Source organism: Schistocerca serialis, chromosome 10 (genome assembly GCF_023864345.2).
Source record: "Schistocerca serialis cubense isolate TAMUIC-IGC-003099 chromosome 10, iqSchSeri2.2, whole genome shotgun sequence".
Lineage (NCBI taxonomy): Eukaryota > Metazoa > Arthropoda > Insecta > Orthoptera > Acrididae > Schistocerca > Schistocerca serialis.
Genome location: NC_064647.1, coordinates 61,203,010 through 61,772,615, shown reverse-complemented (window position 1 = coordinate 61,772,615; position 569,606 = coordinate 61,203,010). Strand labels below are relative to the sequence as shown.

At 40.9% G+C, this 569,606-nt stretch overlaps 1 protein-coding gene and 2 non-coding genes across 7 annotated transcripts; all 3 read left to right on the top strand.

Annotated features, from left to right (window-relative positions):
• Nucleotides 1-26,338: 26,338 nt before the first annotated feature.
• LOC126425421 (U1 spliceosomal RNA) lies at nucleotides 26,339-26,501 on the top strand. The gene has a single exon (XR_007576290.1). It is a non-coding gene; the product is annotated as a U1 spliceosomal RNA (small nuclear RNA).
• Nucleotides 26,502-28,893: 2,392 nt separating this feature from the next.
• On the top strand, nucleotides 28,894-29,057 carry LOC126425422 (U1 spliceosomal RNA). Its single transcript, XR_007576291.1, has one exon. It is a non-coding gene; the product is annotated as a U1 spliceosomal RNA (small nuclear RNA).
• A 75,154-nt stretch (nucleotides 29,058-104,211) lies between these two features.
• LOC126424752 (replication protein A 70 kDa DNA-binding subunit-like) lies at nucleotides 104,212-519,565 on the top strand. 5 transcript variants are annotated; one of them, XM_050087475.1, is made up of 16 exons: nucleotides 104,212-104,379; nucleotides 111,315-111,362; nucleotides 118,382-118,569; nucleotides 141,494-141,669; nucleotides 153,911-153,971; nucleotides 160,269-160,425; nucleotides 177,438-177,642; nucleotides 190,392-190,504; nucleotides 208,530-208,764; nucleotides 221,397-221,469; nucleotides 226,342-226,501; nucleotides 243,626-243,824; nucleotides 253,197-253,309; nucleotides 505,497-505,743; nucleotides 511,481-511,590; nucleotides 519,195-519,565. In XM_050087475.1, the coding sequence occupies exons 1-16, from the start codon at nucleotides 104,347-104,349 to the stop codon at nucleotides 519,303-519,305; spliced, it is 2,229 nt and encodes a 742-aa protein (XP_049943432.1). In that variant the 5' UTR covers nucleotides 104,212-104,346; the 3' UTR covers nucleotides 519,306-519,565. The 5 variants fall into 5 exon arrangements, with proteins under 5 accessions (XP_049943432.1, XP_049943433.1, XP_049943435.1 ...); XM_050087476.1 differs by lacking the exon at nucleotides 511,481-511,590 and having other exon boundaries at nucleotides 104,213-104,379; nucleotides 519,195-519,562; XM_050087477.1 differs by lacking the exons at nucleotides 505,497-505,743; nucleotides 511,481-511,590; nucleotides 519,195-519,565 and adding exons at nucleotides 276,058-276,304; nucleotides 283,972-284,510 and having other exon boundaries at nucleotides 104,216-104,379.
• Nucleotides 519,566-569,606: the final 50,041 nt, after the last annotated feature.

Genomic DNA, 569,606 nt, shown 5'->3' with positions numbered 1-569,606 from the left:
AATATGTGTGCACAATGGTGTGATTGCCTTACTTCAATGCTAATTGACTCCGAAATGCCGTGACACGCCAGATTTTTGTTTTGAATATTTCTCAGCACAACATACTCATTTCTGACCAATCTAATGTCATAAGTAGGAACAGGAAAATCTCATGGCAAAAAACACAAAACCAGCAATTTTTACGAAATATATCAAATTTTGTGATTTTACACTATTAAAAAAATGTGTAAATCTGATGACAGTTTACTAATTTTGGCAACTGATGGTTATTGAATGTTGAAATTGCATTTTCACTTATTTTTTCCTCATAGCTGAGGTTTATGTATACGCTGAGGTGACAAGTCACGGGATACTTCCTAATATTGCCAGACCTGCTTTTGACCAGCATAGTGAATCATCTCGATGTGGAATGAATTCAGCAAGTCATTGAAAGTCCCCTGAAGAAATATTGAGCCATGCTCCTGTATAGCTGTCTGTAACTGCAGAAGTGTAACTGGTGCAGGATTTTGTGCCTAAACTTACCTCTCAGTTTAAGTCCCATAAATGTTTGATGGGATTCATGTCAATCTGGGTGGCCAAATCATTCCCTTGAACTGTCCAGAATGTACTTCAAACCAATTGCGTAGAATTGTGGCCCGGTGACATGGCGCATTGTCATCCATAAAAATTTCATCGTTGTTTGAAAACATGAAGTCCATAAATGGCTCAAATGGTCACAAAGTAACTGAACATTACCATATCCAGTCAATCTTCGGTTCAGAGGACTCCGTATATTCCATACAAACACAGTCCACAACATTATGGAGCCACCTGCAGTCTTAGTGAAAACATGAGTTCATGGTTTTCTGGGGTCTGCACCAAACTCTAACCCTACCATCAGTTCTTACCCATGTAGATTTCTGCAGCTCTTTCACACAGTGTTGCTTGATTATCACTGACAACTATATGCAAACACTGCTGCCCCTTGATGCTGTGGATTTCAGAATCTTGAATTCCCTAACAAGTTCCAAAATGGAATGTCCCTGAGTCTAGCTGCAACTACCATTGTGTGTTCCAAGTCTGTCAGTTCCCATCGTGACACCATACTCAAGTTGGAAACCTCTTCACGTGAACCGCATGAGTACAAATGGCACTGCCCTTTTATACCTCGTGTAGTTAACTACCACCATTTGTATATGTGCATATTGCTATCTCCTGCCTTTTGTCAACTCACTGTAATCTTAAAATAACAGTTCATTTCCCTGGTAACAAACTGCTATTTGATGTGAATAATATCTTCATTGGCAAAGGCTACCATGAATTCTGCAAAAAATACACTGAATTTGGCTATAAAATAATACAATTTTTTCCTGTCTCTAGCCATAAACCAATGTACCTTGGGTGGCAGAGGGAACTTTGTTTCGGTATTAGCAGTATTCTGTCATATTGCATTTGTGTATTAAGTAGAAAATGGCTGTCTGTATGCCTGTTTAAGCACCCTCATGTCTAAACTCATTCCCATGATTTGGTACATATAACAGATTGTTGCACAGTCTTCCTGAAATAATTGATCTTTCAGATTACTCTCAGGATTTTGCAAGAACTAGGTTTCACTTGGGCTCTACTAACCTCTTACAGTCCTAGCAGTACATCTGTGAATTCTTTAGATGTCTGCTGGCATATCTAATTGATAAGGGCTCAAAACTCCAGAACAGAACTCTTGAGCTGATGTCAGGATTGTATTTATGAAAATTTGTTTCCAGGTACTCTGCAGTTTTCCAGAAGTCTTCGAACAAATCTCTTCCATTACCCTATCTAAGACAGATTTTCTTTGGTGTTTGTCCAGTTTTATATTGCTTTTTCCATATGAACCCTAAATATTTAGACACACTACATGCTACAGACATTAGTTGCTAATCCTGCGGTATGATATTGTCCAAAAAGAATTGCACAAATAAGGGTCGAAGGGAGGGAAGGGAACTATGACATGTTCCTCAAGAAGCCAAAAAAATAAATAAAAACGTACATGCTTTCCGAACAAAATTTTTTCAAACAAAGCAAAGAATTGAAATGTGAGTACCAGTAAGGAAACAAATGAAATGGTGCTTAAAGAGTCTCAATATGAAATATCACTCAAAAAGCAACTTTCTCAGGGCTGAAAGCAGACAAGACTTCTGAAACAGGGAGAACCAACCATGTAAACTACTGTATATTTTGTTTGTATGACTTAGATTGTGTTCTTGTAATTTTAATGTCATTCATTATTGTGAGGCATAAATGAAAAGTGAGTATTGTCTTGGGAAAGGCTCATCAAAATACTTGTTAATCAGAATTTATTTTTACAAGAAAGAGCATTTCTTAAAATACTTCTTTACAGAGTTGTCACCACTGTGCAGAAAATTGTCGTAGTGGGAAGCCAACTTTCATGTCCTCTTTGTAGCAAGATGCCACCAATGAAGATATCCTCTGCTGAACACTGTTTCTTTGTGTCGTCATTGTAAAAGCAGCTTCCTCCAAAATTGTGCTTTAAAGATAAAGAACAAGTGGTGGTCACAAGATAAAAGAATGGGATTGTATAGCAGGTGATCGAACTGCTCCCAAGTGACTTCTTGAATAAGATTTCGAGTGACACCGGCAGAATGGGGATTTGTATTCCCATGAATCTACACAATGCCCTTGTAACGTAGCAGATTATTAAGAGTTTTTCGTCTTGTATTGAAAGTGTAGCTTGCTGTGGAGTCGGAAGGAGAGCAGGTGTTTGGTTCTCACACTTGCACAGGTGACACTGGCTATTGGGCCGAGCGAGCAGTATACTTGCTTAATGCTGCATGCAATATGTTACGCAAACTCTATAAATCTGAAGTACAGTGCTATTACAAATGATTGAAGCGATTTCATAAATTCACTGTAGCTCCATTCATTGACATCTGGTAACGACACACTACCGATACGTAGAAAAACTCATAAAGTTTTGTTCGGCTGAAGCCGCACTTCAGGTTTCTGCTGCCAGAGCGCAGTGAGACAAAATGGCGACAGGAGCTGAGAAAGCGTATGTCGTGCTTGAAATGCACTCACATCAGTCAGTCATAACAGTGCAACGACACTTCAGGACGAAGTTCAACAAAGATCCACCAACTGCTAACTCCATTCGGTGATGGTATGCGCAGTTTAAAGCTTCTGGATGCCTCTGTAAGGGGAAATCAACGGGTCGGCCTGCAGTGAGCGAAGAAACGGTTGAACGCGTGCGGGCAAGTTTCACGCGTAGCCCGCGGAAGTTGACGAATAAAGCAAGTAGGGAGCTAAACGTACCACAGCCAACGGTTTGGAAAATCTTACGGAAAAGGCTAAAGCAGAAGCCTTACCGTTTACAATTGCTACAAGCTCTGACACCCGATGACAAAGTCAAACGCTCATGGAAGAGGATGCGTTCAGTGTGAAACTTGTTTTCAGTGATGAAGCAACATTTTTTCTTAATGGTGAAGTGAACAGACACAGTGTGCGAATTTGGGCGGTAGAGAATCCTCACGCATTCGTGCAGCAAATTCGCAATTCACCAAAAGTTAACGTGTTTTGTGCAATCTCACGGTTTAAAGTTTACGCCCCCTTTTTCTTCTGCGAAAAAAACGTTACAGGACACGTGTACCTGGACATGCTGGAAAATTGGCTCGTGCCACAACTGGAGACCGACAGCGCCGACTTCATCTTTCAACAGGATGGTGCTCCACCGCACTTCCATCACGATGTTTGGCATTTCTTAAACAGGAGATTGGAAAACTGATGGATCTGTCGTGGTGGAGATCACGATCAGCAATTCGTGTCGTGGCCTCCATGCTCTCCCGACTTAACCCCATGTGATTTCTTTCTGTGGGGTTATGTGAAAGATTCAGTGTTTAAACCTACTCTACCAAGAAATGTGCCAGAACTGCGAGCTAGCGTCGACGATGCTTTCGAACTCATTGATGGGGACATGCTGCGCCGAGTGTGGGAGGAACTTGATTATCGGCTTGATGTCTGCCGAATCACTAAAGGGGCACATATTGAACATTTGTGAATGCCTAAAAAAACTTTTTGAGTTTTTATATGTGTGTGCAAAGCATTGTGAAAATATCTCAAATAATAAAGTTATTGTAGAGCTGTGAAATCGCTTCAATAATTTGTAATAACCCTGTAGTGTACTATTAAGTGGTAATCTATCTTTTTCATACTTAGTATACCAAATTCTATGGATAACTCAAACATACTGTTAAAATTAGAAATCAATAACTTCAATTTTTTTGGAGATAAAATTTTTTAAACGCATAATAACGGTGCTGCCATTGTGAAACTGGGTTAGGGACTGAAACTTCAACCAAGAGGATAGGTTCCCATAATCTAATTTTCTGGAATTTTCTTTAGTTTCATTACCACAGATTTCCCAAGTAATTAAAAATAGTTTGGAAAATTATTATTTCAGTGTTTTGATCGTGTGAGACAGTGTGAATGGAGGACATATGTAAAGTGAGAATGTGATACTGTATTAAAACTACGTAAATGTAGGCACGAGAGACTTGTTGTGTAATAGATAATTTGTAACTTACGTCAGAGTGATCTTGTTTTTGTAGAAGGCACCCGGAAGGGGCATGGAGTACAAAATTTAATAGTAACTTATTTTGTGGAAAGGAATTGTATTTTGATTTCATTAAATTTTATTTAGTTTTGGAATTAGGAGATTTCTAGTCTAAGTTACTTACGATAATTCGATTGGCTGGCATTAGAAATACCGCGAGTATAGAAGTGCTCTATATGGTGTAACTGGCTGCTTAACATAATAGCCAATGGGGATTCAGCATTTCCCAACATTTAAGTAGGGCTTAGTGCCTCAGAGCTACGACTCGAGACACTCGGAGCTGTCCTCTGGTAAACATCAGTATTAAATCGTGCTGATCAAATTTGTACCAAAAAGTGAAGAAACGTATGCATTTTGATCAGTTTTTGTGTAGTTGATGAAAAGCGACTACAATGTTAAGAGTATTGTGTGAATGTTGGAGGTTTATGAGTGATTTACTATAGGAGATTTCATTTGCGAACATTGCAAGTCGTACGTTAACTCCCTGTGGCATGTTTTGTGCAAATTGAGACATTATGGTGAGCGCTTGTGTACAAGAAGACTGCTGATCGGCTGACTGTTGACTCTCAAGTAGTCGTGGTTCAGTGACTGTTTGGGATGTTTAAAATAAGGGTCGGGCTAGATGCCTCTTGGGTGTGAAGTCGTTACTGAGACTTGTCAGTAGCATTGCATAATTAATGACGTGATATTAAATATGGACTTGCTAACCATTTTCCTTGTTTCAAAGACGATAAACCAACGTACAGGAAATTTTAGACATTTCTTCAAACAAGTCATGCAAGATCCTCGAACACTCAATAGTTTTAACTATCCTTCAGCTACTGCCCACGGACTGGAGTTACGTGGCCTTTGCCTGGTAGGTACTTAGTCAAATTTTTTCAACGCTGCTTTTGTTGGTTAAAGCAGTATTGCATAGTGAAGAGGCAGACAATCTGAAGCCTATCCAGGTAGGTAGATTAAATGTTTAAAGGAGAGAGAGAGAGAGAGAAACTTTTTGTGAGTGCCTCCACCTTGTCATTTTGATTCTGGAGTGACATGACATACATACAAAGGGTTAATACTCAATTTTCGTTATATAGCACAAGTATAGTTTTTACTCGCAGCACAATAGCAAATTTACATTTGAAAATGATTAAAAAAATGTTAATTAAGACTGTGGAACTGCGAGTTGTGAGAAAGTGGGAAATAAAAGGACACATTGGTTCCAGCAAACAAATAGTGTGAAGTAGGGCAGTGAATTGTCACCTCTGGTGAGATCCATGTTACAATTAGCAAGAAAGACAGACCAGCTGGCAGAATGATTGGAGGTGAACAACTGAAGGAGGTGGAAAAGGTCAAGTACTTTGGAAGGAAAATAGATGAAACAAGAAAGAGATAAATTAATGAGGCAGACAGGCAGAAGCATTCCTGTGAAGTGTTTGGAATGAAGAGGTCCCACGTAATAGCAAAGAAATAATATATACTACACCACTATACTGTCCTATGTGTCTGAAGCACAGATAATGAAGAAAAGAGATGTAAGCAGATTACAGGTATGTGAAATGAAGTCCTGAGAAGTAGGATAGGAGTAACAGCGAGAGACAAGATCAGGAATGAAAGGGTAGGGGAAATAGCAAAAGGGAAACCCTTGCAGAGCTGGATTCAGATTCAGATTGGTTAGTAGACATTGACCAGATCTAGCAGATTGGGCATTACAATGATGGCACGATACAGTAGCAATTGCTATATTAATTACTGTTCACATCACATGTAGAAATAATTTATCTTATATTAACCAGTTGTACAGAATTCTAATCATAATTGTAAAACTCAGTTTCTACAGTACTTGAGGCCAAGAATTCCTTTAAACTGTAGAATGGATTGTTTATTAACCAGTTGTACAACTTACTTCTAAAATTGTTGGAAGCTGTACTGATTGCAGAAAGCAGCTATTCATTTAAAAATTACAAACAGTTCACTTTTTGGGAGCTCCCTGTTTTTGTCAGCCTGTGTCTAGGAATTTCAATGCTCTTTTTGTTCCTGGTGTCATATGATCTCCCTGGTGTGTTGCTGCTATTTTGTCCATAAGCTATGTGAGATTGAAAAACTCCAGTGTAAGCTGTTCTAAGATATTTGCTTCTCACTACGTCAGATCATTTCTGTTTGAGATGAGACACCCTTGATATATTTCCAGAGACATGATTATTTTGGGGTTGCCAGTTTAGTTTGGAATCAGTAAGTAATCTGATCAGATTTTGCTTCCATGTCATTAGGTAGTCCCAGATGCAAGTGTTGTGTTTTCTCTAAATTGCACAGTAATTTATATGATCAGAACCAGTTTAGTGCTAACGAGAGTGGGTCCTGTGATTTCTGGTGCAACGTTAATGTTTCTCATCCTGTGATGATTAAAGTTATGTTGTCCACATAGAAGATAACCGTCTGAAGCCCACATAATGAGGCAAAATGTTAATTGCAACAATGAAGAAGAATGCTCTAAAGACAGAGCACACTAATTGTGACTCTTTATGGAATAATGTCCATCTTGAGTTGGCACACATTGCCTCCTGTTATTTAGATAAAAATTAATTATTTCTAATGCTCTATTATTTTCTCTATAATACTGCAGTTTGGCTAGTAAGATGTTGAGGAGATACAGTCAAATGCTTTACAAAAATAGCATTGCTCAAGGCATAGTGTGTTCTTATTTTCAGATGCAGGTAATGTTTGATTAACAATTTGAAAGACTGCAGAGGTGGTACTGTTTCCTTGTTGAAAACAATGCTAGGCACTGCAAAGAAAGTTATGTTTATCAAAGTAGTTACTAAGCTGTATGTGAAAAGTTACTTCAAATATTTTCGAAAAGATCGTAACAATAGATACAATTTGTTTCATTTTAACTTATCTGACCAATGATGATCATTGTCTCATTTTAGGATATAGATAATGTTTATGTTTCAAATTCAGACTGAAAGATGTTTTAAGCAAAGTATTCTGGCACCAGCCCAACTGATGTACACCAGCATACAGTTTTCTCAAGATCCCACAAGTATAAGTTTGAACATATTCATTTTTATTCTTTTTTTATGCAGAAGAGTACATAATACATAGAAGTAATAAAATGAATTCAAGAAAATTGATAATTACTAAATGTGTATTGCAGCAATGGAGTTTCCATTGTTTAAACATATATTGTCATAAACCAGATGGGGATTGAAACTTCCTGGCAGATTAAAACTGTGTGCTGAACCGAGACTGGAATTCGGGACCTTTGCCTTTGGCGGGCAAGTGCTCTACCAACTGAGCTACCCAAGCACGACTCACGCCCCATCCTCACAGCTTTACTTATGCCAGTATCTCGTCTCCAACCTTCCAAACTTTACAGAAGCTCTCCTGCAAACCTTGCAGAACTAGCACTCCTGAAAGAAAGAAAGAAAGGATACTGTGGAGACACGGCTTAGCCACAGCCTGGGGGATATTTCCAGAATGAGATTTCCACTCTGCAGCGGAGTGTGCGCTGATGAAAAAATTTTAACTTTCACAGTGACAGAATATTCACATAAATCTCGTATTCAAAGTAACTAACTTCATCTCTAAGCTATACAAAATGGACATACTGCAAATATTCTTAAATTGCTCTAGAATCTTAAATAATCTCATACTATTACATAACATGCAAGCACTTGTTTCATAGTACTCACTTTAATTATTTATTTGCAGTTACACAAATAATAATTAAGACAGTTTCTAAAGTTTATCCTTTGATATAAATTACTTATTGTCAGCTATATCATTAGATTCAGAATTTCATATGAATCACCCTGGTAATTTCTGTCTTCCCAAAACTATGACATCAGAGTAAGATTACCAACCAAAATTTACATATGACAGACATCTCAGAGCCACAGCAATAATTTCAATAAATGAGCAACATTATCACAGACAAAAACTTTACTCCAACCATTAGCATAAACTCACGCTAGTCACTCCCCAAAACCATACACAGCATACTATCACAAATAAGAATAATACAAATTACAAAACAGAGCACCAGTAAGTCCCTGAAGCATCCTCAGGCTAACATCACCATAATTATTATTATCATTGCAGCACACTTCACAAACTTCATCTCAACATCTCCTGTAATATTCCTTATTCTCTTCACACTGCCATAAACCTCACAAAATACTTCTCCACCATGCCCTAAACACCATCATATTACCCGTAGTATAATAATGTTGTGCATGTAGTTCACATATTTCACTCATGAAACCACAGCATACACGTTGAACCAAGAAACACATTGTACTGGAACTGATTTTTTATTCACGTTCTTTTGATCTGACAGTCAACCTCCTCTAGTAAACTTTTTCTCTCTTAATGACAAGTATAGACACACAGTTGATATAGTTTGCAATAATAGATGTAATATGTTTCTTTCACATGATCATTTTTCAGCTACCCAGATCTTCAGAGGTTTTTTGTGTAGTTAATAATATCTGACTATAACTTCAATATGGCAGTTAAAATTATTTTCAGTCCAGTCAGTCCGTTTTTTAAAAAATGCACATAGGTACTCGACACAATTTCCCACAGTGGCATTCTGCCACTCATGAAACCTACACAATACGCTTGTCCGTCCCTAATTCATCCCTTCTCCCAGCCCCTAGCCTCTTGGTTCTTATCCCCGTAATATATGTTGAAGCAAGACCTTTCCCATTCATGCTCCCACCGGCACCTACTCCAGTTCGGTCACAAGCATCACCTATCCCTTCAGAGGCAGAGCAGTCATGTGATCTACAAGCTGAGCTGCAACTACTGTGCAGCTTTCTATATGGGCATGATAACCAACAAGGTGTCTGCATGAATGGCCACTGGCAAACTGTGGCCAAGAAACAGCTGGACCACCCAGATGTTGAGCACACTGCCTAACCAACACAACATTCTTCATTTTGATGACTGCTTCACAGCCTGCACCATCTGAACCCTTCATACCAACAGCAGCTTTTCTGAACTGCACAGGAGGGAACTCTCCATGCAATATATCCTTTGTTCCCGTAATGCACCTCCTCGACCTTTGTTAGTCACTGTCCTTCACACACCTATCCCATTCTGTGTTCCCACTCCAGAACTACACAGCCTTGTATTCCATTAATGCACCCACAGTCTTATCACTTATCTCCTTTTTGGTTCCCTTGCCCCCACCCTCCATCTAACCTCCTGACTGCACCTAACTGCCCTATCCTCTCCTCACCTCATCCCTGTATGCTCCCATAAGCAGCACTTGGCAGTCCCCCACCGCTACCCTACTGTCCTTCCACCTCCCTACCACAGCCTCCTTTTTCTAACTACCCAGGTATACTTCATCACATTTGATCCCGTGCCGATGACTGTGCCCACAACTGTGATGTAATGCAGGGCAGATTGAATAATGACATTGGTTGTAATATCTGTCTTTTTCATTGCAGATCTAGATTTCAGCCAGCAGTGCAGCTATTCATCAATGCTATAAATACAGATAGTACAAGAATCAGATACCGAGGCAGCACATTGATCAAAAGCTATGTCATAGTTGTGCTCAATTCCAATTCGACAAATACAGATCATTAGAGAGTCACGTAGACACTTTTATAACAACACATATTCCAATATATTGTAGCATTAGTCCAACTGAAGCTGCTGTTTACAGACACATACAGCTAAAATCAGTTTGTGTCATACTGGATAGACAGCATCTTCTATTTTATTGATCATGATTAAAATACTGGGTTAAGATAAATTATTTTTTGATACATGACAGTACAGTGAATTTAAATAACAATTATAATAGACGCAATCTGCCTGTAGGCATATAAATTCAAACATCCTTACAGCAAGTATTACATTACACGAAACACTTTTTGTAAAGCACATCAGGATGTTAAAAACCTTTTCTATGAAACAGGGTACAAAGATTATCAAATTGGTGTGAAAATTATAATTTACCATTCTTCACTTAATTAAATTGTCCAAATACAAACCATTTTTGCCAATATACTTGTAAGGAGACAGAATGTGGTGAAATTTTGAACCTAGTTTCTTAGCTGCATTTTAAAGATGACATTCAGTACCGTATGTTGTTTATAAAATTTTTATATAGCAATTTCAAGAAAAAAAGATAGGAGGGCAACAGATATACAGGAGAAAAGGTTGAAGACATGGATGCTGAAAGAGGATGAACAGAGGACCCAGTACCAGACACTGATCAGGAAGAAGCTGCCAAAGGAAGATCAGAGAACAGTGGAAGAAGAATGGGGAGATTTTAAGAGGACCCTAGTTGAGGTAGCTGAGATTGTGTGCGGAAGAACTAGCACAAAGAGGAGAAGTAAGGAAACCCCATGGTGGAACAACATATGTAAAGAGGCAGTACTTCAAAAGAACAAAGCCTTCAGAGAATGGTTCCAGACCCGAACAGAGGAAACTAGGGTAAAATATAAGGAAAGCAAGAAAGTGGCACAGACCATAGTAAGGGTGGAGAAGAAGAAGTGGATGGAAAAATGGACAAGAATGTTAGAAGAGGACAGTGAAGGGAACAAAAAAGTACTTTACACCATGGTAAGAAATAAGAGGAACGACAGAAGTGAGTGCCTGAGGATCATGGATAATAATGGAAGAGTTGTGGAGGAAATGCATGAGCTCAAAAAGATTTGGAAGGAGTACTTTGAAGATCTGTTGAATGCCGCCAAGCGGGTAACTAACAGCGATGGAGAGCCTAAGGCAGCAGACAATGATAATAGTGGGGAAATTGATGATCTAACTTGGAATGAAGTGGAAGAAGCCATAAAGAGGATGAAAGGGGGCAAGGCACCAGGTTGGGACGAAGTAACAGTGGATATGATACGAGCAGCAGGAGAAGTAGGAACCCAGTGGCTATACAGAGTGCTGAGGGTGGTGTGGAACGGGAACAGAATTCCTGAGGATTGGAAGAAAGGAATTATAGTCCCGATCTTCAAGAAAGGGGATAAAAGGAGATGTGAGAACTACAGAGGAATCACCCTGCTATGCCACTGTGGAAAAATCTATGAAAAGATCCTGGAGAAGAGAATAAGAAGCAGTATTGAAAGTAGACTGCAAGAGGAGCAGTATGGTTTCAGACCGGGAAGATCAACAACGGACCTCATATTTGCGGTAAGGCAACTGCAGGAAAGGCACTATGAGTACGGGAAGGACTTAATCATGGCCTTTTTAGATATTGAGAAGGCGTATGACAGTATCTGTAGGGACAAGCTCTGGGATGTGCTGAACGCAAAAGGGATAGATGAAGAGAGAACACGAAAAGTTCGAAAAATGTATGAGGGAAGTGAGAGTTGTGTGAAAGTGGGGAGGGAACGTACTGCATGGTTCAAGCTGGAAAATGGGCTGCGACAGGGAAGTGCACTTTCGCCTTTATTGTTTATTATTGTTATGGATGAAATCCTACAGCAAGTGTCAGATGCAATTGGAGATCATAAAATGAAAGCAGTGCTTTTTGCCGATGACCTGGTGTTATGGGGAAATTGCGAGAAGGAGGTGCAAGAGCAGTTAGATGCATGGGAGGCAACGGCAGCACAATATGGAATGCATTTCTCTGCAAAGAAAGTGAAATAATTGCCACAACAAGGAAGACAAATAGGCCAAATGTGGATATAACTTGTGGAGGGGAAAAAACTACAAGTGGTAGAGAACTTCAAGTACCTGGGAAGCGTGATTGAAAGTAAGGGGGGAAACGCATTGGAAATAAATGAAAGGTGCAGAAAAGCAGGGCAGTTCTAAAAATGCATTAGGGGGCTTATTTGGAGCAAGGAGGTGCCACAGAAATCCAAGGGAATTATATACCGAACCTGCTTTGTCCCCATATTGGCATACGGAAGTGAGACATGGGTAATGCACAAAAGCGACAAAAGTAGAATACAGGCTAGTGAAATGAAGTTCCAGAAGAGCAGGTTGGGTGTAACAAGACGAGACAGATTGCGAAATGTGTATGTGAGGGAAAGACTAAAGGAGGAACCAGTACAGGACAGGATAGAAAAATCAAGACTGCAGTGGTATGGACACATGAAGAGAATGGATGAGGGAAGAATTCCAAAGAGGATGTTTGATCTGCAACTGGAGGGGAAGAGGCCCAGAGGAAGACCAAGAGATAGATGAGTGAAGGAATGTGTGACGAGAAGAGGAGAGAACTGGACGAAGGTGGAAGAGGGGGAATGGTGGAAAGACAGAACACGATGGAGAGGCTTGTGTTCCCGACAGACCCAGCCAGTGGCTGGAAACTGTCGATGATGATGATGATGATGAATTTCAAGAAACGTAAATGGCATACACTGATGTTAAAACTGCATTACAAAATGTACAATTGATAGGTGCTGGAAAGCTGTCTTAGATTTTTGGTTGTACCATTTGTACTTGGTTGGTATACTGCCAAACCATTAGAAATGCATCTACTAGGTTGAATGCGTCCCTCCTGGTTCACCACCACGCCTTCTATGATGAACGCAGTTTTCAAAAAGCTCCCACACTGGGTGCTTCTAATTGCCCCTTGCTCAGTGAGCAAGATAGAGCAGGGAGATTTCTGATGTCTAAAAATCTCCGTCTCCTCCATCAAATGTAAAAATCTGCCCTTCTCAAATCTATGAAGCAATTTTAAATGTGAGGCCAGATCCGGAACACTGTGTCTGCTCTCAGTCAAGTGAGTGACAAAATTAGATTTGTCAGTCACATCCCTTCTTTACAGTACCACATGCTCACCAGATCTGGCCTCAAGCTATCTCCCAGGTTGACCCACATAATGGTCTGAACACTACAATTTGTATACACTTTTTTTTTTTAATATTGCATAATAATAACTGACCACAATTGTTCAGTGAGAACAATTTCATCATTAATGCACAAAGAAACAACTTGCATACAATTCAGCATCTTGCCTCAAAAACAAGAAATCTCCAGCATACTCCCAAACAACCAAGAGCTATCTAATGTTAATACTGCTAAGCTTCTTAGTATACGATTTGAAGAAAATTTGAAATGGAATAAGCTGTTAACTGTGTGTTATGTTCTATGGGTAATCTGCAAATCAGTCACCAGTTTGGTTCTACTACAAGTATATTATTCTTACTTTCAGTCAATATTACAGTATTTAATCATCTCTTCTTGCTAAAGAGATATCTTCAGAATGCAAAAGAAGGCAGGCAGGTTGTGGATTTGGCGAATGCCCCGTGAATGTCATCTGCCAGCATGTGTAGTGCCAACAGTAAAATTCCGAGGCGGTGGTGTTATGGTGTGGTCGTGTTTTTCACGGATGGGGCTTTATTGTAATTATTGTGTGTAACAAACTTGTGTGAAAACAGTGTTCAAGAGTGAGAAAAAGTTTAAGCAATCAAAGGCTATAAGCAAATGCTACAGGCAGAAGCGTGCCATAGTGGTCCTGGTATATCAAGTCAAAACGGACGTGTGATTCAAAAAATTGTTAGAGTATCCACAACAAAGGATTGCAGCACATTCTAAGGCGCTTCCTGAACACAAATGCTACTAATTAGGAAAGAAGAGGATGATCTGGACACTTGCCAGACAGTATTCTGCAGCTGGTAAGCTGTGCATTGGGTGCTCTTTGGCTCTGTAATTCCACACCAGCTATTGTACTTCTTAGGATGGAGTATTCCTACCCAGTGCTGACAGGCACCAAACATATAAACTGTTCAGTTACTAACCATTTGCATTGCAGAAGCAACCAACTCGGATCGGAAAAACCATACTCGACAATGGGATTTGGGAAGATAGTGTGAACAACAACCCAAAAAAGCTATCGTGAATTTAAATAAGATTTGTACAAGATAAACGTTATATTAAACAGCTTTATAAACTGTATGGGTTGAATATTTAAACTTCGAAATGAGAATGGACATTAATATGTTTGGACTTGCCAGCCTTACTAATTTGTATTTTACTTCTATTTTAACTTTTTATTCTAGTGTATAAGTTATTCATAAGAGGTTTTGAACAAACATGTACTTGCAAAGAAATGGCCTCTTAATAAAGGATTTCTCTATCCCTGGACGGAATGAAAAGAAAATTTTAGATCTAAATGTATTTTCAAATTGTGTAAAATGCCAGTGTCCATTTTCTAAAGTCTCTGTAAAGATGTATATTCATAACAGACATTTGGCTGACTGCCGTAATCCATAAAAATGCTACTGCTTCTTATAGCAGTCACGGAGGCGAATGCAATGAATCATTCAAATATATAATGCCTGCTGAAGGTTAATGTCTAAAATGACGAGATTCCTTTTGACGAGCACTAAAAGGTCAATCATTAATAGGCATGCGAGAAAAACAACAATAATAATAATAATAATAATAATTTAAACTTGTATGAAATTGAAAAAATGTTGTAAATGCTTTGAGCATAATTGATCGTGTCATTGAGTAATAATTATTACCATTACATTACACTGTAGGTTACTGCACATTAAAGATGTGGTATTATATGACGTATCATAAACTCTATATTATAGAACTTGAGTGTCTTCTTTTGAACGTAGTGAAAGTTGCAATACAAAAATTATTTTCCAAATAAAAAACAAGTTAATTTATCACATATGTGAACAAATATGCGAGTTGTACCACTACTGCATGTCTTAACCTTCCAAGGTAACACCTTTGTATTATTACCAATACTGATTCCACAAAAGAATACAGTAAACCACAAACTTCTGACTCAATAAAAACACAAAATACAGTATATATTGTATCAAGAGATTTCTCAACTTCAATGTCCCAGGCAATATTGAATATAAGCATTTGCACTTCAAATTAATTTTCATTGGTACTGTGAGCTTGTCATTGTAACATACATTAATATACACTAAAGAGCCTAAGAAACTGGTACACTTGCCTAATATCATGTAGTGCCCCCGCCAGCATGCAGAAGTGCCACAAACCAACGTGGCATGGACTCTACTAATGTCTAAGTAGTGCTGGAGGGAACTGACACCATGAATCGTGCAGGACTGTTTATTACAGGGTGTATACGACCCAGGAAAGGAGTTTTGCTATTTAGGGAGTAAAATAACTGATGATGGTCGAAGTAGAGAGGATATAAAATGTAGACTGGCAATGGCAAGGAAATCTTTTCTGAAGAAGAGAAATTTGCTAACATCGAGTATAGATTTAAGTGTCAGGAAGTCGTTTCTGAAAGTATTTGTATGGAGTGTAGCCATGTATGGAAGTGAAACATGGACGATAACTAGTGTGGACAAGAAGAAAATAGCTTTCGAAATGTGGTGCTACAGAAGAATGCTGAAGATAAGGTCAGTAGATCACGTAACTAATGAGGAGGTATTGAATAGGATTGGGGAGAAGAGAAGTTTGTGGCACAACTTGACTAGAAGAAGGGATTGGTTGGTAGGACATGTTTTGAGGGATCACAAATTTAGCATTGGAGGGCAGCGTGGAGGGTAAAAATCGTAGAGGGAGACCAAGAGATGAATACACTAAGCAGATTCAGAAGGATGTAGGTTGCAGTAGGTACTGGGAGATGATGAAGCTTGCACAGGATAGAGTAGCATGGAGAGCTGCATCAAACCAGTCTCAGGACTGAAGACCACAACAACAACAACAACGACCCAGGAGATCCAGGAAAAACCGGGAATTTTTTTTAGAATTCTAGGAAGTTTTTGTTTTCAGTAAACTTTTTGAAATTTTGACTGGCAGGAACCGATACTCTAACAAAGAATAATACTGGAACAATAAAACATTAACGAGAGAAAAAACGGAAATAAAATTTAAATTGCAAAAGAAATGCGCCATATACAGCAACAAAACACAGTGCTCATACAAGCGTATGCCAACAGCAAAATGTGTCAAAGACTATGCAGTGCTGCGTAACAACAAATTGCCTCCGATGAGCGTAACGTCACAACTGTTTACATTAGATTCGTTTTAGGCTTACTTGACATCAAACCGGCGTTCTTGCCGGGCCGTCACAAAAGCCGCATCCCTTCACACTCAGCCGACAGCAGCACGGCATGCAGTGCCGGGCCGTCATTCCGCGAGCAGTTGCTTTCAGACGACACATGGAGAGACGAAGTGGGTGCATTCTTTGTTCTTTTTGAGGAATTAAGGGGAGATGAAGATAAGTTTTCTAATTAATTTCTTATGAGTTTACGAACTTTTGACGATCGAATGAAGAGTTCCATTCGAGCCGCAACACGTTCTTCCGAGAATGTACCCAGCCTAAACAAATATTGCCAATTACAATCAGGTTAGTGGGATAAACAATAGTTAAATTTTTAAAAAGTTTATTATTCTGAAGGCTGTACATTTTTGTAACTGTCTGAAGAGCTAACGGCCTTTCTTCTCATTGTTCATTCAGTTGGGAGGCCACATTTCGATTAGTTATAGAATTTAGTTTTAGAACACCTTCTTTATGCGTAAACGTATTTTCATGACGACGGAATTTTTCCAAAGCCTTTTTCCGGTTAGAAACTCCTACGGAAGTAAATGCATCTTGTTTTTTTGAAGAAAATTGTAACAGATTTTTAGCATCTGCCTCTTTACAAGTTTTGGAAAAAACTTTTTCGGTAGATGCTTCATATTCTAGCCATGTATACCTGATCAACCAAGACTTCTGAAATGGTCTTCCCTTATCGGATTGTCCAAGTTTCGGCAGTGGACGGTTCTCGCCTGAAGACGACGAAGCAATTAACGATACAATAATTGTTGGAGGTTGACTTGCAGTATCATCAACTTACAAGCGCGCCTTTTTGGTAACAAATTTATCCATTGCAAAATTAATTCACAATACACTAAGAGACTAAAGTAAATGAACAAAATATAGTCATATAAAATAGTTCACTAGGCAGTAAAGTCGGAACACTGAACACGGGTGCAGCATGCACTGAACGTTAACTATCCACACTGAATGACTGCGACAGCAGGGTGGGCTTTATACAGCCGCGGCGTCGCAATGTTTCGAAGTGTCAAGGCGTGGCGTGGCAGAGGGTTCCAGGCGCTTCTGCTCCAGTCCTTTGATGTAGCACGCCGGCGTCAGACTTGACTCGAGCACCGAGACAAATACCAAGTGTGCCCGCAGCACCGCAACACTAACATGATTCATACCGCTCGTTTACAGTTAACTTGCTTACTACCGTAGTAATTATTAGTTTTAACTCATTACTGAATAAATTTTAAAAGGTAACTATGGTCAAACGAGGAAAATAAAAAATTCCAACATTATTTTTTGATTTTACAAAGCATAATATAACCAAGCGGACGTCGGGGAAGATCAGTTTGGGTTCCGTAGAAATATTGGAACACGTGAGGCAATACTGACCTTATGACTCACCTTAGAAGAAAGATTAAGGAAAGGCAAACCTACGTTCCTAGCATTTGCAGACTTTTGACAATGTTGACTGGAATACTCTCTTTCAAATTCTGAAGGTGGCAGGAGTAAAATACAGAGAGCGAAAGGTTATTTACAATTTGTACAGAAAACAGATGGCAGTTATAAGGGTCGAGGGGTATGAAAAGGAAGCAGTGGTTGGGAACGGAGCGAGACAGGGTTGTAGTCTCTCCCCAATGTTATTCAATCTGTATATTGAGCAAGCACTAAAGGAAACAAAAGAAAAATTCGGAGTAGGTATTAAAATCCATGGAGTAGAAATAAAAACTTTGAGGTTCGCCGACGACATTGTAATTCTGTCAGAGACAGCAAAGGACTTGGATGAGTTGTTGAACGGAATGGACAGTGTCTTGAAAGGAGGATATAAGATGAACATCAACAAAAGCAAAACGAGGATAATGGAATGTAGTCGAATTAAGTCTGGTGATGCTGAGGGAATTAGATTAGGAAATGAGACACTTAAGGTAGTAAAGGAGTTTTGCTATTTGGGGAGCAAAATAACTGATGATGGTCGAAGTAGAGAGGATATAAAACGTAGACTGGCAATGGCAAGGAAAGCGTTTCTGAAGAAGAGAAATTTGTTAACATCGAGTATAGATTTAAGTGTCAGGAAGTCGTTTCCGAAAGTATTTGTATGGAGTGTAGCCATGTATGGAAGTGAAACGTGGACGATAAATAGTTTGGACAAGAAGAGAATAGAAGCTCTCGAAATATTGTGCTACAGAAGAATGCTGAAGATTAGATGGGTAGATCACATGACTAATGAGGAGGTATTGAATAGGATTGGGGAGAAGAGGAGTTTCTGGTACAACTTGACTAGAAGAAGGGATCGGTTGGTAGGACATGCTCTGAGGCATCGAGGGATCACCAATTTAGTACTGGAGGGGCAGCGTGGAGGGTAAAAATCGTAAAGGGAGACCAAGACATGAATACACTAAGCAGATTCTGAAGGATGTAGGTTGCAGTAGGTACTGGGAGATAATAAGCTTGCACAGGATAGAGTAGCATGGAGAGCTGCATCAAACCAGTCTCAGGACTGAAGACAACAACAACAACAACAATATAACTAATAATTTTCTTAAATTATTGAGGGGGGGGGAGGGGCTCAGCCCTCCCAAAGGAATTTTTGAGGGAGCTTCGGCGCCCTCAGGCCCCATGAAGTGCACTGAGATACGTCAATGAAAACGTTTCTCAATGAGCGAGACACAAGATACTTACAAATGGTGTAAGACTTCGCACAACTTAACTGTGGCAACAAAAAGGTACCATTCCAGCGAAGATGGGAAATTTTTTTTTTTTTTTTTTTGATGGAAGCAATGTGAAATGCAAATAAATTGATAATTACGAGAGATGAAAAACATACCGAACCACCGTCACTATACAAGATGTGGGAGAACATCAGGCCAATGAGTACGTTGGGTGACGTCATTGTTCGATGATGTACGATCGATAAATTAAGAACAATTTTTCGCAAGGAATTACGCATAACAGAGAAAAACGATCGGCAAATTAATCTTAGGGGATTAAGGAACACAGAACGACAAAAAAGGAAATAATGTTGGATCGGTTCATCATTGAACTTTTCAGCTGCTAGCTTCACTCCATCGGCCACTATAAATAATAAAAATACAACGAAAATTATGTTCAAGGCAAAGAAAATGAGGAAAGTGAATATTTTTTAAACAACAACACACGATTAAATACATTAAATACACTCCTGGAAATTGAAATAAGAACACCGTGAATTCATTGTCCCAGGAAGGGGAAACTTTATTGACACATTCCTGGGGTCAGATACATCACATGATCACAGTGACAGAACCACAGGCACATAGACACAGGCAACAGAGCATGCACAATGTCGGCACTAGTTCAGTGTATATCCACCTTTCGCAGCAATGCAGGCTGCTATTCTCCCATGGAGACGATCGTAGAGATGCTGGATGTAGTCCTGTGGAACGGCTTGCCATGCCATTTCCACCTGGCGCCTCAGTTGGACCAGCGTTCGTGCTGGACGTGCAGACCGCGTGAGACGACGCTTCATCCAGTCCCAAACATGCTCAATGGGGGACAGATCCGGAGATCTTGCTGGCCAGGGTAGTTGACTTACACCTTCTAGAGCACGTTGGGTGGCTCGGGATACATGCAGACGTGCATTGTCCTATCGGAACAGCAAGTTCCCTTGCCGGTCTAGGAATGGTAGAACGATGGGTTCGATGACGGTTTGGATGTACCATGCACTATTCAGTGTCCCCTCGACGATCACCAGTGGTGTACGGCCAGTGTAGGAGATCGCTCCCCACACCATGATGCCGGGTGTTGGCCCTGTGTGCATCGGTCGTATGCAGTCCTGATTGTGGCGCTCACCTGCACGGCGCCAAACACGCATACGACCATCATTGGCACCAAGGCAGAAGCGACTCTCATCGCTGAAGACGACACGTCTCCATTCGTCCTTCCATTCACGCCTGTCGCGACACCACTGGAGGCGGGCTGCACGATGTTGAGGCGTGAGCGGAAGACGGCCTAACGGTGTGCGGGACCGTAGCCCAGCTTCATGGAGACGGTTGCGAATGGTCCTCGCCGATACCCCAGGAGCAACAGTGTCCCTAATTTGCTGGGAAGTGGCGGTGCGGTCCCCTACGGCACTGCGTAGGATCCTACGGTCTTGGCGTGCATCCGTGCGTCGCTGCGGTCCGGTCCCAGGTCGACGGGCACGTGCATCTTCCGCCGACCACTGGCGACAACATCGATGTACTGTGGAGACCTCACGCCCCACGTGTTGAGCAATTCGGCGGTACGTCCACCCGGCCTCCCGCATGCCCACTATACGCCCTCGCTCAAAGTCCGTCAACTGCACATACGGTTCGCGTCCACGCTGTCGCGGCATGCTACCAGTGTTAAAGACTGCGATGGAGCTCCGTATGCCACGGCAAACTGGCTGACACTGACGGCGGCGGTGCACAAATGCTGCGCAGCTAGCGCCATTCGACGGCCAACATAGCGATTCCTGGTGTGTCCGCTGTGCCGTGCGTGTGATCATTGCTTGTACAGCCCTCTCGCAGTGTCCGGAGCAAGTATGGTGGGTCTGACACACCGGTGTCAATGTGTTCTTTTTTCCATTTCCAGGAGTGTAGGTCAATTATTGCTAGCAAACAGCGAATGCATTCTACTTACTTCATGTCGCTCCTAGCATACACAGGAAGTGGTAGAGAAATGTTTACAAAACAACTGATCATGCCGGCCGGTGTGGCCGAGCGGTTCTAGGCGCTACAGTCTGGAACGGCGCGACCGCTACGGTCGCAGGTTCGAATCCTGCTTCGGGCATGGATGTGTGTGATGTCCTTAGGTTAGTTAGGGTTAAGTAGTTCTAAGTTCTAGGGGACTGATGACCTCAGCAGTTAAGTCCCATAGTGCTCAGAGCCATTTGAACTGATCATGCTCATTCGTTTGTTATAAACAGTGTAGATCATGCGAAATTACAGAAGCTTGAGAACTATTTAGTTTGATTACGAAGAAAACAATAACTCTTTTGTTTCCTTTATAAGTGTCTCACACAGAGTGGATTACATAGTACTTAAAACGGCAATGTTTCATCATTTTTGGTAAGTGCATACTTACATTTACTGCGTAACAGAAAAACAGCAGAACCCGTGTCATTTTTTTGAAGGCTCGGAATGATCCTATGAGACAGAAGGGCTTATTAATTGAGTTAAAATATTTTATTTAACTACATTGTCGGGGAGACATGGATGCAAGCATTGCAACATATCCTGTGACAGTCTAAGCTATCAGAGAAAACTAATATTTGCTAATCGTGTTTGCTATATTTACAGTGAAGAATGGAGAAACAAAAACTCTACGAATTTTATTGATTATTTTTTTAGTTCTATATGTTCTCAAAAATGTTATTGCGTTTTTTTTTTTCATTTCACAATGTTGAGCAACCTGACGGGCGGCGGCGGAACACTGTAGAATAAAAACAAGCTACGATTGTTCAACTATGGAACGTGGTTGAGAGAACAAAGGGGTACGCTTATAACAAGGAATTGTTTTTTGGAGCAACAGTGACGTAAAAAGCATGGAGGTGAATCGTACTGTTTCTGCTAAGAGACGTGCGTGAGTAAGGTACGTTCAAAGTTTGCAATATCTTTTTCTTGCTTGTGGTAACGGACGTTGTAGTTGATGCAGTCATTTGCTCGTTGTTTAGATGAATTCGATGCCCTTTAATGATCACGAAGCGTTTAGGTCAGCAACGAATGTTTAAATGCGATGATGATATGTAAAACTAAGGTGTGTTGTGAAAGAAATTATGACAGCGTGGATATGTTGCATTTCTTCTAACTGTGTGTGGTAAAGCAAGAATAATCACGTGGTTGCAGTTGATTTGGTGTAAATTACTGAATGAATGTTGTGAAAATGAGGGTTCCTGAAATAATTACCTGTCCAGACAGTCACCATTTTCTGTAGTATCTTGTATGGTGTAATAAATACCGTGACCTAATACCATAACTGTTGAAATTTTGAGCAACCGAACGCAAATTAAAGCACGCGTTTCTGGCCAGATATGTAAGTTTACATACTTCGAACTGACTTCTCTATATTCGTTGCTCTCTTTAAAATATTAACGGCTGTTAGTTCTGCAGGATATTTTGTTAAAAAAAGTCTCGTCTTGAAAACAGTGCTAACTTTACTGAATTATCGGTACAATCAGGAAGCTGTGCGATTGATTTGTGCCTAGAGCTCAGTATTTACGTATGTTAAAATTGGAAGTACGGCCAGTTTTGTCTTAAGCACTTTAGTTTACTGTTTATACATGTATAATAAATGTTACTAACCCTCTTCCCCAGATATAACTTGCCGTCACTTTCACAGTTAACGAACCAAGTATGCCTAATATTGAAGGAAATGATAATAGTGTGTGATTATTATTGTATTTAAACATTTGTAATTTGTTTATATTTTTTGCATTTTTGGAAGAGATGTATACTATACGCGCAAAGTTGACACTCGGCGCGGTGGCTGATGGTAGCGACCTTATTGCATTTCCCAGTTTTAGGTAGAATTCCAAGACTTTTGCCGTCATAGAACACGTATTACGTAAGTACTTGGCACCATCTATGGGGAACAGTCTAGCGAAACTGATTGTTTCTTGTTATAGCCATGTTTTGTAGTCAAAAGGAGTATTAAAACGACGGGACAGGTGTGTAGGGCTGATAGATATATCGTTCTGGCTTTTCCATGGTGATAGCGTAGTACCTTTTACGAAATTTGATGCAATTTCTTCGTGTGGTGCACAAGGTGTGACGTAAGATAGCACGGTTTTCCGAATGAAGGCATACTGGCCTCCATGCAGAGGCTCTTACATTGCACTTCGATTAGGCGGACCTCTGCGATCACCCAAAACGAATTGCAAAATGATTAGGATAAGGTGCGATTAGGATATGGTGTGAAAGGTGACCTGTATGGTGTGAAAAGTGACAATTGACCCTGAATAAAGAAAAGTGTGAAATTATTTACATGAGTACTAAAAGAAATACGCTAAATTTCGATTATGCCCAAAGTCACACAAATCTGAAGGCTGTAAATTCAGCTAAATACTTAAGGGATTACAATTGCGAATAATCTAAATTGGAACAATCTCATAGATAATGTGTGTAGAGCAAACCAAAGACTGCGATTCATTGGCAGAACACTTTGAAGTTGCAAACAGGTCAACTTAAGAGACAGCTTACCACGCTTATTCGCCATATTCTGGAGTCCTGCTGTGTGATATGGGATCCGCATCAGGTGGGACTGACGGATGACATCGAAAAAGTTCAAAGAAGGGCAGCTCCTTTTGTATTATCGCGAAATAGGGGAGATAGTGCCACAGACATGATACGTGAATTGGGAGTGGCAATCATTAAAACAAAAGCGTTTTTCTCTGGACCTTCTCATGAAATTTCAATCATCAGTTATCTCCTCGAATTGCAAAAACATTCTGTTGGCACCCACCTACATAGGGAGAAATGATCATCATGATAAAATAAGAGAAATAAGGGCTCGCACAGACAAATTTAAGTGCTCGTTTTTCCCGCGCGCCGTTCGAGAGTGGAACGGTAGAGAGACAGCTTGAAGGTTCTTTGAATCCTCTGCCTGGAACTTTATTGTGAATAGTAGAGTAATCACGTAGGTGTAGATGTAGAAACTGTTCGACCGTTAATACCGATACCCAAAAGAGACATATAAAATTTTTACAGACTCTCAGTCGATGTTCATTATTTACAAAACAACGCATGGTTTTGGTTTCTGTCTTCGACAGTATGGCGCACGATGTATTCACATTGGTTAGACAAATTCCCTGTCTTCCTTAAATTGGAAAATATCTGTCTCCTTCTATTTTCAGTGAACTTCAAGATACAATTTTGAGAACAGATTTGGCACGATAGGTCACTGTTATTATTACTGCTTGGCCGGAATTACGAAGGGCTTTTGCTTTTAAGTGCTTCCATTCCGAAGGATAGCTTACATTCTTTTTCTCTTTAGTGTTTACGTTACTTTCGGATTCCAGTTGCTGGTCCTAGTTAGAACGAGATGTTGATCACAATCCGGATGGTTCCTTTTCAGTTGTTTCAAATGGTTTTTTTATATGCATATACAGGGTTCCCCAGGAGTAATAGTCAGTATTCGGGGCTATGAGAGGAAGTCTGAAAAAAATCTCTTCTACTGCAAGCTTTTTGCTTTCTGTATTTTAAAGAGGAGTTAGTGTGGACCAAAACAAGAAAAAAAAACGCCGAGTAAACATGGGTTCTAAAATGCAAACCTTAAGAGCTATGAGAACTTGTTCAGTAGAAGAGTTGCACATTTCTTCCTGTTTTAGTCCACCTCTCAAAATATGGATAGTAAAAAGGTTGCAATGGAAGAGATTTGTTTTACAGTATCGTAGATGAAGAAGTGCTCATAGTTATGCATTTTAGAGCACATGTTTACTCTATTTTTTGCATCGAATGAGCAGACTTGTCTCCATGAGTATTGACCATTCCGCCAGGGACGCCCTGTATAAATCATGAATCTGCTAGTTTTGGCATGCGGATAATATTTGTTTTCATAATAATTAACTCGTTTGTTTGCATGTATTTTTCCAAAATTCTCCTTTATACCAGTTCACACTGGAGGCGGCAGTCATGGCTTAGCAGTGTGTCCGTAGTACCTGAAGTACTGGGAATTCGACAATATCGGAATTATTTCTACAACCCCTCCATCGGGAAAGATTAAGCACCAACCCGAGATAATGTTTTGCGATTTTTGGATAAAATATATTTCAGTAAAACCCTGTAAATTCAATTAAGAAACAGAATATTGAAAAATTAAAGGATTAATATTTTTTACCTATTTTCCCAGTGTTAGTTTTGTGCCTCACAGAGTGACTCTCTCTGGTCTGTCTACAGCGTAGCTCTATCACTTGTTCGACACATTAAGCTGCGAAAGCTTCTTACATATTTACACACTAGACTTAAGTGAAATTCTATTTTGTCGAAAGTCGACATGTTAAGGAACGTGGCTGTTGTACTTAAGGTTTATAATTTATATAAAAAACAGCTACCAGCCACATGTATGGTTTAAAAAGATAATAAACCTTTTTAAACCATACATGTGGCTGGTAGCTGTTTTTTATATAAATTATAAACCTTAAGTGAAATTGTTTTGATGATTCGTATTCTACGTTAGCTTACCAGCGAAGTTCATCGTGACGATGTGGCAGGACGTACAGCAGTCCAAAAGTAATGTTGTAGTGTTTCAAAGGAAATGATATGCTATTCAGACTAATTTTTTCTGTATTTTATAACTATTACATCTGCCTTTTCTCTTGTAACAATAACAGTAAAATGTGTGGTATTTGCTGCAGTGCAGAGTCGTACAGATAGTCACTTCCAATATGAAGGCACATTGAACTTCTTAGAAATTTCTTTGTACCAGCTGAATAGTATCACCGCGGGGAGGGGAGAGAGAGAGAGAGAGAGAGAGAGAGAGAGAGAGAGCAGCTGTGCAGTCACGTGATGAGTAAGTGGTGGGGGGAGGACGAGAGGGAGTGCATAGTGAGTGCGCACGCTCCACTATTTGGGTGCCATCTACACACTCCGCGTGGAACTTGGGGGCCGTATTAGACGGTACAAAGCAGAATACCATTATCGTCAAATTGAGCCCACACGTCCATTCAGAACGGAACAGCGTTGTGTTGTATGAAGGTCTATTTAGAGCTCTCCTGTGTACTACAGTGTGTGTGGTTGCATAGATCAGACGCGATGTAAACAGTGGTACGCACTCGCCTCGTGTGAATAGCACTGTATGACATAAAGTAGCGAACTTTTTCAGTTGAAGGCATACTTACCTGGCACAGGGGAAACCATGATCACGAAGGCGGTTCCTCCAGGACGAGGCTCTTCCATTGCACTTCGGTTGGGATGACCTTTGCGATTACCCCTAATGTGGGTAACTCGGGTGCATAATTTTTGGTAGTCGGGACTGCGTTCGCGCAGACCCGGTCTAACAGTAATCAAAACACTGTTTTATGCCTGTGGCGGTCAGATGGATTGTAACGATGTCCCTTGATTGTGGATTATACAAAGTTTGATACGAAGTATCACCGTTTCGCCTTGAATAAAACATTGTTGGTACTGTGGTGCAATTATTTCATATTTTTGGGCTACTGTGTTCCGGGATGTAGATGATGCTTTTAAGAATCGGTGTCGGTACAAATACGAATTATAACGATGCTGTTGTTTCTGTTCATCCATCCAGGCCCTTCCAGTCTCCTTAGATCTTTCGACATGAAATCCTTCCAAATTTTGAATCATGGTCCGAAATGTATCACTATTTAACGTCTGAACTTCCTGATTGTTGAACCTTTCCTGTTTTCTTTTTCCACAGGTAGTCGAGTATCTTTTTGGGTAGTCTGGTTTTGTCCATTCTGTACAGGTGTCCAAGAAATGACAACCTCCTCCTTTTCATGGTCTCCGAGATTTTCTCCATTTTTTTTGTAGATTTAATTGTTGCTCCAAAGTTTCCAATCAATTTCAACCTGAGTCGGACCCATGATTTTCCGTACTTACTAGTATCTCCAGCTTTTCCAACTTGTAATTTATTGAGAGGCATTCGCTGGCATACATTCACTCTGTTTTTACCACAGTATTGTAGTGCTTTATTTTGGCGTTCTAAGTGATACACTTTTTGCTGTAAATATTTTTAGTCAATTCGTACGCTCTCTCCATTTTTGAGATCTGGCTTCACCGAGGTATTTGAATTTGTGGTCCATGTTTGCCACTGGTCGTGAATTTGGTCCTCTCTTTCGAGATACTAAGTCCTGTCTTGCCAGCGATCCTTTGTAGTAGGTTGATCTGTGTGGTCGCTTCTTCTAAGTTCTCTGAAAATATTGCAAAATTGCCAGCGAAAGCCAGGCAGGTGACTGGTTTCTCCCGATTTTCTTCCTAGACAGATCGGGCTAATCCCTTGATTTGCAAGTTCGGAATTCCAAATTCTCAGAATCTTCTCCAGGACACAATTAAATAGTATTGGTGATAGTCCATTGCCCCGTCGCACGCCTGACTTGGTTTCCAATAGTTCGGGTAATTCTGACAAACTTTATTTTGAAAGTTGTGCCTGTTACGGTATTTCTGATACTGTTTGCTAGCTTGTTTTTGACACCAAATTTTATTGATTGCCAAGTCGGGAAACTACTTTCTGTACTCGTATAGGTTACAGGATATCTGCTTTTGGCATGTAAAGAATATCTGTCTTCAAAATAAATATCTCATTTGTTTGCATTTTTGTGCTCCGAGATGTTTATATTTGCATTTTTGGATAAAATATTGACCAGGAAATCCAAGTTGCTAGCACAGTAAAAATATCCAACAAAAAGGGAACTTCACATTTAGTTGAGAAGTACTGAATATTGATAATGCAAAGGAATAATGTATTATGTGGATCATAATAGCGTTAAGTTTTGTGCGAAGGAAGCTGATTGTCAGCTGCATACTCGAGTCCTCCGTGACTGACGCTGTATGGTCTGGAAGTTTCGTATTTACCAGCGAAGTTATTTGGTGATATACTTCGATGTTATCATTAATATGCGCACATCCGATCAATTTCGAAGTTCACTGGGGCGCTGTGACAGAGAGAAGTGATCTCATTGTATAGGGTTAATATTTTGATTGAACTATTAGTCACAGTTTTTCAGTAACTTATGTTTGGCATAATGACGTTTCCATTTCTTGTAGTCATGTCTTCCTCATTTGCGTGTAATATTGCGGTATACTGATAATTTTTACTTTAGGGACCGTCTGACTACAAACACAACACGTCAGACGGTTATTTTATGGACCGTCTGACGTGTTGTGTTTGTAGTCAGACGGTCCCTAAAGTAAAAATTATTAGTATACTGTAAAATTACTTTTTCCTTGGAATAACAAGTGTTGTAGATACGATACTTTATGTGTACATATGTATATATTAAATCACAATGACTGTCTCAGAAATTTTTTTGACCGACTTAACTGTATACATTGCAGCATATGGTTTACGAGAGAGAGAGAGAGAGAGAGAGATTCAGCCACGTGTTTCAAATGTTGGGGAGGAGGTGAGAGACAGCGCATGCGCAGGCTTCGCGATTTGGGTGACATCTACCGTCCGTACACAGAATTTGCTGGACCAATTGGACTGAGCATGGTGCTCCCAGGATACTGTTTTGTGTCAAATGGAGGCTGATTGTTCGTACGTGACAGAATGTGGCAGTACAACAGAACGGCCGGTCTAGTTCTCTTCAATTTCATTCAGAGTTGAATGGTGAGATAGATCACACGTGATGTGAAAAACTGTGTGTGCTCGCTTCGTATGATGAGCACTATATGACATAAAGCAGCGAGCTTTTCCGGTGTGAAGCATACTTACCTGGCATAGGGGATACCGTGATCATGAAGGCGGATCCTCCAGGTCGGGGCTTTTCCATTGCACCTCGGTTGGGCTGACTCCTGTGATTACCCCTAATGTGGGTAACTCGGGTGCATAATTTTTTGGTAGTTGGGACTGCGTTCGTGCAGACCCGATCTAAATTCAATTGAAGCACTGTGTATTGTGTAAGTAGCATATAGTTATTTTCGGAGGAAACCAGCACTCCCCAACAATACACTACTCTAGAGAAGACTACTCAAATGTAGTTACAGAAGATTAATTCAAGATTACTTATTCCCATGAAATTATACCAGCAAGGCAACAACATAATTTACTCTGTAAATAGCACATAGGCAGATGTAACTTTTGTTTAGTTTTTTTTTTCCATAGCGAAATATTAACCCTAAGGGCTTCGACTTGTGACACAAAAAAAATTAACTCTTACATTTATAGAGGGTAGGTAGCAAATAATATGAAAAAATAAATAATTACAAAAAATTATTATAAAGATATGTGCAAAATTATTTGAATCAAAAAACTGATCAAGGCAATTCTTTTAGTTTGTTTTATATGTTACATAAATTAGGCAGCACAGAAAACGTAACCTACAAGTTATTATAAAAAGCAAAATAATATTATGAAAATATATTTGTATCTACACTCCTGGAAATTGAAATAAGAACACCGTGAATTCATTGTCCCAGGAAGGGGAAACTTTATTGACACATTCCTGGGGTCAGATACATCACATGATCACACTGACAGAACCACAGGCACATAGACACAGGCAACAGAGCATGCACAATGTCGGCACTAGTACAGTGTATATCCACCTTTCGCAGCAATGCAGGCTGCTATTCTCCCATGGAGACGATCGTAGAGATGCTGGATGTAGTCCTGTGGAACGGCTTGCCATGCCATTTCCACCTGGCGCCTCAGTTGGACCAGCGTTCGTGCTGGACGTGCAGAGCGCGTGAGACGACGCTTCATCCAGTCCCAAACATGCTCAATGGGGGACAGATCCGGAGATCTTGCTGGCCAGGGTAGTTGACTTACACCTTCTAGAGCACGTTGGGTGGCACGGGATACATGCGGACGTGCATTGTCCTGTTGGAACAGCAAGTTCCCTTGCCGGTCTAGGAATGGTAGAACGATGGGTTCGATGACGGTTTGGATGTACCGTGCACTATTCAGTGTCCCCTCGACGATCACCAGTGGTGTACGGCCAGTGTAGGAGATCGCTCCCCACACCATGATGCCGGGTGTTGGCCCTGTGTGCCTCGGTCGTATGCAGTCCTGATTGTGGCGCTCACCTGCACGGCGCCAAACACGCATACGACCATCATTGGCACCAAGGCAGAAGCGACTCTCATCGCTGAAGACGACACGTCTCCATTCGTCCCTCCATTCACGCCTGTCGCGACATCACTGGAGGCGGGCTGCACGATGTTGGGGTATGCCACGGCAAACTGGCTGACACTGACGGCGGCGGTGCACAAATGCTGCGCAGCTAGCGCCATTCGACGGCCAACATCGCGGTTCCTGGTGTGTCCGCTGTGCCGTGCGTGTGATCATTGCTTGTACAGCCCTCTCGCAGTGTCCGGAGCAAGTATGGTAGGTCTGACACACCGGTGTCAATGTGTTCTTTTTTCCATTTCCAGGAGTGTATTATCTGTAACATAACAGTTCAGTCTTTTTAGCACCGCTACATCTTTATTAGTAGTATAGGCTTTTGCCGTTGAGTAGCTTTACGATTATTAGTTAATAATACTACATTCAAATCTTGTTCACTATAAGAGTTATCGTAGATCAACTCGTTTGGATTATCTTGGTCAATCCTAAGAATCTTAACGTCAGAAACCTTGAAGGTTTCTTTCTCGGTATTTCTTTTATTGATTTCAAAACCTTCATTTTGGAAGTCATAAAAATCGCCAAAACAAGCACAGTATATGTCGTGCCCGCTTTTTTTCCCGATCTTATAATGTTCACGCAACGATCAGGAACACACATAGCACCAGATTTTCGAGCTTTCCAGAGCTGTTTCTCAGCATTAGAATGCACCCTATCTCCCTCGTTATGGACATGCTCAGAGATTAAATAGTTGTGAGTTATGGATTTAATCCACACGAAAGTCAAAATTGCATTATGGTATATAGTAATAATGGTTTTATTTTGAGCAGCGCCGTTATCTGAATAAAAAGTTCTGTTGTGTTTTGGTTGCTTGATTCACTGCTCATTTTTTTATTTACGGAGAGGTCCTCAGCAGTGGGGTCGACATTTTGAAACAAAATATGCAGTGATGTAAGTTAAGGTCCCACGTACCACAACCTGCAGCCATTCACCCTGACAGGCCCTCCTTTGCAAATAATTGATGAAAAAAATTTCGGAATTTTGCGTCACACTCAATAGTGTTAAAAACGTTTCACTGCTAAGAGGATTTATGCGGCGTGGTAGATAGCTTAATAGCTTCACATGCAGGAGGGCGTGGATTAAAAAAAACGAGATAATGTCTGTCTCCAAGTACATATCTGTGTTTATTAAAACCCATAAATAAAAGTTTATATGCAGTACAAAAAAATCTCGTCAGGTGCAGTAATTTTTTTATTTTTAAATCTTTATCTAAATGACGTTGATCATTATTTTTATTCATTTAATTATTTTAAAAGTAATTTTTATTTCTATTCCTTTGTCACTTTAATTTAATTACCATATGATCTTCATTTGTTTTATTCTTTCTTTGTGTCATTCTTTTTCTAATCGAAGTTTTTGTGAATATTAATTTAATTATGTTTCTCTATTAAAATATTCAGTTATTTGAAATTTCCAATCGATCAGTTAAAGCAGAAAACACGAAATTATTTCCTTTGCTTGTATTGGCTGTGCAGTGGTATGAAAAATGGATTTTTCATTACCAGATGTACATTTTATTTATTTATTTATTTATATTTTGCGCAGTAGTTGTCACATAGACATTTGAAACATAACCTAAATAGCAATTGCATTGTGGAGAAAATAATATAGAGGAAGATTTAAGTGAAAGAAGAGTTTATAAGCAAAACTAGATTCAAGCAAAGTGAGAAATAGATAGAATGAATGCAATAATGTGGACGAAGAAACAGAATTATAAAACAAACGAAATGAAATCGAAGTTAATACATAAAATTAATTAAAAATACAGGAACAAAGATTTCAATTGAAGAACGAATGATAGGAAAAAAATAAGAGCAAATGAAGTGGACATGATTAAAATTAAGTGAAAAAGGAATCGAAATAAAAAATTACATTTAAATCAGTTAATGGAAGAAAAAGATTGTCAAATTCATTTCGATAAAGACTTTTTAAAAGAAGGAAATTTACTCCATTTGGCGAGATTCGAACACACAACCTTGTGCACATCTATTATTAAATCCACTACTACACGCAACCAAACTGTTTAATCACTTTTTAACATTTTTGAGTACATCACAAGGTTAGGAATTTTTTTCGTTAATTATTCACAAACGGGGAACCACCAGGGTGAATGACCGCTGTGTGTAATATTTGCAGTCTTGACCTAAGTAACTATACAAGATGGTTTTAAAAAGTCGATCCTACCCGAGGGGACCTCTCTTTGTAAGTAATGCCATACAGAGGAAGTGATTTCAACAGAACCTGGATTAAACTCTACTTCGTGCCGTAATTAGCAGTTAACTAATTTGGTATTAGGCTGAAAATCGTAAAATTAAAAACGTTTAATTTGGAAACGTAGTGAAACGTTAAGGCATCAAATCTGAGGGCATGGTAATACTGCTTGTGAGCAGTACACTGCTGCTATCGTAGTAGATTTCTTATAGTTCCCTTTCTCAATTCGTGATAAATCCTTCTCTTTTAAATGGTTCTCATATTACACTGAAAAGTTTCCTTTTTATCGTTAGGTGCATTTTAAAACTTGATGCAGAGCCCGCTCTGATCGTTCGGGGTAAAAAATGCCACATTAAATTCTCTTTCAAATATTGCGTATACATGAGACAATTACCATCCAGTACTCCAAATTTCTTATTCGCACATCTTTCTATAATCTCAAAAGTTCACTTGTTGTTTTCCATCTTCATTGATATTCCGCAAGCCACCGTACGGTGCGTGGCGGAGGGTACACTGTACCACTACTAGTCATTTCTTTTCCCGTTCCATTCACAAATAAAGCGAGGGAAAAACGACTATCTATATGCCCCCAAATGAACCCTAATTTAATCGTATATTATCTTCGTGGTCCTTACGCACGATATATGTTGGCGGCGGTAGAATCTTTCGGCAGCCAGCTTCAAATGCCGGTTCTCTAAATTTCCTCAATAGTCCGAGCGTACCGGTAACAAATCTAGCAACCCTCCTCTGAATTGCTTCAATGTTATCTGGTACGGTTCCCAAACACTCAAAGGGTACTTAAGAATAGGCCACAACAGCGGTCTGCTTTACATCTTACCCACACTTCCTAAATTGTCCCAATAAACCGAAGTCTACCAGTCGCCATTTCTATTGCAGTTCTCACACGCTCGTTCCATATCATATCGCTTTGCAGTGTTATGCCCAGATATTTAAACGATTTGACTACCGGTATGTCAGCACTTGTAATACAGTGTGTCCCACTCAAACCTCCCTGATTTCAGAGAGAGAAACCACAGTAGATACGACAATGAAAAATGCACCACACTGTAGAGCACCTCAAAGAATTGATATTCCCGCATCAGAAGTGCCAAGTATCGTCGCCAGATTGCAGCATGGTCGCATGAAGTGAAAATGGCGACTCCACAGCACCGCACACAAGCAGTAGTGTGGTTTGCAGAAACACAATCGCTGATTACTGTGCAAAGAAATTATCATCGTGTGTAAGAATGTGATCCACCTTATGGGAAAACAATTAAGGAATGGTATAGGAAGTTTCTGGCAACAGGAAGTGTTCTGAAACATTCTGGCGGTGCACGTTACTGAGTTTCAGAAAAGCCAAACGTAAGTCAGTTCGTCAAGTATCCAGGCAACTTGATGTGCCTCTATCAACATTTCATTGAGTAGTTCAACAGTGTCTTCATATGTATGCTTACAAAGTGCAAATTATGCAACATCTGACACTGAACGACAAACCACGCTGACAGCAGTTTGCTGTGGATATGCTGCAGTGTATTGATATGGATGCCAGCTTCCTGGAAAGATGTTTTCTCAGGTGAGGCAACCTTTCATCTATAAGGAAGGGATAATAGGCATAATGTTCGGATTCGGGGTTCACAAAATCCGCAAGTTGTTATTGAACATGTTCGTGATAGCCCTAAAGTAAACGTCTGGTACGGGCTAGTGCACGATAGGATTTCTGGACTGTTCTTCTTTGCGCAAGAAACAGTGAATGGGTCAGTGTATCTGGCCATGGTAAAGCAGTTTGTGTACCGTCCGATACAAGACTTGCAACCCAACACCATTTTTCAACAAGATGGAGCTCCGCCGCATTGGTCAACGGCTGCTCGCAAGTTCCTGGATCAGATACGGAGGACCCATTGCCTAGCCACCACCTTCACCCGACATTACGCCACTTGTATTCTAAAAGAATTCGGGCTTGCAGCCGGTCGTCGTTAGCTTCCAACCACGATATTTCGACTGGACAACTGCCAGCCATCGTCAGGTGAGCCATCGAAGACTGACGAAGACGCCCTCCGTTCCGTAATATATAGCGTGGAGCGAGTATTCCGCGCTTGTGTCAAAATCATATGGACAGACGAACCACACCGCCCGCCAGCAGCGCCCTCGCTGGTGGAGCTGCAGAACTCAGCTGTCTTCGGCGTTGTCAATTGCCACGGCCATCGGAGTACTCTGACGTCATCGTCTGGAGCAGATCTTAGAGATGACGGGGTTCCACGCATTATCTAGCTGGTAGCCATTGTCACGGTTGATAACATTGTCTGTCATGCGAATTTCCACTGATTCTTTTATGACGGAGTCCCAAAAGGATGTTGCTGTGGCCAAAATTGTTGTCTTGTCATACTCCATGGAGTGTCCAGTGGAAATGTAGTGCTCAGCAATTGCAGACTTGCTAGGCTGCAAAAGGCGAGTACAGTGTTGATGTTCAGTGCAACGTTCTTCCACTGTTCGCAATGTTTGCCCTATATATGACGTGCCACACTGACAAGGTATTTTATAAATTCCCGCCTTCCGCAATACCAGATCGTCTTTCACTGATCCCAGCAGGTCGGAAATCTTCGATGGTGGACGGAAAAAATCAGTGAAATACTCCGCAAGCCACCTGACGGCGTGTGCCGGAGGATACCTTGAGTACCTCTGTCGGTTCTCCCTTCTATTCCAGTCTCGTATTGTTCGTGGAAAGAGGGATTGTCGGTATGCCTCTGTGTGGGCTCTAATCTCTCTGATTTTATCCTCATGGTCTCTTCACGAGATATACGTAGGAGGGAGCAATATACAGGGTTATTACAAATGATTGAAGCGATTTCACAGCTCTACAATAACTTTATTATTTGAGATATTTTCACAATGCTTTGCACACACATACAAAAACTCAAAAAGTTTTTTTAGGCATTCACAAATGTTCGATATGTGCCCCTTTAGTGATTCGGCAGACATCAAGCCGATAATCAAGTTCCTCCCACACTCGGCGCAGCATGTCCCCATCAATGAGTTCAAAAGCATCGGTGATGCGAGCTCGCAGTTCTGGCACATTTCTTGGTAGAGGAGGTTTAAACACTGAATCTTTCACATAACCCCACAGAAAGAAATCGCATGGGGTTAAGTCGGGAGAGCGTGGAGGCCATGACATGAATTGCTGATCATGATCTCCACCACGACCGATCCATCGGTTTTCCAATCTCCTGTTTAAGAAATGCCGAACATCATGGTGGAAATACGGTGGAGCACCATCCTGTTGAAAGATGAAGTCGGCGCTGTCGGTCTCCAGTTGTGGCACGAGCCAATTTTCCAGCATGTCCAGGTACACGTGTCCTGTAACGTTTTTTTCGCAGAAGAAAAAGGGGGCGTAAACTTTAAACCGTGAGATTGCACAAAACACGTTAACTTTTGGTGAATTGCGAATTTGCTGCACGAATGCGTGAGGATTCTCTACCGCCCAGATTCGCACATTGTGTCTGTTCACTTCACCATTAAGAAAAAATGTTGCTTCATCACTGAAAACAAGTTTCGCACTGAACGCATCCTCTTCCATGAGCTGTTGCAACCGCGCCGAAAATTCAAAGCGTTTGACTTTGTCATCGGGTGTCAGAGCTTGTAGCAATTGTAAATGGTAAGGCTTCTGCTTTAGCCTTTTCCGTAAGATTTTCCAAACCGTCGGCTGTGGTACGTTTAGCTCCCTGCTTGCTTTATTCGTCGACTTTCGCGGGCTACGCGTGAAACTTGCCCGCACGCGTTCAACTGTTTCTTCGCTCACTGCAGGCCGACCCGTTGATTTCCCCTTACAGAGGCATCCAGAAGCTTTAAACTGCGCATACCGTCACCGAATGGAGTTAGCAGTTGGTGGATCTTTGTTGAACTTCATCCTGAAGTGTCGTTGCACTGTTATGACTGACTGATGTGACTGCATTACAAGCACGACATACGCTTTCTCGGCTACTGTCGCCATTTTGTCTCACTGCGCTCTCGAGCGCTCTGGCGGCAGAAACCTGAAGTGAGGCTTCAGCCGAACGAAACTTTATGAGTTTTTCTACGTATCTGTAGTGTGTCGTGACCATATGTCAATGAATGGAGCTACAGTGAATTTATGAAATCGCTTCAATCATTTGTAATAGCCCTGTATTGCTTGACTCCTCGGTGAAGGTATGTTCTCGAAACTTCAACAAAAGCCCATACCGAGCTACTGAGCGTCTCTCCTGCAGAGTCTTCCACTGGTGTTTATGTATCATCTCCGTAACGCTTTCGCGATTACTAAATGATGCTGTAACGAAGCGCGCTGCTCTCCGTTGGATCTTCTCTATCTCGTCTATCAACCCTATCTGGCACGGATCCCACACTGGTGAGCAGTATTCAAGCAGTGGGCAAACAAGTGTACTGTAACCTACTTCCTTTGTTTTCGGATTGCATTTCCTGAGGATTCTTCCAATGAATCTGTCTGGCATCTGCTTTACCGACAATCAACTTTATATGATCATTCCTTTTTAAATCACTCCTAATGCGTACTCCCAGACAATTTATGGAATTAACTGCTTCCAGTTGCTGACCTGCTATATTGTAGCTGGGTTGGGTTGGGTTAGGGTTGTTTGGGGAAGGAGACCAGACAGTGTGGTCATTGGTCTCACTGGATTAGGGAAGGACGGGGAAGGAAGTCGGCCGTGCCCTTTGAAAGGGACCATCCCCACATTTGCCTGGAACGATTTAGGGAAATCACAGAAAACCTATATAGGGATGGCCGGACGCGGGATTGAACCGTCATCCTCCCGAATGCGAGTCCAGTGTCTAACCACTGCGCCACCTCACTCGCTGTAGCTAAATGATATGCGATCTTTCTTTCTATGTATTCGCAGCACATTACACTTGTCTACATTGAGATTCAATTGCCATTCCGTTCAGCATGCGTCAATTTGCTGCAGATCCTCCTGCATTTCAGTACAATTTACCATTGTTACAACCTCCCGATATACCACAGCATCATCCGCAAAAAGCCTCAGTGAACTTCCGATGTTATCCACAAGGTCATTTATGTATATTGTGAATCGCAACGGTCCTACGACACTCCCCTGCGGCACATCGGAAATCACTTTACTCCGGAAGACATCTCTCCATTGAGAATGACATGCTGCGTTCTGCTATCTAGGAACTCTTCAATCCAATCACACAATTGGTCTGATAGTCCATATGCTCTTACTTTGTTCATTAAACGACTGTGGGGAACTGTATCGAACGCCTTGCGAAAGTCAAGAAACACGGCATCTACCTGGGAACCCGTGTCTATGGCCGATGGAGTCTCGTGGACGAATAGCGCGAGCTGGGTTTCACACGATCGTCTTTTTCGAAAACCATGCTGATTCCTATAGAGTAGATTTCTAGTCTCCAGAAAAATCATTATACTCGAACATAATACGTGTTCCAAAATTCTACAGCTGATAGAGATATTGGTCTATAGTTCGGCACATCAGTTCGACGTCCCTTCTTGAAAACGGGGATTACCTGTGCCCTTTTCCAATCCTTTGGCACGCTACGGTCTTCTAGAGACCTACGGTACACCGCTGCAAGAAGGGGGGCAAGTCCCTTCGCGTACTCTGTGTAAAGTCGAACTGGTATCCCATCAGGTCCAGCGGCCTTTCCGCTTTTGAGCGATTTTAATTATATATTTTAATTGTTTCTCTATCCCTCTGTCGTCTATTTTGATATCTACCATTTTGTCATCTGTGCGACAATCTAGAGAAGGAACTACAGTGCAGTCTTCCTCTGTGAAACAGCTTTGGAAAAACACATTTAGTATTTCGGCCTTTAGTCTGTCATCCTCTCTTTCAGTACCATTTTGGTCACAGAGTGTCTGGACATTTTGTTTTGATCCACCTACCGCTTTGACATAAGACCAAAATTTCTTAGGATTTTCTGCCAAGTCAGTACATAAAACTTTACTTTCGAAGTCATTGAACGCCTCTCGCATAGCCCTCCTCACACTACATTTCGCTTCGCGTAATTTTTGATTGTCTGCAAGGCTTTGGCTATGTTAATGTTTGCTGTGAAGTTCCCTTTGCTTCCGCAGCAGTTTTCTAACTCGGTTGTTGTACCACGGTGGCTCTTTTCCATCTCTTACGATCTTGCTTGGCACATACTCATCTAATGCATATTGAACGATGGTTTTGAACTTTGTCCACTGATCGTCAACACTATCTGTACTTGAGACAAAGAGACAAAACTTTTGTGTTGAGCCGTCAAGTACTCTGAAATCTGCTTTTTGTCACCTTTGCTAAACAGAAAAATCTTCCTACCTTTTTTAATATTTCTATTTACGGCTGAAATCATCTATGCAGCAACCGCTTTATGATCGCTGATTCCATGTTCTGCATTAACTGTTTCAAATACACTCTTGGAAATGGAAAAAAGAACACATTGACACCGGTGTGTCAGACTCACCATACTTGCTCCGGACACTGCGAGAGGGCTGTACAAGCAATGATCACACGCACGGCACAGCGGACACACCAGGAACCGCGGAGTTGGCCGTCGAATGGCGCTAGCTGCGCAGCATTTGTGCACCGCCGCCGTCAGTGTCAGCCAGTTTGCCGTAGCATACGGAGCTCCATCGCAGTCTTTAACACTGGAAGCATGCCGCGACAGCGTGGACGTGAACCGTATGTGCAGTTGACGGACTTTGAGCGAGGGCGTATAGTGGGCATGCGGGAGGCCGGGTGGGCGTACCGCCGAATTGCTCAACACGTGGGACGTGAGGTCTCCACAGTACATCGATGTTGTCGCCAGTGGTCGGCGGAAGATGCACGTGCCCGTCGACCTGGGACCGGACCACGGCGACGCACGGATGCACGCCAAGACCGTAGGATCCTACGTAGTGCCGTAGGGGACCGCACCGCCACTTCCCAGCAAATTAGGGACACTGTTGCTCCTGGGGTATCGGCGAGGACCATTCGCAACCGTCTCCATGAAGCTGGGCTACGGTCCCGCACACCGTTAGGCCGTCTTCCGCTCACGCCAACATCGTGCAGCCCGCCTCCAGTGGTGTCGCGACAGGCTTGAATGGAGGGACGAATGGAGACGTGTCGTCTTCAGCGATGAGAGTCGCTTCTGCCTTGGTGCCAATGATGGTCGTATGCGTGTTTGGCGCCGTGCAGGTGAGCGCCACAATCAGGACTGCATACGACCGAGGCACACAGGGCCAACACCCGGCATCATGGTGTGGGGAGCGATCTCCTACACTGGCCGTACACCACTGGTGATCGTCGAGGGGACACTGAATAGTGCACGGTACATCCAAACCGTCATCGAACCCATCGTTCTACCATTCCTAGACCGGCAAGGGAACTTGCTGTTCCAACAGGACAATGCACGTCCGCATGTATCCCGTGCCACCCAACGTGCTCTAGAAGGTGTAAGTCAACTACCCTGGCCAGCAAGATCTCCGGATCTGTCCCCCATTGAGCATGTTTGGGACTGGATGAAGCGTCGTCTCACGCGGTCTGCACGTCCAGCACGAACGCTGGTCCAACTGAGGCGCCAGGTGGAAATGGCATGGCAAGCCGTTCCACAGGACTACATCCAGCATCTCTACGATCGTCTCCATGGGAGAATAGCAGCCTGCATTGCTGCGAAAGGTGGATATACACTGTACTAGTGCCGACATTGTGCATGCTCTGTTGCCTGTGTCTATGTGCCTGTGGTTCTGTCAGTGTGATCATGTGATGTATCTGACCCCAGGAATGTGCCAATAAAGTTTCCCCTTCCTGGGACAATGAATTCACGGTGTTCTTATTTCAATTTCCAGGAGTGTAGTTCGGGTCTGTTTGTCACCAGAATGTCTAGTATGTTATCGCCACGAGTCTGTTCCCTGTTTAACTGCTAAAGGTAGTCTTCAGATAAAGCACTTTAAAAAATTTCACAGAATTCTTTGTCCCTGCCACCCGTTATGAACGTTTGTCTCCCAGACTGTACCCGGCAAATTAAAATCTCCACCCAGAACTATAACATGGTGGGGAAATCTACTCGAAATATTTTCCAAATTTTCCTTCAGGTGCTGTGCCACAACAACTGCTGAGCCAGGGGGCCTATAGAGACATCCAATTACCATGTTTGCGCCTGTTTTAACCGTGACCTTCACCCAAATTATTTCACATTTCGAATCTCCGTCAATTTCCTTCAGTACTATAGCACTTTTTAACGCCACAAACACACTTTCCCCTTCACTGTCCAGCCTGAGTTTAGAATTTCATTACTGTTTACATCTGGTTTCAGCCAACTTTCTGTCATTTTGGGCATTTTGACGGTTTATTAATGAGAGCAGTTCTGGGACCTTTCTATAGACGCTCCTGCAGTTTACTATTACGATATTAATTTTGTTGTTCCCTGTTGCGTTTTGTGTACTACTAGCTTGCCACGTCTCAGGAGGCGTCTCGTCGGGCCTAGGGAGGGAATTCTCTAATATAAAAAACCCACATGTGCACTCCACACATACTCCGCTACCCTTGTAGCCGCTTCCTGCGTGTAGTACACGCGTGACCTATTCAGGGGGACCCTATATTTCTCCACTCGATAGCGAAGGTCGAGAAATTTGCACCCCAGATCTCCGCAGAATCGTCTGAGCCTCTGGTTTATGCCTTCCACTCGGCTCCAAACCAGAGGACCGCGATCGGTTCTGGGAACGATACTACAAATCGTTAGCTCAGATTCCACCCTGCGAGCGAGGCTTTCCGCCTTCACCAACTCCGCCAACCGCCTGTATGAACTGAGGATGACCTCTGAACCCAGATGGCAGGAGTCATTGGTGCCGACATGAGCAACAACTTGCAGTCGGGTGCACCCAGTGCTCTCTATCGCCGCCGGCAAGGCCTCCTCCACGTCTCGGATGAGAACCCCCGGCAAGCAGACAGAGTGAACACTGGCCTTCTTCCCCGACTTTTCCGCTATTTCCCTAAGGGGTTCCATCACCCGCCTAACGTTGGACCTCCCAGTCACTAATAATCCCCTCCCCCCGTGTGCCTGCTCGGACCTCGCTGAAGGAGCGGCCACATGTCCACTCACAGGTACAGCGGGTGATGCCAGCCTCCACATTGACCCTCCGCCTCGTGCGCCGCGAACGCCACTGAACCCGCCACTCCCCTCGGGGAGAGGGTGGCCCAACCCCGCCCAGTACCCGCGAAGATGTCTCGACAGCAGGGACCGTGGGTGAAGCATGTAACACCTGGGGTGTACCATGTGACGCACCAGACTCACCACTGCCACTACACTCCGAGGCAGCAGCCTGAAGACGGATGACCGCGGCCATAAACACGTTCAGCTGTTCGCGAACAGTGGCCAACTCCTCCTGCGTCCATACACAGCAGTCACACATCCTATCCATTGTAAGAAATCAATTTACTGTTCATCAACTTTTAACTAGACTGCTAACTCACTAAAGGCGGCTGATAGCTGACTATACTGTGGTTACTAGACACTTCTTGTTGAAAACAATAAAAATAGCACTAACTGTCTCTGGACTGTATTCAAAACGAACACTAGCACTACTGGCACTATGGTTGACTAAAGGGACTCTCTCCGACGGTATTCAAAACAAAGACGAAACCTATGGAACACTATTACTAGCACTCGACAATTAAAGCTTCCAAAAACACACGGAAGAAGAAGTGACTAGTAAGAAAAATACAGTTAATACTTAAATGAACGTTACTCGCTGCACAGCAGACGTGACGCAGACGGCAGTTACGACGACACTGCACTTTCAGCGTTCAGTCTGGAGCATAGTCCCCCTCCTCCATGGTCCCCTATTCAGTGCTAAAATTGGTGCCTCTTCTGATGTTAAGCCTATTAATTCAAAATCATTCTTAACCGAATCCAGGTACCTTCTCCTTGGTCTACCCTGACTCCTCCTACCCTCTACTGCTGAACCCATGAGTCTCTTGGGTAACCTTGCTTCTCCCATGCGTGTAACATGACCCCACCATCTAAGCCTGTTCGCCCTGACTGCTACATCTATAGAGTTCCTTTCCAATTTTTCTTTGATTTCCTCATTGTGCACACCCTCCTGCCATTGTTCTCATCTACTAGTACCTGCAATCATCCTAGCTATTTTCATATCCGTAACCTCAACCTTATTGATAAGGTAACCTGAATCCACCCAGCTTTCGCTCCAATACAACAAAGTTGGTCGAAAGATTGAACGGTGCACAGATAACTTAGTCTTGGTACTGACTTTCTTCTTGCAGAAGAGAGTAGATCGTAGCTGAGCGCTCACCACATTAGCTTTGCTACACCTCGCTTCCAGTTCTTTCACTATGTTGCCATCCTGTGAGAATATGCATCTTAAGTACTTGAAATCGTCCACATGTTCTAACTTTGTTCCTCCTATTTGGCACTCAATCCGTTTATATATCTTTCCCACAAACATTACTTTCGTTTTGGAGATGCTAATCTTCATACCATAGTCCTTACATTTCTGATCTAGCTCTGAAATATTACTTTGCAAACTTTCAATCGAATCTGTCATCACAACTAAGTCATCCGCATATGCAAGACTGCTTATTTTGTGTTCACATATCTTAATCTCAGCCCGCCAGTCTATTGTTTTCAACATATGATCCATAAATAATATGAACAACAGTGGAGACAGGTTGCAGCCTTGTCTTACCCCTGAAACTACTCTGAACCATGAACTCAATTTACCGTCAACTCTAACTGCTGCCTTACTATCTATGTAAAGACCTTTAATTGCTTGCAAAAGTTTGCCTCCTATTCCATAATCTCGTAGAACAGACAATAACTTCCTCCTAGGAACCCGGGTATATCCCTTTTCTAGATCTATAAAGCATAGATACAATTCTCTGTTCCACTCGTAACACTTCTCCATTATTTTCCGTAAGCTAAAGATCTGGGCCTGACAACCTCTAAGAGGCCTAAACCCACACTGATTTTCATCCAATTTGTCCTCATCTAATACTTGCACTTTCCTTTAAACAATACCTATGAAGAATTTACCCACAACACTGATTGAAGAGATACCTCTGTAGTTGTTACCATCTTTTCTGTTTCCATGTTAAAGATTGGTGTGATTACTGCTTTCGTCCAGTCTGATTGAACCTGTCACGACTCCCACGTCATTTCAGTTATCCTGTGTGCCATTTAAGACCTGACATTCCACTGTATTTGATGAGTTCCGACTTCATTTCATCCACCCCAGCCGCTTTATTGCACTGCAATCTATTCACCATTTTCTCCACCCTCAAATATGACCCTATTTCCATTATAATTCCTATCCCATTGTACACCGAAATCTGAAATATTACTGATCGTATTTTCACCTACATTGAGCAACTCTTCAAAATATTCCCTCCATCTGCCAAAGGCATCAACAGGATTCACCAGCAGTTTTCCTGACCTGTCCAAAATACTTGTCATTTCCTTCTTACCTCCGTTTCGAAGACTGCTAATTACACTCCAGAATGGTTTTCCAGCAGCTTGACCCAAAGTCTCCAACCTGTATCCATAGTCTTCCCAAGATTTCTTCTTGGATGCTGCAATTATATGCTTGGCTTTGTTTCTTTCTTCAACATAACTTTCTCTGTCTACCTGAGTTCTAGTATGTAGCCATTTTTGATATGCCTTCTTTTTCCTGTTACAGGCTGCCTTGACTGTGTCATTCCACCAAGCTGTTTGCTTCATCCTACCTTTACACACTACTGTTCCAAGACATTCTGTAGCCACTTCTAGCACTGTGTCCCTGTACCTTGTCCATTCCTTTTCCAATGACTGTAATTGACTACCTTCAACTAACTGGTACTTTTCTGAGATCACTGTTATGTACTTGTGCCTGATTTCCTTATCCTTAAGTATCTCCACTTTTATCCTCCTACATATGGACCTGACCTCCTGCACTTTTGGCCTCACAATCCCAATTTCGCTGCAGATTAAATAGTGATCAGTGTCATCAAAGAATCCTCTGAATACACCTGTGTCCCTCACAGTCTTCCTGAATTCCTGATCTGTTATTATATAGTCAATGACAGATCTGGTTCCCCTGCCTTCCCAAGTATATCGGTGAATGTTCTTATGTTTAAAAAAGGAGTTTGTGATTACTAAGCCCATACTGGCACAGAAATCCAAGAGTTGTTTCCCGTTCCTGTTGGCCTCCATATCCTCTCCAAATTTACCCATAACCTTTTCACACCCTTCTGTTCGATTTCCATTCCTGGCATTAAAATCATCCATGAGCAGAACACTGTCCTTGTACTTTACTCTAACAACTACATCACTGAGTGCCTCATAAAAACTATCCATCTTATCTTGATCTGTCCCTTCACAATGCGAATGTACTGACACAATCCTAATTTTCTTGCTAGACACTGTCAAATCTATCCACATCAATAGTTCGTTTACATACCTTATTGCAACTACACTGGGTTCCATTTCTTTCCTGATGTAAAGCCCTACACCCTATTGTGCTATTTCTGCTTTGAGTCCTGACAGATAGACCGTGTATTTTCCCACTTCCTCTTCTTTCTCACCCCTTACCCGAATGTCCCTAGCAGCTAAAATGTCCAACCCCATCTTACTTGCAGCCTCTGCCAGCTCTACCTTCTTCCCGGAGTAGCCCCCATTGATATTAATAGCTCCCCATCTCGTTACCATTTGTTTGCCAAGTCGTATCTTAGGAGGCCCTGGTTTGTCAATTAGAGGTGGGACTCCGTCACCTCCAAAGGTCCGAGGCATTTTGCTCTGGTTGTTGCCAGCATCATATTTAAAGTACCAGGGAAGCAGGTTGCTAGCCTTACTTGCCCCGGGTCCCATTGAGTTTTACCCCTAACGGTTGTGGGACTAACCGGTGGATTTGGTAGTCTTTGCCATCTGAGCACGAAGGTGACCACGACCCAGAATATGTCCGAGATGCCCAGCCTTATTCCAAAGTAACTGGTATCCTGACTGTCAGGACCACTCACTTGGCCACTCTTACCTTGCCCGTGGTTCATGAACTGGGACATGACAACAGGAACCCACACAATGAACCAGTCTCGAACAAAAATTATGAATAACTTTTGAGAAGAGTGGCACAACTCGAATGGCCATTGTGCGTGATACTAGAGATCCTAACCTGCTAAGGTAAACGTTCATGTCGTTTTTCCTCTTTCTATATTACACAGCTCATACATAAGAATAATACTTACGAAGGACTGTCTTCCTCCTTCCGATGGACATCTAGCACACAAAATAGCGGAATTGGGATGATGTTAAGCAGTCATTGTGGATCTTTAAGAGTGAAAAGGAGGCGTGAGTAGGATGACTTAGTTTGTTGTTATTACTGGAGAATCTAGAATCGAGATTTCACAATTGCTAATGTGCATGCATAGTCTCTATATGTATGTATGTATGTAGAGCTACCAGTGGCGGGCAGTTGCTAACTGTTCATCTATAAGTTATGTTGCCGTGGATGCGCACTCTGTAGACAATGGAAATGCCGTATTGCTAGAGCCTCCCATCGGGTAGAACGTTTGCTTGGTGCAAGTCTTTCAAGTTGACTTGCGTGTCGATGGGGATGAAATGATGATGATAATGACAACACAACACCCAGTCCCTGAGCGGAGAAAATCTCCGACCCAGCCATTAGGTATGACATTCCGTCACGCTGACCACTCCGTTACCAGGGGCAGACACTCTGTAGACATGGGGAAGGGAAACTCTCCATGTTCCAGGATGCTTAGTACGGTCGACACACTGTAGACAATGAATAACTTATTACTAGGATAAAAAAAAACTCGAAATCTACATTTTGTAGATGTCCTGACATGGTTGTGGCAACATATCAGATTTGGAAGTTGTAAACAGAAGTAACGAAACTCCTCTAGTAAGCAGTAAGAGCATATACTTGTGGGAGAAAAATATCAGAGCAGCAGCAGAAATCAACTCTGTATGCGTGTCAACTCCCTGCTGCAGATCCGAACAGGGTCGAGTGGAAGTTGGATGAATGTGTAGAGCTGTGCCAGACTTCAAGTTTCCATCAAGTGCATCACTACATGAGTCCGCAGACAAGATCTCTGATGTGTCGTAGCAGTACATGGATTTGTTTCCAGCCTACGAGTTTCAACCTGCGCCACTCATTGAGTCTCATCTAGGTATGAGGCGAGTGTTACTGTACTTTACATGACATTCCTATCAAAAGTGCATGCACATAGGTTGTTGGGAAGAGGGGTATGCTTAGAATGTTTTAGTTGGCTGTATATAGGGCATGTAAATATCCTCTTATAAAATCAAACAGTGCGTGGGTATGCTGGCAATATGACCATATACATGCAGAAAAAATATCAAAAAAGTATGAAAAAAATCACATAAATCGTTAAAAATGGAGGAAACCCAGGTAAAATTACAAAAAATTCATGGGAAATACCAAAAATTTAGGGAAATACGACAAAATATGTAAAATCATGAAAAAAACTTGCAAAATTATGTAAACTGACAGACAGTACATAAAATTACAGAGGAAGTACCACGAAATGCCGGCAATTGAGGTGGCTTGGGGGTGCCTGGACATTCAAGACAGAGAAAAGCTTAAAAATTATGCTCTGTCTGCATTCAGTTTTAACTCTCCCATCCCCCTATGAACGACATATGCTTTTGTAACACATACTTCAACAAAGGCGATCTAAGTATTACACAGAGGCATTAAAGCAGGTGAAAGATGTTTACCCCGATCCAGAACTGTTTTCTCACAGATGCAGTCGAATATAGATTTTACCAAATTACTATTAATTCTCATAACAAATGTTATTCCTTAAGTATTAAGAACAAGAATCAATGCAGGTATGAAACTTAAGCCATCCCATAGTGTGTTCTGTAGGGGAGCCGACTGATGCCACACATATCACCCTTAATAGTACGAGGAGGTTGTCTCTGTAGATGAAATTGCTACATTATCCTACAGATGAGCAAAAACTTCCCACCATCTGACCAGGACTTCTGTGTGCAAGAGGAATGCTACTGCGGCGATGTTAGTGTAAACAGCAGTAAGGCTGTTACGTTGCCCGTGGCTACTGATCGTGGTGCTTACTCCCTCGTAAGAAGTTGTTGCTTCTTCGCGTGCATTTTCGTGCAGCAGGGCATGGGTGGTAACTCCATGTATCGGCTGTCGAATATATTCGTATCATTTTTCCCTTGCTCTATTTCCTAGTGAGGCATAGCCGCATCTGTCAAAACCGCTACTACACTAATAATAATAAACATGATGTATGCGGGAAGTGTGATTGTGTGTACGTACATTTCCGATTTAAAAAGGTGAGTAAAATCCATTAATTTTCAAAGTGACAGAACAGCAATCTCCTAACTTCATTCTAGTCGGTCTATAAGCAGCTCGAGCAGTGGATATACACTGACAAAGCCTTCCTAGGACACCAGAATAATGTAGAAGGAAGTAGTTTTATCATTTTAAAGTTTGTCGGCGTAGTGATTGGGGTAGCAAACTTGCAGGGTGGTTGTGCATCTTGTGTCGGATAAATATATCCTGCATTAGAGAATTAAGAGCATCCCATTCAGTACTACTAATACTTCAGAAACTGTGTGGCTTTAACAATATAGCAGCTTTAGGTGCAGAACCGTCTAGCCATAACAGTGTATAAGGAGGTTATTGTGTTGTAACCCCCGGGTGATAATTACACGAAATATTTGTCAGGATTTGTAAGCAGTGGGTCCTTGAGGTACAGGAATATGCGAATACCGAGAAGTAAGTTTAAACAATTTATTAGCAAAAGACTGATCATAAAATGTGCACACTACGCCCACCCATCATCGTTCTGTCTGACATCCTAACACCGCACAATTACGGTCATATCGAAAGGCTCCACGGCGAGCTAAGGAAAGAGACATATTGGCGCCGTAGGCCACGCTGCCGACGCCGGCCAGTCGATTACTCTCCTGTGGTGGCGCACTGCAGCTGGACGCACGTCTGCTGACCGAGAAAAGTGTCAGCACTCCGAGATACGTCGGCTGGCGAGCGCATGTTACATACTGTACAGTTACGTCCAAACCCGTAGACCCTTACATCACTCTCCCCAGAGAAAAGGGGCAACCCTAGGTGGCTCAAAACTACCTCCTGGGCGTTTATTTTGTCATTTGTGGCATCAGAAGGCATTGAAACATGTATATCATTTGCAGACACAGTAACATTAGGTACAGAGAAGTGAGCTTTCAGGATGACAGTTTCATACATGACAAATGCTGTTGACAAAAGACAAATTAATAAAAGCAATAAAAACACAATACTGACAATCAAGTATGCATTAACATTACGGGATGAATCAAAGGACTTAATTCTATTTGTTGCTTCAATGAAGTTTAACTCATTATTGGAAGAAATTACATTTTCATCGATATCCTTAATTAAATCATTGTCTTCAGAAAAACTTGATAAGGAATGCTTTCCATACGTTAATGTGTATGAATCAGGGCAATCATCTCTTGGAGGATGATTCATAAACAATTCTTTCTCACAGCTGTACACTCCACTATCTAAGAATACTGCTAATTCAGGGCAAATTAACTTATGACTAAGTTTACACATATGCAAATCGTTTTCATTTAGTGACACAAAATATCTTCGATCCTTGCTGATCAGTAGATAATCATTTAGTACATACTTAACATGAATACCTGCCTGTCTCCATTTCACAGGGTAAGTATAAATCTTATACATTTCAAAATTATGCTTTGATCTAGCAATGGGTATAGAAACAATAACAGTTAATTCATCTTCAATCATTAAAGAGTGTATGGTGGCTAACTTGTTGTAAGAATATAAATTGTAAGAGTTACGAGGGTAAATCATAGTATATGTTGCATCTAGCTTTCGTTCAATTGATAGTAGGATCTGTAAAAATTGTTCTGAATGTAGTAGTCCACTGCTCAAACAGTCATTTTAACTACTTTCCAAGGCTGTTCTTAATTTAAGGGCATCAATCCTAGCATTTGATAAACTATCAGTAATCCTTTACAAGAGAGCATTTAAATCTAAGTGTGAACTCACAGCATTTAATCCTTGGAACAGTTCTTGGATATTTGCATTCATTTCATTACAAATTACATGGAAATGTGACTTTACAATCTGTTCAATGAAAACTGTGTGGTTAGTAATGGTTCTTTGCATATTCTTTAATACAATAATTTCATTTGTACTGGACTGTTGTTCAAGAGCTAATATTTTGCCTTTAACTTTCAGTAGATCTCGACTAGTTAAAGTACCAAATACAGTACAAAGGATACTCCCTCTAAAATCAAACCAGACACGTTTATGCCCAATTAAAGGTTTGTGTGGTAAAAGCTTTAAAACAATTAATCTCTTGTTCATAATTAGCAAATGTAGACTGTACCTGCATTTTGGCCATGATCTAGGTATTATACCAAGATGTACTCATTTCCAAAATTGTATCATTATCCTTAACAGAACGAATTAGATCAATTTGCTTCTTTACAGATTTGAACTGTTGCTGGATTTCACTCAGATGGTACTTGAGTACAAGTTTTGCGTTACTTGTTGGAATTACCGTGTCTGATCGTGGTTCAAACAAAACACCTGTACTCTGTGGTACTATTACTACAGCAATTGGTAGAATATGCTATCACAGCAAACATTAGAATAAAAATTAACATGGTTAATTAGTTCTAAATACTAGACTTAACAATGAACATAAAATAAATGAGTTTCTTGTGGTAACCCATGGAATAAAAGTTTTAGTTTCGCTTGTGCACTCATCTAATAGCTTCAGTACTAAATTTTCACAACACATTCACGTAAGCACATGGCTGAAATAAACACACGCATTGCACTCTCACACACTACATACTTTTACGCAGATTGTTGGGATGTCTGGAACAGGATCGTTCAGAGCATGGTGATGCCTCGGCCTCGAAGTCTGGACTGCGACCTCGCGATTCTCGCTTCCTGGGTTTGAGAACAGCAGGTCTGCCTCTCGGTCAGTCCTCGTTGTCCTGCGATGCTACTTGAAATCTACCCAGAAATGGCTTTACATTATTAACATGAACAACAATTGAACGAAAGGGCAGTTGGAGCTTAAGAGTGACAGGCGACATCTCCAAGATTGGATATGGTCCCTTCCAAAACTTCTTAAATTTCTTGAGTTGACTCTTCTTTAACACCACGTTGCTCAGATACACAAGATCTACTACTCGATACTGTGGCACTGCTGCTTGATGGTTGTGTTGTCTTGCTTGCTGAAGAAAGGATTGATGATTCCGCTGTTTCACTCCCCTTCATGCTTCCTTTGGTTTGCATGGTAGATCCCTTGCGTGTTCATTGCTGATTCCAGCAGTAGATCATACAAAAGTCCAAGGGTGAATGCATTCTTTTTCCGTAGACGATCTCATACGGACTTGGGCCAGTTGAGCTGTGCATTTTGGCCTTGTAACAACTTATTAAGTATGGTAAGCAGACATCCCAATTGTCGTTTTTGCTACCCACATAATGGCTAACCATTTTAATAATTGTTCTGTGGACTAGCTCGACATTTCCATTTCCTTCCGGGTGCGCTGGTGTAGTCCTTAACTGAGTTATTTGCATGAGCTTACAAGTCTGTTTAAGTAACTCACTCATAAAATTCGTTCCTTGATCACTAATTATACTTAATGGTGATCCACACTTAAGAACCCATTCTTTTACAAAAACTTAAGCTATAATCTTAGCACTCTGATCAGGTATCGGTATCATGAGAAGGTATCCAGAGAAATCACTTAACATTGTCGATATGTGTTTGTTTCCATCTTTAGTCTTTAGGCAACGATCCTACAACATCTAGTCCTACTCGTTCAAATGGTTCACTTGTCTCTGGCAGTTCTTGCGATGGTGCTCTATTTTTTTCTACATTATTCTGTCTGGTACAGGGATCACATTGTGAAACAAACTTGAAAACAGCTTTGCTGCTCGGCCACCAAAACTTTTGAGTTATTTCGGTGTTTGTTGCTTTTTTACCGCAATGTCCTGATAATAAAGAATTGTGTTGTTCTCTCATGATTTGCTCTTTCATACTTTCTGGAATAACTAGGTGGTTTCCTTTACTAGTGATTTTGTACAATAATATCTAATATAATTTACTAGCACATTATAATATTAACTTTTGCAGGTTCTGAAGAAGACGTTATTACTAATGTTGAAACATAGGTAAACGATAAAGTTAACCTGCAACTGTAGACTGTATATTCTTACATAAACAATATCAGTTGCTGTCGCTGCATAAAAATGTTAAAAATTATGAAATTCGTCCCAGCCGAGGCCTAGAAAGCAGCTAATAAGTATGTAGATGTTATGCATAAGATCTGCAAAACAGGTATGGCCATCACTTTTATTAAGCAATGTAAATTTTGCAACGTAATCCTAGAATTTGTTATAGGTTTTTTAAACAGTAAAATGTGCAATAAGTCGACTAGTCTTAAACGGAAATTGATACAGCAAATATTAGTTGAAAGAACGGCGGAACTTTACACGAAAAAAGATAACCTCAATGCTGAAGCATATGATCTCGCAATTATTTTTGTCTAAAACCTTTAGAGATAACTACAATTTTCAGATAGATGGGTTCTGGTTACATGTCAGCCTATGGTGAGATAATCATAAAATGGAAATTGCTCAACGACATGACAAAAAGTTAAAGAAATTAGTTAGTCGAGTTAATTCTGGTGTATCCCAAAATGCGCGCAAAAGGGAGGCTACCCAGTCTGTGTTTCTACAACACGTTGTAAATAAAACAGACATCATTTTCACAGAGGACAAAAATAAATTGTTAAACAAAGGCTTCAAATATAATATAGAACCTAGTTTGACCCCTCAAAATCTTGGGAAGATGGTAGTGGATCTTAAGGTTGGCCTTGATAGCGGTAAAGCAGATAAAGGTATCCAAACGAGACTTGCTTACGATTCTAGTAAAATAATACAAAAAGAGTGTCTAGGTAGTAATATGTTCACGAAAGATATGTTCAATGTTAACAACATTAACGAAAAACTAAGAAATAATGAAGCCCTAATAACTAAGGCCGATAAGGGGAACACGATTATCATTTCTACAAAAAAAGAATATATTCAAAAAACGGAAATGTTCTTTGAAGAGAATGACATTGTACCACTAGAGGTAGACCCAGCGGCTGCCATACAGAGGAATATTAGAGCGACTCTTAGCAATACTAAGAAGCTGATGGAGAATTTTGAAAAAAGGCATTGATAAACATGAACCCCGAGCCCCCGACGTTAAGGAGTCAATTTAAGCTCCACAAAATTTCCCGTTCAATCCGCCCTATTGTGGATAGCACCAATAGTGCTTATCATAAATTAGCAAGACACTTATATTATAAAATTAAAGAATATTTCGTGTTTCAAAATAATTTTTTGATGAAAAATTCAGTGGACCTAACCAACAGATTTAAAACCGTAACATGTTCCAAAAACACCAAATTGGTGTCATTTGACATCATTAGCTTGTACACAAACGTACCAGTGGATCAGACGTTAAACATTATAGAACAAAACTTCAGGTATCACAAAAAATTATCCACCAAAGAAACTGATGAGCTAATGTTACTTCTTAGAACGACTCTTAAATACAATTATTTTTCATTCAATAAAAAATTATATTCACAGCCATGTGGCCTTACTATGGGGAGTCCACTTGCATGTATCATGTCTAAAATTTGTATAAATTCTCTGGAATTGATTTTTTTCCCCGAAATTACCCGGAATTAGTGAACATCATCATCTTTTATGTGAGATACGTGGATGACATTCTTCTACTTGTTAATAACTCTCCAGAAGGAATAAAGCAAATTTTCACAATGTTTAACAGTCTACACGAAAAAATAAAATTCACACAAGAATTGGAATCAGCTGATAGATCACTAAATTGTCTTGATTTAACGTTGACTATTAAAGATGCTAAAATAGAGTTCAACATATTCTGGAAGGCAACTTATTCAGACGACATCATCCCGGCCGATTCAACCCACCCCCAAGCGCATAAAATGGCGTTCTTCTATTCTAGTATACATGGGGAGATTTCTATCCCATTGTCAGATGTCAGCCTCGAAAAAGAATTACAAATTCTCGAGAGTATTGCACAGAATAATGGCTATGATCCAAAGATAGTGAGGCAATTATATCATAAGAAAACGCAAAAAAGGACAGCGACTTTAGTAAACACAAATACTCAAACCCAAGATCAGACCAAGAAATTGTTGTCGGTTCCTTATATAGGTAATGTCTCCTACGAGATAGGGCGCCTGTTGAAAAATTCAGGTTTTAAAATTTCCTTCTCGACGAGTAATAGTTTAAAGCGAAATTTGGTTGATACCCTTGAGAAAGACTCTGATAAGTCAGCGCAATCAGGTGTATATAAGATTATGTGTGATGATTGCCCATGTTATTGCATAGGTCAAACTGGCAGAGCTATAGCAGTAAGGTTTAAAGAACATCTTCCAATAAAGGGCGTAGGAACACGGGGGTCAGCCTTTGCGGAACATCTGGTGCAAATGGCTCATACACCTAAACCTTTACGTGACAGAGAGCTACTACATCATGAAGTTAAGGGCTATAGACTCGACACGCTTGAGGAACTACAAATTTATGCACACCTAATTACAGATAGAGGCAACTTACTGAACGATCAACTGTATCTAAAATATAGGGCATACTTCGAAGGCTTCCAGCCTATATTAGGTTTACAATAATTCATAATGCATGTGACCGTTACAGTTTCTGTAGTAATAGAACCTTTCCTACAGATGTTCATAAGAGATTTGTTGGTCATTTTATTAGGCTCTGTAGTATCATGTAAAACATAGTCATGCTGGATACTGTAATTAACTTACAATAGTAAAGTATAAAATTAATTCATAGCAAAAATTTTATCTGACGCGTGCGTAATAAGAGTTTGATTCTGTACGTCTTGCGCATGCACGCCACCCTCTGTGAGGCAGACCGTGAAGCCCTCGTGGTCCGCAGTCTCTAGTCACACGATGAGGCCCATACGACGGGCTTAATGTGAATTTGCTACAGATTGTGTAATAGATGTGACAAAACCTTATGGTTATGCATCAAGTTTTGTAAAGTTGACTTAGGACATGGCTTGTTTTAGGCAAACATTTAAATAATATTTTATGTAAGTACTACACGTTGCATCCTGTAAGATGACCATATCTAATATAATTTACTAGCACATTATAATATTAACTTTTTACAGGTTCTGAAGAATATGTTATTGCTAACGTTGAAACCTAGGTAAACGATAAAGTTAACCTGCAACTGTAGGCTGTATATTCTTATATAAATTATTTATATCTTCAATTAATTTTGGATCAGGTCGAATACCTTCACTGGTTATAACATGACCAAGGTAGTTAACTTTACTTTGTGCAAAATGACATTTATCTGTTGATAAAGACACGTTTACACTTCTCATAACACTCGAAAACTGCTTGTAGTCTCTCAGTATGCTGCTTCGTGTTTTCACCAAATATTATTACATCATCGAGGTACACAAGTGCTTGTGTTATGGTGATCCCTCGTAAAACTGAATCCATCAGGCATTGAAATGTAGCTGAAGCATTACAAAGTACAAATGGCATACGAAGATACTTGTGTACTCATGTTGCAGTTACAAATGAAGTTTTTGCTTTATCATTTGGATGCACTGTTAACTGGTGATAACCACTTGTTAAGTCACATACTAAAAAAAATTGACATCTCCCCAAATAAACCAAGGTTTCCACTAAATTTCGTAAGGGGTAAATGTCGGGTGTGGTCACAACATTCAAAGATTGGTAATCAACACCAAAACATTTCTTCTTTACAGTTACAACAGGCGAACACCACGGTGGGCCTGAAGGATCTCTTGGTTTTATAATTCCGGCTTCTAATAGTTCTTTAACCATGTCTTCTACCAACTCTCTTTGACTGAATGGTATTGCGTACGGTTTCTGTGCGGTTGGGGCTGTATTCCCTGTATGAATACGATGCTGAACTAAATGAGTGACAGATAAATATGCATGTTCTGGGAATAAATCTGCATACTCCAACAAAACAGGCACTAAAATCCTCTGTTCATTAGCTGTCAAATGTTCTATCTTCTTCCAAATCTTGGTGCTTCAGTTCATTATTAACTTCGTCTCCTCGTTGCAATTTTGTGGTACTCTTACGAAAATGTGTGTTTATAACTGCAGCATTTGTGACCTCGTCTGGAATCTGTATTACGTCACTTTTACTTACGCTCGTCACTTCAGTAACTTTCTTTCCTCGTGGCAAAACAGCATCCTCATGCTCATATTCGTTATTGTAACCGGGACTTCTGCGACATTCTGTCTCACCATTGTAGTGACACCTACACTTCTAGCAACATAACAATGCATTGTATCCAGTAACTCACTTTCTCGGATCGTTCAATTAATAACAAAGTTCCTTCCTTACATCGGGGTGACTTCACTTCAACATAGACTGTCTTTCCTGCTCCCTTGGGAATTTGCTTAGGCTGATCAATTTGAACATCGACTCGGACGGTTTGAACCGATGCATCGTTTGGGCGGTCCATTCCCGCAACATCAGTATTGCTGTTCCTTTGAGTACAATATGAAGAAAAATTTTCTAGATTGCAGTCGCTACAGCCTAATCTGATCTTTCTTTCTGCGACAAATATCTTTGCCTCATTAGCGGACAATAAATCAAATCCAAACACACCATTGTAACACTACTTGCACCCTGGCTGTGTATTTATTTTTATCTTCATTTTCACATTCATCTTGGCCTTGGCCAATAATTAATTCTACCTCAACTTCTTCGTAGTTGCGTAGTTTTTCTCCGTTTAATCCTTGCACTTTTAATAGCGGCGGTTTTAATTTATCCCGTTTGTCTACGCAACACCACATTAACGAGGTCTGTGCTCCTTTGTCAATAAGTAGTTTGATGTTTCTCCCACGATATACAGCACCTACCACGAAGTTATTTTCGGTCTGATTTTTGCTGGAACTAACAGGAATCACTGTATCTGGCAAGGGGTGGACGGAGTGGTGGCCCATACGTCCCCATACTCGTATAAAGATCTGGCAGATTGTCTGTCGTTCGCATTACCTTTCCTCTTGTTGCTACAGTCTCTCGAAACATCCTGCATCCCACAATGATAGCAGATTCGATTCTCTTTACAATCCTTACACTTGTGACCCAGCTTATTGCTGTAGCGTTGTACTGTTGTGTTGAAAACTCTGCGCTCTTGTTTCTGCATCTCATTTGGTCATCTTAATGCTTCAACGAAACCAACAGCTGATTCTACTGCTTCCTGAAACGATTTACATTGTGCCAATCTTAACAGCTTTGCTTACTTCCTCTCTTTTCAACCCATGAATACATGAGTCCAAGGCTCTCTGGTCATCTTCGAACAACTGAATGCGATTTTCATTTTCATCTTCTACTAACTCTTATGTTTGAGGGTTGATGTTTCGAATTCTGTCAGCAAACTGCTCGACAGATTCATCGTGTCACATTTGCAAACTGTAAAGCTCTCTGTAAAATCTGAACAACAACCTTCCTAAACTCACTGCAATCTTCTGTTTTCACGCAAGTAGGCTCTATGCTAATGAAATCTTGTGCTGCTCCGTGAATTCTTAATTTGGCAACCACTAGCTTATTGTAATCTGTCCATGATCCTAACAGGGCAGCACCTTCAAGTTTATGAAAAAGCACTTCACATCACCTTCGGGTTTCCCGCTAAACACTGGTACTGATGACAATAATGAAAAATTCTTTATTGTAGTTGTACTTGTACTGCATTAACTATCATTTGACAATTCTTTCGGAATGGTTATTCTCACTTCTTTCTGCTTTTAACTGCCGAATCTCTTCTTGCAGTTCATTAATAACAGTTTGTAGATAGACAATGTTATTCTGACTGAATTGTGGCATTTCATCTAATTTAACACCAATGAGTCACTCGAGTGTAAAATAAAAACCAATACTGCCTTTTGTATTCTAGCCAAACTGGAGTAGACCAACCTGAATTCCACCATTGGATGTCCTCGCGTAGTCGGAAGATGTTCATGCTGCTGCAGCTCTAAGTTCACGTTGTGCTGCACCTCTTCAGGGCTGTAGATTTTCCAAAATTATCCCCATTTCTGATACCACTTCTATAAGGAGGTTGTGTTGTTGTCCCCGGATGATAATTACACGAAATTTTTGTCCCGATTTGTAAGCAGTGGGTCTTTGAGGTACAGGAAAATGCGAACACAGAGAAGTAAGTTTAAACAGTTTATTAACAAAAGGCTGATTATAGAATATGCACAGTACGCGCACCCATCATCACTGTGTCTGACATCCTAACTCCGGCTAATTACGGTCGTATTGAAAGGCTCCGTGGTGAGCTGAGAAAAGAGACTTATTCGCACCTGAGGCCACTCTAGTTATATGGCGCGCTGCGGACTGTGCCAGTGGGCTACTCTTGTGTGGCGCACTATGGTCGCAGGCACGTCTACTGACTGAGCAAATTGTCAGCCTTCCGAGATAGGTCGGCTGGTGAGCACGTGTTGCATACTGTATGGCTATGTGCAAACCCGTAAACCCTTACAAGTGCATGTGAATGCTCTATGATCATTTCTCTTATGTCAGAACCATCCTGGTACTGACTCCAGACATTGGAATAATACTTTAGAATTGATAGCACAATTAGTTTACGTGAAATGTTTCAAACTCCATCCATCTGGGGCTCCATCGTGTATAAACCACACTTTTCTTATTAACCACCTCCTATGCCACGGCAACACTCACGTCTTAGTATACAGTGATAAGGACTGCTACCATCCTCGACATGCATGCATTTGGAGAGATCTTGTGCGCTTGGACGGGCGCCGTGGGTAAGCGTAGTGTGGAACAGTCTTTGCTGAACAGTAGTTACACACATGGCTCACTCTGTTCCTTCACAAGACGTGGAATGTAGTGGGTATTGGACCCTCATACTTGTGGTCAGTTGCAGAAATCGGCGACCGTGCCACAGGGAGAATTAGTCTGCGACTATGCGTGGGGATCTTGTCATTCTCTGACTTTAACCTATGAATGCGAGAATACTTTATGCCTCCCATCCATAAAGTCTGCACTATGGTCAATGTGCTGGAAATATGTAGATAATCTAACGGCATCCGTATAGGACTCTGGTATACTTTGGTGTGTGTGTCCAGTGAATGTACGGCACAGTCATCTATCTACATTCATAATCTGGTGTAAAGTACCTGCAAAGTAGTGGAGGAGGAGTGGTTTAGCGCTCTCTCTCTCTCTCTCTCTCTCTCTCTCTCTCTCTCTCTCTCTCTCTTGTCATCCTTTCAGCAGTGGTACATTTAGTTCCTAAGATATCTTCAAGTTATGTATGTGTCAATATTCCACAACACCAGATGTAATAACTCCTGAAGCAGTTCGTGTTCAATGGCAAAGGGTATATGCACACCAGGGATGGGAAGGATTAAGGCCGTGGGTATTTCCAATGTGACAGGAAGTGCTCAGCAGCTACAGCGTGAATGTGCCATTGGCTGGTGTGCTCCCTGGCTGTGCCATAAGCTGGCACGTTATCTCTCCCAGTGGGGCATGGAGATTCTGGGGTGAACGTCTTGCCTCTTGCTCTTTGGAAGACAGTCTGAGTGGGCTTTTATCAAATGATCTACAGTCACAGCACATGCATTTATCAGTACGAATTGCGAAGCGTAACTTAACCCCATCCTGCTATCATAGATGAGTCCTTTTTCCACCAATTTTGAGGCAAAAAATAAAGACTTCTGTCCATCCTATTTGGCAGCCCAGCACAGACTGAATCCTTTTCCCACTAGTTTCCTGATAGGGGAGGGTTGAGGAGGGGGGCTAGGTTAGTGGAGGTAGTCCAATTGACAGGTTCACCCAAATTTGAACTTCTTGCCATGATGACACTGCAACATTGCTTCATCTATGATCGCCATCTTGGATTCGCCACCTTGAATAAATTTGCAAGAATGCAGTGTGTGGTGATGCCGCCCTTAGGGAGCAGCGGAACTCATCTGCATCTGTATCACGAAGTTGCCACTGCAGCTTTTTTACGTACTCTTAGCCAGTAGATGCAAAGATAACCTAGAATAATTCAAACACCTATTACAAGAGCTAGAATACCACGCGAGTGACCACCGAACAAACAGTGGGCAATCCACACGGAATAATTACAGGTCACTCCTGCGTGATAACCGTTGCGGACATAGTAGAATGAGGAGAAACCACGCACAGTGGGAAGACCAAGGTGATAATCAGCAAAGCCTCCCTAAACAACTGGCATCACAATGGTGGCAGTGATGGGAATGCTGACACGAGGAACAATAGGCACAATGAATGTAACGCACAGAACAGCAACAGAACCAGCTACAGTAAACCAGACCATTTCCCCAATGACTGTGGTGAGCAACAAAACTACAAAGTCGCTCCAAGGCTTAACACTAAAATAAGGTCAGTCAGTCCCCACCACAATCGGCCAAACAACAAACTGCACATGCACCAATAACACTTGTCATATGTGGAGGGCGTCATCACTAGCCACAACATACCGGAAATGTGCAATGCACAGCTTGTTGTTAAGATATTCATAGTTAATTCATCATCTTATTTTTGTAGGTTTCAACTCCAGTCAAAATTAACGTCGTGCTCTCTTTGCTCATTATTCATTAGGTTCTATATGGAATTTTTCTTGTTAATTTTGGAACATTATAACCAGTTGCTCTTAGCCATGCATGCAAGCCATTGTTCTGCTCTACCTCTGTTCAAACATGTGGACTCGGGGTGATATATCTTCTCAGTTCAGTCTGATTTAATTCATTGGTGATCTCACGAGTGTAGTATAATTCAACAGTTTTCTGAAACTTCGCTAATTTTGATTTCAGTTCTCAATCTAGTTTCCACATTCTCTGTTGTCTCAGCATGTGTTAAGTATGGATCTGAGAGCCTTAAGTTCGCAGATCGTGTCTCTCAGTAATGTCTCCTGTGCAGTTTGCTTAGTTATTCTAAAGTTTATCACTCATGTTATGCAGAATTTTTGTTTGTGACAACCATGTGTTCGCAGATTGTGAGAATCTTTACATGTCACAGTTGCTGATTCTCTTGGTAAAACATCAAAATTAGTTTCAGAATCTGTATCACTTCGGGGGGGGGGGGGGGGGGGGGGGGAGCGTTGCATATGTTAAAATTCAGGAGTAAGTAAGAAACATGTATTTTTTGTGTTTTCTCCGCAAAAAAAATCCTGTCTGATATACAGGCCTCCAAAGATGAGTTCTAGATATTTTGTTGGATGCTTCGAAAAAAAATCTGAGACCATCCAGTGAGTTCGTGTTTTTGTGAGGAATTTGCCAGTTCACACAGTTGTAGTGTGTTTTGTGAAATGGACTGTTTGAAATGTCCTCTGTCTGAGGCCACAGGAGAGTGAAATGTGCTGACCATTTGCATATCCATAAATGACTGATATATAAGACAAACAAAAAAAACAGACCTTTTTCAGGTTGGGAATAAGTGTTCTCATTTGAAGACTCTTGTTTCAAAGTGAATATGTTTCCAGTGACGACTTTCTGTATTCTAAATGTTTTGACAGAATAACAACAATGACAGTAGCTGAACAAGGTGAAACCTCCCATGGTGCAGTTGATGTAGATTTTACATCAATAGAGGAATAATTAAATATCCTGAATCAGTCAACTACAGAGGTAGGTGTTAGTCCTGTTAAGAAACTGTGGTCAGTGAAGTCAAGTCATAAGCTCTATGCATCACGAAAGTGCAGAGAAATTACTAAAGCTGTGGATGAATACGCTACAGCAAAACTGACCACACTTTTGAAAGTAGAAATTCTGTTTTCAGAAGAAAATGAACCAAAGCATTCTTGCACCTCTTGCTAGGAATTTTTCACAAATATCAATCCAGTTGTTGAATATTGTGCAGCCTGCAGGTGCAAGTTTTAACTATTATTCTAGAGACATTTTCAAAGAAAACAATTTTGAATCATGTTCCATCAGTATCAAAGTACATGGTAGACAAATAAGAAAAGGAGTCTTTGGAATACCAGATCCCTATTATGTCAACCTGTAGAAGCACCTAAAGTTCAAATAGTGCAGTCATTTTATCTGGAAGATAAATGGGACTGTTCTCGCCAGAGTGCCAACAAAAAAGACGTTAACTGTAACAGTTGAAGGTCAAAAAGTTGTGAGAGTGAAGAGATACATGACTTGCAATATTAAAGAAACTTTTGCAATTTATAAGAGCAACTATGCAACTTCACATATTGGAAGATCAAAATTTAATCTAAGTGGGTAGTTCCACACCCACCTAGAGATGTCTGTTTATGTGTGTACTGGGTGAATTTTGAACTTTGTGTGGTAACATTGAGGAACGTACTGGAGCATGTGACATATGCCATCTTGATTGGGCATGTGAAGTCATTAGTGGTCTGTGACGTAAAGCGAGAGACTGTTTGTTTCAAGAATGTGGTGACTGCCCTGGAACGGGATGACTGTCTTTACAGACACTTGGCCTGGAAGAAGTAGCAGATAACTCTGCAGAAATTACATATGCGACTTGGGAGGAAAATAAACTAATTAAGAAAACTATTGCCTTTGGCAGATTCATTGATGAACTAAATGGTCAGTGAAAGTAGTAACACACCAGCATTTGAAGAAATTGCAACACCACATTTCAGAAGTGAAAGGGTGTGTACAGGCTGAAGAACTATGTTTAGTGCTTCACAGTGATTTTGCTGACAACTGGTCTGTGATTCTCCCAAAAGAAGTATAAGGGTATCATTGAAGTACTGACCAGGTTTCAGTTTTTACAGGAGTGACATTTTTTCAAAACAAGACCACAAGTGTTGCAGTTATAAGTGATGACACAGGACATGACTCAGCACATGCTTTGCTAGCAATGTGCAAAATTCTTCAACTGCAAACAGGGGCAGAGAAGATCACCATTATTTCTGATGGTGCTCCTAGTCATTTTAAAAATCGTTACCAGCTGTTTGAATTAAGTCGCTTGTGCCAACTGACTGGACATACAGTGCTACTGGTCACAGGAAGGGGCCTTGTGATGGTGTAGGAGGCCTGCTGAAGCACCATGCTACAACAAAACATAATCTTTCCAGACTAAATACAGATGATGCTGATGATTTTATGAGAGTCATGAAATCGCACACATCCACAGCCCTCATTCTTTTATCCAAAGAGGAAGTCGAAGAGTTCTGTTGCAGAAAAAAGAGGAATGGTCCAAAAAAACTACAATTGTGAAAGGAATTCAGAAGACACATTTTTGGACTCAAAGTGATTGGCAAACTCATATTGCTCACACTTTAAAGAACAAGCAAGAAGAAATTTCGTTTGTTTGGCCAACGCATCAGAAAAAGCAGGATAATATTCAGATTCACAACCTGAGACGTGTTTGTGGCATGTGTGACTCGTGGATTGCAGAGATTATAGACACCATTTATGAGTGAAATGAAACTGTAGTGAACTTTATGCTACCACATGGACCAGCTGCTGGATACACAGTATGAGTGTGCACGAAATTTAATAATGAGTGTGTCAGGAAGTGCTTCCTTTACTGTTATAATGAAGCAGAGGAAGAAATCTATGTAAGCGAGATAAATAATGCAAGAGAGACAATGTGTGTTGTGTCTGCATCTCCGATCAGTTACTGAGAAAACAGGAATCGAAAGATCTCCTAAGTGTTACTGTCGAAAACAAGCTGCAAAAGGTGTTTGTGTGTGAAATTATAATCATTATAGAAGAAGCTGCTGATACAAAATCCACAACTAAGGTACATCAATTGATAGAATAAAGAAGAAAGTGAACACAACATGGCGACGAGAAATAATATTCTAGCCCCATCTTTCTATAAATTGTAACTATTTAGCGTCAGTTGAATGTTGTATGTGTGGTGATATTGTATCAAAAGGTATTAGGCTATGTTCAGCAACACACAGATGGTATCGTACATCATGTTTCGCTCGACTGGAACTAGGAAACGTATCTTCTGATTGTGAAAACTACCCTGCCGGTCGCGAGATAGCAGTGCAAAAATGTGGTAACGGTTTGGAAGTCAACATGATAGATGTACTGCAACAGGACCTTGCAGGAATTACAGCATATGCTGAAAAGTTGCATCACATGGTACAACGTTTATCAGAAACTTGTGAAGAAACAGACTCAAAAGTATATATCCACTGCAGTTCAGGCAACAAAAACTATTTACAGAATGAGATTTTCACTCTGCAGCGGAGTGTGCGCTGATATGAAACTTCCTGGCAGATTAAAACTGCGTGCTGGACCGAGACTCGAACTCGGGACCTTTGCCTTTCGCGGGCAAGTGCTCTACCGACTGAGCTACCCAAGCACGACTTACAGAAGCTCTCCTGTGAACCCTGCAGAACTAGCACTCCTGAAAGAAAGGATATTGCGGAGACATGGCTTAGCCACAGCCTGGGGGATGTTTCCAGAATAAGATTTTCACTCTGCAGAGGAGTGTGCACTGATATGAAACTTCCTGGCAGATTAAAACTGTGTGCCGGACCGAGACTCGAACTCGGGACCTTTGCCTTTCGCGGGCAAGTGCTCTATCGACTGAGCTACCCAAGCATGACTCATGCCCCGTCCTCACAGCTTTACTTCTGCCAGTACCTCATCTCCTACCTTCCAAACTTTACAGAAGCTCTCCTGCGAACCCTGCAGAACTAGCACTCCTCCATGTTGATCAACAATTAAAATGGGATAAACATATTAGGATGCTTGGGAAAAGAATTAGCACAGCATGCTACGCCGTACGAATATTAGTCACTGTGTGCAATAGTTCATGCCAGAGAATGACATACTTTGCACACATACATTCTATAATAAGTTACGGCATAACATTCTGGGGTGCAAGTGCCCAAAACGTGAAATATGTGTTCAGATTACAAAAACGAGAAAACGATCTATCAGAATAATGAGCAAGAGTCACAAAAGAGCACACTGCAATGAGCTATTTAAAAAGTGTGGTATTCTGACTCTCCCAAGTGAATATATCTTGTAAACTACAGTTTTTATTCACAAAAATATTGAGCAATACTTAGCAAACAGCTGCATGCATGATCACCAAACCAGAAACAGTAATTGCTTGCACCTAGACAGAATGAATAAAACTAAAACCCAAATCACTACGTTTTACCAAGGTGTCAAGATATACAATAAATTGCCAAAATAAATCAAAAGCATAAAGGAACTCTGTAAATTTAAAGTATTCCTTAAAGAATATTTATTAAAAAATAATTTTTACTCGATTAGATAATTCATGCAGCATAAAATTGGCATAAATAAATAATCAGGTTAATCAATTATAAAGTGGACATTCTAGATTGTAATTTACCCATACAAGTATTACAGGTGACTTGTGAAATATTTCTTTTGATTGAAGCAGGTTCTTCAGCATTATGTAATTCAGTGATAAATTGTGTGTGTAATATACATATATGTATTATGAATTTATTATGTATAGCTTGTATTTCATTACTTTATATGACAAAATAATGTACATATGTATGTATAATGACGACATCCATACAAAGAAATTTGTTTACGGATGAATAAATAAACAAATAAAAGGTTTCCAGCTGAAGGACAGCAGCAACGTAACGTCATCAGTGCTCACTTCCTGTTCACAGTGGTTTGAAGATTGTAAGTGCTCCAGTTCCTATTGATTCAACAGGAAGGCATAACTCTATATCAAAGGAAGATACTGAAGCAGTGGAACACATTTTTAGTTCATTGTCTGGATAATTTCAGTATAAAACAGAGTGCACAGAAGTTGTATAAATTGAAACCTTTAAGTCTTTGGACCTTTCACATACATTTTGGAACCATTAAAATGTTTGAAAAAGATTCTCTTTCTCAGTTTCCGAAACTAAAATTATGTTAAATAAGGCTAGGTCTTGATTTTTATAAGTCTGTTATGTGATAATGTGGTAATAAAACAGGTTTTATGCATGCCAAAAACTTCAATACAGGGTGATTCAAAAAGAATACCACAACTTTAGGAATTTAAAACTCTGCAACGACAGAAGGCAGAGCTAAGCACTATCTGTCGGCGAATTAAGGGAGCTATAAAGTTTCATTTAGTTGTACATTTGTTCGCTTGAGGCGCTGTTGACTAGGCGTCAGCGTCAGTTGATGCTAAGATGGCGACCGCTCAACAGAAAGCTTTTTGTGTTATTGAGTACGGCAGAAGTGAATCGACGACAGTTGTTCAACGTGCGTTTCGAATGAAGTATGGTGTTAAACCTCCTGATAGGTAGTGTATTAAACGTTGGTATAAACAGTTTACAGAGAATGGGTGTTTGTGCAGAGGGAAAAGTTCTGGACGGCCGAGAACGAGTGATGAAAATGTAGCACGCATCCAGCAAGCATTTGTTTGTGGGGGTATGTTAAGGATATGGTGTTTCGGCCACCTCTCCCAGCCACCATTGATGATTTGAAACGAGAAATAACAGCAGCTATCCAAACTGTTACGCCTGATATGCTACAGAGAGTGTGGAACGAGTTGGAGTATCGGGTTGATATTGCTCGAGTGTCTGGAGGGGGCCATATTGAACATCTCTGAACTTGTTTTTGAGTGAAAAAAAAAAACCTTTTTAAATACTCTTTGTAATGATGTATAACAGAAGGTTGTATTATGTTTCTTTCATTAAATACACATTTTTAAAGTTGTGGTATTCTTTTTGAATCACCCTGTATTTTATAAAACCTGTTCAAAGTGGAAGCTCTTCTTTTCAGGGAATGTAGAACTATACTGTACTTATCAATAGAAAAAAATCAAAATTTTATGGATTGGAATTTAAAAAAAAAATCCATGAATTATAACTGTTGCAGAGATACTACCCATGTACTACAGTGTGCTTACCATGTGGTAATGAATTCCTGTATAAACTATGGAAAAGAAGTATAAGATGTCACAACATAAGCAAACCTTTACAACATAAGCAAACCTTCATAAGCTTTTAAAGTTACAGAAGAAGGCTGTAAGAATATTTTGTGATGTAAAACCAAGAGACTCATACTTTGGGTCTAGTCCCTAAACTTGGGATATTAACTGTTATAAACTTGTACACTGATCACCTAGCACATTATGACCACCTACCTAATAGCCAGTACGATCACGTTCGGAACAGATAACACCGCGACGCATCACGGTGCAGAAGCAGTGGCCTCAGTAGCTTACTGGAGGGAATTCTCACCACACACACACACACACACACACACACACACCACCTATTTCCTGAACTTTCAGGGAGAGCGACGAAGAGCTCTGACGCCACATTCAATCGCACCCCAGATGAGTTCGACTGAGTTCAGATATGGCTAGTTACGGGGCCAACACATCAATTGGAACTCACCACTGTGTTCCTCAAGCCACTCCATCACACTCCTCGCATTGTGACACGGCACACTACCTTGTTGAAAAATGCCTCTGCCGTCAGGAAACGTGACCGTCACGAAGAAGTGTACGTGTGCAACCAGTGTACGATACTTCTTTGTCATCACGGTACAATGCTCGAGCTCCATTGAACCCACAGATGCCCACGTGAGTGTTCCCAGAGCATAATGAAACCACCTCCAGCTTTTCTGTCTCTCACAGTACTGGTATCAAGGAGCTGTTCCCCTGGAGGACGACGGATTTGCGCTTTCCAGTAGGCACGACGAAGAAGATGTCGGGAATTATCAACCCGTGCTACATCTACATCTTCTCCGCTAGCCACCAAGCGGTGTGTGGTGGAGGGCACAATTCTTGCCCAAGTCATATTCCCCCCCCCCCACTCCCCCCTCTCTGTTCCACTCATGGATCACACGAAGGAAAAACGACTGTCTGAATGCTCCAGTATGAGCTCTAATTTCCCTTAGCTTTTACTGGTGATCATTGTGCAATTTGAAAGTTGGTGGTAATAATATGTGCTCTACATCCTTGGCGAAGATCGAATTTAGGAATTTAGTGAGCAGCCCCTACCGTTTAGTGCATCGTCTATCTGCAAGTGTATCCCACTTCAAACTTTCTATGAGTCGCGATGGCTAATGTACCAGTCATGAATCTTGCCACTCTCCTTTGGACCTTCTCAATCTCTTGAATCAGACCCAACTGGTAAGGGTCCCATACAGACGAACAATAGTCTAAGACTGGACAAACTAACGTATTGTAAGCAATTTCCTTTGTTGAAGGACTGCATCGCTTCAGGATACTACCAATAAACCGCAATATAGAGTTCGCCTTGCCCGTTACTTGTGTAATCTGATTATTGCATTTGAGGTCATTTCGAATAGTCACACCCAGATACTTGACGGATGTTACTGCTTCCAAAGACTGGGCATTTATTTTGTACACACACATTAATGGGGATTTTTGCCTTGTTATATGCAGTAGGTTACACTTACTAATATTGAGAGATAACTGCCAGTCATTACACCACACCTGTATTTTCTGCAAATCCTCATTAATTTGTTCACAACTTTCGTGTGATACTACTTTCCTGTAGACTACAGCATAATAGGCAAACAGTCTAATGCCACTGTCAATACCATCAAACAGATAGTTTATGTAAATCGTAAAAAGCAGTGGACCTGTTATGCTGCCCTGGGGCACACCTGAAGTTACGCTTGTTTCTGTTGAAGTAACTCCATTCAGGACGACATACTGCTCCCTGTCTGTTAGAAAACTTTCTATCCAGCCACATATGTCATCGGATAGACCGTAAGTGCGCACTTTTTGGAGCAAGCAACAGTGCGGAACTGAGTCGAATGCCTTTCAATAGTTGAGAAATATGGCATCAACCTGGGAGCCGGTATCTAGAGCCTGTTGTATATCATGCACAGAGGGCCAGCTGTGTTTCGCATGACCGCTGCTTCCTAAAACCATGCTGGTTTCTGCAGATGAGCTTCTCAGAGTCGAGAAAGGTCATTATGTCTGAACACAAAACATGTTCCACGATTCTACAACAATCGATGTCAATAAAATTGGCCGGTAATTATGTGCACCCAATTTTCTACCCTTTTTATAGATTGCTATGACCTGGGCCTTCTTCCAGTCCCGTGGAACTTTCCGCTGTTCCAATGATCTCTGATAGATGATGGATAAGAATGGTGCTATATTTGTAGTATAGTCAACATATAATCTTATGGGGATACCTTCTGGGCCAGATGCCTTCCTGGTGTCTAAGGATCTTAACTGTTTTACAATCTCAGATACCCTTAACACTACAGGGTTATTACAAATGATTGAAGCGATTTCACAGCTCTACAATAACTTTATTATTTGAGATATTTTCACAATGCTTTGCACACACATACAAAAACTCAAAAAGTTTTTTTAGGCATTCACAAATGTTCGATATGTGCCCCTTTAGTGATTCGGCAGACATCAAGTCGATAATCAAGTTCCTCCCACACTCGGCGCAGCATGTCCCCATCAATGAGTTCAAAAGCATCGTCGATGCGAGCTCGCAGTTCTGGCACGTTTCTTGGTAGAGGAGGTTTAAACACTGAATCTTTCACATAACCCCACAGAAAGAAATCGCATGGGGTTAAGTTGGGAGAGCGTGGAGGCCATGACATGAATTGCTGATCATGATCTCCACCACGACCGATCCATTGGTTTTCCAATCTCCTGTTTAAGAAATGCCGAACATCATGATGGAAGTGCGGTGGAGCACCATCCTGTTGAAAGATGAAGTCGGCGCTGTTGGTCTCCAGTTGTGGCATGAGCCAATTTTCCAGCATGTCCAGATACACGTGTCCTGTAACGTTTTTTTTGCAGAAGAAAAAGGGGCCGTAAAAGTTAAACCATGAGATTGCACAAAACACGTTAACTTTTGGTGAATTGCAAATTTGCTGCACGAATGCGTGAGGATTCTCTACCGCCCAGATTCGCACATTGTGTCTGTTCACTTCACCATTAAGAAAAAATGTTGCTTCATCACTGAAAACAAGTTTCGCACTGAACACATCCTCTTCCGTGAGCTGTTGCAACCGCGCCGAAAATTCAAAGCATTTGACTTTGTCATCGGGTGTCAGGGCTTGTAGCAATTGTAAACGGTAAGGCTTCTGCTTTAGCCTTTTCCGTAAGATTTTCCAAACCGTCGGCTGTGGTACGTTTAGCTCCCTGCTTACTTTATTCGTCGACTTCCGCGGGCTACGCGTGAAACTTGGCCGCACGCCTTCAACCGTTTCTTCGCTCACTGCAGGCCGACCCGTTGATTTCCCCTTACAGAGGCATCCAGAAGCTTTAAACTGCGCATACTATCGCCGAATGGAGTTATTTGTTGGTGGATCTTTGTTGAACTTCGTCCTGAAGTGTCGTTGCACTGTTATGACTGACTGATGTGAGTGCATTTCAAGCACGACATACGCTTTCTCGGCTCCTGTCGCCATTTTGTCTCACTGCGCTCTCGAGCGCACTGGCGGCAGAAACCTGAAGTGAGGCTTCAGCCGAACAAAACTTTATGAGTTTTTCTACGTATCTGTAGTGTGCCATGACCATATGTCAATGAATGGAGCTACAGTGAATTTATGAAATCACTTCAATTATTTGTAATAGCCCTGTATGTCAGCCATCTGTGCATTTGTTCGATAATTGAAAGGGGGAATGGTGCTGCAGTCCTGTACCGTAAACGAGTTTTTGAAAGCTAGGTTTAGAATTTTGTCCTTCTGTTTATCATCATCCATTACATTACCCGTACTGTCAGCAAGAGAAGGTATTGAGTTATTTGTAGTGTTCATAGATTTTACGTACGACCAACATTTTTTGGACTTATTTTTAGAATCTGCAGATAAAATATTACTTTCAAATTCGTTAAAAGAATCTGTCATTGAGTTTTTGACAGCTGCTTTCATTTCACGTAATTTCTGTTTGTCAGTGGGGCAGTGACTACGTTTAAAACGACTATGCAAAATTCTCTGGTTTCTCAGCAACTTCCTAATATGTTTATTGTACCAAGTTGGATCCTCTCCCTCCCCTATACTTTTGCTAGGCACATACTTCTCTAGCACTTGGTGGACAATACCTTTAAATTCTGACCGAAGCTGGTCAGTGTCTTCGAGTCCCGCGGTGAATGCTTGGAGCTGACTATGAAGATATTCATTAATGACACTTTTATTTGCTTTCCCAAACAAGAAAACTCTACGCTGTTTCCTTGGTGTTTTTGCCATTTCCACTGACATAGAAGCCACTAGGACATTATGGTCGCTAATACCTTCTTCTAGATTAACTTCCTCAGAAAGATCATGTCCGTCTGTCGCCAAGATATTTAATACGTTCCCATCTTGAGTTGGTTTTCTAACCAATTGCTCAAAGTTGTATGTCTAGAGTGCTCCTAGAATAACTTCACATGAGTCTTTGTTTCTACCCCCTGTGATAAACGTGTAATTTTCCCAGTCAATGGATGCCAGTTAAGGTCTCCACCTATAACTAATGGATAATTTGGGTATTTATTGCCTATGTACTCAAGATTTTCTGTGAAATGTTCTGCAACATTTGTTGCGGATGCTGGTGGTCTATAAAAACATCCTAATACAATGGTCAATCCTTGTCTGATTGACAGCTTTATCCAGACTATTTCACAGTTTGTCCCAGTATTGATTTCAACTGTGTTTAAACAGCTAACTGCAGTGAACACACCACCTCCCATAGTATCAGTCCTATCCTTCCTAAACATTGTCTAATCCTAGTTCAAAATATCACTGCTATATATGTCTGATTTCAACCAGCTTTTGGTACCTAATACAATATTGGCATTACTACTGTTTATTTCGGAGAGTAACTTGGGAATTTTGCAACAGACACTTCGACAGTTTACTAACATAAGATTTAGCATATTTAAATCCTTTGATATGACCTGTTTAGGCGAGCTAATGTCCAGTGTGGATCGTTACTTCTTAAATAACTGACCTAAAATATATATTTGTTGAAATGAAACAATGGTAACTTCAGTTTGGAATATCAGTGATATAAGGAAAAGCTAGGTCTCTACTCCCTATATGACAAATTAGTTGCGTTGCTGAGGTGAAATGCACTCTTCCTTCAAATCAGGCCTTGTGTATTAGTAAATTACTTTATTATCGAAGAGAACCAGTTGTCCACTGTCACATTTCTAAATGACAAAACCATTTTGAAAAACCATTGTAGGTTGTCTTTATCACATTACTGGCCAGTTTCGGTCTCTGGCCAGTTTCAAATGTATAATGTTGGTGATATGTGTGTCACAATTTGAAACCATTTTCGTGCTGTAGACACACACATACAACAGTTCGTGTACATCAAAACACTACTAACAGCAAGCTTCCTGGTCCTCATAAATTCATGTAACGGCTCAATGTGTACTTCTGTATCCTCATAAATTAATATGTTTGTTCACTTACTTTCATTTCTTTATGAGAATGTAACACTACTTGTGACGCTACGAGCGCTGAGAGCAGTAGTATTAGTGTAAAGGAACAGCGCCAGGTGGCAGGAGTGACTGGAGACAGCAAGGAGAGCCATCTAGCCAACAGTACTGCAAGCCTTACTGTACGACCAGCACCTCCCCCCCCTCCCCTCCCCGCCAGTAATATTCAATAGTTTTTAAGCAATATAGATAATAATTGAATGAATAAAAAAGATAATTAATATGTACTGATGAAAAAGCATGTATGAAAGTAAATAGGATATAAGTAAATGTATAAGTTAATTCTTCGAGAGCACCAAGGTGGGGATTCACCCAGGTAACCCAAATGGAACAGCCTAGCTGGCCGTGGGAAGAAAGAACAATGAGCAGTCAAGTTGTGGGGTAGCAAGGCAGCGGACGTATCGCATGCAAGCAGGCCGAGACTGATTACTAAGTGCTCTAAAAGTTATTAATTATTTAAAAATACATCGCCGAAATGACATCTTATGGAGTGGTTCCGTGGTATATAAATATTAAAAAGTTGCAGAATGAGAAGAAGAGTAGTTATGGGAAAAGTGTGTTGTTGTGCAATAATGCAGTGACTAGTGCAACTGCGTATGACAAGGTAATTGGAATCCTCCATTTGGTATGTCGATACAACTACTAAGAAGAAATGTATTAAGTGCACTAGTTGGCCAAGTTCATTCAGATAAAATGCTACCAGAAACGTGTTGCGATCATAAGTGTGAAGCCGCACCTTATAACAAGGACCAACAAAAGTAATCATTTTTAAGTGTAATGAAGTGTAATAATATTGTGCTACGATGAAAAGTTTATATTAAATCAGTGTTAACATCAAAGTGCATTACCAGTGAATTTTATCAATAGTTAACGTGTTTCCTCTTCCACATGATACATGGCTTTTGTACGAGTCATGGTTTCAACAAAATTACGTCAGAAGTATGGTCAGTCTTACTGAGGCTGTAAATTTCTATTTAAATATTTACACCAAGTTATAACTGTGGAATTCAACAAGCAGTTTGGAGCAGAAGACAACAAAAGGTACTGTTAATTGCAAGTTTCAGGATACTAAACTGTGGATGCAAAACTATTGAGAAGTGTAACAATTAGAAACCTTAAAGTAATTATGTAGTATTAAAAATAATTGCTTTGATTAAAACAAAGAAAGATCACCACAGCATAGTAGACGTGTCAGTAATTCATGAAAAGATGTTTGTAGATTAATATGTGTAATTTTCAGGTACTATTTATTGTAATAGTTTATGTGAAATGTAACCAATATGACGTATGACGTATTAGGGGAAGCTAGGGTCCTTGCTGAAGAAAGTTTGAGTCTGTGAACTAGACCCCTGCTTAAGGAAAGAATAATTAAAGTAGCATACCTCAAATGGAGTCAGCCCCATTGTTTACTGTTTGAAGTATTGCAGAATATTCCCCACTTTTAAAAATTTACTGATATAAACGTAGCATGAAGGTTGTAAACTCCAGGCACCAAGATGGGTTAGCACTAGTAATACTATCAATAATCAAGGGGATCGCAATGACTGCCACACACTTCAGTCTAGGAGAGAAATCTCTTAAGTAGCAGGATGATGTCAGTTTCACTAAACTAAACTAAAACAGAAATTGGTGTAGTCCCAAAATTCCCTGCCGTAAACACAACCAATCTGTTTGACAATTCAGAGCAGAGAGACTGAAAGGTACTGAGACTGCAGTGCCATAACGTTACAAACATTCAAACTGAACATAAAACAAAATTCTCTGCAGTCCACGGGTCCTACCATACTAGTTACATGTGAAATAGGTAAGGCCTTGTGACTTGGCAGGCATTTGTCAAAACAATAAAATACAAGGAAGTTAATTGTGGCAGTGAAATGAAAGTACTTAGTGAAAGTAAATAGTAAGTGTAATTGAAGGAAAGATGCTCTCGAAAATCAAACACAGGAAATAAATCTTGTCTACTAATTGGAATATACTTCCAAATCTCATGTATTATGGAAACCACTGAACTTTCAGGTTCTGTCAATAATATAATTGCCTAAATTAACACTGGTATCATACTGTAGATACATTTTCAATAAAAATGTTCTGTATGCCAGAATCTTATAAAGGTCCTTGCAAATGATGGAAAAGTTCTATGAATATGATACAGATCTGCATTTCTTATTCATCAATTTCAAACAAGCCTTTAACAGCATAAATAGGCAAGAACTATACAGAGTACTGAAAGAAGTTGGTATATGTGCAAAATTAATAAGACTAATCAGAATGACAATGACAGAGACAAGAGCAAAAGTAAAGGTCCTTAGCAGAACAAGTGAAAGCTTTGACTTTAATAAAGGTGTGAAGCAAGGGGATAGTCTCTCCACTGTCCTCTTCAACATTGCCCTGCATAGTGCAGTAAATAAAATCAACAAAAGAGGCACCATATTTATGAAAACTAGCCAGATATGTGCATACGCTGATGACATTGCTATAGTAGGAAGAAATACCAATACACTCCTAGAAACATACCGGGCAATGGAAACAGAAGCCTTAAAAATTGGCCTCATAGTAAATGTAAACAAAACAAAATATATGGTAATGTCACAATCTGAGGCCAGAAGAACCCCTAAAAAACTAAACATCAATGGGAAATGCTTCAATGGAGTGTCCTCTTTTAACTACTTGGGAGCCCTAATAACAAATGATAACAGTATTGGAAAGGCTATAAGGGAAAGAATACAAGCAGGAAACAGAGCTTACTTTGCAAATATGCAGCTTTTCAAAAGTAGCCTTGTTACAAGAAAAACTAAATTGCTAATATATAATTCCCTAGTCCGCCCAGTTATCACATACGGCTCAGAGGTATGGACGTTGACAGAACACGATAAAAATGCTCTAAGAAGCATTGAGCGGAAAATACTACGCAAAATCTATGGGCCAATAAGGGAGGAAGAAGGCTGGAGAATACGCTACAATGCTGAATTACAGGAGTTAATACAAGGCAGGGACATAGTAAAATTTGTTAAATCACAGCGAATATGATGGCTAGGACACTTGGAGAGAATGGCAGAGGATAGAATTCCAAAGAAAATGATGAAAGGTATGATCCATTCAGTTAGGCGAAAAGGGAGACCTAGAAGAAGATGGATCGATGAGGTAATAATGGATATCAGCAATATGGGAGTCCGGGGGTGGAAAAGAGCAGCAAATAACCGAGAAGTGTGGAGGAAGATTGTTGAAGAAGCCAAGGCTCACCAAGGGCTGTAGAGCTACTGAAGAAAGAGAGAGACTAATTGGAATATACTTCCAAATCCCATGTATTGTGGAAACCACTGAACTTTCAGGTTCTGTCAATAATATAATTGCCTAAATTAACACTGGTATCATACTGTAGACACATTTTCAATAAAAATGTTCTGTATGCCAGAATCTTATAAAGGTCCTTGTATCTTACCAAAGGCGGTGATGAATTGCAAAGTGAGAGTTTAAAAAGACTGTTTTGAGAGTCCTCTGTCAAGTGATCTTAACCACAGTTTTAATTCATTCCATAGAATTTGTTGAAGAGCTGTGACTAAACTCTTCTTAGAATTTTAATGGCTTGCATGAATCATGTGTTGCATATTTTTATATGCACTAAAGATAGCAAAAAATTGTAAAATGATTCACTTTTTTTAAAAACATGGAAAAAACTGAAACATTGGCAGGAGCAGACAGAAAAACAAAGATGAGCTTTCCAACAAAACACACACACATGCTGTCTCTCTCTCTCTCTCTCTCTCTCTCTCTCTCTCTCTCTCTCTCTTTCTCTCTCTCGCAAGTAAACAGGGTGGAATCACCAGCATTGGTGTAGATATTTGACTAAACATTAAATAAACAATAAGAGGTAAATGACAACTAAATATTGTAACTGGAACACAGCAGCTCTTTTAAGATGCATGATATTTAATTATACTGATAAGTTCTTGCAGTTTGAGGCCGGTTAAATTTTCAAACTGAAGTCACGCAAGAGGCCAGCAACAATTATACAAGTAACAGAGCATGTTCTTACCACCACTTTAAGTCACTAATAACAAGAATTATGTATGACATATTAAGAGGAGACACTCGGGTTCATCAACAACTTACTTCAGAGCATCATGTCACATATTATCTATTGTAACACTGGTGCTCAATTGTCAGTGCTATCCCATTTGCAAAATTAGCTGTCATAATATATGACTAGGTGGTTTGATTGTAGGCGTGCTAGGATTTTGTGTCAAATTCTGATGGACCATTGTTAACAAAAACTATAAAACCATAAAAATCTGTAAACCATGGTAAAGTGTCTTTTCCCTACTGAAAACTAAGAATCAGGAAAGTGAGAAAGATCACATTCAAATAAAAGTACATCATTAATACATGTGGTATGAGAGTTGCCTCAAATTCTGGAAATCAGGGACTTTCAAACGTGTTAGGCAAATCAGGGAAATTTTGGGGGAAAAAATCTGGAAAAATCTTGTTTCTGTAACAGTAGATGCAGTGGTTTGTTTATTGAGATGCCGTGCATCGTCGCTAGGTGGGTGGAGCTGAGCACTCGCACTGCTCCCCTACTCCCTCGTGCTTGTCCTCTTCCTACGACTCGCCTCAGCTTGCAGTCACTGCTGCCACCACTTCCTGCCACTAGCCCAGCAGCTGCCAACGAGAGGCAGGGAGGCGTGACGGGTGGTTTGTTTGGATCTATTTCTCAGTCTGTTGACACTGCAGCTGGAGATGCCGGTCACGTGTGCACGAGTTGTATCTGAGTGGTTACGTGAAAGTGTGTGCGCTCTCATTTTCTGACAAAGGCTTTGGCCAAAAATTTAGTTGTGAGTCTGACTGTCTTTTCTATGTGCCTGTCTGTGGCTCAGCAATCACCTCTATGGTGAGTTGCTATCTCTCCCCACTATTATTGATTCTCAGGGTGTTTGAACAAATTATCTGTCGCGCGGATTAATCACCGTGGTCTCATTTTACGACATGCCGTCTGTGGCTTGTGAATAGCTGGCTACACAAGTGGATTTCCGCGATGAGCCAAAAACAGAGGCCGTTTTTGCAGGTATCTGTAACAGGTTGGGCCTCCTGATCTGAAGCCCGTCCATTCCCACTAATGTGCAGGCCCTGCCCATCAGATCTAGTCTCACAGACCTGCCCGCAGGCCACGTCTGTTTGCGTGTGGCGTAATGTGGCGAATTTTCACGGTTTATCCGTGGACCCAGGACTGCAGTGCTCCTTGGCAGGTCAGAGGCCACGGGCGATGGATTTCAGGAACTGCGAACGTCGCACTGCAAGTACATTGTACAGTGTGGCGTTTTATAGATATTTTATTTATTCTAGTACGTTTTGGCACTTTGAAAGTAGTTCATATATTAGAAAGTATGGATCATAAGGAAAAGTAAATGGTGGCAGTCGCTGGCTGTTTGTATGCTATGTACTCATATATTTCTCAAAAGGAAAATCACACAATACCTGCAAAATGAAATGATTTTGTGGCTTGATGGCTGAGAGGCCCCAACTGGGGGCGTTCGGCTGCCGGGTTGCAAGTCTTTGTGCAGGTGGCACTACATTGGGCAGCTTGTATGTCGGTGATAATGAAATAATGATGAGGATAACACTATGCCCAGTCCATAAGCTGAGAAATCTCCAACCCGGTCGGGAACTGAACCCGGACCCGCTGCATGGTAAGGAAACACATTACCCCTCGGCTAAGCAGGATGACACACAATATCTCTAAAATAATAGACAGAATGCAGTGGGTAATAACTGACTATAACAAACATAGTAGAACCAACATCTTATTGGCAGTCACCTGTAGTGTTGGTTTACACAACTCTTCCACACCTTATAAACTTTTTTCTGACGTTATTTCTGAAACCAGTGAATGTATTTTAAATCTGTCCTGTGACTCCGAGGAGGTGCGTATTTTTGTCACCAAATGTTTTTTGTTTTATTGAAATGAAATAACATCTGAAATAAAATAACATCAGTGGTCTTAATGAAGCTCATACACCATCTAAAATCAGTTCATTACAAAAGCCGTTGATGTTAGTACTTCAGATTTTTGCTCACGCATTTAGAAATACAGAAAGAAAAATGCTGTAACTTATCTGGAAATCCAGGGAAATATCAGGGAATTTCACTTGGAAAAACTTGTGGCAACCCTGTGTATGAGCAAGGGATGACCTACTGTAGTTTGTCAGGTCTTGCAAAAACAAATAATAAGGTGAAAGTGAAATTTCTTCATAGTCCATAAACATGTTATTAAGTTATTGCAGCCGTATCTACACGAGCATGTAATGTATTCAGTATAATGTTATTTACAATCCATGAGTAAGTCAGGATAGGAAAAAGCATGGGTGAATATGCACAACAATGGGTAAGAGGGTTGTAGAGGAGAACAGCACACTCAGAAAAATTTATCTTTAATGTCTTATAATGCCCCTACACTAACAAACTCACAGTACAATAAAATATCTTAAAGTTTAGAAACACCAAAAAAGCAATGAAGAGCTGTAAAAGTGTTTAGCAGGCCTTTGAAGATATCATGTACTGCAACATTACAGATAGGAAAATATCATGCATTTTCATACACCATGAATAGCATTACAATTACAGTACTGTTTTTCAAATCTAATAAGAAATAATCTATTCTATCACTTAAACACAAAACACTCACCCTGGGTAAACAACCACATAACTTTATGTTTACAATGATTACTTGTGGGATGCACAAGTGAGGGGAGGGGAGCAAGGAAAAAAGATGGATTTCATTGTGCCTGATTAAATAGAAAGTGACCATACATGGTCAAAGGAAGATATGAACAGAAAATAGACAAAATCTCTGGGGGAACGGGGTCAGGCAGGTAGGCATGTAAACCTAGAACAGAATGGAAATGTGCCTTTGATTGTGAAACCACAGTCCAGACAAAAACCATTTTACTGTTTCTTGTACTGGTGACTGCGAATGCCATCACTGACAGGTAAATGTAGATGTCATCTTATAATGACTGGTATTGACAGTCACTAGGTGCTGGGAGCAGTAATATGGTCATTGTGAAACCAATGTGGCCAGTGGTTCTGCAGGTGGGTGAAGGCTTTCTTTCTTCTCCCCGTATTTGGATATTGTGCACTGTTTTAATTATTACTTGTGTGTATTTGCATATTCAGACAAGCATGAGATTGTAACATTTGCATTCTTTGTGATATTATGTAATATATGTATTGGCTATCTACAAATTGCCAGATGAAAGTGGGGTTGCTATTAATTCGTATAATAAAAATTGCAATTATGCATTAGGACATGTGGTCCACAGTGTTGTCTTAATGTTGTGATATAGACTTTTGTACACCGCATCACCATAAGGACTCATCCTTACCCCTTTATTTCCTGTTTAGCTTAGTTCTTCGCTTACTCTTGCCTGCTCATCTTTCTGTGACTCATACAAAATGTAACCCACCTCCATTCCCATCCAAATGCATGTTCTGCTTGTGAAATTAGATAAAATAGTCCGGGAAATCAAGACATGATACCATTCAACCGAGCTATGTGGTCCAACATGTAGAACAACACCCATTCTGTGGTGTAACAGCAAGTAAGGTAAGTAGAATCTAAACTGGCCAAGGAATCAGACTGGTCTCCTGGCAACCCAGGAAAACTAAAGAAACATGACCAGCCAAAGATACTCTCAGCCTCAGAAATCTGGGGATTTATAATATTCCATGCAAGTGTGGCATCAGTTATGTAGCACAGTCTGTACAGACTGTTGCTAATTGCTGTGTTGAACATTGTTACCTTAAGTACAGAAACATTAAAAACAGTGGTTTCCAAGAACAGTCTAATGAACAAACATAAGATTGAATGTACATATGAGGATTCAGGCCCACACTTTGTTGGATGTTTGTGGGTAGCAAAGCAGCAGAAATGAGACTGTGTGATCACAACTTCAAGAGACACTGAGAATGAACTTAGAAATTTATTTATTTATTTGTTATTGTTTTATCCTAGCTAGGTACAAGAACGTATCAAATATTACACATAAGTCAGTATATATAAATATAAAACATAATATTTTAACACAATTACAAATGAGTTAGTATAACTGAAGCAATGTATGGAAAGATGCACATGAGAAAGAAAAATTGCAGAGGAAAACTTAACATAGTTTTACATCTATGCACGTTCTGTGAAGCCACCATATGGTGCGTGGCATAGGGTGTCTCATACCACTAGTAGCTATTTTCTTTCCTTGGAGTTTTCAGATTGACGGTGCTTGAAAACTGAGAAGATTTTATTCATTTTGTTTCCTGTTCCACTCACAAATAGAGTGAGGGGAAAACGACTGCTTACATGCCTCTGTACAAGCCCTGATTTGTCTCATCTGTGTGGTCTGTAAGTGTAATATTATGTACTGGGTGATCAAAAAGTCAGTCTAAATTTGAAAACTGAATAAATCACGGAATAATGTAGATATGGAGGTAAAAATTGACACACATGCTTGGAATGACATGGGGTTTTATTAGAACCAAAAAAATACAAAAGTTCAAAAAATGACTGACAGTTGGTGCTTCATCTGATCAGAATAGCAATAATTAGCATAACAAAGTAAGACAAAGCAAAGATGATGTTCTTTACAGGAAATGCTCAATATGTCCACCATCATTCCTCAACAATAGCTGTAGTCGAGGAATAATGTTGTGAACAGCCCTGAAATAAAGCATGTCCGGAGTTATGGTGAGGCATTGGCGTCGGATGTTGTCTTTCAGCATCCCTAGAGATGTCGGTCGATCACGATACACTTGCGACTTCAGGTAACCCCAAAGCCAATAATTGCACGGACTGAGGTCTGGGGGCCTGGGAGACCAAGCATGACGAAAGTGGTGGCTGAGCACACGATCATCACCAAACGACGCGCGCAAGAGATCTTTCACATGTCTAGCAATATGGGGTGGAGCGCCATCCTGCATAAACATCATATGTTCCAGCAGGTGTTTATCAGCCAGGCTGGGGATGATGCGATTCTGTAACATATCGGCGTACCTCTCACCCATAACGGTAGCAGTTACAAAACCAGAATCATGCATTTCCTCGAAGAAAAAAGGCCTGATAACGGTAGATGTGGTAAATCCAACCCATACCGTGCCTTTCTCATCATGCAATGGAGTTTCCACGACAGTTCTAGGATTTTCGGTAGCCCAAATTCTGCAGTTGTGGGCATTGACAGACCCTCAGAGCATGAAATGAGCTTTGTCGGTCTACAACACGTTACTCAACCAATCATCATCTTTCGCCATCTTTTGAAACGCCCACACCGCAAATGCCCTTCGCTTCACTAAATCGCCAGGTAACAGTTCATGATGTCAATGGATTTTGTACGGATAGCATCGGAGGGTACGCCTAAGTGCCAACCAAACAGTAGTGTATGGAATGCCCGTGAGACGTGCGACTGCACGAGCGCTGACTTTCCCGTGCATAGACGAACCCGCTACAGCCTCCATTTCTTCCTGAACTGTCTCAGCAGCATTACGCCTTGGGCTGTCGGCCACTATGGGGTCTAACGTCTAAACAACCCGTGGCCTCGAACTTCGAAATCATTCTTGCCAGAGCTGCATTTGTCAACGGACCTTTACCCGTTCGAATCCCCTTCCTATGGCGATAGGATCGTAACGCTGAACTAACACATTCCCCATTCTGATAATACAACTTCACTAAAAGCACCTTTTCAGGTAACGTCAACATGCTGCGACTGCTGGCTCATCTGATTCTCTCTCTCATCACAGCTCCTTTTATACACGATTGTCATGCGCAGTCACTGACGTTTTGATGTCCAGCGCCATGTCGGAAATTTTGTGAACTTTTTTTAATAATAATAATAAAACCCCATGTTATTCCAAGCATGTGTGTCAATTTTTACCTCTCTATCTACATTATTCCGTGGTTTATTAAGTTTTCAAATTTATACTGACTTTTTGGTCACCCGATATGTGTGTGGTCTGTAAGTGAAATATACATTGGTGACAAAAAATCATTCTGCAGTCAGCTTAAAATGTTCATTCTCTAAAATTTCTCAATAGTGTTCCTCAAAAAGAACATTGCCTTCCCTCCAGGGATTCCCATTTGAGTTTCCAAAGCACCCCCATAATACTTGCATGTTGTTCAACCCTATCAGTAACAAATCTGGCAGCACACTTTTGAATTGTTTCAACATTTTCCTTTAATCCAACTTGGTGGGGATCTCAAACACACAAGCAGTACTGAAGTATGTGAGGCACTAGTGCCCTATGCACAGAGTCCTTTACATATGAACCACACTTCTCCAAAATCTTCCCAATAAATCAAAGTCAACCAATAGTCCCTTACATAGTATAACACTTACATACCTGTTTCTTTTTGTATCACTTTGCTACATTATGCATAGATATTTAAACAACATAACTGTAATGCGGTATTTCGAACATTACACAACCATTTTTCTTATCATCTGCATTACATACATTTTTCTACATTACAGCTAGCTACCAGTCATCACACCAATTAGAAACTTTGTCTAAATCGTCTTGTATCCTCCTGAGGTCACTCAGTGAAGACAACATCCCATACGCCACAGTGTTGTCAACAAACAGCTGCAGATTGTGCTCACCCTTTCTAGTAGATCATTAATGTATACAGCGAATAATAGTGGTCCTTTCACACTTCCCTGGGGCATGCCTGATGCCCTGTCTGTGATGAACACTCACCATTGTGGACAGTGTACTGGGCTCTATTACTTAAGATGTCTCCTGACTAGTCACATGTCCGGGTACCTATTCTGTGTGATACTCACCATCAAATAAAAGTGATGGTGCTGCAAGCTGTGCTGAACAGCAACACAAATGAACCTATGGATACATACACCATCTCCATGATGTCATCTTGATGTAATTTAGCCAATCGGATGCCGTACACAGGGCATAAAAGTGTGAGCATCATCACCTTTTGATGGTGATGGAGACTGTTATGAAACGCTTGGGTTTTTATACAAATTTGACATGGCAAGTCAACAGAAATTTTTATCCGCGTGAGTAAAATTATTGTGTAAAACTGATAGCTGAGCATTTACAGTAATTCTTCAGAGTCTTGTGGAGTCTTAAACTTACATGTCAATTTATTTACTCCCTAACAGTATTTGCTGTTAATAATTGGTGTAATTTTACTATGTTATTTTATTATTCAGTATGCATATTCCGTGGATCTGTGCATGCGAGTAATTCGCTTGGATGTGGAACATGTTGATACAATTATACATGTACAGTTAATACCACAGAAAAATAACAACATAGTACAATAATATAAATAATAATAAGTATCAATTTTTCTTATTTATTGGATAACATTTATATAGTATTGTTATTCACTGTCTAACATTAACATAGTATTGTACCTTTCATCTAGTAACTGAATAACAAGATATATATTTTTATTCAAGAAGTGTATTAAAAGTGCATACGGGAAGCTTTAATTATTTCTGGAAAAGATTGATTAATTGAGAGGGGTTATGGGACCAAATGGCAAGGTCATCAGTCCCGGGATTCCAAAATTAGTCAGAGAAGAAAGAGGGTTCACTAAAAGTGGACGGATCCAGTCAGGGGAGTCAAATTGTAAAATAATGAACATTAAACACACACAGTAAAAGACACACAAGATGAAACCAAATCAAAAAACTGGAAAAAATGGTGGTGGTCGTTGGGTCACAGACTGTGAGAACTGGAAAAGAAGTCCCAACCACAACCAACCTACCCCTGCTCCCAGGCTAAAGTAGAACCTTATGTCTAGAAATAAAAACTACTTTCACGGAGGAAACTGAGGAGCAGTTCAAACATCTGTGGATCGTCAACTAATATTAAGTTTAAGGAATCGCGAAGACGATACTTAACAGGAAGGGCCAAATGTGGGATATCGTCAATCTGGACCCACAACCACATTGTGGGGGTGAGTCATTACGTAGGAGTAAACAATGGGTGAGCCAGGTATGACCAATGTGTAAACGGCATAAAACAGTGGAGTCCTTCCGAGGGGAGCAGAAGGACGAGCGCCAAACTGCAGTAGACTCCTTGATTGTGCGGAGTTTATTTGTATGAACAGTAGTGCTCCAGATGGCATCCCACTTTTGGGCAAAGAGAAATTTGACATTGATCTGCATATCCGCAGCTGGAATCATGAAGGGAAATGGGGGTAAGTATCTGCTTCTCTAGCCACACGGCCAGCCAGTTCATTCCCTGGGATGCCCACATGACTGGGGACCCGGAGAAGGACAACTGAATAGGCGGCACTCTCAAGGGCAGAGAGAAGGTCACGGATAGCAGAGAACAAAGGGTGACGAGAGCAGCATCGATCGATAGCCTGCAGGCTGCTCATGGAGACGGAACAAATTAAAACACTGTGGAGGGTGGCCTGGGAAACAAAAAGGAGGCCCCTGTGAAGGGCTAGAAGCTCTGCTGTGAACATACATCATCATTCCGGCAATAAATGGTGTTCGAAGCCAATAAGGATGTGAAAGTGTATCCCACCTTATCGATTGTCTTAGAACCATCAGTGTAAAAGATGGCGGTACCCTGGAACTCTGCAAGTATGGCGCATACAAGACAGAGGAAAACATAGGAGTGACAGAGATCTTAGGACCCTGGAATAGTTTGGTCTTAATCTGTGGTCCAGGCACCATCCAAGAGGGGGAGGAGGGGGGGGGGACCTTATGGGAGGTAAGACACGGGTGCAGTCCAGTCCAGCGAGTGGAGATGCCGAGAGAGGGAAATGAGACACATGCCAGCTGGCAATCCCACACGTTGGTGGGTGTTAGGAGGGAGAACCTCTCATTGGCAAAGAGCACAGCATACACCGGATGGTCAGGGAATGGCAGCTGTGTAAAAAACAAGGAGTTGGCTCCATCGGATGTTTAGAGGGGGAATCTGTGCTTCTGTGAGGAGACTATCAACAGGACTAGGGCGAAAGGCACTAATAGTCAGACGCACCCCACAATGATGGACAGGATCAAGCAGTTTCAAAGTGGAAGGAGCTGCTGAGCCATAAACCTGACTACAATAATCTAGTCTGGACAAGGCCAGAGCATGGCAAAGATGGAGAAGAGTGGAACAGTCATCACCCCAAGATATACGGGCCAGGAGACGGAGAGTCTTTAGGTGGCGAATGTGGGGGCAGCCGTGTCAGCTCGTTATCAAAAATATGGCCCAAGAAACGGGACCATGCTACAACATCCAGGAGCTGGTCGACTAAATAAAGTTCTGGATCAGGGTGTACTGTAGGTTGACAACAAAAATGCACAACTGGTTTTTTGGAGGGAGGAAACTGGAAGCCACGGGAGTCGGCCCACACAGAGGCACGTTGGATGGCGGTCAGTAGATGCTACCGAGTGGGAGCTGCACCAGATGCAATAATCGTCGACCTACAATGCCGGTGTGAACAGAGGCCCTACAGAGTCACAAGCCCATTGGTGGCAATGAGGAAGAGTGTGGCACTTGGTACAGAAACCTGTGGAATACCGTTCTTTTGAATCCGAGGGGTGCTGAGTGAAGTGCCAACTCGAACCCAGAAGAGCTAGTGAGATAAAAACATGCGGATAAAAATCGGAAATGTGACGGTGCAGTGCCATGTCGTATGCCTTTTGTAGCTCAAAGAAGACCACGACAAGGTGCCGGCAGTGAGTAAAAGCCTGTTGGATGGGTGATTCCAATCGGAGTAAATGGTCGGGTGAACAGCGTCCTGCCCGGAAGCCACACTGATACGGGGACAAAAGGGCCCGAGATTCGAGGACCCAACATAATCTGAAGCCGACCATCCCCTCGAGCAGTTTACAATGTACATTTGCCAGGCTAATTGGGCAGTAGCTGTCAAGAGACGTTGGGTTTTCCTGGGCTCAAGGGCAGGGATAACTACATCGTCTCGCTATTGTGACGGAAAAGCACCCGTGTGCCAAATGCAGCTGAAGACCCCGAGGAGATGTTACCTCTGGGGAATGTCCAAGTGTCGGATCATCTGGTTGTGGATGTAATCTGGGCCTGGGGAAGAGGTAAGAGCCTGCAAGAATTCCCATTCAGTGAAGGGTGCATTATAGGGCTCAGTGTGGTGCAGGATGAAACAGAGGGGGGCCTGTTTAGTTCTGCATTTCTGCTGAAGAAAGGTAGTAGGATAGGAAGAGGACGCTGATGCCGTCGCAAAGAGTGTCACGAGGTATTCTGCGAGGACCAGTGGATCAGTGCACAGAGCACCTTGGAGGTTAAGACACTGGGCAGTTGATTATTGCTGGCAGCTCAGAAGGCTACGGAGCTCGGGTCAAATCTGCGATAAAGAGGCATACATCCCCAGAGGGAAAACATAGCACTCCCAGCATTCCTTACTCCACTCTATAAGGTAATGAGCCTTAGCGTGGAGATGCATAAAAGTGAGGAGGTTGGGGGAAGGGTGTCGCTTAAATTGCTGCAGCGCCTGTCGGCGGTCCTCGACAGCGACTGCGACGTGCGTAGACACAGTCGATAAAAGATTATGCAGAAGTGACGTGAACAGTAAAAGCTGATAATCTAGAATTTTAATCGGCATACGAATCTTACAGACGTGGTCTCACATTAAAAAATTGTGAAGCCGGCTTTTAAATAGTAATAAAAGTGCAAATTGCACTGATTTTATAGTTAGCTGTTTCTGTGCCAACTTCTACACTGGTGTGTGGAAGGAGAACACTGGAGCGTGACTTTATCGCAGTCAAAATCCAGAAAAATTAGCAGTACCGACAAAACACGTCTTCTGCCTGTTGCGTAAAACCCATTACAGATGAAAATATGGACCATTTGCAGTGCGTAGTCCACTACGCTATCGGTTGACAACGAAGGGGACCTGTGGATAGGGGGAAAGCAGTGCCAGCAGCATGAAGAATAGTGGCAGAGATGCCTTGTACAACTACATCAATGGGATTCGAGAGAGAGGTGTCAAAGTTCACTTTGACGTGTATAAAGGCCAGTTGGCCCTACAGAATGCCCAACGTGCGACACTTCCCCACGGTGGATGGTGGGCATTGAAGTACTCGAGGAGGAGAAATGGGGGTGGAAGTTGCTGGATTAAGGTAGAGAGTGCAACGTAAGGACGTGGCCTACCTGGAGAGACGTAGACATTGCACACGGTGATTGCTAGAGTCATTTGTACTCAAACCGCTATCGCTTCCAAGTTGGTAAGTTGGGGAATCTAGGCACTAATGACATCGGAGCAAACAAAAGTGCAGACACCACCGAATGCTACCACACGGACAGCACGGTTCCGACAGAATGCCTGACAATCACGAAATGTCGGAGAGTGGTCATCACAGAAATGTGTTTCTTGAAGAACAAGACAGAACACAGAATAGGAGGAGACGAGATGTTGCATTTCCGGTAGGTGACGATAGTATCCGGTGCAATTCTGCTGGATGATCATGTGGCAGGAGTCCGAGGTAGATATGAAGAAGCAGAGGAGAAGGTCAGGTCACTCGGTCATTAGTCATCACCGACAGGGATGGGGTGACATCCATAAATAAAATGTCAAACTCAGGTTGTGACGGGGCAGTTGGCAGCTCCTGGGGCACTGGGGGCCACCTTGTCCTAGGATTTGTTTCTTCTTCTTCTTCTTCTCTTTTTGAGGTGGAGGAGGGCAGGACACAGGGGGATCACAGGCTTCTGCAAGATCTGGGACCGAAAGAGAGTGGGCGACCTCGGGGCGCACAGATGGTGCACCTCATGACCGAGTGGTGGTAAGAGTCTTCTGGTGTGAGACACGCCAGAGAGAGGGGTCCTGTGACAGAGCCCAATCACTGGCAGATGCCGAAGGAGGGGGGCACTTCTTCTGCTGTGGATGGGAGCGGCCCCCTGACAGGAGGTCATAGCAACTGCAGTGGACAGGAAGGGAGGGGAGGGATGGGGCTGGGTGAGGATGATGGAGGACGAGGAAATGAAGTAACAGAGGCAAAAGGAGAAGATAGTGACACTGGATGGAGCCTCTCGTACTTTTGGCGAGTCTCAGCACGAGACAGGTGATCCGTGGACTTGTATTCTCGGATCTTCTTTCCTCTCTTGTAAGCTGTGCAGTTCGGCGAATGAGGGAAGTGGCGATCAGCACAATTGACACTCACAGGTGGTGGAACATAGAGGCTTTCCTCACGGAGTGGGTGGCCACACTCACCGCTCAGAGGGTGTGCCGTACAGCGGGAAAACGTATGCCCGAAACACTAGCACCGAAATCTCCGCATAGGTGGAAGGAAGTACGGCTTCACGTCAAGTCTGGAGCGCACAACCTTGACCTTCTCCTGGAGGGCATCCACTTCGAAAGCCAGAATGGTGGTGCCAGTATCGGTGTGGTTGTCTTTGTGACCCTTCTGCACACGTCGAACAAAATGAACGCCACGCCGCTCCAGATTAGCCCGGAGTTCCTCATCAGTTTGCAGGATGATGTCTCTATGAAAAATTACTCTCTGGACCGTATTCAGAGATTGGTGGGGAGTGATAGACACTAGGACATTACCAAAATGATCACAGGCACAAAGAGTTGTGAATTGGGTGGCAGAAGAAGCTTTGATCAAGAGGCGAGAGCTGTCTGTCACGGTGGCCATTGCCAGGAATTCCGATGCTCCGAGAACACGAGCAACCACTCCTTGGCATACGTGTGGAGGGAACAGCTCAGCTATCATTAGTGTGATCCCTGTTTCGTCAGGGGGCTCAGCCATATGGGTACATAACAGCCCCACCACACGGATTGGCTACACGTGCTGGTGACCTAGCAGGGTGGAAGAGGGCTACAGTGGGAAAGGGGAGGGGAGGGGGGAGATGAATCCACACCGTAGATGCTAGGGAGGGAGTTCTTCCCCATATGGTTCACACTACACGCAGGAAATTTTGAAGTGGAGGTCAAACCTCAAGTGGGGACCTAAACACAAAAAGGATGAAAGAATAGGCAAAAGGAACAAAATTGCAACCAATATAGGAAACTAGGGGAATAGCCGGGTCGACATAAATCAGAACACGGAGAGAGGGGAAGGAGGTGGCAACATTGAAGGAGGGAGGGAGGACAGGTTGAAGGAAATGCAGGCAGGAAAGGAAGAATTGGCTGCAGTAGCTCAGGGCCCTCATGTGCGCCATGCATGAACTCACGAAAGAACTGTGAGCCTCCTGGGGGGCCGAGAGAGGGGAAGGAGGGGGCAATAGGGAAGGAGTGAGGATGATAGGGAGGGAGGGCAGGTGAAGGAAATGCAGCCAGGGAAGGAATAATTGGCTGTAATAGCTTGGGGCCCTGTGTGTGCCACATACAATCTCATGAAAGAACCGTGAGCCCCCTGGGGGGTATTTCTGGAAAAGAATTCATCTAAGGAGTACAGTGGACGGTCAAGCAGATATTTCTTTAACATACATTTGAATAGCATTTCATTTTCTTTTGTACATTTAATGTAATTAGGCAGTTCATTACAAGTCTTAATAGCAGCATACTTTATTCCCTTCTGCACAAGTGACAATTTTTTAGTTCAAAATGGAGATCATCTTTACTTCTAGTGTTATAGTTGTGGTGTGGACAATTTGCTTCATACTCTGAGCATAGTTTTTAAAGAAAGAATTCATCAAAGAGTATATGTACTAGCTTCTTGTTGTCAGTATTTCTAACTGAGTGAAGAGTTTTCTACATGAGGTTTGTGGAGAAACCCACACACATTTCTGACTGCTGTCTTCTGAGCTGTTAGGATTTTTTTGAGATTGGTGAATTACCCTAGAAAATTATGCCATAACTCATTACTGAGTGAAAGTACCCAAAATAAGGTGATTTGAAAATGTTGATGTCCCCAAGATGAGCGATGATTCTTAAAAGCAGAAGTTGCTGCTGACAGCCTTTTTAGAGTCAGGGGCACATGATGTTCACACTTAAGCGTACTGTCAATATGAGCCCCTAGCGATTTACTGGAGTGCACCTGTTCTGGTACGTGGCTGTTGTGTGCAATGACTATGTTTGTTAGATTTTTATTTTTAGCTTGGAACTGAATAAAATCAGTTTTTTCAAAATATTAACTGAAAGAGAATTGGGGTAAATGAAGCAGTAACTTCCCTGAGTATGTCATTAACTCATTAACACCAGGCTCTGTATCGGTAGCAGTTGTACTATCTGCCACGATGATTGTATCATCAGCAAACTTTGTGAATCCATTTACTAATGGACAGGGGTAGATCATTAACATAAAGTAAAAACAGCAAGGGCTCAAGGACATATCCCTGGGGAAGCCCGTGCTGTGTTTTGCCCATTCAGAAACCTCTGTATTAAGAGATCCATTGTTGCAGCCATGTAGGATCAACTTTTCTTTCCTGTCTTTGAGATATGATTCTAACCAATTGTTGATAGGCCCTTTTGATCCATAATGATAGGCCTACTCAAAGAGTATCTTGTGGATTACACACTCAAAAGCCGTGGAAAGGTCACGAAAGACACCAACTGGTGAATTCTTACTGTTAATGGACTCCAAGATATCATTTGTGAGTGATTACATGGCTCGCTCTCAAAACCCCTTTTTGAAAACCAAACTGTTTATGGTTCATAATATTATGGTTTTCTAGGTGGGCCACTATCCTGTTATACACTGCTTTTCCAAGATCCTTTGAAATTGTCGTTAATAGAGAGACAGGACGATAATTCGTGGCACCTGTAGCATTGCCATACTTGTAAAGAAGTCTCACAATGGCACGTTTCATCCTCTTTTGAAAATGTGAGCAAATACTACACTTATTTCATTACTGCAGGGTTTTAACAGCTTGCTAGAGATGTCATCTATACCTAAAGATCTTTTAATTTTTAATGAGTGAATAATTTTTTTGATTTTATTGACAGTTATGAGTGATATGCTTATATTATTAGAAATTTCAGGGAGGTTAAGTTTCAGATTATTTGCAGCGTCACTTAGGTCACGACTGCAACCTATTTGAGAAGTGATGCTTAAAAAGTGGTTATTAAATGTGTGTGTTATCTGTTCACTATCAACTATTTTCGAATCGTTAATTTTTGAGACAGCAGTTCTTGCATTGTGATATGGTGAAGTTCCTGTTTCCCTCTTTATTATATTCCAAATCATTGTGATTTTATTATTTGAACAGCTAATTTCAGTAATTATACACATACTCTTATTTACTAATTACTTTTGTTAAAATTTTACAGCATGTTCTATAATAGTTAGCTGGAGAGGAGTATTAGATTTTCTGGATATTATATACAGTTCTCTTTTTCTCTGGCATGATATTTTTATGCCCTTGGTGAGCCATGGTTTTTTGCCCTATTGCCTGTCCTGTAGTCTAAACATCTTTTTTTTCACCAGTAAATAAATTATATTTTGTATTAGCATCACCTGCAAGATAAAAATACCTCCAGTTGGCCCCCTGAAGGCGTAATTTGAACTTTTGAATATTTTTCTCATTCGTGTTTCTAAAGGTTTTCCATTGAGCACCAGCATTACTCTGATGTATATTAAACTTGTTAATGATGAGTATTTACTCATTATTTGTGACTTTTTCTACTGTGGTATGATTAGCTCTACACATATCTACAAGGATATTGTCAGTTAGAGTGCTGGGAGTGGCAGTAGTTCTTGTGGGAAAACTGACAGTAGGTGCACATTAAATTTGCAAATTTTGGCTTAGAAGATTAATTTAATAGGAAATCTACATTAAAATCTTCTGTCAATATAATGCCCCTATTTCTCCTTGTTAGATATGACAGCACAGAATTTAACTATCTTATGAACATTTTAAAATCACCAGATAGAGCCCTGTATAGTGCTACAATTGCCAATTTCTTGTCAGCTTCTGCTATTTCAGTAAAATATACCTCAAAATGTTGCTCCACACAATATTTTTGTACATCTATTGTATTGAAGGACATAGTCTTTTTCACATAAATAGCTACTCCACTTCTACTCATATGCTTTCTACAGTATGAGGTAGCTAATACATAGTTTGGAATATTGAGCATTTCAATGCCAACAGTGACATGGTGTTCTGTTAGACAGAGAATGTGAGCACAATTTGCATCTCCTGTTTCATCAATATTTATTATAACTTGGTCTAACTTGCGAAACAGCCTTTGAATATTTTGGTGGAAAGTTGTGAGCCGATTATTAATGACGTGGTTGGTTGAGGTGCTACCACTGTTGAGACAGAGATTTATTTCCTTTGACATACTGGTATGATGGAGCAATTTTCTGCAAGGGAGGTGGAGCTGTTGTGCTGGTAATGGACTACTTTACTTACACAGTGATCAGAACCTTCCCCATTCTGTGACGATACCATAAAACGTCCCCATTCGGAGTTGAAGACTTTCGTGGTCTTGGGAACATTCTATGAAGAATAGCTGCTGTCACTACAGAGCTCCTTTGTGCTGGCACACTCGATCCTATTGGAGTTGGTGTTGCTGTCTCTGTTTGTGATGACCATTCTTCCTTCTTGAATGCTGCTGCTGATGATTCTTGTGTCACTCTTCTTCTGATTGGCTCTCCACTAATTGCTTCTGCTGTTTCAGATGGTGTTGATCCTGCTGCTGCTGGTTGTTCTGCTACTGCTGTTGAAGCAGTCAGGTCCTCTACTGCTACTGGTAGATGTAGGCGGCCGGAAGCTGATAATGACAGTTTCTGTGCTTGTTCTTGTTGTTCTTCTGCTGCTGCGTTATTCTCAGATAAATGTTTGATAACTCTTTTGGCCTCAGCAGATTTTTTTCTTGCTCTTGATGATGTATTTTTCTGTCTCACTTAGCAGCTCTGCTGTCAGTCTGTTACACAAAGCTGTGTTTCCTTTGGACACCATATGCAAACCATGTCTTGTATAATCATTTCTGCTGAGGAACGTGTTTATGTCAATTACTGCAACATGATCATACCCTGCTGCTGCTTTCATTATTTGGCTGTTTAGTTTATAAATGGAGTGGTTTTGCTTGGAATGTTGTATCTGTGTGGGATTGTACACAATATTAATTTCGTTTGCACAGTGTTTTGTATTACTTCATTAACAGATTTTCGAAATAGTTGTGGTTTCTCACCTTTGTAGCTGTCATTTTCTCCAGCAGTCACAACTACATTGTCAGTTTTACTATAATATTTGGTCTTTTCATGAACGTTTTCTGTAACTTTGGAATACTGTGTGCCTGGTTTTAGAAATGAAGTTATTGTGTAATTCTTTTCTAGAATATTATTCAGAAGGTTTCTGCACTGCCTACCACGACTGTTGCTTAGTAAAAGCACTTTCTGTTTTGGGCACAAGTTTTTTTTCATCTCGTTTAAGCGAATTCGCTTCATTTAAGTCTCCTCATGTGTCCTTAGATTGTATGGTGTTTGACAATTTAATTTCGTCATTTCTTCCAAGCAGATGTTCTGGTTATTTCAGTGAGATGAACTTGCAAAACACTGGAAGTAAAAATGATGTCCATGTAGGCTATGCCTCCCTGCCTATGATTTAGAATGGAATTTTCCATTCTTATACAAAGTCTGTAACTGGTTGCTGCTAGATATCGAGAAGAGAACTGGAAATCCCAAGATGTTACAAAACTGCGAAGCACAAGATTATTTTATTATCTTGACCTTCTATAATCAACTGTAATTAAGCATTATATTTTGACCCAAGGATGCATCTGCAGGTTAACACTAAGATTTGTATTAAACAGAATTTTCACGTTAGTGTTTTATCTAGGGCTGAAAGCACTCTTTGTAAAATTATGAAATGCTTTGTATGATGACTGAGAGAAAAACAGCACTTGAATAAAAAAACTATTTCTAGCTTTGAGGACTATTAGTTCCTTCCTCTGGGAAGATGGGTATGGTTTGGAAGATTGGGAATAAGGAAAAAGTCAGTTAGACCACACTTGTAGAATGGTAGTGTGACCCATTCATGACTATTGCTCAAGTGTTTGAGATCCCCACCAGGTCAGATTAAATGAACACTTTGAAGCAATTCAGAGGTGGGCTGCTAGATACGTTACCAGTAGGTTCAGACAACAGGCAAGTATTACAAAGGTGCTTGGCGAACTCATACGAGAATCCTTGGAGGGAAGGAAGTTCTTTTCGTGGAACACTATTGAGAAAATTCCAAGAAACAGCATTTGAAATTGATTGCAGGACAGTTCTACCACCACCAATTTTGTGGTAGGAAAATTGGTAATTTGTGGTAAGTTCCAATGGGACAAAACTGCTGAGGTCATTGGTCTGTAGATTTTGCCTAAGGACCACAAAGATATGAAAAATTAGGGTTCCTATGGAGGCATATACATAGCCTTTTTTCCCCTCACTATTTGCAAGTGGAAGGGTAAAGGAAATGATTTGTACTGGTACAAAAATATTGGTTGAAACTAGCTTAAAACTTCGGAATTTATACCAAATATTTTGTTCCACATTTAACTGTACCTAATCCACTTTGATAATCAGTGACTTGCTTCTATAACAGTCGTACAATTTGGAGATCTGAGTATGGTCGAGATCTGTTAACAATTCATCAGTCAGCTCTGTTTATCAAAATGCCATATAAAAATAAGCTGGGTTTTGAGAAACTACACAATGGAAGATGTGATGGGCATGTACTATAGCTGTTTGTGTAGAGAACAGGGATGAAAACATTGGTTACACAGATTGGACAAGAGCACATTCTGCCCTCCCCCCACCTAAAAAACCTAGGTTGGAGTAGCAAGCATATTTGTAGATTAGTTTGAGGTCTACATTAGGTTGAAAGCTGATAATTTTGCTGACAGTTGTAAAACTCTGCGAATGTGAAATAAAGGTTGTGGTAATAGACGTATGGCATTGCCCAATATCTTGTTTGCGTCATATTTAAATGTACTTCCCCATATTTAACGCATTTTTCGTAATAAAAACTACAGGATCATGCCCGAAATCATAGACAGTGAGCGAGCATCCGACGTGTGTCGCTGTATATTGTGTAAACAAATAGCAAAAATCAAGGGGGCGTTCCACTACATAGTTTTTACTCGATATTTGCTCTGTTTTGCCGCATTTGTTCCTGTTGTTATGGATGCGTCTGAGTGGTAGTTACAATTGTAAGTAGCACTTAACATGTTAAAAAAAACCATTGAGACACAGTGCGCTGAAGGCGTAATGTTATGTGTTATGCTACAAATCACTCTGTCATTCAAGTAATAATTCATAATCACTTAAATCTTCAATCATACCATAAAACACTAATCCCTAACTGTGACTACACTACGGATAAGTATGCCACCATAATCGTGATTATTCGCATTCGAACTTCGTTTTTATTAATTCTCATGACGGAAACTTCTTTCAGCAACCTATATTGACGTTTTAAAATGACAACTGTGGACAGGTCTGTATTTAAAGGCATTGATCAACAGGTGACTGGCGCTTAACATCAATAGAGCTGCTTACAGGCTGTGCAATCAGGCTTTCGGCCTTTCAGATTACGTCGTGAAGCAAATCCTCGTAGGGGAGACGTAAATTTAAGCGACAGATCCAGAGAAAGACCGCCCAATCTCCCCCTCCACAACTATCCCTATACTAAGACCTGCCCATGATCCGCCATATTTTCCGACGTCAAAGTTCTTAGTATCACAGCTATACTAGTCAAACACAAGTCGGAAAAAATTCGTAATTAGTATGAATTTCAGTTTTTCTGGTACGACCACAGTCTAACAGTACAGTCGCGACACTTGGCCTCGATTTTGTTGCCCAGCGCGCCAAGCGGCACGGAAGTAAAACCCACGAAAGACATTGTAATTATTTATTTTGGCTTGTATAATGCTTTTTAAAAACGGGAGCGCCTGCAGCAACAACAAGAAGCAGATCCCACATGTCTTTTTTTAGGTTTCCTGAGAGATATAGGTTTCCTGAGAGATATATACCAGGATGTTACTAAACTGTAATGACAGTATTCGCTTGCAAACTACATGTGTAGTAATGATCAGTGTTTAGTTTTAGGTACAGAAAATGGCTAGTGAATAGCAAACGAGAAGATCTTGTGTAAAAAGACCCTGTTTACCTTCACTTAGAACAAAACCAGTTCATGAATGCAGACAATAATAAACTTGCACTGTTTGACATCCAAAATAAGCCACCTCAACTGACGCTGAAGAGGAAAGTGCCACAAAGGTTCGACGATCGACTACAGCTGTAAAACACTCCTATGACACAGAAGCAGGAAGTTCAAATTTCCATATGGCAGTCCCAGATTCACAAGAATCGTCAACACAGACCTGCTTTGATGATGAGTGGTTAGATTAAGTGCAGTTATTTCTGTCTTGCAAAAGGGTGTGAAGTTTCAGAATGTAGATATCACTAGACTATTATGGAACAAGGAAAGTGCCTATCATTTTAAGTACAGACAGCAGCAGACTGTACCAGAAGAATCGAGTGAGGAATGACAAACAAATTATCAGGACTATAAGATCCCCATGTTTAAAAAATATGCCCTTGACTTGTTGTTAAGCCACATTAGCATGCCATTGAAGGACAAACGTACTGTAAGACAGAAAGACGAAAATAAAATGTTTGCTCTGAATTTATTATATTGCAGCACCTAGGCATACAGGTTTTGTCAGAATGTCTCCATCAGTGCGAACATACAGAGTTATGTGGCAGAGGACTTGGAGTGTACTCGCACAACATATTTCTCCCACTGTTTGACAGTTGCTTGTCCCACTTTGAGTAATTTAAAGGTGAAGGACTTATTTGTGGCAACAGGCGACAATGACTAAAACACAGTAGGCCTGTGGAACAACAAATGGGGTGTCGATCCCTTTTGCATGTAGAGGTCTGTGCTTCTTACATATGAATCTGTGTGTTTATATTCTTTTGATATCAATTTGGTTAACTACAGTTCTATCCAACATCACAAGTGTTTCTTCACGAATGTGTTGTAGCTTGCCACTGCATTCTTCATTTTCATCGCTACTTGCGCTTATCTTTGAATTATTTCCAGAAACATCTATATCTTCTGATATTACACAAAGTAATGGAGGCAAAAAATTATCAAAATATGTTATAAATCACGTAGGAAAATGACGCAAAACAAAAGTTATGCTTACGGAGCATCTGACGTTCTCCATTCTCACCGCTTAGAGCGCTAGTGTCGCTCCAACTGTCAAACGGTAACAACTTTTACAGCAAGAGCGTATTATCAAACGAGTAAAAATATCTACATTGAATATGTGAATTGAAAACCGCATCAACAAAAAACAAAAATAAAATTGTGGTCCATACTGTCTGGTTTTGTTTCATGAGCTTTCTTTTGCAGTATCTTAAAAATCTGATATTTGGTTTTTACAGTGAGCACCCACCACCTTCCATCAGCTCACTTGGTATAAGAAATTCTGTTGGAAAATATCTGTTGGAAGTAATGCCAACGATGCAGTCATTGCCTAAAGTCAACGTTGTGCATAAAGAAATCAAAATCATTGTCTTCGTTTATTTCTGATTACCTCATCAAAACTAAAGAATGTAAGTGTGAGATAATGTACAAATGCGTAATGAAAGCAGGCCGACATTTTCGTATATGAGTATTTCATTAGGATTTCCATCTGTAATGGCCAATTTCCACTCGTGAACCCTTGTGGTTGCTTGCACGTTGCAGAAGCGAGATTATTTTACTTTGAGTTCTTGTTCAGTGTTTGAAAGATTTGTAGCTTCTGCTGTGTGATAAATTAGTGTCACTGCAAATACCAAGTATCAGATTTTTAAGATACTGCAGAAGAAAGATCATAACAAAAGAAAGCCGGATGGACCAGAATTTTATTTTTGTTTTCACATATTCAACTGCTCATCTGACACTGTAGTTGAAGTCATGAACGATGGCCTGAAACTTCCTGGCAGATAACTGTATGCTGGACCGAGACTCGAACTCGGGACCTTTGCCTTTTGCAGGCAAGTGTTCTGCCAACTTATGTTCGGGGCGGACGTCCCGGGACACCCGTTCAGGTTGTTCGGTGAGCAATTTACTCAAGTTTTTTGTTACAGATAGTAGCTAACCCTTAGACCGAACACGCTGAGCTACCATGGCGGCGCCAACTGAGCTACCCAAGCGCAACTCATGACCCGCCCTCAGAGATTCAATGTTGCCCAGTACCTTGTCTCCTAGCTTCTAAACTTCACAGTCTCAGTCCGGCACACAGTTTTAATCTGCCAGGGAGTTCCATATCAGCGCACACTCCGCTGCAGAGTGAATATCTCATTCTGAGTTTCGGTTTGTTCTGCGCGCGTATGTCTCGTATACATCGACAGCCAATGATCGCTCAGTATGTTCTGAGCACTCTGCTGTGAATACCATAGCTAATGCGAGCATTAAACGTGATCATAGGGAGTTGTTTAGGGAATTTCGATTCCATTTGCTGCGAATTGTCACTGATAGTGGTGGGAAGCGATAAATTCTGCATAAATAAGCGCGAGACATAATTTGCAGTATGTACACTGTTCCCAATCTTCAACAATGCATTCCCCATCCTTGTCTTGACATGCGCGAACTGCCATTGTTTGTGGATGGAACTATCACTGATAACTGCCAACCATGCCTCGCGCCATCTGTTTACCAAATCTCGCACTGTGCTTTCGCATTATCTGAGATATGGCCACAAAGGAGAGTGGTAGACCATGTGGAAGGCGTTCTTTAGGTCAGGGGTCTCCAAACTACGGCCTGGGAGGTCTGGCAAACCGGCCCGCGGTAACTGCCCGGACATCCTCGGTGTCCGGTCCGCCAAATATTTGAGGTGGTACCTATACTGCCAACAATTGAGTTTCGAGGCCTATTGCGACCAATACACTGCGACATTGTCGAAGCTCTATCGTTACAAAGCGGAAGGTCATGGTTAAACTTGTGGCTATCTACAATAAACAGACAAACCATTTCCATGCGATACTGAAAAAAAAAAGAACGGTTAACAGACTAGTTTGTCGAAAACATTTTAAATAAAAAAATTCTTTGCATTTTATTCTACCCACAATTCTGGTGCAAGTCTTTCAAATGGACGCCACTTCAGCGATTAGCCTTAGTAATCAATCATTATGGAAGATGCTTCTTAAGCGAGGTTTCACTTTCTTTAGATTACGTTGTAAAATACACATAGCAAGTAAATCGTATAAAATGTTTTTATTTAAAGGCAATTTAAAGAAAATACAATACCTGGTGTACATAATGATATTGGATATTTTAGGTGTAACTGACATGTAAAAATAACTGTAATTAATTTATATCTCGAAAAGTCACAGAGTATTCACGTAAAGAAATTTAACATCTTAGTGATAATTAGTGACTTTTATGTAGCTGTAACTTTCCTTTCATAATTACCTACAGTCGTTGATCAAGTTTACTGGTACAGATAATCGTTAGCGACTTCAGGTGCTCATCACTTAATTTTGATCTGTAAATACTTTTTGCATATTTCATTTTGGAGAAAGTTTCTTCACACAAATAAGTAGTGCCAAAAGTGGAAAAAAAGCCACAGGCAAATTTACGTAAATTTGGAAGCTGTGTGGATGGAAGACACTTATAAAATTCCAGTAATGTTGACTTTGAATGTTTTTCTTTAAAAAAAGTCGCTTCATTGCAAATCAATAATTTCAGACTGAAGTTCTGCGGGTAACGCTTCTATATCGACGTCAAAGGGATTTGGGAATATCTTGATATCGTTTGAATTTGCATCGATATCTGAAAAACGTGATTCAAAATTAATTTTTAAAGCGCCCAAAGCTTCAGTTCCGAAAGTTAGAGGAAATGTAATCTCAGTTTGCCGACTGAATGTTTGGCTTGTATTAAAATGCGTGAAGCATACGTTGTTCAACTCATATTGAAACAATGCAATCTTTTGTCGAATAACTTAACATGTGTGTATAAATCAGTCAGAAGCTGGTTTTCGCCTTGCAATTTTAAATTAAGGTCATTCATATGTTTAGTTAAGTCTGTATAAAATGCTAGCTTCCATAACCACTCACTGTTCCATAACTCAGCCATAGGGCGATTCCTTTCATTCAAAAAAATTTCAATTACGGTTCGGAGTTCAAAAAAACGGGTCAGAACTTCACCGCAGCTAAGCCAGCGGACTGCAGTATCATATGGCAAGTCGCTTTCCTCAATATCTTCAAGAAACTTGTGGAACTGGCGATGACTGAGTGCATGGGATCTGATATAATTAACAGATGGAATAACTGGCTTTAAAACTTCTGACATATGTAAATGTTTTCCACACAAAGACTGTTGGTGAATAATACAATGCACTACTAATGGTTTTGAGACACCGTCATTTTCTATGGCCTTAGAAAGGAGAGCAACAACACCTTTATTTTTCCCACACATGTTTTTGCCGCCATCAGTTGCAATACATTTTAATTTCGTCCAATGAAGATTGTTTTTCTGAACTGCCCTTTCAACTCCTTTAAAAATATCTTTGCCAGTGGTCGTCCCATGAATACTGTGAACATCATGGAGCTCTTCATACACTTCATAATTTTTGTCAATCCCTCGAATAAAAAGTAGTACTTAGGCTGTGGGAGAGTCAACAGATGTATCAGATACTGCCCAAGAGAACCAGTCTAAGTCTTGATTTTTGTCACGCAGTTGTGCTGATATATTTTGTGCAATGTCATCTATTCTTCGAGCCACAGTGTTTGCCGACAAACTTATGTTTTTAAATACATTAACTTTTTTCTGGACACATCTCTTCTGCTGTTGCAGTAATGCAGTTCTTAATTAATTCACCGTAGGTAAATGGCTTCACTGTTTTGCTACTAAATGAGCCACACGAAAACTAGCACGAGTTGCTGCATGTTGTTCAGCATTTACATTCTTAAACAGCAACTGCTGGGCTTTTAGCTGGCGTTTCAGAGACTCATACATTTCTAATCGTTCGCATCCTGTAAACTTGGAGTAATTCTGAGAGTGCTTAGTCTCATAATAACGTTTTATATTGTATTCTTTGAAGAGTGATATTGATTAATTGCAAATAATACACATTGGTTTGTTGCTTGACTCCTCCACGAAATATTGACATCCCCGCTGCTCTTTAAAAATTCTACTGTCACTGTCAACCTTTCGTTTCTTTTCCATATTTGTACAGAACTTCACAAAAGGTTGTAACCTGAAAATAAAATTGTGCTATGTAATACTAATAAAACTAGGGAGTAGTCTGCCTAAACAAAATGCAATGAATTTATTTTTAAAGTACTTTAATTACTAAATTAAATACTCCCAATTACACTGTGTTCGAATTCAAACTTTGAATTGTCCCACACTTCGTTGTCTCACCTACTAGTACAGCGCATAAACCACTAAAAAACTCGTGAGACACTCACAACATAGACACAATCACGCAACAGAACCATCAAATATATGCTCTGGCTCTGCTACTCGCTACAAGACTACATAACTCAACTTATTGTTGCGCCACTTGAAATAACAATGCGTTGACATACTCTACGTCTGTTACGTCTTGCAGTAATAGTGTTGCTAACAATGATTTTGAGATTTCGTTAACTTTGCAGGACGCTTTCGAGAAGAATGTGCAGTGACATACTTTTTTGTCGGTGAAATTCGCCAGAATTTCGGTCAGGTACATCCACCAATCAAAATTATGTAATTAAATAAAAATCCTAGTTCATTTCAGTGCTAGCTATTCCCACAACCTTAGATTTTTGCGATTTCATCTTTCCTTCACATTAAGGTGATCATGGAGTGCTAGGGTGCCTTAATCCCACTAGGTAGATCATGGCCTTTATGACTTCATGGAGACCCCTGCTTTTGATCATGGAAATAACTGAGAGACCGCGCACCATCTGTTCATAGAACTCTGTACTACTTTTTCGTGCACTCCCTCTATTCACTATTTTCAGCACAAAAGAAAGTTGGTGTCAGAAAGGTAACTGTCAAACGTCGGGATTTTTCGGTAGCAGTTATGCCTGCTCGAAATTCTTGTTCTGTGGGAGTTAATGGGCTACCACTGCAGGTAACCTAAAAGTTGGTGACTCGTTATGGACTCCAGTTAAAGGTCGTAGAAGCCAGTGATACTTCCAGAGCGGGTGGATGTTGAAGTGAATAAATCTTTTTGTATTGATTCGGAAAATAACCGCTGACCAGAAATCATGCAGCCTTGTAGTAATTTTATAAGAATATATTGTGTTATTTTTGGGCAATATAGGAAACTCATATCAGCAGTAATAAAAGATGTAGCACATCTCCAAGGTTCTCAAAAGAAGTGGGGAATAATTTGTGGCATTACTGTGAGGAAAAACACTGTGTTTTACCTCTATGTGGCACAGAAAGATATGAAGTATTGTTAAAGAATATGCAACACTTATTGGAGTATTTGAGTATTGTAGGTGATCCGAAACAGAAAATAGTTGACTATCTTCTCAAAGTATGCCATATCCCTAAGGTTTAGTGATATTTGGCCATTGATTAAAACATTTTCTACAAAGTATTAAGCACATCAGTTTTATACAAGAAAATTGTGCAATGAAATATTTACACTTCAGCCATATTTATGGAAAATTAAGCATTTCGTGGAGGCATATTTGGAATAAATGCTGGTGTTTACAATAATAATCCGGTCAGAAATGTCAGTGGTATATAAATAAAAGTATAAATTTACTTACATTAAAGCCTACCAGGAATTGTGCATACTACATGAACATATTTGAGTAATATATGCTTTTTTGCTTTCAAACAGCTCACATCACTTTACTTTCTATTATGTTGGATAAAACTGAAAAACTTTCTGCCACGTACACTTATTACCATGTTGAGGTTTTTTATATACAAAACTTAGCCCATCATTTTGAGTGGTCTTCTGTCTCATTCAGGAAGTAGCCTGTTATATATTTTGACAGTTAACTGTAATGATATTAAATTGTAAAAAGAAAGAAAAAACTCAAAGCAAGCAGGTGACATCGACAGATGAAGTATATTGGAAAGAGCGCATATTATTTCCTCATATTTGACAGAATGTGTACACTATCATGACATTTAATTTTTTTAAAAAAGAACAACACATTGAATCGACATGCCAAGTATTCCTCAGGACAGGAAATTTTGTTATTGAGAAATTTCCGAAAATCTACTGCAAATTTCTATTCCCGACAACAATACTATTAATTCTGAATCTCTCTGGACACCCAAAGAAAAATTAGATCAACAGAGTAAAAATGTGTAGTAGTGACATCTGAGGCTTTTAAGCGTGTTATTCATACGATGTTAACACAACCAATCATCCACAGGAATTCTATGCACAGTAATGCCAAACGTAAGGATAAACAGACTGAATACTAGAAGAATTGTAATTGGTTATTCTCCCACCAAAAAAATAGGACCTTCCGGTAGCTGAAGAAATCGAGCAGTTTACCGGATCTCACATAAAACTTCCGTCAAATGGATTATCTTATACAAACAGTAAACGAATCGTATCACATTGCGAATATTTTTGTGTTGTGTTACAAGGCCCTACACTTATTCCATTAAGTGAACAGCACCAGAAATTAAGCTTCGAATTTACCTACAGTATTCAGCTTATTAGCTCATACTTCAGAATCATAATTTTTATTGTCCCATAACATACAGAGTTAAATCACAAGACTTAATGTACGGGGACTCGTCTTTAACATTTCACTTTAAAAGCACTGTAGCATAGTTCCGTTTATTTCCTATTGCAGCTGTGAGGATAATATTTCTAACAGCGACAGATAACCTGTATATGTATAATATGAAATGACAGTTAATATGCTAAGTTTATGGCACGATTCAGAGAATTTGGCAGTGAAAAATAACTGACAGTTATTCATAACGGTCAAAAATAATTGATATGAAACATAACTGTCACCGTGATAACGTATACTCCAAAATAACCGTTTGGCCCACACAACTCTAAAGTGAAAGCCTATGCTGAAAACAGCCCTGTGGCGGACGTCGTGGAAACATGTTACAGCCGCGATAAAACACCACAACCCAAATGCAGCGATCGGAAGTCTTGATCGCTACGTTATGAATTTATTCATGAATAGGAATACATGAAGATATTGTACATGGATTTTTATTATTTTATATGCCAGCGTCGTCCAGCAGTGGTGCGATATTTTCCACATTTTCACTGCTCAAGGTCTAAAACTGAGAGTTTTTCGGAAGTCGTCGTCTACTATGTACATTGAACTATTGTACAGTATTTACTTATATTATCTGTGACGGTGCTTTACCGTGGATTCTGCGTTTTGGGGGACGAGAGATAACCTAACATGATTGAACTTTAGTTACTGATTCTCAGCTGTGTTTGCACAATATTTTAGCAACATACATTTGTTACCGTCAACATGACGTGGCAACTCACAGAGGGAGCACTTGCCGTAAGTGAAACGATTCATTTCTTCCAAGTGGCAGTTAACTTTCTGGTTTCACGTAAACAGATTCGCAGTAACCTACCACGGATAGGTATGGCGAAACGGAAATGAACTTTTTAAGGGCATGTTTTTGCTGCACATAGATGTAACACAGTCGTTAACTTTGTGTAGAGATGAAAACTAAACCGAATGTTACTTTGATAGGTAGTTGTCATAACATGATCAAATATGCAGTGGTTGGTTGTAGTTGTGTATGATGATGTCACAAGGGCGGGGGGAGGCGAAACAACCGGAGACCTTGGTTAGATTGTTACTTTGATAGGTAGTTGTCATAACATGAACAAATATGCAGTGGTTGGTTGTAGTTGTGTATGATGATGTCACAAGGGCGGGTGGAGGCGAACCAGCCAGAGGCCTTGGTTAGATTGGAATGGCCTGTGCGTTGGCGAAACCAACGCATCGCAACATGAAATACTGTTGTCGTAATAGACCGATATGTAGTGTAGTCCGAGATTTACGTTTGTTGTTGCAGTGACATACCGGTCTTCTTATTTCCGATTTGCCAATACAGAAGCGTCCGATTCCATCCATGTGCTTTGACCAATGACGTCATCAATATGGCGAAAACTGCTACTTCCAGTGTGTTCAAAATGACAATGACGTCACTACATGCACTCATCAACAAAAACGAACAATAGGCCTAATAAAAATTACACAATAAAGTCTCATTCTAGAAATGAAATGAGATTGGGGCCTTAGGGGCGGGAGGACAAACTATATATAGAACAATAAAAAAGTACCACACCATCCCAATACGAACAATACCCGGAAAAGTGTATATTACACCATTCCATTAAACCAACAAAACTACAGGAATCGGACCTTTCCCTTGAACTACATAGCTCAACCGCTGTTACCAGTACAAAAAAACACCACCTACAACCCCTAAACTTATACAGCTCAACCGCAGCTGTTGATGGCAAAAAACCAAAGTGGAACCAAAACCCCAAATACGCTGTATTCACTGCATCAGTTTATTTTTTGTAAAACACAGGTAACTTACCATAGATATACAACACACTAAACATCACAGTTACCATACAGTAAACCAAAACAAAAATTACTTACCAACAAAAGGCTCCAGCAATACCATTTCAGCAATAAGGCCAAACACGTGCTGAAACTGTATGGCAAACATCATATCATCACCCATCTCAGAACATAACGACACACTTGTGGACTTAAATGCCATATCTGACTGAAAACACTTCCGCAACTCACATTACTGCACCAACTACCTAAATGCAAATCCACATTAAAACGATGACAACCAAAACTCAAATGAACTCTATACCACATGTTATACTCAGCATGTCCACATCCACCAACAGAAGGCACCATCAAATACAACAACACGACATCTACAAACACAACAACACGACATCTACAAACACAACCAACCCAAAAAGTCCGTGCTGTAGTGAGGTCACTCACCACAACACCATTACGTCTTGCGTCAAAGCAGAGCAATGGAATCAGATGCTGCTGTTGGCCCTCCGATTTTGCCAGAAATTCAGGCAATGTGGTTAAATTGTAAGGTAATACAACAAAATACCAACTAACTTTATTTACAAACGATAGCAAATTACAAACAAAGTTACTGATTGGCTGCTGATAATAAACATATGATTCGTCCTATTCAAGTCCAGTTGTTCATCAGTTGTTACCAACATCAGCACACAGTGCAACAGCTATTGACACTGTAAGTGCACATTTTCGCCCCTATTGGCCATGCAAGTCATATTCATCATTGTACATGTGTGATATGGCCCCTTACATCGAGTAATACAACAACAATTTCGTACACATAGCCTTATTTTTCATAGCTGTATTTGCACTGAGTTTAAAAACACATTTTTGTAAGCAACATGTTTGCAACTATGTTTCCTGTGCATGTCCCTGTCCACGCCAACTACAAACACATCTGTGTGTGTGTGTGTGTGTGTTTGTGTGTGTGTGTGTGTGTGTGTGTAAAATTCCATTGCCTGCAAAGTGATGCTGGCGTACTGCAAAATGTCCATTAGGGACATAGGTATATTTCTCATGTTGAGAAAAAATACATACTTCAGCAGACGTGGCTGGAATGGTATTCTGCACGATCTGAATGTAGAAAAAAGCACTGCTTTTTGTATCCGTAACTTCATTGGGATGTCAGTGCCTGTTTTTAAAATTGTGATGAATTTGATAGAGCCATTTTTTCAAAGAAATACTCAAACTTCAGAAAATCAATTCCTGTGAAGTGGAAATTTACTAACAGTCTTCGATATCTGGCAATAAGAAATTCATTTCAAAGGTTTGCATCTTTTTTCTGTATTTCAAAGCCAACTGTATCTCAAATAGTTCCTACAGTTAGTGAAACATTGGTTAAAGGATTATGCAAAGACAAACCAATTACGGAAATAAGACTGAAGTACATGTTTTTTTTTTTTTTTTTTTTTGTATTGAATACTTAAATACATTAATAAGTCCAGTCAAATCTTCTGGACTGTAAACACCTACTATGTCTTCTGCAGTAAAATCTTGATGGGTAGTAACAAACGTTATGGGGGCTCCGCAGTTGTTGTAGAATCCCCTGCTGTATCCAAGCTCATCGGTGATTCCTCTGTCTCTTCAGTTTCCATATTTAAATACAGTTCTGCCTGAATGTGTATCTCAGACAGTTCTTCTGTAATGTGTTAGCAGAGACCTTGGTATCTTTTCTACTCCACTGTTGCTAGTTTAAGCACAATACACGTTTCTGGATAGTTTGCACTTCACACTTTCCGTATGCCCTCCCTCTGCCTCATAATGTGATTAGATCAAATATTTTCTCACTTGACATAGCAATAGATATTTAAACGTACCGAACTGTGTGTTACAACACAATTATTATGCATTGTTACAAGAAGTCTTCAAGTTATATGTAAACTAAGGGCCATTCCAAATCAAAGGGTCAAATGTTAAAAAGTGTTTAGGGGCTTTTAAAGAGAGGCTACTCACCTTTGCATCACGTATGAAGCTGCAGATGTGCCAAGTCTGTCAGGCTTTTTTTTAAAGTTACGGACTTTTTATGCTGGATCACACTGTGCAAAAATTAGGGATGTAGCCACACCCAAATGGAGATAAAAGTGGCTAAAAAATTTGTCACGCAATTCTGAGAGCAAAGGTTTGACCAACTACTGCTACTTTTTGTATGAACCAATCACACAAAAACTTCAGAAGGTTATTCCCACCTATGATGTCTGTATATGGATACATTCAAATTTTAGGAAATTTTTGGGAGGTAACATCTCAACTGTGTCTTGCTCAATCCTTTTTTTTCATGCCATAGCTGGAAAGAGCATGCGTTACGATTTCCAGGCTGTATGGTTAGTGTGACACGTTTTTCAAAACTAGTGGTCACACACTGTTTCTTTGTGTGCAAATTTTAATGACCTTTGTAGAAATGCACCCAAAGATAAAGCTGCAAGAAGACGACCATAAGTAGAACAGTAATCTTGCTGTTTGTGTTAAATTGAAAACATTGAGCAATATAATACATTAGGATACTGTAGGCTTACGTTAATATATGTTAACAATGTTAAATTATATTTTCCGACATCTGCAACACACTGTGTACCATCAGATCACATGGAATAAATAAATAAACTTTGCACTAATTTCTAACCCATCAAAAATTGTCATACATACATGCAACATACTGTCCTGGTTGTAAACCTGCAATTGAGATTGCTAGAATTTCATAATCTGTTTCGAAGGCATTACCTACGAATGCTGCATCATTGGAAACTCTGCTTACTCTGAGCAATTGACTTAAATTAATGGATTTTCTCTTGTTTTAGTAATTTTAAGTCCCCTGTCAAACCTTGTTTCTTGATCAGAATGAATTTTTTCAATTTCTCCTTTTCGTATATAAGAAGTTTCATGCCTTGAATACTATCACCACAGAATTTGAACAAACCATATGGTGTCAATATCTGGTTATCTAAGGGGCTCTGTACACTAGCACAGGCTGCAAGTCTTTTTGCTGTCCCCCCATGCCATCACAAGGCGATTTACCATGGCCTGTTCCAAAACAATACCATTTGGTAGTAATGGCAAAATCCTTTCTGCACAGGAATAAATTGATGAAGTTTTTGAAATTCTTATATTGAGCAAGTGATCCATCACTAAAGTAATAAATGTTTTTAATGTTTTCAATCTTTGCCTTTAAATGTGGTATTAACTTTATTTGAAAGGCATGGACAGCAATGGTATAATGACGGAAACAGTCACTGATCATACTAATGCTAATACTATGAAACCTCACATAACGAGCATAATTCGTTCAGAATCTTACTCGTAGGGTGAAACACTCATAAAGAGGAACAATTTATCCCATACAAATTAATGTAAAATATGATAGTGCGTGCCATGCAGAAAAAGTACTAAAAGCTTTGTCTTTTTCATGTCATTTATTCATACAAAATTATACACACAGTATTACGTACTTTATTACTCATGATGCATAACTAATTCTTTTTTACTAGGAAGCTATCTACAGTCATTTGTTTATGCCAATGCTTCAACACTTTGCAAAAATGTGACACAGCATTAGCATGAAACAAATTTGTAGTGTGCGTAGCCACCGTTTTATTGGAATGACAATTTTCAATGTATGATGAGACCAATTCCCATGCTTTCAGCATTTCCCTTATTGCACCAAATGATTCCTATTTTGCTGTTACCGCCTCCTCTGAAGAAATGCTCTCCACAACTTCCTGCTGTGAAACTCATTGCAACTACATAAACTCTTTGGTGGTCGTTTCTTGGCTGTGATCTTCCACACGCTCATCAGTATCACTATTATCCACTTCTAGTCCCATGCTCTTGGTCAAAGAGACAATAAAATTGACTACAGGCTCCACAAGTACTGACTCCAATGCCTCCAAGTCACATTCGACAATGCACTCTGGCCAAAGCTTCTTCCAAGCAGAAGTGAGAGGATCCTCTTGACGCAGGCAATGATTTTGAGGTGATATTTCCAATACTCTCTGAGAGGAATGAGATTGGTAGTTTCAGTCAAGTCAAAGCAAGTACTCGAAGAGTGCTTTAGTGTAGAGCTTCTTAAAGTTTGAAATAATCTGCTGGTCCACAGACTGGAGTAATGGAGTGGTGCTGGGAGGCAGAAATTTGACCCTGATGAACTGAAATTCTTCAAGGACGTGGTCTTGTAGGCCTGGAGAATGGGCAGGAGCATTGTCCATAACAAGCAAGACAAGGAGTGGCAGATTCATCTCAAGCAAATATTTTTTCACCGAAGGACCAAACACTTCACTGCTCCAGTCACAAAACGATCACGTCCCCCGAGCCTTGTTGTTGGACCTCCACATCACATTTAACCTGCTCTTCTGGACTTTACACTTCTTGAAATATTGTGGAATTTCTGAATGCTGAACAACCAGCAGTTTAATTTTCTAATCACTGCTTGCATTTGCACGGAATAGCAGTGCGAGGCTGTCTTTCAGTGGCTTATGACTGGAAACTCAGTCTCCTCTGCCGTTATAAAGATACGCTTCAGCATCTTTTTCCTGAATAGACCTGTCCGATTACAATTAAAAACCTGTTGCGGCAGGTAATCTTCAGAATCTAAGAGCATATTGGAATTGCTGACGAAGTACTCTGCTGCCTTTGTGCCAGAGCTGGCTGCTTCGCCATGTGTCACAATGCTGTGGATGCCAGTTCTTCTCTTAAATATCTTGTGCCAACCACTTGCAAATGCTTTTCATTCATCCATATTAGGAGTACCCTTTATGCATCCACATGGTTCTGCTTGTTCCTTCAACTGACCAACTGTTAAAGACACCTGCTGGATTCCTGAGCAACATATTTTCATGACTTTAAAAGCATCATCATCATCATCATAATCATCAACAGGAAGACATTACAGTTATCCACAGTCTGTCTTTGCCAGTACTGTAGAGCTGTTCACCCAAAAATGGATCTGACTTTTTAGTATTTTGTTTTGCAAATTTGCTGTGTTGTATATTACACTTGTTTTTATGGCATGAGTTAAGTCAGTGTTTGAAAATGATTCATATACTTGAATAAAAAATAGCTAATCACCACTAATTAATTACCAGTGATTTCAATCTTCCCGAAGTGCTAAAATAATATCTTTTGAGAGGCATTTTTACTCATCAAAATGCAAACAATATAGCTTTGAAAGCTTAAAGCATCCTTGTTCCAGCTGTGGCAAGAAAAAAAAGGATTGAACAGGACACACTTGAGATATTGCCTCCCTTAATACCCTAAGATCTGCTTGTAGAAAATTTTGGCCAACTTTGCAGATGCATATCTTTGATCCATATATAATCATAAGTGAGAATAACCCTCTGAAGTTTTGGTGTGATTGGGTCATACGAAAAAGTAGCAGTAGTCAGTCAAGCCTTGACTCCCAGAATTGCGAGACGGATCTTTTAGCCACTTTAGAGCTTGTTTCTAGGTGTGGTTAAATCCCCAGTTTTTGTTTTTGTCATAATGTAATTCAGCATAAAAAGTCTTATGTATGAGCAGATGACCAAATGTTTGCTAGAACTTTTAAAAAAGCCTAGCAAAGTTAGTATATTTGCACCTTTGTATGTGATGCAAAGGCGAGTAGCCTCTCTTGAAAAGCACCTAAAAATTCAACCACTAAAGATACTGAGCTGCAATCTTTTACATAACCGTCAGAGACCACATAGAACCTTTGCACAAAATTTCATTACATTTGGAGATGGTCGAGTGGGGACCCTTGGTCCCCTTGATGTGGAATGTCCCCTAAATAAATAATAATGCAGGTGTAAACTTTGTAGCTTATTGAAAATTATGGACATATTGCAGTGTGGCATGTTTCGTAATAGTTTGCTTCTTCTAATTTGCAGACTATAATGCGTGGTGGGACTGTTGAAGATCCAGTAATGCAGATACTGGTGAGTATTACAGGTGACGCCAGTCTCCCAATTTACTGCCGATTTTTGTATGAGTGTTCGGTCAGGTACATGTGCTGCCTGGTTGAAAGAAATTTACGTTGAAGTGTTTGTTGGAATTGTCAACGTTACCCTGTGTGTATACCCTCTCTCTCTCTCTCTCTCTCTCTCTCTCTCTCTCTCTCTCTCTCTCTCTGTGCTCTTATAGAAACTACTGGAGACAGGGGTATCACATATCTGCTTTGACCAATTATGTCATCAGCATACCACAAGCCCCTATTTTCAGCATATCCAACATGGCGACCAAAACTTTGATTGTAGCACCCACAAAAATACAACTACCGCATGAACCAGCATACTGATTAAACCCAGTGAAATTAGTGGGACAACCACATGAAAAATAGCAGGTTTTGGATGAGGACAAACTAAAAATTCAACAATTAAAAGAACACTGTTCAAGAAGCAACACCGCACAAACAAAACACTTGAAACTGTCAAAAAATAAAGCCTGACAAAACAGTTCAAAATACAGCATACGATCACGGTACCCCAATCTCTAGTACAGCTCAACCCTAGACGAGAATACCAAGACCCCCCCCTACAAACAGAAAAGCCAAATCTCCAGTTCATCTGTATAGCTGAACCATACAGTAAAAGTGCGTGTTGTCAGCTTCTCTGTTGCAGTTGGCAACTGTATGCGCATTGAATGATGGTAAGTGATCATACGAATGACAAGTCGCATATAACAAGATGGTGGAACCGGTGAGAAAATGTTTTCCAATAAACAAGAGTGGATAAATATTTTTTATGTGAATCGTGGGAGAAGTTAGGTAGATCATTGTTTATTAATAATAGAGTGGCATGTTTGATATTAATAAACATTGAACCATCTACCTTGTCCTGTAATTTAATTAAAAACTTTAATCTACTTAACTCAGTGGTTACGCAGGGACCTAAGAGAACAGTTTAAATTTAATGACATTTTCTGATTTATGCAGGATCTGTCCCAAAAGTTCCTGGAATGATTTTTGTTAGTTGGCAATTTCTGGCTGGTAGGGCGGAGCTTCAGGTGAAGAAGTTGGTGGGTTATGTAAGCTTTGAAATGAGACTGGCATCAGTCACCTGTGGGCATTTGTTGAGGCAGGGTTACCTCTGTCCACAGGTATCTACTGCACCATCATTGAGCAAAATGTGGACCAGTTTTTGGAGCAGCATTATGCAGTCAAGTTCTGTGTGAAACTGGTGCAGGAGATGCCCGAAATGCTTCTGAAGGCCTACGGTGACAGGACAAAGAAACAAAGCCAAACTTTCATGTGGCACAAGAGGTTCCAGGAAGGTCAGGAGTCCATCGACGACGACCACTCGGGACGCCCCTTGACATCACAAACGGGCAACTTGGTGCAAAAAGTGCATCAAGTTGTACACAAGACCAACAGGTGAGTGTCTTGATGATTGCAGAGGAGTGTGAAATACCCAAAACAATCATTCACCACATTTTAACCAAGGATATTCAAATGAGAAAAGTTTGCGCAAATATGCTGCCAAAAGTCCTGACGAGTGAGATTGTAACGCTACTGCCCTTATCGGACGTAGGTTAGCTATATAAAGCCTGTACTGCAATAAGTTCACGGGCTTCACCTTATAAACAAGGATTTTAGTACATTAGTTGACCGCGTGTACCTAATAGAAGCAAGATCGGACTTATATTCAGTCAATAACTACAGTGATGCATCAAGCAAATGTACAGTATAATTATTCTTTCACATGGACAAGAAGTACACACAGTAGATGCTACCTATAACCAACAATTCGGTCGCCAGCCTACTTAGGCAATTAGTGAGTTTTTTCCTTGTACAAGTGGGTGCATGTACAAGCATAGTAACACGCAGTAATGATGCGTTATATGGCAAAGTTTGGAACCCGAAAAATCCACTGAACTAAAGTTTTCTCTTTTTGGTACTAATTTGGATGAGCTACATTTACACAACACCACACAGTAATGATTACTACGAACTGCATTTCGTATGTTGAGCAGACTGAAATCGGGCATAGATTGCCCTAGCATCGACAATCTTAAAAGTACACACACAATATCACTATGAATAATGGAAAAACTCTAATACATTTAGGATTAATATAGAATTTAGCTTTACTGGTCAAATTTGATCAGTACACATCAAGGTTTGAACGAATGAACAAGAGCAAATGGGGGGGGGGGGGGGGGGGGGGCCCTGAAACTGTTATAGTCGTTATACTGAAACTATCTAGTATTGAAGGCAAATTAACACACAAATTTATCAATCTCTGGATAACTACTCTTTTGTCTTACTTCTGAATAATTTAACTGTCATTATTTCTGTCTCAAATTAATTAAATAACATCGCTAACTCAATCCAACAAAAACTCTTTTGTTCTTTACCAATATTTGCAACAGCACACAGAACTATAGATTCCTTCATGGCATAGATTAATCTGCTGATAATTTTCATTAACACAAACATTAAACTTTCAGTTTAGGATACTCGGATTGCACAATACGAGGTAAGGATCCTGTCTAGGTCAGTGATCAGGATAAGTCATGGCTAAAGCAATTCTGGTAAAAGTCACGTTATTATTGAACAGTTAGAAACATTTTCGACACTGGTCCACACAGATACATTTCTAAAGATGAAATAAATGTTTGACCTGTGCAAGTCGGTGCGGCGGTTGGCGGGCAGCGAGATAGCGGGCAGCACGGCACACATGCAAGCACGGCTAAGGCTCACACAACATCGGCACTTTCCATCTTCTTAGCGTCGTAATCTTTCCAATTTTGTGCCTCAGAATATAGCCATGCCAAGTAGTCGTCGGAATCGGTTCATCCGAGGCTCAATGGAATCCACTTTTCCTGGGTAGCCTCCTCGGTACAGTACGTGTACTTCCGACTGTTGCTCGCCTCCGACTGTGTTACTGTGCCCGTTGTGTCGAACCACGCCAGTGTGCGTTTTCCCGCCTCGCCTGCCTCCACCTTTTCCCGCTCCCCTACAGGTAGGGTATTCACCACAGGTTTTCTACTACACATATCCTAATGCATTACCTACGTATGGACCAAGTGTATAAATTACAATTTTCACATCTTATAATAGTTTTAACATTAAATACACTTTCCTTTGATTACCACATTATTTGAAATCTAACATAAATAATATTCGTTTCAAAAGTTACTCACAGTTTCTTTAACATGACACGGAAAGAATCGAAAAAGAAATTCAACACATTGCTATTATTAATTTATCTAAATTCATAAAGAAAAAAATTCTTAAACGTATAATTCTCGTTACAAGATGAAGTGCATTTGCTCAAGTGCCAGGAATTGTATGAGCGCCACCAGAAATTTTATGAGTGATACGACGTGGATAAAGTGATCACAGGAGAAAAGAGGTGGATCTTTTGGTACAACCGCGAAACAAAGTATCAGAGCAGCAGGTGGCACACTTAGTACCCTCCTCACCTGAAAAAACCAAAAAAGAGAAAATCGTGAATCAAGGCATTGCTCATTGTGTTTTTTGATAGAAAAGGTGTGGTTCACAGTGATTTCGTATCACAAGTACAAACAGTCAATGGGGAGTTTACTGTGAACTGCTCAAGCGGTTGTGCAGCAGGATTCAACACGTCTGAACAGAAATTCGTGACAATTGGATTGTGCACCACGATTGTGCGTCATGCTATGTCTCAGGGTTGCCAAAACAGGGAGGCAGCGCTGTCCCAGCTGCTGTACAGCCCCAATCTGGCACCAGGGGGCTTCTTTTTGTTCCTAAGGGCCAAAAGCACCATGAAAGGAACTCGACATGCAGTGCTGGAGGTGGTAAAAGCAGCTTCAGTGACCATACTAAAGGAGTGTGCCTTTGGTGATTGGATGAAGCATTGGCAACGATGCATTGAAGCACACAGTGAATACTTTCAAGGATTGTAAACTGACATTGAATAAATGATTTTTAACATAATTCATTCTTGGAACTTTTGGGACGGGCACTGTATGACAACATTCTACAGAATATATTCCATTTTGGCAACAAATAATTTCATATGACTGTAGCACACTAAATGGCACAATAACGTGCCTCACATACACTTCGTCCCCACATACTTAAAATGCTAGAGCACGCCTCCTTTTCAAACGTAGTCCACTCTACAACAAAATTTCACTTTCACTCCAAAACACACACCACAGCTCAGCGACGTCAAGCAACACAACGTGACACAGTACAACTACGTCACCAGTCAAAGCAGATGGGTGGTACCCTACAACCTAGTATACCACTCTTCTACATCAATTAGACTTTGGGTAATTGTAGGGTAAGAAGTGTGCAGCTGTTGACAGGCACTAGGGTCTATATTGAGCAAACCAGTATCATGATGCTGACTCATTTAGAAAGTGCTCATCTTGTTACAGAGGTTACTCTTTACTTATTAATTTCCAAACATATATAAGTATTTATGTACAAAATTTTAAGTATCATTGAACCACCATTCAGAGTTGCAGGAATTTTAAAATACTTCTTCTGTAGCTGGATGGAGGAAAAGTAATGATTCTGGCTCATAATTTTCAAACAGAACGGACTGTAATGTCTTGGAAATCTGAATCGGTGGTGGCTAATGGCTGGGAAGTTAGGTGAAACTTAGCAGGGAAGTAACACATAAGCTATGTTTAAGATGCTTGTCTTAATAATGGAACACAACTATGTCTAGTCAACCAAATCAATCCAGCGGTACTTTAAGGCTACAAACTTGTCAGTGATGGCTTCATAGAATGACTGTGTTTTTATTGAGAGTGCTAGAAGTTATTTCTTAATTGAAATATTTGCTAAAGAAAAGAGTCACATTTCTAAAATTGCTTTCGTAAGGTACATGTTTTTATTGTAACTAAAAGAGAAAAGTTTCATCCTGCAGGTTCTGTAGTAGAAGAGATGGGCAGAATAGGGGAGAAAAGTTTTTAAGTATACATAAAAGTGTCCTTATTAATGATATGAATATAATAGAGGGAAACATTCCACGTGGGAAAAAATATCTAAAAACGAAGATGATGTGACTTACCGAACGAAAGTGCTGGCAGGTCGATAGACACACAAACAAACACAAACATACACACAAAATTCAAGCTTTCGCAACAAACGGTTGCTTCATCAGGAAAGAGGGAAGGAGAGGGAAAGACGAAATGATGTGGGTTTTAAGGGAGAGGATAAGGAGTCATTCCAATCCCGGGAGCGGAAAGACTTACCTTAGGGGGAAAAACGGACTGGTATACACGCGCCCGCGCACAAATGTCGGCTTGTGCCTGTATATGTGCGGATGGATGTGTGTGGAAATCTATCTTTACTTTTCATTGGCATACAAAACAGAGACTTCATTTTTTAAGCATTGTTTCCGACAATACAGGCCCAGAGGAATATTATAAGTTTTCAAGTGCACTAAAAGGAAAACGTGTGGCATTCTTCAAATTTTGTTGTATCAGCAAGGTAAACAAGCTGATTTTTTTTTTTTTTTTTTTGCAATCATGGAATCTCTCATGCATTTTCTTTAAAACATGATCAAAAATTTCATAATACAAGGCTTGGTACAGTGTGGAATAAATAAATATAGAGATACAAAATCTACTCACCCAGTGGTGGCAGGTGAACATACATATAAGAAAAGGTATTACTTGTGCAAGCTTTTGGAGCTAGAGGCTCCTTCTTCTGGCAGAAGGGTTGAAGGGGAAGGAAGAGGGATGAAGGAAAAGAACTGGAGAGGACTGGGAAAAGGGATATAGAGTTAAAAAAAGTCACCCACAGCCATGGGTCTCTGAAGACGCCAGACAGGATGAGAAAGAAAGACTGAACAATCAATCTTTCCTTCTCATGTTATCTGGTAAGTCTTCCCTGACCCGGGTTTCTGGGTGACCTTTCCAAACTCCACCCACTTCCCTATAACATACCTCACCAAACGTACTGTCGGTGGATGTGTCCTCCATGCACAGAACAACCAGAGCTGCAGACTAATATCACCATCTGGAAGTAGCCAAGTATAAAATATCTTTCTACTTCACTACGTGCCCCCTCCAGAGACTAATTTGAGCAAGTGACGTCATGGTTACTGTAGTAACCATACGGTTATGTTCTGCCTATGGCACTCCCCATAAGGTTGAGTTGTGAGTATGGGGAAGGCTACTTCATTTTGCCTGCAGAATTCTGAATGTACTCCAAGACAATTCCATGCAGTACCAAACAGAAGAGAATGTTTTAGTAAAAACCGGCATAACATGTTAAGGTAAATATATTTTTTTTTTAAATGTGTCAAGAAAAAGGTTTGGTGATGTGCTACTTCACCTACACCACCTCAGTACTGCCTTCTCTGGATTGATATGAAGTGCTCAATATATCAAAAAATTCTATTTTAATATGAAAGCTGTTTCAGACCTCCGAAGTTAGGAAAATGCAGCAGAAAGATTTGAACAACATAATATAAAATTGAGTCATTTAATTTGTTATCAGGTGGTAAGAATATTTCAAGTAAATTTACCCCATATTTCATACACAAAGCTGGAAATTTCACGAAGTCCAAGTTGTATAACATGACTTCAGTCTGGGCAAATCTAAAGACTGCTGTTTTTGCGTTAGTGTCTACAAAACACAGTGTAGAAAATTGAGTGTGTAACATTTTGTATTGTGTGCCACAAAGCCGACTGATTTCTTCCTTTCTTTTTTCTGGAACATGTCAATCCACATGTCAAATTTTGAGTATGTCAAATTTGCTGATGACGCAAGTGAACCGGTAAAAGAGAGAAGTTCGAGGAATTATCTGAAATTTCAGCATATTGTACTTACAACCATGTCGGAGATTTAGTTCTCAGAAACTGAAATTTCTCACAATTTTATTTGTTGGTGCTTCTCTTTTTAGGTATTTGCCAGGCCTGTTTCATGGAAATAGGGGCAACAGTGGCCCTTGTAATTTCTGTGCTAATTGTTTGATTGATTTGCTTAACACATTCACCTGTCAATTTGCAGGGCAGCGGGAGAATAGATGGTGCAGGATCGAGTGAGAGGTACCACCTCCAGGTTTCTGATGGCTACCACCAGAACAGCGCCATGCTTGCAACAGAGTTGAAAGACAAGCTGACATCTGGAGAGTTGTCAGAATACTCAGTGGTCCGATTGAACCATTGGATGCTTAACAGTGGGGAAAGGGGAACAGAGTGAGTTCATATTTTATAGTGGAAAGATTCACTTACTTTTGTTAGGTTTTCAGATCCATTAGAGAAATCTTAGTTATTTAATGACAAAATAAGGATGTAAATGTAATCTCACTGTAAGTACTATAATAGGTTCTCCATTTCGCTTCTCTTTCTGTCTTAGTGTCATTTTAGGAACATATTGAACAATGGGATTTGTTCAGAAGACAGTGTCATATTGCAACTGCTGAGCATAGAATGAAAAATTACTGACATGAGCACCATTTCATGCTAGAGGCTTGGGGAGATTTGTGGTGTTTTTATACATTTCTGTGTTACACAATCAGTGTTTGAAAGTGCATTAGAAACATATTATGAATTAGTCATGTCTGATTCTAAGGTCATACGTGCTTCTGAATATGGGTAATGACTAGTGTAATGGTGGTTTGGTAAGTCTGAGAAAATAGTGAGAAAAAAATATTTGTTTCACAAGCAGCTCACATTACTTCTCGACATAGTCTCCTTTGAGGGACATACACTTAGTCCAGTGATCCTGCAGCTTTTTCATCCTGTTGGAAAAATATGTTCTGTTATACTATGCAAAACACTCGTTGACTGCACCTATCACTTCCTCATTTGATGAAAATTTCTTCCCAACAAGCCAAAGTTTCAAGTTAGAGAACACGAAGAAGTCACTTGGGGCTAGATCGGTGAATGGGATGGATGAGGAATGCACTTCAGTCATTGTTATTGCTGATATATGGGATGGTGCATTATCCTGGTGAAAGAGCACTTTTTTGTGTGCCAACCTTGGTCTTTTTTCAGCCAGCACATGTTTCAAACAATCCAACAATAAGGCATAATACTAACCAATTATGGTTCTGACTTTTTCCAAGTAATCTAGGAGGATTATTCGTAGGGAATAAAAAAATAAAAATAAAACGGTGGCCATCACCTAGCCATCAGACAAAATAGTCTTTGCTTCCTTCATTGCACTTTCACAAGTCTTTGTCTATTGTTTTGCCTACCATTTGGCTTTGGTGTGTAATGAGGCTCCAGGTTTCATAACAGCTACAAATCGGTGCAAAAAGTCTTGTGTATTGTGGTTAAACATCACCAATGTTCTGTTGAAATGTTGTACCGGATGCGCTTTTGGTCATCTGTGGGCAGTCACAGCTCCCCTCTCACACACAGCTTCTTCATAGCCAATTCTCCATCCAGGATATTGGGAACTCACTCAGGTGAGATGCCTATAGTCTGGGAAATCTCTCAAATTTTTATTCGGTGGCCTTACATCACCATATCATATTTTTTGTAAATGGTTTCCTTTGTGGTAATCTCAGTTGGGCAGCTGGAGGTCGCTTTGTCTTCAGTGCTTGTCCGACCATGTTTAAATTCATTAATCCAAAAGTAAATGGTCTTCAATGATGGAGTCAAGGCGTGAACTTCACCCAATTCTGTTCCGATCTGTGCAACAGTCCAACCCTTCAAATGAACTCAGTTTTCTCAATTTTCAGTCTCAGTTAACACACTGACCAATTCAGACGGCTGTCAACAATGTTGTGTATGCTGTACATTGTTGACAGTCTTTATATGATCCTTGGAATAATGAGCTTACCAACCACAAAGCCACAACAAAAATATTTCATTTTGTTATGGAAATTTACCGGCAAACCACCCTCGTATTGTGAGATTTTTGGAACAATGGATCCATTTTCTCTCCGATCTGATTCACTGAAGTCTTATTTAGATTGAAGTGAATGGGGTGAACACAAGCATAATCATATTGGCCACTACCACCATTCACTTGCACCTGCGAACAAACGTTCGCAGTGGAGGAAATAGATGAAAACATGAGAGAACTAACATTAAAGAATGCAAACACAGCAAATTCCGTGTTACATGGACCATCAGCATATAGTAGGTTCCAATCTGTACACTGTAGCGTTGCTCTTGGGGGACGAAAATAAAAAGAACTGTTACTTTTTTTTTAATGTCGAAAAAGTGAATATTTTGGTGGGCCACTTGGCAACAGAATCAGGGATTTATTACGCTATTATAATAACATACGTTGACCATTAAATACCTGAATAAGAGCAGCATATTGATATATATATTTGAGATCGTGCGGAAGAAACATTATCATTTCTGTGCATTTTTATAGTCGCGATGTAGTCATACCCGGATCAACACTAAGGGATCAGAAGATTTATAGACTTTAAAAGAAATGCAACATTACACAATTAAAAAAAAGTTGGTTCAGAAATAATAGGAAAACGATAATGTTCCTTCTGCCTCATGCTGCGTTCGGCCCATCAGCGTGATCGTAATTTCTGATGATGAAGTAACACAAAATAATTATAATTCAAGTAAATCAGGAGATGGAATCATCAAGGTTAATTTACGAAAATAAGCACACTTATCTTTAACACACTTTTTTTTAATGCTACGTACCTTTTCATATTAAATTACAATAGATGACCATTGTGGTTAAATACTTTATACATAACAGTCAAAATGTCCTCTTGATGCTGTCTGTTCGATATCAGTTACTAGAAACTACATCTTTTCTGATTGTAAAAAATAACAATTAGCATATTCACTCAATATTTTCACATCAAATATAAAATACAGTTGTGGAACACAGCAAGTCCGCGTCCGCCTCTCATGGAATACAAACAGTAAAAGGTGAGGCGCCAAAAGCCTCATTTGTCTTGAAACAACAGAATTCTTTTTTATACCATTAATCGATACATGTACATAGAGATTTACTGGCACCGCGCAAGAACGGCAAAGATAAAGAATAATAGATTCTGTCGCTGCTATGCGATGATTCATTTCTTTTACTTTACAATTGTTCGATAACTTTAGGCCATCAGGCGTTTACTATTGAGCGTATATTAATGTTTGTGAGACGAAAATTACTAATATTACAACACGGTGCTTATAGTCATGAAATTATTACAAATACATCTATTTTATATTGCCAGCACTCTGTTGCTGATGGAAAATAGTCATGGAATTAAACTGTGACTACAAATAGGACTATTTTATATTGCCAGCACTCTGTTGATGCAGGAAGTTCTGCAAGCAGCAGAAAATGCGCACATTTGAATTTTCACGCAAATGTGAAATGCGCGTTGGTGGTAAATTGACCACTGAAATGCATCTCCAGCCTTGTTCCAAAATTATAAATGTAGTCCAGTGGATGAGTTTCATGGACTATTCAATGCAGTTGAGTGAAAAATTGCAGATCAGGACTCTACAATTAAGCACTATGAGTTGTGATTCTACAAAAAAATACCAGTCTTAAAGTGTTTGTTTCACATTTCACATCTTCCCTTACATGTGCCCTGTTTACTTTTTTCCTGCATGAAGGAAGCGGTTAATGACTCAGTGCTAATGCTGGACTAAAAAAACATTTGAGACATTCATGATGGCACTGTGGTGAGTCTTAGCAAGCCTAGATCTACTTCTGGAGGAGATAGAGCAGATACTACAATACACACAGAATGTTGTTGTTGTTGTTATTGTTGTTGTGGTCTTCAGTCCTGAGACTGGTTTGATGCAGCTCTCCATGCTAATCTATCCTGTGCAAGCTCCTTCATCTCCCAGTACCTACTGCAACCTACATCCTTCTGAATCTGCTTAGTGTATTCATCTCTTGGTCTCCCTCTACGATTTTTACTCTCCATGCTGCCCTCCAATGCTAAATTTGTGATCCCTTGATGCCTCAGGACATGTGCTACCAACCGATCCCTCCTTCTAGTCAAGTTGTGTCACAGACTTCTGTTCTCCCCAATCCTATTCAATACCTCCTAATTAGTTAGGTGATCTACCCACCTAATCTTCAACATTCTTCTGTAGCACCACATTTCGGAAGCTTCTATTCTCTTCTTGTCCAAACTATTTATCGTCCATGTTTCACTTCCATACAGGGCTACACTCCATACAAATACTTTCAGAAACGACTTCCTTACACTTAAATCTATACTCAATGTTAACAAATTTCTCTTCTTCAGAAACGCTTTCCTTGCCATTGCCAGTCTACATTTTATATCCTCTCTACTTCGACCATCATCAGTTATTTTGCTCCCCAAAAAGCAAAACTTCTTTACTACTTTAAGTGACTTATTTCCTAATCTAATTCCCTCAGCATCACCTGACTTAATTCGACTACATTCCATTATCCTCGTTTTGCTTTTGTTGATGTTCATCTTATATCCTCCCTTCAAGACACTGTCCATTCTGTTCAACTGCTCTTCCAAGTCCCTTGCTGTCTCTGACAGAATTACAATGTCATCGGCAAACCTCAAAGTTTTTATTTCTTTTCCATGGATTTTAATACCTACTCCGAATTTTTCTTTTATTTCCTTTACTGCTTGCTCAATATACAGATTGAATAACATCAGGGAGAGGCTACAACCCTGTCTCACTCCCTTCCCAACCACTGCTTCCCTTTCATGTCCCACGACTCTTATAACTGCCATCTGGTTTCTGTACAAATTGTAAATAGTCTTTCGCTCCCTGTATTTTACCCTGCCACCTTTAGAATTTGAAAGAGGGTATTCCAATCAACATTGTCAAAAGCTTTCTCTAAGTCTATAAATGCTAGAAACGTAGGTTTGCCTTTCCTTAATCTTTCTTCTAAGATAAGGCGTAAGGTCAGTATTGCCTCACGTGTTCCAACATTTCTACGGAATCCAAACTGATTTTCCCCAAGGTTGGCTTCTACCAGTTTTTCCATTTGTCTGTAAATAAGTCGTGTTAGTATTTTGCAGCTGTGACTTATTATACTGATAGTTCAGTAATTTTCACATCTGTCAACACCTGCTTTCCTTGGGATTGGAATTATAATATTGTTCTTGAAGTCTGAGGGTATTTCGCCTGTCTCGTACATCTTGCTCTCTAGATGGTAGAGTTTTGTCAGGACTGGCTCTCCCAAGGCCGTAAGTAGTTCTAATGCAATGTTGTCTACTCCCGGGGCCTTGTTTCGGCTCAGAATATGAGATCACATTATTAAAACTTGAACGAGATGGAATACTTAGCTCAGAAACAATCCTTGTCCACAGGAATATCACTTAGGTATTTGTTACTGTTGCTGTACTCGATAATGTATCACGTGACACAGTGCAGAATGCCTCATTTCAGTGTTCAATTGACTATAAACTTCGATACAGTTCCGACGTCTAATACAGCTAGCGCTGCTGGACCTGAGAAAGACAGTGCTGTCATCGTAAGTGGCGATTGCAGACTGGGCCGAGTGGCACTGCGCTCTGGCATCGATACTACTTCATCAGCAGCAGTGTACAGAACCTCTAGAGTATGTGTCTGTGCTGACATTCCCCATTTGTTGCTGTCTTGTCAGGCAGCGATTCCTTCCGGATGCCATGAAGGGTACAGGGTGTACCCATCTGCAGGTGGTCGCTCATGTCGGCACCAATGATGTGTGTCGCTATGGATTGGAGAAATCCTCTCTGGCTTCCGGCGGCTATCTGATTTGGTGAAGACTGCCAGTCTCGCTAGCGGGATGAAAGCAGAGCTCACCATCTGCAGCATCGTCGACAGGACTGACTGCGGACCTTTGGTACGGAGCCGAGTGGAGGGTCTGAATCTGAGGCTGAGACGGTTCTGCGACCGTATGGGCTGCAGATTCCTCGACTTGCGTCATAGTATGGTGGGGTTTCGGGTCCCGCTGGATAGGTCAGGAGTCCACTACACGCAACAAGCGGCTACACGGGTAGCAGGGGTTGTGTGGAGTGGGCTGGGCAGTTTTTTAGGTTAGATGGCCTTGGGCAAGTACAGAAAGGGCAACAGCCTCAACGGGTGCGGGGCAAAGTCAGGACATGCGGGGACCAAGCAGCAATCGGTATTGTAATTGTCAACTGTCGAAGCTGCATTGGTAAAGTACCGGAACTCCAAGCGCTGATAGAAAGCACCGAAGCTGAAACTGTTATAGGTACAGAAAGCTGTCTGAAGCCAGAGATAAATTCTGCCGAAATTTTTACAAAGGTACAGACAGTGTTTAGAAAGGATAGATTGCATGCAACCAGTGGTGGAGTGTTCGTCGCTATTAGTAGTAGTTTATCCTGTAGTGAAGTAGAAGTGGATAGTTCCTGTGAAATATTATGGGTGGAGGTTACATTCAACAACCGAGCTAGGTTAATAATTGGCTCCTTTTACCGACCTCCCGATTCAGCAGCGTTAGTGGCAGAACAACTGAGAGAAAATTTGGAATATATTTCACATAAATTTTCTCAGCATGTTATAGTCTTAGGTGGAGATTTCAATTTACCAGATATAGACTGGGACACTCAGATGTTTAGGACGGGTGGTAGGGACAGAGCATCGAGTGACATTATACTGAGTGCACTATCCGAAAATTACCTCAAGCAATTAAACAGAGAACCGACTCGTGGAGATAACATCTTGGACCTACTGATAACAAACAGACCCAAACTTTTCGACTCTGTATGTGCAGAACAGGAAATAAGTGATCATAAGGCCGTTGCAGCATCCCTGAATATGGAAGTTAATAGGAATATAAAAAAAAGGGAGGATGGTTTATCTGTTTAGGAAGAGTAATAGAAGGCAGATTTCAGACTACCTAACAGATCAAAACTAAAATTTCTGTTCCGGCACTGACAACGTTGAGTGTTTATGGAAAAAGTTCAAGGCAATCGTAAAATGCATTTTAGACAGGTACGTGCCGAGTAAAACTGTGAGGGACGGGAAAAACCCACCGTGGTACAACAACAAAGTTAGGAAACTACTGCGAAAGCAAAGAGAGCTTCACTCCAAGTTTAAACGCAGCCAAAACCTCTCAGACAAACAGAAGCTAAACGATGTCAAAGTTAGCGTAAGGAGGGCTATGCATGAAGCGTTCAGTGAATTTGAAAGTAAAATTCTATGTACCGACTTGACAGAAAATCCTAGGAAGTTCTGGTCTTACGTTAAATCAGTAAGTGGCTCGAAACAGCATATCCAGACACTCCGGGATGATGATGGCATTGAAACAGAGGATGACACGCGTAAAGCTGAAATACTAAACACCTTTTTCCAAAGCTGTTTCACAGAGGAAGACCGCACTGCAGTTCCTTATCTAAATCCTCGCACAAACGAAAAAATGGTTGACATCCAAATAAGTGTCCAAGGAATAGAAAAGCAACTGGAATCACTCAAAAGAGGAAAGTCCACTGGACCTGATGGAATACCAATCCGATTCTACACAGAGTACGCGAAAGAACTTGCCCCCCTTCTAACAGCCGTGTACTGCAAGTCTCTAGAGGAACGGAAGGTTCCAAATGATTGGAAAAGAGCACAGGTAGTCCCAGTCTTCAAGAAGGGTCGTCGAGCAGATGCGCAAAACTATAGACCTTTATCTCTGACGTCGATCTGTTGTAGATTTTTAGAACATGTTTTATGCTCGAGTATCATGTCGTTTTTGGAAACCCAGAATCTACTACGTAGGAATCAACATGGATTCCGGAAACAGCGATCGTGTGAGACCCAACTCGCTTTATTTGTTCATGAGACCCAGAAAATATTAGATACAGGCTCACAGGTAGATGTTATTTTTCTTGACTTCCGGAAGGCGTTCGATACAGTTCCGCACTGCCGCCTGATAAACAAAGTAAGAGCCTACGGAATATCAGACCAGCTGTGTGGCTGGATTGAAGAGTTTTTAGCAAACAGAACACAGCATGTTGTTATCAATGGAGAGACGTCTAGAAGGATCCTTTGTTGTATGATTATATGATAGCGGAACAAACACTGGTAGCAGTTACTTCTGTAAAATATCTGGGAGTATGCGTGCGGAACGATTTGAAGTGGAATGATCATATAAAATTAATTGTTGGTAAGGCGGGTACCAGGTTGAGATTCATTGGGAGAGTGCTTAGAAAATGTAGTCCATCAACAAAGGAGGTGGCTTACAAAACACTCGTTCGACCTATACATGAGTATTACTCATCAGTGTGCGATCCGTACCAGATCGGGTTGACGGAGGAGATAGAGAAGAAGAGCGGCGCGTTTCGTCATAGGGTTATCTGGTAAGCATGATAGCGTTACGGAGATGTTTAATAAACTGAAGTGGCAGACTCTGCAAGAGCGGCGCTCTGCATCGCGGTGTAGCTTGCTCGCCAGGTTTCGAGAGGGTGCGTTTCTGGATGAGGTATCGAATATATTGCTTCCCCCTACTTATACATCCCGAGGAGATCACGAATGTAAAATTAGAGAGATTAGAGCGCGCACGGAGGCTTTCAGACAGTCGTTCTTCCCGCGAACCATACACGACTGGGACAGGAAAGGGAGGTAATGACAGTGGCACGTAAAGTGCCCTCCGCCACACACCGTTGGGTGGCTTGTGGAGTATAACTGTAGATGTAGATGTAGATGCACTTGTGGTTCTGTTGTGAGGTACCAATTTTTGACACTGGGCCTCGTTCTTTGGACTGCACCACGTTTGTCTTCTTCCTTACTTCTCCAGTTAGGATGTGGAGTGCATCAGATATTTCCTGCAAAGCACAATTTCTTTCTGCACTGTACACTGTGGATACTTTGGGCCCCACAAACAACTATGTCATTTATATTCTTCTGTCAAAAAACAAAGATGATGTAACTTACCAAACAAAAGCGTTGGTATGTTGATAGACACACAAATAAACACAGACACACACACAAAATTCAAGCTTTCGCAACCCACAGTTGCTTCATCAGGAAAGAGGGAGGTAAAAAGGAGAAGGTGAATACAAAGTGAAACTACTCGCAAAAACAGAAAGAGAAAGTAAGATAACAGAAAAGATTTCGAAATGCAACAGTGACAATAACAAATGTAATTGTTCGTTCAAATTGATGATATGAATATAATAATAATTGTGTGTGTGTGTTTGTGTTTGTTTGTGTGTCTATCAACATACCAACACTTTCGTTTGGTAAGTTACATCATCTTTGTTTTTAGATATATTTTTCCCACGTGGAATGTTTCCCTCTATTATATTCATATTCTTCTGTCAGTAAGATTACATGCTCCTCTGCCCCTTCATTGCTCCTAGATCAGAGCTCCTAGACCTAGACCAGGCCCAAGAGCTGCCCACTTGCCGTTGCCAGGGCAGTCCGTGTGACAGCGAGATGTGCCTGTACCTTGTCTGTGCTACAGGAAAAGCTTCCAGCGACTGCAGCTGTCCTGCTAGTTGCAGATGGAGAACACACATCCATTTTGGCCCACAGATGTCGACCACTCAGTTTAGAAGCCTGTCAACACACTTTTAATTTCATGTAAAAAAAAAAAATTGAATATAAGGAAAGAATACACAGGTATTTCACTTATTTTACACAGAACTGTGAAGTTCGGAGCAAGCCCATTAAATGTGAAAAGCTAGGAACACATCTCATTGATCAATATTTTTTAAGAAAATTATCTTTTGGCAGCATTTCGATTTTTGGAGTGAAATTGCTGACCACCAAACTGATTGCTGCAGCCAGGTGAACAGCTTTGGTTTCATTGCTGAAAACACGCTTTCACATATGTATTTTATTTTGAGCATATGACAGACTTGAGCAGCTATTTTAAACAGCTGCAGCAACTGATCACAAGGAAATTCTTGTAGAAGATTTCAAAATTTTCTGCAGTGTGAAATATTCCTCTGTTCGTATGATTGCAATGATAGTCAGTGAAATGCAAAATTGTTTTGGGAGATATGTTTTCAATGTCCTCTGAAATTGTAGTTGCAAAACTATGAAAATCCAATTCACATTGATTTAGCTCATTAATTTTGTTGTATAAGTTTTCTCTCAGAGCCTAGAGATAGCAACAAATCCATCAAAATATTCAATCCAAAAGTTCTAAATGATTAATGGAAAATATCATATGAAGATGTGCAACAACGACTAACAAAGAGATAGAGGGGCTGGCCAGTACTTACCTCAGCTCAGTACGGCCAATAGATACACATAACAGAAAAGAAAATTTACATTCCTAACTTTCGGAACTTTGTTCCTTCATCGGGGAGGAGAGAGGGGAAAAAAGTGAAGAAAGGAAAGTGGATTCAGTTACTCACAACCCAGGTTATGAAGCAACAGGGAAAGGTAAACAGGGAGGGTAGCAAGGATGGAGGCATGGTTGTCAGAGGGAAGCCAAAGATATTCTACTGTTAAGTACTGTGCCAACTTCAAACCAAAGAGGATGCTTACAGAAGTAAAGAGGTATATAGTATAAAGATAAACACAACTATGTAGGATGAAAAGATGTGTGAATGGCTAAAGAGGAGAGTGTTGCCTCCCAGTCCTTGAAGAACATCCCGACAACCCCCAACATCACCCCAGCTGAATCCCGTGCCATTAAGGAGCTGAAAACAGACCACTCTATTGTCATCCTCCCGGCAGATAAAGGCTCCACAACTGTGGTACTTGACCGTGTGGAGTATGTGGCAGAAGGACTGCGTCAACTCTCCGACACCTCAACCTACAAAGCTGTTACCCAGGATCCCATTCCATCCATCCAGACTGAGCTGCAGAAAATCCTAAAAATCCAAGGTCCCTCACAAGGCCTCACAATGGCTTCCATAGACCTACTCACTCCACCTGAGCCATGTACCCCTCCCTTCTACCTATTACCCAAAATCCACAAAGAGAACCATCCTGGTCATCCAATTGTGGCAGGCTTCAAAGCCCCAACAGAATGTATCTCAGCTCTGGTAGACCAACACCTCCAACCAATCACCTGCAGACTCCCATCCTACATCAAAGACACAAACCACTTCCTAGAATGCCTCAAATCCATTCCCACTCCCCTCCCACCTGAAACCTTTCTTGTCACCATAGATGCTACATCCCTCTACAGAAACATCCCACATACCCATGGTCTCTCTGCCCTTGAACACTACCTCTCCCAACGCCCACCCGAAGATCTTCCATCGTTCCTTATCACACTTACCAACTTCATCCTCACCCATAATTACTTCACTTTTGAAGGCCAGACCTACAAACAAATCAGGAGAATGGCCATGGGAACCAGGATGGCTCCGTCCTATGCCAACCTCTTCATGGGCCGCATGGAGGAGGCTTTCCTGAAGACTCAACAGCTGCTTCCCCTGGCCTGGTATAGGTTTATAGATGACATCTTTGTGGTCTGGACTCATGGTGAAGAAACACTTCTTAATTTCCTCCATAGCCTTAGCTCCTTTTCAAATCTGAATTTCACCTGGTCCTTCTCCAAAACCCAAGCCACCTTCCTGGATGTTGACCTTTGTCTTGTTGAAGCTCACATCCACACCTCTGTCCACATCAAACCCACAAACAAACAGCAGTACCTTCACTTTGACAGTTGCCATCCATTCCACATCAAACGCTCCCTTCCCTAAAGCCTAGGTATTCGTGGCCAACGTATCTGCTCCAGTGACGAATCCCTCAACAATTACACCAGTAACCTGGCCAGTGCTTTCCTCTCCCGCAACTACCCTGCAGACCTTGTCCACAAACAGATCTCACTAGCAATACATTCCTCCCCGTCCAACAACAATGTTCCTACCCCCAGACCACACAGAAGCATCCCCCTTGTCAGCCAATATTATGCTGGCCTCGAATACATCAACAAATTACTCTGTCAGGGATATGACTTTCTCAAGTCAAGCCCTGAAATGAGATCATCCCTTGACAATATTTTCCCCACACCACCCAGAGTTGCCTTTCGTCGCCCCCCTAACCTCCGTAACATCCTTGTCAAACCCTACAATATTCCCAGACCACCTTCTCTACCCAGCGGTTCCTACCCCTGTAACCGACCCCGCTGCAAAACCTGCTCCATGCATCCCCCCACAACCACCTACTCCAGCCCCGCTACTGGTAAAACATACACAATTCAAGGCAGGGCCACATGTGAAAGAACACACGTCATTTATCAGCTGACACGCCTGCACTGAAAAGCCTTTTACATCGGTATGACGACAACTAAACTGGCTGAGCGCATGAACGGGCACAGACGAACTCTCCGCCTAGGAGATGTCCAATACCCAGTAGCAGAGCATGCTGTCCAGCATAATTCTAGGGACATAGGATCCTGCTACAACGTACATGTCATTTGGCTTCTCCCACCCAACACCAGTCCCTCAGAACTGCGGAGATGGGAACTTTCACTCCAACACATCCTTTCATCCCGCTATCCCCCTGGACTGAACCTACGTTAACCAACCTCACTCTCATTTACTCTTCAGTCTTCTCCTTTTTCCCTTTCCTCTTTAGCCATTCATGCACCTTTCCATCCGACATAGTTGTGTTTATCTTTATACTATATACCTCTTTACTTCTGCATGCATCCTCTTTGGTTGAAGCTGGCACAGTACTTAACAGTAGAATATCTTTGGCCTCCCTCTGACAACCATGCCTCCATCCTTGCTACCCTCCCTGTTTACCTTTCCCTGTTGATTCATAACCTGGATTGTGAGTAACTGAATCCACTTTCCCTTCTTCTCTTTTTTCCCCTCTCTCCTCCCTGATGAAGGAACAAAAGCTAGGAACGCAAATTTTCGGTTCTGTTTTTTGTGTACCTATCGGCTGTACTGAGCTGAGGTAAGTACTGGCCAGCCCCTCTATCTCTTTGTTAGTAGTCAATCCAAAAGTTCCTATGGTCCGACAGAAATACTAACAAATCCATCAAAATGTTCAATCCAAAAGTTCCTTTGGTCCGACAGAAATTTTCTGGGAAAATATGATTCAAATATCAAAGTACTTCACACCATGTTGGTTTCAGTAGAAAATTACTGTTGTATGTGCTTGGTCATTTCAGTAGAATTGTAATATGTGACTCCAGCTGACATTCAGCTTCTTTTCATGCCCATGAATAATGTTATGTCTTTAAGTATGTTGAAAACACGATGGAAAACACCAGCTCAGCCTACCTCAGAAAAATAAGGTTAACAGGGTGTATACGACCCGGGGCAACCGGGAGATCCGGGAAAAACCCGGGATTTCTTTAGAATACTGGGAATTTTTCATTGTTCTAGTTTTCAGTTAAATTTTTGTAATTTTGACTGGTAAGAACCGATGCTCTAACAAAGGATATTACAGTACCCCGCTACTGCAGAATAATACTTCAACAATAAAACATAAACGAGAGACAAAAACTAAAATAACTTAAATTGCAAAGGAAACGCGCCACATACAACAACGTCACACAGTGCTCATGCAAGCGTCTCCACACTGGAAAATGTGTCAAAGGCTTTAGGAAGACTAAGCAATGCTTCATAACAATAAACTGCCTCTGATGAGCGTGAAGTCACAACTGTTTACATTAGATTCGTTTTAGGAGGTAACAAACAGGCTCATGTGCATGCGCAGTTGAGTCGCGTTTGAGTAGTAGATTCTCCCGTTTCTGGCTACAGGAATGTAGCTGATGGCTGTGCAGCAAGCAGCTAGATGCCACCGAGAAAAGGGGATACCAAATTCATATTCTTGAGGAAAAAAACTTGTTTCACGGAGCTCCTACCATCCAGCGCATGTGTGTCTATCGATTATTCATATGATTTGAAACGCTTCCCTGCTGGTTTTTAACATTTTTGAATACATTTTAAGTTGATTTCTGAATGAATCATAAGTTGATTTTTGAATGCATGCATAGTGTACGTGATGTGTCTGTCGGGAGAACCCTCGTCTCATCTAGAAATAAACTTTTCGCAGACAAAAGGGGACGAGGCTATACGAGATGAGCGGAGTAGAACCGAAACGGATCAATGCCAATCGCTGTCTGGTTATGTGGTTACTTGGGTTTGTGAATGATCAGCATTGTTGTAATTACTAGCGAAATCCATAGGTTCAGACTACCAGAATGGATATAAATGACTGACAGGAAAAACAGGTGAGAAAGATTACGTATTATCATCTCGGTGTATCCAAGAGAATGAAATTTTGACAGAAAATTTTTGGCCAGATCGCTACACTAGTAAGGCCCAGTAGTACAGTCCTCGGCTAGCAGCTATTGTGGAAGTAACGCGGAAAACGTGTTGTACGAATACATAATAACGCCTAACCGGAAAATAATCGCGCGATTGCTAAACCTGCGATTCTGGCAGGGTTAGTGAAGTTAATCGGTGAACAAATTTTGACAGTGGCAGGAACAACTACAGAATTGGTGATGATAAGATTGTTTGTTAGAATGGGGAAGGAGAAGAAACAGGGGGACATCACACAAATTATGGAAGAATAAAACGATTCCAAATGTATATAAAAATTTCGTAATACTACTATTAGATCTCATGCTTGAGAAACTGGTGTGTATGAATGAAATGTGAAACTATTTCCTAACATAAAGCTTTTTTGCTTGTAGTAGGCCTAATAGGCATTTGATATTGGTACTTTGTGAATTATATTCTATCGTGTTATAAAAATGGCCCTTTGTTCCAAAACAGTCTCGTTTATTTGGTGTGTGCTACGAAATTGCTGCCATATTAGAAAGGCCTATTTTGTTTTATCTAGCAGACAGTGACAAAATAGACGTAATCAGATCGAGAAACCACACCAATATTGGGTATTGTTTGTGTTAACAGCTTTTTCAGTATTAGATAATGACATTCCGATTTTTCATGTAGCAAAACATTTGACAAACTTTGATGAGGTAATAGATTCTTTCGCAGAAAGGAAAGCACGCCATGTAGAGCTGTAGCAAGATTAGAGAGAAAAAAATGCTAGGAGCTAAGGATCGAAGAAATGTGTAATTTCTTGCTTATCTCTTGTCTTTATTGGTTTTATGTATCCTCTATTTAATTTCATGTCACACAAAACAGCAAGTTATTAGCTAATAGGCAATAAAGAGTTCAAATTTTCTGACGAGTACTTGTTCTCCCGATTATGAACAATCCCATCCGCTATTAGTGGCTGTCAAACCGGCCGACTGGGAGCAGGAGACACAACACAGGACATTTCAATTTCCATTGTCCTGTATATAGTTTGATGGTGTCCATCACAAAATATACATGTTTCAATTCCACAGAGCGAAATATAGTGACGTGCGGTAGAAGAATGCTTTGTGAAGAGGCGTGGCACTGCACTTTGGCATACTTAAGACCAAATAATATGCCTTACATTTCCTCGAACACACATTTTATGTTTCAGACTTTTCAGAAAGATGTGCGCTACAAGATGAAAAGTTGAACTATGTGCAAGAATGTACCATGAAGTTATTAAATCACGGAGCATTTCGGTCTCATTTAAAAATCAACTCTTTGATGAAGAGCCATTTAGAAGAATTTCGAAACGTGAAGATAAGACATTTATGTCATTATTAAATATTTTACTGGCACATTTGTGTGATTATCTTAATGTGTAACACGCGCAAAATAGATCATCATTATATGCGAAAGCTTAGCTTCTCTTGCAGCTTATTAACCTTAGAGACACAATATTATATGTAAAAACTTTGCTTTTCTTGTAGCAACACTATGTACATTAATTTACACTATTAACTTTCCCTGTTTGTGTGTTCATGCTACTTAACAGAGATGTTGCTGTACTACATCACGTATCCAGTGCTCTGAATATCAGCTGTCATATGCTGGCGAGATCACGTGACATGAGCTATGACTGGCTTACAAAAGCGCATCGCAATCTCAATTTCAATGATTCGGAAAGTAACATGCGGTGTTTGGTGGAATATCAATTTATACTTTCGTAATACGAAAATTCGCAGCGTATATGTTGCTGCACATCAAAGAATTTTCCAAAATGTGTCTTCTTCCCTGAGTTTTGTTTTCTAAAGTGTCGGCAAATTCTACGCTCCTGTATAAAACCATAACCATTCAAAGGATTGATAAGGGAAAATATACTGTCACTTAACGCGGAAAAAGCTTGTTTTCACCCGGGAGAAAGTGTATTTCTAACTGGGAAATTCGGGAATTTTTTTTCCTTGTCGGTGTATACACCCTGGTTAATCATCATATTCACAGTCAAGTACTTCCAGAAAAGATGTAAACTGCTGATGTCGCAGACTGTGCGATCTAAATATACGTTTTATGACTTACAACTACACATTTTTCTGGCAGATTAATTTGATTGGATCACAGTACATTGGTGAAATTTCCTGCCATATACCAACCTCTTTCAGCTTTTCTTCCAACACAACAACACCACACTTGTGACCAGTAATTGCAGCAGCTCCATCTATAAAGATTGACGAAAGCTTTTTCCCAGTAAAAGTCACCTTTGTTGATTATGTTTTTATGCGAGAAAATGTGTCATTGGTTGTAATTTCACGCATTGGGACCAAGTCAAGAAGTTTTCCATCACTCTGAATTCGGTATCAGAAACTCCCAGAAACACAGGAAGCTCAACAACATGTTGTCTACCCCCAGTAGCTGTGTGGTCAGCGTGACAGAATGTCAATCCCAAGAGCCCGGGCTGGAGATTTTCTCCACTCAGGGACTGGGTGTTGTTGTCTTAATGATCATAATTTCATCCCCACCGCCGCGCAACTCGCCGAAGTGGCGTCAAATCGAAAGCCTTGCACCCGGCGAATGGTCTACCCGACGGGAGGCCCTAGTCACACGTTAAAAAAAGAAAGAAAGAGAGAAAAAAAAAGCGTGTTGCTGCACTGCATTTGTCCTATGCCAAAGATAAAAACCAAATCTTTATTCCTACATTTCAACTGTGCTTCCACTTTGTTTGGCATTTATACAATATGTTAGCAAACTGGTGTCATTAAAGAGGAATTATTTTGAGAAAAGGAATTTCCACTGGTTGTAAAATTGTGGTGGCAACGTTTTATTTTATGGCGAAATTCTGTGATACTTTTTGTCAAATTTAGTGATATTTTTTCCAAATTTGGTGCTTAAATTATTGTCAGCTTTGATATTAATATTTTTGCCAAATTCAGCGATACTTGTTCTCACAAAACTCAATGTTGCTTGTTTTTGCTGAATGTGGTGCTGATGTTTTTGCCAAATTTGGTGCTAATGCTTTTGCTGAATTTAGTACCAGTGTTTTTGCCAAATTTTGAGTTAATATTCACGCTACGTTTGGTATTATTTTTTCTCTGACCTTGGTGTACTTTTCTTGTCAGATTTCGTGTGTTTTCTTGTCATATTTGGTGCTTTTTATCTGTCAAATTTGGTGGTTTTCTTGTCAAATTCAGTGTGGTTTCCTTGTCATATTTGTTGTTATTTTCATTCCAAATATGATGTTATTTTCATTCAAAATTCTGAATTAAGGTTTTTGGCAAATTTTGCATTTTATTTATTTTTTGTCAAGTATGATGTTTATTTCTTTCGTCAGTTTCGGTGCTGATTGTTTTCCAAAATTTGGTGCAGTTTTTCACAATTTAGTTGCTATTTTTGACATCGCATCATAGTTTGTTATGTGGGAGATACCGTCATTTCAAGATTACACACAAAGAATCCAAAATGCAGTTTCAACTATCAATAATAATCAGTTATGAATATTGGTAAACTGCTGTTCTCAGATTTATATCTCTCTTTATAAATATGGGAAATAACAAATTTCACAATATTTCATAAAAATCGTGGATTTCATCATATTTTTTAAAAAACGTAGATTTTACATTTTTTTTGTGCTTTTATTTATGTGTAATTTTCCTGTCCCTAAGCATAAGGATAATTAGATTTTAATTCTGAGCACCTTTGATCCACAGACATTTTCGTCTCACTACTTACGTTCTTTACTACAAATGAGACCTCATCAAAGACAATCATAACACACAAAATAAACAGTCTGCATTGCCAAATGTGTATCAGTTTTGAAGGAGCTGTGGTAGTAGGATTTTAGAGTTGAACTAGTGGCTGGGAGCATGGAGGGGAAACTACAAGCTGGCACTCCGAACCTGATTGTACAAATGCAGACACAGGCATTCTCTTTCGCCTGGCCCTGCTGTATGTAGTCTAACATTCTGATAACTTAAAGTGTGAGTGTGGATCTGGGTTATATCAGGTTATTCCCCCAAACCACCTTCCACTTCTTTATGAGATGACTGACTTGGAATTTGCAGCCATTCTTCTTTACTGAATAGCCGGCTGTTGGAAACCATCTTGACTTCTTCTCCATCGAATAATGCTAGGTACAGGAATTTTTAGACTCTTTCTACTTACGAAACAAGCAGACATACAAACTTGACTTTTTGTTAACTAACGATATATTTGACCTTCCATACACAATAAAAATATAACTTTCCACATGAATGCGTAACTTCCTGCAAGTCTCTCATACAGTCTGACATTAGAAACAAATTGAGTTAGAGTTAAAAGAAAGTTGATTTGGATACCATGGCCTTTCTTAAGATGAATCAATAATGAGTCTTGCCTCTAAGAAGGTTGCGTCAAGAGTCTACAAGAGTAATTTTTCAACTGTTTTTGCGTTAATAACAATAATCAATGATACAATAAGTACAGAGCTGGTTCTTCCTTACATACTCACTAAAACATCTGTGAATTGTGTGACAGATATTTGTCGGTGCCGTCTGACTGCCACATCTACTTTCTTCCTGCAACTGATTTTAAACCTGCACACACAAACATGTGACACGCAGTAGGTAGTATTTTACCATCCCGCACTCATATCCAGAACATCGTGTGTTCGAGATGGTAGAAGGCTGAGTGGTTCTACAATTTACACAGAAATTCTCGAATCACTACAATAGATCTTGCATAAAAAGAGCAGACTTGAAAAGTATTTGCTCTCTGCTGTTAACATCTAGTTGAGCACTGAAGCAGATACTGTGCAAACTTCCTTTGACGATTCTGGGAGAGATTAACAACTGGCAGAACACAAGCGAGCATCGACAAATGCAAACCAAATTTGATTGAATGTTGTCACATTTGCTTGCCTACTATTTACATGAGGGGTAACGTTAATTCACTTGTGTTCATCCCAATTTAACTTTCAGTCAAGTGAAAGTGAGCTGACTGATGTCTGACACTGACAAAACTTTTCTTTAATAGTTTGGAAAATGAAGTGCACATGCATAGGAACATAATTATGCCCATTACTTTTGTTCTACATTGGTTATACAAGACAGCACTTGGAAAAGGCAATTGTGAGTTACACAGATGAGGTTTTCATTTTATAACAAGTCTTTGTGATATACTACTAAAGATTCCATTTCAGGTTGCTAGATGTAATAAATTTTACCAGTCTGTTAATTCTACTCACTTGATTTGCACCTGAGCTGTAGAATTGTTTAGCCGTAAAAGTTTAGAACCAGAAAATGTGAAGAATTCATTTACAAAATGTTTAAACTAGTTTAAGACTGTTTTTTGTTTGAAACTCATTTACAAAACTTTTAAGTGGTTTCTACATCTACACAATTAGTCTACAATTCACAATTTAATGCTCGGCAGAGGGTTCAACGAACTTCCTTTGAGCTACTTCTTCACAGTGCCAGTCTCAAACAGCACACAGGAAAAACGAACACTTAAATCTTCCCGTGCGAGCTCTGATTTCTCTTGTTTTATTATCATGACCATTTCTTCCCATGTAGGTGGGCGCCAACAAAATAGCTTCACACTCTGAAGAGAACGTTGGTGATTGGAATTTAATGAGAAGGTACTGCTGCTTAGAAAAACACACTTGTACTAATGCCTTACACCCCTATGTGTGTATTGTATCCATGGCACTCTCTCCCCTATTTTGCGATAATACAAAACTAGTTGCCCTTCTTCAAACTTTTTCGATGTCGTCCATCTATCCTGTCTGATGGGGATCCCACATTGCATACAATGTTCCAGAAAAATGGTGGACAAGCAAAGTGTAGGCAGGCTCTTTAGTAGCCCCGTTGCATTTTCTAAGTGTTCTGGCAATCAAACTTAGTCCTTAATGATAAAATCTTCTCGGCACTTCGCCTGAAGATGAAAAGTAAGAAACTTGCTGAAACGTTGCTGGAAAACAACACATTGACTCGTCTGTCAACCCGAGAAGATTTTATCATCGAGATTCGCCGAGAAAGCCTGCATTCTCAACCTTAATCCTTGGTTTGCTTTCCCCACCGAACAGTATCTGTGTGATCATTCCGACTGAAGTTATTCATAACTATAATCCCTGAGCATTTAGTTGAGTTTACAGCCTTCAGATTTGCGTGATTTATTGTATAACTGAAATTTACCAAATTCTTTTTGGTGCTTGTGTGCATTACTTCACACACTTCATGATTTAGAGCCAGTTGCCACTTGTTACACCATATATCATTTTGCAATTTGTTTTGATCATCTGATGGGTTTACATGATGGTAAATGACAGCATAATTTGCAAATCGTCGAAGATGACTGTTCAGTTTTTCTTTTAAATTGTTTATGTAGATCAGTAACAACAGAGGTCCCATGACACTTCATTGGGGAATGCCAGATATTACTTCTGTTATACTCAATGACTTTCTTTCAGTTATTACAAACTGACTTTTCTGACAGGAAATCATGAATTTAGTCACACAACTGAGATGATACTCTGTAGGTGTGAAATTTAATTGCAAGACAGTTGTGAGGAACTTTGTCAAAAGCCTTCCGGAAATCTAAAAATATGGAATCAATTTGACGTCCCCTGTTGATAGCGCTCATTACTTTTTGAGAATGAGAAGCTAGTTGTGTTTCACAAAAATTACATTTTTTTTATCTGTGTTGACCATTTTCAATAAATTGTTTTGTTTGAGGTGATTCGTAATGGTAGAGCATTGTATATATTTCAGAATCCTACTGCAAATTGACATTATTAATACGGGTCTGTAATTCAGCAGATTACTCCTATTTCCTTTCTTTGGTGTTAGTATGACCGGTGCAGCTTACCAGTTTTTGGGTAGGGGTCTTTCTGTGAGCGACCAGTTGTACATGATTGCCAAGTATGGAGCTATTGTATCTGAAAGGAAACAGACTGGTATACAATCTAGACCAAATCCTTGACCTTGTATTGTATTGAACTGGGGACCTAGAAATCATGGAGAGGCTTCGTCCCCGCCGTAGCCTCAGTGGTACACGACGCCACACAGGTTACAGAAGTCCACTCACCCCACCGCTGCCCCACACCGAATCCACAGTTATTGCGCGGTTCGGCCACTAGTGGGCCTCACTTGGAATGTATCACACCAGATGAGTGTAACCCCAGTGTTTGTGTGATAGGGTAATAATGGTGTACACATATGTGGAGACAGTGTTTGCGCAGCAATTGCCGACATTGCACAACTGAGGTGGAATAAAGGGAACCAGCTTGCATTCGCCGAGGCAGATGGGAAACTGCCTTGAAAGCCATCCGGACCTCAGCACTAATCCGCCGGGCGGATTTGTGCCTGGGACCGGCATGCCTCCCTCCTCGGAAAGCAGTGCAATACACCGCATGGCTAACCAGCCAGAGCCTTACCCTTCATAACTGTTTTAAGCTGCTTCACTGCATTGAGAATATATACACTACTGGCCATTAAAATTGCTACACCATGAAGATGATGTGCTACAGACGAGAAATTTAACGGACAGGAAGATGATGCTGTGATATGCAAATGATTAGCTTTTCAGAGCATTCACACAAGGTTGGCGCCGGTGGGGACACCTACAACGTGTTGACATGAGGAACATTTCCAACCGATTTCTCATACACAAACAGCAGTTGACCGGCGTTGCCTGGTGAAACGTTGTTGTCATGCCTCGTGTAAGGAAAAGAAATGCGTACCATCACGTTTTGGACTTTGATAAAGCTCAGATTGTAGCCTATCGTGATTGTGGTTTATCGTATCGTGACATTGGTGCTCGCATTGGTCGAGATCCAATGACTGTTAGCAGAATATGGAATCGGTGGGTTCAGGAGGGTAATTTGGAATGCCGTGCTGGATCCCAACGGCCTCGTATCACTAGCAGTCGAGATGACAGGCATCTTATCCGCATGGCTGTAACGGATCGTGCAGCCACGTCTCGATCCCTGAGTCAACAGATGGGGACATTTGCAAGATAACAACCATCTGCACGAACAGTTCGACGACATTTGCAGCAACACGGACTATCATCTCGGAGACCATGGCTGCGGTTACCCTTGACACTGCATCACAGACAGGAGCGCCTGTGATGGTGTACTCAACGACAAACCTGGGTGCACGAATGGCAAAACGTTATTTTTTCGGACGAATCCAGGTTCTGTCTACAGCATCATGATGGTCGCATCCGTGTTTGGCGACATTGCGGGGAACGCACATTGGAAACGTGTATTTGTCATCGCCATACTGGCGTATCACCCGGCGTGATGGTATGGGGTGCCATTGGTTACACGTCTCTGTCACCTCTTGTTCACATTGACGGCACTTTGAACAGTGGATGTTACATTTCAGATGTGTTACGACCCATGGCTGTACCCTTCATTCGATCCCTGCGAAACCCTACATTTCAGCAGGATAATGCACAACCGCATGTTGCAGGTCCTGTACGAGCCTTCATGGATACAGAAAATGTTCGACTGCTGCCTTGGCCAGCACATTGTCCAGATCTCTCACCAGCTGAAAATGTCTGGTCAATGGTGGCCGAGCAACTGGCTCGTCACAATACGCCAGTCACTACTCTTGATGAACTGTGGTATCTTGTTGGAGCTGCATGGGCAGCTGTACCTGTACACGCCATCCAAGCTCTGTTTGACTCAATGCCCAGGCGTATCGAGGCCGTTATTATGGCCAGAGGTGGTTGTTCTGGGTACTGATTTCTCAGGATCTATGTACTCAAATTACATGAAAATGTAATCACATGTCAGTTCTAGTATAACATATTTGTCCAATGAATACTCGTTTATCATCTGCATTTCTTCTTGGTGTAGCAATTTTAATGTACTTCTAAGTTACCATCTAACGCTGTTAAAGCAGGCATGAAATGGTAATTTATACATTCAGCTTTCATGCGGTTGCCGGTATTGTTATTTACTGAAAGTGTGAGGTCTATATCCACAGGCTGTTTTTTCTTACCTGAAATTTAGTGGCTGTTACAATCCTGCATTACAGGTGTGTCATTGTAATTGTCGACCTGACAATACTGGCAAGTGGTACGGAGGTGGGTGTGAAGATCGGTGAACCTGCGCCGTTCAGAGAGGACAGCTCTACTGGGGCGGCATGTGATGAGCAGTCTGCACGGCCAGTGCTATCGCCTCCTGCCCTATCTCAGCCGCAGAAGGATGACAGTAAGTACATAGCTGGAAATGCGTTACTGGGCTGTGTGACTGTTCCCATGTACTGAAAGCAGCTAGTTTTCTTAAATTATAAGATTTTTTACTCCAAGGGATGTTCAGTAACTAATGGAACACATTTTTTTCCTGAAGGCTGGTCAGTTTTATGTTTTATTCAGGACTCCAACACACCATAATATTCCCCACTCTTTAGTTTATTCTTATTGAGCTCACAGGCGTGATCTGCAGCAATTGTGTAGGCGAAGAACAACTTCGTAACTGAGACCTCTGTAAAAACTTTATTGTTGATAACTGGTTTCGGCAAACTAAGTCATCGTCTTCAGATCTTTGTAAAGGCTTCTTGGACCAGCTGCACACAAAATCTTTCCATTGGATTTCCAGGTGCAGAAACATGAAATGAACAGTGTGTTGGTATGTCAAAAATTAAAAATTACTATGTACATCACAGTTCGTCATGCCGTGGTGGACATGACATCTTATGTTCTGGGAACAATGTTTTGCCGAATTGTGATATACCCAGCAATTTTTAGTTTTTGATGTGCCAGTGGATCGCTCATTTATGATTATGTACTTGGAAATTCAATGGAAAGATTTTGTGTAGCTGGCACGTGATGTTTGTAAGAAAATCTTAATGAAGATCTGAAGATCGTAGCTTAGTTTCACTGAAACCAGTTATCTAGAATAGAGTTTTTATAGCAATCTTGTTTGTATAGCAATCTTGGTGAAGTATTTCTTTTCTCCTAAGTAATTCCCAACTCTCTTGACTACAAAACCTAATTTCTCAACATAATTTCTATTCAGTGCTAAGGCCTTATGCCACCCTACTGGGAGGCCCTGTATGGTTGCATGTTACCACTCTACTGGTCGATGTCAGAGCCAAGTCTTGCTGTGTTAGTAATCTCCCATCATCTTAGTACTGCTTCTGCACTTATGGTCCTTCATTTCTCTTTATGATCTTCCATTAGGCAGTGAGGACCCCAGCTGACACAAACCTTTGAGTACCCACTACAACAGACACATCTAGTTCAGCAGGGAGGTGTTTGTTATCCGTTGATCACCTCATATGAGTGTACCTGCACGTTTCAACATTGCAGGAGTCGCAACAGTGTGCGGTGTGCCGGCACGCGGGGAATCGGACAGGTTTGCCTGACTTCGTTGCTATGGTGACAGATGTCTTGCCCAATGATTCGCCATGCTTTTGTTCACTACCAGGTCTTCCTAGCTGTTCTACAAGTGCCAGTGTATGTTTGTGACACAGTAGTTTTCCACCAAAAAAACTAAATGACTCTTTGCTTGGAACACACCTCCTTTATAGACACCAGTTTGGAGGCTACGTATAGTGCTGCCACCTATCGGTACGTTTCAAGATGGCGGCTAGAATTAAAGTTAAGCACGCATCCTTCCAGAAAAACACAAATTTTGCCGTAAAAAAGGAATCGTGAAAATTGTAAGGACGAAATCAAAGAACTGAATGAACTCGTAACGAGCTTACAGTTCATAATCGGCAGTTTGAAAATGGATATTTCGAAAATACAAGAAGAAAATAGTGAGCTGAACACGCTAAAACTTGCGCGAAATAGTTCGTCTGTTACGGAAAAGTGGTCAAATGTAAAGTGCAATAACAGCAAGACCAAAGTGCAAATTCGGAAAATCTGTGAAAGTTACGCAAGCTTTGTGCACGAAAACACATTTCAAGTACTTTCAACTGCATGAACGATGGGAAAAGCAAAAAGGCACTGTGAATAAGGTAAGAGAAGAAAATTTATTGAAGCAAACAAGCAAGAATGAGGTCAATGTAAATGTGCCGACCAAAAATTGTGCCAAAGTATTTAGGAGAAACAATACAAAACAATTCGCACATTGTGAACTCCAGTAACAGCAAACTGCTTGTGATTTCAGACAGCCACGGTCGTGACCTTACGAGTAAGCTAAAAGAAACAACTAAAACATATTCGTGTGGTATAGTGAAACTGGGTGCCCCACTTAGCGAAATTAAAAAAAAAAATGGCTGCATCTGCAGAGGCAAAAAATCTGCACGATAAAGACTTCGTTGTACTTCTGGGAGATGCAAACGACATCTACGAAAGTAAAACAGCGAGTGCAATGCGCAATCTTAAACAGTGTCTGAGAAACCTCACTCGCACTAATGTAATAATGGCCAATATTCCGCATCGCTATGATCTTGTAAGATGGTCATGTGTTAACAGGGAAGTGAAAAGTGCCAACAATCAGTTAGCAAAAATCTGCAGACATTTTAAGACCGTGAAATGCGTCGATATAAGCGAAATTGGACATAGATTCCATACGCAACACGGACATCACCTGAATGGATTGGGGAAAGAATATCTGGCAAACCTGATAACCGAGGTAATAAAAAAACCACCAAAATAAATTCGAAAACAAAATAATTGCATCACCATCGCCTGACACCATAATGAAAACACTTCAAAAAAAGGTAAAACCATTAGAACCATCATCATCAGCAGCAAAGCACGTAAAAAAAGATGAAATGTTAACAGAAAGAACAGTGGACAGCAATTTTAACAACAAAAGAACTACAGTTCCTCATCATCCAAATATTATTTTAGACAAAAACAAGAAAAACGCGAAGACTCAAAGTTCACAAGAAAATGTAGCAGTAGTGGCAGAACCAACATTTGAAGTGTCAGACACAGCATCATCAACAAGAACAAATAGAAGGCTGTCAGGCAGAAGAAATGTTGAGCCTCCTTCTCGTCCCAATGATTTTTTGTGTGTGGGCCTGAAGAAAAAGAAGGGACAACAGTAGGTAGTGTCAGGTGTCTCCTCCCTCCTATGTCAAGACAGACCCCAGTGGATTCTCAGTCAGGTAACAGCACTAATAGAATGAAAAAGCAAGAGGAAGGCATCTCTTTCTTTCATCAAAATATAAGGGGCCTTTTAAACAAAACAGATCAACTTCTTATTAACATTAATGAAAAGGACAGTGTAAATAATGCTCAGATTTTGTGCTTAACTGAGCGCCATGTTACTGATAAATGTGCCTTGCCATCTATAGTAAATTATATTTTAGTAACATATTACTGCAGGGAAAGTAAAGACAAAGGTGGAGTAGCAATTTATGTTAAGGATAGTGTGTAGAATACAAAGCTATAGATATGAAGAAATATTGTGTGGAACAACAATTTGAGGCTTTTGCAACAGAAATAACTAAACTCTAAACAATAATAGTGTTGGCTGTCTACAGGGCTGCTTCAGGTGACATAGAAACATTTCTACATTTAATGGAACTCCTTCTGTCAGGGTTACTTTCAAAAGCAAAGGATATTGTAGTTTTAGGTGATTTCAATGTAAACTTTATGACAGAAAATAAGAATAAAATGGACTCTGAGATTGTGATGACCTTACATAATCTGATATCAGTGATAAACTTCCCAACAAGAATTACATCCGAGTCCCAAACTATGATAGACAACATTTTTTAGATGTAAGTAGACATCAGAACTATGCTGTCAGGCAGTTATAAGTGGGTTTTCAGATCGTGATGGACAAATTCTCACTCTTTATGATGTTAATCTGTTCAAAAAACAATTTCCTCAATGGAATTTCATAAGAGTAATGAATGAAAAGGCAAAAGAAACTTTCAACCATAGGTTGCAGCAAATGGATTGGTCTTTAGTAAATAGCCATGGTAATGTTGATACTAAATATAACTGTTTTATAAATGAATTCTGTGCTCTTTTTGAAGAAGTATTTCCCAAGAAATGGGTCAGAAACAGTGCTTCCAATTCTGTAAGTAAGCCTTGGATTACAAAAGGTATAAAACAATCATGTAAAACCAAAAGGGAAACTAATGCTGCAATAAGATTGTGTAAAGATGTAGAAAAATGGGAACACTATAGATTATACTGTAAAATTTTAAAGAAACTAATACAGAAATCAAAAGCCCTGTATTATGAGAAGAAAATAGATAATTATAATAATAAAATAAAAACAATTTGGAGCATTATAAAAAAAGAAACAGGAAGAAATGCAACAATCAAAGAAAATGTAAATAAAATCAGATGTGAAGGTACCCTAGTAGATAACCCCAAAAGTGTGGGTGAGATTTTTAATAAACACTTTCTATCAGTAACTCAACAGATTGGTTGCAAGCCCAATGTTGATGAAGCTGTAACTCTTTATCAAGCAGTATATTCAAACACAATTTCAGAAATGCGCATCAATCCTGTCACTGTAGAATAAATCAAAAAAATCATCATGTCTGTAAAATATAAGAATTCTGCAGGGGTTGATAATACATCTAGTAATTTATTGAAATATTCTTGTGTGTGGATAAGTGACATTCTCTGTCATATTTTCAATGCTTCCCTTCAGAAAGGTGTTGTTCCCAGTAGGCTTATGTATGCCATTGTGGATCCCCTGTACAAAAACGGCAATAAAGCTGAACTAACTATCGACCTATCTCTTTGCTGACAGCTTTCTCCAAAATTCTAGAAAAGCTGATAATGTAAGAATTACTGATCATCTCATGAAGAATGGAGTTCTCACCAAGAGCCAGTTTGGCTTTCAAAAGGGTCGTTCAACAGAAGACGCAATCTATGCACTTGCAAATGAAGTCCTAGAAACCCTTAATGAAAAAATGCTTGCGCTTGGTGTCTTCTGTGATTTATACAAAGCGTTTGACTGTGTTGATCACCAGATTCTCTTGCAAAAAATCAAAATTAGTAGGAATAAGTGGTGTTGCAGGCAACTGGCTACAGTCGTACTTCAAAGACAAAAAACGAAAAGTTATCTTGAATAGCTCAGGTGGAGTATGTGACGTTTCCTCACATTCTGAATGGAGTTCCATTACAAGTGGACTGCCTCATGGCTGAATTCTTGGGCCACTATTATTCCTGACTTTTATAAATGGTCTACCATCATGTACAAGCCAGCCGTGTAAATTTACATTGTTTGCTGATGATACCACAATTTTTATGAGCAGTAGAACAGACAGTAATCTTGAGGAACTCATTAATCACATACTCTCAGATGTGGTTAATTGGTTCAAGGTGAATGGTCTCTCATTAAATTCCAGTAAGACCAGCTTTATTCAGTTATCTACAGAAACAAACAAAAAAAAGAGGGAGATAAGTGTGACATGTGGTAATCAGCCAATAGAAAGAATGGAAACAACAAAATTTCGTGGAGTGCACATTGACAAGAAAATGAACTGGTCTTCACGTTCTATAGATCTCTGTAAGAGGCTCAGCTCTGCTACATACGCTTTACGGGTTGTCACTACATGTATTGAACATAAAACTGCAAAAGTGGCTTACTATGGCTATTTTCACTCACTCGTTGAATACGGCATTATTTTTTGGGGCAACCAGCCATTAGCAAGGAAAGTGTTCATTGCACAGAAGTGAGCTTTAAGACTCATGTAAAAATAGCTTTCAAAAACTTAAAATATACACAACTACATGCCAATGTATTTTTTCTCTCATGTGTTTTGTTTGTAAAACTATAGAGATACTTCAACTAAACAGTAATTATCACGAGCATAACACACGGAGGAAGAATGACATACACAGCGAGCATAGAAATTTGAGCTTGGCGCAAAAGGGTGTCCACTACACTGGAACAAAACTCTTCAGTGCTCTTCCTCCTGAAATAAAGACAGAGATTCATAAAAGGAGTAAGTTTAGGAAAGCACTAAAAATATTTTTGCTAGAAAAAGCTTTTTACAGTCTAGATGAATTATTAACTAAAGAAATTGTAAAATTTTAATATTATGTAATACAAGTTGACATAATGCCACTAAGAATGTTATTTAACTTGAGCTCTGTATCTGTGTGCACTCTGTATCTGTTTTCTGTAGTGCTTTAATGATTCTGAGAAAATATGTATTTTCGTTTTTCTGTATTGCTGCTCAAAGCATTTACTGTATAAATTTTTATATAATTATATCTAAAAACAAAGATGATGTGACTTACCAAACGAAAGCGCTGGCAGGTCGATAGACACACATTTTTTATATAATTATGTACACATATGTCTGTATATGCTACAAGATTATCATATTGTATTTGTAAAAAGGTGACTCGTTCCACATCCTCGTGAACCCAACACAGTTGGACCTACGGAACATGAAATAAAATTTCAATCAAATCAAATCAGCTTCATGAAACTGGAGGAGCCGAAGCGGGATTTTTTTCCCCCCACAACCAAAAGTATCTGAAAAAAAAAGTGTTGTATCACTTATTGAATGCCCCTCGTAGAATTGAACTTGCAGATACTTGTGTGCTAAATGTGTATTAATTAAATTATCAGTTCGGTACTAGTTGATAATATACGCCCTCTTCAACAATATCCAAATGCCACAGCAATAGTGTCATTAGCTTACATATAAAACCTGGTTTCATTTTGGATTCATAACTCTTATCACTGCTAAATGTCTAGAACAAAAGCTATTACTTATGTGTTTTAGGGATCAATGTTGGCAGCACTCACTTTCTGATGTGATGGTAACACTAGGATGTGTGAACAGTTAAGAGTAGGCATGTTTCTTATCAGTGAACTAAGCTAATTGTGCCAAACATTTGTGTGGCTTTTCTGTGTAATTTTGGGGTGTGTTTGGAAAAATAGCAGTCATTGTCCTGACTATTAACAATATATCTCCCATGCCAGAAAAAGTGGCACATGATATACAGCTGAAATCACTGGAACTATATGTGTGCTTTTCATTCACTTTGCCAACTCTTAATCATGTCTATGCTGCTGACCAGCCTGTTGAAACCTAAATACAAGTCAGTATCTGTTCTATTCCTTTTCACAGCCATCTGAAGTTGCACGAACTTCATCATTATTTAACCTACAGAGGTTTAGCTGATCACAATGACAGTATATATTTTGCATCTATATTATTCTTGGGAATGTAGGTTATGACATATTGATCTGTTACATAATGAGTGACCGAGTTTAGGTTGAATTCTGAGAGTTTGGTTGTGAGTTGTCAAAGCTAAAAAATGTGATACCATGAGAATAACTAAAATTCTCATTACTGTGAGCATTTTATGAATATTGAATTTCAAAAAGTTGATCTCGTCTGCCATTTTAATCTCATAGTTCAAAGCAGACGTGTTATATTATTAGTTTCAGTAATTCCAGGTTGTATACGTTCCACACACACTTGTGACAGTTGGACTACTGTCTAACCAATATACTAAATGAAAATGATGACAGCGTGCAGTTGTAGATGGAAGAAGGGATAGTTATTTTTCTCTCAAGTTACTACAATCAATACACTGCTTAGTTTTTTCATCAATTGTAATAACATTGCGTGGAAGAAAAATTATCTACAATGAGGTGCATAATCACCTACAGATATAAGGAAACTGGATTTATCAATAATAAAGAGTGAGCCAGGAAACTGAACTAAAAAAAATCATTTTAATTGGATCTGTTAAAACCTTACTGGCAAGAAACATTAATTTTCCTAAACACTACCACAATTAATAATTTGATGGGAGAAATGCTGGTTTTGAACTGTTTTTCTTTTTTCATTTTCTACGATTTCCTTGTTTCTGCATTTCTTTCATTATCTTAAATTATTTTTTCTGTTATGGCATATATTGTATATGGTATTGAAAAGTCAAAAATAAATGAAGGTTCAGAGAAAAACAGCTTTAACTATTACAGACATCAAGAGTCAGTTGGATGTGCTTGTAGATTGTGATTCAGAAACGGGAAGACTCATAAGTGAAACAGTTGGTTCACATACTGGACACTACCCATAATTAGACAGTAAGAGGGACAGCAGTCGTAAAAGTTTATGCTGTACAGATCTATTTCCTTAGTAACTTCTCATCGAGTGAGGTGGCTCGGACATCAGCCTCATATTCCAGAGGTGTTGGATTGAAATCTCCATTGGATCGTCCCAATATAGTTTTCTGTTGTCTCTCCAAGCAGAATGAGATGGTTATGGGTGCGGAACACTGCAAATGGTGGTACCTATATCTCTCTGCCGTCAGAGCGTGGGTGTCATCCTGGTGTTGTCAGTGTGCCTTTAAATGCTAACCTTCATTCAGTTGCTTCTCAATATACAGTTTAAATGGGTACATGGTATTTGATATTTTGACGGTTGGACCTTACCCATTGCATTACAGTTTACTGGATGGCTATACACAGCCAGATTTCTGAATTTTTTTAATAAAATGTGCTGCAAAGGCGCTACTGGTTTCATAATTTTAAATTACAACATCAGGTGCAAATCCGAATATAAAGAAGAGAGAGACTGTAAACAATTTTACACAAAGACCATATGACAGTGGCAAAAAGTGTCCAGGAGTCCAAATACATACAAAGTGATCAGGCGACTTTTACAGCCCGACCCCAATCCTTATTTTAAAATTTGGGAAATTACACAAAAGAGCGATAGTCATGGATCAAAAAATGCAGCATGAAACTGGAATCTATGAACAAACGGGATGAGAGGAAAAATTATGAAACACATATAAAACGTACTGGAAAAGGGGGGGGGGGCAAAATATAGAGTAAACAGTACAGTATCTCAGCTTAAGCCACACTGTGACAGAATGCTGTGACTGCCATACATGGCCTGACTGGTTATCAAAACATAGGCCCCGAGAGAAGTGGCGCATTCTTGGCAGTATGAATAACCTCCAGTAAACTTGAAGGAAACGGCTGGGAATCGTGTGCAAAAATAAATGCACTAATATTAATAGCAACTGTTGAGTGAATAACTTAAAAAAAAAAGGAATAACATTGCCATGGGTGGAGCTTATGTATAAGGGGAATTCAAAAAGAAATGAGCCAGAGGAATAATTACAGAAACTAGCACTTGGATGTTAGAAGTATTGGCCCTGGCTGTTGACACGTGTCCCATTGTGACACAAGGCGGCGAATAGCTATCTCATAAAATTACTGGGGCTGCGATGTTAACCAGTTCCACATGTACAGCTGGACATCGTCATCTGAGGTTAATCGTTTGCCCATCAGAGCCTTTTTAATGGAACCAAAAATGATGTAATCACAGGGAGAGAGGTCAGGACTGTATGGAGGGTGGCCGAGAACCTCCCATTTGAATATCTGCAGGAGTGCTGCAACCGGTTGGCTGTATGAGGCTTTGCATTGTCATCTAGCAGAATGACTCCACAGGTGAGATTGCCCGGTTGTTTTGATTTGATCGCTTGGCGAAGGGTGTTCGAGATTTGCGAGTAACGCTGGGCTTTCAGTGTTGTCCTGTACTGCAGGAAGTGAATCAGAGGGAAGCCTCTTTAAAAGGCTCTGATAGGCAAACGAGTCACCTCGGATGAGGATATCCAGCTGTACGTGCGGAACTGGTAAACATTGCAGCCCCGGGAATTTTATGAGACAGCCATTCACTGCCATGTGTCACAGTGGGACAAGTGTCTAAACAGCCAGGGTCAATACTTCTAATATACAGGTACTGGTTTCTGTAATTATACCTCTGGCTCATTTCTTTTTGAACGCCCCTTATAGTACACATTTCAGCCCCTAGGTGTGTACAGCATGACTCATTGCTAGTTAAGTGCCACCTGTGTTGTCGACCTGGCTTGTTTCGTTCATCTACAGTGATTGTTTTTGGTGCCGTTTTGTTTTGTTTCGTTTTTATGGTGGCAAGTTTAAGCGAAGAATGTGCAGCTGTGAAATTTTGTTTTCTACTTGGTAAAAATGTTGCTGAAACTGTTTTAATTTTGAAACTGGAATAATAAGATGGTGCTATGGGAAAAACTAAAGTGTACAAGTGGTTTGCTCGATTTAAAAATGGCGACATGTCGATTGATGACAAACCATCAAATGCCAGAATCATCAAAAATATTCAGAGTTTTTTGCCTCGGATCAGACAGTCAATCAAACCTTTTATTTGGAAGTTTTAAGAAGATTACGCAACACGGTTAGTCAAAAAGCTGCAATTTGTGAAAGATAGGAGACTGGTTCTTCCATCGCCTGCACACACAGAAATCTCTGTTACAGTTTTTGGCTAAAAATGACATGGTTCCACTGCCCCATGCACCTTACTCACCTTACCTGACCTGACTCTGTGCTATTTTGTTTTATCTCCATGCATGGAAAGGGGCATGAAAGGACACCAATTTGACAACATTGAAAAGGGGGGGGGGGTATGTGGAGGAGCTGTCAGCCATTTCTAAAGATGAATACAAAAAATATTTTGAACAGTGGAAGCACCAGTATGACAAATCTGTAGTTGTAATAGAGAGTATTTTGAAGAGGACTAGGTTGTTTTGTAAACAGTTTGAAAATATTTAGACTTTTTTTAGATTTGGGTACCCCTCCTATAAGGATAAAGCCTAGGGCCATTTATAAACATCTTAAAAATTGTTACAATTACTATAAATATTTTTTAAAAAGTTAAGTGAATTTTTAAAAAAGCGTTTAAAAGGGAGAACAGCCGTAGTAATTGTACCAAGGAAGAGGAGCTAAAGGGGAAGGGTGGGTGAGTCGTGCGATTCTTTTGACTTAACTCAGTTCGAGAATTTAGTGTTTGGTTTGAAGATTTTTTGTAACACACGAAAGATTTCAAGCTCTTCCAAGATATTCGTAAAGTTACCCTTGTATTCCAAATGCAAAATTGTGAGATCAGATGTAATATGAGATACTGAGTGACCCATTTCAGATAAATACGAACTCAAGCCAGAGCTGGAACCCAAAGCAGAAATATTTTCCTGAAACCTGATTTCAAAGGACCTTCCAGTTAGGCCTATATATTAGACTGGCAATCTTCACAGGTGATGCTGTAAACACCTGACAACCTGTGGGACTTCCATTTCATCATCCCCCTAGGTTTAAACTTCAGTCCATTATTCTTATTGTCGGCCATGGTGGCCGAGCGGTTCTAAGCACTCTAGACTGGAACCGCGTGACCGCTACGGTCACAGGTTCGAATCCTGCCTCGAGCATGGATGTGTGTGATGTCTTTAGGTTAGTTAGGTTTAAGTAGTTCTACGTTCTAGGGGACTGATGACCTCAGAAGTTAAAGTCCCATAGTGCTCAGAGCCATTATTCTTATTAATGAAATGTACTGAAATGTACTGGGGTGGTATCTTTTGTTGCCAACTGTATAGCAACTCTGCTAGAATCCCTTCCATAGCACAGATCCTGCGATAAGAAATATTCCTCGGGCCCTTCTGCATGGGGAGTAATGACCTTGTGTCAGAACAACTGTATGGCTCATTTCCTTTTTCTTTTTAAAATGCTTTATATCACATTCTAATGGGTACCATGCAGATTTTGTATGTAGTATTACTGAGTCGTCAGTACTAAAGACGTGTCTCCCAAACTGCATACAATTATTCCTCATTCACGAGGAAGTTTTCACAGAACTCATCATTGTTGTTTGGACAATAGTGGTCATTTGTTGTATACTCCATCCCTCCGTTACAGCACCACTGGATTTTATCTCAAGATTCAGAACATTGGCTTTGAGGTCACTAAATTGCACTCGATACTCGATGTATGGTGATGATACTAAGGTCAGAATATTTTCAGATTATATTGCACTACTTCATTGTCACAGTCAGCTGATTTAACTGTGTTGTTACTCGGAGAATGTGGCGTTAATTGGGAATTAGAGTCACTGGTAATTTTACTTGTGACCAGTACTACCACAGACTAAAGTAAAGAGAAAATTGTCAGGACTATTATGGAGAGAATACAAGATGTTAAACTTAATAATATGCGTCTCATCCAGTTTATCATCAATAAAAATGAAATACAACAATGTACAAGATTTAAACCATTATTAAATACACTGTAACTAAAGCACTCTATATTTTAATCAGATGTCTCATGTTTTAGAACTTTTTTGGTTGGAGAAATTGAAATTTTGTTGTATTGAACTGTTGATTTTTCATTAAAATTTAATTAGAATTTAATTGGTGTGGGGGAATGTTTTGACCAGTTCCTTTCTGTGGAATGTTTAAGATTAGCTAATAGTTCCTGACATGGGCTGACACAATTTCGTTCTGACTAGTAAATGATGTAACGGTTCCCACAGTTACCTGTTCAAGCTCTGAATTGCAATTGGTACTGGGGAAAAGTTTAAAACCAATGGCCAGAAAACTGAAAGGAAAAATAATCTTCTATATCTGTGCATTAAATTTCAGTGTCATTGGGACAAAACCCATGTTAAATTACAGTATTACATCATGAACTGTACTCTTCAATGACAAATATTGTTTCTTTCTCAAAACGGCGTCCATATTTCCAGCTACGGGATCCACCTCTGGTTCCATTCTGCCAATTGCTGATCTCAGCCCAGGCCAGAAAGAGTGAGTACAAAAATGTTTGCTGTACACTTAGCGTAGACATGGAAAATTTCATTTATTTTTATTTTTGCTCAGTGATGATTACTCAGATTATATAGAACAGAGGAATGTATTTCAACACTAAAAGCTTACAAGAGTATCAGTGAAATTTTTGATGAATTTTTTGTTGTTTAGGTGAGTTACTTCATTCAAAATGAGGTCAGGATGTTTAGTCACATATGTGAAACTTCATCTGTCCTCTAAAACATAGTAGACTGCTTATTTTGGTGTTGTGTAGCATTGGCAGATATTGTCATGTCACTGACTGTGTGTTCCTCTTCCTTTCAGGCATGAGCCAAGTGAAGATAAGTTCATGCCAGTGAGCTTCAGATTTTCTCGGGATCATGTTTCAAAATTTTTTTCCTCTCTGTCCTATGTATATTTTCTTGCAGCTGTCACATTTTAACTTGATCACACATCCGTGATCATATCATGTGGTTTCTGCAGTTTATTCTCAGTATGTTTTTTGAAGTACTAGTCTGATTTTATCTTTAAATTTCTCCCAATTCAGGGTGACAATGAGCTAAGTTAAGTTCTTTTGTTGTGTAATTTTGCTAGGATAACACAGCTCTAGTTTCCTTGCCTTGGGGTGCAGGTTTTAATATAAATTTTGTGGACTAAGGTGAGATTGTAATCATCAGGGTTTGCTGTTTTTCTGGTGTTTTTAGTCCAATTATTATCTTTTCTTTAGTTAGCAGATATTTTATTAGTCTCTCTGTGTGGGTCTGAAATGTGTTATTCTTTGTGTGTTTTTGGATGACATGAGCTTTTGTAAATTATGCAGTTTCTGTTGTATTTTTCTAGATGGTAGATGTGTACATTGGTCCATTTATTGTGCTTTCGATATCTAGAAAGTTTATTTTATCTTCTTTGTGCTTGATTGTTGCTGTAATATTTTTATATACGTTATTACATTGTGAGTGAAATGTCTATTTCTTTTTGTGTTCCTTCAAATGAAATTGGTATACGATCTATTTATTTGTGGTGACTAGTGTACCAGGAAGGCGATCCTTCATTGCTTAACTGTATTCTGATTAATAAACTAAAATTGTCCATATAGCAGACAAAGTAAAACTTATTTCCTTTTCTAATGTAAAGGGCAACAGGCTTCTCTATAAACTTTTTTAACATATTGTGACTAATCAAATTTACAATTTTTTATAGATATAAAGTATCTTAAGATCTGCCTAAAAAGTTAACACTGTCTATTGTAAAATTCCACATTGTTCTCTTAGATAATGTATATGACGTTGCACAAGCAGTTTTGCGTTTAATGCAGCAGTATGTCACACACCCTGTGGTACTCTCTGTTGTATCATAAGCCCCACCCTCTTCATCACAGTCAAGCACAAGCTTGTACTTGCTGTGAATTCCGCAACGCTTACAGTATGAGAAGTCCTCTTAATCTCCAGTGCCTTCATTCACATAATTTCTCAATAACTGGAAAGCCTTAATTGTGTTTTATCTCTCACATACTGTACAACCTGTTGTTCTAATTCATATAACCTTCCCAGATTTGGCCCCTAGAAAGTATGGTATGTTGAACTGGTGATCTCTGATTTTTCTTCTTATGAAACCACCTATGAGGATTCACTACTGTGACTTAAAATTTTCTTTGTGCTACGCAATTTGTGGTCTGTGGCTCATGAACAACCATTAATTGGAAATTAGTCTGCTGCATTGTGCAGATTGAATAACAATATGTTACCCTCTCAGCTACATTGTACTGAGCAGAAGAAATCGGACACTTCAGGCTAACAGTGCACTTCATCAGTTGTTGCCAGTTATGAAATTGGCAGTGCTGACAAGTAGCAGCTGCTTTAGTGCCACCGTTGAGCCATGTTTCAATTATTGTGCCACATTTCGGTTGTTCTGTGTGAATATACTTATGTTAGAACTAAACAATGGCAACTCCAAGCAGGAATATCAACAATATAAGGAAAAAGACAGATTGCTACTCACCCTAAAGATGACATGTTGTGTTTCAGATAGGCACAACAAAAAGACTGCTAGACATTTAGCTTTCGGCCAAAGCCTTTTTCAGAAAAGGAAACACAGACATATTCATTCATGCAAGCAAGCGCACCTCACGCACATGTGACTACATTTCCAGCAGCTCAGTCTCAAGGGGGTATGAGCGGGGGGAGAGAAGTGTGTGTGCTGCCTAGTGGAGCATGCAGTGACTAGATGGAGGCTAGACAAGACTGCCAACAGGTGCAGCGATAGGAGGCTGTGGGGGAGAGCATAACTGGGACCAAAAAGGGAGAGAAGCAGGGAAGTGGAAAGACAGGTGGTTGCATTAGCAGAGTGCCACATGCAAAGAGTGAGGGGACGGGAATAGGGAGGAGGTGATAGAATAGAGGGGATGGAAAACTGTTGGGTGTAGGGTGTAGGGAGAGCAGGTTGCTGTAGATAGATGTCCACATTAATGAGGAGTGGAGTATGAGTTGCAAGAATAACTCCTATTTGCACAGCTCAGGAAAGCTGATGGTGAAGAGAAGGATCTCGATGGACCAGGTTGTGAAGCAGCTATTGAAATCAAGTATGTTACCTTCAGCTGTATGCAGTGCCACAGTGTGGCCTACTTTGCTCTCGGCCACAGTTTGGCGGTGGCTGTTCATCCTCTTGGACAGCTGGTTGGTAGTCATACCAATATGAAATGTGGCTGCATTTAAATAGGATCAAAAATTTTTAGTCTGATACATATAAAATTCTGCAGAATAGGCAAACTTAAAAGAAAGAAATGATGGGGATGAGAAACAGTGTTTGGTAACAAAAATGGCAAGACCAAAATGCTACCAAAGAAAGAGTGTGTGTGAGACCGTAAATGGAAAAGAATGTCCCTACATAATGCACTTGAATATAAATGGTCTAACTGCAGACTTTTCAAACAAAAGCCATAAAGTGGATGAATTACAAATTATTCTATCTGAATGTAGAAATATCAAAGTTATTTGCCTCAGTGAACATTGGCTTATATCTGATAACATTAAAATTTTTAATAAAAGTGAAAATTTTGAATTAGCCAGCAGCTTTTGTAGACGAGAAAAATCACATGGAGGCTCTTGCATACTTACTCATTCTGATATAAGATATGAAATAAAATATGATTTTAATCATTTGAATGAAGAGTGTGTATTTGAAAGCTGCTGTATCGAGTTGACTGACCTAAATGTCGATGTAGTTTCTATTTATAGAGTACCTGAGAAAGCTACAATTGAAGCTTTTCTGGTGAAATTTCATTGCCTGCTTGAAAAAAGTCTGTAAATAAAAAAGGAAAAGGATAGTTGAAACCAATGACATGTCCAAATTAACTGACTTAATAAGAAACTTTGGTTTCAAAATAAACTTAATGCAACCCATTAGAGAAAATGCGTGATCAACTACCTGTATTGATAATATTCTAACAAATTATGTATTTGAGGATGTTTATAAATTTTGCATGGATTTAAGAATCTTTGACCACTTTGCATTATTCATTGACCTACCAAAAGATAAGAAAGAAATTTCATGTAACAAAAGCCATATTATGAAAAGGAATGTCAATGAAAAAAATTCAACAACATTTAGAAATAAGTTACGAGAGGTTGAATGACCTTCCAACACGTATTTTGAGTAATAGTAACTTTAACAATTTTTTATGTAGCTTTCTTGAAATATTTAATGAAAATTTTTGACTTAGAACTACATGCAACAACAAGGCACATCAAGGCTAATAAACTTAAGTGGATAACCCAGGGTATAAACATTTCTAGTGGCAGGAAGAGGAGACTCCACAATTAACTAAAATATAACAAAAACAGACGTTTTACAGAGTATGTTTGCATTATAAATCTACATTTTAAAAAGTTGTGAAGGCAACCAAACTAATGGCAAATAAGAAGTTTATTGCACAACATAAAAGTAAAACAAAAGCAGTGTGGTCTGTTGTCAAATCAGAGTTAGGTGTTAGAGTTAGTAGCAATGAAATATCTAGGATTAAAGTAGATGATAGCTTTATTGTAAATCCAGCTCAAATATCAGAGTGGTTAAATGAATTCTTCATAAATGTGGAAAAGTCAGATGTTAATGTATCCGAGTAAAGTGAATCCCTTTGGAATCCACCAAGAAGCCGTATGTATATCTTATGGGTTGAAAAAAAGTTCCAATAAAGGATTATATTATCATTAAAAAATAAAAACTCTGCTGGGTGGGATGAGATACTCACTAAAGTGATTAAAACAGTGTGTGGCATAATAGCACCTCCCCTAACTAAAATATTGAACCAGTCTTTTGAAAAGGGACGCCAAAGTCAGACCTCTATTTAAGAAAGGGGTGAGGGAAGACATGGGAAGCTATCAGCCTATTTCTATTCTTCCAGTCCTGTCAAAAATGTTGGAGAAAGTATCTGAAAACCAAATCAAAAATTTTATTGTAAAAAATAATATTATTATAAGTAACCAATTTGGATTTCAACCAGCTAAGAACACTTAGGATGCAGTGAATAACTATTGAACTATTGAAAAGATAGACAAATCATTGGATCAGAGGAGTAAAGTTGCAGATATCTTCTGTGATCTCACAAAAGTATTTGACTACCTGAACCATGACTTCCTTACATACAAATTAGACAAAGACAGGATTAAGGACAATGCTCTAAATTGGTGAACCTCATATTTAACAAAGAAAGGGTAACTATCACATCAGATGCAGTGAACTTTTACTCTAAATGGAGTACAGTATCACAAGGTGTACCTCAAGTCTCCATTTTGGGGCCAATCCTCTTCCAATTCTACGTAAATGACTTACCATAAATATGAATTCCCCATCAGTTCTGTTTGCAGACAATACTTCTGTTTTAATTGAAAATGACAATGCAGAAAAAATTCCGAGCTCCATCATAGGCACAGTGGATACCTTAGAAAACCAGTTCCAATTAAAAGGGTTGAAACTGAACATTGCAAAAACCCATATGGTTCATTTCAAAACCAAAAATTCGAAATGTGTGAAATTTAAAATCCAGCATAACAATAAACCTATGAAAGAAGTTGACACCCTCAAATTCCTGGGACCAAATGTATTCAAGAACTTGAGCTGGAACATACGTATTGACTTCCTATCAAGTAAACTAAGCAGTTTTGCCTTTGCAATGCAAATACTGGAAAATTCCACTGACTTGAGTAGACGAAAAATTGCTTATCATAGTTATTTTGAATCTGTCATTAGATATGGCATAATTTCCTGGGGAAGTTCGACTAGTGAATCTCGAATACTGAAACCGCAAAAGAAAATTGTCCAATACATGTGTACTGCACAGCAAAAACACTCTTGTTGCCCATTATTTTGGAAATTGCAAATCGTAAGTGTTCCTTCCATATACATTTATGAAATTATAATCTTCCTACACAGCATACAAAAATTATTTGAGGAGAATCATTTTAACCATACATATAACACAAGAAATAAAAATTATTTCATGCTACCCACACACCAGTTGAAATTATATGCACGGACTCCACAGTATATGGGGATGACAATAAACAAGTTAATGGGCATTTAATATAAAGCCAGAAATTTTAAAAACATTGCTACTGCAGATTCTGTGGGAGAAATACTACTGTTCAATAGAAGAATTCATAAAGGTTGGAAATGATCATTTGAGCAATGGCTAATTATGTGTTACATTTTATTGTATATGTGTGTATAATGAAAATGTATTATTATTATTATTATTATTATTAAGCTGTCTATTAATATCAGCTGTTCTGTGTTTATGGTGAAATTTTACCACAATTTGATGTGTCTCCTGTACTTGAATCAAATGGTTTAGATTATGTACGTTACGAGACAAATAACAATTACGAGATTACCGGCCTTAACCTGTGATATCCTATTGTCCCCACACCTTCCACCCAACAGTTTCTCCCCTCTATCCTGTAACGCCCTCCAAGTTTGTGTCCCATCACACTCATTGTGCTCACTTTCCACGCATACTGTTCTATTTCTCCCACTTCCCTGTCCCACTCCAGATTGCTGCTTTTGTTCAACGCAACAGCTGCAGTCTAGGTAAAACGGCTGGAGATAGTGGTCATGTGTGCCTGAAGTGTGTCCACTTTTGTGTGTGTGTGTGTGTGTGTGTGTGTGTGTGTGTGTGTGTGTGTGTGTTTTCCTTTCTTTCTTTTAAGTAGGAATCTATCTTTTTCATAATTATTGACTCATATTATACATGAAAACAGGTACATGTCTTCATTCATTTGTAGCTATTGTACTATCTGCTTCCAGATGGGAAATAAAAGCTCGTGTTGTAAATAAGACAGCAATGATACGATATGTCAATAATAAAGGGAAACGATTTTCTATGGAATTGGTTGATAGCTCTGGGCACATACATGCAACAGCATTTGGTGAACAGTGTGATGAATTTTATGATCTCATAAAGGTAAGTGGAACTGAAACTTATGTTGAATGTACATACAGATAACTTTGGTGAGTGATGTATGAAACATTTGTTTATTTTCATAACCTAGTTTTTGAGCCTTTCCAGAATCATTTTTAGATGGGGCACACGGAATTTAAACGATTCTGCCTAGTAGATGCTGGCTTGCAACAGTATGTGGTATAGGTTGTAAATCCAGCTGACAGCTTCCATTTACATTGCCTGTTGGCTCAGTATTTACTATACACACCATCAGCTGAAGTCTGTCAACATTCAGCATGTGCTGCACAGCTGGTGATTTCTGTTGACACTCAATGTTTATAGTGAGTACTGAATTCTGTGACCAATAGGCGATTAAAATAGAAGGTGCGAGTTACTTACTGACAAAAATACCACCCTTACTGCTGCATATGTTACAAGCAGTTTTATACGATGGAGAATGTGGAATAAAGCCGGCCGGGGTGGCTGAGCGGTTCTAGGCGCTACAGCCTGGAACTGCACGACCGCTACAGTCGCAGGTTCGAATCCTGCCTCGGGCATGGATGTGTGTGATGTCCTGATGTCCTTAGGTTAGTTATGGTTAAGTAGTTCTAATTTTTTTTTTTAAAAAATGTCGAAAAAGTGAATATTTTGGTGAGGCACGTGACCTCAAAAGGATTGAAATCTAGTTTATGGAAGTAAAAAAAAAAGTTTATAAGTATCTGGTTGCAGTTTCCTGTATTTATGTTAAATTAATAGACACTCCTGATCTCCAAAAATTTCCTTAAAGGATAAGCTTAATGTGAAGCTTCTGTGATTTTAGGTCATGTCTCTGACTTCTTGCTAAGTATTGACATACACTGATCTCATCTTCAGCATAATTAGACATTCAGGTGTCTCTGATACCTGGTAGTTTTAGAGAAGTTGTTTCTAATTTAATGTTCAACAAGAAAGCAGAAAAGAAAACTACGAAGGTCAGGAGTAGTACAGTAATTTGAATGTAGTGTTTAAATAGTAATTAAAACTGTAGCCATTGAAAGTGTTACCTGTATGAGATAAAATGTGAATTTTCACATATATATTTCATGCAAGTTTGAAGAAAATTTGCTGATCGAAGGGGGAGTCAAATGAAATTGTAGACAGTTGTCATATTTTGAAGTTTATTAAATTAAATTTAAGTTCTGGATGTGTGAAGAGTGTTGAGAAAAGATTGAATAACTAGTCAAGATTCACATTTAAGACTGATTGACATAGTGAAGAAATGGAAATGCCAATGTGTTATAAACATCAATATTAGTTAGGGAAACGAAAATATGACTTAACAATGTGTTTTATTTATATTGAAGCCAGGTTAACAAATTTTGTTGTAAAACATGGCTGTGTACTTTTGACTTGTGTTTGGAAGCAAAGCCACATTCATGAGTTGCTTCCTCTGAAAATTTTGAAGAGGTAATGTAAATTAGTTCATTCCCAAAATCTTAGCTTCACAATTTTCTAAGTCTAAAATTCTTTATCCCATGCATCCTCTCCCTCTACTTTGTGAACACAGGGAAGACCTTTATATGAATGCTACAAATGCTCACACACCCACTTGCTGGGCTTCAAAATGGTGTGTGTGATGAGTAAAATGTCACATTGAACCAGAGCTGGACTTGAAAGTGAATGCAAATCTTTTTGGATTCACAATGTTTCAACCAATATTAACATCCTTTTCCTTTCAGTGGGTAGGCTTTTGTAGTAATGTTTAGTGGTTGTGGAGAGAGGTAAGGTGGATTTTCCAGATCTAAAGTAATTACGCCAATGCACGTCTAGCCGTATCAGAAATTGTGTGCAGAAACAACCACAGGTATAGAAGCATAGGTGTTAAGAAGTTGTGGTAGTTCTAAAACATTAGATAAAATTTAATCTCTCTTAGTTTTAATGTGTGGCTTGGTAATTCAGCTTTTCTTCCCAGTGATGTGCAACAGTGCCAGTGTGCCTGCGGTGGCCATTCTTGCTTCGTGTTCACTTCACTTCCAAAAAGCTCCACTCAAAATGGAAGTGCTTGTCACATAAGGAGAGGGAAATTAGGATGTAGTGCAGCAGTAAATGAAAGCTTGTGACCTCTGCGTATTACAACTTTCACTTGACACGATACTGATACACCGGAATCACATATGTCTTTATTGTACCAGCTCGAAAGACTGACAGACACCGAAATCGATGAAAAAATAGAAATAAGATATTTAAAAAAGTTGACAGATTAACCTTCTTTCTTCTGTTAGCTTAGATATAATCGTACCTCCTCACGATATCTTTATTGTACTGATACAGTGTGAATATTTGTTTATATGTGTAGGCCATTTAAAGAACATATGCAGACGGAACAAGATTGCTCTCTGGCTCATCTTTGCTTCTTTTAGGGTCCTTTGAAAAATGTAAGAAGATACACTCGAACTAACAAATCTGAGGTTGTGGTCCCATCTTATAATGTGGTTACTTTGCTCGTGTCAGATTGTAGATGTCACTTAGTGGTCTCAGTCCTGGCTCTCACCACACGTTTTTCATCGCAACACGTGGAATTACAGGTTTTGAACCTTCACAAAATTTTCATAGCACATCTACAGTTATTAGTTTACATATGGAGTCCTGGAAAACATATTCAGCTTTACGTAGTCCTTACATTTCATCATTGTTACGATAATCTAAGTACTTACAGTTCAAAATATATTGACACGCTGGGTTTGCTTATTTCTTACTCCGTACATGTACATGTTCATATTGCATTTATATTTCTTTACATAAATATTGTACAAAAATTTACATAAATGCTGTACAGAAATTATACATACAATACAGTTAATATTACGTACATATCTGGTGATTTTATGCCACATAACATCTTTCAGTTTTTACATTATCATTTTTATCACATTTTGCTCTCGGGCATTACCCTTTGGAATGTTCATTTGTGAGCAATCTGTTTTCATAGTCTCATCTAACTTTAACATTACACAGAGTGTCATTTTATCAATCTCGTTTACCTGTATTGACAAAACATTTGCAAGTATTATTATCACTTGATCTGCAGAAGTTTTGTGTTCGTACACCACACCTGATGCGAGTATCCGTCGTTACAGGTGCAGAGGAAGGAAAACTTCATAACGTGAAATCTTCGCCTCTGACTAGTTTACTAAGATGTGTCAACTTGTCTACAGTAAATCTTATTGACAAGAAGAAGCATTCATTTTTACTCTTATTACTGCAATACTTCGTTCATCACGACAAAACTATTGAGTATATCTTTTCATGACTATCTACTCGTGTTAATATACTTACTTCGTGTTTGCTCTCTATTGGTACATTCTGGCAGTACAATATTGTGTTATACAAGTGTCATCATCAACAGTAAACAGTTTACTTTGGTGTCGGTGATCATACTTCGTTTGCTACTGGATATCACTCTTATGTATTCTGATGTGCATGAATATGTTTCTACAAGAATTGTGCCTATGAACAAATGTAAAAGAAAGTTGAGACTCGTGTTTGTGTGCAAATGTACTGTAATAACTCTTGCTTTGCATCCTCTTTCAGTCACATGGACTTGGAATGCTTGGTCTGACCCCTTTTCATTTGGTAGCACAAGACCTAAGTTCAGTCTTTTTATACATCTGGTGTACTGTAGGTTTTTCATACACACATTCACACTATCACACTCACACATATTTCTATATACATAATTATTTATTTTTGGTGCAGCCCTTATGCGTTGGTACCAAACACCCAACTGTTGTGTTCCCTATTTTGCCCAGGCGGTGACTCTGCATCGTTCACTGGAAGGTTGCTTAAATACTAACTTAAAAATAAGCACATAGTTGTTCGCTGGCTGCTAACGCATCACACTACCAATATTCATATTTTCAATTTCTATCAGTACACAGTTCAACGTGAGCACGTGCTCATACTGTGGTTGCCGTTTTGACTTGCTTTTTTACACCTGGGAAGAGAAGTGTTGTTGTAAGTGGAGTACGATCCTATCTTTCATAGTATGCTCATGATTTAATTTATATTCCTTCACTTCTCATTTAGATGTCTCCTTTCGTGTAGCATGTAAATAGGCACTTGTATAAATGTAAATAACTTGTACATAGTATCATAGTGTGTAGGTAGTTCTCTGCAGATAGATTGCGTTTACTTCGTCCTCTGTGTATATATTCCTTAGCTTAGTTCTTCCTAATTTCGTAGTCTTAGATTAGTTCTGTAGTGTAGACATTTTATTTCCTTACTAGTCAACTCATAAGGTTTCTCTAAAAGTAGATTACTTAATGTTTCTTTGTTAAGCTACGATTGTCATCTGGTGGCGATCCGTCGGCTTGCACTGTTCTGTGCACGTGCACGGAGGTTGTTAACTGTGAAGGATGCTGCTGTGTGTGCAGAGTTCTCTTGCCACTTCACCTCGCTTCTAAATGTGCTACGTCTCAATCGCACGCATACTGTGTGTTTAAACAGTACAGTGTCAAATTAAATAATTTCTCGCACTTGGTGAGGGTAATGTTTTTGGATCTTCTTTGGTCCGTAAACATACAATAAAAACTTTAAGTAACTAAAACTTACATCCTAATAAGGCCACACAAATGAAACAGGCATAAATGAAATCTTTCCTTACTACTAAAAATCAGTTGCAACAAGTATATTCAAGTGGACAGTCTGTCACCTCTTATGAATACTAATATACAATCCTGCAAGCCATGCTTGATCAATGTCAAATTCTGTTTAGTGCACAAATTCATGTAAATCTTTGTGTGGGTAGGGCTCATTTTCCTTACCATTGTTTAAGGCTCCCGGGTGAGGGATTTTTGATATAACAAATGGCCCTGTGTACAGCAGTTGCCACTTGCGATTCAACTTGCCATACTTTATCAGTTTTGGATGGGTTTTAAGGAGTACCTGTTGTCCCACACGGTATTCTACAGTGCGTCCTAATTTCTTATCGTACAGGTGTTTTCTGTACTCTGCCTTTTCCTCAATGCTAACCAGTGCCTGACGTATTTTCTCCTCATGTTATATTTGCTTCATAGAGACCTTTGATAGAGGCTTTTCCCAATTGTCTCCTTGTCTTCTGTCAAATAACAGTTCCATAGGAATAAAGCCAGTTGAGCTATGTGGAAGATTGTTAACAACTTATTGGATTGGAGTGACATATTCGATCCACCTTGTATGTTTTTGAGATGTGCAAGTCTGGATAAATCTGTTAAATTCCTTAAATTTCTTCTAAAATTATATGTTTAATGTTGTGAGTGTTCGTGAACACTTTCCAGCAGTTGCCTTTGAAGTATGACGTGTTGTCTGTCTGCAGTTTTCTGGTTTGCCTTCTCTGGGTAGATGATCTGTTGTAATTCTTCCGATGATGGTGCTCACAGTCACTGACCGCATGGCATATAATTTTACATACTTAGAGCAAACGTCATAGCACGACAACATATTATACACCTCCTTTCCCTTGCGCATATGGTCCAGCCACGTCCAAGGAAGCTATCATGTAAGGCCTTTTAGGCAATACCAGGTTTAGATCAATTAATTTCGACTTATTTGCATGCTTAACTTTCTGACACGCGACACATTTCTGTACTAAGTGCAGAACTTTTTGTCTTAAATTTGGATAGTAACAGTAAGTGCCTATCTGACTAAAGCATTTGGGGATGCCATAGTGTGCCCAAACATTGTGAGTATATAATATAAAGTCATTAATGTGATCTTTTGGTAAACAAACACACCACCTGCTGTGCCTTGTGTGGTGTCTGCAAAACGGTACACCGTGGTAAAATATAAAAAAAATTTTCAACCTGTCATCATTGTTCTGCAGCAGTTTTAGCATTACCTTCTGCCATCTGGGATCTTTCTGTTGTAGTTGCCCCATGCTTTTACACATCCTAACATAGTATGGCTGTTGTGTTTTATCTTTCATCAACAGAATCCCGAGTTCTGAATTGTTCTCCCGGTTGTATACGACCTGGGACAACTGGGAGATCTGGGAAAAACCTGGAAATTTTTTCATCTGGGGAAAAAACCCAGGAATTTTTTAGAATTCCAGGAATGTTTCATTATGTTAGTTTTCAGTTAAATTTTTGTAATTTTGACTGGTAAGAACCGATACTCTAGCAAAGGATATTACTGTAGCCCACTACTGCAGAATAATTCTGCAACAATAAAACATCAATGAGAGGGAGAGGGGGGTGGGGGAGACTTCAAAGGAAATGCGCCATATACAGCAACAAAACACAATGCTCATACAAGTGTCTACCAATAACAAATTGTGTCAAAGGCCTTAGGAGGACTATGCAATGCTTTATAACAATACATTGCCTCCAATCAGCATAAAGTCACAACTGTTTACATTAGATTTGTTTTAGCCATTACGAGCGGGCTCATGCGCTTGCACAGTTGAGTCATGTATTAGTAGTACCTTCTCCCACTTCTGGCTACAGAAATGTGGCTGTTGGCTGTGTAAGCAGTCACAGCAAGCTGCTAGATGCTACCGGGAAAAATTTTACTGGCACACCGAAGCTGCCAGATTCATTCATGTGCAGCGGTCCTGGATCTAGGTAGGGAGGACAAACTGAGATATCTGACCCGGGTGGGGGCAGGGGGCAAATTCATATTCTTGAGGAAAAAAAACTTTGTTTCACAAAGCACATAGCATCCAGTGCATGTTGATCTATCAATTATTCATATGATTTTGAAATGCATCCCTGTCGGTTTTTGAACACATTCTAAGTTGATTTCTGAATGAATCGTAAATTGATTTTTGAATGCGTGCGTAGAGTACTTGTTGTGTCTGTCAAGAGAATTTTCGTCACATCTAGAAATAAACTTTCCTGCAGACAAAAGGGAATGGGGCTATTCAAGCTGAGTGGAGTAAAGCCAAACGGATGATTTGCCAATCGCTGTTTGTTTATGTGGTTGATTTGGTTTGCTAATAATCAGCGTTGATACAATTATTAGTGAAATCCATAGATTCAGGCTACCAGAATGGAAATAAATGACTAACAAGAATAGTAGGTAAAAAAGATTATGTATTATCTTTTCGGTGTATCCAGAAATTTTGACAGAAAATTTTTGGCAAGATCGCTGCACCTACTAGAGCCAGTTGTACAGTACCTGGCTAGCAGCCGCTTAAGTTCTACTCTGGAAGTAGCATGGAAAACACATACAAAGATGTAACAACACCTGACTGGAGAATATTTGCAGAATAACTAAACCAGTGATTCTGGGACGGTTAATGAAGTTTACTGGCGAATAAGTTTTGACAGTGGCAGGAATAGTTACAGAATTAGTGATTCGTAAAAGTGTGTTGTCAAACGACCGTAAGTCACAGAAAACAGTGTATTCACCTTGCCAAAGCATATGAGAAAACACTACATCATCAAAGCCATTGAAGTTGTAGATTGTGTAGCAGACTAACTAGCAACATAAATACCCAAAGCTTCGTGTAAGTAAGAAAATAAAATAAGTCACTGAAGATTGCACAAAAAGTGCTGAAACATGCCTGGATAAAATGAAACTGAAAAGTATATTAGAACAAATAAGCCCTCGGTCACAAATATTAAGTCAAAAATTTTGACTTAATATTTGTGACCGAGGGCTTATTTGTTCTAATATAATTCTGACACGATCACTGAACCTTAGCAGCTATGTTCAAAGTTTTACGAAACTGAAAAGTTGTCGCATAAGGTGGAATTCCTCGTCCTGTTTTCATAGCAAGCATGGGCGTAAGAAAAACTGCAACACCACAAGATGATTATGACCAGATTGATTGTTAGAACAAGGAAGGAGAAGAAACGGCGACATCATACAAATTATGAAAGAATATGACGATTCCAGATTTATTTAAAACTTTCGTACTTGTACTTTTCGATCTCATGCTTGGAAACTGGAGCACATGAATGAATGAAATGTGAAATTGTTTCCTAACATAAAGCTTCTTGCTTGTAGTAGGCCTAATAGGCATTTGATATTGGTACTTCATGAATTATATTCTGTCACGTTATAAAAATGACCATTTGTGCCAAAACAGTCTTGTTTATTTGGTGTGTGTTAGAGTTGCTGCAATATTAGAAAGGCCTATTTTGTTTTATGTGGCAGACAATGACAAAATATACATAACCGGATTGAGAAACCACACAAGTCCTGGGTACTATTTGTATTAACAGATTTTTCAGTATTAGACAACAACATTTCAATTTTTCATGTAGCAAAATGTTTGACCAACTTTGATGAGGTAATAGATTCTTACGCAGAAAGGAAAGCACACCATGTAAATCTGTAGCAAGATTAGAGAGAAAAATATGTTAGGAGCTAAGGATTGAAGAAATGTGTCCTGTCTTGCTTGTCTCATGTCTTTACTGATTTTATGCATCATATATTCAATTTTATATCACACAAAACAGCAAGTTATTAGCTAATAGACAATAAAGAGTGCAAATTTGTAAAGAGTTCTTGCTCTCTCGATTACAGATAATCCTATCCAGCATTAATTGCGAGGGGCAGGACATTTTAATTTCCACTGTCCTGAATATAGTTTGATGGCATCCATTACAAAATATACACATTTGAATTCCACAGAACGGAATACAGTGATGTGCGATAGAAGAATGCTGTGTGAAGAGGCATGGCACTGCATTTTGGCACACTTAAGATCAAATAACATGTCTTACGTTTCCTCGAGCACATATGTTTTATGCATCAGACTCTTCAAGAAGATGTGTGCTACAAGTTGTCCATATTTTTGAAAATTCGATATTTTTTTGACATCATACCTGAAACACTTGAGTGGTGGGGGTGGGGCTGGGGGGGGGGGGGGGGGGGGGAGCACCATTTTCTAGTAGTGCCCCAGTTCGGAAATATAGATCTTGGGATTCAAAAGTGCTTCTTTAATGTTGGCAAAATCAGTTTGTCATTGCTTAGTCCACAACTGAGGGTAGTTCTTCCATTGAATATTCAACAGAGCATCTTTATTTAAAAGCTGGTGTATAAATTTTCTGAAGAAAGATACTAATCCAAGTTATCCTTTTGACTGTTTCTTATTTTGAGGTACAGGGCAGGTCTGGAAGTACACCTTGAGGTGATATTGTGTATACAAGGAAAATCCTTTCCTTACTGGAATTTGTCTTCATTAGGTTGGTTGTGACTCTGTATTCTGAAATCCTATAGAAGGCTCGAGCCAAGAGCCTCAAGTTTTCTGACCACATGGGGGTAGCAATCAGTAAATCATCAACATACACAGTGACTCTGCTTAACAATTCAGGTCCTAAGACTCAATCTAAAGCAGAAATAAATACATCTGCACTGATGTTTAAGGAAGAACACAGAACTCACAGCTTCTGCCCCCACATATGAAGCCAGTGTACTTACGGCTGTCCTCATGTAGTACAATTTGCCAGTATGGGGTTTGGAGATCTATTATGGCGAGGAACTTAATGTTATGGAAGTTTAGAAGTTGTTATACCAAGTTGACAGGCTGCGACCTGACAGACATAATAATTTTATTTATTCCTCGTGCTTCGGGCACGTTGCGGACACTACTGTCTGATTTGTTAATGGCCAAAATGGGGCTACAGTATGGAGATAAGGATGGTGTGTTATTTCCCAGCTTAGCATTCTAGTGATCTTATTCCTCACAGCTCCCTGCTTTACCCATGGAGTGGGGTAAGACGAAAAGCAGAAGGTTTTGTGTGGCTACACCTCCATTTTGTGTTTGTATCCTTTGATTATGTCAGGACATCGTTCGAAAACATGAGTATAATGTAATTAAAGGCTCCTGCTTCCTTTTATTCTTCTGTAAGATGCACTGACTCACTTACCTTAGTGCACACAATCTAGGGGTCTATTTCCTGTTTTTCTCAATAGGCTGTTTTCTGTGTCAAAAATATGGTTCAGGTTGTTGTTATTCTGATTGTTCATAACATTTAAATAGCATTAATAGTCATCATTCTCACAAAATATTGATTACTTTTCTGTAATTAAAGCTTAAAAACCATTAAATATCAAGAGCTTGTCATGTGATAAAAATTTTAATCCAGTTATTAAAATTATGCGGTCACAGCAGAATCAACATGCTCAGTCGATACTCGGCGATTAGACTGTTCTCACTACCACTGAGGGCAGCACACACAACTTGACTGCCTCGTGTATGTCAGCTCCTAACGCATGCGCCGTAAACCTCCATTACGATTCGCATGCGTGGAATTCGCTATAAATACAATGACTGCATTGGGTCTATTCAGTTAATTCGTTTACTCTCCTGAGGATGGCTGGACATCTCTGGGCCGAAATATTGTGGCAGAATGTTGATAGGATCTGGCTGCAAACACGAAAATTACTGGAAGTATTTGTACACTGATTGCTACCTATATTGTGTCTTCATTTTCACCTAAGCAGTTGGTAATATCTTCCTGACACAGGTCATTTTTGGTATCACTAAAGTTGTCTTATCTAAGAAAACAGCTTTTCACTAGTTTCATGCTCTCACCCCTATTACTAGCCATCAAATGGGGGCATATCGAGACCGGTTCGAGTTTTCCGAATTGCTTTGTGCACTGATCTCTCTGTTGGGGGTAACCTCAGCTATGTGCACATTATGCATCTGGTTTTGTCAGTCAGTATCTTGTGTGGCTCTCAATTCAAAATTTCATTGACCCTGGCCACTATTCAGAATGTAATTTTGATTGTACTGATTGTAGCACCCTGGCCACTATTCAGAATGTAATTTTGATTGTACTGATTGTAGCCAGGTGGCAGCACCAGATTATTTTATGACCCAGTTGCACTCTGCCCTTGCCAGTGGCCGTTCGGGTCTTTGCCCCCAGTCGGCGGCACATTGTACGCTTATTGACTATAACCCCTCTGGCCCTTAAATCCTGACTGGTGAAACTCAGTTCTTGGTTATTTTTGTATCCTCGCTTGAATTTTTGTCCCTTTCAATACTGAATTGGTTCCTGTTGATATTGCTGTGAAGAGGATATGGCTGCCATCCATGTTGGTTGTTATTGCCATTCCTATCGTATTGTTCGTTAGCTCTTGTGGGGTCTGCTTGTGCACTGTCACTCTGTGGTTGCACAGGTGTCTCTTCGTAGAAAAGATCAATGGAATTGAGAAATGAGAGGAGATTGTCTATATCATGCTCAGGAGGGGTGATTAAATTACTCACATATGTTAGGCAGTGGTCAGGTTTTAAAATTTTTTGGGACATCTACGCATGATATCAAGTTTGTCCATTAACAAGTTTTACTTAGATACTTCTGGAAGTATCTTTTAAGCCCTCCGTGCTTACTGCTGAATGACACTGGGTTAAACACTTTGCCCTCAATCTTTCTTGTACCGCAATGGACCAGAACCTGTCAAGGAATGTCCTTGCAAACTGTTTGTAGGTGTGACATTTTTCTGCCATGTCAGTGGCAAGACTTCACATTGTGTATAACCTACCACGAAGTGTATCTTCTGCCTCTCATTGCAGAAGGCTCTTATGAACACAACCAGGTTTGTTCACTTACCTTCAGAAGAAAAAAAAAAAAAATGAAACTGCCTGTGCCGTAATAAGCCTTCATCCGCAAGCAGAATAGAAAGGCGTGCACCACTGTCCGTTGCTGGCATGACATTGTTTTGATGTATTGAATAGTATTCCGAATACCTCTGTGCAACAAAGACAGAAGTTGGCAGCATCTCCTGCATGTGATAGTTGCGATCTATTTCACCTGACAGGTTGGGATTCAAGTATGGATAAATGTTTGGAGTACCTGTCCTGTCTGTTGACACCTGATAGCTCGGGGTTGAATGTTCCCTTTCATTTTCAATGTTACTAACAATGTTAGTCTGTGACTTTTCCTCCACTGCTTTCAACTTCTGATCTATTTCAGTTCTTATTTCTGCCTTCTGTACCTTCATTGCTTCCTCGATCATATCTACATAACCCTTGTGTTTGCAAACTACCTTCCGTGCCAGTGCACCGTCTTAGTCTAGGATACCAGTCTCAGCTCTATCCTTTACTTCCTTAATGTTTTTATCTATCCTTTCGTGCTCCTTTCTCATGAAGTGAGTGTTCAGACTAGTACTACTTAGTTGCAATGACAGGTCTTGGACCTGTTCAGGTAGACCTTTTGAATGTTGTTTGCAACCCATCAATGGTACCTGCAAGTGTATTTATATTCTGGCACAATTGTGACTAATCTTGTTGCATTTTTTTCTGAGCATCAGATACCTCCTTCACCTTTTCTATGAACTGTCCTTGTGTCTTGCTTACTGATGACACTTTTTGGCTTAAATTATCTATATCTTGTGACAAATCGCTGAGAAGTTGTGTTTTTAGGTCTTTCCCCATTCTTACAAGTTTATCTGATAAGCCATTTGAAAAATCAGCTTGCATATATTTTGTCAAGTCATTGAACTGTTGTGTTATGTCGGTTTTGATAGCATCAATAGTTTGCTTTTGCTGTTCAAGTAATTCCCTTAGTGCATCGTCTGTTGTTTTTGAGAACTGATTGAATTTTTAATTTTGTTGTTTTGAAAAACCATAAATTTTTTCATCAATTCTTGATTTGAGAGTTTGTTTTTGCTCTCCTTAAACTCATTATTAAAAATCATTGGAGCTTTGTTTAAATAACTGTTGTAACATTTGCATTGTGATAGGGGTTCCCGGTGTGTGCAATGCACGCTGTCCAGTCACGTTTGCATTAGGTGTAAGTGTAGCAGGCAAAGAATCATTTAAGTCTATGCTGTCATGCATTACATTTTCACCAGGACAAAAAATATTCGCTGAAGAAAACTGTGACCCTGTCTCATTTACTGTCATCATTGTATCAGTTTAAATGATAATGCTACTATCATCTGCATCCACGTTGAATTGAAAAATGTAATTAGTCATCATCACGACATTTTTAGTTTTGATTTCATATGTTTGCCATTTCCATTTCAGCGACATATTGTGCCTGGCTATCCGGCAATGGATTGGCAACAGTGTGCCTATTGTGTGTACTAATTTTTTGATACTTTTACAAAATTACAAAATATGTGAATACTTTTCAAAGTGAAGTAGTCTGTTTGTAATAGGATACCACTACGAAACATAGTCTGTGGTGCCTCGCTAACATGTATCAAAATACTTTGTTGGCGTAACTCAATTAAATGCACCCATTTCTCTCCGTAAAATTGGTTTTCTGTTCAAATGTCTACATATTTTATGAGAACGCTTCAGTTTGGGAATTGGATTAGGAAACTTGCTATGATCACTATTGGCAGAGGTGCAACTAAGCGCAGTCATGTACGCAATGGATTGTGAATTTTCCTGCCTCTTCGTTGGCTTTCTCATTGCTTCCAGAATTAATAGTCTAATTGATTACACTCAATCTTTTGCGCGTTTGTAATTTCCATCCTCATTGTGATAACATAGTATCCCATTCATGAAACAGAGAAAGACAACAATTAGTATAATATAAAATTTACAAAATTATATAATTATTTTGAATTATTACAAACGTGCCAACACACACTCGATGACAACATCGTACTGTAGTTCGCCGGGTATAGTAGATATAGTGTTTTTTTATTTATTTTTTTATTTTTTTATTTATTTTTTTATTTTTTTTATTTTATTTTATTTTTTTTTTTTTTTTTTTTGGGGGGGGGGGGGGGGGGGATGAGACAATGTTGATTGTCCAGATGTGAAGTAATTATGCTGATGCATGTTCAGCTGCATCAGGAACTGTGTGCACAGAAATGCACACAGGTGTAGATGCATGGTGTTATGAGGTTGTGGTACTTCTAAAAAATTTGATAAATGTTAATCTCGTTTAGTTTTGGCATGTGACTTAGTGTATTACCTTTTCTCCCCAGTGATACACAACAACGCTGGCCTGGCCACAGCGGCTATTCTATCTTTGTGTTGTCTTCACCTCTGAAGAGCTTCAGTTAAAAATGCAAGTGCGTATTGCATCAGGAGAAGGAAATCAATACTGACACAGCATAATCACATACGTCTCTGTTGCACCAGCTAAAAGACCAACAGACATTGTGACCGGTGAAAAAAGACAAATTAGGTGCATAAAAAAATTGACAGATTAACCTTCATTTTTCTGTTATCTTAGATATAATCATATCACCCTATGATACCTTTGCCATATGGAGATGACATGAATATTAATTTATATGTGTAGGCCATTTAAAGAAGCTACACAAATGGAACAAGGCCCATCTTTGCTTGTTTTTGAGTCTTTTGAAAAACGTAATAAGACACACTTCAACTTACAAATTTTAGGTTGTGGTCCCATCTTATAATGTGGTTACTGAGCTTGTATCGCGTTATGGATGTCACTTCATTGGTCTCAGTCCTGGCTCTCACCACTTTCGTCGGTCAAGGAAAGTTGGGAAGGTCCTGACTGGACTGGCATTTCAGCTCCATCAAACTGCCACAGATATAAGTATTATTTTCATTTCTATATTAACTGGTACAGTAGATTTTTGTGACCAGAATATTAAACTGGTACAGTAGATTTTTGTCCCCAGGTCAGGAGAATGTAGCTTTTTTTGTCATTGAATCTGCAGGCAACTGTTAACATAATTCCAAATGCTGAACTGTCAGCTTTCATATGGATCATCATAAATGAAACATGTATATGCTTACTGTTCAATCTTGTCACACTGTCTTACTTTATTTTGAAGTATTTTTTCCATCTCCATATTGGTGTCCCAGTGTGTATGCCCCTCGGAGCAACCGAGAAGTCTGGGAAAAACCCAGAAATCTTTTCATCGGGGAGAAATTGGGAAAAAGTGGGAATTTTTTTAGCATTCTGGGATTTTTTCATTGTTTTTGGTTTTCAGTTAAATTATTGTAATTTTGACTGATAAGAACCGATACCCTAACAAAGAATTTTACTTTAGCCAGCTACTGCAGAATAATACTGCACCAATAAAACATAAACACGAGAATAACAGGGAAATATAACCTGCACAATTTACGAAAACAAAGCACAGTGCACACACAAGCATCTACTGACAGCAAAATGTGTCAAAAACTATGCAATACTTTGCAACAACAAACTGCTCTCGATGCATCTTTCTTGTGGGTCTCATTTTGATGAGCATAATGTCACAACTGTTAACATTTTTAACAGACTGTGGGAAAGTGCTGCGAATGTTGGTTTGAGAAGTGTTACTTTCAAAGCAAATTTCCTTTTACACAAGATGACTTTTATTACTTGCGAGACTTTCTTAAATCACAGAGCGTTAGATTCTAACTCAAAACTTAATGCTTGACAACCACGCAACAATTTCAAGCCAAAAAGACCAACCATTTTGCCATTACTTAAAATTTTACTGGCACATTTTTGTTGATATATCTTAAAAGGCAACCCGTGTTTAAAAAGACCAAGTTAAGATTAGTGTGAATGCTTATTTTAGATCTTTTGTAGATTACAAATTATGCAAATTAAAAAAAAAATTATATGCGAGAATTTAGCTTTTATTGTAGCTATATGTATGCATATTAATTTAAACCATTAAATTTTCTTATTTGTGTGTTTACATTACTTAACAGTGATGTTGCTATTGGCTAACAACATCACATGTCCCATGCTCTGAATATCTGCTGTCATTGGCTGGCATGAGCTATAATTGTTTACAAAGGCACATCACAGTCTAGACTTCAGTGCTGTGGTGGAATTCGTGTTTGTCCTTTTGTAATACGAAAATATGCACCGTAAATGTTGCTGCGCATCAAAGGTCTTTACAGAACATCGTTTTTTGCTGTGTTTCGTTTCCTAAAGTGCTGTGAAGTTCAATGCTGGCATATAAAACCTTTGCTATTCAAAGGATTAATAAGTTTTACATATTATCACTTAACTCAGAAGAACTGTACTTTCACCCAGGTAAAAGTGTGTTTTCGTATGAGAAAAAGTGTGTTTTTATCTGAGAAAAATTTGCCCCCACCCCCCTCCTGTCTGTGTGTACAACCAGTGGCAGTATACATTGTCTTGCAAGAAGGAAGTGCAGTTGTAATTTAATTTATTGAAGTTGTCATTTCTCTCTTCTTCTTTGGGGAAAATCCAGTAATTACTTGATAGTGTTATTATTTATTGTTATTGGACAGATCACATGTACAAATGTGTAATACAATGGTAATAACAGTGTAAAATTATATACCTCTAACATGTGCCCATTTTTGTTAATCAGAGGTAAGTCAGCCCAAAGTTTTTTTGCCACACTCTCTTTCACACATTTCACTCATTTCATCTCTGCAGTGACACACATTGTTGTGAGGTCCTAATTGTGCTCATTGTAAACCTGTATCAGAGTAACAGTGATTAACAGTTAATTGTTTGTAGGTCTGGTAACATTGCAACAGACAGTGATGTCATCCAGTTAGTAACATAACTGTTGCAATTTGTTTTTATTGTGTGCTTTGTTCTCTGTGAAGCATGTTCATTTTACGCAACATAATATCAGAAGTTAGCTTTGCAGATGATTGGGCTACTAATATCCTGCAAGGTGAACTCATTGTTAATTAAATAAAGGCAGACATATTTGTTTTTGCCTTGTAGGTTTGACATTTGAAGGTAGGTGACAGACTTCACTATTACTGAGCTCTATGTGCGTGCCTTTTCAGTGTACTTGTCTGCAGCTTAATGTGTCTTCTGTACGGTAAGTAATAATCTGTCTTTTCCTACTTTGTTGATATTCCTGCCTGGAGTGTCCATTGTTAAAATAATATGAATGTAGGTTGCGAAATTATTTTACATCAATAATTGCGTTTAATCCTTTTGAGGGATCACCAGATTGCCTAAAATAAGCTGGATATGCAACCCATTCATCATAAAGCCACATAAAATGGATTGCTGCATGTGGCTTTGTGATGGATGGGTTACCTATGCAGCTGCCTTTGCAGAATATGATGATGCCCCAAAAAGGTGCAATGCATTATTGATATTAAATAATTTTGCAACCAAGACTGCTTTTATTCTGAAAGCACAACATTGTTATTACCTTTATTAATATATTATTACTTGTTTCAGGAGGGTAGAGTGTATTTCATCAGTAGAGGTAAGCTGAATCCAACAAACAAGAAATTTACCAGCGTCAATCATCATTACCAAATGACGTTTACACGTTGGACGACAGTTAGACCATGTAAGAAAGATGACACGAGCATCCCTCACATTGCTTTCAACTTTGTATCTCTGAACAAACTTGCTGACACTGCTCTTTCAGCAGTCATTGGTAAGTAGTTTTATGTTGAAGGCATTGTTTTCATGAAAGAGTTTGTGGACAATATTTGCTCATGGTCAGAAAACGTCTCATGTCAAGCACTGAAGTTTGTATTAAAACCAGGATACAAAACCTAAAACGTATAAAGCCCTGAATGAAAAGCATAAGATGGATATAAAATATTTTGGGCTGGTGATGCTCCTAAGCTTGTGTACTGTTCAGAAACATCTCATTTCAAGAAGTGTTTAAAAACTTCATTGCATGACTGGTTAAGGAGAATTAGACACACAACAGCAGCAAATTAATTACAGAACTTTAAACTTCTTCAACAATTGTCGAACTCGAGCAAATATTGGTACGGGGATTACCAAACTGTATCTGTCTGGTATGGATTTTTTCATATATAAATGATCCAGCAATATTTATACAGGTCATTGACTAAAAACTTCACACAATGTGATGTATACGTATGTGTTTGTTCTATAATATACTGCAACACTTTATGAAAAAACACATTAACATAAGGAGGGATGGAACTATATTACCTTGTGAATAATATGTTTGATACACATGTACATGATACTTACGGAAATGTAGGTAGAAGGAAGGTAACAATTCACTGTATGGTTGAGGCGTTCAAATTAATCCTTTTTCAGAGGTCAAAGAGCAAGTGAACATGCCATCATTGCCCCAGCCAGCGACAATGTACCAGCTAGAGACGGGCAGACTCGTTCATCCTTGGGAACTATTTCACTGGTGATAGCTCTTTTTTGGGAACCGTCCATTTTTACTTGTTCACATTTCGTTTGTGAACAGTGTATGGTTCCTATGAAAAATTGAAAATTATTAGCATGGGTGACTGAAGGATGAAAGTCGCCTCCCCCCTGGAGTACAGAGTTTTTATTCATTACAAAATGATCACACAGTTGTAGAAGTAATATTTGTGATTTTGCTAAACCTCTCGTTCGCCAACTGTAGCATTACGGGGCTGATCGCAGTGAAACAGTATAAGGTGGAAAATGAAAACCGGTCCTGAGTACGGACTACTCACCTGTTACACACTATTTGTTGGCCACTATGAGCAGACTGGATAAACATGTAATAATTAGGCAATAAAGAAATAACAAATAAGCTAATGCAAACAACTATTTCGAAACGATGGATGACGATTGGTGAACGACAATGAGCAGTCTAGTACTCGGGGCCAATTTTTCCTGCGCCGCACTGTGCCACTTGAGTAATATTGTAAAAGATGTTCTCTTTACAAAATGTAACACCAAACACTCGTTTATGGAGTATGGGCTTCATGCAGTTGTAAGTCAATCTGCCTTCCATAGCAATGAACATGCTGTTTTACCGTGGATCAAAAAAAGTGGCCATTCATGTGTGCCATGCCAACTTCCTTTGCATGTGTAATAACAAAAAAAACTTGCCTCTCCATAAGTATATCTTCTGCTGTTTATCAAAGTAGTGAAGTAAGCTGATATGTGCTTTTGTTACCTGAAAAGATGTATGTATTACATACCGTGAAATTTTTATGTGATTTTCATAATTATAAAATAGATTTTAATCGCCGGTCGTGGACACTGAATAGAATGCGAAAAGAACCAGAAGCCCAGAGTCCAAAAAATGTTTGAAACAGATCTAGAATCGGCATGCGCAGCAAACGAAACAAACAACTTGATACCGACTAGGAGCAGTAGGCAGTGGAACTGTGAGTGGCCACACATAAAAGGACGAGTGCAGCCGAGGGAGGGTGAGACTGAGACGTGAACGGGACCGAGGCTGGAGCGAGACCAGCCGACGTGCCATTGTAGGAATGAGACTGACCGTTTCCTGTTCCCGGGAACTGTAAGTGGGAAGCCGTGACTGAAGTGAACAATGAAAGACCGTTTCTTAGAATTAAATCCTCACTCCTTCCATTCATCTTTGTGAACCGTTCCTTTGGACCCATTAGTTCATGAACGACGTATCTCAAGTACCGGCCTTGGATTTTGGCTGGGGATGAGTGGTTCTATGGAGTGAAATTGGTGGAGAGGAAGGTACAGATGGGGAGTAGGAGAGAGGATTAGAAGAAAGGTTTGCTGATGGTTGAGAGCTAGAAACAGTAATTGTGTGGGACAGAAATATGGTGCTGGAGAGATCATCGTGGCACAGACAGGAACAGCTGCAAGTGGAGCAGACTGGCGTGGGGGAATGGACTGGGAGAGGGTATACAACATAAAAAGATGGTGACTCTGGACAAGAGGTTGAGTGTAGAACCGCGTGGGTATGTAGTGGAGGTGGTTGTGGAACAGGGGCTACCAGAGATTGAGGCCAGGAGGATTGCATGATCGAAGGAGTGTTGTAAGGACAGTTCCTGCCTGTGTAGTGCAAGAAGGCCAATACTGTGTAATTCAGAAAAGCTGCTGTCGGTGGGCAGGGATTCCGATGCTCCAGATTGTGAAGCAGCTGTTGAAGTAGAGAATGTTGTGCTCAGCAAACCTCTCCACTGAGAGGTCAGCTTTGCTCTTGGCCACAGTTTGATTGTGATCAGCTGGTTAGCAGTCAGGCCCATATAAAAGGCTGTGAAGAAGTTACTGCAGAATTAGTGTATGATATGGCTTTGCCTGTGATAAGGTAGGATCTACATGTGGCATGTGAGGGAGGGAGGGGGAGGGGGGGGGGTGGAGACTGGAATATATTGTGCTTCACAGGTGCTCAAAACAGGTCTCACACAGGGTACAGCCAGTGTGAGGAAGGGATCAGAGTAGGTTTGTCACGAGGTGGACTGCATTTTGTAGATTGGGTGCGCAGCGGAATACGGCTGTGGAGGTGGCAACACCTTTTTATGCAGTTCAGAGAAACTTCTCCATTGTAAGCCACCTACGTTGTAACAACGTCTTCCCTTTTTTGCCCCGTCTCCAGTCGCCCACTCTCTATGGTATAGCCCCACACTGCAGTTGAGCTACAGTTCCAGGCAATGTAGTTGGCTGGAACAATATAGCCGTGCATGGTGTACGCGAATTATGTCAGCTTGGAAGAAGGATTCATTTGAAAGCTTACCAACATTCTCAGTCTTTATGTGCATGTAGACAACTGGGTGCCACAACTGCATAGTGAGTTGTTATGTACTTATAATGTAATCTAGCATTTTTTAGTTGGAACAGCTCAAAACACTGGCCTCCACTAGCTTCTACACATCCGTATCAGTAGATGCTAATGTAACTCATAAATAACTTGCAGAAGATAGATGTCCAGCAACCATAAATTTATGGAATGATTTTATCACACTGCCAGTTTCAGTGCAATTTGCCGAGAAGTGAGGTTTCACACTACAACCAAAGTAAAAGATGTGAAAATTGTTAATTTAATAATACCACATTTCATTTGTTATCTGTCTGTCGTCTCTCCATCTTCCGAGGACCCTTCTTCTCAGGAACGGGTAGATGTATTGAAGTTGAAATTTACATCACGTACGAAGGTCTGTGGTCCCTTGGTTCTAGAATAAACATTAGCTTCTAAGTCATTGCACTCAGAAGGTATGACCGTTTGTCAGATATTTTGATACACGTGAAAACAAAACTTGTAGGACATAGAATCATGAAATGTGACAAGAAGAAAGGTATCATAGTACAAGTAAAGGAAAAAATGGGGAAAATTGTTAATTTGTAATCATATCATAAAAAAATATTTATTTTGTCATTTGTTATCTGACTTTAAATTTGAAACTAAAACATTCTCAAAAGCTCGTCATCTGGTTAGCAGGTTATTACAAAAGTAAATAATGGCTTAATGTGAGTTTAGTTGTCTAGTTCATTTGCATATGATGATCAGCTTCTATTTAGTAATTTTGAGAGTTAATGTATCACATGTCAGTGCTTCACATTATCTGTGACTGGTGTAACAAAATTTTACAAGTAATAACAAAAATAATGAACATTTTGATTGTGTCTACAAAAACTGAACGACATAGTTTCTCACTGACTGGTAGTGAACATTACCGACAGATGTAGACTAACTACTAAATAACTTAGTTTTTGAATACTCACCTCTGACCAATTTTGTACACAGCAGCTATATAAAGATGTGCATAGAAAAGGAATTGAAAAATTTTGAAATAAAAATCTACCTACAATGTTAGGAAAAAAATGAGCTGTTCAGTCTCACACAGGCACAGCATTAAGATTTGCACATTATAGCTTTTTGCCAGTAAATTCTTCAGCAAAGAATACACAGGCATATTCAAACAAGCAGCCACACCTCACACGCACACGACAGTTACCAGCGGCAGCAGAAGCTGGAATGCGACTGTCATGTGAATAGCAATCTGGAGCGGAGCAGGCCAAGGGGTGGGATAGGAGCGCAAGGGTGGGGGGAGAGAAGAGCGCAGTCTGGTGAGGCGTGCAGGGGCTAGAGACTGCCAGGTGAAGGGTGAGGAGGTGGGGGGAAGGAGGAGGGGGAGGGAAGAGGAGAGGAGCAAGGAATGGGAAAGGACATTGCCAGGGGGCGGCACACAAACAGGGGGAGAGAATGTAAATTGGCAGAGGATGGCACACAAGAGGCTGAGGGAATATGGAAAGGGAGGATGTGATAGCACGAGGGAGTGGAAACTATTGGGTGGAGGGTGTGGAGTCAGTAGGTTACCTTAGGTTGAGCCCAGGATAATTTTTGGTGTGGAGAATGTGTTGTAAGGATATCTCCTGTTTGTGCTGTTCGAAAGCTGGTGCTAAAGGGGAGGATACATCTGGATCAGCCTAAAATAACATACTTTCCCAACACCCTCTGCCCAACAGTTTCCATCCCGTCATCCTACACTTCCTCCCATTCACATTCTCTCGACCCCTTTGTGTGCTGCCCTGTGGCAACAAATCCATCTGCCCTTTCCCATTCCTTGCTCTTGACCTTTTTTTTGCCTCTTTACCCTCCCCCTCACCCCACCTCCCGACATTGCACCTCACACTCTCTAGCCCCTGCATGCCCCACCAAACAGCATTCTTCTCTCCCACCTCCCATGCCCTGCTATCCCTCTGACTTCCCTGCCACACTCCAGTTTGCTATTAACGTGACAGTCGCATTTTGGTTGGAGCTGCCGGTGATAATGGTCGTGTGTGCCTGAGATGTGCTTTCTTGTGTGTGTGTGTGTGTGTGTGTGTGTGTGTGTGTGTGTGTGTGTGTGTTTTTTCTCTGCTAAAGAAGGCTTCGCCTGAAAGCTATAATGTGTAACAGTCTTTTTCTTGTGCCTGTCTGGAACTCAAATGGGTCATCTTTAGGGCAAGTAGCAATGTGTTGTTTTCCTAATATTGTTGATGTTTCCATTGTTTAAAATACAAATCTATTACATTTTAGATGCTTACATAAAATGAGGGAGGGAGGCAGTATGGTTGTTTTGATTAATTATAAGCTGTGTAAAAAAAAAAAAAAAAGATAGCACTACTTTATAAAGTGAAAGTTTTTCTGTATACTGGGATTCCCAAAGAATGCCAAAAATTTTCTGGAAAATTAAGTTTTCTGATTTTTATGTTTTAAAATTAGCTAACTTACTACTTTAGGAAAATTACACATTTTTGTAATCAGAAAAAATCTGGCCTACAGAATAATAGGTGTAGAATTTTGCCGAGTTCACTTTTAAGATTGAAACATTCTGGAATGGAATTATTTTGAATAAATATAACTTTTTAAACACACAGTTTTTGAAAACAACAAAAAATAAAAAAAATAAAGAAAGAAAAAGAAGCTCATTACAAAATGGAGAATGAGTGCTTTCAGTTAAGATATGTAAATATTAAAAAATTTAATTAATAGTTGGTTTTAATTTTTAGTAGTAAACAGTTTTAGTCAATATTTCATTAAATAAAATGCTTACTCAAAAACTAAATATTGTGTCACCATCAGTGGTGTGAAAACTATACATTGAGTAATGTTTTTTGAAATGCAGTGTGGATAGGAATTGAGTAATTTTATGTACTCTGGTTGTCTGCATTACATATCCAGAGTGTACATAAAGTCCGGGAACACATTCAATTATTTATTGCACAAGAACCAAACATTGTACAGATATCATACAAGTCATTTTGAAGAGAAACCCTGTAAGTATTTTTCACGTATACCGCTATAGCGTAGTTTGGTAATTTGCCAATAGTTGGCGCTAGTCGCAGACGTGGTGAGTTCAGATGAGGAGCGAGCTCTCTGTGTGTCGAGTTCAACAAAAACAAGTGTGATAGTGCTGTTCATTGGATGTTTAGAACTGAGTACGCTAAGAAGTCGCCAACAAGGAAGGCCATTTACTGCTGGCACAACAAATTCGTTACGACTCGTTGCTTGTGCCCGGCAAAGAGAAGCGGACGTCCCAGCGTGCGTGAAGTGAATGTGGAACATTTTGAAATGCAGTATGTATGACATCTGTACAATGTTTATTTCTCGTGCAATAAATAATTGAAAGTCTTCCCGGACTTTGCGTACACCCTGTATAATATATAACACAAAAGAACACTTTATGAGTGGAATTGTAGCTATTATATCTCACTATATTTCAAGTTCCTGTTACTTACTCGTCGGAAGTTAGTGTACGTTCTACATTATACAAAATTAATTGGGAGTTATAAAATACAATAGTGTGTTTAAAACTAAAAATGGTCTTTGTGATACAAAAATATGTAACGAAATACTTTGCCTCTGCATAGTTTTCTTGGCACTGGGCACACCTCAGTAGGTTATTGTTGCTCCTCATAAACGATGCTTTGGTATTTGTTTGAGTTAAGTGCATCTACAGTGTAGACACGTGCTGGCTAGTGGACAGTACATCTGCTGAGGGCATTGTTTTGAGCTGTACCTGTCATGTAGTGTATTGATTTTGCTAAGAAATGCTGTCATAATACTACATATATATGGGTGTACTAGACATACTATGCACAAGGCAAGGTTTCATACTTACCTCTTAGGCTGTTTTCCTTAACTTATGTACTAACTTATAGAATATATTGTGTGATATTTGTAATTTGTGTATCAGCTTTTAAAAATTAGTTATGTAACACAAATCCATATTATATGTGGATATTGTTTTTTAACTCCCATATAGATTTGATCATTTTTAGTGATTTAAGTTTTGCTACAGATTAATAGCTCTTCTATACTTTATTCTGCTAGTTTTCGTGGCAGTTGGATTAATGCAAAATTGATAGACAATAAAGCTGTCATATTCCTATTAAAATATCTCTGTTACTTGACAGATAGTAGTGGCGGTAGGTAGTGTTGCCGACTTGAACTTTGAAATAACACTTCATTTCTGATGCAGCAGACGCCAAATGTTGACTTAAATATAATGGTTTTTACCACTTCCTTCCTTTCTTTCTTTCCCTCCTTCCTTTCTTCATTCTTTTGTGTTTGTGTTTGGGGGAGGGGAGATAATATAAATGTAGAAATAAGGAAAGAGTAAGTTTCTCTGAGCCACTGTTTTTGTACATCTTTTCTCCCTTTTATTTCCTTTTCATCTCCTCTCTGTCTCTCATGTGGTTTTTCAGAGTTTGTGTGTTGTGCATCTGCATCATAAGTGTGGATTGAAACTCTTACATACTTGTCCCACTGCTATTCTAATACAACGGGTTTCACAAGTGATCGTGCAGTTGAAGCAGTGTCAAGTCATGAAAGTTAATGAATTCAAATAATAATTGTACAGTTAATTGAGGAGGTTCACTGATGTTAGCCAACACAAAAAAATTATTTGTAAATTAAATCATTTTCCATTCACAGCAGTCAGTGGCCGTAATGGTAATCAGTCAGTGAGTAAATACAAAGTGTTAAATAAATGTACAAAATATAACCACTCCAATTAAAGTGTATATATGAATGCACCCTAGTGGATTCACTTAAGCAACTATTTATTTAACTGATATGTGAACACAAAATCCCATAGTGCCTCAGTTTCACCAAAGCCCAACAGTTAGTTCACAAAACAATATTTCTCCCCACTGTCTTACAATCCACGTGTGATATCACCAGAGTTCATCGCAAATAGCAGCACAAATAATTCGTAGTTTAAATGCTGCTCATAGCTTAAAACTCATAACAATGTTCACGTATCAGCTCATAGCAAATCGTGAGCTGCTGTACAATGTTAAATGTATAAACCCTGTACAGCCAATTAATCACTCAAAAACAAGCACCAGAGCTTAACACTAACCGATATAACTGCCAACTCCCTGAGTGACCAGCAGCAGCCAACCACACGTTCTCCAACACTCAGCCTTGAATACAATTAAACATAATTGTCCACTTATATTGAGGATCCTTAAGCACACTTTTCATTGTCGCTCTCCGAATTTTTTTTGTAAGTTCCACCACATTTTAGTTATACGTGTCTTAATGGTGAAATGTATAATTACTCGATTATCTATGAAGTCTTCTAGAAAAGGATCAGGCTTTTACTTCTAGAATCAGGCTTTGGTTAGATACAGTTGTTTGACACAAATCTTGTTCAATCAACTTCTACACACCTTTCCCAACACTGCTGCCTCTGTGGGGAAGCATCGCCGTAAAGCCTCATTTGCCGTGGTACGCAGCTACTCTGTCAAATTGTGTGCACTGTCTGGCCCCTTCTTCTTGTCAAGTTGTGCCACAAACTCCTCTTCTTCCTGATTCTATTCAATACCTCCTCATTAGTTATGTGATCTATCCTTCTAATCTTCGGCATTCTTCTGTAGCACCACATTTCGAAAGCTTCTATTCTCTTCTTGTCCAAACTATTTATTGTCCGTGTTTCACTTCCATACATGGCTACACTCCATACAAATACTTGAAGAAATGACTTCCTGACACTTAAATCAATACTCAATATTAACAAATTTCTCTTCTTCAGAAACGCTTTCCTTGCCATTGCCAGTCTACATTTTATATCCTCTCTACTTCGACCATCATCAGTTATTTTGCTCCCCAAATAGCAAAACTCCTTTACTACTTTAAGTGTCTCATTTCCTAATCTAATTCCATCAGCATCACCCGACTTCATTCGACTACATTCCATTAACCTCATTTTGCTTTTGTTGATGTTCATCTTATATCCTCCTTTCAAGACACTATCCATTCCATTCAACAGCTCTTCCAAGTCCTTTGCTGTCTCTGACAGAATTACAATGTCATTGGCGAACCTCAAAGTTTTTATTTCTTCTCCGTGGATTTTAATACCTACTCCGAATTTTTCTCTTGTTTCCTTCACTGCTTGCTCAATATACACACTGAATAACATCGGGGAGAGGCTACAATCCTGTCTCACTCCCTTTCCAACCACTGCTCCCCTTTCATGCCCCTCGACTCTTGTAACTGCCATTTTGTTTCTATACAAATTGTAAATAGCCTTTCGCTCCCTATATTTTACCCCTGCCACCTTCAGAATTTGAAAGAGAGTATTCCAGTCAACATTGTCAAAAGCTTTCTCTAAGTCTACTAATGCTAGAAATGTAGGTTTGCCTTTCCTTAATCTAGCTTCTAAGATAAGTCGTAGGGTCAGTATTGCCTCACGTGTTTCAATATTTCTACAGATTCCAAACTGATCTTCCCCTAGGTCGGCTTCTACTAGTTTTTCCATTTGTCTGTAAAGAATTCACGTTAGTATTTTGCAGCCGTGACTTATTAAACTGATAGTTCGGTAATTTTCACATCTGTCAACGCCTGCTTCCTTTAGGATTGGAATTATTATATTCTTTTTGAAGTCTGAGGGTATTTCACCTGTCTCATACATCTTGCTCACCAGATGGTAGAGTTTTGTCAGGACTGGCTCTCCCAAGGCCGTCAGTAGTTCTAATGGGATGTTGTCTTCTCCCGGGGCCTTGTTTCGACTCAGGTCTTTCAGTGCTCTGTCAAACTCTTCACGCAGTATCATATCTCCCATTTCATCTTCATCTAAATCCTCTTCCATTTCCATAATATTGTCCTCAAGTACATTGCCCTTGTATAGACCCTCTATATACTCCTTCCACCTTTCTGCTTTCCCTTCTTTGCTTAGAACTGGGTTTCCATCTGAGCTCTTGATATTCATACAAGTCGTTCTCTTACCTCCAAAGCTCTCTTTAATTTTCCTGTAGGCTGTATCTATCTTACCCCTAGTGAGATAAGCCTCTACATCCTTACATCTGTCCTATAGCCATCCCTGCTTAGCCATTTTGCACTTCCTGGCGATCTCATTTTTGAGGCGTTTGTATTCCGTTTTGCCTGCTTCGTTTACTGCATTTTTATATTTTCTCCTTTCATCAATTAAATACAATATTTCTTGTGTTACCCAAGGATTTCTACTAGCCCTCGTCTTTTTACCTACTTGATCCTCTGCTGCCTTCACTACTTCATCCCTCAAAGCTACCCATTCTTCTTCTACTGTATTTCTTTCCTCCATTCCTGCCAATTGTTCCCTTACGCTCTCCCTGAAACTCTGTACAACCTCTGGTTTAGTCAGTTTATCCAGATCCCATCTCCTTAAATTCCCACTTTTTTGCAGTTTCTTCAGTTTTAATCTACAGTTCATAACCAATAGATTGTGGTCACAGTCCACATCTGCCCCTGGAAATGTCTTACAATTTAGAACCTGGTTCCTAAATCTCTGTCTTACCATTATATAATCTATCTGAAATCTGTCAGTATCTCCAGGCTTCTTCCATGTATACAACCTTCTTTTATGATTCTTGAACCAAGTGTTAGCTATGATTAAGTTGTGCTCTGTGCAAAATTCTACCAGGTGGCTTCCTCTTTCATTTCTTACCCCCAATCCATATTCACCTACTACGTTTCCTTCTCTCCCTTTTCCTACTACCGAATTCCAGTCACCCATGACTATTAAATTTTCGTCTCCCTTCACAATCTGAATAATTTCTTTTATTTCGTCATACATTTCTTCAATTTCTTCGTCATCTGCAGAGCTAGTTGGCATATAAACTTGTACTACTGTAGTAGGCGTGGGCTTCGTGTCTATCTTGGCCACAATAATGCATTCACTATGCTGTTTGTAGTAGCTTACCTGCGTTCCTATTTTTTTATTCATTATTAAACCTACTCCTGCATTACCCCTATTTGACTTTGTATTTATAACCCTGTATTCACCTGACCAAAAGTCTTGTTCCTCCTGCCACCGAACTTCACTAATTCCCACTATATCTAACTTTAACCTATCCATTTCCCTTTTTAAGTTTTCTAACCTACCTGCCCGATTAAGGGATCTGACATTTCATGCTCTGATCCGTAGAATGCCAGTTTTCTTTCTCCTGATAACGACGTCCTCTTGAGTAGTCCCCGCCCTGAGATCCGAGTGGGGGTCTATTTTACCTCCGGAATATTTTACCCAAGAAGACGCCATCATCATTAACCATACAGTAAAGCTGCATGCCCTCGGGAAAATTACGGCTGTAGTTCCCCCTTGCTTTCAACCGTTTGCAGTACCAGCACAGCAAGGCTGTTTTGGTTAGTGTTACGAGGCCAGATTAGTCAATCATCCAGACTGTTGCCCCTGCAACTGCTGAAAAGGCTGCTGCCCCTCTTCAGGAACCACATGTTTGTCTGGTCTCTCAACAGATACCCCTCCGTTGTGGTTGCACCTACGGTACGGCTATCTGTATCGCTGAGGCACGCAAGCCTCCCCACCAACGGCAAGGTCCATAGTTCATTGGGGGGGGGGGGGAGAGGTCAGGATAATAAGGAGTCTAAAAAACCATATTAGTGTTATGTTTGGCCAAAAATCTGTGAATTCTTCGAGAATGTTCAGTGGGTGCCTTATTGTGGTAAATCGTCAACTGCTCGCTGCCGACAAGTCCGGCCATTTGCATCTCACTGCTTTTTGAAGGTGATGCAGAACCTGTAGATTGTACTCCTTATTGACATTACAGGGTATGATAGATCACACCATAGGAGTTAAGGAAAGGAGGACAATACGCCTGTCACTTTGCTGCAGACATGTCTCACATTTCTGGGCCTCTGGGGTGAAGAGTGCTTCCATTGCAATGACTGGATGGAGTCATACACATAAACCTAGGACTCACCACTAGTGAGCACTGTGTTAAGGAAGTTGGGGTTACTGTTCACAGTATCCAGCAGGCTGCCTGCAATCTCAAAAGGAAGTTGCTTCTGCTCAGTTTTTAGCAGCTTTGGCACAAATTTTGCTAAGTCCAAGTGTTCTGTTAAAATGGAATGAATGGAGTCAAAACTACTTTTAACCTCATGAGCAAGTTCTCTTTTCATGATTTGGGTATCGTGCATCACCAAGGTCCATACGTGATCAGTATCGACTTCGTGTGCAAATGTCCAGGGTCTACATGAACGTGGTTTTTTTCCCTTCACCAATGAATGGCCATCTTTGAAGCGGTTCTACCGCTACTCCTTTTTATTCCTTTGTTGAATCGTGTGGCTTGTTTCAACTTTAGAATTGCCAAGCTTAAAACAAAATTTGGTGCAATGTTCTTGTTCTGCCTCTTTTGTGCGCACGATGTATGTAGATTTCTGCAATCTCAGCATAGGCCACAGTCATAACTTGACATGTTGTCTGCTGGTATAGGCTAGGATATTATTAGGCTGCCCCAGTCTGTCTGCTTGCCGAGATGACTCGTGCGTAACTACCTGTAGTAAGAGGCGACTGATGATTGATGAATTCCCATGTTTACAACAGTTGGCTGGTGACAGCCTTATAAGGTCATAAGAGCTGAACTTGTCCTTTATAACTTTATTTTGTGTGCTACTTGATAAAAAAATTAATCTGATTATTGTACAACGGGCCATTGTTAATTTCTTTTGTTTTGTTTCTCTATATGCAGATGTCATTGGTGTAGTAAAGGATACCGGCAGTGTTGAGGATGTTATAGTGAAAAAAAGAAATGAGCGAGAGAAGAAACGTGAGGTTACCATTGTTGACCAGAGCAACACCACGGTAAAGAAGCTTCTATAACAAGTTAATAAGTGCTCGTTGTGTCATGCTTAACTGCAATACTAATTATTTTCTGTTAGTCTGTACCATTTGAGTTTTTTATGTGACTGTTTTGTTGCTGGACTTGTCAGATTTTCAGCTCTTTGTTTCATTAGTATTCACTTTTGTTAAACTTTGTGAGGTGTAGTTTTGTCTTAATACAGACTACCTCAAATTTTATGTCACACATGCTGTTAAGAGCTACTTCTGTACTATGAATGTTATTTATGTACTCTCTCCCAAAAAGGTTGAATATCCTTACAGCTAAACTAGTTCTTTAAATCATTTATAAATGCATGATGGAAAAATGTGTTAAAGATAAGACACTCACATTTTGTGCCGAGCAACATTAATCACACTTTTATGATATTATGGAATAAGAAAATTTTCATTTAATTGGGCACTACTCTCCTATTGAACTTGTCCAAAAAAATTTCTTAAATAAATATTGTACAAAATCACTTTTACATTCTCAGAAGAAATTTATCTACTGTTTACAACCTTCTCTAATTCTGTCAAATTTTGTTTGTTCACTATGGTAAATTGCACACACTTTTGCATTAATATGTTTGCCTGCTCTCCAGATCTGCATCACTGTTATTGGTCACTAGACAGAATAATTTGTGGCGCTACTGCTGTCCCCCCTGTTACTGCCAACCTAATAGTATGTATCAACCTTTAATTGCAAGAGAACTGTCGGCACAGTGGCTTGACAGGAACACCTTTCAACAGAATTCAAACAATGGAAACTCCAAGTAGGAATATCAACGGTGTAGGAAAAGACAGATTGCTACTTAGCATCGATCTGCACTTCTGAAGTCTGCTGAAACTTACTGCAAAGAAGACAAGTGAAGTTGCTGTATCCCAGTAACTTGACGTGTCTTCTTTAGGGTAAGTTTCATTAGAGTTCAGAAGTGCAGATCGAGTCATTTTTTCCAATCACTACCAATCTCAGCATTCAGTACTCAGGGTGTACACGACCCGGGACAACCGGGAGATCCGGGAAAAACCCAGGAATTTTTTCATCCGGGAGGAAACCGGAAAAAACCGGGAATTTTGTAGAATTCCAGGAATTTTTCGTTGTCTTAGTTTTCAGTTAAATTTTTGTAATTTTGACTGGTAAGAATCGATACTCTAACAAAGGATGTTACTGTATCACGCTACTGCAGAATAATATTGCAACAGTGAAACGTGAACGAGAAGAAATATGAAAATAAAACATAAATTGCAAAGGCATGTGCCATATACAACAACAAAACACAGTGCTCACACAAGCATTTACCAACTATAAAATGTGTCAAAGGCTTTAGGAGGACAATGCAATGCTTCATACCAACAAATTGCCTCCAATGAGCATGATGTCACAATTGTTTATATTAGAATCGTTTTAGCAGTTACGAGCGGGTTCATGTGCATGCGAAGTTGAGTGGCGTATGAGTTGTATCTTCTCCCCTTTCTGGCTACAGAAATGTGGCTTTGGCTGTGTAAGTAGTCGCAGCAAGCAGCTAGATGCTACCGGGAAAAAATATACTGCCGTGCCCAAGCTGCCAGATTCATGCATGTACAGCAGGCCTGGTTCTATGGGGGGAGGGGTGGGGGGTGGCAAACCGAGGTATCTGACCCAGACGACAATTGTGACCGGGAGGGGGCGGGGGGGGGGGGGGGGGGGGGGAAAGGGGTGCAAATTCATATTCTTGAGGAGAAAAGAAACCTTGTTTCACAAAGCGCCTAGCATCCAGCGCACGTTGGTCTATCGATTATTCATATGGTTTTGAAACGAATCCTTGTTGGTTCTTGAACACACTCTGTAAGTTGATTTCTGAATGTATCATAAGTTGATTATTGAATGCGTGCATAGTGTACGTGATGTCTATCAGGGTAATCCTAGTCGCATCTAGAAATAGACTTTCATGCACGCAAAAGGGGGCCGGGCTATACAAGCTGAACGGAGTAAAGCCGAACGAGTGAACACCAATCACTGTCTGATTATGTTGTTGATTGGGTTTGCAAATGATCAGCGTTGTTATAATTACTAGGGAAATCCATAGATTCAGACTACCAGAGTAGAAATAAAGGAATAACAGGTAAGAAAGATTACACATTATGTTCTCGGCGTATCCAAGAAAATGAAATTTTGTCAGAAAATCTTTGGCCAGATTGCTACATTAGTAAGGGCCAGTTGTACAGTCCCCGCCTAGCAGCCACTTAAGTTCTGTTCTGGAAGTAACACGGAAAATGGTTTGTACGAACATAACAACACCTAACCGGAGAATAATCAGGGATAAGTAAACCAGTGATTCTGGCAGGGTTAGTGAAGTTAACTGGCGAGTAAGTTTTGACAAAGGCAGGAATAGTTCCAGAATCAGTCATGACAAGATTGTTTGTCAGAACCAGGAAGGAGAAGAAACGCTGACATCACAGAAATTAGGGAAGAATATGACGATTCCAAATATATATAAAAATATTGTACTACTACTTTTCGATCTCATGCTCGAGAAACTGGAGTGTATGAATGAAATGTGAAACTATTTTCTAACATAAAGCTTTTTGCTTGTAGTAGGCCTAATAGGCATTTTATGTCGGTCTTCATGAATTATATTCTGCCGTGTTATAAAAATGACCATTTGTGCCAAAACAGTCTCATTTATTTGGTGTGTGTGTTACAATTTCAGCAGTGTTAGAAAGGCCTATTTTGTTTTATCTAGCAGACAGTGACAAAATAGACATAATCAGATCAAGAAACCATACCATTCTTGGGTACTATTTGTATTAACAGCTTACGCAGTGTTAGACAACGATATTTCAATTTTTCATGTAGCAAAACGTTTGACAAACTTTGATGAAACAACAGTAATATCACAAATTGAGCCCACCTTGATGCAAAACACCTTATTATTCATTTATTTCTTTATTATCCCTAACTAGTTTCAGCGACAAATATCACCATCATCAGTGGGGTTTTTTAAATCTAAAACATGCTGAAAATGGTATGGTTGTACAAACACAGTAAAACATTATTACATTTTTACAAATCGTGTTTTGAAATATAGTTTTATATTGATACTTCCATACTACCTTATTTATTGTATGCTACAGCATGCTTTAAGAAATTATTTTCTGTGCTCTTTTATCTGTTGCCGTCTTTTTGCGTAGCGAACATCATGTGAGTGGCTGTTAGTAAACAAATACTGAAAGGTGAACTTCGTATGTCAGCAGTATATACTTGGGGCTGTGGTAGTGTTGTGGAAACCAGTTATTTTGGTGTGTATTTAGCTGTTGCTTAGCTAGTCGTGTACTCACGTTCGTTGGATGGTGTGTGGCTGCTTTTTACACAGAAAAACAAAACTTTTGCACTTTGTTTCTGACCTAGAATATTACGCCATCTTGCTGTTCGCGCGTGTCGCTAGAGGCGTATCACAGGTGGCGAGAAAGGTGTTGAAAAACTGTAGCGCGAATTACGACGACTTCTGTTCATTATTTATGTCTCTGTGTGTGATGGGGGAAGTGGTTCTTTTGCGTGTGTGTGCTTTCTGTTCTGTTTCCTTGGTCAGTTCTCTCAGAGCAGTAAAGAGTGTGTTGTTGCAAAGTGTTGTGTTTTCATTTATTACACTTTTCCCTTCGACTATAGCCATTCGTATGTGGTAATTTTCTTCTATTGTTAGTTGTCGGTATAGACTGTTACTGTTTCTCAGAATGCGTAGATCATTTTCGATATTAGTGGGGTTATGGTTTTTGTTCATTAGATGTTCTGCAAAAGTTGAATGTGTGCTGTCACTTCTTAGAGCTCTCATGTGCTCTGTGTACCTCGTTCAGAAATTTCTGCTTGTTTGTCCTATGTAGTGGGCCTGACAAGAGTTGCAAGTGAGTCGATATATTCCAGCGTTGCTGAATTTGTCTGAGGTTTTTCTGATTGGTCTTAGTCTGCACACAGGAACTAAACATAATCAAACAAATTGCTGTTGAAAACGACTACAAAACAGACATCATAAACAAACTCAACAACAAGGTAAAACGGAAACATGCAGCAGACACAGACAACACAGCAGACCACACCACTTCAGAAAAAAAGAGATAGATGGTACACACTATCATACAATAACAAAATAACAAATAGAATAGGAAACATCTTAAAAAAGCAAGGGATCCCAATAACATTCAGAACAAACAGTACAGTTCAGAAAAGACTAAGACCAGCAAGCTCGCTTAAAAAAGCAAGGGTCTGAATAACCGCTGTCATCGATTGGCGGCATCACGTGACACGAGCTATGACTGGCTTACAAAAGCGCAGATGGGAGTTACCCTCAAAACACATTCTCCGTTCCTCTAATTATTCCAGCCTCAATTTATGGCAACATACTGCCCCCACACCCTCCACCCAACAATTTCCAACCTCTCTGTCCTATCATCTCCCTCCTTTTTTCCCCACCACCTCATGCTGCGTCTGTTGGCATTCTGGCTCCTCCACAGCCTCCCAGACTGTTCCTCCCCCCGCCTCCCCCCTGCCTATACACTACGATCCCTTCCCCTTCCATCCAGATGCTGCTTCCATCCCATGTGATAGATGTATTCTTGCCAGAGTTGGCGGTCACGTGTGCATGAGGTGTGCACGCTCCTGTGTAGGAATGAGTGGGTTTCTGTTTTGCTGATGAAGGGTGTGGCCATAATCTTTGTCTAAGTATGCTTTAATTGTGCCTGTCTGCAACTTGACATGCTTTCTTTATGACAAGTAGGAATCCATGTTTTCTTACATTGTAGTGTAACAACTGAGATGATGGGGGCATCTTGATGGACACATGACCTGTGGATACTAGCCAGTTCCCTCAATAGCAGCACCACTGTCACTGCTGTGCACACTGCCTGTCAACGATGACAGAGCCTCTAGTGGCACTTTGTAGCATTTAAACTGTCAACAGATTGTTTGTACTCAGTACCATGCCCATAACACTTGATGTACAAACACGTGTACACCTACATCCGTATCGTGCAAAGTACTGTGAGGTGTACGGCACACGGTACATCCCATTGTACCGGTCATTAGCGTTTCTTCCTCTTCCGTTGACATATGGAGTGCAGGAAGAACGATTCTATGTTTCTGTGCGTGCAGTAAATATTCTAATCTTATCCTCACAATCTCTATGTGAGCGATACATAGGGTATTGTAGCATATTCCTAGAGTCATCATTTAAAGCTGGTTCTTGAAATTTTGTTAGTAGACTTGCTCGTGTTAGTTTATGCCTGTCCTCAATAGTCTTCCAGTTCATTTTCTTCAGGATCTCTGTGACACTCTGTCACGGGTCAAACAAACCTCCGATTATTTGTGCTGCCCATCTCTGTATGTGTTCAATATCCCCTATTAGTCCAGTTTGATACGAATCCCACACATTTGAGCAATGTTCTGGAAGTTGTCACACGAGTGATTTGTAAGCAATCTTCTTTGTAGACTGATTGCACCTCCCCAATATTCTACCGGTAAGCCAAAATGTTCCACCTGTGTTAACCACAACTGAGCCTACACGATCGTTCCGTCTCGTATTCCCACAAAGTGTTACAGCCAGGTATTCGTATGAGTTGCCAATTCCAACAGTGACTCATTAATATTATAGTCTCAGGATACTACATTTTTCATTTTATGAAGTGCAAAGTTTAACATTTCTGAATATTTAGAGGAAGTTGCCAATCTTTGCACCCAGGGTTGCCACAAGTTCTGGAAATCAAGGAATTTTAAACATGTCAGGGAAATAAGGGAAATTTGAAAAAAACACTGGAAAAATCTGGTTTTGTGTCAGTAAATGAAAGGTTTGTTTACGGGTTGTCATGCATCGTCACTGGCCGGGCACTTCTTCCTCTACTCCCTCGTTCTCCTCTTCCTACCACTATCATCAGTTTGCAGTCCGTGCTTGCCACTAGCCTAGCAAATGCCGACGTTAGGCAGGGAGGCGTGAGGAGCGGTTTGTTTGGATCGGATTCTCAAAGATCGTTGGTGCGGCAATCGGAGATGGTGGTCAAGCGTGCACGAGTTGTGTCTGAGATATTGTACGATTGTGTATGTGCTCTAGTTTTCTGACAAAGGCTACGGCAGTAAATTTAGTTGTGAGAGTGCGGTCGTCTTTTCTACGTGCCTGTCTGTGGCTCAGAGATCATCTTTATGATGAGTTGCTACCTATCTTCATTAGTACTGATTCTCTGAGTATTTGTGCAAGTTATCTGTTGCACAGATTAATCACAGTGGTCTCATTTCATCGACACGGTGTCTGTGACATACGAATAGCTGGCCACACGAGTGGACTTCCACGAAGGGCCAAAACTGGGGGCCATTTCTGCCGGTCTGAAGCCCACCGTTTCTCACCAATGGTCAAGCCCTGCCCATCAGGTCTAGTCTCACTGATCTATCCACAGGCCGGGTCTATCCGTGTTTGGCATAATGCGGCGGATTTTCGTGGTTTATCCACAGACGTGGGACTGTGGTGCTCCGAGGCAGGCCGGAGGCTACGGGCGACGGATTTCAGGAATTGCGGCTGTCTCACCGCAAGTACGTTGTACAGTGTGGCGTTTTATAGACATTTTATTTATTCTATTACATTTTGGCATTCCGAAAGTAGTTTGTGTGTTAGAAAGAAGAAGTAAATTGTTGCAGTGGCTGGCAGTTTGTACGCTATGCACTCGTATATTTCTTGAAAGAAAAATCACACATTACCTGTAACATAATAGATGTAACACAGTGGGTAATAACTGACAATAACGAACGAACATAGTAGGTACAACATTTTATTGCCGGTCATCTATAGTGTCGGTTTACACAACTCTTTCCCACCTTATACACGTCTTTCGAGACGACTACATTTTTCTGCAGTTATTTCTGAAATTTGTGAAGGTATTTTAAATTTGTCCTGCAACTCCAAGGAAATGCATATTTTTGTCACCAAATGTGTTTTGTTTTATTGAAATAAAATAACAACAGTGGTCTTAATAAAACATATACCATTTGGCTCGCTTTCTCCATCGAAAGACAGTTTATTACAAAAGATGTTGATATTAGTACATAAGATTTTTACTCAAAAGTCCTTACTTTTTTTTGTCTACTTATGTCTCTACTTACGCTTGAGATCTAAAAATTTATCAGGGAAAAATGCTAAAACATGTCTGGAAATCAGGGAAATATCAGGGAATGTCACTTGGGGAAACTTGTGGCAACCCTGGCACCACTTTGAAATCTTATGAAGATATGACTGAATATTTATGCAGCTTCTTTCAGACAGTGCTTCATATACTCCATCATGTAGTAGTGAGGTGCATAAATGCTCTCTGGAAGAGGAATGCCTCCTGGTCAAGGACAGACTTTTGGCATAACGTGGATGTGAAACTGAAAGCCGAAGTGCAAAGTGCTCGGTGAAACCCTACACGATGGTTTGTGGGACTGAATCTAGCCTCTCGATAGCTTCCCACGTGTGTTCCATCAGGTTCAGATCAGAGGAATTTGGTAATCAAATCATCGGCTTGACTCAACTGTAAGCACCACAGACACGTGGTTCTGGATTTGAGACACACAATATTACCCTGCTAGAAAATACCATCACCAGGGGTAAGACATCAATCATAAAGGGTTGCAGGTGGTTTGCAATAATGTTACCTAATCAATATGTGTCATAGCGTCTCCGATCACTACCGCAAGTCTCGTGGACGTCCGTGTGAACATCCTACCTTACAGAGTGGGTCAGCCAGATTTTGTTATGTTCTGTGATGAGGTGTAGACCCCTCACCTACTCGTGTTTTTACTATCTTCCTGCCACTTTCTGTCAGTACTCTTGACCAGGGCCGGCCACGGCGTGCCAAACTTGACACGTGCCGGGTGTGTGGGCCGAGGCTTTGCCCGTCTCGGCTTTGCTCTGACCTTCTCGGAAGTACCCGTTACAGTGCAACATTTTATTTAGTATTACAGTGTGGCATTTTTCAGTCTGCACACCTCAGTTACATTTGAAAGAATTGTGTTCCCAGTGCTGTTTACATTTTGCTATTTGTTTATTGTATGAAATATGTTCACAGGTTCAGTGGCTGTTTGCATAGAGGCAGTCTAGCAATCAATACTCACAAGTCTTTAAAAATGAATTGGAATGACAGTAGAGAGGGATGAGAATTCTTTGCATGTTATGCAATCATGTAAGTGGTGGGTACTGCGGATTTGCTATGAAACGACACTACAGTATCAAGCAGACAGAATTTAATGACCTAGTTTACAATGAAAGAGCAAGAAATTACAATGATTAATAAATGGAATTCATTGTCCTGTACATCAAGAAGCATTTTGTGCTAAAGTTTCAGGCACAGGAAGGAAACAGTAAAATTTCTGAGATGGCAGACATTACTCCACTGTCAGTTGCAGCAGTTTTTCGATGGATTTGAATGAAGAGTATGGAGACTTTATATATTACTGCAGAGGTTGTTGGTTAAGTGCAGGGACATACCAGGCTACTTTTTGACTCTTTCTGCTTTGATGGGAATGCATTTAAAAAGAAATTACGTTGTGTTTCTGACAAACACAGTCCAGTTCCCTAAGCTCACTGGTATTAAAGAACAACTAGAAGGATAGTTGCTGAAATGTTTCAACGACAATGACTTTCGTACATTTATTTTCTATACTGTTCCAATTGTAACTGATTGATCTACAAGACAATTCCCATTTTAAAGACAAATCCTTTAACATTAAAATTGTCCAGGATGTGCTTTCCTCAAGTCTCCATAATGAGATTACAAAATTAATACAATATTTCAATCAACATATGTGTGTGAAATACCGTATTTTGTGGATTATAAGACACATGTTTTTCTTTGAAAAATAGCCTCTAAAATTCAGGAGCGTCTTATTCTCAAAATTAATATAAAAATATCTAGTGTTTGATATTTAATTCCCTCCAGTCTTAAAAATGGCCATGTATTTTATGCCGCGGGCAACCCATCTCTATGAGGCATTATTGGATTCAATTTGCTGCAGCAAGTGCACCAGTGTAACGATCATGAGCTGTGGGGATCCACAAGCTTGTTAACACTGTCTCTCTTCAGTCTCGCCATCATAAACCCAGAACACTGTTCAGCCTGTGTTGCGTCACTGCAATCTATGGTACCAGTGAACTTGAATCAAAGGTGATGTGTGTCGTCGATAACAGTACAATATTTTTGTTAGTAGCCAGTTTTGGAATGGAAAAAATAAGAGGTATTCATATGATGCGGGCTACGAATTTAAAGTAATAGCATATGCATTGAAATAGAGCAGCTGAACGGCATTTCGGGTTTCCACCAACAGGAAAAAGCATTCGTGATTGGCAGAACTGAAGAAAATGAGGGAGACTAAATGTGAAAATAGAGGAATGAATGTGAAATGGCCAGAACTGGAAGATGACATAATGAAATTGATTCGAGGACACCGTCAAAATGACATTGAAATTAATACAAAAATTATTCAAATACACTCATAAGCTAACACTACAGTGGAACTTACAGACATTAAGGGTGGAGTTGGTTGATGCTACAGGTTTATGAAGCGTCATGGACTTACCGTGTGAGCCAAAACTAAAATATCTCAGAAAGTGCCACAAGAGTATGAAGAGAGATAAAATATGTTTCCATCACTGTATTTTTCAAAATGGAAAGAAAACTAATTTTGAACTAAGCCAAATAGTGACATTTGTTGTACTGAGTGACAGAACTGTTGTCATGAAAGGTGCTAAAATTTACATGGAAAAATGAACTACACTGTTGTCCTTTCATGTTGTGCTGATGGTACTAATCTTAATCCAGTGATCATTTTCAAGCACAAAACAGTGCCACAACCTTCTGAAATACTGCCAGGTGTTGTTGTTCATGTGCATGACAAGGCTTGGATGGGTGACGCTGGTGTGAAATTATGGATTAATGAAGTGTGGGAGAGGAGGAAAGATGCTCTATCGAAGAAGAGTTCTCTTCTTGTGGTAGATCAGTTTCGTAGTCATTTGAAAAATACTGTGAAAGAGAAAGTGTGACAGGGAAGTACTGAGCTTGCCATTATTCTGGGAGGACTTATTTCGCAGTTGCAACTTCTTGATGTCTCGATAAATAAATTATTTAAAGTGTATATGAGAGACAACTGGAACAAATGAATGATGGATTAAACCTAATGTGAATTCATGCCGAAGGGAGTTTCAAAATGACCTACAATCAAACAAGTGTGACAGTGAATAAAACAAGCCGTAGACATTAATTTTAAAATCTTTCAAGATGTACAGCGTATGTAACGCTCTTGATGGCAGTGAAGACCACCTTATATATGGAGAGGACAATGATGATGATGAAGAGGAAGAAGAAGAAAGTTCAGATGATGATGTTCCGGGATTTTAAAGGTCAGTTTGGTTTTATGAACTAAGAAACAGTCTGGCTTTGCAGTTGAATAACAAAAGTGGTAAAAATGTTAGTAACAATTGCTTAAATATTAAGGTGAATCCTATAGTCCATGGCATCATATAGTCCATAAAATATGGTATGTCACAATTACATGGCAACCTGGGCGCGAAAATCTGCCCAACTGTCAGTATGTGACAGTATGCCGAGAGTATTATGGGCCCATATTGTTGCTAGAATGACTCTCCATTTGTCTCTGTTCTGCTTACATATTTTCCTTACTTCATCACATGCTTGAAATGCCACCGGATGGTGTTTAATATTACAGTCAGCAGTGGTCATAATGTTTTGGCTCATCAGTTTGTGTTGACAATGAATCGGGAATGTTACGTCACCACTTGCAGTATGTGCTTTAAGCCTGATGACCACTGTCTGTTTGAAACCAGTTACTGCATTGCGAAATGCTTTTGTTATTGTTGTGGTAAGAAAATTGTCATTCACAACCTTCATTGACAGTGCAATTTTTCCAAAGCTGTGAACTGGAACAACTGAGCTACCTGCTCTCAAATTTTATTCCATTTATGGTATGGCAGTTGTAAAGCAGTCATGACACTGTATAGTTTGCTGTTTTTACGACTGTGCGACACAAGTTTGTTGTTGTAATGAGTGAACCAGCCCCAAAATGTGCATAAATGTATGCTGTACACATTTATTATTATGCCTAGATTGTTATTGAGCCCGTATAGGCAGCTGTACAGATTGCATTAACATGTGTCTGCTATATGCGAGGAATGCTGTGCAGGTTGTTGTGAAGCACTTGCTTCCTGGTGGGCAAAAGACAAAGAATCTCTGTTTCTATCTTCCACAATATTATAGCTTGAATAAAATAGCTTTATGCATGTGTTTGTGTGTTTGTGGGTGGGGGTGGGGTCCTTGATATTTCCAGCAGGCTCTCCATGCGTATACAGAACAGCACAGAACACGGGGTGCTCAAGAAAGAACTAAGATTGACTGTAAACTGGCCCCTTCAACCAAACACTCTGAAACATCAATCATAAAGTTAAAATTTATTTGTGACCTCCAATGATTTTTGTATAATCTTAGGATCTGTGTATTGTAATACACTCCTGGAAATTGAAATAAGAACACCGTCAATTCATTGTCCCAGGAAGGGGAAACTTTATTGACACATTCCTGGGGTCAGATACATCACATGATCACACTGACAGAACCACAGGCACATAGACACAGGCAACAGAGCATGCACAATGTCGGCACTAGTACAGTGTATATCCACCTTTCGCAGCAATGCAGGCTGCTATTCTCCCATGGAAACGATCATAGAGATGCTGGATGTAGTCCTGTGGAACGGCTTGCCATGCCATTTCCACCTGGTGCCTCAGTTGGACCAGCGTTCGTGCTGGACGTGCAGACCGCGTGAGACGACGCTTCATCCAGTCCCAAACATGCTCAATGGGGGATCTTGCTGGCCAGGGTAGTTGACTTACACCTTCTAGAGCATGTTGGGTGGCACGGGATACATGCAGACGTGCATTGTCCTGTTGGAACAGCAAGTTCCCTTGCCGGTCTAGGAATGGTAGAACGATGGGTTCGATGACGGTTTGGATGTACCGTGCACTATTCAGTGTCCCCTCGACGATCACCAGTGGTGTACGGCCAGTGTAGGAGATCGCTCCCCACACCATGATGCCGGGTGTTGGCCCTGTGTGCCTCGGTCGTATGCAGTCCTGATTGTGGCGCTCACCTGCACGGCGCCAAACACACATACGACCATCATTGGCACCAAGGCAGAAGCGAGTCTCATCGCTGAAGACGACACGTCTCCATTCGTCCCTCCATTCACGCCTGTCGCGACACCACTGGAGGCGGGCTGCACGATGTTGGGGCGTGAGCGGAAGACGGCCTAACGGTGTGCGGGACCGTAGCCCAGCTTCATGGAGACGGTTGCGAATGGTCCTCGCCGATACCCCAGGAGCAACAGTGTCCCTAATTTGCTGGGAAGTGGCGGTGCGGTCCCCTACGGCACTGCGTAGGATCCTACGGTCTTGGCGTGCATCCGTGCGTCGCTGCGGTCCGGTCCCAGGTTGACGGGCACGTGCACCTTCCGCCGACCACTGGTGACAACATCGATGTACTGTGGAGACCTCACGCCCCACATGTTGAGCAATTCGGCGGTACGTCCACCCAGCCTCCCGCATGCCCACTATACGCCCTCGCTCAAAGTCCGTCAACTGCACATACGGTTCACGTCCACGCTGTCGCGGCATGTTACCAGTGTTAAAGACTGCGATGGAGCTCCGTATGCCACGGCAAACTGGCTGACACTGACGGCGGCGGTGCACAAATGCTGCGCAGCTAGCGCCATTCGACGGCCAACACCGCGGTTCCTGGTGTGTCCGCTGTGCCGTGCGTGTGATCATTGCTTGTACAGCCCTCTCGCAGTGTCCGGAGCAAGTATGGTGGGTCTGACACACCGGTGTCAATGTGTTCTTTTTTCCATTTCCAGGAGTGTATTTCTGTTCTTAAACATATCATAAAAAAATTAATTAATACTAAAATTTTTAGCTCTTATTTTATATATGCTTAAAGTTATGATCAAAGCATGTTGTCATTATTGTTACTGTTATACAAATGGGTAATGCCACATTCATTATTTATACTTTGCATAATCAGCCATCGAAATTGTTGTCCATGTCTGATCGCTGCAGAATTCCTGTTTGAATGGGCCAGACAAGTGATACTCAGAAGGGGCAAAATCGAGACTATATGGAGGATGATCCAGTTCTTCAAATTTGAGGTTCTGGAGCATTTCAGCAGTCTGGGCAGCAGTATGCAAACGCGCATTGTCGTGCAACAACACAACACCTTTTGACAGCAATCCTCGGCGTTTACTTCGAATTGCAGGCTTTAGCCTGGCAGTAAGCATCTCATTGTAATGTACACTGTTTATTGTTGTGCCCCTTTCCCCATAATGCTACAAAACTGGACCTCGTGCATCCCAAAAAACCGTAAGCATTAGTTTTCCAGCAGACGGTTTGGTCTTGAACTTTTTCTTGCATGGCAAAATTGGATGTTTCCATTCCATACTCTGCCATTTACTCTCCAGCTCGTAATGATGGATCCATGTTTCATCACCAGTAATTATCCTGTCTAAGAAGTTTGTCCCTTTCATTACCATAGCGGTCCAAATGGTTTTAGCAGATGTCCAAGCGCATTTGCTTATGCAACTGTGTGAGTTGTTTTGGGACCCATCTTGCACAAACTTTATGAAACCCAAATCTGTTGTAGGTGATTTCATAGCAGAACTCTGACTAATTTGCTGACGATGTGCCACTTCGTCAATAGTTAATCGTCTGTCTAAGAGAATCATTTCATGTGAATGCGTAACACTCATGTGACCACACTCCGTTGTGGTAAAACACTGTTCCTGTGCTGTACTGAAAGTCTTCGATGAATTTCGGCCCCTGATTGCCTTCCGACCACAAAAAACGGATCACTGAATGTTGCTCTTTTTTGGTGAAAATAGAGAGCGGAGCAGCCACGATTAACAGCACGGCAGCGATAACGAAACTAACCTAGCAGCTTTAAAATTGCAAAGATATAACAACAAATAAACAAAGCATGTGTAATCAACATAAAATGACAGTACTACCAAAATACTCAAAAATGTAACTAAATTGCGGATAATAATTGACTTACCCTCGTAGTTTGCAATTCAGGGATGATGATGTATTTGAAAATGAGAAGTCAGACTCCATGCAAAACCTCATATATTCATTTTATTCAAAACATTAATAAGAATTACTGTGGTCATTGGCTTTAAAAATTATTAGAAAGAACTACCTTCATGCGGTCTCTCCTGCCATCACATATAAAAGATAGCGCTAAAAAATAATGTCTCCAAATTTTTTATTCTGTTCTCAGTAGTGCTTGAGGTATGTTGTGCATGTTATTTGGTAGATTTTTTCCTTTTGCAGTGGTGCAGGCTGGAACCCTGTGCCACTCGAGGACTCTAAATTTTAGCATGTACCATTGTGGTGCATGAGGAATGGCATGCTGTAGTCTATTTTCTAATTGGCCACAAATGGAGCACACTCTGTTCAGAATTACAATGCCAGACCACACACAATTTCTCAACACCTTGTGTTTACTGTCATCGGTCATCCACTGTACAGTCCCTGACATGGCCCCATGTGATTTTCATCATTTTGCAAAATTTAAAGAACACCTATGAAGACTTCACTTTGACAGGGATGAAGTGTTCAAAGCAGAGGTGAGATCGTGGCTCCTTGAACAAAGTCAAATAAATATTCTACACTGATGGTATCAACAAACTAGTCTCTTATTGGGAGAAATGTGTTTGTCTTTAGGATAAATGGGAAACATTACACGTGGGAAAAATATATCTGAAAACAAAGACGACGTGACTTACCAAACAAAAGCGCTGGCACGTCGATAGACACACAAACAAACACAAACATACACACAACATTCTAGCTTTCGCAACCAACGGTTGCTTCATCAGGAAAGAGGGAAGGAGAGGGAAAGATGAAAGGATGTGGGTTTTAAGGGAGAGGGTAAGGAGTCATTCCAATCCCGGGAGCGGAAAGACTTACCTTAGGGGGAAAATCACTTTGCCACGAAGAAAAATGATCCTAACCCTACTCCTAATGATCCAACTCCCCAAGACACTATCCAAATTGAACCCTGCCTGGAACAGTTCCATCCTCCGTCACAGCGGGACCCACCTCCTCTTCCTCAAAATCACCCTCTCCAAACCTTCCAGGAATTTCTGACTTCCAGCCTTGCCTCTCAATCCTTCTTAAAAAGCCTTAATCCTACTCCCAACATCACTACTGCTGAAGCCCAGGCTATCCGTGATCTGAAGGCTGACCGATCCATCGTCATCCTTCCTGCGGACAAGGGTTCCACGACCGTGGTACTTGATCGTCGGGAGTATGTGGCTGAGGGACTGCGTCAGCTTTCAGACAACACCACATACAAAGTTTGCCAAGGTAACCCCATTCCCGATGTCCAGGCGGAGCTTCAAGGAATCCTCAGAACCTTAGGCCCGCTACAAAACCTTTCACCTGACTCCATCAACCTCCTGACCCCACCGACACCCCGCACCCCTACCTTCTACCTTCTTCCTAAAATTCACAAACCCAATCATCCCGGCCGCCCCATTGTAGCTGGTTACCAAGCCCCCACAGAACGTATCTCTGCCTACGTAGATCGACACCTCAACCCATTACATGCAGTCTCCCATCCTTCATCAAAGACACCAACCACTTTCTCGAACGCCTGGAATCCTTACCCAATCTGTTACCCCCGGAAACCATCCTTGTAACCATTGATGCCACTTCCTTATAAGCAAATATCCCTCACGTCCAGGGCCTCGCTGCGATGGAGCACTTCCTTTCACGCCGATCACCTGCCACCCTACCTAAAACCTCTTTCCTCATTACCTTAGCCAGCTTCATCCTGACCCACAACTTCTTCACTTTTGAAGGCCAGACATACCAACAATTAAAGGGAACAGCCATGGGTACCAGGATGGCCCCCTCGTACGCCAACCTATTCGTGGGTCGCTTAGAGGAAGCCTTCTTGGTTACCCAGGCCTGCCAACCCAAAGTTTGGTACAGATTTATTGATGACATCTTCATGATGTGGACTCACAGTGAAGAAGAACTCCAGAATTTCCTCTCCAACCTCAACTCCTTTGGTTCCATCAGATTCACCTGGTCCTACTCCAAATCCCATGCCACTTTCCTTGATGTTGACCTCCACCTGTCCAATGGCAAGCTTCACACGTCCGTCCACATCAAACCCACCAACAAGCAACAGTACCTCCATTATGACATCTGCCACCCATTCCACATCAAACGGTCCCTTCCCTACAGCCTAGGTCTTCGTGGCAAACGAATCTGCTCCAGTCCGGAATCCCTGAACCATTACACCAACAACCTGACAACAGCTTTCGCATCCCGCAACTACCCTCCCGACCTGGTACAGAAGCAAATAACCCGAGCCACTTCCTCATCCTCTCAAACCCAGAACCTCCCACAGAATAACCACAAAAGTGCCCCACTTGTGACAGGATACTTTCCGGGACTGGATCAGACTCTGAATGTGGCTCTCCAGCAGGGATACGACTTCCTCAAATCCTGCCCTGAAATGAGATCCATCCTTCATGAAATCCTCCCCACTCCACCAAGAGTGTCTTTCCGCCGTCCACCTAACCTTCATAACCTCTTAGTTCATCCCTATGAAATCCCCAAACCACATTCCCTACCTTCTGGCTCCTACCCTTGTAACCGCCCCCGGTGTAAAACCTGTCCCATGCACCCTCCCACCACCACCTACTCCAGTCCTGTAACCCGGAAGGTGTACACGATCAAAGGCAGAGCCACGTGTGAAAGCACCCACGTGATTTACCAACTGACCTGCCTACACTGTAATGCATTCTATGTGGGAATGACCAGCAACAAACTGTCCATTCGCATGAATGGACACAGGCAGACAGTGTTTGTTGGTAATGAGGATCACCCTGTGGCTAAACATGCCTTGGTGCACGGCCAGCACATCTTGGCACAGTGTTACAGCGTCCGGGTTATCTGGATACTTACCACTAACACCAACCTGTCAGAACTCCGGAGATGGGAACTGGCTCTTCAATATATCCTCTCTTCCCGTTATCCACCAGGCCTCAATCTCCGCTAATTTCAAGTTGCCGCCACTCATACCTCACCTGTCATTCAACAACATCTTTGCCTCTGCACTTCCGCCTCGACTGACATCTCTGCCCAAACTCTTTGCCTCTGTATATGTCTGCGTGTGTGTGTGTGTGTGTGTGTGTGTGTGTGCGCGCGAGTGTGTACCTGTCCTTTTTTCCCCCTAAGGCAAGTCTTTCCGCTCCCGGGATTGGAATGACTCCTTACCCTCTCCCTTAAAACCCACATCCTTTCGTCTTTCCCTCTCCTTCCCTCTTTCCTGATGAAGCAACTGTTTGTTGCGAAAGCTTGAATTTTGTGTGTATGTTTGTGTTTGTTTGTGTGTGTATCGACCTGCCAGCGCTTTTGTTTGGTAATTCTCATCATCTATATATTCCACGTGGGAAAAATATATCTAAAAACAAAGATGATGTGACTTACCAAACGAAAGCGCTGGCTGGTCGATAGACACACAAACATACACACAAAATTCTAGCTTTTGCATCCAACGGTTGCTTCGTCAGGAAAGAGGGAAGGAGAGGGAAAGACGAAAGGATGTGGGTTTTAAGGGAGAGGGTAAGGAGTCATTCCAATCCCGGGAGCGGAAAGACTTACCTTAGGGGGAAAAAAGGATGGGTATACACTCGCGCGCGCACACACACACACACACACACACACACACACACACACACACACACATCCATCCACACATATACAGACACAAGCTGACATATACAGAGGCAAAGAGTTTGGGCAGAGATGTCAGTCCAAGGATGGCAGTCCGCTGAGATGTCAGTCTGCTGATGGCTGAACCCTGCTACTAGACTGGCTGAAATGCCAATCACAGAGCAGTTTTAATCAGAGTATAACAGGTTGCATTTTCCCCACAGGTGAAGCTGACTTTGTGGGGCACACAGGCTGAAGAGTTCTCGGCGACTCCCGGTTGTGTGCTGGCAGTAAAGGGTGCCAAACAGTCAGACTTTGGCGGTCGGCGCTCAGCATCGGTTCAGATGTGGAACACTGTCAGAGTGAACCCTGACATACCAGAGGCACACCAGCTGCGTGACTGGTATCAGAGACAGGAACATGTCAACATTTCGACTGAGCAGCTGGAAGTGGCAGGCAGTGAGTAACTGTTTGTTTCTTTTCACAGAAAGTTTGCAGTTCTCCAGTCATATGTTGGGATGCTGTTTTTAATACACTTTTGAGAGAGGGGGGGAGGAGAAGAAAATCTGTTGATTATGTTGTTAGCCTTAACGATGAATGCATGCATCTACTGGAACTATTTGTTGAACTCATCGGTTGGCCACCTACTGGCAATCTCCGATGCTTGTCCACTGCAGCCGAGTTACGTTCAACATACTGTCAGCTGCAATCAAGTGAACTGCTTCTTGATACTGTGGACACCGGTTGAATGTCTGAGAGAAATGCGTATCTTGATCCTGCAAAAGCAAAGGAGGGAGTGGGTCAGTCTGTAACTAGGCACCTTCATATACTATGGGAATTTCTTCACCTACATTGAGAACTGGAGGGTAGAGGTGTGAGGGAATATTTCAACTATTACTGGTTGATAATGGGAAAGTTTAAAGATGACGCCATGAAAAAGGAATGGGAATTTTTTATTTTTGTGGGCTTTATACATCCAATTTCCAATTTTTTGTTATTTGTTGGTACACATGTTCCTGACGTAACCTTGCATTTTCAGCTGTTTTAATATTTAATTTATTGTTGACAGTCAAAAAGGTTATCGTTGTTTTCGAGTGCTCAGCAATTTTTTTCTTTTGAAAAAGAAGAATCAAAGAATCCACATTACATTTTGCTTGAAAAATGGGACAAAGTGAAGCACCACATTCGAAATGATGACTGGGACTTCTGGCGAATCTACTGTGAATAAGACATCAGTTTACAAGTGGTATAAATGTTTCGAAGAAGGTCAGAACACATTGTAGATGACAAGAGGGTCAATTTTACTAATGACAGTGTGGAAGAAGTCTAGAAAATGGTTCTGAAAAATAGCTGAATCATTATTGGAGAGGTTTTTTGATGATGTTGCCATATTGGTTGGCTCATGCCAAGCCATTTTTTGGATGGTTTGGCCATGAAGCGTGTACCAGCAAAGTTTATTCCCAAATTGTTGAATTTTGACCAAAAATGACGGCATGTACAGGCGTGTACACATTGCTCAGAATTGCTGAATGAAGTTGCTTTGATTACAGTGGGATGGTGCATCAGGAGTTCTTGCCTTACGGTCAGACAGTCAGTAAGGAATACTGTCTGTAAGTTATGCACTGTTTGCCAGAAGCAATTGAAAGAAAACCACCTGAATTGTGGGGAAAACCAGTCCTGGAAATTACTTCACAATAATGCTCCTGCTTACATCTCAATGTATGTTTTTGCTAAAAACAAAGCCGTTATGTTACCTTAGCCACTGTATTCATCAAACGTGTCCTGCGACTTCTTTCTATTCCTGATGCAGTAGAGAGTGTTGGAAGGACATTGTTTTGCTTACATTGATGAGATAAAAACAAAATTGCTGTAGGAGCTGAAAACTGTAACAAAAAGTGAGTTCTAGAAGTGCTTCCAAGATTAGGCTAAGTGCTTGTACAAGTGTATTATATCTGAGGGGATTACTTGGAAGGGAATAAAGATAATTTTGATGAATACATAACGATTCTTTAAGGGAAACGTAAATCCCTGTTACTTTTTGGTCACAACTCACGAGTGCTTACGCCAACTGCGAAAAGATTGAATTTCGGAGAAGTAATATCATCTGACGAACATTTGGCTTTCAGATTGAGATAAAGTAAACATTTGGTAAGCTACAAAATATGTGGTAAGTGAAAATAAAAAAAATTGCTGTATGTAGCTAACATCATATTATGATTTCTACAAAAAATTCAAATATGTAACGTTACAGAGTTTTTTTTGATACCTATTACGTGAAATTGATGGAGAATGTATTGTTTATAAGGTTGAGCTGTTGTTTACTAAATGTAAATGATGTATGGCCACGGTCCTCATATAGTGTGCTTCATTTGAATTTATTGCATGGATGTAAGCTGTATTTTATCTTCTGTATTACGGAGAAGATGATTGTGGTGCCTATGATGAAATAAACTACTTTCAGGTGACACATAGGAAAATTAGCTTGATGGTTGCGGAGATGTACTAAGAGATAGGATCTTGGTGGGTAGAATTAGTTCTTAATTGTGAATGACTTGTTGCAGCTAGTCTTGGTCTCTGTTTAGCAACATTTGTCAAAGAAAGGAGGGGCCTTATAAAAACAGTGATCACATCCATCCCCCACAACAACATTGCTGATGTAACCTTTTCCTTTTTTATTGCAAGAAGTTTTAGACACACAAACATACACACAAAATTCAAGCTTTCACAACCAACGGTTGCTTCATCAGGAAAGAGGGAAGGAGAGGGAAAGACGAAAGGATGTGGGTTTTAAGGGAGAGGGTAAGGAGTCATTCCAATCCTGGGAGCGGAAAGACTTACCTTAGGGGGAAAAAAGGACAGGTATACACTCGCGCGCACACACACACACACACACACACACACACACACACACACACACACATCCATCCGCACATATACAGACACAAGCAGACATTTGTAAAGGCAAAGAGTTTGGGCAGATATGTCAGTCGAGGCGGAAGTACAGAGGCAAAGATGTTGTTGAAAGACAGGTGAGGTAAGACAATTTAAAGACAATTAAATATGTCTGCTTGTGTCTGTATATGTGTGGATGGATATGTGTATGTGTGCGAGTGTATACCCGTCCTTTTTCCCCCTAAGGTAAGTTTTTCCGCTCCTGGGATTGGAATGACTCCTTACCCTCTCCCTTAAAACCCACATCCTTTCGTCTTTCCCTCTCCTTCCCTCTTTCCTGATGAGGCAACAGTTTGTTGCGAAAGCTTGAATTTTGTGTGTATGTTTGTGCTTGTTTGTGTGTCTATCGACCTGCCAGCGCTTTCGTTCGGTAAGTCACATCATCTTTGTTTTTAGATATATATACATAAGCTATTAATGAATTGCTTATGCATGTTGGTGAAGGCGGATTGCTCTCCAATTGTACCGCCTCCATTTTTCCGTTTGTTTAACAAGGTGTACGGAAACTTTCAAGTCCGCACTGATTTTCGATGATGTTATAAGTTGCACTAGGGACCGCATCTACCTTCTTCCGAAGTTAGCAGGCAACTACGCTGTTATGCAGCGGCTCGTTTCGGCCCCTTCAACATCTGTCCTTCAAGTGTAACGAGCGAGTAACGGAGTTTATATTTCATACCTGCCACAGCAAATTTGTGTTCGTGGGGTTTCTATTCTAATTCGAATGTTTGACTTACGCTATACGTATTCGTTTCGGAATATCGTTTCTACGTCTTCCGTTAACTATACGTGGTTAAAATTATGAAGACAATTAATAACATTTGTTAAATACAACTTTGTTTGCGGAAAACATAATGATGTTCGAAGTCGCCAGTTTTTCCTCGACAAACGACTTTCAACAACTTATTATATGCATAACTGTTGCAACTGATTGCCGGGAATTTATATATATATATATATATATATATATATATATATATGAAGGAAACATTCCACGTGGGAAAAATATATATAAAAACAAAGATGAGGTGACTTACCGAACGAAAGCGCTGGCAGGTCGATAGACACACAAACATACACACAAAATTCTGGCTTTCGCAACCAATGGCTGCTTCATCAGGTAAGAGGGAAAGAGAGGGAAAGACGAAAGGATGTGGGTTTTAAGGGAGATGGTAAGGAGTCATTCCAATCCCGGGAGCAGAAAGACTTACCTTAAGGGAAAAAAAGGACAGGTATACACTCGCATACACACACACATCCATCCGCACATACACAGACACAAGCAGACATTTGTAAAGGCAAAGAGTTTGGGCAGAGATGTCAGTCGAGGCGGAAGTACATAGGCAAAGATGTTGTTGAATGACAGGTGAGGTATGAATGGCGGCAACTTGAAATTAGCGGAGGTTGAGGCCTGGCGGGTAACAAGAAGAGAGGATATACTGGAGGGCAAGTTCCCATCTCCGGAGTTCTGACAGGTTGGTGTTAGTGGGAAGTATCCAGATAACCCGGATGCTCTAACACTGTGCCAAGATGTGCTGGCCGTGCACCAAGGCATGTTTAGCCACAGGGTGATCCTCATTACCAACAAACACTGTCTGCCTGTGTCCATTCATGCGAATTGACAGTTTGTTGCTGGTCATTCCCACATAGAAAGCTTCACAGTGTAGGCAGGTCAGTTGGTAAATCACGTGGGTGCTTTCACACGTGGCTCTGCCTTTGATCGTGTACACCTTCCGGGTTACAGGACTGGAGTAGGTGGTGGTGGGAGGGTGCATGGGACAGGTTTTACACCAGGGGTGGTTACAAGGGTAGGAGCCAGAGGGTAGGGAAGGTGGTTTGGGGATTTCATAGGGATGAACTAAGAGGTTACGAAGGTTAGGTGGACGGCGGAAAGACACTCTTGGTGGAGTGGGGAGGATTTCATGAAGGTCTTTCCTGATGAAGCAGCCGTTGGTCGCGAAAGCCAGAATCCTGCGTGTATGCTTGTGTCTGTGTGTCCATCAACCCGCCAGCGCCCCATATATATATAATAAGGAAACATTCCACGTGGGAAAAATATATATAAAAACAAAGATGAGGTGACCCACCGAACGAAAGCACTGGCAGGTCGATAGACACACAAACAAACACAAACATACACACAAAATTCAAGCCCTCGCAACAAACCGTCCCCTCATCAGGAAAGAGGGAAGGAGAGGGGAAGACGAAAGGAAGTGGGTTTTAAGGGAGAGGGTAAGGAGTCATTCCAATCCCGGGAGCGGAAAGACTTACCTTAGGGGGAGAAAAGGACAGGTATACACTCGCACACACGCACATATCCATCCACACAAGCAGACATATTTAAAGACAAAGAGTTTGGGCAGAGATGTCAGTCGAGGCAGAAGTGTAGAGGCAAAGAAGTTGTTGAAAGACAGGTGAGGTATGAGTGGCGGCAACTTGAAATTAGCGGAGATTGAGGCCTGGCGGATGACGAGAAGAGAGGATATACTGAAGGGCAAGTTCCCATCTCCAGAGTTCGGATAGGTTGGTGTTGGTGGGAAGTATCCAGATAACCCGGACGGTGTAACACTGTGCCAAGATGTGCTGGCCGTGCACCAAGGCATGTTTAGCCACAGGATGATCCTCATTACCAACAAACACTGTCTGCCTGTGTCCATTCATGCGAATGGACAGTTTGTTGCTGGTCATTCCCACATAGAATGCATCACAGTGTAGGCAGGTAAGTTGGTAAATCACGTGGGTGCTTTCACACGTGGCTCTGCCTTTGATCGTGTACACCTTCCTGGTTACAGGACTGGAGTAGGTGGTGGTGGGAGGGTGCATGGGACAGGTTTTGCATCGGGGGTGGTTACAAGGATAGGAGCCAGAGGGTAGGGAAGGTGGTTTGGGGATTTCATAGGGATGAACTAACAGGTTACGAAGGTTAGGTGGACGGCGGAAAGGCACTCTTGGCGGAGTGGGGAGGATTTCATGAAGGATGGATCTCATTTCAGGGCAGGATTTGAGGAAGTCATATCCCTGCTGGAGAGCCACATTCAGAGTCTGGTCCAGTCCCGGAAAGTATCCTGTCACAAGTGGGGCACTTTTGTGGTTCTTCTGTGGGGGATTCTGGGTTTGAGGGGATGAGGAAGTGGCTCGGGTTATTTGCTTCTGTACCAGGTCGGAAGGGTAGTTGCGGGATGCGAAAGCTGTTTTCAGGTTGTTGGTGTAATGATTCAGGGACTCCGGACTGGAGCAGATTCGTTTGCCACGAAGACCTAGGCTGTAGGGAAGGGACCGTTTGATGTGGAATGGGTGGCAGCTGTCATAATGGAGGTACTGTTGCTTGTTGGTGGGTTTGATGTGGACGGACGTGTGAAGTTGGCCATTGGACAGGTGGAGGTCAACGTCAAGGAAAGTGGCATGGGATTTGGAGTAGGACCAGGTGAATCTGATGGAATCAAAGGAGTTGAGGTTGGAGAGGAAATTCTGGAGTTCTTCTTCACTGTTTGTCCAGATCATGAAGATGTCATCAATAAATCTGTACCAAACTTTGGGTTGGCAGACTTGGGTAACCAAGAAGGCTTCCTCTAAGCGCCCCATGAATAGGTTGGCGTACGAGGGGGCCGTCCTGGTACCCATGGCTGTTCCCTTTAATTGTTGGTATGTCTGGCCTTCAAAAGTGAAGAAGTTGTGGGTCAGGATGAAGCTGGCTAAGGTAATGAGGAAAGAGGTTTTAGGTAGGGTGGCAGGTGATCGGCGTGAAAGGAAATGCTCCATCGCAGTGAGGCCCTGGACGTGCGGAATATTTGTGTATAAGGACGTGGCATCAATGGTTACAAGGATGGTTTCCGGGGGTAACAGATTGGGTAAGGATTCCAGGCGTTCAAGGAAGTGGTTGGTGTCTTTGATGAAGGATGGGAGACTGCATGTAATGGGTTGAAGGTGTTGATCTACGTAGGCAGAGATACGTTCTGTGGGGGCTTGGTAACCAGCTACAATGGGGCGGCCGGGATGATTGGGTTTGTGGATTTTAGGAAGAAGGTAGAAGGTAGGGGTGCGGGGTGTCGGTGGGGTCAGGAGGTTGATGGAGTCAGGTGAAAGGTTTTGCAGGGGGCCTAAGGTTCTGAGGATTCCTTGAAGCTCCGCCTGGACATCGGGAATGGGGTTACCTTGGCAAACTTTGTATGTGGTGTTGTCTGAAAGCTGACGCAGTCCCTCAGCCACATACTCCCGACGATCAAGTACCACGGTCGTGGAACCCTTGTCCGCCGGAAGAATGACAATGGATCGGTCAGCCTTCAGATCACGGATAGCCTGGGCTTCAGCAGTGGTGATGTTGGGTGTAGGATTAAGGTTTTTTAAGAAGGATTGAGATGCAAGGCTGGAAGTCAGAAATTCCTGGAAGGTTTGGAGAGGGTGATTTTGAGGAAGAGGAGGTGGGTGTTATATATATACACTCCTGGAAATTGAAATAAGAACACCGTGATTCATTGTCCCAGGAAGGGGAAACTTTATTGACACATTCCTGGGGTCAGATACATCACATGATCACACTGACAGAACCACAGGCACATAGACACAGGCAACAGAGCATGCACAATGTCGGCACTAGTACAGTGTATATCCAACTTTCGCAGCAATGCAGGCTGCTATTCTCCCATGGAGACGATCGTAGAGATGCTGGGATATAGTCCTGTGGAACGGCTTGCCATGCCATTTCCACCTGGCGCCTCAGTTGGACCAGCGTTCGTGCTGGACATGCAGACCGCGTGAGACGACGCTTCATCCAGTCCCAAACATGCTCAATGGGGGACAGATCCGGAGATCTTGCTGGCCAGGGTAGTTGACTTACACCTTCTAGAGCACGTTGGGTGGCACGGGATACATGCGGACGTGCATTGTCCTGTTCGAACAGCAAGTTCCCTTGCCGGTCTAGGAATGGTAGAACGATGGGTTCGATGACGGTTTGGATGTACCGTGCACTATTCAGTGTCCCCTCGACGATCACCAGTGGTATACGGCCAGTGTAGGAGATCGCTCCCCACACCATGATGCCGGGTGTTGGCCCTGTGTGCCTCGGTCGTATGCAGTCCTGATTGTGGCGCTCACCTGCACGGCACCAAACACGCATACGACCATCATTGGCACCAAGGCAGAAGCGACTCTCATCGCTGAAGACGACACGTCTCCATTCGTCCCTCCATTCACGCCTGTCGCGACACCACTGGAGGCGGGCTGCACGATGTTGGGGCGTGAGCGGAAGACGGCCTAACGGTGTGCGGGACCGTAGCCCAGCTTCATGGAGACGGTTGCGAATGGTCCTCGCCGATACCCCACGAGCAACAGTGTCCCTAATTTGCTGGGAAGTGGCGGTATGGTCCCCTACGGCACTGCGTAGGATCCTACGGTCTTGGCGTGCATCCGTGCGTCGCTGCGGTCCGGTCCCAGGTCGACGGGCACGTGCACCTTCCGCCGACCACTGGCGACAACATTGATGTACTGTGGAGACCTCACGCCCCACGTGTTGAGCAATTCGGCGGTACGTCCACCCGGCCTCCCGCAAGCCGACTACACGCCCTCGCTCAAAGTCCGTCAACTGCACATACGGTTCACGTCCACGCTGTCGCGGCATGCTACCAGTGTTAAAGACTGCGATGGAGCTCCGTATGCCATGGCAAACTGGCTGACACTGACGGCGGCGGTGCACAAATGCTGCGCAGCTAGCGCCATTCAACGGCCAACACCGCGGTTCCTGGTGTGTCCGCTGTGCCGTGCGTGTGATCATTGCTTGTACAGCCCTCTCGCAGTGTCCGGAGCAAGTATGGTGGGTCTGACACACCGGTGTCAATGTGTTCTCTTTTCCATTTCCAGGAGTGTATATATAGACCTGTGTCTATCGACCTGCCAGCGCTTTCGTTCGGTAAGTCACCTCATCTTTGTTTTTATATATAATTTTTCCCAAGTGGAATGTTTCCCTCTATTTTTTATATATATATATATATATATATATATATATATATATATATATATGTGTGTGTGTGTGTGTGTGTGTGTGTGTGTATACACATTTGAATTACAAAAAACCAATACTTAAAAAAAAGGTTGCATGGCGCAAGATTCGATCCGGCGACCTTTGGATTACGAACCCCAGCGCTTACCGCTGCGCCACGACGCTGTAGAAAGTTACTAATCGTAGAGAGTATTTCACGGCAACGGTTTATTTTAAGTGTCGATTTTCTCGACAACGGCTGAGAAGTGCATATTGGTGCTTTGCCACATTACACCTCTGGCAATGAGCTTTTATTATGCGCAGTATGAATCGAATCTGAATTTCACAATTAGCAGCCTCCCCTTGTTAGACCAAGGATGTCACCACAACTAAATGCCTCCATAATACAGAAGCGGAAATTAAACCCAATCAGACAGAAGCAGGAACAGGCTCCCACTTGGGCTGGTTGATTATGTCCAACCAGCCCCATCAAGTTGTCAGACTAATAAGATTCCAATGGAGAACTATCTTGCAGATTGGCACACTAGTGTCTTATTCTGGACCACCTTGTTGGAGGCGATGCACACCAACATTTGCCCAACCATTCGGCAACCTTAAGCAAACAGATTGCACATAATATAAATTGTGAAGCCACTTGGCATTTTTTCCATTCCGAAAGCTTTACTACAATTGGTCATACGACATAAGTGCCGAGGGACATGGTGGGGGGGGGGGGGGGGTGGTATGATCTGTTGTTATTGATGTTTGAACTTCAAAATTTAGGATAATTAGCATTGCAATTGCACTTTTGCATCTTTGGTAATTTTTATTTATCTTCAGATTCTGAAGCGAGGCATGTTTAATTACAATTTGTTCATGCACCTATCAGGCACTGCATGGTGGACTTCATTTTCTCTGCATTTGTATCTTGTGCTGAAAGTCTGTAAATCATGAAATATTCCCAGCTTTCTACTAAATAATAGAAAGTATATCATAGTGTAACAGTTATATTGCGCCTTCTGATTCAATTACTTAATATAGGAAAACATTGCATGTAAGGTTAGGATATGTACATTCAGCTTAATGTTACATGAAAGAGATCTGACATTTGAATGAATAACAGACTTGTCTTTCTTTCACCGTGACGTCATTTCCATTGTCACAGCACACTCATTAGTTGGTTGGGCACCCTCCTCTTCCACGCCAGGATATCAAAGCGGGGAATAAAGATAGAGCCTAGCAGGTACCACAAATCGTCAGAATACTACAATTTACCATCCCTCTTTGAAGACATGCGACATCCGTCCCTTTCAGTTCACATACAGAAACAGTAATGAAAACTCCAGGGAGTTTTGATTGTAAGCTGTGTCACTAATTAATGGTTTCAACTATCATGATCACCATTTGTTGGCTAGGTAGGTGATGGTTCCACTTTGTGGAAGTGACATGTTACACTACTAATTCCTATCCCCTCCCATTCCTCCACTTAGACCAAGGATGTCACCACAACTAAATGCATTGTAACTAGATAACTACGAATTACCATTTGTATTTTTGAATTCATCAGATTTAAATTTCTCAGATTTAGCTTTTATCATATAGTATTGTAAAGCTTTTTAATCCAAATGAAACTTAAGTACCAGCTCTCAGATTGCTATATAATTTGTGAACTAACTGGCCTTGTGTCTGGAATTCATTATTTAAGTCATTTGAAGGACCTGTGCTGTCAATTGTAAATGTTAAATCACAAATCCATTGGGACTAATTTACTTCGGGCAATAGCTTCTCTTTGATAACCACAAAATCTGCTATTTATGGTTGAAGATCATAAAAATGTTTCAGCATATTTGGCATACTCACTCACCCCACTCTGCAATGGAAAGATAAATATTCATGATGGGGTAATAGGTCACCCAAGTACTGTTTGAACTGTAAGTGATGTAGTGTCTAGGACTTCATAAAATTAATGTGCGTGGTAACCACATCAACCACATTTTTTGTTTTAATTCAATTAGCACACCAACTTCCGTAAATAATGCTGTGAAGAATTGTTAAATTGGCTTTCTTAGTATTTAATTCAGCAGATTTTTCACGTAATATGCCAACTAAACCTTTTTGTGAAACGATTGTCACAGTTGTTCCAGCAGAACAAGCTCTACTGACTTGACTGCACTGCAGGGTTAACATTTTGATGTTTTTTCCACTTGTTCAAAAATGTCTTCTCTAGTAGTGGTTCCTTTTAATGGTTGTATTGCCAATTGTTCAAACTCTTTCTTTACCAACATGTAGTTCATCTGCAATGTCCAAGATGTGTTTCTTTATGAATTTGCTTTCAGCAAGGCTGTAATGATTGGACAATTTTCTCTACTAACCATAAAACTAACTTCAACCAAATTGTCTCACAATGTCCTCACTTTGCTAAACATTTGATATTGCTTTTCCAAATTGGAATTAATATTTTAATTTTATCGTTGTGCAGTTGCCCTGTAAGCTGTTGTTAAGCAGTGTATTTCTTAGAAGAGTGCCTTTTCATATTATATTCTTTCACAACAGAACAAGGAAGCAGATTTATCTCTGTACATGGAAAAGAAATAATGCTCTGTCAATTTCTCCTGGAATTGGCAACATTCAGCATCTATGTTTCTCGTTTTAATGACAGACATTTTGTGAATAAATTTGGTACAGACACTCACAAATACTGTCCTGAAACTAACAAACAACTGTGTGTGTGTGTGTGTGTGTGTGTGTGTTTTTGTTTTTGCCAGCACTGATCTTGAGATGAAAATACTCCTCCCCGCACCCCTTCAGTCAGCTCTTTCCCCACTCTGCGCATGCACGTGGGCCATGATTTCGAGCTCAGATTGGAAATGTGTTTCCCTTAGTCATTCAAATCCAGTGGTGGCAAAATGGTATGGTGCACATGCAGATTAGGCTAAACTTTCATTGGTCCATATCACGACCTGGAAACTCAAGGTGAGCTGAGCTGATCATCGGCAGAAATATCTGAAAATGTGACCAGGTGGATTACGATGTGAGTGCCTTGCTGCCCCCCCCCCCCCCCCCCCCCCCTCTCCCACACACACACACACACACACACACACACACACACACACACACACACACAAATTGGTTCTATGGCTCGATCTGACCTGTGGCCATCAGTTGCCCACCCGTGCTCTACTCGATTCTTAAGCTCTATGACTTTTTGTTCCTTTGTCTCAGCAAGAGCCGTTTAAGATCTAACACCTTGTGCACCAATACTCGCACTTAACTCACTAGCTTGAGCATTTAAATGTGGGCTGGACTGTCCACTAACACTTTTAAAATAATTCTTTTAAGTGATTCTCCATTCTTCCCCACACTACAGGCATACTGCTAATGATTACCCTGTGCACATATAAATATTTTCCTTAAGCAAATGTTCTTGGCACCAAAACATTTCTTATTGATCGCTCCCTGTATTTACTGATTATTTTTGTAGATTTGTTCGTGGCCTTACTGACCTTAAACATGTTGCCAACTCTTGTCAACAGTAACAAACTACCATGAAAAAGAAGAAAGAAAGAAAAAATGTCTTCAGTTACATGCCATTTATGCCTTTTTTTTGGAAGGAGGTTGGATTATAAACAGTAAATTATGCAAGTATGGATGTCCTGTTTTCTACAGGAAAATGGCTTCTGCACTGTTGTTAAAATTAAAATACAATGATTGACAGAATTAAAATTAATTTAATATTTTAATGAGACAAGATGTCCCATGTTTTAGAAGTGTTTTGTTGGAGTAACTGTAATTTCATTGCATTGAATTGTTGATTTTTCATTAAGATTCAATAGGAATTTAATTGGTGTGGATAACATTTGGATTAGTTCCTCTCTCTAGAATATTTAAGATTATCAGATAGTTCATGATTTTGAGATAATGTTACTTTGCTCTTCTGATTAGTAAATGATGTAGCTGTTCCTACATTTACCAGTTGAAGCTCGTAATTGCAACAGCTGCTGTGGAAGAATTTAAAACCAATGGCAAAAAAGCAAGAAAAAATAATCTCTGGTATTTGTATATTAAGTTTCTCATTGGGCAGAATCCATGTTAAATTACAGTGCTACATTAGAGATTGTAGTCTGACATAGGAAGTATTGTTTTTCTTTCAAAAATGTGTCTACATTTCCAGCTGCGGAATACACCCCTCCACAGCCGAAGCAAAAAATCTGCCCAGTTGCTAAACTCAGCCCATACCGGGAAAAGTGAGTACATCAATCTTTGCTGTGCAGAGATGGACAGTTCCATTTATTTTTATTTTTGGCCAATGAAGTTTACATAGATTATATAATTATAATGTTTATATTATATTATGTAATTTCATTTCAAGGTGTATCAACTGTCTTCATGGAATATCCAAACAAAGGAATGCATTTTAAAACTAAAGGTTTAGAAGAATATTGGAGAAATTTTTGAAGAATTTCTTAGGCTTCAAATCAGTTTCTCCAGTCAAAATAATGTGTGGACGTTTCTTCATACACATCAAAATTTTTAACTCTTCAAATATATTTAGACATTGCTACATCACTGGCTGTGTGTTTTTGTTCTGTTAGATGTGAGCTGAGTGAACATAGATTCATGCCAGTTCTGATGCCTTTTCTCAGATTTTTTTCCTTTCCGTCGGCATGCAGTTTTTAATATAAATTTTGTGGGCTATGGTGAGATCGTAGCCACTGATTTTTGGTATTTTTCTTGGTGTCTGTAATTGAGTTATTTATCTTTTCCTTAGTGGATACTTCATTAGTCTCTGTGTAGGTCCGAAAAATATCCTTCTTTATGTTTTTTTGGGTGACATGAGCCACAGTGAATTAGGCAGTTTATGGGTGTGTCTTTTTGGGAGATGGTAGATGTGCGCACTGGACAATTTTCTGAGATCTAGAAGGTTATTTTTTGTTCTTTGTTTTTCATTGTTGTGTTATTTTTTCGTGTAAGTTAACTCCATTGTGAGTTGTGTGTGTCTGTTTCTTTTTGTTTTCTTTCAATAAAATTAGAATATCATATTTATTAGCTCATTTTGGATGATTTTTTAAATCAGTTGTTCTCAATATTGTGTAGGAAAATATTAAGTAGTATCCACATCATAAATAACGCAAAACTTATTTCAACAGTGCACTTCATTATTTGTTGCCAGTCATGAAAATCACCAGTGCTGTAGAGCAGTAGCTGCTTTAGCGCCATTCTTGGACTGTGTTTCAATTATATATTTGATATGTGACTGCCTTCTCCAACAGTTTGGACCAGATTGCAACTTTCACATACAATGGAAGCAGGAATCTCGAGGGGCCAGGAAAGGGGAAGGGATGGCTGGGTACAGGTGGGGGGAGAGAAGAGTGCTGTCTATTGGAGCGTGCAGGGACTAGATGGAGGCAAGACAGGACTGCCAACAGGTACGGCATGAGGAGGCTGCAGGGAGCTTAATGGGGACCGAAAAGGGAGAGAAGCAGGAAAGGGGGAAGATGTTGTTGTTGTGGTCTTCAGTCCTGAGACTGGTTTGATGCAGCTCTCCAAGATGGGTGGGTGAATTAGCATAGAGCGGCACACGCAGAGGGTTAAGGGATGAGAATAGGGAAGAGGTGATAGGACAGAGGGTTGGAAACTGTTGGGTGGAGGGTGTGGGGAGAGTAGGTTACTGTAGGTTGAGGCCGGGATAGTTTTGGGAGCAGAGAATGTGTAGTAAGGATAACTCCCTTCAGTGCAGTTCAGAAAAGCTGGTGGTGGAGGCGGTGATCTAGATCGTCTGGGTTGTGAGAGAGCCATTGAAATAAATCGTTTTATGTTCAGCTGCATGTTGTGCCACAGGGTGGTCTGCTCACTCTCAGCAACAGTTTGGTGGTGGCCGTTCACCCAGGTGGTCAGCTGGTAGGTAGTCGTACCAATGTAAAATGTGTCATTTATCAACTCTGCTGCTGTCATTGCACAGTTATGTGTTAATACAAACAAATGTACTTAAGTGATAAATGCAACTAAAAGACTATCACAGATAATTTTTCGACCAAGAAGGACTTTATCAAATGCAGACCACACACACACACACATTCGTGCAAACGCAACTCAGCTGCCAGAGACAGCAGTCATATGTGTGTGAGTTGTATTTGTGTGTGGGTGGGTGGTCTATTATTTTTGACAAAGGCCTTGTTGTCCAAAAATGTATTTGTGACAGTCTTTTTGTTGTGCCTATCTGTGACTTGGCATCTCTGCAATATGATAAGTAGCAACTTTACTTTTATTTTGGTCTTATGTCAAAGCGGTAGGTGGATCAAAACAAAATGTCCAGACACACTGTGACCAGAATGGTACTGACACAGAGGATGACAGACTAAAGACCGAAATACTAAATGTCTTTTTCCAAAGCTGTTTCACAGAGGAAGACTGCACTGTAGTTCCTTCTCTAGATTGTCGCACAGATCACAAAATGGTGGATATCGAAATAGATGACAGAGGGATAGAAAAACAATTAAAATCGCTCAAAAGAGGAAAGGCCGCTGGACCTGATGGGTTACCGGTTCGATTTTATACAGAGTATGCGAAGGAATTTGCCCCCTTCTTGCAGCGGTGTACCGTATGTCTCTAGAAGAGTGTAGCGTTCCAAAGGATTGTAAAATGGCAGAGGTCATCCCCATTTTCAAGAAGGGATGTCGAACAGATGTGCAGAACTATAGACCTATATCTCTAACGTCAATCAGTTGTAGAATTTTGGAACACGTATTGTGTTCGAGTATAATGACTTTTCTGGAGACTAGAAATCTACTCTGTAGGAATCAGCAGGGGTTTCAAAAAAGACGATCGTGTAAAACCCAGCTCGCGCTATTCATCCACGAGACTCAGAGGCCCATAGACACGGGTTCCCACGTGGATGCCGTGTTTCTTGACTTCCACAAGGTGTTAGATACAGTTCCTCACAGTCGTTTGATGAACAAAGTATGAGCATGTGGACTGTCAGACCAACTGTGTGATTGGATTGAAGAGTTCCTAGACAACAGAACGCAGCATGTCATTCTCAGTGGACAGAAGTCTTCTGAAGTAAGAGTGAATTCAGGTGTGCCGCAGGGGAGTGTTGTAGGACTGTTGCTATTCACAATATACATAAATGACTTTGTGGATAGCATCGGAAGTTTACTGAGGCTTTTTGCGGATGATGCTTTAGTATATCGAGAGGTTGTAACAATGGAAAATTATACTGGAATGCAGGAGGATCTGCAACGAATTGACGCATGGTGCAGGGAATGGCAATTGAATCTCAATGTAGACAAGTGTAATGTGCTGTGAATACATAGAAAGAAAGGTCCTTTATCATTTAGCTACAATATATCAGGTCAGCAACTGGAAGCAGTTAATTCCATAAATTATCTTGGAGTAGGCATTAGGAGTGATTTAAAATGGAATACTCGTATAAAGTTGATCATCAGTAAAGCAGATGCCAGACTGAGATTCATTGGAAGAATCCTAAGGAAATGAAATCCGAAAACAAAGGAAGTAGGTTACAGTACACTTGTTTGCCCACTGCTTGAATATTGCTCACCAGTGTGGGGTCCATGCCAGATAGGGTTGATAGAAGAGATAGAGGAGATCCAACAGAGAGCAGTGTGCTTCGTTACGGGGTCATTTAGTGATCGTGAGAGTGTTGTGGAGATGATGGATAAACTACAGTGGAAGACTCTGCAGGACAGAGGTTCAGTAGCTCGGTACGGGCTTTTGTTGAAGTTTCGAGAACATACCTTCACCGAGGAGTCAAGCAGTATATTGGTGCCTCCTACGTATATCTTGCGAAGAGACCATGAGGATAAAATCGGAGAGATTAGAGCCCACACAGAGGCATACCGACAATCTTTCTTTCCACGAACTATACGAGACTGGAATAGAAGGGAGAACCGATAGAGGTACTCAATGTACCCTCCGTCACACACCGTCAGGTAGCTTCCGGAGTATGGATGTAGCTGTAGATAATATTGTTACATTCCATCCTATATTTTCCATTGTTTGATTAAGTGATAAATGGATGGTTTGTTATGTTTTCTCATAAAGTGTTACCTAATAATTATACTGCGTCACACCTAACTCAATTCATCAAGGAGGAGTGGAATAGTTAAACATCTGGAATGTGAAAGTGTTGTAGAATGGAACTGGCACATTTTCGGACAAGAGTTTCCTGTTCAGATTATTATATACTGACTCTGCTCTACAAGTCCTGGTAGTTTGTAATAGGTATTTCTAAATACCCTCTATTTAAAGTTCTTCAATCTACAGTGTGTGCTATGCTGAGCACCACATGTACAACACATTCGTAACTTCAGGTGTTTGCAAACTTTGATATTTCTGAATTGCACAACATTTTGTGTCAGTTTTGTAACTTATGTTGGCAACAACTAGAATAAATCTATTTCTGAAGTTGCTTCTATCCATTAAAATATTTTTTTTTCTCATATCAGATAGTAGAAAATCCATGTTAGAATATAGACTATTAGGAACAAGTATGAAATTTTCCCAGCCTCAGTCTATGATAACCTACTGTCCCCACACCCTCCACCCAATGTTTTCTGCCCCCTCTGCCCTGTAACCTCCTCCCAGCCCATGCTCCCTCACACACATTGTGCTCGCTCTCCGCCTCGCGCCCACCAATCATTTTCCTCTCATCTCCTTTCCTTTTCCAAGCTGCCCCCCCCCCCCCCCCTCCAACCCATCCGTCACCTCCTGACACTGCCTGGGCATGCCACTGCTATCTTCTACATTGGTCCCTGCAACTCTCTGCCAGACAGCATGTTTTTCTCCCACTTCCATGTCTCACTCCAGATTTCTGCTTTCATTCAACGCAAGAATTCCAGTCCAGCTAAAATGACGGGAGATAATTGTCATTTGTGCCTGAGTTGTGTCTGCTTGTGTTCATGTGTGTGTGTGATTTCCTTTCTTTTCTGAAGAATGCTTTCTCCAAAAGCTTAGTATTTAGCAGTATTTTTGCTGTGCACATCTGCAATTTGCAGTCTGTGACCATATATCCTTTTCACTATGATTGACTCTGTATTATACATGAAAACAGTTAGATGTCTGCATTCACTTTTAGCTAATGTGATATCTGTTTCCAGGTGGAGAATCGAAGCTCGTGTTGTAAACAAGCGGAGAGGGGGAACACCAAATGAAAGCGGAGAAGGGGGACGATTTTCTGTGGAATTTGTTGATAAATCTGGGGAGATACTTGCAACAGCATTTGATGAACAGTGTGACAGATTTTATGGTCTCATAGAGGTAAGTGGAACTCAAACTTATTTTTAATCTAAACACAGAAAACTCTGGTGAATGACTTATGAAATATTTGTTTATTTCCATAAAGTATTTTTTGAGCCTATCCAGACTCATTTACAGATGGGGCATGTGGAAGTTAAATAATTCTGCCTAATAGATACTGGCTTGTAACAAAATGGGTGGTATTAGTTGTAGATCCAGCTAACATCTTGCAATTTCATTTCCTGTTGGTTACAGAAGTCAGTACTTACTATACACACTGTCAATTGAAATCTGTCAACATCCAGCATATGCTGTACAGCTGGTGGTTTCTGTTGCCACTCGATGTTTATAGTGAATAGCAGATTCTGTAGCCAGTAGGCATTTAAAATGAAAATTACCAGTTACTTATTGACAACAATACAACTCATACTGCTGCATGTGCTATAAGTAGAGTTATACAATGGAAAATCTGGAATAAAAGCAATATGAAATAGTTCAGGGGTGAACGACTGGATGTCATTGTGCGATGGGTACAATGTTGTGAGCAGTGACCTCATCTACATACGTACCCTGCAATCCACTGTGTGGTGCAGTGCACGGTGGAGGTCTTTCTTGTTCCACTTGTAGACAGAGCAAGGGAAACGCTACTGTCTTCATACTTCCCTACAAATCCTAATTTCTCATATATCTTCGCGATCCTTGAGCAAAGTACACTGGTGGCAGTAGAACCATTTTGCTGTCAACTTCAAATGCTGGTTTTCTAAATTTTTCTCAAAAAGAATCTCACCTTGCTTCCAGGGATTCCCACGTGATTCCAGAAGTATCTCTATAATACTTATGTGTTGTTCGATCCCACTGGTAACAAATCTAACAGCCCTCCTCTGAATCACTTCGATGTCTTCCTTTAATCTGTCACGGTATGTATCCCAAACACTCAAGCGGTATCCAAGAATAGGTCACACTAATACTGTATATGTGGTCTCCTTTACAAATGGACCACACCCAATGTGCTCATTTCATTTCACATTGGTTTGCAATGTTACACCTGGATATTTAAATGACATGACTGTGGGAAGCAGCACTGTACTAATGCTATACTTGAACATGACAGGTTTGTTTCTTCCAATCGTCCACATTTTTCTACATGTAGAGTTAGCTGCCATTCATCACATCAACGAGAAATTCTGTCAAAGTTGTCTTGTATCCTTCCACAGTCGCTCCACCACCTTACTGTACACCACACCATCATCAGCAAACAGCCACAGATTGCTGCCCTCTCTGTCTGCCAGATCATTTACATATATAGAAAATAAAAATAGTCCTGTCACACTTTCGTAAGGCACTTTTGAAGATACCCTGGTATCTGACGAATACTCGCCATCGAGGACAATGAGATTCTGTTACTTGAGAAGCCTTCGAGCCACTCGTACATCTTGGAACCTGTTCGTATGCCTGTACCTTCATTAACAGTTTGCAGTGGGGCACTGTGTCAGATGCTTTTCAGAAATCCAGAAATACGGAATCTGCTTGTTGCCCTTCATCTGTAGTTTGAAGTATATTATGCGAGAAAAGGGCAAGGTGAGTTTCACAAGAGCAGCTCTTTCTAAAACCATGCTGATTCGTGGACAGAAGCTTTTTCATCTCGAGGAAATTTATTATATTCAGACTGAGAATATGTTCAAGAATTCTGCAGCGAACCAACGTTAGGGATATTGCTTGGTAATTTTCCAGGTTTGTTCTTTTGCCCTTCTTATATACAGGAGTTATGTGCATTGTTTCACAGTCGCGTGGGACTGTGCAATCAGTGTGTGATTCACAATAAACGCAAGCTAAGTAAGGGGACAAAGCTGCAGTGTACTGTTTTAAAACTGGATTTTCATTCCATTTAGACCTGGCAATTTATTTGTTTTGAACTCTTTCAGTTGTTTCACTATGCCAGAGATGCCTGATGTGTCATCCATATACGAATCTGTGCAGTGGTCAAACAATAATATGTTAGTACAATTTTCCTGCACGAATGATTTCTTAAACTCGAAATTTAAAACTTCGGCTTTCTTTTTAATATTTTTTACTGCCACACTGTGCTGGTCGAAGTGTGACGATAGAAGCCTTAGACCGGAGTATCGATTTTATATAAGACCAAAATTTTCTCAGGTTCTCGGCCAGTTCATTTGCTTAGGTGAGATGGCAGTAGCTGTACATTTCACGCTGAGATCATTTTACAGATGCACGAATCCCAACTGACCATTGCCGTCATCTGCGCATTTTCTTTTGAACTGAGAGTGAACCAACCTTTACTTCTTCAGCAGTTCCCAAATTTTATTGTTAAACTATGGTGGGTCTTATCTGTCAGTCCACGTATTAGGCAGCTACTTCTCCAGAGCCCGATTTACAATCAGTTTAAGCTTTGCCCATAATTCCTCTACATCCATCACACTGGAACTAAATGTTGCCAATTCATTGCCTAAGTGAGACGTTAACGACTGTGTGAAACGTCACTTGTGGTACCACATATTCGTAAGTTAAATTAGGTTGAATACGAGGCACTGTCAAGAAAACATATAATTAATTTAGGCTCAACACGAGCAACCAATGAGGCACCAAATATTAGTACTAATGGCCCAGAACTCCATTGCCAGAACACTTAAACTCAGTCAGTTGCAACCCTCAGTATAGCATTCTTACCCATACTCAGTTGACAGAATCACTGTCCAGCAATTCCAGGGGATCCAGAATTATCTCCCTCCAGTGGATCATTTTAACTGCCCCATTAAAAGCACAGGAACTCATTGTGCCTGCTCCTCGTGCAGGTCAACTTGCAGAAGGAATACTGTTGAGCTGCTCGTGCCACAGCCTTCCCATTGCAAAGCTTTGTGACGATAAATACCAGGCTACACTCGGAAGAAAGCGAGATCTGCTCTAGACCAGTGTCTCGTTTCCGACTCGACTCGCCAGCTCCGAGCCACGTCCCTGCTGTGCAAGATAGCTTGCAGATGGCGCTGCAGACCCACCAAAATATGCAACAGAGAGACAGCGTGAAGCCGAATCGACACATCGTGGGTTAGCTACGTTGCTCATTCATAACTTCACTGTCTCACTCAAATTAGATCTTAGTGGTGATAAAAATATTGTCAACAGCTGTGAACTCTCCCCCTCCTATGTTATCTAATATGTTGTTCCTATATGTGTTCCATGGCTCATTCAGTATCTCAAAACTTTCTACTTTGGGTGTCAGCTAGATCTCAGTCCCGAGACTAATTTGAGTGCGAGAACTTCCCTAGAGGATAGTAAATTTGGAAACTTAGTTACAAATACTTTGACAATTTAGCTATAAAATTTTGAGTCAACATAGCTCAACTCTGAATGCACTCTAATTTCTTTATCTGTATATTATCTGACTAGTATTCATCATAGTACCTCAAACTACCACCTTGCCTAAAAAGCCTCCATATGCAATCCACAAGTATTCTGACACCCAAAGTAGTTGCTTCTTTTGTGTAGTGCGCACCTGACCTATAAAGGCGAGTCCTACCAAATGCCACTCATCCTGCTGTGAGGATGGATCTACCATGTTGGGTACTCTAGAAAGTGCCTTGGCAGCAGAGCCTGTGGGTGTGACAAGTGACACCTGAGGTGTCATGCGATGCACCAGGTTCTGTGCCACCGCTACACCCTGACAGACTGCCTGAATTTACACTTATTCAAAAAAATGAGAGATTAAGCCTCTTAAACAGAAGCATGTTCGAGTTTAAGAAATAAACTACGAAGAAAACACACAAGAAGTTTACTACGTATCTTTCCACTCTGGAGATGTGTAACGGGCAACAGAGAGTTCATCAGCTTACCTGATAAAGGCAACGTAGTCACTTGTTGAAATGTTGTGCCTGTAAGACATTGACATCTGACTGTTGACCTGTGAACTATTTCGTCAATAGGATATAGGATGGATATGGTGTTCTGGGCGCTCAACAGTGTAGTCTTTAGCGCCCGAATAGGATACAGGGTACATGGCTACTCACCATAGTGGGAACACTGAGGGACAGACAGCCACAATGAAACTACATTTAAATGTACTTGAAATGTGACTATCTGTAGTTGAAACCTTAAATGTCCCTATCTGTCATTTGGTGCCTCATAAAAGTGGTGAGTAGCAACCCATTCAATTTCATACAGATAGAATTATGTAACTTTGGCATTCCCAAAGATTAGCCTCAAAAGGATTGAAATCTGGTTTATAGAAATAAAAAAAAAAGTTCCATAACTGACTGGTAGCAGTTTCCTTTATTTATGATAAATTAATAGACACTTTTTATCTTTGGTAATATCCATACAGGGTAAGCTTAATGTGAAGCTTCTGTAGTTTTAGGTCATGTCTCTGACTTATTTTTAAGTATTGGCATACACTGATCTCATCTTCACATAATTAGACATTCGGTTGTCACTGATATGTAGTAGTTTTAGAGAATTTGTACCAAATTAAAGTTAAGCAAGAAAGCAGAAAAGAAAACTGTGAAGGTTAGGAGTAGCACAGTAATTTGAATGCAGTGTTTAAATAGTAATTGAAACTGTTGCCTCTGAAAGTGTTACCCGGATGAGATAAAACGTGAATGTACATAAATCACAAATGAGTTTCGAGAAAACTTGCTGATTGAAGTTGGAATGAAATGAAGTTGTAGACAGTTGTCATATTTTGAAGTTTATTAGGTTAATTTTAAATTATAGATATGTGAGGAGCATTGAGGAAAGCTGTCATAGCTAGTCAAGATTCACATTTAATGATGATTGATATAGTGATGAAATGGAACTGCCAGTGTATTATAAAACATCAACATTAGTTATTAGCTAAGTCAAACCAACAAGTTTTGTTGTAAAACATGGCTGTGTACTTTTCACTGACCTTTGTTTAGAAGGAAAGTCACTCTCATATGTTGCTTCCTCCAAGAATTTTGAAGAGATAATGGAAATTATTTCATTCCCAAAATCTTGTATTTGCTCTTTTCTAAAAACTCTAAAAGTGTTCATCATACTTGTCCTCACCACCCACATTGTGAACACAGAGAAGTCTTTCATACGAAAACTACATAGGATCACACAGTCACTTGCTGGGCTTTGAAATAGTGTGTGTTTGTGAGTTACATGGAACCACCTTTATGTGAAAGTGAATGCAAATCTTTTTGTATTCAGAATGTTTCAACCAATACCAACATTTTTGCCTTTCAGCAGATAGATTTTTGTAGTGATGGAACAAGATTGCTCTCTGGCACATCTTTGATTGTTTTAGAGTCTTTTGAAAAACTTAAGAAGTGGTTTACAAATTTGAGGTTATGGTCCCATATTATAGTGTGGTTACCGTATTTACTCGAATCTAAGCTGCACTCGAATCGAAGCCGCACCTAAAAAATGAGACTAGAAGTAAAGGGAAAAAAAATTTCCCGAATCTAAGCCGCACCTGAAATTTGAGACTGGAAATCCAAGGGGAGAGAAAAGTTTTAGACCGCACTTCCAAATCGAAACCAAGTTGGTCCACTGTAACAGGACACACAATTTACGTCGAATGGATGAAGATACAGCTACAGTAGTTTGGTTCAAGTCATAAGCTTAGCAGTTAAGCTTTACCAGGTAGCCATTGCTATGCGTCAGGCACTCCGTCCGTATTTATATGGGTACCCTTCCCTTTTGACATGCTTCGTCTGGTTTGAAGTGTTTTCTTATTTGCTTTGATCTGATAAGTTCTCTTTGTTATAGGTGTTTATGTCACTCTAAGCTGAAAATGCATTATTGTACTGTGTCATGCATTGTTTGTCGCATTCTGATAATGAGTGTTTATGACCTGTCGCCGCTTGCGGCATGGCTTGCTTTTGTGCACGCTACCGCCGCTTACAATAAAAAAAGAGAGAGGAATTGTCTCATGAGCGAAACAATGACAAGACACTGCTATTTGTTGTCACTTACACTGCTGCTTTCTTTTATAATGATAACAGGAACCAAACAATAGACTGAGTATAATATAAGACGTTCCGAACGAGAGTTTAGCGAAAATTTTTCTCCATTTGAAAATCTTTTCAGACAATTCTTTAGTACATTACATTGTGCACAGAAATTAGAGGCAGAAATCTAGTCAGTTGCCATGCTTCGTTTCTGACTGTATCACTATTCAGCATAAGAATAATACGAATATAAATGTGACATGATATGTATGTTCTTCCACGTTTGTTGCTGTCTTACTCTAGTTTCGTAGTTTATTAGGCAGACAGGATTTAAATGAGATAGCAGCAAACACGAAAGAATGCAAGGCATAATGTTTACATTCGTGTTATTCTTATGGTGGAGACAATACTGCATGTGATTTAACGATTCATAAAACCTCCTATTAGCAACCATCTCATGTCACAGGTAGGAAAAAATTCAGAACGTAGAGTTGGCCATATTGACATACATCCCAAACAGTCTTGCCCATCAGATTTTCGTAGTAAATTTTTAGTGATGACTTCAAATGCAGTGCGTGTTGTTGTTGTCTTCAGTCCGTAGACTGGTTTCATGCAGCTGTCCACGCTTTTTTATCCTGTGCAATGCAGAGTAGCAACACTTATAAAATAAGATTGAAAATAACTTAGAAATTAAATACTGAAATTTGAAACAAAATTTTATTAGGTTTGTAATACATCTTAAACGAAATGTTTAAAATGTGAGTCATGATTCTGAATAACTATCACTAGATTCTTTGTTGCTCATTTCTTCATACAGAGCATCGTCCTTCGTACCATCTAGTGCATCGGATATCGAACATTTTTTAAATGCTTGTTGCACAGTCTGATTTGGAATACACTTCCATGCATCATAAATCCATCGGCACAGTTGAAACAAACTTGCGCATTTTACATGTCCTGTTGGTGTCACTTGTCTGTTGCTTTTCGAAAGCCAGTCTGTGTACATGCATTTAAGCTTGTCCTTATGGACGTCAAGTGGTTGCAGAATTGACGTCATCCCACCTGGAATTACTGCCAAGTCCGTTTTGCTTTCGTCTAATTTTCATTTTACTGCAGGTGTTTTATGGCCTGCGTACACATCTAATACCAACAGACTGCGTAAATCAAGTATTGAGCCAAGACAACAATTCCACACACGCCTAATCAATTCCAACACCACATCCTCCGGAAACCACCCAGTTTCGTCTGCTCATACAATTAACAGTTTTTGGAAACATTTCCAATTTCGGTAAAGTCTTTCGCTTGAAAACTATGAATGGGGGTAATTTATGTCCATCTGTTGTGCAAGGAAGCATGACAGACATCCGCTGTTTTTCACTCCCTGTTGTAAGAACACTTACGCCTTTCTTTCCTTTGGCGTCAACCGTATAATTTGATGGCATGTCAAAATATATGGGAGTTTGGTCAGCATTTCCTATCTGACCAAGAAGGTATTGCTTTGCTGTGCACTGCCTAATTGTGAAGCGCTGAAGTTCCACAAGTTTTTCTTCATAGTTTTTCAGCAGCTTCTGTGCAACTGGAGTTCGCCTCCGAAGTGAAAAACATCAGTGCTTCATAAACAGATCAATCCAGCTGCGACTAACATTAAAATTTTCGATTTCTTGCTCCCTAGCAATTTCATGTGCCTTAATTTTTAAAATTTCAGCGTGCACAGGCAGGAATTTCTGACGCTGTTCCTTAACAAATTCATTTAAAATCACTTCTAGTGCATGATATCAGTCACACTTCGGTCCACTTAATGCTTTCCTGCTACTTGAACATTCAAATAATTTGTCTCTCTGCAGTCGCCATCGCCTGACGTTGCTCTGATCAATCCCGTATCACAGACCTGCACGATTAGAGCTTTGTTCCGCAAGAGAAATAACTCCCCTCTTGAATTTGGCACTATAATGAAAGCACTTCATTATGGTCCACTAACACCAACAAGCACATCACAAAATTCCACGAAGCAATAGGTGTCGCTACGTGAAATCTTAATAAGCCCCAGTGTATCAACTCGTGCAATTCCTGAAGCCTTGTGCATTGTTGGTATTTCTGTGTAAAGAAATTTATTTTTGTTGCTACGAATATTTGAAAGGCTGCCACATTCAGAGATGAACAATACAGAATTTCTATTTACTTCGTTGGATAATGTATGAAAATGCATAGATCGAAACTCGGTGCGAAGGAAAAAAGCTCATCTTCCGCCTTTCTTTTTAGTTGTTTACTGATGCAGAGGTTTTGGTGCCAGTATTTATCTTTGTGCCTGCAAAGCATGCCTGTGTAGCACTACATATATTCGACAGCAGAAGTTAGTTGTAGCGGCACCTTCCAACATTTTTCAGAACTTGCGCTTACTTTGCACTCAATTCTAAGCCGCAGGCAGTTTTTTGGGTTACAAAAACTGGAAAAAAAGTGCGGCTTAGATTCGAGCTTGTGTCAAATTGCTGTTGGGAACACAGATGTCACTTCGTTGGCCTCAATCATGCTATCCTAACTTTGGTTGGACGAGGAAAATTAGTGAAGGTCCAGGCTAAACTGTCATTTCAGCTACTTTAGTTTGGGACAGTTGATTTTTGTCACCTGGTGTAAGAATGAATGTATATTTTTGTCACCCGGTGTTGGAATGAACCTATATTTTCTTATCATTGAACCTTCAGGTATCTGTTGACAGAATGCCAAATGCTGAACCTTTACCTTTCATAAGTATGATCTGAAATGAAACGTAAATATGCTTACCTTTCAGTCTTGCCATACTATCTGTTTTATTAAGTCTTTTTCATTCTACAAATTGGTAACAGTATACATTATTTTGCAGGAGGAAAGTTCAGTTTTTTGTAATTTTATTTATTGGAGTTCCCATAATTTCATTTATTTGATTTGTCATTTCTGTTTTCTCCATGGAGCAGAAACCATTAACTACTTGATAGTGTTACTGTTTTCTGTTATTGTATGGATTGCAGGTGCAAATGTGTAATACAGTGGTACCAAAAGTGCAGAATTATGTACATGTAACATGTATTTACTGTGACCAGTGTCCTTGGTTAACTGGAAGTGAACTGCCTAACAAACTGCATGGAGTATTTATAAGTCAGCCAAGAAGTTTTACCCCCACGCTGTCCTCCACAGTGTTATTCATTACCGTCTCCTCACTGCTGCAACACAGAGCTGTGGGCCCCTAATTGTGCACAGTGTAAACAATATCAGAGTTACAGCAATTGACAGCTAATTGTTTATAGGACAGGTAACTTTGCAACGGACAATGGTGGGATGCTGTTAGTAATATAACTGTTGTGATTCATTTTTATTGTGCACTTTGTTTTTCTGTAACCCACGTTTATTTTGTGCAACATAATGCCGAGAGTTAGCTGTGCATGTGATTGGGACAATAATATCCTGCAATCAAATGAAACATTACGATTCCAGAGACCTTTTCAAGTCTCGTACATCTACGACGTATGTCTGCAGACTGAAGTGACGAATGAAAATTTGTACGAAGTGCCGGATTAGAACCCAAGTTTCCTGCTCACTAGGCAAATGTGCGTAATGGGGCCCCTTAGGGAAATGGCAGCAAGAGAGGGGAAGAAAACCAATGTGCACTCCGTGTGCATACCAGGGGGAGTCATTCCAGATGTGGAAAGGGTCCTTCCGGATGCCATGAAGGATACAAGGTTCACCCATCTGCAGGTGGTCGCTCATGTCAGCACCAATGATGTGTGTCGCTATGGATCGGAGGAAATCCTCTCTGGCTTCCGGCGGCTATCTGATTTGGTGAAGACTGCCAGTCTCGCTAGCGGGATGAAAGCAGAGCTCACCATCTGCAGCATCGTCGACAGGACTGACTGCGGACCTTTGGTACAGAGCCGAGTGGAGGGTCTGAATCAGAGGCTGAGACGGTTCTGCGACCGTGTGGGCTGCAGATTCCTCGACTTGCGCCATAGGGTGGTGGGGTTTCGGGTTCCGCTGGATAGGTCAGGAGTCCACTACACGCAACAAGCGGCTACACGGGTAGCAGGGGTTGTGTGGCGTGGGCTGGGTGGTTTTTTAGGTTAGATGGCCTTGGGCAAGTACAGAAAGGGCAACAGCCTCAACGGGTGCGGGGCAAAATCAGGACATGTGGGGACCAAGCAGCAATCGGTATTGTAATTGTTAACTGTCGAAGCTGCGTTGGTAAAGTACCGGAACTTCAAGCGCTGATAGAAAGCACCGAAGCTGAAATCGTTATAGGTACAGAAAGCTGGATTAAGCCAGAGATAAATTCTGCCAAAATTTTTACAAAGGTACAGACGGTGCTTAGAAAGGATAGATTGCATGCAACTGGTGGTGGAGTGTTCGTCGCTGTTCGTAGTAGTTTGTCCTGTAGTGAAGTAGAAGTGGATAGTTCCTGTGAATTATTATGGGTGGAGGTTACACTCAACAACCGAACTAGGTTAATAATTGGCTCCTTTTACCGACCTCCCGACTCAGCAGCATTAGTGGCAGAACAACTGAGAGAAAATTTGGAATACATTTCACATAAATTTTCTCAGCATGTTATAGTCTTAGGTGGAGATTTCAATTTACCAGATATAGACTGGGACACTCAGATGTTTAGGACGGGTGGTAGGGACAGAGCATCGAGTGACATTATACTGAGTGCACTATCCGAAAATTACCTCGAGCAATTAAACAGAGAACCGACTCGTGGAGATAACATCTTGGACCTACTGATAACAAACAGACCTGAACTTTTCGACTCTGTATATACAGAACAGGGAATCAGTGATCATAAGGCCGTTGCAGCATCCCTGAATATGGAAGTTAATAGGAATATAAAAAAAGGGAGGAAGGTTTATCTGTTTAGCAAGAGTAATAGAAGGCAGATTTCAGACTACCTAACAGATCAAAACGAAAATTTCTGTTCCGACACTGACAATGTTGAGTGTTTATGGAAAAAGTTCAAGGCAATCGTAAAATGCATTTTAGACAGGTACGTGCCGAGTAAAACTGTGAGGGACGGGAAAAACCCACCGTGGTACAACAACAAAGTTAGGAAACTACTGCGAAAGCAAAGAGAGCTCCACTCCAAGTTTAAACGTAGCCAAAACCTCTCAGACAAACAGAAGCTAAACGATGTCAAAGTTAGCGTAAGGAGGGCTATGCGTGAAGCGTTCAGTGAATTCGAAAGTAAAATTCTATGTACCGACTTCACAGAAAATCCTAGGAAATTCTGGTCTTACGTTAAATCAGTAAGTGGCTCGAAACAGCATATCCAGACACTTCGGGATGATGATGGCACTGAAACAGAAGATGACACGCGTAAAGCTGAAATACTAAACACCTTTTTCCAAAGCTGTTTCACAGAGGAAGACCGCACTGCAGTTCCTTCTCTAAATCCTTGCACAAACGAAAAAATGGCTGACATCGAAATATGTGTCCAAGGAATAGAAAAGCAACTGGAATCACTCAATAGAGGAAAGTCCACTGGACCTGACGGGATACCAATTCGATTCTACACAGAGTACACGAAAGAACTTGCCCCCCTTCTAACAGCCGTGTACCGCAAGTCTCTAGAGGAACGGAGGGTTCCAAATGATTGGAAAAGAGCACAGATAGTCCCAGTCTTCAAGAAGGGTCGTCGAGCAGATGCGCAAAACTATAGACCTATATCTCTGACGTCGATCTGTTGTAGAATTTTAGAACATGTTTTTTGCTCGAGTATCATGTCGTTTTTGGAAACCCAGAATCTACTATGTAGGAATCAACATGGATTCCGGAAACAGCGATCGTGTGAGACCCAACTCGCTTTATTCATGAGACCCAGAAAATATTAGATACAGGCTCCCAGGTAGATGCCATTTTTCTTGACTTCCGGAAGGTGTTCGATACAGTTCCGCACTGTCGCCTGATAAACAAAGTAAGAGCCTACGGAATATCAGACCAGCTGTGTGTCTGGATTGAAGAGTTTTTAGCAAACAGAACACAGCATGTTGTTATCAATGGAGAGACGTCTACAGACGTTAAAGTAACCTCTGGCGTGCCACAGGGGAGTGTTATGGGACCATTGCTTTTCACAATATATATAAATGACCTAGTAGATAGTGTCGGAAGTTCCATGCGGCTTTTCGCGGATGATGCTGTATTATACAGAGAAGTTGCAGCATTAGAAAATTGTAGCGAAATGCAGGAAGATCTGCAGCGGATAGGCACTTGGTGCAGGGAGTGGCAACTGACCCTTAACATAGACAAATGTAATGTATTGCGAATACATAGAAAGAAGGATCCTTTATTGTATGATTATATGATAGCGGAACAAACACTGGTAGCAGTTACTTCTGTAAAATATCTGGGAGTATGCGTGCGGAACGATTTGAAGTGGAATGATCATATAAAATTAATTGTTGGTAAGGCGGGTACCAGGTTGAGATTCATTGGGAGAGGGCTTAGAAAATGTAGTCCATCAACAAAGGAGGTGGCTTACAAAACACTCGTTCGACCTATACTTGAGTATTGCTCATCATTGTGGGATCCGTACCAGATCGGTCTGACGGAGGAGATAGAGAAGATCCAAAGAAGAGCGGCGCATTTTGTCACAGGGTTATTTGGTAACTGTGATAGCGTTACGGAGATGTTTAATAAACTCAAGTGGCAGACTCTGCAAGAGAAGCGCTCTGCATCGCGGTGTAGCTTGCTCGCCAGGTTTCGAGAGGGTGCGTTTCTGGATGAGGTATCGAATATATTGCTTCCCCCTACTTATACCTCCCGAGGAGATCACGAATGTAAAATTAGAGAGATTAGAGCGCGCACGGAGGTTTTCAGACAGTCGTTCTTCCCGCGAACCATACGCGACTGGAACAGGAAAGGGAGGTAATGACAGTGGCACGTAAAGTGCCCTCCGCCACACACCGTTGGGTGGCTTGCAGAGTATAAATGTAGATGTAGATGTAGATGTAGAACCACTATGCCACTCTGCTACATTGGCTGTGCACAGTTATACGGACTACCCTAGAACACACATACCTCATTCCAAATTTCCATTCACATCGTAGCCCATTCGATACAGTCGCCAGAACTGATCGTGGCCCCTGGGTTCTGAATTGAGTGGAAATACTGAACTGGAGACTTCAGAGGTTCTGTGACAAGCTAAGCTGTGACTTATTGGACTTGCACCAGAAGGTTCAGAACTGTATGGTCCCCCTAAATTGGTGAGCTAGCTGACTGTGTGTGGGTTGGGCACAAAGGTTTTTTATATTAGGTGACTCTCCTTCCAGTCCAGATAAGCATAGCTATAGGAAACCCAGAAGTATCGGTGTAAGACGAAGGACGTGCCTCCCACATGTGAGAGCATTAAAATCATTATAGTTAACTGCTGAAACATTCGCAACAAAGTGCCAGCACTTGAAGCACTCGCACAAAGCAGTGAAGCTCGCATAATACTGGGGACAGAAAGCTGGTTGAAACCTAAAATTCTTAGCAGTGAGATATTTGGGGAAGTAAGGGTACATCGATAGGACAGGCAAATGGGAAATGGAGGTGGTGTATTTGTCACTGTAGGCAAGAAACTCAAATCTGTCACGGTAGAAATTGAACCTGCATGTGACATCGTTTGGGCAAGATTGAGTGTGAGTAATGTGCATAAAATAGCAATACGGTTCTCCTTGTCACCCAGTGGACTCGTCTCCTGGCATAACTGAAAACTTTAGGGAAAACCTCATCGAGGATATCCACATCGAAGCTGGTACGAGTGATGGTGGCAACAGTGAATACCAAAGCCTAAAGGACAACTAAAACAAGCAGAAAGCTATATGTTTGGTAAACCTAGATAAAAAATCAGTAGTGTCATATGTCAGTGAGGAACTTGAAAGTTTCAGCTCGGAGAAGGAGCGTGTAGAGCAACTGTGGCTCAAGTTTAAAAGAATTGTTGACAATGCACTGGGCAGATTTGTACCCATTAGAACAGTTCGTAATGAGTGGGCACCTCCGTGGCATACAGTATCTGTAAATGAACTAATGAAACAGATTACTGTGTAATAGGTGTAAAACGAAGCATAGGCCTGTAGATTGAGTGATGTCGAATGAAACGTGTTTGGCCGGCAAGAGTGCAGTGCGTGATGCCTTCATTGACTACTGTAGAAGAATATTGTCAAATTATATAGAACGAGACCCGAAGAAATTCTGGTCGTATGTAAAGGCTGTTAGTGGCACCAAAGTTAATATCCAGTGCACAGCAAATTAGAGAGGAACTGAAATGGAGGGTAGCAAAGCGAAATCTGAAATACTTATCTCCATTTTCAAATGTCTGCTTGCAAAGGTAAACCCAGGAGAATTGCCCCAGTTTAATCCTTCTACCACTGAAAAGATGAATGAAAAAAGTGTTAAGTGTCAGTCATGGTCAGTAACATCTGAACTTGTTGAAACAGCCATTGTTTGGGCAAAACTCAGGAAAGCTCCAGATTCTGTTCTCAGTTTGCTACTAAGTTACCCCCTCTTCTAATTACAATTTATTGTAGATCCCTCAAACAAAAAACTTTGCCTGGGAAAAAGTGCAGCTCACACCCATGTACAAGGAGGGTAGTAGAAGTGATCCGTAGAACTACTGTCCAGTATCCTTGACGTCGATTTGTTGTAGAATCTTAGAAAATAGTCTGAGCTCAAACATAGTAAGGTATCTTGAACAAAATGGCATCTTCCGTACCAGCTAGGGTCTGTTCCAAAAACACTGATCTTGTGAAACCTGACCCACAATTTACTCACATGACATACTGAAAACTTTCTATCAAGGCAGTCACGTAGATGGTATATTTCTTGATACCCAAAAAGCATTTGACTCAGCACCACAAATACACTTATTGTCAAAAGTATGATCAAATGGGATATCAAGTGAAATTTGTGACTGTATTGAGGACTTTTTGGTAGGAAGTACATAGCATATTATTTTGGTTGGGGAACAGTCATCACTTGTACAGTAATTATCTTGTTAACAATATTAGTAGTAACCTCAAACTTTTTGCAAATGATACCGTTACCTATAATGAAGTACTGTCTGAAAGAAGCCACGTAAACATTCGGTCAGATCTTGAGATGATTTCTAAGTGATGGAAAGATTGACAACTTGCTTTAAATGTTCAGAAATGTAAAATTGTGCAGTTCAGAATACAAAAAGATGTAGTAGCCTTACACTATAATATCAGAGTCACAGTTGGAATTGGCCAATTCATAGAAATAATGCTTTGTAGGGATATTAAATGGAGTGATCACGTAGGGCCAGTCAAGGGTAAAGCAGCTGGTAGAATCTGGTTTATTGGTAGAAAACTGGGGAAGTGTAGTCAGTCTACTAAGGACATTGCTTACAAATCACTCGTGTGACCCACTCTAGAATATTGCTAAAGTGTGTGGAACCCATACCGAGTAGGACAAATGGGGGATACTGAATGTGTACAGAGAAGGGCAGCACAAATGATCACAGGTTTGTTTTACCCTCGGGAGAGTGTCAAAGAGATTCTGAAGAAACTGAAGTGGGAGACGCTTAAGAATAGGCGTAAACTAACCTAAGCAAGTGTACTAACAAAGTCTTAAATGATGACTCTAGAGATATACTACAAACCCCTAAGTATTGCTCACATAGGGATTGTGAAGACAAGATTACAATAATTGCAGCATGCACAGGGGCTTTCAAACAATCATTCTTCCCATCCTCCATAAATGAGTGGATCAGTAATGGGAAGAAACCGTAATAACTTGTACAATAGGATGTACCCTCTTCCGTGCTCTTCGTGGTGGCTTGCGAATTTAGATGTAGGTGTATTACTCTTAACAGCATTGCAGAGGCTCTCCAGCTGTATTGAAATAGCACCTCAGCATTGAACGGAACAGGGGTTCCTGCCAGCCGTAGGTGCTTTAATCTGGAACCATATAGTTTCATTTTACTATATCACCTATGCCTGGTTTCAGGCAGAATCCACTGTTTTGTTTGAAGTTGATGTGGTTTTTCAATACAGCTGGAGAGCCTCTGCAATGCTGTTAGAGTTTAGGGGTAATACCGAGTGTGCCGAGGTGTGAATGGGTATTTGGTTCGAGGGGGAAGTATGTTAGGGTAGTTGCACAAAGCCACTGTGCCAGGGTGGCATAGAGGTTAGTGCATCTGCCCATGTAGCAGGAGACCCTGGTCTGAACCCTGACCTTCGTACAAATTTCCATTCGTCGCTTCAGTCTGCATATAATATCCTGAAAGGTAAAATCATTTGTTGATGAAATAGTGGCAGACATATTTGTTGTTGCTTTGTAGATTTGGCACTTGAATGTAGGAGAAAAACTTCAATTATTCGAGTAAGTAAATACTAAATTTAAAAAAAAAGAAAAGAAGTTAAACTGATTTTCAGTATTAAAACAGTTTCATCACAACTGTTTCCCTTGAAGTGGCCATAAATTTACATCTCGTGCTACATATAAATCAGCAGTTTTATTTTCCTCTGTTCATTTGAATTGTCTCATCTTACACATAACTCAGCAATTTTACTTTCCTCCATTTATTTGCATCTGTTTTTGGGATTGTGATTTTTTTTTTTCCCCCCTTAAAAGAAGGAAAGACATGGAATGTCCTTTCTCAGGTACACTCATGAAACTAGTACAATATAAAAAAATTATTATTCCATTGTGGCAGGGTGCTACAGCAACCAGTTTCCAATCATTCCAGAATAAAAACAGTCTTGGTTGCAAAATTAGTTAATATGAGTGACACGTTTCACCCTTTTGGCACATCATTAGTTGTGTAAAAGTAGCTGGATGTGTAACCCACCTGTCATAAAGCCGTATAAAATGGATTCTTGTGTTCATTTTCCAGTTTATGTGGCTTTATGATGGAATGTAACAATATTATGAGAAGGAAAGTTGCTACTCACCATGTAGGGGAGATGCTGAGTCGTAGGTAGGCAGATGTTGTGCCTATCTGTGACTCAGCATCCCCGCTATATGTTGAGCGGCAACTTTCCTTCTTACAATATTGTTATATTCCATCTTGGATTTCCCATTGTTTGATTTATGATGGATGGGTTACATGCCCAGCTACTTTTGTAGAATCTGATAATGCCCGAAAAGGGTGAAATGAGTCATTGATATTAACTAATTCTGTAACCAAGACTGTTTTCATTCTGGATGCATAACATTGCTTTGACCTTTGTTAACACACTGTAACTTGTTTCAGGAGGAGAGAGTGTATGCCATCAGTGAATGTAATCTAAAACCAGCGAACAAGAGATTTAGCAGTGTGAATCACGATTATCAAATGATATTTACGGATGAGACAACAGTTGAGTCATGTAATGAAGATGACTTGAACATCCCTCGCTATACATTTCACTTTAAACCTCTAAACAAACTTCCTGACATTGATCTCGCAGTTGGTAAGTAGATTTATGTTGAAGAGACTTCTTCACGAAAGCGTCTGTGCACAATTTTTGTTCGTAGTTAGAACACACCTCATTTGAAGCACTGAAGAATGTAGTTAAAACCAGAATACAAGTCCTAAAATATATAAAGCCATGAATGAAAAAGCAACACTGGATATAAAATATTTTGGACTGGGGATGCTTTGAAGTTTGTGTAAATTTGAGAAACATCTCATTTTCAGATCACCTGTTGACTGTGTTTAAATACTTCATTGCCTGGCTCGTTGAGGAAGATAAGATACACAAAAACAGTAAATTAGTTACATAACTTCAAACTTCTCGAGCAGTTGTTGACTCGAGCAAATATTGGTACCGGGCTTACTGTACTGTATCTGTCCGGTACGGAGTTTTCTTACGTAAATGATCTGGCAGTTTTTATACACGTCATTAACTAAAAAGTTCACACAGTGTGATGTATATGTGCACATTTGTTCTATAATACAGTACAAGCTGCTATTAAAACACCTTAACACAGGGAGAGATGGATTCTTATTACATCGCGAATAATATGTACGACGGAGTGGTTAGTTTAAAGGTAACAGTTTGTCGTATAGTCGAGTCTGAGTCATCGGTAGGCACACGACCGAGACTGAGAATGTTTCTAAGCTTTCCAGTTAATTCTTTTTCAGGGCTAAAGAAACAAGTACACAGGCCATCATTGTCCCACCCACTACAGTGTACCAGTCTCACAGTTTGACTGGGGGTGAGTGGTTGTATCTGGTGAAATTGGTGAGACAAAGGTGGAGATGAGAAGTGGAAGAGAGATTAGAAAGCAGAGTTGCTAATGGTAGCTAGAAACAGTAAGTGTGCAGGTCAGGAATGTGGCACTCATGAGCTCACCCTAGTACAGGCAGGGATAGCTGCAGGTGGCTCATAATGGTGTGGGAGAGTGGATTGGCAGAGGGAATAGAACAGAGGAAGAGGGGGTTCAGAGGAAAGAGGTGGAGTGCAAAATGGCACAGATGAGGAACGGAGGTGGGATGGGGGACAGGGGCTAGCAGAGGTTGAAGCCAGGAGGACTGCCTGATTGAAGGCACGTTGTAAGGACAGTTCCTGTCTTTATGGTGCCGGTATTGTGTGATTCAGCAAAAGCTGCAATTGGGGGAGGGATCCCGATGGAACAGATTGTGAACCAGCTGTTGAAGTAGAGAATGTTGTGCTCAACACACCCCTCCAGCTTTACTCTTGGCCACAGTTTTGATCACGGTTAGCCGGTTAGCAGTCAGGCTTATATAAAAAGCTGTAGAGTTGGTGTACGGTATGACTGCTTTCACAGATGCCTCGGTCTGTGATAGAGTAGGATCTACAAGTGTCGTGCGGGGCCGAACCGGAATACATTGTGCATCACAGGTGAACAGAACGGGTCTCGCACCCGGATATCACACAGAATACCGTCAGTACGGTGAAGGGTTCGGAGTAGGTGTAGCACGAGGCGGATCTCATTTCGTAGATTGGATGGTCAGCAGAATACAGCTGTGTGATGTGCGACAGAGGAAATTATTTAAGAAGTGTAATTGTAGCTATTCTGCCTTACTACATCTCGAGTTCCGCTGATGTACTCTTTGGAAGTAAGCGTGCATCATACATTTTATAATTCCTTGTTCATTTTGTATAAACAAAATTAATAAGGAATTAAGATATTAGGGTATGCAGATGATCTAAACATCATTAGTGATAGGAAAGAATCTGTAACAGCAAATCGAATGTGTTAATCGAGGCTAGTGAAGATGTAGGTCTAAGGATAAGTGAAGACAAAACTAAGTACCTGGTTACTACTAGAACGCCGACAGCAGTAGATCGGGAAATGTTAAAAGAGTTGGAGATGTGCAGTTTGAAAAAGTGAACACATTTAAGTATCTAGGCGTGGACATCACTTCGAGAAATGAGATTGAATCCGAACTGAAGAAGAGATTACGGGCGGGAAATGCGTGCTACTTCTCACTGAATAGATTACTTTCATCACGGATATTGTGTAGGAATTTAAAGATTAGAATATACAAAACTATTATTCTACCAGTTATGCTGTATGTGTGTAAGACTTGGTCTCTCACTGTGCAAAAATGAAAAGCCATTTCGAGTATTTGAAAACAAAATTTTGAGTAAAATTTTCGGAGCAAAAAGGGATGACATTAGCGGAGAGTGGCGAAAACTGCATAACGAAGAGCTTCACGAACTCTACTCGAGCCCTGACATAATCAGTATTATTGAATCACGTAGGCTGCGATGGGCGGGTCACGTAGCTCGAATGGATGAGGGCAGGGCAGCGCGCAGAGTACTGGTAGGGCACCTAGAAGGAAAACGTCCTGTGGGGAGACTGAGGCGTAGATGGGAGGACAATGTGAAGGCTGATTTAAGGAGCCTAGATATTGAAGGTGAATGGAATGAATGGAAGGAAATAGCCCAAGACGTGGATAGGTGGCGAAAATACGTTGCTGCGGTAATGGACTCTCGTGTCTGGTATGACCAATGAGTAAGTAAGTATTATCAAATACAATAATTTCTTAATAACTAAAAATGGGCACTGTGCTACAAAAATATGTAAGCAATCACTTTGCCTCTGCATAGTTTTTCTGGCGCTGGGCATACCTCAGTAGGTTGTTGTTGCTTCTCATAAACCAGACTTTGGTACTTGTTTGAGTTACGTAGCTTGTACTGAAAAGATGTGTACTGGCTAGGGGACGCTACATTAGCTGAGGGCAATGTTTTTAGCTCTACTTGACTTGTAGTGTACTGAATCTAGTAAGAAATTTTCTTAACATGTGCACAAACTTACATGTATAAAACATTGTATGATATTTTCAGTTTGTATGTCAGCATTTCCAGATTAGTTATGTAAGAGAAATCCATACCGTACAGATGACGTGTTGTACAAATACTTATCTATATTTGGTCATTTTTAATGATTTCTTGGTGAGTTAGCTGACAGTTTTCCGCTGATTAACTGTTCTTCTGTAATGTACAAAACAATTCAAACAGTACAGTTATTATACTCCTATTAAAATATCTTTGTTACTAGACAGACTGCAATGGGGTGAGGCAGTGTTGCCAATGTGCAGCCACCCACGCTAGACAGAGCTCTACATGTCCATACAAAATGGCCAACACAGCTAGCATGTGGCACTCGAGAAGGGAGAAGGGACTATCGTTGGGGTGACAGCTGGCAACTAACACTCGCCTTCATCTCCTCTCTGCCTCTCACGTGATTTCTCAGAGTTTACCTGTTGTCCACCTGCATCAGAGGAGTGGACTGCAAACTCTTACATACTGGCCCCGCAGTTATTCTACTATAACTGGTTTCACAAGTGATCGTGCAGTTGAAACAGTGTCAGGCCATGAAAGTATGTGAATTCAAAGAATAATAATTGTATGGTTAATCCAGAAGGATCACTAATGATAAGCAACAGAAAAAATTTGTTTATCGATTAAATTCTTTTCCATTCACAGCAGTCAGTGGCCCTGCTGGTAATCAATTAGTGAGTGTATATATGGAGTGCTAATTAAACACACGAAATCACAGTTAAAGCTTATATATGAATGTCGCCTAGTGAATTCACTGGATCAACAATTTATTTAACTGTTATGTAAATACAAAATCTTATAGTGGCTCAGTTTCACTAAAGCCCAATCGTTAGACCACAAAAAATATTTCTCACCACTTCCTTACAATCCATGTGTGAGATATGGCATCAGATATCACCAGTGTTTCACTAAAAAGTAATTTAAACTCTCAACTGGTGCTCATAGGTTAAAACTCGCAAAAATGTTCAGGTATCAGTTGGTGGACAAAAAACAGAAAACTGTTCCAAATCCCGAGCTGCCATCGTGGGGTGTTCCCTTCTAAAATGTTAAAAATATAAAACGTGTGCAGCCAATATGTCACTAAAGAGACAGACACTGGAACTTAATGCAAACCAATATAACTACTAACTCCCTGAATGACCAGCAGCAACCGAACAAAGGCTCATCGACTCTCAGCCTTGAATGTTCTTGACACCACATGAAGCCTATGGTTAACATGCTGAGAGGAGAACACCTTCCATCGTTGATCATTCTCTTGCTTCACAAATAGTTCTAAGCTTACTGGTTCATTATCAGACAATAAGAATATACGTATGCCCACCCGCATCCCCTCCCCTCCCTACCGCGCGCGCGCGCGCGCGCGCGCGCGCGCGCGCGCGCACACACACACACACACACACACACACACACACACACACACACACACACACACACACACACATTCACCACTTCAAATCATTAGTATATAATCAAACATTGTTGTCTGCTTATATTGAGGATCTTGTTGCACACTTTTCGATGTTGCTTTCTGAATTTGTGTGTATTGCCCTATATTTTAGTTGTACACAGCTTAATGGCCAAGTGAATGATTACCCGATTAATTACTAGGGCTGTCCAAAGAGAAGGCCAGTAGTCACTCTGTGCTAATCAAGGGAGTAGTGAGACCGACAAAAACCACAGCTTTGTTGGGTTTGGCCAAAAAATTCTTAATTAATTGAGAACAATGAGTGGGTGCTATGAGTGGATGGTTCCATTGTGATGACTGGAACTGTGCTTTTGAGACATGTGTTAGGAAAGTTCGGATTACTGTTCACAGTAGCCAACATGTCCTGTGCAATCTCCAAAGTTGCTTCTGCTCAGTTGTTAGAATTTCAGACACAAATTTTGCTGAGATCCTCTTGAGGTCCAAATGTTCCATTAAAATGGAAAGAATGGATCAGTTATTAATTTTAACCTCGTCTTCCAGTTCTCTCACATAATTTGTTCATCCTACATCTCCAGGGTCCTTATTTGATTAGTAACAACGTCATTTGCAAATGTTGGGGCCCTATATGAACTTGCTTTACTCTTCAGTGATGAACGGCAATCTTTGAAGTGGTTGTATCACCTCTCATTTTTCTGTGTGGTACCCATTGCTTCATCCCCAAACACTTGTCGAATCTTGCCTGCTGTCTCAGCTTGAGAATTGCCAAGCTTAAAACAAAATTTTATGTAATAATATTATTCCACGTTTCGTGCCATTTTGCCCACGCACAACACAAAATGCAACAACAACCACTAAACATTTGTTCACATGTCAGTGGCTAGTCAGCGACTGGTTGTTTCGTAGTCCTGAAAAACAAATCAGATGTGCACACTATGTATGCCTATGAATATTGAGTGCACATGCCCCATTACTATTTTGTTGCTTTCAATAACAAAAATTAAGGTCAGATAATTTTTGAACAGCTCTCATACTAAATACATTTTAAATCTTCACATATGATGCAGTGAGAGAGCGATTTGTCAGGGTTACACAATGCTGCATTCATATTACAAGTATCTCTGGAGGATTCAGTGTTCTGGAGCTTTTACATCATAATCAGATGCAATTAAAATAAACTCAGTTACGATTGCCCTTGATCTTGATAAAAGGTTCGACAGTGGCAACTGACTACTGCAGCCATTGTCTCACACTTCGTTTGCAGTCAACATTATATGCACATGTGTGCTATTAATTTCAAAGGTATTTTGCACAAGTACCGATTTGTGCATACTTTCCTAATTTTCATAGTAGTAGTAGTAGTTCCATTTTTTTGTATCTGGAATTTCTGTAGAATTTTTCTAGGTCATGAACTAGATTTCAGCAATATCAGCTTGTGCCACATTCATAACTTGACATGTTGTCCACTAGTATAGGCTAGGAAATTATTTGTCTGCTCCAGTCGTTCTGCTTGCCGTGATGACTGGTACATAATTACCTGCAATAAGAGGTGGCCGATAATGGAAGCATTCCCATGTCTACAGCTGTTGGCAGCTGACAGGCTTAAAAGCTCTTAGGAGCTAATTTTCTCCTTAAAAACTTTGGTTAAGAAATTATTTTGATTATTGTACACAAGCCACTGTTCTTTTATTTTGTTTCTCTATGTGCAAATACCATTGATGTAGTAAATACTACTGGTAATGTTGATAAAGAAATTACTTCGATTACTGTACACAAGCTACTGTTAACTTATTTTATTTTGCTTCTGGGGTGTAAAGCTAGCTCGCCTCCATGTGGTGCACCTCGGGTAACGCTAAATGAGCTAGCACATAATGGCAGTCAGACAAACCGTGAAAGGTTCTCCTGACTATGCAAGTAGACACAAAAAACGTCCTCCTAAGGATATGCCAACAAGGAAACTTGGACCTACGGTCCGAATCTGCCATCTCAACATAGAGAGCATAAGCTATTCTAAGTGCCAATACTTATCAAAACTACTGAAGAAAGACAACATTGATCTGATCGCCATTCAGGAAACACATTGTAGTACTGAAGTACAACTGCGGAAAAGGGGCAAAATACCCAGATTTGAATTACTTGGTGCCTCTTACCACCATACCCATGGTGTTGCAACCTACATCAGACATGATATAGAAAATGCCTCCCTTATCTCCACGTCGTCAGGTGATGGAATCCGTAATGTCACAGTAAAAATTGGGAGCGTAACCATTACAAATATTTATAAACCTCCAACCACTCCATGGCCAAGATCAGTAATTCAGGCTCAACCTCACCCAGCAATCTATCTGGGAGACTTCAATAGCCACCACGAACAGTGGAAATATAAGGAGTGTGATGCTAATGGTGAAACCTTGGTGAAATGGGCTGAAAATGAAAATCTTAACCTTATCTTTGATGCGAAAGACCGTTACACATTCAGATCAGCTGCCTGGGAGCAGGAATACAACCCAGATCTATGCTTCACCTCAACTGACGGAAATAACCAACCACTACCAGCTACCCGTAAAGTCCTGTGCAACTTTCCTCATAGCCAGCACCGACCAGTCATTATTGAAATTGGCAGCCAAATCCCACTGGTGACTTCCATGCCTTGCCCCAGATGGAATTTCAAGAACGCAAATTGGGAAAAGTACTCTCGAGACCTTGATAAATGTCTAGGATGGATACCACCTACCCATAAAATCTATAGAAGATTCATCGGAGCAGTAATAAGCACTGCCAAGAAGCACATCCCTAGGGGATACCGACGAGAGTATGTCCCAGGGTGGTCCAAAAACAGTGACGAGCTCTACCAGCGCTTCCTCAAGACGGGCGACAAAGAACTGGCCGATGACCTTCTCCACAGTCTTGATACTGCAAGACAACGTAAATGGACAGAAGCAATGGAGAGCCTGAATTTCCAGACTTCAAGCCGACAAGCATGGACCCTGTTAAGGAAATTAGGAAGTGGAGCACCTATTCAAAGACAGACAGCAAACGTCTCCCCAAACACCATGGCATCTCATATAGTGGCCACGTCCAGAGCCCCTAGTGACAGAGCACACACGATCAAGATAAAACGAGAACTCAGGAATCTGAGGAATAAGGCGACAGAAACTGAATACGCTCTCCCTTTCTCACTCGAAGAAATAGAAACAGCACTCAAAGAGGTCAAGCCAGGGAAAGCACCAGGACTCGACAGCATTAACCCAGAACTCCTGATACACTGCGGTAAATACACAAAACTCTGGCTGGCGAGATTCTTCACCGACATCATCCAAACCGGTAATGTGCCTAGTGACCTCAAAAGATCGAAAATAATAGCCATCTTAAAACCAGGGAAACCAACAAACTCACCGAAGAGCTACAGGCCCATAGCACTACTGTCAGTAATATATAAATTGTTAGAAAGGCTCATCTACAATAGAATCTGCCAGAAAATACTCAATACTATACCAGTCGAACAAGCAGGTTTCAGACCAAACCGCAGCTGTGTCGATCAAGTTCTCTCACTCACGACGTACATTGAAGCTGGGTTCCAAAGAAAGCTTAAAACCTCTGCAGCATTCATAGACCTGTCAGCTGCCTACGACACAGTCTGGAGAGAAGGCATGATTTATAAGTTCCTCCGCATAATCCCATGTAAACTAACAGCTCGCCTACTAAACAACATGCTGAATGACAGAACGATCCAAGTCACCATGGGTTCAGATATTAGTTCACCGAGGAAATTAAAAAATGGCCTACCTCAAGGATCGGTGCTTGCACCACTCCTCTTCAATCTCTACATTGCAGACATACCGGAAACAAGATCAAAGAAGTTTGGCTACGCCGATGACTGGGTCCTTGCAACGAGAAGTCAGTCATTTGAAGGGGCAGAGGAGACCCTAACAGCTGACTTGGAGAAGATGGGAGAATATTTCCGAAAATGGCACCTGCAACCTAACGCCAACAAAACAGAAGTATCATGTTTTCACCTAAACAATAAAGCGACTAAGAGGGAGCTCAGAATAAAATTCGAGACCACATGGCTTACCCACAATAAAACCCCAAAGTACCTAGGTGTGACCCTCGATAGAACACTCTCTTTCAAAGGTCACCTAATGAAAACAGCAGAGAAACTAAAAACAAGGAATAACATTATACAGAAGCTCTGTGGAACGACATGGGGAGCGGCAGCTACTACGTTATGGACATCAGCCTTAAGTCTCGTCTTCTCAGCTGCCGAATATTGTGCGCCGGTATGGCTAAACAGCCCCCACACCCATAGAATCGATGCACAGCTCAATAACACAATGAGAATGATCGCTGGTGTAATAAAGACTACACCCGTGGAATGGCTCCCAGTACTAAGCCACATACCACCCCCTAACCTACGACGCACAAACGCTCTTATAAGAGAGTACAAAAAGATAATGAGCAATCGGAATCTACCCATCCATGAGAATTTTGAAGATGCCACCCAAAGCCGCCTCCGCTCCAGAAGGTCACCCATCAGAACCGCAATAGCCACATCTGCAACAGAGGAAGAATTCAACATAACCAGCGCCTGGCACCAAGAATGGTCCTTAAAGAACATCAGCAAACTTCCATGTATCTCCCAGAAGCCTCCAGGTTTTGACTTATCACGCAAAACCTGGGCAACTTTAAACAGAATTAGAACTAAACATGGCAGATGCGCCTATTCCCTCTACCAGTGGGGCATGACAGAATCGCCGCTATGTCAATGTGGAGAAAATCAAACTATCCAGCACATAATAGAAGACTGCCCCAGGACAGCCTATGATGGGACTCCAGAAGATTTCCTGATGGCGACTCCAGAATCAGTTGCATATATTAACTCATTAGATGTTTGTTTGTAATTACTTCCAAACTACTATAACTTTGTATAACTACTGTAACATGTGTATTATGTGTAATTTTGTATAATTTTGTATAATTCTGTATAACTATTGTAATAACTGTAAGAATATCTAATGCCAAATTATTACAATTTTGCATATTGATTGTAATAACAATTGTGTCTAAATGCCATACGCTAAATAATTTTGCTTCTCTATGTGCAGATATCATTGGTGTAGTAAATACTATTGGCAGTGTTGAGGTTGTTACGGTGAGAGCAACAAACATGGAAGAGAAGAAACGTGACATTACCATTGTTGACCAGAGCAACACCACGGTAAAGTAGCTTGTGCTTGTTGTGTTGTGCTTAACTGCAACACTAATTATTTTCGATGAATCTGCACTATTTGAGCTTCGTATGTGGCTGTTTTATTGCTGGACTTGTCAAATTTTCAGCACTTTGTTTCATTAATAATAACTTTCGTTAAACCACGTGAGGTATAGTGTTGTCCTAATACAGACTACTTCAAATTTTGTGTCACAAATGCCATTAGGAGCTATTTCTGTATTGGCATTGTTATTTATGTGCACTCTCTGAAAATGGTTTAATATCCTAACAGCTGAACTATTTCTTCAAATCATTTATAATGCATGATGGAAAAATTAGTTGAAGATAAGAAGCTCACGTTTCATGAAGAGTACCGTTAAGCCAACTTATATTATGGAATAAGAAAATTTTCATTTAATTGGGCATTGCTCTTCCATTAAACACGTTCAAAAAATTGTCTTTGATAGATACAGTACAGCACCAATTTTTTTCTACTGGTTACAACATTTTTTAATCCCATCAAATTTCCGTTGTTCACAGTATTAAAGTGCACCCAGTTTTGCATTAACATGTTTATTATTTTCTGACAATTAACATTAGTAAAATTATGTTCATGGTGATTTCACAGATAATGGTGCTGGTATGATGTCGGGCTTAAGGTAATGACCACAAGTGGTATGCCGGGGGCTCCCTGCTCTCCGGATCTACATCAGTATTATTGGCTACAAGACAAAATAATTCGTGGTGCTACTGCTGTGTTCCCTGTTACTGCTACCTTAGCAATATCTGTTAACCGTTAACTCCAAGAAAACTCTCAGCATACTGGCTGAATGAATAATTTTCAATAGAATTCAGATGATGTTTTATAAGTGCGTATTGACAGTCACTTTTTCCCAGTTGCTACCAATCTTAGCTTTCAGTACTATGTGCTAGTTTTCGGATATTATTGTAGCCATATTATTTCCGTTTTAATTTTGCCTTGTGATTATGATCATTTACAGTGTGGACATGTACTTCCCAATATTTGTAGCTAATACTGTAGTTTTATTTACAATACACAGAAGCACTGAACAGCATAGCCTGTTAATGTAGAGTAGGTAGATTGACTGCACCAAGAACGATTTCAATACTGACCACTGTCCATTCTCAATTGACACAGTTGCTTCCATCAGCCACTGTGTAAACCATTTTGATTGTGTATTGTGTTGCTTTGTGAATGAAGTGTTGTGTTGTGTTGGCTGTGTCCAAATTGAATATTGTCTTCAAAAACGAAAATTCAGTTTTGTTAACTCCAAATAAGTGTTCCAGTTTTGAAAAGGAAGAAGTGTGCCAGTTAATCGAAATATGCGGAGTTGGAAACAGTGCTTCCAGTATCCCAGTGAATGGCTTGAAAGTGCCCAATACTCAGCATATTTGTAGATGCCCTCCGCATCTAATGGGTGAACCAACAGATTCAGGAAGTGGTATAATGTGGCCTACAAAGTTTTATGTGGGGAAGGAAATAGTGTGAACATACAAACAGTTCATGAATGGTTGAGTGGTAAGGTAAAAGAAGGTACACAATGTTACAAACTACTGGACATCTTCAACATTGATAACATAAGTGTTATAACGTCAAGTTGAACACATATATTTCAAAACGACACAGCACGTATAAGTCACAGAGCAAGTTGACAAGCAAGACATGTGAACACGGTAACATTCGAATGAGCACTGAGTCCAAGTCTAGCGGCCGCTGCCTGGCTGGCCGCTTAGGTGGTGCAGCTGCTGCATGGCTGGCAGACAGCGCCGCACATAGAGGACGCGTGTAATTATGCAGCGGTACTTCGAATGATCGGTGAGTCACAACACTGTTCCCCCCTTTGAAATTTTGTCACTGGTCTTGATGGAGGTGGTCTGTAGATTGCTAACGTCCATAGGCATTGTTTGACTGGCTGTAAAGTCTCGAGGAGGAGGCAACACGTGCAGACAGAAGTGTCCCCGATGATAACGGGTCGAGATGACAGGAGACGTGGGGGTTGAATCTGCTTGGGCCCCATGCACCAACCTCCCCGTTGCGGCAAGTCCGGTTGTTATAACAGGAGACATGGGCGATGTGTCGGCGTCCATAGGAGAAGGAGGCCAGTAGATTGGCTCTGACAGATGATGGTCATCCGGTTCCTGCATGGGGCAAGTCTCCTGGTGGCGTCCGTTCTTGTGCTGGCACCGATATGTTGGGAAGAGGACTGCATTGTGAGTAATGAGAGATTCCAGTATCCCGAGCGTCAGGTAGAGCCGAAGGTGGTGTAGTGGTATTCGGAACGGGCGTTGCCGGCACACGAGGCCGAAGCTGGTCTGAATGACGCACTGCAACACCCGTGTCCGTCTGGATTTCGTACAGGCATCGGCCACGGTGTCGTAAGATGCGGCTCGGACTCCATTTTGGCCGCCTGCCATATCCCTGTACCCAGACAAGGTCGGCGGTGAACCGGACACGCAAAGGCACCCGCGGCCGTGAGGTGGAAGGCCGTAGAAGATGAAGTAGCGTGCGGGGCTGTTGGCCATGTAAGAGCTCAGCTGGGCTGTGGTCGCCCATTGGGTTGAAACAGTAAGATGCCAGAAACTGGAGAAGCGCATCATCAGCAGCAGAAGAAGTCAGGAGTTTCCGCATCAGAGCCTTAAATGTGCGGACCAGTCGTTCAGCCTCACCGCTTGATTGTGGATGGAACGGAGGGGCCGTGACATGGATAACACCGTGATGAGCACAAAAATCCGCAAAATCGGAAGAGGCAAGTTGCGGACCATTATTAGTAACAAGAGTAGAGGGAAGGCCTTCCAAAGAAAAAATGCGGGCGAGAGCACTTGTGGTTGTCGCGGTGATAGGGGACGTTCAACGGACAATGAAAGAAAAGTTAGAGTAGGCGTCAATTACGAGGAGCCAATAAGTACCTAAAAAAGGTCCCGCGAAGTCAGCATGAATATGCTCCCAGGGCGTCTCAGGCGAAGGCCACGGTGACAAAGATGACTTCGGGGCGGCGGCCTGTGACGCACAAGGGCCGCAGGCAGCGACCATGTGTGCTATTTCAGAGTTGATGCCAGGCCAGTACACATGACGGCGCACCAGAGATTTTGTGTGACACACACCTCAGTGCCCTTGGTGAAGGAGACACAAGACCGAAGCACGCAAAGACGCAGGTACCACAACACATGGCGAAGCATTGTCAGTGGAGAAGAGGATAACACCGTCCCTAGCCGTGAGGCGGTAGCGAAAGTGTAGTAGTTCCGCAACAGGTCAGAAGTCTTAGCAGACGGACAATCTGGCCAACCCTTCTGAATACAGCGTAAAACCCGGGAGAGGGTAGGGTCAGAACCCGTAGCAGCCGCCAGCCGGTCCCCGATGATGGGGAACCCGTCTACAACCCGCAGCTCAGCAACATCCAGATGGAAACACAAAAGTTCATCCTTATCGAATGCCAGATCAGGATCCATGGGAAGGCGAGACAGTGCATCAGCATTTGCATGTTGAGCCGTTGGCCATAAATGAATCTCATAATTGAAACGAGACAAGTAAAGAGCCCAACGCTGGAGGCGGTGTGCAGCCTTGTCGGGAAGTGACGATGATGGATGAAACGAGGAAACAAGTGGTTTGTGATCTGTAACAAGATGAAATTTAGATCCATAGAGAAAAACACCAGACTTATGAAGAGCATAAATAATGGCCAAAGCCTCTTTTTCAATTTGAGAATACTTTTGTTGGGCATCTGTGAGCGTTTTGGAGGCATAAGCAATGAGTTGTTCAGAGCCATCTGAAAAACGGTGCGCAAGGACTGCACCGACCCCGTATTGAGAGGCGTCCGTGGCACGAACAAGATGTTGGCCAGGTCGATAAGTAGCCAGGCACGGGGCCTGTTTCAGCATAGTCTTCGATTTCAGGAAAGCTGCATCGCATGACGCGGACCAGTGAAAAGGCACGTTTTTATGCAACAGGTGATGCAACGGCTGAGCCACTGAAGCAGCAGACGGTAAGAACTTGCGATAGTATGCTATTTTCCCCAGGAAGGCCTGCAGTTCCTTAACAGATGTAGGGTGAAAAAGGGCATCGATTGCAGCAACAGTTTGCTGAAGCGGACGAATACCATCCTGAGAGAGTTGAAACCCCAAGTACATGATATATGCCTGAAAAAATTGTGATTTCTGAAGATTACACTTAAGACCGGCAGTCTGTAAGACATTAAAAAGTGTGCGGAGATTTTGAAGATGTTCGTCAGTGGTGGAGCCAGTGACAACAATGTCATCCATGTAATTGATACACCCAGGGACAGGGAGCAATAATTGTTCCAAGAATCGCTGAAAGGGAGCAGGGGCGCTAGCAACCCCGAATGGCAAGCGTTGGTATTGATAGAGGCCGAAAGGTGTGTTAAGGACCAGAAACTGCCAGGAAGCAGCATCGAGAGGAAGTTGATGATAAGCTTCTGACAGGTTAATTTTAGAAAAATACTGGCCTCTAGCAAGTTTAGTGAACAGTTCTTCAGGTCGGGGCATAGGGTAAGTGTCGATGAGGCATTGAGCATTTAAAGTGGCTTTGAAATCGCCACAGAGACGAATATCACCATTTGGCTTAGCAACGACAACGACAGGAAAGGACAACTCACTGGAAGTGACAGGAAGCAAGACCCCTGAAGTAGTGAGACGATCCAGCTCCCATTTTACCCGATCACAAATGGCCACAGGAATGGGCCGAGCCCGAAAAGACTTAGGCCAAGCTTCAAAGTCGTTTGCACGGCCTAACCCAGGAGAAAAAAAGGACGAAAATGTTATCGATAACGAATCCAATTGAGCTTCAAAGTCGTGATATGAGCTTCAAAATCGTTTTCACGGCCTAACCCAGGAGAAAAAAGGGACAAAAATGTTGTCGATAACGAATCCAATTGAGCATAAAGAATAGCATCAGAGACGATATTGACAGAGTCATCTATGGAGAACCCAAAAACGCGAAAGGCATCGAAACCAAAAGGATTCTCTGGGTTACTCTGGTCGACCACAAATATGGGAACAGTGCGAACAACGTATTTGTAAGATACCTCAGCATTAAATTGTCCCAAGAGAGAAATCTTCTGTTTATTGTACGTCCGTAATTGCCAAGTGACAGGCGATAGGAGTGGAGAACCCAACTGAAGATACTTCTGAGAATTAATTATAGTGGCAGCAGAACCGGTATCCACTTGCATGCGAACATCTCGACCAAGTATATGGACAGTGAGGAATAACTTCCCTGAAAGGGAAGAAGTGCAATTGACAGACAACACAGAATCAGCGTCATGTTCATGAACATCATGTATGCGGTCGGATTTGCAAACGGAAGACACATGACCTTTCTTTTTGCAATTGTGACACATAGCCCAACGTTGGGGACAATCCTCGCGTGAATGTTTCGTGAAACACCGTGGACATGAAGGAAGTTACCGGGGGTTTTGCTGCAGTTTCTTAGCGGGTTGTTTACGGTTAGGCCGAGGCTGCGCTTGGGAGCGCACTGCGGCCACGTCGGCCAGCGGGGACGCATCGCACGCATCGTTAACAGCCCACAGAGGTTGTATTTCCCCGACATCACCCCACGCCTCTATTTGTGCCCCAGCGGCGCGAGAAATTTCAAAAGACTGCGCGATGGAGAGGACTTCATCTAGAATCGGATTTCCCAACTGAAGGGCACATTGCCGAACTTCTTTGTCGGGTGCCAACCGGATAATAGCAACCCGTACCATGGAATCGGCATAGGATTCTTTGTGAATATCAGTAACAAATTGACACTTTCGACTGAGGCCATGAAGTTCAGCAGCCCAAGCGCGATAGGGTTGATGCGGTTGTTTTTGACAACGATAAAAGGCAACACAAAAGGCTACCACATGCGTTTGCTTTTGAAAATAAACAGACAGAAGTGAGCACATTTCAGCAAAGGACAAAGTCACAGGATCTTTCAAAGGAGCCAATTGCGACAACAACCGATACATTTGAGGTGAAATCCAGGAAAGGAACAGAGACTTACATGTTTGTTTGTCCGTGACATGAAATGCCAAGAAGTGCTGTCGATGATGGCTTTCATAATCAGACCGTCTTCCGCCGTCTCGTCGTAAGGAGGAAAAGGAGGTACAGCCAACAACGAGAAATGCCCCGCATTTGACACCATGACGAAATCGTGAATCGCTGATGTTAGAAGCGTTTGCTGTTCAATGAGACCTTGCAATAGTTGCTCGACAGAAGCCATGGAAACCTGTGGGTCAACGATGAAAAGGAAAAATCCACTACCTCGTCGCCAATTGTTATAACGTCAAGTTTAACAAATATATTTCAGAACGACACAACACATATAAGTCACAGAGCAAGTTGACAAGCAAGACATGTGAACACGGTAACATTTGAATGAGCATTGAGTCCAAGTCTAGCGGCCGCTGCTCGGCTGGCCTCTTAGGTGGCGCAGCTGCTGCATGGCTGGCAGACAGCGCCGCACGTAGAGGACGTGCGTAATTGCGTGGCGGCACTTTGAATGATTGGCGAGTCACAACAATAAGACTATTCTTTGACATTCTTGCAAATGAAACGTTTGTGTTTAAAGGCAAAAGGGGAACATAGTAAAGTTCAAATTGCAGAATGTTAGGTATTAATGCTGATGACCCAGAAAAGTTGAAGCCGTTTCTCACTAGCAAATCAGATAAATCACGTTGTTTTAAAAATGTGGTAACATTGCCCAAAACAATGTCAGTGAAAGCATACAAGAGATTATGAGAATTTGAAAATGGTTGCATAGCTTTGATTAAAAATGGTATCAGGTAGCAGAAAAATTCTCCTATTTGTAGACTGGTGCCCTGCATACCCTAAAAATGTAAAGTTACGGAATATGTGGTTAGTCTTCTTCACTGAACTGCACCAGCAAGTTGCAGCCCATGGATTTGAGCATCTCCATGATTTTAAAACACATTATAAGATGCTCACGGTGCAGAAGGCATTAACTTTGCTAGAAGCTGAAAAGAACACTAACTCTTTTAACATATTGGTTCTGGGTGCTATGAATTATGTAACAAAGTCATGGAGGTTGAGTCCTTCATCTCGGATTGCTTCTCAAAAGCTGGATTTTCAAAACATACAAAGAAAATGGATCTGAATTGGCAAATCTGGCTAGTGATGCTGACTGAAAATCCCCTTGGCTCATTGTGGGAAAAGCTGCAGTTGGATTTCCATTTGATGTTGTAACCATTGAAATTGTGTCAGTGGCAGATATGGTCAGTACTCATATGCAAGATAAAGGTGACATTGCAGGAAGTCATTGTAGGAATGATGATAATGCAGTGCCTTTTATTGCAGACACAAATGTGACAGTGAAGGCAATAAAGAAATATATTTCTGTTGTAGATGTGGATGGCAAGGCTTTCCCTAAAAATTCACCAAAATAAGTTTTAACACACTATATTTCTGGATTTTTTGGTGAAAAAAACTACAGAATTACTCATATGTCAAATCTGTGTAGAGCAACTTTTCCGATATTGCCATACGTTCAGATTGTTTTTGAAGGTGCAAATGACAAATGTACCCTTTCGAGAGAGAGAAAGGAGAAAAGGTAGTCATCAGTTTGTTTTGGAGGAATAGACAGTATATATTTCAGGATGTATATGCCCCAGGAGATCCGAGAAAACCCAGGAATTTTTTCATCTGGGAAAAATGCAGGAATTTTTTAGAATTCTGGAAATTTTTCATTGTTTTAATTTTCTAATTTTGTCTGGTGAGAACTAATAGAATTTTACTTAAGCCCACTACTGCAGAATAATACTGCAGCCATAAAACGTAAACACAAGAAAAATCAAAAATAAAACTTCAGTTGCAAAGGAAATGAACCATTCACAACAACAAAACACAGTGCTCACATACGCAAAATATGACAGACTATGCAATACTTTGATGAGCGTGATGTCACAGCTGTTTATACTTCTAACGGGTGATGGGAAAATACTACATATGGTAGTTTCAGAAGCGTTCTTCTTCTTTCGTTTCACCCTCTTTGGGGTACGCTGGATCAATCATTTCTTTGTGTGTTGTTCTTTTCTTAGGGCCCAGTATTTCTTCATTCTTTCTGATCTTCTTCTCCTCTCTTCTTCCAAGATGAAGGATTTGGACTTTTGTGTGGATTTGTCTTGGAACTTTATGTTTTCATCTTTAGTAATTAATTTAGCAGTTCGATCAATAAGTGAATTTTCTGAAATATTTAATTCCACTAGGTCTTTCTCAGTTTCTTTAAACCAGTTGGGCTTCGTTTTTCGGTTACGGAAGATTTGTTTAGTTAATCTGTTGGAATTCATTCTGAGAAGATGACAATAAAAATTTATTCTCCTTTTTCGCATAGAATCTGAAAGTTTTTCAATTTTGATGTATATAATCTTATTGTCTTGAAATTTTGGCCCAATGATTTTTCTTTCCTTTATCTCAAGTTTCTCCATTTGGCCTTTGAAATTCATGTTAAGTGTTTCTGCTGCGTACAGTGCTTCTGGCTTAATCACTGTCTTGTAATGTGTAATTTTGGACCCCCATGAAAGGGATTTTTTGTTGTATGTATTTTTTGTTAGTTGGAAGGCCAATTCAAGTTTATTTTTTCTGGATTCCATTGCTTTGCTTTCCCCAGCATTCCAAGTAATCCATTCTCCGAGATATTTGAATTCTTTTACTATTTCAATCTTCTGTTCTTGAACTTTGAGGTATTTACATGAGTGCTTGATGTTTGTCAATATCTTAGTTTTTTCAGAGGAGATGTGAAGACCAATTTTAGCTGCTTGTTTCTTTAGTTCAAGGATTTGCTCCCGTGCTTCTTCCATTGTTTCAGCAAACAGGGCCATATCATCTGCAAAAGCAATGCAATTTACTTTAAGGTTCTTCTTTTTGCAACCCAGTCTTATACCACTCTTAATATTTGTGTTCCATTCTCTGACTACTTTCTCAAGAGCACAATTGAACAGCAACGGTGAGAGCCCATCGCCCTGTCGCACTCCTGTTTTTATTTCAAAGGGTTCCGATAGTTCGCCCATAAATTTAACTTTCGAAAATGTATTTGTAAGGGTCGCTTTTATAATATTAGTTGTTTTCTTATCCAAACCCATTTCTTCCAGGACTGATAACAGAGATTCTCTATAAATCGAATCATATGCTTTTTTGAAATCAATGAAGGAGATTACGTATGTCTTTGCCCTTGATTTTTGGTAAGCCATAATGTTTTTGAGGTTTAGTATTTGTTCCGAACATGATCTGCCCTTTCTAAAACCTCCCTGGTATTCCCTGATTTGCGGATCCAATTGCGGCTCTGCCCTGTTCAAAAGGACTTCAGAAAGAATCTTGTACGTTATATCCAGCAGTGATATTCCTCTGTAATTGTTGGGGTCTGTCTTCAAACCTTTCTTGTGGATAGGGTGGATGAGAGCTGTTCTCCATTCTGCGGGGATCTCTTCTTCTTTCCAGATTTGATCGAAAACACACTTTAGGGATGTAACTACATTTTTGTCAGCCTTTTTCCATAGTTCGGCCTTTATTTGATTTTCTCCTGACGCCTTGTTGTTTTTAAGTTCTGAGATGACCTTCTGTAGTTCTTCAGTCGTCGGTGGTTCTGAATCCGGATTCTCACGGTTGTTTGGAATGGATTCAAATTTTTCAAGGATGGGTTCACAATTCAAGAGTTTCTCAAAGTAGCCTGCTAGTATTTTGCAGTTTTCCGTGTTGTTGTGAGCAATGGTCCCATTTACATCTCGAAATTGGAGGGTGGGTGCTTTGTATCTTGATAACCTTTGTTTGAAAGTTCTGTAAAAGCTCCTTGTGTTGTTTTTAGCAAATTCTTCATCAATTTGGAGGAGAGTTTTGTTTTCATGTGTCTTCTTAATCCTTTTTATATTTTTATCTACCAGTTTTCTGACTGTAATGAAATTCAGTCTACTTTCTTCTGTTTTCTGTGATTGCCAATTTTGCCATGCCTGTTTTCTCGTTTCAATGAGGGCATCACATTCCAGCGACCACCAGGCATGTTTTTTACTTTTTTTGTTAGGTGTTATCCATTCAGCTGTAGTAATGAGGTTTTCCTTGATATCCCCCCAGCTTTGTGTCTGAATGGTTTCTGTTGCTTTTGTGAATTCATCTGATTTTAATATCTTTTCTGTGCTATACTTTCGACCCTTAATTTGTTTCACACTGCGTTTCCTGTTTGGGATGACTTTGAACTTAATTTTGGAAAGGTAATGGTCTGAATCCAAGTTTGCACCCCTGAGTACCCTAACGTTCATGATTTCGTTGCTAGAAATCTTCTTAATTGCCACATGATCAAGTTGAAATTCCCCAAGGCTAGGATTTGGGGATACCCATGTTTTTTGTCTTCGTGGTAGTTTCTTGAAAGCTGTGGATTTAAGAATTAAATTGTGTGCTTGGCAAAGTTCTATTAGTCTCACACCATTTCTGTTTGTTCTCTTGTGTGCAGGATAGTTTCCAACTATTTTCTTATATCTTTTTTCTTTACCAATCTGTGCATTAAAATCTCCAAGAAGAATGATGATGTTTTTATCTGGAATTTTCTGAATAATGTCATCTAGATGATTCCAAAAGGCCTCCATTTTTTCTTTGTTTTTCCTGTTATCCTCGTTTATAGGGGCATGTGCATTGATAATTGTGTAGATTTTGTTTTTGCTTGTGAATGTAAGACTTGAGATTCTTTCTGATTGGGAATCAAAGCCAACTATTGAGTTCAAGATTTGTTTGTTGATTATAAAGGCTGTACCAAGATGTGGTACATTTTTCATTACTCTCGGTCCCACTTTCCCTTTGTATATCCTAAAACCTTCGGAATCGAAGGTATCTGTATCCATGTATCGTGTTTCTTGAATGGCTGTTATGAGTATGTTGTGGTTCTTTAGCGTATCTGTTAGATGTTTTAGTTTTCCGGTTTTCAACAATGAGTTTGCATTGAAAGTTGCTAGGTACATTGATTGCCTATATTGAAATTTGGATGAGATTCCAAGACACTCCGACTTGTCTTTGTGCAATGTTGCAGACTCCCCAGAATCCGAATGTCTGCTGACGTACTGGCGTACGGTGGATCGTCCACATGGGGTAAAATAGTTTACATCACACACTTCCATGATTGATGAAAGTTATTTTGGGTGTGGCCCAAAGGCCACAAAATGTACAACCAAGATTGTGAGTCCTGGAGGTAGTTCTTCCGCTCTCTCCGCCGTTGGGAATCTGAACTTCCTCTTCCGCCTTTGAGACCGTTGACCAGGTTTCACCTAGTAACCCTAGGCAGGGGCCCTTACAGGGTGCTACCATCCGGAGCCAGATGGACCCAGGTTTTTTTTAACGAGGTGTTACTCCTCCCCCTCCTCCTTCCTCATCACTTGCGAAATGAGGCCCCGGACTTGGGACCGGCAGTGGTGGAGTTTTCAGAAGTGTTATTTTCAAAGAAAATTTTTTTTATGCAAGATGATTTGTGTTACTTGTGAGAGTGTGATGAATTTCTTAAATTCTGGAGCATTGGACTCTTATTCAAAACTTAACACTGAGGACCATGCCTTTGACAATTTGTGGGCCCAAAAGACAAGCCATTTATGCCATTACTTAAAAATTTTACTGGTACACTTGTGTTTGATATAACTTATAGGAGTAACATGCTAAAATAAGACCAGGTTTGAATATTAGTTTGTCATATTTCTATTAATTTTTTCATACACAAAAAAAAAAGAAAAAAAAGAGAGCGAAGTAAGTTCTTGAGCAATTTCACACATAACTGACTTGTTTATGGAAACATAAGTGCTTGACAGAGCATGTATTCAGCCAGTGAAATTTATAAAGGCAAAAGCTTTTTGATGATAAAGCTTAGCTTTTATTGTAGCTATATGTATGCATATTATTTAAACGTTAACTTTTCTTATTTGTGGGTTCGTGTTACTTGACAGTGATGTTGCTATTGGCTGACAATATAACATGTCCCATGCTCTGAATATCTCCTGTCATTGGCTGGCAAGTTCACATGACATGAGTTATAATTGGCTGATGAAAGCATGTTGCAATCTATATTTCAGTGCTTCAGAAGTTGTCATGTTGTATTTGGTGGAATTTGTGTTTATATTTTTGTAATACAAAAATATGCAGTGCACGTGTTGCCGCGCATGAAAGACATTTACTAAATGTATTGTTTTTTTGTGGGTTTCATTTCCTAAAGCCCCAAAAAATTCTGTGCCCGGGTGTGAAACCTCCACTATTTAAAGGACTGGTAAGTTTTAGAGCTCCAAGGCAAAGTATATTGTCACTTAACATGGAATAATGTACTTTCACATCAGAAAACCTGAATTTTCACCTGGAAAAAGTGTTTTTTAGCTGGGAAATCCATGAAAAATACAGAATATTTTTTTTTCTTTCTTATCCATGTATATGACCTGTATTTACACTGTGAACTTAGATGAGAGACATAATTCACAAATTTTGGTGTACAGTGTATATATATTACATAACAAATACTTCATTATTCCTTTCTCAGTTCTCTCTCTTTTTAATTCCATATGACATCTGTCACAATATAATTTCACAATGCGGTAACTAGTTCCAGCCAGTCATCATCAGTATATAAACAGATACTATAAACAATGAAGTAACATTTCCATAGCATTCTCAGCGTAAGTACATACAGCGTGAAAATTACTGGACTATTTGAAATAAAATCATCATAAGTTCTGAACGTTTTGTGTTAAGACGTTCAAACTGCACGGTTGGCCGCCGGCATGATGGGAATTAGTCTGCATATGCATGGTTTGTTTCAGCAGTGAAGCTCACTTTCATTTGGATGCGTTCTTCAGTAAGCAAAATTGGCTCATTTGGGAGACAGAACCCACATTTCACAATCGATTAGTCTCTTCACCCTCAGTGAGTGACTGTGTGGTGAGCAATGTCCAGTCACGGAATAATCGGGATGATATTCCTCCCTGGAAAGGTGACTACAGAATGATACACGAAGGAATTGGAAGATGATTTCATCCCCATTGTCCGAAGTGACCCTGATTTTGACAAGAGGTGTGTCATGCAAGACGGAGCTTGACCACATCGAAGCAGGAGAACGTTTGATGTCTTAGAGGAGCACTTTGGGGACTGCATTCTGGCTCTGGGGTACCCATAGACAACTGGGAGGGGCCTCGATTGGCTGCCCTATTCTCCGGTTCTGAACACATGCGACTCCTTTTTGTGGAAATATATTAAAGACAAGATGTACAGAAATAATGCCAGAACCATCGCTGACCTGAAAACAGCCATTTAGGTCATCAACAACATTGATGTTCCGACACTTCAGCAGGTCATCATGTACTACCGAGGTTCGTAAACAGTCTCTGAAAGAGGAGTGCCTCCTGGTCAAAGGAGGCTTTCTGCAGAACATAAATGTAAACCCAAAGTGGAACACGAGACAGTGGTTTGTGGGATTGAAGCTAGCCCCTTGATGGCATCCCACGAGTGTTCCATTGGGTTCAGATCAGAGGTATTTGATAATCTAATCACCAGTGTAACTTCACTGCAAGCACCACTGACACATGATTCTGGAAAAATGCCAACACCAAGGGGTAAGACATCAAGCATGAAGGGGTGCAGGTGGTCTTCAATAATGCTACCTAATCCACATCTGTCATAGTGCCTCTGACCACTATCTAAAGTCTCATGGACGTCCAGGTGAACATCCTGCCTTACAGAGTGGGCAAGCAGGATATTGTCGTGTTCTGTGATGAGTTGTAGACACTTTTTCACCCACACACTGTTTTACGATCTTTTAACCACTTTCCATAGATGCACTTAACCAGGGGTGATCCCAGCATGCAAAACTTCACGTCTGTAGGGGGTGAGGGACAAGGCTCAACCTGTCTTGGCTCTGATTGGTCCTTCTCGGACATACCCATTACAGTGCAACATTTCATTTTGTATTGTGGTGTGGCATTTTTCAGTCTGCACAACTCATTTCAGTTCGAAAGAATTGTGGTTTCTGTGTTGTTTACCTTTCGCTATTTGTTCATGATATGAAAGATGTTCACAGGTTCTGTGGTTGTTTGCACAGAGGCAGTCTAGCAATCAATTGTCAAATTTTGATGTCAGCAGAGAGGGGTGAGAATTGTCTGTGTATTACGCAATCACATATGTGGTGGGTACTGCAGATTTGTTATGAAATGACACTACAGTATCAAGCAGAAAGAATTTGAATATTTAGTTGACAATGAAAAAGCAAAAAATTACCATCATCAACAGATGAGATTCATTGTTCTGTACATCGAGAAGCACTTTGTGCTAAATTTGCAGGCATGGTGCACAAGAAGAAATAGTGAAATTTCTGGGGTGGCACACATTACTCCAGTGTCAGTTGCAACAGTTTTTATGGAATTGAACGAAGAGTATGGAGAATACACTAGTTAAGTCCAAGGACATACCCCATCATTTTTCGGTATAAAACTCGCTATTTTTGAATTTGTGAAGGAAAAAGGAGTGCAGGAATGAAAGTTAGATCATGTGAAATTGGTTGCAGATCACACATCTTAAGTGGACTTGACTGCACAGCATCCACAGTGAGACATTGCAAAGTGGGAAACAAATTCTTTCTAATTTGATTGGGATGCATTTAAAAAGAAAATTATATTGTAGAAGGGACACAATCCAACAAAACACAGTCCAATTCCCGAAGCTCACTGACGTTAAAGAAAATGCAAGGTTTTAAGAATTCATCGTGGCCTTGGGAGAATTACAAGAACGTTTTCTAAATGTTTCACGGGCACTGACAGTTTTATGTTTATTTCAAAGACCATTCTGGTTGTAACTGTTTAATCTGCAAGGTAATTCCCATTTTAAAGACAAATCCTTATGAGTTAAAATTGCCCGGGACCTCTATACCGCTATCCTCAGGTCTCCATAATGAGGTTGCAAAATTGCTATAATATTTCGATTGACATACATGTGTAGTGTCTGCCTGTATGCCAACAGTTTGTACCAGATAAAAATTGTATTGTGGGATTGTATTGTCGCTTGAATGATTCCTCATTTGTCTCTGCTCTGCTTATGTATTTTCCTTACCTTGTCACGTGCCTGAAATGCACCAGCCGGCATTTGATATTACAGTTGACAGTGGTCAAAATATTTTGGCTCATAGTGTGTGCTGACAAAGAAACAGGAACATTTAGTCACCATTTACAGTATATGATTTTACTCCAATGACCACTGTCTCTCTGAAACCAGTTACAGCATTGTGAAATGCTCTAGTGATTGTTTCATAAGAAAATTGTGTCGTAATCTCCACTGACAATCCAATTTTTTCATAGTTCTGTTCTGGAACAGCTGAGCTACACAGTCTAGAAATTTGTTGTATTTGTGATGAGGCAATCGAGACACACTATCCATTATGCTTTTTTCACAACCGTGCAACAAAAGTTTGGTTTTGTAATGACAAAACCAGTCACAAAATGTGTGTAAATGTATGCTATATGCTTTTATTTCCGTGCCTAGTTTGTTATTAACCCTTTTGGGCTCACTTGACTATAAGGCAACTATACAGATTGCATTAACACGTGACTGCTGCATGCCAACGATGATGTTTTGTCGGCATTCTACGGCCTTTACAAGAGAAGCATTCACGACGACAAAGAATCACAATTTCTGTCTCCCGTGCTATTATAGCTCGAATAAAATAACTTTGTGTATAGGTGAGGTCAGTATTATCAGTGCTCAGCCAGCCACATACGACAAGGTTCTCCACGCACATACAAAACTGGCAGCACTGCACAGATCGTGTGGTGCTCAAGGAAGAACTAAGATTGACTGACAATTGGCAACTTCTGCAAGACTCGATGAAACATCAATTACAAAGTTATCTTAATCCCCATATAGTCTGCAAACATTGGCATTTTGTTGTCTGTTACAACACGCCTCATATTGGAAGATGGTTGGTTGCTTGTGGCTACTCATGATTGCTATGTAAATTTAAGAGTCCATACATTGTAACATTCCTATTCATAAACATATAGAAATTAATTGAACCCAAATATTTTAATTTTTATGTTGTGTATGCTTCAAGTTGTGATTGAAGCATGTTGCAATTATTATTACTGTTACTAGAACAGGTGATACCACATGTCTTATCTGTACTTAGTGTAGTCAGTCATCAAAAGTTGTTGTTTGTCATATATTATTGGTGCAGAACTCATATTTTCGTGCTGTGGGAAAATGCCGGTATCTGGCTCGCTATTCGGGGATGTCAGACTCCGAGTAATACCTCACCTGTTCATTTTATTCAACTCGACTTCAGACCTGCACTTTAATTCAACTTTTACTCAACTTTGAAAAATCAGTAAGATTTACAATGTCCATTACCTTTCAAAAACTACTCCACAAACTGCTCAATTGCTACTGCAAGTGTTACTGTCAAGCGGTCTCAGCCGCCATTACAAATACGAGCGCACGCGGGAAAGCGACACCTTCGAATTTTTCATTGTGTTCTCAATACTGAATTTGTTAAGTTGTACATGTTACTTGGTAGATTTTTGCTGTTTAAGTGGTGCAAGTTGGAGCCCTTTGACACTAGAGGACTCTGAATTTTAGCATGTAGCATGACGGTGCATGAAAAACATTGTTCTGCAGTCTGGTTTCTAGTTGACCAAACATGGAGCACACTCATGTTCAGCGTAGCAATGCCAGACCACACTCAAAAAAAGGTTTAGGAGTTTTAACATAGAATAATTGGAGGCATTACTTTTCAGCATGCCCTTGTGTAACACTATAAGAATGTCAGCAACCTGTTGCATTATTATAAATAATATTTTACTTATTTGACACTGATGAAAGACGTTTATAGAAATAGGCAAGAGTAAAAAAATAAACGTGAACATAATTCATAGGATTAGTTTCATCAAATACAAATGCTTTCAGTTCCAAATATTACATAATGAGTATTTTCAACAGTCAGTATGATACTTTTGGTTAGAATTAAACTGATCTTTCACTTACTTATAATTGTGGTAATTCCATATAACAATTCTTATTTTATACAAATTACTCTATTTTATTTTACATTTTAAACTATTATTAATTAGGACCAGTTTATTTTATGAACAGTTGCAACTGCTGGAACAAAAATTCTATTAAAGTAATTCCTGTATACCTTTTGAGTTATTGGACGATAATTAGTTGAAGTTAATAATAACAGATATGACCATAAATGTATGTAATGGAATTGTAGTGTACCATATTGTATTGTTGTTGTTGTGGTCTTCAGTCCTGAGACTGGTTTGATGCAGCTCTCCATGCTACTCTATCCTGTGCAAGCTCCTTCATCTCCCAGTACCTACCGCAACCTACATCCTTCTGAATCTGTTTATGGTATTCATCTCTTGGTCTCCCTCTACGATTTTTAACCTCCAACTTGCCCTCCAGTACTAAATTGGTGATCCCTTGACGCCTCAGAGTATGTCCTACCAACCGACCCCTTCTTCTAGTCAAGTTGTGCCACAAACTCCTCTTCTCCCCAATTCTATTCAATACCTCCTCATTAGTTATGTGATCTACCCATCTAATCTTCAGCATTCTTCTGTAGCACCACATTTCGAAAGCTTATATTCTCTTCTTGTCTAAACTATGCATCGTCCATGTTTCACTTCCATACATGGCTACACTCCATACATATACTTTCAGAAACGATTTCCTGACACTTAAATCAATACTCGATGTTAACAAATTTCTCTTCTTCAGAAACGTTTTCCTTGCCATAGCCAGTCTACATTTTATATCCTCACTACTTTGACCATCACCAGTTATTATGTTCCCCAAATAGCAAAACTCCTTTACTACTTTAAGCGCCTCGACTACATTCCATTATCCTCGTTTTGCTTTTGTTGATGTTCATCTTATATCCTCCTTTCAAGAAACTGTCCATTCCGTTCAACTGCTCTTCCAAGTCCTTTGCTGTCTCTGACAGAATTACAATGTCATCGGCGAACCTCAAAGTTTTTATTTCTTCTCCATGGATTTTATTTCCTGCTCCGAAGTTTTCTTTTGTTTCCTTTACTGCTTGCTCAATATACAGATTGAATAGCATCGGGGAGAGGTTACAACCCTGTCTCACTCCCTTCCCAAACACTGCTTCCCCTTTCATGTTCATTGACTCTTATAACTGCCATCTGCTTTCTCTACAAATTGTAAATATCCTTCCACTCCCTGTATTTTACCCCTGCCACCTTCAGGATTTGAAAGAGAGTATTCCAGTCAACATTGTCAAAAGCTCTCTCTAAGTATACAAATTCTAGAAATGTAGGTTGCCTTTCCTTAATCTTTCTTCTAAGATAAGTCGTAGGGTTAGTATTGCCTCACGTGTTCCAACATTTCTACGGAATCCAAACTGATCTTCCCCGAGGTTGGCTTCTACCAGTTTTTCCATTTGTCTGTAAAGAATTCGTGTTAGTATTTTGCAGCTGTGACTTATTAAACTGATAGTTCAGTAATTTTCACATCTGTCAGCACCTGCTTTCTTTGGGATTGGAATTATTATATTCTTCTTGAAGTCTGAGGGAATTTCGCCTGTCTCATACATCTTGCTCACGAGATGGTAGAGTTTTGACAGGACTGACTCTCCCAAGGCTGTCAGTAGTTCTAATAGAATGTTGTCTACTCTCGGGGCCTTGTTTCAACTCAGATCTTTCAGTGCTCTGTCGAACTCTTTACGCAGTATCGTATCTCCCATTTCATCTTCATCTACATCCTCTTCCATTTTCATAATATTGTCCTCAAGTACATCGCCCATGTATAGATCCTCTATATACTCCTTCCACCTTTCTGCTTTCCCTTCTTTGCTTAGAACTGGGTTTCCATCTGAGTTCTTGATATTCATACAAGTGGTTCTTATTTCTCCAAAGGTCTCTTCAATTTTCCTGTAGGCAGTATCTATCTTACTCCTCGTGAGATATGCCTCTACATCCTTACTTTTGTCCTCTAGCCATCCCTGCTTAGCCATTTTGCACTTCCTGTCGATCTCATTTTTGAGACGTTTGTATTCCTTTTTGCCTGCTTCATTTACTGCATTTTTGTATTTTCTCCTTTCATCAGTTAAATTCAGTATCTCTTCTATTGCCCATGGATTTCTACTAGCCCTCGTCTTTTTACCTACTTGATCCTCTGCTGCCTTCACTATTTCATTCCTCAAAGCTACCCATTCTTCTTATACTGTATTACTTTCCCCCATTCCTGTCAATTGTTCCCTTATGCTCTCCCTGAAACTCTGTACAACCTCTGGTTCTTTCAGTTTATCCAGGTCCCATCTCCTTAAATTCCCACCTTTTTGCAGTTTCTTCAGTTTTAATCTGCAGTTCATAACCAATAGATTGTGGTCAGAGTCCACTTCTGCACCTGGAAATGTCTTACAATTTAAAACCTGGTTCCTAAATCTCTGTCTTACCATTATATAATCTATCTGAAACCTTCTAGTGTCTCCAGGGTACTTCCATGTATACAACCTTCTTTCATGATTCTTGAACCAAGTGTTAGCTATGATTAAGCTATGCTCTGTGCAAAATTCTACCAGGTGGCTTCCTCTTTCATTTTTAGCCCCAATACGTATTCACCTACTACGTTTCCTTCTCTTCCTTTTCCTACTGTCGAATTCCAGTCACCCATGACTATTAAGTTTTCATCTCCCTTCACTACCTGAATAATTTCTTTTATCTCATCATACATTTCATCAATTTCTTCATCATCTGCAGAGCTAGTTGGCATATAAACTTGTACTACTGTAGTAGGCGTGGGCTTTGTGCCTATCTTGGCCACAATAATGCGTTCACTATGCTGTTTTTAGTACCTTACCCGCACTCCTATTTTTTTTGTTCATTATTAAACCTACTCCTGCAGTACCCCTATTTGATTTTGTGTTTATAACTCTGTATTCACCTGACCAAAAGTCTTGTTTCTCCTGCCACCAAACTTCACTAATTTGCACTATATCTAACTTTAACCTATCCTTTTCCCTTTTTAAATTTTCTAACCTACCTGCCTGATTAAGGGATCTGATATTCCACGCTCCGATCCGTAGAACGCGTTTTCTTTCTCCTGATAACGACGTCCTCTTGAGTAGTCCCCGCCCAGAAATCCGAATGTGGGACTATTTTACCTCTGGAATGTTTTACCCAAGAGGACGCCATCATCATTTAGTCATACAGTAAAGCTGCATGCCCTCGGGAAAAATGACGGCTGTAGTTTCCTCTGGCTTTCAGCCATTTGCAGTACCACAACAGCAAGGCCATTTTGGTTAGTGTTACAAGGCCAGATCAGTCAATCATCCAGACTGTTGCTCCTGCAACTACTGAAAAGGCTGCTGCCCTTCTTCAGGAACCACATGTTTGTCTGGCCTCTCAACAGATACCCCTCCGTTGTGGTTGCACCTACGGTACGGCTATCTGTATCGTTGAGGCACGCAAGCCTCCCCACCAAGGGAAATGTCCATGGTTCATGGGGGGGAGGCATAATGTATTAGGGTGCTGATTAAGTCCGTAGTGTTTTTCTTTTGCATATTGATATTCTGGTTGCTGTGGGATTATTTATCAGTTGTCATTTTTTATTTGTAGTTCAGTATTGCTATTTGAGTTAACATGTCATTTGGAGGTAGTGAGTGGAGCTGTGGACACTATAAAATGGAGAAATTGAAACACTTACAACATATTCTGCTGTTTGAGTTTAGCAAAGGGATGAGGGTCGCGGAGGCAGCCAGAAACTTTTGTGCTGTGTATGGGGATAGTGCCATTGGACAAAGTACAGCAAGAAAATGGCTTTCTCGTTTTGAGGAGGATTGTTTTGACATCAGTGACTGTCCACATTCAGGAAAACCTTTAGGGTTTGATGAAGATCGTTCAGACACATTAATCCACAGTGATCCACATCAGTATGCTCGAGACCTGGCAAACGTGACGAATTGTAATCATTCCATTGTCGTGCGACGTTTGCATGCAATGGGCAGGTTTAAAAATTGAGTGTATGGCTACTGCATGCTCTTAAGACAAAATTACAAAAATCAGAGGCCCTATGTGCATCTCTGCTTGCTCATCATTATCCGGGTTGTGAACACCATCATCCAGTCCTATCGTGCATCATTACTGGTGACAAGAAATGCTAATATAAGGAAAAGAAAGGAATGGTTAAGCCCAAACAGAGCAGCAATTCCCTGTACATGTGCACATCAAAGATAATGTTATGCATCTGGTGGAATAGCGACAGAGTGGTGTGCCATGAATTGCCTCCCTGAGGTGTAAGCATCAATGGTGTAAGTGTCAATGCTGACATTGTCAACAGAGATGTCTTGCAGACACAGTCCAAGAACAACAAGCAGGAAGACTTGATGAAATGATGCTACTCCACAATAACAACCTCCTGCATTTTGCTTTTAAAAAGACAAAGAAAGAAAGGAAAAAGCACTGCACAGAAGTTGGGTTGGGATGTCATTCTGTACTGACCTTATTCACTCGACCTTGTGCCCTCAGATTTTAACCATTTTTGCTGTGTATGGAACAACCTCCAAAACATTTTATTTCTGGATGAACTCAGATTTTAACCATTTCTGCTCTCTATCGAACAACCTACAAAGAATTTATTTTTGAATGAAAATACGATCCGAACATGGCCCGACAGTTCTTCTCCTCAAAACCGTGTGATTTATACTATTGTGGAATCGAAAAGTTACCCAGTATTGGCAGACTGTTGTGAGTAGTGAAGGAGAATATATTCATAATGACTGAAGTCTCTGTTGTGTGTACTGTTGTGTTTATTAAACTTACGGGACAATGCTATGAACTTGTGCATCAACCCAATATATTATATGTATCATATACGACAAGAAGTGGGTACTGCTGTTACATTACAGCATACGCAGTTGTGTTTTCTAATGTTATATTTGTACTTACAAAGTAATCCCTTAAAAATAAAGAAAGTATTTTATTCTTTATTTGGTATTTCATATTTTTGTACCAAATTTTAATGTGTAATGCATATTTGCATTGTCTTGAGATTAATATCTTTCTCATGAGAAAATTATGATTGAACATTTGTTAATAATTATGTCAATTTGAAGATAAGTATGGAATTCAAATAAAAGTAAAAACCGTACCTCTCACAAAAAATCAATCGTGCTACCCCACGGTTATGCTTCACCCGCTCTCACTTATGGGCACTTCTGTTGGAGAAAAAGCTTCAAATGTTTTGAATGTTTTGTACTTCATATGCCACAGCACTGAGAAATTTTCAGTCTTCTTCCCACGATCTCACTCCCCTCTGCCACACCATCCCCAGAATTTTATTTTGAAGTGTGTGATACGGCTTTAGAAAATTGATATTTGGGCACTCACTTGCAAATTCTGAAATTAAAGAAAATAAAAGGAACCAGCCATCCTGTAAGACTGCCTTATTACTCAGTTGGGAAAAAATCTTATCAGTAAAGTTCATACCACAATTCGCAAAGCTATACATTAATTACTCCCTCAGCTATACTCTGATTAAATTTACTTTGTTACTGACAGATTGCAGTGACTATGGGCTGTGTTGCAAGTGTACAGTCAGCTATGCTTTCCAAAGTTCTGCATGTTCTGACAGAGCAGGCAACACAGCGAGCACACGATAGTCGAGAGAGAACCGAGATAGGCTGCTGGCTGGTCCCTGATACTAGACTCGCTGAAATGCCAATCACAAAGCAATTTTAATCAGAGTTTTTCTTTTTCCCCTCATAGATGAAGCTGACTTTGTGGGGTAAACAGGCTGAAGAGTTCTCGGAGGCTCCTGGTTCTGTGCTGGCAGTAAGGAGTGCCAAACAATCAGACTTTGGCGGTCAGCGCTCAGCATCGGTTCAGCCGTGGAGCACTGTCAAAGTGAACCCTGACATACCAGAGGCACACGAGCTGCGTGACTGGTATCACAGTGTCACTCACTGACTGGAAGATGTCAACATTTCGACTGAGCAGCTGGAAGCAGCAGGCTGTGAGTAACTGTTTCTTGTCACAGAAAGTGTGCAGTTATATGTTGGGATGCTGTTTTTAATTCAGTTTTTTTTTTTGGGGGGGGGGGGGGGGGGGGAATGTAGATTATATTGATAGACTTAATGATGAATTGCATACATCTACTTGGACTATTTGTTAAACTCATTGGTCAGCCACCTGCTGACCATCTCTGATGCTTGTCCACTGCAGTCGAGTAACGTCCAACATACTGTCAGCTGCAATCAAGTGAACTGCTTCTTGAGATGATGGACATGTGGCGATCGTCTGAGATAAATGCATAGCTTAATTCTGCAAAAGCAAAGGAAGCAATGGATCAGTCTCTCACTAGAAACCTAAGTACACTATGCGAGTTTTGTCACCTGCATTGAGAACTGAGGGACGAAGGTGTGGGGGAATATTTCAGCTACTACTGGTTGACAATGGGAAAATTTATATGAGATGTGATCAAAATGTATGAGAATTTTTTTTTTTTTTTTTTTTTTTTTAAATTTTGTGGGCTTTATTATCCGATTTTCATTTTTATCCTGTTGGTACACATGTTCCAATACTATGAAAAGGATAGTTGCTACTCACCATATAGCGGAGATGCGGAGTCGTAGAGTTGCAGGTGGGCACAACAAAAAGACTGTCAGAAACAAGGCCTTCATCAGAAATATACAACATTCAAACACACAGTCATATATATGCAACTCACACACACGGCCACAGTATCTGGCTGCTGAGACCTCGTACAAGCTTATACCAGCTGCAAAATGATTGAATTTCAGAGATATAACAGCACCCGAGGAACATCTGGATTTCACATTGAGGATAAAGTAAACATGATTAGCTAAAAAATATTTAATAAACAAAAACTTTAAAAACTTGCTGTATGTAGTTAATATTATATTATTACTTCTACATAAAATTGAAATATGTAATGTTACAGAGCTTTGTGTGGTACCTATACATGAAATCACCCAGCCATGGACCTCCTGGACACTGAAACACTCTTCTTTCTTCTTCACAGTTAGCATCCTTGATCTTTTTGGGCCTTACATGCATGTTTTGTGTGGCATCTTAGGTTTCCCTTCCATTGATGGTATAGCGTATGATACTGTGGTCACTCGATGTCATTCCGCTCGCAACCCTCCAGCCTTTCACGTGGCACTCAGCAACCGTGTTTGCTAGAGTGACATCAATATTTGACATTCCTCAGACCCCCCCTTTGTAGATTGGTGGATTGTGAGGTGCATTCATTACCTGTAAACTGAGTTCAATAATGGCTTCTTCTGGTTGTCTTCCACAGTCATCAGTCACACAGCAATGCCACAATACTGACTTCGTATTTGTACCAGTGGAGAACACAAGAGCTTTAGTTCATCCTAGGAGTCCAATATCCTGTAATGTTAGCAGATACTCGTCAAACTCGTCACTAATATATATATCAGTTTTCAGACAAAGTTATTTAGCAGATGAGCCTCCACCCCCCCCCCCCCCCCACACACACACACACATATATATATATATATATATATATATATATATATATATATATATATATATATATAATGGAAGGAAACATTCCACGTGGGAAAAATTATTGGTCTTTAAATATGTCTGCTTGTGTCTGTATGTGTGGATGGATATGTGCGTGTGTGCGAGTGTATACCTGTCCTTTTTTCCCCCTAAGGTAAGTCTTTCCGCTCCCGGGATTGGAATGACTCCTTACCCTCTCCCTTAAAACCCACTTCCTTTCGTCTTCCCCTCTCCTTCCCTCTTTCCTGATGAGGCAACAGTTTGTTGCGAAAGCTTGAATTTTGTGTGTGTGTTTGTGTTTGTTTGTGTGTCTATCGACCTGCCAGCGCTTTTGTTCGGTAAGTCACCTCATCTTTGTTTTTATATATATATATATATATATATATATAAAAGATGTATGAAACAGGCGAAATACCCTCAGACTTCAAGAAGAATATAATAATTCCAATCCCAAAGAAAGCAGGTGTTGACAGATGTGAAAATTACCGAACTATCAGCTTAATAAGTCACAGCTGCAAAATACTAACACGAATTCTTTACAGACGAATGGAAAAACTAGTAGAAGCCAACCTCGGGGAAGATCAGTTTGGATTCCGTAAAAACACTGGAACACGTGAGGCAATACTGACCTTACGACTTATCTTAGAAGAAAGATTAAGGAAAGGCAAACCTACGTTTCTAGCATTTGTAGACTTAGAGAAAGCTTTTGACAATGTTGACTGGAATACACTCTTTCAAATTCTAAAGGTGGGAGGGGTAAAATACAGGGAGCGAAAGGCTATTTACAATTTGTACAGAAACCAGATGGCAGTTATAAGAGTCGAGGGACGTGAAAGGGAAGCAGTGGTTGGGAAGGGGGTAAGACAGGGTTGTAGCCTCTCCCCGATGTTGTTCAATATGTATATTGAGCAAGCAGTAAAGGAAACAAAAGAAAAATTCGGAGTAGGTATTAAAATTCATGGAGAAGAAATAAAAACTTTGAGGTTCGCCGATGACATTGTAATTCTGTCAGAGACAGCAAAGGACTTGGAAGAGCAGTTGAATGGAATGGACAGTGTCTTGAAAGGAGGATATAAGATGAACATCAACAAAAGCAAAACAAGGATAATGGAATGTAGTCTAATTAAGTCGGGTGATGCTGAGGGAATTAGATTAGGAAATGAGGCACTTAAAGTAGTAAAGGAGTTTTGCTATTTGGGGAGCAAAATAACTGATGATGGTCGAAGTAGAGAGGATATAAAATGTAGGCTGGCAATGGCAAGGAAAGCGTTTCTGAAGAAGAGAAATTTGTTAACATCCAGTATTGATTTAACTGTCAGGAAGTCATTTCTGAAAGTATTCGTATGGAGTGTAGCCATGTATGGAAGTGAAACATGGACGATAAATAGTTTGGACAAGAAGAGAATAGAAGCTTTCGAAATGTGGTGCTACAGAAGAATGCTGAAGATTAGATGGGTAGATCACATAACTAATGAGGAAGTGTTGAATAGGATTGGGGAGAAGAGAAGTTTGTGGCACAACTTGACCAGAAGAAGGGATCGGTTGGTGGGACATGTTCTGAGGCATCAAGGGATCACCAATTTAGTATTGGAGGGCAGCGTGGAGGGTAAAAATCGTAGAGGGAGACCAAGAGATGAATACACTAAGCAGATTCAGAAGGATGTAGGTTGCAGTAGGTACTGGGAGATGAAAAAGCTTGCACAGGATAGAGTAGCATGGAGAGCTGCATCAAACCAGTCTCAGGACTGAAGACCACAACAACAACAACAATATATAAAACAAAGATGAGGTGACTTACCGAACAAAAGCGCTGGCAGGTCGATAGACACACAAACAAACACAAACATACACACAAAATTCAAGCTTTCGCAACAAACTGTTGCCTCATCAGGAAAGAGGGAAGGAGAGGGGAAGACGAAAGGAAGTGGGTTTTAAGGGAGAGGGTAAGGAGTCATTCCAATCCCGGGAGCGGAAAGACTTACCTTAGGGGGAAAAAGAGACAGGTATACACTCGCACACACGCACATATCCATCCACACATACAGACACAAGTGTCACAGAAATTAATGACACATACAACACAGAACAAAATTATAAATGAAGAACAAAAAGGCTGCTGCAAAGGAGCACGAGGACGTAAAGAGCAACTGCCAATAGATGCAGAGGTGACATATCAAGCTAAAACTAAACAAAGGTCGCTACACTACGCATACATTGATTACCAAAAACCTTTTGATAGTGTACCCCACTCATAGTTACTACAAATATTGGAAATATACAAAGTAGATCCTAAATTAATACATTTCCTAAACATAGTAATGAAAAATTGGAAATCGACACTTAATATCCAAACTAATTCAAATAATATCACATCACAGCCAATACAGATTAAGCGTGAAATATACCAAGGAGACTCATTAAGTCCTTTCTGGTTCTGCCTAGCTCTGAACCCACTATCCAGCATGCTAAATAATAGAAATTATGGCTATAATATTACTGAAACATACCCACACAAAATCACACATTTGCTGTATATGGATGATCTAAAACTACTGGCAGCAACAAATCAACAACTCAAGCAATTACTAAAGATAACAGAAGTATTCAGCAATGATATAAATATGGCTTTTGGAACAGACAAATGTAAGAAAAATAGCATAGTCAAGGGAAAACACAATAAACAAGATTATTACGTATTGGATAACCACAGCGACTGCATAGAAGTGATGGAAAAAACAGATGCCTATAAATATCTAGGATACAGACAAAAAATAGGAATAGATAATACAAATATTAAAGAAGAACTAAAAGAAAAATATAGACAAAGACTAACAAAAATACTGAAAACAGAACTGACAGCAAGAAACAAGACAAAAGCTATAAATACTAATGCTATAACAATATTGACCTACTCATTTGGAGTAGTGAAATGGAGTAACACAGACCTAGAAGCACTCAATACACTTACACGATCACAATGCCACAAATATAGAATACATCACATACATTCAGCAACAGAAAGATTCACATTAAGCGGAAAGGAAGGAGGAATGAGATTTATCAACATAAAAAACCTACATTATGGACAGGTAGACAATTTAAGAAAATTCTTTATAGAACGAGCAGAAACTAGCAAAATACACAAAGCAATCACTCATATAAATACATCGGCTACACCATTCGAATTTCATAACCACTTCCACAAGCCTTTAGATAACATAACATCAACAGATACGAAGAAAGTAAATTGGAAATAGGAACCACAACATGGCAAGCATCCGTATCATCTAACACAGCCACACATAGATCAAGACACATCCAACACATGGCTAAGAAAAGGCAATATATACTGTGAGATGGAAGGATTCATGATTGCAATACAGGATCAAACAATAAACACCAGATATTACAGCAAGCATATTATTAAAGATCCCAATACCACAACAGATAAATGCAGACTTTGCAAACAACAAATAGAAACAGTAAATCACATAACAAGCGGATGTACAATACTAGCAAATACAGATACACCAGAAGACATGACAATGTAGCAAAAATAATACGTCAACAACTTGCCATACAATATAAACTAATAAAACAACACGTTCCCACATACAAGTATGCACCACAAAATGTACTGGAGAATGATGAATACACATTATACTGGAACAGAACCATTATAACAGATAAAATAACACCACATAACAAACCTGACACCATACTCACCAATAAAAATAAGAAATTAACACAACTAATCGAAATATCCATACCCAGTAAAACAAATATACAGAAGATGACTGGAGAAAAAATTGAAAAATACATCCAACTGGCTGAGGAAGTCAAGGACATGTGGCATCAGGATAAAGTTGACATTATACCAATTATACTATCAACTACAGGAGTCATACCACACAATATCCACCAGTACATCAACACAGTACAGCTACATCCAAATGTGTATATACAACTACAGAAATCTGCAATTATTGATACATGTTCAATTACCCGAAAGTTCCTAAATGCAATGTAACATATACCGTACAGTTAAAAGGAAGTCACGCTTGATCAAGGTCCGCGTCACATTCCATTTTTAACCAGACATAACGTCTGAGAAAGGAAAGAAATAATAATAATAATGCCATGTAGGTCTTACAGTGATGCATAATCTATTATATATTTGCTATTGTGTTGTGCTGTCAATTTGTTCATGTATCTGTTGTGAAGTGAGTAACACAGCAATTTATGGTCCTTTGTGGGAGCTACCTACAATTCAGAGAAGGCATTTTTGTGAAATATTTGAGACTGTACAGTGTATTTGTCTGAATTTTACTGTCATTAGATGCATTTTACAAAGTAAAAAGTATGTGTGTAGTGGGTGAACTATGTGAGGTAGATGATGATCATACATACATTTCACAAGCTGCAACTGTCACCAAACTGCTCCCTGTGTTAATGTTAGTATTTGAAAAATGAGTTTAATTAATGGTAATGTATTTAATAGCAATAATAATTACTCTCTTTTAAAAATAATTTAGTTTCATGATTGAAACTAGTTGATCCCTTTTGTTTTTATCCCTCATAAAATTCCATTTTTTGTCTGAGGAGGTAATTACCCCCAGATTGGGAACTGCTGCTCTAGATTTGGGGGAGGGGGGGGGGGGACATTTCAGCTCTCAATGCAGAAGAAGATGCAGAGTGAAGGAAGTCCACAACGGGAAAGACATACACATAGGTACTTTGGTCATTTAAGCAAAAATGTAGGTCAGAATTAATAATTAATGGTGACTGAAAATCTATTCTAAACTATCTCACACAACAGTGGGGGACATTTCAACATGCTTAACAGAAAAACTCAATCTGAGTAAAAAGAAAAAAAAAAAAAAAAAACTAGGATTTTGTTATTTTTGTGGAACTTGAAATTGCTCTTTATCAAATGATTAAGCATGGGTTTTGGAGAAAGACACAATAAGCTCTTCAACATTGGATAGTGAAGATGAGATCTTCTGTTATGTTTATCTTTTCCATGACAGAGGAAGGTTGTTAGCAACCAAATGTTGATCCAAGTAAGGTAATGGAAAGTAACAATGCACTGACTAGTTGAGGCACCAAAAAAAGTTAGAACATTGCTAGCTTTGGACAAGTTGTCCTTGAGGTACAGCTGTCATGCACTCCTTGCAGCATTAAAGAAGGATTTGTCCAAAAGCCAGCAATGTTCTTGCTCTTGTTTGTATGCCTGTCGACAATTCACCATGTTAACTAGTTGGTGAGTTGTTACTTTTGCCCATTAAACCCACTGTTGACCCAGATATAGACATTGGTTGCAATTCCAAGTCATTTCAGAAACTCTCTTATGTGTATTATTGTTCAGATTTGTGCTTCTGTAATAACTGCTATTGAGCAGAAGACAAAATTTTTTAAATCAGTCTCTTCTAATTTCATTTAGAAAGAGACAATATCTGGTGCAACACCAAACTCAATTCATTTTCTACACTGTGCTGTTCCTGAAATCTCGTCTCACAGAACTGTCAAAAGTTGTACAATGTTTTGGTGAAAAGCAACGAAACTGTATTCGGAGGCAAGTGTAGAGATGAGTCACTCTAAAACAGTTAGTTTTTCTATACCAAGGTGGGCAGCTATGGTGTATGGTGGAGTCTGAACCACTGTGTGACTTGACATTTTTCACATTAGCAAGTCATTTGAAAAACATCAGATTTCAACTGCCAAGATTCATAATAAGCTTTGATTCGCTCCAGGCCAAAAGTTGGAGCATGGCTGTAATATGTAGGTGAATATTAAGTGTTGGTATATTTTATGACTGACTGTATAATGTGCTACATTTCATTATTTACAGCATTTATGTAGGTTGGATTTTACACAGTTCTAATACTGCCATGTAAGCTGTTATAAATGACCTGATCATCATCTGAAGATGCAAACCAGTTGGTAGCTAAATACAGTGTTTTAAAAGTTCTTATGAGCTATGGTGCACCATCTTCACAAAATAAATTAGAGTCGTTGCCGCACAGTTATCCATTAGAATACTAACAATTCCAGTAGTGTAATGGAATCATCATAAATTGTGCCTGCTGTTTTCTTTCATTTGTGATTTATGGAAATTTTTTCTTACAGTCCAGACTGAGGGTTATAGTGATGGACATGAAGCCAGTGGATATTAGGAAATACTACATGAAAATTATTTCAGACATCAAGACTACCAGTGGAATGTCCTAGTGAATTGTGCAGAGAGCTGGTGCAAAGTGGAATGATTGGAAAATGTGTTCTCCATACCATATACTAAGATGAATGTGGCAAGCATTGAACAGTCTTCACAAAGATTTTATAGAGATGTGTAAATAATTTTAAAACTGACATGACACACATATTCCAAAATGTAGTTTCAGATTTCCTGTTACTAGTAAGGGATGCTTCTTTATTTTATGGAAGTAGACATTGTTTATAATTATTTACTGCCATTTATTAACTGTTTGCTGGGACATACTGCCTGGAGCATATTTTTGAACATTTTCATTTTTGTATACGGCTGCAATAATATATGTTTCATTATATTTAACATAAATAACTTTCTATGAAAAATTGTGTAAGATTAATTTTTACACTTGCCCGTGTATATATACATAGTGTAATTAAATGATAAAGATTTCCTGAAATTTATGCACATTAGTAATGAATTTGTAATAAAAAGAGTTTTATGAATGAATAGATATTTCATAGTTCTGGTAACTAGTAGTCTTACCACCTGTAGAAAGTGTGGGCTGGTAGCTCTCTCTTCAGATACGGTTTGATCAGCTGCAAGTGTAGGGACTTCATGTGAAAATGTAATTGTTCAATTTTCTGTCAATGATGACTGTCTTGCAAAAACAGACATAATATCTGATGGGATAGTTTCTTGTGATTGTATAATGTTACTTATAATCCGTCTTAACTGCTTTTTTTTTAAAATTCATATGACTGGTTTCGGTTCATCCAGAACCATCTTCAGATCTGATATATTTCAGTTACAGGAGTAACCCGTCCAAATCCAGCAACTTTCACATGCTGCGTCACAGTTACTCCTGTAACTGAAATATATCAGATCTGAAGATGGTTCTGGATGAACCGGAACCGGTCATATGAATAAAAAAAAATTTTTTTTTTAAATTGCGATCAAGATGGATTATGAGTAACATTATAAGCTGATTAATGGATTTACCACAGATATATTCATTATGGTACAGAGTAGTGTGAGACCATCTTTTGGAACACATGCTGATAGAGTAAATTGTGCACTTCACATCCAGTGCAGCAATGTCTTCTTAGGTAATGCCACAGTGCTCTGTTATCTCAGGCATGTTTGTTGTCATGCTCAATAAAGTAGCATTATAGCTTGAAGACACTAAATTGACAGTGTTCTTAGGTTTCGGAATGAAAGATATTAAATAAGTAATATCTCGTAAAACAATTACGTTTTACATTTAGCTGTCAGGAGCTCCTTTAGAATCTATCTTCTCCTCTTTTTTTTTTTTTTTTTTTTTTTTTACATTTGTTGCCTTTTTGTGTGCTCTTACCAGTTTGACAAGTACATTTGCTTTGCTTAATGAGGTTATTTATGGGTTCAAACAAAAAAAATATAGCCTGCGAATTTACTTAGTACACAGGTTGAAGTTAAATCTGCAGATATGATGCACCAATCCACATACATTCAAGATTATCCACCAAAACTTCACAAGCCTAGGATATAAGCACAGTGATTTGGGCAGCATAGCATGTTTCAGTTATTACCGAGTACTGGTATACCAAAGAAGAATCTTATTATGCACCTATTAAAAAAGAATCTCTGTTCATCTTTCAGGAGGGAGATCAAGCCTTATGGTGGTGTTTCAGTATGTGCAAAAAGTGTTAATAATTACTGTCCCATAGATGTAAGTTCTAGAAGTGTCGAAGGTGTCACTGAACTTTCTGTGATAAACTATTGTTGGAAAATTAAACATACCTGTGGGTATAGACAGACCTCCATCTGCAAGTATATATATTTTTCTAGCTAATCTCTATGAACTGCTTGTAGAGCGAGATAGTACAGGGTGTATACGTGGACAAGGGAAAAAAAAATTCCCAGATTTCCTGGTTAAAGATACACTTTCTCCCAGCTGAAAATACACTTTTTCCATGTTATGTGACAGTATACTTTCCGTCGGAACTGTAAAACTTACCATTCCTTTGAATGGTTATGGTTTTATATAGCGGTGTAGAATTTCCCAGACCTTTAGAAAACGAATCAACATAGCAATGTGTGGTGTCACCACCAGACACCACACTTGCTAGGTGGTAGCCTTTAAATCGGCCACGGTCCGCTAGTATACGTCGGACCCGCGTGTCGCCACTATCAGTGGTTGCAGACTGAGCGCCGCCACACGGCAGGTCTAGAGAGCCTTCCTAGCACTCGCCCCAATTGTACAGCCGACTTTGCTAGCGATGATTCACTGACAAATTACGCTCTCATTTGCCGAGACGATAGTTAGCATAGCCTTCAGCTACGTCATTTGCTACGACCTAGCAAGGCGCCATTATCATTTGCTATTTATCTTGTGATGCATGTACCGTCAGATCAATGTTCACCAATTATGGATTAAAGTTAAGTATTCCAGAAGCTCCGTTCTTTTTTTACTAGACCCAACTCCTTTAACTGTTCCAGACCTCACGCCAGCCTACGTGAGCTTAAACGCGTTCCTTTCGGCTTCCTCTCATAGTGGCTTGGCTGTCTTGCCAAGTCACAACACGATGCTCCTTTGTAAGCCAGTCATAGCTCATGTCACGTGACCTCGCCAGCCGATGACAGTTGATATTCAGAGCATAGGACACCTGATGCAGTCAGCCAATAGCAACATCACTGTCAAGTTGCGCGAACACACAAATAGGAAAGGTTACGGTTTAAATTAATATACATAGTGTTGCTACAAGAACAGCAAAGCTTTCACATACAATATTTGTCTCAAAGATTAATAAGGTGCAAGAGAAGCTAAGCTTTCACATATAATGTTGATCTTTTTTGCGCGTGGCGTGTTACATACACAAATGTGCGAGTAAAATTTTTAATAACGACATAAATGTCTGATCTTCTTGGCTTGAAATTCTTCTAACTGGCTCGTCATCAAAGAGTTGATTTTTAAATGAGAGTGAAACACTCTGATTCAAGAAATTCATCGTACATTCTCTCAAATAGTCTATCTTGCGTAAAAGGAAATTTACTTTGAAAGTAATGCTTTTCAAACCACCATTCACTGTATTTTCCCGCGACCTTTTAGACACAGGTTTGTTCCAGCAGTTGTCAGAGTGCCAGATAGGCATCACTGGGCTTGCGCAGCTACGATGATGTGGGAAGCCCATATGTTCGTACGTGTAAAACATTAAAAGATCTTATATTATGTCATAAAAGAAATAAGACATCAGAGGCTACTCCAAAAGCATCGGAATTTTGTAAACCAAACTAAAATGCATGATCTGGCTTAAAGTGCACATTCGTATGTCCAGGTTCCCAGTGAAGTAGGCCTCGACAATGAAGTAGGCTTTTCAATGTGCTTTTCGGGATGTCAATTTGCCCATGTTTGGTTCTTTATTATGGCAACACACCATACGTAGAAACTGAAAACGTGCACTTGAAATGCTGTGAACAGTTGAAACTAGCCAATAGTGGCGAATTAAACACTTCGTTTCAAATAAATTGCCTGCCTCTGCAGAAAAGATTAATAAAAGCCAAATTTCTGTAGCAAACCGACAAAAAACTTAATTTTCCTGCAAGGTGATTAAGCAAAATTATTAAACATAAACACGGGTCAGGTGGGGACGACCCACCTCCCCACTACAACTCAGATTGCTCTGCGCGGATTTATGATATTTTTGAACCGGGACATTACTAGATAGTACCCCTACCCCCTCCCGCGAGAGTTTGAGATAGGACTTTTCAAAAATATGTTCATTTTGTAGCACACATATTTCTGAAAAGTCTGATACATTAAACACATATTTTCGAGAACATGTAAGACATGTTATTTTGTCTTAGGTGTGCCAAAGTGCAGCGCCATGCCTCTTCACACAGTATCATTCTATTGCACATCACTGAATTTCGTTCTGTGGAATTCAAACGTGTATATTTTGTAATGGATGCCATCAAACTATATTCAGGACAGGTTTGACATCCTACCCTTCTTTAAAAAAAAACCTCGCAATAAATTCTGGATGGCATGATTTATAACCGGGAGAACAATAACTCTTCAGAAAATTTGCACTCTTTATTGCCTATTAGCTAATAATTTGCTGTTTTGTGTGACATAAAATTAAATATAGGATACATAAAAACAGTAAAGGCAAGAAACAAGGAAGGCAGTATACATTTCTTCAATCCTTAGGTGCTAGCTATTTTTTCTCTCTATCTTGCTACAACTGTACATGGTGTGCTTTCCTTTCTGCGAAAGACTCTATTACCTCGTCAAAGTTTGTCAAATGTTTTGCTACATGAAAAATCGAAATGTCGTTATCTAATACTGAAAATCTGTTAATATAAATAGTACCCATGACCGTTGTGGTTTCTCGATCTGATTACGTCTATTTTGTCACTGTCCGCTAGATAAAACGAAATAGGCCTTTCTAATATTGTAGCCATTGTAATGTACATCAAATTAACAAGACTGTTTTGGCACAAATGGTCATTTTTTATAACACGACAAAATATAAGTCAGGAAGTACCAATATCAAACGCCCCCTAGATCCAGGCCTTTTGCACATGGGTGCATCTGACAGCTTAGGCGCCCTAGTAAAATTTTTCCGGGTAGCATCTGGCTGTTCGCTGCTACTGCTTGTACAACTAACAGCCACACTTCTGTATCCAGAAGTGGGAGAAGGTACTACTTACACGTGACTCAACAGCGCATGCCCAAGAGCGCATTCGCAACTGCTCAAATGAATCTAAGGAAAACAGTTGTGACATCACGCTCAACAGAGGCAATTTGTTGTTACGAAGCATTGCATAATCTTTCTAAAGCCTTTGACACATTTTGCTGCTGGCAGATGCTTGTATGTGTTCTGTGTTTTGTTGTATACGCACATTTTCTTTGCAACTTAAGTTTTATTCTTTCTCTCATTCATGTTTTATGCTGCAATATTATTCTGCAGTAGCGAGATAAAGGGATATTCTTTGTTTTTTAGAGCCTCGGTTCTTACCAGTCAAAAGTACAAAAATGTAACTGAAAACTAAAACAATGAAAAATTCCCGGAATTCTAAAAAATTCCCAGGTTTTTGCCAGATCTCCCGGTTGTCCCGGGTCGTATACACCCTGTAATAAATAGCTGGATAATTTACTATTAAGAATGGCGAATGGCACACAGACAGATCTAACATTAGCGATAATGTAATACAGGGTACCTACGGTTCTGTACAGGGACATCTTCTTTTCTTGATTTAAGTTATTGACATAAAATACTGCTCCCCAAATTGAAAGACAGTTCTGTATGCTGGTGCTACATCTATTGCATGCAATCATAAAGATCATGAGCAACTACAAATACTGTGAGACTGTATTACAGTGGATACGCAAAATAATGTAAACAGTGGTAGAAATGGGATGGTTGTGTTTGACAGTCAACAATGCAGGTAAGACGTGTTGCACTGGACTGTGCACGTTCAGTATGGACTAGGCATATGTGGATGTTGTTTACGGTAGTGCATGTTCCATATTTGCGTTCAGAGGCTGAGGTCAACGTGCAATGAAAGACACAATTGAGTTCCAAAGAGGGCAGATTGTGGGAGCCCAATTAGCTAGAACATCAGTAACCCAAGACAGCCAACTAATTGAATGTTTTAAGAGCAACTGTTTCAACAGTCATGACAGCCTACGCAAAACATGGACAGGCGTCATCGTGTAAACGCAATAGTTGGCACAAATCGAAACTAAATGACGGAGATTGTCGTACGCTAAAGCGACTTGTGTCAAAACAACACAAAACTACGTTGGCTAAAGTGAAACGAACTTGCAAAACAGTGAAAGTAAAAATAATGTCCAGTAGGCTAAGCATCTCTGCCTAGAATTTAGAATGTAATTTTAAATTCTGATACAAAAGTCTAACAGGTCGCTGCTAGACATCGGGCAGAAAACTGGAAATCCCAAGACACTAATAAACTACAAAGTAAAAGATTATTTCATTAGCCTCACCTTCTATAATTAAGCATAATGTTTGGACTCGTGGGTGCATCTGCTGGTTAGTACTAAGATTTGTTGTTGTTGTGGTCTTCAGTCCTGAGACTGGTTTGATGCAGCTCTCCATGCTACTCTATCCTGTGCAAGCTGCTTCATCTCCCAGTACCTACTGCAACCTACATCCTTCTGAATCTGCTTAGTGTATTCATCTCTTGGCCTCCCCCTACGATTTTTACCCTCCACGCTGCCCTCCAATACTAAATTGGTGATCCCTTGATGCCTCAGAACATGTCCTACCAACCGATCCCTTCTTCTGGTCAAGTTGTGCCACAAACTTCTCTTCTCCCCAATCCTATTCAATACTTCCTCATTAGTTATGTGATCTACCCATCCAATCTTCAGCATTCTTCTGTAGCACCACATTTCGAAAGCTTCTATTCTCTTCTTGTCCAAACTATTTATCGTCCATGTTTCACTTCCATACATGGCTACACTCCATACAAATACTTCCAGAAATGACTTCCCGACACTTATATCTATACTCGATGTTAACAAATTTCTCTTCTTCAGAAACGCTTTCCTTGCCATTGCCAGCCTACATTTTATATCCTCTCTACTTCGACCATCATCAGTTATTTTGCTCCCCAAATAGCAAAACTCCTTTACTACTTTAAGTGTCTCATTTCCTAATCTAATACCTTCAACATCACCCGACTTAATTCGACTACATTCCATTATCCTCGTTTTGCTTTTGTTGATGTTCATCTTATATCCTCCCTTCAAGACACCATCCATTCCGTTCAACTGCTCTTCCAAGTCCTTTGCTGTCTCTGACAGAATTACAATGTCATCGGCGGATCTCAAAGTTTTTATTTCTTCTCCATGGATTTTAATACCTACTCCGAATTTTCTTTTGTTTCCTTTACTGCTTGCTCAATATACAGATTGAATAACATCGGGGAGAGGCTACAACCCTGTCTTACTCCCTTCCCAACCACTGCTTCCCTTTCATGTCCTTCAACATTTGTATTAAGCAGAATTTTAATGTTACTGTTATATCTAGGATTGACAGTACTCATTGTAAAATTATGAAATGCTTTGTATGAAGTATGAGAGAAAAACAGCGCTTCAATAAAAAAAACTATTTCTAGCTTTCGGGACTATTAGTTCCTTTCTCTTGGAAGATGGATATTTCTCAGAACTTTGGAATGAGAGGCAGGTCACTTCGACCGCCTGTGTAGAACACTAGTGTAACCCATTCAGAAGTATTGCCCAAGTGTTTGAGGTCTCCACCTGGTCAGATTAAGCGAACGCATTGAAGCAACTCAAGAGGCGGGCTGCTAGATAGGTTACCAGTAGGTTCAGGCAACAAGTGAGTATTATGAAGATGTTTGGCGAACTTATTGAGAATCCTTGGAGGGAAGACAATGTTCTTTTTGTGGAATACTGTTGAGAAAACTTAAGGAACCAGCATTTGAAATTGATTGCAGAACAATTCTACCACCACCAATGTATATTTTGCCTGAGGACCAAGAAGACATGAAAAATTAGGGCTCATATGGAGCACACAGATAGCCCTTCTTTCCTCACTCTACTTGTGAGTGGAATGGGAATGGAAATGATTTGTAGTGTTACAAGGTACCCTCCTCCATGTTTGCACAGTATGTATGGAAGAAAATTATGATTGCCAACTACTTCAGAATTTATTCCAAATGGTTTGTTCCAAATTTAACTGTACCTGATACACTCTTGATAATCAGTGACTTGCATCTATAACAGTCTAACAATTTGGAGATCCGAATATTTCCTAGATCTATTAATAATTACTCATTCAGATCTGTTTATCAAAATGCCACATAAAAATGAACTGGATTTTGAGAAACTACATGTAGGAAGATGTGATGTAACTGTTTGTTTACAGAACAATGATGAAAATATAAGCACATCAGTAACACAGATTGGCAAGAGCAGATATCTGGGCTAAAGTACTATATTTGATTCCTCCCCCCCCCCCCCAAAAAAAAAAAAAAAAAAAAAAACAATCTTTGTTGGAGATAACAAGCTTATCTGTAGTGTAGTCTGAGGTCTACATTTGTTTCAAAGGTGATAATACCGGTGACAGCTGTGAAACTGTGAATGTGAAATACAGGTTGTGGTAACAGACAGACATGTGGCATAGCCTAATATTTTTCTTGCACCATCTTTAAATGCACTTTCCCATATTTAACACATTTTTGTAATAAAAACTAAAACTTTAGGATCATGCCCAAAAATGTATATTAGACAGTGATTGAGCATCTGATGCGTGTTTTGATCTATATTACGTACATATATCGCACACGAACTGCAAAAATGAAGGGGAGTTCCACTACGTAATTATTACTCGTATTTGATCTCCTTTTCTACATTTGTTACTCCTGATATGGAGGCAGAGAAAAATTCGTAGTTAAGTATTGCAAACATCTGAGGGAAAAGAAACATTCAGAGACATTGTGCTGAAGGCAACATATTGTGTGTTATACTATAAATCATTCTGCCATTCAAGTAATGGTTCATAATCACTTAATTGGCTTCAATCAATCACATAACACACTATTCTGTAACTCCGACTATACTACAGATTAGTATGTCACTGTAATCGAAATTATTCGCATTCAAACTTTGTTTCTATACTAATTCTCATAATGAAAGCTTCATTCAGCAACCTATATTGCCTTAACGTTTTAAAATGACAACGGTGGGCAAGTGTATTTAAAGGCTTTGGTCAACAGGTGACAGAAGTCACTTACATCAATAGAGCTGCTTACAGGCACGGTCATCAGGCAGCACAGTCAAGCTTTTGGCTTTTCTGCTGACGTCGTGAAGCAAATCCTCGGGGTCAGGGAGATGTAGTGTTAGCGACTAAGAATATATTGTGTTAATTTTTGGCATTATAGGAAGCTCATGTCAGCAATAATAAAACATGTAGTGCATCTCCAACCTTCTCAAAAAATGTGGGGAATAATTTGGGGCATTACTGTGAGGAAAAACACTCACTGTGTTTTATTTCGTACATATTACATAAAGCCATGAAGTATTGTTAAAGAGTATGCAACATGTTAACATTTTTATTTACACTTACTGGAGTATTTGAGTATTGCAGATGATCTGAAATGGAAAGTAGCAGACTATCTTCTCAAAGTATACCATATGCCTAATGCTTAGTGGTATTTGGCTGTTGACTTTGAAACATTTTCTACAAGTATTAAGGATATCAGCTTTATACAGGAAAATTGTACAATGGAATATTTACACTTCAGCCACAAGTATGGCAAATTAAGTATTTCATGGAGGCATATTTGGAATAAAGACTGGTGTTTACAATGATAATCAGGTCAGATATGTGTCAGTGGTATTTAAATAAAAGTATAGATTTACTTACATTAAGATCCACTAGGAGTTGTGCATACTACATGAACATATTTGAATAATATATGCTTTTTTGTTTTCAAAGAGCTCATGCCAGTTCATTTTTTATTATGTTAGTTAAAACGGAAAAACTTTCTGCCAGGTGCACTCAGTCACTCAAAATAAAGAAATCTCGTTGCCATCATGTCACAGATATTTGCGAAAATTTGATGTAAGAAAGTACAAAAATAGAAAGTGATAAAAAAAATTTTTTCAGATTTTTTAGATCAAAACTGTAGTCAGGGGGCTATTTTGAAATGTCTAGCATTTTCTCCATCTGACATCAGTACGAAAGGTAGGTTGAAAGTTTTTAACTACTATAACTCCCTTATTTATAAATCAGTTTTATTCAGTTTGGTGTCATTAGAAAAATAAAAGGACCAATTATATCACTAAACTATAAAAATGCTGCAACTGTGCATATAAATATGTGCAAATCTGTAATTAAAGTCATTTTACAATTTTTCTTTTACCAACTTCATTAATTTTTCCATCAAAATTGCAAGTTCCACCATTTTAAATTTTGTCTCAAAGGATTCCTATTGTCATACATTTCAACTTACATAAAATCAGAAGGGTGCTTGTTCTGTTTAATCATTTAAAACAGAAAGAACATAAATAATAATATACACGTTTCATTTTGTGACTCTTACCTAGTGGTCACAAATGATCATCAGTCCTCATAAAACACGTTCATAAAATTCTAAAAAGCATTCATTCTTTCAAACAAGTTTTCAGTGGACAATATTATGTCTGATTCAAAAGTATATAAATGACCAGTACTTGGGCTTGCACTAAGAGCAGGCAAAGTCATTAAAATGTTTTCATAAGGTATCCAGCAAACATCAATGTGAAGTGACCATGAATAACTTGAGGAAGGGCCACTTGGACTCATGAACTTGACTTTTGCATCTCTGTGTTCTTCATTTATCTCTAGAATTTTTCCAAGCCACCACTGGTTATCGTAGATAGCTGCGACAAATGTTTCTTCTTTAATTGCGTGAGAGACAGTGTGTTGAATTCCAAGAGGAACTTGAATGAATTTAGCAGATGACGAAACACACTTCATCAGCAACTTTTTTTCATTCAATAGTTTGAGAAAATGACTCACTCTTGTCCCAGGAATGGTAGAACCAGTTTCATATCATTTTTGTAACATGTTTGTGAACTTCGTTATCTCCTCTGTTGTAACGTAAAAGGTTTCTATTCCTGGAACATGAGTATTGGCAAATGTAAACAAATCTTTTGGACTTAAAATGTGACTGTCATATGGACACTGTAAACTTGCTCTTGTTGCTAAACATTTAATAGTACCAACAACTCCATCACATGCATTTTTGCCATGACTAGTGGCAAAAAAATTCCATTCTGCAGTTACTCCATGATCTTAAATTCTTAAAAGTTTTTATATTGTGCAGAACTGCCATCACTGATGTACATAACATGCTGGATGTGTGGTAATTGTTCCAATACATAAGTGAGAGCAGTTTTCAGGAAAACATAGAATGTGTTTGTATCATGCTGCAAACAGTCACTTATACAACACAATTACATTGACTAAATGCAATCATCTGTTTTAAAGTACACCACAAGAAGGATGAAGAGTGACTTGAATGTTCTGCCAGTGAAATCCTTGTGCAGCATCCTGAAGCAAACAGGTACAGTTCTCTGCAAAATCCACTATGATGATGCATGTAGTATCATGAAGGGTTTCTTTGCTGGATTTGAAGTAGTGACTCTGAAATTTTTATACATAATGATCTTGTGTTAAGTTTTGAAGCTTTTGCATGAGATGCTCAACAAATTCATCGGTCGTTTTCATTAATGTCTCCAGTGTAGGTTATCAGTTTGCATCCATTGTTTGAATACAACATTTTCAAAATCTTGTAAGGACTCCAGCTCCATTAAAAAATTGCGCAGTTCATATTCGTCAGGACACCAAGAACAGTGATGCAGCATGCACTTCTCGTTTCCCAGATTGCACACAAGTTTCTGCAGAAGTTCAGTGTACAGTTCTTTCACATGTGCAGCATGCATTAACAGTTTTACGTTTTGGGTGATATGTGCATACACATATTATGCATTCCACGACTGTTTACAGTAACACATTCTTTTCGCCTAAGTTAACAAAATTTAGTAAAACCAATTAGGGGTGCTACTCGTATGAATACGAAGTTAACACAACCAATCATCCACTGAGATTTTTAGTACAATAATGCCAAGCATATGAGACCTGAAGAAATGTAATTAGCTATGAAACACCAATAGCCACTCAAACATCAATTGAAACATACTGGACACTCAAGAGGTGGCAAAAAGTAACGTAACTGATAGAAATAACCAGTTATTAAGAATGGCAGTTACTGTGATAATCGCCCATCTGATACTACCAGTTGTTTCAATAACTGCCAACAGTGCCCTGCGCTATTTGTTTACCAAAAATCTTACTACGCTTTCGCGCAACTCATGTGGGATCTGGCTATGATGGAGAGCCACATACTTTTTTTTTCTTTATTGAGTTTCGATTCCACCTGAAGGGGTTGGGCTGGCAGCAGCTTATTACGCCACTCTTCAGCCTACAGAATTTGTTTTAAAAAGATGAAGATAATAAATAATAAAAGTTGGCGATAAAATCAGTGACTGAAAGGTAAAATGGTGGAAAATTGTGGAACTTAAAACATGCTAATAAAATACACAGGAAGGAGGAAACTAATAGACAATTTAAAAAACAATGGCAATATTCTGGTTTGTGTTTGCAAGAGATATAAAATTTACACCCAGTGACAGCACGATTTCTGTTCGCAACGCTTTGGAAAGACGCACAACACTGAACACTCACTTAAACAGTGCACTAAATGTTGGCACAAATATGACATACCACCACCTTAGCTAATTAACTCCAGGTACATTTCAGTTGATGTTTGAATCATTATTAGTGTTTTGTATTATAATTATGTAGGTTATCGGGCGCTATTAGAAATATTATCCTCGCAGCTGCAACAGAAAGTACGCAGAACTTCGCCACAGCACTGTTTAAGTAAAATGTAAACAACGTGCCTTTTTAAGTATGAAGTAATATGTAAACGGAATACTATAGGTTAAATTCGAAGGTTAATTTCTTGTGCTGTTCACTTAATAGAATAAGTGTACAGCCTTATAATACAGCACAAAAATATACGTAATGTGACAGATTCGTTTTACAAGATAGTCCTATTGGGGAAAGTGTGAGTACGCCAATCCAAGTTTTATATGAGATTTGGAAAACTGGTTGTTTTCTTCACCTACTGCATGTGTATAATATGTGACGACATGCAGATCGAAAAGGTTGACAGGTGACGGTACATCAACACCTTACGAAATTGGGAATCGGTCATTGACCTACATATGTCAACCACAACTATTGATACCATTAAACCAACATCTACAACTATGAAAAATAAAACTAAAACCACAACCTCAAAAATCCACAAATCAAACATTCCTACATAAGTTAAAACACATTCAGTACACCATAAATACACAAAACATCACAACTAGGAGAAAAACCACAATTACTTACCACCAGCAAATTCTGACACTTCCACCCCCACACCCACCTTTCCACATACACACACACATTAAATGTCAAACAACAAACACATAAACCAAAAAAATTGATGTGTTGTTGTTGTGGTGAGCAAGATGTATGAAACAGGCGAAATACCCTCAGACTTCAAGAAGAATATAATAATTCCAATCCCAAAGAAAGCAGGTGTTGACAGATGTGAAAATTACCGAACTATCAGCTTAATAAGTCACAGCTGCAAAATACTAACACGAATTCTTTACAGACGAATGGAAAAACTAGTAGAAGCCAACCTCGGGGAAGATCAGTTTGGATTCCGTAGAAACACTGGAACACGTGAGGCAATACTGACCTTACGACTTATCTTAGAAGAAAGATTAAGGAAAGGCAAACCTATGTTTCTAGCATTTGTAGACTTAGAGAAAGCTTTTGACAATGTTGACTGGAATACTCTCTTTCAAATTCTAAAGGTGGCAGGGGTAAAATACAGGGAGCGAAAGGCTATTTACAATTTGTACAGAAACCAGATGGCAGTTATAAGAGTCGAGGGACATGAAAGGGAAGCAGTGGTAGGGAAGGGAGTAACTGATTGAAAAAACTTCCAACGACCTTTCACTGGAGTCACTGGGTGAGGAGCACAGTTATTCCGTTGCCAACTTCCAGGTTACCTGTACTGATAGTCCGTTAACTGCCAGAGAAAACATTCTTTTTTACTTTATTGTAATTTCATTCCCTGCCCCATATGGGCAGGGAAGGGTTGGCGATGGCAGTCCACCACTCTTCAACCAAAAGGCATAAAAAAAATACAACAGGAACTCTAACATAAAAAATGGGAGTAAAAAGGGGGACAAAAAAATACAGTAAATGGATTTGATGGGAGTTAAAATATACTCTAATATGGGGACACTGGGTGACAAGTAAAAAGTCGACATAAAGTTAAAAGAACACAGCTGGTAATTCATTGTGTACTTAAAATCACTGGAATCAAACGCAAGTTAAAAGTCAGCCACAGTATAAAAATCACACAGGGCGAGACACTTAAAAAACAAAACCACTGGAAACAACGGAACACTCACAAAGAATAAAAACTGCTGATAGGGACCTGCCGAAGGACTGGAGGTCAGAGAGGAGTAAAAAACAGGAGAGGGGGATGGGGGGGGGGGGGGAGGAAGAGGAAAAGGGAGGGAACAGGGTGTACACCAATAGGCAGGAGATGAAGAGGGAAGACAAGGCAGGAGGGAGTGCAGAGACACTGAACAGGAGCACAGGAGAGGGGGAGGGCATAGGAGGGGGAAAGCTTCTTAGGAGAAGGGAGGGGGAGGACAGCAAGCCCTGAGGAGGAGGCAGGAGGAAGGTGGGGTTAGATTTGGTAGGAAGAGTAGATGTCAGGGCAAAGCTAATCATCCAGTAGGGGCAGACTCTGGAAGCTGTGTTGGGAAAGGAGGTGGAGGGTGGGGAGATGGAGAGAGGGTGGGACACAATGGTAAAAGCACGGCAACAGGCTGTGGGTAGAGAGGAAGGGAGACTCCAGGGGGTGAGGGGGTTGAGTCGGTGGACAATATACAGGGTGCAGATGTGTTCAACGAAAAGGAGAAGGTGGAGGAAGAGGATGAGGTCATAGAAGATGCCTGTGGGGGGACGGAAGGCAGATGTGGAAGGTGAAGCAGAGTGCATGGCGTTTGAGGATTTGGAGGGCTTTATAGAACCTGGGAGGGGCAGAAATCCAAGCAATGCTGGCATAACAGAGTATGGGGCGGATCAAGGGTTTGTAGGTGTAAAGGATGGTGGAAGGACACAGTCCCAATGTCCGGCCGGGCAGGAGTTTCAGGAGGTGGAATCTGTTGTGAGCTTTGTATTGGATTGTAAGGAGATGGGGAGTCCAGGTGAGGTGGCAGTCAAGGGTGAGGCCAAGGTATTTGAGGGTAGGAGTGAGGTGGATAGGACAGCCATAAATGGTGAGGTAGAAATCATGGAGACGGAAGGAGCGGGTGGTGTGCCCTAGGATGATCACCTTGGTCTTGGAGGGGTTGATATGGAGGAACCACCAGTTCCACCAAGCGGTAAACTGGCAGGTGGGTTTGGAGGGTACATTGGGACCATTGAAGGGTAAGATAAAGGGCTTGGAAGGCAGTGTCATCAGCAAATTGGAGGAGATGAACAGGTGGGGGAGGTTTGGGCATACCAGCAGTGTACAGGAGATAGAGCAGAGGGGACGCCAGTGGAGGGATAAAAGGTACGGCAATTGGAATTGTGGATAGTGACAGGAGGGATGATGGGACAGGAAGGAAGCAACAAGACGGACGAAATTGATTGGGAGAGCAAAGGTCTGGAGTTTCAAGAGCAGCCCAGACGCAGTTATAGCCGTTCTGGAGGTCATGCTGGAGGTCATGGGAAACAAAGATATGGGAGCGAAAGGAGCTAATTTCGAGGAAAAGAAGATTGGTAAGGTTAAGGAACTGGTCGTCGGCTGAGAAGGAAGACCAGAAACCACACTGGGTAATGGAAAGGAGGTGGTGCTGGTTAAGGTGGCAGTGAATATGGCGGGAGAGGATGGTCTCGTAGACCTTACTGAACATGGAGGTGAGGCGGATGGGATGACAGGAAGAGGTGTCAGAGAGGGGTTTGTTGGGTTTAGGGAACAGCAGGACATGGGAAGTCTTCCACAGGCGGGGGTTAAAGCCAGTGGAGAGAAGGATATTGTACAGGGTAGCAAGGACAGCCAGGAAGGACGGGGGGATTCCCTTGAGGTGGAGGAGGTAGGTGACACCATTATGACCAGGGATGGTGTTGCATGTGGAGCGGAGGACGAATGTGATATCGTGTGTGGTGATGGGAGTGTTGATGTCTGAGGGGGGGGGGGGGGGGGGGGGGGGGGGGTAACTGATCGAAGCACTGGAAGCTAGGGGCAGGCAGTGGGACAGAGGTGTCAGCGTGGTCAAGGACGGTGGGGAAGAGGGAGTAATCAAAATGGGGATCGTCAGGACTGGAGAAGACCTTAGAGAGGTGGGAAGCAAAATGGTTAGCTGTACGAGGTTGTCAGGAAAGGGGCGATTGTCGTGGAGGATAGTGTAATGCAAGGTGGATTTACTATTGGGATGGATGTGTTGGGCGAGAGGAACAAAGGCACCATGCAAGGTGACAAGGAACTGATGCCACCTACTATTATCTCCATAGTCGCTCGAAATCCTTATGGTAACTCTCTTTGTGCTACTCACTCAAATTAAATTGACATATAAGGCTGTGGCTCAAGTGAACGACAGTACTTGTTTAATGTTTGTACTGCAGCTCCTATCAGCCTGACATTAACTTTACTTAACTGGTTGTGCTGAAAGTAATGAAGGAGCACGAAATAGTACACTGTTTTATCAACAGATGGCGCGCAGTCTCACAGTTATTCGCATGACCTATAGAACGCCCACCAAATGGTCTATCCCTCTCCTTCGTAGCCAGATCTCCATTGAGTTGACGTGAAAGCGTAGCCCAATCTTCTGTCAACAGATGGCGGGCGGGACTGTTGGCAGTTATTGACATAACTGCCAGTATCGGATGAACGGTTATCACAGTACCCGTTACTTCTCAGTAACTGGTTATTTTTGCCACCTCTAGTCTGAAGTGAAAGTCGATGCTGAAGAACAGCGCCTATGGCCGATGGCACGTAACTGAGTTAACAGCAGCGATCAAAACATCACAACCCAAATGCAGTGGTCGGCAATCTTGATCCTGTAATAGGAGTTTATTTGTGAATAGGAATACGTGAAAATATTTTACATGGATTATTATTATTTTATTTTATATACAGGCTGTGTCCAGCAATGTTGCGGTATTTTCCACATTTTCAGTGATCTAGGTCTAAAAGTAAAGTTTTTAGCATGTCCTCGTCCGCTGAGTATATTTAACTAGTGTGCAGTATTTTGTTATAGTATCTATGACGGTGCTTTCCTGTGGGATCTGTGTTGCGCGGGATGGGAGATGACTTAACATAAATGTATTTCAGATAGTGATTTTTGGGAGAAATCGACTATGTGTGCATGATATTTTAGCAACATACCTTTGTTGGATTAATGGAAACGTCCGATTCCACCCATCTGCTTTGATCAATGACATCACCAATATGGCAGAAATGACCATTCACAACAACTCCTATGTTGCGAGTATGACGCCATTACGTAAACATGACAACAAACACGAAAATAGATCGAAAAACCATCAAACACATTTTCCTCCTATAATATAATGAAACTAACAGGACAAGCGGGGGAAATTGGGGGTTTTTGGGTGGGAACAAACTTGCAATAAAAACACACCACTAAACCAAACGACAAAACCGGTAAAATAAACTGACCACAACATTCGCAAAAGCAACTAGAAACAATATGCAATGGATTCGAACATTTCCCTTGACCTATATAGCTCAACATAAACTACCGATACCAATTCATAAACCCCAAAACCTACAACCATTTCCACAATCATCACTACCCTCAAAAACAAGAAGAAAACACCAAATCTGGAATCTAACACTTCCCTTGACTTCACAGGTCAACAACAACCCACAAAACCAACTCACCAAATCCAGCAATACAACCCTCCACACACATGATCCACAAATCATCTAACCAGATTTTTAAAAAAAATTCTCAACACATGAAAGCTCGGGCGCTGCCTACTAGATCAAATAAACTTCGCAACCCCCCCCTCCCCCCCCCCCAAAAAAAGTCCAAAACCAAAGAAACAAATACTAATCAAAAACAAAAACCCATACACAGCCTACAACAAAAAAACCCACAATGAAACGAATCCTCCACAACAAAAACAAAACCCTACAACCACCATCCACCCCTCCCCCCCCCCCCACCCCCCACCCCCAAAAAGAAACTTCACTAACCCACAACCCTGGGCCTGTACGTCTTACTAACAGCCCTTAAGAAAACCCTAAAAATATGATACCCGTCAGGGACACACTTCTGCCAACAGTACTCATCTAAATGAGCCTGAAGGTTGGAAGAACGCCTCTTCCCCCTCCCTATTACAGATTTAACAGCCCCCCGAAACCCCTCTATAGTATTTGTACAGGCCCCACTCTCATAATTCTTTAACTCTACATTGTAATTGACAACTAAATGATTGTAACCCTCCTGACCCATCCCACTATAAGAAGCAAACCGATTAGAAACTACAGTGCTCCCCTGTTCAACATAATCCTGAATCAACCCCACTAACTCTCTCTTTGTACGATTTTCCACAACCCTAAACACACACTCAGAAGACCCAGACCCCAATACCACGGCCCCCCCCCCCCCCCACCCTCCACACCCATAAAACAACCACAGGCTTATCCCTCCCATACTTCCTCCTACCAAACTGTGACTCATCAGTCTCAACCGCTTCTCCAGGCCCACCCAACTTACGCCTGTATTTAATGTAATCCGAACAAACCTCATGACAAAAAGAATACCAATCAAGGACCGTTCGCTCACTCACACCCACCTCATGAGCGCAAAAACTGTGAGTGGACTGATAACAAAAATGGTAACTCATCAACTCAATTTCATGCATGCCCAACCTAAACTTCTCGAACCAGGTACCCCAGAGACTGGAGTGCCAAACACCGTCACAAAGGCACCTCCACATATAGCCGTCTCTGGTCCGAGGCGCCGGAACTTTAGTTAACTTCATATACTCGCCACTTCACCAGCTCAGCCTGTAATCCAAAAAGCTGCAAAAAATTGATGAGTGACATAGCAGTGTCACCCATCATACCCCACAGCCAAAAACTGCTCACTTTATTCATTCCACAACAACATAAAAAAAATCTAAAAATTCAAACACAACACACCACATACAACACTACATTAACGTAGAAATAACCAAAAATTAAACCATCAACCCACTGCAAAATATGCCCCTAAACTTCACTAATAACCAGAACAACAGCGAACAATGTCAACAACTCAAATAAACCCAATACGACACACAACCCACAAACCCCACCACAGAGCGCCACTGAACCGCAACCATATGCCACCTACAGACACATCACAGGCGCGCACTAAACCGACAACAAAACCGTACCCGCAACCTACAAACACGCCACCAGAGAGCACCACCGACAGCACAACAAGACATCTACAAACACGCGACACTCACAAACTGAACTTCACACCATCATGACGTCACACACCACAACAAACTTACGTCACGGGTCAAAGCCGACGGGTGATATCGGATGCTTCTGGGGCCCCTTTTGTTGCCGTCAAGATGACGTGGCAACTCACGGAGGGAGCACTTGGTGTAAGTTAAGCAGTTCATTTCTTCTAAGTGACCGTTTACTTCCTGGTTTCACATCCTACCACGGATTAGGTATGGCAAAACGGAAATGAGCTTTTTAAAGGCATGTTATTGGTACACACAGCTGTAACACAGTTTTTAATTTTGTTTACAGAAGAAAACTCTGATGAATGTTGTTTTGATGGGTAGTTGTCATAACATTTATTTTATTTATTTATTATCATCCCAATGATCACATTTGTGATATAGGATTTGTCAGGATACATTTTAATAACTATATAATATCTTTACAAAATTTTTTTCTATGCTGAATTCATATGAATCTATCTTATTTTCAGCACAATGTACAACTAATAAGTGTTTTTATAACATAATTTCTTATGTGCCTGACAGACCTATTCCTTGATGTTGTGATTTGTTACATTTATGATATCATATGTTCTTATACAGTTGAGCAGAGCTATTCACTTATACAGTAGTGACATTTGTTAAGCATGTGATTCTTAATCCTCTTAGCCGAGCGATCTAAGGCGCTGCAGTCATGGACAGTACGGCTGGTCCCGGCAGAGGTTCGAGTCCTCCCTCGGGCATGGGTGTGTGTGTTTGTCCGTAGGATAATTTAGGTTAAGTAGTCTGTAAGCTTAGGGACTGATGACCTTAGCAGTTAAGTCCCATAAGATTTCACAGACATTTGAACATTTTTTTTTCCTTAATCCTCTTATGTGCTTGACAGACATATTCATTGGTGTAATTTCATTTGTCACATTGATTTAAACATATATTCTTATTCAGTTGCGCAGAGATATTCACTTATGCTGTAATAACATTTGTTAAGCATGTGGTTCTTTATATACTAATACAGTTGAGCATAGAAATTCACTTACACTGTAATAACATTTGTCAAGCATGTGATTACTTAGAACAGTTTTAAATTAATCCTCATTTTCCAGCTCTTTGATGTGTTTTGGTAATGCATTAAAAAGTTTGATGCCTTGATTACATACATGTTTCTGACTTCGGGTCCTTGTTACAGCTTGTAAGTGGAGATCTTTACATTGCCGTGTTTAGTAATTATGGTAGTCTGTATTGGTTTTCATTTTGTCCTGATTTCTTTTGATCACCAACAGACATTTCAGAATGTATAATGATGAAATTGTTAAGATTTTCAATGCTTTAAAAAGGGGCCCACAGTGTGTTGTAGGTGGGCTCTGGGTCATTATCAGAATAGTGCGTTTTTACAATTTGTTTTTTTCCGAGAATACTATCCCATAGGATGCAATGGACTGAAAATAGCCAAAATATACTAATCTGGTACAGTCATTACTACAAACTCTTGAAATTATTCCAAGTACAAAACATGCTGAATATAGCTTTTGTGCTAAGTTTAGCACATGGTCCTTCCAGTTTATCTTCTCATTAATGTGCATACCCAGGAATTTCACACACTGTACTCTTTCAAGATTTTTTAAATTTTTTTTTATTTTTTTATTTTATTTTTTATTTTTTTTTTTTTTTTATTTTTTATTTTTTTTTTTTTTTTTTTTTTTTTTGCGCAAAACTGCTGCGGTTATTAGCGCCAACTCTGTGACTTAGGAAAAGGCAGAAATGGGAACGAAACTCAAAAAATTGGAGAAACTAAAAATAGAAGGAAAGCTTAAAAAACCACTATAGAAGGGGGTTGTTGTCCCCAAAAAGAGCTTCAAATGACTGACGTCATCTCACTGGCGCTAATAAACTCGAGAACGCGATCGGCTGAGCGCGTGTCATCTGCTAAAATGGAAGATATATCAGGCGACAGCTGTAGACGGATGCGTAACGGAGTAAAATAGGGGCACTCAAGTAAAAGGTGTCTTACCGCCCACAGCGGAGAGCAGTGGGGACAGAGTGGGGGAGGATCACCACTTAAAAGATGTCGATGGCTAAAAAGACAGTGCCCTATCCAGAGTCTAGTTAAAATTACCTCCTCCCGACGATGCGTTCGGGAGGAAGAGGTCCAAGCACAGGGAAGACCTTTCACGTCCCGCAATTTATTATTGGGAAGTGTCGACCAATGTGCGTGCCATAAAAGAGTAACACGACGACATAAAACACTCCGCAGATCAGCGAAGGGAATTGTGCAAATAGCTGGCTGAAGAAGAGAGACTGCAGCCTTGGCCACTATATCGGCCGCCTCATTTCCACAGATACCAATGTGTCCTGGGATCCAGAGGAACGCCACAGAGACGCCCCTCAAGTGGAGCAAGTGGAGGCAGTCCTGAATCTGGTGGACCAGAGGGTGGACAGCGTACAGAGCTTGGAGACTGAGGAGAGAGCTGAGAGAATCTGAACAGATAACATACTGTATCCGCTGATGGCGACGGATGTATTGGACAGCCTGGAGAGCAGCGTAAAGCTCCGCAGTATAAACCGAACACTGGTCGGGAAGCCGAAATCGATTTGGGGTGTCGCCAACAATATAGGCACTCCCTGCACCTAACGATGTTTTCGAGCCATCAGTGTAAATAAATGTGGCTTCCTTCATTTGTGCACATAGAGCAGCAAATGCCCGACGATAAACAAGTGAAGGGGTACCATCCTTGGGAAACTGATGAAGGTCACGGAGCAGGCAGTTCCGGGGATGGAGCCAAAGCGGTGCTGTACCCCAAGTTGTCAAGAAGGTTTTAGGAAAGCGGAAGGAAAGAGAATGGAGCAGTTGACGGAAGCGGACTCCCGGTGGTAGTAGGGAGGAAGGGCGGCCTGCATACCCTAAATCCAAGGAGGCGTCAAAAAAAATGTCATGGGCCGGATTAGCAGGCATGGAAGAGAGATGGCTGGCATAACGACTCAGAAGGACTGCTCGCCAATTGGACAGCGGAGGTTCAGCAGTCTCAGCATAAAGGCTTTCCACAGGGCTGGTGTAAAAAGCTCCAGACACTAAACGTAATCCACGGTGGTGGATAGAGTCGAGACGCCGAAGAATAGACGGCCGAGCAGAGGAGTAAACTATGCTTCCATAGTCCAATTTCGAGCCCACTAATGCGCGATAGAGGCGGAGAAGGACCACTCGGTCCACTCCCCAGGAGGTACCATTCAGGACACAGAGGGTGTTGAGGGATCGCAGACAGCGAGCCAAAAGATAGGAAATGAGGGAGGACCAGCACAGTTTTCTGTCAAACATAAGACCCAAGAATTTAGCGACGTCCAAAAACAGAAGGTTGACTGGTCCTAGATGTAAGGAAGGTGGAAGAAACTCCTTACGACGCCAAAAATTAACACACATGGTCTTACCGGGAGAAAAGCGGAAGCCGGTTTCGATGCTCCAATAGTGGAGGCGATCGAGACATCCTTGAAGACGTCGTTAAAGAAGACTGGTCCATTGAGAGCTGTAGTAGATCGAAAAATCGTCCACAAAGAGGGAGCCTGAGACATTGGGAAGGAGACAGTCCATAATTGGATTTATGGCAATGGCAAACAGTACAACACTTAGCACGGAGCCCTGGGGTACCCCATTTTCTTGGGAGAAAGTACGGGAGAGAGTAGTGTTCACCCGCACTCTAAATGTGCGCTCTGCCATAAATTCGCGAAGAAAAAGGGGAAGCCGACCTCCAAAGTCCCAAGTGAACAGTGTGCAGAGGATGCCTGTCCAACAGGTATCGTATGCTCTCTCCAGATCAAAAAATATTGTTACTGTTTGGCGTTTCCAGAGAAAATTGTTCATAATATAAGTGGAGAGAGCAACAAGATGATCAACCACAGAACGATGCTTTTGGAAACCGCATTGGGCAGGTGTTAAAAGACTGCAGGACTCCAGCCACCAAGCTAAACGGCAGTTCACCATATGCTCCAAAACCTTACATACACTACTTGTGAGAGAAATGGGGCGATAGCTAGAGGGGAGATGTTTGTCCTTTCCAGGTTTCAGAACAGGAACGACGATAGCTTCCCGCCATCGTCTGGGAAAAGTACTGTCGGTCCAAATTCGATTATAAAGGTGAAGGAGGTAATGCAGACTATGGGTTGATAAATGCAGCAACATTTGGATGTGGATACCATCCGGTCCTGGGGCGGAGGAGCGAGAAGAAGAGAGTGCATGTTGGAGTTCCCGCATGGAGAAAACAGTATTATAGCTTTCGCAATTTTGAGAGGAGAAAGCAAGAGGTTGCACTTCTGCTGCACATTTCTTCGGGAGAAACGCTGGCGGGTAATTTGAAGAGCTCAAAATCTCAGCAAAGTGTTGACCCAAAGAGTTAGAAATTGTGACGGGGTCCACTAATGTATCATGCGCGACTGTGAGCCCAGAGACCGGGGAGAAACTAGGTGCACCAGATAACCGTTGAATCCGACTCCAAACTTCCAAGGAGGGAGTGAAGGTGTTAAATGAGCTAGTAAAGAAGTTCCAGCTTGCCTTCTTGCTATCGTGGATGACGCGATGGCATCGCGCACGGAACTGCTTATAGCAAATACAGTTGACCAATGTAGGATGGTGGCGGAAAATGCGAAGAGCACGTCGCCGCTCACGTATTGCGTCACGGCATGCCTCGTTCCACCAAGGAACTGGGGGGCTCCGGGGCAATTCGGAGGTGCGTGGTATTGAACGTTCCGCAGCTGTAAGAATAACGTCTGCAATATGTGTGACCTCATCGTCGATGCTAGGAAAGTGACGGCCATTGAGATGAAAAAAGTGTCCAATCGGCTTGGGCAAACTTCCAGCGTCATGGGCGCATATGTGGCAGTTGAGGCTGCAGTCTAAGGACACATGGAAAGTGGTCACTCGAGTGTGTATCATCAAGGGCGAACCATTCGAAGCGCCGAGCTAGCGGAACAGTACCGACCAAAAGGTCCAAATGAGAGAAATTTGTCGTGGAGGCAGACAAAAATGTAGGGTCCCCAGTGTTGAGGCAAACAAGATCCGCTTGGTGGAAGACGTCTATCAATAGTGAGCCACGCGGACAAGGATGTGGAGATCCCCAAAGTGGGTGGTGGGCATTGAAGTCCCCAACCAGCAAATAGGGGGTGGAAGCTGACCAAGAAGATGAAGGAGATCAGCTCGTGCCATTGGTGTGGGCGATGGAATGTATACAGTACAAAGAGAGAAGGTGTATCCAGAAAGGGAAAGACGGACAGCGACAGCTTGGAAGGAAGTGTTTAAGGGGATTGGGTGATAGTAGAGAGTATCATGGAGAAGAATCATGAGTCCTCCATGTGCTGGAGTGCCTTCAACAGAGGGGAGATCAAATCAGACGGACTGAAAATGGGGGAGAACAAAGCGGTCGTGGGGATGCAACTTTGTTTCCTGAAGGCAGAAGATGACCGGCGAGTAGGATCGTAAGGGGATCGACAATCCCGATTGGCTCGAATGCCGCGGATATTCCAGTGGATAATAGGCATAGGGTGAACAGAAAATGGAGGAATGTGACCAAGGTTGCCGTCAACTCAACGACTGCTCAGAGCTTGCGACCGACAGCATGGAACAGCATTCAGCCGAAGACAGAAGATCCTGATCCATAGGTTGTTCAGGAGCAGCTCCTGTCACCAACAATCGGCCGCCAGCAGTGCACCTCGGCGGCACAGAAGACGGCCGAGGGCGGTTACCGCCAGGTGGTGCTGTAGATGAGATAAGCCTTGGCGGAAAAGGAGAGGAACTGGGTTTCTTATTAGCCTTCTTGGAAACATGATGTTTAGATGAAGGAGGAACCGATGGTTGTGAAGTTGGGGTATGTAAAAAATCTTCATGTCATCTTGATGTCTGACTTTTGGGCTCGAGATTTAGCAGAACCCGATGAAGGGTGAGCCATAGAGTGAGCAGGCGAAAGTGGGGAGGTTGAACAGACGATCTTTGCGCTGGCTGATCTGACGACCGTGGCACCAAAGGTGAAATCACAAGTCTGCGTGGCCGCCTCCTTTGTTGGCCGAAGAGAGGCAAGGACAGTGCTGTATTTTCCTGTCTGAGGCACAGTGGGCTTTCGACTGGCGAATAATTTTCGAGCAGCAAAAGTCAACACCTTTCCTTCACTCTGATTTCCTGAATGAGCTTTTCATCTTTAAAAATGGGGCAATCTTGAGAGGAAGCAGCGTGGTCACCCATACAGTTGATGCAACGAGGGGATGGAGGTGGACAAGCACCCTCATGGGCATCCTTGCCACACGTAACACATTTGGCCGGATTGGAACAGGACTGGCTGGTGTGATTGAACCGCTCACACCGATAGCAACGTGTAGGGTTTGGAATGTAAGGGCGAACGGAAATTATCTCATAGCCCACTTTGATTTTCGATGGGTGTTGAACTTTGTCAAATGTCAAGAAGACAGTATGGGTTGGAATGATGTTTGTGTCAACCCTTTTCATGACTCTATGAACAGCCGTTACGCCCTGGTCACACAGGTAGTGTTGAATTTCCTTGTCGGACAATCCATCGAGGGAGCGTGTGTAAACGACCCCACATGATGAATTTAAAGTGTGGTGTGCTTCCACCCGGCCAGGGAAGGTGTGTAGTAGTGAAGTACGCTGCAATTTTCGTGCCTGGAGGGCACTGACTGTTTCTAACAACAAGGTGCCATTTCATAATCTGGAACAAGACTTTCCAGGACCTACAATTGCGTCGACACCTTTCTGAATAATGAAAGGGTTGACCGAGGAGAAGTCATGACCTTCGTCAGACCGAGAAACAGCAAGGAACTGTGGCAATGATGGAAGGACTGTCTGTGGCTGAGACTCATTGAACTTACGCTTGTGAGCAGACAGAGTAATGGAAGATGAGGAAACCATTGCGGAAGAATTCCCCATGATTACCGGCGTCTCCAATGGTGTGCTCCTTCCATGTGGGGGCCCTCTCTGAGGGCACTCCCGCCTTAGGTGATTGTTCACACCTCATGTCACACCTCCCGATAAATGGACGGAGGGACCAATCAGCACTTTCGGAAGGTATCAGCTCAGATAATCACCCCTCCCTGGGCCTGGCCGTTACCAGGGGGTACGTACGTGTCCTACCTGTCTACCCGGGGCGGGGAATTACGCGTTACCCCGTCACCGGCTACGCATGGAAATGCGTGGGTCGGCCTTCAGACATGCACAGGTAGGAAAAAAGAGAAAGCGAAAAAACAAAGGGAAAGGAAAGAAGAGAGGTCTCAAACGCTGCAGCCGAGAAAAGGGCAAAGAGAAGAGGTAAGGAAAAGAGAAGGACAAAGGAAGGACGAAAACTTTGCAAGCAGAGAAAGCAAAGAATGTGTTACATTTTCGAGCATCCGTCTCCGGACGTAGGCACAAAACATACTCCCAGAGGGGGAGAAAGGGAAGGAAAGAGGCGGTGGTGAGGGGGGGGGGGCCAAGATGGGGGATGGGGAAGGTAGTGGAAAGGGAAGGTATGCAGCCCAGAAAGGAAGGAAGGCCACATTAGCTCAGGGTCCCGTGCTCGCTACGCACGTATCCACAAAAGAGTTGTGGACCCTCTGGGGGGAGTCTTTCAAGTTGTTTGCCCTACATGTTGGGATTTAGGTCATCATGTTCACTTAATTTTCCATATTGCACATATTATTACTATTATTATTATTTGCATTCAGTGTTAGCTTGTTTGCACTTGTTTTGTATATCTTGTAGGACATGGTCCACAGTATTGCGCAGTGACTGCTTCATATCACTAACTATGAAACTAGTATCATCAGCAAATAACATGAGTCTAGCTTTTCTCTCTGACACCTGACTATCATTAATGTAAATGAGGAACAGCAAGGGGCCTAAAACACTTCCTTGGGGCACTTCTACTGTGACCTCACTTGGATCTGATCTTTGTTTATTTTTTTGGTTAATATTTGGTGCATTAATTTCAGCAACCTGCATCCTCTTTTCGAGATACGACTCAAATCACTTTTTAACAGGTCCTCTGATACCTATAGCTTCAAGCTTTTCCAGCTGTGGTCAACAGTGTCAAAAGCTTTTGACAATTCTAGATTTATCCTGACTACACTTTTTCCCTCTTGCAGTTTACTGATTATTTCTTTTGTGTATTCCAGTACAGCTGTTTTGGTACTTCTCCCAGCTTAAATTCCATGCTGATTACTGTTAATCAGATTGTGGATATTAAGATAATGTGTGACTATATTTCATTAGTATCTCTAAACCCTTAGAGAAAGTTGGGAGAAGTGAGACAGGTCTGTAGTTTTCTATTTTAAGCTTATCACCCTTTTTCAACAGGGGAACGACTTTAGAAATTTTCAGTTTCTGTGGAAACACGCCCTCAGCCATTGGCAAGTTTGCACGTGCGCCAATGGTTTTGCTATTTGATTAGCTGTTTTCTTTACTAGTATTACTGGCACCTCATCTACTCCAGCTGTCATCTTGGACTTCAGACTTTTAAAACTTCCTTTTCGCTTGTTGGGACTGCCATCATACTGCTGGCTGCCTTGGGTGCTGCTCTCTTAATCAGCTCCCCAAAATTCCTGCTTAATGTCTGGGTTATATTTATAAAGTAATTATTTATATAATTAAGCATGGCATATTTATCTACCATTTTATTCTCCTCATCTTTTAGAATAATTTCCTTATCTTTGATAGGTACCCTGGTTTCTTTTCTCACAATTTTCCATGCTAGTTTAGTTTTATTTCTGGACTGTTTTATTTCCATGTCATTATTTAGTAACTTCGCATTTGCAATTACTCTGTGGTGTATTTTCCTATACCTTTTTACATATTCTATAAAATCAGTATCTGCACACTCCCTCAACTCTGAATTGAGTTTTTTCATGTTTTCACATGATTTCTTAATGCCAAGAGTCATCTAAAAACTTGACTTTATGTGACCAGTAGATTTGATTCTGGTCAGTTTCTTTGGAAAACACATCTCAAAGTTCATCATATAATTCGATGCAAATACACTATATGCTTCATCTGAGCTTGTTTGTTTCATAACATCTAACCAATTTTCATTTTCTAAGATACTTATGAACTGATGACAGCTGTCCACAGAGAAGTTTCTTTTGTAAATATTATTTACACCTTTACCTCCCTTTGACCTTAAAGGGATTTCAATGGTGAGAGCATTGTGGTCAGACAATTCTAAATTTATGTTTGTTACCTCTATGTCAGTTGTTGACATATTTGAGAAAATGTTATCTATGAGGCTATTGGAGGTATTTGTTATTCTAATTGAATTGTTTGTGTGTGGTGACATGTTGAAACTTTTTAATATGTCCAAAAATTGCCATTTTTGTTGACTTTTAAATAGAAGATTAATATTGAAATCACTGCAAATACGCTGTTATAACTATGACTTTTTTCATCAGGCCACATAGCTGGATAGCACCTGCTTCAAAGAACTTTTCAATACCTAAGTTCTCTGCTTCACATCTCTTTTTAAATTCTAACTCTTGTCTAAGGTAAATACCGACTCCACCACCTTTTTCAATTTTCCTACTATAATGATTTGCCTTTTTAAATGGGTTAATATGAATATTACTAATTTCATGGTCCTTACACCAGTGTTCAGTAATACACAAGACATCAGGTTGGGTGTTACTGCTATTTCGAGTTTACAATATTTGTTCTTGAGGCACTGCACAATCAGAGTAATAATCTTTAGAACAGGGGAGTGAGCACCAATGGCATTTCTCCTTTCATTTAACACTGTTAACTTGGAGTTTTCATTACGGCCGGATACCAGAAATCATGTTGTACCACAGGTTTCTCGTTTCTGTTGCTTTTCCTACTTGAAATGGATGTCGCTGACTGATTGTTTATACTAGCTGTGGCAGTTGATGACATTTTAATATAAACTATAGCAGATGTTGATGTTTTTAGTGCTTCAGCAAATGTTGCTCTTGTTAAGGTTTTCATTTCTTCTGCTCCTGTCCTCATTTGGAGTGGGATTTTAGGGAACTTTTCTATCGATATACGGCTTATTTCTTCTAGTATCTTTTCACCCATAATCGTTTTTTCGATAATAGTTCCTGTGCTGTCCATGCCTCGTGAAATGATTTCTCTCTGAGCTGTTTGCATCCACAAAAGTTGCACACTTAAAAGCACAGCAGATATTCCTAATTTTATTATTTGTTGACTTTATTTCTTTGTTTACACATAATTCCTCGATTAGATGATGTCTGTGTGGCACACTTACAACGAGAACCTTTAAATTTAGATCTGACAGCTTTTTTTAGAGTTTTTTCAAGTGCCATTGTCACTAGTTGGTTTTCATTTTTGTATATGTCATTTACTCCACCAATTAGCACACACCATGTTACAGTCTTAACTAAGTTTTCACAATTATTTACTATTTCATTAAGGGGAGCACCAGGTTTGACAATGCCTGTTACTCTAAATTGGGACTGCCGATCATTTATAATTTGTGCCACACCATTCGCATGACTATCACCTAATACACAGACTTGATATTTGTTGTTCTCCAAGCGCCCTCGTTCCTAAGGTTTTTAACACGGCTGTCAATCAGCGACTGTTGTACAATACAAAATTTTGAAAAACACAATCCTCAGTCACGAACACAGTTAATTTGTGACCTAGGTTTCGGTGTCACAAGGGACAGCTTTTTCGGACAAAATTAATACTAAATGTTACAGCATAACGTACCAAAAAATATGAAAGCTGCGGTCATACCCGACAGCGTCAGATAGTCAAAAATAAAATAAAATGCAACAGAGGTGAAAGCCACTAGGGGCTGCCATGTGTCCTCTGGGCACCGATGACCTCGACGTTGGGCGCCCATAAGCCCCAACACACACACGTGTTCTCTGCTACAATCAACACAAAACTGAAACATCATGTGACTTGTGCGCCATGGCAACTTCAAGACAATACCGCAATCTAGGTGGCTAATTGGTAAAACAAGCTATTTTGCAGACATCTATCATAACTGCAGAGAGGGAAATAGACAAACACCTGAACGGTGTACATAGAGTAATTACAATAGCGGGATGCTGCATGATATAAAATACAACTAATGAATGACTGGCTGCAGTACAAAAATTCCAGAATAAATGCATACAGAAAACATATACGAAATAACCCATTAAGTGACATTACTGCTTGCTGTAATAGATACATTATAAAAATCAAAAAAGTATTTTAATTCACGTATATGACCCGTAAAAAGTAGAAAGAAAAGGTATTTCTGAATCTGCAAGAAGTAGTTGCTACATCAAAGTGTTAGATCTTGTCAAGCAGCGGCTTTACACCATTGAAATAACTTCTTCCATGCAACTGCACCTGCTCGTTGAGAAAAAATTCGACATTCGAAAGTAAATGCTTGAAAATTTCCAGTTCCTCCAAAATATCAAGTTTACGCCCTTTCAGATGTTTGACAAACTGCTGCAGCATGTCGCTGCCGTGTGGCCAGATTAAAAAAGTATCGTTGACATATCTGTAGAAGCAGATGGAACAGCCGTGGGTTCGCCACTGTCACCAGCAATAGTGAATTTTTTCATGGAGGACTTTGAAGAACGAGCCCTGAGCAGTGCTCACCTCTGCCCATCATGCTTCTACAGATACGTTGACGATACTTTTTTAATCTGGCCACACCACAGCGACACGCTGCAGCAGTTCGTCGAACATCTGAATGGTGTACATCCAAACATAAAATTTACATTGGAGGTAGAGAAGGAAGGGAAGTTACCTTTTTTAGATGTGTTGGTGGAGCGAAAGCCGGATGGACGACTGGGCCATTCTGTGTACAGGAAGCCAACCCATACAGACTTCTATCTGCATAGCCATAGCTTCCATCATCCGTCTCAGAAGAGAATACTTTAGTACACAGAGCCAGGACCATTTCCGACAAGGGCCACCTCGGTCCCGAGATTAACCATTTGACGACTGTTTTCAAGAGGAATGGTTATTCTGCCGGTGAAATTAAATCAGTATTGTCCAAGAAAGTAAGACACGATGCCAGCCATATACAAGAAAAGGACCAACACATAGCGCGGCTTCCTTTTTGCAGTGATACAACGAGCAAGATAGCCAGAGTCCTGAAGAGGCAAGGAATAAAACCAGTTTTCCGACCACCTAGGAAAATTAAGGAAATGTTGAGATCAGTCAAAGATAGTCTCGGCTTAAGAGTGCCGGGAATTTATACTATTCCTTGCGAATGCGGCAAGAATTACGTGGGCCAGTCTGTAAGAACCGTTGCCGACCACTGCATCAAGCACCAACGCCACCTGAAATACAGGTATTTGGAAAAATCAGCAGTGGCTGAACATAGCCTGCTTAACAAGCATAAGATTTTATTTGAAGAAACCAGAGTAATAGCCCACGCATCGAATTACTGGGACTCTGTGATCCGGGAAGCAGTCGAAATTAGACTTAGCGATAATAACTTTAACAGAGACAATGGCTATGCACTTAGCAACACTTGGAAGAGTGCACTGCATAAAGAAAAATCGCAGAGAATAACTTCTCGCACTTTACCTCCTGATTCAAGGGATGGTGCTGCAAGCAACACGGGATAGTAACTATATCTATGGAAGTAGAGGGCACCACTTCACTATGCGCCATATCGCTGTTGCTATGACGTATTCCAGCCAATCAGAAGCCGTCCTTTGCATATAAAAGTGGGAGCCTTGCTAGTTCACGACAGTCAGTTTTAGCCCTGACGACGACCATGGAGGTAGTGGTCGAAAGCTTGGAGTTTTATCCTGAATTGACGCGGCATGTACACCGAGAGATTTTTACTCAAACACCAACCTAATCAGCCCTTACAAAAACCCTTAATAACTTACTGAAAACACTTCCACAATCCGTGTTACTGCACCAACTACCTAAGCTCAAAACTACATTAGCACAATGACAACCAAAACTAAGATCAGCCCTATAGAACATGTTAAACTCAGCACGTCCGCATCCACCAATAAAGCGTATCATCTAATACAACATGACATCTACAATCACAACCAACTCAAAAACTCTGCGCTGTAGTGGCGTCACTCAACACACCATTACGTCGTGTGTCAAAGCAGAGCAGTGGAATCGGACGCTTCTGCTGACCCTGCGATTGTTCAAAGAATTCTAACAATGTGGTTAAATTGTAACGTAATACAACAAAATACCAGCTAACCTTTTCTACGAACCAAAGCAAATTACGAATGAGCTTACCAATTGGCTACTGACAATCAACTTATGCTTTGTCATATTCATTTCCAGTTGCTCATCAACTGAGTTGTTACCACCATCAGCACACAGTGCAACAGCTATTGACACTGTAAGTGCACATTTTCGCCCGTATTGGCCATGCAAGTCATGTTCGTCGTTTTGTGTTTTGGTTACTTATATCGAGTAATAATACAACAATTTTATACACATAGCCTTATTTTCCAAGGCCGCATTTACACTGAGTTTAAAAACAGATTCTTGTAAGCAACATGTTTGCAACTATATTTGCTGCATGTGTGTGTTGTGAAAAAAAAACATTCTATAGGAGATGTGACTGGAATGATATACTGCACAATCTGAGTGTAGAAGAAGGCACTGCTTTTTGTTGCCGTAACTTCACTGGGATGTCACTGTCCATTCTTAAAATTCTTATGAATTTGACAGAGGCATTTTTTCAAAGAAATACACGAACTTCAGTAAAGCAATTCCTGTGAAGTGGAAATATACTAATAGTCTTCAATATTTGGCAATAAGACATTTATTTCAAAGCTTTGCATCTTTGTTCTGTATTTCAAAGCACACTGTATCTCAAATAGTTCCTACAGTTGGTGAAACATTGGTTAAATGATTATGCAAAGACAAACCAATTATGGAAATAACACTGAAGTATATGTTTCATTGTAAATTGAATACTGAAATACGTTAATAAGTCCAGTCAAATCCTCTGGACGATAAACACCTACCATGTCTTCTACAGTAAAATCTTGATGGGTACTGAAGAATGTGATGGGGCCTCTGCAGTAGTTGTAGAATCCACTGTTGTATCCAAGCTCACTGATGATTCCTCTATTCTCCTCAGTTTTCTTATGTAAATGCAGTTCTGCCTGAAAGTGTACCTCACACCATCTGTAATGTATTAGCAGAGACCTCAGTATCTTTCCTACCCACTGTTGCTGGTGTTAAGTACAGCAGCACGTTTATGGATGGAAACCTGTTTTACCCTTCAATTTTTATAGTTTGCACTTTGCACATTTCATAGGTACTCCCTCTGCCTCATAGTGTGATAAGATCAAATATTTTGTATATTGACATAGCAATAGATATTTGAACTTGCTGTGCTCTGTGTGGCAACACACTTATTATACTTTGTTAGAAGAAGTCGTGGAATTATATGTAACCTAAGGGCCATTCCACATCATAGGAACCAATATTAAAATGTATCCCCTCTCAACCATCTCCAGATGTAATGAAATTTGGTGTGAAGGTTCTATTGGTCTCTGATAGTTATATACCAAATTTCTGTTCAATACCTACAGTGGTTGAATATTTAGGGACTTTTAAAGAGAGGCAACTCTCCTTCACATCACATACGAAGTTGCAAATGTGCCAAGTCTGCTAGGCTTTTGTAAAATTTCTAGGAAACTTTTAGTCATTTGCATATATATATAGACTTTTTACACAGCATGCAAAAATTAGGGGTTTAGCCACATCTAAATGTAGGTACAAGCCTCTAAAGTGGCCAAAAAAATTTGTCATTCAATTCTGAGAGCCGAGGTTTGACCGACCACTATGAACCAATGACACCAAAACTTCAGAGGGTTATTCCCACCTATGATGTCTATATATGGATCAAATTTAATTAACATTCAATACCTGAATGAAAAGATATGCATCTGCAAAGTTGGCTGAAAATGTTCTACATTCAAATTTTAGGATTTGTGTCTTGCTCAATCCCTTTTGTCTTGCTACAGCTTCAAAGAACATGCTTTACGATTTCAGAGCTATATGGTTTAATTTGTGGATCATGCAGTTTGATGAGTGAAGAATGCATACCAGAAGCAGGGAAAATGGGTTATCTATAAATACAAAAGATTAATACAGTTTGTAGTTGTAAATCAAAATATGTATAACTTGAAGTATCTCTTAGTAGTATAAGATTTGCTTGTGGTTTAGGTACTGTAACTATGCTAACAAGAAGTATTTTTATATTTTTACGGTATAGAATATAAATATAATGAAACCTCATAAAATGCTATGTTGCTGTAGAAGCTTTTAACCCTATAATGCATGTTGGTGCATAGATGCACTGTCACTCAGTTTCCGTTGACAATGTCAAGCAGTAATAGTTTTTTAAGCTGCTGTCCTCGCAATGATACATTGCTGAATCACACCATCTTCAATTGCTGCTTTCATTATCAGAAATTTTCATAGTGGCAGTCTTCTGTGTGGAGTTAACTTTGGCGTTGACATTGTACAATTGTAGTGTTGTGTGCTGAGTGTTTGAATCATCAATAATCCATAATTATTGTAGTAATTGAAGGTAAGCACTGAAAAAAATAGGTTTTGATTGCCTAATTTGTCTTATAAACAAACAAGACTGAATCTGTTACAAGTAAATTACAAAACTTTAAGATTTTATGTGAATGATTTATATGAATCAGCGTCTTACATTATGCTTCAAACCAGGATATTCATGAGCTTTCAAAACTGCTTGTCATAGGTTAATGATCTGTTGTAGAAAACAAACCAAGAAACACTTGCAAATGCTACTTTGTTGTATCAGATGGAGCTGATTGTCATAAGTCTTCACCATTCTATTATGGCAAAAGTCAACTACAGCCAGTTAAGAAAATGTCACCAATGGACAAGGAGCTTCTGTGACAAAGGTCTGGGCTTGATTTTACTGAAGGTGCTCAAATTTGTTCATACCACAGTGTCTTGTTGATACAGAATTTCAGTCCTACAGAAGGCTTGCTGCAACCCATTTGATAAAGAAAGAACAAGTAACAAAGAAGGTTTTAATATCAGTAATCTTTGAAATGTCTGATAGGTTGAAGTTACTGATTAAACCTGTTCAGAGAATTTGTACCTGAGGAGGGTTACCGGGTTGGTTGCACCAATAATCACACCCATTTAGCAATAGTTCATTTACTAACCTTAACACGTACAAGGATCACAAAGAACTGCCCTGAAAATGGCGGAACAGCCAAAGATAATGCTTAGAGTCCAAAGATGAACGCATATTGATGTTGGTGTCGATTTCATCGGCACCACATAGCACCCCACCCCCGCAGTACGGAGTACTCTTGAGAGGCCAGGGGGTGGGGGTGGAGGGGGGGCTGAGGGGAAGGTGACTATGGCATCGGCAGGAGTGGTCCACGGGTGCCGGACCACGGTCAGCTCGACAGCGTCGTTTGGGAGCTGTGTGGGTAGATGTCGTGAAGGAAGGTCCGGCCACCGAACCTGGAAGTCGTTGAAGCGAACCGGGCGACGTACTGGGCGGTTTGTGAGTGGAGCGGAGTGACGACGACGATGTCTCCGGTGGGCGTGGCGAACACACGAAGCATGTCCAGGTTGACGTTGGGTGGGAGGGGAACACATTTCACCAGGTGGCAGGGAATGGCGGAGGTTGTGTCATGAGCACTGGATGAAGAGAAACACACGACGAACAGTGTATAATCGTGCAGTATTATTGAAATGTCGTGGATGATGTCCGGGGGGGGACAGGCACAAACACCTTGAGCGAGGGCACGTTGAAGAGGGGGGGGGGGGGGGGGGGGACGTGAGAAACCTCAACAGGGCGAGGCAGGCGACGGTGGAGAGGTTGAAGGGACCGGTGAAGAGCCCAGCGGTGAGTGCATGATCGTAGGTAAGCTCGACGTGGGGAGCATGTGGTCACTCGACGGAGGGTGTGAGACCGGAGTAGAGGGCGAGATCGGAGGAGAGCTCGACGATTGGAGCTGGAAGTCACTCAATTGAGTGTGTAAGTCTGACGTGGAGGGAGTGGTTGGAGCATCGTGAGTCACAACAGTGAATGGCGTGGTTGTGCCCTGAAGGGGGGTAGAAGGAGGCTCAACACGAGCAAGCTTAAGTCTGTTGAGAGAGACTGTAACAGCTGAATTTTTCATCTGGATGTCATAGGTGTTGGCTGAGCGCCAGAGAACTCGGTACGGGCCGGTATATGGAGGTTGGAGGGGAGCACAGGCAGTGTCATCTCGGAGCATGACGTACTTGCAATTGTCCAGAGATTTTGGGATGTGAACCTTAGGGCAGGAATGGCTGGCGGATGGAGGGATATGGAGGTTGATAAAGTGGCATCTGACGCACTCCACGAGGGAAGGTAAGTCAGACTGAGGGAGAGAAGCAGAAGGGCTCACAAGTTCGCCAGGGAGAACAGTGTTCTGGCCGTATATGAACTTGGCTATTGTGCCTTTGAGGTCTTCCGTAAAGAGCACACGAATGCCGAGTAGCACAAGGGGAAGAGCCTCCGTCCATAGAGAGTCACGGTATCGAAGAGCCGCCTTGAAAGTGCTGTGCCAGCACTTGACTAGCCCGTTACTTTGCGGGTGATATGCTGTGGTACGGATGTGCCGGATGCCGCAAATGTTACAAATCCCGGTGAACAGGGCCGACTCAAATTGTCTGCCCTGGTCAGTCGTGATGATAGCTGGACATCCAAAACGTGATACCCACGACTCGACGAAAGCTCGAGCAACAGTTTCTGCCGTAATATTGGGGAGGGGGACAGCCTCGACCCAGCAACTTGTTCGGTCGATAGACGAGAGAACATAACGAAAGCCACTAGAGGGGGAGAGAGTGCCGACAGTGTCAATATGAATATGCTGGAAACACCCAGGAGGGATCAAAAAGGTGCCGAGGGGGAGGGGGTGAAGTGTGCTTGTGTACTTTGCAGCGTTGGCACGTGACGCAGGAGCGTGCCCATTGCTGCCTTGTCAACATTTCTCCACACAAAGCGCTCCACTACGAGGCGGTGTGGGCTAAATTATGCAATGCGTTGAAGACAGCTCGATGGAGCGTGGTTGGGATGAGGAGGCATAATGTGCCCATACTGTCGTCGCACCAGATCTCACCAGAAATGCCAGGGAAGGTGGTGCGGACAAAGTGTAGTGAAGAAGTAGAGTTTGAAATCGGATTTTGTGTTTCATCGCCGGCGGGTTGGAGGTTAGGCAGTTCAGAGAGGTCTAACAGCGAATGGACAGTGTCGACTCGTGAAAGGAAATCGGCAACTATATTGTCAGCACCCTTTATGTGTCTGACATCGGTGGTGAACTGGTGGTGGAGTCCCTGTATCTGAAGCGGCAAGGAGGATGGACAGCTGGTGGGTTTGTAATGGCCGCAGCCCGGGGTTTGTTGTCCGTTAAAACATAGAAGGGGCGTCCCTCAACATCAGTCTTAAAATGCTTAACCATTTCGTAGACCACGAGAAACTCCCTGTCAAACGCGGAATATTTCTGTTGTGCATTGGTGAGCTTGCACAAGAAGAACTGCAGAGGCGAAGTTTGGCCATCGAGTGTCTGGCTAAGGACAGCGCCGATGGCAGTATCGCTCGCATCTGCGGTGACGAAAAGCTGCACATTGGGATGAGGATTCGAGATGGTGCAGGCCTCGGCAAGAAGATTTTTGAGGGCAGTGAAAGAGTCAGTCATAGCAGGGGTACGTGGAACGGGCCGAGATCCAGAGTGTTGGTGCCTGCCAAGGCATCCATCAGTGGAGCCTGAATCTCCACAGCCCAGCGCCGGAGCTCTTTGAATGACGAAGGTATGGGTAGGTTTAGTATTGTTTGTACTTTCTCAGGGGGCGGTGAAAAGCCGATGGCAGAGACCCGAAAACCAAGAAAAGTGACAACGGATTGATGTGGCTGCAATTTTTCCTGGTTGGTCTCGCTGCTGCCGCGAGAGTGTTCATAACAGTTTGCACATGTCGAATGTTGTCCTCGACAGAGGAGCTGAACACAAGAATGTCATCAAGATATGCAAAGCAGAATTTTAGGTCGAATAGCACTTCGTTGATGAAGTGTTGCCAGGTCTGGGTTGCGTTTTTCAGTCCTAAAGGCACGAATCGAAACTGAAATAATCCAATCGGGGTGGTGATTGCTGTCTTCTCGATGTCTTGAGGTGCCATGGGGATCTGGTGGTAGGCTCGTTTGCAATCAGTAACAGAGAACGTGGTCGCACATGCGGGGGAACTGGTAAAGTCAGCAATGTTGGGTACAGGGTAGGTGTCCATAATAGTTCGTGCATTTAGTCAACGGTACTCTCCGCACATGCGCCAGGACCCGTTTTTCTTGGGTGTCATATGTATGGGCATAGACCAGCTACTGACAGAGGGTTCAATGACGCCGGAGCTTAGTAGTTCAGAAATCTGATTTTTAAGGTCGGAGAGGCGCTCGGGACAAAGTCGACGTGGTTTACTGGAGATCGGGGGACCTGGCGTGAGGTGAAGCTTGTGAACCGTGCCATTGGTGACGATGGAAATGTTGCCGGCGGCATGGGAGGCGGTTTGTTTACAATGTGTGGTGGGTGGGGCAGGTGAGGCATGGTCGTGGTGTTCAGAGCCACCCGGCGGGTCCAGCGGGAGCTGAGGTGGTGCAGTGTACCAGGAGTCTACGTGACAAGATGGCCGCCGGCCCGAAGCAGTGGCACCGTGGTCAGGTGAGCACAGTAGAGCTCGTGAGCCGTTAGTGAGTCCATTGTCCAGGGGCGCAGCCTGTGGCAGCACGGTCACGGGTGAAATGCTTGGCACGAGTGCACTGTTTGTGTTGTCACTGGCGGTCGCACGGTGGCGCGCAAGAACTGAAGTTGAAGAATAGTTTGAGGTGCTGTCTGCGAGGGGCGGGGTAGGAGCCGTCAGTTTGGGAACACGTGACGATCGTCGTGCATGCGCACTTGTGTCTGGCCGAGTGTCAAACGCTGCTGTGTTAGTGGGGTGTGGCCCTGCGGAACTGTTAGTACATGTTATGGCAGTCTTGACAGCACAGTTGCGAGGGGTAGCGGGAGGTAAACACACGGAGGCTCGATTGCTGGGATTGCAAGCAGATTCGGCGCACTTACTGACCTTGATTTGTTCTTGCTGTAGTGTCTGTAATTCCTTTGCTACATCGGAGAGCTGGAGCTGTGTTTCGTGGAGCTGGAGGGAGAGCTCGAAGTTTTCCTTGCATAGGCAAGCAACGTGTTCAAGATCGACAAGGCACTTGTGAGTATTTCTTGTAACATCGTCGACAGAGACGAGCATGTACAGATGAGATGAGCCCGGACCGATGTGTCACGGGGGGGTTTTCTCGACGGAGCACAGGGGAAGTGAGTCTTGGACGGGTGATGATTCACGGTGTTTCGCACTAGGTCCGGTGAAAGTTTGTGGTGTCACAAGAAGTCAATGCCTAGTATAGGTTCGTCAGTTTCGCACACTAAAAAAGTCCACACGAGTTTGCAGTTTGCGGAGAGTGAGACAATGTGGGAAGTTGAACCCGAGCATTGTAGTCTAGTTGAATTCACAGCTTGCAGTGAAGTGTGATGAGGGCGGATGTTCGACGACGCTAAGGATGTAGGCAGCAGCGAAACATCGGCGCCTGTGTCCACTAGGAGAAGGTATCTCGACGAAATGTCTTTATTGTAAAGTCGTCCACAATTATCCAGTCATTCCCGGACAGAATGGAGCACTGGGGGGTGCCTGTCTTGTTGTGCAGCAGGAGGTGGCACCCGGACCTACCTGCTATTGGCGTTTGGGAAGTAGCAGGGTGGTCTGCAGTTCCGTGCCACCTCACCAAACCGTGTGTGGAAGTAACAGTACGGGTAATGCGGTTGCATTTACTGCGGAAGGTTTGTTGCCATCGGCGGTGGCCAAGGTTCGGTAGCCGCAGCAGGTTCGGTTGCAGGAGAGGGCGTGACCACGGGCGGAGCCAGTGATGCCCCAGTAGCTTGTTTACTGCTTCCTGGAGCGAGCAGAGCGGTCGGCACAGCACAGCCCCGGCCGTGTCCGGACGGAGGGCGATGAGCCTGAACCTGAGACTTGTCAGGTAGGCAGTGGCTGGCGAAATAGAGCAGTGATGCATCGTGTAGCTTGTCAGCAATTGTCGTTCTTTGCTCGACAGGTTCAGAAGACGTCTGAGCCAGAGCAAAGCGGATTTGAGGAGACAGTTTATCTGACAAGATGGTGAGGAGAGCTGTGTCAGAGAGTAGATCGGCGCTGACCAGGGCACATAGCCGTCTCCAGAGCTGGGAAGGTTTGTCATTGCCTAGTTGCTCGACGTGGAGCACTTGCTGTATTGCTGCCTCAGTTCAGCATGCAAGCCGACGTAAAACTGTCTTTTTGGCTAGAGTGTACTGGGTAGATGAGTCCGGAGCGTCGACCAGGTCAGCAATCGAGTCCTCCTGGTCATGCAGGTGGGTGATGAGGCACAGAAACCTGGTTAACACGTCAAGTTTGTAATGGTTGAGCACTTCGTCCACAATTTTGAACCAGGTTGTTGATCTGTCGGGATTAAACGGTGGCAGCGTCGGTAAGCACTGCAGAATGTTCGGAAGAACAGGTTTAGTTGACTTCGTTGGGGCACTGCCTGAATTGAGTTGTTGTTGCTGTAGTATTCCAGGAGAGTGTGCCTCGAGGGGATGTGGCAACGACTGCTGTTCGGGTGGCAGCGTGAAGGTGACACGTTGTGGTTGACCGCGATCTGTCGCGCTGCGGAAGGCCGACGCGGGTGAGACACCGTAATGTGTTGATTGCGGTTGCGGAAGCTCAACACGTTGTGGGTGTGTTTGGATTGACGCGTTGCGGAAGACTGACGTGGATGAGGCACCGAGATGTGCCGAGAACGGTAGCGGAAGCTCGACTGGAGCCAGCGCGGAGGCGGCAGGTGAGAAAAAGTTCAAAGTTTGAGAACGCGTGTTAGTCCGCAGAAAGCTCGACGATTAGATTAGATTAGATTAGATTAGATTACTACTAGTTCCATGGATCATGAATACGATATTTCGTAATGATGTGGAATGAGTCAAATTTTCCAATACATGACATAATTAGGTTAATTTAACAACATACTTAAGTTAATATAACAACTTTATTTTTTTGTGTTTTTTTATTTTTATTTTTTTATTTTTTTTATTTTTTTAATATTTTTTTTCTTAATTTATATCTAAAAATTCCTCTATGGAGTAGAAGGAGTTGTCATTCAGAAATTCTTTTAATTTCTTCTTAAATACTTGTTGGTTATCTGTCAGACTTTTGATACTATTTGGTAAGTGACCAAAGACTTTAGTGCCAGTATAATTCACCCCTTTCTGTGCCAAAGTTAGATTTAATCTTGAATAGTGAAGATCGTCCTTTCTCCTAGTATTGTAGTTATGCACACTGCTATTACTTTTGAATTGGGTTTGGTTGTTAATAACAAATTTCATAAGAGAGTATATATACTGAGAAGCTACTGTGAATATCCCTAGATCCTTAAATAAATGTCTGCAGGATGATCTTGGGTGGACTCCAGCTATTATTCTGATTACACGCTTCTGTGCAATAAATACTTTATTCCTCAGTGATGAATTACCCCAAAATATGATGCCATATGAAAGCAATGAGTGAAAATAGGCGTAGTAAGCTAATTTACTAAGATGTTTATCACCAAAATTTGCAATGACCCTTATTGCATAAGTAGCTGAACTCAAACGTTTCAGCAGATCATCAATGTGTTTCTTCCAATTTAATCTCTCATCAATGGACATACCTAAAAATTTGGAATATTCTACCTTAGCTACATGCTTCTGATTAAGGTCTATATTTATTAATGGCGTCATACCATTCACTGTACGGAACTGTATGTACTGTGTCTTATCAAAATTCAGTGAGAGTCCGTTTACAAGGAACCACTTAGTAATTTTCTGAAAGACAGTATTGACAATTTCATCAGTTAATTCTTGTTTCTCAGGTGTGATTACTATACTTGTATCATCAGCAAAGAGAACTAACTTTGCCTCTTCATGAATATAGAATGGCAAGTCATTAATATATAATAAGAACAACAAAGGACCCAAGACTGACCCTTGTGGAACCCCATTCTTGATAGTTCCCCAGTTTGAGGAATGTTGCATGTTACGAGAACTACTTATTTCAACTTTCTGTACTCTTCCAGTTAGGTACGAATTAAACCATTTGTGCACTGTCCCACTCATGCCACAATACTTGAGCTTATCTAGCAGAATTTCATGATTTACACAATCAAAAGCCTTTGAGAGATCACAAAAAATCCCAATGGGAGGTGTTCGGTTATTCAGATCATTCAAAATTTGACTGGTGAAAGCATATATGGCATTTTCTGTTGAAAAACCTTTCTGGAAACCAAACTGACATTTTGTTAGTACTTCATTTTTACAGATATGTGAAGCTACTCTTGAATACATTACTTTCTCAAAAATTTTGGATAAAGCTGTTAGAAGGGAGATTGGACGGTAATTGTTGACATCAGATCTATCCCCCTTTTTATGCAAAGCTATAACAATAGCATATTTCAGTCTATCAGGGAAAATGCCCTGTTCCAGAGAGCTATTACACAGGTGGCTGAGAATCTTACTTATCTGTTGAGAACAAGCTTTTAGTATTTTGCTGGAAATGCCATCAATTCCATGTGAGTTTTTGCTTTTAAGCAAGTTTATTATTTTCCTAATTTCAGAGGGAGAAGTGGGTGAGATTTCAATTGTATCAAATTGCATAGGTATGGCCTCTTCCATTAACAGCCTAGCATCTTCTAATGAACACCTGGACCCTACTATATTCACAACATTTAGAAAATGATTATTAAAAATATTTTCAACTTCTGACTTTTTGTTTGTAAAGTTTTCATTCAATTTGATGGTAATACTGTCTTCCTCTGCTCTTGGTTGACCTGTTTCTCTTTTAATAATATCCCAAATTGTTTTAATTTTATTATCAGAGTTGCTGATTTCAGACATGATACACATACTCCTGGATTTTTTAATAACTTTTCTTAATATAACACAGTAGTTTTTATAATTTTTGATAGTTTCTGGGTCACTACTCTTTCTTGCTGTCAGATACATTTCCCTTTTCCGGTTACAAGATATTTTTATACCCTTAGTAAGCCATGGTTTGTTACAAGGTTTCTTACGAGTATATTTAACTATTTTCTTGGGGAAGCAGTTTTCAAATGCATTTACAAAAATGTCATGAAATAAATTATATTTTAAATTGGCATCAGGTTCACGGTACACCTCATCCCAGTCTAACTGCTGTAGGCTTTCCCTGAAATTTGCAATTGTTAAATCATTGACTGAACGTACTATTTTGGAGGACTGTTTAGTATTGCTGAATGGAGCTATGTCATATATTGTAACTAGCTGTGCACCATGATCAGAAAGACCATTTTCAACAGGCTGAGCATTTATCTGGTTAAACTTATCTTGGTCTATAAAGAAGTTATCTATCAGTGAGCTGCTATCCTTTACCACCCGAGTAGGAAAATCAATAACGGGTGTCAAATTGAAAGAACCGAGTAATACTTCAAGGTCATTTTTCCTATTACCCTCTTTCAGAGAATCTACATTGAAGTCCCCACAAATAATAATTTGCTTCCCCCTGTCTGACAGATAGCACAACAAGGAGTCCAAATTTTTAAGAAATAGATGAAAATTTCCTGATGGGGACCTATATACAGTTACAATTATAAATGTGCCTTTATTTAATTTAAGCTCACAGGCACATGCTTCTATATGTTTCTCTACACAAAACTTTTTTGTTTCTATACTTTTTGCACAATGATAACTTTTGACATATATGGCAACTCCTCCTTTCTCCATATTTTCTCTCATTACATGTGCAGAGAGCTTATAACCACTTACATTTACCTTATCCATATCAGTAACAATGTGATGCTCAGACAGGCATAGTATATCTATTTCATTCTCAGCTTCTAAATCTTCTAAACAAACCAGAAGCTCATCTACTTTATTCTTTAAACTCCCAATATTTTGATGAAATATACTTACATTATTTTTAATTGTACTTTTATGAGAACCTTTCCTTATTCTAACATTTGCAGTACTCTCCTGTCTGAGTTTCTCATTGTGCTTAGGCCTAGTTCCTATACCAGTGGTCACATGGTGTTCAGAGAGGCAGATTATGTCAATTGGGTTGGGTGACTTTAATTCATCAATGGAATTACCTAGGACTGAGATACAACTTGGTGGAGATAAAATTTCTGGTGATTGGTGAAAATTTATAATTGATAATTGTGATTGGTGATCCAATGTGCTAGAATTGTGCTGTTTAATTTCTTTCCTAAACTGAAGATTTGTTTCAATCCTGACCTCTCGTAGAACTTGACATCTTTCTGTCTTACCTATCCTAAAAAAGGTGCTGCTCCAACACCTGTAACCACTGGTATTTTACCATTCATGGCAGTGCCTCCTCCCCTTAAATTTCCTGCTATTACCCCAGCCAGTTTCCCCTTCCCTTTCCTGTTGAGATGTAGGCCGTGCCTGGTATAGTCCCACCTACTGAGATAATCAACAGGAACCACACCAATATGAGCCCCCGCACCCGACCCAAGCAGCCGTTCCAACTCCAAATTAACTCTCCCAACAGAAGAGTTCAAATGAGGCCGGTCATGGCGTCTCAGGACAGATACAAATTCAACATTGGTGTGTCTCGATGCTGACGCAATCTTTACCAGGTCACACTCTATACTATACCCAGGATCTCTGTCGATGCTGTTCCCTGGCCCTCCCACAATAACCACGGTGTCTTCCCTGGTAAATCCTTTACAGAGTGAACCTAAATCCTCTGTCACCTGATCCAGACTAGCACTTGGTTTGAAAAAATTTGTGACGTGGTATTCTGGTCCTAATTCCTCCTGCAGAAGTTGGCCTACACCTCAGGCATGAGAACTGCCTAACAACAAAACTTTCTTCCTTTTCGATGACTTTCCTACATTCTTTTTCAATTTCCTATTGAAAGTTTGTTGTGTCCTGTCTACACCTACCTCTGCTTGAGGCTCATCAGTTTCTAACTGAAGCAACAGGTCAAACTTATTTTTGACATTCACCACAAAACTGTCAGACTTAGTTCTAGGCCTATTCCTTCTGCTACCTGTTGCCACTTCCCACCTCTCTTTGCCCTTCTCCCTCCTTAACCTGTCCAGATCTTCCCTAGCCTGATCTAGCTCAGCCTGAAGGGCAGCAATTTTCCCCTCCTGTTCCACTATCTTCCTATCTCTGCTGCAAATCCTACATAACCACTGATGAGCCTGATCCACTTTCCCAACACCCACGCCACTGCAGTCCCCCCAGTGAAAAAACTACTGCATCCATCACACCAAACCCCGGAACTAACAATTCTACGGCAAGTCAGGCACTTCTCACTCATGGCAAAAATAATACTTTAGCTAGAATAAATCAATTAAATTACCGAAAATCAAAAAAGACGTTACAAGAATTAAGCCTATTCACAAATGTATATAAGCAAGTTTCTGATTTAAAATTCCGCTGTTTTTCTGAGATCTGTATTAAAACAACGAAGGTATACACTATTTATTATATATTTCACTCGATGGAATGAAAAAAAGGACAATTAAACGAGATACTTTAACTTTGATTCTCCAAAAACGTTACGAGAATTAGGCCTATAAACAAATGTATATAGGCAAGTTTCTGATATAAAGTTATGCTGCTTTTCTGAAATCTGTATTAAAACAATGAAGTTATACGCTGTTTACGGTAGTTTACTTATTTGTTACCGAGAAACTAGTTAAATTACTGTGAAACAAGAAACAAACACGTTTACAAAATTTAAGCCTAAGCGCGACTTCGCGAAGTTACGATCTTTTCGTGTTTTCTGAAAAAATACGCAAAGAAAAGTCAAACCTTTAACGGCAAGACTAAACGATACACTAATGCACGTATTTAATTTGTTGTCGGCGTTAAACTAAATTATATTCCTGTCTAAATCACTTAACTTTCTGGAAATGGTTTCTGGCGTCACTTACTCGGCGGCCATCTTGGCCACCTGTGTTGCAGGGAGGCTGCAGAGGTGCGGGCTGTCCAGAAGCACAGTGTGGGAAATGATGTCGAACATGGGACGGAATGTGTGAATATTTCACTGTTCACAGTGAACTGTTCCACTCAAAACGGTGTGTGGATAAGGTGAATGTCGTGGCACAAAACACTGAGGGGTATCAGTGGGACAGAGGTGGAGGTCAGGCACAGATAACAAGTTATTGTTCCAGTTGCAGGCCGAGGTATCGAAATAGGAAGGTATGTGCTGATGCTGAACCGAGGCAGGTGCGGGCGTGGTCAGATGCTGAGGAGGTAGACCTGTGAATGAAGCAGTTCCGGCCACGTGGCAGGTATCTACGTGGTACTGCACGGATTGTGGCGTGGCAAATCGTTGTCCTGGCGGTAGTAGGTTGTTTGACGAAGCATTTGCAGAAATCGGCGTTGGTCCCGCACTGCACGGAGATCCGTTAGAGGTAACTGCACAGACGATGAGGGAGGGCACGTATGGCGGGAACAAAGGCGTTTGACAGCCGCAATCATGCACACTCCTAACCTCACTTATTAGTGCAAGCTCAAAAACGTCTGGCAAAGTCAGTGGAATCATCGAGAGAGAGGCATTGCGTTGCAGTCCTGGCGCGTGTACATCCGCCGCAACATGATGCATGTCGATCACAAAATCCGGCATTAGGCACTGGGCCGAAGTCATTGATTGCTGTGTCGATGTAATACACGCAAAAGTAACTGATGTGGACGTCATGGACAGTAAAATGGCGAAAATGGAAGAAGTTTCAACTCGGGGTCACCAGTGAGGAGGGTTACCGGGTTGGTTGCACCAATAATCACACCCATTTAGCAATAGTTCATTTATTAACCTTAACACATACAAGGATCGCAAAGAACTGCCCTGAACATGGCAGAACAGCCAAAGATAATGCTTAGAGTCCACAGATGAATGGATATCGATGTTGGTGTCAATTTCATCGGCGCCACATTCCAAATGTAGACATGAAATGGCCCAGAAAGTATCACCCTACCAGGATAAGCAAGAATCACCATCCACTGAAGATATGGATGTCGTTGATGCTTGCTTCACTGCTAATAATTCATTATCATCATTTGGAACGTCACCATTAAAGTTTCAATGGATTAGTAATAGGGATTCAATGGGATACATAAAGTGAAAGGCAGCATTACTAAGGCAATTGCCGCAGCTGCCGGTGTGAGTCAAGTAGATATTGGTGAAGTACAAACAGAGGCTTGCCAGAAATATAAAGATATGGGCATCTTTTTTAATTGAAGAACAGAAAATTAAGCTTCAGACTTCAAGCAATTACAGTAAAGTTCAAAGTTTGACCCTAGCCTATTGAAAAAATGGCTAAAGAATTTGGTGTTTCAATTAAAATGTTGAAAAAGTGTAGTAAACTAGAGAGGGGAGGGGGAATTTTGGCAACCCCTGGAAATTGAAAAGAGAAAAAAAAAAAAAAAAAAAAAAAAAAAAAAAAAACTGCCTCATCTTTTTTGAAGATGATGAGTCTTCTCATTTATGGCCAGGAAAAAAGGATTTTGTTGCAGTAAGAATAAATAGGGAAAAGCTTCACAAGCAGAAACACCTGCACCTTTGTAACCTGAAGGGAATATTCATTGCTTAGTATAAGTAGTTCAGAAATCAACTGAGCTTCTCAAAATTTTGTAAGCTCAGACCAAAATGGTGCACTACAGTTAGTCTTCTGGATCACATAAGTGTATGTGCAATTCATCAAAATGTCATATTAATGTTGGCTCATTCAACATCCAACAAAGATTATAACAAGGATTAGATGAAAAATCTGTATGCACATTGGAATAGAAAGATAGTATGCTGCAACATTGTGAGGAATCTCCAGGAAAAATGCAACTAGAGGCTTTTCTTGAAGATGCTTTTAGAGACTATGACCCTGAAGAAATGATGAAATACAAGCTTTGGATTCATATTAACAGAGAGACATTGGAGACATGTCAGAGAGCTGTTTGAGATTTCATGAAGACACTGATTTTGAAAATTTCTGGTTTAAGAACATATTAACAGAGAGACATTGGAGACATGTCAGAGAGCTGTTTGAGATTTCATGAAGACACTGATTTTGAAAATTTCTGGTTTAAGAAGTCATTACTTTGTGTCAAAACACCAAAGTTTATGCCTTAAATGAATTAACTATATTGATGGATTTTGCTGAGAATTATTCGTTTGTTGTTGATGATGATGTACAAGGATTTCATTGGAGAATAGTCAGGCCACATTCATCCTTTTGTTGTATATTTTGGTGGCAAAGAATGTCAAAGTACAGTGGAACTTTGCACCTTCCATATGCGCAATTCGCATAACGAGCAAAACAGATTGTGAAAAAATAACTCACTTGATGAGCGATGTTTTGCATAATGAGTGACAACAATTCAGTGTGACATCACCAGCTGTTTGCTCATGGTGCAGGAAATATTCCACAATATAAACACTTTTGATTGTCAGCAGTGGCACGTGAACAATAGCATGCACTGCAGTCTGGGTTTAGCGCTCTTTCTGCTACCATCTTAGCTTGTGACCACACATTTTTTCTATTCTTGTGGTCACACAGTGTTTTTTTGTGTACAAATTTTAATAACCTTCATAGAAATGTCCCCAAAGATAAAGCTGCAAGAAGATGACCATAAGAGAAAGAAAATGACCATAGAAATGAAATGTAAAATAATTGAAAAATGCATACATGGCGTGGGCATTGCTGATTTAGTATGCACATACAATTGGTGTACATCAACTGTTTGCACTATCCTCAAAAATGAGGACAAATTAAGGAGATAGATGCTTGAAAGAGAGTGATGAGAGTATCAAAACAACTGTTTCATATTCTGGATGATTTTGAAAGGTTACTCCTTATGTGGATAATTGAAAAGCAATTGCAAGGTGACACTATTAATGAGAACATCATTTGTGAGAAGGTGAGAATGATTTTCACTGACCTCATTAAGAAGATGCCAGGTTGATAAACAGCCAAAGAAGTGTTTGGGAGAAGCCATGGGTGGTTCAGGAAGAGAACAACTGGCATCCACAGCATTGTGAGGCATGGCGAAGCAGCCAGCTCTGACACAACACCAGCAGAGTATTTTGTCAGAAATTCCAAGATGCTCGTAGAGTCTGAGTATTGTCTGCTGCAGCAGGTTTTTAGTTGTGATGAGACGGGTCTATTCTGAAAAACGATGCCGAAGCATATCTTTATAACGGCAGAGGAGAATAAATTCCCAGTCGTAAGCCAATGAAAGACCATCTCACACTGCTATTCTGTGTCAATGCAAGCAGTAATTTGAAAATTAAGCTGCTGCTTGTTTAATGTTCAGAAACTCCACAAGATTTCAAGAAGTGTAAAGTCCTCAAGAGCAGGTTAAATGTGATGTCGAGGTTCGACAACGAGGCTTGGGTGACGCGTGATCTTTTTTGTGATTGGATCAGTGAGTGTTTGGTCCTTTGGTGAAAAATTATTTATTGGAGATGAATCTGCCACTCCATGTCTTGCTTGTTATGGACAGTGCACCTACCCATACTCCAGGGCTACAAGACCACATCCTTGAAGAATTTCAATTCATCAGGGTCCGATCTCTGCTTCCCACCACCACTACATTACTCCAGTCTATGGACCAGCAGATTGTTTCTAACTTTAAGAAGCTCTTCATTAAAACAATCTTTGAACATTTGCTTTGAGTTGACTGAAGCTACCAATCTGACTGCCAGAGGGTATTGGAAATATCACTCCAGAATCATTGCCTATGTCAAGAGGATCCTCCCACTTCTGCTTGGAAGAAGCTTTGGCCAGAGTGCATTGTCAAATGTGACTCTGAGGCATTTGAGTCAGTACCTGTGAAATCTGTCATCAATTTGATTGTCTCTTTGGCCGGGAGCATGGGACTGGAAGTGGATAACAGTGATACTGATGAGCTTGTGGAAGATCACAGCCAAGAAATGACCACCGAAGAGTTTATGTAGTTGCAATGGGTTTCACAGCAGGAAGTTGTGGAGAGCAGTTCTTCAGAGGAAGAGGATGTGGCGGTAGCAGCAAAGCAGCAATCTTCTGGTGCAGTAAGGGAAGTGCTGAAAACGTGGGAATCAGTTGCGTCATACATTGAAAATCATCATCCCAATGAAATGGTGGCTATGTGTGCTACAAATTTATTTGACGGTAATACTGTGTCACAATTTTGCCAAGTGTTGAAGCATCAGCATAAACAAATGACAATAGATAGCTTCCTCGTAACAATGAATTAGTTATGTATCGTGGATAACAAAGTACATAATACTGTATGTATTATTTTCTGTGAATAAACAGCATGAATAAGATAAAACTTTTAGTACTTTTTCTGTGTGGAATGCATTATCATAATTTACATTAATTTATAAGGAATAAATTGGTCCTCTTAACAAGTGTTTCGCTCTACACGTAAGATTCTGGAACGAATTATGCTTGTTATGTGAGGTGTCACTGTATTAGCATTAGCACGATTAGTCACTGTCCCCATCGTGATACCATTGCTGTCCATACCTTTCAAATAAAGTTAATAGCTTATTTAAAGACAAAGATTGAGAACATTAAAAACATTTATTACTTTAATGATGGTTCAGCTGCTCAGTATAAGAATTTCATCAATTTATTCCTGCACAAAAAGGATTTTGGCATCACTGCCAAATGTAATTGTTTTGGAACAGGCCATTATAAATCGCCTTGTGATGGCACGGGGGGACAGCAAAAAGACTAGCAGGTTGTGCTAGTCTACAGAGCCCCTTAGATAACCAAATATAGATCCATATGATTTGTTTAAATTCTGGGGTGATAGTATTCAAGGCATAAAATTTTTTTATGTACAAAAAGAATAAATTGAAAAAAAATCAGCCTGATTGAGAAACAAGGTTTGACATGGGACTTAAAATTGCTGGAACAAGAGAAAATCCATCAGTTTAAGTCAATCAATTGTAATCATTTCAGAGTATGCAGAGTTTCCAGTAATGCTATAGCATTCACAATCAATGCCTTCGAAGCAGTTGATGAAATTCCAGCAATCTCAATTGCAAGTTTACAACCAGCATAATAGGTTGCATGTATGTATGGCAATTTTTGGTGAGTTGGAAATGAGAGTGAAGTTTCACATTAACACTTACATGTCCTCATCAACTTTATACATCCACATGGTTCTGCTCGTTCTTTCGACTGTCCAACTACTAAAGACCCCTGCTGGGTTCCTGAGCAATATATTTTCATGGCTTTAAAAGCACTATCAACATCATCATCATCATCATCATCATCAGGAAGACATTACAGTTATCTACAATCTGTCTTTGACAATATTCTACAACTGCTCAACCAAAAGTGGAACTGACTTTTTTGTATTTTTGTTTTGCAAATTTGCTGTATTGTGTATTATACCTGTTTTTATGGCATGTGTTTATATGCTTGACCAAAAATAATTGATTACCAGTAGTACTAAGAGACTTCATGAGCAAAATATTTCACTTTCCAGTCTTCTCAAAGTGTTACAATAATGTCTTTTGAGAGGCATTGTTACTCATCAAAATGCAAGATCCACAAATTAAACAATATAGTTTTGAAAGCTTAAAGCATCCTCATTCCAGCTGTAGCAAGAAAAAAAAGGACTGGACAGGACACAGTTAAGATATTGCCCCTCCACCCCCCCCCCCACCCCCCCCCCCCCCACCCCAAAAAAAAAAAGAAAAGAAAAGAAAAGAAAAATAACCCTAAAATTTGCTTGTAGAAAATTTTGGCCAAATTTGCAGATGCATATCTTTTCATTGAGGCATCCAATGTTAATTAAATTTGATCCATATACAGGGTGTTACAAAAAGGTATGGCCAAACTTTCAGGAAACATTCCTCACACACAAATAAAGAAAAGATGTTAAGTAGACATGTGTCCGGAAACACTTAATTTCCATGTTAGAGCTCATTTTAGTTTCAGTTGAAGTGTTTGTACACTTCGCTTGGTAGAGGCGGACCAATTCCATGGCCTCCACGCTCTCCTGACCTCAACCCTCTTGACTTTCATTTTTGGGGGCATTTGAAAGCTCTTGTCTACGCAACCCCGGTACCAAATGTAGAGACTCTTCTTGCTCGTATTGTGGATGGCCGTGATACAAAACGCCATTCTGCAGGGCTACATCAGCGCATCAGGGATTCCATGAGACGGAGGGTGGATGCATGTATCCTCGCTAACGGAGGACTTTTGAACATTTCCTGTAACAGTGTTTGACGTCACGCTGGTACGTTCTGTTGCTGTGTGTTTCCATTTCACAATTAATGTGATTTGAAGAGAAGTAATAAAATGAGCTCTAACATGGAAAGTAAGCGTTTCCGGACACATGTCCACATAACATATTTTCTTTCTTTGTGTATGAGGAATGTTTCCTGAAAGTTTGGCCATACCTTTTTGTAACACCCTGTATACAAACGTCTCAAAAATGAAATCGACAGGAAGTGCAAAATAGCTAAGCAGGGATGGCTAGAGGACAAATGTAAGGATGCAGAGGCTTATCTCACTAGGGGTAAGATAGATACTGCCTACAGGAAAATTAAAGAGACCTTTGGAGAAAAGAGAACCACTTGTATGAATATCAAGAGTTCAGATGGAAACCCAGTTCTAGGCAAAGAAGGGAAAGCAGAAAGGTGGAAGGAGTATATAGAGGGTCTATACAAGGGCGATGCACTTGAGGACAATATTATGGAAATGGAAGAAGATGTAGATGAAGTTGAAATGGGAGATATGATACTGCGTGAAGAGTTTGACAGAGCACTGAAAGACCTGAGTCGAAACAAGGCCCTGGGAGGAGACAACATTCCATTAGAACTACTGACGGCCTTGGGAGAGCCAGTCCTGACAAAACTCTACCATCTGGTGAGCAAGGTGTATGAGACAGGCGAAATACCCTCAGACTTCAAGAAGAATATAATAATTCCAATCCCAAAGAAAGCAGGTGTTGACAGATGTGAAAATTACCGAACTAACAGTTTAATAAGTCATGGCTGCAAAATACTAATGTGAATTCTTTACAGACGAATGGAAAAACTGGTAGAAGCCGACCTCGGGGAAGATCAGTTTGGATTCCATAGAAATATTGGAACACGTGAGGCAATAATGACCTTACGACTTATCTTAGAAGAAAGATTAAGGAAAGGCAAACCTACGTTTCTAGCATTTGTAGACTTAGAGAAAGCTTTTGACAATGTTGACTGGAATACTCTCTTTCAAATTCTAAAGGTGGTAGGGGTATAATACAGGGAGCGAAAGGCTATTTACAATTTGTACAGAAACCAGATGGCAGTTACAAGAGTCGAGGGGCATGAAAAGGAAGCAGTGGTTGGGAAGGGAGTGAGACAGGGTTGTAGCCTCTCCCCAATGCTATTCAATCTGTATATTGAGCAAGCAGTAAAGGAAACAAAAGAAAAATTCAGTGTAGGTATTAAAATCAATGGAGAAGAAATAAAAGCTTTGAGGTTCGTTGATGACATTGTAATTCTCTCAGAGACAGCAAAGGACTTGGAAGAGCAGTTGAACAGAATGAACAGTGTCTTGAAAGGAGGATATAAGATGAACATCAACATAAGCAAAATGAGGATAATGGAATGTAGTCAAATTAAGTAGGGTGATGCTGAGGGAATTAGATTAGGAAATGAGACACTTAAAGTAGCAAAGGAGTTTTGCTATTTGGGGAGCAAAATAACTGATGATGGTCGAAGTAGAGAGGGTATAAAATGTAGGTTGGCAGTGGCAAGGAAAGCGTTTCTGAAGAAGAGAAATTTGATAACATCGAGTATAGATTTAAGTGTCAGGAAGTCATTTCTGAAAGTATTTGTATGGAGTGTAGCCATGTATGAAAGTGAAACATGGACAATAAATAGTTTGGACAAGAAGAGAATAGAAGCTTTCGAAATGTGGTGCTACAGAAGAATGCTGAAGATTAGATGGGTAGATCACATAACTAATGAGGAGGTATTGAATAGAATTGGGGAGAAGAGGAGTTTGTGGCACAACTTGACAAGAAGAAGGGACCTGTTGGTAGGACATGTTCTGAGGCACCAAGGGATCATAAATTTAGCATTGGAGGGCAGTGTGGAGGGTAAAAATCATAGAGGGAGACCAAGAGATGAATACACTAAGCAGATTCAGAAGAATGTAGGTTGCAGTAAGTACTGGGAGATGAAGAAGCTTGCACAGGATAGGGTAACATGGAGAGCTGCATCAACCCAGTCTCAGGACTGAAGACCACACCAACAACATAGACATTGTAGGAGGGAATAACCCTCTGAAGTTTTAGTGCAACTGGGTCATATGAAAAGTATTGGTAGTCAGTCAAACCCTGGCTCCCAAAATTGCGAGATGGATTTTTTAGCCACTTTAGAGGCTTGTGTCTATATTTAAGTGTGGTTAAATCCCCATTTTTTGTTTTTGTTATAATATAATTTAGCTTAAAAAGTCCATGTATAAGGAGATGACCAAATGTTTGCTAGGACCTTTAAAAAAGACTAGCAAACTTAGTACATTTGCACCTTTGTACGTGATACTGGTGAGTAGCCCCACTTTAAAAGCCCCCAGAAATTCAACCAGTGAAGGAATCATTGCATTGTGACACTTTCGTAGTAGTTTGCTTCTTCTAATTTGCAGACTAGAATGCGTGGTGGCAATGTTTAAGCTCCAGTAATGCAGATACTGGCGAGTATTACAGGGGACCTCCGTCTCCAATTTACTGCCAATGTTTGTATGACGGTTTCATCAGGTATGTATGAAGTCTCATAGAAAGAAATTAACATTGAGGTGTTTGTCGGAATTATCAACATTACTCTGTGTGTATGTCTGTATCTCTCTCTCAGTGCTCTTATAGGGATAACTGGAGATAGGGATATCACCCGTCTGCTTTGACCAGTTAAGTCATCATCATGCCGCAAAGTCCTATGTTGAGCATAACCAACGTGGTGACCAAACTGTTGATCACAACACCCACAAAAATACAAATACCAGATGAACTGACACACTAACTAAACCCAATGAAACTAGTGGGACAACCACATGAAAAAAATCGGGTTTTGGACGGGGACAAACTAAAAATTCAATAATAAAAACAACAACACTGTTCATGAAGCAACGCTGCAAAAACAACACATTCAAAAGTGTCAAAAAAATAAAACCTGACTAAACAATTCAAAATGCACCATAAGATCATGGTATCCCAATCTCCGATATAGTTAGACACGAGACCTGGATACTAAGGACACCTGCCCGCCCCCCCCCCTCCCCTCTCCTACAATCAGAAAAACCAGTATGCCAATCATCAGTTCATCTGTATGGCTCAGCCATACAGTAAAAGTGCATCTACACTGTCAGCAGCTCTTCTGTTGCATGTTGCAGTTGGTAACTGTACATGCAAGCGAATGATGATAAGTGATCATATGAATGACAAGTCGCATATAACAAGATGGCGGAACTCATAAGAAAATGGTTTCCGGTAGACATTTAAAGTGGATAAATAATTTTTTAATTGAATCTTGGGAGAAGGTAGGTGGATCAGTGTGTATTAATAATAGAGTGGCATGTTCAATATGTTAACAAATATTGAATTTCGTACCTTGTCTCGTAATTTAATTAAAAACTTCAATCTACTTACTCAGTGGTTATGCAGGGACCTAAGGGAACAGTTTAAATTTTATGACATATTCTGGTTTCTATAGGATCTATCCCAAAAGTTCCTGGAGTGATTTTTGTCAGTTTGCAATCCCGGACGATGGGGCAGAGCTTCGGGCGGAGAAGTTGGTGTGGATTCTAAGCACTGAAGTGAGACTACTGTCATTCATCTGTGGACATTTGTCGAGGCACGGTCACACTCCGTGCAGAGGTATCTACCGCACCCTTATTGAGCAAAATATCTACCAGTTTTTGGAGCTGCATTATGCAGTCAAGTTCTGTATGAAACTGGGGAAAAATGTGGCAGAGATGCTAGAAATGCTTCGGAAAGCGTACATTGTCAGGACGGTGGAACAAAGCCAAACTTTCATGTGGTACAAGAGGTTCCAGGAAGGTCGGGAGTCAAACATGTGAAATACCCAAGACAATCGTTCATCTTATTTTAACTGAGGATCCTCAAATGAGAAGAGTCGGGATGAGAAAACAGTGAATCAAGGCAATGCTCATTGTGTTTTTTGATAGATAAGGTGTGGTTCACAGTGAATTCGTGCCTCAAGGACAAACAGCCAACAGAGACTTTGCTGTGAACTGCTCAAGCAGTTGTGCAACAGGGCTCAACACATCGGAAAAGATATTCGCAACAATTGGATTGTGCACCGTGACAACACAAGAAGCCACACCACACTCATTGTCCAGAATTACTGGCCAAAATGGGGCAGGCAACTCTGCCCCAGCTCCTGTACAGCCCCGATCTGGCACCAGCGGACCTCTTTCTGTTCCCGAGGGCCAAAAGAAGCCCGAAAGGAACTGGGCGTGGGATGCTGGAGGTGGTAAAAGCAGCTTCAATGACCGTGCTAAAGGAGATTCCCATTGATGACTTCCAGGGTGCCTTCAGTGATTGGGTGAACCATTGACAATGGTGCATTGAAGCAAGTAGAGAATACTTTGAAAAGTTCTGAAAGGATTGTAAACTGACATTGCATAAATGATTTTTAAGAAATTCATTCTGGGAGCTTTTGGGGCGGACATTGTATGACAACATTCTGCACAATATATTCCATTGTGCCAACAAATAATTTCATATGATTGTAGCACACTAAATGGCACATAATGTGCCTCACGTACACATCATCACCACATACTTAAAATGCTAGAGCACGCCTCCTTTTCAAACGTAGTCCACTCTACAACAAAATCTCACTTTCACTCCAAAACACACACCACAGCTCAGCGACGTCAAGCAACACAACGTGACACAGTACAACTACGTCACCAGTCAAAGCAGATGGGTGGTACCCTACAACCTAGTATACCACTCTTCTACATCAATTAGACTTTGGGTAATTGTAGGTTAAGAAGTGTGCAGCTGTTGAAAGGTGCTCTGGTCTATATTGAGCAAACCAGTATCATGATGCTGACTCATTTAGAAAGTGCTCATGTTGTTACAGAGGTTACTCTTTAATTAATCATTTCTGAGCATATATAAATATTTTTGTACAAAATTTTAATTAACATTGAAGCACCATTCAGAGTTGCAGGAATTTTAAAATACTTGTTCTGCAGCTGGATGGAGGAAAAGTAATGATTTTGGCTCATAGATTTCAAACAGAACAAACTGCCATGTCTTGGAAATCTGAATCGGAGGTGGCTGGTGACTGGAAAGTTAGGTGAAGACTAGCAGAAAAGTAACACATATGCCGTGTTTAAGAAGCTTGTCTTAATAATGGAACATAACTATGTCTAGTCCACCAAATCAATCACTCGGTAATTTAAGGCTTCAGACTTGTCAGTGATGTCCTCATAGAATAATGGTGTTTTTATTGACGGTGCTAGAAGTTATTTCTGAACTGAAATATTTGCTAAAGAAAGAAGTCTCTTCTGAAATTGCATTCATAAGGTGTATGTTCTTATGCACCTCAGGCAAGAAAAGTTTCATTCCGCAGATGCTGTAGTAGAAGAAATGGACAGAATAAGGGAAAAAAGTTTATAAGTATCCACAAAAATGTCCTTATTCTCATGAAGCATTTGTATTATCTTTCCAGTGGAAATCCATCTGTACTTCTCATTGGCATACAAAACAGAGACTTCATTTCTTAAGTGTTGTCTTGGGGAGTACAGGGCCAGAGGAATTTTATAAGTTTTTAAGTGGACTAGAAGGAAAATGTATGGTATTCTTCAAATTTTGTTGTATCATCAAGACAAGCAAGCGGAATTTTTTCACAGTCATGGAATATCTCATCCATTTCCTTTAAAACCTGATCCAAAATTTTGTAATACAAGGCTTGGTACAGCATGAAAATAAATAAATATGAAGACAAAACATCTACTCACCAAGCAGCAGCTGGAGAACACAGATACAAGAAAAGGCGCCACTTATGCAAGATTTCAGAGCCAGAGACTCCTTTTCCAGCCACAATTGTTGAAGAGGAAGGAAGAAGGATTGAGGAAAAGGACTGAAGGGGTTTAAGAAAAGGGGTAGAGTTTGCAGAAATTCATATTCAAATTTGATCTGTAGAGAAAAGAAAGGAAGAAAGAAAGAAATTGATCAGCTTTGTTCCACACAGTACAAAATGTTAGTCACTCAATTTTATACACTGTGTTTTACAGTTTTGTAAACATTAATGCAAAATCAGCATTCTTCAGGTTTACCCTGAGTGAAGTCATGTTACACAACTCGCAGTTTGTGAAATTTCCTGTTGCATGTGTGAAATATGGGGTAAATTTACTTGAAATTTAATTATAACCTGATAACAGATTAAATGACTCAATTTTATATTCTATATAAAAACAAAGATGCTGTAACGTACCAAACGAGAAAGTGTTGGTATGTTGATAGAGACAATAAAAAACACACACACAAATTTCAAGCTTTCGCAACTCAAGGTTGCTTCATCAGGAAAGAGGGAAGGAGAGGGAAAGACAAAAGGATGTGGGTTTTAAGGGAGAGGGTAAGGAGTCATTCCAATCCCGGGAGCGGAAAGACTTACCTTAGGGGTAAAAAAGGACAGGTATACACTCGCACACACACACACACACACACACACACACACACACACACACATATCCATCCGCACATATACAGACACAGGCAGACATATATATGTCTGCTTGTCTGTGAAAGCTTGAAATTTGTGTGTGTGTTTGTGTGGTTTTTTATTGTCTCTATCAACATACCAATGCTTTCTTGTTTGGTAAGTTACAGCATCTTTGTTTTTATATATATTTTTCCCATGTGGAATGTTTCCCTCTATTATATTCATATCAGCAATTCTATATTCTGTTGTTCAGATCCTTGTGCTGCAGTTTACTACATTCATAGATCTTGCATGGCTCTCATATTAAAATGGATTTTTTTTGCATACTGTGCACTCCATACTAATTCAGACCAGGGGCAGCTATTCAGGTGCAGTAGGTGAAGTACCAATATTTTTATTTTGACACACTTCAAAAAAATTTATTTATCTTAACATGTTATGCTGGTTTTTACTAAAAAATATTTTTCTGTTTGGTACTGCACGGAACTGTCTTGTAGCAGTACGTGCATAATTCTGACCATTCTCACAGCTCAACCTCATGGGCAATCCCATAGGCATAATGTAACTGTATGGGTGCTACAATATTTGTGAGATCACCTGCTCAAGTTTGTCTGTGGAGGGGGCATGCAGTGAGGTAGATGGATATTTTATTCCCAGCAACTTCCAGTTCCAGATGGCAGACATTAGTCTGCAGCACTGGTTGTCGTGTGTGTGGAGCACACTTCCATCTGTGGAGCATTTAGTGAGGTATGTTTAAGTGGTAAAGTTCAGAAAGGTGACCCACACCCATGGGGCAGGGAAAACGTACTGGATAGGATGAGATGGAAAGACTGATCGTTCAGTCTTTCCCTCTTATCCTGTCTAGTAAATCTTCCCTGACCTGGTATTCTGGGGTTCCCCACTGTTAACCATCCAATGGTTCAATCGGACCACTGAGTACTCTGACAACTCTTCAGATGTCACCTCGTCATTCAACTGAAGAGCATAGAATGAAAAATTACTGACATGAGCACCATTTCAAGCTGGAGGCTTGGGGAGATTTGTGGTGTTTTTATACATTTCTGTGTTACACAATCAGTGTTTGAAAGTGCAATACACACATATTATGAATTAGTCATGTCTGATTCTAAGGTCATATGTGCTGCTGAATATGGATAATGGCTAGTAAAATGGTGGTTTGATAAGTCTGAGAAAATAGCAAGAAAAATGTTTGTTACACAAACAACTCTCATTACTTCTTGACATAGTCTCCTTTTAGTGATATGCACCTAGTCCAGCAATCCTCCAGCTTTTTCATCCCGTTCGAAAAAATTGATCTGTAAAAATCTGGAAAATATTTGTTGACTGCACCTGTCACCTCATTTGATGAAAATTTCTTCCCGGCAAGTCAAAGTTTCAAGTTAGTGTACAGGAAGTAGTCACTTGGGGCTACATCTGGTGAATGGGATGGATGAGGAACCAGGTGAAAGCCCAATTCATGCACTTTCATCACTGTTTTTGCTGATGTGTGGGATGGTGCATTATCCTGGTGAAAGAGCACTTTTTTATGTGTCAACATTGGTCTTTTTTCAGCCAACACAAGTTTCAAACAATCCAACAATGAAGCATAATAGTAACCAATTATGGTTGTGCCTTTTTTCAAGGGATCTATGAGGATTATTTGTAGGGAACCCAAAAAAAGAAATAGTGGCCGCCACCTTACCAGCAGACAAAATGGCCTTTGACACATTTGGTGGGCTTTCACCAGTCTTTGTCTGTTGTTTTGCCTGCCATTTGACTCTGTGTGTAATGATGGCTCCAATTTTCATTCAACAGTCACAAATCAGAGCAAAATGTCCCACGGATTGTGGTTAAACATTGCCAGACATTCTGTTGAAATGTTGTGCTGGATGCACTTTTGGTCATCTGTGAGCAGTCAAGCTCCCCTCTCACACACAGCTTCTTCATAGCCAATTCTCCATGCAGGATATTGTGAACTCATGTAGTTGAGATGCCTACAGACTTGGAAATCTCACAAATTTTTATTCGGTGGCCTTGCATTACCATATCACAGCTTTTGTCAATTGTTTCCTTTGTGGTGATCTTAGTTGGACAGCTGGAGGTTGCTTTGTCTTCGGTGCTTGTCCGACCATGTTTAAATTAATTAATCCAAAAGTAAATGGTCTTAAATGACGGTATCAAGTCGGCATGAACCTCATCCAGTTCTGTTCCGATTTGTGCAACAGTCCATCCCTTAAAATGAAAATCTCTAATAACAGAACAACACTCAGTTTTCTCAGTTTTTATTCTCAGTTGGCACTCTGACCAATTCAGCTGTCAACAATGTTCTGTTTGCTGTACATTGTTGAAAGTCTTTATACGATCCTTGGAATAATTGAGCTTACTAACCCCAAAGCTTTCATGGAAATTTACCAGTAAACAACCATCGTATTGTGGGATTTGTGGAACAGTTGATCCATTTTTTCTCCAATGTGATACACTCATTTAGGTTGAAGTGAATGGAGGTGAACACAAGCATAATCATATTGGTCACTAACATTCACTTGTACCTGTGAACAAGCCTTCGCAGTGGAGTAAATGGACAGAAACATGAGAGAACTAACATCAAAGATTGCAAACACAGCAAATTCTGTGTTACTTGGGCCATTGGTATATAGTAGGTTTCAATCTGTACATGCTAGTTATAGTCATGAAATGATTACAAATACATCATTTTGCTGACGGAGACTAGTCATGAAATGAAACTTTGATTACAGATATTTTATATTGCCAGCACTCTGTTGTTGATGGAGAATTGCTGCAAACAACATAAAATGTGCACGCCAACCTTGTTCAAAAGTTGTAAATGTAGTCCATTGCATGAGTTTCATGGACTATCCACTGCAGTTGAGTGAAAAATTGCAAAGCAGAACTCTGCCGTTAAGCACTATCAGTTGTGATTCTACAATTATACCAGTGTTAAGTGCTTGTTTCACATTTCATATCTTCCTTAGCATGTGCCCCTTTTACATTTTTCCTTCCTGAAGGAAGCAGTTAATGACTGTAATGCAGGACTAAAAAGCATTTGAGACATTCGCAATGGCACTGTAGTGGGTCCTAGGAGGACCAGATTTATTTCTCGAGGATATGAACAGATATTACAACAGACACAGAGTATAAGATCACATTATTAAAGATGTAGTACTTAACTTAGAAACAATCCACGCCTAGAGGAATGTCACTTGCATATTTATTACTGTCACTGTACTTGACAACGTATCACTTGACCGCAGTACAGAATGTCTCATTTCAGTGTAGAATTGACTGTAAATTTCGATATACTTCCAACTTCTAATACAATTCGCACTGCTGGATCCGACATAAACAGTGCTGTCGTCATAAGTGGTGATTGCAGACTGGGCCGAGTGGCACTGTGCTCTGACATCAACACTATTCCGTCAGTGGCTGTGTACGGAACCTCTACAGCAAGTGTCTGTGCCGACGTTCCCCATTTGTTGCTGTAAGGCAGTGATTCGTTACTTGTGGTTCTGTCATGAGGTACCAACTTTGACACGGGACCTCGTTCTTCGAACTGCACCACATTTATTTCTCGAGAATATGAACAGATATTACAACAGACACAGAGTATAAGATCACATTATTAAAGATGTAGTACTTAACTTAGAAACAAGTTGCAGACTCTGCAAGAGAGGCGCTCTACATCGCGGTGTAGCTTGCTCGCCAGGTTTCGAGAGGGTGCATTTCTGGATGAGGTATCGAATATATTGCTTCCCCCTACTTATACCTCCCAAGGAGATCACGAATGTAAAATTAGAGAGATTAGAGCGCGCACGGAGGCTTTCAGACAGTCGTTCTTCCCGCGAACCATACGCGACTGGAACAGGAAAGGGAGGTAATGACAGTGGCACGTAAAGTGCCCTCCGCCACACACCGTTGGGTGGCTTGCGGAGTATCGATGTAGATGTAGATGTAGATGTATATTCTTCCTTAGTTCTCCAATTTGATTGTGGAGGAAACCAGTGACTGCACCTGTCCTGCTAGTTGCAGGTAGAGAACACTTATCCATTTTGGCCCACAGATTTTGACCACTCAGTTTAGAAGCCTGTCAACACACTTTTAATTACATGTTTACAAACACACACATGCATATAATGAAAGACTATATATGTATTTCAGTTATTTTATACAGAACTGTGAAATTTGGAGCAAGCCTATTAAATATGAAAAGAAAGAAATGCATCTCATTGATCAGTATTTTTAAAGAAAATTACCATTTGTCAGCATTTTACTTTTTGGAGTGAAATTACTGACCACCAAACTGATTGTTCCAGCCAGGTGAACAGCTTTGGTTTCATTACTGAAAACACACTTCCACATACATATTTTATTCTGAGCATATTACAGACTTGAGCTGCTATTTTAAACAGCTGCAGCAACTGATTACAAGGAAGTTCTTGTAGAAGATATTCAAATTTTGTGCAGTGTGAAGCATTCCCCTTTTCATATGATTGCAATGAAAATTAGTGACCTGCAAAATTGTTTCAGGGGACATGTTTTCAATTTCCTCTAAAATAGTAGTTGCAAAACTATGAAAATCCAATTCACACTGATTTAGCTCATTTGTTATATAAGTTTTCTATCAGAGCCTAGAGATAGCAACAAATCCTTCAAAATGTTCGAACCAAAAGTTCCTTAGTGTCCAACACAAATTTGCAGGGAAAGTATGAATTAAATATCAAAGTACTTTACACCATTTTGGTTTCAAGAGAAAATTACTGTAGTCTCTGCTTGGTCATTTTGATACAATTGTAATATCTGATTCCAACTAACATTTGGCTTCTTTTCATGTCCATGAATAGTGTCATGTCTGTAAGTATGTTGAAATAACGGTGGAAAACACCACCTCAGCCTACCTCATAAAAGTAAGGCTAATCACCATATTCACGGTCAAGTTCATCCAGGAAAGATGTAAACTGCTGATGTCCCAGACTGTGCGATCTAAGTATGTTATTTGTGATTTACAGCTACACATTTCGCTGGCAGATTAATGTGATTAGATCACAGTAAATTGGTGAAATTTCCTGCCATATACCAACTTCTTTCAACTTTTCTCACCAACACAACACCACCAGATTTGTGACCAGTAATTGCAGCAGCTCCATCTATAAAGATTGACAAAAGTTTTTTCCCAGTAAAGGTCACCCTTGTTGATTATGTTTTTATGTGAGAAAATGTGTCATTGGTTGTAGTTGTCATGCATTGGGACCAAGTCAAGAAGTTCTCCATCATCTGAATTCAGTGGCCGAAACTTCCAGAAACTCAGGAAGTTCAGCAACATGCTGCTACACTGCTTTTGTCCTAGTCCAAAATAAAAAACCAAATCTTTATTCCTAAATTTCAACTGTACTTCCATATTGTTTGACATTTATTCAGTATGTTAGCAAACTGGTGTCATTAAAGTGGAAGTATTTTGAAAAGAGAAATTTCCACTGGTTGTAAAATTGTGACAGTCACAAAACATCTTTTCACACATTGTCCATTGCTGAAAGGGTGCACTGCATTAGCTGTTTTGAGAGCTGTGTGATAGCTCAATTTTGTTACAGCACCATTATGCATCACATGATTTTCTTCCTCTTAAGTACATTATAGGAGGAGATAAAATCAAGGGCAAAATCAGATTAATTTTAAAGATGACATATGTAACTACTTGGATACTTAACTCTTTCTCTGTTCTATCTTGTCTTGAAAAGTTCAACTTTCCTCTACACAGTATTCAAATTGGTGATTAGTTTATCATGAAGCAATTGGAAAGCACATTCAACGTTATACTTGTTTGAAGCCTATAATTTTGAATCACAAAACAATCACTGAGTGCCACTTTTTCTTTTAATTAAAAAGTGGGTTCCCTCATATGTGTTAATGCATAAGTAGTGACTGGAAAAAATCGTTCTATTTTATGGCCAAATTTTGTGATATTTTTTGCCAAATTTTGTGATAGTTTTTTTGCCAAATTTTGTGATAGTTTTTTTGCCAAATTTTGTGATATTTTTTGCCAAATTTTGTGATATTTTTTTGCCAAATTTTGTGATATTTTTTGCCAAATTTGGTCACATTTTTTGCCAGATTTGGTGATAGTTTTTTTGTTAAATCTGGTGCTAAAAATATTATTAATATTTTCGCCAAATTTAGCAATACTTCTTTCTGCCAAATTCAGTGTTACTTGTTTTTGCCAAATTTGGATCTAATGTTTTTGCTAAATATGTATTCTCCCTAAATTTGGTATTATTTTTTCTCCGACCTTGGTGTACTATTCTTGTCATATTTGGTGTGTTTTCTTGTCAAATTTGGTGCGTTTTTCGTCAAATTTGGTGCGTCTTTTATCAAATTTGGTGTGTTTTTGTCAAATTTAGTGTGGTTTCCTTGCCAGATTCATTGTTACTTTTGTTCTAAATATGATATTATTTTCATTCAAAATTCTGAATTAAGGTTTTTTTCAAGTTTGGCGTTTATTTCTTTCATCAATTTTGGTGCTGATTGTTTTCCAAAATTTTGTGCAGTTTTTCCCAATTTAGGTGCCATTTTTGACATCTCATCAGAGTTCATTACGTGGGAAATAGACTTACACACGATCCTCATCCTTGAGGAAAGAATGATGTCAAAATGCAATTTCAACTTTAAATAACAATCAGTTACGAATATTGGTAAACTGCTGTTACAAGATTTATATCTTCTTCTTCTCTCTCTTTCTCTTTTCCTTTAAAAAAATATGGGAAATGACAAATTTTGTGATATTTCATCAAAATCATGGATTTCATAGTACTTTGTTACAAACACAGATTTCATATTATTTTTCATGTTATTGTTTTCATGAAATTTTTCTGTCCATAATCATAAGGATTCATTAGATTTTCATTTTGAGCATCTTCGATCATCAACCATTTTCTTCTCACTACTTATGTTTTTTGCTACAAATGAAACCTCATCAAAGACAATCATAACACACAAAATTAACAGTCTGCTTCGCCAAATGCATATCAGTTTTGAAAGAGCTGCAGTAGTAGGATTAGGGAGTTGGAGGAGGAACTAGCAACTGACAGAATGGAAGGGAACCTGCAGGCAGATACTAAGATCCTGATAGAGCATGCCTGTGTCTGCATTCGTACTTTCACCTGGCTCTGCTGTACATAGTTCTTGCATAAAAACAGCAGACTTGAAAAGTATTTGCTCTCTGCTGTTCACATCTAGTTGAGCATTGAAGCAGATGCCGTGCAAACTTCCTTTGACGATTCTGGAAGAGATTGACAACTGGCAGAACACGAATGAGCATCGGCAAATGCGAACCAAACTCGATCGAATGTTGTCACATCTGCTTGTCGGCGTGAGGGGTAACGTTAATTCACTTGTCTTCATCCTGATTTAACTTTCAGTCAAGTGGAACCGAGCTGCCTGATGTCTGACACTGACAAAACATTTCTTTTATAGTTTGGAAAATGAAGCAGACATGAACAGGAACATAATTATACACATTATTTTTGTTCTATATTGGTCATATGAGACAGAACTTGGAAAACCAATTTGTAAATTACACAGGTGAGGTTTTCATTTTGTAACAAGTCTTTTTGATACACTACTAAAGATTCCATTTTAGGTTGCTAGATGTAATAAATTTTACCAGTCTGTTAATTCTATTCAGCTGAATTGTTACTGAGCTGTAGAACTGTTAAGCCCTACAAATTTAGAACCAAAAAATGTGAAAAATTCATTTACAAAATATTAAAACAAGTTTAACCCTGCTCTTTGCACAAAACTCATTTACAAAACTTTTTAAGCTGCTTTCTACATCTACATACACACAATTACTCCGGAATCCACAATTTAATGCCTGGCAGAGGGTCCAATGAACCTCCTTTAAGCTACTTCTCCTACTTCTCTACAGTGCTGCTCTCAAACAGCACATGGGAAAAATGAACACGCAAATATTTCCTTACGAGATCTGATTTTTATTGTGATGACCATTTCTCCTCATGTAGGTAGGTGCCAACAAAATAGTTTCACACCCTGAAGAGAAATCCGGTGATTGAAATTTCATCAGAAGGCCCTCCTGCGGAGACAAATGTATTTGTACTAATGACTGCCACTCCAATGTGGCACTCTCTCCCATATTTCGTGATAATACAAAGTGTTACCCTTCTTCAAACTTTTTTGATGTCGTCTATTGATCCGGTCTGATGTGGATCCCACATTGCACAGCAGTACTCCAGAAAAGATGGACAAGCATAGTGTAGGTTGAGTTTACAGTCTTTAGAGTTGTGTGATTTATTGTTTAACTGAAATTTACCAGATTCTTTTTAGTGCTTGTGTGTGTGACATCACACTTTTTATGATTTAGAGCCGATTGCCACTTTTTGCCCTGTAAATCATTTTGCAATTTGTTTTGATCATCTGATGAGTTTATGTACTGGTAAATGACAGCATCATTTGCAGACAGTCTAAGAGCACCGTTCAGATTTTCTCCTAAATCATTTATATTGATCAGGAACAACAGAGGGTCATAACACTTCCTTGGGGAAAGCCAGATATTACTTCTAATTTAATTGGATCAATAAAAAATCTACTAACCAAGCTGTGGCAGAATTCACACATAAAAGAAAGTTACAACTTGTCAAATCTGAGCTAGTGGCTTTCTTCAGGCAGAAGGGTTGAAGGGGAAGGAAGAGGAGTGAAGAAAAATGACTGGAGAGGTCTAGAAAAAGGAGTACATTTTGGGAAAGTCACCCAGAATCGTGGGTCAGGGGAGGCTTACCACATGGGATGAGAAGGAAAGACTGATTTTGGGGACTCCATTGGACAAGATTTGGAAACGTGAGAGCTTAAAGGTGGAAGACAGGGTAATATGCAGACAGAGATTACAGCTTAAACATTGTGCATGAGTTAATACAAGTGAAAAGCTAAATGCATTGTACGTAACAGAGGCGGGAGGGGGACGGTTAAAAATAGATGGGGAAGACAATGAAAGATGTAGTAAACTAAGTCACAGTGAAGCAAATAGTAGTTACTGTGAAGAAATGCTGAGACAGAAGAAATTAACAGAAATTAAGGGCAAGTGGGTGGTGAGAATCAAGGACATGTTATAGTGCTGGTTCCCTCCTGGAGTTATGAGAAACTGGTGTTCAGGGGAAGAATACAGATGGCACATGTGGCGAAACAGGCACCGAGGTCGTGACTGTCGTGTTGTATAGTATTCTCTGCAACAGAATATTGTGAGTTGCCAGTGTACACCCTCTGCCTATGCCCATTCATCCTAATTGATAATTTGGTGGTAGTCATGCCGATGTAGAAGGCCAAACAGTGTTTACAAAATACCTGGTATATGATGTGTCATTACACAGATGACTCTCCCTTTGATAGTATATGTTTTGCCAGTCGTAGGGCTATTATAGTTGGTGGTAGGATGGTGTATTTCTTCACAGTAACTACTCATTGCTTCATTCTGTGTTAGTCTTGCAGCAGGGATGGTCACAGGGGTAGGAGCCATAGGGTAGGGATACAGTGCAGAAGGAGCATAGGGTATGATAAGAATATTGTTGAAATTGGGAGGGCAATGGAAAACTATTCTAGGTGTGGTGGGTAAAACTTCAGACAGAGCAGATCTCATTTCAGGGCACGATTTTAGGAAGTCATGGCCCTGTTGAAGTAGCTGAATAACACATTGCAGACAAGGATAATACTAAGTCATCAGTGGTGTGCTTCAAAGTTGTTTTTTGAAGGATTGGCAGTACCAGAATTGGATAGGATGGCCTGGGAAGTCTGCTTTTTAAGTAGGTTGATGGGGTACTTACGTGCAGTGAAAGCTGAGGTGAGAATGGTGGTGTATTGCTGTAAACAGTCAGCAACTGAACAAATACATTTGCCTCGTATGCCAAGGCTATATGGGAGGCATTCGAGGCACCCACCCGGCCTCAATTATGTTAATTTCTTCCTTCTCATAATTTCTTCACAGTAACTACTCATTGCTTCATTCTGTCTTAGTTTACTACATCTTTCATTGTCTTACCCATCTACCCCTCCCACCTCTGTTACGTACAATGCACTTAGCTTTTCACACTTACTAACCCGTGCTGTAATCTCTGTCTGCTTAGTACCCCGTCTTCCACCATTAAGCTCTCAGGTTTTCAAATCTTGTCCAATGCAGTCCCCAAAAATCAATCTTTCCTTCTCATCCCATGCGATAAGTCTCCACTGACCCACAGTTACTTGAAATCCACCCCTTTTCCTAGACCTCTCCAGTCCTTTTCCTTCACTCCTCTTCCTTCCCCTTTAAGCCTTCTGCCTGAAGAAGGAGTCACTGGCTCCGACTTGCCAAATTATAACTTTCTTTTATGTGTGTATTCTGCCACCGCTTGGAGTAGATTTTTTTTATTTATACAATTAAATTATTTTGTCAACAATTGATTGTTTCAGATATTAGTTCTGTTATACTCAATGACTTTCTGTCAGTTATTACGAACTGTGTCCTTTCTGACAGGAAATCATAAATTTAGTCATACAACTGAGACAATACTCTGTAGACGTGCAATTTAATTGGAAGTCAGATGAGAGGAACTTAGTCAAAAGCCTTTTGGAAATCTAAGAATAAGAATCAATTTGATGTCCCCTGTTGAGAGTGCCAAGGGGCTAGTTGTGTTTCACAGAAATGACCTTTTTCTGAATCTGGTTGGCCATTTGCAATAAATTGTTTTCTCGGAGGTGATTCCTAATGGTAGAGCACTCTATATGTTCCAGAGTCCTAATGCAAATTGATATTAGTGATACGGGTCTGGAATTCAGCAGATTTCTCCTATTTCCTTTCTCGGGTATTGGCATGACCTGTCCAACTTACCAGTCTCTGGGTACGGGTCTTTCTACAAGTGACCACTTGTATTTGATTGCTAAGTATGGTGGAGCTATTGTATCTGAAAGGGAACTGTCTGGTGTATGATCTGGACTGGAAGCCTTGCCCTTCTTTACTGTTTTTAACTGCTTCACTAAATTGAGGATATCTACTTCTAAGTTACTGTCTAATGCTGTTCTTCCCATTTATGATATTCAACAATGTTAGAGCAGGCATTAAACTGATCATTTACACATTCATGTGTATTGCACCTTTCTGCTGTTAGGTGTGTGTAGCGTGACTCACTGCTAGTTCAGTGCCACCTGTGTTGTTGACGTGGCTTGTTCTGTTCATCTGCAGTGATTGTTTTTGCTAGCACTGTTTCGTTCTTGTTTCATTTTTTAATGATGGCAAGTTTAAGTGAACAACGTGCAGCTGTGAAATGCCCCACACACCTTACTCACCTGACCTGACTCTGTGTGAAACTTTCTAATTTCTACGCATGGAAAGGGATGTGAAAGACACCTATTTGACAACATTAAAGATGTAAAGGGGGAAAAAATGAGGGAGGAGACTACAAAAAATGTTTCGAACAGTGGAAGCACCGGTGCGACAAATGTGTTAGTTGTAATGGAGATTATTTTGAAGGGGATAAGGTTGTTTTGTAAACAATTAGAAAATATATAACTTTAAGAAAATATTTTGGGTACCCCCTCGTATAAGGATAAAGCCTAGAACCTATTGTGGGCCATTTATAAACATCTTAAAAATTGTTACAATTATTGTAATTTTTTTTAATTAAGAAATTTTTTAAAAAAGCTTTTAGAAGGGGGAACAGCTCTAATAATGGCACCAAGGAAGATGAGGTAGAGGAAAGGGCAGGTGAGTTGGGCTGTTCATTTAGGTAATCAGAGTTGGCCAAAACAGTTTGTGACTTACCTCAGTTTGAGAATTTAGCGATTTGGTTTCAAGATTTTTCTTAATGCACGAAACATCTATAGCTCTTCCAAGATATTAAGAAAGTTGCTCTTCTGTTCCATATGCAGAATTGTGAGACCAGATGTATACAAGATACTGAGTGACCAATTTAGGATAAATACAAACTCAAGCCAGAACTGGAACCCAAAGCAGAATGTAATTTGAGAGGAACTTTCAGTTTGGCCTATAAACGTAGACTGGCAATTTTCACAGATGATGCTGTAATCACTTGATGACTTTATTTGTTCCCATTTTATCCTCCCACAGTATTTAAACCTCAGCCCAACATTCTTATTAATGAAAAACGCTGGGACAATATCTTTTGTAGCCATCTGTGTACCTGCTCTATCTGAAAACCTCCCATAGAAAGGAATCCTGTGATAAGGAATGTTTCTCTGGCTCTTCTCCTGAATGGGGAGAAATATGGATGGAAATCTCTTTTCGACCCTGGGTCAGAGCAGTCATATGGCCCCTTTCCTTTTTTGTTTTTAAAATGCTCCTATTAATATTCCTGACAAAAACTGCATGGTACCCATTAAAATGTGCTACAAACTAGATGACAAAAGCATTTTAAAAAAGAAACAGAGTCATACGATTGCTCCGATCCGGGGTCAACAATGTATTTCTTCTACATTACTCCATGGACAGGAGAGGGGACCAAGGCATGTTTTTCATCACAGGATTCCGTACTCTGGAAAGGTTTCAGACAGAGTTGCTATACAGTGGGCTACATAAGATACCATCCAAGCATATATCATTAATAACAATAATGGGCTGAGGTTTAAATACAGGGGGAGGATGAAGTGGGAGACCCACAAGTCGTCAGGTGTTTGCAGCATCACCTATAACGATTGCCATTCTACGTATATATGCCAACTGGAAGGTCCTTTGAAATTAGGTTTAAGGATCGTACTCGTATTTCTGGGCTGGATTCCAGTTTTGTATTGAGTTCACATTTATCCTAAACGGGTCACTAAGTTTCTCGTATTACATCTGGTATCACAATTTTTAATATCTCGGAAGAGCTGGAGGTCTTTTGTGCATTAAGAAAAATCTTCAAACCATACACTAAATTCTCAAACTGAGTCAAGGCATAAAGTTCTATTGGCCAACTTTGATTACTTAAAGGAATAACCTGATTCATCCACCTTCTCCACCTTACCTCCTCTTCCTTGGTCACATTTCTAGGACTATTCCACCTTTTAAATGTGCATTTTTTAAAAAGAAATTGTAACAACTTTTACAAGTTTTCATTTCTAAATGTTAGGTTTTTAAATGTCCCACAATAGGTTGTGGCTTTTATCCTTATATGTTATTCACTGGGCAACTGCTACTTCAAGTAAATTTTTGTCCTCTCAGTTCCCAGCCATTTCCTTAATGTTTATTGGACATTATTCACACTTTCACAACTGCACTACTTCCCTTGGGGCCTATGTTTCGCCATCCAGTCAGTCTGTGTATGACGTACGGCAATCGAAGCGTTCTGTTCCGGGCTGCCTTCAGCTGAGGTACTGTTTACCCCATACTTTTTTCACCACCACCCCCTCCCTCCTCCTCTTTTTGATGTGTTTTATGGTCTTTCCTCTCATCCCATTTGTTCATAGCTTCCAGTTTCATGTTGTGCTTTTTAATCCATAACCATCGCTTTTTGCAAAACTTCCCTAATTTCAAAGAAAGGGTTGGGGATTGGAATGTAAAAGTAACCTGATCCATTTAATGTAAGTATTCAGTCTTCCAGACACTTTTTGTAACTATCATATGATCTTTGCATAAAATTGTTTACAGTCTTCATCTTTCTTTTTGGTCAGATTTGCATCTGGTGATTATTTAAAATTATGAAACCAGTTGTATCTGTAGTAAAAGATTTACAACAGCTGCAGCAGTTTTTATTCAACATGTTACCTACTGCAATTTGGACTGTGTTCTAATCTAAGCCTGCCTCTTAGGCATTTTCATGCAACATCAAAGATGAATACTTGCATCTGTCTCCACAGGTGTCCCTAGAGTGTGTGGGATAAATGATTGATTTCGACAATTCATGTGGCCAGGTGACAGCGTTGCTGGACGTGGCTTACAGCACACCTTGCCTTATCACCACTACTCGCTTTCTCTAGCAACAAAAACAAAAGTCTTGACAACATACGGGCTGTAATTGTATGTGAGAAGTAATATACAGCTACTATTTGTAATGTCTGAAAAATTAAAAAGATTTGTTTAATATCTAGTACGCTACAGCATCATAAAGATGTTTTTTTATACATCACAATACGGTCCTGTGCAAAGACCTACACTGCCGTGCAACATCTGTCCTTTCCTTTAATATTTTACATCCATTAAAACTGAATAGATAAAGTTATGTCTTTGAGCACTGTACACAATGAAAACTTACTGTCTTTAAAAAGATCATCTTTCTGAAGTGACACAAGCAGTTTCAATAGTGTGCAATGTTCCCCACTCTTATAATAGTTACAGGTATATTGAAGTCCGATCGGTCATTGGCTGGCTTCCTGTGGTCACTTGGCAATGAAACAAGACTACTCAGCTGTTAGTATTAAAGACTTGTCTCCGAAACTGTACGCGAGTATTGCTCTTTCACATGTAAATTTTCACAGAACTCATCATTGTTGTTTGGACATACAGTGGTTATTTACTGTGTACTCCCACTTCCCCCCCCCCCCCCCCCCCCTCCATTCCCCTGATAGCATCACTGGATCTGCTCTCAAGACTCAGAACACTTCCTTCACGATAACTATATTGCGCTCTGTAGACAACATATGGTAATGATACTGAGGTCAGAATATCTGCAGGTTAAATTAGACTACTTCATTGTCACAATCAGCTGATTTTAATCTGTTGTTACTTGAGAATGTGGCATTAATCAGGAAATCAAGTCACTGGATATTTTCACTTGTGACTGGTACTATCAAAGAAAAAAGTAAAGTGAAGGGAAAATTGTCAGGTGTGATCAGGCTTAGTAAATGAAGCATGAAAATACCTCTGTCTGTGCAGAGTTTATTATAATGTGTAACAGCTTACAGATAATGGCAAACAATGATACATGCACAGAATAAACAGCAAAACCAAACCTTCTAAAGAGTGGAAGATAATACATATCAAAGAAAAACAGCGTTGCTTCTTTAAGATAACATTAACATTGTACCATTAACACACTCCCTCAATGTTCATTATGAGTGTTACAGAAACAAATTACAATCTTGAAGTAAGTCCTAACAAGGCTCTAAATCTTTCAAATTTTATTTTACATAGTGGCTTCCTTAGAACATCAGTTTGTTGGACATTTGTGCTAATATACTTTAAGGGGAGATTTACTATCTTTGACCCGAAAAAAGCATGTTCTTTGAGAATTTTTTTCTTGGGATGTGTTATAGATATCAGTGTCAAATTTGGTCAAAGTGTTTATTGATATTTCCTCTACAAACTGGAATTTTTTGACTGGAAATGTCGAAGAGCAAAGGCAGAAGTGCCATCAGAACGAAACAAAATTTCGATGAAGACCTCCATGCACGGTATGTCATAGGTCAACCGGCTTGTCTGAAATCAAAATGGAGTTGACGTTAGCAAAGTATATAAGATTCTTTAGGAGTTGTACCTCGCTTAGGTTATTTGGACCATAGGAAACAAAATGGCGACCATTTGAAGAAAAATAGGGGTTTTTCATAAATTTTTCGACTTCATCGGCCAAGTAAAAATATTTGTAGTTGATGGATCGGAATAAAAGAGGTACAACTCCTAGACAATTTAGTTAGCTTCGTCAGAAACAAAGAATCGTGCCAGTCGGTTCAGTAGATTTGAAGTTACCATACCATGCGATAAAAAAACGTCATTTCGAGAAAAACACATTTGAAGTTTTGACTATATATAAATGCAGTATAATGCAACGTATGTTCAATCTGCTATTCCAGGTCCATAAACTAGTCCTTCCTCTTCCTCACAGAGGGCTTTCTGCTCGATCTGGGCCATCCTGCGCTCCTCCAGAGCCACTCATAGACAAGCGGTTTTCGGCTGCTCGAATCCTGTGGTCGTCCGAATGCTAGGCAAACTGCATCGAATAGAGTCCCAGGGTGATGTCCATCATTGTCATGGTCTTCTGAATTGCTGAATACCCTTCGTTGAAGCTGTTCACTGCCAGAAAAGTCACAATCTCCACAGTCTTTGCACCAGAATGCAAATGCTTGGGGGCTAACTTCCAAATACCCGTGTTCAAACTTTTATTTGAATTTTGTGTGTTTCCTCCCAAGCACTGGTACAATAACTCTGTCAGAAAAAAACTGGTGTGTGAAAAAGGTCGATTTCAGGCAGGTGTATTTTGTTGTTCAACTGTGAATAACAAACATTTCCATTCCATATTTGGAAAACTCATTTCAGGGGTGGATTCTAAACACTTTTATGGGTCCAAAAATGTAATTTTTTTAAAAAATTGATTTTTTGAACCAAAAGATAATAAACTTTCTTAGTAAAAACTTTCTGTCCCACAAATAAAATTTCACATCTATATGCTTTAGTTTGTAATGGAACTGTGTGTTCTTGCAAATGCTTATTACTGGCATATTGTCTTCATAAACTACAAAGCTCTTTGACTGCCAGAAAGACTGATACAAATTACTGAGCCAACAGGTTTCACTGGTTGCAATGCTTAAGGTTACATATGGAGATTCTGTTGATGAAAGAAGCACTGTGAGTTGCTTCTTAGATGACCATGTTACACCACAACCCAAAACTTTGAAAAGTTAGCCACTTGTGGACTTTGTCTACTCTGTCACAAGCCCAATCAGAGTCTGTAGGATCAGTACACTTTTCGTATCTAGCGTATAACAGACACAGTTTTAAGGTTCCCTAATTGTAACCCAAGACACGTTTTGAAGCACTCCATAAATCCAGACCTACACATGATTGGAACTTACTTAGAATACTGTGCAAAGCCGTGCAAATATCAGGTCTGGAACCTAACACAGGGTATGTCAGTGACCCTAATAATTTTCTACGTCTCCTCTCAACTTCTTAACTTTCAAGTCTTTTTCTTTTTAACAAACTGTGATCAAAATTTTCCTCCGTGGAAGTTGAAAACAGGTTACATTTAAACATATCAAAAACTTGAAACACTTTTTCAAGATGGGCAATTTGGAAAATATTAATAGTACCCAGTGTTAAATTTTGAACAATATTCATTTCCAAATAGTTCCTAATCATATCAAAATCTTTCAGTTTAAAGTTATAACTCAAAAATAGCTTTAAATTGTCAGTTTCGCTCTGGTAAGTTGAAGCTATCAGCAGATCATCATTGTAAACAAGTACGTATGTTTTATGCATATTTTCTGGCTTTACATACAAGCAATACTCAAAATCACTTCTTACAAATCCTATGCCAATTATTACTGTGTGAAATTTACTATTACAATTTTAAGCCATACAGAGCCTTTCTAAGTTTGCAAACTTTACCATTCATTTTACTGCAACATCCAGTAAGTAAATTAACATTAAATTCTCTAGCTATCTCTCCATAGAGAAATGCTCTACTACCGCCCAGTTGACTTATGGGAAAGATATTCTCATAATAAAAAACCAGAGAAAGTGTCACTAAAGATAGTTTTGCTACTGGAATGTATATCTCTGAATAAGATAAGTTTTGTTGGAAACCTTTTCTACAAGACTAGCTTTATAAGAAACAACTTTACCTTTTTCATCTAAAAGCTCACTTTGTGTCAATAACATCACAGTCATTTGGCTTACATACATGATCCCAGGTGTTGTTTTCTTCCAGGGCTTGCAGCTCTATTGCTACGGCACCTTTCCAATTTTTAGCTTCACTTATAGACATTGCTTCAGTGTAGGTACTGGGGTCATCATCATCCACTGCTGTCAACACCCCCAATGCATAATCCTCCAAGTAATTTGAGTGTTGACTTTTACTCCTGGGTCTAAGATTGTATGTCTTCTTGTCATCAAAGACTACATCTTCCTCTGCATTCTCACAAGAAATGTCTCTGTTTTCACTGTCTTCACTGATTTCTTGTTCTTCTCTAGGCTGGCTTTCATTTTCTTCTACAACCTCAGTCCTCATTTCTTATTTCTGTTTCTCCAAATTTGAAGCTTTATCTATGTTCTCTCCATCACAACGAATAGGATCTGATTCTTTTACATGAACATCAGTTTCCTTCTCCCTTTAAGGTACTGCTGGTGGCAAGAAAAATACATGTCAATGCACCTCAGTTCTCTTCATGGAAGTTATAAATATTCTGTACCCCTTCACATCACCCCTAAATAAACCGAACTTGTTTTTGGGGTCTAGTTGCAGTCTTCTCCTTTCTTTGGATGCAAGGACAGACACACAGGTTCCAAATATTTTTAAATCTGCTAAGGTTAAATCTTGCCATAAAATGCTTCAAAAGGAGTTTTACCTTCTACATTCTAAACCACCATGTTAATTGTTTCAGCCCACAAATATTTGGGCATTCCTGAAATCATAGAAATGAGCAGCTTCAACCGAGGTGTGAACTTCCCTTTCAGCTCTTCCATTTTGATGTGGTGTGTACACAACACGTCTTAGATGAGTTACACCATTTTCACTCAAAAATGCATCCAAGTCAGTATTCATAAACTACAGTCCAGTCCAGTAAAAGAGAATTGTATGCCTCGGCCAGACAATCTAACAATACTGCAGTGATAGGGCAATATAAAGTGTATTCTAAGATATTAAGGAAGGTGATCCAGAAATCTAAAAGTATGTATCTAAAAAAGGAAATTGACAAATCAAATAACAAAATGAAAACCATGTGGGAATATGTTAAAAGCGAGATGGGGAAAAGCCTATCTGCCAAAGAAGTGATTAGCTTAAGAACTGGGAGCCTTTCGGTGGATGCTCCCAAAATGGTGGCTAATATTTTTAACAATCATTTCCTAACAGTCACCAACCAAATGGGATGCCAGGGTTCTGTAAAGAAAGCTACAGAATACTTGCATAACCCCTTAACTAACAAAACAGATGAAATGCATCTTTGAAAAACCACAGTGATAGAATTAGAAAAAATAATTATGTCTTTAAAATGTAAAAATTCTGCTGGAGTTGACAACATTTCCAGCAAGTTACTGAAATACTGTTGTAAAGAAATAAGTACAGTCCACTGCCACATTAGTAATGTGTAATTGGAAGATGTTTTTCCCGACAGGCTAAAATATGGGCTTATACGACTAATTTATAAAAAGGGAGAAAAGACCGAGGCTACACACTATCGACCAATTTCATTACTCTCAGTTTTCTCCAAGGTACTCGAGAAATTGGTGCATAGCAGAATGGTTGAGCATCTTAGTAAATATAACATCCTCAGCAGTAGCTAGTTTGGCTTTTGACAGTGTAAGTCACCATATTCTCTTGAGTAAAGCCAAGACCCTAGGAATGGGTGGAACCATAGGCATTTGGCTTGAATCCCATCTGTGTGGTCGAAAGCAGAAAGTAATCGTGGAAGGACTGCATGGTGGCCAGGTATCTTCAGAATGGGGTTCCATTACTGCAGGAGTACCTCAAGGCTCAGTATTGGGCCCACTGCTCTTTCTAATATTTATAAATGACTTAGTACTATGTACAGAATATGGGAAAATACTCATGTTTGCTGACGACACCACTTTATCAGTTAATAATGTGAAAGGGAATGTGTCAAATGAGGTTGCAAATAAAGCTTTTGCAGATTTGACAAACTGGTTTGAAGCCAATGGCCTTACAGTCAACCTAAAAAAGACAAATTACATTTATTTCTCTTCTAACACAAATGTTACTAATGAAATGAACCTAAACTGGGTGAGCACGAGATTTTGAAGGTTGAGTCCTCCAAGTTCTTGGGTCTGCATATGGATAGCAAAATGAAGTGACACCACCATATTCAAGTTCTGTGCAAAAGGCTAAGCTCACAAGGGAACCTCCCCATCGCACCCCCCTCAGATTTAGTTATAAGTTGGTACAGTGGATAGGCCTTGAAAAACTGAACACAGATCAATCGAAAAAACAGGAAGAAGTTATGTGCAACTATGAAAAAAAAGCAAAATATAGAAACTGAGTAGTCCATGTGCAAGATAAGCAACATTAAGGTGTTTGTAAGCTCTGGAGCGCTGTGGTCCCGTGGTTAGCGTGAACAGCTACGGAACGAGAGGTCCTTGGTTCAAGTCGTTCCTCGTATGAAAATTTTAATTTTTAATTTTCAGACAATTATTATCCGTCCCTCCGATGCGAAGTAACTGCGCCGTAGTATGGGGACGCTACATCTAAACAAGAAAACCTAAATCGGGCAAGGTAGAAGAATCTTTTTATCCATTCGCCAAGTTAGGTGGGTCGACAATATATTCCTGTCATGTGACGCACATGCCGTCACCAGTGTCGTATATAATATATCGGACATGTTTTCCTTTGGAGGAATCGGTTGACCTATGACCTTGCGATCAAATGTTTTCAGTTGCCATTGGAGAGGCACGTCCTTTCGTCTACTAATCACACAGTTTTGCGGTGCGGTCGCAAAACACATACACCAAACTTCTTACAGTGAACAGAGACGTCAATGAACGAACGGACAGATCATAACTTTGCGAAAATAAAGTAAAATTCTCATGCGAGGGGAGACTTGAACCAAGGACCTTTCATTCCGCAGCTGCTCACGCTAACCACGGGACCACGGTGCTCCTGAGCTCACGGTTCCTTAATATATCTTGCGCATGGACTACTCAGTTTGTATATTCTGCCTTTTTTTCATTGTTGCACATAACTTCTTCCTGTTTTCTCGATTGATCTGTGTTCAGTTTTTCAAGGCCTATCCACTGTGCCAACTTATAAGTAAATCTAGGGGGGTATGATGGGGAGGTTCCCTTGTCAGCAATGTTTGCCTTAAGAATAATTTCAGACACTAGGGAAATGAGCACAATAAAAACTGCATATTTTGGCTATTTTCACCAACTTATGGCCTATGGTATAATATTTTGGGGAAATCAACCAATAGCAGAAAAAAGTGTTCCATGCACAGAAGCAAGCAATAAGGATTATGTGTGGAGTACATCCTAGGCACTCGTGCAGGGATCTGTTTAGAGCTCTACAAAGCCTTACAACACCTGCCCAATATATTTTTTCCCTGATGTGCTTTGTTTCAAAAAATAGCAACTTATTCAAAATCAATAGCTCATACCATAGTTATAACACACGAAGGAAACTGGCTATTCATTATGAGCTAAAAACGAAAAGTGTGGTCCAGAAGGGGGTTTTATACAGTGGCACCAAGATTTTTAATGCCCTCCCACCACACATTAAAGAACTGGTCAGAAACATGCCAAAGTTTAAAGAAAATCTGAAGCAGTTCATTTTAGATGAATCTGGTTACAGTATTGATGAATTTCTTAGCAAAAATGCATAAAATCTCTTGTTTTTGCTTAAGCCTTACTGTGTGACCTCTACAATTGATTAATCATATTCTGTAAGTACAGTGTAACTTAATACAATACCCAAATTTATGTATGTCTGTATATGAAATCTGTATAACTTAAGAACAATACCCAAATTTATGTATGACTGTATATTCCTTCAGATGTCCTGTATCTTAACTAATATGTAAGGGTATATGCTAAACTTCACAGTTTCTTTAATCTAATGATAAGATCAATGTATCTGTGCACAAGACAATAGTCTGTAAAAAAACTTGACTCGTTCTATATCCAGGGATATGTTTCCATATGGATCTATGGAACACGAAATAAATAAATAAATAAATAAATAACTCCTCAGAACTTTAATTTTCAGACCAGTTTCTCTCTCAGCTTTTGCAATAAAATTCCTTATCAAACCGTTAACTTCATTTGTTTGTTACATAAAAAATATTTTGCTATAACCAGAGTAGTCATCCTTCAAAAGCAAAAAATATCTTGCTCTTCCGAGTCAATGCATCTCCACAGGTTCACAGATGTCTGGATGAAACTGTTCAAGTGGAGCATTAGCTCTTGATGAACTGGCAGGAAAAGGCAAGCGATGTGTTTTTACCTGCCAAATATTCTTCACAAGTGACAAAGTCATCAATGAAGCTCACTCCTTTACATGACAAAAGCTCTTCCACATGGATAATGCTTTGGTGTCACAATTTTTTGTGCCAAACACTCAAGTTTTCAAGACGTTTAGACAACTTGACCAAGCTACTATCAATATTGACTGACAAAAGCTCACTAGTGTCATTACCCATTAGCCAGTGTCATTACTGTCAACCACACATCAAAGTAACCATTGACAGTTCTGATTGTGTTCCATTTAGTGAAAACAATATACATTTTGTTGACAAGTTTGGATAATGCACGAACTTCACCTTTACTGTTCAAGAATTCACATTGTTCCTTGTTTGGCACTAAACATACACTCCTGGAAATTGAAATAAGAACACCGTGAATTCATTGTCCCAGGAAGGGGAAACTTTATTGACACATTCCTGGGGTCAGATACATCACATGATCACACTGCAGAACCACAGGCACATAGACACAGGCAACAGAGCATGCACAATGTCGGCACTAGTACAGTGTATATCCACCTTTCGCAGCAATGCAGGCTGCTATTCTCCCATGGAGACGATCGTAGAGATGCTGGATGTAGTCCTGTGGAATGGCTTGCCATGCCATTTCCACCTGGCGCCTCAGTTGGACCAGCGTTCGTGCTGGACGTGCAGACCGCGTGAGACGACGCTTCATCCAGTCCCAAACATGCTCAATCCAGATCCAGATCCAGAGATCCAGAGATCCAGAGATCTTGCTGGCCAGGGTAGTTGACTTACACCTTCTAGAGCACGTTGGGTGGCACGGGATACGTGCGGACGTGCATTGTCCTGTTGGAACAGCAAGTTCCCTTGCCGGTCTAGGAATGGTAGAACGATGGGTTCGATGACGGTTTGGATGTACCGTGCACTATTCAGTGTCCCCTCGACGATCACCAGTGGTGTACGGCCAGTGTAGGAGATCGCTCCCCACACCATGATGCCGGGTGTTGGCCCTGTGTGCCTCGGTCGTATGCAGTCCTGATTGTGGCGCTCACCTGCACGGCGCCAAACACGCATACGACCATCATTGGCACCAAGGCAGAAGCGACTCTCAATGCTGAAGATGACACATCTCCATTCGTCCCTCCATTCACGCCTGTCGCGACACCACTGGAGGCGGGCTGCACGATGTTGGGGCGTGAGCGGAAGACGGCCTAACGGTGTGCGGGACCGTAGCCCAGCTTCATGGAGACGGTTGCGAATGATCCTCGCCGATACCCCAGGAGCAACAGTGTCCCTAATTTGCTGGGAAGTGGCGGTGCGGTCCCCTACGGCACTGCGTAGGATCCTACGGTCTTGGCGTGCATCCGTGCGTCGCTGCGGTCCGGTCCCAGGTCGACGGGCACGTGCACCTTCCGCCGACCACTGGCGACAACATCGATGTACTGTGGAGACCTCACGCCCCACGTGTTGAGCAATTCGGCGGTACATCCACCCGGCCTCCCGCATGCCCACTACACACCCTCGCTCAAAGTCTGTCAACTGCACATACGGTTCACGTCCACGCTGTCGCGGCATGCTACCAGTGTTAAAGACTGTGATGGAGCTCCGTATGCCACGGCAAACTGGCTGACACTGACGGCGGAGGTGCACAAATGCTGCGCAGCTAGCGCCATTTGACGGCCAACACCGCGGTTCCTGGTGTGTCCGCTGTGCCGTGCGTGTGATCATTGCTTGTACAGCCCTCTCGCAGTGTCCGGAGCAAGTATGGTGGGTCTGACACACCGGTGTCAATGTGTTCTTTTTTCCATTTCCAGGAGTGTATATCTTCATCTAACACAGTTCCTACAGAAAACAGATTGAATTTCAGTTCAGGCACAAAAACCACTCCACTAAGTACTGTTCTGATAAATTTAACTCCGTTCCATGCACACATTCCACAGCACCACACCCAATCACATCAAGAAGTTTATTGTCACGCACAGTAACTTTCATTGAGATTTGTACACTGTCCAGTTTTGTAAACAGTTCTCTCTTACTGCACATATGCTCTCTAGCACCTGTATCCATGATCCAACAATATTCTAGGGCAACTCCTTGATCCATACACATAAAGGCATTTACGTACTGGGCCTTTTTGCCTTCCTTCAATTTAAACAGCCTGCAATCTGATTTCAAATGACCTCTTTTCTTACAATAATTGCAGCTTCTCACTTCTTTCTTCACTTTACTTTTACAGTCCTTTGCATAATGGCCCTCCTTACCACAAGCATAACAGGTAATTTCTTCTTACACAGGCAAAAGCTTCCTATGTCAAATCAGATTGATTAGTTCTCTCTTCCTCAATGAGCAATGTTGATGTTAACTCATAAAACATTTGCTTCTCAAAGGGGACTGACTCCCATGCTGAATGGAATGCTCTGGCTGTGAAATTAACACTTTCATTAAATCATTTTATCTGAAAGTGGTTCACCCGCTTGCTTCAATTTTGTGTTTATTTCTTCTATTTTCAAGATAGCTGTATCCACCGAGTCATCACCAAATTGGAATGAGAAAAACCGTTGGTGAATTGGATGAATACTCACTGCAGACTTTTTTTTGGCAAACGAAACAAGAAACAAGATTCGTTCTGCAAGAAATATGTATGCCGGATCTCGGCTGATACTGAGCGGAATTATAAACAGAAGGTCGGTGAGTGAAAAATATATCGCCAAAATAAACTGTGCTCTTAAAGAACAATGTGATCGTCTTGGGGCAATTTTTATACACTCAAACAAACTGCTATGTGAAAACTCACTAGCTGCAGTAGCCACCAGAAAGATCGCGGGAGGCGCACATCGGCACGGCGCGTCACGGACGGTAGTTGCCGCAAGTAGAGTCCCGTCCACCAGAGGGCACGCGAGAATTCGGCCACGACCTCTGCCGGCGTAACAACAACAACTCAGGCAGCACGGGCCGTGCCCAGTCAGTTAACATTGGGCATGCCTAGGACACAGTCCCAGTCCACGCTAAGTGAAGTGCGACGTAAACGTGAACAGTGTTACTACACTAGCGAAGGATGGCTTGCATTTAAATAGACTGGGGTCTATAACATTCAGTAGAATGTTTGCAGATGTCTGCAAAATCATTAGAAGCAAGGGAAACTAATATGGCCTGAAGGGGGTGAAAAATCATCCACTCTAGCTGGAAAAGAAAAATATAAGCACCACACAAAAAAAGACGATACTAAAGAATTTGCCCCAGAATACAGCTCACATCATGTAAACCAATAAAAGAAAAATTACATAAAAGTACTTCATCAAAATATTCAATACTTTGGTAACAAAAAATCAGAAGCAGAAGTACTCCTGAGTGAAGTAAGACCAGACATATTATGCATAAGTGAACATGGACTAACTGAAAGTAAAATACATAATGTTGCAATAAAGGACTACAAACTTGCTAGTTACTTCTGCAGATCTAAATATAAGGGTGGTGGCGTTTGTATATATATTGAAACAGGTACTCTATCAAAGAATGTAAACAGTGAAGCTGCTACATTGCCCATCGCTAGAGAAAAAGACTGAAGTTACTGGTATAGTGACAGAGGATTTCAGAGTGTTTTGTGTGTACAGGTCACCATGTGGCAATATTAGCATATTTCTGGAAAAAAAAAATGCTAGCTTATTGAGAATGAATATGAAGAGAAATCTTATTATATGTGGAGACTTCAACATTGACATGGGAAAAGACACAAAAATAAGACAGGATTTTGAAGAATTGTTAATACAGCATAACATGAAAGTACAAGAGTGACTTCACAAAGTGAGACAGTTATTGACAACATAATTACTAATATGTGTTACTATGAGTCACATGTAGTTCATACAGAAATATCTGATCATCATGGATAACTAATCAGCTTTTGCAGAAGTAATGACACAGTATCAGAACCAAAACAAACAACCAAAGAAATTAGGATCATCAGCGAACAAAATATCAACATCTTTAGAACAATGTTAAGCAAGGAAACCTGGAATGAAACCCTACAGGCTCAGAGTGTGCATGAAAAATATGATGCATTTGTTTCAACAATTAAGTACCTTTTAATGTAGCATTTCCCAAAGTAAAGAGACAAGAAAGGCAGCAAGATCAAAAACAGTGGATTACCAGTGAAATTCTAGAACAGCGAAGGAAGCTTCAGGATGTGAGACGGATGGGCAAAGCTGAAAACTATAAAATGTTAAAAAAGAAGTATAGAAAAACAACAAGAGAAACCAAAGCAAGAGCAATTGACACCACCATAACGAACTCAAAAAACAGGCAAAGGCAGCTTGGAATGCAATAAATGCTGAAAGAAAGGAAAAAGATGGGTCAAACAAAGAAGAAGGTATTAGGTCAATTAAAATAGACAACACAGTGGTCACAGATGGTATGGAAATAGCAAACATACTGAATAATAACTATATCAGTGTAATAGAAAACTTAAAATTAGAAAGAAATAGTCAAAAACAGAAGGTTATTAAGGTACCAAAAAGATCATTCAGTACTATGCTCTTAAGACCAGTCACAGAAGATGAATTGCAGAAACCTATACAGAAACTGAAGTCTAAGAAATCAGCTGGTGATGATGAAATATCAAATCATGTAATAAAGCTGGTAAGTGAGGAGATAATAACACCACTGCTGAACATAGCAAACTGTTCTTTCAGAGATGCAATTTTTCCAGAAGAACTGAAGATACGAAGGTAGTGCCAGTGTACAAGAAAGGGTATAAGGATGATCCCAACAACTACAGACCAGTTTCACTGATATCAGGTTTCTCAAAAATCCTAGAAATGCTTATGTATACCAGATTAGTTAACTATTTGGACAAACATAACATTCTCATGCCCTCACAATATGGTTTCAGAAAGGGTAAATCTACAGAATCAGCAATTGGCAGTCTAACAGAATACATTTTACAGTCCTTAGATGAGAAAAAGGTTGTCTCTGCAATGTTTCTGGATTTTTCAAAGGCATTTGACACCATTGACCATGAAATGCTGATACAAAAATTAAGCAACTATGGCATTCGAGGGCAACCAGGTGAATGGATAAAATCGTACTTGTGCAACCGCAAGCAGTATGTATCATTAGGAAACTCATACCAATCAGAAACCAAACCCATCAAATATGGAGTGCCGCAGGGTTCGGTAATGGGGCAATTGTTATTTAATGTGTTTGTTAATGATATAGGTGTTGAGGAGGAAGAAAAGAAAATATTGTATGCTGATGACATGACAATACTAAATAGCGACCAAAATATGGAACAGCTTGAGAGAAGAGCATACATATCTGCAAATGTCACAGCTCAATGGCTGTTGGAAAATGAACTGGTTATATATCTAAAAAAGACTATGTATGCAGTGTTTAAAAACAAGGAAAAGGCTGTAGACATGGATTTAGAGGTTGATGGAACAAGGCTGGAAGAAGTAGAATCTGCTAGATTCTTAGGTATTCTTGTGGATAATGAACTGAAATGGAAAAAATATATTAATAATGTCTGTAAGAAACTGAGCTCTGTCATATTCTTAATGATGCACCTATCACAGTATTCAGACAAGAACCTTCTGTGTACAGTGTATCATGGACTTTTCAAACCATACTTATAGTATGGAGTCACTGTGGTGGGAAACTCAAACAAACAAGAGACAAAACGAGTGTTCACATTACAAAAAAAAGCAATTAGGACCATTTTAAGAAGAAATACCTCTGAAACGTGCAGAAACTATTTCAAGAATTTAGGTATCTTAACTTTTTCATCATTGTATATATACAAAACAATAATGTACATCACTAAAGGTAGTGAAGACTGGATTACAAAAGCTAGTGTACACACCCACAATACAAGAAGGAAGAATGAAGTACGGAGCATACCCCACCGACTGGCAATGCTAGAAAAAGGACCCCAGTACTCTGGTATCAGACTACTAAGAAGTCAGCCTAAAAACCTGCAAGATAGTGTACTTCACAATGACTTTTCAAAGAAACTTAAAGACTATCTCATTGAAAACGAGTTTTACAGTGTTGCAGAATACTTATATATATATATAGTTATAATAGAGGGAAACATTCCACGTGGGAAATATATATCTAAAAACAAAGATGATGTGACTTACCAAATGAAAGTGCTGGCAGGTCGACAGACACACAAACGAACACAAACATACACACAAAATTCAAGCTTTCGCAACAAACTGTTGCCTCATCAGGAAAGAGGGAAGGAGAGGGAAAGACGAAAGGATGTGGGTTTTAAGGGAGAGGGTAAGGAGTCATTCCAATCCCGGGAGCGGAAAGACTTACCTTAGGGGAAAAAAAGGACGGGTATACACTCGCACACACACACATATCCATCCACACATATACAGACACAAGCAGACATATTTAAAGACAAAGAGTTTGGGCAGAGATGTCAGTCGAGGCAGAAGTGCAGAGGCAAAGATGTTGTTGAATGACAGGTGAGGTATGAGTGGCGGCAACTTGAAATTAGCGGAGATTGAGGCCTGGTGGATAACGGGAAGAGAGGATATATTGAAGAGCAAGTTCCCATCTCCGGAGTTCGGATAGGTTGGTGTTAGTGGGAAGTATCCAGATAACCCGGACGGTGTAACACTGTGCCAAGATGTGCTGGCCGTGCACCAAGGCATGTTTAGCCACAGGGTGATCCTCATTACCAACAAACACTGTCTGCCTGTGTCCATTCATGCGAATGGACAGTTTGTTGCTGGTCATTCCCACATAGAATGCGTCACAGTGTAGGCAGGTCAGTTGGTAAATCATGTGGGTGCTTTCACACGTGGCTCTGCCTTTGATCGTGTACACCTTCCGGGTTACAGGACTGGAGTAGGTGGTGGTGGGAGGATGCATGGGACAGATTTTACACCGGGGGTGGTTACAAGGGTAGGAGCCAGAGGGTAGGGAAGGTGGTTTGGGGATTTCATAGGGATGAACCAAGAGGTTACGAAGTTTAGGTGGACAATGGAAAGACACTCTTGGTGGACTGGGGAGGATTTCGTGAGGATGGATCTCATTTCAGGGCAGGATTTGAGGAAGTCGTATCCCTGCTGGAGACCCACATTCAGAGTCTGATCCAGTCCCGAAAAGTATCCTGTCACAAGTGTACACGATCAAAGGCAGAGCCACGTGTGAAAGCACGCACGTGATTTACCAACTGACCTGCCTACACTGTGAAGCTTTCTATGTGGGAATGACCAGCAACAAACTGTCCATTCGCATGAATGGACACAGGCAGACAGTGTTTGTTGGTAATGAGGATCACCCTGTGGCTAAACATGCCTTGGTGCACGGCCAGCACATCTTGGCACAGTGTTATACCGTCCGGGTTATCTCGTTACTTCCCACTAACATTACGTCATATATGTGAAAATTCATATTTCTTCTTAAACATTTGGTAGGGTATCTATTTTGGTGTTTCTTTTCCTTTCAGGTGTGAGCCAAATGACGATAGGTGCATGCCAGTGAGCTTCAGATTTTCTCTGAATCCTGTTTTCAAATTTCTTTCTCTGTGCCCTGTGCATATTCTCTCACAGCTATCACATTTTAACTTAATCACACATTTGTGATCATACCAGTTGGGTCCTGAAGCTTATTCTCAGGATGTTTTTCTGAAGTACTAGTCTATTTTTATCTGAAAATTTCTCCCAGTATAGTGTGACAGTGAGCTAAGCTCCTTTGTTGTGTATTTTTGCTAGGATAACACAGTCTTGTATTTTCTTTGCCTTGGCATGCAGGTTTTAGTATACATTTTGTGGCCTGAGATGAGATCTAAACCATTGATTTTGGCAATTTTCTTTGTGTTTTTAGTTCAATTATTATCTTCTCTTTAGTTAGCGGATATGTTATTGGTCTCTCTATGCGGGTCTGAAAAATTTGCTTCTTTATGTGTTTTTGGATGACCGGAGCTGTTCTGAATTATGCAGTTTCTGGTTGTATCTTTCTGGAAGATGGTAGATGGTCCATTTTTTGTAGTTTTGATATCTAGAAAGTTTATTTTATGTTCTTTGTGTGTGATTTTTACTATAATATTTTTATGTAGGTTATTCCATTGTGAGTGGAATTTCTGTTTCCTTTTCTGTTCCTTCAAATGAAATTAGTATGTCGTCTATTTTTCTGTGGTAATTAAGAACTTCATTAGTCAATTTTGGACAGTTTTGAAGACAATTGTTCTCAGCATTAAGTGGGAAAGTATTAGCCAGTGCTTAACCGTATTCTGATACAATAAATTAAAGTTCTTCACATAGTAGACAAAGTAAAACTTTCTTGCTTAAATGCTTCCAACATGTAGACTAACGTAAAAGCAACAGGCTTCCTAATAAACTTTTTAAAACATAATCTGACAACTCCAATTTGCAAGCTTTTTTTATATATGAAATATCTTAAGATCTACCTAAAAAGTTAACACTGTCTATTGTAAACAGCCATGTTGGTTTCTTAGATAATGTAGATGATGCTGTTGCGCAAGAAGTTTTTGTCTAACACAGAGGGATGTCACTGAGACAGTGGTTCTCTCCCTCATAATATAAGCCCCACCCTCTTCATCATAGTAACACACCAACTTGTACTTGCTTTGAATTCTGCAATGCATGCAATTTGAAGTTCTTTATCTCCAGTGCCTTCATTCACATAATTTCTCAGTAACAGGAAAGCCTTAATTGTGTTTTACCTCTAACATACTGTACAACTTGTTGCTCTAATTCATAATATCTTCCTGGATTTGGTCACAAGGAGGTTTCGTATGTAGAATTGGTGATCTCTAATTTATTCTTTGCATGACACCACCTACGAACGTTGGCTACTGTGACTTAAAATTTTCTTTCTGCAATACAGTTCTTTGTGGCCTCTGAATCCCGAACAACCATTAACTTAAAATTATTTGTATTGTCTGTGAAAACCATCCTCTCAGATCTGTAGTGCTGAATTGGAAGAAATCAGACCATTTCTGGCTAACAGTGTGCTTCACCATTTGTTGCCATTCATGAAAATCAGCAGTGCTATCGAATAGTAGCTGCTTTAGTGCCATTCCTGGAGAATGTTTCAGTTATTGTGCCACATTTTGGTTCTTCTGTGCTAATATATTTAGTTTAGAATTAAACAATGGAAATTCCAGATTGGAATATCAACAATATAAGGAAAAAGACAGATTGCTACTCACCATAACGATGACATATCGAGTTGCAGTCAGGTGCGACAAAAAAACTGTTACACATTTAGCCTTTTTCAGAAAAGGAAACGTACACATATTCACTCACACAAGCAAGCACACATCACGCATACATGACCGCCATCTCCAACAGCTCAGACAGGAATGCAACTTTCACACAGAACGGAAGCAGCAATCTCGAAAGGGCAGGGAAGGAGAAGCGTCGGCAGAGTACGGGTGGCGGGAGAGAAGCGCGCTTTTTAATCAAGCACGCAGAAACCGGATTACCAACTGGTGGAGGCTCAGGAGGGTGTGGGGCAGAGAGGTGGGGAGTGGAACGGGGTCCGAAAAGGGAGAGTAGCAGGAAAGGGGAAAGACAGGTGGGTACATCGGCAGAGGGTGAGGGGAGGAGGACAGGGAGGAGGAGATAGGACAGAAGGGGTGGAAACTTGGGTGGAGTGCGTGGTGTATTAAGTTACCACAGGTAGCAGCCCGCATAATTTCGAGAGTGGAAAACGTGTTACGACTACCTCTTACCTGTGCAGTTCGGGAAAGCTGATGGTGGAGGAGAGGATACAGGTGGCCCAGGTTGTGAAGCAGTCACTGAAATCTAGCATGTTATGTTCAGGGGTGCCACAGGGTGGTCTGCTTCGCTCTCAGCAAAGGTTTGGCAGTGGCCACTCATCCTGGTGGACAGCTGGTTGGTAGTCGGATGAACATGTCTCACATACCAGCTCTGCTGCTGTCATTACACAGTTAGGTCTAAACACAAACAAATGTGCTTAAGTGATAAATGGATGTTTTGCTATGTTCCATTTTGAAGTGTTACTTAATAATTATTCTGTGTCAGACCTAACTCAATTCCTCAAGCAGAAGTGGAAGAGTTAAACATCCGAATTGAAACTATTCTAGAATGGAAGTGGTACATTTCTGGACTTGTGGTTCCTATTCAAAATATTATGTACTTACTCCCCTCTACGAGTCCTAGTAGTTGTAACAGGAAATTCTGAGCACTCTGTAATTAAAGTTCAACAACCAACATTATGTGCTGTGCTGAGCACAACACACACAAGACATTCCTAACTTGAGGTGGTTGCAAACCTTAATGTTTCTGAAGTGCACAACATTTTGTGTCATTTTTGTAACTTCTGTTGACAGTAAATAGAAGAGAATCTATTTCTGAAGTTGTTGCTATCCGTCAAAATATTTTATTGACTCGTATCAAACAACAGAAAGTCCCTGTTGGAATATCGACTATTACGTGCAATTATGAAACTATCTCGGCCTCAACCTACAATAACCTACTGTCCCCACACCCTCCACCCAACAGTTTCTGCCCCCTCTGTCCTGTAAACTGTAGTGCCCCCAGAATTTTACGAAAGTCAAGAGACACTTGTGTTCCAGCCATTACGAACACGCGTTATTTTAAAGCAGGGCATAAGGATGAGCGTGGGATACTGCACCCATGTATTGTTTGTGCAGGCAAAACTGGAAGGGAGATAATTCGTCGGTACTGGCAAGTGTTCAACACGACCTGCCAAGAATAAGCAAATACTGCCCAGAAGCTCTGTGGCCGGCTGCAAAGAGTAATGTAGCATTGTATTGTTAAAAAACAAATGGAGAGACTCGAAATAGTGACTGTTTATTAGACGTTGAACTGCTGTTGAGAGTATGTGGATTGGACGTGGATAGTCAGCCAAGATAAAAGCTTATGTATTAATCGTGTTCAAAAATGTGTAATTAACAGATTCTGGGTGCCCAGTAATGTGTGGCTTACATCATATAGTTTAGTTGTTTTTTGTACAAAGTGGAAATAAATATGTTCTGGTGCATTGAATGATATTCAAAGAGTAGCGTATTTTTTAAATAATAAGAGAGAGAGTGGAAATTCTCCCTTCCTAGCAGTGAAATCTTCGGAGAAGTGTCCGGTGCTATCAGAAGACATCGGCGCTGCAAGAAAGCAGAACCAGCATTCTTCAACAAGTAAGTCAACGAAAACGCTTAAGCTGTATAGAGAGAGCTTAACATTACACCGGGCCACCACAAGAACATGACAACTGTAAAGAAAGGAGCTGAGAAAGAAGGGGGAATAATAAAGAAGAAGCCAAGAGTTGCCATAGCAACCGATAACAGCGAAGCTGAGGAGCGATTCCATGACGCCGACGCCGTACACCAAGACTGACGTCGCATCACACCAACGCCGATGCAGCCGTCCACCGGCGAAATGGGGATCCTGGGGAATGGGGGTGGGAAGGGTTTCCTGTCTTTGGCGCTGTCTTCTTTCTTTCCTCGACCTTAGCAACCAATTCTTTTATTTCCTTTCTTACTTCTCTTAAGAGTACTAATCTATCTTTCCCTCTGTCCACATTCATATACTTCTATCGCTGAAGTCCTTCTCTTTTCCGTGATTTCTATAAATCTTCAACTAAGAACCCTAGTGGGCCGAAGAATCAGGATGCACGATCACACTTCCACACTCAAACAATTAAATACAAAGACGCAGACAAGTAATACGCAGAGAGATGTAACCCACCTGTGTTCATAGCTATAGTAGTACAAAGTAATATGAATGGAGATACAAAGAAATAGATATGAAGCCAGAGGTATCGAGTCAAATAAGTTTCTGATGAATAATAGGATTGTGCAGACTGAATAGCCCGAAGAAAAGAAATAAAGTTACAACCATGGACGAAACATATTTAGTTATTAAGGTTATATAAGTGAGCTGTAAGCAATGAACAAGCGAAGAATTTAAGCAGGTAGGCTGAAGGACTCAGGAGGAGGAAAGGAGAGGTAGATAGAAATTTTACCAGGAAATTTTAAATAAAATAGTGTGCAGAGGAGTACGAAAGAGGCAAGACTATGAATCATTGTTAGAGAAGATAGGGAGGGCGCATCCGATATAGATGAAATGAAAGAAAGAGAGGCAGGTAGGCAGACCCAGAGGAAGCTGACCTATGCTGTGCGGGCAGGGGCACCAAAAAGGGGATTTACCTGTACCATAGTTTAGTATAAATGGATGAGGAAGAAGATGTTTTCATAGCATCAACCCTTATGTAGATTGGAACACAAAGGGAAAGGGTGGTATAGTGACCTGAGATTGTAGTGGCAAGTTTCTCCTGGTAAATTTGAATTCTAAAATTTTTTTAAATAGAAAAGACGAGTTCTGCATGAGGAGATAGAAAAAAGAGAAAACCCCCAGTACAACTAATTTTTTTCAGACCCGGAAAACTGGTGGTTATTATTGCAAAAGCTTGTTAAAAAAAAGTAAAGACTCTACTCAGAATAATGCCTGAACTATGAAACTGGCTAAGGGGAGGGATTTATTTTGGCTCAATCCTGAAAGCAAGAGTAGATAAATCTATTGGAAATAGCTAATACTTGTACTATTAGTTTATCATACTACTATGTCTATGAAAGATATTACCAACAGCTTAATGAAATACTGGAGATGGAAGAGAGTTTTTGTACCTAATGTTTTTATGTAGTACAAAGTAACAAGATAAGTGTTAAGAAAAAAAATTATTAAAATGTATGTTGTGTGCAAAATAAGAAGCGTTCGAGCTAAGGGGAGGGATATGTAGTGCCCTCAGAATTTACGACAGTCTGGAGGCACTTGTGGTCCAGCCACTTCGAACACACGTTATTTTAAAGCGGGCAGTAAGGATGAGCATGGGATACTGCACCCATTTATTGTTTGTGCAGGAGAAACTGGAAGGGAGATAATTCGTCGGCGCTGGCAAGTGTTCAGCGCGACCTGCCAAGAATAAGCAAATACTGCCCGGAAGCTCTGTGGCCGGCTCAGAGAGTAATGTAGCATTGTATTGTTAAAAAACAAATGGAGAGACTCGAAATAGTGACTGTTTATTAGACGTTGAACTGTTGTTGAGAGTACGTGGTACATGGACTGGACTTGGATAGTCAGCCACGACAAAAGCTTATGTATTAATTGTGTTCAAAACAGATTCTGGGTGCCCAGTAATGTGTGGCTTACATCATATAGTTTAGTTGTTTTTTTGTACAAAGTGGAAATAAATATGTTCTGGTGCATTGAATGATATTCAAAGAGTAGCGTATTTTTTAAATAATAAGAGAGAGAGTGGAAATTTCCCCTTCCTAGCAGTGAAATCTTTGGAGAAGCATCCGGTGTTAGCAGGAGACATTGGCGCTGTAAGAAAGCAGAACCAGCTTCTTCAACAAGTAAGTCCACGAAAACACTTAAGCTGTATAGAGAGAGCTTAACATTACACCGGGCCACTGCAAAACTCCTCCCATTTCATGCCGTCTCACACTCATTGCGCTTGTCTCCGCAAGCGCACACCGGCCACCAGTCTTTTCCCCTCTCTGCTCCCCTCCTTTTCCACCCACCCCCACCCTCACCCTCACATAACACTAGGTACTGAAAGCAGGTTGAAACCTGAAATTGATTGCAGTGAGATTTTTGGGGAAAATTTAAGTGCATATTGAAAGGATAGGCAAATGGGAAATGGAGGTATTGTATTTGTCACAGTAGACAAGAAACTCAGATCCACCGAGATAGAAATTGAAGCCACATGGGAGATTGTTTGGGCAAGACTCAATTTCAGGGATGGGCATTAAATGATAATGGATCCTTCTATCACTCACCAGACTCCCAGATGTAACCAAAAACTTTAGAAAAAAACTTCAGTTCACTTATATAAAGTTTCCCAATCGAACTGCAAACATTGGCAGAGACTTTAATCATCTAACAATTAATAGGGAAAATTACATTTTGTTAGTGGTGGGTGTGATACTACATACTGTGAAACTTTAATAACACCTTCTCTGAAAACTACCTAGAACAGACTGATAGGAATCCCACTCATGATGGAAATATATTGGATCTAATGGCAACACATAGGCCTGACCTCTTTCAGGATGTCCTCATCGAAACTGGTAGTAGTGACCGTGTCGCAGTTGTGGCAACGATGATTACCGAAGGACAAAGGACAACTAAAACTAGCAGAAAGATATAAATGTTCACTAAACTTGATATAAAATTCTGTAATGTCATATATCAGTGAGGAACTTGAAACTTTCAGCTTAGGGCAGGAGCATGTAGAGGAACGCCGGCTCAAGTTTAGAAGAAGAGTTGACCATGCACTGGATAGATATACATCATAGAACAGTTCATAATTGGAGGGAACCTCTGTGGTATACAGTCACTGTAAAGAAACTTGTGAAGAAACAGAGATTACTGCATACTAGGTGTAAAACAAAGCATAGGGCTATGGCTAAAAAGATGTTGAATGAAATGTGTTTGGCTGTCAAGGGAGCAATGCAGGATACCTTCAGTGACTATCATAGAGAATATTGTCAAGTGACCTTACACAGAAGCCAATGAAATTTTGCTTGTATATAAAATCTGTTAATGACATCAAAGTTTGTATCAAATTGCTTGTGAATGAGACAGGAACTGAAACTGAGGGTAGGAAAGTAAAAACTGGAGCGTTTACCTCTGTTTTTCAAATGTTCCTTTACAAAGGAAACCCTGGAAAATTGCCCAAATTTAATCCTTGTACCACTGAAAAGATGAATGACATAAATATTAGCATCAGTGGTGTTGAGAAACATCTGAAATCGTTAAAATTGAACAAATCTCCAGGCCACAATGGAATCCCTATCAGATTCTGTACTGAATGTGCGGCTGAGTTAGCCCCTCTTCTACCTATAGTCTATCGTAGATCCCTCGAACAAAAAAACTGTGCCCAATTCTTGGAAAAAGGCACAGGTGACACACATCTACAAGAAGGGTAGTAGAAGTGATCCACAAAACTACCATCCAATATCCTTGACACTGATTTGTTGTAGAATCTTAAAAAATATTCTGAGCTCAAACATAACAAGGCACCTTGAACAGAATGACCTCCTCAACGCCAACCAGCATGGATCTCGAAAACATCGAACATGTGAAACCCAACTCGCACTTTTCTTATGTGATATATTGAAAGCTTTGGACCAAGGGAACTAGGTGGATTAAATATTTCTCAATTTCCAAAAAGCATTGGAGTCAGTACCGCACCTATGCTTATTGTCAAAAGGGCACTTCTATGGCGTATCAAGCGGAATTGAGGTATTTTTGGTGGGAAGGACAAAACATTTTGTCTTGGCTGGAGAGTGATCTTCAAATGTAGAAGTACTTCAGGCATGTCCAAGGAAGTGTGGTGAGGTCACTGCTGTTCATATTGTATATTAATGATGTTGCAGACAATATCAGTAGTAAAACCAGCCTTTTTGCAGATGATGCAGTTATATACGATGAAGTACTGTCTGAGAGAAGGTGCATAAATAGTCTGTCAGATCTTGATAAGATTTCAATGTGGTGCATTGATTGGAAACTTGTTCTGAATGTTAAGAAATGTAAAATTTTACACTTCACAAAATGAAAAAAATGTAGTGTCCTATGACTACAATATCAGTAAGTCACTGTTGGAATTGGCCAACTCATACAAATACCTGGGTTTAACACTTTGTAGGAATGTGAAGTGGAATGATCACATAGATTCAGTAGAGGGTAAAGCAGGTGACTGACTTCGATTTATTGGTAGAATACTGGGGAAGGGCAATCAGTTTAGAAAGGAGATGGCTTACAAATCACTCGTGCAACCGATTCTACACTCCTGGAAATGGAAAAAAGAACACATTGACACCGGTGTGTCAGACCCACCATACTTGCTCCGGACACTGCGAGAGGGCTGTACAAGCAATGATCACACGCACGGCACAGCGGACACACCAGGAACCGCGGTGTTGGCCGTCGAATGGCGCTAGCTGCGCAGCATTTGAGCACCGCCGCCGTCAGTGTCAGCCAGTTTGCCGTGGCATACGGAGCTCCATCGCAGTCTTTAACACTGGTAGCATGCCGCGACAGCGTGGACATGAACCGTATGTGCAGTTGACGGACTTTGAGCGAGGGCGTATAGTGGGCATGCGGGAGGCCGGGTGGACGTACCGCCGAATTGCTCAACACGTGGGGCGTGAGGTCTCCACAGTACATCGATGTTGTCGCCAGTGGTCGGCGGAAGGTGCACGTGCCCGTCGACCTGGGACCGGACCGCAGCGACGCACGGATGCACGCCAAGACCGTAGGATCCTACGCAGTGCCGTAGGGGACCGCACCGCCACTTCCCAGCAAATTAGGGACACTGTTGCACCTGGGGTATCGGCGAGGACCATTCGCAACCGTCTCCATGAAGCTGGGCTACGGTCCCGCACACCGTTAGGCCGTCTTCCGCTCACGCCCCAACATCGTGCAGCCCGCCTCCAGTGGTGTCGCGACAGGCGTGAATGGAGGGACGAATGAGGACGTGTCGTCTTCAGCGATGAGAGTCGCTTCTGCCTTGGTGCCAATGATGGTCATATGCGTGTTTGGCGCCGTGCAGGTGAGCGCCACAATCAGGACTGCATACGACCGAGGCACACAGGGCCAACACCCGGCATCATGGTGTGGGGAGCGATCTCCTACACTGGCCGTACACCACTGGTGATCGTCGAGGGGACACTGAATAGTGCACGGTACATCCAAACCGTCATCGAACCCATCGTTCTACCATTCCTAGACCGGCAAGGGAACTTGCTGTTCCAACAGGACAATGCACGTCCGCATGTATCCCGTGCCACCCAACGTGCTCTAGAAGGTGTAAGTCAACTACCCTGGCCAGCAAGATCTCCGGATCTGTCCCCCATTGAGCATGTTTGGGACTGGATGAAGCGTCGTCTCACGCGGTCTGCACGTCCAGCACGAACGCTGGTCCAACTGAGGCGCCAGGTGGAAATGGCATGGCAAGCCGTTCCACAGGACTACATACAGCATCTCTACGATCGTCTCCATGGGAGAATAGCAGCCTGCATTGCTGCGAAAGGTGGATATACACTGTACTAGTGCCGACATTGTGCATGCTCTGTTGCCTGTGTTTATGTGCCTGTGGTTCTGTCAGTGTGATCATGTGATGTATCTGACCCCAGGAATGTGTCAATAAAGTTTCCCCTTCCTGGGACAATGAATTCACGGTGTTCTTATTTCAATTTCCAGGAGTGTAGAATATTGCTCAAGTGTGTGGGACCCATACCAGCCAGAACTCTACAGAGCGTATACAGAGAAGGGCAGTATGAAAGTCACCGGTTTGCTTAAACTATGGGAGTGTGCCACAGACATACTAATGTAATGATAACTGAAAGACTCTCGAAGATAGATGTAAACTATCACAGAAAAGGCTGTTAACAAAGTTTTAAGGACCTGCTTTAGATGATTACTCTTGGAATATACTACAACTCCCTACTGTGCTTGTGTCAAATTGTTAATGTCACTACATTGGTCTCAATCCTGGCTGTCACCACTTTTGTAGATCAAGGAGGGTTGAAAAGGTCCAGACTGGACTGCCATTTCGTCTCCATCAAACTGCCCCAGTTACAAGTAAATATAAGTGTTATTTTTATTGATATATTTAAGTGGCAGATTTGATTTTTGTCACCAGGAATGGATGAATGTGGCTTTCCTTGTCACTGGCCCTTCAGTCTTGTCATAATGTCTTATTTTATTTTCAAATCTTTTTCCATCCCCATATTGATGACACAGAGTGTATATTCCTCAGAAAATCTGGGAGAAACCTGGGAAAATCTGGGAAAAGTGTGGGACTTTTTTAGAATTCTGGGAATTTTTCCTTGTTTTAGTTTTTAGTTAATTTTTTGTAATTTTGACTCATAAAAACTGAGACTCTAACGAAGAATTTTACGTTGCACACTGCTGTGGATAATACTGCAGCAATAAAACATAAATGTGAGAATAACATGGAAATAAAACTTGCACAGTTTACAACAACAAAAACCAGTGCACATGCAAGCATCTGCTGACTGAAAAATATGTCAAAGACTATGCAATACTTCTTAACAACAAACTGCTTTTGATGCGCGTTTCTTGTGGCCTCATTTTAATAAGCTTGACGTCAAAACTGTTTGCATTTCTAACAGGTTGTGGGAAAATACTGTGAATGGTGGTTTGAGAACTGTTACTTTCAAAGTAAATTTTCTTTTATGCAAGATGATTTATTTTATGTGCAGGAGTGTGTGATAATTTTTAAGAAATTACGGAGCATTGGACTCTTATTTAAGACGTCACACTGAGGACCAGGAACTTAGAAAACTTTCGGGCCCAAAAGACCTGCCATTTATGCCATTACTTATTATGCCATTACTTAAAATTTTACTGGTACATTTGTGTCAATTTCACATGTAACTGGCTTTTCTAAGGGAGGGTTGAAGTGCTCGATGGAACGTATATTCAGTCATGTAACCCACGAAATGTTGGATGCACAGCAGTAAAATTTAAAATAGTGCTTGTCAGAAATAATCAGAAAAAAATAAATTGGAAGCTTAGCTTTACTTTTAGCTGTGTATATACATTTTAATTTAAACCATTAACTTTTCTCAGTTGTGTGTTCGTGCTACTTAACAATGATGCTGACCACATCATGTGACGTATGCTCTGAATATCGGCTGTCATTGGCTAGCGAGATAGTGTGACGAGCTATAATTGTTTGACAAACGTGTGTTGCAATCTAGATTTCAGTGCTTTGGAAGCTACCATGCTGTATTTGGTGGAATTTTTGTTTACAATTTTGTAATACAAGCATATGAAATATGAATGTTGCTGCACATCGGAGATCTTCACAAAACACATTGTTTTTTGGTGTGTTTTGTGTCCTGAAGTGCTGGGAAGTTCTATGAGGAGGTGTATAATACCTTCACTATTCAAAGGATTAGTAAGTTTTACATTTTGTCACTTAACACAGAAAAAATGTACTTTCACCAAGGAAAAAGTGTATTTTCATCTGAGAAAAAGTGTATTTTCTAACCAGGAAATCTGAGAAAAATTCGGTAATTTTTTTCTAGTGTATGTATACACCCAGTGGCAGCATACATTATGTTGCAGGAAGGAAGTGCAGTTCTTGTAATTTAATTTATTGGAGTTGCATTTCTCTCTTATTCATTGAGTAGAATCTAGTAATTACTTGATAGTATTATTATTTACTATTACTGTACGGATCACATGTACAAATGTGTAATACAGTGGTATTAAAAGTTTAAAATTATATACATCTAACACGTGTGCTTCATTGCTAATCGGAGGCAGGTCAGCCCAGAGCTTTTGTGCCACACTCTTAGGCACAGTGTTACTCACAGCCAGCTTCTCTCTGCAGTGACACACATTGTTGTGAGGCCTTAATTGTGCTCAGTGTAAACCTGTATCAGAGTAACACTGATTCATAGCTAATTGTTTATAGGACTGGTAACATTGCAACAGACAATGATGTCATCCGGTTAGTAACATAAATGTTGAGATTAGATTTTTTTGTGTGTGTGCTTTGTTTTTCTGTGAAACATGTTCATTTTATGCAACATAGTATCATAAGTTAGCTGTGCGGATGATTGGGATAATAATATCATGCATGATAAACTCATTGTTAATTAAATAAAGGCAGACATATTAGCTTTTGCCTTGTAGGTTTGGCATTTGAAGGTTGAAGATAAACCTCAGTATTGCAGTAAATAAATACTAAATTAAGAAAGAAACATTAACTGTCTCATTGTTGACAAAATTCCAAATTATTGAGTTTAATATTCAAACAGTTGTGACAAATACCATATACTTTGACACTTTCCAAAACTCTTACCTTTATTAGTAAGACAGCACTGAATAATCAAGGACAAAATTTTTAAAAAATCTAGTATATTGCAAAGCAAATGTTCAAAATTTAATTGTTTCTCATGAAGCGATCCTAAATTTACATCTCGTGCTACACATAAATCAACAATTTTATTTTCCTCCATTCATCTGTATCTTTCTCATCTTACATACAACTTCACAATTTCACTTTCGTCCATTTATTTGTATCCACTTTCAGAGTTGTGATAATTTTTTTGATATTGTTCCATTTCTTATTCATGAGCAGTGCCATAATCTTTGTATGAAATTTCCTTTCTAAGGTACATTCATGAAAGGAGTACAGCATTTAATAATTATGTCATTCCATTGTGGCAAGGTGCTACAGCAACCAGTTTTGAATTACTCCAGAATAAAAATAGTCTTGGTTATGAAGTTAGTTAATACCAATGACTCATTTCACCCTTTTGGGGCATTATCAGATTGTGTAAAAGTAGCTGGATATGTAACCCATCCATTATAAAGCCCTATAAAATGGACTGTTGCATCTATTTTCCATTTTATGTGGCTTTGTGGTGGATGGGTTACATACCAAGCTACTTTGTCAGAATCTGATGATGCAACAAAAGGGTGAAATGTGTCATTGGTATTAACTAATTTTGCAACCAAGACTGTTTTCATTCTGGAAGCACAACATTGCTAAGACCTTTATTAATAAATTGTAACTTGTTTCAGGTGGATAAAGTATATTTCATCAGTAGGTGTAACCTGAAACCTCTGAACAATTTTGCTGACACTGATCGTGCAGCACTTGTTAGTAAGTAACTACAGGCTGAAGACATTATCTGCATGAAAGAGTTTGTACACAATTTTTGTTCTTGGTCAGACCTCATTTCAAATACTGAAATTTGTAGTTAAAACCCAAAAATGTATAAAGCCCTGGATGAAAATGCAGTAGCTGGATATAAAATATTTTGGACTGGTCATGCTTCGAAGTTTGTTTAAATTCCAGAAACATTTCATTTCGAGAAGTACCTCTCGGCTGAGTTAAAAAACTTCATTACCCGACTGGTTACAGAGGATAAGACACACAAGAACAATAAATTAGTTTTAGAACTTTAAACTACTCAAGCAGTTGTCAAACTCGAGCAAATATTGATATGGGGTTACAAACTGTATCTGTCCAGTACAGATTTTTCTTAGATAAATGATTCGGCAGTATTTACACATATCATTAACTAAAAACTTCACACAATGTGATGTATACATGTATGTTTGTTCTATAATATACTAAAACACTTGATGAAAAAACACATTAACATAAGGATGGATGGAACCTTATTACCTTGTGAATAATATGTATGATACACCTGTACATGATACCTGTGGAAATGTGGATGGATGAAAAGTAACAATTCACTGTATAGTAGAGGCTTTGAGTCATCAACAGGCACACAACCAAGACTGAGAATGTTGCTAAGCTTTCAAATTAATCCTTTTTCAGAGGTAAAATAGCAAGCGCACATGCCATCGTTGCCCCAGCCAGCTGCACTGTACCAGCATCGGAGTCTGACTGGGGCCGAGTGGTCGTATCGAGTGAAACTGGTAAGAGGAACATGGAGGTGGGGAGCGGCAGAGAGGTTTAGAAGGAAGGGTTGCTGATGTTTGGGAGCTAGTTGCAGTAAATGTGCAGGACAGGAATGTGGTGCCGGTGAGATTATTCTGGCACAGGCAGGAACAGCTGCAGGTGGAGCAGACTGTGGTGAGGGAATGGACTGAGAGAAGGGATACAACAGAGGAAGAGGGACTGTGGACATGAGGTCGAGTGTAAAACAGCTCGGGTAAGTGGAGGAGGTGGTTGTGGAATCGGGGCTAGCAGAGATTAAGACCAGGAGGATTGTACGGTCGAAGGAGTGTTGTAAGATGCGTTCCTGCATTTGTAGTATAGGAAGGCTGATATTTTGTAATTCAGAAAAACCTGCTACTGGGGGAGGATACAGGTGGAACTGCTGTTGAAGTAGAGAATGTTGTGCTCAGCACACCCCTCCACTGAGAGGTCAGCTTTGCTCTTTGCCACAGTTTCATTGCGTGCAGCTAGTTAGCAGTCAGGACCATATGAAAGCCTGTGCAGAAGTTATTGCAGCAGAGTTGGAATATGATATGACTACTTTCACAGAAGCCCTGGTCTCTGATATGGTAGGATCTACATGCGACATGTTGGGGGGGGGGGGGGGACGGATGGGGGGGGGGGGGGACTGGAATATATTGTGCTTCACAGGAGCACATAACGGGTCTCCCACTGGGTACTGCCAGTGTGGCGAAGGGTTCGGAGTAGATTTGGCACGAGGCAGACCCTGTTTCGTAGAGCAGCGGAATACAACTATGAAGGTGGCAATACCTTGTCATGCAGTTCAGAGAAGTTTCTGCATCTTAAGCTTCTCTGCCTTCTAACACTGTCTTCCCTTCTTCACCCTGTCTCCCGTCACCCACTGTCTCTGGTATAGCCCCGCACTGCAGTCGAGCTGCAGTTCCGGGCAATGTAGTCAGTTGGGTGTATGTGAATTATGTCGGCTTGGAAAAGGATTCATCCAGAAGCTTACCAACATTCTCTGTCTTTATTTACGTGCCTGCAGGCAGCTCAGTGCCACAACTACATGACGAGTTATGTACATATAATATAATCTAAGCATTTTTTAGTTGAAACAGCTCAAACCACTGGCCTCCACTAGCCTCTACGCATAAAGTTATTCCGACAATGAGTTGTTGGGTGTGTGGAGTGTCCACATCTGTTGTGAAGGTATCTGCAGAAACCAGTTTGATATTGTGGTTCGTTTAGTAAGCACAAATGTCTGAATGGCTTACCTTGCTTCATGAAGATGGTGCCAGAGAGGCACTGAAACTGGTAGCATGATAAAATTATTCCATAAATTTGCAGCTATTCGCCATCTGTTTTCTGCAAGTCATTTATGAGGTGGCCGGTACTGGGGAAGAAGGCGGGGGCAAAGTGTCACTCAACTTGTAAAGCAACTGACCTGCTTTTTAAGTTCTGTACGTCAGTCAGTACAACCGGAACCCCTATAGGATTACTTTGTTGTCTGTGTGTATGTTTAAAATCCATTTTCACAAGAATGGGTAGCTGTTTCAAGTACCAAGTGTCACATACAGGTATTAAGTTCTGCAGTCCCTTGGTGATGTAAAAAAGTGAAGCTGCTAAGTCAGTGCAGTCAAAAGATACGGCCATTTACGTCTCGTACAGGGGGTATTAATCGTAAATAGAAAAGGGCAGCACAAATATACTCAGGTTTGTTTAATCCGTGGAAGAGCATAACAGAGCTACTGAAAGAACTAAAGTGAAAGACTCTAGCCCAAGAAAGTATGTTAACAAAGTTTGAGGAAGGACTCTACGAAAATACTACAGTCCCCTATGTATCATCCACAAAGGGCTTGTGAGGATAAGAACGAATAACTATTGTATGTGCAAAGGCACAAAATCCATCTTTCCATGCTCCACGCCTGAATGGAATTAAAAGTAACTGTAATCACTGGTACAATGGGATGTACCCTCTGCCATGCACGTCATGGTAGTTTGCAGAGTAAAGATGTAGATGTAGATATTTTGACACTTTTGCAAACTCAATCATAAAAACCTGCAGAGTACTTCTCATTGACATAGAATCATGAAATTTGCCAAGAAGCAAGGTTTCACACTACAACCAAAATAAAAGATCTGAAAATTGTCAATTTTTAATAATACCACATGAAAATAAAATTGTCATTTGTTTTTTGTCTGTCCGTCTGTCCATCCGTCTTTTAAGCCCCCTTTTTCTCAGGAACGGGTAGATGGCTCAAGTTGGAATTTACATCATATAATAAGGTCTGTGGTCCGTTGGTGGTATAATAAACATTAGTGTCTCAGTCATTGCAGTCAGAATATATGGTCATTTATGTCACGTATTTTGATACTCGCAGACTTGCACATAAAAACAAAACCTTTAGGGCACTTCCCCTGACATAGAATCATGAAACTTGGCAAGCAGAAAGGTTTCATAGTATAAATAAAGGAAAAAAATGGGAAAATTGTTAATTTGTAATTATATCATGAAAAATATTTATTTTGTCCTTTTTTTGTCTGACTTTAAACTTGAAACTAAAACATCTTTGGAAACCTTATAATCCCTCGGACCGATATCTTACCAATATTAATGTCGATAGCAGGCAAAAATTGTTGAGATCCTCACCTCTGACCAACTTCGTGCTATATAAAGACACGCATAGAAAAGAAATTACAAAATTTTTAAGTATAAATCTACAGTGTTAGGAAAAGAATATATTGGTGCTCACTGTAAAGATGACATATTGAGTCACAGGTGGGCACTATGTTAGACTTACACATAATGGCTTTTGGCCAAAGACTTCTTCAGCGAGGGCACACCTCATGCACACACGACAGGCACCACCGACAGCTCAGCCAGAATGCGACTGTCACGTGAATAGCAATCTGGAGTGGGGCAGGGAAATGCGAGGGATAGCATGGTAAGGGTCGGGGAGAAAAGAGTGCAGCGCTGTCTGGTGCGGTGTGCGAAAACTAGAAACTGGCAGGCGCAGTGTCAGGAGGAGGGAAAAGGAGAGGAGTAAGGAATCAGCAAGGATGTTGCCAGAGGATGGCACACGAAGAGGATGAGGGAATGTGAAAAGGTAGGTGATGATAGGATGAGGGGGTGGAGACTGTTGGACGGAGGGATGTGGGGTCAGTAAGTTACTGTAGGTTGAGTCCGGAATACTTCTGGGAGTGGAGAATGTGTTGTATGGGTAGCTCCCATTTCTGCAGTTCAGGAAAGCTGGTGCTAGAGGGGAGGATACATCTGGATCAGCCTAAAGTAACTTACTTTCCCCACACCCTCCGCCCAACAGTTCCCACCCCATCATCCTACACTTCCTTCCTTTCACATTTCCTTGCCCTCTTTGTGTGTTGCCCTGTTACAACATATCCATCTGTTCTTTCCCATTCCCGGCTCCTCTCCTTTTCCTTCCTCTTTCCCTCCCCTCACTCCACCTCCTGGCATTGCACCTCACAGTCTCTATCCCCTGCACACCCCGCCAAACAGCACTCTTCACACCCCCCCACCCCCCCCCCCCCTTCAACCATACCTTGCTGCCCCTCCGCCTTCCCCACTCTACCCCAGATTCCTCTTCACAAGTCAGTCACATTCTGGTCAGAGCTGCCGATGATAGTGGTCTTGTGTGCATGAGATGTGCTTTCTTATGTGGATGTGTTTTCTCTGCTGATGAAGGTTTTGGTAAAAAGTTATAATTTGTAACAGTCTTTTTGTCGCGTCTGTCTGCAACTCAAACGGGTCATCTTTATGGTGAGCAGCAGTCTATCCATCTTCTAATATTGTTGATTTTCTGACCTGGAGTTTCCACTGTTTAAAAACAAATCTATTACATTTTAGATATTAATGTAAAAAGGAGAGGAGCAGTAAAGGTATCTGGATTAATTATAAGCTGTGTAATAAAAAAAATGATGGCACTGCTTTATAAAGTAAAAGTTTTGCTGTGCACTGGGATACCCAAAGAATGCCAAGAATTTTCTGGAAAATTAAGTTTTCTGATTTTTATGTTCTAAAATTATCTAACTTATTACTTTAGGAACATTATACATTTTTGTAATCAGAAAAATCTGGCCTACAAAATAAGAGTAGAAATTTGGCAGGTTCACTTTTAAGATTCAGCCACTTTGGAATAGAATGATTCTGAATAAATATAGCTTTTTAAATGCGCAATTTTTTTTTTGGGAGGGGGGGGGGGAGGGGGGGAACAAAAACAATTTCATTATAAAATCGAGAATGAGGGCTTTCAGTTAAGGTATGTAAATGTTAAAACAATTAATTAATAGTGGGTTTTAATTTTGAGTAGTACACAGTTTTAGTGAATATTTCATCAAATAAAATGTTTACCCAAAAACTAATTATACTTTCATCATCAGTCGTGTGAAAACTATGCATTGAATAATGTTTTGTGAAATGCATTGTAGATAGGAATTTAGTAATTTCATGTACCCCTTGTGTCTGCATTACGTATACAGTAGATGACAGAAAAAAAAATTAGTGGAATTGTAGCTATTATATCTCACTACATTTAAAGTACTTCCGACTTATTCAGTGGGAGCAATCGTACATCCTACATTATACAAAATTAATCAGAAGTTATAAAATACAATAAAGTGTTACTAACTAAAAATGGGCTCTGTGTTACAAAAATGTTTAACGAAACACGTTGCCTCTGCATAGTTTTTGTGGCACTGGGTGCACCTCAGTAGGTAATTGTTGCACCACATAAACAATGCTTGGGTATTTGTTTGAGTTACTTGGCGTCTATTGTGTAGACATATGCTGGCTAGTGAAGAGTACATTTGCTGAGGGCATTGTTTGGATCTGTACCTGTCTTGTAGTGTATTGATTGTGCTAAGAAATGCAGTTATAATACTACATATATATGAGTGTTCTATACATACTACACACAAGGTAAGGTTTCACACTTACCCCTTAGGCCGTTTTCCTTAACATATGTACAAACCTATACACAAAAAATATTTCCAGTTTGTGTATCATCAGTTAAAGATTAATCAAGTAACATAAATCCATTCAATTTATATAGATAATGTTTTTTAAGTCCCATACCTATATTTGGTCATTTTTAGTGATTTAAGTTTTTTTACAGATTAATATTCTTCTATACTTTATTCTGCTAGTTTTCATGGCAGTTTGCTAAATGCAGAATTAATGGACAATAAAGCTGTTATACTCCTATTAAAAAATCTTTGTGACTTAACAGATAGCAGTGGCAACAGGTAGTGTTGCCGACGGGCAGTCAGCTGCGCTAGACAGAGTTCTGCACATCCATACAGAACGGGCAACACAGCTATCATGTGGTGCTCATGAAAGAACTAATATTGGCTGGCAGCTGGCCCCTACGACTTGCCTTGCTGAAATGTCAACAGAAAGTAATTTTAATCAGAGCATAATGCAGCTGAGAGATGAACCGTGAAATAACACATCATTCCTGATGCAACAGATGCCAAATGTTGACTTAAAGATAATGGTTTTTACCATTTTCTTTCTTTCTTTCTTTCTTTCTTCCTTTCTTTCCTTCCCTCCTTCCTTCCTTCCTGCTTTCTTTTGCATGTGTGTGTGTTTGGGGGAGGGGAGACAATACAGTGTAGAAATAAGGAAAAAGTAAGTTTCTCTGAGCCACTGTTTTTGTGCATCTTTTATATTTCCTTTTCATCTCCTCTTTGTCTCTCATTTGGTTTTTCAGTGTTTATCTGTTGTGTATCTGCATCATAAGTGTGGATTGCAAACTCTTACTTACTTGCCCCACTGCTATTCTAATACAACGGGTTTCACAAGTGATTGTGCAGTCGAAACAGTGTCAAGTCATGTAAGTTCATGAATTCAAATAATAACTGTACAGTTCATCGAAGAGGATCACTGATGCTAGCCGACAAAAAAATGTATTTAAAAATTAAATGTTTTCCATTCACAGCAGTCAGTGGAAGTAATGGTAATCAGTTAGTGAGTAAATACAGAGTGCTAAATAAGCATGCAAAATATAACCACTGCAATTAAAGTGTATATACGAGTGCACCCTAGTGGATTCACTTAAGCAACTATTTATTTAACTGTTATATAAATACAAAATCCCATAGTGCTTCAGTTTCACTAAAACCCAATAGTTAGTCCACAAAAAAATATTTCTCACCACTATCTTACAGTATCGCCGGATTTCATCGCAAATAGCAGCTCAAATAATTCATAGTCTCAAATGCTGCTCGTAGCTTAAAACATGTTCACATATTAGCTCACGGACAAATCCTGTACAGCCAATTAATCACTCAAAAACTAGCACCTGAACTTAACACAAACCGATATAATTCCCTGAAGTATGTGGAAAACACATGTCCCAAAACAATTTATTGGACTCACCAAAATGAAACAATAATACAGTTTCCAAAAGAACAGCAGATCCAATCCCGACTGCCAATCTTCGCAAATATTCTGTAACAAATAATAATAAAAAAGACCTGACTCTTCACAGTGAGTGATCACAATCAAACAAATATACAATGTCAAGATGTTCGTCGATTATAACGAGCCCACCGGCAAGAGATCGGCCAGCTAGTAGAGGCGTCTGACTACGGCTGCCGGGGTGGCAGCTCTGCGTACTTCCAATTGGTGCGTCGGACTGCCCTTTGCCAGCAGTGCGCCACCCTATAAAGCAGATGTATCTGCTGGAACTATTTGCGATCATGTGCCTGGCGTAGCAAGTAGTTCCTGGTGTTCTGTTGTGGCCACTGGTAAATATTTGTGTTTACAACACAGACAACGTGGTTTTCCAAGTGAATATATGTCCTGTGGTGCAGGCATCCCTTGTCGGTTGGACGTGAAGTGGGATGCCAGTGCAGTAGGTGCTACAATGTCTGAAGTGGGCAGCACAGCACTCCCAACTTACTGAGTGACCAGCAGCAACCAACCACAAATTCTCCAACCCTCAGCCTTGAATACAATTAAGCATAATTATCAACTTATGTTGAGGATCCTTATGCACACTTTTCAGTGTCTCTCTCAGAATTTTTTTTGCATATTGTACCACATTTTATCTACACACGTCTTAATGGTGAAATGAATAATTACCTGATTATCTACAAGGGCTGCTTGAGAAGTATCTGACTTTTATTTAAATTTGTTTGACTATAGTCTCCTTAAATCAGATTCTACACACCTCTTCTACACTGCTGCCTCTGTGGGAAACATCGCTGGAAAGCCACATTTGCTATGGTGTGCTCTTGCTCCCTCAAATTCTGTGCAGTGTCTTCCCTTTTCTGAAATGTGATCGTTTTCAGAATCTTTTTCAGTTTGGGGAAAAGCCAGAAGTCACTTGGTGCTAGGTCAGGCTAATAGAAAGGCTAACAAACCACAGTGTGTTCTGTTCTGCCAAAAATCTCTAAACTAATCGAGGCTGTCGAGTGGGTGCCTTGTTGTGCTAAGGCGTCAGCTGCCCACGAGTCTGGCAATTTGCATCTCACTGCTTCACGGAGGTGATGTGGAACCTCTTGATAGTACTCTTTATTGACAATACAGTGTAGCGATACATCGTGCCATTGGAGCTAGAAAAGACCGACGATACATCTTTCATGTTGCTGCAGGCGTGCCTCACATTTCTGGGCTTCAGGGGTGGAGAATGCTTCCATTGCAATGACTGGAACTGTTTGAGTCATACTCGTAAACCCAGAACTCGACACCAGTGATCACTGTGTTAAGGAAGTTGGTGTTACTCTTCGAGGTATCCGCGAGGTTCTCTGCAGTCTCAAAAGGAAGTTGCTTCTGCTCAGTAGTTAGCAACTTTGGTGCAAATTTTGCAGAAGTTCAACTACTCTGTTAAAATTAAATGAATGTAGCCAAAACTAATTTTAACCTTGTGTGCAAGTTGTCTTTTCATGACTTGTGCATCACACATCACCGAGGTCCGTATATGATCAATATCAACCTAATTTGCAGATGTCCAGGGCCTACATGAACGTGCTTCACCCTCCACCATTGTATCTTTGAAGCAATTGTACCACTACTCCTCTATCTGTGTGGTACCCATTCCTTTGTCCCCTAACACTTGTCGAATCATGTGAATTGTGTCAACTTGAGAATCGCCAAGCTTAAAACAAAATTTGGTGCAATAATGTCGTTTCACCTTTTTGCCAATTTGCTCACCCACAATACAAAATCTGACAACCACCACTTAACGTGTTTTCCTGTTAATGGTTAATGGCTGGCCAGCGACTGGTTGTTTCCACAGTTTTGAAAAAAAAAAAAAAATCAGACATGCACACTACGTACATAGATTTCTGCAATGCCAGCTTGGGCCACAGTCGTAACTTGGCATGTAGTCTGTTGATATAGGCTAGGATAGTATTAGGCTGCCCCAGTTTTTCTGCTTGCCGAAATGTCTCTTGCATAACTACCTGCACGAAGAGGCAGCTGATGATTGACGAATTCCCATGTTTACAGCAGTTGGCTGTTTTTTCTAGTAGTGGTTCCTTTTAATGGCTGTAATGCTAACTGTTCAAACTATTTCTTTATCAGTACACAGTACGTCTGCGGTGTCAAAGAGGCATTCCTTTATGAATTTGCCGTTAGCAAAAGGCTCTGACGATTTGCAGTTTTTTTCTACTAACCATCAAATTAACTTTAACCAAATTGTCTTACGATGTCCTCAGCTTGCCAACCATTTGCTGTTGCTTTTCCAAATTGGAAATTTATATTTTAATTTTATCTCTGCACATAGCTGGTTCAAATGGCTCTGAGCACTATGTGACTTAACATCGGAGATCGTCAGTCCCCTAGAACTTAGAACTACTTAAACCTAACTAACCTAAGGACATCACACACATCCGTGCCCGAGGCAGGATTCGAACCTGCAACCGTAGCAGTCGCGCGGTTCCGGACTCGAGCGCCTAGAACCGCTCAGCCACCACGGCTGGCTCTGCACAGTTGCCCTGTAAGCTGTCATTAAGCGTGTGTTTCTTACAAAAAGCACCTTTTTGTATTATATTCCTTCACAATAGATAGTGACTCACAACACAATAAGCAAACAGGTTTATCTCTGTACACGGAAAAGAAATAATGCTCCATCCATTTCTCCTGGAATTTGCAACATTCAGCATCTATGTTTCTCTTTTTAATGACAGACATTTGATACAGACACTCACAAATGCTGTCCTGGAATTAACAACAAACAACTCTCTCTCTCTCTGTGTGTGTGTGTGTGTGTGTGTGTGTGTGTGTGTGTGTGTGTGTGTGTGTGTGTGTGTTTTTTGCCAGCACTGATCCTGAGGTGAAAATACTCCTCCCCGCACCCCTTCGAGGTAGTCAGCTCTTCCCCCACTCTGCGCATGCACACAGGCCACGATTTCGAGCTCAGATTGGAAATGTGTTTCCCTTTTTTGTTCAAATTCTGTGGTGGAAAAATGGCGTCATGCATGTGCAGAGTAGGCAAAACTTTCACCGGTCTGTATCAAGAGCTGGAAACCGGAGGTGAGGCGAGCTGAGCTGAACGTCGGCAGAAATATCCAAAAATATGACCCACGTGGATTACGATGCGAGTGCCTTGCCCTTTCTCCCACAGATTTCTTTTACGGGCCAGACTGAAACCATTCGTGGGCTGGATCCGGCTTGTGGCCATTGGTTGCCCACCTGTGCTCTACTATATTCTTAGTTTCATTGACTTTGTTCCTTCATCTCAGCAAGACCCTATTAAGATCTAACACATTGTGCACCAATGTTCGCACTTAACTCACAAGTTGAGCACTTAAATATGCCTCAAACTGTTCACTAACACGTTAAAACAATTTTTTTGAGTGCTTCACCATTCTTCTCATCACTATGGGCGTACTGCTAATATTACCCCTGTACACGTATAAATATTGTCCTTAAACAAGTGTTCTTGGCACCAGACACCTTATTAGCCCCACAACACATACCAAAAAAAAAGAAAAAATTTCAAGTTGGCTTTAACACAGCTTACCATAAAATGCTCGAATAGCTCACTGCATCACGGTATTGGTGGGGAAACCACACTGCCATGCTGCATGAACTGCATTATTGTAGCTCGATGAGCAGCAGATATTGTTACTGTCGGGCGGTGGGATGTTAATTTGGAAAAGATGGAAGTTGTAGCACTCTACAGTATTGGCTGTCAGTCTTACTATTTGTTTTTGTTAATTCTTCTCCACATAATTATAGTTGATTTAGTTACATATCAATTATTAGCAGATTATTTCTTCTGACATTTCTTTCTTTCTTTGACACGGTTCTGGAGTCATTTCATTATTAATTTTCTGCTCTTGACTTCATTGCTGACGATGACACCAATAACAGTCAAAACTTATTTGCTTTAAAATATCAATTTCTTCTTGAATTTAAAAAAATATAGTCTTCTTCCTCCAATTTCCTTGATTTTCAGCACAGAGGTATTCTGGGCCTTGCACTGGAGCACCAGAATGCAGTTTCTGTTATTAGAAATGTATGTATTTATCTACAAATTCAGAACTGCAGCCCCTTTAATTACAATTTTTTGGTAGACTGTGCCGTGTACAATTAGTGTTTGTACATTTATCTTTACATGACATGAATGAGATGAGATGTTTGAATGAATAACAGCTTGACAGAGACCTCACTGCCTTCTTTTTGCTGTGACGTCATCTACATTATCTCTTTACTCAGTGGTGCACCTCACTTCTCCGAGCCGGAGCGTCGAAGTGCGGAATAAAGATAGTGCCCAGGAGGTATCACAACTTGTGGTATTATTGCAATTTCTTCTCCCACCTAGAAGGCATGCGGTGTCCATCCATCTCACAGTTAATGTGCAAAAACAGTGGCAAAACCTCCAAAAACTTTAAATTCCAAACTACATAATTAATAATGGTTTCAATTATTGTGATAGCCACTTGTCAGCTAGGTAGGCACAACACTTTATGGAAGTGATACTCCGCACCATATAATGAAGCAGCAAATGCCTCACCACTACTTGTGGCATCATCTACTGTAGTACGATTTAAATTCGTTGGCAGTTGACATCTTGGGGGCTGGACTGCTCCTGCCAGCAGTACACTAGCGGCACCTGTGCTGGTGTTATTGGCTCCCACTGTGTTGCCACCACTGTGAAGTGAATTGTATCTTCCAGTTGTCTGAGACCTGTTGCAGTAGAAGATTCATAGAATGTTAAGTTTCTCGTAGCTTAAGATGTGTGATAAAGGTCGTCAAAAAGAGGGTATAGGTGAGATGCTATAGAGGTCTACAACATGTGACTTCAGATTCATGTATTTTTTTGTGTGTGTGTGTGTGTGTGTGTGTGTGTGTGTGTGTGTGATTTTTTTGTAGGATGTAGAGACTTTAATGAGATTTTCTGTCACTGTAATGAGCAAAACGCTGTGATGACTGCCTTTGGACAGTTCTTGCTGCAACAACTTTACAATTTTAGACCTTAAATGTCAGATGACAACTAATTTCAGTCTGAATACAGTCCCAAACATCAGCAACCTTAGAGTTTGAACTTGAAAAGTCATTACTAATACTTGAGAATATACATGTTTGATATGTATTCATTTTGATTCAGAAAATATCGTTCTTGTGCAACACAGCTAGCTCTTTATTCCCATGAAGTAATGAGTGCTGTCAACAAAGGATCTCAGATCGATTCCATATTCCTAGATTTCCAGAAGGCTTTTGATACTGTTCCTCACAAGCAACTATTAATCAAATTGCGTGCATATGGAGTATCATCCCAGTTGTGTGACTGGATTCGTGATTTCCCCTCTGAGAGGTCACAGTTTGTAGTGATAGAGGGTAAATCATTGAGTAGAACAGAAGTGATATCTGGTGTTCCTCAAGGTAGTGTCATAGGCCTTCTGCTCGTCCTGATTTACATAAATGATCTAGGTGATAATCTGAGCAGCCCCCTTAGATTGTTTGGAGATGACACAGTAATTTACCATCTAATAAAATCATCAGATCATCAATTCCAATTACAAAATGATCTAGAGAGAATTTCTGTGTGGTGCGAAAAGAGGTGATTGGGACTAAACAACGAAAAGTGTGAAGTCATCCACATGGGTACTAAAAGAAATCCGATAAATTTTGTGTATACAATAAATTGCACAAAAATAAAGACTGTCAGTTTGACTAAATACCTAGGAATTACAATTACGAGCAACTTAAACTGCAAAGAGCACACAGATAATATTGTGGGGAAGACGAAACAAAGACTGCGCTTTGTTGGCAGAACACCTAGAAGATGTGACGAACCCACTAAAGCGACAGCCTAGATTACACTTGACCGTCCTCTGCTGGAATACTGCTGTTTCTGATAATGATCAATGACCTCCCCTTGTTTATTAGATCCACCACTGTATTGTATGCAGATGATACGACTTTTCTTCATAGCAGTAACAATCTTAATGATCTTAAAACCTGTGCTGAAAATACACTCACTCATGCAGCATATTGGTTCAGAGCAAATGGTTTCCTGCTAAATGAAAATAAAACTCAGCAGATAATCTTCACTCTAAGAGACAAGCCACTATCTGATGACCCAAGTTCTGTTAAATTCCTGGGAGTTTATTTAGACGAAAAGTTATCCTGGGGCCAACATGTAAACTATATTAGTAGTAAGCTATCTAGAGTAATTTATTTATTAAGACAACTCAGAAATTGTGTACCTGAAACATACATCAGATCATCTTATTTTGCATTTTTCCAAAGTATAATATCCTATGGCATTATCTTGTGGGGTAACTGTAGTCATATACATGACATCCTATTATTGCAGGAGAAAGCCATTAGGATAATTACAAATTCTTCACATAAGGCTCACTGCAAACCCTTATTTACCAAACAAAAAATTATGACTGTAATAAACCTCTATATATACAATGTCTTAATCTTAACGAAGAAGAACCTACAAGGTGTGAAACGTAGAGAAAATGTACATTGTTACAACACAAGAAGCATCAAACACATATACACGCCTTACCACAGACTATCAAAATCAATAAATAGCTATGAAGTCACAGGGCACAAACTATTTAATAAGCTGCCACATGCCATACAGGATCTTCCTGAACATACATTCAAAGAAAGACTGCATGAATGGTTTATTGCCCACCCGTTCTATGATATCAATGAATTTTTCCACTGTAAAATGCAGTAATCCAACAGATGACCCACTGTACATTTATTGTAATATAAGCTAAAATATTTCAGTAGTCAATACCTTATCACACTGTATTATAAATTATAACCTCATTTGACGTCGTCAATTGCTGTAATGGCCTAAAGACATAAAATCTTTATTATTATTATTATTATTATTGACTTTTTTTTTCTCAGACTTAAGTCTGGTTAAAAATGGAACGTGACGCGGACCTCGGTCAAGCGTGACTTCCTTGTAACTGTATGGTATATGTTATATTGCATTTAGGAACTTTCGGGTAATTGAACATGTATCAATAATTACAGATTTTTGTAGTTGTATATATATGTTTGGATGTAGCTGTATTGCATTGATGTACTGGTGGATATTGTGAGGTATGACTCCTGTAGTTGATAGTATAATTGGGATAATGTCGACTTTATCCTGATGCCACATGTCCTTGACTTCCTCAGCCAGTTGGATGTATTTTTCAATTTTTTCTCCTGTTTTCTTCTGTATATTTGTTGTGTTGGGTATGGATATTTCAATTAGTTGTGTTAATTTCTTCTTTTTATTGGTGAGTATGATGTCAGGCTTGTTATGTGGTGTTGTTTTATCTGTTATAATCGTTCTGTTCCAGTATAATTTGTATTCATCATTCTCCAGTACATTTTGTGGCGTCTACTTGTATGTGGGAACGTGTTGTTTTATTAGTTTATGTTTTATGGCAAGTTGTTGATGTATTATTTTTGCTACATTGTCATGTCTTCTGGGGTATTCTGTATTTGCTAGTATTGTACATCCGCTTGTTATGTGATCTACTGTTTCTATTTGTTGTTTGCAAAGTCTGCATTTATCTGTTGTGGTATTGGGATCTTTAATAATATGCTTGCTGTAATATCTGGTGTTTAATGTTTGATCCTGTATTGCGATCATGAATCCTTGCATCTCACTGTATATATTGCCGTTTCTTAGCCATGTGTTGGATGCGTCTTGATCTATGTGTGGCTGTGTTAGATGATACGGGTGCTTGCCGTGTAGTGTTTTCTTTTTCCAATTTACTTTCTTTGTATCTGTTGATGTTATGTGATCTAAAGGGTTGTAGAAGTGGTTATGAAATTGCAATGGTGTAGCTGATGTATTTATATGAGTGATTGCTTTGTGTATTTTGCTAGTTTCTGCTCGTTCTAGAAAGAATTTTCTTAAATTGTCTACCTGTCCATAATGTAGGTTTTTTATATCTATAAATCCCCTTCCACCTTCCTTTCTGCTTAATGTGAATCTTTCTGTTGCTGAATGTATGTGATGTATTCTATATTTGTGGCATTGTGATCGTGTAAGTGTATTGAGTGCTTCTAGGTCTGTGTCACTCCATTTCACTACTCCAAATGAGTAGGTCAATACTGGTATAGCATAAGTATTTATAGCTTTTGTCTTGTTTCTTGCTGTCAATTCTGTTTTCAGTATTTTTGTTAGTCTTTGTCTATATTTTTCTTTTAGTTCTTCTTTAATATTTGTATGATCTATTCCTATTTTTTGTCTGTATCCTAGGTATTTATAGGCATCTGTTTTTTCCATCGCTTCTATGCCGCCGCTGTGGTTATCCAATATGTAATCTTCTTGTTTAGTGTGTTTGCCCTTGACTATGCTATTTTTCTTACATTTGTCTGTTCCAAAAGCCATATTTATATCATTGCTGAATACTTCTGTTATCTTTAGTAATTGGTTGAGTTGTTGATTTGTTGCTGCCAGTAGTTTTAGATCATCCATGTATAGCAAATGTGTGATTTTGTGTGGGTATGTTCCAGTAATATTGTATCCATAATTTGTATTATTTAGCATGTTGGATAGTGGGTTTAGAGCAAGACAGAACCAGAAAGGACTTAATGAGTCTCCTTGGTATATTCCACGCTTAATCTGTATTGGCTGTGATGTGATGTTATCTGAATTTGTTTGGATATTAAGTGTGGTTTTCCAGTTTTTCATTACTGTGTTTAGAAACTGTATCAATTTAGGATCTACTTTGTATATTTCCAATATCTGTAGTAACCATGAGTGGGGTACACTATCAAAGGCTTTTTGGTAATCAATGTATGCGTAGTGTAGGGACCTTTGTTTAGTTTTAGCTTGATATGTCACCTCTGTATCAATTATCAGTTGCTCTTTACATCCTCGTGCTCCTTTGCAGCAGCCTTTTTGTTCTTCATTTATAATTTTGTTCTGTGTTGTATGTGTCATTAATTTCTGTGTGATGACTGAAGTTAATATTTTGTATATTGTTGGTAGGCATGTTATGGGGCGATATTTAGCTGGGTTTGCTGTGTCTGCTTGATCTTTAGGTTTCAGATAGGTTATTCCATGTGCAAGTGTATCAGGGAATGTGTATGGGTCTGCAATGTAACTGTTAAATAACTTAGTTAGATGTGAATGTGTTGAGGTGAACTTCTTTAGCCAGTAATTTGCTATTTTATCATTTCCAGGGGCTTTCCAATTGTGTGTAGAATTAATTGCTCGGGTGACTTCATGTTGCAAAATTATCACTTCAGGCATTTGTGGTATCATCTTGTATGTGTCTGTTTCTGCTTGTATCCATCGTGCATGCCTGTTATGTTGTACCGGGTTTGACCATATGCTGCTCCAGAAGTGTTCCATGTCTGTTATGTTTGGTGGATTGTCTATTTTAATGTGTGTGTTATCCATTGTTTGGTAAAATCTCTTTTGGTTTGTGTTGAATGTTTGGTTTTGTTTCCTTCTATTTTCACTTTTTTGTATCTTCTAAGTCGTTTGGCCAATGCTTGCAATTTCTGCTTTTTTTCATCTAATTGCTCTATTGCTTCTTGTTGTGAGATTTTACCTAACCTTTTTCGTTTTTTGTCTGATATTTCATTTCTTATAAATTGTGTTAGCTGTCCGATGTCTTTTCTCAGTTTTTCTATTCTGATCTGTAACCTGTGTTGCCATGCTGGTTTTGTGGGTTTCTTGTGTGTGTTGGTTTGTTCTGATCTCTGCCTAGTATGTATATTTAGTGTAGTGAGTGCTCCTATATAAACCAGTAGTTGTAACTCTTCCATAGTTGTGTTTTCATTTATTTTGTTGTGTATGATTGTGTTGATAGTTTTTATTGTTGTTTCGACTTGTGGGTTGTTTGGCGGTCTATGCAAGAATGGTCTAATGTCTGTATTTGTGTCTTTGTATTCTATATATGTCAGCTGAAATTTCTCTTCTATATCTAACACGTGTGTCTCTTCGTGTTCTATTTGTGCTTGTTCTGGTGGCTGTCTTAAGATTTCGTTTTCCTCTGATTGTTTAATTGATGCGTGTTGGTCTTTGTTTGTTTGCTCTGGGATGTTTGAGTCCATTACTGTGTTTTCTTCTTCTTCTGATTGCACATTATTTTGTTCCAGTATTTGTTGTACTTGTTGTTTGATGTTTTCTAATTCTGACTGGGGTATCCTGTTATTTTTGATTATTACACGGATCTGATCAGCTAGTCGTTGTTCTGTTAAAAATTTTAATTCCGGGTATCTGGTAATAAATGTTGTGTATACTTGTGATCTGTATCCAGTTGTGTTGGTTCCTAGGTTTGTTGCTTGGTAATAACAGAACATGAGGTGTCGATTAACTTCATCTGACCATCTCATCCTCTGTCTTTGTTTTCCTTCTAGGGTGGTTGCAGGAAGCATATCCTGCAAAACACCTCTATTCGGATTTAAATCATTTTCCAGTTGGCTAGCAGTGTCGTTACCATTGTGGGCGGGCATAGGGTTCAAGCGTCGTCCCCGACCATGACGGCGCTTGTCCGAGGCTTCTTTAGTTCTGTCCTGAACCAAGTAATCACACTAAAAGGGGGGTTAGCCCTATTAGTGGTTTGTTCTTTTCGTCGCCCTTTACGACTGGCAGAACATACCGGAGGCCTATTCTTTTCCCGGGCCTCCACGGGGTTTATTATTATTATTATTATTATTATTATTATTATTATTATTATGTGCGGTGTGGGATTCTTACCAGGTAGGATTGACGGAGGACATCGAAAAAGTGCAAAGGAGGGCAGCTTATTTTGTGTTATCACGCAATAAGGGTGAGAGTTTCACTGATACGATACATAAGTTGGGGTGGCAGTCACTGAAACAAAGGCAGTTTTCTTTGCAGCAAGATCTATTTACGAAATTTTAATCTCCAACTATCTCTTCTGAATGCGTAAATATATTGTTGACACCCACCTACATAGGGAGAAACGATCATCATAATAAAATAAGAGAAATCAGAGCTCGAACGGAAAGATTTAGGTGTTCCTTTTTCCCACGCGCCATTCGAGAGTGGAATGGTAGAAAAGTAGTATGAAAATGGTTCAATGAACCCTATGCCAGGCACTTAAGTGTGAATTGCATAATAACCATGCTGATGTAGATAAAGATTGAAATGGTATAGTATACAACATAATGGAATGACTTCTGTGAATGATAAGATTCGCATTTGAGAATAGTTGTCCATAGTTTCTGCAAATCTCTGGCAAGTAGTTGGGTCCCTCTCTGATAAGGTTACAGGGATTAACATGTCATTCATCCCCATAAGTGTTAATATTCTGTATATTAATACTTTCCTGTTAGTGAGAGGTTAACTCATTCAGTGCCAAATATGCAGCAACAACACTTGAACCACATAGTTCCATGTTAAGCTGCGAGGCTTAGGTGCCACCATTTCACAGAGTCATTTAAAGTTTCCCACACTAATTATTTTAGTAGACACTCAGGATTTTCATGTTTAATTTGTGATTGCAAATGCAAGGTGTGTCGGGACATTAATACAAAAACATCCGTAATGAATGTATTATTTGGATATTGTTGCAAGCATTTAAAATTCTTCAAAGCTGTTCTCTTTGGCATCCATACATTTGTAATGCACTGTACACAATTTGGAAGGGTTCGACTGGTTCCTCGGTTCTTCTGTCAGTAGAGTTTGCATTGCACCCGCAGGCCCCCAACACAGCTTTCAGGCCAGACAAGTTCATTCTCAGCAACAGGAAGAAGCCAGAGCAAGGTTGGGACTAGGAGAAGGGACTGCAGCATTGTCAAATGGTGCAACATCCAGCAATTAGTGATCTCCGTTTCACATTCAGATATTGCTTTCTTAGTCTCTCTAGCATTTTCAAATAGTAGGGGACATTTACTGTCAGCCCTCATGGTACAGAATCTTTGTGGACGATGCTCTTGACACTGAATCACACAATTAGCACAGTTTTCACTTTCGACTTGCTCATTCTTGCCTTCTTGGGGTGAGTGGGTTTTTCAGGTGTGCCATTCAGAGTCTTCGCAATTCTTCTTCGGTTTGTACTCCTAGGCAAATTTTGTCACCCGTAATGCGCTTGTCCAAAAAATGAGGTTCCATGTGCACACTTTGCAAAAGTTCGATTCGTGATTGCCTCTTGGTAGTTCTTGTGGTCATAAATCAACAGTTTTCGGACCAGCTTGGCTCACACTTTTTTCACACTGAAATTGTCACAAGTGATGTCATATGTATTAGTTTTTGGAATACCCAGTCTCTGCTATCATCTGCAGTCCCATTCGATGGTCAGTGTTGATTCGATTTTGAACATCAGACACATGTTCATCACTTGTGTTAGTTGATGCCTGTTAAGAGCATGTGACATTTTCCTGACTCTCAATAACACTTGGAGCTCCAGCCACTTAAAAAAAGTTCATGCAAATAAAAGCAGCCATTTATGCTGTTGTTCAAGACATTACTGACAAATTTGTGTTTCAAGTACCTTAAAGGGCAATACACACTAAAATGACAAAGCTTCAAGGTTTAATTTTCATCTTTATTTTGGTTCTGTGATAGATTCCAAAATTTACAATAACGGTGGCTGAAAGTATACTTCCAAAAACAAAATATGAGTTCTTGAACAAATTCACATGTAACTGTATAGGAGTACTGTATTTACTCAAGTATAGTTGACTCTGAAAGTGGCTAGATTGGACCTAATGCAGATTGGGTATGTGTGCAAGCGCTGATGACCACATTGTTGAGCGCCCCACAAACCAATCATCATCATCGTCATCATCTTACAGATGACCCTGAATGTGAGACGATCCCCTTTTTCTAACAGGCTCCTAGAGAAAGATTTATTTTTAGCATATTCTGACTAATGAAAATTACAAACTGTTTTATTCCCATAAAGTATCTAAAATTTTAGCGTTATATCTATTCTAAACTTAGGCCACTTGTGAATTCCATACCTTTTTGATAATGGGAGGAGAAATAAAATAAACAAAATGAATAGTAGATAAGATACCAGGTCTTGAATCGTTTAACTGCCATAAAATTATTGCCTATCACACAGTCCTGATTTGTGAGGTCTACAACAGAGACATGGGTAAATCGTATTATATGTCCACCATGCTATTGGTTATCAGGACCAGGAATCATAAAAAAAAAAAAAAAAATAATAATCTGAATCTGTGCCAGTATGGGTCAAAGGTGCTGGTAATTGTAGCAAAATAAAAATTGTCGGTGATCTCATTCATTATTACAGGAATTAAAATAAAGTCTTCCTTTTACCTTATCCTTAAAAACACCTACACATTGATCATGCCAAAAGCAGAGAAGCAATTCTTCTTGGTGTTGTAGCACTCAGGGGCACTCTGGCAGAGCCTACCTCAGTCATTAGATAACTGCTTATCAGTGCAAGGATGCATTTAACAGGAATTTAATTGGCATTGATAACATTTGGATCAGTTCCTCCCTGCATCTACATCTGCATTTATACTCCGCAAGCCACCCAACGGTGTGTGGCAGAGGGCACTTTACGTGCCACTGTCATTAACTCCCTTTTCTGTTCCAGTCGCGTATGGTTCGCGGGAAGAACGACTGTCTGAAAGCCTCCGTGCGCGCTCGAATCTCTCTAATTTTACATTCGTGATCTCCTCGGGAGGTATAAGTAGGGGGAAGCAATATATTCGATACCTCAGCCAGAAACGCACCCTCTCGAAACCTGCCGAGCAAGCTACACCGCGATGCAGAGGGCCTCTCTTGCAGAGTCTGCCACTTGAGTTTGCTAAACATCTCCATAACGCTATCACGGTTACCAAATAACCCTGTGACGAAACGTGCCGCTCTTCTTTGGATCTTCTCTATCTCTCCCGTCAACCCGATCTGGTATGGATCCCACACTGATGAGCAATACTCACGTATAGGTCGAACGAGTGTTTTGTAAGCCACCTCCTTTATTGATGGACTACATTTTCTAAGGACTCTCCCAATGAATCTCAACCTGGTACCTGCCTTACCAACAATTAATTTTATATGATCATTCCACTTCAAATCGTTCCGCACGCATACTCCCAGATATGTTACAGAAGTAACTGCTACCAGTGTTTGTTCCGCTATCATGTAATCAAACAATAAAGGATCCTTCTTTCTATGTATTCGCAATACATTACATTTGTCTATGTTAAGGGTCAGTTGCCACACCCTGCACCAAGTGCCTATCCGCTGCAGATCTTCCTGCATTTCTCTACAATTTTCTAATGCTGCAACTTCTCTGTATGCTACAGCATCATCTGTGAAAAGCCGCATGGAACTTCCGACACTATCAACTAGGTCATTTATATATATTGTGAAAAGTAATGGTCCCATAACACTCCCCTGTGGCATGCCAGAGGTTACTTTAACGTCTGTACACGTCTCTCCATTGATAACAACATGCTGTGTTCTGTTTGCTAAAAACTCTTCAATCCAGCCACACAGCTGGTCTGATATTCTGTAGGCTCTTACTTTGTTTATCAGGCGACAGTGCGGAACTGTATCGAACGCCTTCCGGAAGTCAAGGAAAATAGCATCTACCTGGGAGCCTGTATCTAATATTTTCTGGGTCTCATGAACAAATAAAGCGAGTTGGGTCTCACATGATCGCTGTTTCCGGAATCCATGTTGATTCCTACAGAGTAGATTCTGGGTTTACAAAAACGACATGATACTCGAGCAAAAAATATGTTCTAAAATTCTACAACAGATCGATGTCAGAGATATAGGTCTATAGTTTTGCGCATCTGCTCGATGACCCTTCTTGAAGACTGGGACTACCTGTGCTCTTTTCCAATCATTTGGAACCTTCCGCTCCTCTAGAGACTTGCGGTACACGGCTGTTAGAAGGGGGGCAAGTTCTTTCACGTACTCTGTGTAGAATCGAATTGGTATCCCATCAGGTCCTGTGGACTTTCCTCTGTTGAGTGATTCCAGTTGCTTTTCTATTCCTTGGACACTTATTTCGATGTCAGCCACTTTTTTCGTTTGTGCGAGGATTTAGAGAAGGAACTGCAGTGCGGTCTTCCTCTGTGAAACAGCTTTGGAAAAAGGTGTATAGTATTTCAGCTTTACGCATGTCATCCTCTGTTTCAATGCCATCATCATCCCGGAGTGTCTGGATATGCTGTTTCGAGCCACTTACTGATTTAACGTGAGACCAGAACTTCCTAGGATTTTCTGTCAAGTCGGTACATAGAATTTTACCTTCGAATTCAATGAACGCTTCACGCATAGCCCTCCTTACGCTAACTCTGACATCGTTTAGCTTCTGTTTGTCTGAGAGGTTTTGGCTGCGTTTAAACTTGCAGTGAAGCTCTCTTTGCTTTCGCGGTAGTTTCCTAACTTTGTCGTTGAACCACAGTGGGTTTTTCCCGTCCCTCACAGTTTTACTCGGCACGTACCTGTCTAAAACTCATTTTACGATTGCCTTGAACTTTTTCCATAAACACTCAACATTGTCAGTGTCGGAACAGAAATTTATTCGAGATTATCAGATAGCTCGTGATTTGAGACAATGTTACTTTGCTCTGATTAGTAAATGACGTAGCTGTTTCTACATTTACCAGTTGAAGCTTGTAATCACAGTCTAACATAACAGTCGCGAGTCGCGACACTCAATACTGTAAAAGTTGTTGCCGTTTGACAGATGGAGCGACACTAGCGCTCCAAGCGGCAGGTAAGGTGAACTAAGGTGAACGTCAGACGCGTTGTAAGCATAATGTTTGTTTACATCCATTTCCTACGTAATTTCCGAATTATTCGAGTTATTTTCTTGCCTCCAAGAGTTTGTTTAGTATCGGAAGGCATATATGTTTCTATTAATGACTCTAAAATAAGCGCAAGTATGGACAAGAACCATGAATAGCGTGGCAAACTACAACACATTCGTGAAGAAACACTTGTGACATTGGACAGAATTGCAGCTTACCACGTTGATATCAAAAGAATATAAACACACATATTCGCATGTAAGAAGCACAGACATGTACCTCTACATGCAAAAGCGATCGACAGCTCGTTTATCGTTCTGTAGGCCTACTGTGTGTGTCACTGTTGCCTGCTGCCACAAGTACGACCTTAATCTTTATATTATTCAAAGTGGGTAAAGCAACTGCCAAATAGTGGCAGAAATATGCTGAAAACATTATAATGAGCTGATTACATTACATTTCACGAAAAACCAAATATTTGAATAATTTTCAAACAATCTGTCTGTAGGCACTTTCCTTGTCCCGTAATAGTTTTGCTCGATCTGCACATTCTGACACTTCACACGCTTTTGTAAGACATGAACAGCTGCACTTAATCTAACCATTTTATCGTCAAAGCACGTCTGTGGTGACGATTCGCACGAATCTGGCACTGATACATGGAGAGCTGAACTCGCTGCTTCTGTATCATACGAATGTTTTACTGCTTTAGATTGACTGTCGAATCTTTGTGGCAGTTTCCTCTTCATCATCAGTTGAGGTAGCTTATTTAGGATGTCAAACACTGTGGGTACTGCATTCCACACGAGTTTGTTATTGTCTGCGTTCATGAACTGGTTTTCTTCGAAATGTAGCGGACAAAACCTAATATTATTATACAGGTAAACTGGGTCTTTCTTCATAAGGATCCTGAGAGGTATATCGACACCCCCGGGATAACAAGGCCGTCCAGCAGTGTTAGTGACGTCACACTAAGCGGCCCATAGCCGACGCAGCAGTCCACGGACACCTCCATACAGACGCGCCTGATGCTAACGATCTTCTGTCCGTCATACAGAAAGGAGCGAACTATAATTCGAACCAAAGACCAAATTATATATATTCTTGTAAACAGAATAAAGGTTCATAACGAAATACCGATTACATATACGGGCAGGAATAAGTTTAATCGATTGAGGAACTTTGCCACTATTTTATAATTGTCAGAACACTATTTAGCTTTAAAACTCGCATACAGGTGGTGGCAAATGCCAACTGACAGCAGGACTTAACATTTTCAAGCTATTACACTGAAAGTAAGTTATCTTAAACACTGTCATACATAGCAAAACCCTCACAACTTTCGTTTACAATAAGGTAACAAGAGTTCGCTTTATCTCATAAAACACATGACTATTGTGAATTTACTCATATGTTCATGGTGACAGCTCTTTTCAAGAATTTTTACAAACGTATCCCCAGTAATAAAGAATGGAAACAAAAGAGATATCAAATATTCTCCTTTTAACATAGACATCACTGAACACAAGAATCTGTCTTGCACTGTGATATTAAGGGACTACTTTTTCCTTTAAGAAATGCCTGACAATTTGAAGTTCACTCTGCTATTGAAGATACACTTCTTGAAACAATATTAAAAATGTTATGAAAGGTACGGAAATGAAAAACAACAAAGTGCATTACATGTAAGAATGTGAGCAAAAGGCTGAGGCTCTCTTCACTTACCGTTTTCAATCTCTCTACAGCTTATTTCCTTTTCCACGTAGAAATCACCAACTGCAAGTCTCATTATTGCTGTCTGTTACTAACAAAGTGCTTTTCTATTTAGAAAACCTGACGATTTGATGTTCATTCTGGTACTGAAGATAAACACTTTTCAGAGGAGTTCTAGAACCTATTCCTGCCCATATATGTAATCGGTATTTCGGTATAAACCTTTATGCTGTTTACAAGAATATATATAATTTGGCCTTTGGTTCGAATTATAGTTCGCTCCTTTCTGTATGACGGAATGAAGATCGTTAGCATCAGGCGCGTCTGTACGGAGGTGTCCGTGGACTGCTGCGTCGGCTACGGGCCGCTTAGTGTGACGTCACTAACACTGCTGGACGGCCTTGTTATCCCGGGGTGTCGGGTATATACCATCATGTTACTAAACTGTATCGTCAGGATTCACTTGCAAACTATATGTGTATAAATGATGATCGTGAAAGCGAATAGTGATTGTTTATTTTGATTTATACAATGGTTTTTACCATCGGGAGCGTTTGTAGCGCAATAAATTGCAGCAGCAATAGGAAGAAGACACCACAGCTGTCTTTTTTAGGTTTCCTAAGGATCCTGAGAGGTGTATACCATCATGTTACTAAACTGTATCGTCAGGATTCATTTGCAAATGTTTGTGTATAAATCATGAATGTTTCGTTTTATGAGCAAAAAAATGGCTAGTTAATAGCAGACGAGAAGACCTTATGAAGAAAGACCCGGTTTACCTGTATAATAATATTAGGTTTTGTTCGCTACATTTCGAACAAAATCAGGTCATGAACGCAGACAATAACAAACTCGTGTGGAATGCAGTATCCACACTGTTTGACATTCCAAATAAGCCACCTCAACTGACGATGAAGAAGAAACTGCCACAAAGATTCGACAGTCAATCTAAAGCTGTAAAACAGTCCTATGACACAGAAGCAGCTAGTTCAACTCTCCATTTATTAGTGCCAGATTCGTGAGAACCATCAACACAAGACCTGCTTTGACGATGAAGTGGTTAGATTAAATGCAGCTGTTCGTGTCTTACAAAAGCGTGTGAAGTGTCAGAATGTGCAGATCGCTAGACTTCGAGCGAAACTATTATGGGTCAAGGAAAGTGCCTACAGACAGATTGTTTGAAAATTATTCAAATATTTGGTTTTTCGTGAAATGTAATGTAATCAGCTCATTATGTTTTCAGCATATTTCTGCCACTATTTGTCAGTTGCTTGTCCCACTTAGAATAATATAAAGATGAAGGTCGTGGAAACAAGTGACAATGACAAACACAGTAGGCCTACAGAACGATAAACGAGCTGTCGATCGCTTTTGCATGTAGAGGTACATGTCTGTGCTTCTTACCTGTGAATCTGTGTGTTTATATTCTTTTGATACCAACGTGGTAAGCTGCAACTCTGTCCAATGTCACAAGTGTTTCTTCACGAATGTGTTGTAGCTTGCCACTCATGGTTTTTGTCCATACTTGCGCTTATTTTAGAATCATTTTTAGAAACATATATGCCTTCTGATACTAAACAAACTCTTGGAGGCAAGAAAATAACTCGAATAATTCGGAAATTACGTAGGAAATGGATGTAAACAAACATTATGCTTACGACGCGTCTGACGTTCCCCTTACCTGCCGCTCTGAGCGCTAGAGTCGCTCCATCTGTCAAACGGCAACGTTTACAGCAGTGAGTGTCGCGACTGTGGGTGTTAGACTGTGTGTTCGGGTTAGGAAGTATTGTTTTTCTTTGAAAAATGTCTACATTTCCAGCTGCGGAATACACCCCTCCACAGCCGAAGCTAAAAATCTGCCCAGTTGCTAAACTCAGCCCATACCGGGAAGAGTGAGTACATCATTCTTTTCTGTGCAGAAATGAACAATTCCATTTATTGTTATTTTTGCCTGATGTTTACACAGATTATATAATTATGATATTTATATTACGAAGTATTACGTGATTTCATCTCAAGTTGTGTAAACTGTATTAATGGAATACCCAAACGAAGGAATGCGTTTTGAAACTGAATATTTAGAAAAATATTGGTGAAATTTTCAAAGAATTTGTTATGTTCCAAATCAGTTTCTTCATTCAAAATAATGTATGGATGTTTGTTCATACACATCAAAATTTCTAAATTCAGATATATTTATCATTCTATTTTGCTGCTGACGAGGACCGACAGGCATTGCTACATCATTGGCTGTGTGTTTTTGTTGTTTTAGGCGTGAGTGGAATGAAGGTAGATTCGTTTAAGTGAGATTCAGATTTTCTATGAATCTTGTTTCCCCTCCCCCCCCCCCCCCCCGGCATGCAGTTTTTTGTATAAGTGGTGTTGACTACAGTGAGATTGTATTTTGGTGTCTGTAGTTCAGTTATGTATCTTTCCCTTAGTGGATACTTTATTAACCTCTATGTGAGTCTGGAAATATGCCTTTTCATGTGTTTTTAGATTACATGAACTACTGTGAATTATGTAGTTTGTGGTTGTATTTTTTGTGATTTCAAGATCTAGAAAGTTTATTTTGTGTTCGTTGTTCTTGTATTGTTGCTGTGATATTTTTTTTGTGTAAGTTACTCCATTGTGAGTGGAGTTTGCCTGTTACTTTTTCTATTCTGCCAGATAAAATTAGTGTATCATCTACTTACATGTGGTAATAAAGAGCTTGTTCTCAATATTGTGTAGGAAAATATTAAGTAGTGTCTACATCATAGATAAAGCAAAACTTATTTCCTCAGATACTGCCAACAAGTAGACAAATGAACCAGTTGATGAAACTTACACATTGTCTAACATAGTTTATGGTATTTATCCAATTATAAGATGACCATAAATATAAGACAACATGCTTTTTTCATTTTCTTTTCATTGTTTTTTTTTTCTTTAGCAGACTCCATAATAAACTTTTTAGGCATATTCTGACAAATCAAATTTACAAACTTTTTTGTTGATATAAATTATCTTAAGATCTACCTAAAAAGTAACACTGACTATTGTAAACAGTCATACTGTTTTCTGAGATAATGTATATGATGCTGTTGTGCAACCAGTTTTTTGTCTAACACAGTGAGCTAGTGGTGTTCTCCATTGTAATGTTAGCCCCACCATTTGCATCATAGTCATCTACCAACTTATATTTGCTTTGAATTCCAAAACACAAGCAATCTGAAATGTCCTTTTTATCTCTAGTGCCTTCATTCATATAATTTGTCAATGGTTGGGAAGCCTTAATTGTGTTTATCTCTCATGTACTGAACAACCTGCTGCTGTAATTCATAAAACCCTCCCAGAATGGTGTCCCCAGTGATATCTAATTTATTCTTCATGTGAGACCAACTATGAACATTTGCTTCTGTAACATCAAATTTTCTTTCTGCTGCATAGTTGTTTGTAGCCTCTGATTCATGAATAACCTTTAACTTAAAATTTGTTGTATTGTATTAGAGAACCAACAGTGATCTGCAAACTCGAAGATCCATGTTTCTCAACAGTTGTGCCAGTGATTTGCATGCTTTATTAATTATTAGAGTTTATTTTTCTCACTGCTTTGTGCAAATTGAATAAAAAGTTACCGTCTCAGCTCCCTTGTGTTGAATCAGAAGAAATCAGACCGCTTCAGGCTAACAGTGCACTTCACCATTTATTGCCATTCATGAAAATCAGCGGTGCTGTCGAATAGTAGCTGCTTTAGTGCCATTCTTGGACCACGTTTCAATTATTGTGCCACATTTTGGTTGTTCTGTGCGAACATATTTATGTTAGAATTAAACAATGGAAACTTCAGGTTGGAATGTCTACAATATAAGGAAAAAGACAGACTGCTATTCACTGTAAAGATGACATGTTGAGTTGCAGACAGGCACACATTTAGCCCTTTTCGGAAAAGGAAACCTACACACATTCATTCACCCCCACAAGCACACCTTGTGCACGTATGACTGCCAATCTTCAACAGCTTGGACGGGAATGCAACTTCCATGTAGAATGGAAGCAGCAATCTCGAGGGGTTAGGGAAGGGGAACGGATGGCAAGGCACTGAGGGATTGGGGGGGAGGGTGTGGGGATAGTAGGTTACTGTAGGTCGAAGCCAGGATAATTTCAGGAGTAGAGAAAGTATTGTAAAGATAACTCCCTTCAATGCACTTCTTTTCTGAAGAAGGCTTTGGCCAAAAGCTTAGTGTGTAATAGTCGTTTTGTTGTTCCTGCCTGCAATTTTTAGTGTGTAGCAATCTAACCTTTTCACAAGTATTGACTCATATTACACATGTGAACAGTTAGATGTCTCGATTCATTTTTAGCTAATCTACTATGTGCTTCCAGGTGGGTAATAAAAGCTCGTGTTGAAAATAAGACAATACAATTAATTTCAAATCAAAGAGGAGAATGGAGACTATTTTCTGTGAAATTGGTTGATGAATCTGGGGAGATAAAGGCAACAGCATTTAATCAGGAGTGTGACAAATTTTATGGTCTCATAACGGTAAGTGGAACTCAAACTTATGTTGAATTAAATTCAGAAAACTATGGCGAGTGATGTATGAAATGTATTTTTTTTTATTTTCATAAACTAGATTTTGAGCCCTTTCAGACTCAGTTTTCAGAAGGGGCACATGGAAGTTAAATAATTCAGCCTGATAGATACTAGCTTGTAACAGTATGGTTGTAGATCCATCTGACATCTTGCATTTTCATTGCCTGTTGGTTACAGAATTCACCATTCACTATACACACTGTCAGTTGAAGTCTGTCAACATCTAGCATATGCTGTACAACTGGTAGTTTCTGTTGACACTCACTCATTTATAGTGAATACTGAAATCTGTAGCCAATAGACATTTAAAATGGAAGATGCTAGTTAGTTATTGAGAACAATACCACTCATACTGCTGCAGATGCTAAAAGTGGATTTATACAATGGAAAATCTGGAATAAGAGCAATATGAAATAAATCCTTCCGCTTCTCAAGCCATACATCATGATGAAATAGTTCACAGGTGAATGTTCTGGATGCCATTGCACAACAGGCACAGTGTTGTGACAAGCGACCACATGGCAATCTACATCTGCATACGTACCCCGCAATCCACTGTTCACTGTGTGGCACATGGCGGAGGTTTTTCCTGTTCCGCTTGCTGACAGAGTAAGGGAAACACCACTGTCTGCATGCCTCCATATAAATTATAATTTCTCTTATCATATCTTAGTGGCCCTTGAGCAAAGTATCCATAGGTGGCAGTAGAACTGTTCTACAGTCAACATCAAATGCTGGTTCTCTAAATTTTCATCAAAAAGAATGTCACCTTGCCTCCAGAAATTCCCGTTTGAGTTCCTGAAGTATTTCCATAATACCTATGTGTCACTCGATTCTACCACTAACAAATCTCGCAGTCCGCCTCTGAATCACTTCGATGCCTTCCTTTAAGCCCTCCTGGTGTGGATCCCAAACACTCGAGCAGTACTCAAGAATAGATCATGCTAAGGCTCTGTATGCAGTCCACTTTACAGATGGACCACACGTAATGTGCTCGTTTCATTTCACATCGGTTTGCAATGTTATGCCTGGATATGTAAATGACATGACTGTGTGAAGCAGCACACCACACCACAGTACTGTACTTGAACATCACAGGTTTGCTTTTCGTGCTCGGCCACATTAACTTACATTTTTCTACATTTAGAGCTAGCTGCCATTCATCACACCAACTAGAAATTTCGTCAAAGTCACTCCTCCTACAGTTACTCAATACCACCACCTTACCATACACCTCCTCATCATCAGCAAACAGCCACAGATTGCTGCCCTCTGTCTGTCGGATCATTTATGTATATAAAAAATAATAGTGGTCCCGTCACACTTCCCTAGGGCACTCTTAACGAACCGCTCGTATCTGACGAATACTTGCCATCGAGGACGACATACCAGATTGTATTACTTAAGAAGTCTTAGAGCCACTCACACATTGTGGAACCTGTTCGTATGCCTGTACCTTCATTAACAGAGTGCAGTGGGGCACTGTGCTAGATGCTTTCCAGAAATCCAGCAATATGGAATCTTCCTGTTGCTGTTTATTTGCAGTTCAAAGTAAATCGTGTGAGAAAAGGACAAGGTATTTTCACAAGAGCAGTGTTTCCTAAAACCATGCTGATTCATGGACAGAAGCTTTTTCATCTCTAGGACATTTATTGTATTCAGACTGAGAATATGTTCAAGAATTCTGCATCAAACCAATGTTAGGAATGTTGCTTGGTAATTTTGCAGGTTTGTTGTTTTGCCTTCTTATATACAGGAATCATCTGCACTGTTTTACAGTCACTTGGGAATGTGCACTGAGTGAGTGATTGACAATAAATGCACGCTAAGTAATGGGCCGAAGCTACAGAGCACCTTTAAACTAGATTTTCATCATCTAGACCTTGCGACTTCCTTGTTTAGAGCTCTTTCAGTTGTTTCACTATGCCAGAGATGCCTAATATTGTGTCATCCATATGTGAATGTGTGCAACGGTCAAACAACAATATGTTTGTGCAATTGTCCTGCATGAGTGATTTCTTAAATTGGAAATTTAGAATTTTGGCTTTCCTTTTGGTACCTTTTACTGTCACTCCATACTGATCAAAGAGTGACTGGATAGAAGCCTTAGACCCATTAGAAGCCTTAGACTCACTTAGTGATTTTACGTAATTTCAAAATTTTCTTGGGTTCTTGGCCAGTTCATTTCCTTAGATATGACAGTAGTAGGAACATGTTTCATGCGTAGATCGTTTTACAGATGCACGAATCCATACTAACTTTTGTCATCATCTGCGTGTTCACTTTTGAACCGAGAGTGCAACAACCTTTGTTTCATCAGCTGTTTCCAAATTTTGTTGTTAAATGACAGTGGGCCTTTTCTGTCGGTGCACTTGCTAGGCAGCTGCTTCTCCAGATCATGATTTACAATCAGTTTAAGCTTTGCCCATAATGCCTCTACATTCATCATGCTAAAACTAAATGATACCAATTAATGGCCTGAGTGAGATGTTAACAACTGCATTAACTGATATTTAAAGCTCACTCTTGTGGTACCATGTGTTCATAAGTCACTGTCAGGAAAACATACAATTAATTTAGGCTCAAAAGGAACAACCAACAAGGCACCAAATATTAGTATAAATGGCCCAGATTTCTATCGCCAGAACACTTAAACTCAGTCAATTTGCAACCCTCAGTATAGCATTCTTACCCACACTCAGTTGACAGAACCAGTGTCCAGCAATTCTGGGGGAGCCAGAACTACCTCCTTCAAGTGAATCACTGTAACTGCCATGTTGAAAATGCAGGGGCATGTCACACCTGCTCCTCGTGCAGCTTGGCTTGCTGAAGAAATAGTGAAGAGCTGCTTGTGCAACAGCCTTCCCACTGCAAAGCAGTGGGGAAGGTAAATCCAGGCTGTGTCCGGAAGAAAGCAAGGTTTGCTCTCGACTGGTGTCTCGCTTCCAGCTCGACTCACCAGCTCTGAGCCACCTCCACGCTGCGCAAAAAGGCCGACAGGTAGCACCGCAGACCGATGAAAATATGCAACAGAGAGACCGCACGAAGCCAAATCGGAACATTGCAGGTGAGCTCCACGGCTCACAGACAACTTTACTGTCTCACTCAGATTCGACGTCAGGGTCAACAGCAGTGAACATTCCCCCTCCTACGGTATCTAATTTGTCGTTGCTGTATGTGTTCCGTGGCTCACTAAGTATCTCAGAACTTTCTGCTTTGGGTTTCAGCCAACTCTCAATCCGGAGAATAATTTGTGCACGAGAACTTTCCTGGAGGACAGTAAATTCGAGAACTTTGTTACAAATACTTTGACAATTTACCTATAAAAATTTGACAGTCAACATATCTCAACTCTGAATGCAGTTTGATTTAGTTATTTGTGTATTGTCAGCTAGTGTTCATCATAGTACCTCAGACAACAACCTAGCATAAAAAGCCCCATCCACAAGTACTCTGCCAATCAAGTAGTTCCTTGTTTTGTGTAGTGCACACATGACCTATCAAGGAGAGGCCTACAATTCTCCACCCAATAACACAAGTCCAGAAATCCGCAGTCAAGACCATCACAGAGTTAATAAAGCCTTTGGTTGAGACCCTCCTTTTCGCTCCAAACCAGATAATCCTGATCAACTCTCGGAACGATGTTGCAAACTACAAGTGCTGCTTGGACCCCACGTTCGGTGCCAGCAGCCTTCACCACATCTGCCAGCCACCTTTATAAACTGAGGATGGCATCACAACTCGTGCGACAGGTGTTGTCGGTGCCGAAGTGAGCCACAACTTGCAGACGACTGCATTCTGTATGTTCAATAGCTGTAGGCAAAGTCTCCTCCAAATCTCAGGTGAGACCTACGTCAGATAAACTGAGTGCAAATTTGCTCTCTTTCCAGCCCTGAACATTATCTTACAGAAGGACTCCACTACACGCCTAACGTTGGTGCTCTCTGTGTTTCCAGCCCTGAACATTATCTTACAGAAGGACTCCACTACACGCCTAACGTTGGTGCTCTCTGTGGTGTCACCGCCAGACACCACACTTGCTAGGTGGTAGATTAAATCGGCCGCGGTCCATTTAGTACATGTCGGACCTGCGTGTCGCCACTGTGTGATCGCAGACCTAGCGCCACCACAAGGCAGGTCTCGTGATACGAACAAGCACTCGCCCCAGTTGGACGGACGACCTAGCTAGCAACTAGATGTACGAAGCCTTTCTCTCTCATTAGCCGAGAGACAGAATAGCCTTCAGCTAAGTTAATGGCTACGAACTAGCAAGGCGCCATTAGCCTTACAGTGATTGTAATTAAAGTCTCCTGTGTATAGTCAAGAGCGATGTACCACAATGATTGATTAAAGATAAGTATTAATCCAGCTACGTACTTTTCTTCATAGCATTAATTACGTAGCCTGTTCCAGTACTTCACGCCCGTCTGCGTTAGTCTAGCGTGCATTTTCAGCCATCTCGACCTACAAGGTGTTGGCCCAGCTGCCGACACATCACATGGCGACGACTCTACAAAGGATCTTGTGTTTTACTCTGCCCTAATTTATTTGTGTCATGGCTTCTCCACATTCTCCAGATGTACTGTCCGAACTTTATCGCTTGCAGAATCAGCAGACGCAGGCGTTATTGGATGCCCTTGGACAGCTTGTCCAGGGTCAACGTGCCATTCAAACCGATGCGGCCGCCGCCGCTTCACCGGTACCGCAGCCACAACCTGCCGTTGCACCGCCTTTTAGGCACTACGACCCGAACCACAAGACTTGGCGGGAATGGTCCCGCCAGTTTGCCTTCCACCTCGCCGCCTACAGAATTCAAGGTAATGAGCGGCAGCCGTTTTTGCTTTCTTGTGTCGGTGTGTCCACCTACCGTGTGATAGTGAACTTGTTTCCCCGACACGACGTAGCAACTCTGTCCTACGAGGAAATTTTGTCTGCTTTAGATGCCTATTTCAAAGAAACAGTTAATGTGGTTGCAAAACGGTATACGTTTTTTCGTACAAAACGTACGGCCGGTCAAACTAATAGGGAGTGGGTAGCAACATTGCAAGGACTTACTAGGGACTGTGCCTTTGACTGTGACTGTGGTCTTTCTTATTCAGATACAATGGTGCGTGATGCAATTGCACAAAACGTTTCTGATGTTCGCATACGGGAGCAAATTTTGAAACTAGTTAATCCCTCCCTTCAACAAGTGATAGACATATTGGATAGGCAAGACACACTTGACTGTGCTCAGGACTCTTTTGAAACTTCGCCAGCAGTGTGTAACATTAACCGGACCGCCGGGCGAGCTGCGCGGCCCGGTCAACTGCCCTCGCGCAAACAAACGCAGCTGCCGCCGCATTAAGCCAGGTGTGCCGCGCCAGCACACAAATGCAGTGAAATCATGCCCGTGGTGTGCTACTAGACATTCGCGTGAACATTGCCCGTCACGCCAAGCTATTTGCTTTTTCTGTAATAGGAAAGGACATGTTCAAAGTGTTTGCCAGAAAAAGCTCAGATCAGACACTCTTAATCATTCCAGGCCCTTTGCTTCGCGCCGGAATCAAACCAAGGACACTCAGGCTCGTGGACCTTCGCCCATGGACATTCATGTCGTTACTTCCACCCCGTCCAGTGCCACTCTTTCTAACAGTGACTGTGTTCGTCCCGCAAAAAGAGTGCGTCAACGTCGCCGGAAATCACGTCCATTAGCAAGTGATTCTGTACCAGTGTCTGTTCAAATTGCACAAAACAGTTGCTCTTGTCGTCAGCAGAACAATAAACTTTTTGTGGACTTAGACTTTGAAGGCAAAGTGATACCATTCCAGCTCGATACCGGAGCTGCAGTTTCATTGCTCAATCACGACACGTACAAACAACTGGGCAAACCTCCGTTGCGTGCAGCAAATGTTAAGTTACATAGTTATTCAGGACAGAAAATTCCTGTGTTAGGACAGTGCAGCCTTATTGCAAAATACAAGGGACAAACGAAACTTGTGTCATTTTACGTTCTTCGTTCTTCTACTGCAGTGAACTTGTTTGGTTTAGATTTATTTCAGTTGTTTAACATGTTTATTGTAAATCAGGTCCTATCAGTGAATCAGACTGTGCCTTCAGACAGTTTCTCGCTTATGTGACGAATTTGCAGACATTCTTGCACCGGGCTTAGGTTGCGCTAAAAACTATGAAGCACATTTGGAACTGAAGGTCAACGCGCAACCGCAATTTTTCAGAGCACGCAATGTTCCTCACGCATTGCGTCAGGAGGTCGCAAGAACATTGAACAATGTAGACTCACAAGGTGTGAGTGGATGTGCGCAATGCCTCTTCTCTTTCAGCTCCGCTTCCTCGCTTACGCCGTAAAGGTGTTCCGTTCGTCTGGACGACGGCATGCGAACGCGCCTTTCGCCAGTTGAAATCGGCGTTGCTTTCTAATACTTGCCTTACGCCATTCGATCCCCAGAAACCCCTTTTGTTGATGGTAGATGCATCGGATTTCGGGATCGGTGCTGTGCTTGCGCACACAGTTGGCTCGCATTATTGCCCTATTGCCTTTGCGTCCAAATTGCTCTCGTCTGCGCGAAGAAATTACTCGCAGATAGAGAAAGAAGCTTTGGCTCTCGTGTTTGGTGTTACTAAGTTCCATGATTTCTTGTATGGTCGTCACTTCACCATCGTCACAGACCACAAGCCTTTGACATCGCTTTTTCATCCGAACAAGCCTGTACCTCCGCGTACAGCGCTGAAATTCATTCGCTGGTCTATTTTCCTATCGCAGTACCGCTACGATATCTTGTATCGGTCCACTGCTAAGCACGGCAACGCTGATGCGTTGTCCCGTTTGCCTGTTGCTGAGGATAAAGCATTCGATTCTTCCGAACTTGCTTGCCTGTTCATTGATTCGGAAACCGATGAAGTGGTCGAATCGTTTCCGATTGATTTTCGTCGTGTAGCTACAGCCACCGCTGCTGACCCTGTCCTTGCTACTGTTTTGCGTTTTGTTGCTACGCAATGGCCTTTGTCAAAGTCTCGGATCGAGGATCCGTTGGTTCGCCGATTTTTTGCTCACAGGGAGAGACTTTTTGTTCGACGTGGTGTTTTGTTGTTGCGTTCTGATAATGATCAGTCCCGAGTCGTGGTCCCACGTTCGTTACAGTCCTCTGTTTTACGGCTTCTTCACCAAGGACATTGGGGTATAGTGCGAACGAAACAACTTGCTCGTCAGCACTGTACTTGGTTCGGAATCGATGCTGCGATTACGAATATGTGCTCTTCTTGCATGACGTGTGCCGAACAACAATCCGCACCGCCGCGGAAAGTCTTTGCATGGCCAAAAGCCACTTCCCCTTGGCAACGCTTGCACATTGATTTTGCTGGTCCATTCTGGAATGCTCGATGGTTGGTTCTGGTCGATGCCTTCAGTAATTTTCCTTTTGTTGTCCGGATGTCTTCCACGACGTCCTCCGCCACCATCCAAGCGTTGTCTGCTATCTTTTGCATTGAAGGTCTTCCGCAGACTATTGCTTCCGACAATGGCCCACAATTCATGTCCGCAGAATTTCAGTCATTCTGCCAGGCCAATGGTATTCAACATCTGACGTCCGCGCCGTTTTCGCCTCAGTCAAACGGTGCCGCTGAACGATTGGTCCGGACTTTCAAGTCGCAGATGTTGAAATTGAAAGAGTCGCATTCTCGGGAGGACGCATAGTTGCTCTTTTTGTCTTCGTATCGCTCTCAGCCCCGAGATGGTCGCTCGCCGGCTGAGTTGCTCCACGGTCGTCCTCATCGCACCTTGATGTCTTTGCTGCATCCGCCGCATCAGGTTCTTGTGCAGCGGCTGACTCCTGCTTTTGCTCCAGGCGACGTTGTATTTTATCGCAACTATCGAGGTTCACGGCGTTGGCTCGCAGGGCGCATTCTTCGCTGCCTCGGCCGCGCGATGTATTTGGTTTTGGGGGCCTCTGGTGAGGTGCGTCGGCATCTCAATCAGCTGCGCCTCTGTCGTCGCACGGGTTCTGCCGCTCCCCGTCTGCTTTCAGCGACGGTGCCGTCCGGTCAGCGCCCTGGGGACCCATCTACTGGCTCGCCTCATCCCCAGGTGTTCCCGACGATGCCTTCCATTTTGCCCCATGGCGACGCGCCGCCGCCGCCGCCTGTTCTCCCGCTGGCGCCGCCCGCAGTGGACGCTTCGCTGCAGCCGCCAAGCGCCTCCCTGGGTCACGCGCCACCGATCGCTTCCCGTGACCAGCTGTCCTCCGCCATGGAACTCTTGCCCGCTCCGGACCACATGACGTCATCGCGCGTCGGGTACCCCGATGCAGTGGAGGTCGACCCTTCGGCCCCTCCTGTCTCATTACGGGCGCCTACACCGCATGTTGACGTGCACCCTGGACTAGGTTTTCAGGCGTTTCCTAGCTCCCCTCGGACCGAATGGCCGGGTGCGGGTGGCACAGCCTCGCCTGTTGTTAGGCTCCCCACCTCATCACATACGTCCACATGGGGTCCTCCCCACGGCGGGCGGAAGCCTTATCTCACGACCGTTCGCCGATTTGCGGGGGAGGAATGTGGTGTCACCACCAGACACCACACTTGCTAGGTGGTAGATTAAATCGGCCGCGGTCCATTTAGTACATGTCGGACCCGCGTGTCGCCACTGTGTGATCGCAGACCTAGCGCCACCACAAGGCAGGTCTCATGATACGAACAAGCACTCGCCCCAGTTGGACGGACGACCTAGCTAGCGACTAGATGTACGAAGCCTTTCTCTCTCATTAGCCGAGAGACAGAATAGCCTTCAGCTAAGTTAATGGCTACGAACTAGCAAGGCGCCATTAGCCTTACAGTGATTGTAATTAAAGTCTCCTGTGTATAGTCAAGAGCGATGTACCACAATGATTGATTAAAGATAAGTATTAATCCAGCTACGTACTTTTCTTCATAGCATTAATTACATAGCCTGTTCCAGTACTTCACGCCCGTCTGCGTTAGTCTAGCGTGCATTTTCAGCCATTTCGACCTACAAGGTGTTGGCCCAGCTGCCGACACATCACTCTCCATACTAGAAAACTCCTGCCCATGTGGGTCTGCTCAGACCCTGCTGAAGGAACAACTACTTGTTCATTCGCAGAAGAATAGGTGAGACCAGACAGTCGGCCTCCACATCGGCCTTCCGCGTCGAGTGACGGGAACGCATTAACACCAGCCGCTCATCTTGCTGTGAGGACAGATCCACCGTCTTGGATATACTAGGAGGTGCCTTGCCAGCAGAGCCTGTGTGCGAAGCAAGTGACATCTGAGGTGTCCGTGCAATGCACCAGGTTCTCTGCCACCGCTACACCCTGACGTAGTGGTCTGAAGGCAGCAGATTGTAGCCAAAAGCGCCTTCAGCTGTGTGCAGACTGCACCCAACTCCTCGTGCACCTCCATATGGCATGCATACATCCTAACTGTCCTAGCAGGACAACCTGCAGAGGTAAACTATAACAGTAGGTAGAACCCTAGATATGCACCTAATATGTCACCAGTAGAGACTTGATATTTTTAATGAGCTGTGTAACTGGCTGTTCAGAAGAAATGAAAGCTGCACTACAGACTGTCTGAATTTACCCTAAGTCAAAAAACAAGAGATTAAACATCTTAAATGGAAACATGCATGAATTTAAGAAAGAAGCTGCTAAGAAAACACAAGAGAAGTTAAATACGTAGCTTTCCCCTTGGAGATGTGTAATAGGCAACAGAGCAGTTCATCAGCCTACCAACATAGTCACTTGCTGAAATGAAATGTTGTGCCTGTAGGAAATTGACATCTGACTGTTGACCTGTGAACTATTTCGTTAGTAGGATGCAGGGTACGTGGCTTCTCACTATAGTGGAGACACTGAGTGACAGACAGCCACAGTGACAGTACATTTAAATGTGTCCATCTGTAGTTGAAACCTTAAATGTGCCTGTCATAGTTGAAGCCTTAAATGTGCCTCTCTGTCATTCAGTGCCTCATCGAAGTGGTGAGCAGTGACACCTTCAATTTCGTAGAGAGAATTATGTATCTTTTGCATGCCATGTTTAAAGATGAGCCTCAAAAGGACCTAAAACTAGTTTATGGACATAAACTAATGTTTCATAAGTAAATGGCTATAGTTTTCCATATTTATATTAAATTAATAAACGCTTCCGATATTCGACAATATCCATACTGGATAAGCGTAATGTGAGACTTATGTAATTGTAGAGCATGTTTCTGACATCTTGTTAAGTGTTGGCATACATTGTTGCCATTATTAGCATAATTGGACATTCAGAGTAATTGGTATGTAGTAATGTTTTAGAGCAGTTGTAGATAATTTGAAGTTCAACAAGAAAGCAAGAAAGAAAACTATGAAGGTTAGGAGTAGTACAATAATTTGAATGCAGTGTTTAAATAGTAACTGAAACTGTTGCCACTGTAAGCATTACCCAACTGAGATATTATATGAATACATATAAGTTTCAAATGCGTATAGGGAAAATTTCCCAATTGAAGGTGGAGTAAAATGAAGTTGTAAAAAATTGTCATATTTTGAAGTTAATTAGGTTAAATTTCAATTGTATATATGTGAAGGGTATTCAGGAAAGATGTAATAGTTAAGATTCACATTTAATGGTGATTGATATAGTGATAAAATCAAAATGCCAATGTGTTTTAAAACATCAACATTAGTTACAGAAACCAAAAACATAACCTAACAATGTCTCTTATTTGTAGCAGAGTCAGACCAACAAGTTTTGTTGTAATACATGGCTGTGTACTTTTGACTGATGTGTGTTTCTGTTGTGACTCGCCGATCTTTCAAAGTGCTGCCTCGCAGTTACGCGCGTCCTCTACACGCAGCGCTGTCTGCCAGCCGTGCAGCAGCAGCGCCACCTAAGCGGCCAGCCAGCCAGCGGCCGATAGACTCGGACTCAGTCATGAATTGACTGTTAAAGTGACACATGTCTTACTCTGTTTACTTGGTCTGTGACTTTCATGTATTGCGTCTTCCTTGAAATATATTTGTTCAACTTGAAGTTATAACAATTGGCGACGAGGTAGTGATTTTTCTTTTCCATCGTTGACCCACATGTTTCCGTGGCTACTTTAGAGCAACTCTTGCAAGGTCTCATAGAACAGCAAACGCTTCTCACAAATGCGATTCGTGATTTCGTCGTGGCATTGAATGCGGGGCGTCTCTCGTCGTTGTCTCTATCTCCTTTTCCTCATTACAATGAGATGGCGGAAGACTGGTCTGATTACGAAAAACTTCTTCTACAGCACTTCTTGGCATTTCATGTCGCAGCTGACCAAACATGTAAGTCTCTGTTCCTTTCATGGATTTCACCTCAAATGTATTGGTTGTTGTCGCAGTTGGCTCCTTTGAAAGATCCTGTGTCTTTGTCCTTTGCTGAAATGTGCTCACTTCTGTCCGTTTATTTTCAAAGCATATGCATGTGGTAGCCTCTCGTGTTGCCTTTTATCGTTCTCAAAAACAACCGAATCAATCCTATCTCACTAGGGCTGCTGAACTTCACGGCCTCAGTAGAAAGTGTCAATTTGTTACCGAAGTTCACAAAGAATCCTACGCCGATTCCATGGTATGGGATGCTATTATCCGGTCGGCACCTGACAAAGAAGATAGGCAACGTACCCTTCAATTGGCAAATCTGACTCTTGATGAAGTCCTATCCATCGCTCAGTCCTTTGAAATTTGTCGCGCCGCTGGAGCGCAAATAGAGGCATGGGGTGACGTCGAGGAAATACAACCTCTGTGCGATGTTGATGAGGCGTGTGGCGTGGGCGTGTCCCCGTTGGCTGATGTGGCTGCAGTACGCTCCCAAGCGCAGCCTCGGCCTAACCATAAACAAACCTCTAAGAAACTGCACTAAAACTCATGGCAACTTCCTTCATGTCCGCAGTGTTATACAAAACATTCCCGAGAGGATTGTCCACAACATTGGGCCGTGTGTCACAAATGCAGAAAAAAGGGGCATGTGTCATCTGTTTTGCAAATACGACCACATACATGATGTTCATGAACAATACGCTGATTCTGTGTTGTCTGTCAATTGTAATTCTTCCCTTTCAGGGAAGTTATTCCTCACTGTCCAAATACTTGGTCGAGATGTTCGCGTGCAGGTGGATACTGGTTTTCCTGTCACTATCATCAATTCTCCAATCCTGTCACCTGTTACTAGGCAATTACGGACTTACAATAAACAGAAGATTTCTCTCTTGGAACAATTTGATGCTGAGGTATATTACAAATCTGTCATTCACACTGTTCCCATATTTGTGGTCGTGGAGAATCTTTTTGGTTTTGATGCCTTTCGCGTTTTTGGGTTCTCCATAGATGACTGTCAATATCGTCTCTGATGCTATGCCTTATGCTCAATTGGATTCCTTGTTGACTACATTTTTGTCCCTTTTTTTTCTCCTGGGTTAGGCCGTGCAAATGACTTTGAAGCTCATATCACTCTCAAACCCACTGCTCGGCCTAAGTTTTTTCGGGCTCGGCCCACTCCTGTGTACCTTCGTGATCAGATCAGAGGGGAGCTGGATCGTCTCACTGCTTCAGGGGTCTTGCTTCCTGTCACTTCCAGTGAGTGGTCCTCTCCTGTCGTTGTCGTTGCTAAGCCAAATGGTGATATTCATCTCTGTGGCGATTTCAAGGCCACTGTAAATGCTCAATGCCTTATCGACACTTACCCTATGCCTCGACCTGAAGAATTGTTCACTAAACTTGCTGGAGGCCAGTACTTTTCTAAACTTGACCTGTCAGAAGCTTATCATCAACTTCCTCTCGACACTGCTTCCCAGCAGTTTCTAGTCCTTAACACGCCTTTCGGCCTCTATCAATACCAATGATTGCCATTCGGGGTTGCCAGCGCCATTGCTCTCTTTCAGCAATTCTTGGAACAATTATTGCTCACTATCCCTGAGTGTATAAATTACCAGGACGCCATTGTTGTCACTGGCTCCACCACTGACGTACATCTTCAAAATCTCCGCACGCTTTTTCATGTCTTACAGACTGCTGGTCTTAAGTGTAATCTTCAGAAATCAAACTTTTTTCAGGCATCTATCACATACTTGGGGTGTCAACTATCTCAGGATGGTATTCGTCCGCTTCAGCAAACTGTTGCTGCAATCGATGCCCTTCCTCACCCTAAATCTGTTAAGGAACTGCAGGCCTTCTTGGGGAAAATAGCATACTATCACAGGTTTTTACCGTCTGCTGCTTCGGTGGCTCAGCCATGCATCGCCTGTTGCATAAAAACGTGCCTTTTCACTGGTCCGCGTCATGCGATGCAACTTTCCAGAAATTGAAGACTATGCTGAAACAGGCCCCGTACCTGGCTACTTATCGACCTGGCCAACATCTTGTTCTTGCCACGGACGCCTCTCAATATGGGGTCGGTGCAGTCCTTGTGCACCGTTTTTCTGACGGTTCTGAACAACCCATTGCTTACGCCCCCAAAACGCTCACAGATACCCAACAAAAGTATTCGCAAATTGAAAAAGAAGCTTTGGCCATTATTTGTGCTCTTCATAGGTTTGGTGTTTTTCTCTATGGATCCAAATTTCATCTTGTTACAGATCACAAACCACTTGTTTCCTTGCTTCATCCATCAACCTCACTTCCTGACAAGGCTGCACACTGCCTCCAGCGTTGGGCTCTTTACTTGTCTCGTTTCAATTATGTGATTCATTTCCGGCTGATGGCTCAACATGCGAATGCTGATGCACTGTCTCGTCTTCCCATGGATCCTGATCTGGCATACGATAGGGACGAACTTTTGTGTTTCCACCTGGATGTTGCCGAACAGCGGGTTGTGGATGGGTTCCCCATCACCGGGGACCGGCTGGCGGCTGCTACGGGTTCTGACCCTACCCTCTCCCGGGTTTTACGCTGTATTCAGAAGGGTTGGCCAGATCGTCCGTCCACTAAGACTTCTGATCCGTTGTGGAACTACTATGCTTTGCGTTACCGCCTCACGGCTAGGGATGGTGTTATCCTCCTTTCCACCGAAAATGCTTCGCCGCGTGTTGTGGTACCTGCGTCTTTGCACGCTTCAGTCTTGTGTCTCCTTCACCAAGGGCACTGGGGTGTGTCTCGCGCAAAATCTCTGGTGCACCGCAATGTGTACTGGCCCGGCATCGACTCTGAAATCGCATACATGGTCGCTGCCTGCGGCCCTTGTGTGCCACAGACCGCCGCCCTGAAGTCATCTTTGTCACCGTGGCCTTCGCCTGAGAAGCCCTGGGAGCGTATTCATGCTGACTTCGCGGGACCTCCTTTTTTAGGTACTTATTGACTTCTCATTATTGACGTCTACTCTAACTTTCCTTTCATTGTCCATTGCACGTCACCTACCACCGCGGCAACCACCAATGCTCTAGCTCGCATTTTCTCTTTGGGAGGCCTTCCCTCTACTCTTGTTACTGATAATGGTCCACAATTTGCCTCTTCCGATTTTGCGGATTTTTGTCCCCATCACGGCGCCATGCATCTCACGGCCCCTCCGCTCCATCCACAGCCAAACGGTGAGGCTGAACGACTGGTCCGCACATTTAAGGCTCAGATGAGGAAACTCCTGACTTCTTCTGCTGCTGCTGATGTGCTTCTCCAGTTTCTGGCTTCTTACCGTTTCACTCCCATGGGCAACCACAGCCCGGCTGAGCTCTTACATGGCCGACAGCCCCGCACGCTACTTCATCTTCTGCGGCCTTCCACCTCACGGCCACGGGCACCTTCGCTTTGCCGGTTCACCGCCGGCAACCTTGTATGGGTACGGGGATATGGCAGACGGCCAAAATGGAGTCCTGGCCGCATCTTACGACACCGTGGCCGACACCTGTATGAAATCCAGGCGGACACGGGTGTTGCAGTGCGTCATTCGGACCAGCTTCGGCCTCGTGTGCCTGTTCCGGATGCCACTACACCACCTTCACCTCTACCTGACACTCAGGGTCCTAGAATCCCTCATTACTCACAACGCAGTCCTCTCACCATCATATCGGTGCCAGCACAAGAACTGACGCCAACAGGAGATGTACCCATACAGGAACCAGATGACCACCTTCTGTCGGAGCAACTCTACTCGCCTCCTTCTCCTATGGACGTGGACACATCGCCCATGTCTCCTGTTATAACAACCGGACTTGCCGCAACGGGCAGATTGGTACACGGGGCCCCAGCAGATTCGACCCCCACGTCTCCTGTCATCTCGACCCGTTATCATAGGGGACACTTCCGTGCATACGGGAAGCCGCCGCCTCGAGACTATACGGCCAGTCAAACAACACCTATGGATGTTAGCAATCTACAGGCCATCTCCATCAAGACCTGTGCAAAAACTTCAAAGTGGGGAAATGTGTTGTGACTCGCCGATCTTTCAAAGTGCCGCCGCGCAGTTACGTGCGTCCTCTACATGCAGCGCTGTCTGCCAGCCATGCAGCAGCAGCAGCAGCACCACCACCACCACCACCACCACCACCACCACCACCACCACCACCTAAGCGGCCAGCCAGCCAGCAGCCGCTAGACTCAGACTCAGTCATGATTTGACTGTTAAAGTAGCACACGTCATACTCTGTTTACTTGATCTATGACTTTCATGTATTGCGTCGTCCTTGAAATATAATTGTTCAACTTGAAGTTATAACAGTTTCGAAGGAAAGTCACTGTCATATGTTGCTTCCTCCGAGAATTTTGGAGAGATAGTTGAAATTAGTTCATTCCCAGAATCTTGTGTTTGCTCTTTTCTAAAAACTCTAAAAGTCTTTATCACACTCATCTTCACCACCCACATTGCGAACACAGACTCGCACAGTCACTTGCTGGGCTTTGAAGTGGCATATGTTGTGAGTAAAATGTCACATGGAACCACCTAGACTTGAAAGTGAATTAAATCTTTCTGGATTCAGAAGGCTTCAACCGGTACCAACATTTTTTTACCTTTCAGTGGGTAGATTTTTATAGTAATGGGACAAGATTGTTCTCTGGCCCATCTTTGCTTCTTTTAGAGTCTTTTGAAAAACTTAAGAAGATGCACACCAGCTTACGGATTTGAGGTTATGGTCCCATATTATAGTGTGGTTGCTCTGCTTGTGTCAGATTGCTGTTGTGAATGTCACTTCTTTGGACTCAATCATGCTATCCCAACTTCTGTTGGACAAGGAAAATTAGCAAAGGTCCAGACTAAACTGTCATTTCATGTACTTCAATTTGGGGCAGTGGATTTTTGTCACCTGGTGTAAGAATGAATGTATATTTTCTTATCATTGAACCTACCGGTATCTGTTGACAGAATGCCAAATGCTGAACCTTTATCTTTCATAAGTATAATCTGAAATGAAACATAAATATGCTTACTTTGCAGTCTTGCCGTGCTATCTGTTTTATTAAGTCTTTCTCAATTTACAAATTGGTGGCAGTATACATTATTTCGCCAGAGGAAAGTCCAATTGTTGTAATTTTATTTATTGGAATTGTCATATTTTCATTTATTTGACCTGTGATTTCTGTTTTCTCCATTGAGGAGAAACCATTAATTACTTGATAGTGTTACTGTTCACTGTTAATGTCTGGATTGTAAGTACAAATGTGTAATACAGTGGTACCACAAGTGCAGATTTGTGTACATGTAACATGTATTTACCATGACCAGTGCCCTTCTTGATTAATCATAAGTGAACTGCCTAACAAATTGCATGAAGTAGTTGTAAGTCAGAGGAGAGTTTTCTCCCCCACACTGCCCACCACAGTGTTATTCATTACCAGCTCCCCACTGCTGTAACACAGAGTTATGAGGCCCTAATTGTAACTGTTATGATTCATTTTTACTATGCACTTTGTTTTTCTGTAAACTATTGTTTATTTTGTGCAACATGATGCCAAGAGTTCGCTATGCATGTGATTGGGATAATAATATCCTGCAATCAAATAAAACTACATGGTTCCAGAGACCTTTTCAAGTCTCATACATCTAAGACCTATATCTGCAGACTGAATCAATGAATGAAAATTTGTACAAAGTCCAGGATTCAAACCCGAGTCTCCTGTTCTGAAGGCAAATGTGTGAACCACTATACCGTCCTGCCACGTTAGCTGTGCACAAATGTACAGGCTACCCTAGCACGCCTCCCTCCTCAGTCCTGATTCCCATGCACGTCTCGGCCCATTCGATACTGTTGCCAAAACTGATCATGGCCCCTTGGTACTGAGTTGAGTGGAAAGACTGAACCAGAGACTTCAAATATTCTGTGACAAGCTTCGCTGCAACTTCCTGGACTTGCACGATAGGATTGAAACTGCAGGGTCCCCCTAAAAGGGTGAGGTGTGCAGTACACATCACAGGCTGCTACTCGCGAGTGGGGTAAGCACACTGGTTTTTTAGATTAGATGACTCTCCATCCAATCCAGACAAACATAGCCGTAGGAAACCCAGAAGTATCAGTTTAAGATTGAAAGACATGCCTCCCACATTTATTTATTTTTATCATACAGCTCGAAACACATATTTAACGTGCATGGGCAATGTTATAATAATTACATTTAGATTATTGATACACAATATAAATAGGTTACATGCTATTAAGTAAAAGATCACTTAAGTGTATTTAACATAGCATTCCTCAGGTCAAATCATGTCAGCACCATACTGTATGGGCACTTCAATATAAGCCATTTTTTTAACTTGTTTTTAAAAATTCTACCAGAAAGCTGTTTCAGGTTGTTTGGCAGAGAATTATAAAATATTGCTCCCTTAATGAAGGGGTATTTGTTGTTAGATTCAATCGTCTGCTCACTATATGAAAGTCTGATTTGTGTCTTGTATTGTAATCATGGATTTCCATATTCCTGTTTGTCACTTTTTTGTCTTTTTTCACTAATAATATTGATTGAAACATATATACTGCATAGATAGTCATAATATTAAACTTAATAAACAGGTTTTTACACGAAGTTCTGGGTCTTTCTTTTGCCATAGTTCTTATTACTCTTTTCTGCAATACAAATACCCTTTTTATATTGTATTGGCTACACCCAGCCCACAATACAATTCCATAAGATAGATGGGATACACCAACCCAAAATACGCTATTTTTATTGCTTCGATATCTAAATATTGAACTAATCTCCTTAGTAAATACAGACTAGATGTTATTTTACCACAGACATTATCTATTTGCTGATTCCACGAAAGTCTGTCATCTATATATATCCCCAGAAATTTACATTCTGAACAGGTATTTTCCTGAATGTCCTCATTTACAACAGTATTTTTATTTGAGCCAGTTGTCTTAAAATAAATTAAATTAGTTTTGTTAATATTGACCCTAAGGTTTTCTTTTTCATAATGTGTTTGGGCTTTTTCAACTAAATTCTGTACCACTGTATTTAGGTCATCATTACTACATGCCCAGCAAACCCCAGAGGTGTCATCAGCATACATAGTAATACAATGACTGGTATCTAATACTTTTGGGAAATCATTCACGTAGCAAATAAACAAGAAGGGGTGCCTTGTGGCACACCAAAATTTATATTTCCTATCTTTGATCTTCTTTTTTCGATTACCTCTCCATTATCATACACAACTTCTGTGCATTATTGTCTATCTTTAAGGTAAGATTCTATTAAAAGCAACAGTTTCCCACTGACACCATTATAAGCAAGTTTACTTAAAAGAGCGCCATGATGGACTCTGTCAAACGCTTTGGAAAGATCTAAAAACAGTCCTGCCGTTTCGTAACCCTCATTTATTTTCTCCATCAGACAGTGTACAAACTGTACTGCTGCAGATATGGTGCTCCGACCACTTCTAAATTCGTGTTGGAAATCTCCTATTAAGTTATTCATATTATAGTGTTTGATTAAGATTTCTAGCATTATTTTTTCAATTAATTTACCAAACACTGAGGTTAAGGCAACTGGTCTGTAGTTCTGTGGTTGTTTTCTTTCCCCTTTTTTATATAAAGGTTTAACTATAGCAAGTTTCAGTTTCTTCGGAAACACACCTCCTTCAAGTACACAATTTATTGGATGGACTAATGGTCTGGCTAACTCACCCTTGCATTTTTTTAGTAGAAAAGGAGAAAATTCATCCCATCCAGCTGATCTTTTATTTTTTTAGGCTGTCAGTTAGCTGTGTTATGTCCTTGATGGTTACTGTAGGTAGCTTACAAGAGTCCCGTTCCTTTTCCTTATCATATTTAAACTGCCTCTCCTGTTTCATGCAAGTATCATTTTCAATAGCATCTATAAAGTAATCATTAAATATATTACTAACTATATAAGTATCAGAAAAATTATCATTATGTATACTTAACTCTATATTATTAATTTTAGTTTTTGAATCAGTGTTCCTCATATCATTAACTACTGCCCAGCACGACTTTGAGACACAGTCAGAATTTCTGATCTGTTTACTAATATGTTCTACTTTCCTTCTCCTTACTTCCTTGCAATACTCATATTTATATTTTTTATAATCCTCTTTATATGAATCAAGACTGGTTTCTCTGTGTAGCTTATACATATACTCCATTCCTTCTTTGAGTCTTTTCGTTTTTTCATCCAGTTTTACACGTTTGACTACTGGAGGTTTATTTTTATTTACATTGATCTTCTTTGCCGGGATAGTAATATCAATATGTCTAGTTAAAATTTTTACAAATACTTCCTATTTGCTGTCAACTCCCCTTTCCCTATAAACTGATTCCCAAGATTCTTGACCCAAAGTTTTCTTTAGCAAGGTGGTGATGTATTCAGAAAATAATCTTGTATTCTCATATTTTTTGTTTTGTTTGAGTTTATTAAGACAACCAATCACTAATAATTGTCCTAGATGATCAGATATGTGCCCGTTTACAGTCTGTGCCGACACAACATTTTCATAATTGGTCATTACATGATCTATGGAACTGCTGCTTGACTCAGTTATTCTAGTGGGCACATGACTAAGTAGATCTTTAATATCATAGGATCGTATGCAGTCTTGTAAACCTGTGCATTCCTGTCTGTCGCTTAGTGTGTTTATATTAAAGTATCCTAACATTATAATCTTTACTGTATTTCCACCCTTACTTAGCTTCCCCAATACACTATCCAGTGCTTCCAGGAAAACCTCGAGATTACCAGAAGGGGCTCGATATATACCTACCACAATAAGTGGGACGGATGCAATCATCAACTTAATTATCACTGCTTCAAAATCTTTCTCAATACAATAATCATTAACCCATGATACTTTTTCTACAGAACTTATTAGGTTACATTTCCTACGTAAGTAGCAACACCCCCTCCTTTACGTTCTGTTCTATAGAAAAACGATGTAAGATTATACTCCTGTAACTTATAATATTGAATATTATGGTTAGCTTTTTGATGCTCCGTGACCACGATTACATGTGAAGCTCCTCCCTGCGGGTTCGGGGATCAGAATAGGCCCGCGGTATTCCTGCCTGTCGTAAGAGGCGACTAAAAGGAGTCTCAAATGTTTCGGCCTTCTGTGATGGTCCCCTCTCGGGTTTGACCTCCATCTTTCTAAATCATTCCGAAGAGCGAGCCAATTGGGGAAGGGCGCCTTACATGGTGCACTGTATCCGTCGTGCGATTAGACCTTTAGCCGGCTTTCTCGTCGTTGCAATGGCGTCCCGCTCGTTTTCGATCTCTTGGGCGAGGATACGTCCCTGGGTGCGATTTCCACACTGCACTCTGCAGTGTTTCTTTTAACTGCGACGACGACCTTGGACATTTTTGCACCTAAGATCCAGCACGGTAGCCAGTCCGTTGTGGTGGGGCCGCCATGTACCCTCTTGGTTGTAGCCCCCTGACAACACAGGGATCGCTCTACTGATACCTGCGCCGTTAACTCCCCACGTATGCCAAGGAGTAGATGCCTATCCTACTGGGGTATCGGGACTCCCGGCAACGGCCATCCTGCCAGGTGGCCTTTGCTGTGGCTGGGTGGCGCCCGTGGGGAGGGCCCTTGGTCGGAGTAGGTGGCATGAGGGCAGATGACCCGCAATGAAGCGTGGTACATCATCTCTCGCTGGCGGTCAGCCGCCAGCAGTCTCTAAGCGTTCTCGGGCTCAATTTAATGCTCAGAAGTACGATCCGAAAACGTTCCCCTCCCTGGCTTGTCTAAAATGCGCTCTGGGTCAGTACTGATACAAACGGCATCCTCCGCCCAGTCACGCAGGTTACTTGCTTGTGACAAGTTGGGGGATGTTAACGTTACCATCACCCCACATAAGAGTTTAAATATGGTCCAGGGTGTTATTTTCCATAGGGACCTCCTTTTGCAGTCTGATGACGAGCTGCGCGCTAACTTAGAACGTCGAGGTGTTCATTTCGTCCGGCGCATCCATCGGGGTCCGAGGGACAATCAGATTGCTACTGGTGCCTTCATCTTGGCCTTCGAGGGTGATATGTTACCGGAAAAGGTCAAGGTGATGGTCTACCGATGTGACGTCAAGCCCTATATCCCTCCCCCGATGCGGTGCTTCAAGTGCTGGAAGTTCGGCCATATGTCTTCCCACTGCACTTCCAGCCTCACATGTCGAGATTGCGGACGCCCATCTCATCCCGATACTCCATGTGCCCCGCCTCCCATCTGCGTCAACTGCGGGGAGCACCATTCACCTTGCTCGCCAGACTGCAGAGTGTTCCAGAAAGAGTGCAAAATCATGGAATATAAGACCCTGGACCGGCTGACCTATACTGAGGCCAAAAGGAAATATGACAGACTCCATCCCGTGAGAATGACATCATCTTATGCAGCTGCTACAACAACTGTGCTAGCCCCATCAGTTTCGCGACTTCCAGCCAGCTCGATCAGCAGTACGACTCCTCCTGCCCCCTTGCCCGTGGGGGGCTCTACCCAACCGGTTGCTCCTGCACCACCTACCTCAGGAGCAACCTCCTCCCACCCGTCGGGGATGTCCGTCCCTGCTTCTCAGCCGGAGAAACGTCTACCTTCTTCGGCTACTCTCGCCCGTAAGAGTTCCCTTGGGACCCTCCCTTCCCATGGTTCCACCAGCGGGAAGGATGACAGCCGCCAGTGGCATAAGTCCTCACCAGCGGCCGGGCGTAGGGCTTCACGATCCTCCTCTGTCCCGGAGACTGAATAGGTGAAGCCTTCCCAGCCGGTGAAACCCAAGGTTCAGCGAGAAAAGTCCAAGAGAAAGACCTCTAAGGCCAAAGAACTTGCGGTGCCACCAACCCCACCGCACCTTTCGCGCTCTGCGTCTGAGGATGAAGTCGAGATTCTGGCGTCCGCTGAGGACCTTGATCTCGCTGGTCCCTCGGACGCCATGGATGCCTCTCGCACAGGTACTGAATCGGTGGCAGTGAGTGAACAAGCGGCGTAAATTGCCTTCCCAGTCCTTTCACGCCTTTCTCAGCCATGTACAATATCATCCTCCAGTGGAACTGCGGCGGTTTTTTCCACCATCTAGCTGAGCTCCAACAACTTCTCAGCCTTCGCCCTTTCTTCTGCATTGCTCTTCAGGAAACTTGGTTTCCAGCAATGCGAACCCCCGCCCTCCGTGGCTATCGGGGTTATTATAAGAACCGGGCAGCATATGAAAGGGTGTCGGGTGGCGTCTGCCTCTATGTCCTTCACACTCTGCACAGCGAGTCTGTCCCTCTCCAGACGCCTTTAGAGGCTGTCGCTGTACGCGTGTGGACGCCACAGGCTGTTACCGTCTGCAGTCTTTACCTTCCGCCGGATGGTGATGTCTCACAGCATGTCCTGGCTGCGCTGATAGCCCAATTGCCGCCACCTTTCTTGCTATTGGGCGACTTCAACGCCCACAACCCTCTGTGGGGTGGGTCAGTGGCAACAGGGCGAGGCGCCATCGTTGAGCATTTATTGTCGCAGCTCAATCTCTCGATTTTAAATGACGGTGCCTTCACACACTTCAGTGTGGCACATGGCACATACTCCACCATTGACTTTTCAATCTGTAGCCCTAGCCTCTTACCGTCTGTCCAATGGAGTGTGCATGACGATCTGTGTGGTAGTGACCACTTTCCGATCTTTCTGTCACTACCACAGCGTCACTCTTCTGGGCGCCCTAGCAGATGGGCTATGAATAAGGCTGACTGGGACTTGTTCTCCTCCACTGCCGCTCTTGAGCCTCTCTCTAATGACGACATTGATGCGGTGGTTCAATCGGTCACCACCGGCATCGTTACTGCCGCTGAATCTGCCATTCCCCGCTCCTCTGGGTCCCCTCGGCGGCGGACTGTGCCTTGGTGGTCGCCTGAGATCGCTGCAGCGATTACAGATCGCCGGCGGGCGCTACAGTGTCACAAGCGACATCCCTGCATTGAACACTTGATCACCTTCAAACGGCTGCGTGCGCGGGTCCGCCGCCTTATCCGCCAAAGCAAGCAGGAGTGCTGGGAGCGGTACGTGTCCACCATTGGCCTCCATGTCACTCCATCGCAGGTTTGGGCCAAGATTCGACGCGTCTACGGCTATCGGCCACCTGTCAGCGTCCCTGCGCTCTCACTGAATGGAGCAGTTTGTACTGACTCCGACGTCATTGCAAACCACTTAGCAGAGCATTTTGCTATGAGTTCCGCTTCTGCAAAGTACCCTAAGGCCTTCCGCTCCATTAAAGAGCGGATGGAACGTCGGAGCCTTTCGTTTCGCACCAACCAACCAGTATCGTACAATGTTCCATTCAGTGAGTGGGAATTCCGCAGTGCCCTTGCCGCTTGTCCTGATACCGCTCCTGGACCAGATAGCATCCACTTCCAGATGCTGAAACACCTCTCAGTGGACTGCCAGCGACGGCTCCTCGACCTTTACAACCGTATTTGGGTCGAGGGTGAGTTTCCGTCGCAGTGGCGGGCAAGTATCGTTATCCCCATTCCGAAACCAGGCAAGAACCCTTTGGCGGTGGACAGCTACCGCCCCATTAGCCTCACCAACGTTCTTTGCAAGCGTCTCGAACGGATGGTGAGCCGGCACTTGACTTGGGTACTGGAGTCTCGGGGCCTTCTGGCTCCGTCTCAGGGTGGGTTCCGTAGAGGCCGCTCCACCACCGACAATCTGGTGAGTCTGGAGTCGGCCATCCGTACTGCTTTTGCCCGCCGTCCGCACCTGGTCGCTGTCTTTTTCGACATGCAGTAGGCGTACGATACGACATGGCGTCATCACATTCTTTCTACGCTTCATGGATGGGACCTTCGGGGTCCTCTGCCAATTTTTATCCGCAATTTTCTGTCGTGTCGTACCTTCCGCGTGCAAGTCGCGGCCTCGTATAGTTCCTCCCACATCCAGGAGAACGGTGTGCCACAGGGCTCTGTTTTAAGTGTCTGTCTGTTTTTAATAGCCATTAACGGGCTTGCTGCGGCCGTGGGGAAATTCTGTCTCCGCTTCCCTGTATGCTGACGACTTCTGCCTTTATTACAGCTCTACTGGCATTGCAGCTGTTGAACGTCAGCTACAGGGCGCTATCCGTAAGGCGCAGTCTTGGGCTGTAGCGCATGGATTTCAGTTTTCGGCAGCCAAGACCCGTGTTATGCATTTCTGCCGGCGCCGAACAGTCCATCCTGAGCCGCGGCTTTATCTTGCCGACGAACTCCTTGCTGTGGTGGAGACCCACAGGTTTTTGGGGGTGGTTTTCGATGCCCGGTTGACTTGGCTGCCTCATATCCGGCAGCTTAAGCAGACGTGTTGGCGGCATCTAAACGCTCTGAGATGCTTGAGCCACACCCGCTGGGGCGCCGACCGCTCTACCCTGTTGCGGCTCTACCAGGCGTTAATCCAGTCCCGTCTGGATAATGGGAGCCTGGCTTATGGCTCAGCATCCCCATCTGCGTTACGGGTGCTGGACCCAATTCTCCACAGCGGGATACGCCTTGCCACTGGTGCTTTCCGCACCAGCCCTGTGGACAGCGTACTAGTGGAGGCAGGTGTACCTCCACTGCGGTTCCGAAGTCAACGTTTGCTGGCCGCTTATGCTGCCCATGTTCTAAGCTCGCCCGGGCATCCAAACTATTGTCTCCTGTTCCCGCGGTCAGTCGTCCGTATACCAGACCGTCGGCCCCGGTCTGGTTGTACAATAGCGGTCCGCGTCAAAGAGCTTCTCTCTGGGCTTCAGGGTTTCACTGTTCCACCTCCTTTCCGGGCTACTTTGCCTACACCCCCATGGTGTGTTCGTCGCCCTTGCCTTCGGCTCGACTTGGCACAGGGACCTAAGGACTCAGTCCCTCCAGAGGCCTTCCGCCGCCGCTTTTATTCCATCCTGGCCACATATCAGGGCTCTGGTGTTGTTTACACTGACGGTTCGATGGTTGCTGGTCGTGTTGGATATGCGCTCACTCTAGGGGACCATTCCGAACAACGTTCCTTGCCGGATGGCTGCAGCGTTTACACTGCTGAAATGGTCGCCATCTTTCGTGCCCTAGAGTATATCCGCTCCTGCTCAGGTGAGTCCTTCGTTATCTGTAGCGATTCCCTGAGCGGTTTACGAGCTCTCGACCAGTGTTTCCCTCGTTCTCGCCTGGTGATGGCTATCCAGGAGTCTCTGCATACTCTCGCCCGTTGCGGCCGCTCTGTGGTCTTTGTGTGGACCCCCGGTCATGTCGGTATCCTGGGTAACGAACATGTTGACCGCCTGGCGAAAAAGGCCACCAGTAAGCCATCTCTGGACGTTGGCCTGCCAGAGACTGATTTGCGGGCAGTCTTCCGCCGCAAAATCTTGGCTCTATGGGACGATGAATGGCGCGAACTGACAATGCGCAATAAACTCCGTGCTGTCAAGGGGACGACGGCTGTGTGGCGGTCGTCCCTGCGAGCCACTCGCAGGGACTCAGTAGTTCTTTGCCGGCTCCGCATTGGCCACTCCCGGCTGACACACAGTTATTTACTGCGCCGGGAGGACCCTCCTCTATGTCGCTGTGGGGCGGCTTTGACAGTGGCCCACATTTTGATGGCCTGCCCCCTTTTAGCTGTGGTCAGGCAGACATTTGCGCTGCCTGCTACGCTCCCTGCCCTTTTAACAGACGACTCCACTATGGCTGACTTAGTTTTATGTTTTATTCGGGCAGGGGGATTTTATCATTTAATCTGAGTGTTTCTGTTTTATTTTATTGGTTTGTGTTGCTTCTGGCCTTTGGCCTATGATTTGATTTTAAACTGTTTTTTTTAATGTGTTTCTAAGTGGTTGGCTTTTCCTTTTTTGTTTCTATGGTCGGCCAACCACCGTCAAACTCTGTGTGGTTTTAGTTCGTTTTGTCTTGTCTTTGTCTCAGTTTCTCTTGTTCTGTATCGTCTGTGGTCTCTTCTGTTCCTCGTTTTTATTCTCTGTGGGTGGTCTTTGTATTTGGACAAAGGGACCGATGACCTTAGCAGTCTGGTCCCTTTAATCCCCCAAACCAACCAACCAACCAACCAACCAACATGTGAAGCTAGATCTGTAACTAAGGCCTCAAAAACATCGATTTTGTTACCCAAGCCCTCAACATTATAATGTAAAAATGATACATTAGTACAATCATGAGAGGATATATCCTTGTCAAGGTTAATATTATCACACAAATTGATAGTTTCTAAATTAGGAACACTGAGCGACTTTGTTATCCTAAAAAAAATCAACAGTCTTGACATTGCAGTGAGGAATTATTTCCGTTTGCTTGCTCTGCAGGCATATATAATTATCACTTCTGTCTTTCGTGTGTATGACATCTGAGGTACAAGGCAGCAGATTTGCATTATTGCTTTTTGTTTCCTCAGTTGATGTCAGTTGCTAGAGTATTCTTACCCAGACGATTAAGATGTAGTCCGTGTACAGTGAAGCTGCTTCTTTGATAACTGTTAAGGTCCAGCAGTCTCACATTTTTTAACTTGGAGCAGAAATGTTTTAATTTTTTATTTTTAGATCGGATTTCTCGGTTCACACATGACCAGTCAGGCAGGTCAAATCTCGCCGGAATATTTGACACGATCACATTTGTATGGGACAACATCATTAACATAACAATCAACTTTTTAATAAATGAACTGGCCTCATTGCAATAAACGTCGTTTGAACCTGCTATAATAACGACGACACCACTTTATGTAAAATCTGTGCAGTCATTGTTTACAGAGCTTGTTACATCAACAAACTTCGCCCCAGGTTTAATAACATATAAAATTCGCACGTTTTCCGTGGTCGAGTTAGACATACAATGTGAAATATTGCGTGCGTGGCTATCTCCGTAAATTTTAACATTCATTTTACACTGAAACTGAGCTTGTTTAACCTTGGGACCACTTTTTGTACTTTTGGTGACACTACTTTCATTCGCAGTTGCACTTTCACACGTGGTTTTCAATTCTTGTTGCTGTTTTGTTTGATGTATTTCACCCACATTGGACTGTTTTTCAGGTATTAATCTAGCATTTTCTTCATTTAAACATAGTATTTCAGTTTTTAATACCTGAATGTCATTTTGTAGTAATTTTATAATTTCATTTTTGGAGTCCAGTACACATACAAGATCGGCCGTTTCGTTATGTAAACAAGCGTGACAAGTCCACGGAAAATCCTCACTGATGTATTTTAAGTTTATTTTCGTGCACTTTTCGTGTAACCAATAGTTGCACTTGACACACCAAATAACTTTCATCACTCGCTTTTCACATTCTTTACACGACGAACTGCTTATTTTTTGCCTTTTGGACAAGAGCACAGTGCCACTACACTTTTCTATCGGCGCCATCTTCTACCTGTGAAAGCATTAAAATCCCTGTAGTTAACTGCCAAAGTATGTGCAACAAGATGCCAAAGTTTGAAGCGCTCATGAAAAGCAGCTAAACTCACAAATAATAGGGAGGGAAAACTTGTTCAAACCTGAAATTGATAGCAGTGAGATTTTTGGGGAAAATTGAAATGTATATCGAAAGGATAGGCAAATGGGAAATGGAGGTGGTGTATTTGTCACAGTAGACAAGAAACTCAAATCCAATGAGGTAGAAATTGAAGCTGCGTGTGAGAGCATTTGGGCAAGACTCAGTGTGAGAGATGGGCATAAAATGTTAATTGGATCCTTCTTGTCGCCCATTGGACTCGTATCGTGACATAACCAAAACCTTTAGGAAAAACCTCTTTGAGGATGTCCACATCGATACTGGTATGAGTGACCGTGATGCAGTTGTGGCAGCAGTGATTACCAAAGCCCAAAGGACAACCAAAACAAGTAGAAAGATATATGTTTAGTGAAGTAGATAAAGAATCAGTAGTGTCGTATATCAATGAGGAACTTGAAAGTTTGAGCACAGGGAAGGAGCATGTAGAGCAACTATGGCTCAAATTTAAAACATAGTTGATCATGCACTGGATGGATTTATACCCAGGAGAACAGTTCATAATGGGCGTAATAGGTGTAAAACAAAGCATAGGCTATAGATAGAGTGATGTTGAATGAAACATTTGGCTGTCAAGAGAGTAATGTGTGATGCCTTCAGTGATTACTGTAGCAGAATATTGTCAAATGATATTTCACAAAAACCAAAGAAATTCTGGTCGGATGTAAATGCTGTGAGTGGCACCAAAATTAGCATCCAGTTCACAGCGAATGAGAGAGAAACTGAAATTGATGGTAGCAAAGCAGAAGCTGAAATGCTCAACTCCATTTTAAAATGTTTATTTGCCAAGGAAAACCCAGGAGAATTGCCCCAGTTTAATCCTCCTACCACTAAAAAGATGAATGAAAAAAGTATTAATGTCAGTGGTGTTGAGAGACAGCTGAAATTGTTAAAACTGCCATTGTTTGGGCAAGACTTGGTAAAGCTCCAGGGCCTGACTGAATCCCTATCAGATTCCATTCTCTATTTGCAACTAGGTTTCCCCCTCTTCTAACTTTAATCTATCGTAGACCCTGCAAACAAAAAACGGGGGAAAAGTGCAGGTCACCCATATAAAAGGAGGATAGTAGAAGTGATCCACAGAACTACCATCCAGTATCATTGACATCAATTTGTTGTAAAATCTTAGAAGATATTGTGAGCTCTGACATAGTAAGGTATCTTGAACAGAATGACCTCCTCCGTGCCAGCCATTGTGGATTCCGAAAACATCCGTAATGTGAAACCCATTTCACACTTTTCTCATATGACATACTGAAAGCTTTGGATCGAGGCAGTCATGTAGACTCTGTATTTCTTGCTTTCCAAAAAGCATTTGACTCAGCACCACAACTGAGCTTATTGTCAAAAGTATGATCATGTGGGATATCAAGTGAAATTTGTGACTGGATTGAGGACTTTTTACTAGGGAGTACACAGCATATTATCTTGGATGGAGAGTCATCATCATTTGTGTATTAATGATCTTGCAAACAATATTAATAGTAACCCCAGACTTTTTGCAAATGATGCCATTATCTGTAGTGAAGTGCTGTCTGAAAGAAGCCATATAAATAATTCAGTCAGATCTTGGGACAATTTCTAAGTGGTGGAAGGATTGGCAACCTGCTTTAAATGTTCAGAAACATAAAATTGTGCATTTCACAATACATAAAGATGTAGTAGCCTTTGACTATAACATCAATGAGTCACAGATGGAATTGGCCAACTCATAGAAATAACTGGGTGGAACACTTTGTAGGGATATTAAATGGAATGATCATGTAGGGTCAGTCAAGGATAAAGCAGGTGGTAGACTCTGATTTACTGGTAGAAAACTGGGACACTGCAGTCAATCTACTAAGGACACTGCTTAAGAATCACTCGTGTGACCCACTCTGGAACTTGTAATAAGTAGAACAAATGGGGGATATTGAATGTGTACAGAGGAGGACAGCACAAATGGTCACAGGTTTGTTTTACCCTCGGGTGAGTGTCACAGAGATGCTGAAGAAACGGAAGTGGCAGACTCTTGAGGATAGGCGTAAACTGACCCGAGCGAGTCTACTGACAGTCTTAAATGATGACTCTAGAGATATATTACATCCCCGTACATATTGCTCACGTAGGGATTGTGAAGACAAGATTACAATAATTACAGCATGTACAAGGCATTCAGTCAGTCATTCTTCCTATGCTCCATAAATGAGTGGATCGGTAATGGGAAGAAACCCTAATAACTGGTACAATAGGATGTACCCTCTTCCGTGCTCTTCGTGGTGGTTTGCGAATTTAGATGTAGGTGTATTACTCCTAAAGTCTTAACAGCATTGCAGAGGCTCTCCAACTGTTTTGAAATAGCACCTCAGCATTGAACAGAATGGGGGATCCTGCCTGAAACCTAGCCATAGGGCTTTAATCTGGAACCGTACAGTTTGAGTTTACTAAATCACGTATGCCTTGTTTCAAGCAGAATCCACTGTTTTGTTCGAAGTTGATGTGGTTTTTCAATATAGCTGGAGAGCCTCTGCAATGCTGTTAGAGTTTAGGGGTAATACCGAGTGTGCCGAGGTGTGAATGGGTATTTGGTTCGAGGGGGAAGTATGTTAGGGTAGTTGCACAAAGCCACTGTGCCAGGGTGGCATAGAGGTTAGTGCATCTGCCCATGTAGCAGGAGACCCTGGTCTGAACCCTGACCTTCGTACAAATTTCCATTCGTCGCTTCAGTCTGCGTATAATATCCTGAAAGGTAAAATCATTTGTTGATGAAATAATGGCAGACATATTTGTTGTTGCTTTGTAGATTTGGCACTTGAATGTAGGAGAAAAACCTCAATTATTCAAGTAAATACTAAATTTTAAAAAAAAGAAAAGAAGTTAAACTGATTTCCAGTATTAAAACAGTTTCATCACAACTGTTTCCCTTGAAGTGGCCATAAATTTACATCTCGTGCTACATATAAATCAGCAGTTTTATTTTCCTCTGTTCATTTGAATTGTCTCATCTTACACATAACTCAGCAATTTTACTTTCCTCCATTTATTTGCATCTGTTTTTGGAATTGTGATTATTTTTTCCTTAAAAGAGGGAAAGACATGAAATGTCCTTTCTCAGGGGCACTCATGAAACAGGCACAATATATAAAAATTATGCCATTCCATTGTGCCAGAGTGCTTACAGCAACCAGTTAAGAATTATTCCAAGGTAAAAACAGTCTTGGTTGCAAAATTAGTTAATATCAGTGACGCATTTCACCCTTTTGGCTCCTCACTAGATTGTGTAAAAGTGGGTAGATATGTGACCCATCCATAATGTTGTTGTTGTGGTCTTCAGTCCAGAGACTGGTTTGATGCAGCTCTCCATGCTACTCTATCCTGTGCAAGCTTCATCATCTCCCAGTACCTACTGCAACTTACATCCTTCTGTATCTGTTTAGTGTATTCATCTCTTAGTCTCCCTCTACGATTTTTACCCTCCACACTGCCCTCCAATGCTAAATTTGTGATCCCTTGATGCCTCAGAACATGTCCTACCAACCGATCCCTTCTTCTGGTCAAGTTGTGCCACAAACTTCTCTTCTCCCCAATCCTATTCAATACTTCCTCATTAGTTATGTGATCTACCCATCTAATCTTCAGCATTCTTCTGTAGCACCACATTTCGAAAGCTTCTATTCTCTTCTTGTCCAAACTATTTATCGTCCATGTTTCACTTCCATACATGGCTACACTCCATACGAATACTTTCAGAAATGACTTCCTGACACTTAAATCTATACTGGATGTTAACAAATTTCTCTTCTTCAGAAACGCTTTCCTTGCCATTGCCAGCCTACATTTTATATCCTCTCTACTTCGACCATCATCAGTTATTTTGCTCCCCAAATAGCAAAACTCCTTTACTACTTTAAGTGCCTCATTTCCTAATCTAATTCCCTCAGCATCACCCGACTTAATTAGACTACATTCCATTATCCTTGTTTTGCTTTTGTTGATGTTCATCTTATATCCTCCTTTCAAGACACTGTCCATTCCATTCAACTGCTCTTCCAAGTCCTTTGCTGTCTCTGACAGAATTACAATGTCATCGGTGAACCTCAAAGTTTTTATTTCTTCTCCATGGATTTTAATTCCCACTCCGAATTTTTCTTTTGTTTTCTTTACTGCTTGCTCAATATACAGACTGAATAACATTGGGGAGAGGCTACAACCCTATCTCACTCCGTTGCCAACCACTGCTTCCCTTTCATGTCCCTCGACTCTTATAACTGCCATCTGGTTTATGTACAAATTGTAAATAGCCTTTCGCTCCCGGTATTTTACCCCTGCCACCTTTAGAATTTGAAAGAGAGTATTCCAGTCAACCATAATAAAGCCATATAAAATGGATTTTTGTGTCCATTTTATGTGGCTTTATGATGGCTGGGTTACATATCCAACTACTGTTGTAGAATTTGATAATGCCCCAAAAGGGTGAAATGGGTGATTGATATTAACGAATTTCATAACCAAAACTGTTTTTATTCTGTAAGCACAACATTGCTATGACCTCTATTAACACATTGTAACTTGTTTCAGGAGGGGAGAGAGTATTTCATCAGTCAATGTAAGCTGAAACCAGAAAACAAGATATATAGCCAAGTGAATCATGATTACCAAATGACGTTTACAAATCAGACAATAGTTATACCTGTGACGTCTCCTGGTGAGACATTCACAGAATCGTTGTAATATATGAAAAATAAGAAACATTTGTATGTATTATTATTTCATTTCTGTATGAATGGTTGTTGATTATGCAGACTCTGTGTGCAATAATTATGTATCTATATCTATGTGGTCAGCGAGTGTAGAAATTGAAGCAGACAATGATAATTAGAAAAGATAACAAAGGTTCATATTAAATTGCCTATAAATAGTGGAGGTTAAACCATTACTCTGTCTGTCTTCTTGTAGCCATTAAAGTCGTAAGAGCCTGTAATCCTCAATTGAATGCTTGGTTAGCTTTCTTTCATTGCTTGTTCGAGAAAGATGTCATTGGAGGCTGGTGAATGAGAAAGGTGTACTTTAAATTTATGTTGATTTTTTAATATATAAATTGTTAAAAATACTTGTAATTTATTACTAGCTTGCCCAGTATTTCATTCCACATTTTTAGCCATTTTCAGCATATTTAGAGTTTTTCATGACACAGAGCTGTGCAGCAATCTCGGGAGCCGCTGCCGCGACATATTCAAATTAAATTGAATGAAAGCAGTATTCCTGCGGGCAGGTAATGGTACATTAAAATTATTTCTTTCAGCTTCCCAGAGACCTGAGAGGTGAATGGTGGATTTTATTATATCATCTTCAGGTGGACATGGGCAACTGCTATTACAATATCAGTGACATAAATAATTTATGTAAATGAAGTAATAAAATTTTACTTGTGTGATATCAAAGACTGCTGTGATGAAACCTGTTATGGATAATAATACAAAAATCAAATTTCATTTATGGTTTCATGCTCTCGTGTTAGTCATCACAATCAATAGTGTTCATATATTAAAAAATCCACTGCAGCTTTTACATTTAGCGAACATAGCATAGTCCAACTGCTGTACGTATAATAACAGTAATTTTCAGTGCATTTCAGAGATGAAAGTAACAAAGGACATGTTTAATTTCATAATTAGTTACAGTAATGATACCGTGTTCCATTTATAATGAGCCAGATCAGGGTTATATAAAAAATAGTTTGCAAATTAAAGATCGTACGTGCACAGCAGGAAATATTTTAGTGTCATATGAATCCCCACGTAATAGATCGAGGTTCACAAAGTTAAAATATTTTCAACTGCAGAAGCTAATAGTGAGAATTGCATTTTATCTGTTGTGCTTGCAACAATAAGCGATATATAGTTAATTAAAATATTATGCCATACAAACTGCATATAAAGTCAAAAGCGCGGTGGTGATTACGCAGCAAACCGTTTAATGAAGATGTCGTGAGCATCCCTCACATTACTTCTAACTTTATACCTCTAAACAAACTTGCTGACACTGATCTTGCAGCACTTGTCGGTAAGTAGATTTATGTTGAAGAGACTTTTCATGAAATGGTTTGTGAACATTTATGCTCTGTCAGAATACATCTCATTTCAAGCACTGAAGTTTGTAGTTAAAACCAGAATACGAACCCTAAAATGTATAAAGCCCCAAATGAAGAAGCAGAGGCTTACCGTACTGTATCCGTCCGGTACGGAGTTTTCTTACGTAAATGATGTGGCAGCTTTTATACACATCATTAACTGAACACTTCACACGGTGTGATGTATATGTGTATGTTTGTTCTGTAATACATTACAAGATGTTGTGAAAAACACCTTAACACAGGGAGTGATGCAACCTTATTACCTTGTGATTTATATGTATGTTGCACACCTACATAATAAGTATGGAAATGAAAAATCATTGGCAGAATATAAATGTGGAGAGATTAAAGGTAACAACTCACTGTATAGTTGAGACTCTTGAGTTGTCAGTAGGAACACAACCTAGACTGAGAATGTTGCTTAGCTTTGCAGTTAATTCATTTTCAGGGCTAAAAGAACAAGTACACATGCCATCATTGTCCCAGTCAGCTACACTATACTGGCAGGAGACGAAGGTGGAGGTGGGACATGGGAGAGATTAGAAGGCAGAGCAGCTAATGGTAGCTAGAAACAGTAAGTTTGCAGGACAGGAATGTGGCACTCGTGAGCTCACCCTAGTACAGGCAGGGATAACTGCAGGTGGCTCATAATGGTGTGGGAGAGTGGATTGGCAGAGGGAATAGATCAGAGGAAGACGGGGTTTAGAGGAAAGAGGTGGGGTGCAAAATGGCACGGATGAGGAACAGAGGTGGGGTGTGGGACAGGGGCTAGCAGAGGTTGAGGCCAGGAGGCCTGCCTGACTGAAGGCACGTTTTAAGGACAGTTCCTGTCTTTACGGCGCAATTCAGAAAAAGCTGCTGTTGGGGGAGGATCAAGATAGAACAGGTTGTGAAGCAGCTGTTGAAGTAGCGAATGTTGTGCTCAACACACCCTTCCAGCTTTACTCTTGGCCACAGTTTGTCTTCAGCTTGTTAGCACTCAAGCCTATATAAAAGCCTGTGCAGAAGTTACTGCATAGTTGGTGTATGATATGACTGCTTTCATTGATGCCTGTGTCTCTGATAGGGTAGCATCTACATATGGCACGGGGGGAGGGGGGGGGGGGGGGGGAGGATGGAATATATTGTGCTTCACAGGTGCACAGAATAGGTCTCGCTCCCGGATGTCACACAGGGTACCGTCGATGTGGCGGGACGGTTTGTCGGAGCGGTGTGGCACTCGGCGAACCTAGTTTCGTAGATTGGGTGGGCAGTGGAATACAGCTATGGAGGTGGCTGTTCCTGGGACGTGGTTCAGAGGAAATTATTTAACAAGTGTAATTGTAGCTATTCTACCTTACTACGTCTCGAGTTCCTTTGATTTACTCTGGAAGTAAGGATACATCCTACATTATACAAAATTGATAATGAATTATAAAATACGATAATTTGTTAATAACAAAAAATTGGCACTGTTACAAAAATACATAAGTAACCACTTTGCCTCTGCATAGTTTTACTGGCACTGGATATACTTCAGTAGATTGTTGTTGCTGCTCATAAACCAGGCTTTGGTATTTGAGGTACATAGCATATACTCTATAGAGGTGTGCTGGCTAGTGGAGGCTACATTAGCTGAGAGCAATGTTTTGAGCTGTACTTGTTTTGTAGTGTACTGAGTCTACTAAGAAATGTTGTCATAATACTACATATATGTGAGTATACTCTGCATGTTATTCACAATGTAAGGCTTCACGCTTCCACATTCGGTTGTTTTTCTTAATGTATGTACAAACTTATACGTATAATACATTGTGCAATATTTTCAGTTTTAAGTCATCATTCCCTGATTAGTTATGTAGCATAAATCTGTACCGTATAGATGACATGTTTTACAAATCCCTTATCTATATTTGGTCATTTTTAATGATTTGTTGGTGAATTTGATGACAGTTTTGCTACTGATTTACTGGTCATCTGTAATATATTCTGTTAGTTTTTGTAGCAGTTGGCTAAACACAAAACTATTCAAACAGCACAGTTATTATACTCCTATTCAAATGTCTTTGTGACTAGACACATTGCAGTGGCAGGAGCAGTGTTGCCAATGTGCAGCCAGCCATGATAGACAGAGCTCTGCACGTCCATACAAAATGGCCAACACAGCTAGCATGTTGTGCTCAAGAAGGGACTCCTATTGAGGTGACAGCTGATGCGTACCACTCGCGTCACTGAACTGTCAACAGAAAGTAATTTTATTCTGATTATGATGCAGCTGAGATGAAAACTTGAAATAAGACATCATTCCTGACTCAGCAGATGTCAGAAGTTGGCTTAAAGGTAATGATTGTTACCCCTTTCTTTCCTTCCTTCCTTTGTTCCTTTGTCAATGTGTATATATATATGTGTGTGTGTGGGGGGGGGGGGGGGGGGATAATTAAATGTAGAAATAAGGAAAGAAAAAACTTGGCTGAGCCACTGTTTTTGTATGTTTTCTTTCTTGTCCATTTCCTTTTCATCTCCTCTCTGTCTCTCATGTGATTTATCAGAATTTATCTGTTGTGCACCTGGATTGTAGTGGTGGACTGCAAACTCTTACATACTTGCACCTCAGTTACTCTAATACAACACACTTCCCAAATGATTGTGCAGTTGAAACAGTGTCAAGTCATGAAAGTTCATGAATTGAAATAATAATTGTATGGTTAATCCAGAAGAATCACTGACACTAGGCAACAGAAAAAATGTGTTTATAAATTAAATTATTTTCCACTCACAGCAGTCGGTGCCCCTACAGGTAATCAATTAGTGGGTGTATATATGGAGAGCTAATTAAACATACGGAATATATAACCAACACAGTTAAGGCTTATATACGAATTTGGCCTAGTGGATTCAGTGGAGCAACAATTTATTTAACTGTTGTGAAAATATAAAATCCTGTAGTGGCTCAGTTTCAGTGAAGCCCAATCATTAGATCACAAAAAATATTTCTCACCACTATCTTACAATCCATGTGCGAGATATGGCATCAGATATCTCCAGTGTTCCACTAAAAAATAATTCAAACTCCCAACTACTGCTCATAGCTGAAAACTCGCAAAAATATTCACACGTAAGCTGATGGACAAATCCTGTCACTGAAACAGAAAACTATTCAAAATCCTGAGCTGCTGTCCTCAGACTGTCCCTTGTAAAATGATAAAAGTATAAAACCAGTTCAGCCAATTTCTCACTAAAAACAGGCACTGAAACATAATGCAAACCAGTATAACTGCTAACTCCCTGACTGACCAGTAGCAACAAACCAAAGGCTCACTGATACTCAGCCTTGAATACCCTTCACACCAATGAAACCTGTGGTTAACATGCTGAAAGGAACACATCTTCCGTTTCTGATTGTTCCCCAGCTTCACAAATTGTTCTAAGCTTACTGGTTCATTATCAGACAATAAAAATAAGCACATGCTAGCTCCTCATATACCCGCTCCTATTCTCACTCCCCTCCACACACACACACACACACACACACACACACGGAGAGGGAGAGAGAGAGAGAGAGAGAGAGAGAGAGATATCACTTCAAATCATTAGTGTATAATCAGACATTGTCTGCTTATATTGAGGATCTTTCTGCACACTTTTCAATGTTGTTCTCAGATTTTGTGTGTGTTGTGTTATGCTTTAGTTACACACATCTTAATGGCCAAGTGAATAATTACCTGATTAATTACGAGGACTTTACAAGGGAAAAGCCAGTAGCCACTGACAAAACCCACAGCTGTGTTCTGTTTGGCCAAAAGACTCTGAATTAATTGAGAACGGCCATATTTGAGCAGTTGTATCACCACTCCTTTATCTGTGTGGTACCTGTCGCTTCGTCTCCAACCACTTGCTGGCATATCACAGTGAGGGTAACTACCCACTACTCATAAGTCGAGCCATTTCCGTCACTGCTTCACGAAGATGGCACGGAACCTCATAGTTGTGCTCCTTATTGACATTAATTCCTTCTGGGGCATACTTGCGACGAGTCATGCCATCAGAGTCAAAAAAGACGATTAACACAACTTTCACATTGCTGTGGATCTGCCTCACTTTTCTGGGTCCCAGGGATGATGGGTGCTTCCAATGCGATGACTGGAACTGTGTGTCCGAGTCATACTCATAAACCCAGACTCACCACCAGTGATCACTGTGTTAAGAAAGTTGGGATAAACTGTTCACAGTAGCCAGGATATTCTGTGCGATCTCTGTGGGAAGTTGCTTCTGCTCAGTTGTTAGAAACTTTGGCACAAATTTTGCTGAGATCCTCCTGAGGTCAAAATGTTATGTTAAAATGGAATGAATTGATCCAGTATTAAGGTTAACCTCGCCTGACAGTTCTCTGATCATAATTTGTCTATTCTGCATCACCAGGGTCCTTATTTCATCAATAATTACCTCGTTTGCAGATGTTCAGGGCCCACATGAATATTCTTCACCCTTCAATGATGAACGGCCATCTTTGAGCAGTTGTATCACCACTCCTTTATCTGTATGGTACCTGTCGCTTTGTCCCCAACCACTTGTTGAATCTCGCAAATTGTCAATTTGAAAATCAGCAAGCTTAAAATAAAATTTTGTGCAATAACGTTGTTCCACTTTCTCTGTAATTTTGCTCACCCACAACAAAAAATCTGACAACTTTCACTTCCACGTGGTCTCCTGTCAGTGGCTAGCCAGCAACTGGTTGTTTCTGCAGTCATGCAAAACAATTCAGACATGCACACTTGTAAGTAGGCTGTTTTGGCTTTTATGTTGTTAATGTCACATAGTGCTCTGAATGAAAATCGCTGACTGTGCAGTGTGCAGTCTGTGGCTGGTTGGACTCATTGTTGGAATATTTTCTATTGTAGTGTTGGGCAGTTGGATGTGAGCAGCGCATAGCATTGCACAGTTGGAGGTAAGCCAGCAGTGGTGGATGTGGAGAGAAAGTGCCAGAGTTTTGAGAGGTTACTATAAGTGAACGATCTGGACGTGTGTCCACCAGAAAAAGTAAATTTGCAAAGATGGATGTCATGAATTGATAGATAGATATATGATGACTTTTGAACATTATTAAGGTATACATTGTTTGTTCTCTATCAAAATCTTTCATTTGCTAACTATGCCTATCAGTAATTAGTGCCTTCCGTAGTTAGAATCTTTTATTTAGCTGGCAGTATTGGCACTCGCTGTATTGCAGTAGTTCGAGTAATGAAGATTTTTGTGAGGTAAGTGATTCATGAAGGATATAGGTTATTGTTAGTCAGGGCCATTCTTTTGTAGGGTGTTGCACTAAAATAATGTGTGTCAATTTAGTGATGATCACAATAAGAGAAAACTGTTTGAGTACATTGAGTTTTGTTCAGCTGTTTGAAAATCAAATAACGTAGATGTTTACCAGCACTGTCATTCTTAATTTTTCTAACGGTACTTTTCATACACTGTGTGTGCCAAAATACATAGAGCACACGTGTCCTGATACCATTATTGGTTTCAACAATAAAAATTAAGGTCAGATCATTTTTGAACAGCCCTCATACTCAATACATATTAAATCTTCACATTACATGCATCTCTGGAGGATTCAGTGCTCTGGAGCATTTGCATCATAATCAGATGCAATTAAAATAAGCTCAGATATGATTGCCTTTGATCTTGATAAAAGATTCAGCAGTGACAACACTACTTCAGCCATTGTCTCATACTGCATGTCCAGTCAACATTATATGCACCTGTGTCCTATTAATTTCTATGGGTATCTTGCATAAGTATCAATTTTTGCAGGCTTTCCTAATTTTCATAGCAGTACTTTCATTTTGTTGTATCTGTAATTCCTGTAGGGTTATTCTAGCTCATGGAACTAGATTTCAGCAACATCAGCTTGGGCCAATTTCATAACTTGATATGTAGTCCACAAGTTTTGTTAGGAAATTATTAGTCTGCCCAGTATTTCTGCTTGCCAAGATGACTTGTGCACAACTGCCAGCAATAAGAGGCAGCTGACGGTTGACTCATTCTCAAGTTTACAGCAGTTGGCTGCTGACAGCCTTACAGGCTCTTTAGAGCCAAACTTCTCCTTAAATTCTTTGTTTTGTGTGCTACTTGAAGAGAAATTACTTTGATTATTCTACACAAGTCACTGTTAATTTATTCCATTTTGTTTCTCTGTATGTAGATGTCATTGGTGTAGTAAAGGCTACTGGCAGTGTTGAGGTTGTTACAGTTGGAACAACAAACAAGGAAGAGATAAAACGCGAGGTTACCATTGTTGACCAGAGCAACACTACAGTAATGTAGCTCGTGCTTGTTGTGTCGTGCTTAACTGCAGTACTAATTATTTTCTGTTAGTTTGCACTATTTGAGCTTTACATTGTAGCGTTGCTCTGGGGGGACGAAAATAAAAAGAATTGTTACTTTTTTTTTAATGTCGAAAAAGTTAATATTTTGGTGGGCCACAAGGCAACAGAATCAGGGATTGATTACACTATTATAACAACATACGTTCAGCATTAAATACCTGAATAAGAGCAGCATATTGATATATATTTGAGATCGTTCAGAAGAAACATTATAATTTCTGTGCATTTTTTATGGTCGCGATGTAGTCATACCCGGATCAACACTAAGGGACCAGAAGATTTATAGACTTAAAAAGAAATGCAACACTACACAAAAAAAAAGTTGGTTCAGAAATAATAGGAAAACAATAATGTTTCTTCTGCCTCATGCTGCGTTCGGCCCATCAACGCGATCGTTATTTCTTTTCATATTAAATTACAATAGATGACCATTGTGGTTAAATACTTTATACATAATAGTCAAAATGTCCTATTGACGCAGTCTGTTCGATATCAGTTACAAGAAACTACATGTTTTCTGATTGGAAAAAATAACAATTAGCATATTAACTCAATATTTTCACATAAAATATAAAATACAGTTGTGGAACGCAGCAAGTCCGTGCCCGCCTTTCATAGAATACAAACAGTAAAAAGTGAGGCGCCAAAAGCCTCACTTGTCTTGAAACAACAGAATTCTTTTTTATACCATTAATCGATACATGTACATAGAGATTTACTGGCACCGCGCAAGAACGGCAAAGATAAAGAATAATAGACTCTGTCGCTGCTATGCGATGGTTCATTTCTTTTACTTTACAATTGTTCGATAACTTTAGGCCATCAGGCATTTACTATTGAGCGTATATTAATGTTTGTGAGGCGAAGATTACTAATATTACACTGCCTCCCATGAGGAGGGAAGGAATACCGAAGGTATTACTTTCATCCTCATGCCCAATGGAATATTTGTAATTTTCGGGTGTAACATACAGGTTATTAAAAGTTTCAATTCACATTCATTCCATAATAAAAGAATTAACGTTTCAATTTGTAATTATTGACGGTGGATCATTGTGAATTTGTTCTGGTTTTCTATCAGTGTTCGCATGGATTCAGTCTTTCTTGATGATTCTTAAAATTAAGGCTATAAGCACACATATTTACAAAATTTATAAGGAAATAGTCACACTTCATTTTTCATCGTTGCAAAAGTAATTTGACTATCACAACTGGTACACAACTTTGTTTTGACTGTATTCATTATATTGTCATCGTCTTGTCGATTGATTGCCTTGTCTGTTGTCGCACTTAATTATACATTTATTTTCGTCAGACATACACTATTTATGATAGACTTGGATTGTAGAGCGGTCACTGGTGATGGCTTCGACAAGGAAGTCCATATCTTTCACTTTCAGGGCTCGTGTGTGTCACATCTTCTGTCTGACTGTACTGTTGTCTTTTAGTCCATGGCCGTACTGCTATTTGAAGCACCCCAAAGTTTGTCTTCACCGTACTTCTTAACAAATTTACAGTTACTTGTTGCTGGCTCGCTACTAGAGTACAGATTCCACACTCGGTCAATTTTAGCTGCCTCAAGAATTCCATACTCAAGATACATGGCACTGATAGGTTTTTAACAAGAAGAAAAATGCACGTTACTGAAATAGACTCTACCTGGATTTGAAGCCGAGTCTGAAGATTTACACGTTGTGTTAGTGGACCAATTGCTCCCGATACGGCGCAACCTTGAATTGGAAGTGATAAAACTTTGCATACAGAGGATATTTGCTTAAATAAACATAAAGATAAGACATTTATATTAGCTCCTGTATCTACAATGGCTGTTACTAGTTTGTTGGCAATTGATACTCTTATGGAAGCTTGAACTTGTTCGTCCCATACGTTATCATAGTCTTTCGTCTCAGTGTCTGCTACTAGATCATCCTGTAAGTTTGTCTCTTTGTCATACCTAATTGCTTTAATTTCGTGTGGACTAAGGGACAGGATGCCCCCATTCAAACCTGCAGCATCCTCTAGGAGGCTCAAAGGTGCTGCTTTTAATTTTCCGCTCGACGCTTACTTTCCTGCTGATTTATATTTCTTAAAGTTTCTTCCGTCTGGAACTGGTGTTGGTTTTGTGGTACGAACTCGGTTGGAAATGGATCTTGTTGTCCTGGCGTATTCGCTTGCGCATAATAAATTTGCGTATTATGCGGGCGTTTAGGCTTCAGACTTCCCGAAGGTCCGTTCGCTTGTTGCGTGAAGTGTATATTTTGTGGCTGAAAGGTATTTTGCTGTTTCTTGTGTTGATTGTAACCGTTACTAAAAGGTGTACGTTGGTCTCTACCTTGATTATGCCATTTATTTCCTTTCCACTGACGATTTGAATCGTAAGACTGATCGTTTTGATAATTACCGTTGATCGTTTGCGTGTTTCCATATTGCTGGGGATGGGTATTATAAAGTGCATTTCCGTACTGAGGTGGTGACGAATTATATATTGGATTGTATATCTGGCCGTTATTGTACTTATTTTTGTATTTACTGTTGGAGTACGTAGTGTGTTTATTTTTGAAACCGTTGTGGGGTTGGTACTGGCCGTCGCTGTGACGCGCTTTCGCTCGGCCACCACTGTTGCCTGCGTATTCTGTGTTGTGCTGGCCTGCACTGAAATGGGCGTTGCCAACATCAACTCTAGCGTCCTCGTAAATCAGATCTAACGAGTCTAACACAGATAGGAAAGTGTCCGTATCGTCCTCAGACACGTTTACTAACTTTTCTCTGATCGCAATCGGTAGCTTAGTTTTTAGAATCATAATAACGTCTTTGGCGGTGATCGGCGAATCCCAGAACTTGATTTTCGCTAAATACTTTTCAAAATATCTTCTCAAACTACCGCGCTTACTGTTAAACACTTCGGCGTTGTAAACCTCTTTTCTCAGGCGCTGCTGCACACCAGAACTCCAGAATTTAGCTAAAAACATCTGTTCAAACTCTTTGTAGCTTTTACAAGAGTCGACCATTTCGGCTCCCCATAAGGCAGCATCGCCTACGATAAATCCACTAACGAATTGAATTCGCTGGCGGTCACTCCAGCTATTCGGGAAAATTCCTGAAAAATTTCGGAGGAACACTATAGGATGAATTTCTCTTTTCTGTGGGTGAAAGGTCGGAAAAACACGATGTTTGATCACGCTGTCCTCCTGCATCAAACTGACAAAAGTGGGTGGGCTGGTACTCTGGTTAAATTGTGCTTCTATAGAACTATGAGTTTGAGCGTTATCAAATGGTGAACGGTAATGGCTCTGAGCACTATGGGACTTAACTACTGGGGTCATCAGTCCCCTAGAACTTAGAACTACTGAAACCTAGCTAACCTAAGGACATCACACACATCCATGCCCGAGGTGAATGGTAATGTACGTGCTGTTGTTCATTACATCGTGGTGAATTATTCCACTCTCCTGACACGGAAGGTGGGGAATTTTCAACTTGACATTTTAGTGTACGAACTTCATCAACTATCTGTTGACGCCATTCAGGTAAATCTTGAGCTAACGTTCGTCTTATCTGGCCTAATTCTGACATGACCGTGTCTCCTGTTTTTCCAGGGGCTGCCAATATTTCAAAGGTCACGTTTTTGACAGTTTCCCTGAGTTCGTTCTTGACCTTGTTTTCTATGAATCCGTCTTTGTTTTTAATCCACTCTTGGTAGTGGTCAGACAATGCTTCAGCATGTGCCTTAACAGTATTCTTTATTTGATCCTCTACATTAAGAGTCTCAATCTGTTTGGAAAGATCGTCAACAACATTCTCGATCGTGTCTACTGCGGTTTTAACTCCTTTGACCTCATCAGAGACTGCAGTATAATCTTCTTTTAAGGTCGCAGCTTGTTTTTGATATTCCATCACTTTTGAATTTCTCTCTCCCTTGGCTGCTTAGATTTTTTTATCTAACCGTTTTGAAATATCCTCTACTTTTGACTCTACTTGTGCGTCAATTTCTAGCCTCATGGTCGTGATCTGACTACTGATTTGGCTTTGGACATTACCCAACAGGGTATTTAAATCACCTGTTATGTCTGCTATGTCTGCCTTTCGTTCGGCCTTTACCGAATTTAACCGGGTATTTAGGTCATTTATCTCCGTTTGCAGATCTGTTTTTACTGAATTTATGTCTGTTTTTACCGAATTTATTTCTGTTTTTACTGAATTGCACAGATTTGTAAGGACCTGATTTTTATTATGCCGTCTTTCGGCCTTCTCTTTTTCTTCGTGGGCCTTTTCATCTAATCTTTCCTGTTTTTGGCTTTCGAACTTGCGTTCCAGTATTGCAGCCAAGTCATTTTTTTTCAAAAGCGGGAATAATTTGCACACTAGGACCAGCTTCTAAAACTTCGGTCGAGGCTGCTTCTTCCTCCGCTCGTGTACCTATCGCGCGTTATCGTAATGGATCGTGAGGTCCATTCGCATCACTGCTGTCGTCTGCTTTTGTTTGTGTCCGCTGTTTACCGTCAGCCATGTTCATGAATTATTTGTCAAACGTCAAAATGCTACAGATATTGTTTGTCACTGCCGTCAGTCGTTTGTTTGTGACGTAGTGCTATGGCTTACAGGGATCTAAGACTTCGAACTAGTATCTATGGTCGAAGACCTAAGATGAAATTTTAACTCTGAGTAACAACTGACATTCAGGTACGCCAAGAAGACAAGATGGTTCCTACTAATTACAAACCAATGAAATATCACACGTTTTACCAGTTTTGAGCGTAGTTATCCGCCATATCGTATTTTTTTATGCACAGACAACAATGGTACACTTTCACTGAATTTAACTACATAAGAATGGACTATGGACAAATTGAAATAAAGCTGTTTCAAGGCGAGGAAAGACAGGTTTACGTTCTGATCAACTCGAAAGAAGCTACGTCACTACGAAAGCTTGGCTACTGCGTATAAAAATTTCACTTACTATGGCTGTCTTGATGGTTATACGGATGAACATTCGCGTTTTTTGGTAATTGCATCAATCGTTCTTCTGAATTAATTAAAAGGTTTTCCCACTTCTCTTTCTCAGTTGAATTGCATCCACATGAAAAAATGAAACAATTATTAGAGCAAGCACTGAAAAATTTTTAAGCACATGCATGAAATGATTTTTTGATCAAGTCCCTGTTCGGGCGCCAAGCGTAGCGTTGCTCTTGGGGGACGAAAATAAAAAGAATTGTTACTTTTTTTTAATGTCTAAAAAGTTAATATTTTGGTGGGCCACTTGGCAACAGAATCAGGGATTGATTACACTATTATAATAACATACGTTCAGCATTAAATACCTGAATAAGAGCAGCATATTGATATATATATTTGAGATCGTTCAGAAGAAACATTATAATTTCTGTGCATTTTTTATAGTCGCGATGTAGTCATACCCGGATCAACACTAAGGGACCAGAAGATTTATAGACTTAAAAAGAAATGCAACACTACACAAAAAAAAGTTGGTTCAGAAATAATAGGAAAACAATAATGTGCCTTCTGCCTCATGCTGCGTTCGGCCCATCAGCGCGATCGTTATTTCTTTTCATATTAAATTACAATAGATGACCATTGTGGTTAAATACTTTATACATAAGTCAAAATGTCCTCTTGACGCTGTCTGTTCGATATCAGTTACAAGAAACTACATGTTTTCTGACTGGAAAAAATAACAATTAGCATTGTTGTTGTTGTTGTGGTCTTCAGTCGTGAGACTGGTTTGATGCAGCTCTCCATGCTACTCTATCCTGTGCAAGCTTTTTCATCTCCCAGTACCTACTGCAACCTACATCCTTCTGAATCTGCTTAGTGTATTCATCTCTTGGTCTCCCTCTACGATTTTTACCCTCCACGCTGCCCTCCAATACTAAATTGGCGATCCCTTGATGCCTCAGAACATGTCCTACCAACCGATCCCTTCTTCTGGTCAAGTTGTGCCACAAACTTCTCTTCTCCCCAATCCTATTCAATACTTCCTCATTAGTTATGTGATCTACCCATCTAATCTTCAGCATTCTTCTGTAGCACCACATTTCGAAAGCTTCTATTCTCTTCTTGTCCAAACTATTTATCGTCCATGTTTCACTTCCATACATGGCTACACTCCATACGAATACTTTCAGAAATGACTTCCTGACACTTAAATCAATACTGGATGTTAACAAATTTCTCTTCTTCAGAAACGCTTTCCTTGCCATTGCCAGCCTACATTTTATATCCTCTCTACTTCGACCATCATCAGTTATTTTGCTCCCCAAATAGCAAAACTCCTTTACTACTTTAAGTGCCTCATTTCCTAATCTAATTCCCTCAGCATCACCCGACTTAATTAGACTACATTCCATTATCCTTGTTTTGCTTTTGTTGATGTTCATCTTATATCCTCCTTTCAAGACACTGTCCATTCCATTCAACTGCTCTTCCAAGTCCTTTGCTGTCTCTGACAGAATTACAATGTCATCGGCGAACCTCAAAGTTTTTATTTCTTCTCCATGAATTTTAATACCTACTCCGAATTTTTCTTTTGTTTCCTTTACTGCTTGCTCAATATACAGATTGAACAACATCGGGGAGAGGCTACAACCCTGTCTTACTCCCTTCCCAACCACTGCTTCCCTTTCATGTCCCTCGACTCTTATAACTGCCATCTGGTTTCTGTACAAATTGTAAATAGCCTTTCGCTCCCTGTATTTTACCCCTGCCACCTTTAGAATTTGAAAGAGAGTATTCCAGTCAACATTGTCAAAAGCTTTCTCTAAGTCTACAAATGCTAGAAACGTAGGTTTGCCTTTCCTTAATCTTTCTTCTAAGATAAGTCGTAAGGTCAGTATTGCCTCACGTGTTCCAGTGTTTCTACGGAATCCAAACTGATCTTCCCCGAGGTTGGCTTCTACTAGTTTTTCCATTCGTCTGTAAAGAATTCGTGTTAGTATTTTGCAGCTGTGACTTATTAAGCTGATAGTTCGGTAATTTTCACATCTGTCAACACCTGCTTTCTTTGGCGTCTAAAGCTAGCGAAATGAGGGATCATTCAACTACCGGACCTACCGATAGATGGCTCTAGCGCGTGCCGGCAAGCTGTTATATAATTGAGTGTCCGCCATATCTGAATTTGGCAAAGAAAGCGAAGTGTCAAAACACGGATGAAAATGTTTTTCGTTCTGCGCCCTCATAAGTATTTTATATTGGATGTTCTAGATATCTACACATCAACATAATGAAGTGTTTCTAATCTAGCGAGAAAAAACAGTGACAGTTCTGCTATGAAATTCCTAAATTCGAGTGTGTTTTGAAAGTTTGACAAGCTGACCTATAAATTGTTTACTATTTTATGAGTGCTTTACTTATTTGCCCGTTTTAAAACACTATTTAAGATTCAATGGAGGTCAACAAATTACCTTAGTTGCCGAAACTTTTAACTACTGGTATAATTCGGAAAATCAAGTGTGGACGTCTCTTGAAAAAAAAGTTGACATCGTTTGCTGAGGGGTATCTTTACTGACAACAGAAATTACAACTGAACTATTAAAGTATTACTTACGTATAAACAGAAAAAAATCATTATTTTTCTTTATCTGAAGTGATGCATTACCGATCTGCATATATGCTGACACTGTAATTGCAACATGCACTTACGAATTTGGCTCTCCCTTTGATCAGTAATTTAAATGCCATGATTTTATTAACGCCTGTACATGGCACGGTGTATTTAAACTGAGTGATATGGTAGAAGCACCAGTTTTTAACAGTGCTTCAGTCTTTGATATGATACAAGAAATACATTTAAATGAGATAAACACAAAGCCCAACGTTAAGGCTCCTCCTAAATGCATGACTTGTATCATTTGGAAGTTAAGTCTAGTAATAATATTATATTGGACTGATCCATGATGATGTAGGAAGTGAAGGAACTTGTTGAAAATAACCTCGATCACAGCTGTTAATTTTAAGGTTGGCGTGTCTTAAAACTGTAATTTTCCAGTCTGACACCCAAACAATTTTAAAATTGAATTCAAAACATGTCAGTGAGCAAAATTAATTACACTTTGACTTACAACCATAGAATTCTATTTCTGTGAATCTTGGTTCCAGTCTTTGACATGGTGTCAATCACTGGAATGACTGGTTGTCATTATACGGCCCAAGCAAAAAACAAACCTGAAAGTGAAAGCTGCAGAAGCTGGCTAGACAGGCACCCCAATGGCTGCTACAATCTGTGTGAGACAAGGGTGACATTATATTGCAAAATTATTGTAAAAAGCTCCATATTGTCTGAATTTGTTCTATACTGACAGGACAATCTAGTCCAGTCGATTTTCTTATCTGCAAAAGTACACTAGCCAATACCAGTGGCACAAAGGTAGTGCCACATTACAAACTATCTGGTAAAAAACAGAAGTATTGGTGGACAATGTACAGTAAATAATATGTAATAATCTGAGAAATTCAAAATTGGTTTGAAGAAATAGGACAGTATTTGGAAAGAGAGTAACATTTTGAAAATAACAAATGACGCAAGTAGAGTTTTCAGTTATGAAAGCTCGCTTAAATTATTTTTTTTTTCCCCCCCTCTCTCTTTTCGATTATCATGGGAAAAATGTGATAACATAAAAGTGCAAGAAAGTTGTGTACAATGTTGGAAATGATGAAAAAGAAAATCTCACTATGCTTCCTCCTCCATGTGAAGAGTATTCCTGTAATAATAGCTAATAGCATACCAAGAACATGAGGGTGTCACAGTGGAGATTTGTTTTCTGGTACAGACACCTGATACAACTATTCCACAACAAAACGTACTTTCAATAGGTGTGGTACCAGTGCACTCCCATAGGATAACAGAATATTATGTCCTCCAGGAATCACATTGGGTACGCCACATACAGCATAAACTGTACAGCAACTACAATGCTTTGTGAGCAAGTAATAACAGTCAGTATCTTTAATTTTAACATAACTCTTGACTCCCATAATTATTTGCTTATACGTGTGCTTGTACTACAGGTTATTGGTAAAGCAAATACTAATTGAATACGTCTTCACACTTTTAATACTTAGCAGAAATTCTGAAAAAAGTAAATTGTTTTATTACTGTATCACCTCTATGGCGAATTAAGAGGTACTGACTGGTTTCTTTGAACATTTAATAGAAGCCTTCTTTTTTACCTGTTATTGATAAAGAGCCATTCCAAGTTCTGTACAGAACAATCTCTCGCATTTTTCATGAGGTTTGTTATTCTGTACACTAATATTTCTTCTTCTAAATGGTAAATAATGCATTCAGACAGTGCTGGTATTAAAGGTAATTCATGAAATAAATTATATTTAAACCAGAAAATTAAAGGTTCCACATGGCACATGAAAAGTACCTTGCTACACACATGTATGTACAGATTCCAAAATGTCTGTGAATTTGAGTTACAAACTTTTTTAAATAGAAATATGAAGATCACAATACTTTGGGTCTGCAATAACTCAAACGTAAAATACTTTAGTTCCCTATGGGAAACTTTGTTCTTTACGTGACTCGTGCAACTGCTTTCACTCTTAATGGAAAACTAAATGGTTTATGTTAAAGTTAACTAGCATAAAGTGTAACCATTGTTACATAATTTCTGTGAAGTAAGATTCCTTAATGTTATTTCCTTCCTTTGTCGTCATAACTCGATAATTTCAGTTCCGTATGGGACATATGAACTAACAAAATGAAATGCTTTTATTACTATGACCAAACAAACTCTTTTTAACATGTAGTACACAGTTCAAATCAGCAAAAAGTGTAACCGTATAATTAAGGTGAATGTTGATGAAAATTAGGCATGTAACATGAATACTGAAATTTCCTAGATTTCTACGTGTACCTGAATCACTGTATTCTGTACTTTGTAGTGCTAGAAAAATAATTCTATATGATTATTTGCATTCTCCCCCCCCCCCCCCTTAACACAGGAAAATATAATAGAAAGACATCCTAACAAAATAAGGACAAAATTCAGAAAATTAGGTTTTGCCTGACTCAAGTCCCCTTATTCCAGAATGGTTATAAAGTAATAAGAATGCTTATGATCAACTGGAACATTGTGTTCATTATAGGAAGAATTAACAGAGTAACAATTTTATTGCTCTTATGTTGCAGAGTATCCACAAACATTACTGTTTGAAATATAGGGCCACTGCATACTTCATTAGATCACACCCATCCTGTGATTAAACTGTTTTCTTAAAGTGAAAAATTCAAGTTAACATAGTTATTGAGGGACATATTTTCTCACACTGAAAGCCATCTGTCAAATAAGTCTCAGAACATTTTTTTCATTAATTTCACAAAAATCACCCGTTTTTAATGCAAGTGCATATTTTGTAACACCAAACACCTTAAAATAAGCTTGTATAATAAACAATTATAATTTTGTTACAATATCTACACAGGATGTAAAGACTTAATTTTACTTCAATGTGATTCATCTTTTGAAGTTCATCATTACACAACAACAAATCTATGGACAAAATAGTTTTAAAAAAGCTGTCGAAATGTCACACCCATCTGCATGGAATGTCCCATTACATAATTTTTCCAATTTGAGTACTATACATGATTAAACAATATGAGTTTATTTAACTTCTGCCTTATACTTGATTTGTTGTTTAAAATTTTCTCAGCAGGCTTTTTTTCCACATGTTTTTAAGCATATGCAGGAGTATAGGGATGCAATCTTACAAACAAGTTGAGTCTGATGTAAGTCCTCAATCCTAATTTCATAACGGTAATCATGACCAAGAGCATGAAATGGGTAATCTACAAATTTATTTTTAACACAATGCAAAATCTTGGCCTGTATATGTTTCTGTCACACATCCCCCCCATGAACCATGGACCTTGCTGTTGGTGGGGAGGCTTGCGTGCCTCAGCGATACAGATGGCCGTACCGTAGGTGCAACCACAACGGAGGGGTATCTGTTGAGAGGCCAGACAAACATGTGGTTCCTGAAGAGGGGCAGCAGCCTTTTCAGTAGTTGCAGGGGCAACAGTCTGGATGATTGACTGGTCTGGCCTTGTAACATTAACCAAAACGGCCTCGCTGTGCTGGTACTGCGAACGGCTGAAAGCAAGGGGAAACTGCAGCCGTAATTTTTCCCGAGGGCATGCAGCTTTACTGTATGATTAAATGATGATGGCGTCCTCTTGGGTAAAATATTCCGGAGGTAAAATAGTCCCCCATTCGGATCTCCGGGCGGGGACTACTCAAGAGGACGTCGTTATCAGGAGAAAGAAAACTGGTGTTCTACGGATCGGAGCGTGGAATGTCAGATCCCTTAATCGGGCAGGTAGGTTAGAAAATTTAAAAAGGGAAATGGATAGGTTAAAGTTAGATATAGTGGGAATTAGTGAAGTTCGGTGGCAGGAGGAACAAGACTTTTGGTCAGGTGATTACAGGGTTATAAATACAAAATCAAATAGAGGTAATGCAGGAGTAGGTTTAATAATGAATAAAAGAATAGGAGTGCTGGTTAGCTACTACAAACAGCATAGTGAACGCATTATTGTGGCCAAGATAGACACAAAGCCCATGCCTACTACAGTAGTACAAGTTTATATGCCAACTAGCTCTGCAGATGATGAAGAAATTGATTAAATGTATGACGAGATAAAAGAAATTATTCAGGTAGTGAAGGGAGAGGAAAATTTAATAGTCATTGGTGACTGGAATTCGTCAGTAGGAAAAGGGAGAGAAGGAAACATAGTAGGTGAATATGGATTGGGGGGAAGAAATGAAAGAGGAAGCCGCCTTGTAGAATTTTGCACAGAGCATAACTTAATCATAGCTAACACTTGGTTCAAGAATCATAAAAGAAGGTTGTATACCTGGAAGAATCCTGGAGATACTAAAAGGTATCAGATAGATTATATAATGGTAAGACAGAGATTTAGGAACCAGGTTTTAAATTGTAAGACATTTCCAGGGGCAGATATGGATTCTGACCACAATCTCTTGGTTATAAACTGCATATTGAAACTGAAGAAACTGCAAAAAGGTGGGAATTTAAGGAGATGGGACCTGGATAAACTGAAAGAACGAGGTTGTAGAGAGTTTCAGGGAGAGCATAAGGGAACAGTTGACAGGAATGGGGGAAAGAAATACAGTAGAAGAAGAATGGGTAGCTCTGAGGGATGAAGTAGTGAAAGCAGCAGACGATCAAGTAGGTAAAAAGACAAGGGCTAATAGAAATCCTTGGGTAACAGAAAAAATATTGAATTTAATTGATGAAAGGAGAAAATATAAAAATGCAATAAATGAAGCAGGCAAAAAGGAATACAAACGTCTCAAAAATGAGATCGGCAGGAAGTGCAAAATGGCTAAGCAGGGATGGCTAGAGGACAAATGTAAGGATGTAGAGGCTTGTCTCACTAGGGGTAAGATAGATACTGCCTACAGGAAAATTAAAGAGACCTTTGGAGAGGAGAGAACCACTTGTATGAATATCAAGAGCTCAGATGGCAACCCAGTTCTAAGCAAAGAAGGGAAGGCAGAAAGGTGGAAGGAGTATATAGAGGGTTTATACAAGGGCGATGTACTTGACGACAATATTATGGAAATGGAAAAGGATGTAGATGAAGATGAAATGGGAGATACGATACTGCGTGAAGAGTTTGACAGAGCACTGAAAGACCTGAGTCGAAACAAGGCCCCGGGAGTAGACAACATTCCATTAGAACTACTGACGGCCTTGGGAGAGCCAGTCCTGACAAAACTCTACCATCTGGTGAGCAAGATGTACGAGACAGGTGAAATACCCTCAGACTTCAAGAAGAATATAATAATTCCAATCCCAAAGAAAGCAGGTGTTGACAGATGTGAAAATTACCGAACTATCAGTTTAATAACTCACAGCTGCAAAATACTAACGCGAATTCTTTACAGACGAATGGAAAAACTGGTAGAAGCGGACCTCGGGGAAGATCAGTTTGGATTCCGTAGAAATGTTGGAACACGTGAGGCAATACTAACCTTACGACTTATCTTAGAAGAAAGATTAAGAAAAGGAAAACCTACGTTTCTAGCGAAAGGCTATTTACAATTTGTACAGAAACCAGATGGCAGTTATAAGAGTCGAGGGGCATGAAAGGGAAGCAGTGGTTGGGAAAAGAGTGAGACAGGGTTGTAGCCTCTCCCCGATGTTATTCAATCTGTATATTGAGCAAGCAGTAAAGGAAACAAAAGAAAAATTCGGAGTAGGTATTAAAATTCATGGAGAAGAAGTAAAAACTTAGAGGTTCGCCGATGACATTGTAATTCTGTCAGAGACAGCAAAGGACTTGGAAGAGCAGTTGAATGGAATGGACAGTGTCTTGAAAGGAGGATATAAGATGAACATCAACAAAAGCAAAACGAGGATAATGGAATGTAGTCAAATTAAATCGGGTGATGCTGAGGGAATTAGATTAGGAAATGAGACACTTAAAGTAGTAAAGGAGTTTTGCTATTTAGGGAGTAAAATAACTGATGATGGTCGAAGTAGAGAGGATATAAAATGTAGACTGTCAATGGCAAGGACATTGTTTCTGAAGAAGAGAAATTTGTTAACATCGAGTATAGATTTAAGTGTCAGGAAGTCGTTTCTGAAAGTATTTGTATGGAGTGTAGCCATGTATGGAAGTGAATCATGGACGATAACCAGTTTGGACAAGAAGAGAATAGAAGCTTTCGAAATGTGGTGCTACAGAAGAATGCTGAAGATAAGGTGGGTAGATCACGTAACTAATGAGGAGGTATTGAATAGGATTGGGGAGAAGAGAAGTTTGTGGCACAACTTGACTAGAAGAAGGGATCGGTTGGTAGGACCTGTTTTGAGGCATCAAGGGATCACAAATTTAGCATTGGAGGGCAGCATGGAGGGTAAAAATCGTAGAGGGAGACAAAGAGATCAATACACTAAGCAGATTCAGAAGGATGTAGGTTGCAGTAGGTACTGGGAGATGAAGAAGCTTGCACAGGATAGAGTAGCATGGAGAGCTGCATCAAACCAGTCTCAGGACTGATGACCACAACAACAACAACATCCCCAGCAGTCACAAACATCTGAAACAGTTTCTGAGTATTCTACAACAGAGTACACGCAGTCACTTGTTTTAACCAGTTTTCCCCATTTAACAAAATTTACAAATGCATTTTTATTGGCCATATTGGGAAAAGCATAGAGAGAATCACATTCTAAAGCAGATTTAACTACTGGTGGCTTCAGTATGTGAAGTGCACACCACTCCTCTACTTCATTTTCTGCAGCACTTTCTACTACATGCTTTCTTGCATGAAAATCATAAACAGGTGGCAAACAACACACATTAAAATTTGAGCAATTCCCATTCATTACAGTGACACTGTTACCCAAGAGCAACTTTCTCATGGCACATTTGAGCTGGTATGCATTTGGATTGTTGTTCCAACCACATCTGGACCGAATGCAGGGGAAAAAAAGCTCTATGTGGTCTTGTGACAGTTTATATGTTAGCAAATACTTCAAAGGAGATTCAACACGAAGCATACTTGTCAGAGCTATGTGCCTTACTGATTGCACATTGAAAATTATCCCAAAAGCAAAAGTATTTCTTGCATGGAGCAGCAATGGAACACCAATGATTTTTAAGCTTTTGATATAATTTTCAGTGTGTCTGAAAATACCAATGTGTTGGCTGGGTGTTGTGTGATGTCCTTAGGTTAGTTAGGTTTAAGTAGTTCTAAGTTCTAGGGGACTGATGACCATAGATGTTAAGTTCCATAGTGCTCAGAGCCATTTGAACCATTTTTTTTTAATTTAATTTTTTTTTAAATACCAAGCCAATAAGATTTGTTATCAAGTCTCAGGGGGCTCTTATACCCTTTACCTAATGGATTTCTGGAGTTCAGAATATCAAAAATCCTATAAATATTATACAAAAACTCTACTGTTGCTTCACTTCCTTTAATATTTGGATCACCAACCCTCCTCAAACACTCTATACTATCTGCCACACTAGAACTCAGTCTGTGGAGCTAATGAAACATTCATTTTTCTATTTACATAACTTATATGTTGTCCTGATAGTTTTTTGGCAAATGTCATACCTTCTTCTTGTTGCACCTTGTTCAATTGCTCAACGAAATGCCATCTAATAATGCCAGTTGGAGATGTTGTACCTTGTTCAATTGCTCAACAAAATGCCATCTAATAATGCCAGTTGGAGACTCAATAGCAGATACTTCTGCTACAGCATTTCTGGAAAAAACTTAATCGTATGACATGTCCAAGATACAATAAACATTGTAGCTCTTAAAATCACCCTTGGAAAAATTTAAAGTACAGCCAAGTGTATGTAAAGTGCTTATATTTACCTTGCAGCCATCACATGTAACACACCAAACCCTAATGCCAGAACTATGCAGCCTCTCTAAAGCGGATTTTATCAGTGTGGCCTGATTATTTGCCTGTACACCGTTGATAAAGAAATATGTGATCGGGCATATAAATTTGCCTTTAATAGAGACAAGCATGAAAACCAGAGCCTCAGATGCCTCTATTACTTCTTTTGACTGAGGCACTTCCCCACCAAACTCTAAAAAACCTGTCTATTGCTTAGTTCCTTGGTCCCAAACTACTTGCTTCCTGAGTGCCACATTGTCTACAATTAGACATGAATCGCTGAACTGGTCCTTTACAATTGGGTTCGATTTAACGTAATTAAAAACATCTTTTAAGAAGCCAGTTTCACAGTCGACACTTGCCCCCCTTTTGGAAATCAATGCTTTATGAGTCAGAGGCATTAATTTTTGCAGGTATTCATATGCTGCTGGTGAATAAAAGTACACAGTCATCGCAAACATTTTCACATTTGTTGTGTATCTATTACCCTTTGACGAGAGAGAGTTGTCCACTAAATTGCACACTAATTCCACTTGTGTTCCTTTCTGATGATTGAGGAAGTTATGTAACTTCTCAGGAAGATGCCCCTTCTCCTTCAATGAACTTATGATGTCATCCATGGAAAACACTTTCTTCTCTCTTCTTCGAAGTTTTTCACGGACACACTTCAGTTTACGTTTTAATTCGTGCACAATGTCTGAGAAAAAATTGCAAGTTTCGGTCGCCTTGTCTTCCATTTCTACTTTCGACTGTATACCACAATCAATTACTTGAGAACCAACCGCACTCTGAAATAAAGAAATAATTTCGTTATATATGATTGAAATAACTCAAGGCTTGATGAAAAAATATTATAAGAAAACTTTGGGGGTGTGAAAACATCCTTATACTAACGATTCCGACACAATTCGTAGCTTCTGCATTGGATAAATGGGACGTGCTTTCCACGGAAGAATTCTCATTGACAACATTCTCCACGCAATCAGTAGCTTGTGCAGAGGGCAAATCAAGCACGGATTCCAGGACAGAACGCTAAAAACAAAAATGTGGAACTGTATTACAACATTGCTTAGACCTATGTAGCCCATTTGTGTCCGTACGAAATAAATTCACAAAAGTCAAAACCACACACATAGCAAGGAAATTAATTAGCTACCTCAAATGGAGAAGCATCGTTGTCACTCAAAATCCTAACATGTCATCGTGGCTGTTTGTTTGGTGGCATCAAATGTGTCGGAAAGTCAAAAATTGATGGCACTGCTTCGGGTCTGAGACGTTTCTTCCACGTTCCAGGGCTCACTACGTAATCATCTTGTCGGAAAAGGTTTCCGCAAAGAAAACTGCAAGACGTAAGTTTAAAATCTTTCCGCTTCACGGAAGTAATCCACTTCTTTAGCAGCTCTGGGTGCTTTAGAGGAAACCTGTTCAAAAACTTCGAATTAGCAAACGCACTAAGACTGTATTGTTGTCGTATTGTATCGGTAGTCCTATTACCTGTGAAATGGTAAGTCACTTTCCTTACTCCATCGCTTCGTACGATTGCAAGCGGAACAAGAAAACACCATTTCGATAATCCTTAATTCCTTATACACCGTACAGACCGAGAGAAACTTCTTGGCAAATCCAAATATGGCGGGCAATACAGACGACAGTAATCAGCTGGTAGAGCCATCTATCGGTAGGTCCGGTAGTTGAGCATCCCTCATTTCGCTAGCTTTAGATGCCTGTAGTTTTCTCTCCGCTACGATGTGCAAGCTAGAACACGCTAACTTTCCTCGGTATTTAGGCCACTCTCCAACGCCTGACTCGTCCGGAGATCATCGCCATCAGTGTTTAGGGTGTGTGCATCGTTTTGTGTTTCGTGCAGTTACAACTCCACTGTTCACATGTGCCGTCGCCGTTCTCCGTGTTTTGTGCACCGTGTCTCCAAGTGTTAGTGTTTTCTTCGTCCAATGCGAACAGCTTCTTGTTTATTGTTTTTTTGTATCTCCATTCTTTGCCCGCCGTTTTTTGTATTGTATATATCACCTCTCTGTCATGTTTATTGTTCCACTTTAGGCTGAAGGGCAGCGTACTATGCTGCTGACAGCCCGCCTGTATAGGTGTTTAAAATTACAAAAAAAAAAAAAAAAAAAAGCAAGCCTGACTCGGCAGTCGGCAGGACTCAGCAGGACCAGCCATACCTCTGAAGATTTCCAACGTAGTATTGGACGAAACGTTAGGAATTGAAGAATTCCATGGACCATGGCGTTATAACCCGGAAGAATTATCAACAACAAAATATTTATTATCCATGTTTCCATACATGGCTACACTCCATACAAATACTTTCAGAAACGACTTCCTGACACTTGCATCTATACTCGATGTTAACAAATTTCTCTTATTCAGAAATGCTTTCCTTGCCATTGCCAGTCTACATTTTATATCTTCTCTACTTCGACCATCATCAGTTATTTTGCTCCCCAAATAGCAAAACTCAGTATTATTTTAAGTGTCTCATTTCCTAATCTAATTCCCTCAGCATCACCTTATTTAATTCAACTACATTCCATTAGCCTCGTTTTGTTATTGTTGATGTTCATCTTATATCCTCCTTTCAAGACACTGTCCATTCCGTTCAAATGCTCTCTCAACTCCTTTGCTGTCTCTGGTAGAATTACAATGTCATCGGTGAACCTCAAAGTTTTTATTTCTTCTCCATATATTTTAATACCTACTCCGAATTTTTCTTTTTGTTTTCTTTACTGCTGCTCAATATACAGATCGAATAACATCGGGGAGAGGCTACAACCTTGTCTCACTCCTTTCCCAGCCACTGCTTCCCTTTCATGCCCCTCGACTCTTATAACTGCCATCTGGTTTCTGTACAAATTGTAAATAGCCTTTCGTTCCCTGTATTTTACCCCTGCCACCTGTAGAATTTGAAAGAGAGTAATTCAGTCAACACTGTCAAAAGCTTTCTCTAAGTCTACAAATGCTAGAAATGTAGGTTTACCTTTCGTTAATCTTTTTTCTATGATAAGTCATAAGGTCAGTATTGCCTCACGTGTTCCAATATTTCTACAGAATCCAAACTGATCTTCCCCGAGGTCAGCTTCTACCAGTTTTTCCATTCATCTATAAAGAAGTCGTGTTAGTATTTTGCAGCTGTGACTTATTAAACTGATAGTTCGGTAATTTTCACATCTGTCAACACCTGCTTTCTTTAGGATTGGAATTATTATATTCTTCTTGAAGTCTGAGGGTATTTTGCCTGTCTCATACATCTTGCTCACCAGATGGTAGAGTTTTGTCAGGACTGGCTCTCCCAAGGCCGTCAGTAGTTCTAATTTGAATGTTATCTACTCCCGGGGCCTTGTTTCGACTCAGGTCTTTCAGTGCTCTGTGAAACTCTTCATGCAATGTCGTATCTCCCATTTCATCTACATCCTCTTCCATTTCCATAATATTGTCCTCAAGTACATCGCCCATGTATAGACCCTCTATATACTCCTTCCACCTTTCTGCTTTCCCTTCTTTGCTTAGAACTGGGTTTCCATCTGAGTTCTTGATATTCATACAAGTGGTTCTTATTTCTCCAAAGGTCTCTTCAATTTTCCTGTAGGCAGTATCTATCTTACTCCTCGTGAGATATGCCTCTACATCCTTACTTTTGTCCTCTAGCCATCCCTGCTTAGCCATTTTGCACTTCCTGTCGATCTCATTTTTGAGACGTTTGTATTCCTTTTTGCCTGCTTCATTTACTGCATTTTTGTATTTTCTCCTTTCATCAGTTAAATTCAGTATCTCTTCTATTGCCCATGGATTTCTACTAGCCCTCGTCTTTTTACCTACTTGATCCTCTGCTGCCTTCACTATTTCATTCCTCAAAGCTACCCATTCTTCTTATACTGTATTACTTTCCCCCATTCCTGTCAATTGTTCCCTTATGCTCTCCCTGAAACTCTCTACAACCACTGGTTCATTCAGTTTATCCAGGTCCCATCTCCTTAAATTCCCACCTTTTTGTAGTTTCTTCAATTTTCATCTACAGTTCATAACCAATAGATTGTGGTCAGAGTCCACATCTGCCCCTGGAAATGTCTTACAATTTAAAACCTGGTTCCTAAATCTCTGTCTTACCATTATATAATCTATCTCATACCTTCTAGTATCTCCAGGATTCTTCCATGTATACAACCTTCTTTCATGATTCTTGAACCAAGTGTTAGCTATGATTAAGTTATGCTCTGTGCAAAATTCTACAAGGCGGCTTCCTCTTTCATTTCTTCCCCCCAATCCATATTCACCTACTATGTTTCCTTCTCTCCCTTTTCCTACTGACGAATTCCAGTCACCCATGACTATTAAATTTTCCTCTCCCTTCACTACCTGAATAATTTCTTTCATCTCGTCATACATTTAATCAATTTCTTCATCATCTGCAGAGCTAGTTGGCATATAAACTTGTACTACTGTAGTAGGCATGGGCTTTGTGTCTATCTTGGCCACAATAATGCGTTCACTATGCTGTTTGTAGTAGCTACCCGCACTCCTGTTTTTTTTATTCATTATTAAACCTACTTCTGCATTACCTCTATTTGATTTTGTATATATACCCTGTATTCACCTGACCAAAAGTCTTGTTCCTCCTGCCACCGAACCTCACGAATTCCCACTGTATCTAATTTTAACCTATCCATTTCCCTTTTTAAAATTTCTAACCTACCTGCCCAATTAAGGGATCTGACATTCCATGCTCCGGTCCGTAGAATGCCAGTTTTCTTTCTCCTGATAACGACGTCCTCTTGAGTAGTCTCCGCCCGGAGATCTGAATGGGGGACTATTTTACCTCCGGAATATTTCACCCAAGAGGACGTCATCATCATTTAACCATACAGTAAAGCTGCATGCCCTCGGGAAAAATTACGCCTGTAGTTTCCCCTTGCTTTCAGCCGTTCGCAGTACCAGCACAGCGAGGCCGTTTTGGTTAGTGTTACAAGGCCAGATCAGTCAATCATCCAGACTGTTGCCCCTGCAACTACTGAAAAGACTGCTGCCCCTCTTCAGGAAGCACACGTTTGTCTGGCCTCTCAACAGATACCCCTCCGTTGTGGTTGCACCTACTGTATGGCCATCTGTATCACTGAGGCACGCAAGCCTCCCCACCAATGGCAAGGTCCATGGTTCATGGATACCACTGCAGAATAAACTGCAGCCATAAAACAGAAACAAAAGAATAACACTGAAATAAAACTTCAGTTGCAAAGAAAATCCATCATTTACAACAACAAAACACAGTGCACACACAAGCATCTAATGACAGCAAAATATGTGAAAGACCGTGTAATACTTTGATGAGCGTGACGTCACAGCTGTTTACATTTCTAATAGGTGGTGAGAAAATACTGTGAATGGTGGCTTCAGAAGCGTCACTTTAAAAGTAAATTTCCTTTTATGAAAGATGATTTTTGTTACGTGTGAGAATGTGTGATGGATTTCTTAAACCACTGAGCATTTGACTCTTATTCAAAAACTTAACGCTGAGGACTAGGCACTTAGAAAAATTTTGGGCCTGAAAACCACTATTTATGCCATTACTTAAAATTTTAGTGGCACATTTGTGTTTGGTATATCTTAAGGGTAATACATACTAGAAAAGACCAGGTTTGAATGTTTGTTAGTCATATTTCTTTTAATTTTTTCATAGATTACAAATTATGCAAAAACATTGGCAGAAGGTACAAGCGTTCTTCAAAAAAAGTATGAAGTGAGTTCTTGAGTAATTTCACACATAACTAGCTTTTTTTATGCAAAAGTAACTGCTTGATGTAACATGTATTCAGCCAGTGAAATTTATAATCATGCACATAAGGAATATTCTGCTTCTGCTATTTAATCTGTTCTCTTAGAATTCTGTCTAACCACACCATCTTAAAATGCCAAAAACTTTTTTATGATAAATGTTATATGTGAAAGCTTAGCTTTTCTTGTAGTTAATGTTGTTGTTACTATTATTATTATTATTATTATTATTATTATTATTAACTAGATTGGCCGCATTGGACCAATTGAGTCACTCCATATTCACTTTCTCTTTGAAGATTGGAGTACTTACTTCTTGCGCTGAACCCAGTACTTTTTCATTGATTCCAAACGCAATTTTTCTTAACTCGTCTGAAATCTCTACCGGTCTTCTGGACATCATTTCTGCTGAAAATTTTTTTCACTCCGGTTTATCAGTATGTACGACACCTGTACCATAATTCCTATCACCCTGTATACCAATAGAAAAGGTACGATAGGTGATAATGTCTCTGTCATAGTACGATTCCAATCCAAGTAATGCCTTATCACTACCTCGTACTATAGCAAGTGTCAACCATTCATGGTGAAAAAAGATGGCGACGAGTGTAGTGATGCATAGTGAACGAGTGAATAAAAGTTACTGTTCTGTCGTAAAAAAGAAATCCTGTGTAAACTTTAAAAGTGAAATCGAAAAACTAAACGAACGCATTTCAAGTTTACAAAAAGTTGTAGATGTTTTAAGACGAGAGATTTCGTATATAACTAATGAAAACTGTGAGCTGAAGAAGTTACGCCATATTCTAAATGATAAAACAATAAAGCCACAAAACGGGAACCTGGTGAGTTATGAGAAGCCGATGACACCGCCTTCCTCGCCCTTGCCCCCACACTGCAACGCTCCCAACGCCTTCTCCAATCCCATCTTGACCGGTTCACCGCTTGGTGCAACCAGTGGTTGCTCAAGGTCAATCCCTCCAAAACCCAGGCGATCATTGTAGGCAAAACCACCCCTTCCTTCCGCCTCCTTGATTTCTATCTCACCGTCTATGGCCGTCCTATCGCCCTCACCCCCACCCTCAAGTACCTTGGCGTCACCCTCGACCGTCGCCTCTCCTGGACTCCCCATCTGCAGACGATCCAAGCCAAGGCACGTTCCCAACTCCGTCTCCTCAAGCTCCTTTCCGGCCGCACGTGGGGTCTGGACCCCTCCACAATCCTCACAACCTATAAATCCCTCATCCGCCCTATCCTTTGTTACGCCCATCCAGCCTGGATCTCCACCCCCCCTACCTTCTATAAATCCCTCCAAATCCTTGAACGCCATGCTCTCCGCCTTGCCTATCGCATCCGTCTCCTCTCCCCCACGCGGATCCTGTATGATCTCATCCCCTTCCCCCACCTCCTCCTTTTCCTTGAAAGGATACGGATCCTGTAGACCTCCCGTAAACTTGATCCTCCTCACCCGCTCGTGTCCCCGATCCTCTCCCACCCCCACCCGCTGCCGCGCCTGTATTCCCACGTCCCACCCGGTCTCCATCTCTCCACCCTCCTTACCCTCTCCCGAGGTGGCTTCCGCCAGCTCCCCCTCCCTGATGATGTCCTCCTCCCCTGCATCTACCCCTCCTATCAACTTTGATCCTCCCCCCCCACCTCCTGTGTCCTTTCCTTCAGGCGCCCTCCCTCCCCCCCTTTCCCTTCCCTTCTCTTTCCTTTCCCCCCCTCCCTCCTACCCTCTCCTCCGGGCTTCCCTCCCCCTTCCTCCCTCCCCCTCTCTCCTTTGCCCATGGCATCTCTGCTCTCCCCTCTCCCATTTCCCCTTCCTCCTCCTCCACCTCCTCTCTTGGCAGGTCCCCGGACTCGTACACGCTGAGTGGACATTCGCGCGCCGGAGATCATCGCCATCAGTGTCTCGTGCGTGCCGTCATGTTTAGTGTTCAGTGTTCCCGTCATACTCCATCGTTCACCTGTGCCATCACCATCTTCAGTGTTAGTGCGTCGTGACAACAGTTTGTAGTGAATTATCGTCGAGTGTGAACGGCTCCGTGTTTGTCTTTATGTGTCTACTGTTTTATTACCCACCGTTATGTCACATTTGTGTATTCTTTCTGTTCTTTCTTTATCTCCTCTACGGCTGAAGAGCGGCGTATCATGCTGCTGACAGCCTGCCTGTTTGTACGGGTTTGAAAATAACAATAAAGAAAAAAAAAAAAAAAAAAAAAAAGTTATGAGAAGCGGAAAGGAAGCGATAGACAGGCATCAAAGGCAGCAAATGAAATTATAATTACAGATAAAAACAGGTACAGTGTTCTGTCGAATAGTAGTGCTGCCTGCAATAAGGATATGCAAAACGCTGGTGAAGTGATGCAAGACAGTAAAACAACGTCCGAGTGGATAAAAGTGTCGCTAAAAGGTAATCCCTTGTCCACTAAAAGAATAACGAACTCCGTAAAATCTGTCACATTTTGCGATAAAAACAAATACGACGTTTTGCAACAAAGTGAAAATACAAATAAACAAAAACCGACGTGTGTGACAAAGAAGAAAGAATCAAAAGTTGACGTCTTTGGATACAGTCACGCCAAAGGAATTTCTCAAGAACTGCAAGAAAATAGTAAATCAACGAGTCACAGGCATGGTTAAACCAGGTGCTGGTTTCAAAGAAGTGACGGAAAACATCGTAAAATATAACTATGACAAGCAGGACAGTGTTGTAATCTGCGCAGGAGCTAAAGACATTTACGAAAACAATGCTATGAAAATGTATAAACAGCTCTTGAGTCTTTTGCTAGTACTGTCAAATACAAACATTTTACTGGTGAACTTTACCCACAGGCATGATTTACCTGAATGGTCATGTGTGAATAAGGAAATTCACAGAATTAATGCGAAACTTAAAAGTAGTTGTAGGCTATTCAGCAATGTGATATTAATTGACTAAAGCACACTTGACAGAGAATGTTTTACGAAACATGGGCTTCAGCTTAACAGAAATGGAAAGGCCAGGTTAGGAAATTTAATAAGGGAAGCAATTAAATGCAATTACAAAGTGACAGCCACTGAACCGGGATGGTATAAATCTCCAATAACAGAAACACCAGCAAAAACAGGAGCAGCACGCAAATGGACCATCCAAAAAACAGTAGCAACAGAGGAACCTACTACTGAACCAACAGCAGGAAGAAACCTGTCAGCACCACCACCACATCCACTACCATTACCACCACCACCTCCAGCCACAGAAGCACCAGCAGCAGCAACAACAGCAGCAGCAACTGAACCAACAACAACAGTAGCAGCAGCAACAAAACCATCAACAACAGTTGCAGCAACACAACACTGCCTAAGGAGGAGTCAAAGACAAGGTACATCTGCATCATTAAATAAGGATTTTTTATGGATTCAGACAAAGAAATGGAAAAGATTGTGACAAATCAGCAAGAAAATTTGCAGATAAGTCACAACCACTATGGAAAAAAGCACCACATTACCAGGTAATGACAAAAGAAAAAATACTTGCAAAACAGTCAGGATAATGTGTCAGAATATTCAATGGCTCAGAAACAAAGTACTAGATCTAGAAGTAGCTTTAAATAATCTTGCTGATGTCTCTTGTATTTGTTTATCTGAACACTGGTGCAAGGCTAGTGAATTAAGTCTCATAAACATAAGCAAGTTTAATTTAGCAACACATTATTGCCGAAGTGTTTTTAAAAATGGTGGGGTATGCATTTACTCTAGAGTAAGACTGCAGTTCAAAGTGAAAACAGAATTGGACCATCTAAATATAGAAAAACATTTTGAATCATGTGCCATAGAGTTAAAAACTGAGGAGAAGAGTGAAAAACTACTTGTCATTACAGTACATAGATCTCCACTAGGTGACAAAAACATATTCTTCAAAAAAATAGAAGCAGCATTAAACACTTTTTATAGTAATGAAGTGAAATTATTTTTATGTGGAGATTTTAATATTAACCTGTTAATTGAAAGTGATGAAAAAAGACAGCTTTTGAGTATACTCAGCAGCTTCCACATGAAACCACTCTTTACAGATGCCACCAGAATAACAGAACTGTCATCTTCTCTTTTAGACAATATTTTCTCAAATATGGAGAATGGTATCACTGAGCCACTAAACGTAAACTTCGGTCTTTCAGATCACAATACACTATTAACATACATAAATTACTCTATCCCCAAGGCAGTAAAATATAAGTGGGGATACAAAAGGCACTTCTATACAGAAAAAGTAAATACTTTCATCCAGTTGTTAGCTAATGAAACCTGGGAAGATGTCTTTGCACAAACTACAACCGATGAATCTTTCAATGCTTTTTCTAGTACATTCATGTCCCTATTTGAGATGTGTTTCCCAAAAAAGCTCACAAAGATCAATGTCATGCCTAGGAACACAAGCCAGTGGATAACACCTGCTATTAGAGTATCTAGTCAAACACTAAAACATATCAGCCAACTCAAAAAAGACAACAATGATGAACACTTCACAGATTATGTTAAGACATACAAGAAAATTTGCAGGAAGGTGATCAAAAAAGCCAAGACAATGCACAATGACAGTGTAATTGCTGGGTCAGCAAACAAATCAAAAGCTATATGGAATGTAGTAAAAAAAGAAATAGGCCCAATAAAAAATGCCAGAAATCCAGATGACTTTGTTTTAAAAGATGATCAAGGTGTGCTAGTCAGAAATCGTACTTTAGCGAATTACGTTAATGACTACTTCATAAATAGTCCAATCAATCTGCATAAAAATTGTCCTAAGATTAGTAGAACATCAATCCCAGAAGAACAAAGTGTGAATTCATTATTGCTACCTCCCACAAACAAATTGGAAGTTAATCAAATAATAAAAACAATGAAGAATAAAATGTCCTCAGGGATTGTCGAGATACCTTGCGCAGTCATGATGAGATGTGCTAGTGTCATATCAGACCCACTCTCACACATCATAAACATATCATTTTCAGAAGGTGTCTTTCGACAACGATTAAAAATTGCAAAAGTAAAACCATTGTATAAAAAGGGCAATATACATGAAGTGGGAAACTATAGACCAATAGCTTTATTATCAGTATTTTCAAAAGTAATAGAGACAGTCATGAAAAACAGAATTACAAATTACCTCGAGAAATTCAATCTATTGTCTGTAAACCAACACGGCTTCCGCAAAGGAATGAGTACAGAGTCAGCCATCACCCAATTCATTGAAAATATTGTAACGGGGCTAGATAAGAACAACAGTACAATAGGAATAAATTTGGACCTCTCAAAGGCATTCGATACTGTCCAACATGATATCCTGCTAGACAAATTAGAATATGTCGGTATACGAGGAGTAGCTAAAAAGTGGTTTCAGTCATATCTCCATAATAGGACACAGGTAGTAGAAATTGCAACAACAAACAGTAAAAATCAAAGTATTGTTTACAGATCGGATATTCAGACTGTGCCAATAGGGGTACCGCAGGGGAGTGTTCTAGGACCTCTCCTATTTCTTCTTTACATAAATGATATCAAGATTCCAGTAAATGGTACTCATATAACCCTGTTTGCGGATGACACAAACATTGTAGTAACTGACATAAACCGGGTATTGCCAACATCTGCAACCAGAGTTATAGAATATTTGCAAAATTGGTTTGAAGTGAACAAATTAACCATAAATATCTCTAAAACTAATTGTATCCATTAAAGGAAAGCAAAGTCACACTCTGATCTAGATCTCAGAATACAAAATAAAGAAATTGTGAGAGTTGCTACCACAAAATTCTTAGGTGTACATATAGATGAAAATTTAGACTGGAAATCCCATATCCTGTATCTCTCACATAAGTTAAGCTCTGCTTGCTTTGCTTTACGCATTATTAGCTTTGTATGTAGTAGGGAATGTAGCAGAGCTGTTTACTTTGCTTATATACATTCTGCTATTACCTATGGCCTCATCTTCTGGGGTCATAGTAAGAAAAATCTCAAAACCATCTTCACTCTACAAAAACGAGCTGTTAGAATAATTACCAACAGTTCAAGGCTAACTCCTTCAAAGCAATTATTTAAACAGCTGAATATTCTACCCCTACCGTGCCTCTATATACAGAAAAGCGTAATTAATGTAATACGAAATATTAACAATTTCCAATCCAACTCGGATCTACATACTTACAACACAAGAAAGTGCAATGACATTCATATAAAAAGAGTTAACAAGGCTTTGGCGCAGAAACAAACAAACATACAAGGAAGTAGATTGTATAACAAACTACCAGTAAAGATAAAAGAAATAAAAAAATTGTCTTCATTTAAAGAAGCAGTATTCAAATGTTTAATGACCAACTGCTATTATAGTGTAAAAGAATACCTGGAATAGCTCCATACTAAACAATTATATTTATGTACTCTGTGCCAATAGTAATTTTTATCTGACTGTTGCTATGATCTAAATAAATAATATGTACAACAGTGCTAGAATTGTATGTGTTATATCTAAATATCAACTGTGTATTCCATGTAAAAAGTCTTTCTCATACATCAATGTAAATAATCAAAGTTGTACATGCTATTTCAATGTGGTCTCATGTTACGTAGTCTACTATGCACATCTGTATTTTATATAGTATTGTTCACCCTATATGTGTGTGTATATATATATATATATATATATATATATATATATAATAGAAGGAAACATTCCACGTGGGAAAAATTATATATAAAAACAAAGATGAGGTGACTTACCGAACAAAAGCGCTGGCAGGTCGATAGACACACAAACAAACACAAACATACACACAAAATTCAAGCTTTCGCAACAAACAGTTGCCTCATCAGGAAAGAGGGAAGGAGAGGGGAAGACGAAAGGAAGTGGGTTTTAAGGGAGAGGGTAAGGAGTCATTCCAATCCCGGGAGCGGAAAGACTTACCTTAGGGGGAAAAAAGGACAGGTATACGCTCGCACACACGCACATATCCATCCACACATACAGACACAAGCAGACATATTTAAATATGGTCTTTAAATATGTCTGCTTTTTTGTGTGTGTGTGTGTGTGTGTGTGTGTGTGTGTGTGTGTGTGTGTGTATATATATATATATATATATATATATAATAGAGGGAAACATTCCACATAGGAAATATATATCTAAAAACAAAGATGATGTGACTTACCAAATGAAAGTGCTGGCAGGTCGACAGACACAAACAAACACAAACATACACACAAAATTCAAGCTTTCGCAACAAACTGTTGCCTCATCAGGAAAGAGGGAAGGAGAGGGAAAGACGAAAGGAAGTGGGTTTTAAGGGAGAGGGTAAGGAGTCATTCCAATCCCGGGAGCGGAAAGACTTACCTTAGGGGGAAAAAAGGACGGATATACACTCGCACATACACACACATATCCATCCACACATATACAGACACAAGCAGACATATTTAAAGACAAAGAGTTTGGGCAGAGATGTCAGTCGAGGCAGAAGTGGAGAGGCAAAGATGTTGTTGAATGACAGGTGAGGTATGAGTGGCGGCAACTTGAAATTAGCGGAGATTGAGGCCTGGTGGATAACGGGAAGAGAGGATATATTGAAGAGCAAGTTCCCATCTCCGGAGTTCGGATAGGTTGGTGTTAGTGGGAAGTATCCAGATAACCCGGACGGTGTAACACTGTGCCAAGATGTGCTGGCCGTGCACCAAGGCATGTTTAGCCACAGGGTGATCCTCATTACCAACAAACACTGTCTGCCTGTGTCCATTCATGCGAATGGACAGTTTGTTGCTGGTCATTCCCACATAGAATGCGTCACAGTGTAGGCAGGTCAGTTGGTAGATCACGTGGGTGCTTTCACACGTGGCTCTGCCTTTGATCGTGTACACCTTCCGGGTTACAGGACTGGAGTAGGTGGTGGTGGGAGGGTGCATGGGACAGGTTTTACACCGGGGGCGGTTACAAGGGTAGGAGCCAGAGGGTAGGGAAGGTGGTTTGGGGATTTCATAGGGATGAACTAAGAGGTTACGAAGGTTAGGTGGACGGCGGAAAGACACTCTTGGTGGAGTGGGGAGGATTTCATGAAGGATGGATCTCATTTCTGGGCAGGATTTTAGGAAGTCGTATCCCTGCTGGAGAGCCACATTCAGAATCTGATCCAGTCCCGGAAAGTATCCTGTCACAAGTGGGGCACTTTTGTGGTTCTTCTGTGGGAGGTTCTGGGTTTGAGAGGATGAGGAAGTTGCTCTGGTTATTTGCTTCTGTACCAGGTCAGGAGGGTAGTTGCGGGATGCGAAAACTGTTGTCAGGTTGTTGGTGTAATGCTTCAGGGATTCCGGACTGGAGCAGATTCGTTTGCCACGAAGACCTAGGCTGTAGGGAAGGGACCGTTTGATGTGGAATGGGTGGCAGCTGTCGTAATGGAGGTACTGTTGCTTGTTGGTGGGTTTGATGTGGACGGACGTGTGAAGCTGGCCATTGGACAGGTGGAGGTCAACATCAAGGAAAGTGGCATGGGATTTGGAGTAGGACCAGGTGAATCTGATGGAACCAAAGGAGTTGAGGTTGGAGAGGAAATTCTGGAGTTCTTCTTCACTGTGAGTCCAGATCATGAAGATGTCATCAATAAATCTGTACCAAACTTTGGGTTGGCAGGCCTGGGTAACCAAGAAGGCTTCCTCTAAGCGACCCATGAATAGGTTGGCGTACGAAGGGGCCATCCTGGTACCCATGGCTGTTCCCTTTAATTGCTGGTCTTCAAAAGTGAAGAAGTTGTGGGTCAGGATGAAGCTGGCTAAGGTAATGAGGAAAGAGGTTTTAGGTAGGGTGGCAGGTGATCGGCGTGAAAGGAAGTGCTCCATCGCAGCGAGGCCCTGGACATGCGGGATATTTGTGTATAAGGAAGTGGCATCAATGGTTACAAGGATGGTTTCTGGGGGTAACGGATTGGGTAAGGATTCCAGGCGTTCGAGAAAGTGGTTGGTGTCTTTGATGAAGGATGGGAGACTGCACGTAATGGGTTGAAGGTGTTGATCTACGTAGGCAGAGATACGTTCTGTGGGGGCTTGGTAACCAGCTACAATGGGACGGCCAGGATGATTGGGTTTGTGAATTTTAGGAAGAAGGTAGAAGGTAGGGGTGCGGGGTGTCGGTGGGGTCAGGAGGTTGATGGAGTCAGGTGAAAGGTTTTGTAGGGGGCCTAAGGTTCTGAGGATTCCCTGAAGCTCCGCCTGGACATCAGGAATGGGATTACCTTGGCAAACTTTGTATGTGGTGTTGTCTGAAAGCTGACGCAGTCCCTCAGCCACATACTCCCGACGATCAAGTACCACGGTCGTGGAACCCTTGTCCGCCGGAAGAATGATGATGGACCGGTCAGCCTTCAGATCACGGATAGCCTGGGCTTCAGCAGTGGTGATGTTGGGAGTAGGATTAAGGTTTTTTAAGAAGGATTGAGAGGCAAGGCTGGAAGTCAGAAATTCCTGGAAGGTTTGGAGAGGGTGATTTTGAGGAAGAGGAGGTGGGTCCCGCTGTGACGGAGGACGGAACTGTTCCAGGCAGGGTTCAATTTGGATAGTGTCTTGGGGAGTTGGATCATTAGGGGTAGGATTAGGATCATTTTTCTTCGTGGCAAAGTGATACTTCCAGCAGAGAGTACGAGTGTAGGACAGTAAATCTTTGACGAGGGCTCTCGTCAAAGATTTACTGTCCTACACTCGTACTCTCTGCTGGAAGTATCACTTTGCCACGAAGAAAAATGATCCTAATCCTACCCCTAATGATCCAACTCCCCAAGACACTATCCAAATTGAACCCTGCCTGGAACAGTTCCGTCCTCCGTCACAGCGGGACCCACCTCCTCTTCCTCAAAATCACCCTCTCCAAACCTTCCAGGAATTTCTGACTTCCAGCCTTGCCTCTCAATCCTTCTTAAAAAACCTTAATCCTACTCCCAACATCACCACTGCTGAAGCCCAGGCTATCCGTGATCTGAAGGCTGACCGGTCCATCATCATTCTTCCGGCGGACAAGGGTTCCACGACCGTGGTACTTGATCGTCGGGAGTATGTGGCTGAGGGACTGCGTCAGCTTTCAGACAACACCACATACAAAGTTTGCCAAGGTAATCCCATTCCTGATGTCCAGGCGGAGCTTCAGGGAATCCTCAGAACCTTAGGCCCCCTACAAAACCTTTCACCTGACTCCATCAACCTCCTGACCCCACCGACACCCCGCACCCCTACCTTCTACCTTCTTCCTAAAATTCACAAACCCAATCATCCTGGCCGTCCCATTGTAGCTGGTTACCAAGCCCCCACAGAACGTATCTCTGCCTACGTAGATCAACACCTTCAACCCATTACGTGCAGTCTCCCATCCTTCATCAAAGACACCAACCACTTTCTCGAACGCCTGGAATCCTTACCCAATCCGTTACCCCCAGAAACCATCCTTGTAACCATTGATGCCACTTCCTTATACACAAATATCCCGCACGTCCAGGGCCTCGCTGCGATGGAGCACTTCCTTTCACGCCGATCACCTGCCACCCTACCTAAAACCTCTTTCCTCATTACCTTAGCCAGCTTCATCCTGACCCACAACTTCTTCACTTTTGAAGACCAGCAATTAAAGGGAACAGCCATGGGTACCAGGATGGCCCCTTCGTACGCCAACCTATTCATGGGTCGCTTAGAGGAAGCCTTCTTGGTTACCCAGGCCTGCCAACCCAAAGTTTGGTACAGATTTATTGATGACATCTTCATGATCTGGACTCACAGTGAAGAAGAACTCCAGAATTTCCTCTCCAACCTCAACTCCTTTGGTTCCATCAGATTCACCTGGTCCTACTCCAAATCCCATGCCACTTTCCTTGATGTTGACCTCCACCTGTCCAATGGCCAGCTTCACACGTCCGTCCACATCAAACCCACCAACAAGCAACAATACCTCCATTACGACAGCTGCCACCCATTCCACATCAAACGGTCCCTTCCCTACAGCCTAGGTCTTCGTGGCAAACGAATCTGCTCCAGTCCGGAATCCCTGAAGCATTACACCAACAACCTGACAACAGTTTTCGCATCCCGCAACTACCCTCCTGACCTGGTACAGAAGCAAATAACCAGAGCAACTTCCTCATCCTCTCAAACCCAGAACCTCCCACAGAAGAACCACAAAAGTGCCCCACTTGTGACAGGATACTTTCCGGGACTGGATCAGATTCTGAATGTGGCTCTCCAGCAGGGATACGACTTCCTAAAATCCTGCCCAGAAATGAGATCCATCCTTCATGAAATCCTCCCCACTCCACCAAGAGTGTCTTTCCGCCGTCCACCTAACCTTCGTAACCTCTTAGTTCATCCCTATGAAATCCCCAAACCACCTTCCCTACCCTCTGGCTCCTACCCTTGTAACCGCCCCCGGTGTAAAACCTGTCCCATGCACCCTCCCACCACCACCTACTCCAGTCCTGTAACCCGGAAGGTGTACACGATCAAAGGCAGAGCCACGTGTGAAAGCACCCACGTGATCTACCAACTGACCTGCCTACACTGTGACGCATTCTATGTGGGAATGACCAGCAACAAACTGTCCATTCGCATGAATGGACACAGGCAGACAGTGTTTGTTGGTAATGAGGATCACCCTGTGGCTAAACATGCCTTGGTGCACGGCCAGCACATCTTGGCACAGTGTTACACCGTCCGGGTTATCTGGATACTTCCCACTAACACCAACCTATCCGAACTCCGGAGATGGGAACTTGCTCTTCAATATATCCTCTCTTCCCGTTATCCACCAGGCCTCAATCTCCGCTAATTTCAAGTTGCCGCCACTCATACCTCACCTGTCATTCAACAACATCTTGGCCTCTCCACTTCTGCCTCGACTGACATCTCTGCCCAAACTCTTTGTCTTTAAATATGTCTGCTTGTGTCTGTATATGTGTGGATGGATATGTGTGTGTATGTGCGAGTGTATACCCGTCCTTTTTTCCCCCTAAGGTAAGTCTTTCCGCTCCCGGGATTGGAATGACTCCTTACCCTCTCCCTTAAAACCCACTTCCTTTCGTCTTTCCCTCTCCTTCCCTCTTTCCTGATGAGGCAACAGTTTGTTGCGAAAGCTTGAATTTTGTGTGTATGTTTGTGTTTGTTTGTGTCTGTCGACCTGCCAGCACTTATTTTTTTTATATATATATATATATATATATATATATATATATATATATAATTTTTTTTTTTTTTTACGAAATCCATTCAATGTAAATTGTCTCTGGATGAATAAACTACTACTACTACTACTACTACTACTATTCATAAGGAGAGCATTAATTTTGTTTTTGTTCTCTGCATCAGTAATTCTGAGTGCAACTGCTTCAAGATCTTGCTGAATTTCTTTGACCCACTGTCCTCCTGTCTTCTTTCTGAGACTTCTCATCACTAGTTGTTTTAAAATCCTGTTTTCAGGCATTCATAAGACATGAAAGAAATATGAGATTCTTCTCTTATTGTGCTGGTGATTGGGTCAATCTCATGACACACAGTTTCATTAGGGAGGATTCTCCAGAAGCCATCAACCTGGTATTTTTTATTGATGCATGTTCTGATAATTCTTCGTCCAGTCTTGAGGAGTTGATCAGTTCTTCTTTCATTTTTAATTTCGAACAGAGTTCCACGAGCATAAATTGCTTCCAAGAGAGTTACAGTTTTGTGGTGTTGGATCTTAGTATCTATTGACAGGCATTTCTTATTGTGTGTTGACCCCAATAGTGCTTTTTTCATTTTTTTGGTTCTATTTATCCACATTGCTTTCTCACCCAAGTTGTGCAAAATAATTTCTCCAAGATATTTAAATTGTAGAACTATGTTAATTCTTGATTATGTATGAAGATTTTGTCTATGCAAAGAGGTTCATGGGCATATTTGTAATCCTGTTTTTGAAGAATTTTCTGGAGACTTGTGATCTGAGCATGAACTTCTTTCATGTCAAGGGCTAAGAGAGCTAAATCGTAAGCAAACAGAAGGCCATTTGCTCTTGTTTTTGGTTTTTCTCCAAATTTGATTTTAGTTGGATTTTCTTTTTCCCAGTTTGTCATGATGTAATTAAGGCAACACTGAAAAGCAATGGGGACAATCCATCACCTTGTCTGTGTCCCATTATTATTGTGAAAACATTTGGCTTTCCTCCTCTAAACTTGATCTTTGAATTTGTAGTAGTTGAAGTTAGCTGAATGAGTCGTACCAGTTTGGGATGGAGGCCTTATGATCTAAGGATTTTTAGAAGCATGGGTCTATGAACACAGTCATATGATTTTTTGTTAAATCTATGAATGAGATGAATAACTGTTTGTTTCTATGCTTGAAATAATCCATTATTAGTTTCAGGCTAAGAATTTGGTCTGAGCGGCTTCTGTATGGTCGAAACCCTCCTTGGTATTCTCAAAGTTGTGGTTCCAAAATGTTTTTGATCCTATTGTAAATTATGTGGGAGAAAATTTTGTATGTGCAGTCCAGTAGGGCTATTCCTCTGTAATTATCTGGCTCAGTTCTACCTCATTTTTTAAGTAATGGATGGATTATTCCTGAGGTCCAGTGCTCTGGAATTTTCTCTGTGATCCACATTTCAATTAGATGTTGGTGGAGATTTATGACTGCAAATTTTCCAGCATTTTTCCAGATTTCTGCAAATACATGGTCTTTACGACACACCTTGTAATTTTCTAGTTCCTGAATTGCTCCCTCTACCTAATTGATGGTTGGAGGATCAATTAGGTGTCGAATGGTTGAAATAGGTGCTTCAGTGTCTACTTGAAATGTTTCCAATGGGTCATCACAATTTAAAAGTTTGTTGAAAGTCTCTGCAAGGATCTCTGCATCTTCTTAATTACTATGCGCCTACTTTCCTGGCTTATCTCTCGGCATCAATGTTGGGGACTCATACTTTTTAAGATATCTTGTAGCTATATGTATGCATATTAATTTAAACCATTTTCTTATTTGTGTGTTCATGCTACTTAACAGTGATGTTGCTATTGGCTGATTACATCATATGTCCTCTCTCTCTGAATACCTGCTGTCATTGGCTGGTGAGATCATGTGACATGATCTATAATCGGCAGACAAAAGCACATTACAGTCTATATTTCAATGCTTCTGAGGTTATCATGCTGTATTTGATGGAATTTGTGTTTATATTTTCATAATACGAAAATATGCACTGTAAATATTGTCAGGCATCAAATATCTTTACAAAACGTATTCGTAAAGTGCTGGGAAGTTCTAAATCAGAGTATAAAACCACTATTTAAAGGATTGATAGGTTTACAGCTCTGGGGGAAAGTAATTGTTGCTTATCATGGAAAAAAATGTATCTTCACCAGGGAAAAAGTGAATTTCACCTCAAAATTTGGTGTACAGTGTATATATGTTACATAACAAATAATTCACTTTTCCTTTTTCAGTTCTCTCTTTTTTTATTTTCGTATGACATCAGTCACAAAATAATTTCACAATGCAGTAACTAGTTCCAGCCAGTCATCATCAAAATAAAACTAGAGCCTATAAATAGTGAAGTAACATTTCCATAGCATTGTCAGCATAAGTAAATACAGGGTCACAATTATTGAACTATATGAAATATGATCATCATAACTTCTGAACGTTCAAACTGCACCCTTAGCTGCAGGGCATGATGGCAATTTGTATGCGCATGCTTGGTTTGGTTTAGTGACGAAGCCCACTTTCATTTGGATGGGTTCTACAGTATGCAAAATTGGCACATTTGAGGACTGAGAATCCGCATTTCATGATTGAGAAGTCTGTTCATCCTCAAGGGGTGACTGTGTGGTGTGCATTGTCCAGTCACGAAATAATTGGTGCAATATTCCTTGATGGCACACTGACTACCAAACAGTACGTGAAGGTTTTAGAAGATGATTTCATCCCCACTATTCAAAGTTACCCTGATTTCGACAAGCTGTGGTTCATGCAAGACGGAGCTCGACCCCATCACATCAGGAGAGTATTTATGTCCTGAAGGAGCACTTCTGGGGACTGCATTCTGGCTCTGGGGTACCCAGAGGCCTCTGGTATGGGCCTTGATTGGCTGCCATATTATCCGGATCTGAACACAGGTGACTCTTTCTTGTGGTGCTATATTAAAGACAAGATGTACAGCAATAATCCCCAAACCATTGCTGAGCTGAAAACAGCCATTCAAGAGGTCATCAATGCATCGAAACTTCAGCGGATCATGCAGAAGTTTGCTACTCATTTGCACCACATCATCGCCAATGATGGCAGGCATATCGAACAGTTGTGGTCTTCAGTCCTGAGACTGGTTTGATGCAGCTCTCCATGCTACTCTATCCTGTGCAAGCTTCTTCATCTCCCAGTACCTACTGCAACCTACATCCTTCTGAATCTGCTTAGTGTATTGATCTCTTTGTCTCCCTCTACGATTTTTACCCTCCACGCTGCCCTCCAATGCTAAATTTGTGATCCCTTGATGCCTCAAAACATGTCCTACCAACCGATCGCTTCTTCTAGTCAAGTTGCGCCACAAACTTCTCTTCTCCCCAATCCTATTCAATACCTCCTCATTAGTTACGTGATCTACCCACCTTATCTTCAGCATTCTTCTGTAGCACCACATTTCGAAAGCTTCTATTCTCTTCTTGTCCAAACTGGTTATCGTCCATGTTTCACTTCCATACATGGCTACACTCCATACAAATACTTTCAGAAACGACTTCCTGACACTTAAATCTATACTCGATGTTAACAAATTTCTATTCTTCAGAAATGATTTCCTTGCCATTGCCAGTCTACATTTTATATCCTCTCTACTTCGACCATCATCAGTTATTTTACTCCCTAAATAGCAAAACTCCTTTACTACTTTAAGTATCTCATTTCCTAATCTAATCCCCTCAGCATCACCCGATTTAATTTGACTACATTCCATTATCCTCGTTTTGCTTTTGTTGATGTTCATCTTATATCCTCCTTTCAAGAAACTGTCCATTCCGTTCAACTGCTCTTCCAAGCCCTTTGGTGTCTCTGACAGAATTACAATGTCATCGGCGAACCTCAAAGTTTTTATTTCTTCTCCATGGATTTTAATACCTACTCCGAATTTTTCTTTTGTTTCTTTTACTGCTTGCTCAATATACAGATTGAATAACATTGGGGAGAGGCTGCAACCCTGTCTCACTCCTTTCCCAACCACTGCTTCCCTTTCATGCCCCTCGACTCTTATAACTGCCATCTGGTTTCTGTACAAATTGTAAATAGCCTTTCGCTCCCTGTATTTTACCCCTGCCACCTTCAGAATTTGAAAGAGAGTATTCCAGTTAACGTTGTCAAAAGCTTTCTCTAAGTCTACAAATGCTAGAAACGTAGGTTTGCCTTTTCTTAATCTTTCTTCTAAGATAAGTCGTAAGGTTAGTATTGCCTCACGTGTTCCAACATTTCTACGGAATCCAAACTGATCTTCCCCGAGGTCCGCTTCTACCAGTTTTTCCATTCGTCTGTAAAGAATTCGCGTTAGTATTTTGCAGCTGTGACTTATTAAACTGATAGTTCAGTAATTTTCACATCTGTCAACACCTGCTTTCTTTGGGATTGGAATTATTATATTCTTCTTGAAGTCTGAGGGTATTTCGCCTGTCTCATACATCTTGCTCACCAGATAGTATAGTTTTGTCATGACTGACTGTCCCAAGACCATCAGTAGTTCTAATGGAATGTTGTCTATTCCCGGGGCCTTGTTTCGACTCACGTCTTTCAGTGCTCTGTCAAACTCTTCACGCAGTATCTTATCTCCCATTTCATTTTCATCTACATCCTCTTCCATTTCCATAATATTGTCCTCAAGTACATCGCCCTTGTATAAACCCTCTATATACTCCTTCCACCTTTCTGCCTTCCCTTCTTTGCTTAGAACTGGGTTGCCATCTGAGCTCTTGATATTCATACAAGTGGTTCTCTTCTCTCCAAAGGTGTCTATTTTTCCTGTAGGCAGTATCTATCTTGCCCCTAGTGAGATAAGCCTCTACATCCTTACATTTGTCCTCTAGCCATTCCTGCTTAGCCATTGCCCCTAGTGAGATAAGCCTCTACATCCTTACATTTGTCCTCTAGCCATCCCTGCTTAGCCATTTTGCACTTCCTGTCGATCTCATTTTTGAGACGTTTGTATTCCTTTTTGCCTGCTTCATTTACTGCATTTTTATATTTTCTCCTTTCATCAATTACATTCAATATTTCTTCTGTTACCCAAGGATTTCTATTAGCCCTCGTCTTTTTACCTACTTGATCCGTTGCTGTCTTCACTACTTCATCCCTCAGAGCTACCCATTCTTCTTCTACTGTATTTCTTTCCCCCATTCCTGTCAATTGTTCCCTTATGCTCTCCCTGAAACTCTGTACACCCTCTGGTTCTTTCAGTTTATCCAGGTCCCATCTCCTTAAATTCCCGCCTTTTTGCAGTTTCTTCAGTTTCAATCTGCAGTTCATAACCAATAGATTGTGGTCAGAATCCACATCTGCCCCTGGAAATGTCTTACCATTTGAAACCTGGTTCCTAAACCTCTGTCTTACCATTATGTAATCTATCTGATACCTTTTAGTATCTCCAGATTCTTCCAGGTATACAACCTTCTTTCATGATTCTTGAACCAAGTGTTAGCTATGATTAAGTTATGTTCTGTACAAAATTCTACAAGGCGGCTTCCTCTTTCATTTCTTCCCCCCAATCCATATTCACCTACTATGTTTCCTTCTCTCCCTTTTCCTACTGACGAATTCCAGTCACCCATGACTATTAAATTTTCCTCTCCCTTCACTACCTGAATAATTTCTTTCATCTCGTCATACATTTAATCAATTTCTTCATCATCTGCAGAGCTAGTTGGCATATAAACTTGTACTACTGTAGTAGGCATGGGCTTTGTGTCTATCTTGGCCACAATAATGCGTTCACTATGCTGTTTGTAGTAGCTAACCCGAACTCCTATATTTTTATTCATTATTAAACCTACTCCTGCATTACCCCTATTTGATTTTGTATTTATAACCCTGTAATCACCTGACCAAAAGTCTTGTTCCTCCTGCCACCGAACTTCACTAATTCCCACTATATCTAACTTTAACCTATCCATTTCCCTTTTTAAATTTTCTAACCGACCTGCCCGATTAAGCGATCTGACATTCCATGCTCCGGTCCGTAGAATGCCAGTTTTCTTTCTCCTGATAACGACGTCCTCTTGAGTAGTCCCCGCCCGGAGATCCGAATGGGGGACTATTTTACCTCCGGAATATTTTACCCAAGAGGACACCATCATTATTTAATCATACAGTAAAGCTGCATGTCCTCGGGAAAAATTACGGCTGTAGTTTCCCCTCGCTTTCAGCCGTTCGCAGTACTAGCACAGCGAGGCCGTTTTGGTTAATGTTACAAGGCCAGACCAGTCAATCATCCAGACTGTTGCCCCTGCAACTACTGAAAAGGCTGCTGCCCCTCTTCAGGAACCACACGTTTGTCTGGCCTCTCAACAGATACCCCTCCGTTGTGGTTGCACCTACGGTACGGCCTACGTAAATTTAGTAATGCACCGTGACGTCGTTGCCAAACACGTGTCACCCAGTCAATCACGAGGTCATTGTCCATCCACCCTTTCGGATTCACTCTGACTAATGTGCCTTTCACAGATATTTTCAGAATCGTTTTTCCTTTAAATATCACATAAGGTGGTGGCTTTCATCAATTGCAAGTTAGACACAACATCACTGTACACCTTTGCTTCTCACTGCCACCAGTTAGTATCATGATGCTGGATTCTCTTCCCCTGTTCACAGTGTTGTTGAGCATCATCTCAAAATAGACTGATGTTTGATCTCTCTTACCAGTTTGTGATAATATATAATTTCCTGTAAAAAACTTAATTATTATATAAATTTTCAAAATTCATTCCAGATTTATTTCTTGAACCAGACAGTAATCAACGAATTTGCAGAAGGTATAACAAATAATTTAGCTTACAGATAAGATGTTCTGAAAGCAACTGAAATCAAAGAAAAACCCACGAAAGAAAAACCTATGGCATCACAAAATATAGGACTGTTTGCGTTGAAGACTAACCATGTAACAGTGCAAATGCACTACTTCTTCCTTGTAATTGTCTGGAAGCCATTGAGCAATGGTTGTTTTCCTCCGGAATCCTAATCCATTTCAGTTGAAAAATCTCGATAGCCAGCCCCGGCTAGCTTTGGAACTGGTAATGCCTAGTTCTTTGGCTAAAGCCAGTGCTTTAAGTTGGCACATTTCGCTCGTCACTGCGCATCCGTATTGTCGCTTCTCATCAACAAGGAGTACAACTTCGCTTACACCATTTTTTTCCCCCAACACTGGAGGCTTTAATGAAACAAATTGGTTACACATGTATCATTCAAAGTATTTTCCATCATTGGCCACTACTTTCTCCCACCTTCCGGGCAGTGCACGAATCCCGCATTGAAAAAATTGTTCATCTTTTGAAGTGATCCACGAATCGATCCAATTTGTGACTTCTTCATGAGATCGGAAGTGTTGGTCAGCCAGGCCATGTGCCACTGATCTAAACAGGTGATAGTCAGAGGGAGCAATGTCTGAAGAATATGGTGGGTGGAACTTCCCATTTTAACGTTCCAAGTACATTTTGACCTCTTTTACAACGTGGGGTCGAGCATTGTCGTGCTGCAAAATCACTTCATCGTGCCTCTCACTGTATTGCGGCCATTTGTCTTTTTAATGCTCTGCTCAAATGCATTAACTGTGTTGGATAAGGAGCACCTGTGATTATTTCACTTGGTTTTCACACTTCTTAGTACACAACGCCAAGCTTGTCTCACCAAATGCAGAGCATGATCTTGGAGCCGTGAATATTCAGTTTGGCCGTCGACATGGAAGCACGGCCGGGATATCCTCATGATATTTTGCGTTTACAGTTGTAATGAACCCATGTTTCGCCTCCGGCCACAATGCGATGCAGAAATCCCTTCCATTTTTCCCTCTGAAGCAACTGTTCACAAACACACAAACGCCGTTCAACATCTCTTGGTTTCAGCTCACATGGGACCCAAGTTCCTTCTTTCTGAATCGTGCTCATAGCCTTGAGACGTTTTGAAATGGCTTTCTGTGTGACTCCCACTAATCCTTCATCTTTGAAAACATTCTCTCTTCGACCACTATGCCGATCTACGACATTAAAATTACAGTTCTTGAAGCGTCGAAACCACTTACAGCACGTTCTTTCACTAATAGCATCCTTACTGTACGTACTCGAGAGCATTCGATGAGACTTGACCACTGTTTTCTTCATATTGAAACAAAACAGTAACACCTCCTGCAAGTGACGTGAATTAGGCTTGTAAACAGAAGTTTTCAATCAAAAACAACTTTATGATGCAGACACAAATCGAGGTTACATTGACTGAGGTCCAAGCTAACTGCCTGACGTCTGCGATCTGTTTCTTTCGACTGCTACTTACCGTTGTCACCACCTATCGGGAAATGGTGGAAGCAAAGTTGTACACCTTGTACATAATTGCAGAGACTTTTTTCGAGGTCTGGATGCTTCACTTTTTGGCCCCGAAATGCCAGGTGATTACTGTTAGTTTCTCGAAGCCGCATTTTGTTTCTTGCAAGTCGCAAATAAAACTCGCGCTCATGTCGTACTTTCTTCCTGCTGCACGGTTTCCAATGTTCTCAGAATTTTCAATAATTTTCAGTCTTTCTTTAACAGTGTACGAGTGATAATGAGAACTTGTAGCCCAATTAACAAGTTTGAATATGTTAATGCTTCACTTCTAACATGCTACTGACACATCACAGACTGAGGCCACAACAATGCGACAGTATAATGGGATCTATTGTTGGAGGCAGAGCAGTACCAACCTTGTTTTGAATAATCCACACACCTCAGTTTTTTGTCCTTAAATTCAGGAAAAACGCGTGGATTAATCGAGTATGTACAGTAATTTATGTTTTTCCGTATGGTTCGATAATTGTCATCCTGTACAATGATGAACCAAGACATTGATGACCTATTTAGTAGGGCGTTAGTCCACATTTGGATTGCAGTACAGTAGCAGTTCTGTGTAGGTTTCCAGAGTTTCGTGTCACCGGGTTATGCAGGGGTAATTCCCATAAATTGTGGGACAGTGTTTTGTATTTTTTGTGGACTGCACACACATGATTGATGATCGAGTGGTAGTCTTTAAGGACACTTCTGCTACAGCATCATCCAGAGACAGTCAAATTCCATACAAAACAGAGTAACAACCGAGATGATCAAAAAATGGTTCCAATAGCTCTGAGCACTATGGAACTTAACATCTGAGGTCATCAGTCCCCTATACTTAGGACTACTTAAACCAAACTAATCTGAGGACATCACACACATCCATGCCTGAAGCAGAATTCGAACCTGCGATCGTAGCGGTCGCGTGATTCCAGACCGGAGCACCTAGAACCGCTCGGCCACAACAGCTGGCCCGAGACGATCATCTTCAATCGGACCGAAGTAACAGAATCTGTAGTGACACTGGTCACGATCACACTTAGCACATTTCGCAATCGAAGTCCACTGTAAATCCACTGCAGCAAGTCCGGTCGTCGGTGGAGTACCGTCCCCGGTAGTGGGTGGAGTGACGGTCCCGGTGTGGTGCAGACTCGGCAGGAAGCTCTGACAGGTGGACGGTGGGACACGGCTGGCTCTCGGCCTGGAGCTGAGCAGAGTGCTGCTTCCTGGAGGTTGAGCCGTGAGTTAAGTAAACAGCAGGCGGAGGAATATCCGGAAGGAAGGGAGGGGGAGGGGGGGGGCCGCACGTGTCTCGATGGACTTGTGACCTGTGGATGCAAGTTAGTTGCCTCGATAGTAGCACCACCGTTACTGCTGTGCACACTACTTGTGAACAGTGGTGGTGCTCCTGGTGGCACCTTGGAGCATTTAACCTGGAGACAGATTGATTGTACTCAGTACCATGTCCATAACACATGATGTACATACACATCTACATCTGCATTTCTTCCCTTTCCATTCATGTATGGAGTGTGGGAAGAATGACTGAATACCTCTGTGTGTGCAGGAATTATTCTAATCTTATTCTCACAATCTCTGCGTGAACAATACATAGGGTATAGTAATATATTCGTACAGTCATCATTTGAAGCTGGTTCTTGAAATTTTGTTAGTAGACTTACTCGTGTTAGTTTATGCCTATCGTCAAGAGCCTGCCAGTTCAGTTTCTTCAGCATCTCTGTGACACTCTCCCAAGAGGCAAACAAACCTGTGACCATTTGTGCTGCCCATCTCTGTATACATTCGATATCCTGTATTAGTCCTGTCTGGTACGAGTCCCACTCACTTGAGCAATATTCTAGAACTGATTGCACGAGTGATTTGTAAGCAATCTCCTTTGTAGACTGATTGCACTTCACCAGTATTCAACCAATAAATCGAAGTGTACCATGTGCTTTAACCACAAATGAACCTATGTGATCATTCCATTTCATATCCCCACAAAGTGTTACAGCCAGGTATTTGGATGAGTTAGCCGATTTCAGTGACTCATTAATGACTTAGGATACCACGTCTCTCTCTCTCTCTCTCTCTCTCTCTCTCTTTATCTCTTTCTGTGAATTGCAAAGTTTTACATTTCTGAACATTTAAAGCAAGTTGCCAATCTTTGCACCACTTTGAAATTTTATGATGATCTGACTGAATATTTATGCAGCTTCTTTCCCACAGTACTTCATCATATACTTTGTACTTAATCATGTGCTAGTAATATGTGTAAACAGTCTACAAATGTGGAGTGCCTCTGGGTCAAGGGGAGGCATCTACAGAGCATGGAAGCTGAAAACTGAAGTGCTTGCGAGTGGAAAAATACTAGACAGTGGTTTGTGGGAGTGGACCTAGCCTCTTGATAGCATCCCACATGTGTTCCATTGGGTTCAGATCAGAGGAATTTGGTAATCAAATCATCATTGTGGCTTTGCTGTAAGCAACACTGACACATGATTCTGGATTTGAGACACACAAAGCCACGCTGCTGAAAAATACCGTCACCAAGAGACATCAAGCACGAAGAGATGCAGATGGTCTGCAATAATGTTACCTAAACGACATCTGTCATTGTGCCTCTGATTACTACCACAGGACCCAGGGAAGCCCACGTGAATGACAGAGTGGGCAAGCAGTATATTGTCATGTTCTGTGATGAGTTGTAGACACCTTCTCACCCACTCACTATTTTACCATCTTTTAATCACTTTCCACAGATACACTTAGCCTGGGGTGATCACAGCATGCAAAACTTCACGTGTGCAGGTTGTGCGGGACAAGGCTCGACCTGTCTTGGCTCTGATTGGTCCTTCTCGGACATACCCATTACAGTGCAACATTTCATTTAGTATTGCAGTGTGGCATTTTTCAGTCTGCACAACTCATTTCAATTTGAAAGAGTTGTGGTTTCTGTGTTGTTTACCTCTCACTATTTGTTCATGATTTGAAAGATGTTCACAGGTCCAGTGGTTGTTTGCACAGAGGCAATCTAGCAATCAGTTGTCAAATTTTGATGTCAGTAGAGAGGGGAGAAAATTGTCTGCATATTATGCAATCACATGTGTGGTGGGTACTGCAGATTTGCTATGAAATGACACTACTGTATCAAGCAGAAAGAATTTAAAATTTCAGTTGACAATGAAAAAGCAAAAAATTACAAAGATCGACAGATGAGATTAATTGCCCTGTACAGCGAGAAGCAATTTGTACTAAATTTGCAGTCACACAGAACATGAAGAAATTGGTGAAAGGAATAGTAAAGTTTCTGAGGTTGCACGCATTATTCCAATGTCAGTTGCAACAGTTTCAATGGAATTGAACAAAGAGCATGGAGAGTACATTGGTTAACTCAAGGGACATGCCATGTCATTTTTTTTTTTATTTAAACTCACTATTTTTGAATTTGTGAAGGAAAAAGGAGTGCAGAAATGAAAATTAGAACATCCGAAATGAGTTGTAGATTCCACATTTTAAGTGGACTTGACTGCACCTTGCCCACAGTGAGACATTGCAAGGTGAGAAACAACTTGTTTCTAATTTTATGGGGATGCATCTAAAAAGAAAATAATGTTGTAGAAGGGACACATTCTGACAGAACCCAGTCCAGTTCTCAAAACTCACTGATGTTAAAGAAAATGCAAGGTTTTAAGAATTCATTGTGATCTTGGGGGAGTTACAAGGAAGTTTCCTAAATGTTTCAAGAACACTGACAGTCTTACATTTACTTTAAAGACCATTTTAATTGTAAGTGTTTAATCCACAAGGTTATTCCCATTTTAAAAACAAATCCTTTTAAGTTAAAAGTGTCCAGAATTTCTCTGTTGCTTTCCTCAAGTCTCCATAATGAGGTTGCAAAACTGCAATAATATTTCAATTGACATACATGTGTGTGAAAGACCCCTTTTTCTGTTATGAAACGAAGTGTGTCACAATTACGTGGCAGTCTGAGTGTGAAAAATCAGTGAAACTGTCAGTGTCTGTCTGTCTGCCAACAGTTTATACCAGACAAAGATTATATTATTGGCCTGTATTGCTGCTAGAATGATTCTTTATTTGCCTCTGTTCTGCTTATATATTTTCCTTGCCATGTCAAGTGCCTGAAATGCCACCAGGTGATATTTGATATTACATTTGATATTACATTTGGCAGTGGTCATAATATTTTGGCTTATAGCATATGCTGACAGTGAAACAGGAACATTAAGTCACCACTTGCAGTATGTGCTTTTAGTCTAATGACCATTGTCTGCCTGAAACCAGTTACAGCATTGTGAAATGCTTTTGTGATTGTTGTCATAAGAAAATTGTCAGTTATAATCTCCATTGGCAGTGCAATTTCTCCAAAGCTCTGTTCTGGACCTGCTGAGCTACACGGTTTAGAAATTTGTTTATTTGTGGTATGGCAGCTCTGATGCAATCATGAGACACTATCCACTTTGCTTTTTTCACAACTATGCAACAAAAGTTTGGTTTTGTAATGACGGAACCAGTCCAAAATGTGCGTAAACATATGCTATATACTTTTACTTCTGTGCCTAGTTTATTATTAAGCCCTTTTGTGCTCAGTTCACTATGAGGCAACTATACAGATTGCATTAACATGTGACTGCTGCATGCCAGTGATAATGTGTGGTATGTTGGTGTTCTACTGTCTCCACTTGCAAAGTATTTGTTTCCTGGTGGGTAAAGGAGAAATAGTCTCTATTTATAACTCCTCTGATATTATAGCTTCAATAAAATAACTTTGTGTAGAGATGTGGTTAGCCATCCACATTCTACAAGGCTCTCCACACACATACAAAATTGGCAGCACAGCACAGGACATGTGGTGCTCAAGGAAGAACTAAGATTGACTGACAATTGGCAACTACCACAAGACTCAATGAAACATCAATCACAAATTTATTTTAATCCCCATACAGTCTATGAACATTGTCATCCAATTTGTTGTCTGTTACAGCATGTTGCATATTGCAAGATGTTTGTTTGCTTGTGGCTTCCAATAGTCTTTATGTAAATTTAGAGTCTGTACATTGTAACATACTTGTTCCTAATCGTATCGTAAAAAAAAAAAAAAAATAGTTAAACCCAATATTTTTAATTTTTATGTTTTATGTGCGCAGGTAATTGTTATTTGTACTTAGTGTAATCAGTCATCAAAAGTTGTTCTCCACATCCGATTGGGGCAGAACTCCTATTTTCTTGCTGCGGGAACATGTCGGTATCGAGGTTTCAATTCAGGGACGATAATGTATTTAGAAATTAGAAGTCAAACTCTGAATATTACCTCATCTATTCATTGTATTTGAGTTAACTTCAGAACTGCACTTTAATATAACTTTTACTCAATTTTGAAACATCAGTAAGAATTACAATGTCCATTATCTTTCAAAAACTACTCCACGAACTGCTCAGTTACCACTGCAAGTATTACTGTCACACAGTCTCAGCTGCCATCACATATACGAGACGACGTGGAAAAGCAATGCCTTCAAATTTTTTATTCTGTTCTAAATATTCGTTGAGGTGTGTTGTGCATTTTACTCGGTAGATTTTTCCCATTTCAGTGTTGCCACTAGAGTACTCTGGACTCCGAATTTTAGCATGTTGCATGGCGGTGCACGAGAAACAGCACGTTGTAGTCTAGTTTCTAATTGACCCCAGTCACATGCAGCACGACAACGCCAGATCACACACAAGTGCTTTGACGTCTGCAACAATCCGACACCTGGTGTTTACCGTCATCAGTTATCCTCTCTACAGTTCCAACATGGCCCCGTACAATTTTTATCATTTTACAAAACTTAAAGAACACCTATGACGACTTCACTTCGATAGTGACGAAGTGTTACAAGCAGATGTGAGGTTATGGCTTAATCAACAAAGTCAAACATTCTGCAGTGACTGTATCAGTAAATTGGTCTCTTGTTGGGAACAGTGTGTTCGTCACTACAATGACTGAGTTGAGTTATAAATGTGTTGTAAATGTGAAGAATAAAGGTGCAGAATGTTAATAAAGTTCATTTTATTTAACAAGTTTTAAGAGTTTTAACATTAAAAAATTGGAGGCATTACTTTTCAGCATGCCCTTGTGTAACACTATAACAATGTCAACAACCTGTGGCATTATTATAAATAATATTTTACCTATTTTACACTGATGAACAACATTTATAGAATTATGCAAGAGTAACAAAAAACATAAACATAGTTCTTAGGATTCGTTTCAATAAATACAAATGCTTTCAGTTCCATATATTACATAATGAGTATTTTTGACAGGCAGTATTACGATATGATACTTTTGGTTTGAATTAAATTGATCTATCAGTTACCTGTAATTGTTGTAATTTAATGTAACAATTCTTTAAGTGTTATTGAACAACAATTAGTTGAACTTGAAAATAAAAGATATGACCATAAATAAATGTATGTAATTGAATTGTAATGTATTGTATTGTATTATATTAGGTTGGTGCTTAAGTTCATATTGTTTTTGTTTTGCATATTGATACTCCAGTTACTGTGGGTTTATTTATCAATTGTAGTTCACTGTTGCTATTTGAGTTTACATATTGTCATTTGGAGGTAGCAAGTGGAGCTATGGACACTAGAAGTGCCAAGAGGAAAATCGGAACATTTCTGACATATTCTTCTGTTTGAGTTCTGTAAGGGGGTGACAGCAGTGGAGGAAGTCAGAAACATTTGTAACATGTATGGAAATAGTGCCATTGGACAAAGTAAAGTAAGAAAATGGTTTTCTGTTTTTGAGGAGCATTAGTTTGACACATCAGTGACTCTTCACGTTCAAGGAGTCCTTCGGGGTTTGATGAAGATCGTGTAAACACATTAATCCACAATGATCCGTGTCAGTATGCTTGAGAACTGGAAAATTTAATAAACTATGATTATTCCACCATTGTGTTACATTTGCAAGCAGTGGGGAGGTTTAAAATTTGGGTGTATGGGTATTGTACACTCTTAAGCAAAAATCATAAAAATCAGTGGGTGGCCCTATGTACATATCTGCTTCCTCATCATTAACTCGGTCGTGAAAGCCACCACCCCAGTCCTATCCCGTATAATTACTGTCGATGAGAAATGGTGTTTTTATGCTAAAATACAAAAAGAAAGGCACGGTTAAGTACAGACAAAGCAGCAGTCCTCTGTACAAGGACCTGTGCGCATCCACAAAAGATAATGTTATGCATCTGGTAGAATAGCAGCAGTGTGGTGTGCTACGAATTGCTTCCCTGAGGTGTGACCATTAGTGCTGTAACCATCAATGCTGACATTTATTGTCAACAACTGAGACATCTTGCAGATGCAGCCCAAGATACGACGGCATGGAAGACTTGATGAAATGATGCTACTTCACAATAACAACCTCCTTCATTCTGCTAAACTGACAAGAAAATGTTACACGGGAGTTGGGTTGGGATGCCATTCCTTACCCACTGACCTTTAGCATCCTCACATTTTAACCATTTCTACTCTCTGTCGAAGAACCTTCAAAGAATTTTCTTTCTGGATGAAAATTCAATCAAAACGTGGCTTGACAGTTCTTCGCTTCAAAATCGTGTGATTTGTACATTCACAAGATCAAGAAGTTATCCCGATGTTGGCAGGTTGTTGTGAATAGTGAAAGAGAATATATTATTGGTGACTGAGATCTCTGTTATGTGTATTTGTTTAGTCCATTAAACTTACAGAAAAACACTATGAACTTATGCACCAACCATATATATTAGGTGTGTCATATACCACAAAAAGTGGATGCTGCTCTGTTACATTGCAGCATATGCAGTTGTGTTGTTTAATATTATATTTGTATGTACAGTGTAATCTCTTGGAAATAAAATATTTTATTTTTTATTTGACATTTTATATTTTTGTGCCAAATTTTAATGTGTGATGAATATTTGCATTTTCACAAGATTAGATGTCTTCCTCATGAGCAAATTAAGATTGAATATTTGTTGATAATTATTTCAATACGAAGATAAGTATGAAATTCAAATAAAAGTGAAAAACGTACCTCTCACAAGATTCAGTCGTACAATCCCACGATTAAATGCTGCACTCTCTCTCACTCACGGGCACTTCTCTTAGAAAATAGCTCTAAATGTTTTAAGTGTTGTACTTCACACGCCACAACACTCCGAAATTTTTAGTCTTCCTCCCGTGACCCCCTCCCCCACCCTCCGCCACATCCTACCCAGAATTTTATCGTGAAGTGTGTGATACTGCTGTAGAAAATTGATGTTTGGGCACTCACTTTCAAATTCTGGAATTATAGAAAATAAAAGGGACCAGCCTGTAAGATTGGTTTATTACTCAGATTGGGGAAAAACTTGTTAGTAAAGTTCACACCACGATCTGCAGAGCTACTCGATTACATTAATTACTCCTGTAGCTATACTTTGAAAGTGACGGATTGCAATGGCTGGGGGCAGTGTCGCAGGTGTACAGTCAGCTGTGCTCGTCAAGGTTCTGCACGTTCCTATAAAACAGGCAACACAGTGAGCACGTGACAGTGGAGAGAGAACTGATATTGGCTGGTGACTGGTCCCTGCAACACTAGAATTGCTGAAATGCCAATCGCAAAGCAATTTTAATTAGAGTATAACAGGTTGCACTTTTCCACACAGATGAAGCTGACACTGTGGGGTGAGCAGGCCGAACAGTTCTCGGAGAAGACCGGTACTGTGCTGGCAGTGAAGGGTGCCAAACAATTGGACTTCGGTGGTGGGCGCTCAGCATCGGATCTGATGTCGAGCGGTGTTAAAGTGAACCCTGACATACTGGAGGCACATACGCCGCGTCGCTGGTATCGCAGAGTGGATCACGGCCAGGAGCACGTCGACATTTCGACCGAGCAGCTGGAAGCGGCAGGCTGTGAGTAATTATTTGTTTCTTCTCACAGAAAGAGTATAGATCTCCAGTTATTTGTCAGGATGTTGTTTTTAGAGGGGGGGTGGGGGTGTACGAGGAGAAATGTAGATTATATGGTTAGCCTTTATGATGAATATATAGATATACTGGGACTATTTGTTAAAGTTATCGGTCACCCACCTACTGACGATTGCCGGTGTTTGTCCACTGCAGGTGAGTAACATCCGACATACTGTCGGCTGCAATCGAGTGAACTGCTTCTCGAGATGGTGGACACGGGTCGAATGTCTGAGAGAAGTGCATGTCATGATTCTTTCAAAAGCAAAGGAAGCAGTGGGTCAGTGTCTCACTAGGAACCTAAGTACACTGTGGGAATTTCATCACCTACTTTGAGAACTGAAGGGCGAAGCTGTGGGGGAATATTTCAACTGCTACTAGTTGACATTGAGAAAATTTATATGAGGTGTGATCAAAAAGTATGGGATTTTTTTTAATTTCATGAGCTTTATCATCTGATCTTCAAATTTTTTATCCTTTTTGTACACATGTTCCAACATTATGAAAAGGATAGTTGCTACTCACCACAGAACAGAGGTGCTGAGCCACAGAGGAGCAGTCAGGCACAACAAAAAGACTGTCAGAAAATGAGCTTTCAGCCAACAAGGCTTCATCAGAAATAGACAACATACAAACACAGTCATGTAAAATTTAAGAAATATGATGTATGAAGTTAATACTATACTGGGGTTTCTACAAAAAATTGAAATATGTAATGTTACAGAGCTTTGTGCGGTACCTATACTCGAAATCACCCAGCGATGGACCTCCTGGACACTGAAACACTCTTCTTTCTTCTTCACAGTTAGCGTCCTTGATCTTATATTTAGGACTTACGTGCATGTTTTGTGTGGCATCTTAGGTTTCCCCTCCATTGATGGTATAGCGTATGATGTTTGTGGTCACTCGATGTCATACCACTCGCAACCCTCCAGCCTTTCACATGGCATGCAGCAACCGTGTTTGCTAGAGTGACGTCAATATTTGATGTTCCTCAGACCCTCCCTCTGTAGATTGGTGGATTGTGAGGTGCAGCACTATCTCAGTACCTTCAGATTATCCCTTATCCCAGCGGAAGAATTGTTTACTGCATTTTTGTGTTTTCTCTTCTGTTACCCAAGGATTTCTACTAACCCTCACCTTTGTACTTACTTGATCCTCTGCTGCCTTCACTATTTCATCTCTCAAAGCTATCCATTCGTCTACTGTATTTCATTCCCCTGTTCCTGTCAATCATTCCTAATGCTCTCTCTGAAACTCTCTATGACCTCTAGTTCTTTCAGTTTATCCAGGTCCCATCTTCTTAAATTACTACTTTTTTGCAGCTTCTTGAGTTTTAATCTACAGTTCATAACCAATAAATTGTGATCAGAATCCACACCTGCCCCTGGAAATGTCTTACAGTTTAAATCCTGGTTCCTAAATCACTGTCTTACCATTATGTAATCTACCTGAAACCTTCCAGTGTCTCCAGGCCTCTTTTGCATATACAACCTTCTTTCATGATTCTTAAACCAAGTGTTAGCTATGATTAGATTATGCTCTGTGCAGAATTCTTCCAGGTGGCTTCCTCTTTCATTCCTTACTCCCAGTTCATATTTACCTGCTATTTTCTTTGTCTTCCTTTTCTTATTATTGAATTCCAGCCACCCATGACTATTAAATTTTCGTCTTCCTTAAGTATCTGAATAATTTCTTTTATCACATCATACATTTCTTCAGTTTCTTCATCATCTGCGGAGCTAGTTGGCATGTGGTAGGCATGGGCTTCCTGTCTATATTGGCTACAACAATACATTCACTATGCTGTTTGTAGTAGCTTACCCGCGTTTCTATTTTTTTATTCATTATTAAACCAACTCCTGCATTACCCCTATTTGATTTTGTGTTTATAACCAGAAGTCTTGTTCCTCCTGCACCAAACTTCACTAATTCCCACTATATCTAACTTCAACCTATCCATTTCCTTTTTAAATTTTTTAACCTAGCTACCCACTTAAGGGATCTGACATTCCACTCTCCGATCCATAGAATGCCAGTTTTCTTTCTCCTGATAACGACGTCCTCCTGAGTGGTCCCCATCCAGAGATCTGAATGGGTGACTATTTTACCTGTAGGATATTTTACTCAAGAGGATGCCATCATCATTTAACCATACAATAAAGCTGCATGCCCGCAGAAAAAATTACGGCTGTAGTTACCCATTGGTTTCAGCCGTTTACAGTACTAGCACAGCAAGGCCGTTTTGCTTGATATTAGAAGGCCAAATCAGTCAATCATCCAGACTGTTGCCCCTGCAACTACTGAAAAGGCTGCTGCTCCTCTTCAGGAACCACATGTCAGTCTGGCCTCTCAACAGATACCCCTCCATTGTCGTTGCACTTACGGTGCAGCTATCTGAGACACACAACCCTCCCCACCGATGGCAATGTCCATGGTTCTTAACCTTGAATAGGTTACCAGCAGTTAGTTCTGCCAAAGTAGGTGGTTTCATGCACTGTCTGCTGCAGTTCCAGAACTTTCTGTGATTAATGTTTTTTAATGTAATTGATTTGTTAACCATCACCCTTCTCTCTTGTGTCTGAATCTTATCTCTAACCACACTCTGGCTGTTCCTTGAGAGTCATTCTTCTAATAAGAAAGTATTGCAGTCAGGCTCTTTAGGGAAAGGTGTTCCATGTCTGATGCCTGTGAGTGGGCAGCCATGTGCCCATGGGCAAATGGCCATTGCAGGGACAGTTGATGCTAAACCCACAATAGTGAGGGTACTGCAACTGAGCAAGTACGACCATAACAGAACATTGTGGTGCACTATATCACTTTGTGAAAGTGATTTGTTGCACAATGTTCATAGTATCGAAACATGATGATCGCCACCATAAAAATATTTCTTTTAGTTTGTATTGTGAGTTTAGACTGGTATACTGTTCAGGAGTTTTATCTCATTTGTGCCTGAAATCTGGTGCAGATGGATGCAGCATTTCTGCAAGGCAGGATGGCAATGGCTGCTTTATCGTGCTTCATGGTACCTGCTGTTTCAGTTAGTTTATTCCATACGCTCTTGTCCCAGCTCAGAGATGTGCCACATGCCATAGTGCAATTAGTACCACGACAGTTGCATTATGTCAAAAAGAACAAAAGGGAAAGATGAACTGTCATTAAGATTCTGGAGATCAGTCACTCATCAAACCTAATGCATGTATTAGTACAAATTATTATGAAGTGACCACTGGTTATAAACAAGAGTCAATATATGAGCGTTTCTGGAGAAATGGTATGGATCATTAGGTAGGGATCAGTGGTTCCCGATCTTTCTGAGACCATTACCCCTGAGTGCAATCAAATGTTAATTACTACCCCACAGCACCTTCTTACACCATCTTCAACATTACCGTGTAACTAAACTATGTAATCAAAAATAACTTTCTTTAAAACCTTAATTTTAAAATGATGAAGGCTAAATAGGATGGCTTTTTTCTCCCCTAACCTCTGATCATTTGCAAAATGGAAATGGCAGCAAAAATCGAAAATGTTTTCTCTGCAACATTTAACTACGCCTTCCAGCTACTTCTTTATATAGTCACCCCTCCGACTTAGACATTTGTTGTAGTGTGGTGCCAAATTTCCAACATCCTCATCATAAATGGCAGCCCCCTGTCATTCCCGCCATTCCCTACCCTGGTCTGCAGCTCATTGTCTGTCCCAAAATGCTGTCTTCATAGCCAGCAGTTCATATGAGGAAAGGAATGAAAATCAGAGGGAGACAAGTCATAGATGTATGGTGGTGACCCATTGAAAATGCTGCAATTTCATCTTTGTTACACATGCAGTGAGTGGCCTACAATTACTGTGAAGAAGGAGACACAAAAAATTCCATTACGTGCGCTGCATGAAATCAGGCAGAACCTCTCAGCAGGCAGTTCACACTTGGTGAAAGGTGCTATTTTCCAGGCATCTTTAAGTGTTCATTGTGCATTCAGAATTGAAAAGTGTGGCGTCATGCAATGGACAGCCATGCTAAAAACAGTGTGTGCAACACATGTGCCCAAAACTTCTCTGTTTTCTCACTGCGGTTTGAATTTAGTGACTGCTCAGAAGTTGAAAAAAAAGTAGCCCTTGTAATGTTTAGTACTTGTAGGTGGTTAACTAAACGATGAACCACTGAGTCAATGAGACAATTGACACTGCTTATTTCTGACAACCATTTTTTATACAATGCTTCAGCAATTCTCACTGCATACTATGTACATCTTACAGTGATGCAGTATCTGTTATGTAGTTACTGTTGTGTTCTTCTGTCAATTTGTTCATGCATCTGTTATGAAGTGAGTAACACAGCAATTTGTGGTCCATTGTAGGAGCTATCTACGTTTGGAGAAGGCATTTTTGTGAGATATTTGAGACTGTACAATGTATTTGTCTGAATTTTACTGCCATAGATGCATTTTACAAAGTAAAAAGTGTGTGTGTAGTGAGTGAACTATGTGAGGAAGATGACGTTCAACATTCGTTTCACAAGCTGCAACCGTCACCAAACTGCTCCCAGTGTGAATGTTAGTATTTGAAAAATAAGTGTAATTTTTGATAACATATTTAATAGTGATAATAATAAATCTCTTTCAAAAACAATTTAGTTTCCTGACTGAAACTTGGTTGATCCCTTTAGTTGTTATCCCTCAGAAAATTCGATTTTTCCCGTGAGGAGCTAATTACCCCCAGATTGGGAACCACTGCTCTAGATTGAAAAAACATTTCAGTTACATAGTTACTTTGGTCATTTAAGCAAAAAGGAAGGAGGGCAGAATTAATAATTAATGTTGACTGAAACTCTATTCTAAACCATCTCACACAACATTGGGGACACTTCAGCATGCTTAACAGAAATACACGTTCTGAGGCATCAAGGGTCACCACGTTAGTATTGGAGGGCAGCGTGAAGGAAAAAAATCGCAGAGGGAGATCAAGAGATGAATACACTAAGCAGATACAGAAGGATGTAGGGTGCAATAGTTACCTGGAGATGAAGAAGCTTGCACAGGATAGAGTAGCATGAAGAGCTGCATCAATCTGAGAAAAAAAAACTAGCATTTTACTACATTTGTAGATCTTGAAATTGCTCTTTATTCACAAGTGACAAAAAGATTATGTGTGAGACACATTGTTGTAGCAAGACACAGTAAGCTCTACAATGTTGGATAGTGAGGCTGGGAGCTTTTGTTGTTTTTATCTTTTCTATGATGCGAGAAGGTTGTTAGCAACCATCAACTAAATATTGACCCAAGTAAGGTAATGGAAGATCATCAGTGGAATATCAAAAGATACAAATGTAGCAACTCACCGATAAGTTGAGGCATGAAGTTAGAATGTTGCTAGCTTTGGACAAGTTGTCTTTGAGATTCAGCCATCATACACACCTTAAAGCATTAAAGACAGATTTGCCTGAAAGCCAGAAATGTGCTCACACATTTTTGTATGCCTGCAGACAATTCACTGTGTTGATTAGGTGGTGAGTTGTTACCTTTACCTGTTAAATCCACTGTTGACCCAGATATAGACATCAGTTGCAATTCTGAGTTATTTCAGAAACTCATGTATGTGTATTAATGTTCAAATTTGTGCTGCTGTAGTAAGTGCTCTTGAGCAGAAGACAAAATTTTTGTAAATCCGTCTCTTCTTATTTCAGTTCCAAAGATACAATATCTGGTGCAGCATCAAACTGAGTTCATTTTCTACACTGCGCTGTTCCTGAAATATCGCCTCACAAAACTGTTAAAGTTGTACAATGTTTTGGTGGTAAGCAACAAAACTGTATTCAGAGGCAAGTGTGGAGATGAGTCGCTCAAAAAAAGTTAGTTTTTCTATATGGAGGTACTGTGTGACTTGACATTTTTTCACATTAGCAAGTCATTTGAATAACATCAGATTTCAAATGCCGAGATTTACAATCAATTATGATTTGCTCCAGGCAAAAAGTTGGAACCTGACTTTTATGTCGTCTTGTTGACTCTGTAAAGCTGTACAATGGGGAGCAAGGAGAAATGATGTTCAGTGGTCGGTATCCTCTTTCTATAACATAAACTGTGTGCATATATTAACTGTGTTCTTTATTCCTAAGAATAAGAAATCTACTTAACTTAAGATAGTCATTGTCGTACAAGCTCTCTGTAATAGTCCATGTTAGCCACACTGCTGTTGAAATACAGAGTCTGCTATAACACTATTTTGTTTGCTACACAATGTAATCAAAAGTATCCGGACACCAGGCTGAAAATGACTGTCAAGTTTGTGGTGCCCTCCATTGGTAACGCTGGAATTCAAAATGGTTCAAATGGCTCTGAGCACTATGCGACTTAACTTCTGAGGTCATAAGTCGCCTAGAATTTAGAACTAATTAAACCTAACTAACCTAAGGACATCACACACATCCATGCCCGAGGCAGGATTCGAACCTGCGACTGTAGCAGTCGCTCGGCTCCAGACTGTAGCGCCTAGAACCGCATGACCACTCCGGCCGGCGCTGGAATTCAGTATGGTGTTGGCCCGACCTTAGCCTTGATGACAGCTTCCACTCTCGCAGGCATACATTCATTCAGGTGCTGGAAGGTTCACTGGGAAATGTCAACCCATTCTTCATGGGGTGCTGCACTGAGGAGAGATACCGATGTCAGTCGGTGAGGCCTGGCACGAAGCCAGCGTTTCAAAAAATCGCAAAGGTGTTGATAGGATTCAGGTCATGACTCTGTGCAGACCAGTCCATTACAGGGATGTTATTGTCATGTAACCACTTGACTACAGGCCGTGCATTTTGAACAGGTGCTCGATCGTGTTGAAAGATGCAATCGCTGTCACCAAATTGCTCTTAAACAGTGGAAATGAAGAAGGTGCCTAAAACATCAATGTAGGCCTGTGCTGTGATAGTGCCACACAAAACAATGAGGGGTGCAAGCCCTCTCCATGAAAAACACGATCACACCATAGCACTACCGCCTCTGAATTTTACTGTTGGCACTACACACGTTGGCAGATGATGTTCACCACGCATTCTCCGTACCCACACCCTGCCATCGGATCGCCACACCGTGTACCGTGATTCGTCACTCCACACAACATTTTTCCACTGTTCAATCGTGCAATGTTTATGTTCCTTTTACCGAGCGAGGCATTGTTTGACATTTACCAGTGTGATGTGTGGCTTACGAGCAGCCGCTCAACCGTGAAATCCAAGTTTTCTCACCTCCCGCCTAACTGTCATAGTACTTGCAGTGGATCCCGATACAGTTTGTAATTCCTGTGTGATGGTCTGGATAGATGTCTGCCTATTACACATTACGACCCTCTTCAACTGTCGGCGGTCTCTGTCAGTCGACAGACGAGGTCGGCCTGTACACTTTTGTGCTGTACGTGTCCCTTCACATTCCTTCTTCACCGTCATATCAGAAACAGTGGACCTAGGGATGTTTAGGAGTGTGGAAATCTCGCATATAGATGTATGACACAAGTGACACCCAATCACCTGACCATATTCAAAGTCCACGAGTTCCTCAGAGAGCCGCATTATGTTCTCTCACGATGTCTAATGACTACTGAGGTGGCTGATATGGAGTACCTGGCCGTAGGTGGCAGCACAGTGCACCTAATATGAAAAATGTATGGTTTTGGGAGAGTCTGGATACTTTTTATCACATAGTGTACGTACTGCGTGAGTCTGTGCTAGAGGCTGTGACTGCGACTGCTACTGGGCTGTGACTGATGACAGACTGGAACTCACCGGCTGGACAGACTGCGATAGACTTGTCTTCCAGTCTGCAGTGACGATCTAAATACTGGCGGCCGAGAGGGCGTCGGCAGTGCGTTGCCTGCGACTCTGTTTTTGGCCTCCGTCGATCTTCTCACAGCCTCTTTGCTTCCTGGAGTGCTGGTGCCATCTTATTCCATCACACTCTATGCCGCTTCCCCCCCCCCCCCCCCCCCTCACACACACACACTGCTGAAATGTCACACCATTGTCACGTAGTGAGGCTGCGAATGACAAAAGGGAAGGAGGCAGGACACTGGGTGTAGAGATGGGCCGGGAGCTGTGACCGTGGAAGATAGCATACTCCCGACAATACGCCGCCCTCTGGCTTGCGAAGCAACAGGAACAGTGTCTGGAAAACTGCTGCCAGGGCACACGTCCAGGCCCGAGGGAGTGTCCTGGGACAATGACGGCAACAACAGTGGCGAGTGCAGGTCCACGAGGTCAGCGGTCGGGGACAGTGGGGGCGGGGACGCATCGTCTGTCCGCTCCTCCTGGGATGCCCTTGTGGTACCGGTGGCCAGCCATGAAAGCTGTGCAGGCCCTCGAGGCCGTGAATCTGGGGAAACGAAAGCAACAGAATCACGGGGCAAGTGACATATGGAAATTTGGTTCTGGTAGCGGTGCTGCAAACCATTGGAACCTGCAATTAAATACATAGAAGAGACAATGCATTGCTGGATTACACCTCTCTCCCAGCACCTACAGTTGCCATAAACCCTAAAAAGAACAAGATCGTGCGGTGTAAAGCAATACTTGTGGACCGTCGGCAGTGCCGGATGCTACAGTGGGTGTAGCACGTGGAGCAGCGTCCAATCGCGGCGACCGTGCAAAAGTCCCGCCAGTGACGGTCCTTCTCGTGTGTGGCAGCGGTAGGAGACGAGAAAGAGTTGCGGCACCTGTTTCCGTGTGTGGGTGGTCTGAAAATTGGCCGTGCATATGAAAAGTTCTGCTTCTCCGTTAGACTGTGGATGAAATGGAGCACTTGTTAAATGATGCGTGCCATTTCGTTCACAAAACTGTTCAAAATCACGTGAAGTTAACAGTGGTCCATTGTCCGACACAAGTACTTCTGGCAAATCTTCTGTGCAAAATATGGAGGACGATGCTTGAATGTTGCTACGTGATGTGGTAGGAGCTATAGGCACCACAAATGGAAACTTGCTAAAAGAATCTACCACTGTGAGCCAACGAGTGTTCCAAAATAGTCCTGAAAAGTCTGTATGCTCTCGTTGCCTTGGCGATTGAGTATTAGGCCGGGCTGCAAATGTCTGTGGTGGAGCGAATTGGTTTTCCGTACGTGGGTAGCACTGTGATGTCGTCTGTTCAGTGTGGGCAACCGTGCCTTGCCAAGTACAGTGCCGTAGCACTAACTGTTTAGTGTGATCGATTCCTCAGTGTCCTCGGTGGAGCAATCGCGACACATCCTTTTGCAGTACTTTGGGAATAAGCACACGGGATTTTGCGCACTGTAATTTTGAACTAGAATCACACCCTGTTGAACTGAAAGGCTATGCCAACATGCAAAGTATCGGCGCACTACTGAGTTCTGAATACTGTTCGAAGAATGAGGCCGAGTCGTGCGAATATAATAAGACAAAATCTTGAGATCGGGTCTGCTTCTGTGGCCTGTGCTATTTTTCCGCAGTGCGAGGGAAAAGGTTCCAGCAGTTCAGAGTCCTGCGCATCAATTTGGCAACGAGATGCAGCAGATGCCTCAAAATCAGAATGTAGCCCAATCAGGAGGCGAGATAGGATGTCTGCATTGCCTTCCTTTGCCATAGGTCTGTACACAATTTCAGACTGATACTGCGAAAGCAACAATATCCAGCATTGCACTTTCAGGGCCGTGTGTGTAGGAACCGCACTTGACAGATGAAACGAGGACTACAAAGGCTTGTGATATGTCACTAAAAAGAACTTTCAACCATACAAATAGTGATGGAATTTGGTCACACCATGGAAAATAGTAAGAGCCTCTTTTTCTATTTGAGTTAACAACTTTGAGGTGAAAGCAATAGGTCTGCCTCGTGCACCAATTCTGTGTGAAAGCACAGCACCGATTCCGTAAGAAGAACTGTCGACTTGCAAAACTAATGGCTAGGCAGGGTCAAAATGCAATGAACATCTGTCATTGAGTGAGGAATTTTTGAGTTTCTGAAATTTGTAGTGACTCTCTTCAGTCCACAGTAAAGGCACATTTTTCCAATGCAAGCAATGCAACGAATTCACGATCTAAGTGGCATTTGTTGTGAACAGAATGTAGTATGTCATCTAACCTAATACTGACTGCAGTTGAGACATATTGCTAGGGACAGACAGGTCACAGATTGCAAGCAAATGAGATTGGAGAGTGTGCACACGCTGTCTGTTTATCACATGACCTAAGTACTGTAGCTCAATTTGAAAAAAGTCAAACTTTTCATAACGACACTCGAGTCCTGCTTCTGACAGCGCTCAAAAAAAGAGTACACAAATTGGCAATGTGTTGCTCTCGCATATGGCCTGAGACAACAATATTGTCTAAGTAGTTTGAAGAAAATGGCACTTTTGCAGTCAGCTGTTCCAAGTAACGTTGAAAACTGGTTGGTGCCAAAGTATTGCCGAAGAGCAAATGCTAACAGTTGAACTGTCCTAAGTGTGTACTGACAACGAACATTTTCTGTGATCCTTCATCCAATGAAATTTGCAAGAAGGCATCACACAAATCTATCTTCGAAAAGTAACACCTTTCACCGAGCCTGTCCACGAGTTCCTCAGGGTGAGGTAACAGATAAGTGCCCACTACTGTCTGCGGGATGACTATAGACTTGAAGTCAACACGTGTGCAAATGCAACCAGAAGGTTTAGGCAACAGAATGAGAGGACTTGCCCATTGACTAGCTCGAATGGGAGCAATTACACCATTATCTTGCAATTCTTTCAATTCACTGGCTACTTTGCTCTTAAAGCAATAGGTGGGCCCGAAAAACCTTAGGCTGTGTATTGTCTTTCAATGTAACATGCCCTACGAATCTATTAGCTTCTGAAAATAGTTCAGGAAATTCTTTAAGCAAGCAAGCGACACTGTGTTTTGGATTGCAAGCCGATACGGAAAGTATGTTGTCGTGGATGTTGAGGCCAAATAAATCAAAGGCGTCTAAACTGAAAATGTTCTCACCGTCTCTCGATTTCGATACAGTGAAATTCACTGTCCTAGTGTGGGATTTGTAAGTGGTCCGGCAAATTACACTGTCCAAGCACTGGAATTTCCTGTCCATTGTGAGCAATGAGTTGTTAGATTTAGAAAGGCACGGTGAGCCTAGCTGTTTGTATGTGGCACAATTAAGCAAAGTTACTGAGGTACCTGTGTCTTGATTGAAAGTTCAGATGACAGCCAGCAGTTTGTAATGAGACAAACAGTTGCTAGAATGTCGTTGCACAGCACTAGGGTGAGGAGGCGGCACAACCTTAATCTTAGTTTTGTTAGAACATGTTGTAGGTTTTGAAAACACAGCATTCACAGATGTGCACAAGCCTGTTTTTTCTGGGAGCGGGCAAAAGTGGCATTTTTGTGCCGTTGCAAGAAAACTGCTTTTTGTGGCCTTTTTTTCCACATGTGTAACACGTTTCGTTATGTGATGGGCAATCCTGTCTTTTATGGTGAGCAAAACATCTAGGGCAAGACTTCACTAAGTTCACTGGCTCGTTTACCTGTCTACATAGCTGTCCAGGTAGGTGTGTACACGTTCGTCATCGTCGCCGCTCGGGCTGTAGTGAGCGAGCGGCGACTCGACCCGACAAATCGGGTCCTGGTCAAATGTATCGGCCGCTTTGCCACCCGAATCATATTGTTCTAAGATTTGCAACACTTGAGGAAGTGATGGATCAGATTACTTTAAGATTTGTTTCCATACTCTAGTATCTGGGACATTGAAAGTTATTGAAATTGTAATCATTAAATCACTGTAAAAGTTGCCACAACTACACTTAAATTTACACTTCCTAGTCTTGCCCCCTAGTTCTGTGTACCATTGACAGTACATCTGTTCCAGCTTTTTCTGCAAGCGAAAGAACTGATATCTGGCCGCAGCTACTTGAAATTGTTGTTCGTAGTACTGAGTAAATGTAGAGATTACTTTGTCATAACTGAGTTCGTTGGGGGATGCATTTGGGAATAGTTTTTGTAAGAACCTGAACAGTGGGGACCCCACAGTCAAAAGGAAGTGTTGTAGCTTCACAGTACCTCGAACTCGACGAACTGCACAGTGAGCTTGGAACTGTGTCAGGTATTCGAGCCATTCCTCTTCAGTGCCAGAACATTGGTATGCTGGTCGTTGGCACTTGTGCGTGTTGGTCGGTTAGCTGTTGTTGTTGTGTAGCCGGTGCTGCTTGTGCAGCCCGAAGTTGTTCTACCGTCATCAGCAAAGCAGCAGTTTGTTGGTTATGAATCTGAAAATCTTGTGTTAGATCCATTACATTGGCCCTCTGTAGCTGAGGAGCGGGGGCACGGAGTGGAGGGGGCAAAGTAGCCATGGTTTACTCAAATATATTACAGCAAAACAAGAAAGCAAAGCTTTTGAAAAGAGAAATTTGATTAGTCCTGCAGCTCCCCTCATGGAATACATGGAAGAACACAACAAAAAATTAGCAAACACGTGAATACGATCACCCCTGCAATCTGAAACATGAGAGAAGTAAACAAGTGCTTCACTGGGTTACTCTTGTCACCATGTTTTATGTCATCTCGTTGACTCTTCAGAGCTGTACCACGGGAAACGAGGAGAGGATGTTGTTCAGTGGTCGGTATCCTCTTTCTATAACACAAACTGTGTACATATATTAACTGGGTTCTTTATTCCTAAGAATAAGAAATCTACTTAACTTGAACTAGTCGTTGTGGTACAAGCTCTCTGTATTAGTCCGTGTTAGCTCCACTGCTGTTGAAGTATGAAGTCCGCTACGAACACTATTCTGTTTGCTATGTGCTGCCCGATTCTGAGCTAGAGGCTGTAACTGTGACTAAGACTGATGACAGACTGGAACTGACTGGGTGGACAGACTGTGACAGACAGACTGTGACAGACAGACTGCGACAGACAGACTGCGACAGACTGGCCCTCCAGTCCGCAGTGGCGATTTAAATACTGGCAGCTGAGAGGGCATGTGGCACGTTTCCTGTCAGCCTGTTTTTGGCCTCTGTCAATCTTCTCGCAGCGTCTTTGCTGCGTGGAGTGGTGGCGCCAGCTTATGCCAGCACACTGACTGTAATATGTAGGTGAATATTAGGTGTTGGTACATTTTATGATTGGCTGTGTAATGTACTATAGGTCATTATTTACAACAGTAATGTAGGATGGATTTTACACAGTTCTAATACTGCCATGTAAGCTGTTATAAATGACGTGATCATCATCTGAAGATACAAACCAACAGTGTTCTTAAAATTCTTATGAGCTGTGGGGCCTCATCTTCACAAAATAAATTAATGAATCCTTGCCACACAGTTATCCATTAGAAAACTACTAATCTCAGCAGTGTAGTGGAATGCATAATGTAAATCATCATGAATTGTGCCTGCTGTTTTCTTCCATTTGTGATTTAGGGAAAGTTTTTCTTACAGCACAAGTCCAGACTGATGGTTATAGTGATAGACCTGAAGCCAGTGGATTTTAGGAAATACTGCATGGAGATTATTCCAGACATCAAGACTGCCAATGGAATGGCCTGGTGAGTAGAGCAGACATCTGGTGCAAAGTGGGATGATGAGGAAATGTGTTCTCCATATTATATACTAAGATGGTAGCCTATATGAATGTGGCATGCATTGAACAGTCTTCATGAAGATTTTGTGAAGATCTGTAAATAATTTTAAAACTGACATGAGACACTCATTCCAAAATGTCGTTTCAGCTTTCTTATTTTTTCCCTTTCATAATGGGAAGGGGATGCTTCTTTATTTTACAGAAGTAGACATTATTTATAATTATGTACTGCCATTATTAACTGTTTGTTGGGACATACTGCCTGGAGCATATTTTTGAACATTTTCCATTTTTGTATATGTCTGTAATAATGTACGTTTCATTATGTGCAATATAAATAACTTCCTATAAAAAAACTGTGTAAGTTATATTTGTACACGTGCCCCTGTATACATAGTGTAATCAAATAAGATTCCTGAAATTTATGCACATTAGTAATGAATTTGTAATAAAAATAGTTTGATAAATGAATAAACAGTGCATAATTTGGAAGTGATGAGATTGCTACTGGTGTACATACATAATTAATGTGATATTAATGGTATGAGAAGTAAAGATGCAAAGTGACTCTAAACCATGGGCAATTTTTCATTGGGAAAAAGGCTACTTTCAAAAATGAATTTAGCTCTGAAAGGGCAGATAATGCTATGTAAATGATTTCACAGCCAATTCAAACTTAACAGGGTTGCCTTCCCACTAATTGCTAAGGAATTCTCCATCATCATCATCCCATGTCATTCAATGGGTCAGTAACTGAGGCTTCCCCTCCAATTATGGTCCTTAATCTTCCCTCCCTCTTTGATGATGTCTCTCTGCTCAATGTCAGATTTCACCATGTTTTTGTACTTGATCTTTGTCTTCCTCTTAGTCCTTTATCTGTGAGTTTTGAATTGTACATTACTTCTGGTAATTCATGAGTCATATGTATCCCTACCATGTCAATTGCAGCAAGATTATTTTGTCTTGAAGTGATAAAACTCTCCTCTGATTTCCACATTTTGGATTCTATCCATCCGTGTCTTTCTGACCGTACTATGGACCAACCTCATCTCAGCCTCCAGAATTCTGTCAAGTAATTAAAAAATCATTAAAATCAATGTAACAAACAAGTACAGTGGCTAAAAAGCATCTGCAGCTCTTAGGTGAACAAACTGGTTTCTAAATGAGCAAAGTAAGCACATCGCACACACACAAACTGATCAGTTATATTTTAATACTAACAAGAATTCTGTAGCAATTTATAAATTTTTATATTCACTGTTGTAAAAACTATCAATACATTCCAGTAAAGTTCTGATTCCATTTTAACCCTATCTATAAGAAGCCAGTCCGATTCCCTCCTCCGTCTAAGGCAGAGAAAGAATATAATGTCTAAGTCGGCAAAAGGTATATGTGAAGTACATCATTGTTTTGAGTGACAAACCTTGGTCTCATTGACAGTTACTTAATGCTCCATTTGCAGCATCCATTGAACACACAATTTTTTAATTACCAACGTACATAAAAAATTAATTGCCAATACCTGACACACCTATGGCTTCTGCTGCTTTCCACACTTCAGTTTGATGATCAGTGGGAGCTGCATTGTTGATTTTGTCACTTATTTTTTCTGTAACCAAATCTGCAATGTGTCCTGAGCAGTCCTTACCAAAAACAGTTTAACTTTGTTGAAATTCCACTGTGTTTAAGTTTATTGAACCAATACCTGACTGTTGTCACAGTGAATTGCCCACTATAAACAGCATCCAATTTCAGTTTTATCTTATCACACATTTTCCCAGGCAAGAGAAAAAGAAACCCACTGAAAAAAACTCCACTTTTTTAGTGCCGGCAAAACACTTGCACATGTTACTGAAAAGGCTGCCAAATTTAGACTAACCAAGGGGTCATTGTCATTTTTGTGTTTGCTTCATCGAACATGGTGGCACACCATGATGACGTGACATCTGTCTTCATACACAAGAATGTATTGACCTGTCCTTTCAAGAAGTTTTGCAATGGAGAAAGGAGCAGTATCAAGGGGGAGCATCATTCTGCTGCTATTTGTTGAGTGTACTTCACATGTTGATCTTAAAAGTACTACATAGGTGTTGTGTGTATTTCTGCCATCTTAGGTCATCTTGGATCCAAACTCCCAAAAATTTGGTGCTATTTACAATTTCAAGTCTTTTGCCTAACAGTTCTATGGTTGCAGTTAAAGGCTGTTTATTCTGCACTGCGTGTAGATGCATAGTGTTTGTTTTATGTGTGTTTATTATTAATTTTTTCATTGCGAACCATTCTGATACGTGTGAAGTGCTCTTTTTTATTTCATTTTGGAGCATCTCTCTCTATGTGCAGAACGTGCCATACAGTTCTCTTATTAACTGTTTAGCTGCCTAAATGTGTTACTTTTATCACTGTTTCTAGCAGCTAGGCAACATCTGATTCATTTCAAAGCACTCGCAAGTTAGTTCGCAACAAAGTGTGTTGCAGATTATTTGATTTAATTGAATGGAGGGTCAGTCTCTTGGCTGATATTCGTTTGTATTGAAGAATGAAATCCACTTTGCAAAGAATAATTAGCATACAGGGTGGGGGCTGACATCGCACTTTGTGTCACAATGCTGAGCATTCTGCTAGGGATTTGAAATCACTGTTCACAGAGGGCAATGACTTACATGGAAGAGTGTAGTCTCATGATCTGCTGTGACTTACAACAATAACTAAACAATTCTATGGTTACAGTATCTACTATCATATTAATACAACTTAAATCATTCTATTGTGATGTTTAAAAAAAAAAAATAGGGTCTGGAAGGAAATGAACTAAGTAGAAGGCATTAATTCTTGAAGTTCCAGAAGTTCAGTGTCTGTCATGGTGTTAAACACCTACTGTTAGAAAATTGTGGAAATAATATACTTCATAATCAAAGAAAACAATGAACTTTATAAAATTACAGGTGATACTACGGGAAAAACAGCCAAAAGAGAGATAAAAGTTCGAATGGGAAATGTGCAAGTAAGAACACTTTCTAAAAATTTACTTGTCTTGGGAAAAATGTAACTCTGCCTGAGTATTAAGTAATTCCACTTAGCACAACCTGAACACCATTTTAGATTATTATTCTCCATTTATTACGCCAGTTAAAGAGTCATATTAGTATATACATTTCCGGTGACAACCGACGCCTCAATTGTGACTAAAATCGGACTAACTCAGCAAGTGCTGTCGCTAAAGTATAAAGGGCATGTAACAATTAGCACGATTTACAGTATTGTTTAAATGGTCATATAATTGAATTTATAATTAAAAGTTATAAATCTTTTACAGTTTGAACACCAGACACGTTACCACAACATGTAGTGACAGGTTTTGTATGGATGGAATGTAGATATCAAAATGTTTTTTTAGATCAAAATTTAGGGAACTATGTATTGTAAACAGTTGGAATATATAAATGTCAATGTACATTTTAATTACATGGTAGTTTTTCCAATATTAACAAATTTATAAAGACAAAAATTTTGTAGAAATTTTGTAAGTATTTTTAAGTTAAAGCCAGTTGACAGAATATGTTCTTGAAAGTAATGTTACTTTGGTTTAATGGTATTGTATTTATTATAATTACTGTTTCAGAGAGACATGTGATATGTACACTCCTGGAAATGGAAAAAAGAACACATTGACACCGGTGTGTCAGACCCACCATACTTGCTCCGGACACTGCGAGAGGGCTGTACAAGCAATGATCACACGCACGGCACAGCGGACACACCAGGAACCGCGGTGTTGGCCGTCGAATGGCGCTAGCTGCGCAGCATTTGTGCACCGCCGCCGTCAGTGTCAGACAGTTTGCCGTGGCATACGGAGCTCCATCGCAGTCTTTAACACTGGTAGCATGCCGCGACAGCGCGGACGTGAACTGTATGTGCAGCTGACGGACTTTGAGCGAGGGCGTATAGTGGGCATGCGGGAGGCCGGCTGGACGTACCGCCGAATAGCTCAACACGTGGGGCGTGAGGTCTCCATAGTACATCGATGTTGTTGCCAGTGGTCGGCGGAAGGTGCACGTGCCCGTCGACCTGGGACCGGACCGCAGCGACGCACGGATGCACGCCAAGACCGTAGGATCCTACGCAGTGCCGTAGGGGACCGCACCGCCACTTCCCAGCAAATTAGGGACACTGTTGCTCCTGGGGTATCGGCGAGGACCATTCGCAACCGTCTCCATGAAGCTGGGCTACGGTCCCGCACACCGTTAGGCCGTCTTCCGCTCACGCCCCAACATCATGCAGCCCGCCTCCAGTGGTGTCGCGACAGGCGTGAATGGAGGGACGAATGGAGACGTGTCGTCTTCAGCGATGAGAGTCACTTCTGCCTTGGTGCCAATGATGGTCGTATGCGTGTTTGGCGCCGTGCAGGTGAGCGCCACAATCAGGACTGCATACGACCGAGGCACACAGGGCCAACACCCGGCATCATGGTGTGGGGAGCGATCTCCTACACTGGCCGTACACCACTGGTGATCGTCGAGGGGACACTGAATAGTGCACGGTACATCCAAACCGTCATCGAACCCATCGTTCTACCATTCCTAGACCGGCAAGGGAACTTGCTGTTCCAACAGGACAATGCACGTCCGCATGTATCCCGTGCCACCCAACGTGCTCTAGAAGGTGTAAGTCAACTACCCTGGCCAGCAAGATCTCTGGATCTGTCCCCCATTGAGCATGTTTGGGACTGCATGAAGCGTCGTCTCACGCGGTCTGCACGTCCAGCACGAACGCTGGTCCAACTGAGGCGCCAGGTGGAAATGGCATGGCAAGCCGTTCCACAGGACTACATCCAGCATCTCTACGATCGTCTCCATAGGAGAATAGCAGCCTGCATTGCTGCGAAAGGTGGATATACACTGTACTGGTGCCGACATTGTGCATGCTCTGTTGCCTGTGTCTATGTGCCTGTGGTTCGGTCAGTGTGATCATGTGATGTATCTGACCCCAGGAATGTGTCAATAAAGTTTCCCCTTCCTGGGACAATGAATTCACGGTGTTCTAATTTCAATTTCCAGGAGTGTATTATGTGGTTTATTCATCTCATTACATACAATTTTCAAATCATTTGATTTGATGTACAGGAAACATGTCAAGGTTTACAAAAGAAACTTTTTTCACTTTTTTAAGAGAAATATAAATGTTTACATTATATTTTACATTTCTAAGTTACAGTTACACATGTACATAAAATAATACATGTAATACAATCCCTGTGTTCAGATTGTGAAGCTGTCCTTAATGAATTCATCGACAGAATAATAACACTTTTCCACCAGAAGAGTAAAGAGCAAGCTTTTCAGTGAACCACACTCCATTTTAAATATATTACTGCCTTTTATTTTATTGAAAATTTTTAACCCCATATACTCTGGTGTTTGGGCATAAAGTTTTAAACAATGTGTTGTAAGTTTGAAGTTATCTCTGTGGTGAGTGCTGTAGTTGTGGTCAAAATAGAAAGTGTCCAGTGTATGTTGATTTCTATATAGGAACACCACCATCTCATATATGTAAAGTGAGGGTATAGATAGTATTTTTAAATTTTTTAACAGTGGTCAACAGGATTACCATTTTTTTTTTGCAACACACATGTTTCTAATTACAATGCATTGACATTAGAAAATGGTCACAGTTTATAGTAAGTGCAAAAGTTTATGTAATTCCGATCAGTGTATCAGGTTGTATGCTAAAGTTAGGGGCTCAGGTTATACACTAGTGTGGACCAATAGAAGAGAATGCAATTACTGACGCTCGGTATTAATGTTATCTGGTTTAGATTGTTCCACAAGGCATAACCCATGCTTCCAAAATTAGCAGAAGAGATGAAACTTCCTGGCAGATTAAAACTGTGTGCCGGACCGAGACTCGAACTCGGGAAATTTGCCTTTCGCGGGCAAGTGCAGAAGAGATGTTTCCAAGTCTGTAGTCGAGCACTACTGACAGTGTCAGTCCAGCACAGCAGGATGATGTCGTACTCAGTCTAGCGGCAATGGCAGTGAGAAGAAAGTGGCGTAGCACAGCTGATGACGATCCTCTCGAGATTGCTACCCGAAGAGAAGATGACTCCCGCCTGCTCTGCGGCCTGTTATATTGTGGCCTTTGAATTCCACAGACGTCAGACTTGCAAGGCTGAGGGCCACGTGGCATCATTCCTGTCACTCGCAATGAAGCTACTAAACCTAGGATGTCCATTATTACTTTCATCAATATACATTCGGCCATTGATGTCAAAGATATAACATGAGACCAGAATGAATTTTTCACTCTGCAGTGGAGTGTGCACAGTATGAAACTTCCTGGCAGATCAAACCTATTCGCCAGACTGGGACTCGGAATTATGACCTTTGCCTTTTATGGACTGAATTATTTGGGGATGACTAATGATCCATCCTCGCAACCTTAAATCTGCCATTTTGCGATGTAGAAAATTAGCTGCTTGGATAGCTCAGTTGATAGAACACTTGACTGCAAAAGGCAAAGGTTCCAGGTTCGAGTCCTGCCCAGCACACAGTTTTGACCTGCCAGCAACCTTGACATCAGGGCATACTCTGCTGCAGAGTGAAAAAATAATTCTGGAAAGGATCCTTCAGGTTATGACTAAGCCAGGATTGCTAGTCACACAATTTAAGCAGGAGAATCTTTGTGAAGCTTCTAAGGTAGGACCCATAATGGCACAAGCAAACCTATGAGGAACGAGGGCAGATTGTGAGTCAAGATTGGATAACTCAGTCAGTAGAGCAGTTGCCTGCAAAAGGTAAAGGTCCCTGCTTCGAGTCCCGTATTGGCAAACAGTTTTAATCAATGTGGCACATACGACAAATGTATCCGTTAGGACAGTGCGGCGAAATTTGGCCTTAATTGACTGTGGTGGCAGACGACTGATGGAAGTGCCTTTGCTAACAGCACGACATTCCCTGCAATGTCTTTTCTGGGCTTGTGACCGTACCAGTTGGATCCTAGACAACTGGAAAACCATGGCCCGGTCATAAGAGTCCCGATTTCAGTCAGCAAGAACTGATAGTAGGGTTCGAGTATGGCACAGACCCCACTAAGCTGTGGACCCCAAGTTGTCAACAAGGCACTGTGCAAGTTGGTGGTGGCTGCGTAAAGGTATGGGCCGTGTTTACGTGGAATGGACTGGGTCATATGGTCCAACTGAACCAATCATTGACTGCATTGACTGGAAATGGTTATGTTCAGCTACTTGGAGACCATTTGCAGTCTTTCTTGGCTTCATGTTCCCAAATAATGATGCACCACATCACTGGGCAACAATTATTTGCAATTGGTTTGAGAAACATTCTGGACAATTCAAGGAAACGATTTGGCCACCCAGATCGCCTGACACGAATCCCATCGAGCATTTATGGGACATTGACTGGAAATGGTTATGTTCAGCTACTTGGAGACCATTTGCAGTCTTTCTTGGCTTCATGTTCCCAAATAATGATGCACCACATCACTGGGCAACAATTATTTGCAATTGGTTTGAGGAACATTCTGGACAATTCAAGGAAACGATTTGGCCACCCAGATCGCCTGACACGAATCCCATCGAGCATTTATGGGACATTGACTGGAAATGGTTATGTTCAGCTACTTGGAGACCATTTGCAGTCTTTCTTGGCTTCATGTTCCCAAATAATGATGCACCACATCACTGGGCAACAATTATTTGCAATTGGTTTGAGGAACATTCTGGACAATTCAAGGAAACGATTTGGCCACCCAGATCGCCTGACACGAATCCCATCGAGCATTTATGGGACATAATCGATAGGTCAATTCGTACATAAAATCCTACACAGCCAACACTTTCACAATTATGGATGGCTATAGAGGCAGCTCGGATCAATATTTCTGCAGGGGACTTCCGACGACTCGGTGAGTCCGTGTCACGTCGCGTTGCTGCTCTACCCGAAGCAAAAGTTGGTCTGACATTATATTAGGAGGTATCCCATGACTTTTGTGATCTCAATGTAATACTGCAGGGGACATACCTTTGGTGGTAATCGAAGACACCGTAACAGCTGTGGACAAAGTGGGCATTATTGCAGAACTATCTGCTTCCCTTTATCCTTAATGTCTTCCTCAGTGGTGATCAGACCTTCCAGCAGGATATCTGTCCATTCCACAAAGCCAGATTTGTACTACACTACAGAGGTACGAGGAATGCGATAGAAAACAGACGTCGATATCTCGGGCACCAAATTCACCTTCGCCGGCCGGAGTGGCCGAGTGGTTCTAGGTGCTCCAGTCTGGAACCGCGTGACCGCTACGGTCGCAGGTTCGAATCCTGCCTCGGGCACGGATGTGTGTGATTTCCTTAGGTTAGTTAGGTTTAAGTAGTTCTAATTTCTAGGGGACTGATGACCTCAGAAGTTAAGTCCCATAGTGCTCAGAGCCATTTGAGCCAAATTCGCCTTCCTGAACCTGGTGGAACCCACATGGGATGCTATTGGATGCCAACTTTGTGTTCACAAATCACCAACATGTAATTTACAGGAATAGTGTAACCCGTGCTGCATGTCATAAGAGAACGTTGCAATGAGTTCCGTGGTTGTGACCTTCAGAGCGCCTAGCGGATGGAGGACCATATTCACAGCCCACAGGAAAAGGAAACACATCGCTTCTTGTGGATCCGGTAACAAAAGATCTTTGTCTGTGCCAGAATGAGAGGAATGATTTGATGACAGACACTGCAGAGGTGGTGCATATCAACATAGATCACTGTGTTGCTGGTCTAGAAACACGACTGGCAGCCACCTGCCAGCAACGACGAATTGGTCAACTGTGGCAGCTAGTGATGACAGATCAGGCCACCTCACTTTACTTCCAATTTGACACTGGCTCTGAGATATGTGTGATCTGTGGTAGCAGACCATTCTTCAACGTTGATGTCTTTACAGTAGACGATTTCCCCTTAGCTGGATGACATTTAATCTAAATCTAGGCAAGAGCAGAGCTTTCAAGTGGTGGTTTGTTGCCGCCAACATCACCCACTCCATTAGAGTGTGGATTCTCTGTACTTTTATGATCTCATACTTGACATGTGGCATTGTTGTGCCCCAGACTGACGAACTTCAGTACGAATGACGGTCCAGGTGACTCAGTGCTGTGACTGGACTGTGCATTCGGTACGAAACTGTCTCCCAATCTTGCAGCTCGTCATAGGATGTTCATCAATTAATTGTGCAGCTGATGTACTGTACACGTCCCACTCGATAGGGCACCACATATTAACTATAGCTGACCTTCCTACCTCCTCTCGGCTACACAGTCTTGATCCAAAAAAAATTCTGGATCGTTAAAGAAGAATTTGACGCAATGGTTCAGGCAGCACAGCGTGGCTGTTGGGAAGGATGTGGGTGCGTGGGTGCTGCCACTTGGTTGGCAGCTGTGTGGTGTTTACAGAACTCTGGAAGCTCAGATAATTTTAGACCTCCAGCCACTGCAACACACTGGAAATTTTGTGTGTCATACTTCTGATTGTACTGGTTTTTCCGTGCTGGGTGTAGTCAAGGTTAATACCCAGATCCTAGAAAACTGCTATCTCCATACCATTCAAGCTGTTTAAATTCCCTTACATGTCTTGTGGGGTGTGCATCACAGTAAAGACTTTCCAGTGGTTTATTGATAAGGTGCTAATGGGCTGACTTCTGTTGTGCCTACATTGATCTACACCTACATACGTACCCCAGTAGCCACCTGACTGTGCAGGGAAGAGGGTACCTTGTACTACTGCTGGTATTCCCTTTCCTGTTCCACTCTCTGATTTCTCTTGTCTTCATAGCCCTTACACAAGTTGTCAGTTGTTGGCAGTAGCATTGTTCTGCAGTCTGCCGCAAATGCCAGGTCTATAAATTTTGCTCAATAGCGTTTCGCGGAAAGACTGTTGTCATCCGAGCAAGGATTCCCCTTTGAGTTCACAAGGCATTGGCGTAACACTTGAGTGTTGACTGGACCTAACAGTATCAAATTTAGCTGTACACCTCTTTCTTTACTCCAACAGTGGGGATCCCAAACCCTCGAGCACTCAGTAATGGGTTGAAGTAGTGTTCTATAGGTGAGTCACACTTTCGCAGAATTCTCCCAGTAAATCGAAGTCGACCATTCACTTTTACAACAACCAATTTTACATGCTCATTCCACTTCATGTTGCTTTGCAGCGTCACACTTAGTTGTGCCAGACTCTAGCAATACACCATTAGTTCTGTATTCGAACACTACAGGATTATTGTCCTACTAGTCTAGCTTAATTTAAATTTTTCCACAAATGGAGCAAGCTGTGCTCGTCACGTCAAATAGAAGTTCTATCCAAGTCATCACTTGTACTCCTACTGTCATTTAACTGTGACACATCACTGTGCATCAGCAAATAGTCACAGATTGCTGCTCATCCTATCAGACAAGACGAGCGGTCTCATCACACTTTCCTGGGGCGATTCCTGAAGTGCATGCGGAATCCTCTTTGCCAGAAGAATACGATCATCATCTTCGTGAAATTTTCGCCTCTTCGCTGGCTATCTAATTCTACTGAATTCCACCAAACGCATTATCAGCGCTACAGAAGGGACCTTCGTTGGCATGCAGGGTCTCTGCCTGCAGCTGATGTCCAGCTCCTAGATTGTTCACTCCTCTGAGAGAGTATTTACTCTAGCTGAATGCACATTCATTATATCGGTACCTGGGACTTCTGCTGCTACTTTGTACTTTGCCACAGTTCAGGCGACACTCGTGTGGTTCTGACTGGCTCAACAGTGCACAGTTACACATCTCTCATGAGGAATAAAGACCTGATGGAGGTATTTGAAGTGTGCCAGACGAGACTCGTGTGGGTTGCAATATTTGCACATCCTGATGCTCCAGCATCTTTTGGCGAAATTCCCAGATGCTTGTCCTCATTCTGTGGGTGTAGTTTTGAAATAGGACCTCAATGGAGAATGGAAATACCTTGGTTTCTTTTCCACAAAAAATGGTGAGCAACATCTCCAATCGACGTTACTGCCAAAAACATAATGACGTTACCTAGTTGTAACACCCGGTCATTTAAAGTGTGTGTCCTGTCCACACACCTCGCGTCTTACGTTGCTGTGTCCCTTGCACAGAAGAGATTGGACAGTCATAGGTTGATACCACTCACTGTAAATCGCTAAAATTATAATAATGTGTGCTGGGGCATCGGCAGTGAATATTACGTAGTTTTTAGAAGGGATTGTGTAATATTTCTTATTAAATGTCATTGTGCAATCTGTTTGCCAAGCTGGAATGAGATTTTGACTCTGCAGCGGAGTGTGCGCTGATTTGAAACTTCCTGGCAGATTAAAACTGTGTGCCGGACCGAGACTCGAACTCGGGAAGTTTCATATCAGCGCACACTCCGCTGCAGAATGAAAATCTCATTCTGGAAACATCCCCCAGGCTGTGGCTAAGCCATGTCTCCGCAATATCCTTTCTTTCAGGAGTGCTAGTTCTGCAAGGTTCGCAGGAGAGCTTCTGTAAAGTTTGGAAGGTAGGAGACGAGATACTGGCAGAAGTAAAGCTGTGAGGACGGTAGAGCACTTGCCCACGAAAGGCAAAGGTCCCGAGTTCGAGTCTCGGTCAGGCACACAGTTTTAATCTGCCAGGAAGTTTCATATGTTTGCCAAGCTGTTCGAGAGTCTTTTCTCAAAAGCTAGTCAATCAGAGGCCAGAAAAGGCAATGCTTCTTTGTAAGGATGTGCTCTGGACAGGCAATGGGAGACAAGGAAACGTATTTTTCAGGCATTTCACGTGGTTGACCATGCACCCAGTATGTGATTACAATTCAGCTATTGCCCAGTCGAGTTTATCCCAATTTATGCAACTTTACAGTTTCCACCTACTTGATTTGCCTGGAATAACTGTTTCCCAAGAGACTAAAATCATATCTGAAATTTGACAGATGTCAACTTGGGGTCAATTTTCCGTAATTATAACAAGTTCTCATGGCCATCAATTTATACAGAGGTCCTGGCTGCATATACAACCATAAAATATTTCACGTTTATGGTCAAAGGCCCATCGCCATGACATACACTACCTGATCAAAAGTATTTATATACACCCACTGGTGGACATTTATATGGGATGTCCACCCTTCGCCTTTACAACAACTTAACTTCTATTGGGGACACTTCCAATGTGGTGTGTGGATGTCTTTGGAGGAGTGGCAGTCTATTCTTCCTCAAAACACGAAACTAGATAAGGTAGTGATATAGATTGTGGGGTCTGGAATGAAGACGACGTTCTAACTCACCCCAAAGGTCTTCTGTTGGGTGCAGTTGGGTCTCTGGGCAGGCCAGCCCATTTTAGGAGTGTTTCAGTCCATAAATAATTGCCTCCTAGAAGCTAGTTTCTGACAGGGTCCATTGTGATGCTAATACAATCAGTCACCATCACTGAATTGTTCCTCTATGGAACGCAGCACACGATGCTGTAAAATGTGACCACAACCGAGCCCAGGAAACACCCCCATACCTTAACATCACTCCAGCGCTTCAGTGTCGACACTACACATGATGGCAGGTAACATTCTCTAGGCATTCGCCAAACCCAAGCCCTTCCATCGGATTGCTACAGGGTGGAGTTTCTTTCCTGTCGTACACTGCCAGTGGCATCGCTTTTTATACCACCTCAAATATCGCTTAACATGAACTAGAGAACTGTAGTTTATGAAAAGCTGCTCGACCAGTGTGCCCCTTTCTTTTTATTCCTTACGCATAGTGCTAGCTGGGGCCACTGGCAGCACTTTGGAACTCACGAGTGATTCCTACTGCTTATTTCATACAGTTATTTACAACTACCCTGCGCAATGCTCGACAGCCCGTCTGTCGGAACATATGGTCTGCCCTTCTGAAGCTCGCACATCCACTGTTGGTTGTGTGACTGTCAAGTGGAAAGTTGAAGGGACAGCGCATGTAAACCACGAGCAGTCAAATCTCACGTACTGATGGACAGGTACCGCCAAGCACTGTGGAGGGTGGCTCTAAAAATCGCATGGAATCAGTGGAAGGAATCGCTTGTCAGTTCCAGAGTGCTACTAGCACTCCAGCCAGCCCTGTGTAGGGGTTAAAAAGAACGGGACACTGTGCTCGAGCAGCTCCTCGTAAATCACACATTTCCACAATCAATTCTAAGTGATACTTGAGGTGATGTAAGAACAACAGCACTGGACATTTGGACATTGGAGACTGAAAACATTTCATTTGGAGTGATTAATCGCAATATATCTTGTGACAATCCGATGGAGCAGCATGGGTTTGGCGAGTACCTGGGGAACATTAATTGCCATCATGTGTAGTTCCAACACTGAAATAGGGGTGAGGCATTATTACATTTTGGGAGTGTTCTCTGTGGTTACGGTGTGGTTGCCTTATTGTGCTACAGAAAACACTAAATGTGTAAGGGTATGAATACGTTTCACAGTACTGTGTACAGTGTGCAGTAGAGGAAGAGTTTGGGAGACAAAGACTATTTGTATTAGAATGACAGTACATTGTGTCGTATAGGAGCAATGTGAAGCAATGATTTGTGGACAATAACATTTCCTAATTTTAGCATTGCTGGCGTTTGCAGTTTTTTCTTTGGATTGACATACTGATTTCTTGAAACCCTCGTGGGTTAGTGGCATCCCAGGTATTTCGTGAATCATTTGTTTAGGATACAAAGAAGATACTTCCAATGCACGTTTTTCGGCGCGAACTTGTACTGTCTGCAGCATCTGATGTTCCATTCTGCTGTTTTGTCCCATACAACAGCAGCATACACACCACTATTTGCAACACCACAGTTGTGTGTATGGTGGGGTCTAGGTGACGAGGAAGAGAAGACACGGATTTTAAGAAGGTGTATCCCCCAGTTTTCCGATTGTCTTTCCTCTGACTTGGAGAACATGTTGGTGCTACGCCAGTCTCCTATCCAACCCAAGGCCAAGGTACGTGGCTGTAGGGTACCATTCGATGGGTTTGTCCCACATCAGTACATTTAGCAAGTCCTTGGCACCACCTTCTAAATAACTGTGATACTCTACGTTGTGGAGGCTTTGTATGATAGTTGCCATTTCCTTGCCGACTTGGTGAGATTGTCTGTTGTCTGGTGCAGTCGTAAGAGCATCACTTTGGTATACGTGCTGGGAGTGAACACAGCAGTGTCGTCGGTGGTTAAAGCAAGTTGCACCTGCTCGGTCTGAGGTAGGTCTGCCGTGTAGAGCATGTACGACAGTGGAACGAGAACAGACCCCTGGGGGACACCTGCGTGGATTAGATGGCGAGTGGAGACGTTGTTGTCGGCCCTTACGTGGAAATGTATTCCTTGAAGGTAATGTTGTAGTAACTTGACATGTGACACGGAGCCCCTCGCACAAGTAACTTGTATAAGAGGCTTTTCTGCCGTGCAGAATCGAAGGCTCATGAAACGTCGAGGAGGATGGCCCTTAAATAATCTCAATGGTACTGGTTTAAATAAAGTCTTCTACTAGGCACAGTAGGTGGTCAGCACCGGCTGGCCGTACCGGAAACCGAATTGGTCGTCTGGGAGGAGCCGTTCCGTATCAGCGGGGCTCCAGAGACGTATCAGGTACAGCACAGGTAGGGGGCTTGTTGGTCGACAACTCTTTGGAGATCGCACATCCTTGCTAGGTTTTGGAATTGCGATGATCTCAATGTGCTTCCAGGCTGTAGAGAAATCTCCCCAGCTGAGTATGTGATTGAAGATTACTACTGCCAGATGGTCCTCTGCTACAGGTGGTAGGTGTCTTAGCAGGAGATAAGTAGGTAAGTCCAGGCCTCCTGCTTTATTTGAGATCAGAGGAATTTAGCTGGTCCTTTATTTCATGCAGTGTTATGGGTTCTATGATATCGTGTTCTGCTCTTTCAGCTAGGAATATTGGTAGATGCTCAGTGGCGAGGTCGATGTATTGAGGATCCGTTGGGTCAGAGATCAATGCAAAACTGCTGGTGAAGACGTCAGGCAAGACATTCGCTTTTGAGTCAGGAACACAGATGGTGTTGTTGTCGATCACAAGTGGTGGGATTTTTCGTGGCCTTTTTGTCTTCCATGCCGTCCCATACTCAAACAGCGGGCTGGAAAGTTTGTCCATGATTGAATTATGTGTTCTTTCATTTCAGCTTTAATTTCCCTCCTCATCCTAGTTATTTAGGTTAGGTTAGTGTTGTTTTTAACGTCCCATCGACAACGAGGTCATTAGAGACAGAGCACAAGCTCGGGTTAGGGAAGGATGGGGAAGGAAATCGGCCGTGCCCTTTCAAAGGAACCATCCCAGCATTTGCCTGAAACGATTTAGGGAAATCACGGAAAACCTAAATCAGGATGGCTGGAGACGGGATTGAACCGTCGTCCTCCCGAATGCGAGTCCAGTGTGCTAACCACAGCGCCACCTCGCTCGGTCTCATCCTAGTGAGAATCACTGAGTGTCCAGATTGTGGGCGAGCTGCCACTTTCGAAGATATTATTCTTTTCTCTGATGCGTCCAGCAGGTAAGGGGCAGGCATTGCCCACCCGTTCTGTTTTCTTTGCCTGTTGCTGGTGTGGCCTCTTGAGCTGCTTGCAGCGTTTCTTGGGTTATGTGTTGGAGAGCTCCACATGCTCTAGCTTCTTGAGGATTGGTAGCATATTGTACAACGTCATTCATTCTTTGTTGAAAAATTCCCGTGATATGCCGCATATCTATTGTCCAGTATGTCATGTTTGCCACTTCCATATTGAATATGGCTGGTACATAGTCTGAAGACAATATGATTTTCACACTCGCCACGATGACGTATGGAAGTGATTTTGCAGTCGCTTTATAATTAGGGCTGCCAAATTTTTTTTGTCCAAATACGGGAGACTTCGACCCGACAAAATTAATAGGCCTAACACAATTTATTTAAATCTTAAAACAGTTTTATTGGATGGACCAAGCAAAAAACGTCTTCATAACAATTATAAGATGAAGGTCTACTTAAAACTATATTTGTTTACAGTTTTGGCAGCAGTCTGAAGTTTGCGATTGTTCTTTACTAATTGGACAAAATAGCTGGATATCTTAGATGTGTCACTTCCCCTAATTTTGCTTTTGTGTCCTTCGGTGTTGACGTGCTGCTGACAGTCCGTATTACCACCATGTGCTACGCTGAATTCACGCTTGCAAAGGGTGCAATACGCTTTAGATTTGTTTCCTTTTACAGGATTAACTCATAAATGAATTTCTTCCCATTTATTCTGATACGTACAGAAGTACTATCCTCTCTTTTTATGCGGAGTTTTGGATTCTTCCATTTCGCGTAACTCGGATTAGGCGGAACGACAAATAATAATAATAATAGCATCGTGACTCGTGACACCGTATGTCTTGTAGTGGTGGGCAGGAAATCGCGTATGTTGGAAATCACAGTGACTGAGAAGTCACAGATATCACAGTAGCAACTTTACAGAATCTAACTGCGATTTCAGTCATTTAGCAGTCGCAATAAGTATTTCACATTCAAAGACGTGAGCCATCTATTGGTCGAATTTAGCACTGCTTTCTGCGATTTCAGTGACAAGTCGCAACTAAGAGTCGCAAGTAGCATCCAAAAAGCGCGGTTAATCTGTTGGCCAAAGTTCGTACTACGTCCATCTCTGCGATACGCAGCGCAGTTAGCACTCCCATCTGTTGAGCAAAGTTCATACTACGCTATTCGCTACCGAGCCAAACTGCGATTTCTGTGACAAATCGCAACTAAGAGTCGCAAGTAGCAACTAAAAAGCGCAGTTACATACTTTTCCTAGTGTCATCTGTTGACCGACGTACGTACTTCGTTATGAGAGCCTTGTGCCTCACGAGATCGATGTGCTGTGTGTGCATATGAAGGGCTTATTTCAAGTCCATTTTTGTTCATTTTGAGATACAGAGTCATAAAGTTAAATGAGCGCTGAAAAATCTGCAGTTGAGATACCAGAAATATTCAAGCATATGGCTTTTTGCTAGAGATGAACCTTTATTTATGTTTGTTTGGATCACTAATTTCAGAAGCATTATAGACAGAAAAGTGGAGGTAATGGACTTGTACCACTATTGAAATAAGCCTTTCATATTATATGACGACATGCACATTCAGCATCAGTTATGGTTGGTCAAATACTGCTGTGACTCTGAATGTATTATATTAATAAGAAGCAACATTGCCCTTTTCTCCTGAAAATATCAAGTAATGTAACAAATGTGTTTGATTCTGCTTCCAATATGACAGTTTTGCTTAATACTCCACATGCCTACAGGACTTTGCAATGTTAACACAGCAGAACTCAGACATCTGTTTAAGTGTAGAGAAATGAAAACAGTTATATGAATGCCTCACTTTTGTTCCGACACAGTTCAAGACTCGGGGAGAAAAGTTTTACACCTGGTGTTCTACATGGCAACTTCACACACAAGAACTTTTTGCCGACACTACTACCACCACCTATATAAGTAAGCTTTTCCTGTGTTACTTTCAAGTAATGCACTTAAGCTATTCCTGATTTAACTGGAAGATGTGTACTTCCCACTTTCATATCAACAGCCTCAAAATGCATATTGTAGACTTCGGGATATGTTACAGGTCAGTGTCACACCAAGATTGTGGAGAAAGGGGGGGAGGGGGGGGGGGCGGCACGTCGCTCTCCAACAAGTGTTTACCAATAAGTAAGTGGCGGAAAATTATGGGTATAGGACAGCTTAAACATGTGGAAAATGAGATTTTTATTATTCACTCACTGTATTTGACATTTATTATTCCCTTAAAATAGCACAACTACTTCAATAAAACACAGTTTAATCATTCACACACTTATTTCACTTTTAAACTGCAAATTCTCTAAGAGCTGTCTTGAATCTTCACGAGTCTCTCTCAACAGCCTTGATGTGGATAGATACGTACAGCAACCAGTAATCAGAGTCAGAATTGTGTCTGCAAAAACACAAGGATTATTAAACAATTTTTGCTGTCATTAATTACTAGCAATATAATTGACAGAGTAGATTGCTAATATTTGCTATAATGAATATCACATTTGCAAGAACGATCTCACTGAAGTAATTAAGTCCATCGAAACGCTTAGAAACTAACCTCTCGTCTGACGAAAACGGTCTAAAGACGCAGTGGCAATTTCTTCATATCTGTTGACAATGATATTTTGAGTTATCACTTTATTGAGTGACTGAAATGTAGTTCAGGTACCTGTGAACATAACAATATGTTAGAATTCATTTTCTAAATACGAACTATTACGGTACTGTGCGGCTACTTACATATTAATTACACTATTAATATTTTCACTGTTGTTTCTTTAATACAAAATTAAAGCCAACGGAAGAAAAAACGTAAAACATACTTGCCAATGACAGGTTTGTTGCGATGCAATTTTCTGTGTTGACACATGTAACTTTTTCATACAGTGGTAAGTCGCAGAAATCGCAGGAGTCACAGAAATCGCAGAAGTCGCAGAAATCGCAGAAGTAGCAGAAATCGCAGAAGTCACAGAAGTAGCAGAAATCGCAGAAGTCACAGAAGTAGCAGAAATCGCGGAAGTAGCAGAAATAGCAGTGGCGGAGGGATACACGACCTATGTTCCTTAACTGCGACTCTTAACTGCGACAAATCGCAGTTAAGAATAACAGATACTGAAAAGTAGCATTCACAGAAATCACTGATATCGGAAAATCGCAGTTTAGCCCATCACTAAATTGTCTTGTGTTCCCTACATATCGATGTAGTAGCTGTATCGATATTATTGTGAGGTATCGATTAATCGATGTTGTAAATATCGTCTAGCAACGAGATTTGAAAATTTGCGGCAGGTTTAAATCTTAATCGGTGTCATTTTCTCAAATACGGGAGATTGTATCTCCCGTATAAAATAAAAACGGGAGACGGGAGTAGGCTTAAAAATTCAGAAGAATACGGGAGTTCCCGTATAATACTGGAGAATTGGCAACCTTATTTATCATCCATTGATAGCAAAGCACGTGGGATCTTGTGGGCTGATGGCTTCACAATATGCAAAAGCTAGTAGTCGCTTGTGCTGGTTACCATAGAATTCCAATTGGTGTTTTCTGCATTAAAATCTTCAGCCATAAATGTTCCGTGCAATGCTAGAAGCGCCGCGATATCAGTGTGATCAACAAGTTCTCTTGGGGGCCTGTAAGGTAACTCTCCCTTGCATTGTGTCGACTGCTGCTGTAGGTACATAAAGGGAAAGCCCCGACACGCTACGATAAAAGTTATTAGCAAAGACAATGAACACTAGCGCGCCACTGTAAGCGTCGGCAAAGAGATATTTTGCTACGCCGGAGGGCGAAAAACAAATGATGGAAACTTTTTTCTTTTTTTTTTTTGACAATTATTAGAGGGACTCTGTCTTTAGTTCTCCTGGCGAGAAGACATGTTTCTTGTGATACAGTATGTTGTCTGAATAATTATTTTATGAAAAGTCTGAGAGTTCGCTTTTGTGCAAAACCACGGAAGTTTTCTTTTCTTCCGTGCATTATCCAAATGTCATGTCACTGTAGCTGCCTCCATCAGAAGAGGAAGTCCGATTAAGAATTAATATTGTACACACGGTCAAGAATGAGAACTAATTATGGCCGAAGGGGAACTATTTAACGAACTTGTGTAAATCTCAACAGCAAAGCGAATACAGGAACCTTTGTAAGTTAAAAGTGAAGGACATTGCATTCACTTAAAAATATATAAGGAATCAAATTGATAAAAGTGAGAAAAATATTTGTTTAATTAATTATATTATATTTTTTTGATATAAATTTGCACATCACTTCCATTTTCTCCAGGGCAGGTAGTTGTAGAAGATTGTGATGAAGCATTATTCTTATGTACGTAGCCATTCTGCCATCTGCAGTCAGAAGATCATTTCTGTAAACAGCAATAATTTTCTGCAATAACTTTGACATCGATCTTTAAATGAATCTCTGTGACGAGACATACGTGGTTCCATTTTTTGGCAAAGAGTTCTCGAAATTCTCTTGCTTGGTTGAGTATGTGATTTTCATTCCATAAGGCGATAGTTAACCGTTGATATCTAGTGTCCATCGTTGATGTCCACAGATCTGATGGAGCTAGTGGCGTGCGCCACAGCAATAGAATGGTGGTTGCTATGTGACGTGGAATGTCGCATATCATGTCCTTTAAGAGCTTTAACATGTCGGTAAGAGTGGTTGAGACTTGCTGAAGTTTAGTGTCGAGGGTCTGTCCTCGTTAGGAGTGTTGATTTCATTGGATGACGCTCTGGTGGCTTGGTGACTGGTAACATCCTTCAGTTCAGTTGGTTAGGATTTTGTACTGGTTAAGGCAGCCACTGTGTGGGTGAATCCCATTTTACGCAGTGCTGATTTCCTGTGTTGATTTTGCTGCCTGGCAATTGTTCCCTTGTACCACCTGCAGCTCTTCCAACTAGCAACATGATATCCACCACAGTTGGAACACTTCGGTTTTTCTTTGGAAAAGTCTTGTGTATGTTCAAAGCTGTTGTGGATTTTGGCACACGCCACACGCTTTGTGGGCCTGCCCAATGCAGTGAGACATGTCGTGTTCCTGGTGTTTATAATTCTCAGCTTGTCCCCTTCTTGATTTAAGTTCTCTGTGGTGTAGCACCAGTGTTCTAGGGGTAGTGTGTTTGGTTAGTAATCGAAACGTTCTGGGTCCTGGGTTCGAACCTCGCTACTGCTTAAATTTAGAATAAAAATCATTAGCAATGGCGGCCGAAGACTTCCAGCATAAGAAGTCACCCTCATTCTGTCAACGGTCTTGTCAAAGAGCGCGGAGGAGCGGACAGAGATCCAGGGAAGTCTTTTTCCTTGGGGTGGGAAACTGCTCCTAAAGGGCGGGATAATCGGCAATGATCAGCGGCATAAGGATGCAGAAGACAATGGAAATCACTGCAGTAAAGACACACAATATATATCCACAGGACATGTGGTCTGTAATCGAAAAAGTGTCATGATGCTCTCCCCTTTGGCAAAAGATTCGGATTAGTGCCCCATCCGAATCTCTGATAGGAGACTGCCAAGGGGGGGTGATTATGAGAGAAATATAGAATAATCAACAAAAGGGGCATGGAGTGTCAGAAGTCTCAAGGTGGTAGGGATGCAATAAAAACTAAAAAGGGAAATGCAAAGGCTGACTTTAGATAAAGTGGGGGTCACTAAAGTGAAATGGATAGAAGATGAGGACTTCTGGTCACTCGAGTATAGGGTAATATCAACAACAGCAGCAAATGGTAGAGCAGGAGAAGATTCATTATGAATAGGAAGGTAGTGCAGAGAGTGTGTTACTGTGAACAGTTCAATGATAGTGTTGTTCTCATCAGAATCGACAGCAAACCAACTCTAACAACAATTGTTCAGGTATAAATGCCAGACGTCGCAAGCAGAAGGTGAAGATATAGAGAAAGTATATGAGGATACTGAACAGGGAATACAGAATGCGAAGGGAGATGAAAATCTAATAGTCATGGGGGATTGGAATCTGGTTGTCGGGGAAGAGTAGAAGAAAGGCTTACGGGAGAATATGAGCTTGGTGGTGGGAATGAGAGAGGAGAAAGACTAATTGAGTTCTGCAATAAATTTCAGCTAGTAATAGCGAATACTCTGTTCAAGACTAACAAGAGGAGGAAGTACACTCGGAAGAGGCCAGGAAATATGGGAAAATCCCAGTTATATTGACATGGTCAGGCAGAGATTCCAAAATCAGATACTGGATTGTAAGGTGTACCCAGTAGCAGATAGAGACACAGATCACAACTTAGTAGTGATGAAGTGTGGGTTGAAGTCTAAGAGACGAGCCAGGAAGAACCATCGTGCAAAGAAGTGGGATGCACAAGTATTAGGGAATGAAGACATACGGTGAAGTTCTCTGAGGCGGTAATGAATACCTAAGTAGGCAAATAAGTTGAAAAAAATCGGTATATCTAAAAACGACAGTCACAGAAGTTTTGGAGAAAGACGTATACAGTAGGTACAAGGAAGTTAACAACGAAGAACCATGATAACAGAAGAAATAATTCACTTGATCGACGAAAGAAGGGAGTACAAAAATGCTCAGAGAAGTGTGAAGAAATAGAAAAAGAAATGATTGTCAGAAGGACTGACTTATCATATAGAAAGCCAGAACAACCTTCAGTGAAAATAACAACTAGGACGGTAACGTTAAGAGTGCAATGGGAATTCCATTGTCAAATGCAGGTGATAGAGCTTATAGGTGGAAAAAGTGCATTGAAGGCCTCCATAAGGGGGAAGATTTGTCTGATGATGTGACAGAAGAAAACAGAAATGGACAAGGAAGAGACAGGGAATCCAGTGTAAGAATCAGAATTTAAAAGAGATTTGCACGACTTAAGATTGACTAAGACACATGAGATAGATAACATTCCATCGGAATTTCTAAAATCATTGGGGAAGCGGCAACTAAAGGAGTATTCCATTTTGGTGTGTAGAATGTCTGAGACTGGCGATATACTATCAGCCTTTCGGAAAAAATATTATCCAGACAATTCCGAAGACTGCAAGGGCCGACAACTGCGAGAATTTTCGTACAGTCAACTTGTCAGCACATGAGTCCAAGTTGCTGACAAGAATAATACACAGAAGAACGGAAAAGAAAGTTGAGGATGTGTTAGATGACGATCAATTTGGCTTTAGAAAAGTTAAAGGCACTAGAGAAGCGGTTCGGATGTTCAGGTTGTTAATGTAAGTAAGACAGAAAAAAAATCAAGACACGTTCAAAGGATTTGTGAACCCAGAAGAAGTGTTCGACAATGTAAAATCGAAATTTTACGAATAATAGGGATAAGCTGTAAGAAAAGACTACTAACATGCAGTATGTATAAACCTAAGGGGGGGAGTAATAACATTGGAACACTAAGAACAAAGAGCTTGGATTAAAAAGAGTGCAAGACAAGGATGTAGTCTTTTGCCCCTACTACTCAACCTATATATCGAAGAAGCAATGACAGAAATAAGAGAAATGTTCAAAAGTGGGATTAAAATTCACGGTGAAAAGATATCAATCATAAGATACAGTGAGACACTGTATCCTCAGTGAAAGTGAACATAAATTACAGGATGTGTTGAATGAAATGAACAGTCTAATGCGCACAAAATTTGTATTGAGAGTAAATTGAAGAAAGATTAAAGCAATGAGGTGTAGCCGAAATGGAAGACCGAGAAACTTAACAACAGAATCGGAGATTACCCATTAGACGAAGTTAAGGAATTCTGCTAGCTTCGAAGCAAACTAATCCTTGATAGAAAGAGCAGGGAGGACTGACCAATAGACTAACACTGGAAAAAAAGCTATTCTTGGCCAAGGGAAGTCTACTAGTATGAAACACAAGCCTCGAGGAAGAAATTTCTGAGAATGTACGTTTGGAGCACTGCATTGTATGGCAGCGAAACATAGACTGTGGAAAACTCGGAACCGAAGAGAAACGAAGCATTTGAAGTTTTGTGCTGCAGAAGAATTTTGAAAATTGGGTAGGCTGATAATGTACGGAATGAGGAGGTTCTCTGCAGAATCGGCGAGGAAACGAATATGTGGCAAACACGGAAAAGAAGAAGATATAGAATGGTACAACGTCTGTTCAGACATCAGGGAATGACTTCCATAGTACTAAAGGGAGCTGTACAAGGTGAGAACTGTAGGGGAAGACAGAGATTTTAATACAGCCAGCAAATAATTGAGGATGTTAGGTTGCAAGTGCTACTCTGACGCGAAAAGGTTGCCACAGGAGAGGAATTCGTGGTGGGCAACATCAAACCAGTCAGAGCAAGGACAACTCAAAAGAAGAAGATGTTATGACATGTATTGCCCATATTCTCTTCATGACGCATAGTCTTCCGCTCTCTACAGTGTCCAGTGCAACGACGAGGTACAGGGGCGTGGTGTTCTTCGTCCTTGGGTGTATCATTTACACAACAGTGTGAATGGTAAGACTGTGGCCCTCGCGAGTCACTTTCAGATAATTAGGATTGACGTTTATTGGGAGTTTCCTGATCACCAGCTTCTTGGAGCGTAGGTGTAACATACAAGTTAATACTGCATTGTAGTCCATATTCCTGTACATGCCGTTTCCAGCAAGTCGAATTCACACATGCGATTTCTTGCCGAGGATGGCAACCAGGAGTTTCCTGAATAGTGGACAGCTATCAGCGGAGAATTAGGTTCCTGATGGCTGAACCACTGTTTCCATGTGAGATCATGATTCTTTACTTTGTTATTTGAGGATGTGACTGTAGCTTTGCTTCTTGATTTTTTTTTGCCGATGGTCCAGGAGCACATTTATGTTTTGGCTCTTGTCTTCACTTGCAGAGTCAGTGTCGGAGATGGCATAGGTACACTATATGATCAAAAGTATCCGGACACCTGGCTGAAAATAACTTACAAATTCCTGGCACCCTCCATCGGTAATGCTGGAATTCAATATGATGTTGGCCCATCCTTAGCCTTGATGACAGCTTCCACTCTCGCATGCATACATCCAATCAGGTGCAGGGAGGTTTCTTAGGGAATGGCATCCCATTCTTCGCGGAGTGCTGCACTGAGGAGAGGTATTGATGTCGGTCGGTGAGGCCAGGCACGGCCGGCGTTCCAAAGCATCCCAAAGGTGTTCTAAAGGATTCAGGTCACGACTCTGTGCGAGAAAGTCCATTACAGGGATGTTATTGTCGTGTAACGACTCCGCCACAGGCCGTGCATTATGAACAAATGCTCGATCGTGTTGGAAGATGCAATCGCCATCCCCGAATTGCTCTTAGACAGTGGGAAACAAGAAGGCGCTTAAAACATCAGTGTAGGCCTGTGCTGTGATAGTGCCACGCAAAACAACAAGGGGTAAAACCCCCCTCCATAAAAAAACGACCACACCATAACACCACCACTTCCGAATTTTACTGTTGGCTCTACACACGCTGGCAGATGACGTTCACCGGGCACTCACACCCTGCCATCGGATCGCCACATTGTGTACCGTGATTCGTCACTCCACACAACGTTTTTCCAATGTTCAATCGTCCAATGTTTACGCTCGTTGCACCAAGCGAGGTGTCGTTTGGCATTTTCCGGCGTTATGTGTGGCTTATGAGCAGCCTAACTGTCATAGTACTTGCAGTGGATCCTGATGCAGTTTGGAATTCCTATGTGACAGTCTGGATAGATGTCTAGCAATTACACATTACGACCCTCTTCAACTGTCGGTGGTCTCTTGTCAGTCAACAGATGAGACGGACGAGGTCGACCTGTGCGCTTTTGTGCTGTACGTGTCCCTTCATGTTTCCACTTCACTGTCATATCGGAAACAGTTGACCTAGGGATGTTTAGGAGTGTGGAAATCTCGCTTACAGACGTATGAGACAAGTGACACCCAATAACCTACAAAATTCCGACGCTTCGGCGACTATTGCAAGACGCCTTCCTCAGGGTGCATTGCTAACTGCTGAATGAACATTAGTTTGGGTACTTATATACTATGGACGCGCGCTGTCATTGGATATGAGGGTGAGGGGGAACGGTATTAGGTGTTATTGTGTATCGGTGCAAGTCACTAAATTGCTCAACGGACACTATTTTTCAGTACAGGTATTTCGTTCATTCGAAGCAAGTGTCGATTTGTGACGTCATCGTCCAGGCACGAGTTGACTGTAATTTGAATCCGTTTAGCAGACTAATAATTTCTCTCAGGCGATAAAATTTTATTGATTATGAAATACAAGTTCTGGAAGTTTATTCAGAATCGGAAATGTTTAATTAGTAATTACGTGCCATAATTTATTTGTTTAATGTAAAGGTGTTTTGAATTTTGTATGGATATAAAAAAAGTGAATTTATGTGCGACTTTTGCTCTCAGACGAGCTATCACTTAGAGTGCTAGAAGTGCGCGTGTACAGTTCGCTGGCGTATGTGGTGAATTTTATTTCGTGATCTTGACCCGAATGGAGAGTAAATCCAGTTTCATTTAAAGTTTACGTGAGATAGACACTTCACGTTGTTTCAAAAGAGTCGTGTAGCCCATTAGGGAAAACTGAAACATGCGCGCTCGATTTGATATACGTTACACGCCAGTGCGTGATCGAGCTGTCCAGTAAATCGCGTGCAATACTTGCAAGTGCGTTTGGACTTAATGCACGAAGTTGTGAATTAATTTTGAGACGAGTGCTGACTTTGACAAAAAATGAACCGGAAGTTTATTCAAAATATCGAGGTCCAGTTTTAATTGAGACATGTATCACATTCTTGATTACGTTGCCTAGCAACACTGTAAATCAGCTTAAGGCCCAGTACACACACAAAACGCTACACGAAGTTTGCTGACCGCATGAGAGTATGAGAGTCTTTTTCTTTCCATAAATGTCAATAAACCGGCAGTTTCAAAAATTACAATTATTAACAGTTGTGTAACTTCATTGATTGTCCTACACTACTACGGAACTTGTTGTATCGTGTCTCTTCACAAGAGATCTCAAGAAGCCGGGATAAACAAGAAGAAGAAGAAGAAGAAGAAGAAGGGAAAGACTAAAGAAGAGGCGTCGGTATAATTGGTCTTTGCACTGCGTGTTGTCATTCGCGGAAATAGGCGTTTTCCATTAGAGTTTCCTTTACTGCGTGCCATTGGTGGAAATCGGCGAATAGGAAATTGAGTGGCGACTGCAGCGTACGTTGTTTACCAGCTGCCCAGTATCATCCTGCACTGTTCCTGGTGTTCTGCCACTGTTGATTTGTTGTATTGTTTGGGACGGATATATCTCCGGTGTTCGGATAACCTTGTGCTTATTGGACGCCCAGTCTCACCTACATACACCAGCGCACATTCGCACCCGATTTCATAAACTCCAGCGGCATGAAACTTGTCAGTTGTATCTTTCATCGAGCCGAGAACGTCCTTTACTTCGTTCTTGCTACGAAAAATCAGTTTAATACCAGCCGGATGGAGAATTTTGCCCAGACGTTCAGTAACCCCTTGTACATATGGTAGCAGGACTGTGTTCCGTGCTTCGTTCTGCATTTCCCTATTGCCCTGCTCGTTTGGCGCCATAATTTTATGTATCATCCTCGTGTCGTAGCCATTAGCTCCGAAAATGGACCTGAAGTTCGATAGTTCAACTTTGAGATTGTGTTCATCGCTGATCCTGTAGACTATCTTAGTTAAAGTTCGCAGGGACGATTTCTTTTGCATAGGATGTGGGAGGATGCATCCAGGTACCTTTCCATAAAAACTCTGTGTCCAAGCTCCATTTCTTTCTATCTCCATGGTAAAGTGAATTTTGCTGCGCTGCTGATTGAGATGGTGGTGGAAGTTGTGAAGCTCTTCTCCTCCGTGTGGCCAGATGACAAAGGTGTCGCCAACACATCGCAGCCTGACAAGTTTCATTATGCCGGAGTTTATGAAACCGCGTGCGAATGCGGAGTCGTGTGTGTAGGTGAGACTGGACGTCCAGTAAGCACAACGAGACATACAATCGCACCAAAAATTATCGGCACATATGCGTATTTATCGTTGCTGCTTACGAACGCCACACCTTCTGGTACACGGCACATGTACGTACTACCTCACATACCAGACAGTACAATTCTGCCCACAGCGCCTACCATTAACAAAGAAATGCGGTGTTAAGGGCAAACACGTATCTCCTCTGCACACAAAAAGCATTGGCACAGAGCGTGGCTTCTCGGTATATTGCTGGGTTTTCAGGTACCGGAACGCCATCTGCTGATGCAATAGACACTGCGTGTTGTTGACGGCCCAGTCGCTAATATGTTGCTGTATTGCGAGATAGTGGTCAGCATGGGGCCGAAGAAGAAGGAACATTCAGTGGCGTTGCGTGACAGAGTGGTATTGCTCCATTCACAAGGGAGACGCTATCGACAAATCGGAGCAGAGGTGTCTGATAGCTACACCACGGTACGACCCATCATTCATAAATATAAGGAGACTGGAACGACAGTGAATAAGTGTCGGCCAGGACGTCCAAAAGTGCTTACAACCCGAGAGCGTCGCCGTATCATGGCACTTGCTCGGAAGGAACCTGCTACAAGTGCAGCAACTATTGCTGAGGTTCTTCAGACAAATTCCGACAAGACGGTTAGTGTTCAAACTATACGAAATTTGTTTAAAGGGGCTGACATACATGGACGTTCTCCCACGAAAAAGCCATACATATCGGAAATTAACTGGCAGAAACGCCTGCAGTTTGCCAAGGACTATTTCACCAAGCCGATGGAGTTTTGAAACACTGTGATATTTAGCGACGAATCGAAGTTCAATGTGTTCGGATTTGATGCAAGAAAGAAAGTTTGGCGCAAGTCGAATACGCACCTCGACATCAAACACATGCATCCCACAGTCAAACACGGTGGGGGCCGTATCACGGTCTGGGGCTGTATGGCGGCGTCCGGCGTTGAAAATCTAGCTGTAATCCACGGTACAATGGATAATATGAGATACATCGACGTGTTGCGAGGTAATTTACACGCTAGTGCACAGACATTGGGCCTTACTGGGAGGTTTCATTTCCAGCAAGACAACGACCCAAAGCATACCGACACGAAAACACGGGAGTGGTTACTGTACAATGCCCCCAGAAGGGTCCTAACACCACATCAGAGCCCTGATTTGAACCCCAATGAGAACCTGTGGGCTCATCTTGACACACAAGTCAGAAAAAGGCGTCCGTCCAGTAAAAACGACTTGGAGAAAGCGCTCCTGGAGGAATGGTCAAAAATTACCCCTGATATCACCCAGAATTTAATACAAAGAATTCCTAGGCGTTTACATGGCGTTACAGCTGCACACTAGCTATTAGAAGGTGAACATCAATGAAGAAAACGAACACACTGTCCGATTCATACGCGTGTGCCAATACGTTTTTGGATGCAGAAGAGCGATGTTTATTTTCATAACACTGTATGTTACGTTACGGACAGGTGATTTGTACATATTTGTAACCTATGTAATGTAAGGTGGCACGTGACTGGGTTCTGTTCTGAAATATATGTTTCGTTTAACCTACAACCCCAAAACTGTAACTGTGCCAATACTATTTGGTGCGATTGTACATCCGTCTCGAACTACGAAACAAATGAGCAGCGGCGGAACACCAGGAGCAGTGCAGGATGAAGATCGAATTTCGAGAGCCCCGCATACTGCCGACTGAGCTGTTTAGTCTGAAGAGGAAGATTACGGACGCTATAGAAATAGCCAAGCGACCCGACAATGTGAATAGAGAAGACGGGTACCGACTTCCGGCGTCTTGGCTGCCAGCAGTGACAGCTCTCGCAGAGCAACAGGCGCGTGGTGGGCCACAGGGGTGGGGGGTACACAGAGCGCTGGCGAGCCCCAAGCTGTACTACGCAGTTAGCAAACAACGTTTCGCTGTAGTCGCCGCTCAGTCTGCTATTCGCCGATTTCCACCAATGGCAAGCAGTAAAGGAAACTCCAATGGAAAACGCACATTTCCGCGAATGACAACAAGCAATGCGAAGACCAATAACACCTAATACCCTTCCTCCCCACCCTCATATCCAGTGACAGCACTCCTCCATAGTATATACGTAACCAAACTAGTGCTCATTCAGCAGCTAGCAGTACACCCTGAGGAAGGCATCTTGCAATAGTCGCCGAAACGTCGGAATTTTATAGTCGACAATCCGGCCTCAAACCCAGAAGAATTTTATTGACTGTGACAACGGTCGTAGAAGCCTACGTGTACATCAAAGTGAGTTCACTATCATGATCCTCAACCCACTGTAGCACAACTACGGCCTTCTGATATTGAGTTACCCTATCCTGCCGGGGACGACATCCAGCACAAAGCGTGTTAGCCACCATGCTGCCTCTGATTACTATGAGAGGTCCCGTGGTTGCCCAGCTGGTTGCACCCCTGGCCTACCACTCGGTCAGTGGCAAAGGCAGGACGGCCCCGTGCATGTCGGAAGTAGCTGCAGAGGAACAAAGATGAAACATAAATATTTCTTGCTTTTAAGGATGTGCCCGAAGCCTCCATGGCCATTGTAGGGACCTTAAATGTTTTGGGACACAAGTGCACATACACATAGTTCTTTATTTACTCATTCAACTTGACTCCACCATGAACACAAATTACCGGTAGTCCTTGATGGAATATGATAGTTTGAAGAAGGGAACGACTCCCACACTTTTTTCATGTACAAAAACTTCCTCCTTTTCTTATTGCTAATTTTATCGTCACCAAACATTCATATGAAATTGATTACATTAACCCCCTATCTGAGTGAGACAGGGTTGTAGCCTCTCCCAATGTTATTCAATCTGCATACTGAGCAAGCAGTAAAGGAAACAAAAGAAAAATTCGGAGTAGGTATTAAAATCCATGGAGAAGAAATAAAAACTTTGAGGTTCGCCGATGACATTGTAATTCTGTCAGAGACAGCAAAGGATGTGGAAGAGCAGTTGAACGGAATGGACAGTGTCTTGAAAGGAGGGTATAAGATGAACATCAACAAAAGCAAAACGAGGGTAATGGAATGTAGTCGAATTAAGTCGGGTGATGCTGAGGGAATTAGATTAGGAAATGAGACACTTAAAGTAGTAAAGGAGTTTTCCTATTTGGGTAACAAAATAACTGATGATGGTCGAGTAGAGAAGATATAAAATGTAGACTGGCAATGGCAAGGAAAGCGTTTCTGAAGAAGAGAATTTGTTAACATCGAGTATAGTTTTAAGTGTCAGGAAGCCATTTCTTAAAGTATTTGTATAGAGTGTAGCCATATATTGGAAGTGAAACATGGACGATAAATAGTTTGGACAGGAAGAGAATAGAAGCTTTCGAAATGTGGTGCTACAGAAGAATGCTGAAGATTAGAAGGGTAGATCACATACCTAATGAGGAGGTATTGAATAGAATCAGGAAGAAGAGGAGTTTGTGGCACAACTTGACAAGAAGAAGGGGCCAGTTGGTAGGACATGTTCTGAGGCATCAAGAGATGACAAATTTAGCATTGGAGGGCAGCGTGGAGGGTAAAAATCGTAGAGGAAGACCAAGAGATGAATACACTAAGCAGATTCAGAAGGATGTAGATTGGAGTAAGTACTGGGAGATGAAGAAGCTTGCACAGGATAGAGTAGCATGGAGAGCTGCATCAAACCAGTCTGAGGACTGAAGACCACAACAGCAACAGCCTCCTATCTCAGTATCTTGGAAAGATGAATTGGGTTGCCCTGAAGCACACAACACAATATTAAAACCCGAGGATGGGTTGCCTTCTTCAAACTGGTTATGAATTACGCATTAAAACTTGTTCTTATATCAAAAATAGTTATATTTTCACAAAACATTCATAGCAGAACGCGTACAGGAGATGTCTATACTACTCACTGATTTTAAAAGCATCATCTATGAAATTTATTCTGAAAATCTGTACTGTCCTTCATTTTTATTGTCCTCTGCAGTAGCTGTTGCTGGTCTCATCACTGCCTCCTAAAAAATGGTTTGTACTCAAGTGGAATGTATGAAACTATCTTGCATACATCCTTGACCTTCTTGTCTTGAACTGGGTTTCTTTCCATTGTAGACAACTTCTATCGGAACGTGGGGCACCTTTGACCTTTTGTAGCTAGAAAAAGTTCTTGACCACACCTTCAATGGTCTCAGACGTGGTTAAACAACCTTTAGGTAGAAAGTTTTCTAACTCCCCGTAGTTGGAAATCGACATGTATGGGGATTTCGTTGTTGTCGTTATTGCGCAACTAACAAACTTGTAAACCATTTAGAACAGTTACTATATGAATAACTGTTATTCATTTACCTTTAATGAAGACTGTCTAATCTCAGATGTCAGACATTAAACACAAATCAGTGCTCTGACGCACTGCAAACATGAGGTTTTAAGCAACTGCATAGCATATATGAACACCAGTTGTTTAGCCGGCTGCGGTGGCCAGGCAGTTCTAGGTGCTTCCGTCTGGAACTGCGTGACTGCTACGGTCGCAGGTTCGAATCCAGCCTCCGGCATGGATGTGTGTGATGTCCCTAGGTTAGTTATGTTTAAGTAGTTCTAGGTTCTAGGGGACTGATGACCTCAGTTGTTAAGTCCCATAGTGCTCAGAGCCATTTTTGAACCAATTGTTGTAGCGACCACGGCATTGACAGTGGACGGACTCGAAACTGGGGTATGCTCCCTTTTTCAGACTAACGAAAATTTCCGTGTGAGTAGTTATCATTCCCTTTTGATGCCTCACAATGCGTGTCTACATGCTAACACATTTCGTGAAAGAGATCGTTTTTTTTTATGTGCATGTTCCCTTTTTCAAAATACGAAGTCAGTTAATCTGTCTGGCTAGTACAGTTGGTGCAGTGTGTTTCTGTTTTGGGGGAATACTGCGGTGTGGTACTGAGAGGCAGAGCTGTGGCCAGACCACAGGTACGCATGCTGCTTACGCAGAGTAATGCCGAGACAGCACGCTGACTCGCCGACGGCGGCGACGGCCCTGACGCCATACAAGGCGGACCACGCATACAAGGTGGACCAGGCAGGATGAGGTGGCTGATGTGCAGTGACCAGTTTTCGTCCAGCTCCGAGCAAGTCCATTCGTTTGTTTGGAAGGAGAGGCCAACAGTGTTTGTCACCTTTTGGCCGGTTGGCAATAAAAGAAGCGAGGTGCACATCCAGCAGTCTTTCTCAAACGATTTTACAGAAACTAGTTGGTAAAATATTTACTTATAGCTCTACATGTCAGATTCATGATGATGTAACCATTATTTCGTTGATGGTCATAGTTATTATGATATTTACATGTAATGCCAAAATGGTACTGAAACAGAGGATGACAGACTAAAGGCCGAAATACTAAATGTCTTTTTCCAAAGCAGTTTCACAGCTGTAACTGCACTGTAGTTCCTTCTCCAGATTGTCGCACAAATGACAAAATAGTAGATATCGAAATAGACAACAGAGCGATAGAGAAACAATTAGAATCCCTCAAAAGAGGAAAGGCCGCTGGACCTGATGGGATACCAGTTCGATTTTACACAGAGGAACTTGCCCCCCATCTTGCAGCGGTGTACCGTAGGTCTCTAGAAGAGCGTAGCGTTCCAAAGGATTCGAAAAGGGCACAGGTCATCCCCGTTTTCAAGAAGGGGCGTCGATGTGCAGAACTATAGACCTATATCTCTAACGTCTATCAGTTGTAGAATTTTGGAACACGTATTACATTCGAGTATAATGCCTTTTCTGGAGACTAGAAATCTACTCTGTAGGAATCAGCATGGGTTTCGAAAAAGACGATCGCGTGAAACCCAGTTCGCGCTACTCGTCCACGAGACTCAGAGGGCCATAGACACGGGTTCACAGGTAGATGCCGTGTTTCTTGACTCCCGCAAGGCGTTCGATACAGTTCCCCACAGTCGTTTAATGAACAAAGTAAGAGCATATGGACTATCAGACCAATTGTGTGATTGGATTGAAGAGTTCCTAGATAACAGAACGCAGCATGTCACTCTCAATGGAGAGAAGTCTTCCGAAGTAAGAGTGATTTCAGGTGTGCCGCAGGGTAGTGTCGGAGGACCGTTGCTATTCACAATATACATAAATGACCCTGTGGATGACATCGGAATGTCACTGAGGCTTTTTGCGGATGATGCTGTGGTATATCGAGAGGTTGTAAAACTGGAAAATTGTACTGAAATGCGGTAGGATCTGCAGCGAATTGACGCATGGTGCAGGGAATGGCAATTGAATCTCAATGCAGACAAGTGTAATGTGCTGCGAATACATAGAAAGAAAGATCCCTTATCATTTAGCTACAATATAGCAGGTTAGCAACTGGAAGCAGTTAATTCCATAAATTATCTGGGAGTACGCATTAGGAGTGATTTAAAATGGAATGATCATATAAAGTTGATCATCGGTAAAGCAGATGCCAGACTGAGATTCATTGGAAGAATCCTAAGGAAATGCAATCCGAAAACAAAGGAAGTAGGTTACAGTATGCTTGTTCGCCCACTGCTTGAATACTGCTCAGCAATGTGGGATCCGTACCAGATAGGGTTGATAGAAGAGATAGAGAAGATCCAACGGAGAGCAGCGCACTTCGTTACAGGATCATTTAGTAATCGCGAAAGCATTACGGAGATGATAGATAAACTCCAGTGGAAGACTCTGCAGGAGAGACGCTCAGTAGCTCGGTACGGGCTTTTGTTGAAGTTTTGAGAACATACCTTCACCGAGGAGTCAAGCAGTATATTGCTCCCTCCTACGTATATCTCGCGAAGATACTATGAGGATAAAATCAGAGAGATTAGAGCCCACACAGAGGCATACCGACAATCCTTTCTGCGAACAATACGAGACTGGAATAGAAGGGAGAACCGATAGAGCTACTCAAGGTACCCTCCGCCACACACCGTCAGGTGGCTTGCGGAGTATGGATGTAGATGTAGATGTAAGTAAGACATAGATTTTTTAAATTTTTTTTATTGTATCGTGTGGCTGGGGCCGCCCGTCGCGCACACAGTTGCCGGGTGCCAGTCTTTCAATTTGACGCCACCTGCAGTCGACGAGGATGAAAGGAGGATGATGATGATGAGGACATCACAACACCCACCAGTCCCTGGGCGGATAAAATTCCCCGACCCAGCCGGGAATTGAACCCGGACCCAGAGGATTGACAATCCGTCACGCTGACCATTGAGCTACCGGGGGTGGACATTAAGGCACTGTGAGAAATTCGAAAAACTTTATCATGAAAAATAGGAGTGGCTATGATTTTGCAATTTGAGCTGCAAAGTATGTTGCTCCATATGAAATTTAACTAACATATCGAATTTTTCTTTAGACTTGGATGGAGGTATCAATCTGCCACCAATCTAGATAAATTCATCTGCTGCAGCTCACTGATTTGCGATAAAACCAAAGTGAAATATCCACAACATTCCTCATTTTTCATAAGCGATTTGAGATATTGAAAAGAGATTTTGGCAAATGATAGCACATAAAGAGGGTAGTATTTTGCAATACATTCATTATACAAAGTTTCATTATCTCCCATGTTATTTCACTAAATGCAGACCATTTTTAATTGAATTTTTAAGGGTCGCCAACAGCTGGTGAAACGAGAAATGCGATGGATTTGGGAGTAACATAATCGAAGACATTACACGCTTATTTTGTACCGAGGAGGTGGTTTTTCGTAAGTTACTGACCTTACTTTTCCTCAGTTCCTCACTTAATAAACTTAATAAACCACTGTTTCAGAATTCTCTCGAACAACGTATTAATGAGATGACACTGTGTAAACACATCTTTGTTTTGGCAAAAGAAGCAAAATTTTAACATGGAACTAGAGAAATGTGTAGGTTGTACTCAAAATTCGCACTCACCGCGCTTCTCTGAAAATTAATTATGACTTACAAGTCACGAAAAAATAAATCGCTGTATTCTCAGTGTAATTCTTTTTAGATACTAACGAAAGCAAATGTGGCAGGTCTTTCTGAATGGTCACCATACAAGTGTGGGTCTCGAGGGGCTTCACTTAATATTTACAAAAAATGTGAGCTTCACTTGACAATGGCACTTGCCCTCCAGCGCTCGGCATTTCCCCTGCAGCGCCTGCCTCTAACCCCCACCACTACTGCTCCCCCATCACGTGCCCCGCCTACCGCACATTTTAACCGGCCACGGTATTTCACGCGGACTTTATTGGGAAAGACGAGGTAGCAGCAGTAGTAGCAACACACGAAGCGGCAGGTTGGAGCACTGCCTGGAGACCGACTCTGAACTGGTGCCTGGACTCTGGCGATGGCGAGCGATCATGTTGAGGAGGCCGCCATTTGCTGACTGCCAGTATTGGGGCCGTCAGGCAGGGATCCGTAGGTCACGGCCCAGCAGTGGCAGAGTTTACAGTCAAGACTCCAGGGCTGTATCAGTAGGACTTGTAGTGACAGGTAACACGTGGCAGGCACTGTGTGTGGCCCTACGGTGGCGAACGCGACTCGCCAGGCCGACACTTAAATACCAGTTCTAGGAGATGAACTCATCAATGGGTGGTGTTTGTGGGGCACTGCAAACCATTTGGAACAGGGAAAAGCCTGGTGTCTGGCGTATGTAGTGTCACAGAATAGTAAAGAGTTGGAAACGTGAAATATGGTCAAAGTTTCGTTGCCTATGGTGAGAGCCAGAGGCAGTACGTTAGCCAAGAGGAAAGGGGATTGCACATGTATGGAATGTGTCGTCACACAGGGGCAATGGCCTGGTTACACACAACAGGCGAGAGAGAATTGCGTAGCACGCGGGTTTGTGTTAGACAGAGACTTTCGTAGAGTGCAAGACAGAGGTATAGCGTCAGCTGTACTGCATTTCACAACTTCGCGTAAGTCTGCCGCAACAACACATAACTCTGTCGCAAGAACACCTAAGGGGCGAGTATGACAGATGAATCAGCAGTATAAGTGGAACGAATGCGTTCATTACAAACGAGCATGACGTCAGGACGTCGCTCGTGCTTCCTTTAAATACGCCAGCTTTGATAGCAGCAAGGCACTCGCAATTAGACTTGCAGTTAGATGTGTACTGAGTCGCTGCGTAGCGCTCAGCTCGGTGATCGACATGTTAATCTTTATTAAGGAGATGTTGCAGTAAGGGCGGCCCATCCAACAGCAGACGTGAGGGGACAGTACCAGCTCTGGTCCTCTCTGCTGCCGCTGTCAATCATCAACCCAGGATTAGCAGACACCGCAGCAGACTCGCTCGCCGCCAATGCTGACCACATCAGGGAGCCGTCGTCGAGATCGTGCGGGGCCTAGGCCCTGTGCATCCGCCGTCACAACCGGGTGAGCCGACGACGCTGGGGGACTGCAGCCCGTTCCGCCCGTCCACCGCGGACGAGCCACCAGGAGGAGCAGGGAAGAAGACGGGGTGGGATAGAGTACACTCCGCACTATGAGAACGCCTCTTGTACCGACAGCGTCGGGACTCCAACCCAGAGCCTCCACGCGCAGCAGCTTGCTGTCCCCAGCCGGGCGCCGCCAGCCACGCGCGGCCGAAGTAAGGACATTCCTCCGCTACGTCACAGCATGCGGCGCTGCGCTAGCAAGACTGTGCGGCCCGGATCTGGTGTCATCGCTACGAGTCAGCGAGGACTCGGGGAAGGTCGTTGATATCACCAAGCCACATTGTACTCGGCAGGAATAAAGATGTTATGAATTAATAATGTTTCTTTGGCGTTTCTGACGCTTCTACAGCCATTTCCTAGCATCCTGACAACTGGAGAGGTTACCGCTCGGCCATCCAGTCCACCGTAGGCGACCGGGACCACCGGGGCGCCTACACGTAATCAATCAGTTGTATTACTTCCTGTAGGCTGGTCAATGTCCCAAGTCACCGACATATGGAAGTGTGATGTGCACAGAAGCAGGCTCATGTCAGCAGGGCATTGACTGAAAATGGTGGCATTCCCGATAAAGCACTCACATTGGCTCCGTATCCTGCTATAACTTCATTCCACTGCACTGCCTCCACCTGCCTGGGTGATGGTGTATCTGGATACAATCATTGACATAGTGTGACAAGTAACACGATCGATCCGACCAGATGACTCGTTTCCATCGGTCCACAGCCCAATCTCGTTGATCGCTTGCCTACTGTAATCATAACTAATGATGTGATAGCATCAATGTGGGAATATGTAGTGATGCAGAGCCCCCTGCTGGACAATGTGTGCTGAATGTTGTGCTCTGAAACGTTTATGCCTGCATCAGCTCTGTACTCTGTCATCAGATCTGACACAGATCTGACTTTGACCAAAATTTGGCCACTTCCAGCCCATTTTCTGTCGCTTGATGGAGATCTTCTGCAATACGGGAGGTTGGACACAATCAACACTGAAGCATGTACTGGACAGTCTGGACTTCTCCACGATCACACTTAATATGGTGTGCTTTGGAGTGTAGCAATGTTGTAACTCATTACCTGACTATGCTATCATCAACTTGCGAGTAGCTCCTCTATTTCTCAAATGAAAAATACACACTTGAGTCTTTGAGGGGTTTGGTTTAAGCTGATTTGTGCTATAGTACCTTGATACATCTTCAAGGGCATTTGTGAAGGTGTTCTCCACTGATTCAGAGTCTGAGCTCTGAGTGGCAAGAGCAAGGTCACCAGCATACAAGAAACTCCTGGTGTTGGGGGCTATAGATTGGTGGTTTGTATACATGTTGTATAGGATTGGAGCCAACATGTTTCCTTGGGGAAGACACATTTTCTGTAGTCTCTATTGTCTGTGCTGCCCTTGAAAGTCAATGAAGAACCTAGTGTTTTGGAGAATTGCTGCGACAAACCTAGTTAGGCTAAAATCCTTGGTCATATTGTATACCTTGAGCAGTAGTAACTGGTGGTTGACAGCGTCATAGGCCACTGATAAGTCGACAGATACAACCTCTGTCACTTGATGAGCTTCAAACACATCTTTCACGAACTCTGTAAGATTCAGCAGTTGGCCAGTCCAGCTTTTGCCAGGACGAAATCCAGCTTGTTGGGGTATTACCAGGGGTCAGTTACAGACAGCAGTTTGTATAGATGGCAGAGTAATGAAACTGGTCTAAAATCTTCGGATTGTTCCCTTCTTTACCAGGTTTCAGCAAAGCATCACCCAGCTCTTCCGCCATATCTTTGGGATTTGATATCTGCTCACACAGTTATTAAAGAGCTGCAGAACCCATTTCTTTGTTGTTGTTCCAAAGTGCTTAATTTGCTCAGTTCGTATATCATCAGAGCCAGATGATTTTCCATCCTTACGTTGTGAAATAACCTTGTCTAATTGTTCCATGCTAAATGATGTTCTAAGTAGATTGTTCTCCTCTTGCTCTTCTCTTTGCAATTTTAGCTTTTTGGGTTTGTGGGTTACCTTCCCGTTCAGCAGTAACTGATGTGCTATTTTACTGGCTGTAATATGTGTGGTGGTCGTTGATGGATCATTACTTATATGTTTCAGGGTCTCCAGGCTTTATGACTGTCTTTTTTTACATCCAAGTTTTCTATGGTTTTCATCAATTGATCCCTTTTTATCTTTCTCGTAGAGGTAATGAGTTCGCTCCCTACTTCAGCTGTTGTTTCATTCGAAGGATCTTCTTCAAATAAGTTCTGGTATTCTCTGAGTAGGATGGCTTTGTTCTGACGTAAGTCCAGGAATGTAGGATGTTTGAGAATCACGAGCAGTTGACATACTGGAACAGCAGTGTGAAGGTGTCATATTGTTCTGGTGCTGATTCTATAGAAGTCACTTCGACGTCGAGCAATGCTGCAAATCTCGGCCAGTCTGCTTTTCTAAAACTAAACCTTCTTCGACACAGTAATTTGCGAGATGAAACAGCAGAAAATATTTCACGGATAATTGGTCTATGTTGTAAGTTGGGTATTGGGGGACCGACAGATTTTACAGATTGTTGGCTGGTACTGTTGCCACTGAATATGAGGTCAGGTGATAAAGATACGTCATGGGTCCCTCACAAAATGTTTAAGCAGTGTCGAGAGTTCACGGATTTGGATAACTGGAACATGTGACCACAGCTATGATTTGGCGAGAGCGCAGAGATCATTCAAGTGACAGTTACTTTTGTATAGTGATAACACCGGGAAACAACAAGAAAAGTAAATGTAAAATGATTCTAGTTTACTATCAGCTACATGCCCAGTGCCCTATTCAGCCGAAATTCCAGTGCCAAAGAATTACCCTTTTTGGAAATACAGGAATGAAAGGCTGGTGGAGATCGGAGTGACCCCTACAACGAAGGTTTTGCTACTGGACATGATTCTGTTTGTATGCAATTTGAATGATTTGGTACCAGACCTGTGACTATCCAAAAAAGCTTCAAAACTCTTAGCATCAATATTGCGCAAGAAAAACTTACTTGAAGAAGAAGCTAAAGTATCCTACCCTCGATTAAGAGAAGATGCGTTTCTGAAATCTTTCGAAGTGATGATGGATTTGCATATTGCCATAACGTATATGGTTTAATGGAAGAGTTTGATTCAGGCTATAATGTAGCAGAACGATGATGTTCATCAATAACTCAAATGTGAGCCTGAAGTGTGTCCTCTTCCATTATGGCAATTTATTTCGCGCAGTCCCAATAAGTCATTCAGTCTCTTTGCGTGAAGAACGCGAAGACAGGAAGACAGTCACTGATTTGTTGCAATATCACATACAACAAAGGATTATCTGTGTTGACCTTAAAATGGTCTGCTTCTTCCTTCACCAGCAACATGGATGTACCAAGTATCCCTGTTATTTGTGATTGTGAGACAGCACAGCTCGTGAGAAAAACTGGGTGCAGTTGAACTGTCGGCCAAGATCTGATCTGAAATCTGGTCGGAAACCTGATGATCCAAACATTTTTTATCATCCACTTATAGATAGACAGAATGAACATTGAATTTCCACCTCTGCATATAAAACTGGGAATCATGAAGCAATTTGTTAAAGCTTTGTCAATTGAAGGAGACTGCCTCAAGTATCTTATTTCGGCATTTTCTAACCTGTCGCAGGAAAATATGAAAAGTGGTGTGTTTGGTGGTCCATAGATTCGGCACCTCGTTAAAGATGAACTTTTCATCAGAACAATAACAGAACGTGAATATAATGCTTGGTTGACATTCAGATATATTGTATGGCGTCCCCAGTGAAATAATACGAAAAGACTTAAAACAGTATTTATAAAGAAGAGACATTTAAAAGCTGAATAATATACATTTTTCTCATTGTAAAATAATAATTTCTCTGTGCAAGTTTCGAGGGCAAAGAAATATAAGAAAATGATCTAAAGAGACGACAGGATACGCTCTTTTGTTAATTTTTTAGTCGTCTTCACTTCTTCTCTTGTCTTGGTTGCGTGTAGACGGACATCTTGCGAGTGCTGGCAAATGTAAGCATATTTGTACTAATTAAGCAGATAATATATTGATTTAATATTATTGTTCACTTCTAATTTGTAAGAGGTGATCCCGATTTCATGTCCGCCTTCCTTGAATTAACCTGCATTCGAGTAATTTACAGTTCAACAATCGCAGCGGCCGATGCAGCCAACGACGCCATTACGTGGCGATATTAACTTATAAAATTTAGCGGAAGCGCAAAATTCGCCCGCTATTAACATAATATACATTTCTCTCCACAGCCGCCCGACGCTGCAGAAAATACGTAGCTTTAAGATTCTTGTTTTCAGTACCACAGCCGAGAGCCAGAGCCAGGACTCCGACTACGAGGCAATGGTTAACGGAGGTAAGAAAAAATACTCTCGCGCGTGTGTGGGCCGCATTTGTAATTAATAACTAAAGATTTTTGCTTTAAAGCTGACGAGCCGAGGAAATTAATATGAAAAGCTCATTCCATTGTTCAACTTACATGCTCATGTTTTAACGTTCATTAACGTAACAAATAATTTATACTGAAGATTAATATTGTTAAAAAAAGAACTTCACAAAAGCTTTTAATTGTAAATCGAAATTAAATGAAATATCAGTTTCATTAAGGCCCACCACGTAAGTCGGCAACAATCACCATCACCAATAAATTTTTGTGGTAAATAATATATTAAATTACGACTACCGACGAACGCGAGGATTGATAAAGATTGTCTAGTAACTCTTGCGGAACACCGAAGTGCTTTCTTGGAAAATGAACATCAAATTTCATTTGTTTACATAGCCATCTTGCTGACTTCTCAGAAGATCTTGGTGCAATTTGTGATGGGCAGAGCGAACGATTCCTCCAAGATTTGAAGGTCACGGAGCCACGGTATCAAGGTAGAGAGGATTTACGTATGATGGCCGACTATTGTTGGAGCAAAAAGCGAGAATATCCACAGATTAAACACTTCGGAGGAAGCTATAGGCGAAACTTTTTACATTACTACACTATATTTACCGTTTCGTAAAGAAACTTTACTATTTGTATGAACACAATTTAACTTGCAGAATACAGCAGTATGAAAAAAAACTATTCTTTATGTACGTTTTCCCTTTATTTTCCTTTGTGGACATTTTGGATTACTTTTATGGCACAGAGAGGGTATGGTGTAGCTTAAAATGTTGACATGAAAGACGAAAACTGTGAAAATTTTTTCTGTTCAGAGACTGAACGAAAATTAGTCAAAAATAAATCGCAGATCTAAGACAACCAAACACTGCCGTTGTCAAGTGTTATCTAATTCTGGTTTTTGTAAGAAATGAAGCGAGATACAAAAGTAAGCGTAGTATATGAAAAAATCTGAGTTGTACAGCAGAAACTATATGTCACAAACAAATATAAAGATTTGCTAACATGCAGAGAGACAATTACCTTCTTATGTAGGGTGTAATTTGTCAAGACTTATATTTATGTGACTGACAGCTTGTATAAACCATTGTATATAAATATGCCATTCGCAGAGGTGCAGTTCTTTTCCAGAAAAAGACCACAGGTGACATGACTTGATGATAGCAATACAAACGTACCAAAAAACGAAAAAAAAGGCAAAGTACAGAAAATCACACGGAAGGGTCAACGCTTTGGCGCCATAACTGACATTTAATAGTGATTGGAACAACCGAATGTAAACACTCAACTCATTCGGTTGGAGCTTTACAGTGGTATTTGTTGCATTACCTCTTACAATTAACAATTTTTGTTACAATCATTGAATAACTGAGCTAAATTTGCCTGATTTATCTTGATTTCTATCAAAAATGAATATACACAATAATTTTTGTCTATTTGTTTTTATTCTTAATTTTTGTTTAAATGAGTGGATATTTCAGCTATTCTGTCTGCTATTCTGAAATATGAATACTATTGTTGAAAGAAACACTGCATTTTAATGTTGTAACATAACACTGATGGATTTTACTGTTTGTGTTGCCTCATATGAACACACTGTTGCATTTAATACTTTGTTGCTCCACCACACGCCTTAATCACCGCTTGGCATCGTGAAGGCATTGGAAGAATTAACTTTTTAATGTACTCCTCACTCAGTTCATGAAACTACACATGCACAAGGGTATCCAACAGCTCACGTTTATTCAGTGGCTTCTTTTTGGTGATAGCATTTCCCATAACCTTCCAATAGTTCTCAGTAGGATTGAGATCAGGGCTGTTTCCAGACCACTCTAATACTCGAACCCCATTTTGTCGAAGGAAAGATTTTACCTGAAATGTAGAAGTACATGACAATTAATCAAGAAAGTAATCTGCTTCATGTTTGGTACAAATATTAGCCAAAGGACTCACCTTCAAAGCTCTATGGCATGGAGCGGAGTCATCCTGAAAAATGCAATTGGAAACATCTCCAAACTGGTCTCTAACGGTTGGCATAAGCTTCCTTTCAAGGATGCTTATGTAGGCATCTGCGTTGACAGCGCCATTGATGAAGTCCAGACTACCTACTCCGTGACTGGAAATGCACCCCCAGACCATGTGTCCTTGTGGGTGTTTGGTTGTATGTGTTATGCAAGATGACAAAACATTCTTCACCTTTTCTGCGACACACGAACACTTTTCCATCTGAGTCATGCAGATTAAATTTGGACTCTTCCGAAAACATTACATTGTTCCACATCTCTGGTGCGCATGTTGCATATGCCTTTACCCACTGTAGTCGCTGTTGCCGCATTATCTTGGTCAATAAACGTTTCCTTCTAGGACGACGGGCTGAGAGCCCAGCCTCCAGTAGTCTCTTTCTTACAGTTCTACTTGGTACTGAGATGTTGCACATTTCTTCCCAGTCTCGCTTTAGTTCAGTCGATGACAGGTGACGATCGTTGAACGAAATCCTTTTCAATACCCTGTCCTGTTAGGCAGTAGACGCCCATTTCCGATCTCTTCCTTTCTCATGATCAACATTTCCTTTTTCCCTGTATTTTTTCAGTAACCTCGAAATCGTAGACTGATTAAATCCTGTCTTAGAGGCTATCTCTCTGGTGCTGAGACCAACAGACGAATAAGCAAGTATAGCAGCTTATTTTCTGGCGTTAATTCAACTGACCCTCCCATCTTCTCACTGCAAAGTCTCAACTCAAAACGCCAGTATAAACACTGGTTTCATTGTGAAACCAAATGACAACAACGAAGAGTTGTGTATTGTTAGAAAACATGCATGAAGAAGTCAGATTATTAAGGCAAGAATATGTCAACAAAGTTTAGCAACAATGGGACTGGTGAAGCAAACTTCTGCAAAATACAAAAAGATGAAGTAATTCATGGCGATGCAATAAATATTTCCCCCAGTGTACATATCAATTCAGTTATTCACTCATTCTTTTGAATGAAAACAGATGGAAGTAAATGAACAGTAACAATCGAATCAGCCAGCTGTAGTTTTTATTCTCTCTCTTCACGTGAAAGCAGTTTTTAGTTTTACTGTCAGTTGAAGCTTCTTCGTCCATTCAACTGGAAGCACTATCCAGTAGTTTAGTTGACTTGACTGAGTTATCCAGTAATTCTTCTGAGAGGAAATAGTCTGTATGTAGTACATTCATCAGGTATAATACACGTACATAACAATCCACCAGATGCACACAAAGACAGTGGGTAAGCCAAAGTTGAATAAAATAAGCAATATACATATTCATTTAATTATGTAATGAAAGACTAATTCTTCTTTTCACTGACAAATAGATAGCTGTGCGTTAATCTGTTCCAGGTGCGTAGCTAATAAAAAATCTTCGTTGGAAGTACGAAGTTGAATGAGCATAAAACTGCTCTTAGGGGTAGGTGAAGAAGAAAGGAACATTGCGACATTTTTGCGACTGTTTGCATTCCGTTTTACTTAAAATAATAATAGCAGAGCGTCCTAGCTCTCCGTAAGCGTCCTGGTTCTGCCAGGGCCAGGGCAGCAGCCAGCATGAGAAGGTGGCACGGTGGCCAGCTGCGCACCCGCGTCCATCACGCCACCTGCTGGCCCCATTTCCGGCAACACTCTTCACGCCGGCTACCGCGCCACCTCCTCGCTCCGGCTGCTACCCTGGCCCCATTCCCGGCAATACTCTTCACGTCGGCCACCGCGCCACCTCCTCACGCTGGCTGCTACCCTGGCCGCGTTCCCGGCAATACTCTTCACGCCGGCCACTGCGCCACCTCCTCGTTCCGGCTGCTACCCTGGGCCCCCCGTTCCCGGCAATAGTCTTCACGCCGGCCACCGCGCCACCTCCTCGCGCCGCCAGTTGCCCTGACCCAGACAGCGCCTGCCCCAATGACGATGACTGTCGCCCCTCCCATAGAAAAGTGTTAAATCATTCAAACCTACAGACTGAGTGAAATCACTCATTTGTATAACTGACGTAACTGACAGATAACTTGTGTCAATCGGCTGAGTGGTTGAAACCACTCAGACCTGGAGAGGACTAGTTTCATTCGGTTGTTTCATTTGACTGAAAAAAGCGACTGAGAGAAAAAACAATTCACTAGTCAATCGGTTTTTGGAAACAGTCAGTTATCCCATCACTAACATTAAAACCAGTGTGATACATAAGTTGAACATCCCAAAGAAGGATTTTCCTGACAGTTCCATCTCGCTTCCCACGCCCGGGTTCCCGGGTTCGATTCCCGGCAGGGTCAGGGATTTTCTCTGCCTCGTGATGACTGGGTGTTGTGTGCAGTACTTAGGTTAGTTAAGTAAAGTAGTTCTAAGTTCTAGGGGACTGATGACCATAGATGTTAAGTCCCATAGTGCTCATAGCCATTTGAAACATTTTTTTTTGACAGCTCCACATGGTTAGATGAACGTTCTGTGCATTGTACTTGAGGGGGCAGAGGCTGTGTCTACAGTACAGGATGGTTATAATTAAACTTTCACTACTTCAGCCAGTGTAGAAAGAAAAAACTATTTACCGCATGGGTACACAACTTTATTGGAATGATGTTCAGATTGTACGCTGCAGTATTTGCCTTGTTAGTAGTGTTACTGTCATGGCATCAGTGTGCATTACTACTGCAGACAACCAACATCGGTCTGGACGACATCAGCAGGGCTTTACTCGTAAAGCTGTTTCATCAAAACAACGGCATTAGCGCTGCTGCTCTTTTAGTATCGACACGTTAAACTAACACAGAGAGATCCTTTTGTTCAGTGTGGTTAGAGAATATTGTTCGAAATTTCGAACTGACTGGCGATTTGAGAATTGCTCCTGGGAGAGGCCTATGGCCAACTGGGCCACAAATTCACGAAGAAGTTACTGTTGCCGTGGCTGAGAATGCTGGATGCAATGTGTGACTTTCAAGCAGTGCACGAGTTGTGGCACGATAACGGAATATTCGTCAGTCCACTGTTCAAAAAGTGCTGTGAACAGTTGTGAAATGGTATCTCTAGTGCGGTTCTGAGGTGTCGAGGATGCTGATGGTCATCGCATCGAACAAAGTTTGTAACCTAGACCGTAAACATGGCATGCAGCAATGTTACCACCTCATGTCGAAATTCAAGTGTGTTTCTCTCAGCAGTTTGTTCACTATTTATCTTCCGCATGTCCTTACAGAGTTTTCACAATATTTCATTGTCCTACGATCACTAGTTTTTCGTGTGTGCCCACTCAAGTAGCGAATGTTTAATTATAAAAAAAAATGTAGAACACCAGAAGCATTAAAACCACCATCTTAACTTTTCTCTCTTTTTATTAATCCACTTTTGAAACTTTTTGTGTTTAAGTGACATAATAGTATTTATTTTGCAAATACAAGTAATTTATTTGTTACCATACAATACACTTTTCAAACTAAAGATGACTGGGAACATATTACAATTTTTGTGATGATGTTCGATAACTACTGATTTAACTACACTGTAAATATGGAATCAAATGACGAATAAGTATCTGTGATCCAAATCCATTATACGACCAATAACTTTGCTTTTGCTTGTGCCTTTATCCTGTGGTTGCGCAGGGTCGGCATGGGTGGAGTCGGATTTGGCAAGGTTAATGTTAAGGGGTGGCCAGATGCCATTCTGGCCGCCACCCCGTACCCACCGGGGCAGAATTAGTTCACCCCAGCTGTCTGTGACTAGCGTAATCCATGGAATAGTGTGAACATGTTCAGATGTCTGCGAATTGTGTAACTGAGGCGGGACATGGGGAACAGCCCGGTATTCACCTAGGAGATGTGGAAAACCACCTAAAAATCACATCCAGGCTTGGGCAGGTTCGATCCGAGGCTGGCGCGCCTACCCAAGTCCAGGCAGCAGCGCATTAACGCTCTCGGCTAACCTGGTGGGTCTTATATGACCAATAAATAATTTCCTAAAATAAGTGTCTGAGTCTGTAACTAAACGTCTTATTCATGATAAACTTACTTGACACGAACAACATGTTTAAATTGGACACTAATACTCAAATTAGTCGTAAATATCGAGCTGAGTGTGGCCATTCAATGAAAATAGCACTGCATATTTTAGCAATGTGTAAAATAAGTAATGGACGAGTTACATATAATTATGTATTGGTTTGAGGTCGAGAACAATATTTAGAGTATTTTCAATCGTATTTCAGTGTATGTGTAAGGTAAAGTGCTTTCTCAATTCTGTGATCTCTATTATAATGGCGCGCAGGTAAGAACACGTGTGGTGAGGTGATGCACAGCTGCCAGAGGCAGCGTACAACATCATGCTCCAGTCAGTCGTGTCATTCTGTTGTGTCTGCCTGCAGTGGGCACTGCAGGGCACACACAGAACACTTCGTGTTCATTCCAATATGGGGAAGGTACTTAGCCACAGCAGTGCTCATTAAGGATAGTTTAAAGCAAACACCAAGTATTACGAGAAGAAGTGACAGAGTGTGTTTTCCAAACTCATAAATTTTTCCGGGGAGGAACAGAAGCAAAAACAGAGGCCAAACATAGGACTCAGCCAAGTGTTGCCAGTTACCAAGTTATGCAATGGCTGGAGTGTGAGTCATGGGACAGAGAGAGAGAGAGAGAGAGAGAGAACTGTCTGGAAATGTCACAAAGTGTACTCTGTCCCTCTCTCCACAGGACACATTACACATCTACCTTCACATATGTGCACCACTTCTAGGCTGGAGTCTAAGATGCATTGTAAAATCTTCAGCAGTAAGCTTTTAACCGGTAACCATTGTTTTCTCACAAAATTTAACACTAATAACAAATTCCCTGTTGGAAGCAACCAAATAGGTTGGTTGACTCATTGCATCCACACCTCTGGCAGAATGGGCTGGAATGCAATTTAGACATATTAATTCTCCCTCTGTCTGCATTTACATTCTAATGTGGAGATGGAGATAACATTCGTTTAAGAAATACAGAGATAACGCAATCAAACTGGAAAACAGCTTCGAAGATCTCTCTTTTCCCAGCTTAACAGAGGCATGGTAAAGAGAACGATCTGGTACATGTTGTTATTGTTGTTGTCTTCAGTCCTGAGACTGGTTTGATGCAGCTCTCTATGCTACTCTATCCTGTGCAAGCTTCTTCATCTCCCAGTACTTACTGCAACCTACATCCTTCTGAATCTGCTTAGTGTATTCATCTCTTGATCTCCGTCTACGATTTTTACCCTCCACCCTGCCCTCCAATGCTAAATTGGTGATCCCTTGATCCCTCAGAACATGTCCTACCAACTGGTCCCTTCTTCTCGTCAAGTTGTGCCACAAACTCCTCTTCTCCCCAATTCTATTCAATACCTCCTCATTAGTTACGTGATCTACCCATCTAAGCTTCACCATTCTTCTGTAGCACCACATTTCGAAAGCTTCTATTCTCTTCTTGTACAAACTATTTATCGTCCATGTTTCACATCCATACATGGCTACACTCCATACAAATACTTTCAGAAACGACTTCCTGACACTTAAATCTATACTCGATGTTAACAAATTTCTCTTCTTCAGAAACGCTTTCCTTGCCATTGCCAGTCTACATTTTATCTCCTCTCTACTTCGACCATCATTAGTTATTTTGCTCCCCAAATAGGAAAATTCCTTTACTACTTTAAGAGTCTCATTTCCTAATATAATTCCCTCAGCATCACCCGCCTTAATTCGACTACATTCCATTATCCTCGTTTTGCTTTTGTTGATGTTCATTTTATATCCTCCTTTCAAGACACTGTCCATTCCGTTCAACTGCTCTTCCAAGTCCTTTGCTGTCTCTGACAGAATTACAATGTCATCGGCGAACTTCAACGTTTTTATTTCTTCTCCATGGACTTTAATGACTACTCCGAATTTTTCTTTTGTTTCCTTTACTGCTTGCTCAATACACAGATTGAATAACATCGGGGAGACGCTACAACCCTGTCTCACTCCCTTCCCAACCGCTGCTTCCCTTTCATGACCCTCGGCTCTTATAACTGCCATCTGTTTTGTGTACAAATTGTAAATAGCCTTTCGCTCACTGTATTTTACCCCTGCCACCTTTAGAATTTGAAAGAGAGTGTTCCAGTCAACATTGTCAAATGCTTTCTCTAAGTCTACAAATGCTAGAAATGTAGGTTTGCCTTTCCTTAATCTATTTTCTAAGTCGTAGGGTCAGTATTGCCTGACGTGATCCAATATTTCTGCGGAATCCAAACTGATCTTTGTTGAGGTCGGCTTCTACCAGTTTTTCCATTCATCGGTAAAGAATTCGCGTTAGCATTTTGCAGCTCTGACTTATTAAACTGATAGTTCGGTAATTTTCACATCTGTCAACACCTTCTTTCTTTGGGATAGGAATTATTATATTCTTCTTGAAGTCTGAGGGTATTTCGCCTGTCTCATACATCTTGCTCACCAGATGGTAGAGTTTTGTCAGGACTGGCTCCCCCAAGGCCGTCAGAAGTTCAAATGGAATGTTGTCTACTCCCGGGGCCTTGTTTCGACTCAGGTCTTTCAGTGCTCTATCAAACTCTTCACGCAGTATCGTATCTCCCATTTCATCTTCATCTACATCCTTTTCCATTTCCATAAGATTGTCCCAAGTACATCGCCCTTGTATAGACCCTCTATATACTCCTTTCACCTCTCTACTTTCCCTTCTTTGCTTAGAACTGGGTTTCCATCTGAGCTCTTGATATTCATACAAGTGGCTCTCTTTTCTCCAAAGGTCTCTTTAATTTTCCTGTAGGCAGCATCTATCTTACCCCTAGTGAGATGAGCCTCTACATCCTTACATTTGTCCTCTAGCCACCCCTGCTTAGCCATTTTGCACATCGTGTCGATCTCATTTTTGAGACGTTTGTATTCCTTTTTGCC

Excerpts from the sequence above, each read along its gene's own strand:
- LOC126424752 (XM_050087475.1), top strand. The coding sequence starts at position 104,347 with ATGACGTGGCAACTCACAGAGGGAGCACTTGCC. Across the intron at positions 160,426-177,437 it reads AATTTTATGATCTCATAAAG|GAGGGTAGAGTGTATTTCAT; the intron begins GTAAGTGGAACT and ends TACTTGTTTCAG. Across the intron at positions 190,505-208,529 it reads TTGACCAGAGCAACACCACG|GTGAAGCTGACTTTGTGGGG; the intron begins GTAAAGAAGCTT and ends TTTTCCCCACAG.